This window comes from Cataglyphis hispanica, chromosome 26 (assembly GCF_021464435.1).
Source record: "Cataglyphis hispanica isolate Lineage 1 chromosome 26, ULB_Chis1_1.0, whole genome shotgun sequence".
NCBI lineage: Eukaryota > Metazoa > Arthropoda > Insecta > Hymenoptera > Formicidae > Cataglyphis > Cataglyphis hispanica.
The window spans coordinates 835717-1412432 of NC_065979.1; the positions used below are offsets into that span (position 1 = coordinate 835717).

The 576716-nt window shown below is 37.1% G+C and overlaps 13 protein-coding genes across 31 annotated transcripts in view; 7 read left to right on the plus strand and 6 right to left on the minus strand.

Moving 5' to 3' along the window:
• Positions 1-120937: 120937 nt before the first annotated feature.
• On the plus strand, positions 120938-394567 carry LOC126858563 (tyrosine-protein phosphatase Lar-like). Its single transcript, XM_050608989.1, is given in 21 exon segments — positions 120938-121112; positions 121997-122107; positions 171052-171187; positions 277742-277873; positions 278506-278664; positions 356737-356919; positions 369137-369247; positions 370471-370746; positions 371194-371478; positions 373233-373333; positions 373417-373746; positions 374017-374167; positions 375401-375697; positions 384729-384868; positions 385240-385442; positions 385530-385696; positions 385865-387225; positions 387300-387526; positions 387605-388117; positions 388119-389409; positions 389560-394567. Coding segments are annotated over 19 exon segments (6057 nt in total). The 5' UTR covers positions 120938-121112; positions 121997-122107; positions 171052-171126; the 3' UTR covers positions 389629-394567.
• Positions 394568-394730: 163 nt separating this feature from the next.
• Positions 394731-396699, minus strand: LOC126858608 (uncharacterized Golgi apparatus membrane protein-like protein CG5021). Of its 3 annotated transcripts, none has more exons than XM_050609090.1 (5): positions 396670-396699; positions 396106-396179; positions 395786-396020; positions 394986-395228; positions 394731-394911 (listed from the first exon to the last, which is right to left on the minus strand). In XM_050609090.1, the coding sequence occupies exons 1-5, from the start codon at positions 396682-396684 to the stop codon at positions 394846-394848; spliced, it is 633 nt and encodes a 210-aa protein (XP_050465047.1). In that variant the 5' UTR covers positions 396685-396699; the 3' UTR covers positions 394731-394845. The 3 variants fall into 3 exon arrangements, with proteins under 3 accessions (XP_050465047.1, XP_050465046.1, XP_050465048.1); XM_050609089.1 differs by having other exon boundaries at positions 394986-395240; XM_050609091.1 differs by lacking the exon at positions 396670-396699 and adding an exon at positions 396467-396611 and having other exon boundaries at positions 394986-395240.
• A 448-nt stretch (positions 396700-397147) lies between these two features.
• On the plus strand, positions 397148-436096 carry LOC126858596 (zinc transporter ZIP11). 5 transcript variants are annotated; one of them, XM_050609063.1, is made up of 6 exons: positions 397148-397612; positions 401458-401845; positions 403308-403459; positions 403568-403653; positions 425356-425613; positions 428503-428572. In XM_050609063.1, the coding sequence occupies exons 1-6, from the start codon at positions 397505-397507 to the stop codon at positions 428555-428557; spliced, it is 1047 nt and encodes a 348-aa protein (XP_050465020.1). In that variant the 5' UTR covers positions 397148-397504; the 3' UTR covers positions 428558-428572. The 5 variants fall into 5 exon arrangements, with proteins under 5 accessions (XP_050465020.1, XP_050465022.1, XP_050465021.1 ...); XM_050609065.1 differs by lacking the exon at positions 428503-428572 and adding an exon at positions 433483-436096 and having other exon boundaries at positions 397150-397612; positions 425356-425622; XM_050609064.1 differs by lacking the exon at positions 428503-428572 and adding an exon at positions 433471-436096 and having other exon boundaries at positions 397150-397612.
• Positions 436097-496815: 60719 nt separating this feature from the next.
• On the minus strand, positions 496816-511782 carry LOC126858584 (transcription factor SOX-9-like). 2 transcript variants are annotated; one of them, XM_050609046.1, is made up of 6 exons: positions 510415-511782; positions 506757-506903; positions 500888-501224; positions 500064-500377; positions 499407-499683; positions 496816-497663 (listed from the first exon to the last, which is right to left on the minus strand). In XM_050609046.1, the coding sequence occupies exons 1-5, from the start codon at positions 510648-510650 to the stop codon at positions 499419-499421; spliced, it is 1299 nt and encodes a 432-aa protein (XP_050465003.1). In that variant the 5' UTR covers positions 510651-511782; the 3' UTR covers positions 496816-497663; positions 499407-499418. The 2 variants fall into 2 exon arrangements, with proteins under 2 accessions (XP_050465003.1, XP_050465002.1); XM_050609045.1 differs by having other exon boundaries at positions 496816-499683; positions 510415-511781.
• A 5757-nt stretch (positions 511783-517539) lies between these two features.
• LOC126858599 (transcription factor SOX-9-like) lies at positions 517540-533537 on the plus strand. The gene is made up of 4 exons (XM_050609071.1): positions 517540-518659; positions 530760-530937; positions 531861-531948; positions 532783-533537. Exons 1-4 carry the CDS (start codon positions 518542-518544, stop codon positions 533461-533463), a joined length of 1065 nt encoding a protein of 354 aa, XP_050465028.1. The 5' UTR covers positions 517540-518541; the 3' UTR covers positions 533464-533537.
• A 184-nt stretch (positions 533538-533721) lies between these two features.
• On the minus strand, positions 533722-538332 carry LOC126858572 (85/88 kDa calcium-independent phospholipase A2). 3 transcript variants are annotated; one of them, XM_050609016.1, is made up of 4 exons: positions 537871-538332; positions 536752-536842; positions 534452-536583; positions 533722-533859 (listed from the first exon to the last, which is right to left on the minus strand). In XM_050609016.1, the coding sequence occupies exons 1-3, from the start codon at positions 538095-538097 to the stop codon at positions 534499-534501; spliced, it is 2403 nt and encodes an 800-aa protein (XP_050464973.1). In that variant the 5' UTR covers positions 538098-538332; the 3' UTR covers positions 533722-533859; positions 534452-534498. The 3 variants fall into 3 exon arrangements, with proteins under 3 accessions (XP_050464973.1, XP_050464972.1, XP_050464971.1); XM_050609015.1 differs by lacking the exon at positions 533722-533859 and adding an exon at positions 533882-534070; XM_050609014.1 differs by lacking the exon at positions 533722-533859 and having other exon boundaries at positions 534388-536583.
• Positions 538333-538714: 382 nt separating this feature from the next.
• LOC126858579 (uncharacterized) lies at positions 538715-542635 on the minus strand. 2 transcript variants are annotated; one of them, XR_007688700.1, is made up of 7 exons: positions 542409-542635; positions 541801-541961; positions 541347-541503; positions 540680-541261; positions 540239-540529; positions 539824-540154; positions 538715-539632 (listed from the first exon to the last, which is right to left on the minus strand). XR_007688700.1 is itself a non-coding variant. In XM_050609036.1 (7 exons), the coding sequence occupies exons 1-7, from the start codon at positions 542464-542466 to the stop codon at positions 539594-539596; spliced, it is 1497 nt and encodes a 498-aa protein (XP_050464993.1). In that variant the 5' UTR covers positions 542467-542630; the 3' UTR covers positions 538716-539593. The 2 variants fall into 2 exon arrangements, 1 of the variants encoding a protein (XP_050464993.1); XM_050609036.1 differs by having other exon boundaries at positions 538716-539632; positions 539946-540154; positions 542409-542630.
• Positions 542636-542875: 240 nt separating this feature from the next.
• On the plus strand, positions 542876-546534 carry LOC126858578 (malonyl-CoA decarboxylase, mitochondrial-like). Of its 5 annotated transcripts, none has more exons than XR_007688699.1 (12): positions 542876-542898; positions 543401-543691; positions 543778-543918; positions 544181-544321; positions 544460-544612; positions 544693-544846; positions 544958-545097; positions 545233-545368; positions 545428-545640; positions 545785-545890; positions 545975-546178; positions 546437-546534. XR_007688699.1 is itself a non-coding variant. In XM_050609034.1 (10 exons), exons 1-10 carry the CDS (start codon positions 543464-543466, stop codon positions 546114-546116), a joined length of 1554 nt encoding a protein of 517 aa, XP_050464991.1. In that variant the 5' UTR covers positions 543208-543463; the 3' UTR covers positions 546117-546228. The 5 variants fall into 5 exon arrangements, 1 of the variants encoding a protein (XP_050464991.1); XR_007688698.1 differs by lacking the exon at positions 542876-542898 and adding an exon at positions 542919-542936; XR_007688697.1 differs by lacking the exon at positions 542876-542898 and adding an exon at positions 543106-543250.
• On the minus strand, positions 546239-551245 carry LOC126858582 (CCR4-NOT transcription complex subunit 2). 2 transcript variants are annotated; one of them, XM_050609042.1, is made up of 9 exons: positions 550670-551245; positions 549762-549832; positions 549157-549656; positions 548758-548984; positions 547708-547950; positions 547358-547619; positions 546940-547047; positions 546628-546853; positions 546239-546369 (listed from the first exon to the last, which is right to left on the minus strand). In XM_050609042.1, exons 3-8 carry the CDS (start codon positions 549480-549482, stop codon positions 546634-546636), a joined length of 1386 nt encoding a protein of 461 aa, XP_050464999.1. In that variant the 5' UTR covers positions 549483-549656; positions 549762-549832; positions 550670-551245; the 3' UTR covers positions 546239-546369; positions 546628-546633. The 2 variants fall into 2 exon arrangements, with proteins under 2 accessions (XP_050464999.1, XP_050464998.1); XM_050609041.1 differs by having other exon boundaries at positions 550544-551245.
• A 250-nt stretch (positions 551246-551495) lies between these two features.
• Positions 551496-555716, plus strand: LOC126858603 (protein MEMO1). Its single transcript, XM_050609079.1, has 8 exons — positions 551496-551807; positions 552226-552307; positions 552432-552500; positions 552888-553000; positions 553182-553293; positions 553454-553673; positions 553807-553911; positions 554014-555716. The coding sequence occupies exons 1-8, from the start codon at positions 551756-551758 to the stop codon at positions 554149-554151; spliced, it is 891 nt and encodes a 296-aa protein (XP_050465036.1). The 5' UTR covers positions 551496-551755; the 3' UTR covers positions 554152-555716.
• On the minus strand, positions 555627-564469 carry LOC126858562 (activating signal cointegrator 1 complex subunit 3). Its single transcript, XM_050608988.1, has 8 exons — positions 564326-564469; positions 563139-563279; positions 562662-562753; positions 562267-562415; positions 561941-562183; positions 556552-561858; positions 556084-556432; positions 555627-555996 (listed from the first exon to the last, which is right to left on the minus strand). Exons 2-8 carry the CDS (start codon positions 563267-563269, stop codon positions 555908-555910), a joined length of 6360 nt encoding a protein of 2119 aa, XP_050464945.1. The 5' UTR covers positions 563270-563279; positions 564326-564469; the 3' UTR covers positions 555627-555907.
• Positions 564470-564852: 383 nt separating this feature from the next.
• LOC126858601 (DCN1-like protein 3) lies at positions 564853-567988 on the plus strand. Of its 2 annotated transcripts, XM_050609077.1 has the most exons (5): positions 564853-565367; positions 565808-565974; positions 566285-566302; positions 566414-566580; positions 566774-567988. In XM_050609077.1, exons 2-5 carry the CDS (start codon positions 565890-565892, stop codon positions 567371-567373), a joined length of 870 nt encoding a protein of 289 aa, XP_050465034.1. In that variant the 5' UTR covers positions 564853-565367; positions 565808-565889; the 3' UTR covers positions 567374-567988. The 2 variants fall into 2 exon arrangements, with proteins under 2 accessions (XP_050465034.1, XP_050465033.1); XM_050609076.1 differs by having other exon boundaries at positions 566285-566580; positions 566774-567809.
• A 2818-nt stretch (positions 567989-570806) lies between these two features.
• Positions 570807-576716, plus strand: part of LOC126858565 (E3 ubiquitin-protein ligase RBBP6) — a 16187-nt gene continuing 10277 nt past the window's right edge. Inside the window, exons 1-9 of one of the 3 annotated variants that reach the window (XM_050608991.1) lie at positions 570807-570955; positions 571669-571852; positions 572002-572236; positions 572337-572576; positions 572688-572854; positions 572953-573339; positions 575893-576154; positions 576242-576494; positions 576581-576716. The exon at positions 576581-576716 is cut by the window's right edge and continues 174 nt beyond it. In XM_050608991.1, coding sequence (XP_050464948.1) covers positions 571687-571852; positions 572002-572236; positions 572337-572576; positions 572688-572854; positions 572953-573339; positions 575893-576154; positions 576242-576494; positions 576581-576716 — 1846 coding nt within the window. In that variant the 5' untranslated portion in view covers positions 570807-570955; positions 571669-571686. Of the gene's footprint in view, positions 571205-571668; positions 571853-572001; positions 572237-572336; positions 572577-572687; positions 572855-572952; positions 573340-575892; positions 576155-576241; positions 576495-576580 lie in introns of all 3 variants that reach the window. The other 2 variants (XM_050608990.1, XM_050608992.1) reach the window with 2 other exon arrangements.

The following is a 576716-nucleotide window of genomic DNA, read 5'->3' on the forward strand; positions in this document are numbered from 1 at the left end:
GAAGTTTGAAAGTGCGGGAGTGTCGTTCAAAGTATCGCGCGTACAAGTGCGGAAGTATTTTTTAATAAAAGTCCGGGTGTGCCGTTTAAAGTATCGCGCGTGTGAATCAACCTGTGAGGAGGAGGAGGAGGAGGCCTAGGAGAGGCATCCTGCACCGGCGGAGCAACCCAAGGGTGAGTATTATTATTTTTATATTAATTATTATAAATCCCACACACGCATTAATTTGATTCGATCATTATTTGAATAGTTTAAACAAGAGAGACTAATACTATAAAAGTTTTTATTTAAAATAGTTTTCTTTTTTAGAATTTATAAAATTATTTCATATTTATATATCTTCTTATTATTGTACGCATCGGATATAAAATTCGATGAGCACAATAATAATTTGAAATAATTTTATATTTTTTGAAATATTAATAATTATTTTAAACATTGCTATAATTTGAATTTTATATTTGTGTGTTGCAGACAACGTAGCCTCAAGACCAAATCTCCGCTGTTGCGTACCAGTGCCGGTGAGTGATAAATTTTATTTTATTTTGAGGTGATGGATCCGTAGATATTGTAGATGAAAATGTAGATTGTAGATTGTAAATAAATCCGTTGCCTCAAAATGGATGGGCTAGAATAAACGCAATCAAATAACTTTTAATAGACTTTTTAAATATATATTAAAACACATTAGAAATATAATTTAAAATATAAATTAAAACAAAAAATTGAAAAAAATATATAATTTTTTTTTTTCAATTGAAATTTTATTTAATTTATTTAATGTAGAAGACATTAATAAATTATTTCTTTATTTCTTATATGAAATATTGATAATTATTGTGATGTTGCGCCAATTTTGTTATAATTTTTCATAGCCCATCCATCTTTATTATCATAGGAATAAAAGCTTAGACAGTTTGTCACGCATCGTTTTAATATAACTTTACTTTGGTCTATCTAATGCCAAGTTATCAATCAAATTTAATCATTGTTTGAAGTAATAATTTTATTTAATCTTATAATAATATACAATATTTATAATAATATGTAATTTATATTAAAATAAATTAATAAAACAATTATGTGTCATATAATTTAAATAATTTGACTGAAAGTCAAATTATCAATCAAATTTAATAATTGATTGCGAAGTAATAATAGTTAATCGTAATGAAATAAAATTAAATAAAATTATAAAAATATATAAAATAAAATATATAAAAATATATAAAATAAAATTAAATAAAATTAAAAAATATATTAAATAAAATTAATAAATAATGTAATTTATATTAAAATAAAATGAATAAAACCTTTGTTATGCCACATAGATAATTTGACAATTTAATTGATTGAAGTAACAATGTTTAATTTTAATAAAATAAAATTAAATAAAATTATAAAAATATATAAAATAAAATATATAAAAATATAAAAATAAAATATAAAAAATATAAAAAATATATAAAATATAATTAAATAAAATTATAAAATATATGAAATAAAATTAATAAATAATGTAATTTATATTAAAATAAAATGAATAAAACGTTTGTTGTGCCACATTGATAATTTGACGATTTAATTGATTGAAGTAACAATGTTTAATTTTAATAAAATAAAATTAAATAAAACTATAAAAATATATAAAATAAAATTAATAAATAATGTAATTTATATTAAAATAAAATGAATAAAACGTTTGTCACGTGGATAATTTGACGATTGATTGAAGTAACAATATTTAATTTTAATAAAATAAAATAAAATAAAATTATAAAAATATATAAAATAAAATTAATAAATAATATAATATAATATAATATAATATAATAATATAATAATATTTACATAATAATATAGGATACGCTACGCGTATCTAACTTTTTTAAGAAAGCATTTTTCAATTTATGTTTGTAGGAAACTTTTCATTCAAAATTATTTAAATATATAATTAAATTTCCTATAAAATCTCAAAGTCTGACCGGAACGAAGATTCACCCTGTATATATATATATATATATATATATATATATATATATATATATATATATATATATATTATAATACGTGAAATATTTCGGCAGCAAAGTATCACAATAAACATATTCGGCATAAACATTGGCGCGCTATCATTTACGTATTTCGACTTTAGTTGGCATTTGTGCGACGATATTCGAGCAGGAAAGTAGTCGTGCGAAACGCTCCATCGAATTCTTTTTTTAAGCGCGATCGCGAGCAGTATAAAAATTTATTTGTTATTATAATATATTTAATAATTAATTAATATTTGTAAATAATATGTAAGATATATATATCGCGATGATAAATCTTGAATCGCATTTAATTTATTCATTTAGTCACACACACACACACACACACACACGCACGCACGCACGCACACACACACACACACACACACACAACACACACACACATACACACACAAAAGTAAGAATTAAAGTATAGGAAAGCAAATTTTAAATTATCGTTATTACGTTTTTACCGTAATTATCGTTATTACGATTTTTATGGACAATAATTATTTTTTTAACAAAACAGAATCAAATATACTTTTTTCCGTGATGCTATATCATTTGACTTTTCAACGATTTAGATATAATTTGGATTAAAAACATGCTGTAAAAAGATTAAATCATAAAATCGGATAATTAATATAACGCTAAACTCCGTGATATATTAATCGTTTAATAAATAATTGATCCAAAATTTTAAAGACTAATATAACTTTTATATTTCGGACATATGTATATTTCATAGTACGTAATATATTTCGACAGCAAAATAGAACAATATCTAACATGGTATTTGGCCTTGGCGGTGTAAACATTGACGCGCGTAAATATTGTTTACGTTCACGGCCTTGTTATTGACGAACACATTGAATAGAACTATAGTGAGGTGAGACGCTCAAATTCCTTTCGTGTTATCATTCGTACGACGACACTCGAACAGTAATATTATAGTGCGATACGCTCCGTTAAATTCTTTTGCTATACGCGATCGCGATAATTATCGGAAAATATTTTGATAAGATTAATATTTAGTTATCTTTTACATATCTTAGATAACACGTAATTATATCGCAACGATCAATCTTGAGATGTGTATTTCTCGCGTGATGTATACACATATAATCAAGAATCGAAGTGACAGAAATCAAATTATAAATTATTATTCCATCGCAATCTTTCTCTCTCTTTGTAAGCAATAATTATTTCTTAAAAAATACTTAAAGTTCAATTATATTTCGTTCCATGCTTTTTCGTTTAACTTTTCGACGATTTAAATATGATACAGATTAAAAATGCATAATAAAATTATCAAATCGCAGGTTCGAGTAATTAATATAACGATGAACTCCGTGATATTAATCGCTTATTAAATAATTGATCTATTATTTAATAATAATTTAAAATATTTGTATAATTTATTCCGTTTGTATATATGTCATAATACGTAAAATATTTTCGGCTCCGAAAAATCAATAACATGGTATTCGGCTTTAGCGATGTAAACATTAGCGCGCTGTTGTTAACATGTTTATGCTTTACGGCCTTATCATTCACACGACGACACTCGAACAGTAGAGTAATAAAGCGCGAGACATTCTGTTAAATTTCTTTTTTAAACGCAATTGCGACAAATATTAAAATATAATTCGCTATTATTGTTATAATTATCAATTAATTATTTTTTAAAAATAAGAAATAAAAAATAATAATTCAACAATAGAAATAGTATTGCTGTAACGTGGCGCGTGATTTTATCATCGTGTAAATGTTGAGCAAAATAGTATTTTTCAAGTTTTCTCTTACGATATAATATGTGTCTCGTATGATTGTTCCGTGATGGGGAGTGTCGGTGCAAAGTATCGAGCCGCGATCGTTGCATATTCGACTAATCGTAATTAAAACTGTGTTTTCGCGAGTGAATGTGAAAGTCATGAAAAAACGACAAGAGATGAACAAGAGGAGAAAAGTAAGTCCTAAAAAGTATGCGACGATGGATGAAGCAGAGGTATGTGTGATAAATAATTTATTTCTATTTGCCATCTATATTAATTTTAAAATATATACTTTAAAATATATATTTTAAAATATATTGCTCTTTCTTTTTTTGTGTCTTCAACAATGTAGAAAAATCCAATCTAAATTATCGTATAATATAACATATATCACTTGTTTTATCAAAACATATCTACACCGCATCTCTTTTAATCGAGAGAAAAGAGGGATGCGATATAGATAATTTATGCTCAAGTATAATCTCACGTTATACATATATAATTTTGTAATATGATATATATATATCATATTAAAAAATTATATACGTATAATACCCTCCTAGGGTGTAACCTTGGCGTGGTGGGAGGGCATAGTACCCGGATGGTACCTTAAGGGCCTTAAAGGCCTCCTGAGGTTACTGAGAAGGGGAAACCAAGCACCCAACGCCGTCGTCGCTGTCATCGTGCCGCGGACGGCTCGTCGTATCGTTAATGCTGTCAACGTGCCGCGGACGGCTTATCGCGGCGTCGGTTCCGTCAACGTGTCGCGGACGGTTTTCGCGTCGCGACGCCGATCCCGTGTCCCGTCATCGTGCCGCGGACGGTTTTCGCGTCGTCGCGTGTCCATACTGCATTGCCACGAGTCGTACAATGACTCATATGTGGCACGCACATCTGTGGAGGACTTAGTGCGTTGCCTTGTTGCTTGTCATCGGAGCGTACGAGCAACGAGAGAGTCGCGTAACCGCATAACCGCGTTTTCGCGTCGTCGCGTCTTCGCGTCGTACTTCTATCCCGTTTTCACGATTCGAGGATCGTACTTCGTTGCCGACTAACTGGGATATCTCTCAGCGTTGCTATCGGTAATATATTAATACCCTATTAATATAATTAATTTTATATAATATTAGGTAACGTTAATACAATATTAATGTTATATATATTATATAAATATTTATGTATTAATAAATTTAATATATTAATGGAGACGCAACGTTAAAACGCCTCAGTATCGCGGCTGAGGTGAATGCCGGCCGCGTAGCAACGTATGATCGTGCATAGTATAGATGCGACGATCGCGCGGTTAATCAAGAACTTCGGTTCGAGAATTGGCTGTTGGGGGCACGCTCTGCTTCGACGAACGGTTCGGCCTGAATCGGTTAGAATTCGATCGATTTTTGAATCGTCGTTCTCTCATCTTGTACCGTCTATCAGCTGTACTGTATCGCATTGAGGACAGTTGGCTGTGTTTTATTAGGTTCGATTTTCGCTCGCTAGAGAAGCTGATTTCTCATCTTCTAAGTGATCTAAATTGTGACACTTAGGACTTGGGTATCTTCATTCTCGACCCGTCTCTCAGCCTTATGATAAGCGTAAGTTTCAGTCTGTATGATAGAAACTTGGTGGTTCTCTGTGATCGTTCCTAATAAAGTTCGAGTCGGCCCTCGGTGAGAACAAGCGCGGGCAAGAATTGAGCGTCGATTCCATCAATCGATTTCGTCTTCTTCCTTTGCTCGCTTAACCCTAGCTCGGAGTAATCGTGAATTCCCGACTTGTCGACTCGCAGTATGATTCTCGTGTGAAACGGGGTTCGATCGTACCGAAATTCGAAAGTGCGGAAGTGCCGCTCAAAGTATCGCGCGTGTGAATGTAGTGCGGAAGTATTTTTTAATAAAAGTGCGGGTGTGCCGTTTAAAGTATCGCGCGTGTGAATCTACCTGAGAGGAGGAGGAGGCCTAGGACAGGCATCGGGCATCGGTGGAGCAATTCTGTGGTAAGTAAATTGTTATTTGTATATTAATTACATACAATTTAAATTGACTACCTAATTACATAACTTGATTTTTTTTATATGATTGAAACAAGAGAGAATTAGAAACGGAAAAGATTTTTATATAAAAGCTACAATCTTGTAAAAGTTTCCATTTTTTAATTATAGTCTTTATATGAAATTATTAGTGTCTTTTTTCAAAATTTATAAAATTGTTTTATTAATCTGTTTAATATTATATGCATTAAATATAAAATTCAATACTTACAATAAATTTTTTGACATATTAATTATTTTAATTATTAATTAATAATTTTACTACAATTTGCATCTCCTATTTATATGTTACAGGTCAACGCAGCGATCCTAACATTCTGAGAGGAGGAGGAGGCCTAGGAGAGGCATCCTGCACCGGCGGAGCAACCCAAGGGTGAGTATTATTATTTTTATATTAATTATTATAAATCCCGTACACGCATTAATTCAATTCGATCATTGTTTGAATAGTTTAAACAAGAGAGACTCATGCTATAAAAGTTTTTATTTAAAATAGTTTTCTTTTTTAGAATTTATAAAATTATATTTATATACCTTTTTATTATTATACGTATCAGATATATAAAATTCGATGCGTACAATAATAATTTCTTGAAATATTAATTTTTTTAAGCGTTGCTATAATTTGGATTTTATATTTGTGTGTTGCAGACAACGTAGCCTCAAAACCAAATCTCCGCTGTTGCGCATCAGTGCCGGTGAGTGACAAATTTTTATTTAATTCTAAAGTAACGGATTTCTAGAGAGTGTAGATAAATTAGATTGTAGATAAATTATAGATTGTAGATAAATCTGTTACTTTAAATGTGGATGAGCTAAAATAGTTTTATTTAAATAACTTTTAATAAATATTTTTGATATGCATTGCATCTATTGCAAAAATAAATTAAAGTCTAAGAAAGAAATTTATAAAGAAAACATTTTTTTCAATTTGTAAATTTTATCTGATTTGATTGACTCAAGAATATTACGAATTTTATCAATTATTGTTTGATAGTAACTTTTTCTTATAATATGCACCGATCTTATTCTTATTTCTTATAGCTCATTCATATCGTAGAATTTGTTTGTAGATACTGCTTTTAAATTTTGTTTTTACTAATATAAAACCAAATAATCAATTAATTAAATTATCTGTAATATAATAATAAATGGCATAAATGTTGTGTAAATTAATTTATCTTTATCATTAATTTATATTTATCATGATCAATGTGACATAATTTTTTAATCAAAATTTTGTTTGATAATTTGGTTTATTTTAGTTAAAATAAAATTATGAACGATCTAACGTCTAACGAACGATCGTAAAGTTGCACGAGCGTGAACTGTTTACGCTCATCTGCCGGTGTTAATTACCCAGCAAAAGAAGGAGCTTTTCTCCTTATCAGCGCAAGAAGAATCTTGCATTTATTCGCCGGCGACTAAATAGTCGGCCTTACAAGAAGGAGTATCTCCTTTTTCACCATCTCTGGTTAGAGATCGATCCAGAAAGTGGCCAGGAGCAACGAAAGGTAGGTCCAACTGGCCTGAAGAATGGATAAGCTATATAAGGATACGCAAAATAGGCGGCCAAAATCATATTTTTAGAGTCGTATAGTATACGATAAGAATCGTATAATTTAGAGAAAAGGAGTTTTAGTCATTTTTGAAATTAATGTCGTATAAATACATATGTAAATGTAAATCTCCCGAGAATTATTTCCGGTCTTTTAATTAATATTCTGAGTGGAATTCTGCAAGATAAAAAAAAAATATTCTTAACAGTTTATACGCTAAAAAACAATATTGCACAAGATATCGCGATTTTTTGACATTTTATGACATTTTGCGAAAATTTGATAGTATCACCGGCAATCATATAAACGTGAAAAAATTAATTAAAATTGTCAATAATTAAAATTATTTAAAAAACAATAGAACACGGTTAAAATTATAGGAAAATATAATTAAATATGCTTACATATAAATATAATAAATTTGTTTACAATAGCTTTTAATATGCATCAATGCGCACTAGTGCAGCCAACTAAATTTATAAATAAAACAATTAAATAAATAATATAGTCATAAAAAAAGATTAATGATAAAAAGCTATATAAATTCAAAGCATAATTTAAAATGTTTAATATTTTTGTTTCAAGAATAAGAAAAGTGTAAGTAATTTATTTCAAGAGAATTCGCGTGTTGATATCAAGTTTGTTTTATTAAATGGCACAAGATTGGCTAGAACGCGTGTTACGTAGCTTTTTTTTATTTTATTTGTCATATAAACAGGCATGAGAACGCCGGAAAGAGAGAGATAGTACATGGGGCACATGTTTATCTAGTAAATCTGAAACATCCTCGTTATTAAAGCAGTACACTCGGGTTAATATCATCTTCAGGCCTCAACAATGTACATCCGTAACTTTGCGACGATTTTTTCATCGAAATTGTGAGAGCACAACGAAATTTCTTGTCCGCGTGCCGCTCGCTACCGTGTCAGTTGACACAGTGTTTTTAAAATTAAAATCACCGGCGCGGTTTTATCGCGAACAAAAGAGCGCGGAATTTTTATCGAAAATACGAGGCGACTCGCAGTCGCGACAAAATGCATCGTCGGTGCGATGCGATGCCCGGAGCCGCTGCTTGTTTCAGCAAAACGTGAGTTTCCCTTCTTTGCGAGTCTACACCACTGTCGGGTCATTATTTCGTGCCTTGTTGCTAGAATAAAAAAAAAATGAAAGAAAAGAAAAAAAAAGAGAAAAAAAAAGAAATCGAGTAATTCGCGTAAAAACGAGCTGCTTGCCATTTTGCCGCGCCGAGAAAAAAGAGTTTGCAACGAGTTGCCGGCACCGCTTTCCCGTATCTTTACGACTACGTTGGGGTCGGCAATCGAATTTAAGGGTAGAAAGAGCGAATGCCGATAAACGTGCGAGGGGTTGCGTCCGAAAGCCGTTCGACTCTCTGCGAAGCGAAGAAGTAACGGGTGCTACCATGAAGGGACGATTTTCTCTTAACGGGCGAGGATTTTCTTGACCACCCTGTATAAGCGCACCATGTGATACACACACACACACACACACACACACACACACACACGCACACGCACACACACACACACACACACACACACACACACACACACACACACACACACACACACACACACACACACACACACACACACATACATAGATACGAAGTGACGTGCCGCACGCACACAGGCCAGGCGATAAAATGCGGAGCATGCGCTTGAGCGTCTATGAGCGTACGACGGTCGCTTTTGGATTCAGTTTAACCCCCGACGTCAACAGGGGTAGAACGCGTTTCGCGACCGTCCAGCAACGTGGATTTGTCGTACGGCAATCGTTCTTCCCGACAAAGCTTGCATCGTGTTCGTCGTCTCTCTTCTCCTGCCTGTTTCTCCATCACAAAATCGCGTAAAGTAGAACGAACCAATGACAAACGAGACGCGACGCTCAAGTAGTTATTCGCGTGTCTGGTCGAACAGTCGACGCGATAAGAGCTTAGGCCCAAACTTAGCCCAAACGGAACTATAATCACTACTGTGCTACATCGAATGAACGTCTATGTTGTTCTGTAACGACGCGAATTCGCGAGTGAACGTTTCCTGGCCGGTCGAAGGCGTTCAAGTATCATCACGCGTCTCGGCGAAAACGTCAGCGTGAGACGGAGTGAGATAAAAGGCCGTCATTTCCGCGTTTGCTATTGTAGTGCTGGTGCTGCTTGATAATAATAATAGTAGTAGTGGGTTTTGTCGGTGGTGGTAATAGTGGTGGCACACGTGAACACTCAGCGACGACGTATACAGCGTGGAAAAATGCGGTGAACCATCCCCCTGCTATCTTGCCGTGCGCTACGAGGCATTCCTCAAGCAGCTCGCCCATTCAGGTGAGTGCGAGAGATATTCCTTTTTCCGTGCCCTTCTCAACGTTTCCCGCGAGAGCATTTTTCTTCTCGTACCCGACATAGTAATAATTGCATACCTAAATGACATTGCATTAAATATACGATGATGACGATCGACAAATTGAACGGTCCGTATTTTCACCGCACATCTAGTACGATAAATGTAATTATTTAATTTTCGTTTAAAATGTTTGTATTGAATGTGTATTGGAGAAGCAAAGCTCGCGACTAAACGATCGTTTTTAACGTTAAATATACATTGAAAATATTTTTAAAGTGCGAATTTATTGCAAGTATCACGTGACGATTTTTACAAAAGCAAAATTAAATATTTATATTCGTTAATAAATATAAAATAAAATATTTTATATATTAATATAATTGGTTAATTCGTGCGATATTTGCTCGCAAATAAATACACAGTTTTAAATGAATGCGCACCACGTGTAATATTTTTTCGTCGCGAGCATTTTCGAGGAAAGATAATCGTTATCGACATGGACGAAGATGAAGCACAATGATTTTTCCTTTAGTATTTTTACGAGCTAGATATAAAAACAGATATAAAAACATGTTGAGTACATCAATGGTTAGTGAACGACGTAATGATCGATTCTGTCGAGGCGTGATCATCGATTCAGGTCATTGCACGATTATAGTATTTTTAACCATGGTACGATGAACTCGCTCGAGTACATAATGCACGAGAATTGTGTGATCAAAAACCAGGTTACTTTATATGAACATATAATACTCGAGCATAGTTACTTTTTAACTTGTGAATGAGGTTCGTTCGCACGTGTAACGTGCAATCTGATTATGTTTGAAATCAGACGACGATTGATCGAGAACGATAATGATCTAAGCTTTAAGTTTTGTAAGACTTTTCCCCATAAAAACGTTAAAAGCGATTGTATCAAAAATTTAAGTTCTGACTTTTGTTGAAAGCTTTAACGATTAACAAGAACTTCGGAATCGTGTTTGCGATCGCAGCGTTAATCGAAAATCTATTTAAAGTAATCTTTTTGTAGACACATTACACACACACTCACACACACACACACACACACACACACACACACACGACGAAGAAACATGTGTATAGATCTGTAATAATTTATTGCGGCTGTCTTGAGCAAGTACGGAACATGGCGTTTGATACTCTAACCGAGTCGGTGCTTACGCCACATTGCCGTTATCGCGTAATTTTATCACGTATCGTAACCCCGAAGCATAGAACCTTTTAGCTGTTATCTTTTAGCGGCGGATTTCATTATCTATCCTTATGCATTTTAAACTAAAGAATTTGTTTTTCCTCTAGAAAAACGAGAAAAATAATTAATTTATAATAATTATTCCATAATTTTTCTAAGAAAAACTTGTATTAATATGTTCTCTTTTTTTGCATACAAATGTCAAATGAAAGATAAATATAGACAAGATTCGCGAAAAAACAAGATTATCGAACTAGCACATACTCTTTATCTGCTTTATTTCAGTCCGTCTGCGATAAATCTCTGCAAAGGTTAAGCTATCTTTGTTTAATATTGATGCATTAAGTATTACGAGGTTTCGAGGTTTCAGATTGCAGTTTTGTAACTCTAAATTTGTGAATTCCGTTTATTCGACACATGATCTCTTGAAAATAATATTTTGATATTACTAGGGTTTTGATATTACTATATAAATGAGTTATTTTAATTATAATATGCATTAATACAAGCTTAAAAAGTGGGATCATATAAAAAATTAGTGATTATATGAGACAGTTAAAGAAATGCTGTATATAAATATTATAAATATTTATTTTTAAATAACATGTAGGAAAAAACTTTTTTATAAGATTAACAGAATTTTACGTAATTTGATCGTGATTTATATATAATTTATAATATTTATAAAGTTTACTTTTTTAAATTATATTATTCGTGTGTCATTATTTCATAAATTCTTTATTTTAAGTGTGCTTTTATAATAAAACGAGAGCACTATTTGTTATGGCAGGAAGCATACTTATAAATGCACGCAATAATTGATTGTCGACGAAGTAGTATTTACGTTTCCGCACCTAATTATGCTTGCCATTTGCCTTGAACGGTAGCTTACGAGTATCCGAGGTATTAGCAAAGATTACGGAGATGAGGTATGAGTTTGATCCGCGAAACGCACAGTACACTCGTCTACTGCACACACGGTCAAACAAAGTACCAGATGTACTGAGAATTCTCCAGCAATAAGTTACAGAACTTTACTTCTCTGATCCCTCTAGCGGTTTTCCACAGATACGGACAGCTATTTCAGTGCTTGTCTAACCCCCTTTACATTAAATAAAGGCAATTTATATCCTTTTCTAATACATTCTTTCAAAAACAAAAATTGAAATTTAGCGACGATATGAAAAAATCTGTTAAGATTTTCATATATTTTGATTTGTCTTGATGTAATATATATATTTTTTTTTTAGATTCTTTATAGTCTATTAAAATTATATTGATATACGCTTTAGAATTTTAATTTGTAAGACTATAATGTAAATTAAATCACAAAGAAATATTTCAAACAAAAGTTATTTTAAAGATATTTATTCTGTCTCTCTCTTTTAAAAAATTTTGTTTAAAAAATATGTAAGAAGAAAATAATTGTTATAACAAATTCTGTACACGTTTAAAAATATTAAGTGAAAAATATTAAGATTTTGTTTATCTTGCTTTTATGCATCATCTTATCATAATTATCGGAAACAATGTCCATCATTAAATTCAATGCTTCCAAGCGTGAGATTTTGCTAGGAAAATGCAGTCTGGCACTGTTATTATGTTTCAAATGCGTTTGCACTTGATAGGATTACCAACCGCGTTGATATATCGAATTATATATCAAACTTGCTTTATGCGCAGAACAATTGTGTCGTTTAAAGGTGCAATATCACCATAAAATATTTTATAAATATAGTATCCTAAAATCTAATAAATAACAAAAGGAAGTTCACAGTTAGCCGGATGTTCAATATACATAACATATATTATAAAGTACAAAACATGACACGTGAATTATATTCGCGACTAACGTGAGAGTGTACGATTAATTTCAAGTAGCAATCGTGATAATACATGATAATTATTTGAAAGGAAATGAAGGACAGATGTTATTTGTGTTCGTTCCATTTTAATATTAGGATTCGCATGTGAAGCAATATTTTCTTTCGTGTTAGCGACGTTAATATTAATTGCGAAATCCATTTGCGCATTTAATTTTTTCTTGATTATTGCGAAATACTCGTGCAAATAAATAAAACCATAAAATTCAAAGCTAATTAATTTTTTAATACCAAACTCGATAACATTTTTATCTCGTCATTAGGAACAAAATCTACGCGATAATTTCAACATCGTTCTTCTCTTCTCTGTTCAAGTATGCCTTCATATTACCAATACAAGCTAGTAGAAGCTATCGAAGCAATATTATATTCGCCTATATGGTCTCGAAACTAGGCAGCTTCGGCTCGCTCATCAATTCTCTCGAAACATAACCAGAAATTCCAATAATTTCAATTAGACGGAATTTTCGAAAATTACTGGTATTTCGGATAATTTGAATCTAATAGTAAACACCTTTGAATTGTTTAAAGTTCATTGATTGAAATATGTCACTCTGAATAAAAAAGTATTATAGAAGCTTTAAAAAGTTGGATACAATTTTGTTATCTTTTTTTACAATACTTTTCCGAATATTTCTGTAAAATATTACTTAAAAAATATCTTTTTTAAATTTATATTTTGAATTTAAAGTTCATTGATTGAAATCTGTCACTCTGAATAAAAGTATTAGTATAGAAGTTTTAAAAAGTTGGATAAAATTTTATCTTTTTCTATAATATTTTTTTGAATGTTTGTGTAAAATATCACTTTAAAAATATCTTTTTTTTTAATTTATATTTTTTTATCTCTTCTATCTTTTTTATATATTAATCTATTATTAATATCTATTTTTTCAAAAGAGTTTCAATTTCATAAATGTCGTATGAGTTAGTGACGTGTGTGTACATCTCTCATACGCTTGCTAACTTTGCCGCTACCTCTCCAATAACATTAATATCATCGATGCAGTTATGATTATATCTAATGATTATATGATCAATGAATATATTCGACATGGCGGCTTAAGTGCACGCGGTATCAGTTGGGCGTCATCAAATTCTCGCTTTAAACATTTCATCTCGAGTCAGTTTTATTCGCATGATGTATTGATTAATCCATATTTTTAGCTACTATTATTTATGACTATTTATTTTTATCCGTAATATCGCACGGCTTTCTCCATTCTGCTTGCAATACTGTCATCGCACGCACAGGGGAAAAAAAATACATAACGGGGAATAATGACTCCGCTATGAACTTGGGACTTTGAAGGCGAAAAATATGAATACGAAAGTATAATATAAAAGAAAACCTTTGATATATACATATATCGATTTGCGCTTTCAATGGCATAAAAACTATCAAAAGCTGAATGCATAAAATATCTTCTCGTTGCATATTATTTTTTTTCTTAATAATATCCGTGCCTTCTGCTGTTATTGACATCTGTAATGGCGTTTAAGATAACGAATCGAATCAAACGGTGTTATAATTTATAATGGACAGAGTCAAGCGGCGTTTAGCATGCCAAACTCGCGCGCTACATCCAAGCTCGGGTGTAATCGTTAACGGCGTTTTACGGCGTTTAACAAATGCCGAGGGGCGTCGAACTACGAGGCATGGTGACCGTTGGTGGTGCGGGCGCGACATTAATCTCATCGACAGGGACGTTGAGGGTGATTATGGACGGTGCAGCAGCTCGTCGGCGTCCCATGGTGCGTAGGGTGGTAACGTTATACCGGCCAGTTCGTCGAAGGGAGACGCGACGCGGATGATAACGTTTACGGGAGCGACTTTGGCTCTCTCGTTGAAGGGAGCGAGGAACCGTGCCATGGATATTTCAAAAGAGAGACAGAGAGAGAGATAGTGAGAGAGGAGGTGGGGGGAAGGGGGGGGAGTGCATCAGAAGCGAGCGTACGTGTGCGTTCCGCGCGTTGTGCGACCCTCGCTTTACACGTGCGTTCTCAGCGCACCGCAAACAGTTTCGGGAATTTCTAGCATGTGTTGCGAACGCGGTGATATGATTTAGGAATCGCTTCCTGCATGGGCCATATACAGGACCTGTCTGCGATTTGCCTGCCACGCAGCGGGCGTTGCGTCTCTCCGAAATGGTCCTCTGAAACGGCGCCGCCAACGACGCGTTCCGATGGCGTTACTCCGTGGCGATAGCGCTGGCCAAGATTTACCGAGCTTACGTGACCTTCCGTTCGCGAAATTAGGCCGATTCATCATATCTCGCCTGAATGCCGAGAGAGAAAGAGAGAGAGAGAGAGAGAGAGACACACACACACACACACACACACATAAAGATAGGGAGATAGATAGATAGATATATAGATAGAGAGACAGAGAGAGAGAGAGAGAGAGAGAGAGAGAGAGAACTGCCACTGCTCTATTCAAGGAGAACTTCGATCGGTAGCGGGTTGCGTTGACGTCTCTCACCGTAAGGCGTATTCTGCCCACGGGACATATCGATCATCTAGTGATATATCGCCTCTTCGCCTCGGTACCTTGCCTGTGATCGTCTGGGCGGCTGAAGGAGGGACTGGATGTCAGACGCAATCGAGGCAATTATCATACGCGATAGGTTGGTGGACTGCCTTGACCGTGACGTTCAGCTTTCTTGTTATCGGGGTGAAAATAGAGCTATGTGATATCTCATATTATGCAATGATGTAAAACATGCTCTTTTATTTGTTTTCCACATTATTAAAACGAATGCGGTGACGACGAAAGCTGTCATAGCTTATAGAAATATTTATGCGTCAATTGCAAATAATATGCGACATGCACGTAGATATTTGACATTCCAGATTTTGACATTTCACAAAATACGCGGACGACAAACAAATACCGCGAAATTTTGCATAGAAAAAAAAAACTAATAAAAGATAATTTTTTCCATGCACTATTGATATCTTTCGTCTGTTTAACGTCGCCTTTTTTTAAATTACACCGTGCGGACAATTCTTTTAAGCCAGAGATTAAGTGAATAAGTTTTGCTCACATCGACCGATCAAATAATTAAAATTTAAATAAACCCGGTAAATTGTCAGTTTTTTAATCGATTTAAATCGACTCGAGTAGCTGAATTATTTTCGGAACGATGAGAGAAAGAAAGAGAGAGAGAGAGAGAGAGAGAGAGAGAGAGAGAGAGAGAGAGAGAGAGAGAGAGAGTCATGTTCGTACAGATCTCATATTTTTTTAAGAGATCAATTTTTTCACCGATCATAACTCGAAAGTAGATACATAGGTATGTCGTTTTACTTTCTTATCGATTATTATAAATTATTCGCCATATGATAATTTGCGCATAAAGAGCTGCATACAAATTCTCACGGGTGATATTATTATTCCATTCGCATGATTTTACCAAATAATTGGCGAATCAGCCGAAGCTGTGTATTTCTACGCGCGCGTTAATTCTGTTATCTGCGGTTCATGTTAAACTTTCGCGATGAGGACGCAATTAGTTTGTATCGCATTCTCCATCATTTGAGCCTTGCATTTTATTCCTTTGTTGCGTGTCGAGCGATGGCTGTCGACGAATACCAGCAGAAATTTTCTGCGTGTTAGTCATGCCACAATGTACTATATAAAAAACAGATTTTCGCTTGTCCGAGCATAAATACCGCTGAATATTTGCGATAAAGTTTTCTCCCTTTCTTTCTCTCTGTCACAAAAAAATTCAGTCATTTATGAAGTGAATAAACAACGGTTATTTCGATAATTATTGGAGATATATTCGGTATTTGTTGAATTTTTATGTAATTCACATAATCTATCTTTGCAATCACACGCGATGGTGAGGGTGACCGTTAGGTTTACTCGCAAATGCCATATATGACCCCACGCATATACCCTGTCGATTTAACTCGAACCTAAAAAACAATGCATTGTTACATCGGGGACATTCGTGCAACCTGATTTTGCGCGAAACGGTGAGCAGTCGGAAACAATCGATAGGGGAAAAGTAATATCAAAAATGACACGTTCACGCGGACGAATGAGAGACGGATATTTTTCAAACATCCTTCTTGTTTCATTCGTTTTTTCGCAGATGCTCCAGCACCGTGAAATCCCTTTTTCCCCGTCGCCCATCGTTCGCATTTCGTTTTCGTTCTTCTTTTGTATCGTTCGATGCTACTTCTCCCAGGTTACTCTTTACTCCCTTTAACGGTCGGTGAATTTTTCATCGCGCACCTGTTTCTTCGGATTGCCTGGGGGGGGGGAGGGGAGAGGGGGATGCGCGAAAGGGCTTAAAGATCCCTGCTAGATATCCGTTTTTTTCTATCTCTATGGATATTTGCTCAGATTTTTCGAAATACGATTATATTTATATGATTTAATATTGCAGATGATACATTAAAATATATACAGGTAAAAATATATCAAAAAACGGTTTATTGGCCACTACTTCTTTAACATTATAATGAGTAACATAGATAACATAGACCATATAACTTATAAGAAATAAAAAATTAATAAATAAAAATTAAGAAATAAAAAAAAAATTATTGCATTGATGATCATATCATCAATAGGGCAGTCGAATTCTTTCTCGCAACATAGAAAGGATGTATGGCCAATCGATTATTTCAATCTCCAAACCGCACTGAAAGTGCTGCACAATGTCGAAAATTGTGATAACGCCAAAGTGGCATAATAATGTCTCGTGTGGATCTAGACGATTCGGGACAGGCTTCGTCGACAAAACGAGGCCGAAACAGCCATGACGTACGTTCACGGAGCGTGAAGTTACGATAAACGGGCGCGATGTTGGGACAAGGCGGATAAGAGGCAACAGTCGCAGCGAGGGCGGACGGATGACTCGATTTTTGCGAGAGTGAACGTTGCACGAAATAGTGCACTAGCAACGAGCGCGCGTCTAAAGGTAGGCAGGAACCCAACCGAGAAATAAGGGCGACCGGGAAGAGAGCGAAGCTTATCGCTCGGGGATAAGCTCTCTACAAAGCGAACGAATAAAATAATGCGGAGCGTGTGACGCAGAAACAAGAAACGATTAGAGAAAGAAAATCGAAGAACGTGAAAATAATTCTTTTATTTATAATTTTTTCAATTTTTTTAAATATTTGGTTAATCAATTCAACTCAAAAAGTTTTATCGATTTACAACATTTGTTGAGTTCTGGTAAAAATTTTTATCCGAGCATTGAATGAATAAAAGATTTGTCGATCTCAATTTAGTTCATATAAAAGTTTATTTTTGCATGTGATTATAATTTGCAATTTTTTTTATATTTAATAAATCTCGATATATATTTATTAGATAAAAATATTAGCCTTAATAGATGTTTCATATTAAAGTAGACGTTTCATATTAAAAGAAGCTACTTATGCAGAAAGACATGCTAAAGAAGAGAAAGGTATGAGGAGTATGAAAGTAGGTCATACAGAGTAAAGTCGATGGGAAGGAAGATAAGGTGAAAGAAGGAGCAATAGAGAAAGATTGAAGGTGAAAGGAAGAGAGAAAATGGGGAAGGATAAGCGGCAAGATTAACGAGCTAAAGTCCAGAAGAAGCGATGGATGGATGGTGCAGGCCGGAAACAGGAAAATATAAACGGACGAAGAAGAGATGAGAAGGTACGAAGAGAATGTTAATGACAGAGTACTAGTACACGAGAGTGACGTCGCGAGGAGAGGTCTGACGCTTTTGCTCCTCGTGCGTGCCTATGAAGCTCGCACATCCTGTAACGTTCGTCTGAAAATGATAGGGTAAATGTGTTGTACACGGAGCTTAGATTTGATACGGTTGTAATTTCGACTCTCTCTCTTTCTCTCTCGCGAAACAAAGTGAATGGCCCCTCTCTTTTTCTCTCTCTTGCGAGCTTCGTGATTAGTCGAGAGATCGCCGCGGGCTCGGAAGACAGCAAGAGAATATAGGCCGTTTTCGTACTTTACGCAAAGAGGGTTCGGCAAAAGCGAAATTGGCTTTTGGCCGAGTTGGGACTGACATTTAATCTCGACAATTTCGCCGTCGTCATCGCCGCCGCGTGCGTATCAAATCAAGTTTAATACGTGATGATGAATTTTCACCAAGGCTACAGTTTAGAAATAAATTATTATATTTACTGTGATAAAAAATCATTTGTGTACGTTAAACAGAAATGTGAAGTAAAAGAGGAGCAAATAAAAATGATGGAAAAGAGTGCAATTGTGACGCGAAGAGCAAAGTAAAACGCATGCATTTATCTAAATTAATGGCATACTTTTTACCTAGAAATTTTACGGTAATTCTAAAAATATAATTTGGTAATTCTAAAAATATAATTTTTATCATATATTTAGAAATTATTCTAGAATGATAATAAATGTCATTCTCCTTAAATGTTTAACAACTGGGTATATGGGTTTATTCCAACTACATCTCATCTTTTTAAAAAACTCATCTCATTGTTCGAACAGATATTTATTCCACTAAGCGCTTCAATCAATCATCCAAAAATACTCTCTTTTTTGTCATAGTCTTCGATCGTGAAGAAAAATGAAGCGAACGTGGCTAAAATCGCGCGTTCAAATTTACGATAGTTCTCTGCGGCAACGACATTGTCTATCAAGCGTTAATTGACGTTCGGTACAAGGTAAAACGTACAGGTTATTGGCATATAAACGATAGAGAAGCGTTAACAAACATGGGAAACCTACAAACTAGATCTCCGCCGAAAGCCTCTCCAACTGTCGTTACTGTCTATTTATGAATATGCAATAGTCGCGAGTTACGCTTTGTTGCGCGTACTTGTGTTCGCGAAGGTTTCGAGACCGTCATTTGCTTTCCAGCTCATTAATTATCGTCATCGAACGTCGATAACGAGGAAACGTTATCGAGGTACGTGAAAAAAAAAAAAGTTTCCGTCGTCATAAATCTAAATCAACGCGACGCCCGACTTCGCAACAAAATTGTCGAAAGCATTATAATTTTGAGTCACGATGGTTGTGCATAAACATAAATAATTCTATATGTAGCGAATTATATTTACGTAATGAAAGAAATGCGCGCGAAAAAAATAGTCGTATTCAAATAAACAAGCCTCTTTGCGTTTTTACATATTCTCGTGATGAATATTCCTGAGCAGAATATATTGTAGAGAGACGTCATTTGCTGTACTTTGAAATCATCTCAATAAAATCGCTGTCTTATTCATCAACATTTGACGCTGTACATGTAAAGCGGGATTGAATCGTATTACTTTAGAATACAAACGTACTGACTTGAAATATCTAATTTATACTAATGCATAGAATAATACACGCTGTCAAATGTAATACGTCATGTACACACACACACGTCAATGTAAAACATATGATACAAAGTTACATGAAATAATGAAAAAGCTAATGAATGAAAAAATGAAAAAAAAAAATAAAAGCTTTTCATTATTATACATTTACGAGATATACATCATTTAATATCTCTGCGTAAAACGCGAAGAATCATAACGTCAACTTTGATCAGTAGTCATTACTCGCAAAAGTTAATTAAGCGTGCTATTCAGTATCACGTTTGATTTTGTCGTGAGCATTTTTTTTTCCGCGATAAGATGACTCGCTCACGCTCTCGTGCGCTTGGCAATTTAGGGGCGCGAGTACTATTTTTATTATTAGATGTGGAAGTTCGTGAGGTTCCACGGTCGACCTTTCCATGCCGACGATACTGTGACCTATTGAGGCAGATTAAACTTCAACTTTTCATGTTGCTTAATATAAATAGAATCTTCCTTTAATTCCATTATCCGCGACTAGAACAACCGACTCGCCTTTAATAATTAATTTGTTTGGAACAGATCGAGAGCTCAGATTGAGAGGATTTGTGAAATATCATTAATTTCTTATCTTATTATAAATGTATCCTGTGCCGCGAAATTTCTCTTACTTACCAATACGTAGAAATGTACTTTTTCAGTAATGAGACTTTTCGTATTCTCGGGAACGTGTACAGACTTTTGCCGAGTTCTGTCATATGGATCGCGTGAAAATGCATGCGAAAAAAGCTTTCGGTGAGCTTGCTCGTGCACGATGTCGCGGTATTTACGAGAAAATGGTGCGAGACGAAAGGAAGTGGAAGGGATTGGCGGTATTCTACAAAGAGCCTGGCATTAAAGCACGCGCGTGTGCACGGGATCGAAAGTGCGAGAGGGAGAACGTAGCGACTAGACGCGCGAGACGCTCGTTTCGACATTGCAAAAGAGACGGAAGGAGGACTGCACTTCCCTCCGACATCCCTTCGCAAGCAGGCTCGCGCGCGCGCCTTCGTCCCTTCGTGTACAGTGCCAGTCAAGCCTGCATTGTTTGAGTTATCACAATGGCGGAACAAAACCTCAGAACCGGGGGATCGAACTCCACTCCAAAGCGCTAGCGCTTTCTGTTGCTCTTCCCCTCAGCTGCCGAGGCGCCGCTACCGCCTTTCCCTCCTCTCTCTCTTTCTCCCTTCGTATCATCCCTTCGTGTTCACCAACTCGCCATGCCATCGGTCCCGTCTGGCCTTCCTCTCAGGGTTGGGTCCGCAAACAACAAAACTACTCTCGGGCGTTGTGGTATTGCCGCGGTGACGCGCATTTCATCTTTCCGTTTCTGCGCTCTTTCTCTTACTCTATCTTTTTCTTCCCTGTATCTCCCTTTTCCCGCGCTACCTCTTCCGCCGCTGTTCGCGGTAGAAGCTGCCGCTTTTCAAATTGTAAGTGCTAGCCGCGGAACAAAAGGCAAAGGTTGGCGGTGCAAAATGAGTCCATTGTATCGGCATGAGCGCGCATAGACGTCGATGATTTTCGAATTGCTATACGAACCTAGTGTTTCTTGGCATGTCAGATAAATGTTTACATTATGGTCGATCGCTCAAACCTTGCAAAGATATTTAAGAAAAGATTTTTATTTAATTGAATGAGATATAGGAAAATTTTTCACATTGTAATATTTATTTTATCATTTAATTATTTATACATATAATACAGCGCGATCAGAGACAGATAAAATTAAATTTTATTCCTGTCTTACACTTTAGACAACATACTGTAATAAATGAATTGTATATATTCAGGAGATTGATGTACCATCAAATGACATTTGTTGATGCATATAATTAAATAACATTATTAATATAATTGATAATGAAATTCTGATAATATCTCGAAAAATATAAAATGGGTTAATAACAAATTACGTCTAGATATATGTAACGTAAAACATTAGAATCCCATCAGAACCATTAAACTGTTCTTAATGACAGAATGTTATGATAAATTTATTATTATGCTACTTATTTAGCCATTTAGTTTTTTATTACTTGATGATTTTGTTTCTTTCACTCTCTGATGATATGTTCATTTTTTTTTAACCTCGAATTGCGCGCGATGATTTTATATTTTCGAAATTTTATCGAGGTAAATGTTGTAATTTAATTACTAGAAATTCAATTACTGAACGACATAAATTTTTATTTTTATTATTACTATCGATTATCGTTTTATAAATTTAGTATGTCAATTTTATTCTCTCTTCAAAATATTTGACAGAAACTGATTTCCTTTGTTGCATATAAATATCACATATATATCAACGGTTGCCGTTTAAAATTGTACATCAATCTTTCCCTGAGGTTATACATATATTATATTTATAGTATATTTTATAAAGTAGAAGACACAGGAATAATTTAATAATAAATTGAATAATATCTCTAATCATTATTATAAATCAGAATAATTAAAAGATAAAATGTTGACAAATTTTGTCAATTATATTATAGTTTCATACAATTAAAGTAATTAAGAGTAATATATAGTTTTCTTTATCCGTTTGTTTGAATTAATTATTTTAATTATCTTTGTCCGACAATTAACTAATAAAGGACTGGAAATAATCATATAAATGAGAGACATGCGCAGTTATAAAAATTGTGAAGTGGAGAATTATTGTATCCGATGTGAAATCAAAGTTGAGTGATCAAAAAAAGAACACAATTGAAAAGAACTTGTCAGGCATATTGCAAAAAATCTTCGATCGAAATCGAGCGTATTACAATGCTGTTGGGATACAATATATGTCTATTATATATAAATTCTCGTAAAGTAATACAGTTCCGATTTCTTCATCTAACTATCACAAGAAGCGAAGATTCCTCTCTTCATTTGTTTTCCATCGTTCGTGACTTTATTGCAACAAGTTTCATTGATCTTTGCTATACTTCTAGTCCTGTAGATCTTCCCCTCTTTTCTTTCAATAATCTTCTCCTTCGTCGCAACTCGTCGTGTTTTTTTACGATTTTTATTTTTCTTACGATCGTTTTTTTTGCATTTTTTTATACTGTTGTCCGTGTCCGACATCGGGAGTTTTAGCGAGCATCTTTATATTATTTTCCTTTCTTTATTTTATTTCTTTTCCTTATCTTTGGTTTCTCGGACCACGTCGACGCAACTTCGATCACCCATTTCTCTTAGGAAGAAACTGGATTTTCCTTTTGCCACCTTTTCGTTCGATTCTCTGTTATTCTTTCATGCGCCGCTTTTCCGCCGCATGATATCGTCACTTTGAAATAGACTTTAAGAGATTTCTTGCACCTTATATGCGATAAAATATTCTTGCGAAGGTATCTTAGTTTTACAGGAAAAAATTCTCGATTCATAAATACTAGTATATAAAAGCATTCTCTTATGATATTGTATATTCTCATATATTAAAATAATCAACATTTAATATTTGTACATATTCTCAAATATACCATTCAGGAACAAATCTTGTCCGAAAACAACCGGAAACCACCTCGTGCCTCTTCTACGTGAACTTTGTGCGAGCCAATTGTTTGAAATTAATTCCCATACGCTCTACATATCCGTAGATTAATATGCTTGCGTTCAAAGTTAGCGACCGAGTTTAAGGTACAAATCTCTATTCTGTGATCGCACGTACGCGATTAGGACAAGATTTGTTTCTGAATGGTATATTTGAGAATATGTACAAATATTAAATGTTGATTATTTTAATATATGAGAATATACAATATTATAAGAGAATGTTTTTATATACTAGTATTTATGAATCGAGAATTTTTTCCTGTAAAACTAAGATACCTTCGCAAGAATATTTTATCGCATATAAGGTGCAAGAAATCTCTTAAAGTCTATTTCAAAGTGACGATATCATGCGGCGGAACGCAAGCATATTAATCTACGGATATGTAGAGCGTATGGGAATTAATTTCAAACAATTGGCTCGCACAAAGTTCACGTAGAAGAGGCACGAGGTGGTTCCCGGTTGTTTTCCAAAGAAACTCGATTCAAGTTACCGATCAAGACAATGCATTATCTCAATTATACTATAATACATTAGTTTTATTTTTATCCAGTAGAATCGGAACGAATCTCGCTCGGAAAATACGGTGTTTTTATTTAAATCAATTTTTTCATGCTGCTACAAATATTTTAGTGATCTTACTTTAAAATTAAATTAAGGCTTTCTTCGTCTAATAACGCGAATAATAATGCGTGATATAATTCAGTGAATCGATTTGGGCGTAATCGACTGGGTTCTAAATTAGTGGCCAAATCTTCGGGCGTCACGAATTTGCGGTGCACGTCCGCGACTAAATCTCGGGATCGATCCTACTTGGAGATTACATTGCGGATAGAATTGCGCTCGCTTTTTGGCATGGAGGATCACTTGGATATGACTTCGTGCAATTTTCAAAGTGTAACCGTACAATGAGAATCTGACGGCAAGATATTTTCTCTCTGATAACTAAATTAAGGATAGAAAAATCTTTATAGGAAAAAATTTTTTAATATAATATTTTATATAATATTTTATATAATATTATATAATTTTATACATGACTATTTTTTATTTAACTATTTTTATAATAAAACAATATTTTCAGCTATTTATATAAACTATATTAAATTTTAAACTATATTGAAAATTTAATATTTTGTAAAAATAATTTTTAATTTTTTTTTTTTTTTTATTAATTTAACTTTATTGTATGATACTCTTATTTTTTAACGCATACATATGGTAAATAAAAGCTAAAATTATCGAGAATAGACATCTTCAATTCTGTACTACAAAAATGACAAAAATATTTAATTTAATTTTAATATATTATTCATATTAGTTAATTTTCAATGACATTCGGAATATTCAATATATGTTTTGAGATATTTTCCACGAGCTTGCATTTATTTCATGTTTTAACTTGCGGCATACAATTACGTTTAGGAGAGATAAAATTATGATTTTAATGAGTGCCGATTGTATTATATTATTAAAGTGTAATCGATACCATTCTTTATCGAATAACTTAATTATCGAATAACTTAATTATTCAAGAACATGGAGAGTATGTAACGATTTGGCACTTATCATATATTGACATGATAAAATATTTCAATATAGACTCAGCAAATTAAAAAATAATATATTTGTGAATAGATAACATATGAGTAGATAAAAATTTAATTTTGGAGGATATTAAATTATGCACTCCTTTCATTCTTTGTGTAGCCGTGCAAGGGATATATTTATTTAATGGAAATTCATAATCTGAAACATAATAATGAATTAATTTTTTATTGCTTAATAATTGTGCAATAAATTCAGACTTTTGAGAACAAATAAAAAGTAATAAAAATTATATTTATTATTCATGCATTTTTTTTTATATACATAACAACAATGTTCAAACATCTCTAAAAGCTGCTTTGTAATTGAATTAAATTAGTGAAAACATTGATAAAGACATAATTAATTGTACAAATATAATAATTATTTTACAAAAATCTGTTGTATGAAATTTATGCATCTAATATTATATTGCCGCTACAGCTTGGCCAGATGCACTCATATTTGAGCCACTCGAGCTCTATGATGGCTATTCATTCAGGAATATCGAAAAAACGCGCGCACTAATCAACATGACAATCGCCTGATTGCCCGTTCGACATATCCAATGCTCGACTATACAAGCGATGAACTTCAGACGTTGACATATGTGACATACGCGATCGGCGTAAACACTGAGTAGACATAATACAAGCACAAATTATGCACAGTTAATTGCTATTGCATATATCATCATTTGAGTGTTCTTATGAGTGGTCTTATTTGCAAACTAGAACGCAACAATTATATTTTCAATTTATTGTCGCGAACAAAATTTGCAATGCAAAACAGAAGTTGTCAATAGTCAATTATGTACAACAACAACGTAATTTATTCTTCCACTTTGTAAATACCAATCACCCTCCGATGATCTCTTGATGGTTTACTGCAACATATATGATTACCACGGGTACTCCAATGCATTTCATGGAATTGTCAATGTTGTAATATGATGAGAAAGCACCTGTGACCGCGTAGAGCTCAGCTATATGTAATGCATCTTGTAATTTCAAAAGTCAAGCTCTACATCATCGACGATCGTCACGAACGGAAGCTCGAGATTATTCGAGAATTATCAATATACACGAGTTTTTTCGCATCACGTGCGGATAGTCGATCCGTCACCAATATCGAATTTATCGCCATCATGCGCGTTTACTAACGTAATTTATCTCGCGACGATAACGGCTTTCTCGTAAATCAACGCCGATTGGTTCGTTCGTTCATTCGTGCCATTCATTTCACGTATGTTAAAATTCGCATTTCAACTACTTGAGGAGCAAACAATCTTAAAATGAACAATTTACTTTTAACATTATTATTCATAATTTTTAATAGATTTTTAATAATAAATAAGAACATCTTTTTTAATCCATCAAAAATTATCTCTTACAAATTATTAGCAAGTCAAGATTAAATTGCAAGATTATATTACGATTAACGTTGTAATATTTTGTTATAATTAAAGATAACGCAAAGGGAGGGAGAATTAAACGGACTAATCAATTTTAAAATTACTCGCAATTATTTTCAAGACCACTCTTGATACCATCGCTAAAAAAACTGTCGTGTATTATCGGGTACGACGCTCTCGCACATCTGCATAGGTAATCATGTTCAATGCATTGTTTCATCCCTCATTCTCTTTGTTCCGTACCCTTCCCGATTCTATTTGCCATGCTCTTGTAGCACCGTAGAATGCAAAATGGAATTTTCTGGCGTTAAGTCGGAGTGCTTACGGTGCTTTATTTCTTTGCGCTCCTGTCCCGCCTTTTCTTCGCTTGCGCACTGCACGATGAACGACTTCTCTTCGTTAGCCGCTGATTATTCGGCTCGTTACCATTGGCATTCCTTTCTTTTCCTCTTCGCCTTCTTTTTTGCCGAGATAAGGACGCGCGATTTGTGAAATTAGTAGTCGCCGTTTACAAGTTCTTTGGCGGGGATACCGCACAAATTGAATTTACGCGAGCAGATGGACGTTATCCTTTAGTTTGTATGTCCCGGTGGCAGGGAAAATAATACGAGAAAAGAAAACAGAAAAAAAAAGAGATCAAATGTATCGTTTCATAAAGCGCGACTTGAAACAATATTTTCAATGCAAAACCGCAACATACATATATGATAAAATTGAAGAATACGCAATTAATGAAAATATTATTATATAAAAAAAAAAATCTAACAAAGGATAATAATAGATAGCTAAATTCTTATAAAGAGTTTGGATAAAAATAGAGAAAAAGACGAATGGCGACATAGGATGGGAAGAGCCTTACCCGTTGATCTTCTCGTATACACTCGATATGTGGTCGATAACGAGCGACTCGGTGGACCGTGGATGCACTTATACGCTTATATGGCCAAGACGACGCAGAGAAATTGGCGAAGGCAACGAGGTCGGGGAAGATGGAACGAAGGGAGATGGCGGAAAACGTGTAGGTTCTTCCTGTCTACCTCCCTATGGGGAGGGTAACGGGAGGTAAAGTCTACTGCCGATAGAATAAAGTTGTCAGCCACGGCTTGAGACATCCCGTCCGAACCGCCTCGTAAATCTCTTGAAAGTTTCGCCGACGAGGGACGTTTTTTCGGCACTTTTGCTTCTTATGCGCTCACACGCACGCACATACACACGTTTCGCGCGCGCGAAACAACGCTTATCAAATATTGCGTCAGGCACTACATGCTCGACAACCTTCCTTCGATTTTGATGCACGTTATTGATGCACTTACATGTAGATAGAGCGGCAGACATTTACTGATGGCATTCAATTTTTCTCAGCAGCGGACAGGTTTTCAGCGAAGTAACAAATTTTATATACCGTTAGATATTTTCTGGACGAATGATTATAAACGTATTTTATTTAATCTTTACATCTCATAAATTATATGAATTTCTTCTAAGCAGCCCGATATATATTTTTTTATATACGATGACGCTCGCTATCTTCTTCAATTATCGATTGCTTAAAGCTTATGCCTTACAAGTTCCAATTAACACGTGGCAATCATCAAGATGAGAATATCTAACGATGATTGTGTGTGACAAATACTAATTAAAGTATTAATTAAATAATAATACTAACTAATGTTGCTTCATGAATCATCTATCTTTGATATCGAAAACGATTGTATGCTTTATATGTACGCTTTATATACTTCATTTATCACAATAAATCAAATCATCACAACGAATTTTGTGATGCAATTTATGCTACCAATGTGCAATGTTGGCGTATATTACGATTTCATTTTGTTTTGCATTGTTGCCGGCCTAAATCGGAGGATTTCTGTTGCCGCATAAGAAATCGTCGCTTTGCGAACTAACGACCGCAGCTATTGCGGTCCACGATGTTTTACTTGACTTCCTAAGGAGAGTCCGTAAATCACGGACTAAACGTTGCGTCCTCGACCGTTATATCGAATTTTCGCATAATACACACGAAATCGCGTAGCGCTAAATTTATACCGGTCGTTACAAACACTATGGTTTATGCAGTTTCTGCGTCGCGTGTTAATTGAAACAAAAAAAAAAAAATGTTTTTTCCCGGATGGCGTTATTCACAAGCGAAAGCCGTTGATCGTAGCTAGCTTAAATAAAAACATTTACAATGCTTATTTTGTGAAATTAATCGACATCCTGTACAATGCGCGTTACTAGTTTAATAATTATAATTACAACTGGTATTCTCTTGCTACAGTATAATAAATTCTGTGCATTTAAATCCTGTCATCTAAATTTTGTAATAAAATAAGAGAATTTTTGATATACACATTTTAGATTTAATTTACGTAATTGTGTCAGATAGACGCAGAGAACAGTGATATTATTATTTAAACGTGCAACATTTGAAAATCTGCGTTTATCGCAACATTTTTTTTATCTCAAAAAGTAACAGAAGAAATTGCAACCTCTTCGTGTTGGAAAGATAGCTTGAAACACTGATGCACCGTCAGGTTTCCTGGCTAATGTAAGAGCGACATAACTCCGGGGTTATCTCTTATTTGCTGCTCGCAACGTCAGGAAATACGTTTCTTTGCACGGATCTTACTCAACGGTATTAGGAAGAATTACACCGTTCTTGTCTCCGAAGAACGTAGATTATTCTACTCCGTGCTAAGAGACTCGGAAATGCTCATTTCATTCGAGCGTGAGAAGTTCTCTACTTCACGCTTAAATCTTGATATTAATCTTAAGTTACGCGAAAATCGCGCCCTTTGGCATCATACACGGATAATTCGGCGATCATGTGATGCAAAGTGAAATCGTAATCGCGGGTGTGTATTTGCGTCGACGAAACTCTCGTACGAAGCAGCGGACCTGAACATGTCCGCCAACGCCGGCGTACACCGTTCGAGACACGTACCAAATGTCACCGCGGTAACGCCGCTGTTGAAGGGTCGCAACATTGCACGGGCGGCTCTCTCTTCCCTTCCTGCTCGGTCGAGTGGCGCGCCACGTGCATCGTTAACGGCACTTCCTGAATGCGTCCCTATTTCAACGCACCCTCTTCACCGCGAAACAGTCTATACGAGGATACAGCCCATTTTCGAGCCAACTTGTATGCATTTTGCACGAGCGCGTATACGTATATAATTTAATAATCAACAGAATCAAAAAATTAGCAATTTATAAACGAGTTTGATCGTAAAACTAGAAATAGGACGAAATTGAATATTGATGTTTGGCTACTTTTATACGAGGGATGCATATCTTTGCATACTGTTAATTCACGATAGCAGTATTTCTTCTCGTTAATATTCTCTTTCACGAGCGTATCAAAGTTTTTATAATATCTTCAGTTCAAAAAGTACATTGATGTATTCATTTATGCGGAGATAATTATATATAAAATGGGATTGTTATGTCAATTATGCGACTAAAATATAATTGTGTTCTGTAAAGAAATGCGAGTCAAATACGACTGTTGCCGATGGAGCGAAGAAACCTTAACATTTATTGCCGACGAATACAGTAGTGCGCCGCGAGAAAAAACCGGCGGAATATTATTATACTGCATCATAGTCACTTGCAAGGCGTGGAGAAAAATACTTTTGCATCTGCAGCTGACTAACGTTGGGATATAAGTAATGGTTGCGCGAATTTCCTGCGGGGTGATGTGTTACCAGTGTGTTTTCCACGAACTAGCGATACGCCAGTTTTCTTATTACCTGGGAAACCGCTGGCTTTTATTGCGAGCAAAAAATGCATATCAAAAGGGGAAACCGCGAGAGCGAATAGCACCGCTGGCGGCATAAAGGCCGCGTTCGCATGGGACGTCAAAAACTCTTTGCAATTGTTACCGCGCTGTCGACGAAAGAAACTGTTCGGAAATATTTGTTCGTCTATTTGAAACCGCTGTTACGAGTACTCGGTAGAACGGTTTAACGATGATAATTACAAGAGAGAATTCTCGAGCGCTCGGTAGATATCACGTTCTCGGAAGAGGCATCATATGTGTGAATAAAATGAAATCAAATGGTACTATCTTGAACATTTTCCACACCAAGTTGAGAAAAACGACAGTATTTCCTAAGCTCAAATGGAAGTCTTCTTCGTGAAAGCTCGATATAATCTGGTCGGTGAAATTTTTGATGTCATTAAAACATTCAATATATTTATTATTTTAGCATTATATTATTTTTTTTCATGTCTAGTGAAATAATATTTTAAATAATTCTAAAGCATAATTTGATCATATAAAGAGAAGAATCAATACTTTTTTTTTAGATGACACTAAAAGAATTTTGAATTTAATAATAATAAGGGCGCTACAAAAGAGACATGTTTGTTTATAATTTAATCTTTTACTTAATTAAATATTACATTAATAAATTAGTTGTCTTTTATTTAATACGATTTATTATATTAATGTATAAGTTGTCACATGCACATAAAGTTAATATCTATTAGTCTAATAGTAAGAAGGGATGAAATTTCGCTTTGTCTTGTCAAGAAATCGACATATTTATTATAAAGAATTGTCGATCTTATGTTTCCTTGGTCCAGTTGCGAATTGAGACATACCGATTGCTACAATAGAAAGCTAGCCGTAACGGCAACATCCCGTGGCATTCTGTCGAGAATAAACTCCATTCCATTATCATCCCCTAAATCATAACGGTAACGTTTTTGGAACGGTCGTAACTCGGGACTCTGATGTTTTTGGCCTCATTAGTAGCCGTCTCTTGGCTTGATGCGCTACATGGAGGAGGGTCCCGTTAGACCAAGAGGGAGCTGAAGGACCTCGCCGTCGGGATGATAGTCGGGGGTGGCAAGGGACGAGATGGCGGGAGGGTGAGAATGGGAGGGAATGGAAGGAGCTAACAGTGGCTGCGATTAATATTCCCCGGTTCTACCGAGAGAGAACTCCGCGTCTCGTGTCTTCGTCCCTGTGCCAAGCCTTCTCCCGTGTGTTTGCGCTTTGAGTCACAATCACCGACAACGTCGACGCCTACGTCATCGCTACATATCTTTTGAGCCCCATGTTATGTGTAATATCACGCTGAATCGGAAGCACTTTGCGGCATGACAGCGATTAATTAACGTACACGTAGCTGTCGTTTCTCTCCCTTTCACCCTCGACGATTAGATGAGCTTCAATGCACTATAAAGGCATTTACAGGTCCATATCAAATACGACAAGATCGATTAAGATTGAATCAGGAAATAGCGTATATATTATGAGGTACATAAAATATTTAAGAATTTTAGAAATTTTAGATAGCATAGATATAGATCATTCAAGCTTTCTATAAATATAAACTTTTTCTGGTGTTAATTAATATTTGAAAAAATGTAATATATATCTTCCATGATATCTTAACACACATACACGGATATCCAACTTAGAAAAGGGAGAAATAAGGGATATCCAATTTAGAAAAGGGAGAAATAACGTACAAGAAGAGAGAGTTGAACGTTAATATGATTATCTATTATTTGTTCAGAGAACGAAAAGACTTTCATCTCTTTAGCCGTCAATATTGATCCTAGTTTTCCATACAATATTAATTCGAGATATTTTAAGAAGAATATAAAAATATATTAATTTTTCTCTTTTTTAATCTGAATTTATTTTATACCTTTTATCTATTCACCAAAAATTATCTACTTTCAAACAACGGAAAAATCGAGATATATAAAAATGGTAAAAATGAACAATTTTCTCGCAAATTCTCATTACGATTCAATGAATTCTCGCGGAATGTGGGAAGGGATCTATTTGCAAGATTATTTCATATCCGGCAAAGCCATTATAATGGTCCAGAGGGTTGAGGGAAAATTACAGAGAGTTAAAAGTGTCATTCGCGTACCGCTTTCCGGTTTCCGGCCATGAGATAATTAAGGATCGCAGTTAATTCCGCAAGTCTAGTCGCCAACGCGACCATGCGCAGGTGTACCAATGTGACGTTACATATGTGTGTATACATTTATATACGCACATATACATATTTCCACACACTATTTCCACGAGAAACTGGAAACGTATTACGAAAATGATGCGTTTATGGAGCTTGCAAATGCATGTTTCGTTATCTTAATCTTTTCGTCGTGAAATAAACTTGGGAACAATTTTTAATAATAATTTAATTTAATTATGCCAAATTTTACGTCAAAAATAAACTTAATTTGAAGACAAACTTTTATTTTTTTATAATTAATTTATATTAGTCTATTAGTCTATTAAGAGAGAGAGAGAGAGAGAGAGAGAGAGAGAGAAGGAGAGAAAGAGAGAATAAATATAAAATATTTTATGATATAATCATTGTGTGTCATGACATAATGTATTAGTACATAGGTAGATTTTTGTGAAATGACCACAGCATTACTAAAATTATTATAAAAGGTTTAATGGCAACGGAAACATTCGTTTTTATTATTATAGTTGCACAGCGAAATACTGCGAAATCACTGATTACGAGAAGCATTACGGTTGCTCTCTTGATTCGGAGCAAATACCGGTAACTAAAGTGACGTAACATTTATTACCTGCCGCGGTTGTCGCTTGGCGAAACAGCGTTACGCAAAGCGCGTACGTTCGCCGCGAGATACGTGCAATGAATATGCAGCAAAATCTCCGGGGAGACCGCGTTGAGATCACAAGTTGCATTGTAAGAAAATCAACCGCGTTAGAGCGGAATATAAAGTTCTCTCGTGTCTCTTGATGGCGGCGATGCAAACTGGCGCTGCTTTTAAACTAGCGAGCATACTAATTAACCGCTTTCAACTTTTCGGAAACGTTACAATTCAAGTTAATTAATAACCGCGCGGTTGCTTCGCGATATCCTTCCCCCCCGTGTACGAACACTTTGCGAGCTTCTTCTCCGCGGGCGTTTAAGAAAGCATAATCCGTACACTAGCTAGTTCGCAATTTACTGGAGCGCTTCGCGTTTAACAAGGCAACGCGGCGAAGAAGAAGCCTACGGACCTCTAAATTACCGAGGATACTCGCGAGACGCAAGAATACGAAAGTGAAAGAGAAAACGAAGGAGGGAAAGAGAGAAAGAGAGAGGAGAGATCCCGCTGCAACGAGCGAGTATTATGCAGGGCGCGACGGACTGAAGCGTATGAGAAATTAGTGTCTCGTTGCCGTAAGACCAACGGCGTCGCCGGTACAGTATGGCCGACATGGTAAAGTGGCGGCTTTTATTTACAATCTCTACAAAGTATATATAGGTAGAATCTCGGGATGTAATGGCGGACGCGAGACTGAAAGGATGATTTAGTTGATAAGCAAGAAATAGGAACGAATCGTAATTGAAGAGCGCGAGCCCTGAATAAATGAATCTACTTGTAAAATTCTGACAGTAGTTTCTCTTTTTTTCACTTTTTTGCCACTCGTGTAAATATTCAAATTAAAATCAATTTGTTGTTCACATGTTCGGTTCAATATTGATAAGAAATTGAGTATCGCTCGCATGTTATTATCAACCATCGATTCGCGCGAGTTTTTTTTTTTTTTTTTAATACATAAACGTTATGCAAAATCGCGAAATAATTGTTCAACAATTATTCTGACGGAGAGAATCACGATGAGAAATGAATCAAAGAAGATACGAGGCTTGCGTAAAATGCGACGAAAGGAGCTTGACATCTTCCGGCGTAAAATTCAGAATGCCAAAGAAAATCTCATCGTGAAAAGAGATTGTGCGCGGAGATTCGACTTTAACGGAAATGCATTGAAGCCGGCGCACTTTTCCCTCTCTCAGATCAAAAGAAAAGGAGCTGAGAGGAGATGAATGAGAGCAAATGGTTGATGAGTGATGGTTGAGAGACCGAATATCCGTGGCGAATAACCTGCATAACCACATCAAAGCTGCTCGCGGTTGTTGACGGAGGGGAGAGAAAAAGAGTCTCGATTGGGCAAAGGGAGCATTAACGGCCGAAGAAAGGGTGAGAAACGGAGAAAGGAAATGAAGGAACGCGGTGGCGAAACGCGCAGAAACGCTCGGTGGAGCGTGTTGGAATTGGATAGCGCGCGATTACGATACCGTAACCCACATTCCCAGCTGTCTGGTTGCGCGCCGTACGGTTGTTGCACCCGGTAGAGTCGATAGCCAATTACCGCGAGCGTATACACCGATAAGCGTATATACACATACACATATGTGGTGGTGCGCGCGCGATAACACGACTCGCGATACTCGTCCGAGATGGAATATAAGCAAGAAGATGCGTTCCCGCGCGCGTTCGTTTGCATAGAATTTGTGTACCGACGGCTTTACGAGGTTGTCGACGTCGTGTAAGTGCCATCCCTATTTTCATCTCCCTCTTCGCATTTCCTTCCTCCTCCTCGCGAACGAGGAGGGTGAATGACGTTGCGGAGCCGCGCCTCCCGCTACTGCGAAGCTCGCTCGATGCAACTATGTTGGAACAATCGAGAATGCCGTTCGACGGGTATCAATCGATGTTGGAGATAGGTAAGTTCAAGTCGAAATGTATCTCGCGATGGACGGTTGTTGTAAGGCATAACGCTTGAAACATGAAGATATTTGGAAAGATCACAATTTTAATATACAATTAAATATTTATTTCTCTTCTGGATAATATATATTCAATAAATATCTGCGATATTTGATTACCATATTATTCAATATTACTCTATTGTTTTATTTACTCTATTAAATATTTCAACACGTTATTAACGTGTTATTAAGTTTTTTATACATTTATGTATGTAAATAAAAAAAAATCGAAATATTATGGAGTTTATCGATATTGTACTTGTATAGTACATGCGTCCGTTAACGATTATTCGCGCCGAGAATTCGAACGTAAGAAATAGTAATTTTTATAGTATTATTTTCATTGCCCTTTTGATGTAATTTGCGCACGCTAATGTGAAGTATAGCCAAACAACTTAATGCGCTGCTTTTGCCTCGCCAACCCACTAATCTAATTTTCAAATGGCACCTTAAGACGCGAATTAACGGTTTGGTGTAATAAAGCATGCGACGCAATTTCAAAGTGAATCGCTTTAACCTCAAAAGTAATTACAGTGATTACGAATAATTAAAATCAATGGTGCGATAAAGACACTATTGTACAAGAATTTTGGAACGTTGATATATAGCGATAGACCATATTTGCTATAATAAATGTAAATCTCTGAAAATATACGCTTTTATTTATATAATTTTATAACATCGAAGATTAATCAAGTCTGATAAAGACTATTATTCATCGTTAAGAATTTTCTAATAACATCGTAAAAACTGTAAAAAAAACTTTCTAAAAATGCATCAACTTATAAAAATCTTGAGGCGCATGTTTCGATCCATGTGATGGCCCGATATGTCGCTATATCGCGTCTTGATTTTATCAGTTAGTTTTGACCGACAACTTTATGTAACTCGAGGCATCTACACAATTGTGAACGACACTTAAACCGGTACGCTATCGACACGCTTGGGAATTGGAACTGGTAGGGCAGCTGCTACTAAAGTATGCATGAGCAGAGACTGTTTTGTATCAGTAGTTTCGTTGTGTGCGCACGCGGATGCTCCTTATACACGCTAGGCCATACCGTTGCTGTACTAAAACTGCAATGTGTATACACTATACAGCTATCATAAGCTTAAAGATAGTGTCCGATGTCTTTGCTCTGCGCTGTTTGTTCCTCTTCGAATTCTTGGAAAATTAACGTAACCTGAAAACAAATCATATCATAGCTTTATTTAGAGAAAATTTCATGTAAAAAATACTAAAGAAATTTGAAAACTTTAGCGCAACAAGATAAAAATAAAGCTATGATTAATTGAAATTTATTTTAGAGACATCAAACATATGGTAATAAAATCTATAGAAAAAGATTCATTTTATCTTTTTTTTTGTATTACAAATATATTTTATGAAAAAAAAAAAAAATTATAAAAAAATAATATATATATAATGACATAACGGTAATATAATTGCGAAAGTCTCATTATAAAAAAGACTGATGAACAGTTTATTTTCAATTTTTTTAGCACCATTTGGTTATTCAAATATAAATTTCCTCTAAAGCGGAGAAATGAAATTATGCTTCGCATAAATAAAATACTTAAAATACCATACTGAAAATACTTTAACCTTCCGTTGATAATCGCGGCGTTTTATTCCGCGCGGCATGCCCTCGATGATTTTCTCTCCGGCTTAATCGTCCACGCGATTATTAAATGTAGCCGTAGTCTGCCGCGCAAAGATAGTACACGCGTAAGCTTCAGGCGCAAATCCCGCTATCTTGACTTTTCCAAAGTTTGCTCGCAGTAATGATGAGGACGACGACAACGACGACAACGACGACGACGACAATGACAATTCGACCGTGGAATAAAAGAGCGGACAGCCGGATCGGACAAAATTGTCGTTTTCCTTGAAGTAGGTTGTAACTTAGCGAGGAAATCTATATTGAGAAAGAAGGGCTATTTCGATGAAACTTTAGTCGCGCGACTTATCGTCAGGAAAGAAACGAGGAAAATCGGTTAGCGTCCGATAGGAAGAGAGATCTCTCTCGATGAGGTCTTTTTTCATAGGTTTCAGAAACTTTTTCCAACTAAAATACCGCGGCGCGAATGATTTTCCGCTGCACGATAACGCGAGAGGAACAAAGATCGCTCCTTTCCTCGTTCGGAGGAGAAAAAAGCGACAGCTGTGATAAAATCAGTTCGCGTAAATGAGGAAGGAAGTCGGAAGCATAACGCGGAAATGGTCGTTGAGATTCTTTGGAAGCGATATCAAATTGATGCCGATTAAACAAAGAAAATCTACGATATTGTTATTATTAAGCAGTTTTAAAATATAAAAATTTATTTTTCCAGCGATGTAACGAAAAAGTTATGCATTATTCAACATTAAAATACATAAATTAAGCATTAAATTTCAAGCTCGTGCAACGAGATCGAATACATGTTCGCTTGACATTTTAATACCGTATGTAATTATCATAAAACAAACCTGTCATAAAATCAACTTTGATAATAACGATCGTGCATTAGGTGTGTAATAAAAGTCGCGTTTCAATGAACTGTCAGAGAATGTACATTGCAAACCGTAATGATATTTTGTACATTGCATTTTATGGAAGCGCGCGCTATATTAAATTGAAATTGTCAACCGACGCATTGAAGTCATTCCGCTATTCCTTCGGTATTGTACTTTTCCGGCTATAACTTAAACTCGTATCACCATTTTTAAAGCGGGCAATAATTTATTTATCACCACGTAGCGAATAATTTAATTTTATCAAAGTAAGAATACAATTTTATATTTCGCCGCATTTGTTACATGAGCGCTTTATTAAACGCTGATCTAATAGATTTTATTGTTATATTATTTTAGAATTAGTATTTTTAAACAAAGCTTGTTTTTTTTAATAGAAAAAAAGGAGAAGATAATTGAAATATATTCTTATAATATATATATATATATATATATATATATATATATATATATATATATATATATATAATAATGATTATAATATATAAATAAATTTAATTAAATTTCTTTATTATCGATATTCTATCAAGATTCGCGTAAGCAACGTGTGATTTTCGATGTCACTATCTGATTCCGAAATTATTTCGAAAGTCAGATTGAGTTTGGACAGGAAGCTGAAACTATCGAGGCCCTGTCTCGTTTCAGCTTTCGACTTTGGAGCGCGATCAAATCCCATCGCGACGATCGCGCGACTCTCGTGTATTCCGCGGCTGCTAAAACCCTCTCTCGACTCCATCTCCGACCTTTTCGTCCGCCATCCACCGGCTGCCGTCACCGTAACTCCTTGACAAGAAAGCGGCCTTTAATGTACGAGTCGTGTTCGAACCGAAACCTGTTTGGAGTAGTTACGAGACGTACGTGGAACTTGGATGTCTGATACCTATCGTTCCTGTGGTATTCCGCACGTACTCGACTCGTACAGGACTCAGAGGCACACTGACCTCAGTGGTACGCCTTAGGCGTTACACCACCGAGTCGCCGCATTCCTGTGAGGGATGTACTCTAACTCGGGTGTCGCGACCGACGTTACGAAGATAATTGCGTTTCGCTGCCCTGAAGGCGAAACGACCACATTCGATAAAACTTTTTCGGCCATCTCTGGGGCTCCCTCGACTATTCTCTTCATTCCAAGCCGCCGCTACCACCGTGCGGTTCTCGTTATTCCATTCTCGCCGGTATGTGTCCGCGCGTCCGCTTCTCCGTCTGTTTCTACTGCTTTCCCAACACGTCGCAAACGGGAACGAAAATGGCACCGTGCAACTCCGTGAAAACTCCGAGTGTGGTTTCCTGCTGCCGCCGCCGCCGCTGCGCATTGCAATGCACCGAGCCCTCTGGCTGATGCCGGCTAAATAATGCGCACCTAGTCGCGTTAAGAGCTTCCGCGCCCAATTAACGCGCGTCAACTTTATTGCCCAGACTATTTTGCGCCTTTTCGCGACCCACGGTGAAAATTATTTTACTTTGTATAGTGTCTTCTAATAGAAACGTTACTTTATAAAGCTAACTTACCAGAGAATTTCATATTAAAAATTTAAAAATTCTATTTTACCTAATATAATAATAAATTGCGCGCGATATTTTTATTAAGAAAAACTCCATGCGTTCTTTGAAGAAATCTTTAAAAACTCTTTGTGAAAGAAAAAAATTTTTAACAAATTACAATTTTTATTTGTCTCATCGACAATTATTTTTATATATAAAGTAACAGAATATCAAGAAATCAGAATATCTAATTAATACTATGACTTCATCGTCTCTGCATCACTTGATCACTTCCGTAAGACTATTTCTGAAGGAGCTTTAGTTTCGGCACATTTGACCGGATACTGAATGTAGAGACGATGGAAGTCGAAGAGAAGGACTTGAGAAAGGCCAACGGCAGAGTATTATTAACGGACAAACTTTATCGGTTACTCTCGCACTTTCGGAGTAAATATCGACGCGATGATATTACTCGATGATAAACAGCTGGCAGTTGGAGTTCTCAACTAGATATTGCCGATGTCTTACAACTTTCGAGCTCTTAAGGATCATACCTTTCGGAAGCGAATCGTTGTAGAAAACAAATAACGCGCGTCGATAAGAGATTTAACTTTCCTCGGTAAATAAAATATTTATTCGACTCGCCATTAAAAAGTTAATCATAAATATAATCCACGCTTTTCCTACTCGCTTAGCGATGTGAAGACGTGATAAACGTGTCGGTTTAACGCGCTTCGACCGAACTTGTAATCACGGATGCTCTCGACAGGGTCATACGTCAATGTCTCCTCACCCATACTTAATGATTATTCAGAAGGAAAGGATTTACCCTTCGGTGATTCCTGTCTTCGAGGGGAAGAACGAAAGTAAATCATGGCGGTTATCGCGTGAATAATCTCGGTTAACGACGTTGTTTTCATATTTTTTCAATAATTTTTACTCAAAAATATCGTAAGTTTTTAATGATTATTACGATACAATATTATTTTACTATCGTTGTATGTTTCTCCTGTATTTATTTAAGATGCGGTGCCACGTTTAAAGTCAAAGCTTGCGTACCATGGAGAAATTACTGTTATACAAGTTATTAGCGTTTCTCAAGTTGATACACACAAATTTTCTATCTTTCTCTACTCTCTACTTCTCTCTCTCTCTCTCTCTCTCTCTCTTTCTGCCTATGTCTGTTCTTTTCTCTCTTTTCTTACTAATATACTCTATTACATGATACGCCCTTCGTTTCGAGTAATGGAAGCTCAGACTGCTCGCGCAAAATGAGAAGCTAAGGCATTCCTTATTTACCCGCTGAAATTAAAACGCTGAGCGCGCATACATACATATACGTACATATACATGCATACGGCATACCCTGTAGAGTGTAATTATGTAATATAATACCTATTAGTTGAAATACATTGTCCTCTTACGTTATTTTAAGATGACGCTTTGAGTATCTCGCGTTACTTTACACGCACCCTTATTGTTAATGCATTTTTCTCTTCAATTGTTTTCAAACTGTTTCATTAGAATCCTCGAGTTCATAATATATCGAATGCTCGCTGCGTCTCGAGCAAAATGAAAAATGCGTATAGTACATCTGTCGTTCTTATATGTTTCTCTCGTTTATTTTTGTTATTTTTATACAATATAAATAAAAAATTCAAAAAGACTTTTCAGAAACATCTTAGAATTTCCTTGTTTAAATAATATATCAATCTCGAGCCATTCTTTAAATACAAGATATTTCGAAGAGAGACACTATAACTACACAATCAGTCCTTTAAATGTAAATCGGCACATAGCCAAATGTGACGTTATTTGACATCCCCCATACCGTAGGTTATTGGATGGGAGCATATACGGGCTCTGTCGGGGTGGACGGTATTTATCTGATGCTGAGACACACACACACGCACAGAGAAAAAGAGAGAGAGAGAGAGAGAGAGAGAGGAAAATTCGGTACGTCGAACCGCCGCAGTTGAATTAAACTACGGGCATTCCGGGTTGAAAATGTCTCAGGATCGGCAATGCTTTCCGCGATAGCAACCGATGCGGCCGTCGTCCCACTTGCAGCTTTCGTAAATGTACGCGTATATAAGCAAGGGATTCGCAAAAGTTTGTATCCTGCCATGCGCGTATTCTGGCGCATTTCTGTCAGAAAATGGGTCAGTCGGTCCCAAGCGCGCGCGCGCGCGCGCATTTTCGCTTCGATGAACGCCGACGACAAACATTGAGGATAGAAATTCTATGTATTCTCGATTATCACGCGCCAACGACGACGACGATTCTAGCTCTCGTGGTATCGAAATTGTATTTCGGGAAAGTTGCAGGGTGTGTTCCGCTGAAATTCCGGTGAATGTAGTTTGCATGATATTTTTCGCATGCGTATATACATATATATATATATATATATATATATATATATATATATATATATTGCATTATCGCTAGACGCTAGTTACATGCACGTTTTTTAAAATCAAAACTTGATTCCATCTGCAATAAAATAAATGCGATTTTTATTACATTTATACATACATTTTTCCCGTCTTTATAAGCAATTTTTCAGTATTTTTAAATTATTAGATTTTTCGGGAATTAACTGCGAGTATTGTGGAGTTGCCTCTCTAATGTAGGTAAATCGGAAATGAAACTGAACAAGTACCGCCGAGCTTGGCTAAGTTGATTTAAAAAAATTGCTGTAATGCGCATCGATTGATCATATTATCCGATCATATCACATTCGTCAGCGGAACAATGAGATAGAAAATAACCAGAGTTCTAGTTCGTAACAACGCGATGTAACAGATACGCTACGCTCCAATTTGGTTGAAACTCTTCCGATCTGTCGTTTCCATTTTGTCTATTCAGCGACGCGAGCGATTCGAATCGCATAATTTGCCTTGAATCCTTTCCGCGTAATCGTCTATGTCTTTGTCAAAGAGAAGATTGAGTGGGCTTTTAAAGAGTTTAACTAACGAGAGTTCTGGAAGGTAAGCAAGCTTTTCTTAAGGCATCACCGGAAAATTTACATTGAGATTGATCCCGTCAAAGAAATCATCGTTTTTAATCTAATCCGAAGAAATTTTGACGAGCGAGCATTAAATCGAGATGGAATTTCATCAAATTAAAGGAAACGTTTGAATTAAAATCTCTTCAGCTGTCTATTTTTCTATGTTTGACTATGAAAGAATAGATGTTATGCTCTAAAAAATCGATAAATTTTTGCCGAATATTTATTCGCGCACAAAAGCCCTTTATGCTTTATCTAAATCTTTTCTCGCGCAATTATTCAATACGACAATTATTAGAAAAGAAATTAATAAGAAAAAAACAAGAATATTAAAAATATACACTGTTGCCTTTGTTGCAATAGTAAATTTATTTTTTTGTCCATGTGTGAATTTTAAACTGTGACATTTGCTATATCATTATATAAATTATATTTTAATGTAGAGATATGATTTCACCAAGAATTTTATAGCAACAATTATAAATATCCATTCAAGTGGATATGATATGATATCGTCCTGTGTTTAGTGTGACGCTGGCATTAGTTGCTATAAACCTATACGATACATTATGGATCGATGATCTAATGTGTACGGTATTGTATACATGCTGTCATTTTAACCCTTTATCAACGCGTTACGATAGATAAGCACTTGTCGCGCGGGCACATCATGTTCCACTAATTTCATAAAATTAATAAAGCTATATAAGTTATATAAAAATGTGAATATTTTACTAAAATAATTGTGAGAAAACTATTTTTTCAAGCGAAATATTTAGAGAGAGACTTTGCGTCTTGTCTATTTAAATCGCTTTATATCGGCGCTTCTTTGAACGTAATGCGCGCATATAAAACAAAATGACATTTACTCGACCTTCTTTTGCGAATTATAGGAAAGATATTACAACAAAGTGACTATATGGGTAATATCGGTCCATGACGGTGGTTAGTCCGTGGAATTTCTGTGGATTAAACCGAGCCCGGTAAAGAAGAAAGGAGTACCGCGCACCAGCATTATATCGGGAATATTTCGCCGTGACTTCATCCAACCATCGGTTTCCCTTCTCCCCCTCCCCTCCTATTGTTATACCCCTTCGAGTTTCCCGATACTTGGCGTTATATTAAATTATTATACTTTATACACACTCCCTTGCCGGAGCGGTGGGGTGATAGTAGCGCATTGCGATGACCCTGTTGTAATACTCTCCGACAGGCGCGCAGAGTATTACGCATGGCCTCGCGGAAAGCAGCTTTCGGAAATTGGGTGATAAATTGGGAAATCGATATATGCGCCTGCGAGTTGTTAAGCGTGATGCTTTACGCGTCGCGCGTAATCATGTAATGTCGCTGCCATTAATGAGACTGGTTATACAATCGGACCTGGTTATTAATTATTCACGAGAATATTGTGATGAGGCGTTTACAGGCCCGAATAATCGTTATTGCGATTTTCGCGGTCTCTATTTTTTTTTTCTTTCTTTTGGACACGGACGTGCGTACGATACGCTTTGGTCGCAGACGAAGAAAAATGTTTGTTCGGAAAGTGGTTACGATGTCATAATCACCGAGGACGGGCTGGTTTAACTGTTGACCGAGGCAGTACGTTAATTCGGGTCGATTATCGCTCCCGTGACTGGACAATAATTAAACCGGCCCTCTGTGAAGTGCTGCGGTTTTGCTCGCATGCTAACCTAAATTCATGGGATATATTTACGTCCGCATACTCACGTGCACACGTCCGTGGTGCACTGCCTCCATCCCCGAGAGATTCGTCCGGATCTCAATGCTATCGTCGGTCGTTGTCATTTTTATTGCGCATCGGTTCCACCGTTTCAAAACTGGACCGGTTGCGTTCCTTCACTATTGGTTTATAGTAAAAAGCGCGGACATAAGTTTAAGTAAATTTTCTGTCTTTGCGAAAGTGATTTATCAATCGATATCACTTATAGAATAGAAATTTTCTCGCCTATCAATGCTTACGTTGCAACAAATCTTCTTATTATTAGTCTTATGTCAAGAGACACTTTACGATTTTTACACTACTTATGATAATAAAGATTATTATCGCGCTATTTTCTCTAGTGAAATTATATCTTAGTTTTTTCTCTTTCTAGTATTAAGTTTTTATTCCGTAATTCTAAATGCGAATTTTAAATTGCATTCTGTGAAACATTTACCCGCGCTTACAAATAACTCTATTTTCTCTCTCTTCTTTTTAATGTACGTTTAAAGATATACCATACATATAATTAGGAGAAATAAAGAAAACAATTTCTTAGATCTTAATTGAAGGAAATTCGATTTGTTGCAATCAGTGATTTGCAGCAAAGACAGATCGTGCAAAAAATAACGATCCATTAGGAAGCGAGCGATAAACCAATGGAAAACTTGCTGTGAGATTCCGTTCTATCGACGGATCCATTAGCATCCATTACAGTGCGATGCATTATTGCCTGGCTATATGCTCACAGAAATATCTGCATTCGTAGAACGATTGTAAATAATGGAGTTTCATTGTGTTGAGATGGGGGGACATTCGTCGACTCAGCAATAATAGAGCCGACGATCGGCTATTAACGACGTAGCACATCGTGTCAATTGCCGGCGAATGAATTATCTTCGAAGAAAGAAAAAGTAGAATAGCCATGATATAACGATTCAGAATAAGTGGGCGTTCTCGTTGGCGTCAGTAACAATCTCTAATTTAAAAAATCATATTTAAATATTCGATTCGATTCAACGCACGGATTGTCCTTTCGGCCAACGTGCTTGAACCGTATTAAAAGTCATACTACGCAACTGCGATAACTACTAATTATCGAGACATGTATAAAAATAATCTAATAATGCATTTATAACATGATTGTGTTATTTTGACATTTGTTATTCCATCAGAATTCTCATTACACTGTTTTCATTTTGTTTTATATTTTGTTTGATAGTCAACACGCGTGTCCTAAATGTATACATGCGATAAATATAATAGTAATTGCTAAATTACAACATATACAAGATTGGCCCAAACGTTCCGGCCAGACTTTGAAATTTTATAAGAAATTTAATTTCGAAAGTTTTCTATAAATATGAGATAAAAAATGCTTTCTTAAAAAGTTAGCGTCCAAAATTCTTAAAAACGGTTATTTTATATATTTTTATATATAATAGCTCACCCTGTATACATACGAACAAAAAAATGAAGAAAATAGAATACTCTGTATATAATGGCTTTTAGCGCTTTTAGCAAAATATTTCAAGAAAAAGAAAACAGTGTGCTATATGCGCGATCAACACATACACATAGTGCACAAATCATAATATTTACCAAAAGTAGGTTATCGTTTACAGGTCAATAAGCATTTTCTCACGATGTCTTTTTCGCAATGTGGACTTTATAACGGACAGTGTATCATTGTAATGGCGTTTCGAAGCATACGAAAACAAGACAACGTTTCTATTATCTCGCGGTTTCTTTTGCGTGCACCTCGCTCCGTTAAATCCAGTATATTACATTCACATTAGTGTCTGATTATAACTGTTTAAATAAATTCAATGACACGAACGCTACACGAAATCTCGATTTACGGTACGTACATTTTTATACACGTGTTCGTGTATAAATATATATATAATATACATTATCATTTATATTGTATCAAATTAATTATTTTCAGCTTAATTTATCTTTGCGCTATATAATTAATATAGTAATTTCAAAGTTCAATAATGATGTAAAACATATTGATAAATGTTGCAAAAGTCGATAATAGCAAATAGAAACAAATTTTATTACATTTGTAATAAATATAGCGATTAAAATTATATTTAATAAAAAGCTTGATGAAAATAAATGTCAGTATATATGTAAAATAAATTAATAGAGTATAACGGATGATTTATAATTGCTAAAGTTGCGTATAAAGGACATGTAATATTAAAATTCAGAAATGTGTTGCAATATTATAAATTGCTAATAATGATTTATTGCGCGATACCGTGTATCCTTATTCAAACGTATTTATTATGTAAATATACTTTACCGTCGCGATCAAATTTGCCTTGTAAAATTTTTGTTTACTTCTTCTCGTGAATACTTTATCCCGTTTCGCTCGTTTTCCTCTAACACCGGTCCGTTATTTTTCCTTCGTATTCTTCCTTACACAGAGACGTCGACGGCAGGTATACAGTTCCCGCAATTTTTGCTCATTTCAATAGACGCCACCCTGTACCGACGAGCTTTCCTTCGGAGCTTTTATCCCGATTACAACTTTGAATTTTATTCTCAGTTGAACTGTAAAACAACGGGGAATCGGTTCAAACAACAAATCATTAATGAGAGAAAGACGGATCTTAATAGGTCCAGCGGAATTAATTTATTTCGTCGGTTTTTTGGTTTTATAAATACTACGGAAATTTAATATATCGAAATTCTTTTTTAATCAAATAACTATATATCAACCGAATGTTTAAAAAAATAATGGAATGTTTATCGTCGTAAAAAAGTCGTTCGTGAACACATTGCAATATTTACACATCGATACGCCTATACCCCAACGACCGATGGGAAAAAGTAAACACTTCGTCACCGAGACTGGCAAGTACCATTCTCGAGTACGCTTTAGGGATCTATTACTTTTTACACATTCGAGATGCTCGACAACAAAGTAAAGGACTAACGTGCCATTTTGTACGACCGCAGAAACTACCACATGATCATCTTCTTAATCTTAGATAAGAGATTGTTTGAAAATGATTTTTAATATTTTTCATAGTCATCGATTAGTCACACTCACGTTTTCGTTGCCGTCCAAATTAAGTTTCTAACTCATTTCGTTCAATTTTGTGTGTGAACATTTTATTAATAATTTTATTTAAAATGATAATAAGAATATTTGACGGTATTTCTTTACTGATTTATTCTTGTTGTATATACCTTGAATGTTTTATTTAATTATCTTTTATTTAATATTATCTTTTATTTATATTCTTAAATATTTCTGTGTTATATGCATACATATATACAGGATGGGCCAAAATGTTCCGGCCAGACTTTGAGATTTTATAGAAAATTTAATTTTGAATAGAAAGTAAAAATGTATAAAATAACCGTAATTTCAGAAGTTTTTTGGCCGCTAACTTTTTAAGGAAGCATTTTTCGATTTATAGAAATATTTATAGAAAACTTTTTGTTTAGAATTAAATTTCCTATAAAATCTCAAAGTCTGGCCGGAATGTTTGGGCTCACCCTATATGTTATATAAATCGGGAGGCTTATGCTTTTAATGTTAATAATTCAAATTTCCAACGTAGACAGTAATAGTCATATTTCGAGGATAATACATTGACGGACATTTTAATCTCGTTCACGCAATGATAATTACTAAAACAAATTGTATCAAATTGTATCTCTCTCTGACAATTAACACAAAAACTTTGTAAACAGATAACCTTCGAAATTAATTGATCGAGAATGGTAGTAAGTGATTGTATAAGCATCTTTTGATGTGTGAATTCGGAGTATCATTCGCGGAATTCGCATCATTGTTTTCGTGGTTAACCTTTCTTTAATTAAATTTAAATTAACGTATGCGTAATTGAGCTTAAAAGCAGTAACGCATAATTATACGGAAGAGAAAGGATTGCAGTCAGTAGAAGCGATGCTGTTTTTTCCAAATTGAGTCGAGACTCATTTTTAAAGCGATTAAAATTTTAATTTTGAGATTAATAAAATTATACAAAAATAAATTATCGCTTTAAATAGTTTAAAAATATATAAGACGCGGACGAAAATCCCATTTAATCCTTGAATTTGAACATAGAAGCCAGGTCGATAGTCCGCATAAGCACTTGAGGTGCAAACCGGATCTGCGCGATCCGTCCTCGGTTCATTACGGCGTCGTAGTCGCCGTTAATCTGGCGTTACATCGTCCTCTCTAAACCAGCTCGCCGGAACCTAGGCCGAAACTTAGTGCATAGGTACAATGCCTCGATCCGGCGACCACGTATATCGTTTAAACGCGACATAACGATACTGTGCGAGCGAGGTAAAGGGAGTTACTTTAACCTCCGCGGTTAAGCCAAAACGCCTTAGCGAGCGAAAAGTGAGGGGACGGGGAGAATAGGGGAGGATAGCGACGATAGAACGCGGGCGGTCTAATGTTACCGCATCCAGGAACGCCGCGATTTCTCACCCTTATCTTATCTGCCAACCTCCTCGCGTTCGCCGCCACCACCAACGACCCCTTCGCTTTCTCTGTCGTCCGACGCGTTTCAACCGAGAGTCCCCAAACCTCCTATCCAAAGATAGATCCCTTACTTCCTTACTCTTTGCCTCCCTCCCCTCACCCAAAAGCAATAGAGAGGACGAACGAACTTAAATTCGTTTCTCGGGCTTTTAATTCCACGGATTGACGCGGAATTTCGAGCACAGCCACTCGCACCAACACTACGTTCTCCTTTCACTCGCGAACATCCTCGCTCGTTCGGGTCTCTTTCGGGTCTCCGGTCTGTCCTGCAACCGCGATTCTCGCGAGAGTGATGGCGAGTCGGAGCGAGCTGGAAAATCGGCGGGTATCGATCGACACTGTTCGCGACTCTATTGGAATTACGACCGTCGATCGAGCGAGCGAGCAAACGGAGATGTGGGAGGAACGGCTATCACTGCAACGACTAGCAAACTCCGCGTCTTCGCCTTCCTCCATAAGACCTGTCTTCCGCCATATCTCCCTTTCCGCTTTTTCGCCGTCTCGCTCAACCATCCGCGGAACAAACGGCCCGTCTCATTTCCGGTTTCTGAGGAACGATCCTTCCTTTGGTCGGCAACACGCGCGGCGCGAGGCTTCTGCTCTCTGCTATCACTGGCGAGTATCCATCATTAATCCGGAAAGACTACGGGAAGTGGGTTTCCATGAATCTTTCAGATTTTCCGTGACCTCGAGATACTTCCTGAGTTATGTCGGGATAAGTAAATCTTGGGGAAAATTCGATTAAATATTTATGATGGAAAATATATTACATTATATTATGGGGCTTTATATGCGGTTATGCATGTCAATATTTAATATCGAGCCGACAAAATATGAATGGTATTTATCGTTATAATATGGAATTATTTCATTAAGTCAGTCTAATTTTAAATATAAATATTAAAGATAGAATTAATAAGAAAAGGACATTGCGATATAAATGACGTAATAAAAATAAATAATATATTTTTTGATAATAATTATTTATAATCATTAAATAATGTTTTAATTAATAATTCTATTATTGAAATTATTGTTGCAAAATAATATATACTTTTACGGTTATTTTAAGTTTGAGGAAATATAACTTTGAAACACAATTCTAGTTTGCGATACAATTCGAGTTGCGGTTCAAACGAAGCGTGTTACCGCGATGTCGTAATCTAGAACGATTAATAAAAGTTTGGCGAATATATAGCGCAACACGTAGTAGCACGCCAACCGAGAATGCACTTACAAACACCCGTATGAACTATTAAAAACGAGCAGCACATTAATTCAACGCAAGTTTCGGAATTAACAACTCGTTGCATCGACGCGCAAAAATCTCAACAAAAGTTTACTCCTCGAGTCCCGGCGTCAAAATTAGTTACGCGCGTTTGTAATTGATTTTAAAATTTCCGACGATCGTTCCGGGACTCGCAACGCGCTCAACACGAGTGACCGAATGCATACGAACGCGAAATTTACGAAACGGCGGTTTCCAGGCCACCGAAAAGGACAGGTTTCCGCGGACATTCCTGATCCTCGGATATAGTCGGAAAGAACGACAACGTCCGCTTGCATTATCACCCTCGAAAATCGTTCTGCCGTACTTCCCGCATGTCACCGGAACGCGACGGCCGACCGACAAAAAAAATATGTCGACGCGATCGCACCTCGCCGTCAACCCGTTTTCACGGCCATTAAGCGCGAACGTACGACATACTCTCGTCCGGCTACCGGGGAACAGGTCGGAAAATTTTGCTCTACGTTGCGTACGCTAGTAACTAGAGACGAGCATCGTGGCCAGGATGGATTCCGGGGTGAAGAGAGGATGGGACGGTGAAGGGAGAACGATTTGGTAGCGTGCCGGGCAAATTGGCCCTGGAGCTTTTTGATTCGATCAATTTACCGGACACGCCGCGTATTTCGCTCTCCTCTCTCTCCCTCTCTCGCTCTCGCTCTCCTTTTCTCGCTTCCTCGCACGCACGCACGCACGCTCGCTGCCTCTCTTTCCTGTTCCTTCATTCAGCAGGATGCAGTACCGCTCGAAATGAAATGCCGAGAATTTATCAATCTCTATCTTCCACCAAAAGCATTTTGCACACGGACGTCGATTCCCAATTATATAATCCTGGAACCGATTGACGAGCTGTAGTGTGTGTTTTCGCACATTTAAACGAATATTTTTAACTTTGCTATGTGGATCTGCAATTTATTTATTTACACCATTAATATCCTGCAGAATAGAGATAATATACGGATTATTGAGTCACTTGAATGTCACCTGAAAATAGCAAAATACATGTACATATATATATATATATATATATATATATATATATATATAAATCAATATATAGGATATTAAATAATCTCCAAGCTCGATTATGTTTATAGTTATATATAATTGCAGTAATTACATATTAAATAATTTATAACTTTATATACATTTTCATTAAGAATTGAGTATTATTATATTAATGATTGAAATTTGCTAATGAGCCAAATTTAATGAAGATAAATTTGGATAGTTACATTCGATCAAAATTTTATATTTATACATATGCCAGATTTTCATACATTATTTTGAGGAATTTTATTTTGTCTAAATATTACACACACACACACATATATATTTGTACAATTTATTATATTTTGTGATATTAATATTTATATATTTTTTAATTACATTAATATAAGGTAAACGGGAAAAAAATCCTCGCATGTATTATAATCAAACTTTACCAAATTACATGTGCAATATTGGAGGACTTTTTGCATCAATAATTTACTTTAATCTCGATCTTATCGTGATATTTATAATGCGTTTCTATATTAAAGTCACAGAATTTTTATTTATCGCGCTCTATTGATTGAAGGCGGTGGAAAATTTCTAAGGGACTCGTGATCAAACACGACTCGTACATGAAATGTGTATCGTCTAAGGAAATAACATTTCTTCTTATCGACACGTGGCATCAAAAATGTGTGACGTGTGTACGTGGCCTCTTTACTTTTCGCTGACAAATTCCGCGCGAGTCTCTCGACGGCTATGAAATCGGACGAGAAAAAGACGCGGCGGGTAGGGTAGTACGTACGTCCTGGCGAAGTGGGTTTTGTAGACACACACAATTTGTCAAACTGCCGTGCGGCGCACAATGAACCGTGTATTTTCCCAACAGATTTTCCGCTGCGATGGAATTCAGGCCAACGTTGTCGCACTTCTAATTCCTGTCGCGTGGCACGTCCTTCTCCTCATCATATAACCAACGTCTTCGTGTTTCGTCTTCTTCGGATTTGTTTCCGTGTTTCGTACTCGTACACACACACACACACACTCTCTTTCTCTTTGGTCGTAGTGCTTTAACGCTGTTGTTTGCATAGTTCATTCGCGAGTGAAGTACCATTTGAAAATCAGCATCGGGAAGTGTGCGCTTGTCATACCCGTACGTCTATATACACATGCATGTATACACGATGTCATTTAGAGACAAAATTACTATATTTTTAAAATTTAAATACTTATAAAAACAAATTATTTTTATTTTATTTAAGAAATATTTTCTGTAACAAGTTTAATTATTTTTATTTAATCGTTTGATATATTGGAAAGATACAAAGTAGCTTCAAACTATTCTGAATCGAAGTACACGCGCGCGCAATCACGTGAAAACGGGGCTCTGACTATGTAGATACATCCCATTCCCTCAGTACTCGTTTCTGCCTATTTACGCTTCGCTTCATTTAGTTTCTTCGCGGTTCGTCCATCTGCCTGTCGATCGATTTTCGCATTTCCTCCGTACACGGTGTATATATATATATATATATATATATATATATATATATATATATGCGTGTGTGTGGGGGTAAGATCCAATATCGATAGGATTATGTAGAAACGCAGCATTTTGGTGACGTTGACATTCGTGATCCGTAAAAAATCTCGGCTTAAAGTGCACAAGCACGTAATCTTATAGAAGGTGATATCATTTTTTATCTAATTCGATTTAAACAGCACTAATCTAACATTTGTTGCTTGCAACCATTTTATTATTTGCATACAACCGTATGTGTCAATATGGCTTATTCGTTCTTGCGGAATAAATGCTTTAAACGCCAGTAATTTTAATAAAAGACTCGTATCATTTTCTTCGGATACTTGCGCTACCAGCTTCAATGATAATCTCTTCTATTGTGAACCTCATTGTAATGTAATGCACTCATTTTTATCCGATGCTTTTTACCCATTTTTTTCAACACGACGCATTTTTAATAAATTTCACGTTGAAAAATTGAGCCTAAAATATGAAGAGAATATTTGCTAATTATGACGTTCGCAAAAGCGGCCGTTTATTCTTTCGAGTTTGATTAAAAATTTTCCTCCGCATCTGTAGATCTCAGGAAATCTTGCAGTTCATACATAAATCCTTTAACAAACGTTGCAACAGCGCAGTCAAATTGCGCATTTCTGTGTAATTAACGTTTGCGAAATAAAATCGAAAAGCGCACTCTTCGTTTTTCTAGAGCTGTTTTTCAAGCTTTACGCAGGAGCGTTCAATTATAACAAATTACCCGCACTTAGCGCTAAATGTTTGAAATTTTCCAACGTTATATTTTATAAAATGTGTTTGAAAAACATACGATATTTTGCGATATTCGCGTTTTGTTAATTAATTTTGGTGCAAATGCGTTTATTTAAAAGATGATTTTTTCATGTCTTAAACTCAAGCTGAACGTTTATTGCAAACTTTTACGCCGATTAATTATTTCACTTTTGTCAAATATCTTTTATAATGTATATCGCGTTTTTTAAAAGAGGCATTTGGACAAAAAGATGAGTAACATAATTAATTAGATGTAATGTAAGTGAAACAGAAAGGGAGAAATATAAATTTTCGATAATTTCCTCTTTTACATTATTTTGCGCAAATTGTAATGAAATTGCTTATTTCATTATAATTTCATTCATTTTTTTTTCATTTATTGCTTTTTCTTTTAAAGATAGATTTTCCGCTTGACCAATGTCGTTATCTAATAACCGTCGTTATAGGAGAAAGGTATAGAGGGTATTGCCGGTTCTAATGAAAGGAGAAAATCATTTTTCGTTTCGCACGCCTTTTTTCCCCCTTAGAATCGATCCTCGTCGACGCAGGACGCGATCGCAATCTCCCCCCTTTTTTTTTACGGTGCATGGCGACACGTCCGGGAAACATTGGGAGTGAGACGCGAAAGATATTTTTTCGCGCCATCCAACTCGGCGAAACACTGGCCAATTTCACGGAATAGCTCGTACGTGATCCGCAGATAAAGAACTTTGACGTCTTCTGCTGGAAAGTTTTTTATGTACGTGAAGACGTGGCTTTCGATACCACTACACACAGTTCAAATACTCGAGGTCTGGATACTCGTGCGAGGCGTTCTCCCGTGTTTGTTTAATCGCCTCTTCTCGCCGCCTACTCGATTCAGCTGCAGGACAGGCGTTAACGCGTGCGAATTCATTATTATAACTTGTCCAAGTTCATCGCGTATTTGAAATGTTTTTTGTGAATAACACATATTATCATTATATATACATATATATATTTACCTCTCTTTCGCTGTCAAATCTTTTCGATGAGCGGCTCACATTTAAACATACTCTTTAAGCGTCTACGTTTGCCAATTATTTTATCAATAACTTCTTATAATTGTTGAAAAATATATTTAAAGATTATTAACATATACATATTTTAACTATATTATATATTAAATTATCTTTCTTTTTCTCTTTCTTTTTTTTTTTATAAAAGTCTTTTTGCATAATTTTTGCATAATTTTTAAAAAAATAATTGCTCGAGTGCGGCATTTCATTGCATTTTCGATGAACGACAAGCATTCTCCATATCGAGATCGTAATTTAGAAATGGAATCTTTGCTTGATAAAGCGCTGTAAACGAATGAATCCGTTTTAGAGTTTCGTCAATCTCAGACATTTTCCGCAAGGTGAACCAATTGCGGGAGTGCAAGTGGAAAGCGTCGAGGGAGAAATGGATGAGGAGAGAGGGGGGAGGCGGCAGACTTGGGTATCTTAACCTTCGATTTTTGACCTGTAGAAGAGAAGCTCGCCGCGTTTGTCGGCACCACTTGAGCAGCTCGTTGAAGAGAACTCGACAGCGGTTTCAAGACCGAGAGAGTCTCACACAAACGCGGTTTCGGCTCCCAACTTCTCTATCTCTTCTCCGCGTTGCTCTCCATCGACTTATTCCATCCTCCTCTCTTCATCTTTCTCTCTTCCTGATGTTCCTTGATAAAGCGCGGGCGCGGCGTACGAAGATGCTACGTCGAGCAAAGGAACGCCTTGGGCTAGGAAAAGGAAGACGTCGTTCATCCTACGCGATCCTCCACAAGGACGTCTATCCTTTGTGTGTACAGCATCGATTGTCCGTCGGTATTTGCCCATCCCATGTACGTATATCCTGTCTCCCGCAAGTAACCTCGCGCCCTCCGATGCACGACTCGAGCCTCACGATCGATCGATTTTCCCCTCGTGGCCCCGAGAACGAGATACCATAGAATTCGAAGCGATCGTCGAGCACTCGGTCTGGCGGCATTCCTCCCTTTCTCCTTTGGCCGTTCTACCTCTCTCCTTTCGAGACTTCCCTACTCGAGAACGCTTAGGGGAAAGGCTCGTCTTTCGAATACAGAGAGTTGGAAGCAAAGTTTTACGGTCCAAGTTAGGATCTCGCGCCGCGGTAGGAAGGAAGGAAGGAAGGAAAGGAGTTGGCAGCGAGAGGTGTTCGAGAAGCGACGAAGGGGATATGGGGTAGTGAGGAGTTAAAGAAGCGAGAGAAACCGAGTGGCAGGAGGAGGCTAAATTTCGTGGCGGGCGGCAAGCGCACGCGGACTACAACTTTGCTCGTAAATTCGATATTCAAAACAGGAAGTGAACAATGCCCCTTATACACTTCGCCACCCGTGCGGCGAGTCCACTTCGTGCCAGTGAGTATTAGAGACGCGAGACCTCTGAGAAAATTGCACGATTAATGACTCCGCTGCTAGTAATGGTGTATTAATGATCAACCTAATTATTTGTTGCCGTGAACTTTGCCTATGTATTATTATTTCTCGTCACATTGATATTAATTAAAAGTAAATATAAAAAGCAAGAGATATAATTTCTAAATTTCTTTATATTTATATTTATATTTATTGTTAAATTAAACTCTTTCAAGTCGTGATATTATTTCTTTATTAGAAGGATTATTTCTTTACTTTTCTATAATATTTTTATATTATTTATTAAAATAATAAAATATTGATATATTATTTCTCTATTTTATGTCCTTAATTATGTTTCGCCGAATTTTGTCGAATATTGTAATATTTCGTGCAATATTTGCTATCGGCAAGGAAGAACATGGGCGAAACATCGTGCGCATTGTTAAATACGCTACATTTGCGGGATGAGGAGGAGGATAAGCTGCAATGGAGAAGTCCATAGCCGATTAATAATTCTCCTCCTGGCCGTTCCCTCTGGCGCTCGTACACTCCAACAGTAATATCCTGCGGACGTAACATTCGATTTATCGGCAATGGACGTGCAACAGTACGAAACGTACGCGCGCAGCTCGTAGCTACAGCTACCAAATTTAATTTCGCATTTCGACGAATTAAAATTCAAACGATCGAACGATTGACTGTATTTGCATACCGTTGGTATTTATTAACCGGGCCACGGACCGGTCCAAGCTTCGGTCTCTCCGTTGCTCTTCTATCTCTCTCTTTTTCTCTTCACCTCTCTAACTTTCTCTTTCGTTCTCTCTCCCTCTTTTTTTTTTTGAATATGGGTATGCGTGTAAGTCAGTCCCTTGCTATCTCAGTCTTTCCCCTGTCGCCGCTTCTTTCGCTCTAGCATTTCCCTCGCTCGCTCTCTCATCCCGGCATGCATAAAAATGAAAATGGATCGTACAACGCGCCAAATGGCCAAGTGGATTTATACCGGAAGAGGCAAAAATTTTCATTTTTCCATCGCAAACTGTATGCCTCGTCCGTTCGCCAACGGTGCGCTCGGTTTCTCGAGTTTTCAGATGATATTTCCTAGTATCTAACAGGAGGAGGTGGGAAGGATAAACGTCGCGTTTGCAAGGCGACGTAAACTCAACGAAAGTGTGGACACACAAGAAAGGGTTCGTAAGCGGTTATCCGTCTATCTGTACAGTTTATGTACTTTACATGGTTAACGGTCATTCTTTCAATCTCTCTTTGATCGACGAGATCGGCGCGGATTCGCTCGTGTATGAATTTTTGATAAATACACCGTCGACACGTTGTCGAATGGGAAACGCAACGCAAAAAATATAAGGACCGTCGATTTTTATTCCGGAACCGGCGCGTTTGCTTTACGACTCTCCTGTGAATGGGAAAAGCGCACTCGCAGAATTCCGTTTTCCATTCCACGATGTTGAAACACAGAATATCGCAAAACGAAAAGCGCAACTACACTATCGTTTTTCCTCTGTCTCCTCCAGTTATATTTATTGTTTAGATTTAGACAGTGATGGACAGTCGGCCAATCAGCTGAACGGAACGTTTCTGACATATCGCGGCACTTAGACGTGACTGTAAAATGAAAATTACAACGGAGATATTAGACGTGAAGTTTAAACAATAATATGACATTCTGCGTGAGATTAAAAAAACACGTTTAATGAAAAATTTTGTTATATATTAATATTTATTTTTTTTTATTTTTAGATTGAGTATATATTGATAACATAAATAAATAGCATTAATAACTGAAAATTTAATAAAGTAACTTTTGAAAATGATATTAACAAATAAATAATGAGACAGGCAAATGAGAGCCAATGTGCTGGGTGAGAAGCGCCAAAAATGTTATTTCCTCGTGTATGTAAATTGATGATATTAATATTGTCATCGTTGACAAGTGCGGCTCGCTCGACACGCTCCTGACATTATTCTTATTCTGTCAAATTACTGAAGATGATCCAATATCTAATAAATACAAACATTTTACATATACGAGGAATAATATATTTTTAGTCATCCAGCGCATACGCTCTCATTTTTTATTTATTAATATTATTTTATATTTAGAGCATATTATACAATGTTATTTTTTAAATTAGCAGTTTATATATAATTATTTTCTATTTACAATTTTATCATAATACAGAATCTTACTTTCGAAACCGATTTATAGTTAAATACCAACGATAAGTGAATTATTAGCTGGAATAAGAACGAAAAGGTTGCTTAAATGACTGAGAAGAAAATGACAGCAAACAACGGGTGCGAACGGATAGAAATTGAAAGAAGAAAGAGAAAGAGCGGGATTGCGAAGAGAGACGAGTCGTTCAATTAGAAGACCCGAGGCGGCACGATCGAATGCGAGAATTCAATTTCCTCGGTCTTTCAATCATTTCGAGTGCGCGAGGTCCCTCAAGCTTTTTCGCTCGCTCTCTCCTCCGCCTTCCCTCTCCTGCCTTGCCCAAGTCCCATCTTGGCTCCTGCCTGGCTCTCGCGCTTCGTTATCCTTGCCAACAGTGTACCATTTTTCCAGCAACTCGTCTTTTCTTCCAACCGCATTCTCAAAAATCCTCTTCGGCGCCCTTCGCCACTTCGAAACCCCTTATAACTTATAAAGTCATCAAAATCTAGTTGAAAGATAATTTCTCTAATACGGCTTACATGGATTTTCCGTGAACGAAAAGTGAAACGACCACTTGAACACGTACAAGTGCACGGAATAATGTGAGCGGCTCGACGCCTTTGTTTTCTCACTGCTTTCGAGGTTCAAGTAATTTATCTCTGTAAACAAGCGACGTAAAAAAAAAAAATGATTAATTATTCTGGCCAATTAGATTGAAGCGGTCTGATGTCATTGATAAGCGTCAAGTATTTGAATAAGTTTATAGTGAGAATAATTTTACATTATTGTCCCTTGTACAACGTCAGAGACTATACTTGAAAGTTTATTGTTGATCTTCTGTGTTCTGAGGTGCGATCTGTATCAGTCGAATTTATCGTGCTTCTGGGACTTTCGCGAACGAAGTTCGGAGCTCGTTAGCACGATCCACATTAGTTCATTACATTGGACCGAGTTTAGTACACATAGTCTACGTATAGAATATCTAAGTTATCAATCTCATAGTTATCAATCTCTCTTTCACACACAAATAAATAATTAAAGATTGTTGGTATAAAATCATTGTCCATATTTCATTAGTTTGCTTTGAAATATCGTAATTTATATTTTTTAAAAATAAATATATATATATATATATATAAAATAGTTTAGCAATAGTAATATTAATAAAAATTTTTGTATATTGAATAATAAATATAAATAATATTTATATTATATAATTATATTTTTAATAAAATAATTTATAAAAGATAAAAATATTTTACACATGCAATAAAATATATAATTAATTCTTTAAATATTATAATTTTATATATGGTTTCATATATAAATATATTTTTGTATGTGTATTAATTACACACATACAGTAGTTAATTAATATTTAATAAAAATAATTTGATATAAATAATTTTCTGATTCTTTGTTATAAAATGTAATATCGTATAAATTATGATATATGTCTTGAGATAAAAGAAGGAAATATTAGTTTAACATAAGCTTTGCTTGCCTACGATATTCAATTAAAAAGCTACCGTTGCTCTTTCTGCCACTCGTTTAATAACATTATATACAAGCTTAGCATGCTTGGTTCATATACACCGATACGATGACAGCGGTTGTTTTCTATCCTCTCTCTGTAGGGAACGTAACGATACGTAAAGGGGATCCGCCTTTAGCTCACCTGCTATATGTTGGACTCAGGCGCGTGTAATGAAACACGCGTCCTCAGGGATTGCCATCCCCTGGGAGTCTTGAAATGGCATATTATCGTCACGATACTACGTCCAATGCTGGAGTTCGTAACGCGACACAAGCCTCTCTCGTACTATTTTATTTTTCGCCCGCCGGATACCGTTTATTCATCCCACTGTACTCGGATACTCTTGACTTAACTCTAGCCATCGCGCAGGTTTCTTTGGAAAACGCGTCGAAAGTGGCCTTGTTTTCCAACCGCTTTGATCTCGCCAAACGCAATCTGCACGTTTGCACGATGCGACGCAGTCGGGTAAATGAAAAATAACTAAAACTAAACTAAACTAAAGGGAGAATGGAAATGAGGTGAACCGTGCGGCAAAAGGGCAGAGTTAGATAATGGGTTTTATGCTATTTCCTGCGAATAAAGAATAGAGAAATAAACTCTAATGTAGTAAAAATATTTCATAACACTTTCCTCGCGATAATCATGTCAAAAAGGTGAGGAGAAAAATCGAAATAATAAATATTATGTATGTGCTGCCGTCACAAAAGTTTAATGTCACTGGTAAAATATTAATACTAAATATAAATTTTCGTCTCGGAATTGCGTTATAGAAGCGTCGATCGATCGAAAGGATGAGTTGTCTATCTACATCGCCGCGAAGGAACGGCGGGGATTGTGCATTTGTTGGTTCGCGAACGACGCGAGTACAAACAACTTCTCGAAGGTAGATCTTGCGGATCTTGCGGTATGTTTCGTATATCCGCTGGGAAATCTATCGGCGCGTAAATAAGTTCTGGTTATAAGAGCAGCGACGTCAGATCGATTGTCGACATAATTTCGTTTTCTATCCGATTTAACTCGGCGATCTCTCTCTCTCCCTCTCGCGACGCTTTCCCATCCGCGTGCCGATGACGGCGATTGCTCGGTGGTGTGTTGGTGATGGTGACGGTGCTCGTAGTGGTAGTGGCGAGAGAACGTCTCTGCGCGCAAATTGGAGGATCTATGTCGCGGCGAATTGAACGAGTTTCATTCGCTTCTCCTCGTCCGCGGAATACTTTTGCGAGCGAAACGCGATGCGGTGGCAGTGGCGGCTGCGACCGTGCGCACGGTCGTCTAATTTCGAAAGCAATAGTATGCAAATCCGGTGGCAACTTTGTGACGGCCACAATTAGCGTTATAAAACGAACGTCGTTCTCTCTCTCTCTTTCTCTCTCTCTCTCTCTCTCTCACTCTCTCGACATGGGAATTTCGGGAGATGCAGCGAAAAATTATTTCGTGAAATCAGTAAGTATTAACTGCGAGCGCAATGCATAGCCGATCGTGCCTGCTCTCTTTTTTCCTAGATTTCAATAACCCGCTTCTCTGTTTACATTGTACTGCATAGAAGCTGCATTGCGCTGGAAGTCGAAAAAAAATTTAATAACTTCGCATCGACGGGAGCATCGTTAGAATTTCGCGGTCTTTTGGCTATTTTTTTTTTTTTCTAAAATGTGGCGAGTTCCGTTTTCCGATGCGTATCGAATTTCTGTTTCCTCGGAGTTGCAAATTCCGCGAAGTACGCGCCGATAAACGAAAATTTCTCTTCTCTTCTGCCCTTTGCTCGAGCCGACTCTCTGTCTGTATGTCGATTGGCGGATTAGGCGGTGAGTGGATGCCCGAAGGACGAACTCCTGACAACCGGAAACGACGCGACGAAGAACGGTAATGCTGATCCTTAGGAAAACACTTTCGTGGCTGTTCGGTGTGACAGCGCGGAATGCGTTTTCGTCCTTCGAAGGCTATTCGTTCTGCCATTTCGAAGGCGAGCGAGATGTATGACTTAGGGAGAACTGTTTTGACAAAATCGGAAATATGCTGGCTTAATGGAAAGTGTATATAGGAGGGAATTTTATATATAGCTTTACTCGCGTGACGATGTAATTTTTAATATCACGCGGAGACACGCACGATCCCGATATTTTTTTTCCTCGTGTGCGAAAAATGTCTTCGAGACTTTAGAAAAGACATATGTGGGTGAGGGTGAGAGCATGCCGGAAGAAAAATTCAAGGAGAGCGTCAGCTGCATATTCTAGCGCCTCGCTAAATCATAAGGAATAAGTTTTCATTTAATAGAATCTCTAGGTAATTCAGACGTTTCCTCTGACGTAAATAATAAAACGGAAACTTCGAACGTACTTTTCAACGGTAACAATTAGATATCTCGCAGATTTGTTCAGCAGTGACGGTGATAAAGTTGGCGCGGAACGAGAAGCGGGAAAACGAAATAGCGAAGTGGAAAGATGGTGAGTAAGTGGTGCAGGTGGGGTTCGTCGGGTTTGAAACTGCGAGGAAGTCGTAGTAAGCAGAGGAGAGGACCGCCGGCTCCACACTATTTCCACGTATAGCCGTCTCATCAATCATCAGAGTTTAGAGTCGGACACGTAATTTCCGGGGCGTGGGATTCGTTCGACGCTCGCGTCCGTTCAACCGCGTCTCCGATTGGCTTCTGGAGTCTAACCGGGCTACGCGATTGGCTACAACTCCGCACCGTTATGATTTATGAGGCGCGATGCGTTCGTTAATATGGCCGTTGATCGGTTTAGACGAACGAGCCGGCAACCATCCAGTCCGAAGAGACACAGTTCAACTGCGACGTACTTGTCGAACTGAGTTATGCCCGCGTATTACGTCATTTCCGTGAAATACATGCACCGTTTTTAGCCTAATCTCTCGTCTTCCTCTAAAACAGATTTTCAAATTGTTTTATCCGATATTATAAACATAAAATAATAAAATATTTAATTTATTAAATATTTAATAAATTTATAATTTAATGTTTAATTTAATTTATTATTTAATAAATTTATTTATATTTATAAATAATTAAATATTTAATAAAATATTTAAATAATTGAAATTATAATTAGATAACTAAATTAATTTTCTGGTAATTTTGAAACACGAACAAATCGATTAATTCATAAAAGAACAGATCTTTATAATTTGTCTCACAAACTTGAAGACTAATCACTATATATCGATTTTTAGCGACTGTCAGTTGTATGAGAAAACGTTGGATAGTCTTAATAGAATTCAGATGTTAAACGCAAATGGTAAATGTCAAATATCGAGTTGGGCAATATCACTAGTGCCGCTTTATGTCGATATAATGTACAATAACTGTTATTATTAGAAAGTAGATACAGAGAGATTATTCTTAGTTAAAATTTTAGTTTTAATATTATTGGAATATTGAAAAGAAAATGATTATATTAAATAAATTTCTTAATAATATTTTACGATTATTTCTTATAAAGATAAAGATATTTTTATATCGTATTTTAATGTTTATCAGTTATTAAAGTTTATTTAAGAATCTTTTTACCGTTTTATAAGATTATTGGACATATTACAAGACGTCAAATTCAATGATCCTGAAAGACTATGTAGTTAAAGAATATAGTAACGGTGCTGATGCGGACACAAAGACGGTCATCTTTTCCTTTAACGACATTCGTATTTGTTCAGCCGCTGCGAAGGACGCCATTTCGTTTCACAGACGGCAAACATTTACTCTTGTTCCCGGGGTTCTCTCCTTAGCCGATTTCGCACAGAGGGACGCGATCTCTTCCAAATTTGATCCCGTTTCTCTTCCACGATACACAAGAGGCATGCAATAAATTTGGCCAAAATATTTTATACTACTCGGCTTACAATATAAAGACGTTTAATGTGTCTAATATTAATATGCTCCTGTGGAACTAATATAACCAAAGTAGAAGAATTTTTCAATTGTTTACTTAATTTCTATATATAAATCAAAAATACATTATGCAAATATTAGAGAGTTCTCTCTCCGTGTATATAAAGCACATTACCTTTAAAATATCGCGATAGTAAATATTAGGTAAGCTATTGCAGTGGACAAATTAAATTGAAAGTTTTAATGATGCAAATACGCAAAAGCACGCATTCCGAGGTAGATATATAAGAGCAATTCTATATTTAATGATGTGTAATTTCATAGACTTCTGCTAATGTTATGTTTCTATTTGTCGTGTAATGTGACATATTTGCGAAAAGAATTTTCAGAACATAAATCTGACAGAATTTAATGAGATAGCATCACTGAAATGAAGAAGATAATTCATGATGATGGGAACGAAAGTTTCTTATGTTACAAGAGCACGTATGGAAAATGCGCGAGTATGCGTACATATTCACACTTTACCTTATATATCTAAATTATGAGGTTTATATTACTCGCAACATATCGTTGTAAAATTGTTTTACCTCTCTTTGTTACATATTTAAAAGTTTATTAATTCTTATATTGATTTACAAAATATTTTTCTTATATATTCATATTTTTATATTAGGATTATTACGATTATATACATGATATTATTAAAAAATTGTTTTATTTCTTTTTGCTACATATTTAAAAGTTTAATAATTCTCATTATATTGATTGGCAAAATTTTTTTCTTTTTATATTATTATTCTTTATATTATCCATGATTATTTAATCATTACATGATAATAGCTATAAGTTAGTAAAACTTATATAATCATGCACAGTGTAAAGATTATTTAAATACAAAAGAATTGAAGCAAATTATATTGTTTATCATATTATCAATTATTATTAAATTATATACGTACATTTGTATTATTTAAAAAATTATATTACTACTATTATATTTGTTTCTCATTAAAATCTAGAGCTGTTAAATATTATAATATCGCACTTCAGATCGGCGTGATTATCGCGATAATAATTTGTGTTAAGAAATTCTTCGTAAAAATTAGTCAGCTGACGGCAAATTTATCGCGTGGGATCGGCACCGCGCTCGTAAAATAGACCTCGACGGGGTAGTTAAGTGCGTCATAAGTGTACGCGTCTCGGTGAGAGGAGGGGTGGGTAAAGAACATTCGTGGACGAGAGAGGAAAAGGGGGAGGGTGGGGGAAGAGGTCGAAGGGCTTCCTACAGAATGGAATCACAATCTCTTAACCGGAGGGTGGAAACGTAGCGCGCAGGTAAGGTGCGAAGTAAAGGCGGTTACGACTCGATCTCCCTTGTTACGACGGGAAATGATTATTCACCCTCTTGCGTCCCCGCACCCTCCCCCGCAGCGCCGCCGCTACGTGGCCCATCTGACGTTGAACGAACGTTTCCACTTAAAGACGTTACCGGCTTTATCGCGCGCGCCAACTACGACGCGAATTGCTCGAATAACGGACGCCAGAGGTGGATTATCGGCCGGCACCTCGCAGACGTAATTCCGCCATCGATACGGTTGCGTTTGACAAAGAACGGCTGACGCGTTCCGATGAGAATCGGTCCCCGATAATTACCGTTCCGTTACGAACCTATCTATCGAGCGTTTAACGACACGCAGCAAGATATTAGAGACGGAGACACTATCGAACATTTGACAGAAGATTATCGCTTTTTATTGCAACTTCTTTTTCACGGTATCAGATAATCATCGATTTGTTGAGTGCGATATTGAATTTAATGTCTATTTCAATTCGCAAATGTCAATTTGTATACCTGAATAAAAACTGAACGAGTTGCAATTAAATTATAACAGCCGTGATATTTTTTGCGAAATTCTCTGCTTTGCGACATATCAGTTTTTTGTTTTTTTTTTTTACAACGGAAAATGATGTATATGATAGCACATAATTGCTCATAATTTAAACATTACTGGCCTAACAAAACAACGATATAAAATGATAGTGAGTTCGTGTGTATCTTGCTAAGTATATCCCAAGAAGCTCAAGGAGCATCGCGTTTATTATTTATTGTTCAGTCTTACGAGCGTAGAATCGCCTTCCTGTTCTCGGTTCCTTAGAGCCAATCTCTCATCCATCAGCTTAACTTGCACCACGGGACATCGGGACGTCGTCCTGTTCTACTCCGTGACTGCTTTTCTCTGTTCTGCTTACTATTTCGCTCGTATTATAAACTAGTTTGAACCGTTTGCGAACTAACAACGTTATCTATCGACCGTGTCTCAATGCATTACGGGACCATAGTTTGAAACAGTTTCGACCTGGCCTTTGGGTTACATCGGTGAGCTCTTACTCACTCGCTTTTTCGTTCGCGCGCAAGCTCGTTCGCGCCTGAGGTGTCCATTCTCGTAATTTCATTTCGTCAAAGTACGCGTCTATGAATGCTGATGGACATTCGGGATTTGCTATTTACGTGATTAGTAGAACAGGACAGTTTCTAAATTCTAAACTAATTGTAAGAGCAGTGCATAAAATCTCATGTAATTACTCAACGAAATAACAATGAGAAAATTATTTTTGAGAGTAATAAAGGTAGTAAAATAATTTCAATTTTGTGAATAACAGTATTAAAAAGTTTGATGTTTTTTTAAAAATATTTGATGAAACTTTTTGCCAAATGTGATTTTATATAAACATTTAAAAAATTTTACAATATGAAATTAATATAAAATAAATATAATTATTTCGTTTATAATATTAACTCGATATAATGGTAAAAGTTTATTTTTTTATTAAAATAATATAAAACAATATTTTTACAATTTAAAAAAAAATAGCTTTCGAAGATCCAATATCCCTACGAGCAAGTTAATCGAACGGGATTGAACGAAACGCAGAAGTTTTGCACCTGAATCAGTGAATATATAAACGGCAAACGATACCGCGGCAAAGTTTCTCAAAATAAAATTAGATGACTCTTATGCACACTTTCGAAACTTTGCCTCAAGATTCGCGTGTATACTCGCAATTCGTTATAGATATAACAGAACATAGGAGAGTATTGTCTAACCACTAAGCCGTAGGCACTTCGCCTAAGTTACGTAATGTTTCGTTAAATATATTGGCCAATTAAACCTTACCGCCATTAATTGAGAACCGTAGTTCGTAAAGCACAGTCTATAATTTACGCGCGTATGCGAATTCTCTTCTTCAGGAAGTGCCCTCGTGATTATCAAAAAATATCATGCGAGAAAGTTTTATACGAATGTGTCATCAACCGTTAACGATAGTTAATAATTTCTTAATCAATCGTGTCAACGCGAAGACATGGAGTAAGTTTTGCTGCGTTACGATCTTCCGCGTCAATTTGATTGACACCGTTTATATTAAGCCACCTGTTACTAACGGAAACTACAGCAGACTGCCCAAACTGGCCATCAAATGGTTTGTCGATATGTCGATGACAACAATATTAACTATGAGACAAGTGATTGTTATTATTAGTAAGTTATTCTTCTTTTAATTTTCGTGTCGACGCTTTCATACGTGAATTATGATACGTTAATCATTCCTTGTGCCTGAAATCTTTTATTTCTGTTAACATTGTTGAGAAAATTACGACTTTCAAGCTAGTAGCAATGTATTTTTACCGTGGTTAAATTTATTAGCAAAAGAGAAAAAAAAATAGTGAAATTTATTTGTTTGTTTACGAATACTTTGCAAAACATTGCTGGCATATTGCCTGCGTGAATTTTAACTGTAGCGCGCAATAATTCTGAAATACACTCGGAAAATTTATCTTCTCTGATTATTTTGCCGACATGTACGGTTAAAGTTGAAGCAGAATGACGAGTACATTATTATATATGTCCCATGAGAATCTTTATGAAAGTGGAAGCTGATTCCGCGATATCATTTTACAGAGATATTAACATCCGATTTCGTGCAGCGTATAAATTTCGCAGATAATGATATTAATGTTCATCGATAAAATCGATAAAATTAAATCACGTTATTTATATAATATTATTAAGTTGAAGCAAATGTGTTCAACCTTATGATTGCATGGAAACAAGGAAATTGTATAATCTAAATTTATAATCTGTGATTTAATGAACAAAAATATATTATAAATTCTTTGTAACATTTATTCTATATATATTCTGTTACTATATATATAACTATATAATTATATATTTTTATTTTATATTTTTATAAAAAATTATTTTATAATTTCAAGAAAAAGTTTTTATGCGAAACAATAATTTTTATTGAAAATTAAAGAATAAATATGTTATTGTTATAATACGGTATGAAACTAATAATGATAGAAAGTGTATATTTCAAACTGAATATCATTCCAAATAGCATAGAAAAAGCATACCGCATAATTTCTGCAGGGAATACCGGTATGGATATTTTTCACGCTTGTACACATTTCTTTTGAAAAAGAACATGGCTTTTCTAGGCCGAGAATTTTTACGAGAATTCAAGCTCTGCTCAATCTAGTCGACGATATTTGGCTGACCGCTGTCGTTGACCGTATACGACAGTCTGGTTTGACAGTAATTTCAAATTTAATCGCAATTTTAAATTAATAGGGACGTCTAGTCGCGAAGATCGATCGTTATTTTGGCAACTACCAATGGTGCTCATGCAATCTCGGATAACAAGTCGACCAAGCGTTAAAGTTTTTAATGGCTCGTCGCCTTATCGCCGTGCTATATTCGTTCGCGAAAGAGCACGGGCAAGAACCGGCGAGAAAGTGAGCACGGAAATACGAGGGGGTGGGAGGAGAAATGGGGGCGCGGAACCCCTTTTCTTCTATTTCGGGCTGTCTACTTCTGTCGAGAAAATAGCGTCGCTTAAGAGGATCCGGCTAGGTTTTCATAATGGCCGCGTACCCAATCCCGTGTACCCACCCACTACAATTCCTGCATTTCTCCCCCACTTTCATCCCCATCCCCCCAACCGTTTCCGCTGCGTTCGGGATGTACGGAGAGAGCGTGGTGCTTACCCTTGGAGCGCTGATAAACTTTTAAAGTGTGCCACTTTATCGTTTCGTCTCATTACCGGGACAATGAGAGAGATTGCATTTCACTAACTAAGCGGGGAGCGAGCGAGAGGAAGGATCCACTCTCGCCTGCATGACGAGGATAACTTTGAAAAGTCTTTCGCTTTCGTCTTGCCTCTCATCTCTCCTCTTGTCTCGCCTCCGTCTTATGTCGGCCGATAAGATGTATTGCTCCCGTTGCTGAAGCGAAAACTATATACGCGCTGTAAGTTTTTACGTGTACTTTGAAAATCCATACGTCTTCCTATCGATCTCCGTACTCCACGAACGTCATTCGCGCAACGAGTGATAATTTAAACAATCGCAGTAACTTATTTAACACGGATTATTAAAATGAATCTCACGTCAGACCTTGTCGATACGGTGATTGTTAGACGTTACGGCTGTCTGAAGGATGCTAATTAGAAGGATCGGGAACTAGTGAGACGACGCATCGTATCGCCAGGCCAAAGCCCGTTTAACGGCGAACAGGATAGGACGAGAAGGTAAACCGCGATTGCGAAAGTCAGGACCTCCATATTGATTAGCGGTTGCGAAGGCTCTTGCCTGTTTGTCCTGGCTTACCCTTCGTAACACCGTTAGCTCCAAAGTCTGACTCTTGTCGACGATGAAGACTGTGTCCGGTTTGCCGATTGACTAATGAGATTGTCGAAGTGATTAACTATAACTACGCGTGAGGCACAAAGGAGACAGAAATCGTTTGTTATACAGTCATCGAAGAGAGAGAGGTAGGAAAGAAGAATGATTTCCTTCTTCCGTCAAATAGCACAAATTCGACGGAATCGAAGCAAAGTATTTGCGGACGCAACTTGAAATAAATTGCATCGTTTAATATTTGATTCAATTTAGCCAACTTTGAAAGGCTATTCACAAAATACGAATGCAAGCGGAATTTTCTCCGTCATCTCTCATAAAGTACATGTCCGGAAGAGGATGCGTAAGAACTTTTCGTCTAAATCGCTTCAAATAAATCGCTTGAAATAAAATATTGAACGGCAAAGGAATACGGTTATTTTAAAAAATTGCAAGGGATTGTTATCACCCGACATTGTAGAGCAGTGACAAGAGCTTTGGAAAATACCAACGGACGATGCGCTCGAGACGGGAAATAATTGTTATGTATTCTATTATACGCGTATACAACCCAACCGCCATGATGTATGATGCAAGATATACAGAACGCTTCAGCGACAATGACTGTAAAGGCCGTAATTCTGCCGTATCGCGGTGGTCAATGTACAATTAGGTGCTTTGTTGGAATGTACAATCGCGGTTGGAATTCGGGCCAGTATCGCGTGTTTGTTACGCGTTTTACTCAATCGCGACACGTATTCGCTTTACACGCTATACCACGCTTTCGCCTGCGATGAAAATTTGATCCCATAATTAGCAAATACCCTGTAGGATCGAAATTACAAATTTATTTGCGCGATGCGCGAAATGACTTTAATCGTTAACGCAGTTAACGCATCCGACGTACGTTACCATCGTTACATTGTGCAGTTTCGTAATAATTATAACGATAATGTTAATATTTTCGTTGGTGTGTACATAGGCTGCGACCTCGCCGACCGCGAACAAGCCGTGCGAATTGGCAATTAGCGCGTCATTAATATTGTCACGTAGGGCTTGCTGCGACTCAACTTTCGCGAAGCGAACGCGAGGTGGTTGTTACGTTATCAATTGATGCGCGCAAATGACTGCATTTCAATTTCACAGAGGTACAGATTTTCTTTGCTCTGCAAACCACTCAAACTCTCGTAAATGGGTCACATAATATTTTAATCCTCTCAGATTTGTATCTGTATTTCTTGAAAAAAAAATTGAATATTCTTGATAAATTATTTCTCTTTTTTTTTTATAGAGAATTCAGAAATATTCCGGAAATTTGTAGATGCATTATAATTTCAAGATTTAAAAATTATTGCATGCCAGAAAATATTTAAAACACACAATGTTAATAAACAATAATTGACGTTTAAAATAAATGAACAAAATAACTGAAAGAAATCACAAATATCTAGTTAACGATTTATGATACGGACTTTACAATATTAGCTTATATGTTTGAGATTTATAAGCGCATGTACAACGACGGCGACGTTACGTTGTCTCGCCTAAATCTCGAGGTTCCCGATTGTATACAGAATCACGCGAGCGGGACGAGATCCCTTATTTCATCCAGTTCGTATCTCGTATCTGCAAGGGCGCAGGCGTTCAATCCGCGCTTTGGAAAAGGAGATTTCGAAGAAGTTCCGTCTTTGCAGAGATTGAACACATGGCGTTAGCCGTTACCTAACATCCCCGTTTGCATAAATTCCGGCGCGCTGTACTGCCGACATTTCTCTCTTTTTTTTTTCTTTCTCCAAGAAAGTCACGCGGCGGCATTTTGTAAGCCGTCGTGGAGAACGAACGCAGATGTTACGCTATTGTATGGCGTGCCGCCGATGGTTGGCGTGACTTCCGGTGAAGGCGCTGAGCACCGGAAACCAATCGTAGCCTCTACCAGACCGAATCATCTGCGCTTCTGCGGTCAAGCAATCCACGTGCCGTCGAGCTTCTCTCAGTATTCGTTAACGGAACATCTAGATAGAGACGAACCGGGATATCGACTGCTTTTACCTTGTAACTCACGAGATAGAATTCACCAAACTCTTAAGAATAAAGCCACGTCTAAATGCACGCGAAATACTATAATTTATATTTTGCATCTGTAAAGGAAAACTTGATTTGTATAATTAATTAATCTTTCAATTTAATTTATCAATCTCTTGCGTTTATAATTTCTTTACATAAAAAAATTACAAAGAATTATATAAAATATAAATTTTTTATTTTGCGACTTTTGATGCGCAAGAAAATCCGATAATAATTGAATATCGTAAAATTATATAAAGCAAGATATATGCAGATCGATATAATGAAATAGAATGAACTTGAAATAGAATAGAAAATATAACATACTTTAAATAGAAAAAAAATCAGTAGTTAATATATAAAGATAAAATAAAACTTTTCTTTTTTTCTTTTATTAATATTGAGGTTTTGCTGTTTTTAAGAAAATAACTTTAAAGCTATCTAGAAATTTTATTACATGAATAAATATAAATTTATGAGAACCTCATATATGTACCATTACATGTGAATCGCAAGAGATTGTTGCTTAATCTTTCTGGAATATTGAACATTCGATAATACGAGTTGTCATTTATCCTTATCGTCAGCCACCTGCAATTCTCTTGTCATAGTTCTTCTAAGCATAAATCCGCCGTAGTCTTGTAATATTCTTATATCGTTGCAACGAGGTATCGAACTACACATTGGGATATTGAGATGAAGGGAGAACAAAAATGGGCGACGAATGAGATGAAGTGAGATAGAAAGAAGGAGAAAAGCGATCGGCGGACGAAAGGCATTCGACGTTCGGAGGGTGGATTATCGGTTTTGTTTGCCCGGAGGGCCGTCATCGAGTATCGATATTCGCAATCCCGCGGAGCCTGCCGTCGAGCTGATGCAAAAATCAATGAACCAATAACCGAGGTGGAGTCTCTTCTGCTGCGCTTATGTGTATGGCATGCAAGCGCGCATATATGTGCGCTGCTTGTTAGCCCGGAATCCACGAAGGGCTCTTTCAAGACTGATGAGCGAGGGACAGTAACAAGAAAAAATCGGGAAAAAGTCTCTCTCTTTATTTAAAGTAGCATCGCCTCTGCAATACGAAAGCAACGATGGCAACTTGCAATCTGTAAACTTGCCATGTGAATAAGATTTAACTCGACAATATTTATATTAATAATATAACATGACACGTAATAACATATGTCATTAATTATCAGTAATATTAATTTAATTTATTCGCGAAATTAATATCATTTTACCGATATACCGAATAATTAGATCATTAAGAGAATCTTGCTTTGAGAGAATGTCTCTGTTGAAGATAATATTAAAAACATTTAATTAGGATTTCTAGTAAAGTTAAGATTAATTATGATATTAAGCCAATTTCTTTGCGTTATGTTTTGTTATATTATTTTGTTCAAACAGTTAAAAGATACGAGAAAGATAAATTTATCAAAATCGATTTAAATCGAAGAGATGGTTCGTCATCGACATTAACAAGGACGCGTAATAACGCGAAATCCGGAAAATAAAAGCTCGTGCATTTTCTTCGTTCGTGATGCCACGGTACTGAGCGGATCGGACGAATCGATGGATTAAGTGAACAGGCAGAAGAGTCAGAAGGGGGTTGCACAATCGCGGCGCGCACTAAATCCCAGCAGCAAAAAAATTCACGATCGGCATAAGCCTTTCAAAGTGTTCCGACGATGTTCCGACGTATGATGGGCCAAGTCGAAAAATTGGGACATTACTTGTTATCTCCGCTTGAAACAAATTCATTTGAATTCGTCTGTTCTTCTATCGAAATCCATCACTCACGAGGAAAAATTAAAACTCGATGTTGTGCCTAGGACAGATGCACTCTCGGGGCACATTCACTCTTTTTTTTTTTAACGCGACTGCTATAACAAATCGAAAGAATTGTCAACCTGACGGAATTGAATTTTTTTATAATGGACACTGTAAAAGCCTGGGATTTTGAGTGCCTAGATGTAGCATATCTCTCTCTCCCTCTCTCTCTCTCTCTCTCTCTCTCTCTCTCTCTCTCTCTCTCTCTCTTTCTCTTTTTCCGCGTTCGATCGAAAGCCATTACGAATTAATTTTTCTCTTGTCGTCGCGTAATACGATATAAAAAAGTTCTTTATTGGGTTCATCATGGAAACATTGCGCTAATGTACACGATGTTCGTGTTAGGATAACATTATGTTATATCGCGTGGAGAATATTGCCGCGAAGGTATTCCAACCGCTGATGCAACTAGTGCACGCGGGGGTGCGCGTCAGCAATCTCGTCATAAAACGATCAGCATTTTTCCGTGGAAGCTTGGCCCAGTGAAAGCACGCGGATTAAAATTCAAAAGCTTCCGGCGCGCCAGAGATCGCTTTAAATTTGCGAAGTTTCGCGGTGCCGGCGTCCAACTTTTCGACGATGGATCCGTCCGAAAAGGGCGGATGAGGGATGAGGCGGGGAGGGAACGATTGTGGCGAAAATAGCATCGAGCCGCGGCACAAATATTCACCGTGTGCTAAATATAAAGAGAACTTCAAAATTGCACAAAAATTCCCGGATTCCGCGAGATTGGCTTGAAACTTTGTGCACGACGCTCGGAATTTTTGTAGTGAAAAAATAAACGATTAATCTTCTTGTATTCTTTGCGCGATACGATTAACGTTACGTTTGCAATACGAAATATTTTGCAAGTATAATCACGGGATCAGTAGTTTTTTTTTTTCGCTAGCTTCCTTTTATATAATAGTCCAATTTCTCATCGAAGCGCCAACGAATAAAATGGACCTTATTCCAACAAAGAGCTTGCTTTTTTGATTATGTGGATATCACCTTCGTATTAAGTTTTAAAATATATCGTGCGTTTAAAAATTCGTGTATAATAAACATATATGAATTTCATAAATATAACAAACAGTTGTTTGTTATATTTATAATAATTTTTTTATACAATAATAATATTGAGAATAATATTGAGAAGCTTTTTCGATACACTATTAGAGCTCGAAGATTTCACGATGCTCGCTCGAATTACAGTGGTTAAATGTTTCGGGGCGGATCATCAACCCGTGAAAATCGTGGGAGAATGTAATACGACATAGACGCATACCGAGCATTATCCGTCCTCTTAAGTCCAAACCGACCTGAAAAACGCCACCGCGAAGGAACGATGCGATATCTGAGGACGACCTCTCTTGTCTGCCGACGAAAAATTGCTAGCATTTCGTTTTGTCCGGATTTGCTTCCACGTCCGAGAAACCAATTTTCCACAGGCCTCTCCGCCACTCTTATTCTTCCTTTAAAGCGCTTTGGCGGAACGCGCTCTCTGCCGAAGGAAAAGAGGAAACCGACCTTCGACTTTGAAGTAAGAGATGGAAGAAAAGCAAATCTACTAGAAGAGAGAAGAAAAACACATCGGCTTCAATTCTCACGAATAAATCGACGGGTTATTCTAGCAAGGATTTAGCGACCACGCGAGCGTCGTATTTAATCGGGACCATTATAACTCGGCCAACTTATTACGAGCCGAGGCTATTATAAGAACTTTTGTTAATCCGTAAAAACTGTCGTGTCTCGCCGCGAGCGGCGAACCATTCTCTTCTGTGAAATTTCAGAACAACAAAGCGCAAGCTATTTGAGATTGCTCGCCCGTAATTATGAAGATACCAATCTCTACATTTAGTCGCAGCGTAAAATCGTGGGTGAATTTGCGTTAAAGGGAAATATTGTACTCGGTGAGATGTGAAAACGACCACTTTTAAATAAAGCGAAAAAAAAGGAAACAAGAGATAGCTGCCTTCTCTCTCCGGATTCTCGCTTATCGAGAAAAATGCTCGTAGGCAGCGCTAAGGCGCGGTATTTTATCCGATGCTAACGTATAAAATTCGAATTGTGCTTGTCCAAGTTTCATTCGGAAATCGTAATTTCGTGCCGGTAACGTTATTCGCGAAGGAGCGAGTCCATAAGGAAGTACCGGCAGATGCACGAGGTGGAATTCATTACGTGAGACCAGCCTTAGCTTATAACCGTAAAACTGGAGATCCTCACGTGCTATTTTATCGATCCGTAGCGCGCACGTTTTACAGACGTACATCGGTCAAGATGGTTGCCAGCTTTCTGGAAAGTACAATAATTCCGCACGAAAGAGCTCGTCCGCATTTAATTACATACCCAGTGCCTCCGCTAAGACTGATACGATCATTTATTATACTACTGTAAACTGACCTTACATGTGTATATCAATGAGCGAATATCTTGTAATGTTCGATTTATATAGTTAGTATACAACTCAAAATTCTTAAATTTTATCTTTATATCTTGCGTTTATATTTTAATTCGTTACCACAATTTTTACTCTTATTTTATAAACGGCACATTTTTTCAGAAAAATTATTTTGTTTTCAAAAAAATTTTATAAATATGAAATATTTTTTTTTTAAGTTTCGCCATGCTCATTAGAAGCGTACAATGCTGTCGCGGATGAGAATATTTGATCGCGAGGAAATGTCGCGGATCGAGAATGAACTCGAAAACAAGGCGGTGATTCGTCACGTCGGGGTTGTCGCCCGGATTTAGACCGGCATCAATTATTCCGGAATACCAAGCCGATTTTCAATGGAGCATGATATCGACCCGGTCTGCCGCGTTGCGCGAGTAGATACGTAGTACATCGCGTCGGTGATGTAGGCCGGGGGGTACAGTCACCTAACGAAGAAACAATGGATATTTTGGCGTTAACCCGCAAAAACCGCAGCGACCCCTCCCTTCGTCTCCGCCACCACCGTCGCAGTTATCGACGCGTTTCGGTAGCTTTTGGTGTCACTTTTTTCGTTAGCTCCGCACCGCTGCTGCGCCGTGGCTCCGCGTTTCGTTAAACAAAAAAATAGACGGCAAAAGTATCGCAACGGGGATTCGCGCAGGCTGCCGCGGATGTTTATCAATTTTTGGGAATTGTCTGCCGTGTGTTGTTTCAACGTAGGTATCCTTGATTTCGTTCTGGCATTTCCATTCGCGCGTTCTCATAATATAGTGGGAGCTTCGAAATAGAGAGAGAAGGCGAGAGACAGAGAGAGAAAGAGAGAAATGTGCCGTACCGATATGTCAGACGACGATACTATATCATCCTTTATCTGTTTGGTGCTACGACGCAGCTTATGTATTACGATGGCATATGTACTATCCCAGAATAGTCGAAATTCCATTATGCTTGTCAACTCTGTTTGATGAAAACGCGTTTGAAGAATAATTGACAAGCCTCGGGATATAGTTCGACTGTAATATGTCAGTCGCGGTGTTATATTACATATCAACTTCGGCTAAATTGCCTTTGTCCTTGGTTAATGTCTTGGTAATTAAAAATTAAATTAAAATTAAATTAAATGCATCAATAAATAATTATTTAGAAAATATTGTTAGATAATATAACTTGCTTTTTGCTAAATAAAAATATTATTTTTAATAAAAAAATATTATTTTTATTATACTCTTTCGTGTTTTTCATACCGCGCTGAATTTTATTGCCAGTTATTTTTCGTATTTATTAACATTACTTTTGCTTATTTTTATCCAAAGTTTAAATTTGCGATTGTTAAATAAATAGTAAAAATAAATTATTTAATATATTTATCTAAGAAAATAAGATATAAAATAAATATAATACTATAACATTATTAATAAGCAATTACCAATTACGCTAGATGATCGTTTTAATTTATAACAGCGTAATAACAGTATAATAATGAAAAACCTTGAGGAAAAATGAAAATTGATAATTATTTCCATAAAGGCTTTATAAGGCTTATTTAATTTTCCTAATTACACGTTGCTTTTACATAAACAAGAAAACACATCAAAGCATATTGTATTGCATACGGTTTGTTCTTGCTTTGTTTGTTTTATTTCTACAAATTTATTTATTACGTTTGTTCAGAATCACAAGTGGCAACGTGAAAATTAAGGATATAATATGATTTTGCATATTTGAGTAACACTTTTGCATCATAGTTGTGCGTAACATCTTCGTGAAGTGCACCTAACAATCCGTTAATTTACGAGTAATGTTATGCTTCGCAGGCGTTAAACGTCGGGTGGGTCTCGTTTGTCACGTTATTTAATTAAATCTTCTATTCAGACTACTGTTGCACCACGTTCCAGTTCACGGTTCAACACTTTAATTCGCTTCTCTTTTTACTCGATACAATTTAACGATAAAAGTGATAGTTTAGAAAAGATATATAAACAATAAAAATATATTTATTAATATATATTACATAAATAAATTCTTAGGATTGAGAAGCAAATTATTATATTATTTTTTCACCTGACGAGAGAGAGAGTTATTAGAAATTATTTGTACAAGTGTCTGTAGCGAGGAATATGTCGCATGAATATTTCAAAATAGAGTCAAAACTCATATAGATAGTGATAAAAATATATGTTTCAAATATTAATAATATATGATCCTGCAAAAAAACACGCGAATTTTGCTCATGATGAGAGGGAAAAATAGCCTATTAACGGAAAAAGCAATCCACAAGAGAAACGAGTGGATAAAAGAACTGTGTTAACGAGGTAGTTGGCTCTCTTCTTATCTTACGCGAATGTCGAGCGAGCGCTGATAAATTCGAGCCGAGTAGCGTCGTCTGGCGCAGCAAAAGGACGAAGAAATACTAGAGAAGTTGAAATATTTGGCACGAAAATTCCGTTTGGAATACATAAAGAAATTCTGCCGAATTTACTCGTTTATTCCAAGAGTTTGCACGGATCGGTCATAAGATTGTACTTTATGTGACATTTCACGCATTAAAGATATTTCAACACAGTTTTATCTCGTCCGTGAAAGCAACACTCGACAAGAAATTTTGTTCCATCTCTTCATTACATTCTATTTCACCTTTGCCTCACATTTATTAGACCGCAAGAGAGAAGAGACGCGCGGGATATCCCAATTATCAGCTTTCCTTGGTCGCAAATTAACGGCAAGTTGGCGACTACGAGTTTGACCGCGCGCAAGCATCGAATGGTTGTGCGATAGTTATCCGGGCAACTTTGTCGAATGACTTTGATAACTGCCATCGTTAAGGCGAATGTCTTCTTATTGGCCGTATCCTTTCGGCGGTTGTCATGACGGCACATGTCGGATATTAGTGTAATTGGTATCTTGGAACAAAGACAATTTAGCTATTATTGGTTTATACTCCAACTGGGTATAACGAACACGTGCACGCATTTTGATAAATTCGATAAATAATACTAATTGCGTATTTCTATGATTCTGTGACACGACAAAAGCAAATAAGGTATAATATAATGTCAATATTCATACATACCTTACATATTTTTTGAAAATATAAAGATTTTTTATTTTGGATATAATAATAAAGAATTATTTTATGCTTATTACAATAAATTATTATAGCATTAAAATTTGGAGAAAAAATATATTTAATTCATCTTTTATTGATATTGGGCTGTTGATATAATGGGCTGTCTGAAAATTGTCAAACAGAACAAATTACACTTAGTAATATCTCAATTTTCTTGCACTCTTGTCATAATTGAAGAACATTAATTGCATAAAAGTGCGTGCACACGTCAAACAAACTTGCAAAGTTTGATAGTGATTCAATTGCCTTATAAGCTACCGTTCGATACGTCATTCGTTCACATACTCTCACTATTAATTTCCGAGACATGCCACATAATCATATAGCTACGGTGGCGCGCGCCCTATACTACTGGGGCTAACGTGACCAAGCGAATTAGCTGTTCGTAGTCGTGTCGCGCGATTGGCGCGTCGCGCGAGGTTCACGTGACTGAGTGAATTAGCTGTTTGTCATTATATCGCGCGATTTGCACGTCGCACGCTCGCGCGGCTCACGTGACTGGCCAAATCAGCTGTTTGCTGTCACGTTGCACGACTTGCGCATTGCGCGATTTGCGCGGCGCAATTCGCACGCAGGCATTATTAATTGATCTAATTTTTTGACAATTTGGACAAATGTAATTACAATTGCAGTATTTTTTAAATATTTTGTGCAAAAAATTTTATACAATTATGGAAAAAAAATCACATTATTATAATCACAATACAATTCAAATTATTTTAATACCTATAAATATATACATATATTTTAATTAATTACATATTAATTACTTAACTTTTTACATATTAGCTTCTTACATATTCTAATTTTATAACTTTATGTAAAAATAGATTTATATTTTATATTATTAAAAATTCAATATTCAATTAAACTTATGGAAAGATGATTAATCCTCAAATAACGTTCAATGGAATATGAGAATATAAATTCTGCTTTCGAACGATTAAAAAGATTATACAAATTATGCGTAACATCGGTTCTTTTCAGCACTTTCTATTCGCGAATCTTTATTGCGCCTTACAAAACGTGATACGTCTCATCCCCGTGCATGCAGAGAGAATTCTATTACATGTTGAAAATTTTCCAGGTCCCGTTCTACCCCGGAGGAAGGAGCAGGAACGTGCAAAGCGGAAAAAGAGAGAAAGAGAGCATTGAGAAAAGAAAGAAACGCGAAGTCTTCTCAGCAACGGCAGCAGCAGTAGCAGCTACAGCAGGTATGTACTAACATAAAAATTTAAGACTATCAGGCCAGCTAGTGCCGTTCCCCTAACAATAGCGACATCGGTATTTAGCTCCGGGGTAGAATGTATATTTTTCTTTCGCGAGCGGAATCATTCGGGAAACGATGGCGGGACTTGCCGTCAAGTGAGACGGAGAACCGTGGATAAAGAGAAGAGAGCGCGAGGGGAAAGGGGGGTAGAGCGGGAGAGAAACCGTGATGGGGACGATGGAAACACGCTGTGGAAAAATAAGAATTTCAAATCCAATTTTCCGAGGCATATTTAATAGGCATCCCTCCGCCGTCCGCCATCACCGCCGACCCGATTTGCGAGCACCCTTTCCGTCGCTCCGTCCATCGTCTACGGTGGAGTTTGCCACCTCTAGAGTCCTTCTCCGCCGCCGAGAAAATGAATAATTGAAGAATACATTAAATTAGGTAGGGAGTGGGGGGAGGGAGGTGAGGGACGCGGAGAAGCGAAGAGGGAGGAAGGGAAGGATTTACCGGCGGCAACTTTTCCGCTAGCTCTTACTCCGCTTTAGGCCGCGAATCACCGCTTGCGATTCGGGATGAATGCGCTCGCCGGATTAAGAAAATCTTACAGATCTCGCTTTCGGATATACTCGCTAGCTCCGAAAATCTCGGTGTTCATAATAGACGCAAACTATTTCTCGATCGTTCCGCTATTACGCTCTTTAAAGCTGGGCTTAATAACGCGCTGGTGTATAAACGCGACGGAATCGATCGATAAGCTAAAGAGAACGCTACGTGGCTGACTAAAGTTTGCGGAATTAACTCGATTCCCCGTTGAATACCGGTGACTTCTAATTGCGCTGGGTCTCGCTTTATGGCAGCGCATGCATCGAGATCGACACGATCTATCTAACTGCACTTGTAAGACGTCGAAAGATACCAAGGCGGATTTCCGTTGCAGCAGGAAAAGAACGGCTTAATGCCTCGAGCTTGACCGACGCTTCTGCGAAGGCTCAATGGTGACGTTAATCGGCTTTTCTCGTAAGTGGCGTATTACTCGAAAGAGATAAATCGAGACGAACACGACTATTCGTTTTGCTCTGCAAGGTTTGTTGCTCGTTCCAATTAGCTGCGATTCTTTGGCTGAAGACTTCAATCAATTTCGCGGAAGACTAGGTCACAGATGCTACCAATTACGTTTTGTCGGCGGCGTAACGCCATCTTTTTCTATCGCGTCCAGGAAGAAGTAGGGTAAATGATTTTTCTCTCCTTCGGGACCAATGGCGTGGACCGATCGAACGGACGAAAGCCATTTGACGACTTTACTCCAATAATTGTCGTGAGAGCTCGCGACCGTTACGACCTGGTAGTCAAGCATCTGACCCGTTTCTTCTCTCTCTCTTTCTCTCTTCTACTCTTTTTGCAACAAGCGGCAATAATTTTCTCGACTCGATAAATCCAATACTGTGAAACAACGAATTACGGTAAAGGTGGCCTCTGATCCGTTTAACGCCACTTTTGCGAACTGGCGAACCGTATTTGCTACCTCTCTATGGTGGAAAATGTATATTATTTAGTCGATCATATGCGAGCTTAATTGGTCGTGGTGTGCGTGCAATTAATCCCACGAGACTGCGCACAGAAATGATATCGATACTCCTCGAAACACGCTATCGTCCTTCGACTATACACTTAGTCTCGCATGTAAGGTATTAGCATTGGACGGAACTACCAGGTGGTTTTCCTTATAATTAATTATACGGGAAGCGAGTTCCTCGCTGCGACCTGCAAGGCTTCGTCCTGTCTTAGGTAATGAATGGTAGAAGGCTTTAATCTCCTTTTGGAACCGCAATTTTTCCGAGGATTTTTTTTTTAACTCCATCGGACCCGCGCACTCGTGAGAAAATTCTAGTCCTCGTATTTCAGAGGTAACCAGAAGATCGGTTTATGCCCTGCTATAAATTTGCAATCGACGTCTATGGACTTTGAACGTATGTATTTGAGCACACAAATTAGTTTCGAGATCCTCGAGTTGATCGAGATCCGTTAAAATCATTATTTTGGAGACTAGCCGTCCCATTTTTTGAAAAGAACTTTTTTAGTTTTTAGTTTTATTTTTTTAATCTCTTATAGATTCATCTCTAATGCAAAAATGAAAAAAGGAATGAATTTGTACTTATATACAAATTTTAATTTTAATATTTTAAAATATTATTTAAAAATATTATTTTAATTAACATTTAATTATTAAAATATTAATTAATAAAAAGGCAAACAATTTATAACAAATTAAAAAAACATAAATAAATAATAATTAAAGAATAACAAAAACAAATTTTTATTTATTTAAGAAACAGGCTATATTGTAGAAAATACTGATTTCACCTCAATTCCAAAATTATAATATTGCTTAATTAAATATCGCTTTTTTGTTCACTGATGTTTAAGTTTAGATAAAGAAACTTGACACAAAACGAGTTGGTTCGCAAGATTTAGAAAATGTTTGTCACACATTCCCGACATTTTCTGTTATTGTTTTTCAGTCACTCTTTTCTGAGTCTCGTTGAATAATGCAACTGTATCAGACATAACGCGCGACACCAAGAGCTGACTATTTATAAAACAATGAATAATCATCGACGGTAACGATGTGTCTGGATGCGTAAAGCAATTACGCTGCAGGTTGTACAATTTATTTTAGTGCGCCATGGTTCTGCGGCTGTTTCAGTTGGATCAAGCTCCAACTGTGCTATATAAATTCCAGTCCTTTCAGCTCAGTCTTTTTAACAAATGTAAATGTGACATAACGTATGTATTTTTACCTGTGCGTTTCTCGCGTTTTTATCCTTATCTACTTATTATTAATTTCATCTGGCATTTCGTCGAAAACAAAAAATTAATTATTATTTTTGAAATTATTAATTTTATTATTGTTAAAATCAAATTAATATAATGCTGCAAATATAAATAGAAGATGATACAAAGCAAAGAATAAAGTTAATATTATATAAGTGTATATTTATTACTATAATCATTATTATAGTATATATTATTATTATTACATATAATTATTATTTCCTGAATAAATAAAAGTTTTTCTTTAATTATTATTTAATTATGTTTTTTTGACAGGTGATAAATTTTTTTACCTTTTTATTAAATATAATACTTTATTGTCACGCATTAATTGTTATTGACATATGTCATAATACTTAGTTTAATTTAATAACGTGGTTTGGATCATGAATTTTCTCATAAGAATAGTGTTGCATTTTATAAAATAAAGATCACATTGCAAAATCTTGAGTCGACTCGAAAGAATGGATCTGCGGCACGTTAATGCGGACATTTATATAACTACATCTTTTTTGAGCGTTTTTTGTAAGCAGTTACGATCGTTTAACTGGAAGTTGTCCAAACTGGCCAACGAGAAAGGCAGAATGTGAAGGAGGGAGAATAACTTAGAGAACATTCTTCTTTTTCATTTTTTTTTCTTTTTTTTTTGGTATACATAGTGCGCGATAAATTCTCTTGACGCGACTACGGTCATTAGCCGGCCTACGCCAAGCTACATCATCAGCTAGTGTCGGTCGTATATTACGAAATTAAAACGCTGCCAAATCAGTTGATTACAAATTCGCGTTTCGCCCGTAAATACGCTCATTCTTTTCGGAGGAAATTTTCATTTTGTGTCATTGTGTGCAAGGGAATGCGAGAGCTCAGAGTTTTGCTAAAGTAAAAAGTCCACGAATCTCACTTTGCGCATTTTCACTTCTCCTCGTCGACGGTCTGATGCAACTGCTTTTTTTAAGGTGCAACCAACAGAAATGACTGATTTGCGTGGCACACGCTACGTTGCGCTCTCGTGTTTCTTCACTCGCTACTTTATTTTAAATATACGCGAGGGACGTTAAATGCACCTCTAGAAAATAATGAGTTCATCATGAGATGAGTAAAACGTCGAGCAACTATTAACATTTTAATAAGATTCGCTCTCACATATTACTACTAACAGAACTATCAGCGAATGCAAACAGACATATTATTAGCGATATAGGTACAATTATGATGTAAGAGAATCTTTTACTTAAATTTTAATTTTTTTAAATTCTGACTTCTCGTGCAGTTACCTCGAGAAATTATTTTAGGAGATGTAATGGACCAAGCGTTATTTTTCATGCTTCCCTCCGGGCAAGTTAAATCGTCGCATAAAAATCAAGTGTTCTAGCTTGCGATTTGAACTTGTATTACAATCGGTATGCGTCGCAATAATCGTTGCCGTAGCGTCTAACGACCCACGAAAGCACGAGGCGACCAACGAGAACCGACTTCATTTTACGGCATCACGAAACTTTCAAAGTGGTGACCCAGAAACGCTTGTCGCTTTCACCCCGGACTCTTCAGTTGCAAAAAGGAAAAAAGGGAGACAGAGAAAAAAAGAGTGAGAAAGAGTGAGGCGGGGGAGAGGAGGGGAGAAGAAAAAAAAAGAGGAGTAGTCTGAGCGTTCATCACAAGGCATATAATGCGACGCAAAAACATATGATAAATTTTTCAATAGACGCGAAGAAAAGTTTCTAGTGTACGTGACTGGAACGCGGGAACCCGATATAATAATAAGCATCCTGGTGTGCTGTTCTCTGCCGGGTCACTATACTTTCTGAAGACAAATATAGTGAGCAAAAGAGGGGAAAGGGGAAAAGGTAAAACTAGCAACGGGTAAAAGGAGATGTCAGAAAAAAAGATAATTCTTACATGATGTTCTCTCTTCGCATTAAATTTATATTATCGTCCGCTGAAACCACGAAAAATCTCATGTAACAAAAATTAGATAGTCATAAAACCGTTGAGAAAACTTAGAGCTAAATGGAAATAGAAACAAATTCTTTTTTATGCAGAAATAAGAACACAGGTATATATAATGAACATGCTTAAATTAAAATTGACAAATTAATTAAATGAAATATACGCATTAATAGTTTAATTAAATCTAAACTATTTATAACATTATAATATGAGAAAGAAAGAGAAAGGATAGTAATCTCTCTTCGTACCTCTCTTGTACAAAACGTTTTATATTTATGAAAGATATTCAAAAGATATCGCATACATGTATACATATAATGAGTTTTTTTTTTCTATAAAGAATTGTGAATTGTTTTATAAAGAAGTGTTAAAATATTTAAAAAAAAACATATAATAGTTTTTATTTTATAACTTATATTATATTTTTTATATTTTCCAGATACATAAATTTTTATATGATTTAAATAATCTAAACTTTTTAATTTTTTATATGGAAATATTTGCAGTGCTACAGTAAGATATATATATATATATATATATATATATATATATATATATATATATATAAAATAAAACTACAAAAAATAAAACTGCAAAAATCTCAATGAATTATCTAATACCAATAAATTAATAAAAATAAAAATAAAATTATTTAATACATTCCACAAATATCAAATACAAACTTTTTTTGAAGAGAAAATTAGAAAACCTTACGCAGAGTTTATTCATTTATTCATCGAGCATTGTAATAGTGACAAATACTACTAGATATATGGAAACAAACGGCGAGTTTTCGAGTTGTGCGCGAATTTTACAGTCGCGAATTTAGGAGCTCGTTAACCGCTGAGAGAAAACTTATCATGCGCGCGCGCGCGCGGAAGAAGGGTGGTTGCAAAGTAAGGGAGGTTTAAAGAACGATCGCAAACCAACGCGAGGGCCGAACAAGACGACGTGGAGCAGATAGCAATGGCGACCGTGTAAGAACGATCGTGCACGCTCCCGAATAAAATCGCAGATAGCAAACTCGTGTGCCCCGGGAGGGCGCCGATAACGCATATAAATGTTACCTGGTCATTTCCTTTAACCATCGAGCCTCCACGATCCCACGGTAGGACTACGGTTAGAAATCGGACAATATCGATGCATCTACGCGCGGAAATTGTAAAGGAAAGTTAGATAAAACGATTTGATAAAGCAAAACAGAATATCGAGCTTATTTGATTGGATAGTATTGAGAAGAACTTGGGAATTTTGTTTTCTAGAAAAGAGATTTGCAGTGTTTCAGATCGATACAATCTCGAACCATTGCATCTCAAACAGGAACATGAAATGAGCCCCGTTGTATCTTGATGGAAGTAATGTCTATGAAAAATATTCTTAAATAAATTTTTCGTACGCATTATTTTTATATCATTTATCGAGCGTGAAATTAATTGGCTAAACGTCGCTTAAATTCGCGCATTTTATCATTAGAGAGATGTATTAAAGAAGAGGGCTGTCTGACGTATGTCACCCACGTGTCTGCTTCAGGGTTACCATAGGACTAAAGCAATGCTGCTTGCTCACCATAACATTATTAAAAAAAATCTTATTTTAGCGTAGTATCTTGACATAGAAACACTGTCAAAATGTATGTCGCGAAATTCTGACCTCGTGCACAGCAAAATGTTAGATTAAATCGCGACGCGCAGAACAGTATGTAAATCATGTACCCCGCAATTATGTACCATATACGAAGCGCGCAGGGTAAGCCCTTAATGCGGCGTAGAAATAATAAAGGGACGGGCAAACATGCTAGTAAATGCGCGATGGAAGATGTTGCAGGTGCAACTCGTGAATCTAAACATGACCCGTAAAGTCCGCGCTTCCTTGTTTTTCCATAAATCATTCCTCGCGCGCGGATTCGACGTATCACCGCCGTCGACTACAGGCGGGCACGTTAACCGCACTCACACTCGCACTCGCCCCGAGAATCGATCGACCTACAATAGCGGCGAACACGAACGTCCGGCGCTCAGACATCGGGGGAGGAAATGCGCGCTTTTGTCGTCGCCAGTAAAAAGGGGCGCACGCGCGTTCGTCGAGCGAATACGGTACCGTGGAGAATTTACAAAATTGAACCGCTCGCCGCTAAATTTACCATCGACGTGAATTCTAATCCGTAATATCACAAGCTCACGACCTTCGATTACCGGTAAAGCACGGTGCAAAGAGTTGATTTAAAACGAAAAGGAGTCGGGGTTGGAAAAGTTCGATCGAGCAGATTACATTGAGAAACTACTTCGATCCGGGGGTCCCGCGGGAGATATCTCAAAAGCGCACGAAATTTCAGGATTGCTTCGTGTGCTTTGTATCAATGCCCAAGTCTTACAGTTTCGACAACAAAAAATCTTTTTCGCGACAAGCAATATTGTCGAAGTCAAATCGAACATGCGCTTTTTGTCGGAGTAAATGTTTGTAGTAAGAAACTAGCAAAAGAATGATTCTCTATGGCTAATTTAGAGAAACGTCAAAGAGTTCGAAAAAGTCCATCTCCGCGGAGCATCATTAAGCATTTTTGTTCTCTCGTGCTTACCCTTAGATTACAGTCATAAAAAAGGTTCATCAACGACAACGAAGCATGAAAAATGGTTTTTCGCGTGAGTGCAGGAGAGCCTTATAATTTCACCGAAGCAGACAAGAATGACGCGTAGACCAACACGCTAGAGATCTTCCATATAATTTGCTACCTTTTCATTTTTTTTCCCCAAGATGATTTTTTTTTTTAGATGACGAGCGCATTTAATTTATAATGAGCAGAAATTTTGTCGCGCTGATGGAGTACAATTTTCCACGTAATTACAAAAAGTACAGATCTCCTGCAAATAGTTTCCTTCCCTCTCATCTTCTATCAAATTTAATTGTTCTAATATTTTGCAACTTGCATATTTTTCAATAAACATTGCTTTTTATTTTGAAGTAAATTACTTTGCATCGTTGTCGTAAATAACAGTATCTCTAAACAAACACTAAAAATATGCATGGTAAAAAAATAAAAATAGAATTATTCCTTTTTTTTGCTCATCACGTTAACTTGTCTCGTTGATTAGTCTTTTCTTTATCTTTATTTTCGGCGTTTATTTCTCTCGAGTAATCACCTCTATGTATCGTTTAGTCCGCTCTGCCGTCTAGCAACGATTCTTTTTCTCTCGGGACGTCGAGCATTGCAACGGCGCGCCATTTTCACCCGGAGATCGATAATCGAGACTTCTTGTGGGAACGGGTCTAGAACAAGGAGGTGAGATGAAATTATTCCGAGCCTCGGAGTCGAAAGTCTCCCGGGATACCCGCCGGCGAATTTCATATTTTCGGCGCTTCTTATAGATGCCGGGCGTCGAAGTCTTCCAGAGGACCCTTTCCGTGCCCAATCTTCTCGTAAAGAGAACCCTTCGCCCCATTGCCCTCGTAAAGACCGCATCTAGGGGTGAAAAATAATCAGAGAAGCCCGATAGAGCCGTAACTGCTTCTGATTTATATAAGCGTATACCTTCTTAAAGCGGAACGTGTCTACGTTTACAAATAGGGTGAATCGGATAATTTTCTGACATAGATTATTAGCGTTATCACTAGGGTGAGATAATCGCGCGCGTATTTCTAAAAAAAATGACAGTTTATTTTTTATTAGGAAAACGCAAAATGTATATGTGTGTTTAATGTTTGATGTTGTTGATATTATTCATAGCTGTTTGAGAAAAACAAGTTAAGTTATTTGATTGATAATTATTGGTGTAAAACGATAAAATCGCTAAGAAAAAAACCGATGGAGATACATTTAAAATGGACTAGCTTGGAAGAGGATCTAAAAGTAATTTATTTCTATGCGTAAAAAGAAAAGTGGGACAAAAACAAGAAACGGTAGACAATAAGGCAAACAGTTAAAAGGAAGGAGATGGATGTGTAATAGGAACGAGAAGAATACGTGCAAAGGGGTAAGCAGAGAGAGAGAGAGAGAGAGAGAGAGAGAGAGAGAGAGAGAGAGAGAGAGAGAGAGAGAGATACTTCAGGAAATCGTACTAGAAGCTCGCCAGAGTTTTCATCCCGTTTTGGTACACCACTAGTATTCCGTGAAGAGAGACGACAGCGCAAGAAAAATAAAGGCTTCCTCCTCCTCTCTCGGTACAGAATGCCGCTTCTTGCATCCCACTCCTTGCTATGAGTCGCGTTTCTTCTTACCACGACTTGCTTTCGCCTCTCGTCCATACCGAATTCCCCTTCCCGCTCTCTCTTCCTCGATCTCTCTTCTCGAGAATTATTAAAGGGAAAACATTCACGAAATCCGTTTTCGACCGAGAGGCAGGGAAGAAAGAGAGATGGCGGCGGTAACTCGCGGATTCTCGTTGCTCGTGGTTCTTCACGCCATCGCTCGCGCCGCGAAGTAGATAAAGATAAATGTCGCAAACGAAAAAAAATTACGTACTACTAGCGAGTGGCGGCGGGCGCACGACCTGCTGCTCGTGAAATTTTTAAGCCGCCCATAAATATTCTATTCATACTTTTACTCCACCACCCTGGGATATAACCGCGTGCGCGCCGGCTAAACGCGCGCCGGCAGCTGCCTCCGTTCGCGTGGATTGCGGGATTCGAAAAATACAACGAACGAAAGCGATTCGTGCAACGGATTTCGGAGCATTCGAGCGTGATCAAAGCTGCGTCAAGCCGAACGGAAACTTTCGGACGGAGATATATTCCGCATATATCGCGCAACGGCTGCCTTCAAATTTCGATAGGAAGTTCGAGAGCCGCCAGCCACGATTATTACGTACAAATGGTAGTTGGGTCGAATCGCGGCTGGCCTGATTTGCCATGTTTTACACCGTACCTAACGAACTGGACAACAATCGATTTAACGCACGGTTTGCCTAATTGCGTATCGCGATCAAAGCGCGGAGCGCCGAAGCGCGAGACAACGTCGAAAATATGGAGATCTTTATGCAATATTATTATCGCATGCGATTATCGTTATCTCGTATGAAGGATTAATAATCTTAATCTCACTGACATGTGTAATATCTGTAGTACCTTAATCTAAATGCTCATCTTTATCTTTCGTTAATTAATTATTATTTTAATAGGAAATCAAACATTAATTTAAAAAAAAAAATTAAAGTATATACAGTAAAATATGTAAAATATTACGAAGAAAAAATGTGGAAAATAAAAAACGAGTTTTGCGAGAAATTCGAGATTTTAGTTTTTTGATATATTTTCTTGTTGAAGAATAATGTACTTATAGATGAAAAACTAATTTTTATTTTAATACGTTAGCTTCCATAAATTTATTAATTTTATGCCATGAAGCAGATTCATTTTTAATTCTATAAAATATTATTTCGAAATTATTAGCTATAACTATTCCGAGCTAGTAAATCTTTTAAGTTATATTGAATACGGATGTATGTGATGCTCCGTCGAAGCCTGAAATCTTTATTTTTACTGCTTTAATATGCACATCAGTTTATATTTTACCTTCATAGCTGTATCCAATCAAGTCTTATTCAATATTGATGGGAGTCATAAAATAAGAAATATTTTCCTTAAAAGAGGAAAATATAAATATATTGAATTCCATTATACAAAATTAATTATCGAATTTTCTATTAACAGATAAATAAAGTATTTTTTGTGCAGACTATAATTATTAGTAGCCAAACATTTTTCGATGCTACTTACTTTTGCTATATTTTTACGCGTCTAAAAATTAATTTTAATTTCTTTTTGATCTTAAATTATATTTGATTTTAAATCTTAATTCGATAATCCTTATTGGATTTTATTGAGCTTAAATTAATATGTACGCATTATTTTAGGATAGATCCAAGTGTAATGAAATGTATGATTTTATTATCAATACAATTCAATATATTTATGTCTCGCATATTATTCGTCAGGTTTCTTAATGCTGTTCCACTAATACAATTTAATGCGACGCTGTATGCTGCGCAATGTAGAAAACAGCGAGACGATTATCGTAACGAGAGGCTGTGACTTATCGATTTCCGATTTAAATGTGCATGCGTCACTATACGAAAATCGCCGAAAATATGCACTCGGCCGGCCAATTATCGCAAAACATTACAATTTCTGTACCAATTAATACCACCGCTTGGTTTTTCGGTCTGTTGCGTAACACGTTGCTGCGATAAATTAACGAGGATGAAGAAACTAGAATCCCGTATTGTTAACCGTAACGTATTTTACGAATTATTCGAAAGGTGGTGGGCAAATAATAATTAACAGAAACATTTGTAATATTGTAATTATTAAAAGATTAACACGATAAAAGATTGTACGCTGTCACAAAGTACTGGGATTTCTACGTTTTTTTTTGTTTTTTTGACAATATAACACGCGGCCCGACAGTATTCGCAATGATATACATGATCGGTGACGACGACGACGAAGATCGAGTCGAAAAGAGTGGGCGAGAAAATATATAGAAAAACTGCGTGGATATAACACGAACGGGAAGTATCGACGCGTCAATCGTCCTAAACAATACGTCCCGGCTATATGTTTGCGCTGAATATGAAAAATACATCGCGATAACAGCCACGTCAATACGAATGCATACGAAGCGTTTATGTCATTCTAAAATGAAATATCGAAATTAATCCGTAATGTGAAGTGACGAATTAAATTTATTAAATCAATTTTTTAATGAAACGTTTCTAAAAGAGGATTTAGCAGCTAAAAATTCACACCACCATTAAAAGATCTTTTGCTTAAATTTTTGACATCATTACATTTGTATCTTAAAATGATTAGTTCGTATAAAATTATTTCTTGTCGATTTATAAAAAACGGCTTTTAGTGAACGATTCATCGTATTTTCGTCGATTTTTTTATACGATTCTTTTATTTGTGACGGCATATTGGCAAAAAAATAACAATAAAAATGTTATCAACAATTTAGATTTCGATAGTTCTCCCTCCTTCTCGCAGATAGTAAAATTCCAACTATATTAGTTTCACGTAGCAATTGAAAATTATTTTACTTTTATTTAGCCATTTCGAGAAAGTGCACGCATAACCATTTTCTATTAGAAAGTAAAACAAATTGATCTCCAATCAATGAAAAAATTGATATTTTCCTCGTAATATTTATTTATTAATATTAATTAAAAAATTAAACTTTTTTTTATGTGGCTGATGGAAAATTAGCGAACTACTAGACTAGCTCTACTGTCAACGATATATCGATCCAAGAAAAAGTGAGATACGATAAATGATGAGCGCGAGTAAAAAAGATGTAAGTAAAAAAGTAATAGCCTATGGGAGCACGATAAGAATAGAGTACAAATTGGTTTAGATAAACGCGATAGATACGATCGCGATATAAAATCTTGGTGAGACTCGAGCCATATGACGTCCGTATGTCCATCCGTGCGCATACTATTCTACTTCCGCAGCGATATTTCTCATCGATTTCTTTTCGCCGATGCATCTCGTCGCTGAAACATAAGGCATTATTTTTTTCATGCTCTTTTTTAGCCTCGCGATCAGTTTTTTTTTTTTTCTCGTCGTAACCCTATCTTTTAACCGAATCTGTATTTTTCTTTTCGTTACTCTCGAAAGTTTCTAGACTACTTATTAATGAAATTAATAATAAGACATATTTGCGTTTAATTTAGTTTTATATTTTTTTATATCACAGAGTCTTTAATTATCTATTTTTAATTATTATAATATTCACGCAATAATCATTGTATTTCTTTGCTGTTTAACGCAAGCGTCTTGTAACTTTACCGCGTGAAATAAATTATTTAAATATAACGAATGACTTTTGGTAGTTATAAATCACTGATTATGAGACACGTGAATCAAGAAATTTCAAGGCTTTCCTATATTATATAAAGTTTCAAACAAAAAGTATTAGTTGTAAATTGATAAGTATACTGGAAACTTTTAGTAAAATATTAAGATGGTTCTTGTTCCAAGTACTTAGCGCAAAAACCTTCTACCTATTTATTGCGTGTTACACATATATGTATGTGCAAGAAAGACAGTTTTTTTTTTTTCATTTTATTTCATATTACGATATTGCACAATTATATTTCTCGCGTGCCAAACAAATCTCGATCTGTATCCCGGCGCGAATCAAGTATAATTATATCTCTTTTGTCGGTTTCTTTCCGCGCGTTGTTAAATGCATTTCTCTGAGTCCGGAGAGGAAAATGGAAATGGAAACAGGGAGCGGGAGGAGGAGGGGGGGGGAGGAGAAAGAGAGAGAGACAGATGCGCAATAATGTCGCGTTTGTGCACGGTCGTAATTCCGACTATATCAAGCGTCCCACCATGACGAGATAAGAGTATCTGGATGAACAACGAGCCGGTAAGGAAGGGGATGAAAGGGAGCGTGGCAACACAAGCGGAGAAGGCCCCGGATAGCGGCTAAATCATTTAGCGGTACGTGCCGCGGCCGGAGAGCAGGCTTAGGCGCTCGGAGGCTCGGGATTACAGCTCGCTTTGTGATCAATCGGGTTCATTGGTTTCTAATCGCTCGCTACAGCAGGCCCGTATTCGACGTGGAATATAACTACTCCGGTACGTCGATGATAAGCTTCTCATTTACCTTTGATTGCGAATTTATTATATGGTGCAATTGACGGCGAAAATAAATAAAAGATGACAAAAAATATATATAATGCATAGATAAATAAACAAAGGTAAATAATATAGGTACAAAATTAATAAATTTGTACAAATTTAATATCTTTTCTTAAAATTTAATCGATTGCCACGTTATATTAAAATTTGTAATTTTTTTTTGGCATTAGATATGTTAATAAAACTGCTTGATAAGACGTAAGAAAAATAAATTTAAAAAAAATATATTTATATAGTATTATATATAAAACATAGATAAATATTAAGGAAAATCTAGTCGATTGCCACGTTTTATCAAAATTTTTAATTTTAAATTTTTGACAATAGATAACAGTTTGATAAAAGTCATGAAAAATATAAGACATAGGATTCTCAAAGAATTATAGCGTAGGTAGAAACTGAGATGAGCAACTCGATCATTATGCGAACTTTGTTCCGCTAAATTCGAATAGATGCTGCATTTCCCACGATTTCCTATGGGATCTTTTGCTCTCTTCCATTGCATACATCTCATTTCCTTTTGTAATACGTTAGCTCCCACGGTGCTAGCTTTGTACAAATAAATTGCATTTCTTTCCATAATAATCTCCTTCGCCGTCGTAGCTATTCATAAATTGCCACGCTATTATATGCAAGTAAAAATATAATGCAGAAATATAAAAGTAAAAAAAAAAAGAGGCAATGCAATTCGCGCGTTGTAATGAGAATTTATTTAAGTATTGAAGAGAATTGAAAAATTATTGTATAATGTCTATTATTTCTCGAAATATTCCGCAGTAGCAGAATGCAATTGATTGATAGAAAGTATATGGTTGTAGAGTCGCTCGGAGTCTGATTAAAATTTTCCTCATTACTTCTGAATATTAATCAGCGGCGGAGTGAAATCAATGTTGCCAGCCGGCAAATTGCATCAGTTTAGCAAGAATCCAACGCGATACATCGGAACATTCTTTTCGGAAAGTTGTGCTCCGCGCGCTCCTTTCTAGGCACGTAGCGCTGAATAGAGGATTAATGATCGTGTTTGTAACTTTGATGCGTTGCGACGACTGCAAGGCGCAGTCGCGGCAGTCGGGATTGAATGCAACTGCAGCATTCGGATGGTGCTTGCGTTATGCGGCGACCGTAACTCGGCGAAACGCGAGACGGATGGTCGTTTGAGCGAGTTTGAGGGAGGTCGCCTGGAGGAGAAGGAGGAGGCGGGGGTTAAACGAGGTGTTTTGTTGTGTGTCTCGGACTGTACGAAACTCGAAGCGTACGTATATATATATATATATGTATATATGTCGTATAGCAGTTTACCGGCAGTATTCCCAGGTGTAAACAGGCGAGTTTGTCGGATTTCACATCGACGAGATTATTCGATGCGTTCAAGTCGCCTGATACTCATCGGATCTCGGGGGGGTTGGTCGTTTTCTCTGTGAAATAGCAGCGAGTGACAGATTCGCTTAATCATAAAATGTTTAAACACTACCAAAGTTGTGTGAAAAAATTGCGAATTTTATTGTCATAGAAATTGAAAGCATCGATTTCGAAATTAAATATATATATATATATATATTTTTTTTAAATACTTGTTTATTTTCTGCGATTTTTCAAGTTTGAAATAAATTGTCTGCATTAATTAATTTTATAAAACTATAATACGCTTCAAGTTGTACGACCAAGACAAAATTCGTTCGATTATAAAATATTAAGACTATCGGATTGCGAAAAAGATCATGGTATATATTGTGGTAAAAGTTGAGAGAACATTGGTTTCGCATCCCTCGCGAGATTTCCTCAAGCGTCCTATGTTTACCTCTACGATTCTTAAAGTTAAAAGCAAATTGACACAAGAATACGACATAAAAGCGTATCGGGGAAAGCCGAAAAATACATTCCCCACACTGACGAGGGATGGATTTATCGGCCAAGCCGATAAAGCACATCTAACAATAAAGGATTGCTTGCATTCGAATCGAAAGTGTTAGGTTGACGGGCGGCTTTAATGCCGCCCGTTGACGTTATTTATAAAGGTACTTGGGCTCTTCGATGCTCGAGATCGAATCTGATATTGAAGAACGCGTTTGGAAAATATGATTGTATCTTAGTGCGGGCCAGTTAAGAGCTGAAAGAAACAAGGGTCGCTGTTTCCTTTCGGATAAATAGAGCTTTTTTTCCCGATCGTTTGTTCAAAGGAGAAAAAGAGGAGAGAACAACCGAGAAAGAGAGAGAAAGAGGAATGTCGACGAAACTCGTGCTCGAGTTCGACCAAACGTATTGCGGCTTTCGGTTTCAGGTCAGACGTTCGATCATCTCGACATATAGAAGAGGTAAGATCGAAGAGGAAAACGATTTTGAGCAGAAAAGTACTAAACCGGCTCGCGGAAGGACTTTTCAAGAGATTTAAGATCTCTTCGATCGCGCGCGCACGCGCGGCCGCGCGTCTTTCTTGAGCAATTCTTTCACGATGATAAGTCGATCTGTCGTTACAAGACGAACGAGATTCGACATTTCTTGCAATACTGCGGAATTTAATATTCTCCGTAGGAAAGTTTGGTGAAATCCTTTTAGAGGTCTAGACGAGAGGGCAAGAAACATGTCGGTGCTGCAGCAGCGCCCGTCCTCTCAGATCGAAGGCGAAAAGTTCAGGATTTCTATTTACGTTTTGCTTGTAAAGTGTGAAAGTTGAAGCATATTTTGCCCGTCTTGTTAACTTTTCATAGCTCCCGGTGGAATAATACTAAGGTACACGGGGCGAGCGTCTAGCGCGAACGAACGGAAGTGTCGAACAACGTGATAATACAAGGAACGATTTTCACAGGAAATTCCCGACGCGACAGCTCCTTTCCATCGACCGCTTATCGATCTTATCGTTAATTTAACTCTGCTCATGTTAATATTGTAATTGTAATTAAATTAAAAATATTTAAATATTAAAATTAAATTATTATTAAATAAATTATTAATTAAATTTTGAAATTAAATATATATATATATACATAATTTAAAATTAAATATAAAATTAAAAATTAAATATATACATATACAGTCTGTTGTTTGTATATTTCATAAATTATTATTATTATGATATTGAAGTATAATACAAGCCTTCATTGTATGCAATGAAGAGCTAACATAAGAGTTGACAAAGGTAAATGAAACATATAAGTAAGAACGGGGCATTTTTCTTCGACATTCACGTTGTGCCATACTTGTCAATGTCGTATACGCGCAGAGGAAGAACAGGACAGCGCAACGAGATAAACAACGAAAGACGAGCATTGCGGTTGAAACATTTGCGATGTATAACTCTCTAGATTATGGATGGGAATTTAAACTCGACACCTAATCCATCATGACATGCTTTCGTGCCGCATATCACGTTGCTTTCAAACGCACTGATTGGGTTATGAATTTCGCTCCGATGAGTTTATTGTCTTTCTAAGTTGGTTGATTTCTAAGTCGTTTAAAGTTTAAGAAGGGAAATGAGGTATATTAGAAAATATATTATAGAAGACGACAATCTCTCTCTTATAAACATTGTTTGTCAAGAAATGTTGTGATTGTTAAAAAAAAAAATGTAAATAAACATTGTAGTTTTTCAAGAAAAATAGAAAGAAACATCTGAAAAGTTTGATAGGAATCTTGCCATATCGATTGGCGTTACATTAATTATTCCCATGAAGTTTATTTTTACCATCGCGTGAGATTTATTCGCGCTACGAAAATCGAGCGGAGGGAAAATACGAAGAATGTTCATTCGCTGGATTGGTCGGCGGAATGGGACGAGCGAAAAGTATACAGAATAACAGATGCGGAGGAAAATGCGGGAGGGACGAGATAAATGAATGGCTCGGATCAAACGGATAGAAAGAAGGAAACGCGGGGGTGTGCGAGTGAAAAAGGGGGGGGGAGGGGAGGAAGGGAATTGAGAGATCGACGTATAGGTCGAACGAGCGAATGCGGGGAAGCGGAACTCGAAACTGCACCGCGCTCGAGAAAATTGCGTTTCCCGTTGATAATATCGAGCCGGGGGTTGATAACGCAGGGGCGTGCTAAGGGGTAAACGAACCCCGCGTGTCGGTGTCGGTCCCGTTATACTCTCTCTCTCTCTCTCTCTCTCTCCCCTTTTCATAGGTTTCCCCGGGTGCACGCGCGCACGTGATGTATGCGCCGACGTGCACGCCTGCTTTGCATTTTTACGGTGCACGTAGAATGAAGCGGTATAAAGCAGTCTCCGCGTTTCGCTCTTTCTCTCTCTCTCTCTTACACTCCTTTTTTCTTTTCTCCCTCTTTCTCGATCGCACGATACTATGCGCGGGACGCGCAATTGCGTGTTCTACGGGAATCCAGGGAAATATCGTCACGAGGCCAATGGAATTTCTTCCGCAGTTATATGTATATTTTGTAGCTCGAGGCGCGCGCATATAGACCGCGCTCATTTTCCACGTGACATGTGTCATCGCGTACACACATGCGTTAAGTCCATAGTGGTAGGACCACCAGGCCGGTTCCGCAAATCGATTGTGCGCGATGCCAAAGAGGATTGCGGCAGAGCCCGTCGCAGAGCCAGAGAACACGTTGCGTTTCGATCGTCGAGATATATCTATCATAGAATTTATTCTCGACGATCCGATGATTGGGTCGAAAAATCGATCGTTTTTCCTCGTCTCTCCCGCGACTCTTTCCCTCTCGTCGCTCGGAATTCTTCCGCTGCATTAGCGAAACAATTAAATCGCAACGTAGGGCGACGAAGCAACGTTCACGCGTTAAGTACACCTGCCTGTCTAGTCGAGCTCGTATTCGCTTGTTGAGTGGAGCGGAAAAAGGAACGGAACAAAGAAAGGTAGCTACTACTCTGTTAGAAATACGATTAAATCTTTGCGCGTTAAATGAGATTATTCATGGAGGACATTCGTCTTATTCGACATAAAATGGCTTCGTAGCATGCTTGTATAATTTAAGAATTATTTGTAGATGAAGATTTGGAAATGGAAATGTATGCACGCGTTAAATCTTTTTCCCGACACAACGGTTTCACTTGAGTTCACATTTGTTATAATTTAATGCGAAATTCGAAGATATTTAAAACATTTCTAAATTTTCTTGCATATTTTTTACAGTAATAGAAAAATAACGAGAGATTTTTTTTTTATTATTTCTCAAGCAAGAAAAAAAAATAATTGATATACATAAAATTATATATGAAGTCAGAAAGAGTTAATTACTGTGCTTTGTCAAAGTTAATTTACATTATTTAATATAGGGATTCATATGCATACGCGAATCGTTATCCGGGATACAATAATAATTAATGACGTTACCTTACTTATTAACTAACCGTAAAACCATATGAGAATCGCGTATTCGCATAGTAATCCAGACCTATGTACTAAAGTTAGTGTTTAAAGAGCAGTTGGTATTCTCGAAATAATGAACAGCGTAATTGCGTCGATGTACATGACTATTACAGTGAGCGTATGCTTAGTGGAGTAATATCCAGAGGTAAATCTTACAGACATAACTAAGCGCCAGGAATGTGGCGAAATTTTGCAATTTACAATTATTCCATGCTTAAATAACTAAAAACTAAAACATATACTCGCTTGCGTCGTTGACATTTTTTCGGAGGAATTTTTCGCGCGTATATCTACGTGTGTATGTGTTTGTGCAAGTAATATTTATTGCACTGACACTGCGCTGTTTTAATTATTACACTATTACATCGAATTTCAAATATCTATTCCGCGAGGGAAAAAAAAGAATGTGCATCGGAACGGCAAATAATTCTTCGTCTAAGGAAGAAATTTTCCTTTGAAATGAAAATGTGCGCGCGACAAATAGAATTAATTTGACATTTGCTTTTGACAATATACAATCACCCGCTGAACTTTTAGCGCTGCGATGCTGCAAAGCAGAGAGCGCGTTGCCAGACTATCCTACATTCGGAGCCAAGAGTTTCCGCGGTAAACATCGTTCTCCAAATATTTCCTCGCCGACGTCTCTTTGACCTCACTCCGTTGTAGCACCCTCGAAAGAACAATAGTTACGAAAGGTTTCCCGGCCATTTTGACGAAAGTCGTTTGTCTCTCTATCTTTCCCGGCGTTTCCCTCCATCCCTTACTCCTCCCTCCACTATCCCCCAACACCCTCCCTTCTCGTCTTCGGTGCATATCTCCTCGGCTCCGTCGTCTCGGATCGATCGAACACGGAATATCCTCTTAGACTTCTCACTCGTGACACCGTTCCTGGAGATTTCGCTCTTGCCGTCATTTCCACGGTCGCGAACATTCGCAGTCAGTTCTTGCGCCTTATCTATGTGAGTCAGGTTTCCTCGACGATGCATAATCCTCGGGGTGCATGTTGCGCGCATACATGGTGCCAATGCGTGCGCGAATGTGTGTATTTGCGTGCCGCTTGTCGCTTAAAGCACGTTTTATACGGTCCAATCCTCGTTAATCTTTCAACGTGCATTCGAATGAATTATATGGCTGCAACAGTTAATAGTAGTAACAAGCTGTTTCGATGCGGTTACAATGATGCCTAACATACATTATTAGAAATACCGCAGCGAAATTATTGAAGCAGATTTTTATATAAATGAATTGTTTTCTTCAAAAATTATTACATTTTTTATGCAATGAATAATTTCATATAATTATCTAAACGTATAACAGAGTATATATATATATATATATATATACGAGCATTAGTAGATTAAAATCTTTTTATTTAATTCTTCTTTTTATTTAGTTTATATTGTTTTTATTTAACAATTTTTATTTACAGAAAAAACGGTGCAGCCATGTGATATATAGAGATATGTATAATCGCTACATGTAAAATAATTGCGACAAGTGTTGCGGTGCGATTATTGCAATACCGCATAACATAAAATTAATAGCTGCGCGCTCGCTTTGTGTTCTCTAATAATTCATTAATAATTAAAAAAATTATAAATATTATCTATAAATAATTTAATTATTAAGAAAATACATAAATAATTTAAATATTTACAAATACATAAATATATATAATACATAAATAATTTTAGTAAACGCAAATACAAAAATACATAAATAATTTAATTATTAACAAAAATTTTATATATATATGTGTAATTCAAGAACATCTAGTTAATAGTAACAAGCTGTTTCGCATACATACATACATATATACACATATTTTGAAGCTTATATATTTCTTGTCATATAATTTACAATCATTAGCGTCTTGTAATTTTGTGCTTTTGTATAAGCCAAATTTATAACTACATTTTCGCGCCCAGCATACACATACATATATACATAGAGAGAGAGAGAGAGAGAGAGAGAAAGAGAGAGCATCCCATGGTTTGAATATAATTTGCGAATATACGTTACACGCGTTAATCTTAGGCCGGACCGCGTATATCTAGGATACATGCGAGCAATATATTCTACCTTAAATGCAGTTACGTTCGCACAAACCGCATTCAGAAAAACGTGGACTTTTCCAAATTCGCGGTCACGTTCTATTTTAACTCGTCCTTTTTTTTTTCCCCGTTCGTGCTCGTCCGCCCGCGCTTTTGCCGCTTCCGTCCCGATTCCGCGACGTTATTATTTTTTTTTCTACGCTTCGCAACGGATTCTCTGCCCGCGTTTCCTTCCCCTCGCCCTGGTTCCTTCTGTACCTTGTTTCGTCTGGATGTATCCAACGGTTCCGCCGGCAACCCTCGAACAAAACCCCGCTGTTGCAATGCCAACGAACGCGTACCGCCGCAACAACCCTTGCAAGCCACTGTAGTACCATCCCCGTTTCTCTTGGTCGAAATCCCTCCGTGCTGGAGACGCAACCTTCCCCAGACACAGCATAACCGCCACGACTGTTGAGCTTTTATTTTGAATTAACATTAACAGGTTTCCGCGGCGGAAAATTTATGCGCCAAGGTGCACACAAATAAATCGCGCTCGCCGTGTTCGAATGTAACGGAAATATTCGCCGCAGTGTATATACAATATGTTTGTAAAAATTTGGCGGAAGTCTGAGTGACATGTATAATACAATTTATATCCATCCATTTGGTAGATAACAGTCGATAAATGGACACATGTTATACACAATATTTAATATGTTCAGTCAATCTTAATTTTCTATGTATAATAGTCCTATTTACGAAATACATAGAGCGCGTAACAGATTGCAAATCGATAGAGCGAAATAAAGCGATAAATTTAATAAATTTTTATTTTATTTTTATCGCTAAAATAACTGCAAAAATTTACATAAATATTCTTGTATATATTTAAATAATAATGTCAAAAAAAGTTCTGTTCTTCTCTCTGGAATAAATTCCTGAACATTGATCTGTAATAAATACATAAACGGCATATTCGCGTCCGAATTTACTTTTACAATTTTCCATATGAAATTATTAATTAAATACGTTCATTAAATTTGTTACATCAGTGCTTAAATGACCGCTATGAAAGTTTGTTCCACCGTCACCGCCACGATTCGCCCTAACTAGTAGTTACGTCGCTGATAAATCCGACGGAAATTCAATAGTGATTTCGAGGATTATCGATCCTGGCCCATCAACGGTCGCGCTTGCCGAGAATACGCCAGGAATTTTTAAAAACGAATCGCGAAAATATACGAGGATAAATCCGACGCGCAAGCGGCAAAAAATTCATATTACTACAAATGCGACGCGAATGAATTTACGGCTGACATAAATTCTTGCTTATTCCGAATTATGCTCCATATCTGTCGTTACCTGCCGCGACGCGATGAATTACGGCGCAGATAACACTGATATCTATCCGTTCATAATAAATGAATCTATCTCATTTTAAATGTCCGCTCTCGATTTGCCCGTCGATGAATAACGGCGTTCTTTCCATTGAATTAAAAGCCAAATAAAAAGGAAGAAAGAAGAAGAAGAAAAAAAGAAACATTTAGGATCGCCAAAACTATCGCTAGCGTGCCGTGCACTCCTGAAATAACTGTCGTTCCGAAAGTCTTCCTCTTTTATCTTTTTTCCCCGCACCATGCTATTCGTTTGCCACTCCCTCTCTTTCCCCCTTTTTTTTTTATTCGAGCGTCTCGTACTAGGTATTCGACTACTCTAACCCGAGTGCGGTGGTTTCGAGTAGGTCGACCGACTATTGGACATTCCACTCCATTTGTGAGACTTTTAAAATTGTAATATACTTTCTCTTTTTTTTTAAATTAAATTCTATTTCTCCCATTTGCTCGTTAATGCCTCCTCGACTAGATACGCGAGGCTCGTCGAACGCACCAAAGTTCGATCTCGATAATTTCGCGTTTCTTTTCCCTTTTTTGATTCTCTATCACGATTAGAAGTCAAACATCTTAAATTTATATGCTTTATCACATGTCACATGTCGATATGCATGCAATATTGGACGCATATTTGTCATCGCACAACGATCGATGATATGGGCTCTCGATATTACGGATCAGTACCTATCGACAGAGCGAGCAACATCGTCCCGTTGGCATTTTTTTGTACGCTCTTTTACGGGAATATCTCACGAGATATATCGCGAAATCGGGTCAACTTGAATATAACAAAGTGAACTTGAGAGTGAATCGGTTTGAGCGCCGTCCATAGTAAGTTGAATCGGTTTGAGGCTCGCTCTCTTCTCTCTTTCTCTATTGCAAACACCATACAAAGCGTTCGCTTTTGTAAAACTACGCAAATAAATACATACGTGAAAAAAACTATGCTCTACAACTTGTTTTTGAAATAAGTTAGTATCTTATATATATATATATGTATGTATAAAATGAAACATTTAGTATTATTTTTATTTTGTTACAGTTCATATCATAGTGAAGTACCAGTTTTTTTGTTCTTTTTTTTTAAAAAATGACATATACATAATATATTTTGTGTAGCAAAATTGTTCTTGCAATTTCTCTTCAATTTGCAACACAAAACCAATTGTATAAAAATTTGTTGATGTTTTATATAATAAATATATTCATGTGACGCATAAATTTTAAAGATGTAGGATATTCAAGAATAGCCCACGATTCAATGTTCGAAATATTAAATAATCTTGAATTTGTGAAGCTTTTTAACGAAACACACGAAATTGTCAAAGTAAAACGCGGAGATGCAAATAGTTTGGAATGAAAACGCGTAACAAAACGTATCTCTCGCACAATCCTGAAGCGTTTACTCGGGCCATCCTGCAATTCGAACAGAGACTTTGTCTACGTTAATGGTGGTTCTCTCGTGCGTACGCTATAAATCGGCCGATGGCTAAAACCGTTTACAGTGTCGATTCACGCACCGCCGGGCTTTGATTCGGCATTGCGAAGAGCAATTTCCCCGGTGGCGCTCTTCTATGACAAGCGCACACGCGCGGGCACGGCTTTTACCAAATGTAAACGCGAATCTTGTTTCTCATTCTCGTATAAGCGCACCTTTCTCGAGAGCGTTGCATTGTTTGCTCCATAGCACATACCGGCGTCATGTAGCGAAAGTGCAAATTTTGTAATTCTCCCGCAAAGAAAGATGACCGAGCTCTCCTATAAATCTCTGTCATCATCCGAGATAAAGAAAAATGTATCTGCCGGTAAAACGAAAATTTTGCCAAGCTCGCGACTTTTTGGAAACACTAGTCTAATTATTCGATTTCTCTTCTCTCACACTTTTTATAAACTTTCTTTTTTCTTTAAGATATCTATTTCTATAGTTCATAATATTCTCTATAAACTATATATTAATTTAATACTTTATTTTTACAAAATTAAATACTTTTTTGTTTATTTTCATCAGAAAAAAAAACAGCAATCACATAAATATGATAATATGAATGAAACATTTTTTTTTTAGAGATTAACTTTAATATAATCAATTAATCAGATGTGTTACTAATACTAAAATCTTTCTCTATCATTAATTCATATCAATTAATTATTTATTATTTTTATATTCAAAATATTTATTCTGAAATAAAGTTAATATTTTATTAAGTCACTTTACAATACAAATTGCATTTATAATTTAATCTTGATCGAAAGTTTTTGCACGAGCTTCTAAAGTCGCTATTGAGTAAGGAAAAAGCCTCAAGAAAATTTCTCTCATGGGAAAAATATTTCATTGATTATCAAATATCATTCCGTAAAAGGTAGATTTGTAACGTTGAAGAGATGGGAAGTGCGGATAGGGCGAGTGGTCTTGGGGTCACAAGGGGAAAAAAATTCATCTTAGGCTCCCTAGAGACGAGATGTGATCCTCGCAATGCACGAAGATAAAAGACGGTGATAAGAGTTTCTAAAAGAACAAGAATGAAAGATGTTAGCAGTATTGGATACAGACTTTGTAAAGTGACATTGCAATATTTTTGCGTCTTATCACAAGGGAAGCTCGCAGTTCCAATCATTGATAAAATAATCGATGTTTTATGTAGAAAAATATAAACCAAGAATTTTTATTAAATTAAAATTAAAAAATATTCTTTAAATTTATATACATGTAATTATACTTATGTAAACATATAAAATTTTTTAAAACGCAAATAAAAAATAAAAACGCATTGGTAATTATAAACACCTTTGTTTAATAATTTTTGCGAAGAATCAAAAATTAAAAATTAAACGTTCGAGTTATCGCGCGATTATAAATCATTTTATGTGAAAAGTTTCGGAGATACGCTGTTCGGCGATCCGTAAACTTGTCTGAAACATGTTCGTTCTCCAAGTCCGATAACATACCGTTGTCCCAATAATGTTTCTGACAAACCATCCCCTAGCGAGAAAAGGGCCAGATCCTTATAGTATAGCCACTGGAAACTTTCTAAGCACCGCGAAATGGAGGCCGAGTGCACGTAACGTGGAAGAGAGTTTAAGAGAGAGAACCGTGCGGAACTCGATCGACGACCGAAATGGGATTAGAGAAGCTGGCCTTTAATGCCCTTAAGTCAATCGGAATCATCCTAATTGAATCGATCGCTTTGACGCGCAACTCCGACGGTGGTTTCCCTCGCGGCTTAACGTCCGGCAAAATCGTTCGTCGTTGGACGGTCCCACGAAAGTATCTAATACTTTCGTTAAATCCCGTTAAATCCTATCAGACGTAACGCGGAAGAGAACTTGCTGACCGCGTTCGTCCATTATTGTTTTTTATACACGCGCGACTAAGTAATGAGTGCCTTAAGCGCGTTAAATTAAGAGCATCTATATACTTGGCACACTTTAAGAAAAGACTACGTGAAAAAGTACGAAAAAAAAAAAAGATTCACGAAGTACGATAACATTTACGCAAGAGTTCCTTTCCCCGGCTTTCGAGTTCTTTCCCGTACGGGGACGGAAGGGAAGGAAGGTTTGCGTAGTCTGCATTATAAAACGCGCATACGTCACTGCCGCAACGCCAACTCTACTTTCGCGGTGGAGTTCCATCCACCTGACAAAACTAAGGCTATTCCTCCAGTTTTACTCGTCCGGGCAAGTGCACGAAGAATTGGTAAGTGCGCCGGGTGGTTTCTGAATTTAAGACGACGCGCTGTCTTGCATTCCCGCCGGAAAAAGAGCGAGATTATCATTCATAATTCAAGATTAAGAACTACATGCCGTCTCGAAACTTTCCTAATTTCTCATAAATCGTCAATCATAAAAACTATTCATTTTAAAGAGAATTATCGAAAAATTATTAGATTGTATCACTTTCTTTAAAGCGTCTAAAAAGTTGACTTTAATTGAAAAGAAAAAAAAAAATTAAAAATATCACATTGTGAGAGAGGAGGATCGACACGTGCGGGATCGATAGACGCAAAATGGTACGCGGATGACAGAGGGAGCGATAAAAGAGCGAGCGAGGCGGTCGCAATCGCGGTTTTAGAATGCATGGAATAATTGTGCGCGAGCAAGCGGGCAAATGCGTCGCATTGTAGGCGGCTTAAACGCTGCTGCAATCATAAAATATAATTTCTTCAGAGCGGCTTATTACGCCACTCTGTCCCTTCGCTCACGTATTCGCACCGCCTGATCCTTTTTTTTAAGTCCCACCTCGCCATTAGGTACTTTACGGCACTGACGAAACAGCCGACGTTGCAGTGAAGTAGCCATGAGGATAGTCCGCCAGGCAAGGACTGAGCGGTGGACCGTGTGTAATACATTCGTCCATACGTGTGCACGCGCGTATATATATATATATATATATATATATATATATATATATATATGTATATATATGTCCGCCTCAGATACGCGAAATATCTCATGCGTTCCGTAATAAAGTAGAGATAAACAGGGAAACGAGCTTTTTTCGACGGCTTTTCACCCTGCACTTTTTGCATGGTCCAACGGATTTGCGAGTTTTGAGAAGAGCTGTTTGTATTCTTCTTCATATATTTTTCTCGTACATTATTATATTTTATTCTCACAAACATTCTTGACGATATTATTGTAAATATCACCGGTGGTAAGAATATATATTGCTTCGATATTCTTTTTTCGCAATATTTTTTTTTTTCTGTGTGTTGACACACATTGTTTTCGAATGTAATATCGTATACCGAGAATCACATCGCGTTCTTATTAACGAAATTGGTCGTGTTCGTGCGAGTGTCAGGCAGATAAGAGAGGCGTTGTCACTACGAAAAAACGAGAACGACGGAAATAATAATAATTTGCAGAATTGCGCGAGTCGTCTGCAACAATTCGCCAATTGCTCGAGCAAATTTGTTGGCCCGGCAGAAATGCCGTCTTATACGAGCTATATGGGAGAGAGGAGAGGATAGGTGAGAGATAAACGTCGCTTCCACGCTTGGCAAATTTTATCAATTTTGTTATTTCCTGGCAACGGTCCAGCAACGGTCCTAAACGTCCACGCGAGCGAATAAGCGTTTATCCTCTGCGCTAGCGCGGGATTCGTTCGGGAAATCGCAGAACACGTTTATAACGTCGCGCGGATTTCCCGAATGCTACCTCGCTATTCAGACGGTAGATATGCTCCGCTTCGGATTTATACAATACAACTTGAAACGCGACATTTGGATGATACGTTTCATGCAAACATACGAGAATTCTTTTTCTTCCTAAAACTGTTTCCTCGCGCGTACATTCTTTCCGAACATATTTTTTATACCGTTTCAACAGGGAGAAAATTTTATATTAATTTATAATATAAATTTAAATTATATTCTATATTTCTTATATTATTGATGGACCATCATGACTGTATAGAATAAATTATAGTACAAAGTAGAATTTAAAACACTCGTCTGTTTTATCACTTGTCGTAGTAAAAATGTGTAGATGCAAAGTTATAATCTTTATCTGTGTATCACTGCTAAATGTTATAATGTTAAATCTCAATTTTTATAATTTGAACAATATATATTTTTTCTGAAAATTTTTTTATGATTTTACACAATCATTTTATCATCTCACAAAATCATTTTCAAATTTGACCAAAACAATAAGATTGACAATAAGATAGAAGAGATAAAAAGCGAGAAAATTGTATAGTATTGTATTAAACTATTTTTTTCATATAATTTATCAATTTGATAATTTATCAATTTATTAATTTGAAACAGAGATGCTCCATCTCTGAAACAGAGCGAAACTCTTACCGCCTTTTCTTCAAATTATTAACAAAGAGTTTCCAAATTTGAAATGTTTATATGATTTCGACTTAACTTTTCGCAGCACTGCTTTTTATCACATAGATAAAGTAATTTTTGTGAAAACGCTCAAGCCATATTCTAAAGTGGAAAAGAGTTAATTTTTACATATTAATTTTTATGGTATGCAGTAAAAATTTACTCTATTTATATTTTTTATTTTTCTTTGGAATACAATTTTTTACTCAGCAAGTTTTTACATTGTAATATAAAAATTTTTATTACGAAAAAATGTAAAAATTGCATTGCTTTATTGTTTTTAAAATAATGGCCATAACTTAAACTTATAATTCCTTGATGGTTCCCACAATTCTACTGTACATAATATTATAGTAATTAAATTTAATATAAAATTTTTTCCTTGAAGTTGTACAATCTAAATTTTATCAAAAAAATTATAATATAATTTATATTATTATCAGCGCTTTATGTCTAAAGAGAACAATTAATAATCACGTGAACTGCTGTTTATTTAATTATGCGAATCAGTAAATTTATTTTAAATTTTACTCATATTTAGTTTAAATTTTACTTGAACAAATGACGGAACGAGTTTAATATGTCTTTTTAATGCCGTGGTCATCCGTTTGTAGCTTCGTTCTCTCGTGTCAACAGAACTGAGGCTGGAAGAAAACACAAACAGTCTCTAATCAAGTGACCTTCCGTGATCTCACACAGAGAAAAATAAGACGAGAATATGAAAGGCGGAATTGGTATGTGTTCTTCGATATGATTATGACGTTTAAAAAGAGTGAGAATTTATCGCAAAGGAATAGCATTCGAGTCGACACGATGCGCCATGTAAATAAGACGTTTAAATAAAATCAAGTGGCGACGGTTTTCTCGTTGAAATCCGGGTAACTGGTTTATGCGACTACCGTTTACGACAAAAAAAAAGAGAAAGAAATTGAGAGAAAAAGATCGTATGTTCGTACATTTACCGGCTGCAAAGCATAAAGCAGCGTGGTATACGCAAGGTATTTGCTATCGAAACTCGTTCCTCTCTGATGATTTCTATATGTTGCTATAAACGTCGTATACACGCAGATATACGAAATTGAACGGCACGGAAAGGAAAAGAGTAAAACAAACTTACTGCGATATTTTGTATAAATTTAAATTGTTTATTATACGAGCCAAGAAATCGATCGCTCGCGATATTCTATACGCGGAGGGTTGGCATTTAAACGATAGATAGCTTTCTCGTTGTATATGATACAAAGGGAATGCAAGAACACCGAGCACGATTAGTTTTTTTGCTCGATATAAATTGTTGTATACCCAATATTCGCCGTAAGTGCACGGCGATAGAATTTTTACGATATCATCTATAAACTATCTCTATGCGCGGAAAGCCGAGGTGATGATACGTACTTTCCACCTCTGAATATTCTTTCGCCAACTCGCTTTGCTGACGAAGAGCGTTGTATCGAGCACAGTATATAAGAGCCGAATGTGCTGCTGGCCTTTACGTCAGTATTGCTGGAATTTTATTAGGTAGATTTTTCGCTGGTCTCTTTTTCCCTGCCTATCGTGAGCCTCGTTTATCTCCCTTTCTTTGCTTCTCTCCCTCCTTTCTTTTTTTTTTTTCACTCTTATAAAGGCACTCGGAAATCTCGCTTGGCAAGCTTTGGCAGCCAATATCTCGGAGTGCGATTTAGTCCTGATCCCTTCTTTATGTCTACTGAATTTAAATAATGGAGACTGTGCTAATTTGCTGTCAGTGGCGGTCAATCTTCGAGCATACTCGATGGAATTCAATCGCGCGGTTAAGAATCCTTTGCGAAAGTCCGTTAAGAAGTATTCTGCTCCAAGATCTATTATCTTTCTATAAATTCGATTTTCGACAGACAGAAGAGAGACGGATCGTTGAGACTCAATCATAAAACTTCAATGATTTTGCCATAAAGTTATAAGTATTTTCTGAAAAAGTTACTTGAATTTTCTTTCTGTATTTTTTTCTCAAATACCGCTCTTTCACATAGTTCTTGCTTAATCCAAGTATAAAGGAGTAAGAATATTATTAAAAGATGTTTTAGCGAGACAATTGCCGCAAAATGATAACATTGAAATTTAATAAGCATAAATATGTATGAATAACTTAAATTATTCATTTTATATCGAGCTAAAGATAGTAAAAAAAGATTTAAAAATTAGGAAAATTTTTTTTTTAGATAATAAATAACAAGAGCAGAGAGAAAGAGAAAGATTTTCTATGTCTAATTTTTATATTATTCCAGTTTGCTCTATAATGGAGATTGTTTTTAAAACAATACGAACATAATATTAGAATGTAAATTCTTGATGCAGATGTAAAATGCATCGGTTTTAGCAGGATTTTTTAAACTGAATAAATGCTTTGAAAATAAACGGTCGTCAGATTAATATTCTCAGTTTAGCAAGACCCGCTCGTATGCAGTTTCTTTATAAAAAATGCAATTTTTTTACAAACTAAAACGATAAAGATGTATTCGAGCATTCACAAAAACATTCATTTTTCTATGTCATTACTGTTAAAAGAGCACTGCTTTGCTATCCGTCTAATATTTTAAAACGTTTTCATCTTTTTTTTAGTTATTGGAAAAATTGAAATCGCGATAATCCGTCTATTTTTAACTTTACATATCAGAGATCTCTTTCTGGCACTCTTTTGCTCAATAAATCACTTTATTAAAAAACCCGCAATTAACGAGTCGATTTCTCGTGTTTGGAGATAACAATTTTAGCGCTGTAAAGTTCAAAATATTTTCTATCTTCAATATGTAATCTTTTCTATCGTTTCATTTTTCGTAATCGTACTTTTTCGCGATGGTCTTCGTTCCGTGTCGTTACACTCTTTTGTCGATCCGCCACTGTCCTTTTACGGTTACGTAAACAGCGATTTGAAAAGCGCGCAGCGACCGAAGATAGGAAAAGATAGCTAAACCTAGCTTGTAATGTCGCAGTAAAAATACTTTTACGGCCAGTAAGGTTCTTGTGACCCTAGTCGATATAATAGCATGGTATATTTTTAACAAAATCATTTTTATTCAGTAAAGCTGATTATCAAAGTACGTATCGACCTCTGAAGGCCGTAAGAGACAAATGGAGCTGATGGAATCACTCCGAAATATTCTATTGAAATTTATTATATTTTATTTCCTTATGCTGTTGCCATGTTATTATCTCAAATCGTATTTTGCGCACCAGTAAATATGCCAGTGTCGCCAAATTATTTATTAAAATTAACATAAAGCCACATAATGTCGCGTAAAATCGTTCCGCCGTATTGGAACATGAGAGTTATAAGCATTGGATTAAAGTAAAACATTGTTTCAGATGAAATTTATTCAAGTTAACATTTGCGTTACATTTAACACAATACAAAATGCAGAAAAATAAAGCAATAAAGATACAGTTCATAGAAAAAAAATATTGTAGTAAAATTTAGATGCGCGCATGAATTATAAATATAAATTATTAATACAATATTACAAAAGAAAATATACCAATCAATAGATTAGAGATGACACATATATATATATGTGTCAGTACTTGAAGCAAATTATATCATTAAGATAGTTATCGATATTTAAATAAATAAATTGCTATTTAAATAATATATATTTAAATAATATAATAAATGAGAATTAAATTATTATTTAAATAAATTACTTCTTTTTTTAAGAACGAATGTCTGATAAATATTAATTTGTTCAATACATTGCAAATTTTAATTTTTTGCTTCTTAGGCGCTTTGCTATGATCGCATCAGATAAAATAAAATGGAAAGCCTCACACACCTTACATAAGCATTATTGAGTTATACAGAAGTGAAAGCTTGCCTCAGCGCTTCCGTGTTAGGACCACGGCGGCAAGTGTGCCCTAGCTCGCTGGTTGGTTTTATGAATATCAAGTGTTATCGTTGTACCTCGAATACTGCCATGGCAAGTAATAATATATTGTACGTCGTTGTTTACCGTATCAACGACGCCCTCTTTTCTCCCGGGGCAAACGTTTACTTTTTACTGCCGGGTATTATTACTTACACCATCGACAAATATTTGTCTATCGGAAAATTTGCTGTTGCTATATTTTATTCGTAAGTTATGTCATACTGTCTTAATCGTGTGACACTCTGCTAATCTTTCGCGAATAATAAAGACAATCGTAAGACATTTTCTACAATTAAAGAACAGCTCGTAAAGAACTATTGTAAACATTGAATTTTAAATTGTTGGTTATATTTAAGTGGTGCAATTAACATATAAATGAAAATAAGAAATAAAAAGCGAATTAAACTTAGCGGAATTAAAAATACTAAAATATTTTATCTAATCTGTAACTAACAATTATTTTCTTAAAAGTTATGGATCGCTTTTGAACGATTTCTCGCATCAATAATTATCGACGATAATTTCAATCGTTAAATATAGCTGCTGTGAAAATTTGTGGCACACAAGGTATTTATGAGAATATTTATAGATACGAATATTTTTGCATTTTTTGATACAAACATCGCCGAACACGAATACGCTACGCGAAATAGATGCTGTTCAACGAATCATAGTTAAATGTGAAATTGAAATCTATTTAGCCTTAGATCGCTCGCTCGAATAGAATCACCCATTTCCTATTTTGAGCTAAATCCTCTCTATAGAACCCATTAGTTCGAGTCTAATCTTCTATTCAGCATTTCCGTTATAGTTGTCAACATTACAATGGAAGGCTGATTAAACCAGCCCGTCGTCGCTATTGCTATTGCGCACGCCGCCAGTGTCGTCGGTAACACCGGTGTTGCTGTTGCTAAAATAATTATTCGATCACTTTCCAAATTGATGCAAATCGGTAGCGCCGCGTGCAACGCGAATAAATAGCGCAGCCGGTGTGGGGAAAACACTGCAAAAAAGAAAAAAAAAATAGGACGGGAGGGAAACCTGGCGTGCTTTCCAACGAGAGCTCTGGTATCTCGTATTTTTTCCCATCGTATAGCCGGTCGCTACAATTTCCCAGATCGTTATTATTTATTATCGAAGTACGCGGCGTGTAACGCTGATACGCCGCACGTAATCGACCGTGCAGAGAGTTCGATCCGCTCTTGTAAAACGTGAGAGAGAGAGAGAGAGAGAGAGAGAGGAGCGAAGAGAAAACGTTTGTTTTTCAAGATAATTCCCGAAAAATAATATACAATATAGAGTTATGTATAGAGTTATATTTTCTGTACACTAGTTATATCGCGACGAATTAATAATGTGACGTATATTTATGACATTAATCATGACTAGTGGAGTATCTATTTTTGATATTTTTCATTGATTCGCATACTTACGTAACATACACACATATACATATAGATACACTATTTTTATCGATATATTTTTATTTCGCTTCCACCGAATGCAAATATGGAAATTGAAATTTGCAAAAGGTCGAGTTCATCGATACAATATTTCGGTCCACGGGGAAATAATAATTAGCCGAGTCGGGAAATCTATTCGAGAGATGGAATTATTATGGTATGTATAGCGTTATACGCAGACTATCACGAACATTACAATTTCAGGCGCGTGATTCGCCGTTTCCAACCGGAATTCGAAATTTCGTGGGTAGCGGTTTCGCGGATAAATGGCATGTACCAATATAACTTGTTGCAAGGCTAATTTTAACCGGCGGTTGTAAACGGCGCGAATCGAACCAGCCGCTTCGCGCCGTTCCATCGCGATAATTTTCGAAAAGTCCAGCGCACGCACGTGTCCTGTATTTCCCGTGGGCGAACACACTCGGCATTAATTGCGACTACGTGCGACCCATTGCTTTGTTCCTTTTACTCTTATCTTCTCCGCAAGCCTTTCCTCGTCTCTTGCATCGATACTATAGGCGACGATCGTTAGCGCGAATATACCGCGAATCATTAACGCGATTATGAGGTGCGTAGAGCGGTAATCGGCGTGCAATGTATTTTACAATTCTGGACCACCAAGTGCGAAAGTGATAATGAAATTTTTCCAAGATTAATCCGCGATCACGCATAGACATACACAACTATTCGTAGTAACAGCAAAATACGAAAGAGTACTAGTAGTTTAATTAGGTTTGTTAGAAAAAAATAATATTTGTTTAATAATCATTAAAAAATCAATTATTTTTATTATTGCATCTGCAAAGTATATCAGCTGTTCAAGCTAATCTTCTCTAAAGATAATAAATTATTTGAAGCTTTAAACATATATATTTACTCTCGATATTTTCTATTCGATTTTTTTTTATTTTCATCTTTTTAACATGTGATCCGTTAGCATTACGTGACACTCGGCGATATTTGCTAACCGATAAGCCACACCGATTAAATTTATCCGAAGCGTATATTCGTCGCGCGCGTTAATAACTCTCAGTTATCAGCAGTTCATTGCACCTAACTCGCAGACAAATAGATCTACAATAAACATACGATTTATGCTGTACGTGTACGCGCGTACAGAAGGGGACATCACAATTTGACATATGGATATCGCGCGGCAATACAGGCAATACAGGAGAGTCATTACTTTACATCTCGCTCACGGGTCACCGCCCAATTATTGACAGTCGGTGATGTAATTATCCACCGTTATGAAACGCAGAAATCACGACTAAACGTAATCTGCAACGGCATATCTGATATTCTTTTATGTTGATTCCCGCGCATCGGGATTTCGTGCTGATAATCATTTCTCGTTTTGCATAAAGGCGAAATTGAAACGAGCAATTTTGAAGAGCAGCTAGCCAATAATCCATTTCGCAAAGAGAATACGCTTGCATATATATAGAGCGAATCTGAGAAACGGAATATTTAAATCATCTGTAAGTTTAAAGATACGGAAACGTGTGTAAAACGTGGTATGTGGTTTTTAACATTTTTAATATTTTAACATTTGACTTAAATTATATATATATATATATATATATATATATATATATATATGTATATGTATATATATATACTTTTCTCATATTTTATTGTTTTTTTCTCTAAGCGATTTTCTTTTTTTTTATATTAGTATGTACAAATGTATGAAACAGCGAAATTTCGATTTGTGAAACGTATTATCGTATTAGCTAATAATCTGCTAAAATATTGGTTCAGTAAACAATAAATGAATGCTGTACAGAATATACTATGCTGCGAATGGCGAAATCTCTGTATTTCTGTTTCCTTTATTCCTCTCATGAGCTTACGACAAATTATTTGGACAGATATTTCGTGCATTTTCGAAACAATTTTATTCACGAACGCGCGAATAACTGCATTGTTATTAATATGATAACCGTCATAATAGATTAATGCGCGTTAAAAATAATTTGGTTATATGCGAAAAAATAAACATATTTCATTTTCATAAGATCTCTAAAACTTAGATTTACATATACACAATAAATCTTTTTTTTTCACATATATGGTTCTGAGACAATGGTCTTTTCACATTTTTTAACTTTTTTTTATCACCGAAACTTTAAAAATAATTACTGAATCGTAGAGCAAAATGATTTTATTTCTTTTTATATTTTTTACGATACCAAACGATACATCATCCTTAATTTGCAAATTGTTTGGCAGATTCTTTAAAGAAATATTGAAAGTAATATTGAAGTAAATCTGGAACGTCTGGCATACTTTTTTAATTTTGAAAAAGAAAGTATTCTATATATATAAACATAGTCTTTACAAGGAATATCGGTCAGTACGCTCAAAAGTAAATGCATCTTCGTAGGAGAAAGAGCAAGAAGAAAGGAAGAAAGTCGATACCATAACAAATGTGTAGCAGACTCATTTAACATCGATTTATTCGCACTATACGTGTCGTGTAATGTCACGTCGATTATCGATCTGCCGCTTTCTATTCTCAGACAATGAAAGCATATCACTGATTACCAATCGTTCGTTTTAATGACTCTAACATCAGCTGTTATACAGAGAAATTGTCCGCTATGAGAAATTATGATTTTTGACGTTTAACCCATAAAATGATTATTATTATGCCACATTATCGTATATCTTACAAAATGATCACTATACCGGGCGAGATGTTTAGTGGCTTTTACACAAATGGAGGAACGTATCACGTCAGCCACGCCTTCGGTCACGCATTTTTTCTGATTAGCAACGCACGGAAAAAAATTTGCAGAATACAGCCAGTAGACGCGAAACATGCCATCCGCCCATGAAAAGATATCACTGTTCGGTAGAGTAAACGCGATGAGATAGCGAGCAGCTTACTACGTGTATGTATGTATACGTAGAAGATTTTTGCTATTGCACGAGACTTCATTCCTTCGCTATGCTCGGAAAACCGGATGAAACTGGCGAAACGAGCTTACGTAAACAGTGCGAGAAAAGAGAAAGAGTGCCCTCGAGCGTGATCGCACGTGGAGAGTATCCCCGATGCGTGAAAACAAGGAGAACGCCACCCGATATATCCTGCTTGGACTGTGCGGTACAACCTCGATTAAAGGTGGTTAGCCGGCTGTATTTTCCTGCCCGTTTTATCAACCGCGCATTAAATATCGTCGTTATTTGTGGGCTTGCGCGCCGACTAATATTCCTGGATATCCCAACTAAACGCGACGGTGAGGACAGTGCACCCGAGAATTCGACAATACTCCGAGCCGAGCCCTCACGTATTCAACCCCCGAGGACCAAGGACTCGATCTCACGGCTGACCTTTCGTAAATAGCGCGGAAGCTGACTCGATAATACGCCCAGCCGTGCATCCGGTGTAGAAAATCAAATGCGCGTATAGGCGTCTGCGGCCTCGGAGAAAGGTCATTCGTGTAACGTATTCAAAGTTGCCATTAAATGTCACGCTTAAATATGTTCTGCGGGAAATATCGACTATCTGTCTGGCATAGCGACATTGGTCAAACCGCTGCTTTCTGCGGCGTGGAAATTTTTTTTCTCTCGTGGTTCTGCGCCCAGATTTCACTCTTCAGGGGACAGAAATTGAAGTCGCTTCCGCCTCTCGGGCACGTACACCAGTTATTTCAGCGATATAAGGAATTCTTAGGAATTCGCCGTTGGCGATCGAGTGATCTGGATACTTTACCGGTACGAGACAGTGCCATGAATTCTCAAACAGTTGCGAGCTTCGTAATTCCTCACGTATCCAAGCCCGCGTCGAATCCTAAACGTCTCGCGAGTATAGTACCCGCAAATCTTGACTCAATCGGGTATAGCTTAGATCGTGAAAGATATATTATAATATTCTCTCGAATTTAAATATTTTTAAACGATAAATAATGAAAAATAAAAATACATATAAAGGCGACTTCTTTTTTGCAAATTTAAAGCTTTATATTTTTAAATAAATTTTTAGAAAATATATTTAATTTGTTTTGACGTTTCGATGATTGTTTTACGAAAATTATATAACACAAGTTTGATGATTTAACATTATCGTTATAGATAATAAATGCGTTTCGTTTCACTTTGCGCTACACAAATCTACTCTTCTTCTAGACATATTTCGTAATCTGGCATCGTTCCTTAATTCCTAGGAAAAGATCCAGTCTCCTCCAATTCCAACCAACCCTTCAATGAAACCGATCTCGCTTGGGGTGCAATGTAACATTCGTAAGGGATCACACATGCACATTCTGTCCCCTTTTGGTAATGGGAATTGAAACACGCCACTGCGACGATTTACGATCAATGCCGAGAACTCTAGTCCAAAATTTTGGGCACGTAACGCACATCGTATTGTATGTTCTGTGGGATTCGTAACATTGATGGCATATCGCGATTTATTTGTCTCTGAATATTCGAACTTTATATTTTCAAGCATTAAAGTGTATGTATCTCTGCATCACATGATAAATTACTACAATTTTATATGCACATTATATACGCGCAAAATAATTTTATTATAATTTTATTGCTCTTCTATTATTTTGTTTCTCTCCTATTATTCTTTATTTTTTTATTAATAATAATTTAATAATAATGCCAATAAAACAAGATTTTTACGTAAATTGAGATTATAATACAGAGAAGAGAAAGAACGATTTGTAGAGAAAGAGAAAACCGATTTAGTAAATATTTTAAGATCCATCTATAAGGCAAGTTACAGCAAAAAATTGAAGATTTATCGTGTGAAATTGCAATATAATTCTTTACGATAAATTTACACCGAATTTCCAGAGTAAGACATGGCAGTTTTACTCAGGATTTATCCCGTGGGAAATCAGTTTTGTTCGGTGAAATTCGCAATATTATTACAGAGTAAGGCAAGTTTGAAGCCGAATAATCGACCAAATCATTAAAGTCGATAGTCGATTATAAATAGTTGGAATTGACGCGTTTGTTAAGTTTCGAAATTAATGTTAATATTTGTCCGAAAAATGTGTATATATTTGAATATTTTATAATAATTATTATGTAACATATGTATTATTTATTTGTGTGATTATTAATTATTTTGCATTAATTATAATTCTTATTAGAGCAAAATATTAATATACATATCTGTATTATTATTTTACATAATAGACTTGTGTAGTAGATAAATATTTCATTAACTATATTATAATGTTTTTTTTTTAATATATCAGAAAAGAAGAAAAAATGCGTGGGAAATTGCACGTGATACTTGTGTTCCACGTGTTTCATTCTCATTTCCTATAAAAACATCAATGCTGCCCTTTTTTCTTTCTGATGAAAAATCATCTGTGATCGCTTGTTGTCTAACGCATGTATTGTGCCGTCCAATACTTACAATATATATATATATATATATATATATATATATATATATATATATATAATTTAAACAATACCATGAAAGAGAATGATACGAAAATATATAACGCTTCGATATTTCATTACTCAGTTCTTTAACATTTATGCCAAGTGACATGCTAAATTGATTTTCGTCCAATCTCTTAACTTTTATTCATTTCATGGTGCTTTCCTCGAATGCTATAATCAACTCTGACATAACATATCCTAAGCCGTCGCATAAACATTTCTGCTTTCATTCGGTGCGATGCAAATGTCGGATATTTGCTGCTTCTTGAACGTACAAGTGTCCTCGTGTTCTTTGCGAAGCAACGTTTTGCAAGCAACGAATAGCAAAGGAGATGTTCTTCCCTAGGATGCAATACCTTCGAAAGGTATTTTATTAACGGCGAATGAAACAGACAGCGCGGACAAAAGCTGACGTGCTATATTGTTCGGGCGATACATTGGACGGGACACGCAACATGAGCCGCGCAATTGCACCGACCTGCATTCTGAATGCACGCGAGCGATGCGGTCGCTGACTGCAATTGTGGTCTTCGCATGAACTATATAATGTAGGGAAAAACAGATCGACGAGTTCGACAATATGTGCGCCTTCTCTTAGTAAATTTTATTTGTCATAAGTGAATTATAACAAGTTAAAATTTTATTAAATTTGATTATTCTTTCTCGCATCTCTCTCTCTCTCTCTCTCTCTCTCTCTCTCTTTCTTAACAATAAACGAGAACATTTCTCGTTGATGCGTTATATCTTGCATCCATTTTGCTGGCAGTCGCCATTGCGTATCTCCTGAAAAAAAGCTGGCTTACAGAGATTGCGTAACGCACCAGAAACAAGTGTCTAAAAGCTTCCGTTGCATCGTTCCGACTAGCACAAAGTTTGCGAAGTAATCAGAGACGTGGAAGGAGACCCGCGCCGCGCGCGCTGCACACATTTATGCGAGTTTGAAACTCCACCTTTGCAACCTCAATCTCCTCCTATTATAACGTCTACGACGATGAACGAAAATATATCTCCGGCGTAAAGTTTTCGGGGGCTGAGTTCAGCGCGAGCATAAGTTATTAGACACGCCCGTGCAATAAAATTATATTTCGCCTATATCTGCCTTTTGTGGTGGAAAGTCACGTCAATTACGTGATATCGCGTCTAAATTTTAATTGCTCGCTCGCTCGCTGCACTCGCGCTCCGTTGGCGGTGAGCGTATCCGGATAACCGAAAACGAGCCACCTTGAAACAGTTTTAAATTCAAGTTGGAAAGTAAGCAATTAGTAATTCCTTTCAACCAGTTTCTCTAACGGGCAAGAACTTTGGACCACCCTCTAATTGTGAAGAAACGAACGACGCGGGAAAGAGAGAGAGAGAGAGAGAGAGAGAGAGAGAGGGAGGGAAAGAAAGAGAGGGAGAGAGAGGAAAAAAGGATGACATTTCATCGTTGAAAGCGAAGGCACGTGTTTCAAGTATCTTCCGAGCGAGGAATCCTTGATATTAATTAGATGAGCTCGTAACTCTGAAATCGGAGAAGTAAGAAGCCGAACTTCGTTTGGGAGTTCGTTAAAGGAGTTACTCGCGTTCGTATGGCGGCGGATATCCTAACTCGCGTAACGACTCTTAACGCGATGGTATCCTCGCTCCTTCCAGCCTCCTCCGTCTTGTAACGAACGCAAAGTTCCTAGCGTGGAACACACCCTCGTGGATGCTCACAATTTGTTGCACGCGACAATTTGTTGCACGCGCGTCATACAGCTAGACATCTTTCCGCGCGCGATTTTCTCAACTGTTCTCTCTCTTTCTCTCTCCCTTCATCTCTCTCTGAAATATTTTACGAGCGGCATCAGCTTTAAATGCGTATTTTATTCTTGGTAAGCTCTCTCAGCATAAAATGTAAAAATTGACATTTCCATCATCATCTGTCAAAAGCTCTGTTAATAATGTCCCGACTTTCATAAAAGCATCAAAATTATTATCCAGTTTAAAAAATTGAAAATACATTTTCTCTAGCTTATATTCTTAATTAATTTATTCTTCACGAAGCAATTAACAGAATAATAATGAAACTATTATCAAAAGTGTAACATAAATAGCCATTTGTTTTACAGTACTCTCGTTGCTGTCTACATTATTTCAAATGTACGTTATGTTTAAAACTCTCTAAAAAAAAAGATGACTACTTTTGCAGAAACTTTTGTCACACAAAAATTGCTGTCCTATTTGGCGGGGACTTTTAGCACAAGCATCGCGCGCGTGCATTTGCGTAAAATAAAAATGCACCAAGTGATGGGTTGAAATAGCTATAAGCGGATTAAACCATCATATTTGAGAGTCATATTCGTGGAGCCATCTCTGACTATCTCTGTGAATGCGGAATAACTTTTAAATAACGTCAGTTAAATTTTTATTTGCATTAACAATCTAAGTCAATTAAAGATTTGTTAATTACATGAGAATAATGGCTCGATAAAATTTTTATTTTCCGTTTTTGTTCCGAGAAATTCTCTCCACGAGACGAAGGTGATCTATTTTACCAACATATATTAATGTTGATTGAATTAATTCTTGTTCTATATTCTGAATTTCTTGTTAGAGAATCAAATAATAAACTTGGAACATTAAAATAGTAAAAAAAAATTAAATTGGATCAAATGTGTCAATCAAAGTGTGTGTTAGATTGTATCGGTATAAGAGAGCGAACTGGTTTACCTTTTTCGTCGTTAGTTTCTTAACTGTCCACCAGATAGCGCAAGACACGGCGTAGGACAATATGGCCGCCTAGTATTGGCATCGTTATGACAAGTCTCTTGGCAGCTTCCTAACTATTGCCTTTTTTATACGTTTTACACGAGTTTTTTAATATCAGTGTCTAGAAAATAGGTAGTGTACGTGTATATGTGTATTATGATGTAACGGCAGCGCGGTGAGGTGTCGGAAAAATCGTCGTAAACTCGGTGAGTGTTCCAATCATTCTTTGCGCGAGGTAATTCCGATTTTCAGCGACTTGCTCCGTCTTTCGCGCTACTAGCAGTCGATTTGTTTAACAATCCGCGAACATCGGTCGTGAGAATCGATTCTGTTTGTCAGCGTGTGATTCGAAATAAAGCAAGTGGCGATCGTCCGAGCTCATTGTAGCAACGAAGCGAAGTGCGTCGCATGTGTCCCCTTGTCAGTTGTCAGTGTGTGCATATAACCTCTCTCTGTACTTCGCGAAGTTAGTTTTCCACTCTTTCCGTTTTTCAATATTCATGACTCTTTGCTGGGTCGTAACTGGAGTTGTTGTTCTAGGAAAATTCCGTCGCGCGAAAGTTTCGCCGTCATTGTCGAATGTCGCGTGAGCGCTTTAGGCACGACCGCGCAACGCTGGTAAACAATCGGGATTGTTTACCGATTCCACTACGTCGACGACGTCCGCATGTGCGGTCATTGACGCGCCGGTAGATAAACGAGCGTCGCCATAGTAACCCGCTCGTCTGCGAGCGTTTCGCGTATTTTGACAGTTGGCCAGAATGCCGAATGTGTCGAATGTCGTGGGCGCGAGATCGAACGTCGCTCGAACTCTTAGTTGAAGCGTTATTCTTATTTAATCGTTATCGCGCGTCGAGACGAACGATTCTTCGCGTATGCGTTATCGCCGCTGTCGTCGTTTTCGGAGCAAATCGCGAGCTGTCAACACGACTGTCACGCTGTAATCGGACATAAGCACGATCGCCGGTACTTTTTGAATATGGCAATATGGCTAAATATAATAACGACGCGCGGCGTTCCTCGAAATACGGAGGAACGTATTGATTTTTCCGCTGAAATTAATGTGTGTCTCTGTAATATTTGCTTTCAGGGCGGACCTAACCACATTCCGAGAGTCTGAAAAGCGACATACAGGTGCGTACCGACAGAGGCATCCCACGGAGGGATGTTTGAAGTATCCGAGCAGTAACGACCGATACACGTATGTTTATTATGTTTTTTATTTCTATTTTGCATTATATTTCTTGTTGGCACCAGAATGATCACACATATATGGAATAGAAAATAAATTTTAACATTTCTATCATCTTGTTCTTTTTCAATTATAATTTATTGTGTTCTTGAATTGCACAATATATATATATATATATATATATATATATATATATATACATACATACATACATACATACATACATACATATATATATATACATACATACATACATACATACATATATATATATATATATATATATATATATATATATATATATATATATTATTTATTATATTTGAAACACTGCTGAGAAAGCACCGTTTTGAATTACATTTTTAGGCTTTTATAATTAAATATAATTTTTGAAAACAAATCATGTGTTTATTTAACTAAAGATATTAAAATTCTTATCACAAAGAGAAAGAGAGAGAAAAAGAGTATTAGTTATAGTTATATGTGAGATCATTTTGTAGCTGAATTTTTTCTTTGTTACATTATTAGTTTGCATAAATATATACACATACATTTAGCAATAATATTCTGTTGCTTTTTTTAGTTTCTTTGCTTCTTGAAATGCTTACATAAACATTTATTCAGTTTTATATTTCTAATATGTATCTAACATATATTTCCATCATTGGAAATCTTTCATTATAAACTTTTTTTTTAATTTCCAAATAATATGAAATTTATATACACTTGTAGCTAAAAACATAATAATTATATAAAAATAAAGTTAAATAAAATGAAAATACAATAATATGTTTGCACAGATTCGAATTTTTTTGTATATAATTATGCATATGACAAACTATTTTATTTTTATTTTTAATTATTATTATATTTAACAAAAGAAGAAATTTAGTATTTATTATATACTTTTAAGTATAATAAATTATATTTATTATATTTATTATACTTACAAGGCTTCTTAATACATATATTGCTACACTATTTATAGTGAATATCCTTACATTTTATTATCTATCCACCATAGTAAATTATTCCAATTTTATTTATGTCACAATATATTTTTATAATATAATTTCCGATTCTTGAGCAGTACGACTCGTTTTACGAATATCTGAGAAAAGTTTTTCTTACTCTATTATCTTAGGAATTTTCGTCGAAATTTATGCAATAAAGTTTACGTTATATTCTGATTTCAAATCAGATTTGATCAAGAAAAATATTAATTTGCATGTACAAAAATGTACATTATAATGTACATTTTTAGTATAAGTATATAATTTTTAGTATAGTATAATGAAGAACAATGATTTAATAAACATGTCCCGGTGAACTTACTATTTTCCAATAATACGGTAAATGCAAAACTAAACATAATTAAATCTTTTATAAAATACTTTAAGCTCTTTTATTTTTTATCGATATGCTTTTATATAAAGCTACGGAATTGAAAAAATATACTATGTGTCATGGTACAACTTTTATTCCGGTAGAGAAATATATGTATACAAATGTCTTTTGTTAATAATTATAAAATAGGCAAAATTATATTAATCTTTTTACATTCTATTATACAATTAATTTACTATTTGAATTCCGACTCAGATATTATGATTATAATTAACTATGTCGATATATCTATAGTTGTTTTAGTGGTACAGTCAAACTTTTTAAAGAGACTAAATTTTACTTTATATTTAATATGCACTTTTATACCATTTATTTTTTTGTAATTAGAAATGTTAAAAGATATGTGCTTTAAAGTTTTATTAGAGAATAGTAGGAAACTGTAATATGATTTTACCGACATGTTTCGTAACTATCGTCTTTTCTGGTAACTTACGAACGAAGGTAAGTCTCGTACCGACGACAGCAGTGCTTATATCGGGTGTCGCAAATTTACTTCTGGCTGAAATTTCTGTATGTATCGTACAATCTCTCTATTACCGACTAGTATATAGTCGGTAAGAATCCCTTCCGGTTGTTATCGACATCCGGTTTCCATTTGTTGAAATGTCAGCCAACAGTTTTCTACAATCGAAATATTTATTCACTATTACTATAACAGAAAATCTCTCCACATATCTTATCGACAAAAAATTTATTATTCCATAATAATTCATAAAACAGAATAGTAATCTAAAGATAAAAAGAGTTAAAAGTTTTAAATATTGATAATTTACTTATAGCAGATATTTTTGCAATTAAAAAAAAAATGAGATAAGTTTAATCCATACACACACACACGCACACTTAGGCTTATTCATAAATTAATGCAATTAATTCTATTTTTTATTGTGTATTATTACGCACTAAAGACTCTGTCATTTTGTTAGATACAGCAATAAAAAACTCACATATAGACAAAAATGCGTGAAAAAATAGAAGTCTAGAAAATATAGAAGTCTAGAAAAATTTATTTTCACTTTATTTTACAATTAATTATACGCGTTTCGCGTATACATTTTGCGTAGCTATTTTCGACGGATTAGATTAATATGGTATAATACAGCGATAGATAGAAAGTAAAAGAAAGAAAATAATTACGAGTTCACGTGAAGTGGAGTGGTTTGTGGATGGGTTTATGTTCGTGTGCACGTGAGTGAATTTCCGACCGCGCGCGCGTTGTCGGGTATTATTTTTAATCACTCGATAGTTCGCCCGAATGCCCGAGTGCGAATCTCGAGGCAATGCAATTATCCCATAATTGGATTTACGTTTGACTTCCACCTGTTTTTATGCAGATACGCCACGTTCGTTTCTTTTCACATCGTCGATAGCGCCAAGAGGTGCCAATATCGTTTTTTTTTTTTTCCCTGCTTTTTTAATGCAGCAATTCACGCGTGTTTCAGCAGCTCTTCATATAGCTCACATTATAATTTAACAATGCATTTTCCAACAGAAAGATTATGAATTGTGCGTGTAATATTTTAAAAGATTATGAATTGTAATTTTTTTTTTAATTTTAATATTTTGATCAATTTTTATATTTACAATAATTTCTTTAGTCTTTGAGGAAAAAAAGAACAAGCGAAAACGCGGAATTTACGAAGAATTTTTAAATTAGTTTGAATCGCGGATTTGTACTATAACATCCTTTTATCCTTTTAAATTGACCATGAATCATGAATTCCCGATCGTACGAGGGAGCATCTGGTAGTCCCCGCGTATATTGTGTCAAAAGGGTGAGAGATCTCAGGAGGGTAATAAACCAACAGCCAATAATCGATCATGCGACTCGGTAACCCCATTCACAAGAGTATATGAAAGAAAAGATAAGCATCATAAACATTCATTATCGAAACATATGACACGTATGTATATATATATATATATATATATATATATATATATATATATATATATATACATACATATATTTTTTTTCTATTAAAACATGATTGCCTTTTATACCGCGAATTAAATTAGTTCATTACCTTTGCTTCTGTCCTTCTCGCTTTTTCGATAATTTATCCAATTTATCGGGATAACTGGATATTTTTTCATTAGTTTTGGACGAAATAAAAGTTTTCACTGCATCTTTTTTTGATTAGTGATGTTCTTGTATTATACGCCACACTGCTATTGTTAAGTATCTGAAAAAGAGAAATTCCTGAAAGTACTTTTTTATATTATGTTTAATTTTAAAAATGTCGCCAGTAAATAAATTAATAAACAAGTGTTTATACGACCAAACTGGCAATTTATTGTTTGATTATTATATCACGACGTTTCGACCATATGGTTTTGGTCCTTATCAAGTGAAAGTTATAATTAAAAAGTAGAAAGAGAAAAATCGAAATGTCAAACTGACATTGTGTCAACCACTATGTTTGGAATACTGAGATCAACGTACTTTTTTATATATTATTTGAGTAAAATATTAAACTGTGTATAATGAAGATATTAGGACGCGACAATTTCTTCTAACACGAGTTTCTTTTTAAATTTATTTTGATGATAACTAATGAAAAAATGATTAATTTTAAGTAAGATAAACTTACTCCAACATTAGATTTCAACTGCATTGCTGGATGAACTAAACCGTGAGAGGAAATTGTGGTGGGTGGCAAGTAACTGACCGCAAAAGCGACGACTTTTTTATTTATTCCTGTTTTCTTTTACGCGGAGACCCCATTCGTTCATTAGACCCGACCATCCATGCAACATACTCGCACAGATCGAAGCCAGTGCCGAGTTTTCTCTCGGACCAGCGTATATCTCTCATCCTATCTTCTCGCTGATTCGAAATTCCCTTGTTCCTTCTTTCTTCTAAACTCTCCGTCCATTGGTAATTTGAAATAATTTGAAACTGTAATCGTATCTAGATTTAATATATTTGGCATGTATTATTTCTTTTAAAAGATTTATTTAATGTATTATAAGACTTTTTATGCTTGATTGATTAAAAATGACAAAGTAAACAAACATTTTATACGTAAAAGGTATATTTGAGTAAAATTAAATTTACAGCAATTTTTCTATACATATTATTTTAATTATCAATCTTTTAATTCACCAATAAGAGAATATGTTTTTCCATATTTTCTAAGAATTTACAATCATTTCAATATGCCTCGTTCTTCTTCCCTTTTGTATAATTAATTCTCGCACGCTTTGTCTAAGATATAGAGCGCATTTTCGTGGCAGGTAGATCGCGTTATAAAACATCTCGGTTTTCATAGCCGGTAAGATTGAAAGCAAGCGAAGTGGAAGTAAATTCGAGAACGCGCGTTTGATCTTATATCGTCCAAACTATTTTTGATGTCGGTGCATATACGTCTTCGCGAGAAAGAGAGAGAGAGAGAGAGAGATAGAGAGAGAGAACAGCTCTTTCATCGATTAATACAGCAAAACGCAGCACGTACGTACTTAAGCCTGAGGCTGTATGCATTTAATTATGTAATGTCAGACACACGGTGTAGCTAAATAAACACATGTGCTACACGCATGCGGAGATGCATAGAATAATAGTTTAATGTAGGGGCGATAGTAATGATAGTAATGATAGTAGTTAATATCTACATTATAAGCATTTGCTAATTATTCGTTGTTGGATTTTTTACGTTGGGGACACGCGATATTGTACACATCTCAGTCGAACATCGACAACCAGTCCGATTCGGGATTAACGCCGATCTTTATCCTCTCTCGTCTACTCGCGCGCCTGTTTCTCTCCTCTCATCTTCCTTCTATTCTCTCCATTCTATCCGTTAGTTGTTCCGTGCTTGGCAGCCGCTTGGCAGCTGCCTTTTCCTGCTGCTTCCGTGCTAATTAATTAAACGACAGCGTGGCCATAGTACGGTGTAGCGAAAAAAAAAAAAACAAAAAAAACATTTGTCAAAGTTGCCCCGTTTTTTTTTTTCAAGCGCTGTAATGCCGCTTTGCTCTGTCCGAATTTTTTAATATCGATTGAAGCGTTTCGCGAAAATAATCTCCCATGCATGTTCCACTTGTATTACGTGCATACGTCGCGAATTACAAATACAAATTTCAATTGCAACATCTTGCTTAATAGTCTTTTAAGTCTTACCGGGCTTAGCGGGCTTTCCACCGTATTTTAATGTTATGTAAATAATTTTCATTGTCGTCTTATTAGTTATTCTCATTTAGTATTAGAATTGGAAACTGTTCGTCCGAATGTAAACGAGTATTGTGTGTACACGTACGTGAGAAAGAAAGAAAATGCCATTTCGGCAAAACCGACCGACACGTGGTTTCATTACTGTCACTTAAGACTTAAGCCTAGCTTAAATTCCGCTACAGGCGATCGTAGGATTTGCTGTGTTAAAGCTAAGCTACACAACCAAGAAGCACCGTGACGGTAAAGATACAGCAAAACAGACTGTCATTCGCACGACGTATGTATCCACTTTAGAGTTCTCGCAAAAGTTGTTCGTTTAATATTGTTTACACGTAAATCCAGTCTGACAGAACTAGTGTAGGACAGCGAATGAGAGACAATTTAATTGCTAAAAATGCGGAATCATATTTTCGTAGCTTTGTCTGCATAAATTTTTAGAGCGGATTAATCGACTTTGCATGTTAAAGCGCACGGTCCACGAAATTGGTCTCGGCAGAAGTAATAATTATTTATTAGGCTGTGCTAATGATTAATTTATTATTTATATATGTATATATGTACCTATGTATACATGGCATGAATCGTTTATATAAATGCAACATATATATCATATATAATAATATGAGGGAGGGGCACACACAGAGGATTATATTACGCGTAAATAGAGACCATTCTATCGCCCGCAGGTAATATTGAAATACCCGAATCTCATATTATGTTTTTGGAAAAAATTGGATATCCGCAGGCAGAGAATCCAACTAAAATATATAATTAAAATATATAATTAAATTTAATAAAATTTATTGAACGTAATTAGCTCAATATTTTCTGAATTTTCGGATCACGGAAAAGTGAAGCATTTTCAATTTTTATAGCAAATAAAGTTAGAAAAGAATCTAGATAGGAGAAAAAAAATGGCGACGTTCTTATCTATCTTAGTGGCAATTTAATTTTTTTTTTTTTATTCATTGTTCCTCGCGTACACTACACTCGGTACGAAAAATACTTTTCACCACATTCGGCCGGTGCTTCATTCTTTAAATAGGAGAGCTAACTTCCAACATTAATTTGAAATTTGTGGAGCGCCCAAGTCTCTACTTGAACGTAAAGCTGAATCAGGAGTTTTTCTTTTAGCGTCGATATTTTATTTACCGCTGTCTAGTTAGGAAAAGTTTTTCGAGTAGAGTAAGTCAGCACACAATTTTAATTCGATCTGATTGAATATATGAAATTACGCGGTACAAAATATTATTCTTCATGCGATGTTTCATCGCGAGATAAAGTTTCGTTAAATTATCGTAATTAGTGGTTCACCAGCTGCTGATATTTCAACGGAACCACGAGCGAATTGACTGGTCAAAATTGCAAATATTGACGAAACATTACGGGTGTTCCGCAAATTCGATAGGGCATTTGTATAATGGCTGGGATGGATATGTTTTTACGCAGAAATTTCTCGCGGACGTGCGAGCGAATGCGAGACACGCGTACTCGATCGTATTCCCTCGTGTAAAAGTACAATCTAATTTACGTAGAGTTTCGCTCGCTAACGTTTCGAATATACTCGATGAATGATAAATTATGCACGAGAATCGTAACTATTGTTATATTCTATCGAGTTTTTATTTGCGGTTTGCGTTCTGCTTTTTCTTAAATATTAATTTTAATTTTGACTCTTTATAACGGAATATTTGAACAAACATTGTAGAATATTATAGTGTGATTTGGAAAATTTATGTTGTCATTACTTATCTTTTTTATTCGTATAATATATTGGAAAAGAATATAAAGTATATGATGAACCTAAAATAATCTTAGTTTAAATTTTCGTTTACGCAAACATTAATTACATCTGTCAGCAGAGTGTAGATTGCGGAATATAATTCTCATCCTCGATTTTAATCTGTGTAAAAATGATGCTCATGAAGATAAAAAATGACGTGGAAGCAAACTTTTTTTCCTGCGTATGCTAGCGAGACGCCTCGATTATCGATTTATCATCCTTCTTCGTCCGTTGATTCTCCTGGTCCATATTTCCCGGTCCCATATTATCTAGATAGTCATCTACTATCGTTTTAAAACGTTACCGGTCGAGGAATAAAAGGAAGAATGGAACGAAATAGATAAATGACGATTTTATATAGTATATTCGATCATTCATTGCATACTGGAATATTTTACGTATTATTTTCTACTCAGAAATTTTTAATTATACTAAAGTATTAAACGGACAATTTAATTTTTCCAAAAGAAAATATCCATTAAAAATTATGAGCAAAAAGAGTCTAACGAAATAATCCATCTTTTTCGAAACGAAATCAAAACTTTCTAAAGTATCGCTAAATGATGAAAAGATTGATTTTCTTTAACAAACCGTTGAACGATTATGTTTACGAAATTGTAAATATTAATGATCAGTAGATAAACAATGGATGTCAACAACGAACGACGTATAATATGTACATCAAATTATCGCAGTCGCTTAGGTAACGTGGGAAGGATTAGTTCAAGAATTCGTTCGCATAATAGTATTAATATCGCGTCAGTGGTCACGGCAGGACGATCAGGAACCGTGCAATCATCGGCACGCGAGAGTACGCCTTGTTACTATTGGCGATAAGGACTACAATCGCGACGCCGACAACTCGGTAGTTTCCATTCGCGTCAAAACAACTACGATTGGGATTATTCGAGTGGTCGAGGCACATTTCGCTTTGCCTCACGGGAAATTTCCGAAACCCGGTTACTTGCGTCGACATGGAATTTAGTTTGGCACGGCCTTAATTCACTGCGTAAAATTGCCAGCATTCGGGCGTAATGGAACGTAGAGTGGGATTCTCGGACACGTAAAAGTAGGGCTGATTTCATTTCCACGGAAACCCCGCGATCAATTGATTCGATTGTCCGAAAGTCCAGTTCTCGTAACACTCTTCCAGGAACTGTATTCCCGATTGGCTTCGACCATTATAGAATTAGTATACGAGAAAATGATTGTATCGCGATAAAGATCGCACTTTCTCGTTTTGTCGCATAAAAAGTCTGGAATGTCAAATTTTTCACTAATAACGAGGAAAACGTGTATTGGATAAGTTTTATTAAATTTTATAATACAAAAAAATATTTTTTTTTATACATTTATAAATATATTGTATTGATTTGAAAGAATTAATAATTTCTGATATTGTGCGATGGGGATACATCGACTTTAATTCGAAAATCATTAAATCAGACGGTGTTTGATTATTTGCACGAATCTCTAAGCGCTGATTGTCACTGAAACCCATATGTGCGCTCATGTTTGTACTTATTTATATTTACAGCTACATATGTATTTTAGATGGATATATATATTATATATATATATATATATATATATATATATATATATATATATAAAGCTCTCTCCTAGTCGCAGAATTTCAAGGCACGCTCTGAGACGTATCCAGTACACGTATGAAAGTGCAATAAAGAAAAGTGGCGTTCGTGCCAAGCTGAAATGCGCCAGCCCGCGACGCGCACTCGTTCTTGTGGAATTTATTTTCGATCAAGGTGGCCATTGCTGATTAGCGCGACAATGGCAGCTTTGTTCTACGATTAACGACGTTTTCTCCAATTCCACCCATTCCGTGTACCCTTCCCAGTTCCCGATAATCGTACCCTCGAATCCGGATAAGATTTAAAGAGCCATTCTCTAAAACTTACGAGAGCGCTTAACTATATGTAACGGTTTTCATTAAATTTTAAACCGAGATACCTACGAAACGCGTACAATACTTGTCGTTACAAGATTCAGCTATTTACGATTGCATATAAAACGTAACGATGCATCGTGCCGTCTTAAAACCCAGCGGAGCCGCTTCGTCTCGTTTTTATCGTCGCGAGTAAGAGCGCCGTCCAATTTCATCGACGTACTTTTTTTCGCGAAACGATATATCGCACATTTTGAGATTATCTACCCGTTAAGATCCCTCCAGAGATAGAGAGCTGTGAAAAAAAAAAAGGGAAATTTCAACGGATATAATTGTGGTATAATTTTTCTTTAAAGCAAACCTATCGCGTAGAGAAAAAGAGCTTCTTTCGTTTTTAGTGAGAGATATCTATTGTAGATGAAAATAGTTTTTAAAATAGTTAGATCCCGTGGAGAAATTTAAATATAAGATCATCGATAAGATGCCGGTCGAGCCTCGCTTCTCCGCGCGATAGGAAGGGTGGTTAAAGCGAAGCTTTTGACATGCAATTACATTCGCATCGATTCTCGTGATATTCTCTAAATAATGAAAGTAGTCGAACGAGATCTTTTTTTGGAGGAATGCAACTGCTTTTTTCATTTCTTCGCCGAGAGAAAAGCATTCGAAACGATGAGCGCAGAATTAGATAGTGAAAACCGCCGCGCGCATACCGACGATTCCTTAGATATCTCGAAACGGAGAATGCGATTGTTCACAATGCCATCGACGGATGCCAATATGCTATCGTAGCTCGCTCAATATTTAATCGAGTAATGAAAATATTTTCTTTCAATGCGATTAGCCGTTGCATTTTTTTCCTTCTCAGTATTTCAACTCGACAAATTGCTTTAACTACGCAGCGTGGGGACATGCTGTTGCGCGCATTAATCGAGAACTTTGTTATTTAGATCGTTATTTATTGTTCTTTTTACTCTTTTTAAAAGGGAACGGGGGATGAGAAAATCGTTGCAGCATAAAGTTTTATGGGACATAGACCGGCGCATTTATTTTGCGCGGTGATGATCGATGTGTTCAATATAAACGAGGTAATGACAAAGTATTTATCACGGATAGCGAGAGAGCTACGTTCTCGTGAACACGTACACGTGATAGTTTGTCGGTTGTGCTTTGGTAAACCTGATGATAACCAAGCGAAATTTGCACACATGTATATAATTACGTCGCGGCTGAATATATGCGCGCAAGAAGCTGCTTCTTCCGCCCGTACGCTCGCAATCTAAGCATACGCGTGTCTACACCGATATCGGTTTTACTTTAAACCATATATTTCATAGCGTGGGAAATTTAATCATGAAGATTACCCTCATAATGTAGACGCGATATCACGCGCCATTTCTGTGATTCTCTTTTCTTCATTGAGAAGACTCCGATATCGGATTCTCGTAAAGTCTTGTTCCATCTGTTCTCGTGATTAAATACAAATTTGTACGATTTGTACGATAATTTTAATTGTGTTATACGCGAGCGTGTTTAAAACATTTCTAGTCACAAGATTATTAATGAAACTCTTATTTATATATTGTTTTTGTTATTGGAAAGGTTGAAGCATTATTATAATTTGGAATAAGTTATATTAAATCAAGTCAAGCCACAAATCTAGCGAATCACACTTCACTTTTAGATTTTTTGAACAATCGATTTTTTTTTTTATAAAGAAGTCATTATTTATTGCAAATATTTGGACTCTATTATTAAACATCTTTCAAATTTCAATCTTCAAATTACAGATTTGTCTGAGAAAATTGGCATAAATTAAGAAATGTCACACTATCTATTTTTAAAACTTAATATTCTTTCTAATTTTTTACTTGATTATTTGATTTACTTGATTACTTGATATCTACTTTAAAAAAAATGAAATTGATAAAACAATCCTTAAATAAATCCTTAAAAAAAATCCTTTAAAATAAAAATTGTTATAGTTAATGAATTCTTTATTTACTCTTTTTTGCCTCGTTTATAAAAATTGCGTTAAAATATTAAGTATTTTGTCATTTATTTTTACCAAACTTTTATTATGCATTTTTTTTACATATCTTTATATTTGTTGATATTAAATAACTTTACAATTATGTTGCAAAAAAAAATTTTTGTACGGAAGAAAGCTCGTCTACAAATTCTTTAAAAAACGCACCCTCGAGGTCGATCTGACATTCTATCGTGCGGTTTCTCCCGAGATATTTCTCGCGGTCGATTCAGCGATAAAGCGCCTGTCGGAAGGAGAGCGAAGCCGCATCGAAGGCGGGTGTTGATTGGCCGCCAATCGCAAAGCGCAGCGGAAAACCTCGAAGCTCGCAGTTGGTACGCTGTTGGAGGCTGTTCGTGGATTAAAGGCTTTTCTTTCGAATTTCACGTCAGTCAGCTTTGCGCCTGGGATAATCCGGGTGCTGTATTCGCGGCGCGTATATAAAATAAAGATCCGCCACGTCTGTCGAGCCAGTTGCCCGCTTAATAACGCTTAATAAACGGCGACCGATCTGACGTGATGCGCGTCTTTCTTTCTCTCTCCCCCCTTTCCCTCTCCCTCTCTCTCTCTCTCTCTCTCTCTTTGTCTCTCTCGTCAATTTTCTCCCGCGCCGCTTCTTTCCGGAAGCTTTTATACGGAAAATGGATTATGCTCTTTTACACACGTGTTTGGCACGTGCGACAGGGATGAGATGTGGAAACCAGCAAACTTGCACGAAAAAAAGGGGAGAAAAATCTGTTTTGCTATACAGAATGAAATTGGGAAGGAGCAAAGTTACCTGCGCGATTTGATGAAGACGCGGGAAATGCATGTATAATTAATGTGTTATTACGGGTGTTACGTTTCCATTATAAGCATTGTAGCGCGGATTGTACTATTTGAAAAGTGATTCTAACTCAGGTATGTAGGCAAAGTTCCTAGAGAGAACGAAGTACTTCGCGCAATCGTAGATTGTGGCAGATAATAATTAATTAAGCTAATTGTAATTATATCCAAAAGTTGGATATCTAAAACACAGCGAAATTGATTTGCGCGTAACTACCTTTTGTAAGTTTTAACTTTCAAAGTTTACGAGCGGGAGTTTTGCCTTTCCTGCCTCATCGAGAGCTGCAACGGGAGTTTATTTCGCTAGAATTTACTCGGTAATTAATTAACGTAGCGAAGAAATTGCCAATGCCGAAAAGAAGTTTTATTCACATATATATATATAGGTACGTGTAAAAAATAAATTATGTATTTCGTGCGCTCTCTCTTTTTCTCTCGATTTTCCGCGTTAACTGTTAAAACAAATTTATTTACGATGACGATGTTTGTCAATCTTGATGATCGTGGCGAGTATGCTTAATGAATCGCATTTATAACTTTAACGGCGCATTTATTAAAAATGTATCCAATTATACGGAATTTTATCTTCTTAATATAAATATCATAATTTAATATTCAACGTGAGAAAGAGAAACAGATACATTTAATATTAAATATACGATATTATCCTGAACTATAGATTTTTCTATCGTCACGTTTCATCATATTCAATTTTGTTAATTTTGTGTTAATTTACGAAACGAACACGATGACGAAGCGTACTCTCGATCATGTACCTTCTCCTCATTTCCATCGCGTTCGTGAATTTTTTATTCGCATATTTGTTCGCCCTCCTTGTCAATTCTTTGGTAGAAATGCTACCGAGCGTAATCGTCTATCGATCAACACGAGAACTGTACCCTTCCTCGACAAACTCAGATGCGACTTTTGATAACTTTAATCCCCACCCTTTCGCGTTCTCGTAGGGCGCGAGCGAAATCCTTGGATCTGGAAGCCATCCTCTAACCACTATCACCACCTGGTAGCTTTCCTGGAACATAAAGGTATTCCTCGCCAAACCAAACTATGTGGCGGTCCGTGTTGAACTAACCGCAAGCCGTCGGCCAATTATACGAGACCCTAATAATTTAACCACGTGTCGTTGGCCTGTCTAGATTTGGCCATGATAACGCCCTAGTGCGCGAGGGTCGTTGTATGCAGACTGCAAAGGGTTGACTCGCGTCCGCCGATCCCCAGGGGATATTTTATGGTAACGTTATGGCTTACTAATAACGGGTTACCGTCGCATTTTAGAGCTGTTAATCACACAAGCTGGTACGGTTGCATGAAACCAACAGACGCGTAACATCGGTTGGACATTGAGTTTGAAACGAGCTCACGCACGCAGAAATATAATTGCGAATTTTTTACTCATCGGGACTTGCGCCTCGGGTTTGTTTATTCTCGATTCCATTGCCCTTTTAAGATTTGCACAATTTTCAAAGACATCATATCGCGAAAATATTATAATACTGCCGATGAAAGAAAATATATAAATTATTTTGAGTGTGAATTTTACTCTCACTCGGTATGTAAGTAGTATAGAACAAGTATGTAATATTATTCGCAAAAAATATCATTTGCAATTTAAATGCGAATTAGCCACTTTGAGAAAACTGTTCTAAGTAGAGCGCATCTACATACGATATAATTTAAAAATTGAGATGAAAGGAATTTCTTTTCGCGAAGTTTTTCATAAAAGTCCACTTTTATAGAGTAAAAGTTGATTTATTTAAAAACGTATTTGCGCGAAGTTCTTCTATCAACTTCGTCAAAGATTTACGAGTAAGCGCCTAATATTCGTCTTTAAAGTTAACGTCTCTATACAATACTATTAGCCATCTCATTCGGTCGCCTCGTCTCGGAAGTCGCGATTATTGGATCAGTAAGTTTTATTGCTTCCTAAACAATTCTCGAGATGCTTAACGAACCAATAAACGTTATGGGTCTGCTAACTGTCTCGTACAGTGCCGCGACGGCGTTAGTAGTGCTACGCGCGTTAACGGGTAAAGCAAAGTTTCCTCGTACTTTGTAAAGCGCGTCGGGAGAAACTTTTTCTCCCTTGCGGCTTAGCACCTCACGGATTTGTCGTCGTGCTCGTTGTTATTATGGCGCGAGGCCGATATGTGCCATTATGGAGCGCTTTCCAACTAATGTTCAAGATACAGGCCAACTCTCCTCTACACCGAAACTTTCTAACTGCATTAATTCAACCGTACGTGCGCCACATTTCTTGATAGATCTAGTACTTGTAACCGCCTATTTCGTCTCGGATTGATTACGATTCTAGTAGCGTTAATGACGAACTTTGCAACACAGACCGGAAACGACGCGCTCGTCCTTTGATTTCATTTAACGTGCAAGATATAGCAAGTTATTTGTGTTTCCTTTTATCCCTGTCAATCGTTTGATCAATTTGAAGTCAATTTATTCACGGCGACAAAATTTAATTGGACGATTTCGTTTGCAATTTTTTAACATTTTAACTTGAAAATCTTTGCAACTAATTTTCAAGTTAAAATCCTCTTGAAATAGTAGAATCCATTTGAAGTTAAATTAGAAATTTATCGGAAATATAAATCGTAAAATGTTTTAGAATTTGTGTGCACTTATTGATAAACTATTGTTGCTTAAAAGGTACAAATTGTATTAAAGAGAATCTTATTTTTAAAAAACTCCAAAAATTATTCATATATAAAAGAAATTTAAGGAGCTTGGCATTCTCGATAGATCGATGCCGTGATATTTTTAAAAAATAATGTTAGTGAAGTGCTGCAAAGCGATCTTCCGATAATTTTCCCTTCCAAAGTTACGTGGGTGGCTTAGATATTAAAAAGTACCCGTCTTCATTGTTGAACTCCTGTCTCCTCCGACTCCATCGATCATCGATTATGATGTGAGTATTCGTGATGGAACTCCATCTCGGGCCGTTTCCATCAGGGAAGTTAAGAGGTCGAAGTGGAGAATAGGGTAGTGAACACGCTTCCATTGTATTTGTCCTCTGTCTTCCCCTACCCATCTTTAATCCTCCCATTTCCTCGCTTTTTTTTTAACTTTCCGTTGGCTCTATCAAAGCGCACTTCTGCTTCGCTCTTGTCTTTTATCTTATTTTACTCGTGCGTCGCGTCACGTCGCGGTTTTCCACAGAATTTTCGCCGGAGGCACACAGACAAAAAAAAATATCTAGCAAACGGTTTTACGGTCGACGATGAATTTTCTGACGCTTGAATTTTCTCTTTTTTTTTGTTTTTGCACAATTTGGCCGAGTGTGTCGCGGGACACGCAAGTTGTGATGGAAGCGTTCGATCAATTCGTGTATCGATACTTAATTGACATAGTTTATATACAAATATCGATAGTTTCGGAAACACGTGCGCGTTGTATGGTCGTACGTAAAATGCTACTATTTGACACGATACACTGTTGGCAATGCGAGTAGTAAATACTTACATTCCTTTCGTTCCGTACAGGATATAGGATAACAATACACGGGGGAACTGTTTTACGGCATTGTAAGTAGACTCGCGTGGCATTTTGTAACATTTCCATACTGTACTTACCTGACCGCTCTCCTGCTACCCGACCTCACCCGCAAATACACCTGGCTCCGTTTCGTAGGGCCCTCGTGCGGCTTTATATTTTGCTCTCTTCACGCGTGACGTCATCACCAAAATACGTGAGCGGCGTTAGAAATTGCGGGGCAACACGTATATATAGAGAGCCAAGGAAGTGCGCGGTTTCAACGAGCACGGTGGGAACTACCCTTAACTCCACGAAGGAATCTCATTCCGAGAAGAATCGCTCGCTCTCTTTTTTTTTTTTTTCCTCAAGGCTACAGCTACTCTTATAAATTTCTTGGAAAAAAAACGATGTTTAGTTTTTGCACGCAATTTGATCACGAATATTCGATCGTCAATCGAATGTATCGACTATCGGTGTCACTCTTTGAGAGTACTGTACGTTTCGATGTAGGGACATGGAAAAAAATAGCGCAGAAAGAATCGATCTCGAAACGCTAGCGCGAAAAATCGTCGGGGCTTCATTGAGAGAGAAATCCGTGGAATTTCGAGAACCAGACGGAAAGAAGCGGTATCGAGTTTGGCTCGGTACCTGTTCCATCTAGTAGAATTCGATGCGATTCGATGGGAAAAAAAGGAAGAAGAAGGAGAAAAAAAAGGAAAATCGTAATAGGAGGAAGCGACGGAGGAAGCGAAGCCCGAGGGAAACGGATGGGTTTTAATATCGCGGCCTCGACGGAGAGCCCGACGGCGATAGTTATAACAGCGGCGCACGCGGACTTGCTAAGCCTTACAGATTGTGGGTTCGAGACTCGACCGAGTAAATCATGGCGTCACACGGTGTGCCATCAGTTTGCGCTTTAGGATGTGCCAGAGCCCAGCTGCCAAGCTACCCTAGCGGATCATCCCCGTGGGATTAGCGATACTTCAATAAACTCTCCCGTACCTTCCTGACCCGAACGAGCCGCGCCGTGTGCGCGAGTTCAATCCGCCCTCTCCGTCTCCTTCTCTTTCTCTCCCCATCTCTCTTTCTCTTCCTATATTTGATGCCGACAGAGACGAGAGTGGTACAAGTTTGTGAACGCGAGCGCGCGAACTGCATTTAAGCGCAATAGGATTTGGCGGGGTTAAATGATTATCCAGCTAGTAACCGTTTAAACAGCGGCTCGGCCAAACGACCGGCGGCTATTCTTTGAGCTTGCGTTTCATTTATCCGGTGGCGATGGTGAGGGCCAGTGAGGAGAAAATTCCCGGAGGAGAACGTTTCCGCGATATGTCGGAAGGGTATGGGCGCCATTAGCGTCATTTCCACCGTTAGTTAAAACTCCCCGGGATAAGAGATTTGACCTAGTTACCGATGCGCGCGTAACCCTGGGACTCCCCGAGATCCCGGAGTCATTACTTATGTATGGAAAGGAGCAGTAGACGGGTAGCAAAAGAAAAATGGAGCGCGAGTCGAGCGGTAAAGGTCGTGAGTCTTGCAAATGAAACTAATATTCGCGCTGACAGGGTCGATAAAAGGCGAGAGCGAGCTGAGCGAGGAGAGGCCAAGAGGAAGGCGGTGAAAAGAGAGGCGCTGCTTCTTCGATGTGCTCGCGCTAAAACTCACGCGCGCGTAGGAGTTTAGGTTTTTATACAATAGATTTAACTTGATCCCCCGCGCTTCTCGACCGTTCCGCCGAGGATGTGAGCGAAGAAAGAATATCTATTTCAGAGGTATCCGACTCTCCAGGGTTACCGCTTGCTCGTTCCTCTTTTTACTCTCTCTTACACGCTCTTTCCTTCACCTTACAATTCGGCTCTTTATTATTTTTTTTTCTTCTCTCCTGCTGTCATGTCCGTTGTTCATGCATATATAACAGCGAAGAAAATATTTTTCGATATCGTCGAGTCGACGACGCGACACGCACCTGCATTTATTTCAATTGTCATAAAAATAGTTTGTCTTATTTTTATAATTATGACCACGCCTCTATGGTGTGTGTTTTTTTTCACGCGGAAATAATCTGTGCATGCATGCTGGCCGAATGTCGCGTGACTCGTACTTTGAAATGTCAAAATCACGGTCTCGAATACTTGTCGACTACCTCAGGCGCGCTGCTCCGCGAGGTATATTCGTCTTAATTAAAATTTATATTTTCACAGAGCGAGTTTATTAAACGACTGAGACGTGGTCGCGCCGCTATCTCTCTTTCTTCACATCGTTCCGCATCGTCGCGTCCTTTTCTGTATTCCCTTCAACCTCCCTTCACCTTCCTCTCGCGCGTTCTCCGCCATTTCCGCCTTACATTTTACGCTTTCGCTGTCTTGCAAAGTCTACTGGGATTTAACGTGACTGACGCCCCAGGATCAACCAAATCAACGTGCACGTATGTAGGTATACCGTGGATTAAATCCTCCGTGAAATTAAGCCAATGTACACGGAAGAACGAGCAGCGTTTTGTTTTGCGCCGAGGAATAATAACGAGTATATCCGGGAAACCGTGTTTTTGGTTATAGTTTAATTATTCCATCCTGTGGCTGATAAAGAAACTCCATGTAACACTATCGGATTTTAGCGCAGCGTGTGTGAAACCGCACAGAGAGAGGTTCTCTGAATTTACTGAGCCGCGTGAATAAAATTAGAATCCATGACAATACAGGAGATACTCGGTCAAAGCTAGATGTTTGTCCTGCAGTAACGACCGATGCAGTTTATATGCAACATTAGCCAGGTTACCGTTAACGCATATTCGTATACGCTCGGTTAAATCGCCACGTACTTACGTAAGCTTGCGTGACGACTATCATAAACAGTGGCACGGAAGATAGGATTGTCTTAAGATTTTACGACACTGTGTGTATATTCCTTGCGTGTAAATATTCGCGCGCATATTTTTGCAAAAACGAATGGCTATTATTTACATTTTGGAAAGTGATTTCTGATTTCAATCTCAGGAATGATACAAGAGCATCGAATTAATATATTTTATTTAATATATCTCGGAAATTAATATATCTTCGATTTTTTTAAGGCCTTTCTGTATTTATTCGTTTTATTAGTCTTTTATTTTTTTTTTTTTTTTTAATATCTGTAAACATTACGTACAAATTACGAACAATAACTACAAACTACAAACAATATTAATAAATAATTGAATGAAGAGAACGCATAAATTTTCCTCTCTCGCCATAATTAATAAATTATAATAATATTAATTAGTATGAGTAATTATAATATATTAATTACTAATTATTACTAATAATAATATTAATAAATTATAGTACATTGAAAAGAACAAATTATGTTTTCGCATCTTAATCATTTCGCTCATTGAATGCGGATGGGTTTTCCGAGGAGAAGGAGTTCTCCTTCTCGTTAAGGAATACGTCGGTTCGCGCAAATACGATTGGTATCTGTCGAGTCCGTGCGACCTCATCGCCACCGTCCTCCCTGTACGTATATTCACGGGCACTTGACGTTGCATTGTTAGGTACGGTAGGTAAACATGAGGTAGTTATCAACACTGAGAGCTAAGTCTCGTTAACCATTCCTAACAGGCGAATGCGAAGCATCCTGCCATTGAATTTGATGCTTCGCTTGGGAGGCCACCTTCCCTACGTGCTGTCACGTCTCGAGACATTTGCTAACCCGCACGATGCACCGTCAGATAACACGAACAAGAGGGTTGCACGTAGCAGGCACCCAAGGACAGCGACGAAATGCTCTCGGAACATTCGCTCGATTCGCGTATGTACATGTGTACCAATCTTGTGCGCCTGCGTGTGTGTATATACGTGCACATCCGGTTAGTCTCTCTCATGGGGCGCGGCGTTACCGTGTTATTTACGTATGACGTCCCTCATTATCGGGTTTGCGCACTGCGGCTTTGGAAAATTTCGACGACGTCGCTTATATCGCGCCGGAAGAGAGCGATCGCGTTCCGTATAGGGGAGGGAAATTTTCATAGGGACGAAGGGAGACATTTGTTCGCGATCTCTCGCCCTGGAACTAGGCTTCCACGATATCGGCACGTTCCTACCGTTTATCCTGGAACTCAATGGATTCTCGCGTGGATTGTCGTAAAATATGATTAAATGTAAACACGTGCCACTCCGTCAGTTAGATATAAACACCTAGCACATGTAGCTATTGGAATACCACAATATATTATGACGATATATATAGCACCTTCAATTATGTGTACTCAATTATATGTCTCACCGTGAGTGAATAAGACAATACCATGACGATATAATTAGGCATGCATTTGCGCATATTTTGGAGTTAGGATTGCGAATTTTAATACCGTCTCTTATACGAACAGTACAATCTTCTTTTTCTCATTTTATCCGCGTTACCGCTCTTTCCTATCTGACGCTTCGACGCTTTCTTCTGAATCCGACATCGTGTAATTTATGGACGAATCGTCGGTCGATAATCTGATAGAATCAACGTACCGTTCGCTTTTCCGCGTGAGTGCGCGCATGCCGTGCAATTTTCTCGGACAATGGGATCTCCTGTTTCTCGAACGGTAGGGCTTCGAAAACGAAGTCATTTCGCTATCGGGAAGTTTTGCATTTCGTATCAGAGGCCGTCCTCCCGTTCCGTTCGTCCGCGTTTCAGTTTCCTTCCTCACGATGGATGTTTCACGAAAAATGCCTTTTTCGTCATTTCGCCGCAATTTTATCGAATCGATCCTACAATTTAGGATTGACTAGATTTCTATACATCTTTGGTATCGAGTTACCTCCACCGCGATTCACAATTTATTACGTCTTATAGAACTGCCATGCCGTCTTTCAGATTTTTACGCTCGTTCGTGAAACTCGATCGTACTTATTCGCGATGGTTTATCTTTAAATCGTGACTTTCTTTTCTCTCTTCGAATTGTCATTTGACCTATTTTATTTAAACTATTTGAGAAGAAGGAGGACAGTATGTATGCGATTAATTAACTGTAACCTCGCTATTTCGGGATATCTCGTGAACTTTCGTCCTCGATGTAGCTCGCGCAATTCTTGACCGTTTTCTATTACGAGAAACATGAATCTGCAACTGCGATTGACATTATTGCATACGTTTATTTTCATGTTCATTATTTATTTATGATACATCGATAGAGTACAGATTTATTATTGCATTGCGATAATTTATTAACGATATGTTATTCGTCGATGAGATACATTATTACATCTGTATTCAAAAATTCCGTTATTGCTTTTGACAGCGTACCTTTGGCATTTTACGAATATTATATAATCAAAGATTGATTATTTATTATGTTATTATTACGTCACTCTTTGAGCTTTGTTATCGAGTAATATCGACAGATATTGGAAGCGATAAAATGTACGAGCACGCCCAGAGAAGTCTGGAAGGTTCAACGCAACGTTCGGTCGTTATTTGGACGACACCGCGGGGTTAGATACGTTGTAAGCCGCAACTGTTTATTAGGCACCCCGCTGCCACCTTTATTAGCCTCCTCTATCTCCTTCATAAACGGAGTTACATGTTACGGGCGTATATACGTTCATGGACACACGCGCGACGAGAATGTGACACGCACCCACGCGTGTCTTCACGCGTTTATTCCGTACGGCGAGCGTTCGGGGTCCGTGACGAGAATCGCCATGGGTTCGTTATTAACGTCACGTATGCAGCTCGAGGGACCAGCTTCTGTTTTATACGCCCGAAAGTTATATATCATAATAAATTTCATCAAATCCATACCGAACGGTTAATTAAACGTTTTATTACTCGTACGGCGGATGGGCGCGCGACACACGACGATTATAAGCGGTATTTTCTTGCAAACGCGTAACATCCGTTCTCACGTTCGCGCGTAACACGTTAATAGCGAGATGAACTCGAATATTCCGCGAACGTACACGAAGTCAATTTTTGACTCTGCAAAAACCTCACGTCGCTATATCTCTTTTCGCTAAGGCTGGCTTTTCTCGATAAGCGCTTTCTGTCTCGACGAATCTCTGGCTTTGCTTCCCTTATTCCTTTCGGTTTAACGCAATCAATATGTCAACACTTTTCCTTATTAGATGAAACCATTTTTATATGTGTATACATATACTAATGGAAATTGAAATTTCAATACCATGAAGCAGTCTGGGGTGAATGAAAATTACGCAACATGTTTCTTTACATAAGTTTACTTTTATCCCATTTTTAAGTTTTTTATTTTTTTATTATATATATTATTTATTTATATATATATTTTTATTTTTTCATATACATAAATTAATATATGTAAATATATATGTAAATAAAATAATAAAAATATATATAAGTAATATATATAATAAAAAAATAAAAAAATGTAATAAAAACAAGTATTTATGTAAACAAACATTCTTTGTAAGTTTCATTCATCCAGCATAACTCCTTGGAATTTCCATTAATGTACATAGCATATTCTTGAACACAATTCTATCTTATCAATAAGATTACTACAGTCTGAGATTAGACGCGGGATAACACTTTCATATATCGTGTGACGATCGCGTCCACTTACTGAAACGTCTTTATCTCGCTGACGAGCACTTCTTTGAAGAGTTACAACGCGGTGATACGAATTAGATTTCCTACAGATGGAACAGAGGGAAGGTAAGATTCTCCGCTCTACTCTCTCTCTCAGAAACCGAGCTGTGGGCGCGCGAGGATTGGCAAAAGGTGAGTTCATCACTAAGTCATGATGCTTTTATCCGGCGTTCTTCGTCATCCTAACGTCTCGCGGTCGGTCGTCTCTCTCTCTCTCTCTCTCTCTCTCTCCTTCTCTCGGTCGTTTCCTATGGTTCCATAGGACGACGACTCTCACGATACTCCCAATCTCGCATCTTCTCGCATCCTCTACCTTCATCTGTTCCATCCAAAGACGCTGGGCAACGAAAAAGATTGCGCACTTCTACTATTGCATTGTCGAGTCCTTCGATACCGTTTCTTCCTTCTCGCTTCCTCGACCGTATTTTCGTCGTGGCTAATATATCTTTGTATACGAACTGCATGTATGCTCCGTGTATTTATATTTGTTCTCGCAAGCGCCGGAGGAGAAGCTGCCAAAACGGGATGAAAAGGAGGGCAGGTTAAAGATTGGGAGAAGGATAAAACATTTTACGAAGGAGGTCACTACAGGTCGCCGAGGTGATTGCTTAACGTATTCGTAGTCGATAAGATCGAATATGAAAATAGTCTAAAAATATTCAAGCATATTTTATAACGTGGAAGATTCTAATTGTCACGTTAGGCGGCGCTTTTAATAATTGAGTTCGTCAATTTATCACTACTTTTTAATAATATGTGAATTAAATTAACATTATGTTAGATTTTGTATAATTTCTAATTAATGGCCAATCTTCTGGTAGGACAATACATAATTTATAAGATATTTAATAATTTACATTTAAATGTTTTACAAATTTATGAAATATCTCTTTACAGACTTATAAAGTAAGAAACATTAATACACATTAAATGTAGATTTACATAGTAACATAGAATATTAAATAATTCTTTGTCAATTAACGCTAACCATATCAAATTATTCCATCTTGTCTTTCTATTATATCAAATTAATTATCAACATTCTCTCTGAATATATCTTGACATTTCCCAGTTTAATACAACGATTCTTCTTGCGCCGAATATGGCATGCTCGTCGCACTCAAATTATCAAATTAAATCGTTGTTTATTCTCTCTCCTTGCCTCCTACATTCGACGAAATAATAAACTTTTTACGCGGAGGATTCTCCGGCTCGAAGACCTTTGGGAATACAGACAAGAAAAAAAAAAAAAAGATAGGAGCAACGAGGCGAAAAAAGCTGTATTTAAAAAATTTAAGCAACCAGTCTGCCAGTTCAGATGTATTTCTTCCGCGGGTAGAAATCTCGACATTGCCCAGTTAGTAATTTCACGCAGTAATCTCCACATTGGAGTTTTTCATCTCTCGTTTTCTCGTAGTTCGTCATGCCGAGAAAAGCGGCAGGCAGACATTACAATCCTTCTATATTAACGTTACTGGTGATTTTTGTACCTTGAAGCAATATTGAATAACTTTGTTTTTATCGATATATGATTTTACTGATATACATTTTCGTGTTGATTATAAGCGCGGGAGAATATTTAAATTATTTAAATCAATTACATTATTTAGTAGGAATTAAATTAAATGTGTCAATCAAATTCGTTGTTTAAATTAGTTTTAAGCAATTTTAAATAAACATGTTGTTGGTTAAAGGATGTACTCTGTTTTTTAAATGCGACATGGAATATTTACTGCATCATTCTTTTGGGATACTGGATATTTATCGCATCGATTAATTAATGAATTTTATTTATCTTGCATGAATAAATTTATGTAGATTGACATTACGAGTAAAATATTGATGTCGCGTCTATTTGAGACACTATAACCGCTTGACATAACGGAGCAAGATTTCTTCTGTATCTCGCTGTTCATTTTTACGAGCTACTCGTTATAGCCGCGAGCGCGGCGCATGCAGTTTATTACGCGGTGTATAATTAAGTTGTGCCGTATTTAAAACTGGTTACGTCTCGTATGCTAAGTAAGAACGGAGCACAGGCCGATAACCGTATATTAATTCAATTTTCTGCCACCGAAACAGTATACTGAATTTATATAGTAACATCATTGATCTCTCTCAAATATATCGCGTTCTCGACATTGTCGCGAAAAAGTTATTTTTATTTTTTTAATAGCACAATGACGCGCAAACAATTCGTCTAACTGCGTCTTTATCAATTTTTAAAACTCGAGAAAGTAACTGTTTCATATAAAGCATTGCCGTTATAATCATATATATTTGAAAATCTGTTTCTTTGACATACTTCTTTTGCACGTAAATTAATTAGAGCTTCTTCTTTTGTGTTTCAAGCTTGGACGTTACATCATATCCAACAATATATATAAAAGAATTATGGTTTAACGCACGATTATGCAATTAGTAGCTATACATGTTATCATTTTTTTTTGATACTCAACTTTAATTTTTATCTTCTTGATATTCTTACTTATTTCTTACTTAATTGTATATGTAATGTAATATATAAAAACATGACTGTATAGAAATAATGACACATTTATGTTGGAAAAGAGTAGACTCTTGAGATTCAGATATTATCTGATTTTTATTCAGCCGTGAAAAGAATAATATATTTCTGAAATATGATTTAATTTAATATAAAAGAATAAATGATTTAAGGAACAATATGAAGAAAATTAAAGCAATCAATAAAGAAAGATTAGATATATTAAAAAATATTATAACATGAGTTATAATAGTATTATTAAATATAATATCCACCGCTTTTCAGTATCAAATACAAAATGGAATATATAAAACCGGCAATTTACATAGCTTATTTTTTCGAAATAAAATGGCGCAGCTAGTAACTAGATTTTACATGAATTAGGAAAAAGTTTGGAAAAAAAGAAAACTATGAAGTTAAAACTTGCTATACTTTAGATATAGTAATTAGAAAATTGAATCGGTAAAATAATTTTCAATGTATTTTACAAGGCTAATTAGAAAAAAAAAAATTACACCGAATATGCAGTATAATCGTTTGGAGCGCGGCAAAGTGCATCGCGGAGAAATCACTTGTAAAATGCAATTCGATACTGTATTCGGATTATGTGTTTATAAAGGTAAAGAGCGTACTATAGACGGTGAATAAAATCTCGGCGACAGAGATAATGATTTTACGACGTTTTGCCTTTTCCGCGATGGTGGAAAACTGCGATTAAAGTACGCTTTCCTTTTATTTCCGATGTAGTGTGGTGTGGTGATAGTGCAGCGCCAAAAAATCCTCCTCTAACAATTGTACGAAAAATATCGGTTTATTCTCTCGTATGGCGTTCTCTTTCGCTCTTTGTCGCTATTCCTTTCCATTAAATTTCGAATTTTTATATTTATAAATATTTTATTTATTGTAATATTGTCGGACAAAGAAATGAAAAGTGAAAATACTCAAGATATTTTTCGCGAGAATCAAAATAAAATCGTATTAATGCATATTTCTGCTTTGATATTGTAAATGCATTGTCTATTTTGATTAGCATTATTGAAATATCTATCTTTCAATATAATATTTAACTTTAAATTTAATAGAGACATACACATAATTTTTAAAATATATAAAAGTAGCAATTATGAGAATGTGATCGACTGTATGAAAAATATAGGATTTCAAATTTATAATAATTATTATTCAACAAAGAACACATTTTATAACATTGAAAAAAAAATTAGATCGCAAGTAGATAAAATATTTTAAAATTAATAAATGCACATATTAGATTCATAATAAAAATTTGTAAAATATGCACAATGCACAATGGCTGACGCATACATAAATCGTATATAAAACGAATGGATCACAAACTGGAAACTATGTGATTTATATCACAATGATTGAGCGGAGTGAACAATCGTGTTATTCGCGTTCCGCGCCGATTATTACAAGTTACCTCAGAAGTAACGAACACTCGGCAAAATTTACGGACAACATTGGCTCGGGGGCGCGCGTGTGGTCTTGCCATTTAAATCGAATGACCTCTCACGATCGGCTGTAATGGAACTTTTTAGTTCCCCGTACATCCAGAATCCACGATATTATTGAACGCGAGTTCTGTTTCCCCCTTCCTTCTTCCCATGTCGCTTCTTCTTCCTCATCCTGCCATCCTGCCATAGTTACGCAAGTTCCCAATAGTATTATCTCCGGTCGACCGTTTACCAGTAGCGGCCAGAACATCCCCTTTGTACATCCCGTCGCGGCTCTCCTAATCGATTTAATTAGGATTTTATCGGATCACGCGGCCGATGTGTACTTTTCCGTGCAAACAAAACCCTCGATTACCGCGGCCCTTTCTCTTCGCGTACGTCATCTTGTGGACTCCATGGCTTAATCTGACGATATTTTCGACATCGTCGCTGCTCGTCGTGTCTCTTCAGCAAACAGAAATGCGCCGCAGTCTCTCGAATTAACAGTATCTTTCGGGTAATCGATTAAATGAAGCCCGGGGATGTGTATTTGTTGGAGCATCGACGGAAGAACAGTTAGACAGTCGGTGTAACTTTTCGACCTTAAGGTTTAGGTAACTGCCAAGACTTTACGGCGCCGTAAAGTAGATACAAAGAGGCTATATTATTTCGCGGGTATCAGAGCGCGCGGAAGCCGAGACAGAGACGTGAATCTGCATATGGAACGCGCATTAAGTAGTTTCTTCCGCGTTTAATTTAATAGCCCGGCACAATGAGTGAGACTGCAACGAAACTCCTTGAATACCGCCTTGTTATCCTGCTTTATGCATCTCTCGCCCTTAAAGTTTCCGTATCGTTTATACGCACGTCGTGTATCATTTCGATAAAATGTCTGATAATATCAATTTCTTTTTTTCTTTTTTTTTTGAGAGATATGAGATTTAAATTTTACCGTAATTTTTTTATATCCTCTTTATTTACAGACCGACGTATTTCTGTCGGCGACGATTATTGCTTTATGTCAATAACAAAAATCGTAGCGGTGAATAGATGTATGTCGGATCCCCAGGAGGTTCGATCAAGTCTCTTCTCATTATTTTTCCGCCTCGATTCGCTTATCGCGCACGGTTTCGCGTTTCGCTGTGATCGAAAGAGCTCCATTATTTTTATCTCCGTTCCATTTAAATATCTTCTGTACGTGTAATCGCTACATTCATCTGTCCCTTACGTTTTCTTCGAGTAGCCCCAAGCAGATTGCACCTCTCCCCAGAAATGTCGCGACAACTCCCCTCTATCCTGTTAAAAGGAAAGCCGCCCTTCAAGACATAAAAGTCGAAAAGCAAATTCAAATCGATTTGACGCGAACGGCTACTCCGCATCTTTTCTAGAGGATAATTTTTGCTGCCGACACCGGCTCCTTCCCGCTGACGTCGCGCAAGAAAGGTCGATAATGTCGGGCATTAGCTTTCGTCTGATTTTATTGGATTTCACTGAGATGGATGTCGACGGGGATCACGGGCGTTACGGGATGGAAACGGACGCGTCCTCGGCTGAGGGAAGGTAAACATCCGGTCGGTCGCACGAACGTGACAAAAACGGAAGACCCTCGGACGTATCCGCGATGCAACGGCGAAACGTAGGAAGAAGGAGGAACGAAAGAAGCAGGTGGCAGACAGGGTACAGGGTAGCTTCATTTCTTCATAACTTGGCGCGACAGCCGAGAGAAAAATTGGTTCTACCCTCGCCCGGGCCATGGAGGTGCAAAAGGATTCTCGTGAAGGGGCGGGGGGGGGGACGGGTTTGGGGCGCGCGGAACACTCTCTAATATCTTATGATTTAGTGTTGGATGCAACGACGCAGCTTAAACACCGCTCCGGTGGTATACGGGCACTGTCGGCCGATACTGCCTCGAAATTAAACTTCCGCGGGTTCTTCACCCTGTCTCACTTTGTCTCGCGCTCTCCTCTACTCTCTCGTCCTTCTTTCTTTCTTTCTTTTTTATTCTCGATACGACATTCCCCGAGAGTCACGCTTTTTTAATTACTCCATAAATACGCTTCGCGCGCCATGTTTTCTTTTAGAATTTTAACTAGCCGGTGATATCACGAGATGTGATACGTGTGACACTTCGGCGAGAATATTTTTTATTTGTCAAAAATATGATTTTCAACAGCCAGACTAATTATATAGTTCTGCAGTTTTCTATAGTTGATGAAGATTTATATTCATATAATTTTTTTATTATTACATTATTACATTTTAGAAATTAAAATGTATTAAAATTATGTTTTTTTTTTTTTAATTACATTATGTTTTATTCGGTATTTTCTACTATCATCTATTATACGCACTCAATCTTTTATTCTTCTCTTTACATAACTAAATCTATTTAGAAAGAAAAAAGACAATGTTTTTTTGGTGAAGTGAATCCCATAATGAATTTTGTACATCGTAAATTGTAGACGCGTTACGAAAATGTCGAAGGATATACGATATAAAGATCAGACTTGCTCGAAACCGGCTTAGTTACTCTTTATATTTCATACGTATATCGTAGACGGTAGCATCGTAGCACGGTGCCACGAAAATACCGTAGCACTCTAAATTTACGAGAATAGACATTAAATAAGCGGCATAAGCCAACGTCGTGGACGCTTTTACTCTAGACGGCAGTCCGGAAAAAAGGATCGGCCGGCGGTCGTTTGTCAGTTGGAGCGCGTCCATTAGGAGTGAAAAATCGAGCAACGCGTCGTCCATAAACAAACAAAATTATACAGCCGGCTGGCGGATTCCCGACTGACTTGTGCGGTGCATATACGGCATATTATACGATAATGTGTGTGCGCGCGCGCCGTGTGTGTGTGAGACTCTCGCTTCCTCTTGTTCATCTCTTTGTCGTCTTTCATCCACTTGGATTAGCGTGTGGCGTTCCTGTCGTGCATTCGCAGAATACGCTTTTGAACGTTTTCCGTTTACAGTCTTCCTAATAATAGAAACTAACACCTCAGTCTTTCACGTACATTCTTTGCTTACCATATAATAATCTTCTTGTACATGCTTTTTTTTTTTTATTTGTATGAAACTATAAAAAGTAGATATCGACAATATTTGTCGAAAAATATTATTTTTTACATATGACAATGCGGGACTGTTTCTCGAATACACAGCTCGACGTATTTTGTTTTCGGAATCGAACACAGGAACGTGACTGTCGGTCACGCCGGGATATATGCGATATATATCTACCTACCCACATGCAAACATGCTGGTACATCGTTGCGCTAGTGATGTAGATTGTATTCGGTCGCGAAACTCACTTTTTTTTTTATTCGTGCAACGCGCCGGGAACGAAATAGCAAATGCGTTACCAGGTTGTTTCAATGGACAACATTATTGAGCAAAATGTATATGCGGAAAACTGTAAAATATATCATGCACGGTATACCTGCATTATACGTGACATATATGCACCTATCATGGTGATTTTATTCGCGAATGTAAAATTTGCTCACTCAGTAACAATGTCTAATTTGTGTTCATATACAGATTTGTAAACGAAATTAAAAATTTTAATATATAGCGGACGCGAAAAGTTTTTTTTATTAAAATAAAAATAATTTTTTAAAAAATATTTATAAATATAAATGACATGAAGTAAACACATTGCTTTTTTAATAACGTTAAAATACTTTGAGCTTGCATAACTTTATGGCAAAGCAGTGCGAAAGATAAATCCGAGAACTGCAAATAAAATAAGTAAGTATATCGAACTCTCTTCAATTTTTTTTTATAATTAGCCAAGTTTATGACAGACTATACGCGTAAAACTTTTGGTATTATATTAATTGATTTGCATCTAGTGCGGTTTCATACGAATGAAGTAATTAAAAATTTATTTTGTTTGGCGTGTTCATAAGTTTTTCTACGCAAACTCAAAATATGCACTTCAACTTTGCTCTCTTTGCAAGAGAAAAGAAAATATTTTGCTTTTTCTTAGTTTGTTGATTATCGAGGTTACAGGAACTGTCAATACTTTTAATAAACATCAACTTTTTCTCCATTAGATCAGCTTTTGATGAAAGAAAATGCGATTCTATAATATTAAGGATTTGATTAAGAGATTTAACAAACTTTGAGTTTGCATCTTTCATTCACATAGATAAGAGGCGATGCTCTTATCTCTCGAAAATTAAGCACTAGTTTTATAGAAAATCTATGCGTTACGATATAAAATTCATAAGTTCTTCGCAAGAAGGGATACATATATTATATGGACGCGTTCATCATTTTATTCCGCCTCATTCATTCGTCATCTCGCGCACTGTCAAATTTAAAGCATCTCGATTCAATAAGGATGAAATATGCTGCTATGAAAGGCGTCACCGTGAACCGCGGCGATATCGTTGCGATTTCGTTGCGTGCCGTGTGTATGTGTGGGAGTTTCCAAGATTCTTAGAGAAAAAGAGAGAATCAAAAAAAAAAAAAAAGAAAAGAAAAAAAAACATACGCCTGGATCACGGATAATCTCACCCCGAGCAGCGGAGCCCACTATCTTCGATCCTCTCAGTAAATTTGGTCTGAGGTCACCTTCGACATTTGTGCGGAGAGTTCCTTACGAAACGATCGGTCGGTACCTTTTCTCCTTTCACGTCGAGCGCTGTCCCCAAGGCGGCCATTTATATGTCCTGCGGGAAAGTTTCGACGGCCTGGCGGGCTTTGCGGTTCCCGAAACGGATACTAAGGGCGAGCCGCAGAGAACGAGGATGGACGCTCCTCTTACTCGGGTGCGCTTCCAGTGGCCACGTAGGGATTAGCATGTTTAGATAGCACTCACGGAGTAGTTTCACGAGCTGCCGAATTAATGCCACGACGGCACAACTTTGAACCATACCTTGATCCATCTTGATATTTCGGGGAAAATTGAGGGACGGTTTTCGAACCGAAGGAGAAGCGAAAACAGTCTCCTTTGTAAATTTCGGATCGTCATCAAGCATTGCGTTCCGCATCTTTCTTACTAAAAACATTCTCTCTTTCTCTCTGTGTGTATGTGCGAATAGAGTTAATAACGAGAGCATCTAAATATGCCGCAATATTAAATTTAAAGATTGACTTTGGAAGCTGTTTCTGCTTATCGATACGTGTTCTTTGAAAGCGCGACAAAATGTAATTCTCTATGATTTACATTGATATATGTATGCACGGCGAACACAAAGGAAAGAGAAATAATGAAAGACAAGAGAATTTTACGGAAACTGTTTTATAGGAGAATCGTTGAAATGTTTTCGTCTGCTGTATAAAGAGTAAAAGCGATGCGGTTGATTCGCAATCAAAAGAGGATGATACAACTTTGGTAAACCGACAATCGTTCGTACATTATATCTTCCTTTCTAGACTTAAAGTTATACCTTAAATAGAGAGCTTTCGATGGCAGATATTCCGAGATTGATCGTCGAGTTTGCGATTTAACTTTTTTTTATTTTTTTTTTTTTATATCTTATATGCTTTCTTACTCTTTCCTTTACTTCTTTTATCAGTTATCATTTATATATTATATATCCAAGAGAATATTTATAATAATACAATGTATTCGCGTATCCGTAAATCGTTATAAAAAATTGTAAAAGTATTTATTTAAATATTTTGGGATTATAGTACATCTTTTTCATCTTTATCATTCTTGAGAAATTAAATTACTGAAAAATTTATTTTGAAAGATATTGTAATGCACGTTTTCATACGAGTGAATGATTTATTTTTTATAGATTTATTTTTTGTAAATTTATTTTTCATAGATCCCATTTAAATAACAGGGCCTTAAATTACATTCTGATATTTAAAAAAAAAACTATGCGTTCTATCATGCTTGAAGACGAAAGTAATTTTTTTTATTTACTTTCGTAGTACTTTGCTATTTCTTCATCTTGCGAAATAAGTAATTCTTTATCGATTATTGCCACGTTACAATGGAAGGATTCGATTTATAAGGCAAAAATTCAAGTGAATTTGAAAGACTACATACGAGATATATGATTTTTTATGAATTTTATTAAATTATTTAAAATTTAAAAATGAATTAATTAAAAACAGATACATATACGTGTTTTTAAAAATAACTTTAAAATATTTCTTTAATAGTACTTTTTATCTAATACAAAAATGTTTGTAATTTTTTTAGTATTTTAAATGATAATAATATTCTACGTATTCTAAGTGTATGTCTGTTTGGTGTGTGTGATTTCGAAATTTTGTAGTTTGATAAATGCGGGGAAAATAGCAAGCGGGCAATATTCATTATCTATACATATCAGATCATTATACAATCTCTTGTTAACCTCGTTATCATTTAATTATAATTTAATTGGCATACGTTGCATCGCGCACGATATACCTTATCAGAGTTTCGAATGGACCTTTGAGAGTAGACAATTTGACCGGAGAGTTTCGATTTTCGTTTGGTGAATATATATATATCATTGGAGATGGAAATTTACACGCCAATTCGACAATCATGCAAATGAAACACGTCGCGAAATTGTATTTATATATAATCTATATTTTTGTGAAACGAATGTGAAAAAGCGCAATGTTACTATTTAACGTATAAGTCGTTCTCAAACCGCACGTTTATCATCGAAAAGACGGGCGGCAAAATTTAATGCGGAAAATTTGAAGCTCAGAAGCGCGGTGTGTTTTAGACTCGGCTCTCAGCTATTACCTGTCGTCGACTCGAGCCTAATACGTACGAGTTGGCTACCGAGCAACAGGCTGTCGTGACATACATAAATCCCAACTAGGTAACGGGTGGCACACCTGACTTCGTAGCCGACGTGTCGGCTTTTCCGGAGGAGCGAGCGGCTGGGCCGGTGCAGTTTCGCGGAGAATGAAAGAAGTTTTCTCACGCTTAAATTCGAAATTCTGACAGAGTTAAAATAGCGTAAAGTGTGTAACGTCGCGAACCGACCGTTTCGCGACCAATTAATGTCGATAATGATCAATTTATCAACGAAATATTACTGCCCTCGCAAAATGTTGTCCTTGTTATCTGAGATCGCGTCAGCGGAGGTGGCGGAGGAATAAGGTCTCGATAATTTTTTTTTTTTCGAAAATTTTCTCCGCTACAAAAGTATTGGCGCGATGGCGACGCGTTCGCTTCGTTCGCGAAGCTGTCAAAACTTTTCATCCTCAAGAACGACGATTTATTGTCCAATTTTGTTCGGGAAATGTCGGTAACGCGCACTCTCGCTGACGGACTATACTTTAACGCGCGAGCCACGCCGTGGTGTAACTTATATTTAATTACTGCCGGTAATATATTAGATTTAAAGAGTTTTCTCGTAAAATATCGCAACATTAAGGAAACCTCCGGCGCTCCGCCGCAAGGCGAGCGAGCGGTCGAAGGAAATGATTTACCTTTCATGAATTCTTTACGGCTACCTGGACGACTAGAAAACCCCCGAAGTTGCAGCCACTTGAGCCCTCTTTTTCTCTTCCACTCGTCTCCTTTCGGTACCCCCTTCCCTTCTTTCTTTCGACCCACCTCGCTCTCGATCTCTTTCCATAGTGCGCGAACTTTTCGTGTCGTCGTCCCATCCACTAGTCCGATATTCCCTTAATTTTCCTTTAGTCGCTCGCACTTCTTAACGATTTCCTTTTACTCCTTCCGCAGTTTGGTCGATCAATTAAGAAAGCTCTTAAAACCATTCGTCGCGACTGTAGAATTATATATTGTCATACTGTCTTTCAATTATTACTATCAGAGAAAAGCCGCACAAATTTATTATCAAATTTATTATCAAAAATTTACGCAAATATATATTATATTATTTAAATAGATATTAATATATCAAAGCGTAATATTTTCTGATCATTTTTATTAATATTTTTTTTTTTTTAAATATTTGAGACGAGCTTTTCAATAGATTTTGTGTGTATGTGCGTGGATCGAAAAGGTATTATCTTTTTAATCAACTTTATTCAAGTTTTGGGCTACAATTTTATTTATAGAATGATAAATGTAAATATTAAAGATAGGGAGATTTTAACGAACAAGAGTTTATCTGTATAACATGTTTTTTTTTTTTTTCAAGCAAGCTTATTTGCAAATGTTATAATAACATCATACTCAATACTTAATTAATCTCTCGTCTTTTAAGAGTACTTTTACCGTGCAATTAAATACAAGCGAAAGAGAATATTTGTCAGCGTGATATTACAGCGTGTTTATTCGTGAATAAAAAATTATTCGTCTTGCAAAATGGGTGTATTATCTAAGAGTTGTGTGCGAGCAACAATGATGGTGCCATCAATGGCGTTTTTCTTCTTTGCCGAGCGCAATGTTAATTGGCTTTGAAAGAATTTATTTCGTTGAAATACACGCGAGCGTAGCGATGAAATAAGGAAAATGTGATAAAAGTATATACGTACAATTCAACTAGAGTATTGATGTGCACGATGTGTGCGAAATATCATACCAGTACATTTTCACGTCGCGAGAACGGAGAAAAAGCTTAATAAAGGCATTCGCTTTAATTCATGGTACATCGACCGTACCTAACGCGCTTTTCGTAACCTATCTCACCCACTTTTAAACCTGGTAAAGCCCTTAAGTCGTAAAAAGGTATCCGGTAATACCGTCCGATTTACCAGCCTCCTATAGTGCGAAGTTAATTCACATTTTAAGGCAACTACGAGTCTGAAGTATATGAAATAAAGAATAGCGAAGAGAGTACAATACGCACATGTGTGCGTGTGTGTGTGTGTGTGTGTGTGTGTGTGTGTGTGTGTGTGTGTGTGTGTGTGTGTGTGTGTGTGTGTGTGTGCAACGAATAAAATGAAACGATAAGAAAAGTACAATATTAATAAATTATTAAATATTTTGATAATCTTGTTTTTTATTTTTTGCAATATTTTTCAAGATGACAATATATTTGAAATTTTTCATCGCACATAGTATAACATATTGTCACAATTTTATATCATAACTGCTTTTGGCAATTTTTTCATACAATTTATTTGATAGAATTCAATGAAATTAATGTTGTAGATTTTGCTACCGAAAAAGATCTAAGTTCCGCGTAGCTTTTTTTATTCTTATTAGGGCGCGGCATTCGATTTACGTGTGCATTTGAAAGTAACAGCTCGGAATGCGAATGTATCGTGAAAGCGAGCAGATCAAAAACAATGTACGCGATTCTGTAGCGGACGGAGTTGAGCGAATATTCGAAACGTTACCTGCCGCCAGGCCAAGTCCCGACGAGCTTTTTCTCTGTATCAACTCGCGTGTAACGATTCGTCGAGGAGAGTTTCATGGCAATTCGAATGGTCAATGTTCGATGAAAAATGCAGAACCGGCGCGTGATATCGTCCGACGGAACAATTCCATTAGAGATTTCGCTTGGGATCGACTGACAAGAGATGTTGGTCGAGAGCGCGGAGATGGAATGAGGAAAATAAAAAAAAAAAAAGACGGAGAGAGCAAGGGAGACAGATAGTATGACGGGGAGGAGGAAAATAGGCGACGGGAAGAGAAGGAGCAAAGACATTTTTCGAAAAAGAGCTTGGAAACCCCAAGCGGCCAGTTGAATTCCATACAATGACATTTCGTGTCACTGTTAAGGGAGCCACACGCGGTATTACTGAGAAGAATCTCTATCTTGTCTATACGATCTTTCTTTCTTTCTCTTTTACATGCATCCATCAATTTTGTCAAAATAACGCAATAAATGGTGAAACATTGTCAGTAAGTGGAAATTATATTGTAGTGATTAAAAAAATTAATTAAACTACGATTGATAAATAATCATATTTATTTGAAACATACGTCACGTATTTAATCGCTTTCAGCGGACCTACACATATTTTGATAAAATTTCTCTAATGTTGTACTCACCATAAATTTATATAAACCTATGTAACATTGATGCAATATGAACGTTAGCACTTTTTCTTCGAAAAAAATTTGAGATTAAAATATTTAGCAGTTGGAAAATTCATTTGCATTCGTGTAATACACTTTGTTGACGGTGCAAATTTAACGAATTTCCGTTTTCGTCTTTTTCAAGGAATTTGTAATGGAGAAAATAAATAAATGATAACCCGCGAAAACAGGTAAAACAGCATTTTAATTTTTTTGAAATCGAAATAATGGAAAAACTTGTGGAAATATCTTTATCACGAAGATTTACGATGAAAATGAAATGTTCGCCATGAATTACAAAGTAAATAAAGGTGCGATTTTAATATCATAATTGCATATCATTTTTTGATTTATCTAATCTATGTGCCTTCAATTTTCACATACTTTCTTTTATTGCATTTCTTTTATTGTATTTAAGTGACGAAGAAATTATTTATTTTGCTTTGTTATTTATAATAGCGATTTATTACATCATTGAAGGTTTTATTTGACGAAAAGATTTTTTTGTTATTAATAATTTGTAGCAAAATTCAATTATTTAAATGATAGTTTATTTTTTCTAATGAATAAAGAAGAAATCTATTTGGCAAGAATTGACACTAATAGAAACGAAATTTTTTATATTTTTTTTTTTTTTAATTAATTGGAGGATTTCGAAATTTGTGATGTATTCATTTTTTTGGCAATTAGTACCTATCTTTGGCGTTTTGAATGAATAAATACCACATAGAAAATCCTTTTCACAATATGAAAAAAATTTGAACAAATTTATTACAATAGAAAAAAATAGTTGGAAGAAATTGAAAGAGAGAAAGACAGCTTATGAGGAAAATAAATATAAAAACAAAAAAATAATTGCATATATTTGTATATGTTTTATTTGTAATATTATGAAGAAGGTTATATAAAATATTTACAATAAAAATTAATTGTCAATCTTTTCGCATGTAACATTATATTAATATTTCCCCAAAAAATAAGAAATTGCTTTTTATTTTAGAATTAATCACTCTTCTTTAATTTGAAATTATTTAGAAATATTTTCGAAAAATCTACAATATATAATTGAGATTAAATTAGAAAAATATGAGAGTTGAGAAACAACGGATGGACAACGAATCAATAGATAATCTTGGATGAGAGACAGTCATTTTTCTGTTTGAGATCCAATTTAGTTGAAAGGGATTACATGAATCGGTATGACGCTGTAAAAAAGCTAGCAAAGGGGGATAAGGAAGCAATTCCTCGTGGGCGGAAGTAGGATTAAGATAGAAGTTGAGGAAGTGTCGAACTCATGTCGCAATGTTCGCAGTCGTTGGCTTGTTGTTCTGGACTCAAAAGGTAGATACGAGGGGCTTTCAAAAACTTTTAATTAATACAGACGAGTATACAAAGCCTCAGACATAGCAAAGAATTTTGGAACAAAGGCGAAAGAAGAGCATTGTTGTAGGATCTTGTTACGGGGACGTACCGTGGAGAAAACAAGATGGAGTGACAGCAAGGCGAGCAAGACGGCAAGTGAGAAAGAGGAAAACAGAGAAACAGCAGGAAAAGAAAGGGGTGAAAACGCACTCGGAAAACATATAGAAAAGCCTAGATCGACTTTGTACCTTATGGCATTATTTGTACCTTCTTTGCTCTTTTCTTTTTTATTCTATTGGGCACAGAAATATAAATTAAAAATCTTTCGCGTCAGTTTTATCATAATATTAATTTATTACTATATCAAGTATTAACAATAAAGTTTTATTAAATTTTATTATTTGCCTTCAATATATGTATATGATAGATTTCTTAATATTCTGTATCTTAATTTTTGCGCGTTAGTCAAAGAATTCATACATTTATATATTTTAATACATTTTTTATACAATTTTTTGTATTTATATATATATTTACAATTTTTTGTATTTATATATATATTTACAATTACGCTATTCCTCTCGATTATGCACGGCAAATCGTAACGTACTGTTTGTCGAATATATTTAGTAATTCGAAATTTTGCTAATGGATTAAATACATATTGATAATTACGTGGCTATTACAGATTTGCGCGGTAGTATTGGATTACAATCGAAATGTATTTGCGTTTGGGAAATTTGAATTTCACAATCTTGTTTTAATCGCGATATTTCCTAAACCTAGAAACATTAATCTAATATGAAAATTGAAACAGCAAGACAGAATGCGCGTTATATTTCATCGATTTATGATAATCGTATTTATAAACAAAGAGGCAATATTTGAAACAAAATATGTGGTATAAAAAAATCAGTTAACATGAAATTAACATGCGGTAACATCACATTATCGATTTTCAGAACGAACATATGTGGCTGATATTAGATCTTAATTAGTCTTTTCCGCAATCATATGAAACCGTCACGGAATATTGAAATTTTAATTCCTTTATTTAACTTTCTTCGCCCGTCGGAACTTTAATAGCCGACACAATTATGCTTAATTATGAAAGAAGGAAATTTAATAAAACGATATTATAGTTTATCGTCTTAGACTTTCAAAACTTGTAACGTAAGGCAATTTTACCATGCGGTGTCTTGCTCGTGTTTCGCGTGGCGTTTCAAGTATCTACTTATTTTCCACTTAAGTTTAGCGACAGCTACCACCCGATAATGCGCGAACAGCTCTTTATCAATTAATAAAGAGCTTAATATATTCAATTATCTAAATATACACATATAAAATGATCTAAAACAAAATTGAGACAAATTTAGGTATTCACAGGAATAGTCAAATGTTTTATTAGCGTGAGATGAAAGTGGATAACAAAATTACGGTACTTACGGTATAATGGCTTAATCAAAATTAATAACATTAAGCAGACGAAAATATTGATTAAGATAGATAGAAACTGCAAGTCACATTATACGTGATAACATATCGTGACATAGCGTAATCAATGAATTTTCAGAAATTGTCATTACTTCTATCAAATGATTTGCGAGAAGATATATATGATAATATTTTTTATCTATCTTCATAAGAGCACTACACATTTCTAAATTCTATGACTTTTCATTTTAGATCATCCAAATAAAAGTTAAATTAATTTTGAATGGTTTATTAGTATGTGACATGTGGCTAATTTATAACATTTCATCTCGTTATCGAAATTTTATTTTGAATGACTTTTAATGAAAAAGTTAAAGAAAACACAAATAGACGGTGTGCATAGCAAATGTGGCAAACCATATGTGTACAATTGAATACAGAATCAAGAAAATAAACGTTTAACGAGGATTTATTCAAATATTAAGTTGACGGATATTCTCGTCGACGGATACTCTCGATGAGATTAATGAACGGGACATTTTTGTGAGATAAATACCGACGTTTGTATGGAGTCGAGGCGAAGCAAACGTTGACTGTATTTACTGCCGCATTGGCCGAATGTTTACACACACACAGCTGATTCACAAACAGAAACTCAAATGATGCTATTGAGAATCTGTAGTCGAAGCGAAACGACACCGACCGCGTTCGATTGCGGACGCATTCGTTTACACACGCGTGTCCGTACATTCAACGCCATTGCGCTTAGTCATTCCGGGGTCGGGATGTCTCGGGGGTCATGTGGGGGGAACGGGATTGGAATCGCGTAGGGCGGACTATCTATCCGAACTAGATTAAAAGCATTCGTTAGCGCGTTACGCCGATCGTTCGCGTTTTGCATACTCGCATTTTTATCAAGTTTCTCGCAAGAATATAAAATAATAGTTATAAGATAAATGCTGTAATTCAAATTGTAAAATTTTTTAAAGTTGCTTGTTAAATATGTATATATATAATTTTTATAAATATTATAATTTTTCTTATCAAAACTAAAAACGTTGCCACATTTTATTTATGTACATGCACGAATTATATAAGGCAATAATTGCCTTCTCAAAAATTTGTATATATTACGCTATAATATATAAAAAAAAATTATTAAATATATATATATATATATATAAATGTAATTAAATGTAATTAAATGTAATGTATATTATTATTAATGTATATATAAATGTAATTAAATGTAATGTGTGTGTATATATATATATATATACATCATCACACTCGTAGAAAGATAAACATCTTTCTATGTTGCGTTTATATACTTTTTACGATATTATACTCAAGTATGAAAAGCTCAATAATAATGAGACTCGCTTTCGGGTAAAGTGTGTATGCCGGAATAAAAGCGGGGTGGGGGGATCATCGTAAACATTGTTTATAAACATTGTGTTTATAACTTTGTGCCTTGATGCGAAGCAGATCGCGAACTAAGAGTTAGTCGATAGTGAAATCCGTAGTCGGCGGTAAGTATAATGGCCCTGCTTTTCAATCCTTCTTTCTCGCTACGCCGGAGTTCCGATTCGCACTATTCGGCGGTGTTCGAAAGCTCCGCTTTAGCCAGTACCTCGTCATTCCTTTGGCACCGACAATTGGATTTCTCGCGCCACTCCCGTCGAGTTACAGATTTTTCCTTTCCGCGAGTATTTTCTTGCAGACGCCTTTGAAAAGAGATATCCCGCCGTCGCGCCGCGCCGTCCCGATCGTCCTCGACGTTGCGCAGCATTTCTAAATACCGTCCGTAAAAAAGAAGGATCGTTACGGGCCTTTCCTTTCCCGGATCTGTGCACTCTTTTTTAAATCAGCTTTTCTTTGATTCGCGCCGGGAAAAAAGAGTCGAGCTACCCGATGAGATCGAATACTCGATGACAACTCATACGAAAAGCGTGAGTCATCACATGTTATCGATACCTATCGTTCTGTTAAATTGCTTCGTAAACGCGACATTGCTGTTGTAATAAGACTCGCGATTTGACTTTACGAAATAAATTCTCGTTATATCTTGCGATTTTATTATATATTAAGTCTTGAGATCTCGAAAAAGATTCGATCTTCGAGTAAGATTAAACAAACTTTTCAAGATGTAATGCTGTCATCTCGAAAAATCTTTTTTTTCTACATATTTCCTCGCAGTCGAAGTGGTTCCGTGCCGAAGTGAGTCTTGATTTTTAACTGCTTTCGTGATCGAGACCATTAACAGCTAAGGAGGTAGGGCTAGAAAAGAGAAAGGGGGTGTAAAGGAGAGAGGATTAAGAAAGGAGAGGAAAAGATTGAATCTGCACGTTTCCTAGTAATTTTTCACGTCATCCGAATCGATTATGCTAGGTAAATGCGCTGTAATATAAAGGTCTAAGGCTACAAATTTACAAATTGGTGCGGTTTCCGCGATATCCAGGCTCGTTTAAATAAACGCGAATATGCTATCGTTTATGTCGACCTTTATATGCCGAATAAAAATAGCAAAGCGATTGTACCGTTTAAATAATGTCGATATAGATTCTTGTTCAGGCCTGAATCCGATCGATGTATTATATTTCGTTTTTATTATATTATATTTTATTTGGGATTGTCAATATCGCACGCGTATTATATATAAATACATTACCATACGAGGAATTGAACTTTACGTCATTGTTTATTTATATCTGCCTATATTGTTAATTTGAATATTAAAAATGTATTAACTTCTGTATATAATTTTTATTAATAACCGTGTAACTGGAAATAATTTAGTTTCATAGTTGTTTTAAACAGAGAAATTAAATAATTTTACGTTTGTAACAGTGCCTTTATATCCGGTTTAACTTTAAAAGCAAAAGAGAGTTTGAGAGAGTCTGCCATTTTATATAAATTTGCGCTTAGCGTATTGGTTTTATGCAAAACGATTTTCCGCTCATGGGAAATGGCAATATGCTCTGCCATATTTATCAATGTAATAGCGAACTAATTATGAAACATTGATCATAAACGCGTAAGGATTTAAATCGCGAAAAACAATTTTCATGACTTATTAAGCCATCATTGGCAAACACGTAGCTCTTTTATCCTGCAATTATAATTAAACTTTTTTTTTTTCATTATGTGTAGATATGTATATTTGCACGCACTATTTTTCTGTAAATTATTAAAAACTATTACAACTATTATCAACTTAAAGAGAATTCAAAGTTTTTTCAGTCTTTCATTTACAAAAAAAAATATTTTTTTTTTCATTTTGAAATACTTTTAGTTTTTATCATGGCAAATTTTTTAAATTCTGTTATCAAATATCAAATTTTGTATTATGCTATATATTGCTATAAATTTAAAAAAAAAAAAAAAACTTATTTTACGAAACTTGTAATTTCTAAGAAAATGAAAAAAAATGAGGTAGCTATAATTTTATTATAAAGCTTATCAATTACTTTCTCTTGAGATACGGAAATCTCCCAAGCTCGATTATCCGGTTTTGCAGGAGCAAATCGTACACTAAGAGGGCAGAATCTCTCATGAGAAAATATAAGACGAAAATCGAGGTATTTCCGAGAGTAATTTTCCGCTGGGTACCTTCGAAAAATGTTTATTCATAAGTCAGCGGAATGTGCACGGTGTACGATTGTTCCGCAAGCTTTTCCACCATCCTTCCGGAATCGCGTCGGCATTCTCCTATCTTTTTCCCCGTTTTCTTTTGCAAAAAGCCGAGACGTCCCGACGTTAATATGGTGTTAATGGGGAAAAGATTTGAAAAAGAAGCATCATCGATGTCCGCTTTGCGGACAAACGCAAACAAGCTCAGAAAGAATGCGCATACCCGGAAAAAAACTTTTGAGAATTTCCAGTAATGAGGCAACGTCAGCATCGCGAACAGAGAAAGAAAGAGAAAACAACAAACGGGTTATGCACGAAAAATGTACACATCACTCTCTACGATGAGTTTTGTCATAAATTATTAAAGTTTTATCTTGGGAAGAGCGTTATTATCGTCTATTCTACGTATTACCATTGCCGCTTGAACGAAATTATATATTTTTCATAATCCATCGAGTTTCTCTGCATTTTGAAACGTTAACCCGAATTTTAAACCGATAAACGTTATTAAGCGGATCAGGATGTTGCATCCGTTTTGAAAATAAACGAACAAATTTTATTTTTTAAGTATTAATCTGGTTGCAAATGAAAACCGCTCGAGTTTGCTTGATTATAAATTTCGAATATCGCAAATGCCAATTTATTATTCATTATTAATTTCTTGAAAAGAAGAAAATATCAAGAAATAGGATGCAATATTAAATACGAATCAGCAGATTGCTTTTAATTTATTATTTTGCTGTGTATATAATTCAGTAAAGAACTTATGTATACTTTATCGCGGGAATATTGTTGTTTTATGAAAAGATATATCATTAAATAATTGTGTATGTGCTAAGCATTATAAAAATAATATCTTATGATGCAATTGCATTTGTAATCGAAATTTTTCATATTTAACATATATTGATTTTTGTTAAAATCCCGAACGAATGACTGTATATTTGATTATACATATATTTCTAATTTATTTCATTAAAATAATTAGTATATTGAATTTTAATTCAATTACATTAAATCTGCTTGAATCTGATTGAATCAAGAACTTAATTATGGACTTATACGACAATTGCCGACGATTTTTATCCTGTTAACCCCTTGCCCCGAGTTACTCCCCGTCATTTCCGTGCACGTTCGTAGCCTGTCTCCTTGTCTTGAATTAAGACCTACCGCCGTGCTCGACCGCCGTGCTTTCCGGTTACTTTTATTCCGGTTGTTATCTTTTGTTCGGGGCGAGAGAAGAACGAGGGGGAAGATTTCAGCATGGACGAGAAGATCCGGAACAGGGGGCGGGAAGGATACCGAGAGATTTATCATCGGGCAACGGTGCGCCGGCCACGGTATTAAATTAAGTTATGCCCATCTTAGAATTTTTTATTATCACCGAGAATGGCGAGCGCATTTTCCTGGTTCTCGACTACGCGCGACGTGAGAGAGAAAGAGAGACGCATTTTTATATTTCCTTATTTTCTTTCTTTTCTTAGTCTTCGCATTGGTCGGCGCGTGAGCGAGCTCGCGCTTTCGCGCATATTTCTGCATTAAGCTCTCGGCACTCACTTTACTGTCGTCCGACTTTATTTGCAATTTTAAACGGCGTTCGATTTATGAGTAAAGTTTCCTTATAGACGATGAAGACAGGCGAACCTGCCGCTCTATGCTGCGTAATAAGTATTTTCCACGCTGTATCTATCAAATATTCCATGTCCCCAAACTCGAATTACGCGATTAATGTATAATTGTTTCGCGTTTATGATGGCTTTAACGACACCGGCACTAATGGTCGGACCGATTAAACTATACACATCATTATCTATGTATTGAAGATCGTAGAAGTAGATATAGATAATTGTTTGATTCGATTAATATGTCGATATTTTTTTTACGAGATACTAAAAATTTTAAAATTTTATTTAAGGAAATATAAGGAAAATTAATAAAAGATTATTATTTAAAAATATTTAAGTATGGATGTTACATATATATTGAAAATGTCAATGATCGAAAATTTATGTCATGGATATAAAATGGATATCTGACTAATCTTGTCTGTATCTATTATTATATATTGCTCGATTTATATTACACGTTACATATTTATTATATTAAAATTTATTAATAATTTTTTTTTTTTATTTTTATCTGAGCACTGATATATTTGTCAAGTTAACGCGAAGTTTTAGCAAAATAACTATTTTTATTCACGCCGATATATCATGTTCAAAGAATTCGATATATACTGACATATGCAAAAGAATCGCGTGCTTAACCCAACGCATTTGCAAATGCGCATCCATTGCGGAAGTGAGTCAGTATGCTGGGGTTAGCGATCGAAGGGGAACGGGAACGACACAAGTGATGAGAGAGAGAGAGAGAGAAAGAGAGAGATAGCATTAAAGGTATGGCTGACCGTAAAAGGAGAGCGCGAAATAAAAGCATAAAGGAGCATAAATTACGTCTGCGGCGATGTCGTAAACATTGACCAATTACCGTGAATAATTAATTGCTAGTAGACCGCCATCCTATCTCACTGCTCGGAAATTTTGGTCGATTTTTCAAGCTTACTTTCATCGAGATCTTTAGATAAATGGAACGATACAATAAATTTCCAATAATGATATTGATGACTATGTATGTTTACATCTTTGATTTTATGGTAGTTAAAATGAAGTTTATTGTTGGATTTTTATGATTTTATAATATCTAATTATTATTAATTCTGCTTTCCAAATGTCACATATCGTATGTCATATTATCCTATTTATTTAAAATTATAGATATATCATTTTTTCCAAAGATATTAGATATGAAAATTTGATATCTTTGCGATATTTCTTTTAACATAATCATATTTAGTCATTACTTTTAAGTTATGACAAACTTTGCATAATATTTTAGTACAACCGGGAATTCGATTCGTCGCGTTCAAATGTACACGTGGACGGATACACACTGACATATGTATATGTAAACGCGTCACGGCGCTTACCTGTTGAAAAAAACGATCGGTCCCACCGAGTTCCGTCTTCCATGTAGATTCCCAGGAGTCTCTTGAGTTCCACGATTGGACGATGAAGAATCCAAGTGTTGGCGCAAAAGAAAGAAGGGAAAGATCCCAAAGTATCTCTCGAAGCAAGAAGGCGCAAGCTTGGCAGATCGTGATCACCGTCGATAATTTCCCCTTTCCTCTCCGTTCTTTCTTTCTTTCTCTCCTTCCTCTTTTTTTTTCATCTTTCTCTTCTTTCCTTTTCGCTTTTTTTCTTTTATCTCCTCTATCCTTTGTATAACTTTCTCCACGCGAGAGATGTTCCTCCAGGAGATACATCAGCTGCACCCTCGTGGGTTGCCACGAGCACAGCCGTCCCTGGGAGTACCACGCGGACAAACATCAAGCCAGAAACTGCGATACGTCGGCCGGAGTACGGCAGGCAGCTCACCCCGGACATCCCCTTACGCGGGAGACGCATGCGTCGCTTTTAAACCAACGCCGAAACCAACCCCCTACCTAACTCGCGGCTATCTTCTTCCCTTTCTTCGAGTTGCTCCGAATTGCTCCCGTTTCTCGCTCTCGTCTCGCCCGCGTAACACACAGTGCCGTTAACAATCCGCAGGAGATATGATTTGAAAAGTGCACTCCCCAAGATAGAATTGTTAGCTGCAATAACGTGTGTATTTCTTTCTCTTTCAGCGATAAAAAGATCATCTTTTATATCGTCACTTTAATAAGAATGTTAACGGATAAATGAGGAGATACAGAAGAGATGGAAACACTGTCGCGAAGAATATTGAAAAATTTCCAAGGCCAACAAGTTTTCTTACATTCGGGCATATATCTGGGAATGCATAAACTCGCTCGTAACTCGCGACTTTAGTCCAGTAAGAAAAAAAAAAAAAAGTATAAGAAAGAGAAGAGCCAAGAGACTATCTCTCTCGATAGTCGTAAAATCTGGTCTGGCGCGAATTCGTACGTGTATGTACGGCGATCCTGAGGTCGAGAGGGGGCGATGCGCCTGCGTCAGGAATGTCGGCGGCGGGCAAACGGGGTGGGGGGGTGCTGTCGGGGGGCATGGGGGTGAGTCAGTCAGGCCGCAGCGCGCGTTCAGAAAACTACCCTTAACGCGGGGTCTCATACGCTCGTCGGAGTAATTTATAATTGAGTCGCGCGAGTACGCGATAGGAATCCGAGGCTCGCGTTCGCCGAGTCCTTGCTCCTTCCTTTGTAACCAGAAAACGTGAAACTTCTGCGAAGACAAGCCTGTCTGTCGAAGGGGTCTGATTCGTTTGCACGAGAAAACGTAACACGACATTATTTAGAGTGTTGTATCAAGTAGAGAAAGACATAGAGAAGACATTGTTGACGAAATTTGTTGCTGTTAGTACGCATAATATTCCGAAAAGTAAAAAGAGCAATAGAAATGGGAAGGACGACCGGAAAGGCGAACGTTGGAGAATTTGAGAAATCAGATTAAGCTTTCGTCGACATCAAGCACGGTTTTGGAAGTGCAACGAGAAACGTGTTGGAAGACATACAAATGCAGCGAAAAACACAGTTGAAAATATACTCGCAGGATTTGGATGGTGAGAAGAACGTAACGTTGCGTGCGACGAGAGTGCAGGTAGCACGGAACAAGATTCGAAGGAGTCCGTAGTCGCGAGTGCAATATACCTCTCTCTAATACTGCCGTACAAATATCAACACGCGAGCTACTACTATTAATCGTACCCGTCTCGTTTTTCTTTCTCGCGAAACAATTTCTCTGCCCGACTCTGCTATGGACTCGGCTTGATCGCTAAACAGAAAGGATCGTTCGCATTTCCTAACAAGAGTTAGAGAGAGAGAGAGAGAGAGAGAGAGAGAGAGAGAGATTCCAACATTTTACAACGCTCCGCCATTGTTTCGCGAAAAAGAGCTACGTTACAGCACTCTCTACATTGGCCTTGTCAAAAACCAGCTATTCCACTTTTGGACTTTCTGAGCGTCAGCGGAAGTTATATATATATATATATATATATATATATGTATATATACTTTGCTTAGCAAGAAATCAAAGGAAGAGAGAATATAACGAGAACGCTAGAAGCATCGGGTGGAAAATGAAAAGTCTATCCGTCTGGTGGAAGTTGCGGGAAAGTAAAGAGAAACAATTACAGTCTGTTACCTGGAGGATGTAACGCGAGTCGGAACCGTGGTCAACGCCAAGTCTAGGGTCAACGTCTCGCGCGGCAAAGCTCGGTAAAAGCTTTGTCGTGAGGGCTCTCGGCTTAGAGCGTGCGACACGCGAAAATATGGGATGGTCGTGGAATCACAGGAAGAAAGAGTCGAGATAATCGCAACGAGAGCCCACAGTCAAGAATGTGGGATTTTTAAGAGTCAGAGGAACGGCAGAGGCGAGTCGGTACAAGGCGGCAGATAATCATTCACACATTCCAAGTACGGATATTCTGAACTACCACAAGCTACCGCGTGTAGCTTATTAGCACCTATCGTCGGTATCAAGAGAGAGAGGAAAACGACGCGAGGAAGAAGACGACCAGTGACGAGGTGACTCGGCGAAACGGAACAAGGAGGGAAGAGTCGTGGCGTGAGAGCGGAAAATGTCGGAGGGAGAGTAAAGTGGGAATATCTTCTATCTCCTGGGAAATACATCGTGACGTTCTGCCTTTCGGAGGCCAGTCTAGAAGTGACATCCTTTCCAAAATTGATCCTTCCATTAAACCGGCAAGAGCGAACACGAGCGGACGCGGCGACGGTGGAAGAATGTAAATAGTCTAGCTCGCGTGAACGTGCAGGGATCGTCGTGGGAAAGTGGCACAACGATCGCAGCCATTATTACGATGTCAGCGACCGGCTCGGAGGAAAACGCGCGCTTCTTTTTCCCCTAACGCCGACGATCGCCCATACCGACCGTTTTTCGATACATTCGCAGAATATTTTAGCGCGTGCAAAGAAGACACAGAGAGAGAGAGAGAGAGAGAGAGAAAGAGTGGTAAATGGCGTGTGTCGATACTTTCCCTCGACGGCCGCTGAATAGGCACCTTTGCGTTATTCCGTCGTTTTGTATAGTTATATTGTAAACGCACTAGAAACGACAAGTATTTTTTTACGCGTAACTCATCCTCGTTACGCTTTTCTTGTTCCTGCCTAAACGAGAGGCAAGCGCTAATCTCAGCGAGATCATTCGCGTCTACGTCGTACTGCTCGAGAATTTAACGTGTCCGATTTTTCTCCTCTTCCCCCTGCGAACAATCTTCTCCTCGCGGCGCCTGTGTGTGCGACGAAGGAGAGGAGTTTGTCGATCTTACCGATCGTTGTCCAGTGTCACGTTTGCGGCAAGGTCTTCGTCAGGAAGACGCCATCTCGTCATCGTCTTTTCTTCGTTCTCCCCCTCAGTGATGAAGGTGGTATGTTTATGACGAAGGTGATTTATCTTTTCATAGGTGGCACGCTGCTGTGGTGTTAAGTGTGCAGTGATCACGGGTGACCGAGGGAAGGCGGGAAAGAAGGTGGTCAATATGACTCCTATCTTCCTCGTCGTGTTGCTGGCGATTGACCCGATTATCGCGCAGAATACTGGTGAGTAAAGATCAACGGAAATTGCTCTAGTGTTAAAGTAACTTTCTCGTCCGATCGTGATAAGGACAAGTTTTTCTCCGCTGTGGACGTTTCGTGAGCGAGGACAATGACCGCGAACAACGCGGGTTGTGCTCCTCTTCCTAGGACTCTCGAAATCTACGAGAGCCCGAGCGACGCGCCACTTTTCCACGCGCGTATCTCGCGTTCGATCGCGCGTATAAAAGAGAATCGAGTCGCATGCGTCGTGTCGCGAAACCAGATCGAAAGCTCCGATACGCTCGTCCGCTCGAGCGTTATTTAAACGCGACGAGATAATCCTTTTGCACGAACGAACGTTCTGGATCTACGTAATTTATTACGGTTTACTTATTAGCTATGACGCTGCTGTCGCTCGCGCGCTTTCGATCGATGGCCCATGCAAAAAGTTCGTTCTATATCGAAATGCTTATAAAAAATATAATTCTTTGTCGTTATTCGCGTTACAATATTTGAATAAAATTACGACTCGATTTCTCGATATACGCGTAATTGTTTCGCGAAATTAATCGTGATTATAATAATCTTGTTATAAACGCATACAAGAGACTCTCGCTTTATTCGTGCGCGAATAAATAAAGTAAAGGGAGAAGAACTATTGTGAAAGTATGCGTAACGTTCTCTATTCAAAATATAATACTCACGCTCAAGGACGCTCGCGGAAGCGGAAACAGGAGAACGGACTACTAATGCGTCGCGAGTGTCGAATGCACAGAAAAGGACAAGAGAAAACGTCGTCGACGTGACTGCCGCTCCCTAGGGCCGGGCTCGAAAAAAAAGCCCGGTGTGACTCGTCTCAAAGAGACGAGCGATGACGCGTGTTTCGAGCAGGGAGCGGCTCGGCGGCTAAATGACAAGCGCACGCATCGCGTTGACTTGCGTGTACGTTGTATCGCGAACACGTGTCAGCGTTGCCTCAGCACGACACCTTGTTCGCGATTAAAACTCGACTCGTCGAAAATTCAATTTTGCGTTATCGAGATTTCGCATGTCTTTCGTGAAAAATGCGAATCTCTCGCGCGAATCTTGTGCGGTTTGCTTGGACTTTCATGGAAGTGATCACGAGTCTTCAGCGCCAAGCTCAATCTAGGAGATGGCAACGGAGTTTACTTACGGACTTTAAGACCGCTTACGTTAAACTTGACCGGACGAGGCGATGTCTCGCGAGCCCGCATGCAGATTAGATAAAGCTTTTAGCTATGCACGAAACACCATGGCGCCGTTTCTTGTCGTTGCGATGTTAATAAATGTGAATTTAGGATCGGATGACTGGATGTAATGCTAACTGGGCGATCATTACGCGGTAATCTGTCGCCGCAGTTCGGTAATCCGGGCGAGCTTTACGCTGACTCCGTAATGACGATGATACATCCCCGGCATTTCAGTCAATTAATTATATCGCGACGTAATCCTAATTCGACTATCGGAAAGCTCTCGCCGGATTTGAATGCGAGTTTCAGCGATGGGAAATGATAATGTCTCGTATAGACGCGATGTTATAAAGCATGCGCGTTGTTGCCGGGTCAATGTAACAAAGCGGTAAGTAGATAATGGAAAATCACAGCGAGCCGCATGCTTTTAAAAGCTTCCTGCGAACATCCATGATCGAGTTACCGATCACGGGTATCCGCTCGAAATATTGGTCAATCCTCGGGAAAGCGAGGAACATTGTCCAACTGTGGACGTAGCGGAACTAGCATACTGTTAGTAACGAATGACGAGAGTTAGCCACATTCAGTACGGAACGAATTATTTTCCCCAATGGAGATGCCGATCTGAATTCAATAGCTCCGTTTTCCGCAATTCTCCCCGATAGACACAGGCGTGCATTCAGGTAACACGCAAGGGAAATCCACAAACGCTTTTTGTCCTTTTGCCCTCTTTTAATTCGCCTAACGCGCTCGGCTTATATCCATTGGTCGGTCGGAAAATTGGCACTCTATGTCAGCGTCATCTAAAACAGAGCGACAGGAAAAAGGCAAAGATGTCGCGAGGGAAAAAGGAAGAGAGATAGAGGAGGACGGACCACTTGATAGCAAAGGGGATGGGTGGAATTCATAGTTAATGCAGATCCGTCTCGTCTGTCCTGTCTAACTCGAGGAAAAGGAAACAGTCCGGGGGTCGACTACGAAGATTTCCTCGGAGGTTCGCCCGTCCGTCCGTGTGGCGATGCTTCGTGGGGCGGAAAGGTGTGCCTCCCTCACGGGCTAAGGGAACGTAGCTATCGAGATCGCGTCTTTTTTCATTTATTTTTTCCATTTCTCTCTCTCTCTCTCTCTCTCACTCTCTTTTGCTCCCGCCGAATCGCTTTCGCGTTTTCCTGCGTTTCCGGCGGGTTTCGTGTATGAGTTACGTATACGCAAGCGTGTACTTTACTGCGTATATTGTGAAAAATGCCGCCGGTGGTGTCCCGGTTACAAGCGAGATCTAGTCGGTAATTCGCGATGACGTAGGCGGCGAATATTTCCAAATCACGCGTCATTTTTGTTTCAGCGAAACGCGCTTCATATGGTATATGCACTTTTATGATACACATATACGCATGTATCTAGATACATAGTGCGTAGACTGCTCTTTCGCGTTCTTCTCTTTTAGTCGTTCCTCTTCTTTGTTCTCGTTCTCTTTTTCGCTACCGTTCTCTCGGTCGCGCGGTATGTCAACGTCCTGCTTTTTCGTATCACGCTGCAAAATGGATTCTCTACGGTTCGACCTCAGCACGACAACCGCAAGCGAGCGAAGCGAACGATAGATTTTTCGACGTCATAAAGAGAACATCGAGCCGGTGGCTGGCTCCGGTAACAACCAGAAAATAGCTCCGCGAATTTTCAAATGAAATCATTTGCAGCAATCGTGTTCCGAAGACCCCGCAAAATTCTAGTTTTTAAATCTATTTGAAAAGTATATTTTTATAGATTCGGATATAGATTTTTTTATCGTACTCTTAATTTAAAAAGGATTGCAGTCTCGGTATTATTTCTTTATATCACGGTTTATATCTCGACATTGACATAATATCTATTTCGAACTGATTAAAAGAATCGTAGCTAACGAGAGATATAAGAAATATATAAATATCAATATATAAATATTAAAAACAATTATGACTTAGATTAAAAACTGTCTTATATTTAAAACATTATATAATAAAGAAAAATTTATATTAGGAACGTAATCATGTATCGTGTATATTGTTTGCAGAAATCTTGGTTTTTATACAAACGCGCGTAGGGAAAAATGTACGATGAAATATCTCGTTCTCTCAGCCGGACGCGATAGAAACGGTCGGCTACCGTCCTTGTTTTCCCGAAAAATAACCCCGCCGCGCGCGTTTTATGAGACATTATGCACGCTGAACGCGACGCCGCATACACCCATCCACATCCCACCACGTCTCACGGACGTTGGTTGCCGTGATCATATTTCATCGGCATGTCAAGCGAAGAAAAACTCGTTTCTACCGTAATCATATCTCTCTACGAATCTGGTTAGACCCGCCGCCATAATACACCGCCATTACGATTGAGATAACCGGAGAAATCATGCGTCGGCGAGAGCCACGCGAGATATCGGGGGCGACTTTCAAAAGTATTTCCATGTGAAGGAAGAAATTTCTCAAATGTCACTGCATTCAATCAAATGTCAGAAGTAGGGATAGCATTCAGAGCGCGCGCAGAAAGAAAAAAAATTGTATCACTTTGCACAAACAGGATATATAGGGGCGCGTTTAACGGATCTCTGCAGTTAGACGGATGATACGCAAGGTTGTCCTCTCGCGGAATCATCGGCCCTTTTTTTTTTTTTGTCGTTTTAACCTGGGGCAAAACGACCGCCGCATTTTTGGGCTCGGCGAGGTCGCGCGTTATTTATCGTCCGGCCAGACGTGATAATTTACATTCCCGCCACCCGCGCTTTCCCTGGTTTCGGTTTCTAGACTGTCGTTCGCGCCGCGCAACCTGTCGTCGTTTTTATCAGTAATTGACAGAGTAGACGTCGGTACTTTTCAAAGAGCCCGGTACTGAGGCGAGTAAAAGAACGAACGGCTGAAAAAAAAAAAAACGCGACCAAAAATCGAGCACGAGATGTAATGACGGGTGACAGCCGCTTGCGCGTGCCATCGGTGCATTTTGTTCTGCCGGTCTGCCCGTTTCTGTATTCGTCGTTCAAGCGTTTCGCGCCTTTGTACATATGGAATGAACGCGCTCCTAGGGGAGAACCGACCCTTTCTCCCATCCCCTTCCCCCGACAGCATCCCCCGTCGACTATCGCCGCCCTCATTCGACGCTTTCCGCATCACCGAGCAAGCAACGCCGGACAATTTGGGAAACCGAAACGATTTTCGACGTGCTCTTTTTCGACGACTACATCGTCCGACGCGATTCATAAAATTCTTCGCCAAATAATATTCGCTTTTAAAGAGACGAGCGTACTGGCAAAATATACTTAATTAGCGTCGCGGCGTAAACACGAAAAGAAGTACACGTACTTATACTGACTGAGCTACCTCGAAGAGAACCTCGCTGGATGTCGGCCTGGAAACGGAGAGTCTAGGTTACTTCGATCGTGCCTTTGTACTCGCGTGTTCGCGTGCTGTGCCTTACCTTCGTATGTATGTAATACCGGTTACACACATACCTACCTACCTACCTACCTACCTACCTACCTACCTACCTACCTACCTATCTACGTACCTACGGTCGCGTATGCAAGCATGCCGAAGTAGCTCGCAGAATGGCCGGATGATAAAATAAAAAAGTTACTCCAGTCATTTTATAGGGAAGAGAGTCTCGGGCGATCCTCGAGAGCTCGAGAGCGAGAGGAGCATCCGACTTTCCTTCTTTCGCGCTTTTTTTTCGTACCACGCTCGATATAGCGTATTTTACAGCAATATTCTCTCTCCCCCCTGCTGTTCGCAGCGATCTTTTACGGTATCGAACAAACGTCGACGAGATAAACCTTCCCGGACCGATCTCTCTCGGGCCGCGAGACATCGCGCGAGGAGGATAATGTAGTTTAGCCGCAACATTCTCGGGTTTACACTCTCGGCGTGAACTTACTTGCGGATCCAGGATTAGCCGCGCCGCGGCCGACGCAGTTTGCGGGCTAAACTGATTGCCCGTCGTGTCGCGGTGGCAAACTCGCGTGATCGAGCCAACTTTTACGGTGTTCGACGCAGCCCGGGGGCGGCCGCGGATTTTGCGCGCCAGGTTTTCGTCTCTGAAATGAACTCGAAACGCGAGAGAACACGACAACGCGCAAATAAGACTCGATGAAATTGTTTCTCTTCCGTTAAATCTTCCTAGCGGATTAAATAAAAAATTAAAGGAAAGTTAAATGACGGGTACATAATTAACACGAATATTTAAGTAAAGAGAAAATTAATATTTAAAATATCGCGCAGAGAGAGAGAGAGAGAGAGAGAGAGAGAGAGAGCTTTACCGGCGAAACTCCGACTTCAAAAGAGCCTTGATATTTATTCTCTTTGTACTCTGGCAATGTTCGTATTTATATGTACATTATAGGGTAGGAAATTACCTCTGACATCGGAATAATATAGCGGACAACAACACTTGCCATCGTGCATTCAGCGTTAATTAATCGAGCAAACTTTTCGCTCGTGTTGATGCATCGACTGCAATCGCGTTTTATGCGCATTGAAATGCAGATGATAATTAACCACCTGCGCGTAATGCGAAAAAATCGCTCGTGTTAATTGCTAGACCGAGAGTCGCGCGACTCTGCGGCCACGAGTTTCTCATTTCGTTGCAGAAAGCAGAGACAGACCGCTCTGTGTCGGATTAGGGATGACGTTGGAGAGAGCACTGCCGCAAAAGTTTGTTAATGTAATTAACCATTCTATGTGAATCAACCTGCGAGCCTTTTGCTCCAAGACCTTTCAGTCCCCACGCGGATCTAGCGTCACTTTTTAAATCACCATTTTTGCATTTATTTTAAAGATCCACGATAATTAAAAAAAAAAAAATAAAATAAAATAAAAAATATATTGTATAAATTATAGTAAACTATACTTAAAAGATACTGCGGACGATGCAAGAATTAATACTAATAATTATATCGTGTATGTCACATAAGTGTCGAAGATTACCGCATTAATACATGATATTTTCGCAAGACGTATATTTAATCGATAATCGTTTCTATTAATTTTTAATTTACGAGTAATTTAAAAGTTACAAATCAAAATATACGGGCACTGAAATTTATCGAAAATCGAACAATATTTTTGAAAAAAAAATAGATAAATAGCAGCTGCTTTTGATAAAAACCGATACCTTTTATCCGCTTTTGTATAAGGCACCGTTACAGGCACAGTTAACGTGGATGTTGGCCGAATTTACAGACAGACGTGAATTCGTTGGCAGTTGAACGCGGGTAAACGCCCGCGTCTCCATCCGTGCGTTTCACGTCGGATCACCGAAACGTTACAAAATACGGGCATCACCGCGGTAACGATCGCGAAAACATTTACGGACGCGAGCATCGCACCGCGCGGTTGCTTTGCGAAATACGTTACGTATTTTCTACAAATTGTGCGAGATTGGATTGCAACGAGGCGCCTAATCAAAGGATAATAACATTCGCGGAACGAATTTATAATCTACTTATGTGCGGGACTTGCCCGCGCGCGCGCGCGTTGAACGGAAAACACGTGCAATCTCGCTGCCAAAATTACGGCTAATCTGCGCACGAATCTCCGAACAGTTTCTATCTTGACGTTTTGATTTATTAAATGCTCTATGCGATTATTCATTTCGTTCGTAACGCTTTGCAACGCCACTGCAAAACGTCGTTTTCGTCCTCTACGCAGGAGGCGAGACAAAAGCGATCGAAATATCAAAGATATATTTATATGCCTGCGCAAAATACAAAATATGAGCTGTAATCTCGCCATTTTTATACATGAATACGCAGAGACGCGGCTTATTATTTCCGCGTTTCTTCATCCGCGTTTTTACCATTAACCGTGTATCCGTGAAAGCTATGCGACTTTCGGGCTTCACTAACTGCATTTCCTAGTACATTATCGGACAGATTTATATCGCCGGCGGAAACGAATGGCCCCCAAAGCGCGCGGAACATTCGTGAAATTTCGAATATTAAATTTATGATGGATCGCTGCCTTCCGCGAGGTTCCCCCATTTTTCGAGAATAAGGCCGGGGAAATGTTATCGCCGTGAAAGGAAGCGATGAAAGCGAGGAAATAAAAGGCGAAAAGTCACATCAACGTTGCGCACTTTGCGCCTCGAAAAATGGGAGCGTGTAAAATCATCATTTTAGGATGCCTTTATTGATTCGCGTGATTTCTCCAACGTCTCTTTAAAAATCATACAAAAATTACTTAACGTTTCCATCATTATAATGATAAATTTAACAATAATTATTTGACTCGGAATCATTTCGATACATATAATATGCTTCTCCGCTATTCAGCGGAGAATCTTTTTTTATATTTTTTTTTTTTTTTACGCAATACGTTAAAATCGCTTTGTGCCATTATGCAATGATCGATAATAGGCGCCAACAATTCTCTAAAAAATCGACAGGGAATCATCTTTGACAAGCGCGTCAAACGATTGCTTGATTGGATCGGTGCTTGAAGCGAGAGATGAAAAAGGGTCATTCATAAACAATATCAAACGATGGATATCGCGCGGGCGTGAAACATTTTTAGCGAAAGCTCTTGTGTGAGGCTATTCACGTACCATGCAACTGACCGAGGTTGGAACGAGTGCACGCCCGATATCCCGCTAATGCGAAGCCGATGTAGTCGATGTTTGAAAAACGAAACTGACCTGTGGAAACTGATCGTCGCATCTAGGGTGGCGAAAAAAACCACTGTTAAGGCTCTCCATCAACGCTCTCGAAATCGCGACGCGAATTCGCGGTCGCGATATCACACTGGACGTTTTAAATCTGGCCATTAACTGCACGTATGATTACGGTAGATTACTTATCGATTACCATTATGAAAGGTCTCGTGCAGCAGGCGGCATATGCGCCACCGTATATGTATCGCCCATCGGTGCGCGAAAGAGTGTCAATGTTCCACATAATGGCACCATAATTTGCAATAACTGCCGTAATAACCGTACCTCCTTACCGATCGGAATAGTATCGCGATAATTCTTTCGATAAAAATGCCACCGGTTGCCCCGCCAGCTCTTTTTCGCCATCCTAATACATTTACTCGCGTACTATCTGACTTTCCCTGATATGCATGCGTGCTTCCCCGATTTTTGAATTGTCACGGGAAAAAGAGAGAAGCGAGAGCGACGCGTCATTAGCAAAATAAAAAAAAAAAAAAGGGAAAAAAATCGGTTGTTGGTTGCGCCAAAGCGTAACAGCGACCACTTTTATTTACCGCGACCATGCTCGTTGCCTCTTGAAATTCGGGTAATTAACCGAAAGAGTTGCACGCGGCTCGCTGCGTGTCAATAGTACGAATTCCAATTGCTGCAATGTTGCAATCGGTATCCCTCTTCGAGCATGCGAAATACGATGAGCCAACAGCTATTTGTTTCATAATGATGAAATGGCGAGATCGAGCATAAATAAACTTGCGAATCGGATTGATTACCTTTATCGGAGGTTTGTTTCACGTTACTCCAATCGATATTGATACCGTCATTCATATTTTTCTTCCGCAAAAATACGGAAATAAAGTTTTACAATAGTACAGATAAGTACAGATAAGCAGCGGCGAAATCTGAAGCGCGATCGATATTCCAGAAGAAGGACGCGGGCTTCCGAAGCTTTACGATTTACCTGCATTGATCTACGTACGTGTATATGTATGTGTGTGTGTGTGTGCGTGAATATGCGGGCGATGCAACGCGTGTGCGGAACTCTTTGATGGTCTTTGAGAAACCTATGGCTACAAGTAGCAGAGATCTCGCTCGCGTTTGCATAAAACAAACATTTCGATCATCAACCCGCAATCACCGCTACTATCGACCTATCTTTTTTTTTCGCCGATTCCGGTTTTCTTTTTTTTTTTTTCATTCGCGACACTTTTTTTCATTTCTCGCCAATAACGGCCTGCTGCCGTCGACGCCTCGTCGCGTGTACGCCGCAAATGTGCGCGCTTCGCACTTTCAATTTTACGTCAGCTAGTTTTCACGTCGCTTTCTTGCCTCTCCTCGATCCTCGGCTACGTTTCCGATCTCGAGCGCGCCTACAACGTGCATTACTCCGCGTCATACGTGATACTCGGCAAATACTTTTTTTCCCCGTTGCGATACAGAGTTCTTCTTGCCAACTACTTTTTTCCCCGTCACGAAACGGGGTTCTCCTTGCCAACTTATATGGCAAGCAATATGCGGATAGAATAGAATCGACGACCCGTTGCAATGGCGCATGAAATAGTGTTATGTTATGTCGAAACTTTATCCGCGATATCGTTGCAGCATAACGCAAAATGGCTTTTTATGTTTCATAATGTCAACGATTTTTTAAATTGATTTTTCTTCAATCTTTTACCTATATATTTATTAGAAAAGTAATGTATAAGAGGAAAATGATATATAATTTTATATTATATTTAGGCGTTAATAAGTCTCAGAAAGAGATATTCTGTATTTCTTTTTATAGATATGTTGTATTTATATTAAAATAACGTTGAATGTAAAGTTGAATTTGTCGTAAAATCTCTTTGCATTGTTCTCCATAATTTCGAAAGATTTTTAAGTCTCTTAAAGTTTCATGAGTTTAACTCGTCTTTGATCTTCATCATTTAACTCGTCTTTGATCTTCTGATCATCATCTTGTGTCTCTTTTTATTAAATTTCTGCGTACTAACTGTCAAAAAGTAATTGCGTGTAGTAAGAGTTTTATGCTCTGTGAATACTTCGGAACAGTATAACTTTATTAAAATTATAGTTTACTCTTTATGCGTCTGAAGAATGAGCATTCGTTATTTGAAGGCAACGCGAAAGAAGAATTCCATGAACGTGTTTTGCTTCCGTTCACTTGATCGTATAACACATAGCAAATATCTTAAGCTTTCTATTGTGCATTATTAAAAAAAAAAAGAGAAAAGCACAGGAAACGACTGCCAATTGAAAAGCGAGAAAAATGTGTTGTAAAATGTCGACGTGGAAAGAATGCACTGTGTATGCATGTCTTTAATAAACTCACGTTTCATAAGTACGATGTAGAAGCGGTAGGAATGTCTATATTTGAGAGCACGTTCTTAAATACGAAGCTCTAAGAATATTACATTATTGTTCTTAAAGAACGCACATTTTTTTAATGAATTTTATACATTGTACATGTTAAGTCTCGTATGAACACGTAGAAAATTATACTGTAATGAGCAACATGATACAACGCACTTCATAAGAGAAAAAAATAAAGAATTAACAAGAGAATAAATACATGGATGCAATCTATGTAGAATTTGGATGCGTGTGTATTCGTACGCGTGTGCAAGTATATTTTAATCAATATTTGTTTAAAAATCCGCGATCGATACAATTTGTGATATTCATACAAAAATTACTTTGCATTTGATCTTGTCGCTTCCGAATATGTTTCATATGACATGGGATATTTCGAAGAAATCGAAATTGAATAAATAAAAGTTTTGCTACGAATACTCTGTTCCTCATGGAAAGTGCAGAGATACATAGTCGCCGCTTAAAAGCGCATCCGTTGAGAATGATCATTCAAAGAGAGCTTTGGTTATCCGCGCTTCACGGGCTGCCGCTCGCGCGCCAGATACTATTTTTACGTCAACGCCCTTTAAAGAATCTCGCGATCGCATTTCCTGTGACCTTTTTCTGAGAAAGCACGGTCCGTTGTCGGTCCATCGTTATCTTTGCACGCGCATTTGCATTTGTGGGATGCGCATCCTGCATGCGACGGTGACATTTCTTTTATACTGACCTCCGTTGGATCGCGCCTCGAGAATAGAAACGCTCTCTCCTCTCTTACTGGCCGTTATATTTAATCGAGAATGCGTCGATAAAAGCTCGACCGAGTTATTCTAAGCCGCGGCTTTGTCATATTTTCTTCCAGCGAGTTTCTCTCGCGCGATCGTATTCGGAAAGGGAACTGAAACGGAATATTCCGACGAAATACGAGTTGTACGCAGGGGCTTATTGTATTCTGGGGCTTGGAATTCTTTGACAACTTGTCTGTAGAACTCGGGCTTATCTGCGTATGGAGTTTTCGACCCAGGAGGAATTCACCTCTCGGTGAAAGTTACGTCCTGATTTTCGCCCTGAACTCTGCGTGCGGCTGACCCTTACGATCCGTTTCCACTGCGGTGACTTTCACCTCCGCGTTTCGGCACTTCTTTCTCACGCCGTTGTCCAATGGACCGAACCTCCCTCGTTCTTATCTTAACAGCCGATCTACATTGTCTCAAGTTTTTTTTCGCCCATTCCCTGCCGGAAGAGGTTTATCGCGAGCTTTAACAGCGTGTTATTTCTTTTCTTTTCCTCGGACGAGTCCGAGGTCGAAAGCGAGCTATTTCCACCTTTCTAAGGATAAAAGAAATCGGTTCCGAGATTATCTCTTCGATATCCATCGCCGTCATTAATTAGGTCTACATCCAGTCACTCGATTTCGTTTAATCGCTATCGAAAGTAGATGAAAATCGAAAGGATATTTATGTAATGTTTCTCAATTACTTCGATTTCAATTTTATGGGAAATTAATATACTGGAAACTTAAATTAATATCGATCTAAATAATTATTATTAAGATTGGTCAAGAAAAAAAAATATATGTTTATAATAAAAATATATCTTTATAATAATTATATAAAAATATATAATTATTATAAAGATTGGTCAAGAAAAAAAAATATATACATACATATATATATATATATACTGGGGCAAATTTTATTCGTCTATTTTACATACAGCTTACATATTAAAATGAAACGACAGCTTTTGAAAATCTTCCGTTTCAAGAATCACAAGATTCTTTCATGGCACTTTGTCGTCGCCTACTCCGGCTGGCTCATCTTGTACGTGTCTTTTCCTCTTTCTCGAATTTTCTTCGCTCCCAGTCTCAGCTGCTGGAAGTTTCGCAGGCTCGAAACTCGGCGAATTAAGTGCTAACTTAACTCGCTCGCGCGAAACTTGGGTTCAGCGTTTCCGTGTGCGAGCGAATACTACGGGCGGCGCCGACGACGACGACGAGTCACGTACTGGAACTAATTGCAGTTTTGTAGGGGAGCCGTGAGATTTCGTCGCACCTCGCGGAATAAAGCTGGAAATTAATTCTCTGAGGATCACAGAAGTAAACAGATGCGCGATGCTTTCGTATGCGCAAGATAAACGAGCCTGCGACTCCGCTGATCGTCCTTGCGTAATGCATGCCTCGACAGTTTTCACGTCGGTCCCGATAACGACATGGGAAATGAGACGTTACAACATCGAGCGGGGGAGGAGAAGGAAGACGAGCGCTAAAATCGTCTCAGCGGTCGAAGGTTTAACATAGACTACGGTATGAAGGGATACTCGAACGGGATGCACTCGAGGGTCGATCCTCGTCTTCCAGCACTTGACTTTTCGAGCGTTACCTGAGACCAAATTAAACGGTTAAGAGCCCTCGCTTCGTTTTCATAACTAAATTAAATTGCTGCGAAACCAAATCCCCGTCACTCGTTCTCACGCGTTCAAGCGAGTCGCGTCTATTCTCAGATTTCACGAGGTATCTTATAAGAGCAAATCTATTCTGATGAATGCGCACAAACGCAATGGTGCTCCGAAAATGTAAGCTAAAGGCATCACCGTTTTCGCGCGACACAGCCCTTTTACAGAAAGCACATAATCATAATGCTACTCGGATAATATTGGGTTCCGTTTAAGGCAGTAAATTGCGGTTCCTGTTTCCTTATGTGTTGTCCGTATGTAAACCGGCGTTACCGCAAGCACAAGGACGTGTGTGGAGCGTGCGGTTGACCCGAGTGTAACACGCAAAGGCCCGTTACCGGAGGGTCTTTGAGCTACCGCGAAACTACCAACGAGCGAGAGAAGGAGAAACGAGAGGCAGAGGATAAGGCAGTCCGCGAACTAATACGGACAGTTATAGCGTAAACTGCTTATACCGTCGCCACGTATAGTTGCATATTACTCATACTTCTCATAACGACGTTCGTAAACTAATCTTCTCGGCTGTATTAAGTTGCCGCGCGATCGCGGAATTAAATCTACGACAAGAATAAAATTTGACATGAGACGCGGTTAAAAGTACAGCATAAGAGCTTTTTTTTTCTTAAACGATGCGTTTTACTTTATTTCTCTCTCTTTTCTTTGTTTATTATTTGTTAATTACTTTTTTTTACTCCCGACTGCTGCCAACCGTAGGTTGGCGAAAACGAGGGAGTATGCGTTTCATCGAGCTCGGATGCTTTGTTAGGTTCTCGATAACTACAGCGTAGTTTGTTACCATTTTTTAAACATAAGTTTGTTATTAATCAAGGAAGATAAAGAGCGTATTATTATCGTTATTTATTTTATTAATAAAAAGTGAAAATATAATCTTTGTTACTTTGTTTTAGAAATAGCACAGAGTATAATGCATTTTGTGCGAGAATAAAAACTGTCGTTTTTTTCTTGTATTAAATGAGAAATGTCATACATATGATACATATTATATATAAAAACTAAAGATATCACGCACACAATTATCTCGACATACTTATCAATTGGTTTTCGTTATCCTCTGTAACGCGACAATGCTTTTATTCGACGAAAGAAAAGAGAAATTGCAAACGAACGCTCGAATGGCGACTGTAACGCAATATACATAATATTATATCGATCGAGTTTATTCGGCACAAGCCGGCGTATCCTGTGAGTGCAATTTGTATTCGTTATGTGGCTCGAGCCAAGTCCATTGGTCCAATTAAATCCTATATCGTGTCTTTGCGATTGTATTCTCGCTCTCGTTTTTTTTTTTACCATAAGTTCCGTTTTCGACGATTCATTGTTAAATCTATATAACGATCTTGGGGTCTATTGTCTTTACGGTGAGACTGAAGAGTACGGGACGGTCACCGAGAACTTGTGTCGTTTTGCTAAAGGATGATGTAATCCTATCCCGTTTAATTGGCGAAACGTGACGACGGATAATGACGGTGATTCGATCGATGACAGAGACGAAGCGTATGAGAGTAGCGTTCTACTGTTGCACGGAACATTATCGAGATATCTCTTGGCAATTACATCGAATAGCTCTGCAGCTGTGTTTTTATGGACAATTAATTTTTCTGCTGAAAAATATAAAATAATCCAGCGTACGATGAAATTTTTGACGTTCCCGGCGCGCTCTGTAAAAGCCAGTTATTAAAATTACATCGCGATCGATTTATTTTATAGAGAAAAATGAATTTAGCGCGATAATTTTAGATTATTGCAAGGAAGCGCAATTAGTATCACTTTAAATTAATCATTCTTCTTTAAACACTCGAAGATTCGACCAATTTTTATTCATAGACTCGTCGTGTACATAGTTCATATACACAGTAGGCATGCATTAGTTTTTTTACATTTTGCTTGCCTCCGTGTTGCTTGTACCTTCGTAGTGTGACAAACGACCACTTCCAGCCCTCTCACCCCTTCTCATCCCTTTCTTTTTTCTCGTTTCTCTCCTTTCTCCTCCACCACCCAATCGCGCAGCGGGATTCTTTTGACGTGGGTCGCGAGGACGTTCTAGCGCAGATTAAAATATAGATTTTATTGTTTTCCGAGCGTGTCGCGCGCGCTCGCCTACGATTTATACGGCCGTTACTCACGCCGGGCTCGTTCCCCCTCTTTGAATCGCATATGTATAATAATTCATCCTCGATGTGCGTTTTATGAGATCTTCTATTAGATGCGCCGCGTCCGGAAGCCGGTAACAAATTCGACGGTCGGACCGTCGATTCGTCTATACGATGTCAAACCAGAATGTGAAATCCGAACGATAATGATGACAGGCAGCAGCAGCAGCAGCACCATAAATCCATTCGAAAATAAGCTTTTGCGTAAAATTTTCAAAGAATATTATCCTCGAAGTTATTTTATCATTTTTATTATAATAAATGCATTATTTTATACTATTTTATTATTTTATTATTTTACATTAGTTTATTATGTGTATTTGTTATAATTAAAATTGTCATAAATATTTGAACTATTTAATTTTTGGATGTCATTAATAGATGAAATCATTGCGCGAATTGACTGAATTGTTTTTCAATTTTTTATAATTATTCCCGTGAATTATTTCAATGTTTTAATATGCAAGTTGATTATTTGTCTGTTATTTTTCTTTTATTTATTCTTCTTTTTAGAAAACAAGCTTTTTCTCGATACCATTATCAATCAGTTTGTTTGTTTTTAGCGTCGTCTCGACAAACAAACTTGCACTACAAAAGATTGACAAGATACGGTACCTGTAACCGAATCGGTAGCCAATTCAATTAATCGACTCCATTTAGATTGTAGACACGGTTGCGTCCTGGCGGACGGCGATCGATAGATGCGAGCGCGTTTCAGTATCGTAACGGCGGCATCAAAAGCATTTGACGTTACGTTCTGCATCTATCAGGTAAACGAAGTCTAATTACCAAGTATCGCGAGAAGTGGGTCATCCGGTATCAACTTGAAACTACTCTCGAGCATCCGATTTGGCTCTCTTTGACTTAGCGTATCCGCCAGAATATCTATTAGAGATTCGCTATGATGACTCTATATCTGATAAAGTGAAATTTCTTCCGCCGTGCGATGATCAACAGTCTCGATATGAAGAAGTTGCGTTTTACAATCAACACCTCACCCGGATTCTCAAACGAAACGTCTCAGCTTTACGATTTGATCCGCGTTCGGCGTCTCGGTCGTGCAAACATACAAAGACGCGTGCATCGGCCAGTTAGTGTATAACCAGCAATGTACTAAGCTAACGGCTTGGGGGGGAAGCGGCAAAACTTTCCCCTTGGCGCGCCACTCGACGACGTACGGGGGATCGCGTGCCGAAGGTTACATCGACCGACAACCATCGCAAAACCGGCTCTCTTCACGTTACTATAAACTACCATTCTCTCCCCCTCTTCTTCTTCCTTCCTTTCTTTCTCTGTTTTTCTCGAGGATCAACACGAATTCTCGTCCGTGCTGCTTGTCTCGCTCATGATGCGCGAGCAACCCCCCGCGCACAAGCGGCAATCTAACCGGCGCTTTATGAGAAAACGCTGAAGAGCTTCTTCGTTGGCGGACGTGCTTCCCGACTGTTATTACAACCAGAAACCACGGCTTCTACGGCGCTCAGCACGATTAGAAAGGATGGAAGGCCGGTCGGAACCGGCACGAGAAATTACACCAATTTATGCGCTCGTACAACCCCGTAGTAAATGGAGACGATTCTGTTTTTCTTCTTCCGTTGTACACGATTCGTTTTCTTACTCATTCTTTCTCTATCTATTTCTTGTGAGTTTCTTCCTTCCATAATCTTCCAAAAGCATTTTTTATATATATCACCTGTTTTTTTTAGTTTAACAGTTTTATAGATTAGGCGGTGCGTCAATAAATTAAATTTTATTATACTTTTATGCTTTAAAAAGTCGTAAAAATCGTGAAAACCTGTAAAATCCATGACGCACTTGATAAAATATTAACATCGACGATATTATCGCTTATCACTCGCTTGACGAAAAAATCGCGCAATACATACCGTTACAGTATCTTACCCTCGAGACTCCCGTTTATCAATCGTTTGACGATATAATCAGCCGATCGCTCGCGCGCGATTTCCGAGAACTATTTCTGGAGATCACGACACGACGAGCCTGCTCATTTATTGCGTCTAATATTCGGCGTTAATAGCCTCGTCACGAATACCGAATGAGCCGCGCGTCGTGTAATAGAGACATAATCGACTTAACTTTATACTCGGCTTGCTCGGCTCGATCGCCTCTTAATATCGCCGCGGATTCGAAATAATCGCCGCGGATCTTTGATCCTCGCGCGCGATTATATTTACGATTTTCTTCACGACTGTTTCTGCCGGTAAAATTGCATCGTATATCGAATTTAGATTGTGGCACACGCGCACGTCACGCAGAACAGTCTCGCCGAATGGCAACTTGGGAATGTGGAATAAACAAAGTAATTTCTTAACTTTCGAGAGATGTCCGATATGGACATGGATAGATATTGGACGCGATGACAATAACTTTTGGCAATTTATTTATTTATTTATTAATACTGAACGGGAAGAGAAATTCCTTTGGTATACAGAATATATGAGTACAAAAGCAAAATAAAATAAGAAGAAAGAGAGAAGAAAAAAGAAAAAAATAGAAAAATAGAAAAAACAACAAAATAGAAAAATAGAAAAAAAACAATAAAAAAGAATAAAAACAACAAAAAAGAATAAAAATTAAAACAAAAAGAAAAAGAAAAAATAAATATAACAGAGAAAAAAAGAGAAAAAGAAAATAACAATTAATAAAGATATTGTAACAAAGCATCTAAATGAATTGAGTGCAAGGTGAAAAAAATCAATATGGTCCGAAAATTCGTTGGCAAGTATGCAAAGGGGATTTAATGGTTTATACCATATAAAGTACGATGTTGCTCAAGGTAAAACAAAGAGCTGTAAGTCAATGCTGTGGCAATGACTGTTGCTTCAAACAGTGACGATCCATAGATGCTCCGTGAGTGAATGACATAAAAGCATAATAAAATTAAATAGAATAAAAAAGATTAAAAAATAAGCTTTTTTATTACTTGGGAGATTTTACAAGTATATGGCTGCAGCTTTAAAAAATAAATATCGAAGAAATATATCGTCCTAAAAGCAAACTTGTCCAATATCGGATTTAAAAAATATATATTTTTTTTATGCAACTATTTTATAATGACATCTATACACATATATAATGTGCATTCTTGAATAAAAAAAAATCAGAAGTAAATTTTTCAAGAAAATACATAGGAATTATCGGTGTTACATCAAGTCATTAAATCCACATCAACAAACAAAATATTTATTTTCTCTTCCTCTTTCCGTAGATATACTTTTCTTATACATAATAATTCAAATTTAACATATATATATATATATATATATATATATATATATATATATATATAAGGAAACTAAATTATAAATATATTTTTCTTTAAAAAAGAAATTTTGTACAATTATAAAATTAAATATATATACTCGCGCAATGACGAGAATACGTTGACCTCGCCGATCACACGATTATTTCGAGACCTCGCCGTTACTTTGATACAAAGTGCACATTTTTACTGTATCACATTATGTACTTCATCGTGCTGGTATCCAGCGCGTAGACACGCGATACGCTGTGTGTTGTGTATGCGTGTTTGCCTGGCCAAGTGCACACGCATAATCACGTCGTCGTCGCCTCTCGCTTCGTTGCCATCATACGGGAATGTTATGCGTGGGTGAGTGAAGCATGGAGTTTAGAATTTCCTGTAAAAAAACGTGTCGTCCTCAGTTTATAAGAAGCATTGCCACGTGTTTTTCACTTAAGCTGAATAATTAAATTAATTAAATGAAATATCATAAAAATTTATTGCAAAACAACTTTACTTCTTTTCACAACGTACGCGTTACTTATATGATCCCGCGTTACTTATTTGATCAAATCGTTCAATCATCTTTATACAAATATGGAGATAAAGTGAATTTTTATATAATATTAAAGAATTACATTAAGGCTGCATTCGGGAAGCACGCTTACACAAAATGCTAAAAGCGTTAATATTATATTCGTTTCGTCTTTGTTATTTACTGAAAATTGAACAGAGCACACTCATAGCGTTAAAAGTGCATCCCGAACGCATCCCAAATCGCAAAGAAATACCAATATTAATTCGATATTATAACTGATATTTTATAAGTATTATATATTATATTATATAAGTATTATATAAGTTTATTATAAGTATTATATGTAAGTATTATATAAATTTATTATAAGTATTATATAAGTTTATTATAAGTATTATATAAGTATTATATATTATATTATAAATATTATATAAGTATTATAAGTTTATTATAAATAAGTATTATAAGTTTATTATAAATAAGTATTATAAGTTTATTATAAATATTATCTATGTATAAGTATTATATATAAGTATAAGTATTATATATAAGTATTATATAAGTTTACATATAAGTATTATATAAGTATTATATAAGTATTATATATAAGTATTGTATAAGTTTATTATAAGTATTATATAAGTATTATATAAGTTTATTATAAATATTATATAAGTATTATATATTATATTATAAGTATTATATAAGTATTATATAAGTTTGTTATAAGTATTATCTATGTATAAGTATTATGTATAAGTATTATATATAAGTATTATATAAGTTTATATATAAGTATTATATAAGTATTATATGTAAATATTATATAAGTTTATTATAAATATTATATAAGTATTATATAAGTTTATTATAAATTTTACCGATATTATAAGTATTATAAACCTATTATTTGATGTTTATAATCTGTACAACGATCATTTAAGAAATGAATTGTAAAAACAATTAATTTTTAAATAGTAATTTTTGCTGTATTGTAAATGAGAAAAGAAAATAAATTGGCGTTTATAAAAATTCAATTTTTGAAGTTTTTATTTGAATTACCTCTTTTACCTATTATATTCCCAATATATAAGAATTTAAATTTGTGTAATTTAAAATTCCATAATTAAAATTCTATAAATTCTCAGAATTTTTGGAAATTTTAAATTATGCAACTTCTTTATTATTTATATTCTCCTGATACTTTTGCGGATTTTGAAGTTCCAAATTTTTGTACTTTTTAAAATTTGGGTTGTGCCACCTCCTTGCTGATTATGTTCTCTTGATACGCTACCTCTTTGCGGATCATATTCTCCTGATACTTTTGCGGATTCCGAAATTTCAAATTTTCGCACTTTTTAAAATTTTAGTTTGTGCCACCTCTTTGCTGATCATGTTCTCCTGATACTTTTGCGGATTTCAAAGCTTCAAATTTTCGCGCTTTTCAAAATTTTAGTTTGTGCCACCTCCTTGCTATTATGTTCTCTTGATACGCCACCTCTTTGCTGATCATGTTCTCCTGATACTTTTGCGGATTTTAAAGCTTCAAATTTCTGCGCTTTTCAAAATTTTAGTTTGTGCCACCTCCTTGCTATTATGTTCTCCTGATATGCCACCTCTTTGCTGATCATGTTCTCCTGATACTTTTGCGGATTTCAAAGCTTCAAATTTTCGCGCTTTTCAAAATTTTAGTTTGTGCCACCTCCTTGCTATTATGTTCTCCTGATACGCCACCTCTTTGCTGATCATGTTCTCCTGATACTTTTGCGGATTTCAAAGCTTCAAATTTTTGCGCTTTTCAAAATTTTAGTTTATGCCACCTCCTTTCTATTATGTTCTCTTGATACGCCACCTCTTTGCTGATCATGTTCTTCTGATACTTTTGTGAGTTTCGAAGCTTCAATTTTTCTATTCCTAATGCTATCTTTTTGCTAATTTAATTAAAAAAGAGATATGTGGGAAATGGATGTGTGAGAATTGATGGGTATGTTCAATAAGAAGACATATGCGTTTTGTATTATTAATGCAGTTTATTCAATTTTTTTCAAAATTACAAAATTACAAAATTACAAAATATATTTTACAAAGTATTATCGATTCTGTTATAAATAATATACATAACTCTTTTACATTTTGCGCTTTTTATCATCGATGTTTCATAAAATAATAAAAAGAAAAAAAGAAATTAATTAATGTATTATCTAAGACAGAAAGTACATTAATCTAAGATCTTTTTAGAAAGTACATTAACCTATTCGATAACGCAATATATATAAAATAAAGACATTGTCGTTACGTAATACGCATTAAAAACTAAATAGAAATTATTCTTACGTATTAAAAATAATATGACTATATATATTCGCAAATAAAAATGAATTAATCGTTTTCGGTGTAACTATATTGCACACGCAAACACGTACTCATTTTTATTATACAATAATATACACTGGCATTTTATTATATATATATATCGGGTATCGGATGCAATCGCTTTCGCTGTTAACTACATTATGCACACGCAAACATGCACTCATTTTTATTATTATACAATAATATACACTAGCATTTTATTATATATATATATATATATATATATATATATATATATATATATATATATATCGGGTATCGGACGCAATCGCTTTCGCTGTTAACTACATTATGCACACGCAAACATGCACTCATTTTTATTATTATACAATAATATACATTGGCATTTTATTATATATATATATATATATATCGGATATCGGACGCAATCGCTTTCGCTATTACATTACATTTTTTACACACACACACGCACGTACGCATACAGTCAATTACATTCTTTTGATATAGAAAATTCTATTAAATATTTATTAAACAATGATTTCTCGCATACTATCGATAAAAAATCAAATCATTGCGAAAGAATTCGTGAAGAATGACTAAAAATGAGCGATCAATTGATGGACTAAGCAAATGGACATGTGTACGCTTACGTGTTGAGATATAACAAGGTTATTATCGAACAAATCGATAAATCATCGGCGTGAAAGTCTGCTGTCAGCTCGATCAGCTGACATTGACAACGCACTAGTATGGTGGCGAATCGTCTTCTCGGATTTCGAACCTTCCTTTAGTGCGTGCGATCGCGCCTTCTCTTCCGGACGTATGCGTACATGCGTGCGTACATTGCTCTTTCTTCTTTATATCACCGCTTCTCTCTCTCTCTCTCTCTCTCTCTCTCTCTCTCTCTCTCTCGCTCGCATGCAGCTGCTAAATTTAGAGTATGATCGACCGGTCGACGGCCATCCATGCTATCGGGACAAATAGTAGTCCGATAAAGTCATTCGACAAGCGTTCGAGAACAGGCTGTGAGTCGACGAGAGAGAACGTGAAAGATTGAATTCTCTGGCGATGCTTTTTTTCATTCTTAAATCGCTGAACAGCAGCACAGTTGCTTCCGAATAGAGAGATCTTGTTTCCTCCTTAATTCCTCAGTAATCCGCAATTGTTGGTGTATTGAATTAATCAATTGTCTGACTGCTTGGTCAATGAACTCGTTCGTAATTTCCATCTTGCGCTCCTTCATATGATTATCACGTGTAGGCTGCTCGATCGATACATTCAAGATGGGAGCGAAATGGGAGAACTCGAAACACGCGAGTGATGTCTTCGACAATAAAGTGTATCAGGAGGATGAGATTTGTTACGACACCCGGTGAGCGTTACTTGAAAATAAAAACAAAAATATTTAAGTCTATAAACTTTGATGCTACTATTAATAAGAGAAAAATGGGCAAAACTTCTTGGGCTCAGCCATACCGATTATGCTAAGAATACTACCGTATTTTTTGCATAATCAGTATGGCTGATTATCACGATACCGAGTGTACGAAGAAAAACGTGTAAGCTTTCGTGTCTGTAAAATGGATTACTAGTTTCATGTGGCCGTGTGTTGGAATAGCCGCAGTATGTAAGGCGCCACCGCCACGACATGTGCTTTCCGGCGTGGAATTGGAAACTTTTCGGTTCCGGGTCTGGGACTAACCGCACACGTTCTCGAATCCAATTCGAAAAGCGCCGCGAGTCATTCTTCCTAGCAATTAACCTAAGAGGATTATACGCGGTCGTACGTACACAGCCTGTCGCGATGTGTACTGCATGTAACCCGCCGGAATGAAACTATCACGTGCTCAGTTTCCATGGCCGTTTCAATTTCTGTCACTTTTAAGCGGATTTCGGTGTACGCCTTATTAAGGCGCACTCTCGATTGCTATTTTGGAATTTAACCTTCGACGTTACGGCGGTAACTCAGGAGAAATCGGTTACAATAGATAGTTCTACAGATTCGTTCATATAATATGAGATCATTAAAATGGTCATTAAAATGCATAGACTGCGATGATTACTTTTTCATTCCGGAAAATTATTTTTTGAAATGTCTATTTTTTTGTTTGACTCAATGTTAATTAAGCTCAACCTTTGTTTTCTGAGACTTATTAATCGAAAAGATCTTTTCATTATCGAGAAATTTTCTTTTTTAATTCAAATCGTTATTATAATTTTTAATTATTTGACTCAAATTTTCTTCCGAATTTTCTCTATATTTTTACTATTTCTATATTAACAATAAGCCAACAAATATTTTATTACATCTTAGGAGAATTAAACGTTACATTGTCCATTCTGGATATCATTCGTCGAGAAACTACGCCACGCGCATACTAACTTGAGATAACAATGGCTCGACGTAAAAGCCGAACAATTCTTGTCGCTAGGGAGCACTATTATTAATTATTATCTGCATTGGAGAATTAGGACTAGCCTCGCATTTCCCTTCGGCATCTGATAAACATTAGAACAGACATTTGCAGCTTTACGTTCTCGCTTTCTCTGTCAAGTCATTGCAAGCCGATGCATAACATGGTTCATTTATATAATTTGTAATTTCGAGAATATGCGTTTTGAATCAAAATACCACGTAATCATTCATGAGTCATGCTTAAGACTTTGATTTTCATATTTAATTTAATTGACATTTGAATAAATATAATATATGAAAAGGAATTAAACTTCTCTTTTATCAAATTAGTTTAACACACATTTTCCTTTTTTATATTTGTTCATGTCTAATTTCTTAACTTTTTCATTAGAAAAAAACTCGTTTTTTATCGACAATGAAATTAACATGCTTAAGAAAATTGGCGTAACGACAATTACATTTGATAATATAAAACGGAGAATCTAAAAATACATAAAATTTTCTTAGAGAAAGAGAATTGTATCAGCAATGAATGCGAGTCGGTGATTCTTGGCCATTTAAGGAGAACTCTAATTACTGAGTATTTAAAAACAAGGTATTCTCTTCATTCGTTCGAGCCATTTCCGAGCGTTTTCTTAGCCAATGAGGAGGAGAGCCTGAAGAGAGTTGTCCGCTCGTGAGAACTCGTAGAGGTAAATGGTCACGGCGCTCACTAAGTGCGGGTTGCGTGTGCGCGCGCGATTCTACACCTCACAGCTGCAGATACTCGAAATGAGAATGTAGAAGTATATCGCCATTGTTGCCGGTAGCATTTGTAAACTAGCTTTTGATAGCGCTACGAAATGGCGTGGCGGGACTGCTGCAAGTTTCGTGCTGTCTTTCTCTTTCTTTTTTTTTTTACTTTCTCGCTTTCTCTCCTTTTTCTTTAGCACAACAACGCTCTGTCTGTCTCTCTCTTTCTTTCCTTTCCTCCGATCTCTTTCTCAGTCGCTATTACACTTTCGGCCCGCTACCTTGCCTTCCACTCCTCCCACGAATCCAACGGAATCCGCCCCTGAATCCGACCCCAACGAGGAAATAACTGACGCTCCGTAAGTCTCTTCCGGAATATCCGTTACCGCCGCCGCCGCTGCATTCTCTCCACCCCTCACCGAATAGCTTGTTCCCGCTTCTTTTTAGCTCGAGCTTCTTCAAAGCAATCACCTCGTTCTTTTTCGCTAATGCGCCGCTTCTATTTCGCTCTTTGCCGGTAGTCTGAAAAACTTGCCTCAGTCACGGTTGCTGCTACTACTTTTTTTTTCTCAACCTCGAAGTCGTTGCGCGCTCATTACACGCGCATACAAAGCCAGCCACAATAATTGAATATAACTCCCCCTGCCGGTTATCGTAAATCGCATCTGTGCTCGCGCTCTAAGCATCCTTTTTTTTTGCACCGAGACAATTATCGGGCCGGAATTTCGCTTCTTTTCTTTCGTAGGCTATTTCGATTATTCTCGCGTTTTCTCACGGGGAAAGAGAAACGATACGAGCTGACCCGACTGTAAACGTCGAGGCAGGCACGAGCTCGCCATTTGGTGGCGGGGAATGAAAAACGTTCTAGAATCTGGTAACCCTTTTCCGTATGTAAATCCACGCCGTGAGACGGATATGTATAGCCTATCTCGACTGGATTCGAGGCGCACATACACACATACACACCGACGCTTCTATCTCGATCTCCGTTCATTCGTCGGTTGCGTCCATCCGCATACAAACAGACCCGTTTCTCGACCCGTCGAAGCCGACTCTCCGCACGGTGAATGGCACGGAGGCAAAAGAGTGCCTCACGCTATTCGGCGATCGTTCAATCGAACATTGGCTTAGTAGTTATGAATGCGCTTGAAAGCATTTATCAGTATGAAGTGTGATACGATGCATTAATAGAGATATATTTCTTACTAATATGTGATTTCTTGTATTATATATGCGCCTAACATTATGCATTAGCGATCGATATTCATATATATATATATATATATATATATATATATATATATATATATATATATGAGTGTGACTTGTCAAAATCGTGGAGGGTTAGCCGAAATTGTTTTCGCCATGTGCGTCAGTAGAATGGGCTCTTCTCTCCGGCAAAGATAAATTTAGACGGCGGCCGAGTTTAACCCCAACTCGTCCCGTTTCCTTCTCCCCACACTATCGGAGGGAATCTGTGATTTCGATCGGTTAAATTGATTTATCGACGGACACAGGCAGATCAGGCGAGGCGAATAAGGACGCGATCAAAAATAAAATCTCACCGTGATCGATACGAATGGCGTCATCTGGCGCAACCTCTTTCGAGGATACGTCCGCGTTCCCTTACGAACTCTCGTTTATCACCGGCCTCGTAACACGAATCTCTCGTCGAAGGAGCAGGCGTCTTTTGGTTTCGGGAGCAGAACTCGTTTACCGTATTCCGCGTGACTTGCCGCGCTGTCGAAGTCGCGATGCACTTTGCCGGACTTTGGCCGTAAAATGGGCACTCGCCTCCGCTGTTTGCCGAGGCAAAGTTCACAGTATGGAGGACGTCGGAATTTATCGGAGGTTTCACGGTGAAAGGACGTTGCTACTTGGCAACCACGTTCGACAGTCGGAAATGCCCCTTGGGAATATTATTCGTCCGTTTCATAGAGCAATTTAGTAACTTTGGATGACTTATAAATTTCAGGAAAAGATGATTGTTTTATATATCGGTCGCAATAATCATAATATGTTCTCTTTTCTACTCGATATTGTTTCTGATATTTCTGCTTTTTTTAATAATCTCTTAATAGTCTGTTTTCTAGTAATATAAAAAGTATATTTTTTTGAAATATTTTGCCCTTGTATTTATTTTGTAGCTTCTATATTTTACTCGCGACTTGTAATCTGGGATGAAATAAAAAGTAGAATACTTCACAGTCGAAAATTTAACATTACGAATCGCTTTTAAATAAGTCTCCGCGTTCTGGAAATTGTCACAATAACGAAAAAGCGACATTCTGGAGAGATTGGTCGGCCGACATTATTCTCGATCGTATCTCGACGCTCGGTCTACCCTCGACAATCCAGCCGGGTGTGCTATTAAATTTGATCATGGTCGGGGCGCGTCATAAAATTTATATCCGTTCGAACTGACGTCGCCCGGTGGATGACACCGCGAAATCCTTGCACGATAACGGGACGTAAAATCCTATTCGCCGACAAAATGGGAAGGTCGCATTCGCGGAAGTGAGCAAAAGGAAATACGTTTTGCTATTTGGTATGCTAATATCCGGCGCTTTTAATCCTTGATCAGCGTCGGTTCGTGAACGCAAGATTGAGTCGAAGAAACTCATTCGCCATGTGTGTAATGAGATTCCACGCTCTCGTTCCGAGACACGTATTCCAAACGTACACATGCATTGGGCATACGGCTACGTATCCCGTCGAAGAATGAGAATAGAACGGAGATAGGGAATAAGAGAGAGCGTGATCGAAGGGGAGAGGGTCGGTACGAAGCCGAAATGACTTTCCATCGTTCTTCCTTAACTTCGTCCGCCTCATCGATGCGCTCGATCGAAACGGGGCTATAAACCTCGTCGTAAGTATAAGCATAATGGCGATTCTCCGCCGAGGAAAATGATAGTGGCAACGCGAGAGAGGAATGCATAGAGAGAGAGAGAGAGAGAGAGAGGGAAGGGGGAGGAAACCCGATGAGAAAATTACGTTTTCAAACAACCGCTGTTAGCCCTCCCAATAGTATGATATCGTACCGATTGCGGTTTGCGTGCGCCGCGTGCGTCGATCCAAACAAAGATTAATGTCGACGCACAAGCAATTTTCCATTTTGATTCTGGGCCTGATGGTTCACGCGAATTGCCAGTTTGTCTAGTGTTCCCTCACCCTCTCGAAGCCATCCACCGAATAATTTTGGAACTGCGACTCGTTCTTGCAAACCCGTATAATTACGGAAAAACGGAAACTCGAATTAATCCGGGGACCGACTGGAACGAGTATATCTGCGCGCACCAACGGGTTCCACTATCACATGACCGAGTTCAGCTTGCGAACGGAAGCGGCGTCACATATCCGGCTTCTGCGAACTAAGTTCGTCTCCCATCTACCGCGAACCAGGTTTACCTACCTACCTACCTACTCTCTTCCTCCCACGAGTTCTCCCTCTGTATCTCGACCCTATCCATCCATCTATCTATCCAGCTATCCATTTATCTGTCCGTCCGCTCGTCCGTCCATTTGTCGGTTCGTCCACCCATCCGCGTGTTAGTCGGTGCGGTGAAATCTCACGAATGCAATTATCAACCGCGGAAACAAGCGACTCGCCAGTGATAGAGGATCCCGATTACTTCCGTTAATTAATATCGTTGCGGGAACGTTTTACGTTTATTCTCCAACTGATTCCGCCGCCTTGTGTATTTTCCGCTTATATATACGTTATTTTTTCTCATTTTATGTCGTTTGATGCGATTCTCGCAGTAAACATCTTTTTTCCTTTTTTTTTCAACACTATAGTATCGTTATTAAATTGATCCATCTTCGTTATGCGATTTATATAAAAATCCAAATGCCAAATTTAAATTGAAACTAAACAATGTAAACGTCCGTAATGTGTGAAAATGTTTTTATGGAGTTGAAAATATGTGAAAATTTGAAGAACGTGTCCGGTTCACCAGTTTTAACCGGGGAATTTACGATCAATTTTCATTTTATTTTTTTATTTGTCCAAAGTGCATAAATTCCAATCCAGCGAATGTACATTTTTATTTAGAATGCGCTATATATGACGTTATTGCGGCTAAAATTTCGATAATTGATTGATTCCCGTTATATATGAAGCATTTTTTAAATATTTTCACGTCTTACATATATTTAATATGAATTATATCACGATAAACACGTTTTGCGTATATGTATACATATTTCTATATGATGTAGTACTTTATCTACGTCACTATCATTTAATCTTTTTATTTTTTAAATACATAATTATTATCCGTCTAAATTTATAGATTGAAATATTGCATGCTCTCGCGCAAAGTGGAATTAAACATAAAATTTATCAATTCTGTTATCTCTGCTTTTCTTAGAATTTCACGTTAGCGTGCACACGCGGACATTAATTTGTAAAAAGATTTTTCAAGAAACTTCTTCATACGAAGACTTTCGAACGTATTTGTTTTTAATCCGATAATTAAAATCCGTCCGTTAAAGACAACAGATGTTATCTTTCCGCCGCGCTCGCAGCACGTTTTTATCTCAAATATCTCGTAATATATATATATTTGTATATATATTTCGCCGCATATTTGTATTCATGAAACAATAAATATGTATTTGTGTACGTCAGCACGAGGACAGATATCCACATCTAACGAACTGACACGAGGCTGTTCATGTGGTATCGGTAGGCCATTGCTATGACCTGTTTCTCCGGCATAGAGAGCGACATTGGCTCAAACCATATTGCGTCCTTTACGCAAATCGCGTAACCTAATGTGTCCCGCAACTGTAACGAGCGTGTGCCCGTTAACTCTGACCATGATTTAGCGGTGCGGTTATAATCCCGAAAATATGTATGCGCGGTTACTCAACTATGCGCGTTACGATTTAACGAACAATGTAATCTTCCGATTCTTGAGAATATTCCTTGCAGACATATCAAATATTCATTAAATAAGTGATCCACCTTCCGGAAATGGAAATATTTATCGAATAATTTAATAAGATTCAAGCAATAAATCCGATGCAAAATTAAATTTCTATTAAAACAATACACGCTTTATATTTGATTCTTGTAATAATCTTTCATTTTATTTTCAAATGATATCTATTTTTGTTTCCATTTACGAGAAAAAAAAAATTATAAAATATTTATTTAATTACATACAGAGAGGAAAAATAAATTTCTATGACTTGTTATAGAGTTTCCGCACGCAAATATCTTGAATAAAAAATGTAATTAGAATAACTACTCAAATAATAATTAGAATAATTGATTTCAACGTTTATTGAAAAGTCTCAAGCCGAAATATATTCCGCATGAAACATTTTAAACGCAAATTTATACGCTCGCATAACCAAACAGCGCTGTTAAATGCCAAAGCATACGCGCGCGCGCGCGCGAATGCATCCTAGGGTCCATCGTCGATGGTGAGTAAGCCGGCTGCTTTTGTGGTGCGGAATATTAGTCCATTAATGTCTATTGTGCTCGCCGGCCGAGTCAGCCGACAATACGTCAACGGTTTGACTCTGCCACAATACGGCAATAATCGAGCTTCCTCCTTCTCTTCGTCTTTGCTCTCGAATATCGTAGATGCGTATACACAAGCAGAGAAGAGACTCTATTCGCTCTCTGCGCTCACACAGGCATGTTTAGAACGTACGTAGGATACTCCATGTACTCGAATTAATCATCGAGAATTCATTCGAAAACTATGATACAGAATGCATGGCATTTCTGTTCCTCAATTAGACTCATCTTCTTTCGATGTTCTCGCCTTTCCCATATTTTGCACATGTCTGGGAATATCTTGTCCATTTCCTTGAGCAAGCTTAAAGTCCGATTATGCGCATCGGACAATATCTTCGCCGTCTAGTTTGCATTCGCCAACCAAACGGCCATTCGCGGTTTGCCAAGCACCATTTTGAGACCGGTATGTTCTGCGGAAGGAACAGCAGGCAAACACGTCTCAATGGAGAAATCGTAATAGAGAGAGAGAGAGAGAGAGAGAGAGAGAGAGAGAAAGACTTCACTAAATCTTAGCAGGATGAGTAAAGAATTTATTACTTGAATTCTAGCAACTTTTTCTTTGCATAGATATAATCGCTTCGCACGCGATTGTATAAGCATAACAGAAATTATATAAACATATTATATAAACATAACAGAAACTAATTTACAATAAAAAACATAAAAAAACAAACAAAACGACAAGGTTCAGATTCTTCTTCACTAACGCCCGAAAGCTATTTTCGCCGCAAATGATATCGAATTTGTGTCTCACTTTCTCTTACGCAGTCAGAGACTGAGTTTTGCCTACATCAAATAGATTGCTTCACAAACGATTCGTGAGCAGTAAAACGAGTTAGTAGCCAGCGACGCGTTTTCGCTGTACGATTACACGCGTGCGCACCGCTGTTTTCATTAAGCCATCGAAAATGTTTACTTGGCTCGACGTCAAAGCGCCTTTAGGATCCGCGGCCACATCGCCTGCGTTCTCCCTCGTCGTTTCTGTTCTTTGTTACCTCGTTCGCTCATTTTCGCTATGTACGTACCGCACGCATATGAGAGCTTCATGATATTCTGTCAGCATAATGTAAAAAGCACGCTGTCTTCCCGCATTGTTAAGCTCAACTTAAGAGCGGTTGCAGGAAAAAGAAATTATTCGACAATATTTTTATCTCAAGTATTTGAACGTTCAGTTTTGTATACACTCCATACGTCTCTTTGTAAAACATTAATTTTTTTCTAATAAAAGAAAACTGCCCGATTAAGATTAATACAGAATACTATATTATGTGCAGAGACACATGTGCACATGTCAGATATATCGAGCATACGCTCAACTTTACACCGGCATTACATCCTTTTTCTCCGTGTAAATGCTACTTTACGACGCTGCAAGATTCACCATAAATAAATCTCTTTCGAGTCGTCCCTCCGGCTTGACCGGGATTTATTGCGAAGACCGCGTGTAATTATGTGGCGATATAATGAAGCGTATCCGGTGTGTATAGCCAGAACGATTCACGGCATGGTGATAGGATAAGAAGAGACCTTTCGTGCTGGGACTTAAAACTCATGAGAGCTACCCTCATCCAATTAAGGTATCATCCTGCTTTTAAGTGCGGACGATTTCACGTCGAGAGGGTGGTCGCGAAAGGGGAAAGGGGCAAAAAGACAAGAGAGAAGAGGAACGGTGGAGTCGAGAAAGGCACTGAAAGACGCCCGAGCGCGTATGGATCTACAATAACGATCCCGCGCAAATCTTCACTACGTGTTTAAGTCGCGAAAATTCCTCATTCAATCGCGTAATTCCACTTTATCCACCGGGCGAATAGTTTAAAATAATTCCAACTGTGAGTAAAGCGAGGCAACGTGGGGCAAGTAACTTTTGTTCGATCGCGTGCCCTCGCGAAATAATTTATCCAGGAAGCGTGTATTTGTTGCTAAGACGTTCATGCTCGCGAGTTTTCGAGGCTTCGTGCGAGTTTACGGATAAATGGAATCTCACCTCATAATAATCCTCAAGAGGTTTTAATCCTTCTTTTAGAATTCTGAAGAATTCTTAACACGAGATTATAGCGAAAACATTTAACACGCAACTCTAAGAAAATATATTCTTGGTTATTACCTAAATTAATCGCGTTTCTATTATTAATGAATGATTTTTAGAAAAATGGTATTTTTAGAAAAATAAGTAATCAACATTTGTGCATAATATTAGACGAATATTAGAAGAATTTTATCATCCAATTCCTTGTGCTGATGTTGCACTCGCTTCCCGTGTGCTGCGTGCATATTACTTATCATTAGAGCATCTGCCCGGATTATCCGAGCTACACAAATATCTCCGAGGTATATAATTAGAGAGTTATATGCGTCGCCGAGAACGTGGAGCGCTCGGGACGATTAAATTCTGCAGGAGGTGTGAAAAGCTCGCTCTTAACGAAAGTCTAACTTAATATAAGCCGCTGGGCTTGACGGCCGGCTCTTTCCCTCCTCTTTTTCATACTGTTATCTATTATCGCACGGCTTCCCGGGTCTTATCTTCTTAATATTTCAAAACTCGAATTAATTCTTATTCGCTTATCGTATTTATTTTTCTCCTGAGCTCGATGCGCGATTTTCCACGAGTCGAAATCGTGTGCGAGGAAATTCACCCGAAGAATAGACGATGAAGAGGAGGAGGAGGGAGGGAGGGAGGGCGAGAGGAGGGGAGGGGAGGGGGGGGGGCAACTGCGCCAAGTAGGAGTCGATAGCAAGAAGGTCGATGATAGCGGCGGCGACGATGGAGAGGAGAGAAAGACGACGGGGCCGCGCGAGCAACCAGGAGAACCACCCTCATAAATATCACGATGAAATCTACCCCTCGATAATAACGGGCCCCGAAATATACGCGCGAAGCGCGGTATCTGATAGGGGTAGCTCCACCCGGGCGACCGCGCCTTGCTTAAACCTCCAGGGTGTATTAAGTACCAACATAGCGTTCCGGTTTCACTTAGTTCCCGTCTGCGGTAGCGTCGTGCCCTAAGATGACGTTTCCGATATCGTTGATTCGAGAATACTTTTCACGAATTTGATCTTGACGTACAATATCTTTAATTGACACATGTAGTCGCGCGCTTCCGACGACTTGAGCGGACGAGATTTACGATTTCTACCTGTTCTGCCATCAACAATCCGCGTCTATAAGTCGCGGCCAATATCCACGGTCGTACGCGAGGAGAATTGATAAAAATGTTGGAGGATTATTTGCGGACTAGCGGACACAAGGGCCATTCTTTTACCTGTCTCAGTTCTCCCCAGGCGTGCCCAAAGCTTTTTCTCCGCTTCTTCCTCAGTCTTTTTCTCCCTCTCGTCGTTGTGAATGTACCTCTTTTTCTCCCACTCAGTCTTTACATTTAACATCGACGGACTTTCACCTATATTTCCTTCTCCATTCCGATTTTTGCTCTTTTGCTATTCTCTTTTGTCCATTGACAATGTTACTTCCTTTGGCCAACTATATCGTAGAACGAGATCGTGTATCCAACCAGGAAATCGTCTTGGTTTCGTCAAAGTTCAGTGCACCGGAGAAAATCGAAGTAGCCCTTATAAAAAAGAAGGGGAAAAAACGAAAGAGAGAAGCCCTGGGCGCTTCTAGAGGGCTCGCTTTCCTCCCGTCGTCTTTGTACTTGTCATCCTGATTCGATTTCTACGTTCTTTTCTACGAAACGGACCGCAAATAAAAATCCCCTTTGACGAGATATATCGCAGGAAACGTTGCATCGCGCTACACTGACTGACTTTAAACAAAATCTATGCGGTACGCGAATCTTCGTCGTATTTTATATTTGCATACAGCTATGAGTTTATACGTACTTTTATAAAGCTAATTATATGAATGTTTTTCAATTATAATATCTATATTGCTTGCTGTGTAATGAATTATCTTGTATTAGTAAAATATAATGCTATATAATATAATGAATCACATCTTGTACAATATAACTGGTAAGTTATATTGTCAATTTTGCAAAACTTGCTTATTATAAATTTATATTTTTAAACATTTTTTTTTTACTTTCCGCGTAATTTTTTAAATCTATTTGAAATTTTATGCGAGATCTTGATTCGGTTTTATTCTAACTCGATTTATTTTTGGCTTACATAGTAAATTTATATCCTGTTTGAATAATTGTGTATTTTATTTTTGACATTCTTTTTATATCTTACCTTTACTGCCTCTCGTATATGCGTATTTCGTTTACCGAACGTCTGATAGCATCGCGCGCGAGCTCGCATCTTTCCACCGTCGCGATCACTATGTCCGTCCGGAAATCCGACCTCGTTCCCTCCACTTCTGTCTGGTCACTGCGTCCAAATGAGATTTTCCATCGACCCTACCAGCACACTTCTTCCGTGCTCCTATCTCGAAGAAGAAGAAATATTTCGCTGTGACATAAAGACGCGCCTCTCAGAAAGGCTGTTTGATATCGTAGGAGAATACACAACTTCTGTAACTGGAAACGCTCTCGTTTAGGATTCCATTTCCATTACGTGCGCAATGTTTCTCACCGTGATCTCGCGTTACATCCTCGCCATTATCATCTCTTTTCTCGCGGGTAGGTGAAAACACCGAGTACTTTACACCGCTCTGTTTAGAGATGCTCATCCCTATGTGAATAATTGATGAATATATTTTCAAGAGCATTCTAATCAACTTGCGATAAAATTAATATCAGATAATAAGAATAAACAAGATTATTAAATGTTTTGATTAACGTGAAAAGATAAAAGATGCAAGAAAATGAACAAGTACTTTAATCACGTTATTTATGATTACATAAGACATAATTGTTAGTCTTTTGATGATTCTTTCTAATATTTTAAAAGTTTTTAAAAATTATTTAATTATCAATATATTTATTTAATTTCGCAAATATTTATAACGTTAAAAACGCTCGATATTAGATATCCGCTATTACATGTAAAGGTATAATCGGATTAATCAATAGAGAGTATAATAATATGTCTGTTAATTCTAGTAATTGTTCAATATAATGCTATATAATTGTCAATTAATAGGGAGATTACTGGCGCAATTCATATGGTCAGATTTTAATATTAAATAGGAAAATGATATTTTGAGTATTGCGGAGACCGAATGAGAGCGAATGATAAAATTGATATTCGAACTAATTTGTGAAATTATTCGGCAATTCTTATCACATAATATGATGAAATATCGTGATCTTTTTTATTAATAATATTTTCTACGCCGTATTTATAACGCATAATCTCTTCTTCATTTCAAAATAATGGACGAGGGTGCGCTAATTGGCCTGATTTCGTTTATTATACCGGAAAAAAATATGTTCCATTTGTGGAACATGTAGGCGCAGCACCCTAGTAACTTACTCCGCGAAAGTTTTAAATTTACACAACTTGGCGAACTTCTAAACCTTCCGAAAGTTCGGAGGGGGCAACTTCGCGAACATAAAATGCCGGCCGGAAAGTTACCGGCTAAAAGAATATTTTGCAATATCTTAAGGAATTTCGCGTTCATATATCGCCTGTCGCGCGACGTCTCTTCGGTATCTATCCACGTGGGAAATTTATGTGGAGTATTTTTTATGGACCGTGCCTTACCGCGAGATATCGCTTAACGCTTGGAAGCTGAATGTATTTCGAGAACGCTCGATGCATTCCGTTCCCGGTGTAAACGAGCAGACAGGTAGGAAGGAAAGCCGACTAGAATCCCGGTGTGGAATTCACGTATGGCGATGGCACAAAAAATGACGGCCCATTTCTTGGGACAAAGATCGACAAAACGCGAAACAGACGCCGACGACGACGACGAGAAGGACGCCGCAGGAACTAAAGCCCGGATCCTTCTTGCTGCGCCTTCGTCAGGGTAGTCGCATTACTAGCGGTCGACAAAACCATCGTCTGTCACAGTAAATACTCACCGTATGCATACCATGGCATCTTGCCTCCCCTATTGCGAACTGCTCGCGCGAGTTTCCGGCGAATTACTGTCCATTCCACGAGCTTGGAATTTTCAATCGCTGAATTCAATCTAATCGTCTTGCAGCGCACCGAGAGGTTGGAGGATATTTCATGGTTATTTTGCCTTTCCTCGCGGAACGCGTAGTTTTCCGGAGAAAATTATCCTTGAAATTACGTACCCCTTATATGTCAGCCAATCCAAGGATAAAAAGAGTAAAGTACTTCAGATATTTTATTATTTCTGCCAGAACATTCGAACAATGTCTAAATAAGTTAAATATAAATAAAATTAGATTTATAAATATAATTAATTATAAAATGAAAAGAAACAATGTAAGAAAATTATAAATGAAAAATAATTATACAAAATAATAAACAAGAATCATATACAATATTCGAAATTTTAATTTATAATATCTTGTACTTATCAATCAAGATGAGAAGTAAATTTTACAACGGTACATGTAAAAGTACATTTTATAATTATTATAATAAATTTTGTTCAAGAGTTTTTATCTTTACAAGTATAATTAATTACAAACAGAATATTCAATAAGTTTTCTACATAACGAAATAAGAAATAATGAATTCTCAGCATGTCTAAGTTAATAGAACATTATAAAAGAAGGAGAGAAGAAGAGAAAAGTAGTATTTGGACTTTATCGCGACGGGATTTTCTGTCTACCCGCTACTATCAACGGTTCTTAATTTCGCGGGGCGGAGTAGCGACAAGCACGATCCGGTCTTCACGAAGAATCAGAAAAGTCGCACCACCTCGAATAACTTCCGGTAAAACTTGGCGAAAATAGAGATCGAGCGTGTTCATGGTAGCGGAAAAGGGAACGCCGTGGCGATCTTTTTTCCCGTAGAACTTTTCTTCCATTGATTACGGCGTGCCGATGTCGCAGGCGCTGTAACTTCGCCTCTTTCTTGTTAAAAAGGTCTTCAAATATTTTATTGTGAGAAGCTCCACAGAGAGGAACTCCCACAGGAATGAAAGAAGATTTACTCGTTTCAGAAATTATTAAGAATTCGATTTATCATAATTGATGACATCTCTGTCACTTATTTAAAGTATAGTAATGTACAATAAAAAAAAAAGAAACTAGTAATGTGTCATTTAAAAGCGGCTGCATTTTTGTATAAAAAAATTTTATTTTAATTGCCCTTACGTGCATATTTCATTAGAACATCTGATATGCATAGATTTATCGATATAATACTAGCATTTATATAGGGTTAACGGATATTTATCGAATAAACTTATAGCGTGATGCTATCGATATGGCAAAACATATAAGAAATCGGCTTGCAATTGATATTGTGGTTACGTGAGTTAAATTCGCTATGCATCACAGCGCAGTAAAAAAGACCACGATTCCCCGAGATCCGTAAGCACGATTCGACCGTCACCCCTAACCGAGCTCAACTCCGGTGTCTACCTACGTGCCGGTTTACTACTGGCTCGCACAACCTCGGTTAGCACGCTCTCGATTACCTCTACGTTTGCCCGCGTACACCCTTCCGCAGCCGCAACTCCGGCAATCGGCGGCGAAAGTCCCTGCAGAGTGGCGCATACGAGAGCAAGCAGCGTCCGTAATGTTTCCTTTACAACGGAGATGTTATCGAGAAAGCACTAACCCAGTAACGTTATAGTTATTGGTGTGTGTGATGTGTGTATATATATATAGAAATAGATATTAATTAAAGAATATGAAATTAAATTCTTTTATTTTAATTAACAATATTATGAGAAAGAGAAAAAAGAGCATATTTATATATATATCACAACATATATTAGACAATTCAATTAATCCTATAAATATTGGATATAGGACCGAGAATAAAAATTGAATAAATGATGCTTTAAAAGAATTTTAATTTAATTTTAGTATTCTAATTTTAATAATTATAACATAAAATGAGAATTTTGGAAGAAACTTTTATTCTTAACAAACTTGATTTTTCTTTTTATCGATCTTTGATTCAACACTTCTTAAAAGTATTATCTATAGTATTTTAATCATAATTTTTTAGAATAGATAATTAATAGCAATCTAAATATATCACTTTTTAAATTCTTATTTTAAGTATCTTTATCTCCAACTACAGCTTTAAACGTCAACATCAGCTGATGAGGCAAAGTAAAATTTAGACATATGTATATCGTAACATAATATAGCACAATACCGTTATATATCACGGGAGGATACAGTATAATTTAATAGAGAGATACGGATAATCGAAACGTCCAACAGCTCGAATGTGTGATTTATGGACAAGCAAGTTTTTATGAAACATTACACCTTTATTCTTCCACACAGGATTAATTTCCTTTCTCCCCCGTTGCTATAATATCCGAGATCTTATTCCCTCTTACTCCTCGAGATATTCGCTGGATGGCTTACCCGATTCCAAGTAATATAGTGATGTTGACGCAAGACAACGATCTACACCACAACAACAAAACTTAAACTTTACATACACAACGTTGTATGCATGATGCAAAATAAGAGCTCTAGAGCTGTTGGATAATCTTCTCGCAAAAGTATAAAATTACAAATTCGAGCTTCAGACATTAAAATTACGATATATTGACTACGTTCTCTGCAAATACAAATTTCATTACAATCGACAATGAAGTTATATGCTGATTGCAACAATATTATGCGAGCGTTTATTTCTATTTATCCCGAAGATAGAATCAAGCAGAGAAATCTACCAGTTATATTGTTTCTTGAACCGCTCTTCCTGTTTGTGCGTCAATAAAGCACGGGGAAGCTTAAGCAAATAAACATTAAATGTACTGTTTAAACAGAAAATTGCTGGAGATTGAAGTGCAGTCTTTCGCGCTCCAGTTCTTTTTTCCTCGACTTTTCGAAAAGCTGTTCATTGTTCGTTCAGAAAAAGAGAATTCTACTTTTCCTCTCTTTTTATCGCGTATTCTCTACAATTCGCAGAGTTTCTTGCATCGTAAGATAAAATTGCTCGTCGGGAAACGTTATAAAATCGCGAGAATAGAAGCATCGAAGAATGCGAGAAATCGATGGCATGATGGTTAGCGGATACTATCGCCGTCTTCTCTCGATCGTTAGCGGATATTCGATACCATTGGATTGGTTGCGCAATTTACGGTTAATTAAGATCGTAGATTCGCCCGCGCAGCTAACCGTAACACAGTGGAAACTAATTTCGTCCCATTCCGCGAGTCATAGTTTCCACCGCAGCCGCATTCTTCGAGAATGTCATCCGGAAAGCTGGATGAGCGTGGCCACGACCGTCTTCTGGTGTCGGAAATCGTTTTCGGGTATCCGTTTCGAAGCGGGCTATATCACTGGACTCGAGAAACTATATTACCTCGCAATGCAACAGCAGCAGAAGCAGTGAATAGTCGCGTCGAACGGGATCGGGCTGGCCACGAGAACGCAGGCGAATGCGAGGAGCGATGTTCATTTCATGGGCCGTCACGTCGTATCAGTCCAATGGCGCAAAGTGTGATTTTTCCCAGGGAATTTCGGTCTGTTTAATAGAGATCCCATATCCGATTCGTCCGGCCTGCCGTCACTCGCCTCCTCGCGCAATTCTCACGCTTTTCCCTCTAACCGTCTTCACTTTTTCGATTTGCTCTCTTCCTCCGCCGCTTCATTACGTCTCTTGTTCTGCTCCGCAAGGCTCTGTTTCGCTAGATTTCATCTTCGTTCGTCTCATTATCCTCCTCTCTTTTTCTCTCTCTCTCTCTCCCTCTCCCTCTCTCTCTCTTTCTCCAATTTTCCGCCTCGAACTCTCCTCTTCTTTTCCGTCGACGTTTCGCAAGTGGCACATTGTCTTTCGGCTTCACTGGCTTCAGCGCTAATAGATATTGCGTTCTATCTATCGTGCTTTTTATTGCGCGTTATTTGAACCAACTCGAACACGACTCAACTATAGACACACCGCAGTTTGTGAATGAAGATAAAATCTACTTGCGAATATTCGGCGCCAATTTTCGCGCAGACAATTAATTTATATTTACACATTGAAATTCAGTCTAGCACATTTCTTTATACTGGTTAATACTGATGGAAACTTGTGTACGTTTACAACGTTGTGATTTGCACATTGTGAGTTCACGCATTGCTTAACGCGACGACGGAAACTATTTAAGATACGTTTCTTCCCGGCATTCATTCGTTCTCAGAGTTCGTTTTCGCGTGTTATTCGAGATTGCCAAAAGGAAGACCGTGTACCCGGGAGGCATTAGCGAGTCCCGAGATTTGTTAAATGTAGAAAGCACTCCCGCGAGAAACTCCACTACACACAATTTAGACGTCAAGACGAGAACGAAAGGTTTCTCTCTGTGTTCTCTGCCAAGCCAAAATCACTTTCCGACCACGAAACGCAGCCCATTCTACTGCTATTTTTCTTGCTCTCGTTTCGACTACGGACGTTTCGCTGCGAGTATAGGATCTACTCAAAGATAAATGACTTTATATTTGTCGTATCATCGTTTTGGACCTCAAAGATTTCGGTCCGGGAAACGAATTCAACGGAAACTTTTGACTATATGAATTATATGAAAATATCTCATATTATCAGTTATTATATAATATGATATTAATTAAACGAAAATTGAATCATTAAGAATTTTCCTTCTTTTAGAATGCATTTTCTAGATCCGATAAGCTTAATGACTTCCTTTTAGCACTTGCCGCGCGATTATGTCTCAATTATTTCGTGTCCCGGCGCTTGGCGGATATTCGAGGGCATTGTCGCGTAACGCTTGACAGCAGCACAAAGCTATTGTTTTCATGACGACCACGCGATACCGCTATAATTAACTGGCTCATCGTCAATCGAGTGGCGCAAGCGCGCGTGCACACACATATTTAGCTCCATTTCACGGTGCAATTTCGCCGCTCTCGATGTTACGTCAAACTTTGCGTAATAGCCATAATCTTCTTGCGTGGGCGATTAAACGGCCGATAATTTTCTTGCGGAATTATTATCGGCCATCGTACGTTTACGATCGTCAAATTGTGAGAGTGATGACGGAAAATTTTTTGTCGAAATAATGCCGCGATTTAAAATGCTGCGCAAGAGAAACTGTGCTCGTTCGTGCAAGTGGTCCAACCGAAAAAAAAAAAACAGAATATTTGGACCAGCGTTGAAAAGTCTAAACCGAATGAACAAAAGCGGCGCGAAAAGCTCGAGCTAAACGAACGGCTTTCGGCTGAGCTCGCGAAAACTTTCGCCGTGAAAACAACAATCGTTTAACGCGTAGGAAAAAAAAAGTGCTGAACTCGTAGGAAAGTAAAAAAGGGGAGCCCGTGCGCTGTAACTCCCCATGAGGGATGATGAGCTTTTTAAACGAAGCGGCCCCGATCATCTGCTCCCTCGCCGGAGAGAAAAGAAATGAAATAGTTTGTAAAACTGGTAAACTAGCGATAATGACTCATCCAATAAAAAATCGCGTATATCGTAAAAGACGCTGGTAGCTCGAGCTATTGCGAGGGAACGATCGCTAAAGTGATGTTGCGTATAATTCTATCAATCTTCATTTCGGAAATTGAAGCGACATTCGTCTCTCTATTCGGAAATTTTTGCCGCGCGCGTTTGTCGCCTTTCGTTGCAGCCCGATTCATTAACGAGCATCCTTTGGCGAAAAAGACGATGCGGTTAGAAGGCAACGATGGAGAATTTTGCGGTTCTAGTGCGAGTTTTCAGTGTGCAGGCACCCTTAGTATCTTCGACCCCGGACGCGAAATTCCAAATGCGAAAAGTATGGTTGCGGCGACGCGATGCGGCAGCAGCTCGCTCCATCAAGTATTAAAACTTCTCAAATCGACGCCGTGGTAAAAAGGAAAGAAGAATTGTGCCGACACCTGCGAGATTCTATGCCATTAAACTCGCCTCGTTCTTCTCTTTCGTGCGCGAAATCCCTTCCCGCGAACCTCTTCTTCCTCCGTGCACCCTCTCTTTCGCGAATCATTCTCTTGTACAACCACCTTGCGTCAGATCCTTTCTAGTCGCTCGCTCGTACAAGTGCTTGTATTACACAATCAAATCTAAGAGGCGTCGCTTTCTGCAATCACGTGAATCTTTCGTAGAAACGAAAGGACTTTAACCGCACGCTATTTCTTATAGCCGTGACGGCTATCATTTAACGGCGATATATATATGTGCCTCCTGCACTCCCGCGGAATTACTTCGTCACGCCGGCTAATTTCTTTGTATTTGTGTCAGGTATAGATCCGCCCTTCTTTGTGCGAGAAAATATTTTTCCCATAAAACTTTCCTATTTACGCTGTCGCGTGACCTTTTATCGCGACGTTGGTTTTTGTATCCACCTTACATGTACACCGAAAATCTACATACTTTTGTGAACGGAAAGCTTTATCAGTTAGACAAAATCAAACACTCTTTTACACTTTTAGCGTTAAATGTAGATGCCAACTTTTTACTTTGTGTGAACATGGAATGTCGTTATTATTTGAAGAACATATTGTTCAGTAATTAATACTAATTATTATTGCTTAAAATTTTAAAAATCATGTGAAAAAGCAAAATTGTTTAGCAGAAAAAGGTTTTCATTCGAGATAGTACGATAATTTATAGGAAAGCCTTATCATAACTTGCTGACTGGCCTCCTACAGTGATTCTATAGCGGTATAATAAGGTGAAGCCGAGGTTTCATCGATCTCGCTTTTTAATTTAGTGCGCCGTAGCGCTAGTTAGACTTGAATTCCGATAGCTTACCTCCGGTTGGCTGCCCTTTCACGGCTGGCGCGTCGAAAGAATACGAAAGACGATGAACGGAAATGGAGAAACGCTAAAAGAGGGAGACGGAGAGATAGATAGATAGATAGAAAGAAAGAAGGGAGATCGAGAGAAAAAAAGAAAGAAAAGGAAAAGCTTCCGTAACCACGAGACAGTCATCGGAATGCCGAGAGACGGTGTCGCCCGGTGGAGTCGCATTACAATAATTGAATTGCATAGGACACGCGGGTCTTCCCGCCTTCAAAGAACGCAAGAAAATAGCTAGAAAGCTTCTCTCGCGGGGAACGAGATGGCTTCCGGAGAAAGAGGTGGGTCTCCGCGTCACGAGAGCCCGAAAGGGGTGGTTGCGTCGCCGTTTGCGTCGAGGTTCGAAAGCGGACAGGGGGCGCGAGAGAGGGAGGAGGGGGGGGGAGGGGAAGGGGCCGCCGTTGGAAAATCAATATAGAAACGTTTCGCGTTCGTCGCGTGCAGTTAAGTGACTAAGAAATTAATATCTTGATGAGGTCGGGCCTCGGTTCGTCGGACTGAGAGCTTAAAAAGGTGGAGGTATAATGGGGCAATAATAACGGCGGCGTTCGCTCTCTCTCTCTCTCTCTCTCTATTTCGCGGGAAGGAGAGGCTCTCTCATCGTGTTCGTGAGCTCAAGGCCAATCCTTGTATGCTTCGCGGTCGTATGTTTCTTTCAATTTTGTTTCGCAAAAGTGGGACGCGGGGCGGTAATAAAAAAGACGCTGGTCAGACGCGACTAATGTTTAAAAAAACCAGCAGAGTTGACCATGTAGCGTCCATAAATTATTTTTTAAGATATTATCAAGATTCGTAGTCTTTTTATCACAAAGTTTTAGAGAGTGACCCTATTATTGTCATGATTAACGTCAGTATGTTTGCAAAAAAAAAAAAAATTAATATATTCTCATGCAAATATTATATTCGAGTCAATATGTAAACGTCAAACATTTCTATTTCTTCTCCCTTTAATACGAATCATATTATATTTGACGCGTAAACTCAAATATCCTTCATGTCACGATATTGTCCGATTCCGAAAAAAGATCCGTGATTCCACCTAGTTCTCTATGTCGATTGGCTCTTGGTGAAATACCAAGAACAAATAAAAAAAGACGCCGGGCAGCCTTCCAGTTCTCGGAAGTCGTAGGAATGTCCAGTCGGCAAGACGGTACTAGACTAAGATCGCGGGATTCGATCTACAAGACGAAGCATGGAACTCGAATAGCGATTGAAAAATGGAGGCAGTCGCCGAGGAAAAGAACGGGAGCGACAAGAGGGAGAGTTCAGGGAACGCCGAAACTACCTCGTGGAAATTGTCTCGGGACGAGGTCGTCCGGTCGAGAAGCGGGGAGGAAACTGGATGAAAATAGGAAGGAACGTCTCGCCCTCTCGGGTTTCTTCGGCCATTCAACCTGAACCGACGCGATATCGTGGTGATTGTCTCGGCGATCGTTCCGATGTGCAACGTATCGGACAGATTGGGGGGGGGGAGAGAAGGGGAGCAAAAAACCCCTGGACTTGGTCAGAGTCCGGAAGCCGAGCTGTAACGCGAGACACCTGCAATTTACTGGCAATCAGCGGTGTGAATGTTTTGTGGCCGTTCAGGGAGACGAGCCGGATGCACCGTTTATTCCTCGTTGTCATAGAAGAATTATAAGTCCTCGGGCGCGTGCACATAACCGCGACACCACACACACCAGCTCTTGCTTCGTTCCGTAACGATACAACAGGATCGCTACGTGGCGCGCGTAATAAACACACGCCTCGGATTACGATTTCGAAAAATCGCTCCGCGCGCGCTCGTTTGCGCCGACGATTTATGGCCGATATGGCGAGAGTTTAAAGAACGAATGTGCGGTTCGATGGCGGCTTTGTATGATTAAAAAGAGTTGTTTACCGGCGCGCGAGCCCACCAGTTTACCGAAAAGAGAGAAAGAGAGAGAGAGAGAGAATGAATAGTTGGCGAGGATTTAATCAACGCGCGTTGCTGACTCGCGGTCCGATGTTTCAAAGCGATGCATTTGTCGGCTCGGAATTATGATGTTACCGGTATTCGTTGATATAATAATCATCGCCATAATCGATGAAAGGCGATATGTTGCGATATGTGATATATTTATCGAATAAATGGGACTAGAGCACATGGCAAAATGGTTTCGAATATTACCGAGTAGTAGTTGCGTATTTGAAATATAATAAACGATAAAGAGAGAAAATTGTCTACGCGATTATTTTTAAAATTCCATAAAATATATAAAAACACTATTTGTAGAATCCGTTTGATTTGACACAATTCAATAATCTATTTTCATTCGGTCGTTGCTGCGTTTTTGATACGTTTCGATGTATATCGTTATCGTAAATGCGTTACGGTTCACTATCATACGGAATGTAAATATATCGTAATACACGCGTGAGCATCGTTGCAGCGATATATTGGATTCAAAATTATATCTCTCGGAAAAATTGCTTTCACGTTCCGTGAGATTTCGATTGCTGTAACGGCAAACAACGATGCCTGCCATGCGTAAGTATTTACGCGAACGAGCACAAAAAGACAGGCACGAAACAAGGGAAAGAAGGAAGGATCGCGAAAGTGATTGGCGTATTGTCGCGAAACTTTTAATATCCTTCCACCTTGTTTCCGATACGCTGCGTCCGCTGAGAGTGACTGACTCCTATATTTCGCCGCTCTTTTCTGGTATATCGCCTCTGCCTCTGTTCTTCGTAGGCGTCCCGGTGACGCGTCGCGCTTTTCTCACATTTTCAAGCCCCATATTTTTCCGAATGCAGCTGCGCTACCCCAAGGGACACGGATATCTCGTAGTCGCATTCGCCCATCCTTCCATATACCGCCCGTCGACAAACTCACCATGATGAAAAGTGCATTCCGATATTTATGCATAGGCATTTTTATGTGATGGACATCTTCATTCGAAATGTCCAAATATTCCGTAATGATTAAAGGACTTAATTCGACTATTAGAGAAGCGCTTATCTGATTTAGAGCGGTTACTAATAATAGATCCAATCATATTATCACGAGTATGATTAATTAAAGCGAATCATGTAAACTGTCACATTCTCTACATTCAATAATTGTCGCGCTGTCTGATAATTTGGTCTACGATTAAGTTACAAATAATTATGTTACAGAATCCACTTTAGATTGATATTCGCGCGATACTTGCCACGTAATTTCTTACTATTTCTAGAACGCTTTATTTTTATATCTCCGATTGTTAATCACTTAAATCAGAATGTCTACGCGATAAGTAATATAAATTTTCTTCGATAATTTTAAAAGCTTTCGCGCACTTTCTTTCTTCTCGAAGGATACAGCCGTTATGTATCGGTGTATCAATTTAAAATATATACTTGGAGACAAATAAATATCAATCATATGCATATCAAACGGCTTCGAAACGCTTTCCGCATCGTTACTCTCTATCCTGCCTCGATTTTAGCCTCCCACAACTGATTCAGGATCGCGAATACTTGCCATATAAATGGCAACATTATGCCCCGTCCACAGCACCCTTACTATCGCTATTGATAGTCGTCAAGGAGGATGGTGAGTTGCGCTTCAGCTTTCAATATTTCAAACACTTATCGTTCGCGGCTGTGTGCGGCTCGAGAGGTAGGACGGCGGGTAACGAGTGGTAGATCCTGTCTTCATGGTTGGTTCGCGGAATTCGAGCTCGGCTCGGTTGTGCCACCACTTTCCCACCTTCATCCGGTATAATAGTCGCATTTATATCATCTCTGCCCGACGGTTTTGACTTTATAATTTAATGCGGAAGCCCTCGACCCGCCCTCATGCCCGTCCTCCGCCATCGTCCAGACTGGAAAGGGTTGAGCGCTAGTACCTCCCCAAGTATCTCCCGGAGCTACTAGTGCGGTGAATTATGTGAAACGTATCTGATTTTCCGCCACGGTGCCGGACTCCGCACCGACGGAATGATACACTTCCTTCGACCGATAGTCCGCCGATTTTGCTGTACCATCCTCGGAATATATCATCCGTATCCGTGTGAGAGGTGGATGAGATCGGAATAAGTTTCAACCTCCGTATACGTCGGCCAGAATTGATTCCGAATATGTTGAGATAGTGTTGGGAGCTCTCCCGACGTGATAGAGTTAACCAAGCAAGTATCTCCCGCAACGTAATACTTCGTTATTACTCTCGCGCGTGTTTGGAAAATTGCTAGAGGAAATAGGGAGGCGAATAAACGATAGTTTTAGTTCCGAGACACGAAACTATTAGCCATGAGAGTTATCAGTGAGATACGAGGAGAGCTTTTATCACATGCAACTCGACAATTTTCTCTTTTTTTTACGAACAATGAAACAGTTATGTAGTTAATTGTATAAATACAAAGATACGATTTTTTAATTGGATGCAAATTTTTACATATCTTATGAAACACAACATTAGTATCAATAAATTGTATCTTTTGTAGTAATGTTAGTATATAAATTTTCGTTTCTAAACCACAAAAAAACAATTGTTAAATCAAATTGACAATGAGATTAAATATATATTCATTTTGTATTGAAAAAAAAATTTGATTTTAGTAAAATAAGTTGAATAAATTTTGCTTTTTACTACATTCTCTTTTCTAATACATCATTAACTTTTTTGTAATCATAAGTACGAGTTGTGTGATGAAATGACTCTTCTCGATTCACTTTGCGCCGTCTCGGAAAGAGCGGTACTTCATTATTAATTTATGGATCGTATGTCGAAAATGTGGCTCAAGTGAGAGCTAATATTGTGAACGGGGACTCTGAGCGTTGCGCAACGTGGATCTTCCGGTTACGAGCCGACGATGCAGAGAGATACAGTATATTAAATGGCCAAGAGCAATAGACGAGCATTATAGCGAAACGTCAGAATGGAATATTGCCGCTATGACCTAACGCGCAGTGTACGTAGCCAGGAGTCAGGCGGGGTGCTTCTCCTCGGCCGGCACACAATAGCTTCATGAAGCTTGGATAGAAAGCGGAAAATATATATTCGCATCGATCCATAAGCTGGGGCGCCTCTCGCTCAGAAGCCTTAAATCTTGCCTGCATGCGAGAAAATATATCCGCGATGCGGTGATTGATCCCTGTGAAAAAGTCCATTCGCGGGGCCTTTCGCGCATCTCCTCCGCGCCGCCAACGGAATCGGTCCCGGACCTTTTTATTATGCAGCGCGCAACTCGTGCCATGCATCAAGCTTCCGCCGTAAATGCGTATATATCCCGTAGAATGTGTGTACGTGGCAAACGCGCGCGATATTGTACGTTTGTGAGAATTCTATTCGCGCGATCGCGGTGTTCCGGTGTATCTTTTTTGATTCTCTTTACCTTTTTCCCTGACACCCGGAGGCAAGAAAATATCCTGCGGAATATCACGCGCTCTCGTGTAACAGGAGCCGTCTGGAGTGCTTGTCACGCGAACGCTACTCGCTCGTCTTACGTCACTGCAGGTTTTCAAAAATGTCGATCGGGTATGTTGGGGATGCGACACGAAAGACGTAGAAGAGCTGCAGCGGGAGCCGGGGTTTATGACAACGAATTCCTTGGTGACTCGATCACTCGGCGATGGAACTCGATCGGGATTTGTCGGTGAGCGAGAACGACTTTTTCCCAAACTATTTCTCTCTCGTAATCGATAAACTGTAAATAAAATCCGAAAGAAAGAGAGAGCATCCATTGCGCGAAATATTAATTAAAATTTATATGTATCGAATTTAAAATTTTCGGAAAATGTTTATTTATTTTTTAAGCGAATTCCGAAAGGCGACATAATGGATAATTTAAACATATTTTTGTTAATATAATTTTATAATTTTATAATAAATATTTTTAGAGTAATTAAATTTTCAATATTAATTAATGAATGAGAAAAAAGATTAACTTGCACGCGAATAAAGTAAATGTATATATTACATTTGATATCCATAATGTAAAAAATGGTTATTCCACAGATTCTCCCTAACAAATATTATATGTAATTTAAAATAGAATTTTACGCGATCAAAAGAGTTGGTTATACGTAAAAATATAATCTTAGATTATTGATAGGTGTGCGTTATACCACGTAGACTTAAATCTTGTAACGTCAAGATGGCGTGCGATCCTAATAAATGTCCAGCGGGGGCTAAGTGTCGCCATTATACAGTAGGTCGCCGGGGAACCACAAATGTGTCACATCGCTTGTCTCTCGACATCGGTCGCGATGTCCCGCAACCCTCTCGGTCGCATACGAGTTGAATCCCCTTTGTTTGTGTCCCACCGCTTATCGCGTACTCGACATAACATTTTCTATAAGCGATGGACGAACATTCGCATCGTATTGAACATACAAGTACGGTTTAATAGCTATGCTTCGCGTTTGAATAATTAATAGCTGCTAATATGCGGAATTAACTGGCTCTTCGTGCCAACGTTGCTGCATTTACTATCCCATCAAAGACTTGTTTCAAGAGAAATGTCCCACGCGCAATCCGTTTAAGCGCTTAATTCTTCCGTTTAAAAATAGATTGACTAACCGATCTCTCTTCCTGCCATTTCGCCATGTTTGGAAGCAGTTTAATCGTAAAAGGGCGCATTAAATTTATTAATATTAATAGTCACATTTCGGGGACTGCGTAGTAATTTTGAAATATAATTTATATTAACTGGAAGAGACACTGTACAAAGGAACATAACGATATGCGCACTGTTCAACATTGCGTACGAATTATATATTATTTATGTGACTTATTTTAAATATTTACACGTTTATATAGATTCGCGGACATTCAACTTGTGCACGCGACTTGGCAATAATAATAAAACAACGCCTCGGCGCATAATCTTGCAACCAATTTTTTATATACTTTATACCAACGAGAGGAGAAACGTTTTCCGTAAAATATCTTTACACACACACGCGCGTACGTAAAGTACCTTTATATAAACGTGTGCGTGTACGTGTGCAAGATATTCGGTCGGAATGGGGTTTCGGAGACTGGCATTTGCCATCCCAGAAGACCACATCACAGTGCATTACCGAGCGCGATGCGGATGCAGAGTTTGGTTTGCGTTGGCTGTGTTAACGCGGCGCGTTCTACTGACCGGTGTAGTGCTGCTTTGTACTTCGCGGCGATGGCGAGGTGCAGCCTCGGTCTGGTTGTGCCATCGACAGTCCGTCTATGCCATCATATGTATACGGTTGGCTCTTTGCGAGAGACATCGATTGCGAGTGCAATAAACCAATTCGATCCATTAAAGCTGCGTTAGTACGGCTAATATAGAACGAACAGAAGCTCACAAGGAAAGGGTCGAGGGTGTTAATTTTAAAACGCGAAAAAAAAGCATATCTCTTTTTTTATATTTCTTGTCGCTTCTCACAGGAATAGAAAAAATGGCGTAACGACGATCCCGTAAATGTAAATGAGAATATCACGCGTAACGACCGGGCCCAATTACTTTATGCTTTCTGCTGCGCCGGCATGCCAGTATCGATCGACTTTTCCAAGTGGCTTGTTATTTGTCTATGAATTATACAACGTCTCACTGTTTGATTTTTTTGACGTAGAAAAGAAAGATGCGACTCGATAATTTATAAATGCGAATAAAATCTAGGCTATATTTATCACACTGTCATCATATAATGATATAAATATTGTAAATTAAAAGATCGTAGGAATTCTATAAAACAATTTTAAAATTTTTAATATCTGCGCGCACAATTTATGAATTTTACAAATACAATCAGTCTTGCATTCTTTCTTTTTTGTGAACTTTCTAAATTTCTCGGTCATTTGCTCCAATTTTTTAAAGATCCGTGATATAATTCTTGATCACTAAAGTCGATATACTGGCATTAAATATAGTTTAAGAGGTGGCCCAGAACCCCCGAAAACATTTGTATCACTTAATACTTGAGCTTCTTACAAGCCTTCCAACTATATTTTGGAAAAAACGACTAGTCTATTCATTGTCTCTTTAGAATTTCTCGAAAGAAAAATTTCTACTGCCCACTCGAATCGTTGAAGACGATTTATATTTATATTTATTTTTATTTCTGTAAGATTGGTTGACCGAAGACTGACATAATGGGGATTTGAAATGATAAGCTTTTATTTCAAATGGTTGCAAATAAAATATATTAATGTGACAAGTATGTGACAGTATTGAAAATTATTTTAGATTAACGGAAAATGAGCCAATAAAATGTCAATATTTAAAATGTCTATATTTTACGAAATTACAACAGTCACTTTATCTTTTCGAACATATTTGTATAGAAACATATACTTCTCGATATTTTGAGTGTCGTAAAGTTGTGAAGCAAGTTTCAAACTAATGTTAAAATCAATCGAAACATCGCAAGATTAAAAGATAATTTAGTTTCCGTTAACTTTAACCGCCATCATCGTAATTAAAACGTATTACTAACCATAATGGATAGAACAAAAGAATCGAGAACGATCACGTTAAAAATCTAAATGAACGAGAGGTTTTGCACAATCTCTTTCTTTTCCGTAAAGTACACTTACGGATCTTAACATCAACGAGCGACCAGTCATCCACTTTTCTCTTTCTCTATCTTTTTCTTTGTCACTTTTTCTCTCTTTCTCTTTCTTTTTTTTTCTCATAACTATCTCGAGGGCGAGCTTGGCCCGTGGCCAGCATGGCTGCATCTCTAGGGACTGTTCTAGATCTTCGTAGCCGTAAGGGACAGTGGAGAGAACCGTAACACTGGTCCTGGTATTTACGGTCATTTTTACGGCCAACTCTGTCCCGCCATATAATTGCCGTGGTCTACCAGTGTTTTAAGAGCTCCATACTCTCAGACAGAGCTAGTTGCAAGGATAGGTTACACGAGGTTGCGCGCTACCGGTAGATAGGTGGAAGAACCTGACCGATACCGCGACCCTTCTAACTCTCGCCTCATGACTATATACCAGGAAAACGGGAACTCATATGTACGTGACGGCGATACCCGAATGTTTCCCAGGCCGGTTTCTCGAAGACGCGAAAATTAACCAGGTCGCACATGGCAATTTCGTATGGCGACGGCCGTAAAACGAACGGCTGGTAAATGCCTATGTTTTTTTTTTGCGCCAGGCGGATAACCGTCATAAGGAGAAACGCAACGATAGCTCGAAAAACCGCCGGTCATCTCCATCGCTTCTGCTTTGCCCACATGCAATTGCTGCTCACTTGTTTGCCGCATTACAAAAACTAGTTTCAAAGATAGATTTTACAATTACATTGCGCGCGCGTCGCCGTAAATTTAAATTTCTTATCTGCACCGTATTATCGTTTGTTTATATTTTCGAGAGCTTTTAAATTAGAATTTAATTTTATTTCGATCATATGCTAGTTGAAGATAAGCTCCCCGATTGCTCAAATTACGGACAAGTAATCTGCACCGCAAACGAAGAATACTCTTCCTCTTCTTATGTACAAAGCCGCTTTATACAGACTCATAACCCGCAAAATGAAGCGTTTTCTCGGCAGATGACCCACTAAAAACAGATGTTTAAAGATCTTTCTCTTTGCCCGAGACCGAGCTAAATATCCAGAAAAGCTCGCCGAGAAGAAGAAGAAGAGAAGGAGGAAAATAGAGAATCAAGACAAAAACAGCAACAAAAGTAGGGATTCCGTGCCGGAGTTTGTTGCTCGCTGGACGAGGGTTTACGACATCTTTTGCGGGGACTTCTTCTGTACCTTCTATTTTCTCGGATCGACCAAGGCTTTTGCTTTCCGACAAGGAAATGTATTCACCTAAGTTTGATGCTCTTATGATATTACATTATGCTTGCGTGGTAAATTTGCTTTAATGCACACGCAATTGTACAGTCACAAAATTTCTGTCGCGTCGCCACAAAATATCTCTTTTGAATTTTTCACGCGATATTTCTTTATCTTATTATCTTTGTTATCGTCGCTACGTACGGCAGTTTCACGAAGATAAAAGAAAGTTACGTGATGCAAATAATTTGTCATACCTTTACCATCTCTTACTTTTTCGACTAATTTGCCCCGGGGCAGTCCTGTTTTCTAACCAATTTCATTAAGCACCATCGAGGGGGCATCTCTATTATATAATGTGACTTCATTGGCAAGGGGAGCAATCTTACTAATGGGTACGCCCAGCACGCACGTACACATAGACACGTATCATTCGGTACGTACACAGAGTTGCAAGAATAACCCACCACGAATTGCGCGAGGGGAAACGAACCAACGAACGATGAACATGGGATTGTCACTCGACGTATATCCGACCAACCATGCTCTACTCGCACGGAGTAATCCTTCACAAAGAAAACTGTCAAAATAGTCTATCCGACTGGACGAACAACCGGATTTTGTTGACCTGCACTTTGCAGATTTTGATTCACCTATGCGCTTATCATCGTCGCGCAGAAGTTTCCGATATGCTGCGCTCGCGTTGATTAACAGTATATCAATTTACGTCGCTAAATTACACCGGGCCATCTAGACTTCTCAGTGTCGCATGCGCTTATCGACCGTGGCATCGTTGAATTAAAATGACTAGAAGCTGGAATCAAATTAGATAAACACGTGATTTTGCTGGAAATTTAATTTTCTGCAAATTCGGAGGAAGAAGTGTTGATTTCTCTCTATCGTACAATTTTATCCGTAGATTCCCCTCCAGAAGACCGATAACCTGATTATTTTTCTCACGCGGCACCAATTTTAATGCGATGACGTTCGGTCGTCGGACGCTTCGTTCTACATTCTCATCGGTTTTTTTTTTTTTTTGTTCGACGTAGCAGCATGTTGCAGCGAATAAAGCCTTCGGGGAATAATATTTTCCCGTCCAATTACGACGTTATTACGAAGCGCGGAACGTCGCGCGTGCGCGCGGACATTGGTAACATTAATAACGAATTTAATAGTTTTCGGGATGACGGCTGGAACGCGGAATTGGTATATATGTGTGCGGGGGCAAGAAAGGTAACGGAGGTAAAAGATGGAGGAGGTGCGAGACCGTTCGGTGCCTGCAACCCTTGAAACAATCGTCGTATTGTAAGCGTCGCAATCCGGAGTTTCGCAGGACAATGGCGGGCACCCTAGCACATATCTCGACTTGCTAGACTACTCTCTGCTCTTTCATTCTCTCTCTCTCTCTCACACACACACACACACACACACACACTCACACTCTTCCCCCCTCTCGTCCTTCCTGCTTCTTCCGCATCTCGCACCGGTATATCTTGCTGCCAGCCGAATGAACAATGAGAGGCAAAGAGAACGTCGCGTTTTCCTCTTTAGCTGGATTCTCTGTTGCATAATTCGGAGTTTTCAATACTTGAGTCTTCCTCCGTAAATGGCGCAAATTTTGCCAAGCTTATATAATATGTATAACTTTGAAATGCCTTTATAATGCTTCTTACGTCGTTCATCACACGAGCACAATGCATCTTCGAGCAATACGTCATTAGGGCTTCGAAATATCATAATGAAGTATTAAATTATCTATATATATATATATATATATATATATATATATATATATATATTATTTATATATATATATATATATATATACATAGTTATATATATTGAAAGACGCAACCTCTATTACGTATTTAATTTGTTTATGCAATTCTCTCTTGGAACTTTTGAATTATAAGAATCATAAGCTTATTATGAAAAATGATTGCGACTTGAAATTACGTTAACGACTCGATTCAAATGAAAATATTTTTGTTGATAGATCACGTTAACGATTCATGGAACGTAAATGCAAGTAAAATGCACTTGAAGAATTAAACGAGAACGTTAATGGAGCAACAACGAATATTATATAAAATGGGCACGATGATGTCGAGAGAAACGTAATTAAAATATCGAAAAACACATCGGTGCTTTAATTACGAATAAGAAATCAGATTGCTTTCCGATAACGTTGAATAAAAGATTTCTACGAATCTTGGATTTAACTTGCGAAAGTACTTTTGCAACAAAATTTTCTCAAACGCGATGGCCTACTTTGATACTTTCGTCGTTGCTGTCGTTCATTAATTATTAATAAGATACAGAATGAAACGATCATTGCTGCTAGTTTTTTTTTTTTCATTATGTATACAATACCGATTTTTTTTATTATTCGCATCATCAATTATTCGCATATATTTGACATCAAATCTTCGTAATACTTCGCCAACTACAATCGTCGTAAAACCAATGATGCGTACATACTTTTCACCGAGCATAGAGAAAGATAAAGAGACCAAAAGAATGAAAGTTTTTATGGCTATGGAGTTTTAAACGAAAGTCGCGTACGTGAGATAGAGACGATATGAGATCCGAGTTCGCGTTTGTGTGCGGTGAGTCTGATCGTCGGCGATATCTAATATCGGGCATCGCGAGCACCGGTGCGATTTTTCAAAAACTTTTCGACGGAATGGTGTTTCGGGAGAAGTTCCGAATCGTCGGGCAAAACGAAGGTTGACAGGCGACAGCGGGAAGGCTGATGGCAATACGGGCAGGAGGGTTCGTCGGCGGCCCTGGGATAGGCCGGAAGAAGAAAATACCGGCAATACGATCGGACATAAATCGTCGGTCGGCCGATTCGATTAGACGAACATAATTTACACGCGCGCTACGAAAGTGTGCGGCGGAAGCCGCGTTCCGAGAAAACAATTGCCTATCAGGCATAAATCTGGACCACCTACCTCTCTATGTAGCTTGATATACGTTTATACACATACACACACACACAAATACAATACGGACTCTTAAATTCTCAAACTGCAACGACGCCGAGAGGAAGACTCTTTATTTCTGTACGTCCACTTTCTCGCCGCCACCATTCTACGTGGACTTGAATTTTCTTCTCTCCTCAGTCGTCGCACCACGGTCTCTAATTTCTTTGTTCGCCCCGAGGGTCGCCCGTCGTTCGTGAGACGCGACCATGTCGCTCTTACTCGGGGGTCGTTTAATTGGCCAAGGACGAGACGACTTCCTTGAATTCGGCAACGAGGACATCGCGCGTCTGACCAGCGAGGGAAGAGATTCCTTGAGAAATATTCGAGTGTTCAGGATACTGTCGCGCTGTCGGTACGATAAAAGTTGGACGCCAATTTCGCTCTCGTGAAAATCCAAGCAGAAAGTTTGGCGTGACTCCGACGTCGGCGTCGCCCGACACACAATAGCTTGTTACGGGACAATGGTCGGAGTGGGGTAAATTCGGCCGAATTTAATTATGAGACGCCTTGGGAAGGCGAGCGAGCGAGCGAGCGAGCGAGCGAATCGGAGGATGGTACTCGCTGAAGTCTAGTCGCCCCGCGCTACGAAAGGAGCAAAAACAGGAAGGGTGGAGGGCTTGCTCACACCCTCGGGAGAAATTGAATACGGGGCTAATTTTACCCGCGATACAGCCATTGATTCTCCCTCCCTTCCCTCTCCCGGTTTCATTCTTTTTCGCGCTCCGCTCTTTTGCCGCGCCATTCGTTCCGTACAGACAAACGAACGCCCTTTTTTCCTGTCGTTTCCGCTAATCGCGGAATCGGAAACCTGAGCAACGGTTATTCCGTTCCTCGCGCTTGTCTCTTTTTCTTCCCTCTCTTATCTTCGTTGCCTTTATTTCTGTTTGCCTTTGTCTCTTTTCTCCACGGCGCGTCTTCGTATTCTTTGTCTCTTATTGGCACCGCTTTCATAAATATTCAATGGCCGGCAACGTCCCCCGCGACTACAAAACTTCTGGATTTCGCTTGTGTCGAGTACTTTGCGCCTTTGAACTGGATATGGCTAAAGTCGATGTTTCATTAGCTCGCTCCCTAAGGGAAGCGCGCTAATCCGAGAACAGAAAACATTGCAATTTAATCTTTAGTAGCGCATTGCGCTAGTGATCCTTTAGCGATCCTTTTAACACTTAAAAAGAAAGCATCGACTGTGTTCGTAGAAATCTCGAAGAGAATTGTTTGGATAATTTCTTCAACAAAATGCACCATCAATATTATATATTCGTGCGACACGCGAGGATGCATATAACGTAATTATCTCGACAGATGTAATCTTTGACAGTGACAAAGGCGTGCCCTGTTCGCTCGAACGACAGATTCTCGCGATAAACTTTTTGTCCTCGCTGATAATCTCCGTAGTAAAGCGCGCTGTCTTTTACCCGTCCAGTTGTTGGTAAGAAATTACCAGGCTGTCCAGGTAGAAGGACAACGATAAGAGAAGGATGAACAGCAATGGCGCACGTTTAGCTCTAAGAAGAGCGAGAGAGTGAGCGCTAAGAGGCGCGAGAGCGAGCACAGCAAACTCGACTGCGAGTCGCTCTATTATAGTTGCCAAGTCTGCAGTAATCATGTTAGATATTTTAATAAGAGGGAGTAGCAGAGGGAGAAACCGGATATCTCATCCTGCCGCCGCCACTGTCGTCGCCACCGTTCCTTCTCCTTGCCTACCTATTCTGCCCTATACTCGCCTTCCTCTGAGAAATCGGTAGAAACCCTCTGGCGAACATCGTATTCCCTCCTACGGGCCTTCTCCCTGACGTTTCTCCTTACCATTTACATTTATATCGCGACTTCAGGTGATCCTGTTACCGTGTCTATTCGCGCACTTTCGCGCGATGCCGGGATTCTCCCCGTCCGGCAGGTATAAATGGAAATTCAGATTTCTTCGAAGTCTCGCCTATTCTCGTGAATCGACCGCTCGCAGATTTATCGGAAGAATTTATATATCCCGGTTCCCGTCCTCTCCCTTTCTGTCTCTTTTTTTCTCTCTTTGGCGAATTCTTTCCTCGAGAAAAGACAGAGAGGTGTCGGTAAATGAATCTGTCCAATTTCGACGCTCGGAGCCACGCGCGTTCGAAATTGCGCTGCAGCTGAACTACAGGAATTTCGAGAAAGTCGGAACCCGATTCTCTAAATCCGACCTTCTCTACGATCGGATCGTCTTAATCGAGACAATCCTGGCGAACGATCGGAACACACGTCGCCCGTCTCAAGGATAATCACGTTATTTCGATCTAAGCCGCGATACCGTCCGCCCGCTCGCTATTCCGCGCAATTCCTCTTCGATCCCTCAACTGTTTTCCTTTAGTTCGATCCACGTATTTTCTCTCGGCTGAAACTCACCGCTGCAAGTCCTTTTTTCTATGTCGGAAACAATTTTGCGCTGTCGAGTCGATCGATCGGATTTCCAGACCGTCCCGCTCGCAACCTCTAAAGATTTTCCCAACCAACGTTACGTTCTTATGTCCCGTTGCTTTAACCGAGCATTTTATTCTGCGTATTTCCACGGCTCTAGTCTTTTCATCATTCTTTTATATATTTTTTTTTTTTCGCTGCGCAAGGGGAAGATCCGATGAGTCGGGCAACGATCGCAAAACGATCCTCTAAACCGCGCTGAGCCATTCATCCTGCATCACGCAGGATTAGAGACGCGAGGAGTTTTCCATTTGTAAGAAAATACGTTTTTGGAATTTTCTTCGAGAACCGACCGCGTCGTTCTCAGGTTTCTCCTCATTGTGCGGAAAAACGGGGACGCTCAGAGCTTGAAGCTCTCGTTGGTTGCTAACGCAAATTTATCATCCTGAGTTATGACGTCGATGTTGAGAATTCGGAATGAGTAACGTTAATACCGGACGCTTTGCTGCTGCTCGTAAATTAAAACGAAGAGAGAGAGAGAGAGAGAGAGAGAGAGAGAGGATAGGCAGATTTTAATAATTCCGATATTCGCGGATGGCGCGCGCAAACTCCTTTATTTTTTTGTACATTTCGTAAAAAAATGGACTAGCCGCGGATATTTTCATAGCGTGTTACCTAATCGTTACGAGTTGATATTTCAAATCATACAATCGAATATTGCTCCGATATAATGTGATCGAACATGTCGAAGCCGTCGACTTTGTTTCTGGATTATCCGCGCGTATATTACCAACGTGCGTCCTATATGACATACGCAATTTAAAGTCCAGGCGCAGAGTTACGATGTAGCCCTATGGGCGCAAGTCCGCCTGCACAATCCGTGATACAAACAGGTCGCTGAACAAACACGATAACGAGATATACGATAGCAACGCGCGCCCAGGGTAATCACCGCTCAAAACACGTACGAACACGAAGAGATATTAAATATGAATACTCTGTTCGCCGTATAGAATCACGAGCTAGCTTGGCATTAATAGCGAGCATGCGAACGTGCACGCGAAATACAGAGATTTGCGCGAAAATATATCGGGTTTGTTCACGAATGATTTTTCGAATCCGCTTCTTGTCGCAAACGAAAGTGGCGCCTTTTGCCGATCAACAACGAGATAATAATGGATCCGACAATTTACAAGTTAATTAATGGTCCGTTGTTGGTTACAGATCAGAAGTTTCGCCGATTACCAATCAAGTCCTTGACTAATGACGGAGCGAGATCTTCGCTGCCTCTTCTTTGTAGCGCGTGATTAATGAGAGCTAATGATACCGATGTCAGACGCAGAAACGGCTTTTAAGCTGCGCGTATCTCCTCCTCACCTCCCCTCCTATCTACCGTCATCGTAAAAATGCGATAGATTCGCGCAAAGTTAACTCTCGCTGATTAAAATAAATAATTTACATATAAAATTTCATTATTATTATACATATATTTTTATTATTCTTGTTATTATTAATAAAATTTTATTTTATTTTATTTAAATAATTATATATATGTTTAAAGAGAATGAAATTGAATTTTATCAAAGGGATCGAGAAGATACTATATGGATAGACTTGATGCATAGATACAATCTTGCAATCGTCATTCACGAGAATCGTCTTTGATAGAGACGCAAATGCAAATTGTCGCAGTTGGCTTCGAATTTCGAAGATCCAGCTACGATACGATCCTTCCTCTCAAACGCAAGGACTTCGAAATCAACTAATTAATTCTCTTGACTACGCGTCAAATAGCTTCGATTATCGATATTTCAAAGGAAGATCGAGATAGAGGCGTGCCACGGCAAATTACTAATAATAAACTTTGCCATTTTCGATGAAATAATGTATGAAATAATGTGGGAGCGAGCCGAAGGCTAAGGTAATACTTGAATAGGAAAAACCTTATCGCTAGATGCTGCAACTTACGCTACAGCATGATTAATAGCTTTCCTCCATCACGAAACTGTCAGTAAAGAGATCGGCAAATACAGACGCTGCAGGTTTCCTTCGCTATAGTATTAATCGACATTTTGTTAATCATGATTTAAAAAAAGACGTTCTGTTGATTCGATCGACGTAATCTTAAAATAAAAATTTAAGTAATTGAAAGATTAAATTTGACGCAATTCAATGTACCGTGATGGTCAAATAAACTCGTAACGGTCGCAGTAACACGTAATTGGATTAATATTTTCTGAGAGGTTATCGCGAGTCTCTTAGAATTAAGTAATCAAAAATCCATTCGAGTATATAATATTTAATTTATCATATTCTCGAGCACCAAAACCTTACCTCTCTGGAAGGTGTGTATATTTTGCACGTCGATGTCGTTGGCAACATACTCTTTTTTTTACATTTTTTTTTTTTTTACATCTTGCCAGCACTCTTGCTGATTTTGCCTCCGTGACTCTGGCAACATCTCGCTCGTTTTGGCTTGTTTAATTCGAGCGATTCTCTTAGACGATCGAAAAGCTAAATCGATCCGAATCGATCTGTGATGGGCATTTAAAGATGGGTGGCGGCGGGGATTGGCGAACCGTCCGGAAGACCGGTAGTTGTCGAAGGGAGAAGGAAGACAGCGGAATCGGAAGGGTAACTAATGGACGTTTTACGGCGTCAATTATACACCGTCATAAAATATGAATAATTGCTCGAGATTATGGGCATGCAAGATTTGTGCGAGTCTGCTTCTCCGCTCAGCCAGCGAGCGTTGTAAAATATACTGCGGGGGAGTAAAAATGCGAAATGCCTGGTCAGCTTCTACTTCCGGCATCTGCGCGTGTTGTACACTAGATTAAGTGCAAGCCATTTTTTAACACATAAATTGACAGATGCGTTCTAAAATATCACTTGATATACATTAATTAGTGTTGCACGCAAATATCAAAGTCAAAGTGTCGAATTTATTCCATTAAAGAAAGGGAAAAAAAGAAATAATTTTTTCGTGATTTTTTTATGCATTAAAATTTTCATTAGGGTCTTAATCCACTCCCCCCCCGCCCTCCCCCCTCCTCATTCATATGCAGCTACGAATTTAAATGAGACATTAACGATTTATTATATGATTACAATCACAGAGAATAATTGTATTAGAGATGCTAATATTTAGCAGAATTCTATATGCGAGGATATTCTCGCGCATAACAGCGCAATTATTTATAATGTAAATAATGGTTTATTTATTTCTCTATTAATAAACAATTTTGCTACAAATAATTTATGATTTGTCGGATTGTTATATTATACTCTTAAAATGCTTGAGAGGATTTGAGTGTAATAAATAAATAATACGCGAATAAATGACTAATTAAATATAATGATGATCGATGAAAAATTGTTCTGTAGTGTTTTTATATGTCAAAGTCGATTTCACGAGAGGCGAGATGTCTTTTGGGATGAATTATCCAAAGCTACATGGAATCTCTCGAGCCATTTATGACGACACGTGAAACATTCTGAAAATTTCGGAATACGTGATAGAGAATTTAGACATGTCTTGGATACATTGGAATACCGGATGACACGCCGAGAGAAGGGAAGACACGTGGCAACGTGCGACTAACGCGGTTCGCTTAATCGGTCGTATTCGAGCGGAGTTTCCTTTGTAGGAGAGCTTATCCTTACAACAGTTCCAAGCTCGATCACTTTCGACACCGTGCCCTGTTTGCAAATTAATTCGCTTTACTCGAGTCGCGAAATACCAAATTGTCACGATTTCTGAACTAACGCGATCGTCGTTACAAGCTCGAAACTAGAAAGATACTTTGAGATAAAAGCATAAATATTAATACGAATTATCGAGTATTAGCAATCAATGGAAAGTTATTAATAATTTATTAGATTATTAAACTTTGATAGAAAAGTCTCATTGTAAGAATAAAAGATTTTAAAAAATGCAAGAAATAAATCGATAAGATGAATGAGTTTTGTTCTAATATATATAGAATTAGCTATTTTTATAGAGTATTAAATTAAAGTGAAGTAATTATTAATTTTTAAGAATTACAATATTTTTAATAATAATTAGAATATTTCTAATAATAATTTCTAATAATAATATTTCCAATAATAATAATATTTCTAATAATTATTAATCTCTTTAAAATATGCTTTAAAAAGAGACAAAGAATTTTTGGATAAAATGTGAATAATAAATTTAATTAATTTTGTATTAATGTTATTATCGCTACCACATTATATTTATATCAAGATGAATATATTCTAGGAATAGATTTTTATGGAGTAGAATTTTAACGCACCCCAAAATATTTGAGTGTCTTAAATGGAGAATATCAGCGACACGTCGGTTTGTAGGTTGAATTTTATAATCCATACCCACGAACAATAGGAACAATATGTCGCCCGGCTGTTCTGTATAAGCACGGTTATGGCACTTAAGCACATTCGCCGATTTTAACAGCCGGATGCTCCTGATTTCGCGCAATTCCCATTCACTGGGCGTATCCCAACGTTCCACGGTCCACCGGTCACATGTGAAAGAGGAATACGTATTCTTTTCGATCTTTCCTCTCTTCGTTCTAGCTTTTCGTCGTTCCCGTGCTCCGCCCTTACGCGCTCGAGAATCTCTATTGACTGCAATCGGGCTTTAAAACGTTCCCATGATCCTCCTATGATCAATTGTGCAGAAAAATATATGATATAAATTTGAATTTTTGAAACAATAAAATAATTTGTAATTTGAGGATCTTTGAAAACACCTATATTTTTGTAAGCATTAAATTGCAATATTAATTTTTAAAAAAAAAGTATTATATGATTTCTTTAACAAAATAATAATGTTTGTAATATTATGCGAAAGCAGTACAAGTTGCGAAATATCACACGACATCGCACTTGCAACATTATAGTTTTTTTTTTTTTCTTTTTTGGCATATATCCCGCGAGATGATGAGTGTTTTCTACCTGTCGACCGAAGAGAGACCAAAAAGGATTCGTTTCCGCGAACGAGGTATTAACTCGAGCTGCATAATTTTTCGCGCGACGGAAGGAGAGGAGAATGTTGCAAAGCGGGAGTGGTGAGAGTGGCGTGGTGTAAAATCCGCGTATAAAGCAGGAAATGACATTCTACAAACAGTGATGCGGAATTTCTGTGTATCCAGTCCGCGCGTTCCACGTGGCAAAGTCCACACGCAATGTTTTGCCCGGCGATTTGCCGTGTCTAAGCTTGATTGCATTTTACTTTACGACATCGCACGATCATCCTCCGTCGAGTCGCCGGATGTCCTAACTCACGCGAGCGACTTTATCGTTTGCGCCAGTATATTCCATCATGGATTTTATCTCCGCGTCGTATAAGGACATCCGTTTACGCAATGTTCCGCAATAATATCGTACACGTTACATTGGCTGTCGGTGCAAAAGAGAGAGAGAGAGTGCGCGTACGTCACGAACTTACGGATTCAACGAGAAACAGCAACAGCTCGTTTCACCTACCACCTATCTACGATACGCTCATTAAGTTTAATTGCGAATTTAGTTAATGAGCGGCGACACTAGATAGCACACTTAAGTAACTGGAGAGGCGTTTGACGTCGTAACATACTGCCTTTTCTCCGCATTGACTCCCGCAGCGGCGTGTAATATAATTCCCCCGGTTGTATAGTTACATATTCTATATTTACCGCAATAAAGTATCTTTAGTATTATTAATACTGGTTGCACGCGAGAGCGTTAGCTCTCGGGATAAGCTTCGGCAGTATGTAATAAAGCGCGGGATCACGCGGAACTATAGTCCCTGTATCTTCGTTCTCCCTCCCGGTCGTCTTTTCTCTGTTCGTTAGCGCTCTTTGTCGCGAACTAAAGTCAACCGTTATATAGGGTCGTATAAGCGATCTTACGATCGATCGTTAATCGTGTCGGATCATCCTCTTGAACTTTTTTTCTCTTTTTTTTTTCTATTTATCGAAATGCATCATAATACGGTCATTAACGATATTATAACTGGAATATTTTCATATTTTAGGATTGCATAATAAAGATACGAACAATAATTAAAGAATATTCATCGTTAATATTGATTGGAATAAATATAAATTTAATATTCTCTTTCATTTGTTTGCAGAATTTTTGACACAATTTATTTATACAATAAAATTGCTATAAAATATTTTCGCTTATAATTTTCAAAATATATTTGTCATAATAAAGGTAAAAAGAAATTATATTTGGGACTTGACGAATTTTCGTGTCAAAAATTACAAGAGTGTTGTAGCGTGGGTTGTAAATAAATTCGCGTTAAGTCAGCCGAGCTGACTAATTTCGAAGTTGAGATCGAAGGGTTTTGCGCAGATCGCGCGAGCGTTTGCAAGCGAGGGCGGCAGACGCGCTGCTTAACTTCGTACGTGCTTCTGTCATGCACCGAACTTTCATAGTTTGGCTTCCATGGGAAATATAACTTTGTAGCTTAAATAGGAACAAACCTCGCATATATTAGGCGCGGTTTTGTTATCGTCCGCGAATAAACTCGCGGAATAAACTTCGCCAAACTTGATAATCATACGGCGGGGAGGGGGGCGAATTCGGCTCGGCGGGATTCTAATTACCAGCGAGACGCGGTCGAGCTTGCCGGCGCGATTCTTGAGAAACTTCCCACAGTTATGGCTCATATATATCCGGCGTTCCGCCTTCATCGATGCCGTTTTCCTTTTCCCCAGCGAAGGCTTTCTTTGTTTCGGAGACATTACTCACGAGCAAACGAACAGCGGCGGCTGCCTATTTGCGGCCTGGCCGCAAAACGGAATATTATCGAATACTCGTTAAACGGTTATCAGTTTATATTGTCCTGCGATTCGCTGGTATTTCATTCGCGAAGTAATCGCGCGACTTCCTCGACCGATTCTTTTCTTCTCCAGAATCTTTTGAGACTTACCTTTCCCCGGAGAGAGCGCGCATATTTTTTCGCACACAACAAACAAACGTAAACTCGCGCAATCTTGGGCGAGAAATGCACACACACTCACTCTCTCTCTCTCTCATTGGCGTCCTCCTGTCGTCCCACAGAAGTCTTTTATTTCTCTTCCGGAGTTTCATGTTCTCCTTCCGCCCCCGCGCCAGGCACCATTCCGGCGGCATTGCGAAGCTTTATAACCGTTTAATGGACGTCGGATTTAACAGCGCCGTGCAAAAGCTTCGCGGCAATAAGGCGGCAACCGTAATCGCCGTGAAGAATCTCGGTCGCTGTTTTGCACTCGCGGTTCAGCCCCCTTTCGTGCGCCCATTGTGATAGTACCCCTAAACAACCCACGCCCCGACGAGCCTCGTAACACATTCAGAAACGCGACGAGACTGGTAATCACCGTCTACCTCGATAAATCATGATTTTTTTTCTCTTTCCTTTAACGATTGTCGTTCGTTGACTTTTTACATTTCGTCCGACCCTTGTTTAAATTTAGTCCTTCGATTTTATCGAGCTATTATCCCGCTGATGAAAGGACTGCAGGTCCCCTCCGCGATGCCGGATTTGAAAAATTAGACGAAGCCCAACGTGCGACTCTTCGCGATTTTTGCCTCATCGCTATATCGTATATGCAATGGGTTCATTTCGCTAACTGATTCATAGTTGTTATCGTCGCACCCGATATAGGAAGCTGCGAAGATTAACATCTTTATTAACGGCGCGCAGCTCGTTTCCCGTTCCCGCGTCGAAATCTCATTGGAGTGCGCTCGAGGGGCTCGTTCCGGCCCGCACAATCATGCCGGCCCGACAAATCGCGGTTTTATTTTAACGATCGACCGCAGCCCGCAACAGAGCGATCGGCGGTTTCGTCGTTATATACGCTGCTGCGCCGTCATTGAACTGGGATTACGTCAATCTGCGCTCACAAAGTTCGTCAAGGGGAAGCTCGTTCGCGCGGCGGGATGGAGGTGAAAACGATCGCTCGTGGTAATGGCAGGTCGTTCAAATTGGAAATTAAACTGCGACAACAAGGTGCGAAAGGGGTATTTTTTTGTATTAAATCGTGCGGGCTATCATTCATCAGCGTCGGGTCCGAAAACTGAACGTGCGGGCCAATCTTTATGAAACGAAATTTTTTATTATTTTCTTTATTTAATTTACAAAATGTAATTCTTTTCTGAATTATAGTTTTGCATATATTCGAATAAAGTGTCAAAATTATTTTTTTTTTAATTTGTATACTTTGAATAATTTTATGATAATTTTGATCAATGACGAGAAGATAAATGTCAAGTGTTTAATTCTAATAATAATAAACGACTCTCTTTATCAGCTGAAAATCATCGGATGAATTTATATCGCAATTTTTGTTTTAACCACGTGTTTTCAAATAACACTTTTTGGATAAATTATCGAAATTGCTTTCTACATTATATTACATAAATAAAATGCGTCATCAATCCCGTTAACACATAATCGCTTCGTCCAACATATCGATTATTATTATTCTATGCGGCAATATCATTTATTCAACGCTTCATTCCATCGAAGTCAACTACACGGCATAAGTCTTGTCCAACGATGACGAACTACTTCCTCGTAATGAGCGTAGACGAAATCTTCCCGCCGCGTATTACTGGACGTTAAAGGTAAAACAACCACTCGTTTCGTCAGGCGCAATCTGTCTCTGTCACTATGCAATAACTTCCCTCGCCTACTAGAGAGAGGCGTGACTTCCCTTTCCGCTTCGGTGAGTTTACCTTCACCCGAGACCGCGTAACGTCATTTTCGTCAGATTGAACAATTTCAATAATCTTGGACTTATATTACTTTTATAGTCATTTTATTAGTTTTACCTACTTCGGTAGAAGCGAAGATACCATAATACATTCCGCGAACGTTCTCGTCCCTTACTTTCGACGCCCTGCGAGATTCGATTCGAATCGATCGATCGGTATTCGAGCGTGGTTAATCTATTACCGCGGTGTAAACATCGCAGGGATACACACAGACGTATTTGCAATTAAATTCGATCACGACTACGCTCTCCAGAAGGCGGAGGCGCCGCGCGGTCGATTAATGATCCGGAAAAACGATAGCACGTCTCGAATCCGCGAATCGAGATACGAGCTCTCAACTCTTTCCATCGTCAAATATACGGCACGGTATTAGATGTCGTCTACGCGCGCGCAATCCTCTTCCTATCGGATTTTCGGTGATGGAGGCGTTAGGATTAATTCGTGTCACGGTATATAAGTGGGAATGTGAATTCCGAGCCAGACACGAATATATAACTTAATTTTCCGAACTCTCATCTATTTGCATCGAAGAGAGAATACGATCGCGTTTCTAATTAATGTTTTGTTAATCTTTTGCAGAATCGAGATTTCTCCTTTTCAGCTTCAGATTATCAATGTCTGACTATTGCTACTATTTTCTACTGTCATTGATTCTTCTCTTGTTATGGAACCAAGAAATTAATTTCACACAATTGATAGATTATTACAAATTGATAATTTTTTTTTTTTTTTTTGTAGCATTCGCTTAATAATATATAAATTTTAAATTCGATTAATAATCATATAATATAAAGAAATATAATGCCATAAAGTCTATTTTGTAATCTATCTTTTTTTTTTTTAAATAATCTAATTACAATATATATACGTATTAATTCTCTTTGATTTATTCTGTTTGATTTAGTCGTTTATCAATAGAATTTAAAATTTATCAAACGACATAGAAGCAACAAATTTTCCATTAACGATTGACACACATACACATCTTGTCGGCACACACAAACTCTTTCTTTATCTTACTCGTACAAAGCGTTATCCGATCGATACTCTCTATTCCTTCTTTTTGTCGGTGTTCGATGCTCACGTTCGCGGGACCGCGGAAATATCTACGTGCCGGCAATACATGTGTGCGATAACTCGGCGAACGGTGGACATTACCTGCGACGGGCGGTCTACACGGTGTGCGGGGACACAAAATTACAGCCGGTTGCATTTACGTGACTTCCGTTGCGCTCGCACACATACGCGGCCGCTTTACTCTGCTAAGGCATTTCCTACGACAATTATCGTTCGCCCCGAATTGATCGTAATACAAAGATAACCGTTAATAACTCAATTCCCGGTGCGAGACGTGCTAATGGTACATCTGCCCGCACTGTCTCTCTCGGTATCGTACATGTTAACGAGAACGCCCAAGCTCTTCTCCAGCGTTTATCCTGTGCGCGAATTAATTTTATAAGACCGGGCAACCCGAGCTGCCCTCGATCAATCATCCGATCGATCGACGTTTCGTTTAATATCACTTATTTGATAAAATGATTACGTAATAATGTCTCTTATAATATAATTATGTCAAACTATATTTAAGTAGAAGCATTTTAAGTCTAATGCGGCAATCTTTCTTTTCACCGCAGCATCGCGTCCAATCAAATTTTTCCTAACTTCATCGATCCATTATTCAAATTACGTTCGTATCGAAATTATAATGTTTGCGTGAACACCTATTCAAAGAAATTGGATGCGTTGATTTTGTATTGTTACCGCAGGACATTTCTTTCCCCGCGACCGCGGTGGCTAGAAACCAAACAAAGGGTGGGACAAATTATTTGTCGAAGGGATCGGGGCAAAAGAGGGACCGGCGACGAGAAAATCGCTTGTGCTCGCATACCAGTGTTCAATTTGTCGGAGGCTTTTTGGGACCGGAAAACCGTGGCCGGGAAACATCGTATCTAAATCCGGACGCGGGCGTAAGGGATGCACATTGGGTGGCCCAGGGGCGACGTACATTCGTTGGCGTTGCCGGGAGAGGAGGGGGGAGGGAGGGAGGGAGGGAGGGGAGGGTGATATGGTAGGGCGGTGGGTGGAAGAAGGACGCACGAGCATATGGTTAAACCGTAATGGGTAAGGGTGATATATTTAAACCCCGGCAAAGTTTGGTGCTTGGCTGTAACGCGGGGGCGAGTCGGGCGTGCCTCGCATAAGTTTACATTATCTTACCATCTGATAGCGAACTGTAGCGCGGCCCAGGCTCTCGCGCGAGCCTGGGAGGTCGGCAGAAATTTGGCCCTCGAGAAATGGAACCTTGGAATTATCGATAACGGTGGAACAAAAATATATACGCCGGTGCGCGTCATCGAGTTTGAAGAATAAAATATTGAGCGACGACACGCGAAGAGATTATGGCTCAGTTTATTTATATGCTCGGATTATTTATATGTTACGTTCTCTATTTTATGCGCGTTTATTAATAAAAGCATATATAATCTATGATAATGAAATAATTGTGAAACTACTAAATTGATTTATTATCTATTTTGACTTAAATATTCGTGATATTTAAAGGTGGCAGTCGACAAATCATTTTTATGACGCTGCGATATGATGGTGTTTTTTTTTTTTCCGCAAACGGTAACGTGTGCGTTTCTTGGAATAGGATCGTTAGCCTCGCCGATGTAAAAGATATCGACCGTGTGCTTGTTTCGATTACATATGCACACGTGCGAGTATCACGCCAAGTGTTATACAATCTTTTCAATCTAATTACCTCATGCCGCGTATAATTTGATACAATAAAATACATCTCGTCCAACGATTCGACTTATCTCGGGGAGGATTTACTCTTCGCACTCGCTTTTTTTTCTTCGTCTAGCTGTCAAGATATCTCTGGGCGATGACAAAATTTAAGAATATCCAAATTTCTTGCTCGAAACTAGCTTCACTAAACGAGACGTGATTACTCGAAGAGTAAACTCGAAAGTTTCTTCTGTCAAGAACCATAAAAGTTGATGGCAAGCCAAACACTATAGCAACCCTCGGATTGTTTTCTATCTCTCTTCTTCTCTACAAAAGCCTCTCTTTCTCTATCTTTCTATACAATGCTCCTCTCTTTCTCTTCGGCCTACTCTATCACCCTTATTATAAAACAACCAATTAATCCGAACTCAGTAAGAGGATCAGCAGATAATGAATGCAATAAAAATATACGCGCCAATAACAATAGCGAACTTGAGCGAAATATGCTAAGAGGCTTAAGCGAACCCTCGTTCGCTACGTTTTGTCTACCTTTTGCGTCTCTCTCTCGATATCATTGTCTTTCGACGGCTACCTCGAGATTTACGAGAAAGAGCGACTAAACGGCGCGATTGTTTGTATAATATAATCCGTCGAAGGAGTTGTCTTTACGACTTTGAGTATCGTTGAACTTAAAATTAACAGATTTATCGTTACTGCACCGATACACAAAAGGATAGCGATCAATAGTTCTTACTAATAGTAACTTATAGTCGTAAAGGGCTTATATTGGATGTGTTGTCAAAAATAGAATAAAATTGTAATAATTAAATCGTAAACATTTTGCACTTATTTTTAATTAAATAACGAAATGCAAATGTATCTAAATTGTTATTGCCTCATGTGATACGTGATAGTGTCTCGCATAATTTGCAAATGTCCACGCGTTTACGCTGTAGCGTACTGTCGCGCTCCGTCATTAGTCGGAATCGATTTCATAGTGACGAGCATTAAAATAAAACCGGCTAAATTGCCGCCGGACGACACGGTAGCACGTAATACTCGGCGGCGCGGTCAAATTACCTCGGGGAAGGGTGTACTTTGCGAACACGCCATTGCGTAATTATGTACTTTACCTCGTTAAGAATATTACTTGTAAACCCTTAATCGTGTTCGAATGAACATCACTGTTTACAGACGAGCTTCCGGCGAATTTCGCGACCGATAAACATTGTCGCAGGGAACGATCAAAAATATCCTTGAATCTTAAAATATCGTTCACGCGCTTAAAAACGCCTATATATATATATATATATATATATATATATATATATATATATATATATATCTTACAAGTGAATTTGTTAAGAAAGAGAGGAAGAGCTCGCGAGCTCGCACTTTCTTCATCATAATGCCTTCATTTATTAGTAAAAAATCATTGCTGCTCATATTCGTATTTTTTGCAACGCGAGATGGACCAGCGTAGACATTATGATGTTGGTTCCGAATTTACGAGAATAGTAGCGAATTACAGGGGAACATCGTTACTTCGCGCACGACTTCGCCGCAGGTGCGCCTCTCGCCGTACGATATATTCAACCCCTCTAAATCGTCGTGCACGACCTCTCGAGATATTACCGTGGCGGCGGTGGCGGTAAGGGGGACAAAGGGAGATCGTGTATATATGTGTGTGTGTGTGTGTGTGTATGTGTGTGTGTGTGTTTGTATGTGTGGCAGGCGTGACGGGGAAAGAGGAGAAGGCCGGTATAAATTGCATCGTGCGGTCGACGAAGCGCGGTCGAAATTGGGGAAATTAAGTTCGCCGTGTATAGGGCCAGTCCCGGGCTATACACCGTTGTAGATAGTATACAAAGAGACCGCCGCGTCATGTGGTAACCCCGCGCGTGGTCCATGTAACCTCGATGTCGATGTCGAGGTCGGAGCGCGCGGAAAGAGGGCGAGTGCACGCACACGCGCGCACGAAAACACTCGGGACACCCCGAGCCGGAAAGAAGGGATCTTTCACGGCTTGCGAGGATCTCGTGTGTTTTCACGATTAAATATATATTTACGCGCGGCGGCATGTGGTCCGAAATCGCAAATATTCAGATCCGAAAATAAGACGCCGTCTAGACAAATTTTACTATCAAAGCGCGACGACGATCGTCTCTCCTCGTCATTCGGCGTTGAAAGCGAGAAAAAAATCGACGATGATACATTCGATTTCTTTTCTTGCACATACTCGAGAGATGAAATCTTGGACCTTTTTTCTCCTCGTCAGATTTCGCAAATCTCTTTAATAATTGGCTAATGCGATTTCCAGGTTCCCAGAAAAGCACGTGCATAATTTCATCTGTCGAGATTCGTCTGTCCTCGCAATCATATTTTCAAAATTTTATCAGCGAAAATGCTTTTTTTTTATTCTTTTGATCAATGGAAAAAAGTCTCGCGTGAGAAATCATATCTATTGTTCGGATGCACTTTAAGAGCATTTATTTTAAGTTTATTTCATTACGAAGTATGTAAAGTAAACACTTTTCCCTTTTAAAAAGCAATTATTTATCTAAGTACTTTATCTATTTTTTTATCCGGAATCTGCTAAAAGATTCTTAACCAAATAGAAAATTGTAAAAACTATTTAAGACGAAGAAATAATAATGGCGCACCTTTTTATTTATAGATTCTATCAAACTTCTGCTCATAATGAAAGTTAAATTTGAAATTAATTTTAAACAGAGTTTAGCTTTCTTTTCGCCTAAATTTTCGGAACTTTGGATGGTGCTTGAACTTTCTCGCTTCAGCCTTAAAATATGTAGGTTGATTCTGCGCGTTACTATCTAAAATATTGCCACTATATACTATAATGTTTTACTATGTATCTTCTTCTCCTTTCTTTTTTTCTGTCATTTCTCTATTTTACTCTATTGTTGTTTAATCGTGATTCAATTTAGAAGAAAAGTTACGCTGAGCGGCAGAGCGAATCAACCAATGAATAGCGAGCTAACTACCGGATTGTTAGCGGCACGCGTGCGAGTATGGAAACGCGTTATGAATCGTTTAATTCCATTTCATTCTCAACCCGCGGAATCCCGCGCCTCTATTTTCGTCCCTCGTGCATCTCTCGCATCTGCCTCCTCCTCACTCACCGCTCTCTGTACATCCCCTCCTTTCTGACCACGCGATGCATCGACGGCGACTATACAGTCATTGAAAATTGGCTGCCGCAAACAACCCTGCACTTTGTTAGCTGTATTCGAAAACGTTCGCACTAAATCGCTCATTCCTTCCCTAAAGCTACTGACACGAGAATCCCTTTTTTTTATTTATACTTTTTGATTCGTTTTTCATACCACGCGGTTCAATATAATGTTTAACGTTGTAACGCGGTTTGGCGAGATCAAACCATATAACGTAACAGATGAAGATGACGCGATCAATGTGCAGTTCAAGCATTATATATATTTAACTTATTTATCATCTCTATATTAAAAATATTTTTAAAAAAAATTCGACTTATTTATTAAATTTTGTTTTTCAAAATTATAAAATTGTAGTAACGTTATGTTGACATGAATTGCAGCAATGAAAGATAAAGAATTTAATATTTTATAGCTTGTTCTCGATTATTTTACATTTTTTTTGTCGCGAAATTGATCGTACAACTTAAGCTGAAAATGATTCGAATATATAATAATTCATATCCTAGTTTATTATACAGAATGTTACTCGAGCAAGGACAGACACATGATTTTGGCAACGCCGATGATCTTCACTTTCAATGGGTTTATCGTAGGCTTTATACAGAGCGCTATACGTCGAGCTAAGCAAAACCCCTCGAATGACGGCGGCAACTACCCGACGAAAGCGATGGAGAATCGTAGCGGCGCAAAATGAAGAATGACAATCGCGGAGGCGGGATCGGTCGGAAGAATCAAGCATAATTTCTCGGTGATGGTGCACGGCGTCGGCTTTTCAACCCTTATAATATCTTCAACGTCCCAGTCACGATCCTCCCCAGTCGCGCGTCCTCCTCCGGCCTCTCTATCTCCGCGCTCGCGCGTTTTCTCTCTCTCTCTCTCTCTCTCTCTCTATCTTTCGATTCCGCGCTACCGGTATACCACTCTCGCTCCTGGGAATACATTTCCATGCATTTTCCTGGGCCACTCGCCTCGCGCAGCCCTTTCATCCTCCGCTCTCCCATTTCCCTCTTCAGCCTGCGCTTCCACCGTCTGTTCTCCACCCTACTTTCGTCGTTCCCCCGGCCAACTCTCTTCGTCTAGCTCTCTTTATCTATCTCTCTCTCTTCCGCGCTTTTTCGCCCTTCTTTGTCGCGCTTTAATTACCAACTTTTCCCCGCTTTCCTAGAAATTCGCGCTCAAACGAACAGCTTTCTCGCGCCGACAGTGCTTTCTCTTCCGCCTACTCATATCTGTTTCTTTCCTTTTCCATCTCCTTTTTTTTGACTCGCGATCGACTCGGCAGACTTATTCGTCTTTTTTTTTTTGTCCAAGTTTGCCTGCGCTCGCTCCGACGATACATGCAGCACTCCGTTTTCGGATACATGCAGTTCCGTCTGCGAAGCATCTCCGTGAAACGCAAATATACACAGTCGCACACTGAACGGGGGATCGGGAAATCTTGTAATGCTCCGCTTTCCATCCGTCGTCTCCCGCCGCTCTTCTGCTTGTTTATTCGTCTCTTCAATTCCCCTCCCGCCTCCCGACAGACTACGAAATGTGATTTGCCAACATCTGCGCGATACGATGTATCCGTGCAAACACACAAGCGATGAAAACGCTCGACGCGTGCAGTCCTGCAACGAGTTTCATAGTCAAAATCGAGATTCTTCCGGTCACAAAATTCACCACCGTTAGCAATCCCGTTTCAAGAGAGATAACAGCATGGTTGGCCGAGGAAGTCTCGCGTGCGTCATCTGCATCGTCTTACATCACAAGTGCGGTTTTGTCGAACTCTAGCAAGCTTTCACACATTACTTACTCGTGAATTACTCACGAACATTCGGACATTTTTGAAGAGCGACTATTTTCGAAACGGCGAAACTTTCTATCGAAATATACGCGTGATAATTTTGTTAAGTTTGCCTCCGAAAGAGAGGAAACGAGCTTCGGAGAGCCGTGGAACCTCCTGAGAGAACCGCAATCGTACGTTCGACGGAACATAAATATAGAGAAAAGCAGCTGACTGGATAGGCAGCGGGTAGGATGGTTAAAAGTTTTCTCCGCTTTAACGATTTGCTCGTTTGAACTCGGAAGTTGAGGCCTTCTCCCTGCCGTTCCTCCGCTTCTCTTTCGTCTTTCCTTTTCACTGTTTCCTCTGCGCAGCCCACTCTTTCTCCCGCTCTTTCGGACTCGTTTTCCAACATGCATCCTTATTTGCGGTTGATGGTAATGGGTATATAAGGAATGTTCAGGGAGGCCTTCGCGATCCCCAACTAGACTCGCCGCTTCCGACGGCCTCTTTAACTCTCAACAGGGTTGCTTTCACGAGGGATAGCACTAGCTATCGTTATCGCTCGCTGATGCAACGGCTGATGTTATCGCTTGTGCCTCGATTCGGCGCGCTTCTTCACGCTCGTTACGTTACCGTGATGCTTTAGCGAAATTTGCAAATGCGCCGCAGTAACAACGGTGAAAATGAAATTGATCCGATGGAAGATATCCGAACGATTTGCTCGCGCGGCACAGAAAAGGTTGACAACTCGAGAAATTGTCGACAAAATCTAATTTGATATCTGATATTATCTGATTTATAAATTCAGTTACAGAATATTCCAGAGAGAGATAATCGTATTTTCTTTTATTCGTGGACATTTTATCAATTTATCATGAATTTTTGTTTTTAAACGAAATTATGAAATTAGGAGCTCTTACGTTAGTAAAGTTTTGATCTGTGATTCTTGGATCCATTTAAATAATATAGAAAAGCTTTTATATATATAAAGTTTTATTTTTATTTTTAAATTTTATTTTTATCTTTATATATATATAAAATTTATATATATATATATATATATATATATATATATATAAGCTTATTATATTATTTAAATGCATTCATGAATCACAAATCAAAACTTTATTAATGTAAGAACTCCTAATATTTTATAATTTTGTTATAGAAGAATAGAAAAACTTTATTTATTTTTAATTATAGTTTTAAAATTCTGATTTCTAAAGCACAGCGAATGCAATGCGTCGTTTTAGCTCTTCAATTATCTCGTTTCGCGACGCGCGATATTTCTTTTCCGTCCGCAAAGCGAGCTACAATATTAAGCCGCGCGCGGAAAACTCGCTGGAAACACACGATAGCGTACCACGAGTATTTGGGGGGAGTAATTCCCAAAGAGATTATCGAAGACGCATCACCGCGGGCCCGCGTTCAGATACAAATTGGTCCCATGTAACCGTGACTGGTGGTGTCGGAATGTACGGTGCACACGACCCTCTCTACGTGTCTGTGTACGTAGATTTGTACGCGAGTGTGCAATGTGTGTGTGTGTGTGTGTGTGTGTGTCTAACGTACGTGTGCTGCACACGTGGACTTGAATACAGATCGGTATACAGGTGCGACGTCTGCGCAACGAGGAAATTGCAGGCTCGCCGGTCCCCCAGGTGCTCTTCGTCATCATAAAGCCTACGGCACCGGCGTTGTACCTGTATTAAACCCAGCCTCGAATACAGAGCCCTTCTCGCCCTTCTCTGTTGCACCGACTTGTCTCCTCTACCCTTTCCTCTAGCACCACGCGTACCCTCCCCCTCCCCCATGTACGCGTCGCGATCCGAGGGACATCGGCCTCAACCGACCGTTCCAGAAAACCACTACGAACAACCTCGGTTCGGTGTCACGCGGCTATTTAATAATCAGTATTTATGGCAAAAACTTGCCAGACGTCCGGCTGTTGCTACAGCTCCCTTCCGACTCTGTTGACCGCTTCGAAATCTATGACCTTGGATTTTTGTCTGACAATACAAAGGGTATAATGACGTTGTTTTTAAATATTTAAGAATTATCGCGAACAAACTCGCTCTTCCGTTAAAATTGAAACAAATTCGAAATTAATTTATAAATTGTATAAGCAAGATTTTAGACGTTTATTAAAAAAATGTTTACAGAATTAATCGCGGTATCGTATTGAAACGAGAAAATAAAAGTCCGCCTAAAAAATTTGTTTATGAAAAATAAAAATTTGTATTTATATTTAATAAATATAATTATATCGTTAGAAAGAATCATTAACTAATTACATATACGTTATATGTCAGTGTGATTAAATTTTATTTAACGTCAGTTCATTTTCCTTTCACAGCTCTTTGTTTGAATTTCCTCGATAGATCTCGATTCGCGGTTTGTTCCTTACACACGAAAGCGGTATTGTATGTGTGTGTTGTTACCAGGATGTATTGTGAATGCGCTTGAGTATATTCGTTATCTCGCGCATAAGTCTCGCGTTTGCGTGTCTATCAACTTCTTTTCTTCTCTTTTCTCTCCCGACGTTCTCTGTGATTTCGCTAAAGTTAATCCATTTCGACTGCACGTCAGGCTAACGATAGTCAAAATTTCCATGCCCCGTTAAGTTATGTTCAACTGTCAATAGTATAGTCATTCTAGGATCAATACGCTCAATACAGGCAAGTTATCGGTGTATGACACTGTGCATTAATATACCTAATTGAAATACATACGGAATGTTTCCGATGATTGCGCATTATAAACCGTATTCGAGACAGAAAGCGATATGGCAAATGTTAATGAATGGCCATATCATTACTGATCGTGTTTGAAAAGAAGATCGTTTTGGCACATAGCGCGTAATACATGGGATAATCCTTTATTAGAACGCATCGTTTGGCACGTAAACTGCCGCGATATCGCGCTTCTCTCTCCCTCTCTCTCTCTCTTTAATCGGTATCTACTGCTCGATTTAACTAACTAATAATGGTCATTTACACTCGTTAAACGATCGGTCGAGCCTTGTCGAACGTTTGATATAGTTAATTTTTTGTCTTTATTCAGTGAAAAGTTTCACAACTAAAAGTCATTTAAAATATTTGAGCAAAGTTAAATAAAATTGTACAGAAATCTTTGATGGCAATTAACTATTATGTGCATTCGGTTGAACCGCGTAATTATTTCCACAAGATTACGTGGAGAAGTCGCTAAAATACTTTGTAACGAGATAAACTCCGTTGGGTTCGTGCAAAGAAAATATCAGCTGTGATCCTCAACTGCTGCGGTGGCTTACTTCGTATAAAAACATGCAAGACCGGGATTTTAAAAGTCATTGTCCCATTAGACCGGTGTAATTACAAAGTTCCCAATTGCTCGCAGGATCTTTGCATCGCGACCTAAAAGCAATCACATTATTTAATCTAATACAGGAAATGTGAGCTGAGAGATGCTTAGAATCGATTGTAACACTTGACGTAAAGAACATCAACATCATTCATATTTTTATTTTCTGTTAAAAGTTCTCTTTGCGTATAAAATTTCTCTCTCTCTCTCACTCAATATTATTAAAAATATTAGAAATATTACTTGTACGAGAATTTTTATGGAATGAAAAATAGATGAAACAGACTATTGTTTACGTTTCTCATACAAATAAATACAATATTATGAAAGCGCACAGCTGATTGTTGTCAATCGAACTAACAACTAAAATATCGAAGCGATCACGTTGCGGTGGCGCTCGGATTTTAATACTCCCAGGCCGATGGTATGACGAGAAATCGTGATCCTACGGGAAGCGTTCGAGCTTGCCGGATGATAATCGGACCCGTGCGTCGTGCTTTCGCAGCTAGTCGTTGTCCACATCAGAGACAGCACCTAATAATAGACTCGAAGCCCGTCTCCCGGCCGTCTACCAATATAAACTTCTCGTTGCTGTTCGTTCGTTCAGACTGAATTACCCCGGTCCCGTCCCCGAGGAGTCTACAGCTCTGCCGTCCGACAACAAAGTTTGCACCGGCGAGTAAAGCTTAATTAAAAGCTACGATGACGCTCAAGGGCCTCTCTCGTCAGCCTGGCTGAGTCACCGATTCGTTTTACCACGGTATCAGGAATGAATGGCTGCCCTGACCTAATCGTTCCTTGTTTACTTCAACGGCTTCAGCAACTTCGTGGCTGACACGCGAGCTGCCCACAAGGGTGCATTTTCTATGCCGATCTCAAGAAAAGTAACGAAAACTTTATATTTTTACGAAAATTAATAAAATAAAATAAAAAGAAAAATAAATAAAAAATTGTATATAGCAGAATGTTATTTTATAAAATAACTCACATTCTCTCTCTCTCTCGCAAAATGAGACTAGAATGAATACTAAATTGCTTTGAGTCAAAATTTGTGATAAAATTTAATTGTGCATAATAAAGCACTTAATGCAAATATGAAAGGACTTTGACGAATTAGCCTCGAAATTAGATAAGCAGATGGCGAAATTTTGTTTCTGGTAAATTTTAAACGTGGATCTCATTTCATTTATATTTTAATTGCTAAATTATTTAACTAATAATAAATTTATTATATTTAAATATTTTTTTGTTAAGGGAAAATTAAAACAAAATAATTAAAAAATTTATTTTCTAGAAAAGTGCAATATTATTCGCCGACTATTGCACTTCTAATGCAAGCAACTGTAATTTCAGAAGAGAATGCATAAAGTGTTCTCTCGCTAGAATTTTGCGGAAAAATGTGCATCATAGTTTCTGGAAGCCATCTCGCGATGGTTTCGTGGTGCGTCGGACAAAAGCTTTTTAGCATCGTCTAGCGTCAACCATGCGCTTTCTTTTGCACGCTTGATGGCGGCGCACATGAAATGACGTTATTTTAATACATGGGACGCCATTTCGCCGGCATTGTGTTGCGCATTATACGAACGACTCGCAGTTGCAACCGCAAAGGACATTTTGCATTTATAATTTATGGACTCTTCTGCCGTGTGACAAGCGCTTATCGCGGTCTTGAAACATCCGGAAAAGATGTTCCGCGGATTTGTAAAGACCAAAATTATAAATTATTATCTTTAGTTAAATGCAAGTTTTTTTTCATGATTAATTCACATATCCAATACATTATTTTTTTTTTTTTTTAATTTAATATGGGACGGAATATATCATACCTGTAATTAAGATTTCAGTGAAACAAGTCGTACATTAGTTGACTATACGATCACATGAATTTTAATCATTCCCATTTTATGAAAGAATTATCTTAAATTTAATAAACACACACAAACGCGATGTGATTCTAAGAATGATCTTGTCTTCTGTGCAAAAAAAAAATTGACAAAACTGTGTTGCCAAAATGAATGAAAATTACGTTAAATTGTTCGATGAATCCATTGGAGCAAAGGAATGATAAAAAAGGTGATAGTTCCGGAATACCGTGTACAATTTGACAAGAAACGAAAGAATTGATATAAATTTCAGTTTCCAATTTTCTTTGAGAAATGTCATTTCTAAAACTAACGCGCATCGCTGTTGCGATTTTATCCGATTTTAATTCAAAGCAGCACGTCTTTTTTTTTTGCCGACGCCGAAGGGTTTCCTTTGAAAAATGCGAGCCTCGCGTGGCCTGCGTGTTTTTCTGTCTCGGGTCGCCTGCCTCGCACCCAAACCGTAGAACTGCCATAAGAGAACCGAGAACTTACTGCCGTTCTCTCGACTCTTTCTTTCTCTCTTCCCTCCTCTTTCTTTTAGATTACCTCGACTTGATGCGAATCTACCGTCAGACGACGGTAGAAAACATCGCAGAAGTTCGAGGCCGACTGAGACAGGAGGGAAGGTTGAGGCAAGTCGTAATTGTGGCACGCAAATTGTTAAGCTAATAATGCCGAGCGTACACGGCTTCTTTATCGACGTAGATTTTTTGAGAAATGACACGAAACGGCTCTTATCGGGAGTCTTTTTTCTCTTGCTGTGCAACAATTTTCTCGTCGTGCTCGTCAAGTAAGCTTGGATCCTATTGGCTCTAATTAGTTACACGAAGTAATTAGTATCTAATTAGCGCGTTGCAAATAATTTATAGATTCTTCCGTGGAGACTGATCGAATTAATTAATTGACATTTACAACATATTGATCGATATATGCTGACCTAAGTATTGTTTAAGCATTCAATTGCGCGTTGAATAATTTTTCGTACAAATAACGTATCTCTCATACGCGACAGCGAAAAGATTCGTTTAAAATATAATTGTCGAAACGTGCACTTTGAAGAGAGGCGTATGCTTCGCCACGGGAATTATTAAAAAACAGATAACGCGCTGCGGTTAACCAGAATAACAGTTACAAATACATATATTGTTACGTGCTTATTTGCCAGCATTGATTCCCGCTTACAAAGGTAGTTCATTTTACACGCTTGTCTGCCCACTATTACTCTCTGACGTTTGCAAAATATTTCGCTTTTACATGTACGAGATCGGTCTTAATAGTTTTGTATAAAGTATATTTTGAAATTGTGCCCGCGGAATAGGATTCATTTCGAATCAGGAAGCCGAAGCGGAACAAGCATCGTTGCTCTTTGTTGTCTTGTCGTTTGCGTGCCGTTTACTTTATATTCTCTATCCCTATCTACCAGCCCCCGCTTTCGCCCTTTCCGTCATTTCACTCCCCCTCCCCTCTACCCCTCACTTTTTCGCTTTTACCATCCCATATCCATCCCATCCACCATCGCCACGCACAAAGAATCTTTGTAATCCTGTTCTTGTAGCTCCGGGCTGCAAAAACGTGGCGGCATTTGCTCCAGTCTTCCGTATCGTCTGCAGCTGCATGCATCCGATGTACCCGCGGCACCATCGTCAGCTCGTGAATCAAATGCAGAGATCGCATCGCAAGGTAAATTGTTCGGAAAGCCAGGTCGCGTTTGAATTTCCGCCGGAAGGTTTATGACTATTTCTCCGTTGGGGGTCGTTGCTAGCGAATCGAGCGTATCGCACGTCCTTTCTTGGAGGATAATGTATAAACAGAGTTCTCTCTCTCTCTCTCTCTCTCTTGGCAGGCATTTAATCGAGTATCTAATCGATTTGGGGCATGCCTCCTTTTTCTTCACCTCGACGATTGCTCACTCGCGTGTCGCTTCGAACTTTGGCAACATACAGAGCAATCTGAGAAAAGCTCGAGAAATTTAGTGATGTTTATTCAATTTAACAAAAAAGAATCTTTGCAAACTTTTTTAAATTTTTCTTCCGATAAAATTCTTTTCTCTCTTTTTACTCGGGAAAACGCGCCCGCGCGCGATTCTCGTGTTTCGATGTTGCTTACTTCATCGAATTTTCGGATTCGATCGATTTCTCCATTGCGCTATAAGCACTTACGTCAAATTTCGACAGCGATGGTTGTGGGGCAACATCGTCAAGGGTAGATAACGGATGATGTGCGAGCGCAGATTGGTCGTACGGTGGGGTGAGAGAGAGAGAGAGAGAGGGGGAAGGGGTTGGTTGGTCGTTGGCGGAGTAGCACTTGACAGCGTATACCAATTATTGCATCGGACGCGGCTCGTGGCCAGGGAAACCAATACGCCGGGACAAATTGTCAATTTATGCTTTCTCGTTATTACGCCGGCCTGATCATAGAACGCGCGCGCGCGCGCGCCGGCGTTGGCGCTTCGCGAACTCTCGATGCACACGCATCGTCGCCGAATGCATTGTGCAATGTATGAGAAGGAACGACCGCGGCGTGTACGTTGTGTAACCGCAGATATGGATGCATCCCGCATCCATGGGCGGAATTCGCGCGCGTTTCAATCCCGCGGCTGTTCGTGCCTCGTCAGGCTCCATTACGGTGAAGCGTTCCGATCGCGCATGAATAGCGGATCCTTTTGTAAACTTATCGCGGCCAACGACCACAATGAAACAGTGTTGGGGATGATGGTGATTGTATGTAGAATGCTTAAAGCAAATTATCCGTCGCGTAATCTACATAGATAAACGACGAAGGCTTGAGTAAAATTTTCGATACGCGAAGTACACGAGCTATTGTTTATCTTTTGTGATACTTATTATACAACACGTTATTAAATTGATATATATCTTAAATATATATATATATATATATATATATATATATATATATATATATATGTGTGTGTGTGTGTGTGTGTGTATGTATATAATGTGTGAGTCAATATCGCTTGAGCACGTTGCTATAAAAGTTCGACGAAATAAGATGGAGTCGCAAGGTAAAACCTAAGGAAAGATTTAGAGGGTTAAGAAGAGGAAAAGATATAGAATTTATCCGTTGCATATTGCGACCGCCACCACGAAGATTCCGGAGGGGAGGTGCAGAGGCTGCCACACACGTAGAGCCATAAAAATAAAGCATAAAATCAACTGCTGACTCGATTGCGCCTCCTACTCCTTGGCAACGGCGGCAAAATATTGCGGAGCATGCGATTTAAATCATAAAACTCGAATAAAAATCCTAGACTGTTTTTGCAGCTGCGGATGCAGCATCACCAGCAGCAGGAATATAGCGGGAGGGTTAGAGCGGTTTGGGAATGAAAACAGGAATTTCAGTGTCGCACGTCTTTCGTTCGCGATCTCTTCTTCCTTTTCGATTCAATCCATTTCACGATGCTTGCCCACCGCTTATGTTTCCATTTCGCCATGCTTCGGGAACGATGCCTAACTCGTGGAAAATGGGACGACAGACTCATAAAAAAGAATTATATGTGCAGTTTTGCTATGCTGAAATTGTTCACGCTTAAATGCGAAAATGTGCCATAACACGAATTTATATAATTTATATTTATCGATCTCTCAATCTAAATAAATTGTGTAAAGAATAAATAATTCTCTTCCTTTTTTAAAGATTATATGAATATTATAGTGAATTATTCTTTTCTTTTGTATATTTTATAATTATTAAAAGATTTAAATATTCATATAAATACACAAAGTATACGTTTAGATTATAAAATTGCAATCTTAAATTGGATCTTTACACTTTTGTATGTTTGTAATAATACAGATTTTAATTAAAAAAAATATATTTAATTAAGCTTAGATTTTCCACATTATTGCGAAAAAGAAGTCGCGGAGCTTTTTGGGAAAAGTAGAGGCATAAAGCGGAACGGAGCAGGTCCGGGAATATTTCATTTGCAGGCACGTAATATCATTTTTCAATAGTTTAGCTAAGCGGCGAAAAATATATCGTCCGAACGGTGACTCCCAGTTTTTCCCTATTTCTCATGCCGTCCATATCCTACTTTTTTGTTTCGTCGCTCTGATCTTAACCACGGTGGTGCGCGATCGAACGGTCCCATCCGCGTTAGTATCCGTGCGGCCGAGCGTCGTTTTGCGACGTGGTAGGGTGAATGCGTCGCGCACGGTAAATTCTCGATGCAAATGAGATCCCTGATACGCGCGAAATATAAATCCGAAAAACCCGGAGAATATTTATGTCTATTATCTGAGGACCCACCACCGAAATCGCCCCGATCCGTGCCGCATGCTCGCTCCTACGCGCGCGGAGGTCTCGCCAGAAATACGGTCGAGTCAGATTACGCCACCATTTTCTGGAGATATTACAGGAAAACCACTTACAAAATCGATTAACCTACTGTCAGGAGATATTGGGATTGAAATACCGTTCGCGGAAGTTGCGCCCGAAAATAGTAATAAGATTTCTCGGATGGATATTATTCTCGTAATCATCGAGAAAAATAGCAAGAGTTATTATATAATCGGATTAAATAACTCAGATTAATATTTAATTAATATATATTTCACTGGTATGAGAAAGAGAAAACCGAGTATTATATATTTAAATGTTTGAGCGTTCTCTTTTTTTTTTGTGTTGAATAAGCAGAATTTATAAAACTCTAATTGAAGAATCTCTTTCGAGAAAGAATTGTTATTTTGTATGAAATGTAATTGAATTCAAAAGATCGTTTGTTTATAATTGATTTTGGAAAAACCAGATAATACATATTAGTTTATACATATTATTATATTACATATAACTAATTTTATAATAGTTATATGTTTTTATAATAGGAGCGTGCCTTAATCGCATGCCCTAACCGCGTGCCCTAATAGAATGCCCTAATATAATGCACCGTAGGCTGTTTCCGTTGGGCCAGTTGGACTTACCTTTCATTGATCCTAGCCATATTAATTCTGGCTACGTCTAACCAGAGATGTAGCTTCGACCCCCTATCAGAGGTCAATGAAGGAAAAAAAATTCCTTTCGTTGCCGACTAATTATTGTCGTCAGGGTACACGAGCATAATTTTATGCTCATTTATGACAGTTTGTCATGCATCATTTCAATAAATTGCAAAATTTGATATATGAATAATTTTAATATGAAAAACTGAAAGTCAAATTATCAATCAAATTTAATAATTGATTACGAAGTAATAATATTTAATCGTAATAAAATTAAATTAAATAAAATTATAAAAATATATAAAATAAAATTGATAAATAATATACAATATTTATAATAATATGTAATTTATATTAAAATAAATTAATAAAACATTTATGTGTCATATAATTTGAATAATTTGACTGAAAGTCAAATTATCAATTAAATTTAATAATTGACTGTGAAGTAATAATATTTAATCGTAATAAAATAAAATTAAATAAAATTAATAAATTATATATGATTTATATAGGTAATTTATGTTAAAATGAAATGAATAAAACGTTTTTCACGTGGATAATTTGACGATTTAATTGATTGAAGTAACAATGTTTAATTTTAATAAAATAAAATTAAATAAAATTATAAAAATATATAAAATAAAATTAATAAATAATATAATATAATATAATATAATAATATAATATAATATGATATATTTTTATATATGCAAAATATATATATGAATAATTTGACTGAAAATCAAATTATTCAAATTATACGACACATAAATGTTTTATTATTTATTTAAATTTAAACCACATATTATAAATATTATATATTATTAAGATTAAATATTATTACTTCAAACAATGATTAAATTTGATTGATAACTTGGAATTAGATTGACTAAAGAAAATTATATTCAAACGATGCGTGACAAACTGTCTAAGCTTTTATTCCTATGATAATAAAGATGGATGGGCTATGAAAAATTATAACAAAATTGGCGCAACATCACAATAATTATCAATATTTTATATAAGAAGTAAAGTTATTAGTCTTCTACATTAAATAAATTAAATAAAATTTCTATTGAAAAAAATATTTTATATTTTTTTTCAATTTTTTTGTTTTAATTTATATTTTAAATTATATTTTTAATGTATTTTAATATATGTTTAAAAAGTCTATTAAAAGTTATTTGATTACGTTTATTCTAGCCCATCCATTTTGAGGCAACGGATTTATTTATAATCTACAACCTACATTTGCATCTACAATATCTACGGATCCGTCACCTCAAAATAAAAAATAAAATTTATCACTCACCGGCACTGATGCGCAACAGCGGAGATTTGGTCTTGAGGCTGCGTTGTCTGCAACACACAAATATAAAATCCAAATTATAGCAACGCTTAAAATAATTAATATTTCAAGAAATTATTATTGTACGCATCGAATTTTATATATCTGATACGTATAATAATAAAAAGGTATATAAATATAATTTTATAAATTCTAAAAAAGAAAACTATTTTAAATAAAAACTTTTATAGCATGAGTCTCTCTTGTTTAAACTATTCAAACAATGATCGAATTGAATTAATGCGTGTACGGGATTTATAATAATTAATATAAAAATAATAATACTCACCCTTGAGTTGCTCCGCCGGTGCAGGATGCCTCTCCTAGGCCTCCTCCTCCTCTCAGGATGTTAGGATCGCTGCGTTGATCTGTAACATATAAATAGGAGATGCAAATTGTAGTAAATTTATTAATAATTAATAATTAAAATAATTAATATGTCAAAAAATTTATTGTAAGTATTGAATTTTATATTCAATGCATATAATATTAAACAGATTAATAAAACAATTTTATAAATTTTGAAAAAAGACACTGATAATTTCATATAAAGGCTATAATTTAAAAATGGAAACTTTTACAAGATTGTAGCTTTTATATAAAAATTTTTTTCGTTTCTAATTCTCTCTTGTTTCAATCATATAAAAAAAATCAAATTATGTAATTAGGTAGTCAATTTAAATTGTATGTAATTAATATACAAATAACAATTTACTTACCACAGAATTGCTCCACCGATGCCCGATGCCTGTCCTAGGCCTCCTCCTCCTCTCAGGTAGATTCACACGCGCGATACTTTAAACGGCACACCCGCACTTTTATTAAAAAATACTTCCGCACTTGTACGCGCGATACTTTGAACGACACTCCCGCACTTTCAAACTTCGGCACGATCGAATCCCGTTTCACACGTGAATCGTACTGCGAGTCGACAACTTTATTGCTCGAGCGTTGCTGTAAGACTGATAAGCTATAAATCGTAAGACGTTAACAATAGCGCGCTAATGTTTATATCACCAAGGCCGAATACAATGTTATTGTTTTCGCGGCCGAAAATATGTTGCGTGCTATGACGTATATACGGTGTCGAATATTAAATAATACAAATATTTTAAATTATAGATTAATAAACGAATTATTTAAATTATAGGTTAATTAATAAACGAATTATTTAATAAACGATTAATACATCATGAAGTTTATTATTATGTTAATTATTATTCGAACCTACAATTTGACTATTTTATTACGCGTTCTCAAGCCAAATCATATTTAAATTATCAAAAAATCGAATAACAAGAAAATATGAAATATAATTAAAAATCAAGTATTTTTAAACAAGTAATTTTTGTTTATAAAGAAAGAAAGAGAGAGAAAGATTACGATAAAATAATAATTTACAATTTTGATTCTAATCATTTCGATTCTTGATTAAAACGTCACGCAAAATACGCGCTTCGAAATTTATCCATTATGTTATAATTACGTATTATTCAAAAGTGTGTGAAAGATAATTAATTATTTATGATATAAAATTATTTCCCGATACTTGTCGCGATCGCGTTGAGTAGAGAATGTTTCGCGTTCCTTACTGTTCGAGTGTCGCCGTGAGAATGATAAAGCCATAACACTAGCGCGCTAATGTTTACATCGTCAAGGCCGTATACTATGTTATGTTTTGATTATTCGTTGCCGAAATATTTTCCGTTCTATGACGTATATAGAAACGGAATATTAAATTATACATGTATTTTAAATTATAAATCAATTATTAAATTATCAATTAATATATTACGGAGTTTATTAAATCGATACTGGCAATATTGTTACCTCTTTTTTGCGATGCTAATTGGTTATCTCGACGATGCATTGAACATTACTTTTATATTAATAAAAGCTTGTCATAACTGAGCGACACATTTGATAGTCTAAATATTAAATGGGTGTGTAATTTTTATTTAATTTATTTTGGAAAAGTAAAAAACGAATTAATATGTAAGTAATTATATACAAATAAAATAAATGGCGTGCGCGTAGTGCGCGTTTATAATATTCTAGTATAAATATAAATCAAAGAGATATAAATAGAATATTATATTATGCATGAGGAAATTTTGGCATTTTTGACTATTAAAATGACATAATATAACAAGTCTTAAAACTGGATAATCTATCTCTAATTAATAATAGAACGATTTGGCTGACAGAGTTATTTTAATCGTATATTTATTATCATCTGGAATGCGTTGCTGAAAGGAATATCACGCAAAATCTCGAGGCTTTTTAGAAACATCGACCATACCTCCCATACACTAGCTAAATACTTCATTTGACAAGGTTGTCGGTTAAATAAAATTACAGACTCATGCCAGTAGGTCGCGCACATATTAGCATTATCTGATTGGCAAATCGTGTTTCAGCTTCATAAAAAAAGAAAAGGAAAAAGCGAAATAGGTATTGTATTAAACCGCGAAAATGTGCAACATACTCGCAAGCTGCAGCTTATCGATTACTCTCGAACTCGGTTCGTATACTCCGTTTTTATCTCTCAAAGAAATATATTTTATTTTGAAGAAAAATATTTTGCCTTCCGAACACACGCGTACCACATTGTAGGGAAAAATTGACAAAGATGAGATCCTTTAAATGTAAGATTTCTTTTAGATTTGCAATCGTAGAAAGAAATTATTTGTTACATGTGAATCTCTTAATTTCTCTGTATGTATATAGAGTTGCAAATTTACTAGGAAATCAGTCAAGTTATAAGCGAAAAATGAAAATCGATATTATATGGATTTCTCTTTTTCTCTTTCTATTTTAGAGAATCGCGGTTCTATTAATCGATATTCCGAGGCTAATTTTATCCAACTATTCTGTAGATTAGAAACTTGACACATATGATGACGTAGATGCTGGCGGAAAGGTGCTAACTTCTCGAAACTAATAATCGATGTGACAAGCAGATTTCCCATTTCCAATCGAAACCATTATTAAACCATCTACTGTCCTCGCGGCACTTTGTCCGGATTGGTAGTTTCATCCCCTTCTTCCTTGCGTTTCTCGGGAGCTCAAGTCGGGATTTGGCCGGGCGCCAGCGTATTCATTCCAGAAACTAGCCGCCCGATCTAAGGGGCCAATTATTTAATCAATTCCACCCTCTTAGCGGTCCGGGATAGCAGAGATGGCCCATTCGAGGCGTGGAACTGCCGACAACGACGTCGACATCTACGACGGTCGGCGACGACAATTGAAATCAGTATATCCTTGTCTTGCTCACGAATCCGAATCCGACTGTCTCGCCTACCAACATTCGGACACGATCCAAGGACATCATGTATAGAATCCCGTACGAAATCCATCCTTGTGACGAACATTACGATATCTCGAAATATTAAACGCTAGGTACACTCGGATAGATTAATCACACTATTTCATTATTAACTTTATTCTAGGAGTCCTAAATATTGTGGCGAATTTCCCGATAAGAGAGCGCGATCTAAACGATCGCTTACAGTCACTGCGACTCAAATGATAGCAATACCTTTCGTTTTATGAGTCTATAACTATTTCTCTTTTAAAAATATAAATCTTTATGTATATATATATATATATTAAACATCTTGTGTTACAAAAATATAAAATATTTATTTTGCAATGAAAAAATTTTTAAAGAAATCTTTTTTTTTTCTTTAAGTAAAACATATGTTTTTATAACTCTGCATTGTAGAGTCTCTATTTTGTTTAGAGCTTTTAAAGTTCTCAATCTGTCACAAAATAGATATAAATGCGCGGATTTATAAACTCGAGTGTTATTATGATCGAGTTAACAAACAAGCCATTTCTTGTATGATGCATTTATAATATATCGGTTTATATTCGATCGCATATCACCATATCTGAAGCGCCACGAAGCTGGTTTAACGTCAGTTAATTTGAAACTTTGGCACAGCGATTGCGAGTGAGCGAGAGAAAGAGGAATAGAGAGATGGGATAGATGGGATTTCATGAACTCGCGAAGATCTGAATATTGCCAATGAAATTAAGGGAAGTGAAGGAAGTACGTAGCACGTCGTATATACCGTGTTACCCAATTTCGCTGATAATATTATATCTCAATTGAGTCAATTTTCTTCTTATTAACAATTAACGCGTCGCTAAATTACGATCAATTATCTATTGCAATCTAATGCAAGATGTAAATGAAAAAAAAAAAATCCGAGCCCATTGATGTTTTAATTAATTATATTAGTTTTATATTGATGTTTATTGAGAATCGTATACGTTCTGCTTTTTATCGCAATGCCATTTCTTATCAGATTGGTTCTTCTCAGACAAATTTATCGAATGATACATTGAGATAAAATTAAATATTGATATCTAAAAAGAATATTATAATTAATATAATTTTAAATATTAAATTGGATATTAAATCTCTTTTTTTTCTCCTCATTTTTATAATAGTTTGACAATTTGCGTAATCAAATGCAAAGTGATATTTATACTCTGTGATACTTTAGTCTCCCCTGGGTATCCCGAGACTATCGAATAATTAAACTACCAAAACTGCCGTGTAGTTTAAGAAGTATTGAACGCAATAGGTAAATTCACGCGGCTAGAATCGTGGTTTTGCCGAGCCCGCCACGTTGTACATCACTGGCCCCATGAGAAACTGATCCTATAAACTGCATACGCGAAATCAGAATGCTGGCCATTAAACTCGATGGCGTAGTGGTCAATGGCATCACTGAATTAATTCAGGATACTTATTGCGTTTCTGAGATTCTAGACATTCAAGTCATTTTCTCTCTATATATTTTACATATATATATATATATATATATATATATATATGTTTCATTTTTTTTTAATTTTGAATCATTAAAATTAATCTTAATAAACACGTTATGCGTTTAACTGAATAAAGTTTCGCTGTAAATGGTAAATAACAAAGAATCGTTTTATATGGACGATAAAGTACTTGCACACATCTTGCAATATAATATCAATTTTAGTTGCGATTTAGCGAAGTCTGAGTCAAAGTTTTTCCTTCTTGTCATCTATATTGAGTTTTGCAAGTGACGACGGTTTGCTTCTTAAGATAAATCCTTATTTTTTTGCACATCGAAGCAATAGGAATTTGACCACGTGAACGCATGCCGGGTTCGATAACCCGGAATGCGAATGATGAGAGGAAGAGACCGTGAGGAATGAGTGATAATAAGAATCGCATCTGCACACACATACTCTTGTTAATTTGCAGCAGAACAGATCCCCTTATCGGTTGCCTGAATTTGCGGAATTTTCGGAAAAAATTGATGTGGATTTTAAGAATAAGTTTTCAACCTCGTTCAATTCTATGCACTGGAAATCATCGCGATCTCGAGAGGAAACCTATTTTTCTCTCGCTCCTAACCTGCAGGTGGTAATTCGCTCTTGTGTACGAGGCGCGATCGACTCGCATGTTCCTCCGGACTCGCATGAAAATACAATCGAATGTGCATGTACACGTGATCGCGATATGGATCGCGGTAGCGTGTATATAGGTCAGTTATATATAGAGATCGCAGAGTACGCGATGCCAACATGCATTCACAGTAATGGCAGATATGGTAGATCCATTTAAATATGTATGCAACGCGCCCCCACACACACACACACACACACACACACACACATACATAAAAATTCACGAGCATTTCTTTCGTCGGCTTTCTTCCCCTAAATATCGACTTTTTTCGCGACAACTCGCAAACTTTGCAGCATCGAGCATATTTATAACGCGATTATCGACAATCTTTACTTCCAGTCGGAGACACCTGTTAGAGATAGACTTGTCTCGCCAGTGTTACGAAGTATTATAAACGTATAACCGAAATGCGATTTATCGTTCTCAAAAAATTCATTGTTTATCGAGTTTTTTTCGCACGAGTAAATATCTTTCAGAGAGATCTTACAAAGATATCTTTGTCATCGAGATTCGACGATCCACGATAATTCACGATAACGAGACGCACAGGTTGAGTAATAGATTCACATTACACTAGCCCGCATGGATTTCCTCTGCCAATGGTGTGACATATCGCGCTTGCAAGTTACCGTGTACGGTAACTTCGTCATGACGTCGAGGACTGGTATTAATTTAATGTTAGTCCGCGGTAGGGGAACTAATTATAAAATGCATATTATGCGGCGATCTTCAAGTTCTCACACTGGTACATTCAACTGTTTACTCAGAGTTTATTCGACCCCCGCGATCGTACTCTTTATAAAGAATTTCACAAAATTTTGAACATGCAAAGTTTCTCCCGAATTATCCAATACAGATTTAATTTTCGTCCAATTAATTCAACAACTATAATTATTAAAATATGCGCACAATTTCTCTCTTATATTGTATTTACATACTAAAAATAAGTCACTCGTGAGAGACGATGAAGAGAAAAAATGTATAACTCCTCACTTGTGTGTTGGCTCAATTCGACGCTTCTGATATGCATCATAAAAAAGCAGCTCTTACTATGGCGGTGGCAGTAATTTTCGCATCTCACATCTCGTGTAAGGTCGTGACACGTAGCTTTTTACGATCGGAGAAATAATCTCCTGCATTATAGCTATGGGAGCCCGTCGCCGATACACTGACAATATTCAGGCGCATAATTCTACCTATCGCCTCCACCTTTCCATTCTCCTTGCGCAAACTTATTTACGTTTCGCGAATATAAAAGGAACATAATGATCGCTTATCGAGAACGGGTCGACGCGTTGCCTCGATTTTATTAAGAGCGGCAAGTTTAATGAGCGTCGTTAAAGAGCGACTACGTAAAAATCGAGGAAAATACGCCGGATCAAGCACCTGTCGTGGCGGATGAATAATCACGAGATATAAAGTTCGGGGTCAAGCTGGGGAACGGAAGAAGGATGGCCGAGGATTATTAGGATGGCGAGGATGGCGTTGTATCGCGAACGAATAAAAGACATGATAAAACGTGTCGCCTTAAGTACTTGGATGTCAGTGGGGTGAATGATCGGAGGGGGCGGGGAGGAAGGGGGCTGCTGCGTATGTATATCGCGTGTTGTACAAAACGGGGGGGGAGGGATAAGAAGGTATCTCGGTGGCAGAGCGAGGGTGCGATATAGCAGAAGCAAAGCGATATCACGCCCGCGTTATTATACGCCGAGTTAACGACAAGATTGTTTCTCAAAGTTAATTTACATCTACCGGGTCCCGCCTAAGAGATGAGAGGCAACGTGCCGATACCACCTCCTCTCTCTCTCTCCTCTCTCTCTCTCTCTCTCTCTTTCGCGCGTGCGAGCGCGCGCACAGTCTCGGCAAATTAATATTCCGCTCTATTCGGGGAATCTTCGACGATGAGACCATGCAACATATCGTCACCGAGCTCCGCAAACAAGACGGAATAACAATGGTTAGGTTAACGCGCGCACCAAAATGGCGACGTATCTCAAAATGCATCCGCTTGTTTGCTGTGAGAAGCTTCACGCATGAAGGAACCTATTCGCTTTATCACGGCGGTGATACTGTACATAGATTACATATCTTTATTATTATATTACACGTGTGACAAGTTTAATCGAAGAGAAGCACAGTTTTCTAACACAGCAAATAAATTTTTCACTTGAAAACAGTTATCTCTACAAATAATGAGAATAAGATTATTTATTATTTCGTAGAATGAATTAAAATAATATTAAATTATAAATTATTATTATTATTATTATACTACTTAATATTATCTTAATTAAATTGTTAATATTTTATAATAAAATATTTAGTACAAAATAGAAATCAATATAAAAATAATAAATAATAAATTTTATAAATATATTTTATAAATATATATTTAGTTTGCTAGAGATTTTTTAATAATACAATATGAGTATTGATCTTTTTGATATCTCTATTGCAAAAATAAGATGTTTGGTCTCCAAGAATATTTAGAATAACAAATAATAATGTTGAAAATATCCTGTGGTGGATAAAATCATATAATGACATTAGCTAGAAAATAGAAACGGATCGCGCGATTCTCTTCGTATAATTTTGGCAAGACGTTATAATTCTCCGCAATTTCTCGCGCAGCGCGGATACTTTGAATTTTAAAGCGCGTCATTAGCGATTCATTTATTCTCGCTCGAGCAGAAGGGAACGAGACCATACAAGAATGAATACTAAATATGGAGTATAAAAATATCGTGATCGCCATCGACGTTGTCGACGCTGGCGAACTTGTTATATTCCGCGAACGGGAATACATGCGCACAGCAATATCTCGCGCTTTCACGCTTTTCCGACAGAGAGCTTTCACGACAGCTGTCAAGCAAGTCGCTCACAAACCACCAAATGCCCCTAACCACCCCGCCTACTCCTCCTACCTTTCGTGCACCTAAGGGTTCGTGCTATGCCCCGATGCTTTTACACACGCGAATATTCCAGTCGGTGAAGATCGACTGGATCTCTCTCGAGAGCGCGACTGTATTATCGAGGGATGCGAGTCGCGTGTCGATGGCATGCCTTCGTGGCTCCGAAAACGACGTAGCATGGCGATGAAATTCGAGAGCGATATTGGAAGCTTCGTATATATACTCCCACTCTATTGTGAATTTGCTCGGATATAGATACTTGCGATGATGAATGTGAGAAATATGTAACACGCCACTTTTAATATTATTTACCTTGTTTATATAAAAACTTTAGCATTCTACGCTGAAATTAATTCACACGTTTAATGTAATCGATAAGATTGCATGATCGTATGTCTCATCGCGAACTAAAATGAGAATAATTAGACGAATAAAATTGTTGGTTCGACGCTTTATATATTGTTATGCCCTTGGGAAGGCACGGGTAAATTTGGGATCGTTAGCCGATTGAGAACTAGGAAGTTCAAGGATGGTCAGGATATCCAGCTGGTTTGTTGTAGCCTCCCTTTAATTATTTTATACAAAAGCATATATTTTCACTGTTTACTATACAATAACTATTTAAGATTGAATAAAGGTTAATGTTAGTAATTTCCCGATATAAATTGATTGATAGTGATGACTGCCCGCCGCGTATTTGCGGTAGTCTCTTTTATTACCTCCTTTTCGATTGATTTTTTGGAGGGGATGTCCCTTAGCGACATGACCATATATGGTTGTGTCGCTCATTTCAAATGGTTAGGCCAAAATGCAAGCTAAGATATGGTTCGATTGAAATTTCTTGCATTTGCAGTGGTTCGATCTTCTTCGCGCTCGCATAGCCTCGGCGCGTGGCTCGTTTTGTCAGCATTTCGCGCTCGTAACATTATATGCCTTTCGCGATATCTCGCTATAGTCGGAAAGCGTATTAAAAAATACTTTAAATTAATAATATTTAAGATTAAGGATAATAATAATAGTTATAGCTAATTTTGAGCTACAACAATATCGACAAGAAACGTCATGGTGTTTGTATATCCAAAATTAATTATAAGACGTTTGAACACACGGCACGCGCCGTGTCCGGGCTCGCGAGACATTGCCGGGACGTTTACGTACGACTTGAGTCAACGAGCTTCTTTCAGGAAACATCAGCGACTCGCAATACATCACGTACATGACAAGTAAGTACAAACAATGCATGAGGGTTGTGGTGCGCGAGCGCGGGGGAAGCGGTTATCCGATGTTATCCGCGCGGCTAACATCTAGGGCGCCGCTCGCGCTCGCGCTCGCACACGTAAACTAACAAGTAACGAACGTGGACCCGTGTTGGCAAAAATACACTCTCCGTGCACGATGAGCGAACGAGGTCAGAAAAGAAGTGGACCTCGGGGCGCGCACGTAACATCGATCAGGCTCTCGGGATCGCGTTTCGAGACACGCGTTCGTATATACGGGCTCGTAAATCGGCCTGTTTTCGAGCACGAGCTACTCAATTTCGGTGAGAGCCGCCGGTATCTAAATTTCAAATTCGCTAATGTGTATTTTTGCCACACGATCCCGCGCTCTCTCTCTTTCTCTCTCTCCTTATCGTTTTCTCTACGTCTTTCTATCTGTCTGTCCCTCTCTTTCCCTGTTATCGGCCAGCTTTTCCCGGACGCTTTGAATTTCAAATTCCATGCGACCGCTATGTCGGCCGCCGCCGCCGCCGCGGCAACAACCGACTTTCGAGTGTTTCCACCCGCTTATGCGCTGTCATTTGTTTCCGTCGCCCTCCGACCTGGTATATACGTACAGACACAAACCGCGATCTACACGGCGCGGTATCTCTCGCGTCCCGCACTTTTATTTATGGCGCCACCCGGTATGTATCAGAATTGATTCTGTGATTTATTCCGCAGCCGATAGCGCGGGGGAGGGATCCGTTATATATAATAGGACGCGGGAAGGCGAATTTCGTAGACCTCGTTTCGATCATCATCTTTTCGCTTCGACGTTTGCGTGCGACGAAACGATTACGCTTCATAATTTCTCGCGTCTCTACTTTGGCGAAACTCTAGTCGACTCTATTCGCGCACGTACTCTCTCGTTCAACCCTCGTCGAGTAATAGTCGCCGAGTGAAATAACGGCTCACGCATAACGAGAAGCGAGAGCGCGAGATACCGTCTCCCTTCCGGAGAAAAATAACACACTCGAGCATTAAGCTAATGCGCCGCTTTAACGGCAATGTAACTCCGACGTTATCGTCGACTAATCTTCTGCCGGCAAATGTCTTTTAACGGTTCTTGCCGGTCTTCTTAATGCACGAGACTTTGCACCTAATTGCACGCTACGGCTCGACGATCGCGAAAGTTCCTCCGCGTTCCTCGCGCGAGCAACGACGGCAGCAAGAAAGTCCTCCCGCGACGGGGTGGTAAAGGGATGACGGGGGAGGGAGGGGAGGGCAGGGAGAGGGCACGACCCCCGGCTAATTGATGCGCAATTAACCGCGTTAAAACGCCAAGTGCTGATTAGGGCGCTACGTTTACCATCTACATCGCCCCGTGCTCGTCGCAGAGCGACCTACTAATCTATGCGCATACGTGACGCGGTGGTTTTTGCGTAAATTGAAAGTCGTCCCTGCCCTCTCATCGCTCGACAGGAGTGCACTCGACCGCCGAAATTCATCGAAGCATTACCCTTCATCTTATTCGACCCTCGACGCCGTTTATGAGTTTCTAAACGACAGCAAGTTGAAACGGGAAAGGTTTAGTGACGAAAATAAATTATTTCATGTAAAATCAAGTGTCACAACACAAGTGATTGGCTATTGAGTAAATGTAATATGTATAATAAAATGATAGAAAAATATATGAAGCAATATAAAAAAGAATTAATATTTCTTTTCTTTAATTGAATTATATTTTATTATACTATTTTATTTTATCGTATATATAAAGTGGAAGATTTTACAGAAGCTACATGCTGATATTATTGATATTAAGATCTCATTTACTTTTTATTTGATTATATTTTTATTATTATTGATATTAAGCCTCGCATTTATTTTTTATTTGATTATAAAACAGACATTTTAAGATAAATGATAAAATCGTATATTTAAATCAGATCACTCATAAATATCTCTTATAGGAAATTGATAAAATGATTATCAAGACTCAATTTTCACGTTTCAATATGATTTGAACATATGATATAAAGTGACATAAAAAGAAAGTCCCATTTTTGATAAACAAGCTCATGTGTTATTTCGAGATTGGATAATTCAAGAACGACCGCGACGGGATTTCGTGAATATTCACAAGTCCTCTGAATCGAAGAGACTCTCCCGTTGGAACTTTGATTATTCTTCCTGGGCATCACAAGAAGCATCGTCGTCGTCGTTGTCGTCGTCGTTGTCGTCGTTGTTGTCGTCGTCATCGTGGGGACACTCGGAGAAACGCGAGCGCGGCTAAGAAACGTTAATTGCACCGAAGACGTCGAGACGTTATCACGAGAACAGCCGCGGTGGCGCCGTCGCCAGCATCCGCGATTTTACAATGGACCAAAGGTGTGGTGGCGGTGAGTCGCGTTTGGTTGGTCGGATTTGCTGACGTCGGATCCGGCGCGGCTGCAATGGGGGAGTGTACCTACCTACTTATTTAGAATATTGCCGGCATACATCTGCATAAATTCAGCGCAGGCTCGTCGCCATTCGCATCGCGCAACCACACCAACCCCCGGACTTACATATCTCATAGCGGAGACGCTCTTACGACGAGGGTGAATAGTCGGTCGACACATGGGGGTTGTACTCCTCTCTCTCTCTCTCTCTCTCTTTCTCGTCTTCGTCCGATACCGTAGCCGCCATCAGCGTTTTGCCGCTCGTAAAGAAATCCCTTGTGAGGTTGCTTGAAAGCCTCCTCCTTCCCGAGAACGAGAGGTGCACGAGAGAGGGGAAAAAATAAAAATTCAAGGCGCGTCTCCGCGTCACGCGTTATAGACGTATCTTCGACGCGCGGGCGTGTATTATCGCGCGCGCTAGAGAAAGATTAAAGTATCCCGGCGAACGTGCTCGGTAACCGATGATCCATCCTCGATGGATGCGAACGCGCACATTCCCCCGTCATCCCCCTCCCCCCCGACACGTCATGGAAGGCGCGCACGAGAGAGAGACAGGACGGGAGATGGGTGGCGAGGTGTATAAATGAAAAAGAAACGACGTGAGACGTGGCGCGACGAGAGAGGCGGGAGAGACTCAACGGTAATATCTATATTACGCGAGATGCGCAAGTATATATATATATATATATGCGGGAATTACGCGAGCGCCGATGGGAACGCGGATACACGCGCGGCCCGTTCGCGCCGCAGGCTCCGTATACATATTCAAATTGAATTATACGCGCTACCAGACGCGTTGATTCGAAATCATTCGACGGCTTGGCATCTCCAAAACAAGCTAGTATCGCACCCCCTCCGCGCCCGTCAGCCGCCCGTCAGCCACCCCTCCCCTCCCCTTCACGCCCCGTGTGAGTTTCTACTCTGCAGGGCTGTCGTCCCCTCCATCCCTGACTAATGGAAATTCTCGGCGAGAAGTTGGTTAAACGCATTCGCTTTGCATACGTATCGAAGCGCCTATTTGCCGCATCATCTCGTGCATCACTTGCCCGAGCGATACTTGGATGCAAACGTTGTTTTTGTCGAAATTTGAAAGTCGCGCATTCGGTATACCAATTCGGTCGGTTTTCGTTTGGTCAGCGATAACGAAATGTAATTATGCTATTGGAATCACAGAGGTCGAAATTTGAATCTTTGTTTGATAATTAAAAAATTCTAAAAAAAAAAAAAGAAAAGAGAATACATCGCGTAGGAAAAAAAAATTGAAATAAAATGCAAGTAGTAAACGATTATTCGTTTGTTGTCGGTGATAAAACAAGTGAGCGTAAGAAAGAACGTTTAGTAGGAGCATATGTCAAGGCTCGTCGCGACTGTATTCATTTCTTCCTGCTGAAAGAAGTGAATAAATTAAGAAGGTACCTGGCGCGGGAAGAGTAACGAATCTTCCGTCTTGTCTTTTCGTGTCGCCATGGAAATTATTCTTTGTCTTCCCTCCCCTCCCCTCCCTCCCCTTCCCACCCCCATTACCGTTACTCGGCGCGCCTTTCCGCCATCGTTGTTTATCTCATTAAAGGAACGTGGAAAATGGATAATCCCCGGTTGACAAATCGCGCCTGGCGTCGACGGAGTCGGTTCTATGTTCGCTTCTTTCAGGAGCGTAACTTTATCGCTGGCGGAAAGAACGAACGGGAAGTGTCAGGCGGAAAGGGGTTTTAGAGTGCCCGCGACGCCAGGCGCGATGGATAGGAGAGAGTAACCTCCGAGAGGAAGCTCCGCTGTAATGGACGCTTTAATTCCATAGGAGAATAAATTGCAATTTTTCCGACCGTGCGACGTCCGCCGTGGAACCGCGAGAGCGACCGACCCCTCGTTAGCTGTACAAGCCGTGTCAAAAAAAATACCGTGATTCAATTGAAGGGTTATACACCGTCCTATATTAAAATCTTGAAACGATCAGTCGACGGAACGATATTTGGCGACTGATCAAATATAGGAGGCTACTATCTACTACTGCTTTTAATAAAAAAGAAACGTGTACGTAATTTTTTCGTATCTGGTCTAACGTTAATTTAATTAAAAGCGATGAAAATAAATAATCTCGAATGTGTTTTTTAAATTCGTGAAAATATTTTTAGCGTACATCTTTTTACGCCACGAAAGTTTGTTTTAGTCGATCTAGTTTCGAATTGTATGATAAGAAAAAATGAGATTGCATTATTCTTAAGAGAATTTGATCCAATTTTAGATATTCTATCCAAATTTAGATATTTTTCTACATTGATTTTGTACTTATACATAATTCATGCGCGAATAAATAAAATGTCGTTTGTATTTTTTAAATTAGCATTTATTTTTTATTTATTTGCGATAAATCGGTGTCATCAGGAATTATTTCATTGTGAAACTTTGATTAGCTCTCTATTATATATTCAGTATTTTCGTAACGAAAATTAGATCTCATACAAATTTCGATTGATATAATTAATACGTTTATCCTAAAATGCAAATCGGAAAGTATAAATGTATCGACTGTAAGAAAAACATCGACGTCGTATTTTTACTTCGTTTTATATAAATTTCTATTTAATTACATTTGCTTCGCTTCAATGTTTGTTTAAATAAACGCACATATTTTCTCATATTATATCAACAAAAGCGGCTGAAAATTTTCAATATTTTAACTCGAGCAGATTCCACTCAGCGTTGTTAACACATTATATTCGAGTAACGAGACACAAACTCGACCTTACGCCGCGCTCGACCTACCTATCTCTGCCAGCTTTGAAATGTGTACACGTCAGCACGCAGAAGAGCACCGCGTATGTGGATGGAAACCCATTTAAATTAAATTAATATTTGCCGTGTGGCCAAACGCGAAGGGAGGCAACGCGATCGCACGCATGGTCGAACAGAGAGAGAGAGAGAGAGAGAGAACGAGTCTGGGATTTCGATACCAAAATGCGAATAAGGCTGGCGCAATTATTTATGATAAACCTATACGCATTCGCGTATGTGCATTTGCCTAGCGCATTGTCAATCCGTACCTTTCCCCTCTCTATACGGCCGCCTCGCCTTTATACGTCGCCCTTCATCCCGCGAACATCATCGTTGGCTGATGCGACCTTATCGCGCGCACGTGTACATGTATTTATATATGTGTATATGTACACGCATATATAAATGGCCGCGTTTACAATCAACGCCGAGCGAGAGAGCCAGAGTGAGAGCGAGATAGCATCGGCGCGACGACCCTGCATCGGAAATTGCACACACGACGTATCGACCCGATGGACATGGACGGACGAAATTTCGAGCGACGTGGAATTCCCCGCGTCCTCTTTCGAATTTCGTCCTAGGTACGAAGCGAGCCCGAAATGACTCCCGATCCGTAATTACCGCCCCGCTTCGTTTCCATAAATGAGCCTTGCGTACGTTATGCCGCGTCGCGTTTACGTATTATTTAGGGGCCCGGGCGTATATATCAGAATCCGTTTAAATGCATCCCGTATTCGTTTCGCGATTCACCGCCACCAAAACTCGCCCTCGACAGCCCGCGGGAAACGCGTTAATGTAATTGCCGCGTATTTTCAGTAATATTTCTATAGCGATGCGCGCGAATCTTCGCTCTGAAAATCACGGCTTTAATACGTCGTATTTTGATATTAATTAGCGATAGTACGTATCGATTTCGCTCGGGTGTGCCATTCGGGGATTTACCACGTGACAAAATTCATTGAGGCATTATCAGCCCAACTCATCGGTCGAGCAATCGGTGCTCTATCATCTCTTTGATAATCAAAGATTCCGAATAAATTAATTATCACCATTCTGCTTTCGCAGAATTCTCTTTCTTTTTTATTTTTATTTTTTTTTTTTTTTGCGATGTCGCGAAGCATCGTTCTCAAACGCGCTAGCCTCGAATCGATTTTATAATACATTCGGTAGTCAGTAACGGGTAATGTTATTCAAATCACATGCAGATTGCACCGTTATCGGCTACTTTTTCAATTACAACGTGGCGGGCTATAAAATGTAATGCCGACACCGGGGGCGAAACTTTTTCTCCAAGTTATCTGAGCCCGTGCCGAATAGCTATAAACTTTAAGTATGAGATATTGCCCTTGTGCATTTTTATATACGGATCGCGATCGATTCGGGCCAAGTCGCGATTACGAGACGTGACGCTGTATCCAATAAGATTCGTGTCGGGCGTGCACAACCTACATATTCGGGACAGATAGATTTTCCAAAACATAGTTCTCACAGCTCGATCACATCTATATCCTCGATCACGCTAAATTTTAGTTTACGCGAAATAACTCTATTACACGACGAGGAACATTTATTCGCGTATTTATCGGGCATAGAATTTTATTAGCGCGGGTAACTTTTCGAGGATACGCAAGAATCGCCCTGAAAGAGTCTACATTCTACGCTACTATTTTCATTCCCGCTAAAGCATCTCCCCTCATCCGCGAAAAACGCTCCCTCGCTTCCCTCTCTTTCTCTCTAAAAGTGAGTCCGACATTCATTTCGCGAGATGCAACGGCGGAGTGCCTCGCTTTTCGCAATCTAATTTTCACCAACGTTTAATCTTTATGTACACTCTCCCGCTTGCGTGCAACCCAGCCGCGCGGAGTCTCTCAGGAAAGGATAGAGAGCGGCGCGTGTAAGCTTTTTCAATATTTTTCGAGCCGTGCTATTACTTCCGCCTTGACAACGCGCCTCTACATCTCTCTCTCTCTCCCTCGCATGCTTTTCTTTTATCGTTTCTGTCGAAATCACATTCATCGGTTTCCATTGCGTTTTTTTTTTTCATTGCCTCACTGAAAATGATTTATTCGCGGAAAGTAAATAGAATGGGAAATGAAACAACTTTGAATAGATAAATGTCAGCGGCTAAAGCAAATTAGTCTCCAAATATTCAGCGCATTTTCGCGCTCGCCCTCCAATTGGTTATATCAAAAATATATTGCGGAGTTAATTCGCCATAATTGTTCCGAAATTCATAAAGATTATGTCCCGTTACATTTGCGACATATATTTTCAGCTAACAGTCACATATGATAAATCAATTATTGGAATATAATAGGTTAATAGCCGTGCTAGAGATATAACTGTGGTCAATGAATGTACATGCGTCCACTAACTTCATTTCGATCTATTCAAATTAAACAGAAATTAGGCATTAATAATTACAGTTATTGCATGTGTAGAGACACATTTTATACAACCGTATGTACATAATTTATTTTTACTTGGAGTGTAGAGAGAAAGAGAGGGTATGGAGAGAGGCTGATTCAAATATCATTATCAGATTTCAGAATTATTACTGCGCAAGAGCTAATAATTGTAGTAATTACGATTTCGAAAAACGAAGCAAAATGGATGTAGCTGTAAATTACGCGAACAATTAAATTGAACAAATTGTTTATTGACATTGTTATATCTCCCGCAGGCTTTATTTACATCGCGTTTTGAATTGCTGACTAGAATGGAGAGGATGGCAGTAGAGTTTCTTCGTCAACGAACCCTTTTCCTATTTCTACTCTCTATCTCTCTGTTGTTTCCCCATTCATCGACTTTTAATGGAATCGAACAAACGGTCACTTTTAGCGACGGAAGATCGAAAACTGTTGCAGTTGCAAATGGATTCGCTGCCGCGTCGCAATTTATCTGGCATCGCTCTTCCGTACAAAGCCGAAGTTTTCGAAAACGATATTTCGTATAATACGCATTGTACATTTTTATTGATTTAACTATGCATAATTAAAGTTTTCATAAATACTCCGATACTCCATGGCAAGAATAAACAAAAAATGAAATTAACGCAGCTTTTCATCTTGCTTTATCACGAGTTATAATTCTGTTTATATTTATCGAGGTTTTTTCAATTATGATACAACCATTATCTACATATATATAAATAAATATTTGCGTGGCGCTTGAAAATTATATCGTAGGTTTACGAGATAAAATCGCAGCGAATTATATAAAAAAGCACGAGTGCGTAGCGAAAGCAGTAAGTCGCGGTCTTGTTGCATGCATATGTATAGGTATTTCGTGTGTAAGCAGCGACCACGGTCAACTAATGGACCTGTTACGAGCAATTCCGATAGAACGACAATTGCGTACGGTAGTACAATGCGTTCGTACGAGTAATTCCGAATGAGCAATTCGATCAAAAATTCCCGCGTTTCGCGCTCGTGCGCGTTGGCGGAATAATATTTAGCTTAAATTGCGCTCAACCGAAGCGTGCGTACGTGCGTGAAGCATGGCGGCATCCAAACTGCATTTGCAGGATTAGAGTAGGCGTATCTGTCAACTTGTGGCATCGCCGAGTCGCTTTTTTGCAAATTTAATTTTTTCATCGCGGAAACGACGAAACTATCGCTCACTTCTCAGCTACACCTTGTCTCCGTTTCCTTCGCAAGATAAATTTTATCTGCTTTTATAAAATCAGCTTATATATACTTACTTTAGGAAATTGCTTTGCTGTTGATTTATGATTTTATAATATAATTTATGATCATTTCTTTTACCTTTTTCTATTTTCATTACTTCACATTTATTTTTTTAATTGGACAAATTCTAAGTTTTTTAAGTTATGAAAATTATAGAGAGAAAGAGAAAGAGAATCACAGAAAATATTTTTATAACTTAAAACTTTATATATCCTCTTTATATATCCATGATGCATTTAATTCATTACTTTCTTTGAAAGTAAAAAGTCTTGCATGGATCAAAGGCATTTTAAAATTGTTATATTTTGCTAGATGTCGCATCAACATTTACCGCTGTTTTTCTTCAATACATTCTTCTCCTTTTAATGGCGGATAAAGAGTGCCACTTGATGATATGATATTTTATGACAGAATAGTCACCGTTTCAAAAACGCTGCAATAAAATGTCACGCGAGCCGCGAAATTCCGCAACTCTCCCAGAGTGATTGCGCTTCGGATTAAAAAGTTTTTTATTGCGTGCGATGCGCCCCGACGTCGTAAAAGTATGTCTAATGATCTAGAAAGAGGGAGATGCCGTAGCAAGTAGTAGAAGTCGAGTTTATCGCGTACCGGGACACCCGTAAACGTTCGTCGGACAGACATTTTTCGGTCGTGAAACGATCGTATAAACGCCAGCATTAGCCCGGCAGCGTCGAGATAAACATTCTTTGGGCATCTCTCAGCTGGAAAATCACATTTTATTATTATCCATTAGTCTCGTCGTGGGATAGGCGATAAAATCGGTGCATCGAAACAATCAACAACCGACGTTGGATAATGTTTGGCTATAAAAAGATAAGATTGAAAATTCTTATCGACGCTTGTCCATTTTCTCGCAAAGTATGTGCTTCATTTATTTTTATTCAAACTCTCAACTTGCGAAAAGAATGCTTATAGATGACGCATCGATTTCTCCCCTTATAGTCGGCACGATCGCGAAGTTCCGAGACCAATTTAATACGGCGACCCGGTAGTCCCGCTCTAGATAGCGCAGTACCTTTCCCAGGGTGATTCTCTTTTACGTTTTCTCTCTCTCTCTCTCTCTCTCTCTCTCTCTCTCTGTCTCTCCTTCTCTTTCTCTCCGAGAAGGAGAGACATTCGGAGCGAAGCCGCGGCGTAGGTCTGACAAAGGAGAGCGTCACATCCATCCATCTTGCACCGGCCGTCTCTTTATTCCCGGGGTTAAAAGCGTAGCAGCGAAGGCAGTTTGGACTTGCCGCCGCACTAAATCCACTAATTTCGGTCACCGACTTCTGGCCCAGTGCATTCGTGCAGCCGCCGCCGCCGCCGCCGCCGCGTTCGTCGTGCGATCGATGATGGGAGAGATACGTCGCTTTTGCCCGACGAGTATAAATTCTCGCGAGCGCAATCAGATCAGATTTTTAACGTTAATTTGTAGAAGGCTAGCGAGCGTCCGCTCAGGAACCCAATACAATTATCAGCAACGTTATTCTCGGCGTTTTAATTCTTTTACGAGAGATGCGCGCGCGAATTCCTCGCTCTCAAATCCCGGAATATATTCTGCTTTTCTCGATGCGGTGATCAAGCTCTGACCATTTTTGCATATCAAGATTTTTTTCCCGGCTACCGGCACAAAGCTCAACACTCGACGCACCGCGATACGTCATCCCTTTACATTTTACCTAAAATCTACGAAAGCCGTTTTAAATGATGGAAAGTAGACTAATGACCCGAATTGCGAGAAGACTAATTACCTTAGCGGAACCGACGTAGAAAGAAAATATCTGCGTAACCGAGGTCCGCAATTTTCCTTTGCAAATTAACGTTTTCCATTCCGGCCGAGCAAGCGAGCGTAACTTTGAACTTTTTACTTAAATTTTAATACGAGAAACGCTAAAACGCATAATATTCATGAACGAAAGTTGTATATGATTTTCTGCTACTTTGCGATTTTTTATTGCAAAATTACATGATTTTCGGTGCAAATGAATTATATCATTCTTTTTGTTACATATAAATATAATTTCATATTTTCTGCTTGTTAACTTTTCAAATAAATATTAATATTTTACATGATTTTATCTTACTGTTAATACAGTTCTCTGTATAAATCTCTCTCTCTCTCTCTCTCTCTCTCCCTCTCTCTCATTACTACGCATAATTTAATAACTCTTCATTACATACGCGAAGTGAAATTGAAGATTGATATAAAAAAGCTGCAAAAAAAAGAAAAAAATTGCTAAAAATTATTTTCTATTATCTTTTAAGCTGTACGTAATGTATCTAAAACATTTCATTATGAAAAATTGGAAGTAATTACCATTTATGAAAACTTTACATATATTTAAAAAGAAAATAAATTTTTAATTAATAAATATTAACTAAAAAGAGACACGCAGCCTTTTTTATGTCCAATTCTCCACTGACGGAAAAGAAAAAAAATTATTTTTTTACGAAATACGCAATGAAGTGACGAAGCCTCAAAATAAAACTCATAAAGCAGTCTTGCCGCGTGACCATTATACGATATAGGGATAAGCGATAATTCTATTGTGAGCCGAGTCTAATCAGAGAATCCCGTGTGATCTTTTGTTCGCAGGTCCGCCGACGATCCTGGTGAAGCCGCAGTCGCAGCAGGTGAAGGCAGGTGGAATAGCGAGTTTCTACTGCACTGCGGAAGGAGCACCGCCGCCGCAGATACACTGGCGAAAGAACGGCAAGAGAATTTCACGTAAGTCTCTGTGTTTTCGCGAAATTCTCTCTTTCTTTCTTTCTTACCCTGTCTGCATCGTTCGCGAAAGTACGTGAAAATATTTTCTAGCTCGAGTTACTAAGATAATAATTTTTCAAAAATGTTTTCACGCATAAACGTTTTGGCTAATCCGCGAAATAAATGTATCCGAGCAATCACAGATGGGTTATTCACATTCGCAGACGACTCGCTAATCCAACGAGGAATATTCGATGAGATAATGGCTAGCCATCGCTTGTAACATATCCTGGACGGACAATTGGCGCGAGGTGAGCGCGAACGGTTGGGGGAGGATAGGCGATAACAGGGGCGGGCCACCCGCTCACGAAATTTATACAGACGCGCGATCCAATTCCCATTCAATATATCTCGGGCCGCGGAATTGGATACGAGAGAGGACACACATACCCCCTTTTATTAGATTCCGCAACGGCGCAATTTTCGATCTTATATACCCGTGTGAATCGTCCGCCCGTTGCCGCCATCGCCGATCATTTTTGCGCGTGCTCTCGATCGCGCCGCGGTATTTTCTCTCGCCTTTTATGACGGGAGTATTCCTTTTTACGGGGCGCATACGTCCGTACCCTCAATCTTTCGTCTTATATCGACAGAATCCCAGTCTCGCTACGGGGTGCACCAGTATGAAAATGGTGCTTTACTGCGGATCGAACCTGTCAAGCCAGGACGCGATAATACCGTCTACGAGTGCGTAGCTGAGAACGGAGTCGGTGACGCTGTTTCGGCCGAGGCGACACTCACCGGTTACGAAGGTAAGTGCCATTATATTATCGTTTATCTGCATCTTATTGGGTACCGAAGTCGTCTACAGACGACTTTCCGAGTTTCGAGGTCGTTAATTGGGACTGTACGTCTTCAAAATTTATTTTGAATTTATTATTCTATTTTTTTTTTTTTGCATTTTTTGATTAAATATCGAATATTATTAATGCGATTCAAACGTTTCTTTTCAACGATTTTACTTATAAAATTAATCATAAATTCAATTTTTCAATCATTCTTTTCTTACACGCACAAATCTGTCTCTTGTTTCCTTAAAAATCTGCGAATGTATATTGATCTATTCGAAAGTTATATAAGAAGTTTTGCAATATGCCAAAGTTTGCAAAGTAGATATATTACATCGAAGAATATATTAGAATACGCGTTGTTATTACAATAATTGTGATTACGTCTGTAAACAAAGCAAGCACATAGATAATAGAATCCTCTGCAAGCATGAAAGCATGCAGCAAGGATTTTCCAAAAATAAATAAAATGTAACAATTTTCATGCTACGAAAGCCGCGAAGAGATGCATCACTCAACCTTGTCGTGTAAAATTTTGCTTTTACGATGGCACCGCGTGAAAGAAGGAAGAGAGCATCGTTATTTCGAAACTACATGCCTGAGCATAATTTTCGTCAGCAAGCTCGCGCTCAAAAGGACTACGTTATACGGTATGGCGGAAAGTTCTAGTTTTATCCTTCTGGTAGAGAAGGATAGTAGCGGTGCCGAGGAGGAACATACGGTTTTGTATTTTATAACAAAGTCACTTGCCTTGGGAACAGTTTTCCCGGGCGATACCGCGTAATAACTATTAGCGCTATCGGGGACGTCGCGTTGCGTTGTTTAATATTTAAAGGAAGCTTCCGGGACAGCTGCCACCGTTTGGTAATGTTTGAAGCTTTAAGCTTTCTGCATCCCGCACTGTGTAGTTTGACTGCGTCGTACGGATAACGGCTTCGAAACTGATTAGTGATTTAAACCTCGCTTAAATGTACGTTAAGTCTGCTGACGTGGATGGGTGCATTATTTATTTGTTATTTGTATTCTTGAATCGACAATCTCGCGCGTTGTGACGCTCGACTACATCATTTCTTAATTGCTGTCTCTTAAACTAAAATTTTTAAATTTTTCAGCCACGTTAATATATTAATACTTGAATATTAAAACGTACATTACAATATTTGCCAAACTTTGATCGCCTAATTACATCAATAAATAGCGAGGTGAACCTTTTTGAATTTAAACAGAAACTTTCTTTTCCTGCTTTCTTAATTATGCAGTATTTATACGGGCAGCTTTAATGGTGTCCACTCTTTGGCGACCAGGTGGTAGACGTAATAAGAAAAGGAAAAAAAAACGCGGCACCGCTAAAGAGTGAAAAACCGTTTACTCTTTTCTCGGAGGAGAATCTCTTAAAGTTTCGCGAAACGTTTTAACTGGCTTGTGGCCAGTTTAATAATGCGATTCTAATTTCGTCCCGTGAATATCTTTGCTCATGCTTCCCGCAATGGAAGAGAGAAGAAAAGCATTCGACTCTTCCTGTTGTAGCGTTTTCCAGTTTTCTTTATTCCGACTTGTTTTCGTTTATCGATGGTGCCAAGCCAGGATGATCCAATATGCGCGTCCAACTTTTTTTTTCGACCTCGATTGTCGGACATTTCCTATCAATGCTGTTCGCATCCGGCGACCCGCTTCCTCGTAAATCATGGATATTCACTTGATTCTCCAAAATCTCCGCCATGATTTCAATTTATTTGTTATAAAGTTGATTCTCTGGCCAGATGAGCGTGTTCCCATGGGCGCAATAATAAACGCGCGCGTGCGCGGGCCACCATGAAATCAGTATTCGTCAAATTGATCGTTGGTTGAATCGTCAGTTTTTCGCCGTGCCGTTTTATTCGCGTCTCTATTTTATTTGCGGATCATTAATGCGAGCCGACCGAGAGAGCGAGTTTTCTGATGAATGAAAATAATTTCAGCGCGAGCGTCTCACAAAGCAAAATGCATTCCATGTCGATTGCGCGGCATCATTTGCTCCGTGGTTTCTACTTGCGCTAAGAATAATTCAAGCTCTTACCCTAGTCTAGACGTGAAAAAGATTTTTTTTTTAAAAGGAAAAAACTTTTGACAAAACACATAATTAATTTCGCCTATGTATTCTTGAATTAAAGGCCAAATTGAAGTTGCGCGCTATGAAAAGAGGTGATCGCCGAGCATGTTCGCTAATTGCACGCTAAAACGCAAGAGCTAAGCACGTATTTTTTCGTTGAAAGTTTCAACCGACTAATCGCTCACTTTCGGCAATGTGTGCTTTTATGTCTGTACATTTTTCTAATGTGTCCTCGCCTGTGTCGCAAAATTGCTGAAGCACGGCTTCCTTTTTTTTCGTGTAAACTATTTTTACGTCTCGTATAAAAAAAACTTTTGAAAGCGATTATCCAATATTTTAAGCAAAGTTTTTTAATTACAAAAATTGTTTAAAAAAAAATGAAATAATATTCTTGATAAGCGAAATATTTTCACAAAGTCTATGTGCTCCTCTATTTATCGCCACACGTAAGCTCATGTCAGCCATATCGACCCCTTGCTGTACGTATACCACGCAAACTTCGTTATCCAATCCATTGATACGATAAATACCTGCAAGCTCGCGGTAAAGCCTCATTCGGATAATGCGATTAATTGTTAGCCGAGGCATGTAATGATATAATGACGTAACGATCGCGCGGTTATATGATACGCGAACATACAGAAAACAAAAACGCGCAAATGATTAGTCAGATAAATGGAAATATTGACCGACCTTCTACTGTTTTATTTGTTTTATTTGTCAAACTTCAAAAATACACATTCTTTTACGGCGCTTATTATTCGATAATGCGAATGTATCGAAAATGATATTACGCGCTCTCTATATATATATTAAATATATAATAAATTTTTTTTGTTACAATAAAATTTTATCAAAGTATTTCTCGAAAATATTTTTCGGTAAAGTTGCTGCGTACAATAATAATATATTTTCAATAATTGCATCTCGTATCAAACAAATCGAACGCTTATGAAACCACACTAAGAGCTAGTGCAAATGCGATGTGATGCGCCAGAAACATCGGATATAATATAAGGATCAACAGACATTACGGGAAACACCCGCATTGCTGCAGTAGAATTTTCATGAGAATATTCTTTCTCTTTTCCTCCATCGGCACCACCATTCTTTCTTATGGCAAAAATCTGAAAACCATTTCGAGATACGTGGCCGGGAACATCGTACCAGCTTCTTGTTATCATTGCGGTTTTATTCCGAATGTCTGCTCTCTATCGTAATCCGGGATCGCGAATTATTTGTCAATCTTATCGAAATCATAAAAATACACCTTCAATAGCAAAATAATACCTTGTAAGTATTTGAACAAAAAAAAAATGTTAGATTTCAAGAAGTAGAATTATAATAATATAAGCTTAATATAAATAAAAAATAATAAATTATTTCTTTCCCTTAATTTTTAATGCATATAATATATTTTCTAAATTAATATTTTTATTTTTTTTTAACACAAAGATAAAATATTTAATTTTATTATTTCAAGACATAAAATTATATTGCTACTCAAATCATATTCGAGATCTCATTGTTGATTTTGTCAATGGGCAGCATCTAAATTCGTTGCTTGAGCAAGAACATTGGACAATATCTGAATTTAATACAACGGTAATTGCGCGCCAACAAGTAACAGAATAAAAATTTGCACGATTTACGTGAGAATTTGTCGTGATGGCGACACGGCAATTCCTCGCTTCCAGGATTTCCCGAAACGCGGCTGCACTTCTTGCGCGTGCACGACAAAAACAGATTGTTGAATTATTGGTTGCGTTTCTCTCGACAGGATAATGTCGTTTTCCGGTGATACGTTCTTGGATCGATGTTTCCCTTGTGCGAGCAAAACAACGCACGTCCGAGGGCTCCGTAAGTTTCGACGGACAAATGGAAGATCCGACAATTCTCTCGTTTTCTCGCGTTTTCGCGTTGCACGGAAAGTCATGCAATGTTAAAGACGGAGGATTGTGTGTCGTGTCACGTTTTCATTCCCGGGGCGATTCATCGCGCTCTATCGCTAAATGCGCAAAGTATATTAACCCTCCCTGATGATGCTGCCCCAATTTTGCGTCCCCTACAGGGACTTGGAATTAAATTTGCACGAGAACTAAGTGGCGTCGTTGGTTCTCGGTAGCCGCGTCGAGTGAACTATCCACTTCGTTCTGCATTCTCCGCATCGAAACGTCGAAAGTTCGATGGGAAATGCTCGTGTCCTCCCTTTCGCGTTCTCCTTTTCCAAAACTCTGTCGCGAAATAATTCTTTTTGCAATGTCATCGATCACCGCTGAATCAACGAAAGCGGAACGATACAACGTTTTAATTGCTATTGTACAATCGGCACCCGATGTAAGAACGCGTCGATGGTATTCAGAATGGAAATTGCGTTAAATCCTGCACAGACGCGAATAACGAATGAACAATAGTTCTATGGCGAAATGCGCACCGTTACCTTATTTCTTCCGCTTTGCCGCAGCTCGTAGAGCGGTAATTAAGAGAGCGTTGCGCTGCGGGGATCGATGCGTTGCGATAACAGCGGCATTATTTTAATGAGACGTTGTAATATTCATTTAAATTTTTTTATTTTTCTGCGAAATATTTCTTTTTAACCTAATCTTGCGCAGATTAAAAAGTCTATGCAAATTATTTAAATAAGATAACTTGACACTTTTTACATCTATAGATATTTAATCTAGAATTAATTCTTTTTTTTTAATCAGAATTTCTGACATAATTATCATTTACTACAAATTTTTAATTTTTATGACTGAATATTCTTTTTTTTTAAGTCTATTTTTAATAAATTAATTTTTATTATCTGTATTTGCATTTTTCTCCTTCTTTTTTTCTGAAACTTGATTCTCCAAAAACCTTACTTATTATTTTATTCTTATGAATTGTTATGAAAACTTTATTTAGTTTGGGATACATTCGATGACGTTAATTTATTTATCAAGTCGAATTAATCTCGGTATAATAAATACATTACACAACTCTAACCATAATAGTTGGAAAAGATTGAAATTCATGATTTTTAACTTTTGTTTCGATTCAAGTGAGCAAGTAGTCAAGCGAATGTAAAATAAAGTTTACGCGCGTTGTTTTGCCATTTCTTTAATGTTTCCGAACTCCAACGGCTTGCTACGAAAGGACTCAAATGATCAGAACATTCACTGAATTCGATACTTAGTTAGCAATTTACGTTGAGATTTCTTTTTCTTTTCTCGCCGATTCCCTTGCTATTTCACTTTACGTCCTCTATGCAATTCACCATCACTGACTTTTTTGCTGGTATGCCTTCGGATGCGTAAGAAAAATTGCGAGGAAAACAACGGAGTCTCGTTTGTTTCGTCTTTCAATCTTCCGCTTCGCGAAGAATCTCTTTTTGAGCGAAATAATTTGGATAAAACTTTGTCAGATTGAATGTTTTAATTCGAGAAACGATTGAACATGTTGAAAATGTATTTACAAACTAGCTAAAACCGTCTCGATAGACACCTCGATAAATAAATAACGTGCTTCGTTTATATTCGTTTTCGCTATATACAAATGTCGATTTGAACAAAATAGTTAAGAATATAGAGATTTTATGATCCTGCGGAATATTTAACTACTATTTTCAGAGTATCATCATGAAACAATATTTTAATTGATTAATGTTCAATTAATTACATAATAATTATATAATTTATTATATAATAGAATTATTTTATATAATTTTATATAATTATTTTTAAATATTTAAATTGAATATTGCTGAAAATTTTTCCAAAATGAATGTATAAAAAAATTTTAAATAAATAAACATTTTAATCCTCTCTTAAAAAAGACATGTTAAATCGATACTCGCAAGTACTGTTGCTTCTTTTCTTCCATGTTGATTAATTATCTCAATACTACGTTACTTTATATTAATAACAACTTGTCATAGCTGCGTATTTAACAATTCAAATATTAAGTATATGTGTATAATTTTGATTTAATTTAATTTGTTTTAACTAACCGCGTGTTCTACTCACATTTCCTAACCGCGTGTCTTACTCGCGTATCCTAACCGCGTTCCCTAACCGCGTGCCCTCATCGCATATCCTAAATTTACTTTATATATTTCTCGCTACGCATTTTGGCCAATGTTGGCCGCCTTTTTTGCGTAGCCTATATCCACTCTTCGAGCCAGTTGAACCTACCTTTCGTTGCTTCTATCCGTATTCTGAATTGATCTCTAATCAGAGATTGAAAAAGGAGATACTCCTTTTATCGCTGGCTATTTATTAGCCGGCGAATAACTGTAAAATTATTTTTGCGTTTGTAAGGAGATAAACTCCTTTTGGCGGCTAATTATTGTCACCGGCAAATATTTCACGCTCGTTGATGATCGTACGATTTTACGATCGATTTCGTTGAATATTTATTTTAATATAACTTTATTTTAATTGAGACAAAGCCAAATTATCAATCAAAATTTTGATTAAAAATTATTATATTAAATTATGATAAATATATAAATTGAATTAAAATTTATATATTAATATAAAATTTATATAATAATATATAAAAATAATTTGTATAATAGTATATAATAATAAATAAGATATAATAATAAATTATAATAAAATAAGATTAATTTTCTACAAAACATTATTTATGCCATCATGATATTATAGGTGATTAATTGATTGAATGTTTGGTCTTTCAAATCAATTAAAACAAAGTTTAAGAACAATGTATAAACAAATTTTACGATGAATGAGCTACAAGAAACTAGGATAAAATAGACGCGCGTCATAAGAATAAGTTACCATCATATATGTAATTGATAAAATTACTAGCATTCTTTATTCAATAACTCAGGTAAAATCTGACAAATTGAAAAAAAAATATTTTCTATAATCTTTCATTTTTAATTTCGACTTTAATTTAATTTTGCAATGGATGTAATGTACTTAAATATATGTATATTAATGTATGTATATTAAAGTATGTATATTAATATATATTAAATATTAAACTTCATCAAAAATTATTCAACTTAGTCCATTTTAGCTCATCCATTTAAAAATAACGGATTTATCTACAATCTATAATCTACAATGTATATCTACAATTTCTACAAATCCGTTACTTTAAAATTAAATAAAAATTTGTCACTCACCGGCACTGATACGCAACAGCAGAGATTTGATCTTGAGGCTACGTTGTCTGCAACACACAAATATAAAATCCAAATTATAGCAACGTTTAAAATAATTAATATTTTAAAAAATTATTATTGTACGCATCAAATTTTATATCCGATGCGTGTAATAATAAGAAGGTATATAAATATGAAATAATTTTATAAATTTTAAAAAAGAAAACTATTTTTTTTAAATAAAAACTTTTATGATATGAGTCTCTCTTGTTTAAACTATTCAAACAATGATCGAATCGAATTAATGCATATTCGGAATTTATAATAATTAATATAAAAATAATAATACTCACCCTTGGGTTGCTCTGCCGGTGCAGGATGCCTCTCCTAGGCCTCCTCCTCCTCTCAGGTTGATTCACACGCGTGATATTTTAAACGACACTCCCGCATTTTTATTAAAAGATTCTTCCGCACTTGTACGCGCGATACTTTCGAACGACACTCCCGCACTTTCAAACTTCGGCACGATCGAATCCCGTTTCACACGTGAATCGTACTGCGAGTCGACAACTTTATTGCTCGAGCGTTGCTGTAAGACTGATAAGGCTATAAATCGTAAGACGTTAACAGTAGCGCGCTAATGTTTATATCACCAAGGCCGAATACAATGTTATTGTTTTCGCGGCCGAAAATATGTTGCGTGCTATGACGTATATACGGTGTCGAATATTAAATAATACAAATATTTTAAATTATAGATTAATAAACGAATTATTTAATAAACGATTAATACATCATGAAGTTTATTATTATGTTAATTATTATTCGAACCTACAATTTGACTATTTTATTACGCGTTCTCAAGCCAAATCATATTTAAATTATCAAAAAATCGAATAACAAGAAAATATGAAATATAATTAAAAATCAAGTATCTTTAAACAAGTAATTTTTGTTTATAAAGAAAGAAAGAGAGAGAAAGATTACGATAAAATAATAATTTACAATTTTGATTCTAATCATTTCGATTCTCGATTAAAACGTCACGCAAAATACGCGCTTCGGAATTTATTATCCATTATGTTATAATTACGTATTATTCAAAAGTGTGTGAAAGATAATTAATTATTTATGATATAAAATTATTTCCCGATACTTGTTGCGATTGCGAGTAGAGAAATTTTGTCGAGTGTTTCGCGTTCCTTACTGTTCGAGTGTCGCCGTGAGAATAATAAAGCCGTAAGCCATAACAGCGCGCTAATGTTTACATCGTCAAGGCCGTATACTATGTTATGTTTTGATATTCATTGCCGAAATATTTTCCGTTCTATGACGTATATAGAAACGGAATATTAAATTATACATGTATTTTAAATTATAAATCAATTATTAAATTATCAATTAAGATATCACGGAGTTTATTATATACTGATAATATTGTTACCTCTTTTTGCGATATTGATTGGTTATCTCGATGATGTACTGAACATTACTTTATATCAGTAAAAGTTTGTCATAACTGAGCGACACATTTGATAGTTCAAATATTAAGTGGGTATGTAATTTTTATTTAATTTATTTTAAAAAAGTAGAAAACTAGAATTAATACGTAAGTAATTATATACATATACATAAAGCAAATGGCGCACGCGCGTTTATAGTATTCTAGTATGAATAAAAAAAATCTTTATGGTAAGAATAGATATAATTAAATTGAAATACTTTTATACTTTAGAATAAAACTATAACAAAAATTTTAATTAATACAGAGTTGCTGTAATGGAAATATTATTTTTTTTTTTTTTTTTATAGAAACAAAAGGAATTTTTTTGTTACGCCATGTAATGGGATCTATCTTTAATTGTAAGATATCGGTGTTAAGAAATTTTATTATATTTTTTATAAGTTTTATTTTTTATTCTATTTATATTTTTATTATGGCGCATTTTCTGACACACAGATAAATTTAAATATTAATTTATAAAATGAAATCTATTAAATTAAAAAAAGAAAGAAATGCGAGAGACAATGAAATATTTGCAGTATACAGTATTTTACGAACAAAAGTGCAACGGATAATCATTAAATTGTATCGTTTTCTGGAATTCTGGATTCAAAAGAATCTATATATTGTGTATTGATAAAATTATACATTACAAAACCGTAAGCTATAGGTTTATTGCAATCAGCAATTACTATTGATTAATTCCATCGCGGCGCGGTAATATAAACTGATCTGAATTATTTAATTTGTACTGTGCATCACATCGAAACCATATAAATTGAAACCATATAATACGAAAAAAAGGTTTTGAAACAATATAGTATCGATATATAAACCCAGTGAAAAATGATACAAACCAGAATAATTATACCATGAATCATACATCAATAATATATCATTTCAATTCTTGAAATGCGAAATTTTCGTGATATTTCTACCGTGACTTATGACTTTCGTCGCATCGCAATTTATTTGTAAAAAAGGGCGGATACCACGTTAACTATCACAAAATAATCGATTAAGCATGATGAGCATCGCGCAAGAGAGCTCGGGCGGAAGTATCGATACTGGTGGCATTGGAGCGTGAAAAGCTCTTGAAGAGACTCGACGCACTGTCAAGCCCTGGGTATTATAACAGCTGATGTAAACTCGTACGAAAGGCGGGCTGTGGACAATATTTACTCCTGTTCTGGAGAAAAAGGGCGGCGAGATTTCTGTTCTGAGCATAGGACTCTTTTGTTTTGTACGCGGAGGGGTTGTTTTCTTTCGCCGTACTCCATTTTGCTTGTTTGTCCCTCGCTGTTGTTCCCCAGGTCAACTCATTCCTCCCTTTTCCTCCCGCCTAACTTGTCTTTTACCTTTCTGGCGCCTTTCTCTTGGTGAAATCAACGGCACGGGTAAGTTCGCAGCGACCCTTACAATCGAACCCGGTCTGTTCCGCGAGAGAGTGAAGAGCGAGAGGACGATTCACAGGGAGCGAGGAATTAGAGGAAACGCATAAACATCCCATAGTAGAAGCGTGTCTGCACTTAGCTGTCTCTTCCATTGGAGTAAAATTACAAGCCGTACGCTCCTCTAGACAAGCTCCCAAGTTACTACCGATAGAAAATCAACTTTATCTCCTTCGGAAAACGCCTTGAAATTTCCTGAAATTGTAGACGCTTTCGCGTTTGCGCAAAGATAGACATTGAAATTGTCTATCTTTCCGAAAAGAATGAACAAAATTCATTGGCGGTTTTAATAAGGAAATTATTTAATATTGAAAATGAGTGAAAAATTTTTGCGAAACAAATTTTTGAGTTTTGGTCGCGCGATCTTTAAAGAAATTATAAAAGAATTAAAAATTTAAAGTATTTGTTAACAAATTTAGGGGCTTAGGGCAATGCTTAATCTTTTATATAATTTGGAACTTTTTTAAACAAAATTGTATGTGATTTAATTGTTAAAATGATCGATACGAGATACGAAATAGTACGTATTTTGAAGAATCGTAAAAAGTAGTGGTGCGCTATGAAATCTTCAAAAAGTAATCGAATCAGAAATTTCTGCGAAAGTCTGTGGCTAATCGTGTGGCTAGATCTCTGATATTCAGTATTTATCCACGGGAGCAGAAATTCACCGATTAAAGTATGATCCGCAATGAAAAAGCAGAGGATAGAAGTTTCGAACAGAAGAAGAGCGAAACGTCGCTAGGAGTGAACTTCTTTCAAAAAAGTTTCAAACATGAAGGAGAAATCGAGAAAGGAAGAAGAGAGTGAGAAAGAGAAAGAGAGAAGTTTAAGTTAAGAAGGGAACAGTCATCTCCCTTGGTCGGAAAGAGGGTTGCTTTGTACTCTCTCCCTCTTGTACCTCTATTTAAACTGTCGTGGCGGTTCGCCCGGAGAATTTAATTCGCCCGAAAAAGCCGCACCTTAATTAGCAATTAATTGGCACATAAATTAGCTGCAAATTTTCACCCGCGACGGAACGTACGAATCTCCCTTTTTCTCTTTCTCTTTCTCTCTCTCTCTCTCTCTCTCTCTCTCTCTCTCTCTCCCTCTCTTCCTCTGTGTCTCACCCTCTTCCGTCTGTCTCGCGCCTGCTAACCCCTTTCGTACATCCTCTTCTGTTCGGTTTTTTTCTTTGCTAGTGCCGAGCCACCAACCACGACAGAGATAAGAACGCCAGCAACTATTTCAGCAATCTAACTTTCTCGCGGATTTCCGGAGAATTTCCTGCCCAGAGGCATTCGCTACTCCCTTCTCTCACTTCTCTTCACATCCCTCTTCAGTCGCGAATTGCACTCTTAAGCCTCGCCAGTAAAACCTCTCCAACAACGTCGACCCCGAAAAGGAGTGATGCTCCGTCGCGGTGATAAAGCGCGCGCGACGTGTTAAATCGACGAGCGAAGCCTCATAGAATTAGATTTTCGGCATCTTTTGTCGTACCGCGCGGAACAACCTGTAGCTTCGTACCGGCGACATTTTACAAAATCTGTTTGTGCAATGCATAGTGCAAATCGCACTTTAACATCTTACCAGGTCAATTGTTCATAATAATATTTATTTTTGCGAAAAGCATTTATAGTGAAAGTCTTTATAAAAAGAAATATCTTTATTAAAAAAAAAATAGGCTTGTCAAAATATTTTTATAAAAAAAAAGAAAACGCAAATTTTTCCGATATCTCGATGATGCAAAAAGCATAATTTTCTGGTCGTTCTCTTTGATACTAAATAAAAAAAAAAAAAAAAGAATTCCGGAAAAACGCGGACGGAAATATAATTTTGCGGGGAATATCGCGGAAGATTCCGAAGTGGTCGACAATAGAGAACGAAAAGAAAAAAGAAGTCGACTATCGAATATTCGGAGGCCAAGCAAATTGAACCTTTCCGAGCTTTATCGGAGAGCAATGCGGCATTTAACAATGGATGTTAGGTCCTTTGCGGATAGGCGCGAAGATGGTAAATGACGTCAGAATAGAAAGAGATAGAGAGAAAGAATAGATAGAAAAGATTCTAGAATGAACATGAGGTGGAATGAACGGCAGACGATAGGAAAACGCGACCTCTCCTTCTATTCATCTCCCCTGTCGCGATCCAAGAAATCCGAAACCAGTTTCAAACGGTCCAGCCTTTCAGAACCGTCGCACCACATGCACGTCTTTTATTGAAATCGATGATATTCGGTCCGTGCACCTCACGATTTTCTCCGCTCAATGTACGAACTACTCTTTCCACTTCCTCTCTCTCTCTCTCTTTCTTCGCTCGGAAACGAAAAACCATTATTCGCAACCACGAAGTGGTTTCATGATTTCGTACTCCGTTTCGATCGATTCGTCAATCGTATCAATTTTCTGATTCTGCGTGATCGTTTCTTTATATAGAGAATACCTCGAGCATCAACAATTTTATAAGAAATCTCGAGCAAATAGATCATAATATATCTTGATAATATTAAATTTCTAATTTTTTTAAATATCTATCCAATTATAAATTAAATTCTCTTTAAGATGCCATTATAATTAAAATTAATCGAAACCAAGTTTTATTATTTATTCACAATATTTGTATGCTTTATTAAAAATAGCTTAAAAATTTATTTTTAATAATACTGTAACATTGACTTTTTTACAAGATTCTGCTTTTTTGATCCGGACGTATTCGCGAAGATAGAAATTATCTATAAATTTTCTTTCAAAGAATATATCGATTACTCGTAAGTTCAGTAAACCAGTTACGAAAATAATACGAATCGATATGATGACTAATTTTTAATTGGGATACTACTATAGAAGCAAATCGGATGCAGCATGAATTATGGATTCGTTTTATTTTTATTTGTTCTACTTATCGAAACTCGTTGGATTTTTCATATCGCGGCAACTTTTTCTACGATCCGTGAAATGCGCGATTCAAGGAGTGTCTTAATTGAGGATTCTTCTAATTGCATCTTCCCGTCTTATAATGAATTATTGAGTGAATTGCGCTCCAACGCAAGCAAGTTGTTTGAAGTTGCACTTCTAGTATCTTATTTATTTCTCTTTAGTTAATACACTTGTTACTTTTGCGGACCAACAATGTTTGCTTTTCGCTCGCAAAAAGTTGCTTTCGCTTACTCAATTTTTCGTATTGATCGGTTAGGTAGATAAGAATTTGCATTTCAGTTGATGACGAAGCGGATTTTTTTTTTTTTTACAATCATTATAACAAAATGCTGTTAAAAAATAAATAATTGATTGATATATTTGTTTGCCAATGCGAACATAACTTGGTGAGAAAAAGTGTAACTTAATTACGCGAAGGCAGATAATGCATACGTAAAAATCGCCAGTCTTAAAAATTTTAAACGGTCGTTGTTCCGTTTATTCTTTACTCGGAAAGTCCTTTAACGCAAACTTAAGTCGAAGATTAAAGTGCCTGCGAGTCTATGCAGCCAGCACGAAGCCGTCCCTGGGGCAATTTTAATGACCGACTTTACTTCCTTGCAGAATACTTTTTCTCTCGCGACGCTTTTCCGACTTATTTTCAACCTATGCAAAACGCACACAAAGAAGCCTCAACTCGACGCGAAGTAACCGAGGAAGTAATAATCGTTTGTGACCATGCAAATCACGAAATGTGAAAATAACGAGTACAATATTCTGCAAACAGATATGTATTAAAATAAAAGCATGTGAAAATTTTTGGAAGAAAACGTGGAATTTTTTAAAGATACTATGGAGGTGTCCATTTTCTTGAAATATTATTAACTTTAAATGTCAAAATTTAATTAAAATTTGATTTGACAATTAATTGTACGAACATAAACTTATTTCGACAAAATCAAATTTGAATTCCATAATAAAATGCAGATGAAAGGAAGCATAAACAATTTGCAGTAGGGATATTAGCAATTTTTCCATACTTTATAAAAATGTTACGGACGTTAGAAAACATTATATATTGAATCATGTGGCGAATAATGCTCGATAAGTGTCGTTTCTCACGGACAAGCTGTATCAAGCGAAGCTAGACAGGAAAGATCCAAGCCACGACAGGAAGTTTGTCTCGTAGAACGGCTATTTGTCTCTTTTACTTCCATCAAGAAACGTATCTCTCTCCTTTTGTTGTTCTAATCTCCCTCCTACAGAAGAGACTAACGGAACTCGCTTGTCTTATAGAAAATACCGACAAAAGCGATCACTTTTGCTCTTTTTCTTTCTCCATTCTTCCTATTTTCTCTTATGCGTTAGTTATGTGTATATGCGTTAAACTTTGGAGAAGAAACTGAAATAAATATGAATTCTACGCGATAAAAGCTTTTGAGATAGCAAAACGCAGAGTGAATTGAACCGATTCAAGCGTGGAGAGAGAAAGGGAGAGCACAAGGGCAGGAGAGTCCGCCGTCTTGCATCCTATGTACGCAGAAGGCGCTTCCAATCGACCGGAAAATCCAGTTTTCCCGGGAATTAAATCCGTAAGGATGGACAAGGAAGAGGAATGGATTCTAAACGGAAATTTAGACTTCCGGAAACCGGAACCGCGCAATATGTATCGGCATAAGTCCGTCGGGTTTTTATCGAGGGATTTTATCGGCAAGATTGATCAACAGTTTTTCTTTTTTTTTTGTTTTTATAGTTGTTTATTATTGTTTTAATAGAGGAGAAACTGAGAAAATAAAAAACGCAACAGAAAAATTTGAATAGAAATTTTTTGAGCTTTTATGAAATAATATAAAAATTGTATATCGATATGCACGTATGTGTATATAAAGTTTTATTCTGCAGATTTTTATTTTGTATCAGAAAAAATATATAAAATTTTAAATAAAAACAAAAAATAAATTAATTGACAATGTCAAAAAATTAAAAATATCTAATTTTAAAAATTAAAATAGCATATATTTTTATTTGTTGTTTCAAATTCCACGATTCTTATGATGTTATAATAATCACTAACTTGCAATAATACAATGGAACGATGCTTGTCTGTGATTATACTGGAATAATTCACAAAATTACGTTTCGAATATGCATCAACTAGAAAAAATAAATTCACATATATTTTGATGGACAAAGTTTGATCTTAACTTTTTCGACCATCATTTATATTTGGTTATTATTATAATTGCATTATTATTATTATTATTATCGTTAGTATCATCATTATTCTGCATTAATCTGGTATGCTGCTATTTTATGTAGAGTAAAAGTCATCGACAAAACAGACGGACAATTGCGAATAATGCATTGAATTATTGAATCGGTTATAAAAGTCATATCAAAATTTCATCGTGCATTGTTTCAACGCAAAACAAAATGCACTGACTACATTGTTTCGTGTAATCAATAATTAATATTTTCAACGAGTTATTTACTCAGCAGCTGACATTATTTGCCGCGAAAAGTAAATCAATCATAAGTTATTCGCGTGTTACATATTGATTTTATACAAAATGCTTCACAGAAATTGCACGTATTCTCTGTATCGTGATTAATATTCTAAGTCGAACAATGAGTATAATAGCGTTTTTAAACACGCATATTAAAGCGTTTTAAAGAGACGAACTTCGCATTACGGAAAATATTCGTGACGCGAACAAGGCGACTCCATTAGAAGGTAGAGGCGAATAAAAGGAGTTCGAACAAAAACGAAAGAACGGATGATAAGGCGGAGTGACGAAGGATCGCCCGGAGACGAGGCCAAAAAAAGAAGATGTATACCGAAATTCGAGTAACCGGCATTAATCCAGTGGGCGTTAGTCTCGTGGCGTGAGCGCCAACTCGATTTAGTTTGCAGATTGAATCACGCCGGTCGCGAAAAAAAAAGCGGATTCTAATTTCTTCCGAGAGAAGTCTCGGGGAGATTCGTCACGAGGAGAGACACTTTCTTCGTCGGCGCGATGAAATCTCCGCCCTTGGAACGACTTCCTGTGCTTTGCGTCCCTTTCACGTCGTATCGACCCTACGGAAGTACCTATCAGACAATTTCTTTCTTCCTTGCTTTGCTCGCATTCGCGTCTCACACCCCTCTTCCGACTAAGTCTAAGATCGAAATTGTTTCTTCTGCCGTTCAATTACGAGGGTCAACGCTTAACCTTTTTTTTTTTTTTTCACCGCGATAAAAACTGCTACACGGAAGCGTTTATATAGTCTCGTTAAAGCACTGTCGTCTTTATGAAGAAGTAAAGCCTACTCTATGCACGAACCAATAAGTACTACACATAAAACGTTTGTAGATGAAACCGTTGAAAGATGTTGGATGCATTAAAAAAAAATGACAATCTAATATTAAAAATAATAATATTAGTAGACGAATTAAATATAATCTTCTGAATTATCTTCTGAAGTATAAGCGCGGCCCTTTAGTTTATTGAAGCTATGTTTTCGAATTCGAAACATTCACGCGTGTGATCGTACACAATAAATTCAACTTAGCAGTTTATTTGATAATATTTGTCTCGTTCGCGAGATACATCGCATTAGGCGAACGGGAAGTTCCTACAAATGGAAACCGTCATCACATTGTTCTTATTCTCTTACGACGAGCGAAGGCAGGCGAACCTTTTTTCTCTCCCCTGTGAGACTCATGGAAATGTATGGAATTGTCTGTCTGACCACTCTCCTAGTCACGAAAACTAAGGCAGAAGGGGACCCGAGCCGGAAAACTCGAAAGCGTGTTCGCCGAAGCACCGGACTTTCCATCTTATTCCCGAGTTTCTTTTAGGTTCTGTCTCGAAGATCTTAACGATAGGGTGAGGGGGAAAACCGATTCGCTGACCCTTCGTACAATTGATAGCTAGAATCCTAATTGCGCGCACGTAGACGTGAATTGCCCATGGACCATCGACTGAGAAACGAAGAGCGAATGGGCACACCACCTCGCAGTAAGAAAAGAGTCTTTCGCGAACGAAACGATGCATCGTGGAAAATATTCTTTATTTAAATCAAAGGTAGCACGCACCGGCGAAGTTGACAGGCATTGTCCGATAATAAGAGTTATTAGTCAGTGAAATAAGATATGCCATCATATTTTTATCAGACACAGGGGAGGGAGAGAAAAAGAAAAAGAGAAAGTAGGGAAATAGAAAAGGAGCGAAAAAAATTTTCAATTTTCACGAAATTTTCACCAACGTAAGAGAAGCGATAGTCGCGCGCGAGCGATCAACGGCAGAGGAGAAAAATAGTAAAAAATCCGTTGCGGAAAAAACCTCTTCACCGCATCTGGTCTGGTATTTCGCAACGAAGATATTCAGACTGCCCTTATTTGCGAATTTTGCTAAGTTAGCTCGAGCTGTCGGCGCGAGGCTCGAGTGCCTCGTTACCGATGTTCAGTCCTCGCGGAATATCCTCGGGGAAGAGGAACACCAAGCTTTAATTTCACGCTGTAACGACGTCCAACTTCGCGAAATTCAATAATCGGATGACTTTACCGGGTACTATGAGAACGAAGACAGAAAATCATTCCGAGTTTTTCTTTCGGGACATAATATTTTTCGCGGAATATAGTTTTCTCCGCTGCCGCTGCCACTGAATGTATGATAATTCAACCAGCACACGAGTCTTTGTTCTAAACGTTTTGAATAAAAACATTTCGTAGTCGTAAAATTTTTTATGTCATTCCGTTATTGTCTCTGTTGAATTTTTGCAATATTTACATTTTATTTTTCAATGCATTTGTTCCTATTAAATAATATTTCAAATTATCATTCAGAAAGCCATCTCATTTTAATGGATCTAGTTCCTATATTTATATCGTTATTCTTTTTGCTGTATTCATATCATGGATTTAATATCCTCTAATTTAGAATTTCATTCCTTTAATGTACAGATTATATTCCATATTAAATATATTCAACAAACGCGAAATGATATAAACACGATTTCTAGTACGCACACTATGTTACAGTAAAGAGAATATAATTCCAATATATTTCTATAATATTTTCCGATCAATTACTATCAATCAGCTCATGTTCAATATCAGCTCGCATATCAATATATATATTTAGCTAGGATGCGGATAATTGTTTACGATTGAATTCAGATTTATAATCAAGCGGATCGTATAAGCATTGAATGTATTCAGACGCGACTCTTTTTGTGATACGCAAATGCACTCGTCTTTCATATTAACTCCAATGAATTCAGGATACATCGAAGCTAGCTTTTCTAGTATCTTCTTCTAGCCGCGGGCACAGCACGGCAGAGCTTCATGCTGACCTAAACTGGATCCCACGTACTCTCATAAACATGGAGGACGAAGCGCTCTTCTCGAATTTCCATCCCCGATATATACAGCCTGGCCGGCGCCGCGTGGCGGGGATCGAAGATTTAAGGGTGGGTCCTCGGCACCGAGTGGCCGCACGAATAAGTTGCTGGCTGAAGGATGGCCTCCATCTCTCCATCTCGCCAGTAGAACCGACCCGGGGTCCGGTACCCGGCTACTTAATATGACCGATAGGAGTCTCGGTAACCCATCAAAGTGTACCGCCCGCACCGGAACCATCCTCCGCATTCGGGGGGATGCTGGATCAGCCATATTAGTTATCGTCAGAAACCGACCGTCACCTCCGCACGCCCATTTCCACTATCGGCTCCGTGTCTTCACCGTCCGAATCATGCGACATTGATTGAAAATGTCGGAAAGCACCGGCTTTTATGTCTTCAAATTATCGAGTCAAGTAAAACTCAGAGAATCTTGAAAATTTTGCAAGTTTTAATTTTATATTTATCGCGATATTGCTGTCATGAGACTACGCGTAAATGACGAATTAGAGTAACGCGAGGGTAACAGATAGAAAGAGAGAGAAAGGGATGGAATATTGGTGGAAATCGTGCATGCTAAAGCGTGTTTTATTCGTCGTATATAAATTTCACGAAAAGATGGCAGCGGTTGACCGGTGTACCGAGGGAAAAATCCGTAAAATTCTTAGGGCGCTTATGCACGACCGCTACCGGCGTTCTTCATGTTTATATTCATCGAGATGGGGTGGACCGTTCGCGCCGAGAACGGTAATAAATAGCCCGTTGCTCGGCGACGGTGTTCCCGGCGAAAATCCACGACCGAATAGCCGCTGAATACCTTCCTGAATTTGTACCGCATCCCGCGCGACTGCTACCAGTTTTATTTACACGGCTGTTTACGAGGATCAAGTACGGTGGCAACTACGTACCCGCATGTCGAGCAACTTTGTGCTTTCTCGAGAAACGTTCACCAGATCTCCTCGTCGTTCTCAACGTCGTTTTGAAATATTCATTAATAATTGATCGCATTTGCTTCGCTGTCAAACTATTCTTTTTTTCTTTTCACTTTTAACAATGTTGAAATATCCAATTATTATGGATGTGTGACAACTACTTAGAAAAATAATTTTTAATTTTGCTTCAAAAAAAGCAAAGTAAACAGAGCTCTTTTCTCACACTTCTTTTATTTTTGCTATTGTGATATAATATAATTTAAATTATTTTTGAATATGATAGCTAATATTAACTGCAAAAATATGGATTTAATTTATTTAAGTATTTCGACCATTTCAACGTTAAGTTAGAAATGCCGCTAAATTTTAGCGAGAGCAGAGAGCGCGTTGAAGGGGAGCTTTATACGTTTTTAAAGGCGGTTTTTTGCGCGAGCCGTTTTCCGAAGTAAAACGCATTCGGACGCATTCGTTAGCGACCGTTGCGCATGCAAGCAGACCTACCGTAAAATCGATATAAAGGTATCGCCGCGCCGAAATGCAACTCGTTTCAGGCAAATGTGCCTCCGACATAGAAAAGCTCGCAAGAGCTGAAAGCCGAAGAGCCTGTCATTGGAATCGTAAAAGATAAGGAGAGACCATCACCGCCACAGATAAAGAAAGATGAAGAAATCGGATTCGAATAATAAAAAAAAAATAACTCTGAACATTTTCCCTCTTTGGTTAAAATTCCATGGGCCTTTGCTCGTTCTGTATTTCTCTTTTTATGCTTTTTTTCTCTCTACTGCTCTTTCTACTATTCTAATCCACGAATTTTTCTGAAAGCGTTCGACAAAAGATACGACGCAATTCTCTGCTTATATTATTTAATCTTATGAATACTTGGCGATATTGTATTTATTTTGTCGAAAGAGGCCAAGAACAATAAACCCTCGCAGAAAAGCGCCAGATACTTCGATGCGTGAGCGACTAATATTGCCGGTCTCGACTCGCACTCGAAATTCTACGGAGGACTTCTCGGTATGTAGATTAAATCGGATAACTCGGTCTCGCTCGGATCTCGTTCTCATCCGTCCGTCTGGTATAGGAGAAAATTCCCACGAGCACGATTCGCCGCACGACGAACTCGGAGCCCGAGGGGCTCTCTCGCGAGGGGAGGACCGGGCAGGCCTGATGAAGATGGCAGATAATAATATTCGATTAGAATCATCCCCGTGGCCGGATCCTTTGTCCCAAGCGAGTCTTCGGCCTGAAACGAACGAGCGGGAGGGGTGGCCGTAAGGGGTGGTGGAGTGGAAGGGATCGCAGGTGCCGGAGGATGGGCTCATCGTTTGAGTATCCTTCATCTCGGGCACTTCAATTCCTTTCATCTCCTTCTCTTCTCTTCGCATATCCATATCCGCGCCGTCGCTTTCTCGTTCGTATATATCCATACGCTCTCCATTCTCGAGGGTTTCTCTAACTCGATCCTTAATCTAAATCACGACCCCACTGCCGCTGTGGTGTTCGTTACTCCCACCGCGCCGAGTCGAGCTCTGCAACCGCGTAATCGTGCAGTCACTATAAATTGCCTAATTATAATTCAAAAGAATTTGCGTAGGACGTAGCAAGAGCGCGCGTACCGAAGCGATTGGAACCGGAAAAGCTAGGCGACTACTTCCAGGCATTTGCATCTGGCAACGTTAATTGGCGAAATCTATGATATCTAATTGGCTGCGCGCCAATCTCCTCAGCAACGTTTTTTTACGATAATAGAATGAACATTTTAGTCTTGGCTTAACGATAATTAAGAATAAAATGGAAGGTAGACAATTATTAATGATTCTAATTTTTGTGTTAGAAAATTTCACGGGAATAATTATGTAAAATAATATTTTATCAGTGTCTATTCCCTGAAAAAACGTGGAAAACTTGGAATTCTTAGGAAATTCTTTTTATGTGAAGAAATCAGGGAAATCTCGTAGAATTTTATTGGGACTCGGAAATTGTTTTTTTTTTTTTTTAATTTTTTCTTTGATAATTTTGTACTTATACTGTAAGTAGGCAATCCAATAATGAGCCAGGTTGTGAATTATGTGTTTAAAATGTATATTATAAATATATATCTATCTTTATTTATATATTGAATGTTTTAACAAAATATTGAATATGCAGTATATATCTTTTATTTTAATTTTTAGTGATAAAAAATGAAAATGTTATGCAAATTAAACATTTTTATCTTAATGAAAGCTATTCAGTTTTTTCCAGTACATTTGTATGAATGAAAAGCATTAGAAAACGCGTAGAAAAAATATTTATTTTCAAAAACTACACCAAATAAAATATTTCTTTTTACCTGGAATATTGAATAAAAATATCTGAAAATTCAGGAAATTTTTTTACAAAATTTGAGTAGATACTTTGTTCATTGTCGAATAATTTTTAATGTCATACATAAACACCTTTTTCTTTTACCACTGTTATTTCATTCAAATCTCCTACGAATGGAAATCACGCCGTATAAAAAGTCAAGTTTTTTCATAGTTTAACAAAATCGAAATTCACAAAAACCGAAGAAGGATACGAGATGGATAGATTCCGCGGACGCGCGCGTTCGAGAGAGAAAGAGAGAGAGAGAGAGAGAGAAGGGAGGATAAATATACGCAGAAAAGAGTAAGCACATTTGCTTATAACATATGAGGAGAAATACAGAAGCAAGTTGAATGGGCATTCAAGCGAGTGGCGGTCGACTCTTGCAGCGTGCCGCGCGCTGAATGCTACACCGGCCAGTGGCACAATGGCGGGTGGAAGCCGCGGCTTCCTACAATACGTTGGAAATGGCCGCGCGATAAATTCCTACAACTTTTATCGAATAGGAGGAGGGCTAACGGACCGGGGGAATATTGTGAAAGTTCCGTCCCGTGGTTGCGGCTGACTGGCCTTTGGAATTCATGCTCTCCGCCTCATCCCCAACGCAACCTTACCGTCTGTGAAACTACCCTCCCTCGTTGCTTCTGTGTCCCGTACGCGCTCGCAGTTTCATTCATTCATTCATCCGTTGTATGACACGTAACCTGTGACACCTACTTTTCTTCTAAAATACACACCGCAACGATCACTCAAACTGCGAGTTTGACAGTTCTCGTCACGAGATAATTCTATTCGAATAAATTTTTCGCGATACATTTTTTTTTTTGAAAGAAAAAATTAGACTGAATTATCCGATTCTTGATTTTTTTTATATGTTTTTTATTTTTAAAAGTTTAATATATTTATAATATAAAATATATATATATTTTTTTTTAAATATTCTCAAAAGAGCTTTCTCTTGCCATTTTCCTATTGTTAATGATAGTTTGACTTAATGATCTTTAATGTCGATTTAGTAAAGGTATCGGTATCCTATTAAATTGAAGCGTTCCAATCGATACGAAATATCCAGTTCAGATTGTTTGCGACCCCGATAGACGCGACAAACGATGAGATGACTGGGGAGAGGGAGAGAAAAACCAATACCGGCGAGGCATGAAAATCAATTGCGTGATCAAGTCCACTTATTTCCTCGACGAGGAAACTTACCGCGCGTCCCTTCCCTCCGTCGAGGAAACTCGCAATCAAGAGGTTCCTGTGAATGGTAAAGAGTGTGCAGACGAGGCACGATGTTAAAAAGCCGCCGGAATAAAACAGAACGACAGGAAGTAGACAAAGTGGCAATGGGGGGATCAAGGCTGTGAGAGAAGGAGAGAGGAAGACGTCGGCCGATAAATAGCGGAAGGTCGCTCGAGACGTCTCGACATCCGAATAGACGCCACGAGCTGAAAGTAACGCGGGAAACGGAAGTATCTCCGGAAAACCATTTGTTGCCCATATCCTTGACTCGCTCCCGAAGATACGGGTAGCTCACCGGCAATTATACTAATGGAAATCGGGATGTAAACGACTGGGGGTCTAAAAGGGAAGAGAATATTCTTCGACCTAGGGTTGACCGGAACGGGAATAGAAGCAGGCGAGGAAGAAGTACGTTAACGAAGAAGGCGGAAAAATCGCAGAAACGAGGCTGGCTGTTGTGAGTGTGTGTGTGTGTGTTTTAGGATAAAAAGTGAGCAACATTTGAGGAGGAAACTTGCTGGATACCGAAAAGCAAGCGACGAGGATAAGGAGTGAATGAGAGTGGAAGAACTCGGAAGGGTTGTAGGTTTGCTCGGGTATGCCTGACCGCGCCAGTCGTTTCGCTGCCAAAATAAGAGAGGCATTAATGAATGAGCCCGACTGAAACGCGGTAAGGACGAAGGTCGAAGGGTTCGCATATATGAGAGAAAGGAAAGCACAAGATAAGGGAAACGAGTTTTTAAAGAAACGCTAAGTGGTCTGACGGAAAGCTGTCGAAAAAAAAATAGCCGAAACGCTCTTTCCGTCTCTTTAATTTTTGTCAAATAATAACGAGGCCAGCACGTACGGACAGAACATTGAGCAAAAAAAAATATTGTTTCAAAATTTGACCTATTTACTAGAAACGGATCAATCGTGATGATACACGAACGGCATTATAAAGTTTCTGAATTTGCATACGAATTTTACATTTATTGTTTTGCTGCTTAGTTGTAGATTTTTTTTTTCAATCCCTGTCACTAACCATAGAATAATTGTTATACATTTTTCACTATTTTTTATTTCATTTTATTAATATATCCATATTTTAAATTTAGAAAAATGTAATCTATCTTTTTATCTAATTCAAAACTTTTTTACTTAATGCAATAATGATATTAAAAGTTTAATCACGAAAAATATGCCAAAACTGAATATTAACAAACATTATAAAAAAAAATTTTTGGGAAAAAAAAAAATTGTAGTTTCGCGGATCGAAAGGATAAATACAAAGACTATAGTATTTAATTTTCGAGGCGAAACACAGAGCATTGTTGTCGGGAAAAGAGGTAGCAGCCATTCTGGATCAAAACAGTACACGCGAGAAATAGCTTGAAGTGCAGTGAGAGATGTCCAGTCGATAGAGTGAATCGAGATGTTTAACGACAGGTTAAACCATTAGACGAAGCTACGATAGATCGGATAATACGAGACGTCTGCGAATTTGATCGCATGTATCCGTGCCAAATTTCAGTAATCGGCGCAAATGATTACAATGCGCTTTGTACAATACTCGAGCGCTTCCTCTCTCTCCGCCACGTGTTGTTGCGCCCATAATGTTCCGATACCGGCCGCAATTGGAGTAAATATTTGAGCACTAATTGAACTATTCGAACCGCATGTACCCCCGTAGTTTCCCCGACTAAACAGTTACACTCGATTGCGGTAAATCATAATGGAAATGTCGTTACCGCACCGTATTGCGCTTTCCTGCCACTTGCATCGTTCGGCAAAATATTTATGCGATAAATTATATAAACGGGCCGGCGCCCGTAATGTCGCTCTTTCTCCTTGATTAATTATTATTATATCGGCAGCGCCGCAACATCAGTTCTTGCGCGCGACGAGATAGCTTCGTTAAATATTTATGTACTTCGATTTGGCCGATCTACGGCGGTACAGTAGCTAAACGTTCGACGCTCGCTAATGACACCCGTGAATAAGTCATTAGGAGGACGTATATTTTCTCTTAAGTATCATCTTATCATAATGCGATCGATACTAATGTCGATCAATATTTATATCGATCGATATTTAAATTTGCGCTCTAATATCGTGTTACGGATAAATCCATAAATTCATCATCTGCTATAACGAGCCATCGTGTGTAATTTCGCCAGAGAGACAACTTCGTATGATTATTGCCATTTGAATTTTCCAACATATTCATATATAATCACGTTATTTGATATTTCGAAAATTATATTTCTATAAGAGGATATAAATTATTAGAAATATAAATTTTACTAAATATAATAAATAAGAAATAGACCCGCTTAATAACGTGCATATGTTAAACATATTCGATCGACGAGATATAATGTACGAATAATATTTTCCATTTCTCCAATATCGTGACTAACGTCTCTACCGACGAGGTTGTCTAACGCAAATGGAAACGGAACACGTTTCCGGCACGCTCGGATCACGCTAACTCCTCGATACTAGTGGTCCCATGTAAATCTTTCACGCGCGTATACATACGCGCTAATGAGCCGGAACACCTGACCTGATGCAGCTCGGCCTCCGCGTGTTTGTACGTTAGTTTCGATCCACAGGGATATCCCGCACTAGCAGGACCTCGATCGGGCATGCAAACTGTGTGCGATGCTGACCGAATGGCCCACACTCGTGTGCGGACCTTTAAGCTCGGATACCAAGTAGAATGAACAAGTAGAATCATGAAATATACATATATACACACAATGCCGAATAATTTACGGGAAAAGTTTCGTGAATTTTTAGAGTAAATTTTTCATTATACCAATGAACATTGTAAGTAGTTTCTTCCTTAATCGAAAAGATATATATGTATAAATATATTTATACTTTTTTTTGGTTTTTGGAAATCGTTGAAGATACAGAAAAAAACACGTAATGCACGAAATGTATATTTCATTCTACTTTATTTTGTTATCGTACTGTAAAAAATCAAATTTTCTCCGGATTATTATTATTCTCACGACTATAAAGAAAGAAAACTTGTGAATTTAAAACATAGATTTTTATCTTATAAAATTGCAATTTAGAGCAAGTTTATAAATAACATGTGACAATATGATTAAAAAAATATTGATTAATAATTTTGAAATTTATTCAACTTAAAATTATCTCATTTTTTGCTTTCATAATTGCTTAATTTATTTCAAAAATTTTATTTTGAAATAAATTTTTTATTTGATTATTTATTTTGAAAAGTTCAATATATATATATTAAATATTACGTAAATATTAATCAATTCAGATATTCATCTTTCATCGCCTTCTCTCTATATGCCTATGGTATAAAGAAACAAAAATCTCTTGATTGCGTCTTGTTGGTAGAACAAAAAAGTCCTTACGAAAGGTCTCTCGGGGGGGATCGGATAAGTAATACCCCGCGGTCATAGAAAAGACCCGCATCACGAAGCACCAGGGGCATTAATTATCCGGCAAGAATCATGGAAAAGTTGGCTAAAGGAGCCAATCAAACCGTCCGGCTTCCTTTGCCCTGGTTTTAACGAAGGAGCGCGTGGCGGCGAAAGCGCCCGAGCGGAAGAATCACATTACCGGGCGTCAATTAACGGCGCCGTTTCGCGCGGTATCCGCGATTAATCAGAAGCTTCCGGGTGAACTGGCAGCGGCTACTGGCTGGGGTTGTCGTCGCCTCTATCGAGGGAAGCTGTAAGGGTACGACGGAATAAGAACGACCATGAGCGAAGGGGCAGGAACTCTGAAGACGATGGGGCACCGATAGAGCATCGTTCCGCACTTCCGCACTTCCGTGGAAGTCATGGAACTCGCGCGTCTCTCACTCCTTCTACGGTAGATTAACCGTTAATTGATTAAGCGTCCGGAGAGGACGGGGGGGGGGTAGATGGAAGAGAGAGATATGCCAGTCTCCATCTCGGTAGCGGAGTTTGATTTCCGCCGGAGAATGCACGTTCCTCGTCACCGCCGCGGATATAACCTCACGATTGCCCGGATTCGCCGGGATTGTTAATTAAAAGATCGGATTCGCTTTCTTTGCTCCTTTTCTACCAACATAACCGCCATTGCGTATTCTTTTCCCAACAATAGTTATTTACGCGTGACATATAAAGCAATCAAGTTTTCTTTTACGCTGAAAAAAATTGAAAAAAATATGATGTAGCACTTATCTAAAAGAGAGAGTAGTGGCGAATTTAAAGAGATGTATGAAGTGGTTTGCAAGCAACAAATAAAAATGAAACTTATATAAGTTTATTCCATTAATATTGATGAATATTTTACGTGTTGAATACGATGACTAAGTAATGACGTTCAAATGTGATATTATTCGTATTAGAAAATATTTATAAATAACTTCTTCATGTCAATATTATTTTAATAATTATTTTATGATTTGCCTATTGTAAATTTTTATGCAATAACAAATTATTTTAGAAATCTAGATCCTCTCTTAAAAAATCCGTTCTTAAAAAATTTATATTTTTCTTTAATAGATAAGATTCGATAATTATCGTATATTTTTAAAAACTTATAAAATATATGTCTTTTTTTAAATTTCGTTTAAATTATTCAAATAAACGAATCAAATAATTAAGAATAAATACTCGCATAGGAAAAAATAACGAAAATTATTCACCCTAAGGTTGCCTTGCGTTACTTGAATTATTTGACTCTGCGATTCGTATGTTACTTTGTTCTCTTAACTCGGAAATGATAATAATAACAAATTAGATATCGGTGAAAAACGTTTTAAGCGCAATGCGAGATATATTTGAATCAACCAAGCATCTAAAGAAATAATTGCCGCCCGCAAATATCGCGACACAATAAATTTTAAAAATTCCGTTTTTCTATCAGATGTTTGTTTATACTAGCATCGCGATGTTGCCGCACTATTTGATAAAAGCAAATTAATAAAACATTTTGCAGCACATTTATAAATAAAAGCAAACTAATAAAAGTGCATAAATTCGTAATAGAGATTTTTCAATCTCTATTACCCTCTGTAGAATTACAAAATAGTTTATTCAATAAATCCAGATAGGTTCTGCCTTCAATATTAGCAACACTAACGAATTATCGAGGTATTCGAATTTTTAATGGTTCCATTGGTAAATCTTCGGTTGATGAATGGCGCATTGTACATTTTGCATAATCGTAAAATCTGACAAAACTCGCACGACTTTGAAAATTTATGTACAAACGTCCGATCCCTCGCGACAATTTCGTTGCGTATTTTATCATGATAAAATTTGACGTGTTTTATGCGCGCGCAATTGTGTTAATAAGTAACGAGGCATATCGATATAATCGCAGCCAGCGAAAATCTTCTGGTCGGAAGTATTATCCGGCTGCGCATCAAGCCCGAGCAATCCAAAAGCACAGCTCATTAATAATTCCCTCTGTACTCGGTAAACATAGTACGAAGCTGAAAGTAATTCGCTGCGGCAGCAACTGCCCCAATCTGGCTAATATTAAGCATGGCAACTTCATGGGAATACTGCGAGAATTTCCGAGAGCAATGTTAACTTACATCTCGCCGTTGTAATCAATGGCACTGTTGATGAACAGTGATAGATACTCTTTAAATGTACCTCAACAAATAATTTGCGTGTAAAATCCCGTTTATTATTAATGTCAATAAATAATTAGACTAATTTTCGGTTTTATTTAATTTATTAAAGCATTTGAAAACTCTAATAAATAGTGTACTTTTATGATTCTTTTATAATCTTTTTCATAATGCATAATCTTTATCTTAAAATGTGGATTTAACATGATTTTAAAATAAACTCTTTAATTTTTAAATATCCGCGGCGAGCAATGAATATCCGCGATAAATTATTCTCTATAAATGTATGATAATAAATGTATGATTTAACTTGAAGTGAGATATTTATTGTTTTGAGAAAAAAAAAAATATGCAATTCTTTTAATATCCTATTTTTTTTATTATTCCCAGTCCAAATTCATTTTTTTTTTTTTTTAATAAGGAGGACCAAATCGTTTATTGTATCGAAAAGAAGATAAAAAAGACTCCTATAGGCTGGAAGGTAATCATTGTATATCAAGAGTTTATCGCTGTCCTGATGGAGGGAGGCGCAGCCTCTTTCGAGGTGTAAGTAAGCCAATAAGCCGCCGCTTACAGGTGCCTGAGCCCTCCGCCGGCTGGAAACCGGCGCGGCGCGGCGCGCATCCGCGTATAGACGACGAAGCGAGCTCTTATATTTTATGCAGCAGTTTATAGAGATATATCGGGCGTCTAGCGCAACGGCATAAGTCAAAACCTACTTTACCTAATGGCCTCCTGGCGACCTCCCCGCCCTCCCGTTACCCACGTTCTTCCTTTCCCTTCCCCCTCCCCGCCTGTCCCTTCGCCTTTCCAGCAGTTGCAGTTTCTCTAAAGTAAAGGCCACTCGTAGTAACTCCCGTGGCTATAGCCACGCTCCTTTAGCTTACGAGGACTCTTCCTCGTGTATTCTGCATCAAAATTGCATTTCCAATTGCAGCTTCCTAGACTGCCAGTTGGGACGCATTCCCCCCCTCTCTCTTTCTCTTTCTCTCCGAATTTCCTCTCTTGCTCACTCTTTAAACCCTCCCCATCACCCTCGCACTATCCCTGGTGTCTTTTCGTCTATTTTCGTGCATCTATTTTACATATGCTTCCGAACGTACTCACGCGACTGTGCGGATACGGGTGTCTACCTATTCTCGGCCTGGCGTGTCACGTCCATCGATAATTCTCGTCTCGGGAGTCTTATCGATTTTTCGATACACGAATGCGAAGTGATGGGCGCACTAAATCCAGCTTTGAACCAAAAATCCTGACAGTCCCGAGGATACGATACGCTTTGCCACTTTCGATAAATAGTCGATTGAATATTTCGAGAATTACAATATCTATTGTACTATTCCTTCTAATTTATTACATGCGGAAAAGAATAAACATATTATATATGAAACTGATCATTTTGTATTAAATTAAATTATGATTTATTTAATTAATTAGGATTATAAATTGGGAATTAATTTGCAATTAATCGACAAATTTTTTCAAATTATTTTAATTATGAGGGACAGACTCAACGACAGTAGATATACATGATCCTTTCGGAAGAATCGCGAAATTATGCACGGCGCGACGTAATGGCATTCTGACGTTTCGTGAGAAGCTTGAAAGCAACGCTCGTGAAAACGTTTACGACATTTTCAAGCTCGCGATGCTTTTGTGAATATATCTTTTTATTTAATAACGAATTTTATCCATTTGTTAATATCTCTATGCATTCATAAAAGTTCGCTCGTGTAAAAAATGCATGCGTGGATGTGTCGCAAATTTCTTCCTACACGCAATCTTCAAACTGACAATACGATAACGTAAGATCGAGAAGAGAATACTTCTCACCGGCATATTATTTCGCGTATGTGTCATTACTATGCAAACTGTTGGTTTTCCAAATACGAATAAAAAAATTCAAATTTTCTTTTTAACATTAACAGTGAAATACCCAAAGGCGGACGACTTGTAAAATAAGTTTCCAGCTTTTGTACTTGCGGCTAGGTATATTTTAACAGAATTGATTTTTTTATTGGAAAATTATTTGAAATATGTGTGATGTATGTAGGCTTTTATACCAGCAAGTCATCGTTTGTAGACTGATAATTTCATCATTTTATTATAGAATTACATTTTAAAGGTTCTTCTGGCATTTTCATTCCTTCCAGAAGTATATTATTAGAAGAAACAATGGTAGTTAAACAGATGACGATGTTAATACTTTCAAAAGAAACATTAGAGATATACTCAGTTATACTCGCTGCTGAAGAAGTTGAAGTATGGTATTTCAGTAAATGTATATATGTTGTTTTAAATTTATTGTTGTTCTAAAAGCTTTTCCATTGTTCAATATAAAATTGTGTATATTTAAAACAGTGCACATTTGGAGAATTTAAAAAATAATGAATTATGAATTTATCATTACTTATCCAAGGGTTAATAATATAAAAATGATACATTGAAAAATATATTAATACAAATTCTTCTTTATAGGAATGCACCTCTTATGCAATATTCTTTCTCTTTTGTTTCTGAAGCAAAATAAATTCATCTAAGCTATCTTAAAGGAGCTTAATGACGAGATATTCAATAAAATACAGCGTTTTTATCGCGTAAGTTTTTGCCATCGATGTATACATACCATAGAATTCCATTTATTCCCCGGTGACTGTGCGGACCAACAGAACTCGCCTGCTATCTCGATGTCGCGTTCGCGTCTAGTTTTTTCGACATAACGCGGAAACATAGCTATGTCCTGATGGCGGACATGGAAGGCGAGCATGCGTACGGGAGTACGGGTATGTGCACACATGGATACACACATGTAGAGCGACGCACGTGCAACGTGCGGGAATATACGCCGGACGGAGCGGCGTTTACACATTTACATACGCGAATGCGCGAAAAGAGAAGCACGCGGGAATGCGAAGAGAGAAAACCAAGAGGGGAAAAAGAGGGTGAGGAGGAGGCGAAAGGGTCAGGGCGACATGCCGGCCGACTCCGCTAAACAACATGGCCCGTAAAATCGAACAGAGTCAAGTACACGCGTACGTACGTGTAGGTTCGTGTACGTTATGCGTGTACGTACATACGTTTCTACGTACGCGCGTATCCGCTGCGGCATAATTGCACCGTCGCGATTAATAATTAGACGAGTCGGGCATTGTCAGCCCCCCCCCTTCCCCCTTCCCCCTCCTCTCGCGGTTCAGCCTCCACGCCGCGCATAGAGCGCGATGATTCGATTTATCGACTCCGGTTCGCTGGTGCCGGCCGGATATCGACTTGGTCGTTGATTCCCCAGATTCCCAAGTAAACTAATTATTGTCGAGCAAACTTTTTGACGCGTGGGATCGTGGCGATGCGAGCTGCCTCTCTCTCCCTCCCTCCCCCGATTTTCGACGATTTGCGGTATGGGGGAAAATCGATGCGAATCGATTAACGAATGGTTAAATGAGCTTTTATACGCTTCCCATCGCTCTCCAATGCAAATCCCACTGTAGAGTAAATTAAAAGCGGCAAGAAATGGCAAATTATATTTGCTTTACCGTTCATATTTCCGTTTTGCGCGTACGTGGAATTTTTATAAATTCATTATTGCCTTTCTCGTTGGTCGTGGACGGATTTTTCGCTGGCAGCCGCTTCGTCATTGTTGTGTTATACGCCGCGCAATAATAAAATGCATCGCAAGATTTTGTTTAAAAACTCAGCTCGCCATATAACAGCCGCAGCGCGAGGCAGATCGTTGCCGTTGCGAGATAAGAGATTAGGATGGGAATAAAGATACGCAGACACACCTCTATGCGGCGCGAAATGGTCCATAGCACGGTCGGTCCGTATCGTCAGATTTAACCGCGCTCTGCAAAGCAGAGGTTAAGCAATTTAGCCTCGAATAATTCACTAATCTGGTTAGCCACGCTGGATGAAAATTACAGATAGCTCCGGAGTTGCGCATTAGTCCGTCTGATTAGCGGGCACGTTCGTGTCTGTCTATCTACACGGTGCGCCTTAACTTGATTTAACGATACAGCAGAGTATCCAAACGCGCTGACGAGGGCCCCGCGATTCGAGAGAATAACTTTCCCCGAGCGCGTTTCCGCATCCGGCGAGGCGAGCTTAAACACGAAGAAGCTTACGATTTTTACGGACTGTAGACATGTTAAAATTCGGAAACTATAAAAGTATCCGGAGACTTTTTCCGGAAAAATTTTTACCGACTCAAAAATGTGAGGAGAATAGCAAGATAAAAATTATATTAAATTAATTTTATTAAAAATTAATGAATAGAATACTTATAAACAGCTATGTATATATAATTTAAATCTTTTATATTTTTATATATAAATATAAAAAAATTTTTAATATATTTAGAGAATTTATATTCTAAATTTAGATTATATACCAATCACACGAGCATTAACAATTTTGCTATTTTTCATTTTAGAAAAAAAAATCAATCGACTAAATTAAGACTAGATTCTTTAACTAGAGATGTTCATTAGATATTATGGTGGCTGGTTCCTTCGGTAAGTTAAAGCGCCTAAGGCGTTTGAAAATCTTGAAATGCCACCGCGCGAAAAATTCGTACTGTCGTACACGGTTGCCTGAGATTAACCTTGAGGGCTTGTTTCACACCGAACCGCCTCTCACGGTGTCCCAATTTTCCTGGAGAGCAACGAGACGAATTCGAGTAGGTATGTGTCGTGCTTCGTATCCGACTTGCGACGGATACGAAATTCCCGACAAAGGTGTCGCGTTTCAATTTTGATAAACTTCCCGGTACGCGTCCCTGGAGGGCGTCGAGACGCTTTCGAAATTTCATGAAACGAGAGAACCCCCGTTTCTCTACTCGACTGTCTCCCGCGCGTCATCCTGCGCTGAGTAGCTTTTTGCAAGAGGTCGAGCACCAGAACGAAAAGTCGTTGTCCACCCTTCGGGCGGAGAGAGCTGCCGATACCGAGGAAAATGATATGGATCGTCGAGCTCCTTACGGCGAAAAATCTTCTAAGCAATATCTTTCTTTCGCGTAATCTTTGTTAAAGGCTCGAAAGTGTAGAAAAAGTAATAATTTTAATCCCCAAGTTCTTTTTTCTTAAATTAAATTTTTTAAAAATTTATTTATTTCCTTTATTTCAACTGTAAAAAAAGAGAATAAAATTTGATCTTCTTTTTATTTATCGCGTGAGTTTATTAATAATTTATTTTGAATATGAAACGTCACATCTTGACAATTCAAATGAAGATTCTTTTATTTTTCATTTCTCTTGCGAAGAGGACAACACGCTTTCGCGTGAAAAATTCTTGTCATCCTTAGGACGGAAAAGCAGGCGAGGAAAATGATAAAGGACACTGAGCTTGCCGGGGAAAAATTCCAGCTCCGCTTTCGTTAGGGTCTCTCGGCGCAGCGTGTGCGGGATTTTCTCGGATTTCCCATCGACTTAACTGCGCGCCACCCTCTACGGTTTTTCTTTTTTTTTTCTTTCCTTTTTTGAGGAGTGTCTCGCGAATGGTTGGCAGTTAGTTCCTTCACGGGCACAATACCGCGGAGCGAGTCGGGCGATTTTTTGCAACAGCGGAGTCAAGCTCGAGGACGAGAAATCGTCAATGCCATTGTTACACCGCCGATGCAATGGGGCGAGTCGATTCTGAGCTCTTGCCGTCCCTCGTGCACCCCCTCCGATACGGAACCACGGACCTCTCGACCTTCCGCCCATCGCGTTTCCCGTTTCGCCATTTGTCCACGCCGCCTGTTATTTCTTCCTGCCGCTATCTGAAATACGCTTCAACATCCGGACAATGCCCAGGACACGTTTCTTTTTCGACGACAAGGACGAAGACTGCCGCAGCGTTTTGTATCTGTTGCCGTTGTTATCCCACCCGCCTCGAATTCGATACGGCATCACCTCCTTGCGAGGGAGATGGAAAAAGAAGGGGGAGAGGAGGGAAGGGTACGGAAAAAGCCGCGACCGAGATGGTGTCGCGCGCGAGTTGATCGATGGGGCGTGAAACCGCCGATAAAGCGACCCTTGGTCTCTGCGCGTCGTACGGGCGATATCTCGATTAGCAGCATCGCTCTTAAATTGCTAGTCACATCTCGAGTCTTTCGCGAACAACGTGGGACGGATCAAGAGGGATGAAGTCGCAGAAGAAAAAACTGGCTATTTAAATCTTGTTTTCACTAACATCTTTCAATTTCTTCTTTCGGGAAATAATCGGGAGGAAAAAAACAAGTATGAAACTGTATAAGAAGATGCATTTATCTCTCTGAATTTAAATTCTCTCATAATGAAATGATACTTGCATACAGAGAAGTTTTAAAATTTGAGATAATCCATAATTTGATTTAAATATCTGAATACTCGTTTAATAATTTTTGCTTTCAACCGTAAGTTAAAATTGAAAATGGTTCGCTTTTTATATTGAAAAAAAAAACAACATTTTACCTTATCTGTTATGCTATTCTATTGTTCTTTTGTGATCTCATTTGAAAATGTAATGCGTATAATTTTAATTTAATTACAATTAATTCATGCATATAATTAATTAAATTAGAAATATTATTCTGCCATTTTTCAATCCTCAAGCTTAGATTCGCTCTATTAATCAGTCAGCAGATATAATTCTTTTGAGAGAAGTAGCACACAACATTATTTATATGAAAATATGCATCTTCTAGTGTAAAATATTTTTCATCCCATTTTTTCCTGCTCTGTCACAGCGAAGCAACGTTACCGTGATGAGATTGACATTGCGGGTTTTTTTCCATCTTCCCTACATTTTAAATGCAGGTGAAACACTCTCACGTGACGCAACGTGCATCGCTCTACACTCTCGAAAACATCTCGCCGTTCGTATCTCTAAGTCAGCGTCGTTCGCTAGAAACGGAGATGAAGAAACAACCGCGAAGATAGAAATATACGTGCCACGTAGCCGAGGTGCGAGCACGAGGAAACGAGCTAACAATTCGCGCACACGATTCCGGAAATACACGACGTCGTCGACGTTCTTGCTCGCAGGACGCGCGCGCGCGTTTGCGACGAGAAACTACGTGCCGGAACTTCAGAATTTTATGTATGGCATTTCGTCGCCGAAGTATGCCGACTCGTCGCAGACTCGCCCTGGAAGAATAGCTCCGTCGTCTCCTTACAAACTTTCCGTTCCTCCAAAGAACACTGCGGCTCGCCGCCGCCGCCGCAACCACCGTCGCCTTCTCTCGTCCAGATCTTCGCGCGCTCGCGAACCCACTTTTTCTCTCTAGTAAAGAAATTCTCCGGGAAAACTCCACTGAATATTTTCCTCGCTTAAGCGGTCCGATCATCGCCTTGGCCGCTAATACCGCGGCAGTGGAAAAGTTCCGCGCACAATATCCCCATCTCCCTATATACACGCACTAATACCGTGTCGATAGAAAGGTCTGGCAAGATATAAAACTGCAAATAGTTTTTTGGATATTCTTTGTTCAAGAAGCGGATTTCCAGGCGGTGATGATGGCAGGTTATCGAATTTTTGTCAACGTATACAGGCTTTACAGTATAAAAAAAAAAAGATATTAAAATACGATTTTTATTTTTTTTCTCTCTTTCGATTGTACCATGTGATTGCTGAGATATTGTATTCGGTTTTGCATTGGTCATATTTTATTCATTGTTATTTTATTTAAAAAAAAAAAAAAAAATATTTATAAAATCTGTGTCATCGTGTTGAATAATTTGGTACGCTTTTCTCACGATGCATGATTGAACGTCTGGCAGTTAAATATTAATTAGACTTATTTCTGCAAACCATTGATGAACACGGTGAGGTGTGACGCTTAATAATCACGAATTAAACGCGTCGTGACACCGAAAAAAATATCAGTGACGTGAGTCGGTCTTTCGCGGCCGAGAGGTATAATATTACGGTGCGCCCCGGTGCATGCAAATTTTATTGTTTCCCCGACCGAAATTAGTTGGCGGCTATATGAACTCATATATTCCGAAAACTCGTTTTAAATTTTTGAGATTGTTCGTAAAAAATTCCATCCGCGGCTGCTCATAAAAATGTACGACGTTGCGTACAAACGCGCTTTAATGACACCAATGCTCTGTTTAACTTTTTACCATATTAATATCGCGAGAGAAAAGAAAAACCATCAGCAGGGAGAAACGATCATTCCATCGCCGACGCCGTCTCCTCTCGTTTCGCTGTATCCGATTTCTGCAGCAGATCTCGATGCATAATCTCGACGCCGAGATTCGCCGTCGCGAATCTGGCGGTCGAGACTCGCCGAGACTCTGACGGTCCATGACCGACTATTTTGTATGTACGGAAGCTTCCGCAACCGGAGCCGCCGGGTAGCGTAAAAAGATTAGCCGTGCACGCGAGTTTGTAATGCTCTCACGAAAATCCAATTACCTTCGCGTCCCAGAATTGTACGAGCAGGTGCGGCGTAATTGTCGAACCGGTTGTACATTTACTGCCTTTGCCCGCTAACTCGATTATTTATTCGCGCGGAACTTTATTTTACATCTCCGTGCCCCGCGTTACGCGCTCTTTCCTTCTCTCCTTTTCTCCCTACCACTTTCTCTCTCGAGCCATAAAGTCGATCAGTTGCAAGATCTCGCGACGGGGAAAATATTGTTTCCTCGGCATGCTCTTTAAAAGGAAACTCCGACTTCGTGACTCGATCGAAAAAATGGCAAAGGCACGCCGGAAGGAAACTCCTTTTTCTCCTCTTCTCGGGCAGGCATCGCGATTTCCTTTCCCGTCCTGGTGGGATATCGGTCGACTATAACGGAATCGAGACTATGGGGTTATATAGTATTTGAAGAGAGAACGCAATTCAATTGTTCGTAGCGATTGTGGACGGAGAACGACACGACGATTCGCGACATCCGAAGAGAGGGTCATGAAAAATTTGATTTCCCCATAATCCCCGGATCCTGCTCATCCCCATTTCCTCCCTCCGGTTCCTCTCCTCTCACTTCCCGTCTTTCTTTCTTTCTTCGATTTTCGGCCAACGAGCGCAAAAATAGCGGTATTATTGGCTTATACGTCTCACCGCCGAGACAATATACTCTTACTCGCGCACAGTGACATTCCTTTACGGAAGGAGCCGATACCGTCCACGATATCACTACGTGACTAAATCGCATCTCTGTTCTGGAGAAATCGAGGTTGTATCGTAATTCAGTTTCCCGCTGAGAGAAACTCTCGGTATTATTTTCGATATCTCGGATGGCGCGGAGTGAGGGGGAGGCGGGGAGGAACTTGGATGGCGGCCCGTAAATAGAAACGAAACCGGAACCGATCACCCCGGAATCGATCGAGAGGATGTAGTCGATCTTTCGGTCGGAGCTTTACCAACTTCGTCACATTCTTCCCCGACGTCCACGTGCCGTTTACCATCATCCATCCATGCCACATCTTCCGCTTCGCAGTTTCCGCGAATTTTTTCCTCAATCTCTTCCCCTACCCGTGACTTTTCTCAGGCAACTTTTAACGTTTGCTGGTCAAAATCGAGAGGCAGATAGAGAAAGTTCTTGATCTCTCTCTCTCTCTCTCTTTTCCTTGTCTTCTTAGGGATTCGGTTGGACGACTGGTCGTGGCGCGGTTCACAAGAGTATGAGGTCGACGGGGATGAGAGAAGGAAGGAGGGGGCTATGATTTATCGCCGTTGCCAACTAAGATGTACCGCGAAAGTATAAGCCGAATCGGATAATCACGGCTGGTAGATGGTATATATCGAGGCGCGGCTCTCTGTCAAGAGAAAGAGACTCGAAGACGAAAAACGATCGACGAAGAGAGGTGACGACGGTAAATATCGACGTGCCTTTTTTATGGGCCCGATCTTTCTCGCTTCGCGTGGCGATACGCCATTCAATAACATCGCCAATATTGAATGACGGATGAATTATTAAAATAGGGTGGGTACGTCGCATGCAGAATGCAAAATGAAGTCCGATGAAATTTTCCTCTCGCTCGTCGATTTTCGGCGATTTAAATTATACAAAATACGGTGTAATTCAATTACCCCGCGGGCAGCGGCGCATTATAATGCAATCAAAGGGTGAAGAGTTCTGGGCATACCAATTTCGTCCGCGCCCATATATATCTTTAATCAATTATTCCGCGATATTACAGCTCATTATTAATTTGTATTGTTTCAAACACGCTACTACGTTATTATTTGGAAATTTCATCGATCTCGTTCGGAAAACGTAAATGCGGGACGAGACTCATCGAAATTAATTTCACGATTGAGTGATTCATTCGTAATTCTATGATTCTCGTATATTACGAACCAAAGACGAGCGGTTTTTTTTTTAATTTCTATTTTGAAAAACGAATTAGCATTTATTTTAAAGATTAAAGGTCGATATTGATTCAATAAATCAGAGATCATTAATTATCGTATCGATGAAGGAACTATCAGGAGACATTTCTTAAAGGGACAAGGTTAAGCTGACAGAAAATCCAGAAAAAAATCCCCCCGTGTGAAATATCGAAACCCTAACGAAAGGGTAGGCGGAGAATTCTCCCGTCCTAAGGCTCAGGCGTCCTTTATCATTTTCCTTGTGCCGAGCTAGCTTTTCCTCCGCCGAAGGGCTGCAAGGGGCTTAAATGTCTCGCCATCGTACGAGATCGACGAGTAATGGAGCAAAGGGCGGTCTGGATATACTTCGCGAGGGTTAATGTTTACGTCACGTCGCGACTAAACGGGGTGAAAAAGAGGAAAGGAGAGAGAGAGAGAGAGAGAGAGAGGAGAGTCTCTACGACTACACGTTGACGGGGAATCATAATAGGCGAATGCTTATTCCTTAAAGTATTGATCGCTCGCTGGCTCGATCGAGTCTCGACATCTCCGGCTCGCGACGTCGTCAATATTTGCTGGCGCCGTGTTATAATGTCGAATCCGACGAACGAGGAAAAATGTCGCAAGCCGGGTTCATGACGCCACCACTCGCAAACGTCACTCGGAACGGGAAAGGACGCCTATCAATCTAGCGAACACAACATCGATACGCATTTTCCCATTTAATCCTCTCCGGTAATTTCCTTAAACAAATACTGCATCGCGCGGTGGATCCGCGCGAATTATTTTCGCGAACCCGCTTGCGATTAAAAATTGCATCTCCCGCATCGTCTCTATAATCCTTGGTGGCTCAACCGCGTCGCTGTAATGGAAAAATCATCCCTCCGATACGATATGACGTCCGCAAAATTCGCTCTCTCTCCGTCCCTCTGTCGCCTTCCACCTTTTGTTTGCAAAAACAAATCGACGTGATCGAAAATATTCCACACGCGAAATTAACAAAACATAATTGATTTCCCGTTTACATATCGATATACAATGTTATAACTTTTATAATAATATTCACGTTAACAATAACATTGTTGACGTGAAATTTTGCGCTTGAAAAATTCTCATTGTCATTGGGCTGCTTGCATTTTATCGTTACTAAAGGGAATACAACCGAGATGGATTATATTTTAATTCTACTTGATTATGGGAGTTGTCGATTACTGAAAAGAAATGTCCTAAGTTCGTTTAAGGATCGCACGGGCTTACGATGAGAACGTAACAAGTTCAAGCACACCAAGAAATAATTGTAGCTGCCGTCAGGAGTACTTTCTTATGACACGCTCTTGTCTCTCGAAATCCAATCTCTGTTTCGCTTAGCATCGCCAACTACGGCGATAACCATTATAATCAGGAGTTTTGCGCTCTGGCGACGCCATCATCGTCGACTTTTGCATACGCTCGGAGCGCGTTTCCTAATGTATTACAACGGAGCTCGAAATTACTACGGTTACCGCCTTAGAAAACGGATATTATCTCGCGGCTACAAACATATGAAACAGAAACACCCACAGTTTGCGAAAAAGGGAGGAAATTTATCATCCACTCAAGTTGAGTTATTTTACATTATTATAGAATAATAATGTAAAATAATCTTAGCTAAAAAGATATGTGAGATATCTTTAATCGAGATTATCACGATTCAGATCGAATGACATTCGTGGATTAAAAGAATGAGTGTATATACTAGATTATATTAAAAATACTCCAATTATGGATGATTAACAAAATGTATATATTCCTCTCTCTTGACGGAATTTTGACAGCATTTGAAAATCAGATTGCGGAGAGAGACCACGGCAGCGTATGTTTTGCGCCATGACGGACTGCATTAAAAAGAGACGAGCTGGATCTGAGTCAATCGTCGTTATCTGCTCGTTTTTATCACGGGCACTGTCACGCGCGTCCCAGTATGACATATGGTGCAATGCAGTTGCACGTAGAACGATGGCATGTCTACCTTTTTTCTCCTTTCTCCACGGCTGCCATCGATATCTTTCTTTGGCCACTACACTCTCTACTATCAATCGCGGTGATAATCAAGAGTTTCGTTCTCCAGTACTTTAGTGCATTCTGCACTATTAATTCTACGATGCAGATATTTTACGACTTTCTTACGATATTTTCTTTAAGAAAGCGACATTTCTTCTTCTCGTTGCAATCATTTGTGCGGTAAAAATACTATTCCAAATCTCTTAATTTATATATGGCATGAGAATTTCCGTAAAACTTTAATAAAGTAACGCAAATAGATAGTTCCTTCTTGTTAACCGTCATTATTAAAATAAAGAGAAGTCGAAATAGCTCAATGAGAGCTCAATTTTCTAAGCTTCCCGTCTAACATCTTTCGAATGTTCACAAATATTATCGTACTTTATTATTCTAACAAACTTGAAGGTGATAAGTCAGTTCCCTAAGGCTGACACTTATTATCAATAATTTCAATGTACGTGCTAATCGTGTTTAAAAATTGAGATTTAATATGCAGATAATATATACATAATAATAACAGATACGTGACAAGTATTCTCGGCGCGTGTTTCGGAAAGATCATATCACGCTAACAACGAATCAGGTATTCATCGAACGCGCCCGTCACTAAATCGCGCAATTAATTGAAAACTATCGCGCGGCGCGTGTCCAGTACTTCCAACGAGTTGTCGGTAACGGTATAACGATTGCATTCTAAAATTAACGCGGAAACACGCGTCGTTTACCGCGCACGCGGACATTAATTTGGCGTAAAATTTTTTTTTTTAGAGCACGTTCGCTTTTCCGCCTCCAATTGACTATAATCAGATTTATTTTGACTAGCGATAGAAGCTACAGCACAATTTTATGCAGCATATATATATATATATATATATATATATATATATATATATATATATGTTATGTACTTTAATCCGAGAATCTATGCCGATTATATGTGCGTGTGTTATTTATAATTACACCCTAAACTTTTGTCGAGCTTTTGCTCAAATAAATGATTGCGGTTTTCTTTATTTGAAGTTTACTATTTTCAAGAGAAGTTGAAAATGGATATCTTATTTCCGATGACAATCTCTGATTAAATAGTGTAAATTGAATATTATAAATTGTATATTATAATGAATTCCAATTTACATAAAAAATAAAAAAGGTAAAAAAGGATAAATTGAATATATTGTGATTTAGCTTCATATATCCGTTTCCAATTTTTCGATGTACATTTGAATCGCTAAACGTCAAACTGTCGATAGAGAACTTATAGTCAATCTGAATTTGCACAGGCGAGTCCGATTAAAACTAACACACTAGATAAATGTCAGAAATATAAGGAAATTAAAGAAGGAAAGTGAATTATATGGGTGAAAAAATTAATAATGCGTGATATTAAAAGTGTCTATCGGCATCTATTCAATAGATTAGTTGACTCAATCTCTATTTTCTTTTGGAACAATCGACCGAGAGTTCAAACTACGATAGAATAATTAATTTGAGAAACATATTAATCGAGGAGACGGACGCGAAGTCGTTTTAAAAGATGAGAAGAAATCATTCCAAGTCGAGTGCTCTGGCGTCTATAAAAGTGCTCTCGCGCACTTTCAACTTTCGCGATAAGCGCGTTTCACCGTGGCTTACTGCCACGATAATTATTTGTTTTACGGATTAAATAAAAATTCAAATGGGTTTCATGGGGAAACTTAGCCGCGCTCGTCTCTCGTTCGCATCGGAATAGGTGGAAGCGGCACGCTTCCAGGGAAGGAGCACGCGAATCGCAGAGGGTTTTAAACTGACCGGAGAAGGGTGCAGGAGACGAGAGAGAGACTAAAACTTTGATCTCGCGTTATTACGTACCGTAGATAGTAGAGACGCCTTTCCGTAAGCTAATATTGCGTCGAAGATCGACAACAAAGCCTGCAGCGGAGAATAAAAAAAGCCGGCTCTTTCTCCCTCCTCCTCCTCCTCCTCCCCCCTTCTCCCCGTATTTCAATAAATCGCGCGCGCGCGCGAGATTTTCCGCGGCGAGTCCGCGGAAAATGTTATATACGCGGCGAAAGTTTTAAATCTCGCTCGCGCACGAAAGTTGTGGAAGCGCGTAACTTTAGTTAGGAGCGTTATCTCTCTACGCGTGAGAAATATTCGAAATATCAAATCGCATTTCGAGAAAGGATGGGAAAACGCGAGAGTCGATTCGACTTTGTCGCGGCTGCCTTCGCAAATATTGCATTCTGTCTGTCTCTCTCTCTGTTCGTCGTCGACAGACGGAATGCACGATTCACCGTCGGCGACGAACGTTCCGAACGAAGATGGATGCGTAAAAACTCGACAAATAGATGTAAATCGCGCAAAACTAGTTTCCGTTACCGTGCTCGTTCTTCTTCTTCCGTCGTATTCTTTAAACGCGCATTGCTCTCGCGACTGTCTCGGAATAGATTATATTGCCGCAGCGAACATAATTATTGCGAGTAAAATTTTATTCTACTACCCTAAATCAAATTGTTGCACATTTAATGTCGCTTCTTCACGCTCGAATCTTTTCCTTTTCCAAATAAAATAACTGTGATAAAAAAATTCGTAGGTATAATTAATATGTATACGCATGCGTATCTGTAAAAAGCTTATTAATTATTTTTTTTTTTTTGTTTAAACGAGAAGCAGTTCTGAAATTATTTTTTAACACGAGGAAATGTTTCTGTTACGAGAACAAAATAATGTTATTTAACATTGTTATAAATTAAAGCAGATATGTGTGCCACAGGCACGGAAGCAGCATATATTATTCGTGATATCGCCGACAGTTTTGTAACCAACATAACGGAGCGAAACTCACGCGAAATTTTCCATGTCTGAACATCTGACATCATCTTGACGATGATGGCGTCGGCATCGACCCGATAAAAGTATTAACTTTATACAGCACCGTTCTCATAGATAATAACAGATTCTAAACATCTTTATTATAAGCACTTTTACGTGCGACATTCTTAAATAATTACATTCCATCTTTCGCAATAATTCATAAAATATGAGATAATACAGAAGAACGTTAGTATTAAAATAGTTAATTTCAAAGTTCTTGAATAAAATCTCCATATCTATGAATTTTATTATTAAGAGCCACTTAGCGGAAATTTACTTTTAAAATATCTATTCTTTCTTCGCGATTTTTGCTTCAATTTTTGCATGTTTTGTTTTTAAAAACGGCGTGAAATAGCTCAGTTTTAAAACATGAATTTAAATAAAATGCAGACATGATGTGACGTTTTGCCTTTAATAAGATGTATATTTATCATATTTATATATCTTTAAGATATATGACATATCTGTTAAAATAAGAACATATTGGTTTCATTTTATTAGAAGTGGCATTGTATTATGAATCTGTATGGCAAAATTAATTTTAGATATTTTTATAATTTCTGAGCTTTGATATCTCCGACTTTATATTTATGCTAAATTAACGGAGCTCTCGAGATGCGCGATTATTAATACTGCGCACGAGTCACAGACAGGCGATCATTTAAACGAAACCTGTGATCGCCGAAGCATTCTTTCACATCTCAAAAGCTACTATGAAATAAAAAATCTCGAATATTTTTACAAGATATTTAATATTTCACATGCATTGCACATTTTATACAATGCTGTAAAGAGAGTTATTATCGCGATAAGAGCAATTAATTTTAAAAACAACAAATGATATAAAATTAATAAAATTATAAATTGCTTACTTTATGGCTGCTTCGCTAACCGATACCTGAACCTTCTTCTCCTTCTCCTCCTTTTTTGTTTGTCCTGTGCAGCTTTTTCACTTGACACTTCACACGACACTCGCGCAAACACAATTACGATCACACGCGTAATCATCAGAATACGACGATCACACAGCAACATTTCCCATTAATCACACACGATATGCATTTTATTTTTTATTACGACAGGAAAACAAAAATCATGAATTATACGAAGCTACAATTTGCTCGGCAAATCGCCGGAAAATTGCGCGACCGAATTTCGTCAATATTTTCTCTGTCAAAAATATGTGCATATTATAGGCAATAATTTTACCGCCTCACATTATAATCTTATAATTGTAATAATGATAAAGAATTACAAATTTCTTTATCGCGATCGTATTTTGAGGGATAATTACGATTAAAAAGGTAACGCAAGTCGTTACCTTCCTAATCGAGACTCGCCGCAAGACTGATAACAGAAGGTGACCTGAGTATATACATAGCGCGCTACACGTCGCAAAATTCGATTCTATTATTTTGTTATTGTCTACGTTGTTAAATGTATACGTCATTGTTTATATCTTTCGACTCGTAAAATTGCGTCAAGAAAATTCCAACGCGGTTATTACAATTATAATAAAAGATAAAATCATTATATAAATACGTATACTATTCGTTAAAAGAAAGATAACATTGCATTAAATTTGATTTTCTAATGCAGAGCACGCCGGAGCTTTGTATAATCGTGATTTTTATGTTCTTTCGTGATAATAAAATGTCGTATGAGATTAACATCAGTGCTACGCCGCGTGAATTGAAATTGTAATAATCGTAGAAAATTACGATTGGCATTTCCTTATCGCGATCGTATTTCGAGAGATAATACGACGACATATGGAATGACTTGCGTCGTTACCTTCCTACTCGAGGCTTGTCGTTAGACTGACAATACAAAGTGGCCGAGTATAAACATAGCGCGCGACATGTCGTAAAAAAAAAAATTCGATTCCACATTATATTGTTATTGTTATTATTTCTCGAAATAAAATAGTGTGAAGAAAATACCAACGCGATTATTTCCGACACAATTATTACAATTATAATAAAAGATAAAATTGCCATATAAGTGCGTACATTATTTGTTAAAAGAAATAGCTCTGTGAATTATAATTTTCTAGTGTAAAGTATCGTATAGCTTTGTGATACTTTAGGTAGGGAAAAATAGAGCCAGCGTTGAGAAAAATGCGAATCGCGAGTGAACATAACGTGATGAAATCGCAAAATGCAACATACAGGCATGTATTAGAGATGCAATCTTGCCGTAGTAGCGAGTAAAACGTCTTGGAAAATCCGCGTTAATGGAGCGACACGAGACGATATGTAATCCGGATGTTTACTTAATTAAAAGTAATCCATTACTGAGGCGTATCGCTTGGCACCCTTGCGGAAACAAACCACCGTTCGTACGTGAAGAAAACACATGTCTGCGTGTCTGTGCATTTACTGTATGTTTCATCCTCCGGCAAAATTACGCGGCGTAATAATAACATTCAGGTAAATGCAATTCGGCTGAATATAATTAAATTCTCGACGTTCGCGCGTTCTTCTCGTAAACATTTATAATAATGAGAGATGCATTTTTAATTCTTTCTTCTCCGCTATAATTTATATCTGGCTGTTTACTTGTTTTTCTACACGAAAGATTATTGCAGATATATTGCACTTACCATTATATATCTCTCTGAAATCTCACTTTGAAATATGTATCAGATAACTTTGTATACACATCTATATAACTACAATATTAATATTTTTGATTCCTCATAGAGGAAGCTTTGTTTTATTTTAAAATAACTATGTAGAGTAATAGAGAAAATAACGCATTTTTATAAAATTGATTGACGAATATAATACCGTTTTTTATTGTTCGTATAAAAAACTATTCCACTTTTAAAAAAGCCATGTTAAATCGATACTCGCAAGTATTGTTGCTTCTTTTCCTCAATCTTGATTGGTTATTACGCTGCACTTTACTTCATATTAATAAAAATCTGTCATGGCTACGTATTTGACAATTCAAATATTATATATATATATATATATATATATATATATATATATATATAATTTTGATTTAATTGATTTTGGAAACAAACGGAATATTAAATGATACTTGTATTTAAAATTATAAATCAATTATTAAATTATCAATTAATATATCACGGAGTTTATTATATACTGGCAATATTGTTACCTTTTTTTTCGCGATGCTGATTGGTTATCTCGACGATGCACTGAACATTACTTTATATTAATAAAAGCTTGTCATAACAGACAATGAGCGACACATTTGATAGTCTAAATATTAAGTGGGTGTGTAATTTTTATTTAATTTATTTTGAAAAAGTAAAAAATTAGAATTAATATGTAAGTAATTATATACACATAAAATAAGTGATAGCGCATGTTTATAGTATTCTAGTTATATAAAAAAATAATGCAACCTGAAAGCTTTCTCAAATATAGCATCAAAAGCTTTCAAAAAATTCATATGAAAAATTAAGATGAACGTAGCCCGATATAAAAATTATTTAAAATCAATAAGGCTCTCTCTTTAAATATTACAAATAAATTAACTTAAATAAATTTAATTTATCTATGAAAATCATATACAGTTCTTTTCTTTATTCAAGAATGAAATAAATATTTCGCGCGAAGCATACATATTTTAAAAGATCGTTTCTAACTGTGATAACGATTCTTAGCTTTTTCAATAAAAGATGCAAATCTGACAATGTAGAATCTAGAACGATAGATATAATGAAAAATAATGAAGAGGATAAAATATAACTTGATAATGATTAAGATCTCGAATTTTCGGATAACCTCATTGCTGGCAGATCGGGGAACTGTAACGTATGAATTATTTCGCTGATAACCGTGATTAGACGCCAGGGTACACTTAAGATGACTCCGACGTCGCGCTTATGTATTCCGGAAGCTGCTTGTACAGACTTTAGATATCCGATGGTGTGTCATCGGAGAACATAATGCTTTCTTGAGTAACTCTATCCGTTTGACGCGTAAAACACGGAGAAACGACACGAACGGCATCGCGAAAGCGTTTGATGCAAATGAAACACACGGTACTTCACTACAGGCAACGACTCTATCGTGCAAGAAGTATAGCAGAAAACAAAAGAGAACGAAAACAATAAAAATGTATTCGAAAACGGAACAAAGAGAGATTCTTTAATGAAGTTGCTTGACTAGATAGTAATCTCGTCGAACAATGGAAGTATACAGTTTTTCGCTTCACGACGAAATAGGGCGAGAATGTCCCGAATTCCGAGATGCTTATCCGACGTAATCTGCGCAAGAAGCGATGCTGGTTGATATTTTCCATCGACACAGAAAGAGAGAGAGAGAGAGAGAGAGAACTATCTCAAGAATGGAGAGGTAAGGAAGTGAGGACCTTCTCCGCGCGTACTTACCTTAACGTTGAATGTAGGATGGAGTGTAGAAGAGAGGCAAAACGCTCGGTAACGGTAATTATTTTCCTTTCTCGACCGTAACTGCTCAGCCCACGGGCTAAGGGCGATGGAGAACTGCGCTTTTCACGGATTAATTAAATCGTTCGCGGAACATTCACCGAACAAATACTCGGGTCGAAAACGAGGAAAGGTATAAGGGAGGAAGGTACGGAAGACTTCACGAAACAAGGTAAAGGGAGAATGAAAACGACAAAGAAGAGAGAAGTAGGAGTCAGGTCCTTGAGGCCCACGTCGTCCTTTTCTATCGCCACGCTCGGGGAGTGAAAGATGGTGAATTCGCAATAATAAGGGATATAATATGCCTATAAGACGAATTTTATGCGCGAACAATACGCGTCTAAAATCCACTTTCCCTCCTCTCTCTCTCTCTCTCTCTCTCTCTCCACTCTCGCACCTTCCACGATATATACTTATTATTACTAGCGCGCACGTGGGGGAAATCGTAAATTCACATTTTTCCTTAACTTTTCTCATATCCCACGCATTTGCTGGCCGCCACATCGTTGATATCCTCTTCCTTCTCCTCTCTCCGTACTCTCCGTTCGCATGTTTCGAAGTGCGCGCACCTCAAAGTATTGCTGGAGGTAGGTACATTATCCGGCAAGGTAAAGGTTCGCGAAGTTTATTGCGAAACTTGTACTTAACTATAGATTCCGCGATAAGCCACGACTTTGCCCCTCTATACGATCCTTCTCTTTGATGATATAGCTAACCGTAAAAATTCTCTTTCAGTTTTTTTTATGTACAAATTTTCTTCGTGACAAACAGATTGTAAACTGTACAAGTAGACTTCAAAAATGTCGGAAATACCGTTTTCGACATCCACGAGCAATGACAAGTCGTAAAAATATAATTAAAATAATTTCTTTTATTTGTGACAAGGAAAATAAAGAGAGAAAGAGAGAGATACAGAGAGCATGTAAAGAACAAGAATATTTTTATAATAATATTAATATCAAAAATATAAATTTATATATATATATATATAACATAAAACATAACTCGAAATAAGATAAATGATGGAATCACTTAGATCGTTTATGCATTGCAAGGGAACAAAGCAATGTAACTGATAGCTCGATGCAATTAAACCGCATCCGTCAAGGATACTCTCCGGATGCGCTTGTGTTTCCCTTTCAAACATATTTTTACCTGACGCATTAGCTAATTGGGCGAGAATGATGGAAAGTCAACCGGAAGTGGTAGAGATTCGGGGAGGAGAGGGGTGAAATGTGGGTGAACCGTCTTGGGACCTGTAACGATCCGAATTACGTTAACGACCGCGAAACACCTAACTCTGACCGGCGCTGGCGGGGTAATCGAAGATCCTTCGTGGATAACGATCACAATGAGGTGGCAACCTTTCAACCCGTTAAGGTCGATCGTACGTATGCGCGCGTATAAAGCGAACGAATAAAGCATACGGCCACGTATAGGAAATGACTATGCGCGTTCTGAGAAATCGCTAATGGAGATTGTAGCGCTATCCAGTAAGTCGAGCGAAATTCCCTGGGATGTAACTGCCTTCGAGATTCTCGCCGCTGAAAATGGCACGGATAACACCTGCGGTTCTATAATTGGAATACGCGCGTAAGCAAGATGTTGGAAAAAATCTTGCATCGAATAACGAATATAAAAGAATTTTAAAAAGTTTCTCTTGTAATTATATACCATTACCAATTCAATAGTCTGCGACAGAATGTTTCTTCATCTAACGAGAATCTAAATATTGATATATTCATAAATGTATTTAAAACATAAAACCCGTGGGAATAATTGGACAACTCGCATATAAATGTTACGAAAATATTTATATTTGAACATAGATTTCATATAAAACGTGATTTAATACTCATTGTTCTTTGCGCATCGAATTTATAATATTTTCGTAACATTTATATACGAGCTTTTCAATCATTTTAATATATATTTTCAGAGCTGCAACGTTGTGTATTTCAATATATTTTACCTAAATAATTGTATAAAAAATTAAAAATTAAAAAAAGAAACGTGCTTAAGTGACGTTAGTGTGAGTGTACGAAAAAATACTTCGCCGTGATATGCGTTATTATTTTGAGGGCGACGCGGTATTTAATTGACAAACGCTTAAAGACCTATTCGAGCAGATGAGCGTAACGTCCGCGGTGAGTTTCCGGCTTTCTGCCAACGTTTCGCGGCAAGTATGCGCAAATAAAACGCTCTCGCGCCGCTCTACGACGCTTTAACGCTCGGCGTCGGATGCATCGCGAATGCGCTACCGAAAGCCCGGGAGGTATCCCGTGCATTTACATCCTTTACGCAGCAACATCTTCCAACACGGCAACCCGCAGACACGCCCTCGAGAGCACCCCAGCACCCGCCGAAGGCACCGCGCGCGCGTTGTATCGAGAGGCGAAGACTATGCACACCCTCCTCTCTCCCTCTCACCCCACCCTCCCCTTCCTTTCCACTTGCTCCGCACCATAAACGTCGACGTTGCGTCCTGGCGGGATATACCAAACTCTTCAAGTGGGATCTCTTAGATGGAACCTTGCCTAATGCACTTCCTGCATCATCGCGCTCTACCGCGAGTTACAAGATTCAAAACCCTGAGGAGCTCATACTCTACGAGGGGCAATAAGGTTGAGTATCTTTGACGGGATGTCTGTTCAGACAACATGTTCAGTGTGTACGGAAACTTTAAAATTCGTCGCAATTGACAGCGTCAAACAAGACGCGACTAAAGATTCGTGTCTGTCTTACAATCGTGCTTTTTTTTTTGCTTTTGATAGGCAGGCGTCAATTTCTTTATTTTTTTACTTAAAAAAAGATATCACAAAATTGTCACATTTTAGTGAGCAATGAATACATCGCTAATGAATCTTTATTTTGTGTAGAAAACAATATCGCAATTTGCTGATATCGGTCTTGTTTCGACTATGGTAGAATTTTATTTTTGTAAAATTTTTAAATTTTTATAGGGTATTGTGTTCAATAAATTTTTTTTCTCTCTTAATTTTAAATAATTTCAAATATTGCTGATATATAATTATTGGGGGAAAATAATGTATTTACAAAGCACGAGTAAATATTAGTATATTTACTCTTTTTTGATGCAATAAAATACACACTTACAGCATTTTGTCTTGTCTACAAAATGAAAAAGAGGAGAGAGAGGATAAAAAAGTAGCGATTGATGCTTTGACATTTGGTTCAATTCGGTATAGATCTGTCAAACAAAGATTATATGAATCGAAACAAATATTGCTCCTTTTTTTAAAAATAAAAGAAGACTAAGTAAACTGTTAATTATGCAGACACATTCTAGAAACGATGAAAATGATTTTACAAACGCAAATAAAATTACAAGTGAAATTGAAATTGACGGTCAATATTCGGCGGGAATCAATCTGCATCGGCAAGAATTAAATATATCAACGAGCATATGTTTCTCTTTTTTCGAAGAGAAAAAGCAATATTGGATATACTTTCTATTAACTATGCACATTTTAAGAATGTAAAAGAGGATATTTCATATATAAGCAAAACTCGACACGCGAAAAATCCTTTTTTCGAGAAAGCTTTTGATGTTCTATTCTCATGTCTCAAGAGCGAGACTATTCGCTTTCGGGCGAAGTTTCACGTTATAAGGGTGGACAGAAGATTTTAGGTCGACTTCTCTATCTCTCTCTCTCTCGCCGGAGTTTCGGTTTCCCTAATATCGACTGCATCCCCCTCCCCCTCCTTCCCTCCCTTCGTTCGCTCCATCGGTCGGTCTCGAATACGTATCACCCTCTTCCGCCTCGGCTGCAGTGAAGTTTCCCTTTATATTTGCTCACCGAGAAATCTCCCTCGCATTTCCTCGAAAGAGCGAGCGAGAAAGAGTTCGACCACTCGTATTCTCTTTTTACTCGTCTGCCGTTCTCCTTTTACCTCCCGAGACGAGCCGCTCACGGATCGATCGGCGTCCCTTTTCCGCGTGTACAAAAACATGGGCGAATAATATCGTGAACGGCCAATACTTGAGTCCTGTTTTGCAAGAGAGAGAGAGAGAGAGAGAGAGGCGGGGGAGGCGGGAGAGGGCAACCTTTGAGGCAAATTTGTGAGCGAAATTACTGACGGAAATCCGAAGCCGTTTCGTTGGAGTATATACGAAAATCTACAATTTCTTGTCGATGCTTCTTCACATCCTCTTTCTCATCCCCCGCATCTTTCTACCCCTCCTCCCCCCACCCGTTCTCTCCTCTCTCCCCGACTTTCGAGCGGCTGATGGATGGATAAAACGCGAGGCGCTCCTTTGAATGGAATCTTGATGCGGGACTTTCGCTACGTCAAAAAGATTCGTCCGAAGTAATGGCGCGTGCCTTCAACCTGCGCCTCACGAAGATGTCTTAGAAAAGAGTGTAACGATTTCTCTCACAATAACATGTATATGTTTATTTTTTTATTATTATTATCTCTCTGCGAATCGACATTGAGTTTTTAGCACGCTTTCGATTAATGCTCTTTTTTTTTTTAAACAAATTAATATTATGGATAAACAATATATATATTTTCCTCGTTTTAATATATTTAATTATGAAAAAAAATACAAACGTGTATATTTTAATAACTATATTAATAAAATATATATTATCTCTTTTATGAATTTAGAGGAAATATTATATTTACGCGATTAATTTGTAAATTTCAGATTTACGAGATTTTCCGAGCATGTAACTATATATAACGCGTTTGCAGATTTATTAGATTATTAATACATGTATTACGGAGAGATAAAGCAGCTACCCGATGCAACATCTTCGCGATAAGCCGCACCTCCGGGGCCTCTGCGTTGTTATTGTTATCTGGCCTGTTGGTCGGATCAAGATCCGCGGCAGGATCATCGGCGCTATCTCGGGAATCCGGGATAATATCCCGCGGGTCTCCAGAATATAGTCCTTTCTAGAGAAGAGTCGAGGGTTTCGGGGCAAAAGTTGGCAACATAATAACGGTGATTAATCGATCGGTGTACACAATTCATAGACAGTTAAAGTCCTAAATAAGGTCGCTGACCGATTCTTTAGTCTTATATTGCGATTGTCTTTTAACGTTCACGGATCCGTCAGAACGCGCCATAGACTTCCTCTGCTCTAAACCGATAGCATGCGTTTCCGTGTGTATGTACACGCCTTCTTTTGTACTCACGTACACACACACACACACACACACACACACGTACGAAAGTATCTACGTCGTCGAATATGCACGTTCGTGGCGTGTACGTAGCGTGTACGTGCCGCTACGTCGAACTACGTGTCGGCGAGCGCACCGGCAGCAACGGCAACGGCTGGCTAGGTGGTACGGGGGTCTTGGATCGATCGACCATTCGTATGGTAATGTAAGCGACTACCGGACCGAACTGCTTGCCGGAGCCGAAGACCCCATCGGCCAACCAATGTCGGTGCGATGTCGAAGAGGAAAGGGAGGCATTCCCGGATCTCCCGCGCCAAAAGGAAGCAGCACGCGCGTGAGAGAGAGAGAGAGAGAGAGAGGGAGGGAAAAGCATGATCATGCTTCGACAATATCTACGCCTCGTTCGCTGCCGCTGACAGGGATGCCGACGCGACGTGCAGTCAGGAAACCGCGAATGATATGATCTATAGCGTTAGGCCTGGCGCTAGCGATGATTTAAACGTATAATGGATAAATCGGACGATACGAGTGCATGAATATCTCCGTTCGGGCGTGTTGTGCCCAAAGGCGAAACAGACGGCTATCAGTTAATCAACGTTTCCTGTTCCACGGCTTATGATGGATTTGATGGATCGCCGAGATGAGCGAGAGAGTTCGCGACCTTGAGTTCAACGGGAACGTAGTTAGTACGCAATTCACGGGCAGTTGAGAGGAGATCGCGGAAAATGCGTTGACAAATGAAATGGAATATATTCAATCGACGAATCAGCTGAGAAATTTCAAACTTTCCCGATAAAGAGATATTTATAAGTTGGAGAATGTTTTAATATAACAATCGTTAAATATATTTGATCGATTAATGACATGATCAATGTTATAACGATATTAATGTAATTGTTGAGCATATATTTAACGATTTTAGAAATTATTATTAATATACCACATAATTATAAGTCAGGCTATGCTTATGATTGAAAATAGACGTAAATTGGTAGACGCATTTATATGTAAAAAAAAATAGCTTAATAATTATATATGATATGATGAATCAAGGCTGATAGTAAAAGATCAGAGAAGCAATAAATTTTCGAATTTCAATGTTATCAAATTTTGGCTATATTGACAGTACATCGAACGACGACGTAATGCGAAGTTCGTTTACGGCGACGAGTCAAAGTTGGTGGTACGGCCACGGGTATCCGAAACAGCCGCAACATGTGCGTTATATAGCTTGGCGGGCAAGACACTGCGACTTGCCTGGATGACAGCACACATTGGCTAGTTTTGCCGAGCAATATCTTCGGCGGAGTGGCCACAAAAGGAGGAGAGACCATTGGATGCCGGGCAACCCTGTGGGGAGGTTGCTCGACGAGCACCCGGAACGAAGTTATCGCGGCAAAGTGCACGGTAACTGCGTTACCGTTTCACAAAGCGTCCCGCGCGCTACACTTCATCCTACTGTCTACCGTTCTCGGAGACACAACCCACTTACCCGAGATACCGGTGAAGGGACGATAACCGCGAATGGGATTGTTCTCGCGGCCGCCGCACGGAAAGTGCGGTCGCCGATTGATTGGACGCGTCCCGCAATTGCACGAGCGTTTTCTTTATCGGTCCCGAGTAGCACTGCTCGTGAAAACATTTGCACAAACTCCGGTTACGATTTCGCATCGTACGGCACAAAGAGAAAAAGAGAAAGAGAGAGAGAGAGCCTTGTCCGTTCCCGGGAACGTTTTCTCTGGACGCGTTATCTATCTACCGGTAGAAATGAAACGCAAATAAGGAGGAAAATGTGACGTTTTCTCCTGGCGAGCGCGGCGCAGACAAGAGAGATAAGAATCTCGATTCGCTGCGCACGGTTGGATTTTCAAATGTTTGGAATTCATTAAGACGTTTATGATTCCGAATGTATCCGCGGACAACGCTTTAACGTTAAAGACGCCCGCATGACAAGGAATTACGAATCTACGCGGATGTAATAAATCGCTGTTATTTTTGGCGAGATAAACGTCAGGGACACTCGACGACGAATGGGTCAAGATTACGAAATTTCGTAATTAAACGTGGCGCGAGGATAGGTGGATGAAGTCTCCAGAACGGACGTTATTTCTACGCTTAAGTACCTGAAACTTTGTCACTTAAGAACTTTCGACTGTTATCAAGATCAGCCGCGGTTATCGGTTCGCACATACCTCCGGTGAGAGCTGTCACTTTTAATTACTACTCGTAAAATTTATATCGAGACGATATCTATCTTGCACATAGTATGCTGCAACTACACTGATTGCTAATATCTGTAATAATTTTTTATATCTTTTACCATAATATCCTCAATTAATAACGATCTTTATTACTTTTCAATAGAAACATTTAATTTTTGCTTGTCAATCAATAATATAATAACTAAAAGAGCATTTATGATAACTAATGATGATAATCAAAAGGAATTTATCGATAATTTATTTTTTTTAAACAGTACTTGTATTTTTAAAACATTTTAATTAAGAAAAAATTATGTATATAAAATACAAAAGAGCAAAAGAAAAATTTTCTATTACGTTGATTATTTTTGCTCTAGTAGAAATATTACACTTGTCAATGCTGCAATTTATACCAAATAAAACTTTATTAATTTTTTTTATTCACTCTGTCAAGTTTAGATTGAATTTTATGTTAGGTAATTTTCTTATAATGTTTCACCCCCAACGGCGTAGATCTTAAATAAAAATACCGCCAAGATGAGATAGTCGAGAAACACGGCATGAATAAACGCTGATTTTCGCGGCACACGGGGCCGAAATTCCTATTCCGCTGGATATTATCACCTTCGAGACCATCGCACTCCGGATGTGCTCCCCTCCGTGCCTTTGCGGCGAGTCGTTGAGGCGTGCGCGTCATTCCTCAACGAAGCAGAGAGCCGGTGACGTCGACAGACTTGCACGAGCAATCTCTACCAATCTTGGGTACGAAATCTGATTACGCGCCACTTCGCCCGCTTGTAAACTGGATACGTAAAATTAATTATCAGGAGGAAGAGCGGGAGGTACGGAGGGAAGATGGAGAGGAAAGAGGGGGAATTCGGAGACGACGACAACGACGATGACGACGAGGACGAAGGACGGCGAGAGAGCGGTGAGATGGCGAGGGGATGGGCGCATCCCCTCGCGATGAGGAGCCGTTCCTCGTGGAACGTGGGGTACCACCGCGTACGTACCGAGAAGAAGAGGGGGAGAGTGGAAATTATACCGAATGGGGATGCTGGATGGCTGACTGGTTGTAATGTCTTACTACATCGGCGCGGCAAGTCCCGGATTCCGGCGACGCTTTTAGACTAATGACGCAAACACGCGCAAACACACAGGCAGAACGCGATCCGCAAAATTGCCGATTCGCGGCGCGGAGCAGTCAGCCGCGTCTGTTTCCCGGATGCTCGGCGAATTTACGATGGTCGATTTACCGGTTCGGCGTTTTCCCCGACAATGGAGGCGCATTGCGCTATTACAAACTCAATGCGCTAAACCGGCGTGCTAAGAAATTAATACTTTCGAATATTACGATTTTCGCTCCAATTCGTCTCACTTCGACGAATTTATCGTCGTATTTATACGACGCAATAATGCAAACAACGCAGAATCAATGACACAATGTTTCACAGTATTCGTCAACAGACGTTTCAAGTGTTGTGCTTGTTTTAGCCACACTTGATCTCGACAACGATACTTACTTTCGATTTAACTTGTCGTTTGTCGAAAAAGCGATAAACAATCAACGGCGTTATAACAGTGCAATTGTCGATAATCCGTGTGTAAATCCAATTTCAATCAAACGCAGTTAACTTGATATGAGAATCGTGCTTTTCATTAAAAAAAAATATATATTTACTGGGATTACCATCGCGCGTATGATGTTCCAATGCATTCGGGAAAATACATATGGGAATTGTGACGAGATTATGTTTATCACGCAAATGGATATTTCGAATTAAGTTTGGGATCAAAAAATTTTCATAAGCAAAGTGAAAAGTTTTTCTACTCTCTGTCCTTCCTCCCCGCCCCCCTCTCTCTCCTCTCTCTCTCTCTCTCTCTCATTTTTTTTATGCTTTCCGCATTTATATAATCTCCTTAATCTTTATAGGCAAACAATTTTTTTGAACTAATAATTAATTTAATACCTAAATAAATTGTGTTTGCATTGTAACATCATCAGAAAAAGAATAAAAGAAAATATTAGTCTTTTAGAAAAAGAAATTTTTTTCAGCAATTAATTTCATTAGTACTACCTAATAACGTAAACTATTAAAACTCGCTCGTCCAATCTATATGTTTGATTGAAACAATAATAATAGTACTGATATTAATAACGCAATAATAATAGGGTTATTATTATATTACTCGTTGCTCTCGTTGCTCATCGCGATGTAATAATATCTGTCGCTAATAAAAACATGATTTATTAGATGAATTACTTTTTGATTGTCTCCATACTAATTTGCTATATACACATATAAACGTTCGCTTTTATATAGTCACGCTTAAAAAGTTTAATCTTACAAACACGACGTTATCTATGATATGTCGAGTAGTACACATCGTTAAAGAGCGATCGCTATTGGTGCCAATATAATACCGGACATCGTCCTCCCCGACCTTCTCCCCAGGGCGCGTAATCTAAAATTCGTTCGTGGCACAATTTCAACATCGAACCGCGATCGATATTAAAGTCCATTAAACTGGTAACCCGCGCGCTAACGGCTCCCAACCGCCGCCGCGCGTCTGACCTGTGCGAGGTTGACCTACTGCGTCGTGGGGTATTAAGTAGTAATCTCGAGGCACGATCGGACCGCGCGATGAAAGCGAGTGGAAAAAATGTGCCGCTGAAGAGACCGAGCATGCCGGGCGCTCCGTCAAAACCACAATCTCCGAAAATATGTTGAAGCGTCTGATAAATATATTTTTTTTTTTCTCTTCTTAAATTTTCACATAAACGTAAGGGTTATTTAATCTCGGTAACGAGGAAAAAAATGAAGCAGTTAAAACGATTGACGATGTATGTTCGCCGATGTTTGAGGAAACGTCGCCAGACAGTTAGAGTGATTCGAATACAAGAAAGACGAAGGCGAATTGAAAGAGAAAGAGAGATAGAGAGAGAGAGAGAGAAATGAAAGGACCGTCCCGCGATAATTCCGCCGGCGGCGTGCAGCGATAGATTTTTACGAGGTCGTCGCGGGTTATAACTCACCTCGTTTGCGGGCGGCTCTTTGAATCCATTATACTCCCGGCGGTCGTAATAAATTTGGAAATTCTGTTAAATCCGCTTCGTGCCGCGCTAACGTTTTCCAATCTCGACGTCTGACCGCGAGCGAACAGCAGCAGCGGACTGTTTTACGGAACGGTCGGCAGAGCGGCGGGCATTAAGTGGTAATCTCTAGGTATGAGCGGGACGGCGGGAGGGGACTGCAAAAAAAAAAAGCGAATTAAAAGAGCGACCGCCACACCATCGCCACCGCCGCCGGTTCCGCCAATCACTTTAAAAGGATCGGCCATTTCGCACGCGGTCGCGGCGAAACGATCGTTACGCCTGTTAAAGCAATATCGAGGGGGCGATTTGCTTTTACCTTTCCTCGGACATCGGCTGAGCTCGCTCAGATGATCGCGATGAATAATTGGGAACTTTTCCGTCGGCCTGAGCCGGGCTCTTATTAATCGGCTTTCCGATATAAAGAGAAACGCGGAACTGCGCAATGTTTCCCGAAAAAAAAGGAGAGAGAGAGAGAGAGAGAGAGAGAGAGAAGGAAGAAGGCAAAAAAAAATGAAATCCAATTACAGCGCCAGTATAATTATAAATTCTCAACTCGTACCGCGCAGAATTATTCGTTCGAGGGACACGGCCGGCAATGAGAGCAAGCAAGGAGAGAGAAAAAAAAAAAGGGAAGAAAATGGCAGTTTCGTTGAAAAATTAACCGCTCCTCTCCTTCGTATCGCCCGTTGCCTCATCTTTCTTCACCGGAAGAACAAATAATTCGACCAACTGTGGTAAGTCGTTGAGGACGCGCATCGCTCTTTTCACGGTCCCTCCGGCTCGCCCTGCCGCTTTTTCTCCTCTTTTTTTCCTCCCGTTCTTTGCCTCTCGATGCTCGCTATTGCCGTTTTTGCGTTCCGCACAAAAGCTTCCAAAAAATATGTCAGTTCGAACAAAATCCGGTTTGACGACGCGCGGAAAAGCGGCGAACGAAAAAGAGAGAGAGAGAGAGAGAGAGAGAGAGAAAGAGATGTTTGTAAGCGGGACACTCTTGGCGATTCGAGAGAGCAAAAAATGTAGGCGATAAGAGAGGTGTTAGATCGTGAAATTTTCTTGTAATCGGTAAGGAACGGAAGTCCAAGCGTAGGAAGCGCAAAATAAACAGCCGTTTCCCCTCGTAACCGATTATGAGCACTGTCACAAGCAAAAGATTTCTTGACTAGATACCGCTCGTTTGCTCCCTTTTATTGCGGGCTCTGTGATATCGTCCCTCTACTCACGATCAGTTATCATCGCAAACTAACGATTTATAACATCAACCGTTTCTTTTTTACTTCTTTCATTTTTTCTTTTTTTATCTCTTGCTTCCTCTCCGTTCTCTCCCTTTTACGCTTTCCTCTATTATTTCCTCTGTCCTTTCACAAGTCTCAGCAACTCGCTTTCTGATTTCTTTTATACCGACTCGTTAAGGATACGCGCCAACAAAGTAGTCGAGATTGCTATCGAATCGTGGGACGGCAAAATTGCCAAACCCCGGGAATAGATACTCGAATAACAAACGCAGCAACAATCGCCACGGTTATCTCCCTTCAAACCCTTGTCATATTATAGAGTTGTAACAAACGACTTTATAACTTTATAACCAAACGACTCTAGATATATTAATTTTTATATCTTTTACACTAGACTCACAACGCATGAACATTTGAATGTATATGAAATTTTTTATAACGTGAGCTCTTGGATTTTACATGTTTGACATTTTCTATCGATATATTTTGTATTGAGGGCGATATTTTAACCGTCAGCCGTCCAGAAGATCGATCTCTGCGAGACAAGCGTTTAAGCTATTCTTAGCGAAATATATGCTCGAATGCAGTTGCGAAATGCATAGCCGTGCGAATCATATCATTGATATTTCTTATAACTGAACCTTATAAAATATATTGCAATCACTTTCTATGTTGTCGCAATTGATGCGTGTATGATTTCTTGAAAGCGTCTCTCCGATAAAGCTGGACAAGAAAGCACAGTACTTTCTTCTCTTTACTGGACGCAGTATGAAATGCGGTGAGAAAACAATGGCAACGCGATTTTCATGAATAATAAAAAGAACGAAGTGCTCGAGAAAACAGAATCCCCCTAAGTTGATCCACCTATCGCTTTCCGGAGAGAGAAAGCAATGTTTTTCATCCTTCTGAAAAATATGTTGACCTCGAATCTTCATCTTCCGGCTTGGAAAACATTCCCATTTCTTCCTTGTCGCAAAAGCGGCTTTTTTGGCAACTTCATTTTTTTGTGAAATTGATCACCTAAGGCCACCATAAGAAGGGATGGACGTCACCATCTCTCTCGATGGTGTAATTCTATTAAGTTTAAATTGATGCGATATACATACATTTATTTGCATCACTGTGCGTATTTTCGATACGTAAGTTATGTTTTTTCTATTTATTATTATATATCATATTTATGATTATATATCGAAAATTAGCTTGTCAAAATTATATCGATTTTAATTTTTGAAAGCGTAAATTTGTAAAATATTAGGATCGTGTCTAGCCTTATTCTTTACGAACTCTGCAATCCTAGTACGAAAAATGATTCGCATGCACGAAATCATTGCCATTGAGGAGATTTGTAATAACGCGAACCTCAGCGAAAGTCACCGGAGAGTATTTACTTCCTCCGATTTGAACTCGCTAATAGTTTTCCGATCGATCTGGTCGGTCCGAAAATGAAGGGGTCATTAAAGAGCTTCCGAACTATTTTCCCAAGCTCACAGCTTTTGCACAGCGTCCGTTGCAAATTCCTTCCGAAAGCTCCTAGCCGCGAGATTGCCTTATGACCGATAAGATGAAACTGCCAACAAACTTTCATTAAATCGATGGCTTAATGAATCCCGAATCGCTGAAACTAGCTTCTCTCAGTTCGAAAATATTTATTTCGAAAAAACGAGATGCATGTCTTTTATACCCACACACACACACATTGTGATATTTCACTTGATTATATTTGCATCTTTATCTATCTTTATCGAAAAATATTTATATAAAAATCTCTCTCTTACTCTCGAAATAGTTCTTATTCTCGAAATTCCACTCTTAATCACAATTGTTTTGCGCTGGTTCGTCTTTTATATGTTTTACCAGACCCTCTTCTTTTCGACTTTCTTGTGCTCACCAGACTTCCTTCTCATTCGTTGACGCGTCTCAGACATTAGCCGGCATTCTTTGCCATCGCTCTTTTCCTCACGCCAGCCTTCCATCGCTTCCACCCAAGCTTCGAGCTTTTGTTGAGCTTTTGATGGAGAGATTCCGCGCTTTGCCATGCTTGTCTGAAGCTTCTTCTTTGTCCTCTATTTTTCCCTGTTGCTCAAGGCTCCCGATAGCGATGTCCGGGTCCCAATTTCTCACGATCGAAAGATTCCCACGAGCTACTCAGCACATTCAGTGGAGAAAATATCTAGCAGAAATGGTTTCAATAATAACGCCAAACTGGAGATGAGTGTGAAAACGATTTGAGGATGATATTGACGTTTCCGAGATTTCCTTTTTCGAGTTATTCGGCAATTGGTTTCACTCCCACCTTTATTGACACACGTATCAACTCGACAAATTCGAATTACAGTTACTCGTTTCCGAATATATATTGCGAGCGCGATTAAAATTATATAATGACTTACAAACTGCAAATGTGAATAAATGAATCATAGAATCATACGTTATACGAACGTATTTTTTTATTAATGCGTGAAAAGAGTTATCTTTGCAAATTTCAAGTGCCACCGCACATACGACATGCAGTTATAAAATGATTAAAAGAGAGTATATATCATTTATATGTGGAATTATTTTGAAATAAAATATCTCGCAGAAATCCAATCTCGAAGTTTGAAAACTATAAACGTATATGCATCGTTATATGAAACAGTGCATCTCAACTCTCGTATTTCTATATTTCCATATATCCTCTTATTTAATTCATATTTTTTTATAAAAGAAAAAATCATCACAACGGATTGAATTAGTTGAATGCGTTACGAGACCAAGAGTACCCATTGTGGTGTTATATACAATAGTACTGCCGACTTTGTTTCAATATAATATTAAACGAGAGAAGATATACAAGTTTGAGGCACAATCAAGAGAAATAGTTAATTTTGTCTCGCTTCTTCATGCAAAAAAAAAAAAAAATAATCTTGTCACTTACTTTGGCGCATGGAAGCGAGAATGCCGATTTTTAGACAAGTTCTTGGAACTCTTTCTCTCTCTCTCTCTCTCTCTCTCTCTATTTCTCTCTCTTTTTTTATGTGCGAATTTGTGATTTATTGATTGCACGGCGAATGGCAGGAGATATCCGCATTACTTTGCATTGTAGTATCTATTGACCGAAGAAGTTTCCTTCGCCAACGAAGCTCTTGCCGTAACATAATGACGAACTCGACCTATATTTCGACGCACCTTCAAGTATTGCGCAACAGATTTTGTTCTTGGCCAAAACCAATTCTATCGCAGAGCTCGTTTCGCTTATTCTGCTTTCAACGAGACTTTATTTTTTCAGTGGCTACCAATTTTTTTTTTACTAAGTCCGTACCATTAAAAATGTACAAAAAATATTCTCTCCAATTATTAAAATAAATACAAAAAAACTTGCTTATTTAAGGCAACGTATAACGTGAAATATTGTTAAATTATTTTACGAGAAGAGAGAAAATGATTTAATTTTTTAAAGCAAAACCAAGAATATAATAAACTATAATTTTATATAAGAGTCATTTTTTTATTAAAGTGGCTTGTATATTTATTATTCTCATTAAATGTTAATACTTTACATGGAGACCTAGATGTAGATTAGATTTGGACATTGTGATGAAAAAAAAAACAATTGTTATGGGAGTTCGAGGCCCGACAGCGAGAGAATACGAGGGTGAAAAATAAAAAAGCAGTGTGCTGGGTCATGAATTACTTAAGAATACGAGCTCATCGTTGGATCCGCCAATTTATAACCGCGGCCCTTGCACAAGTGGCCGCGCAGCCTTACTCGTACTCGCATGCCAGTTGAATTGTTTTAATAAAGCTGGTAAACATATTTTATTTCTTGTAACGCTATTTGCGTCTCGTAAAAAGGTTAAGCTCCCTCCTCGTGTGGCTCGGACGCCGGCAAAGAATTGTCTTTAAATCGAGAGGAAAATGCACGCGAAAAATACAATGCGATGCAACATTAAATGCTGTCTCGCGAAAAGTTTATAATTTTATAAACTTTACGCGAGATCTCGTTTAATGTCTTTATTATACCTTAAAATCTTTATTATACCTTTTAATTCTATTGATAAATGTAGGAAAAGGTCTCTCTTTTTTTCTTTTAAAAATGTTCCTTTAAAAATTAAAAATGTGTTAAAAAATCATATATATATATATATATATATATATGATTTTTTATTTTAATTTTATATTATTATTTTATTATTTTCTTAAAAACTCTCTCTGGTGTCTCTTTTTTATTATCGTCACTTTGTCGGATCTTAGGAGAAAGTTTAAAAAGATAAACACCAAAAGAATTAATTAAAGATAACAGTAGAATAATATAATGGACGCGCAGGACAGATACCATGCAACTTTGTATACGACATCATACCGGATGAAATAACTGAACTACACTATCAACGTACCACGTCGAGTCTGACAAAGGCAGCCTGTCGTCCAGTTGCCTCCTGGGACCGGAAAAGCTATGATCTGCAAATTTCATTAACACCTACCATCCGAGATAATGTTGTCTATAATAACTGTGGCTGAATCCACGCTAAATGCACACCCTGTCATGCGTCATGCCTGCATATTGCGCAACATTTGAAACAATCGCAAAAAAAGCCGTCCCTGACGACATTATCGATGATGTTTTTAATTTATATCATAGATATATTTCAGATCTGATAGTCGATATATTCTGTAGATTCCAATCCGTTTAATTCCTTTTACAGCGTAACTTTTTATTAACTCTCTCAGCAGCTTAGCGAACGGATTTTATCCTGTATTTCCGCCCGAAACTCCGGAGAATCGTAGTGATAAATTAATTCCGTGAAATCGCGAGAAAAACGTAATGTTCATAAAAAGCCTGATTGAATGTCGATGATATCGCATAGATGTTACGCATGTTACAATTTGTAGATGAATAATGAAGAAGCAGAAAAAGGAATAAATATAACTTTGCGTCTTATTTTTTTACGCAGTATAATCTAATGTTTTCTAAAATATAGAAGAATAATGAAACGCATTGCATATAGAACGCACATACGTATAATGTCAATCGTCGATCTCGTACCGAGATAGCAACCGATTCTCGATGTTTATGGTTTCGAATCGACCGAACACTCCGAGCACTCAATGACTCTTCATTTTCATGATGCGGCCATAACGCGGTCTGTGAGCGACACACGTCCCCGTTCCCATAGATTTAAGTAATCGGTACATAGCCGGCGAAAATTCGACTCTCCACATTCATGCCACGTCGACCTTTCGGCCTGTTCGAAGTTTAATTCACCGCGAAATACCGGACGTCCATTAGCCGAGTCTGCTTTAACCGTGTCCGCCAAAACTCCACTCACGCGCACCGCGTTCACGCACACACACACACACACACGGCATGCCTACCGTACGGCTGTGTGTGTGTGTATATATGTTTTTTGTATGTATAGGTGCTCATGTACGTTTATCACGCTAACTTACAAATTCGCGGCATTGACTAACGATCCCGAGCGTTTTCTATAACGCGCCGTTACGAATTAATTCGCTAATGGATTAATGTATGTTTGATGTTCAGAAATTTTCATCTAGATCCTTTATTCTCATTGATGGGTGGGCTTATCGAGTCGACGATAATGTGCATACGAAGCACGAATCTATTTAGAACGAGTTTCTAAATTTATCATTAGCTTATCAAAATACTCTGTCGTTTTGAATCATTTTGATTCGTTTAATTTCCGAATTTTATTAGTTGCAAACGATTAAAAATAAAACGATATTTATAAATTATAAGCTTCTTTTTCTCTTATACACAGTCAAATAAATTACATTGTTTTTTTTTTTTTATTATAATCAAATAAATATTATCTTTCTAGAATTTTAATTCAAGATTTAACATCTAGAGATTTAACACACATCGAACGTAATAATACATAATTATAAGCTCGACATTTTCTTTGAGAAAAATTAGCTTTAAAGTAAAAATCTGTCGCAATTCTTGCAATACCATCCTACACCGTTGCTTGTTTTTTAATAAAAAAATTGCATTGTAATATTAATTCTAAATACGGTACACGACTCGCTCATTAAATTACAACTACGTAATAATACGAAAGTGCCATTGTCGACAATGAAAATTGGGTAATAATGCGAGAAGCAAGGTTTGGCGCACCTTCTCGGCTTGATGATCAAACGGCCGACAACAAAGTTTGCCACGTATAAACAACACAAAAGCCTATTGAACTGCGCGAGGCAGGCAGGGAAGGGGGAGTGGGTGGGAGCGGGGGGGAGGCACTAGAGACAGCGGAACGTTTCCTCCTTGCAATTAGCTGGCTAATTGCCTGCCGTTTTGATACGGTAAGCGCATTACAACGGAGCTGCGCATCGGATGACTCTCTGACGTTGTGTCGGCGATGCATCTTCGATCTGCCGGCTGTCGTCTGTTGGCGGTGCATTCAGCGGTCCGCGCATCTCGACCTGAATACACCACCCTCACGTATATACACGGACCAGCCCCATGTTGCGTTCCCTAATTACCGTCGTAGCTCAGTGAAGTCGACCCATGATGAAATTATCGGCCTGTAAGCATGTTCCCTTTCCCCCTTCTCTCTCATTCTATCTCTCTCTCTCTCTCTCTATTGAAATTGTTTGTGCGTTCAAATTTACTTTCATGAAATAAATATTTGTATACTTTTTAGTTATCAGCATAATTTATAAAATGTCGATATTATAGATATTTTTTGGAATATTTTTTTAGGATATTTTATTGCTTTTTATGCGAATTAAAAATTGTTATAATTTATTCTGAGTTGATTCTGAAAAATGCTTATCTATTTTGAAATATTGACAGTATGATTTATGAAACCATCAATTATTGCAGCGTAAATCAGAATAGAGAGAGATTTAAAAGTCATTGCTCTGCATTTAGCAATTTATTATTATTATGAATCGGAAAAGAGAAAGGAAGAGAGAGAGAAAAGGAGAAATTTAAAAGTCATTACTTTGTATTCAACAATTTGTTATCGAAGCAATTGAAAATATAATTGGAGTAAATGCCATTTTATTTACGGGAACAGTCAGTCTTCTTGTTTATCGCTTCTCAAAAGACATCATACTTGCAATTTTTCTCGCGATTATCCCGCTGTGTAGGTTGAATAAGAAAAATCCCGCAGGTATTAAAAAATAAACGCATCCGCCGTTTTCGATACCTATTTAGAAGCCGGCCGTTGGGAAATCATACAAGGAAAGTTTCCGCACCTCACTTTTTCCGTGAAATTATGGAATATATCGGCGTACGAGGTTTTGCACTTTAACTACCAATGCAGCAACGCTGCCGCTCCATTTATTTTACCATCGATAACGTCGATTCGCCACCATTTGCTACTTTTACATCGAAACCGTATTATTGTGACAGGCTTTGCTGCCTTTCCAATAGTTATGACAAACGATTTAATACGCGAATTCGATGCAGCAATTTTAAATAAGCCGTAATAATAGCTGTCCCCAATTAAATGAGAGACTTTCTATTTTTATTTTTTGCGAATTATTTATGTAGTCAGAATGCCAGACTTGCATTTTACAAACTATAATTATATTATAGAATAAAATTATTAAACTATAATAAACTTCCAGACAAGTAAAAAATTGTTTAATACTAACAAGTAAAAATTACTTCTTTAAAATACTTTAATTTATAATTTAATAAAGAAATTATTTATATTTTCTTTTTAAATAAGCTTAAATATTTATATTTTATAACTGAACAAAAAAAAACAGGAATATGCCAAAGTGAAATAAAAATTCACTTAAAAGAATATATTCTACTCTATTATCAAGAACGCATAAAGATATTTTTAAATAAATAGAAAAATTAAATGAACCAAATAATTGCAGATAGAAAATGTTGAAGAATCTTTTTTTTTAGTATTTTTTAGTTCATTCAGTAAAATCGTCGAAAAACTTGAATGCCATTTATTTAAGTAACGAAGACTCTTCTACTCCGTTAATGGTATTAGATACGAATATTAAATGTGGAAGTAAATGTAGCATTTCATGCAATTTATTGTTTAAAATACTGAAGGGTGAAGGGCGTATTCACCCTGGGAGAGTTGAGTGGGATTAAAGTGAAATATTTGGGATATACGTTGGCTGCTCATTAAGCTTACCCTGAAAAAAGAAGGGGAACACTTGTGACGCGGGCTTATCCCTAAGAGTCCATTTCATGTCGCGAAACATAATCGCTGTAATCCAAGATGGCGTAAACAGTAATTATTCCTTTGAAAAGGACTTGCATCCCTCATAATCCTCTCTTGTGACCCTCATTTGGATCTCATAATTCCATCAGAAGATCGTAGCATCTATGATTATAATTCTACAAAATGTTGACGGTAAATCTCTTAATTAATCGACCAACAAACGTTACACGGAAGTATTGTATATTTAATCCTAGAATACCATTCCTTATTTTCCGTCAGATAAATATGAGCATTTGATGTTATCTTTGCACTGAAATGAAAAGCGTGTTATTAGAAAAAAATTTAATATTCTTTGCAATTGCAAAGAAGTTACGATATTTCTTCCTTAAAATCTATTTCTAAATCCGTCTAAAATCTAAGAGTTTGCTCTCGCGGGAAACGACGCAATAATCATAAAAAATTCATATTTTCGGACTGATTTTCGTCTTCCTGTCTGCTCGATGAAGCGATCTCGTTCTGCGTCACGTTCATTTTTCCAGTCATCTCTCTTCGAGTCATCTCTCGATATTCTCAGATTTCGCTTCATCCATCTCGGCAAGTTGCAAAGCCGACGGTATTAATCACGAGATCAAACGACGATTTAGGACGACTTTCTTCGGTGCCTCTTCACATTCCTCTCACTCCGCCGTTCAAGGTGAGTTTGGCTTTAAAGCTTAATCCCTTAAGAGCCGCCGCTGGAAACCAACCTACTCGATGCTAGGTCCTGTTAAGGCAGGCAGGCCGACTCGTTGAGAGGGTGGCACGGATATTACGAACCTACCCCGCCCGTCTTCCCCGTTCACCCTCTGTATCCTTTTACACCACCTGCCGCCAGCATCGGGACATTAGTGCAACTTCAGGAGACAAGCTTTTATATTCCGGTAATGTAGCCGGCGCCGGTTGGGTTATTCGTTTAATGAAGTTAACTAGCGTGATGCTCGACGTACTTGTTGGCGAAACGATTACACTCCGCGCGCGCACGTGAGGCAACTTGCATTTCCTCTAATCGTGCTGGAGAAAAAATAAATCGCGCCGAAAAAGAGATCAGACATCACTCGCGAAATTTCGTTAAATCGCGACGTACGTTTGTATATTTGACACGTCTTACGTAACGTTTCCACTGAAAGGTGTTTCTAGTTCTTAATCCCCGAGTTTACTACGTGCTTCTCCGACTCTCGCTCTTTCTTTACAAAGTCAAACAAAGACGCTTTAAAATGAATAGGAACTATCTCCAGGGAGATAATCCGAGAGTGAATTTCTACAGCGGATAATTGCTGATACTAACGAAATTGAAAATGTATCATTACTTGTAAAATCTCTTCGTGATGTCTTTGTATAAGAATTTTGAGATTATATTAATGAAAAACAATTTTTGCTATAAGAGAAAATTTTCATGCTCCGACATCAAGTAAAAATATATTCGAAAATTTTTGTTATTTTAATCACATCGTCCACTATTTCCAAATTTAATTCGCCGATTTCACGACGCTTTCTTCGCTTCGTTTTGGAGCGATTTGCACCGACGCCCCGAACTCGAGGGGCTCTTTTTCTGCGACTCAGGCCAATTTCGCATAGATCGATTTCTCTTGAAATGACGTGAAGCCGATATATGAGGGCATGTACAAGGCGTCCCGAAAGTTCACCGCAGCAAGTTCCTTTTATTAAATGATTTCTTTCGTTAGTTTAAAATCAATTTTTTCCTAAAAATTTCAGTATATCCCTAAATTGCATTACAAACGATGTAAAGATAAAGAATTTTGACAAATGAGTATATTTTGTTTTTAATAAATTATTTAGAATTTATTTGAAAAAGAATTTAATTTGACACTTGCCAAAATATTTATTATCGAAAATTAGCAAATATTACGAAGAAAATTGCAAGTCGGTCAAACTGCTAAAGAAAACTTAATTTATAAAAAAAACATAAAGTATGATTTCTGGAACACCATATATATAAACCAACCTTCATATACAGATAGTACACCTGCATCGCCGTATATGCTTGAATTATGAAGGCGCGTTTGCATAAGACTTTTACGGCGGATTTTATCCTACGTAGTTTATTGGCACGTCCCTTATTGGTCGGCCCCTCTCACTTGGAACCGACAGCGATTAATTCCTTTTCCCTCCACGTCCGGATATGAATTTTATTTTAAATGCAATCATTACGAATGCATACGTACCGACTGCATTCGTCGCGGTGCGATGGAAAATCCGCTGAGTCATCTGTTATTCGCGCTACGACCTGGCGCCAACATAATTTAGCGTTACGAGACATCGAGAAATGTGGACGCAATTACGAAATCGTGAAAGTTAATAGCATTTGATGACTTGGCGAATTGCACGTGCGTTAAATGTTCAATAATTACAGAAATAAACTGCGTGTTACTCTACGAATATCTATATGCGATCATTTCTATAAAAAACTCATTAATATATTATTTTTCTATTACTTATACTTATGAAAAGATTTGAGAAATATTTAAATCTCTTTCTTTTTTTTTTAGCGAAGGATTTTTTATCTATGAATGTTTTTAAAAATTTGAAGACAGATAGTCAATATTTTCGCAAAAATGTTGAGAAAATTCCGCATCGGTCGCAAGCTTCCGACAACAATATATATCTTTTTAACTCTAACCATTGGATTAAAAATATATTGAAATCTTTCTAAATAAAGAATAGAATAATTTATTACCTATTTGTTTATTATCTATTAATTTATTACCTATTTGTATTATACTCTATTTATAGATTTTTATATCTATTTTTTCGTACGCTCGTTCATAAAATCAATTTCTTTAAATTATGCATAATGTGAAAACTATTAATATAATCGACGATGCATTTTTCGATAAAAGACAATTCCAGGATTGATTACGTAATTTGTAAATTGTATTTCAAAGTTTCAGTTCATCCAATATACATATAATGTCAACCGCACACATTGAACTTATCGTTGCATTACTTATTCAGTGTTGTTTTCAATATTAAAAATATTAATATTTTCACAATACTTATTATTTTGACGTCAAAAAAATGGACAATATGAAAGTAAAATTTTGTAGAAACATTGTTCTCATGTTGTAAGAAAATGTTACACTATTAGAAGAGCCCTTTTTATATTTAACATAAATGCTATAATATTAACTTGCGATTATTTTTGATGCGCGAAAAATATTTCTTATAGACCGCAACGAGATCATTTCCATATCTATACCCTGCAAAAATTGAATCACTCGAGAAAGCCAGCGAATGGCGGATGAAAATTCCACCGACATCTTGCACGCAAATCTTCGTGACAAGTTCCCTTCCTATACCCATACAGCCCCATTGAACCCCATCATTCTGTCACTCTTTCATCCGGCAACTTCTCAAGTGTCTCGAGACATATCGAAGTGCGCCAGGTTACTCTGCCGTATCTCCTCGGGGGGATGGAAACTTTACAACCAGTCAACATACAAAGATCGCGAGGAGAAGAAAGTCGACCGCGGCGAAAGTTGCGAGTGAATTGGCGGAATATTTCGCAGCTGAATACCGAAACTGTCGGAGTCCGATTGCACTCTTGCAGTTTCTTGTCTCGCTTTCAAGAGAGAAATCTTCGCCAAAACGTCATTTCGCAAACATCGAGATAAGAAATCCGTATACAACAAGCAATTCCAAGAACGGGCAAACTTCAAAAAAGTATATGTCTCTCTAGTTACTACATGACAATATATCTAAATATATTACAAGTACAGATAAAATGCGCGTCACCTTCATCTCTTATAAAATGTCTCTTTACAAAAAAATATTAAATACGGAAAGGAAAATTGTCTAGATTATTTTCTTCGCTTTTGCAAATTATTTGAGGTAAATTGCCTCGAGAGCAATCGAGCTCGATCATTCCGAATCTACTGGAACGTTACTCGAAGATCGCGACGTAACGGCCTCCGTCCATCGCAAAGTCTGAGTTGCACGTTCTTGGAGATGACGTCTCCAGATGCTGCACGTGCATCTCTCCGTTCGCGAGATACCTTGCGACGAGTACTTGCGACTCCGATTACGAAAGTCGGAGACTCGATTTGATTCAACCGTCGGCAAGGAGACGGGGGGAACGATTCTCCTATCGATTTTCTCGAGCACGTATTCAAGCTGCTTTTTCCTTCGAAATATGCTGATTATTTGCTGTCAGTCACGTTTTTCTATTACATCGGAATTACGATACGCTATCACGCGTCGGAAAATGATGGAAAACAGAAATTTATTATTTCCTCTGCGTTATTTATGCGTCCAGTGGCTTGATTTCCGGAGGAATTCCGGAGGAAAGTCGCCGAGGCTTACTTCTTCTTGGCATACGCTCGCGCGCTTTCTTACTTTTGTATCGCGCGTTTAGACGCGACAGGAATTTATGCGCGACGTACAATGATTCGGCACGCACCCTCGTTCTCGGGTCGCGATCCCCGGCGTAAGCCGTCGATATTTCAGAGATTCGAGTGCGTGTCACTTTCGCGGACCTCCCCAAGATTCGTGGATTCTCTAGATCCTCCGTGAGAAATCGTCGATTTTAGACTATCGTACATCTGGTTATCCTGTAGCGATTCCGGCAAATTCATTTCTCCAACGTCTCGCTTTCTTTTTTTCCACGAATACAGATCGATTCTCGTTTACTTTAATCTCGGTTATCAATTATGTATGAACTAAATGATAACGTGAAAGGGAACATTTCGAGGCCGCACGAATTGATCACCTGTTGCTCAATCAAATATACGAAACAGCACTGTTAGAATTACGATTTATTCCTATTATATTCGTTTTCGCCGCCGGCTGAGGTAGGGCAAATATTTACCGCCGATGGCAAATGCAATTGCGGCTCGGTAGCGCGTAAATTTTGCGGGATTGTCGGCGCGAGAAAAGTCAACAAAATCCTGAAGAAGCGCTTGTTGCATCATTCACTTCCGCTAAAACGGTGCCGCCGCCGAGGCCTTTCACACCTCGATCCTCTCTCGGAAAAACAATTTCTTTATCGTTTCAGTACGTAAGCGTCTCCTCGTAAAACGAGGGTGCCAAGAGATCGGTCAGAACCTTTCCCACCGCACCGGCCATCCCTATACGGACAAATCCTGGGAAAAGGAAAAGTGTAGCATCTCTCCTTCCTTCTTTGGTATTCTGAAAATCTTACGATGGCGTCGCAGGAGAGACGTAAAGCCGAAAATAACGATAAAAGGATCTTGTTCGAATGGCGCGGTGAATCTAAAGGGACGGGAGTAAAACGGCGTGCCGTTTGAAACCGATCAGTCCCCGTTGACTCTATTGTGTCTCGCACGAATGCCGATTTACTGGATCATAGGAATGTGCGAAAGACGAAGGGTGAGAGCATAAAGTAATTAATGTTAAGGATATTGGGACGACGCGATTAATAATTAATATTTTATATTCTCGGCATGTTTGTAAATATTTTAATTATCGAAGATTATTGTTTGTGTGACAACTTGATGCAATCCTACATCGTGTTAATGAAATTACTTTAAATTATTGTTATCATTATTAGATTTTGTCAAATAATATAATCAAATATAAAAATATGAAAGCAATTAAATAACAAATATATGCACACATAGATATATATCAGGAAAATATAATTTAAAAAATATAATCGTTATATATAAAATAAAATATAATTTAACAAATATAATTATTATAATGTCAGTTAGAAATAATCATCAAGACTCGCTACAAGATATTAATCTCAATTATTTTGCAGTTCAATATATAAGAGAAGCATCTATGATGAATCTGAAACGAACATATATAGAGTGCTCAATATATTTTCGTCGTCTTTCTGTGAAATTTATCAAGTTAAGATAGTAGGGTTTATAATTTTGTATTATGTCTTGTCGAGGTGAAAATCTCTAGAAAGAAAGATTCTTTCTCGCAAGAAATGCCGAGGTCTTACGATCGCATTGCGGTAGATATAAATCCAAATGTAACGATAAAAAAAAAAAAAAAACTCGATGTGCCTCGAGTGAAATACGTTGAATACATTGGCGAAAAGAGGGGAAAAAACGAGAGAGAAAGAAAGAAACAGGAATGCAGAACATCGTAAAAGAAAAAAAATAGTAAAAAGGAAGGCGATCATCTCTGACGGTAACTCCGTCCACATGCACGTGGTCCACATCATATTCGCGCTTTTACGCGCATGCATTTGCATACATAGTCAAGTGGATGGAGAGGCTGAGAAATCGCAAATAAAGGAGAGAAACTTGAAATGAAAGAAATGTCGTAGACGGAACGAGCGTTAGTAGGAAAGGAAGACAAATTCCTATAAAATCACGATGTCTTCTTCCAAGAAGAAAACGGCATCTTCGTCATCTTCGTTGTCCTCGCCATCGTTCTTCGGTCGTACAATAGTCGTCGCGCGACCTCGGACACGAGGAAGGCGCGGTGGCCGGTTCGCCAGGCGGACAATAGCTTTGCCAACGACTTTGTTGTCGTCGCGGCGCTGTCGACGTCGGGCGCTTTGTATTGTTTGTCGTCGCCGGTGGAAAAGCGCGCGGAAAGAGGATATAGCGAGAGAAATGCAGGAGGTGGAAATGGTTGCGGGGGAGAGCGGGGAGAGGGGGAGGGGAGGGCATGCGGAAAGTCTGCAGGCGATTTCTATTGTCGACCGCGAAGCGTTCTCTCGGCCGCCGATATAATTGGCGCAGCCGCGCGCCGGATAACTCGGACGATAACGAGGACAAAGAAGCGACGCCGCGGAAGAAGACAATGAGAGGGAGGGGAAGGAAAATCTCTCGAGAAAGTGCCGGGGGTTGTGTCGTGTATCGGGTCGCCGTTTCTATTCGGCCTTTCTGGCGATAATAGCACGCGAATCCCGTGATAAGTTTGACAGACCCCGTCGCGAAAAAGTGAGAGAGAGAGAGAGAGAGAGAGAGAGACACGATTTATACAAAAGCTTTTAGAATTTCTTAATGTAGAGCTGTGTGAGAGACAGAAACTGTGGTAGCAAATAGCTAATTTTCTCGACCTAATTTGCGATGGTTTTATTTCCGCGCATGTATGTGAGAACTCGGTGATTTCTCGATTAATTCGCGTGTCCTCTATTATTACGAATATTTTTTCAAACGTATTATGATCTATGTCAGAAAAACGACACAGTTAAAAGTCTCAAAGGGGATGGTAAATATATAAGTAAATTTTTTTCTCTGTTTATGAAGATAGATTATAATTTATGAGAGATTGTCACTGACATTAATTTTTTAATATAATTAAAATTGTCGAATTAAATTAGATCATATTGCACTATACTTATTTTTAATATTTCTATATATAGATATTTGGAAACTATATTTCTAAATAAATATAGTTTGCAAATAAATATAGAAATCGGGAAAATTAACTTAATATATTATATCAGTATCATAAATACATTCGAAAATCAAGAATATCATTCACTGTAAAAGAGCGAGAAACCGATCGCGCTGCTTTTATCGAATAATTATCGGACGAAAATCCTTGGTAAAGAGAATTAAAGGAACGAATGGAATGGTGAAGCGGATAAGAGAAATCCAATAATTTTTCCTTTATCTGCGATTCATCCGAATAATATTGGCGATTAAAGAAGATATATCAAAGTTATAGAGAAAAGAGAAGAAAATGCAAATGTGGATATAAATATGTGCCAACCTTTGAATATATCTTTAGTAAGCTTGACTAACCCATCAAGATCCAACAAGTTCATTGGTTTAAAATGTATTTGTGAATGAAGAGGAGTAGAATACGCGAAAGTACTACCGACCACTAACTTCGCCCGCGAGTTCCGATTGCTCTTGTAATTGACGAGACTGTGAAAGATGGACTTTCTAAGAGCCGCCCCGAGGCGTTGGTGGTAATTGCAGTTTGATCGCGCCCTTACTGCAAACTTTCACCTAGTTTGTGGGCCTTGTAATAAGTCTCAAGTTCGCTTTCCGGTAACTTTAACCTCAGACAGCGAAAACTTGTAAAAATTACAAAAGCACCCTCTTCATAAATTGTGATTCGAATGTTATCTCGTTGCAAAATAAAAACGCTCTTCCTACAAAATTTATATATTGAACAATAAATTCAAATTTATTAACGGGAATATATAATTCAAAGTAATATCCGGCATTTTTGAAAAGCTATACATTTTTCAAGCAGAATAATAAAGATGTGTATAAATGATTGAAAAAAATCAAAGCTTTTAAAATTGTAAATAAATTTTGCACGCTAGAATATAACTCCGCAATGCGCTGTATGTCTTCTTCATCGAATATTTAATTTTACACAAAATAAACTCCATGAATCATCGCACACGCGACTATTTGGAATAAAGAACCGGGCGTCGGGAGGTTGCTATTAAATCAACTCGAGAAGATTGTCTTCATCTTTGTCGTATGAGTGCCGTCGAAACGGAAGCAGGACAATCGCGGGAGTTGTTTGGAACTTCGTATGCCGCGTCCCCAACTTAGATTTAACTACGAGTTCACCCCAAGGATTAATGTAGCGCCGTCGTAATTACATGAAGAACGGGAGCGATGTGGGTCGAATCACGTGTACCTCGAAACAGGTCGAATTAATCTTCTTGCTCATCCCAACTTTACGCACGACTCGCGCACCACTTCCTTTGACGCGCTTTCAGCCTCTATCAAATAAATCTTTTAATTGGATATCGATTAGATGCGCTCGTACTTTGATCCACTGTTAAGATGGTCCATGTTATTAAATATATATCACATTTTATATTAAGAATATTATTTGTCAAAATAAAATATTTTTCTTATATATATTTCGGAGATTTTGACAGATTGTTTATTTTAATTAACTCGATATGTTTTGCTATCGTTCTTGAGAGAACGAATTTATCATTGCATATATAATATAATTAGATTAAAATGCTCGAGTTACGGAAATAGAAAATGGAAATGTGCACAAAAATAATGAATTAGTGATATTGAAAATAAAATTAAAAACATTTTCAATTATACAATATTGAAAACCGCAAAAATATGAAGTGAAAATATCGCGCGATTCGTTTGACCCTTTTGGCAAATCCTTTCAAAAGACCTCGGCGGTATATTGAATTTTCAGCGATTTCATTCCGCTGATCACATCAGCGTTCCCGCGCATCTATCCATATCAGCGGGCTACCTTCCGAGACGAAAGATCTGTTTTCCCGGGATGGGAAATGGGGAAACGGGGGCGGTTCGTTCAGCTCCAGCTTTTCCTAACTTTCGATCCCGCGAGATCGGTCACTGAATGCCCAATGTCTACGATCCACCGAGAGCTATCCTGGTACTATCCTACGGCACGTCCGATGTATAATTGACGAGCCACAAAGTTTGTTTCGTATCAATGTAAAAGACGTGTACACGTCAAGTTCAATTTCGACATTTTTTCCAAGCGAAATATTTTCGAGCAAAATGCGACCTTTTAACTAATCGTATATAACTTGTTCTACTATATAAATCATGATATTTGATTATTTCCATGTCTAAGAAGCACATGCGTCTTTTGTAGATAAAAGATAAATGTAGTGGTAAAAAATAATATCTCTTTTGATTGATTACTCGTGCGCAAACGCGAAGGCGCATATATATAAAAATTCAGATAAATCTGTTTTATTGCGAAATATTTCAAACAAATATCATATCTCGTTTTTAATGAAAGAATTAACGCAGTTTTGGGAAACGGCTTATAAAAATAATATGACAGTAATATATCCAATAAAAATGTTCTATATATCGTATGTATTAAGGGGATAAGTAACCAGATCATTTTCTTACTCGGAATACTGAATCTATTATAAGCTGAAAATTATGGTTCGTTGTCTTATTACGACCATTATACATTCGCTTCTCTCCGAGAATTTGCTTAAAAGATACAGCTAAATAATACAGCTCCTTCTCTTTCTACCTATATAATATTATCAGCGCCTCTTCTATGCTGCATAATGCATCGGTTATTCCTCTGTGGACTTTTAAACATCATTAAAACACCTAATAACTAAAGATACCTCCTTTCCTTTGTGATTACAGCGGAGAATCTACCGATGGGTTTTCCAATGATAACTCAAGCGCCGACGACGAAGGTAGTCGAGATTGGCCACAACGCGGTTCTTCTTTGCACGGCAGTCGGATCCCCGACGCCCATCATCTCCTGGGTGCGAGATATGCTACCTATCGACACGTCAAATCCACGATACACGGTCCTGGATTCCGGTAAGTAACGAGCACCTGTCAATCAAAAATACGACCAGAGCATTATACTATCGTTCGTTTCTCTTTTGAGAGATCGTGTGCTCGAAAGCTCCAACTAGTTTATGCAGCTTTAATGTAAAAGATACGATGCGATGAAATAAACGCGACGTTGTTATCGCAGCGAGCGACGAGCGTCACACTTTATTCGCGAGACGGGAAGTAGGTCGATAAGAGAGGAGGAAAGACACGCGCAAGAGGGCGAAGGGAGAGAAATATGGTGGGTACAGTGAGCGATCGAACGATGACAAAGGCTATGAAAGATAGAAAGATTAAGAGTGTTTGGCGGGTACGCAGGTAGGTAACAATGGGGCGCCCCGTCGACGGCGCGCGACCGCTCTCGCGCATGTCATATCTCGTTGAGTGCCCGGGTGCGTAAGTCACTGTCAACTCGCGGCGGCGTTGATCGAGTGGTCACGCGATACGCGAACATCCAGCACATCCATCTCGTTTGCCGAGAGCGCACCTGGCCCCTTCCTCTCCTCCCCCCCCCCCCCCACGCCTCTTTCCCTCGTACTCTCACCGAAGCACACTTTATGCCCGATCATAACCGCCGTTAAGTGTCCTCGCGTTATTTTCGATCCGACTTAAATAGCGATTCGCTCAATGATTCCTTATAAGACTCACCGAAATGCGCTTTTTGCTAAAGATAAATTCGTAACTTGGATGACAATCTCATTTTAAGCATGCAGAATGAAAAAGTTTATTTAAATATTATTGATGTTGCATTTCTTCGTTATTTAGAATTAAAAAAAAAAAAAAACACGGCGGTCAGAAATACATTGCGTGTCTGACCGCATGTTGCTGTCACTACTGCCGCGTTTGACACATGTGCACGCGCTACTCTAAAGATCCTCACATGTACATTAATCTACGATCTCACGAGTTTAAACAAAAAAATGTTAAAGATCTTTTTATAAGCATAACCTGATGACAATCTACTACGAATGTCCATTAGCCTCTTGATAAGAAATCTTGGTTACAAATTCATCTCAATTATTCGTTAATCCAGAAACAGTAGTAACAGTTCGTGTCTGATTACAGATAAATGCGACTATCGATGTTTTTCAAATGTGAACATATTACTTTCGAAATACATAATTTGCATACGTAAATGTAATTTAAAGACGAATATTACATAATTTTCCCCTCCACAATAATTACCTCCTGCCATTAAGTCTAGCTTAACTCTATAAGATATCTCGTGTACGATTACGATAAATTCAACATGTATAAAAAAAAAAAAAATCGCGTAGTTCTGAAAAAAACTTTTCTATAACGCAATCTCTTCCTTCCTTCCGCATGTTTTTCTTAATGTCCAAGTCTAATTAAGAGGAGGGAAAATATTCTCGACGAAACTATAAGGCGCATCGTTGCCGAGCGGAAACTCGCGTTGCGAAATATATTAATAATACTCCCCGAGGAAGTCGATGGCGCGATAAGGGAGGGCGAACGAATAATTTTCAACGAGCGCGTTATACGCGGAGGAGTTTCGTTAAAGCGCGATGCATCCCATTATCATTACCTTCGCCGCTTACACGGGCTGCGCCTTCGCGCCCGTACACACGTACGTACGAATGCATGTATGTATAACGCTCACTTTGTTTTTATCGCACGGCGGCGGTATCATTATCGAGCGGCACGTCACGTAATACCGGCGGCGGTGCACTTCCCCGGACTATCTTTACGGTGCTCGCCGCAGTTTGCCGCGACGTGAAAAGTGTACATTAGATGCAGCGAAAGCCCCGCCGCTGTGTGTATGCAACGCGTACACACATATACATACACACAGGCTCTTGCACGTGCCTTGTCGTGTGCGTGTGCGCGTTATGTATTATGGATACGTTTGCATACTCTATTCGGCGCATCCGTATGCATCGGGGCCGTGTAGGAACGAGGCATCGATACGGACATGTGTGCGCGGTGTGGCAATCTTGTCAGAAATTGCCGTAAAGAAAACGTCACGAAGGGTGGAAAATTCGTTCGATGGGCGAGACGGATATTGGACGAAAAAAAAAAAAAACTCGATCCGCGCGATACGCGTGCTGTTAATCCGCATACATTCGTGAAAACATTTCGTCCATTTGGAAAGTAGAGATAATCAGGTTGATCGGGAATGAGGGTCCTTCTCGAATGAGAGTCCATCCGACTCCCCGACCAATGGTCGTTTTCACGATCGATAGCCGCGATAATGAAGTATGTCGAGCGTTTATGTAAATTCGTTCGGCAACGAGAGGGGCGGGCCGTTACGCGGCTATTATTATTGTAATTAGATGGGAGGAATAATGGCGTGTACTTTTAGTGTTTTTGCTATCCCTCTTCACCCTCCTCCCGAAGGTTTGCCTATTACCGCAGTTACTATTCGAACACATCTACTGTCCGTAATAATGATAATACAGTAGTGATAGTAAATTTATGTACTATCCCAGTTTTCGATATTTATTTGCAATTAATATCTATTTATATTCGAAATAGTTATATTCGCTAGTTATATTCGAAAAAATTATTAAAAACATTTAAAGAGAAAATATAGAGAAAATTGAAAAAAAGAGAATATATAAATTTTTTAATTCAATTAAATATATCAATTGCATATCAATTGTCACATTTTAGTATATAGTATAAATAACAAACAAATTATTTAAAAAGATTACTGCGAATTTTGTCCCGCATGTTAGTTTCCAGGATGGCGATCCCCCCAGCATCCGTAAATGAAATTTATCAATGCGTAGCTGCGCTCTTTGTCATCGTGCATCTTTTTATCGAGTGAAAATAACGATGCCATTGTCGACCATAAGATCGAGTTAAGCGTAATTTAACGGAGAGGGGTTGATAACCTCAGGCTACATGAGGGGGTAACCCCCCGAAGTCACATCAGTCACTCGCTCGCGCCCCGAACATTATTCGCGTGTCTTCGCAACGCCCCTTCGTGCCCCACACGCGTCCCCCTTTCCCCTTCTCCCCTTAGTCGATACTCACAGAGCATGCTTCCCGCCGTTGCCGCCGTTATACGCACGTCCCATAAAATATACGGCTTAATGTATCGCAAAAAGTACATCACGAGTCCATGTACTTTCTGCATATAGCGGCGCACCAAGTTTCGCGCGAGGAAAATGGATGGACGGAGAAATAAGGAGAGGAAGAAAGCACGCCGGAAAGAAAAGACGCGGCGAGAGAGGGTGCCGACTGGGGGCGGCGTAGGAGACCGAAGGGACGGGGGGGGTGAGCCGGCCGGAGCGAAAAACGGAGAGTTTTCATAAATTCCGTCCTGCGCTGACAAGCATTTTTCTCGTAAATCTCGCCTGTCTTCGAACTCGTTAAGCGCGAGAACTCGCTCGAAAATCACGCGCGCACGTGTATGTCCGTCGTATCTATCCGCTCCGATAGCATTAACGCATTGCGGGACGCCCGCGTGCGATAGATTGCCCGGTACATTTTCGGGGAGAGGGGGAGGGGTAAGAGGCGGGGGGAGGGGGGAGGGACTGATGATGCATTCTTGACAGCGTTTTTCATCGTTCTGCGATATTTTATTTCGAAACAAGAAGTGGACGTCACCAAATAACGCAGGATGACGCTAAAAATAACACACGCTATCCATCTACGCACTCGATACATCATGTTTTCCCGAAATAAAATGCAAACTTCTCGATGTATCGGCAATCAATTTTCAAAATTTTATTATTAAAAAAAAATATTACAAAAAATTACTTTTCACACATTGAATATTTTGTACACCTGAACACTTATAAAGCGTATACGTGTATATGAGAATATTTTTATTGAAAAATTTAATTCAATTTAATCTAAATTTTATTTTTATTTCCGAATTGTCAGAGATTTTATATTCTCCATCGTAGAATTTTTGTATATTATTTTAAAGAAAAAAATCTAAATTTTTATTACATCTAGATATTTATTTTGTTCGTCATACCTGTCATTTATATATTTACTAATTAGCATCAAAAATTTAAATCTATAATCACAATAGTCAAATAAGCTAATAGTATCAATAATAAGGTTGCACAGCTTTATATACACAGCGAATTAGAATGTCAGAATTTTTTTTTTTTTATACACATCTCGACATATTCATTAATTTTGAGCAGTTTGTTCTTGCACGAATGTTTGTTAGAAGAAAGACATATGTTCATCAAGAAAGAATTATAGAAGATGACAAGCGTTTTGTAGAGATAAGGGATGGGGAGGGGAGGGGAGATGATAGGCGTTTTTCTCGCTATGTTCATTCGTTTTCTCGCAACAATTAAATATAGAATTATACGAAAATTGCGCGCGTGCATACGTATTATTCAAATCTCGCAGATTAAATTTGCCAAGCGCCCCGCGTTGTCGGCGAGAATTAAGCCAGTGTTAAAATTTTAACTCAACTGCGCGCTCTGGTTGGGTCTTGCTGGTACGCGCGCGCACGCTCCAGATACTCGCCGGCATATACCATTGTTTGCGTTAATTTACGGGAATAGCTACATCCGCGATGTACATTAACGATATCAAAGCGTCCTTGCTTGTTATAGAATAGCGCTTGAGACTACGAAACTATTCTCTCGCATTTTCACCGCGCACGATTAAATTCCGCGAGATGTTCGCACTTCGCGTGTTAACACCTCTACCATTAACAGATGGAACTATATGAATGCAACCCCAGAGCGCAATGATAAATTATATGTAGTGATAAAAATCAATTTTCCTTTTTCTGAATAATTAATCCCTGCTTATGTTAAATTTGGGCCTTTTAGAAAGTCATAAAAACTACAATTGCCAAATAAACTTTACATTTTTTTCTTTTTAAACTTTTTAATTTTATGTGGAAAAACGTAACGTGGTTAAAGAAAAATCAATGTCGACCTGTTACCGGTCTTGATGAAAAATCAAAAATTTCCCAAGAAAATAGAAGATTTATATAGATAATATCGACGCTAAGATATCCGCTAATCTCAAACGTCTCGTGCTGATAAGTTGCTCTCATTCTCTCGAAGAACTCGCGACTGCATAAGGGCAAAATTTAATTAGATACGTATGTATATAAGTTAAAGTAATTTAACGTTTCATTTAAGCCTCACTCAGTGACAGCGTCTCGGTGGCTTCGAAGAAATCTCTCTCTCTCTCTCTCTCTCTCTCCGTCTTTCGCGCAACATTGCGTCGCAGGAGCGCAACGACACGGGCAAAACTTAACACGGCGAATCGTTAAATTATATTTTGCAGTCCTTTGCTCGTAAAGCCGCGAACAAGACGATGGCTGCGCGACGAGGTAAAAGCGGAGACGTCTCTTAGCGCTTCGTCAACACTCGTAAAATTCCTCCCCTTTTAAAGCTTCTCGGGGCGAACGCTGAACTACGGAATGAGCGACGTAATACAGTAGTATGATTAACTAGTATGCTCTAATTAAAGACACTGCGTCGCGACGAATGTGGCTGCTGGATTGTTTTTAAAATAAAAAAAAAATATAAAATATTAAAATAGAAAAAGAAGATTAAATTTTGACCAAAATTTTGGATTCTTTTGTTTTCTTAGGATACTTATAATAATACTTAAAATGATGAGAATAAATAATAATAAGTATTAATAAGTATATATATATTATAATGTAAATTATACTACGAGCTCGGATCATTGCGAGTGTGACGCTCATCTCGAACTACAATCGCTCGCAAACTTCTCCGTGTTGCAGTTCATTACCTTTAATATCGTAACACTGATTAATAGCGTTACAACGCAGTTTGACGTGTCGCGCCAATGATCAGCTTGTTGTCGAATCGGATTTTCCTCGCGCGACTTGTCATTGAGATTCGCATATCACAAATGGCTCGACGTGATTCTCGCAGAAATACGCGAGACATATTTCGCGTTGACATTCGCAAGATTTTACGCAGCTGCGAAGGCTCGAAACAAGCTCCGGGATGGAACGAACAACTCGACTCAACACTGCTGAAATTTCCTCTCCTCGGCCCCGGTCTTTTAACCCCGCCATTCATCCCTTTTCTCCTTCGTGCTCGCCCATAGCGAGACGGGCGCTTCTTCTCCTCCCTCTTTTCCCACCGGCATCTTTTCCACCGCCGTCCTGGCTCCCGGGAAAGCTCCTCCGGGGCCATTAGACCACCCTTTACCCAGGGGGTTGACTTATGACGCCCGCTACGCGAAGGGAGCTTGAGTGAGTTACTCTTCTCTCGTGGTGGGAAGAATGCGATGGTTGGGCGAATAGGATGGAGGGAAAAGAGCGGCGCGTTACCCAATATAGGGAGAACCGGATCCTCTTTGTTGTTTTCCGAAAGACGTACGAAACACAAGAGACAAAGAAAAAAGAGAGAGAGAGGGAGTTCGTTATTTTAAACGATGCTTTGTCAAAAGACCCGGGTACGGATTCTCGTCGTACAGCGACGACCATATTCGACGGGGTTTTGATCGCGGGAATAATAACATTCGAACAAACTTGGCACGGCACCAAGAAATAGCAATTGCATGCGATAGGAGGCTCGCGCGAGCGAGCACCGCCGCCTTTCCACTTTAATTAATCCGAATAGGCAGAACTCGGCGCGAGCTCCTAAATAACTCGCGCAAACTCATTTCATCGCTGTTATTCCGCAAGGCCTCCGATGTATGTACGTATGTATATATATATATATATATATATATATATATATATATATATATATCGCCTCCACCTCTCTTGACAATCGTCCAAAGCGATTCTCGCTACGATCTACTCGTGCCCGCATAATGCCATCGATTGTCCTTATATTAGCACAACGCGTCGCTTTCAACGCTAATTTCCCATCTGTGCCTTTGATATGGGATCGAATACATGCCGCGTTTACAATCTACCTGTGTCGCTGGAAACTATCTCTTCATGCAATCGACGTCCCAGCCAACTAGCATCAATGTCGTACGACAACATAGTTACCATTTAATGAAATTTATTAAACCGAGCTCGAGTAAATAAGAGAATCTTTTTTTTGTTTTTTCTTTTTTCAGAAAGCATATGCAGAGCGTACAATCTTATTTAGGAAAAGCACAAAAGATGTTCTAATTTTTTTTTTTTTTCATTTTTAAATGTTTCTTTTATTTTCATAGTAATTTTATGAATTTATATAATTATTATGAAAATAAAAATTCATTTATAATAATAATTATAAAATTCAATTTATAATAATAATTATAAAAATTCATTTTATAATTATATTTTCTATGCTCATAACTAATACAATTACGATTTCTTTTACTAGAGAGTAAATTTTTCAAAATGTAACTCGCGGTCTTTTTGTGACGAGTTTTCACTCGTACTCGAGCGAAAAGAAAAATCGCAAAAAATACTCGCGCTAAGTTTCTGAATTATCTCTAATGATCGAAAACTACAAGTCGCAATAACGCAAGTGTCCAACTCGCAGCGTAATTGAAGCGAAACTTCACGCTCGATATCACACGTCGGAATTAAAAAAGTGTCGCGACAACGCGTTCGCCGCGCCAACACCAATGTGCGCGATGAACGCATCGAGGGATATACACAGGCCGCACACTTGGGAATGTTTTCAGTGTAAACATATTTCCTATTTGTATTCTATCCTGATGGAATCCTGTATTCGCCGAGCCGTGCGCTCGGCGAATTCATCCCGCGCTTCCAGCCTTCGATTCCATCCCGCGACGCACGATATCCTCCCCGGAAGGATGAGGCGAGAGTGAAACGACGCACCTCGCGTATTTGTATCCGCGCGTGTCGCGTTTGCTCTCTCGCAATATTAAATATAAAGGAAAATATTTCAATATTGGTCGACAAATACATACAAATAACAGAGCACGGCCGTGCGCGTTCTTTCTTCTCCGCATACACTCGCGTGTTATTGTCTATATATATATATATATATATGTATGCAATGTCCCAGATCTTATGGAAAGGCCTGAGAAAAATGCTGCACCTACTAACAGGAGGCACAAACACGATTTTCCAAACCATAGAGGGAGATTCGATGCTTCTCATTCACCCGATCGGTGCATTTGTCGATCGCAAAATTTCATCTGGATCGAATCAAAATTAGAAAACAATTTCTACTCATTGCACACTATTTGTCTTTGCAATTCAATTATAATATATGTGTGCATAGTGTTTTTATATACATATACAATATATTTCTACATGTTGCAGATATCAAAATAATTTCAGTTTCTTGTAATATCGCATAATTTTTTTCTTGAAATATAATTATTCAAAAGCGAATTAAATATAAAATATGTGTTGTAATATATTATAAATTAAAAATATCTCTCTCTCTCTCTCTCAAACGGTTTGAAACACACATGCTTTATACATAGCGTGTCTGATTTCAATTAAAAAGTTAAAAGTTTTAAATGCGTTGTTTTTGTTAAACAATTTAATGCGCAATTTATAGCACATTTGTTTATATCTTCACCTTTTAACCATCAATGGCAGATCCCTCGATGAATTTGTAGCCCATTTTTCCTGGGCAAAAATTCGTTGTTACGTAGTACAAAGTTCGTAAACGTCGTTAATTGTCATGTACTGGTAATATTGATCGATCCGGTGCGAGAGGACCGTGGTATTCACCTATTATTTTTATTCAACGTATATCTCGCGTTGCATATCGTGCTCGTCGAAATAAAAACAAAATGTACGAGCAACAACTATTTAACAAAAACAAGACATTATACCGGACGTCCAAATAAAACATGGAAATAGAAGCAGTTTTCGTAATTTTATATGGAATGTATGATATTAAAAACAGCGCTCGCCATCCGATGGGAATGTCGTCTCTTGTGTCTCTTGTGAATCATAAAGCAAAAGAGCCAAATTTAGATATTTACGCATTGTATCGATCTTCAAAAGAGCAGCGCGAGAAATTTCTGAAAATATACGATACTTCCATTTTATAACGAGATATATGAGCTGTTATTTTTAAAAACGCGATGCAAGGCAAATTTTAAAGATAAAAAAAAAAACGTATTTGGATAAGATATGATTACAAATTGAAGCGATATATTTACCACGGTTTTAAGTCTTAAATTATCCCACTTTCAAAAGCGCAAAAAAGTCTAATATATGCGTAAATATATATTTCCGGAGAGTAATCATTTTTCACGTGAAAAAATTTTATAGAAGGGAAGAGAGAGTTAAAGAGATATCGCACTATTTTTTTACTCATTTAAAATATTCCTGAGTTCGATTTTTCGATCGATACAATAAACTGGGATTATGAAAAGAGTCGAACACAGGATATTATGTCAGCGACTCTTAACGATTATGTCTCTGTTGCATTATGTGTGTCGATCGTGCTTATAGTGTGCTTGCGTGCGTCGATTATTTAAAATTTATAAACTATCCACGACTCGCGATTATCGTCGTCTTGCATCGTGTTTCATGCGTTCAAGATCTAATTATTCATCGCAACCATCCTTTTTTGCAATCCTTATGAATATTTTAAGCGACTATTACGTGGGAATATTATCGTTAAATCAATGATAATTCGCGCATTCTCCTGTTAAATTTTTATTGTTCTTTATCTTGCATCGCGTACATGATAAAGGGAAAAATTATGACCCCGACTAGACAATGGGATCAAAATGATCCTAAAAATAAAATCTATAAGGTGAAGAGAGAAAGAGAAATTAATTTTAATGATTTAATAATGAAATACAGTGTCGGAGAATTTTCTGTTATAATTCTCTCTAGTAATGTCAGTGACATGAATTATCAGAAACAGTAATAATAGCTGAAACAAGAACGGATATTAAATTATTAATGCCTTATCAAATTTTTTTAAAGTTGTCATTTTAAGATAATTCAAGCTTCAACCATAAAATATGCATACCAAAGTCTAATCAGACATTAACAGAATGTAATCATTTTTTATTAAGAACTAAATTTCAACGGGCAAAAACTTTAGAATATTCAACAGAAGACGTCTGTTTTTGTTAAACATTTAATGCAGGTTAAGGAGAAAGTTAATGGAAGAAGATATCTGTATCAATTAATACCGCAACATCGCAAATTTTAATTATATATATATTTTTTTAAATCTTAATTACATATATATTTTTTAATTTAAATGACAGCTAATCAAAATGACAACTCTACCTCGAACACCTTAATACATTTTTACTTATTATTTAATAATGTGACGGACGAACGAGTCTTTAACGAGCACATTACGATCATATTTTTCCAGCTATAATGTTTTCGCGGTGGTATGCTAACAATGCGTACGTGACTCCATCGGGATAATAATACGATCAGGCCCGTTCCTTCCTGGTCGACTTACGGGAAATTGTAGATGAGGCACGATTACGTATTCCAATCGTACGCGATATCAGTTCGCTTCGCTTCTCACTCGTGATGGAGTGTTTTCTACCGTCGACCCTTACTCTCTCTCTTCTGCTTCTTTTCATCTATTTTACCGAACTCGACCCTAAGCGAGTTCCTTTCTTTCCAGGATTAGCTCGAAAAATTTTAAAGTCTAACGCCCAATCTTTTCTTATTACATTTATACATTTAATTTGATGTTATAAGATTTAAATCTAATCTCGTGCAACATACGATTTTAGAGGCTATTCTTTAAATTTTATCAAATATTTCATATAAATTAGAAAAATTAAAAATTTAATTAAAAAACAAAGAGAGAAAAATTGACAAAATTAATCATCGAGCGAGACGAGTCAGTCGTTGAAAAAATAGTTGTATATTAATTAAGTCATTGAATCAATTCTCTACATATAATAAGAGCGAGATTTCAAAAATTCCAATTATCGCCATCTTCATCGTCTTTTTCCTCCATCGGATCGGAGTGTCACGATCGCAATGAGGCCACTGAAAACCGCCACGTATGGCACGTGAATCCTGTTCGAGCGGATAACGAATTCTGAAATCGGGAGCCGGCGAAAATTCGTCGCTTTGCGAAATTAACAGGCCAGGTCACACCGATAATTGTGACCTCCGTTTTACCCCAGGCCATAACATCCAAATGGAGAAACCCTTTATCAGCTGATCGCGCGCGCGCGCGCGCGCGTGTTTCGTTCGTTCGTTCGCTCGCGAGGGAAACAATATATTTGTCTTGCGGGGGAAAAAATATTCGGAGCTTCGAGAAAATCCCCTCATTCGTGTTGTCGAGTTTTCGTATGAATGCGTCCTACGCACAATCTATCTGTCAAAGACGTAATGTACTCCGCAGTGTTTTCATAGATATTTTGTAAAAAACATCACGTTATTCCTTCCGCGTTATTTGCCTTCGACGTCGCTTATCTCGCTCGCCATCATTCCCTAATTATAACCGTCGATAAAACATCAGAAAGGTTGCAAAACGAATGGATCGATCCTAGCACAGCGTTCCCACATCTTACATCAACCACCGCTTCTATTCGCGATTCCACTACTGTTCGCCAGTATTTACTTTACGAATAGGTAGGGCGTGGATGGAGATCCGGAGGTGGAGGGGAAGGTGGGGGGAGGCTTGAATTATACCGAACCGACGAAGATAATCACACGCCTCGCAACGGCCAGTTCATCATCGCGATATCACGCTCTAAGGGAGTTGATGCATCGTAGAAAGTCGCGCACGAACCCCGCAGCCGGAAAACGAAATGTACGAGTGAGGGTGGAAAAAGCAAAAGAGGGTGAGAAAAGGGTGACACGGCGCGGCCGTTCTTTCCCCTATCCCCTGTCCGGGCCCAACGTCTCCGCGAAGAACATAGTAGGAACTCTATTAGCGGTGGAAAAAATGAAGTAAAAGGCGCGACGAGCGGCAGAGAATGCAGACGTCCACTCAAACGCGCGGCTCCGTCACGAGCTCACCGCATGCGTATTTCCATACTTGAATAATTGCAGAAGATGAAGATTGCGCAGTTCGTTAAAGAACTGCCGCAACTTCCCATTACTTTCTCACATTGTTTCTAATGATGTAATAATAACCCTGCCCTGTCGAATTAAATCTGACCGTATCATATTAATTATTATTAAGGATAATATATAGCTTCGAAGATTATGATAAAATTATAATGAAACTTAATATCTGGCAATGAATAAAATATCCAGATATAACAAGAAAAAATATATGCAAGTCTTATGTTATACGAGTATATTAATTACGCGGAACTGCTATTATAATTGATAGTATTGGATGAGAGAATTTTTCGATTTTCAAATATATTTTTTACATTTATGTTTCAGGTGCTTTACAGATCACTGAGTCCGTGGTAAACGATCAAGGCAAATACGAATGTGTCGCTAATAATTCCGTAGGTACAGAGTACTCAAAATCAACCACATTGTACGTTAAAGGTATGTCATTTAAAAATATGCACACGCGAAGATAATAGATTAGTTAATTAAAGTGTATATATATTTTCTAATTTATTAGTACGCTTTCATTGTACTTTTATAAGAAGGATTGTACGTCTATAAAGTCTTTATAAGCCCTTAGACGATCTATAATTTATGACATAATTCTAGAAAGAATTCTATGTATATATAAAATTGAAAAATAGGATTTTATCTTGCAAATTTTATCGCAAATTATAGATTGTCAAGAGCGGCTTTTATAACATATGAAAAAGAGCGGAATATTCTGATGAAAGCCAGAAAAGAATTTGAGACCGCGAAAATAACAACGTTTCTGTCGACCAAATAACGAACACAGCGCAAGCTCGTTGCCAATGTCATAAACGTAGACGTTTTCCTGTTCGTAATTAAAATTAATGTAACGTAATTAGGACGTAATTAAACTAAACGGACAGCACAAAGGGCTCGCGAGATTCACGTCGCGCGTGTTATGCGCCGAGACTTCTCATTTCTTGTGTTTTCGCCGCGAATATCTCGACATTTCGGTTTAATTACCGTGGCTGCGATTTGTAAAATCTGCGTAACGGCTTTCAATAATCAGCATTTTGCTGTGCTTCGCGAATTTTTTGTTGATCGCAGTAATCGCAATTCTATCGTAAAATCGTATGTAATTATTCTCTAATTAGATACACCGTTACATGCGTTTGCATTTCGATTTAATGTCACTCGTAAACAAACACGTCGCATGTTCAGTTCAATTATAACGTAAATCACTGCAAAAAATTGTGTATATAATATACTATACATATAAACACACACGCAACACACATGATATATTACAGAGAAAAGTTTCTCTCGCACTTTTTATATGTAGAAAGTTTGGTTCAATTTAAAGTCGATTTACTTAACAAAGATGAGTAAAAATATCGGATAAATATAAATTTTGAGTTACAAATGATTAAGGATTTAGGGGTCTTTTTAGGAATTAATAAATTTTGAAAAAAGACAGATGATAAAATCTTTTTTTTGGCTCTGCATGTCATATACGTATTTAATGTTAAATTTACATTACTTTAGTATAATTTTAATATCGAGTGAAATGTTAAAAATTAACTGAAACTTTAAAAACTCGAGAAATTGAAGTAATGTTGAAAAAATTGAATCGAATTATATGGCCAAGAAGAAAAAAATATTTGTATTTGTCAAATGCATTTTTCTCCCAGTACGTCGCGTTACACCGAGCTTTTCAATTCGTCCTATGGTGTCGTACGACGTAATGATGGGCGGATCGTTAAATATCACTTGCGTCGCGGTGGGTGCACCAATGCCTCGTGTGAAATGGAGAAAGGATCCCGCGACCGATTTGACGCCGGAAGACAACGTGCCTGTTGGCAAAAACGTCTTACAACTGACCGACATCAAGGAGTCCGCCAATTACACGTGCATAGCCTCCAGTGATCTTGGCGTAATTGACACGACCACGATGGTGAAGGTTCAATGTTCGTGTCGAATTCTGATTATGAGATTGAGTATCTCGTCTTTAATTATGAATATTTTGAAATCCTTCCCCCAATACGTTACCCATTATCGCGGATAATGCGAATTACGAACCGATCAATCGCGCGTTACATCCCACGCTATTGTGCTTTCATCGGATAATTAATCGATCTGCTTATTGTTAAGGAGTTAAACCGGTGTGACCGGCCGGTCATCACCGATTTTTATTTCTTCGGCAATCCACGCTTAAAAATTACCAATTTTTTTCCGTAAATACCGCGATAATTTTACAAGATTATTTATTGTGTTCTTCGGACATTAGAATAAATAATTTAGCACGCGCGCGAGATTAAATACGATATTTATAAAGATCATTATTATTCAGATTTTTATCACTATCCGTATTCAATGCTTTGATCGCGGAGGTAAAACCGTAATAATCCCCACAGCTCTTCCTGGCCCGCCGGAGAATGTTCAAGCGTCGGATATCACTGCGACGTCGGTGAAGTTGAGCTGGTCCTACAAAAGACCGGATGATCTGCAGTACTATGTAATTCAGCATAAACCGAAGCATGTGAACCAGGCATTTGCCGAGATATCCGGTATCACGACAATGTATTACCATGTTAGGAGCCTCAGTCCGTATACGGAGTATGAGCTCTACGTGATAGCCGTGAACAACATCGGGCGTGGTCCCCCAAGTACCCCGGTGATAGTCACCACTGGTGAAACAAGTCAGTATCACAGCATTTACTTTCGCACTAATCTCTAATTATTTTTACATTTCTACCGTGGCTAGAAACGATTATTTTCCTCTTATCAAGATTCATGGATTGTTATTTAAATATCATAGCATATATTGGACCAAAAAATTCAATAATTTATGAGACAAAGCCTTTTATTCCATGTTAACATTTACGAATATATTGTGCTACAATTTTTTTATAATGAATTTTCCACTAATTAAAACTCGCTGTTGCTTTTACACGAAAATAAAAAACAATGGAAAAAATCGTTTCTATAGAAATATCTCTCATTTTATCGGCATTCTACTCTCGTCATCTCAAATTTATCGTACAAACATAAACTTAACGTGTGAAACAATGATGTTTGTCAAATCAATCTTTTTTTTAACGATATTTTTACGTACATGAAAATCGTATCTCTATATCCAACACAACAAAGTAAACCCACTCATGAATCAATGTATGTTTTATTTCTGCGCCTCTTAACGAACATACGTGCGGTGAGTTTACTCGTCGGTTTAAAACGCGAATCCATTTCGGACCTAATAGTTTTTTTTTCTCCGCGTATTCACATTCGTGAGATCGAACGATCGGAGAACGATAATGAGTAAAGGTGTAAACGAAGGAACGGCACGCTACTCCGATGTTAGCGTGACATTTTTTGCACGTAGATAGAATTTTTGTATATTATCGAAAAAAGGAGCGAATTTTTACGCACATTTTTTTGAGGGAAATTCTGTACTTTTTTCCATGCTGTCCGTCGTGGACGCACGATTTGATCCATGTAAGTGACAAGAAAAATTTTTTTCACCTATCACCAAACACCCCCTCTGCTCTTTGTTGCACCAAACATGTTAGTGTTTTTTGCGGGCCGTTCTACAGCATTTCGTCGCGCTTCGACGTCTCGTGTCATTGTATATTTTTTCGCCTCTATATTCCCAGCCTCAACCGCCTCTTTTACTTTCTCTCGCTTTCTCTCTTTCTCTCTCTAACTATCTATATCTTTCTCCGTCTCGAATACGTCTCTTCGTCTCCTTTTTTTTTTTTTTACGAAAGAGGAAGCGAGAAACGCGGGAGAGACAGCACGCGAAATTGCACTTTTCCTACAAAATAGTAGCACACTTCTTACTCCGTGAAAATACGAAGGAAACGTAGACTGTTCTCGCAGTTCGTATTTTCACTTTGAATTTATTATTCACTTATATACCGAGAATGTACAATAATCGTTTGACTTTTTTTCGGATAGCGGAATCGACGAATGGAGGTGCCAGTAAGTTAAAACATATACTAAGAGTGCCGTAGCAATACACCAATATCGATTTCTTTGCTTGCTCGTGTTTCTGTTTAATTCTTCATTTCAATCTCGTTACTTTCCACGCAGATAATTATCGTTTTTACTATAACACATACATATATTTTTACTATTTTTAAAATGCACATACATCGATACGTTCATATGGATTTCTTTGTAGATAATTGCGGTGTGATTTTTTGAAAATGTATCGATTAGTAGTATTACTACACAACGAATTGGAATTTTATTTTATTCTCTTCTCTATTTTTTACATTGCACTAGCTCTTGGTTTTTCCTGAAGGGTTTCTTTTCGGAGGGTGCTTTCTTTGGAGGGCTTCTTATCGCAATTAACTATGGTGTATCACCGTTCCACTGTTGTTTTCGTGTGTATTTTATACTTTGTATAATCTTCCTAATAATGCTAAAAACCGGCCAATCTTTTTTCTAGAACCCGGTACAGCGCCGCGAAAGGTTCAAGTTCGACCATTGAGCTCCAGCACAATGGTCATACAGTGGGACGAGCCGGAAACTCCAAACGGTCAAGTGACGGTCGGTGTCTTTTTCTTCAAAATTATTTTTTTTTTTTTTTATTACAATAAATTTATTAACGAGCACATAATGCATCATAATAGGGATACAAAGTGTATTACACAACGGATTCGAATCAACCGATGGCATCGTGGCAATATCAAATGGTTGATAACAGCCAGCTGACAACCATCTCGGAGCTGACGCCGCATACTATCTATACCATAAGAGTCCAGGCACTCACGAGCGTCGGTCCTGGACCTCTCAGTATGCCAGTGCAAATCAAAACGCAACAAGGGGTACCGAGTCAGCCCGAAATGTTAACGGCAGTCGAGATCGGGGAGACCAAAGTAACGCTCCAATGGAGCAAACCCGCTCATAGCGCTGAGAATATTCTCAGCTATGAGCTGTACTGGAATGACACTTACGCGAAGGTAAGCAAGGCAATAAATTTCTGTAGCGATAATGTAACAGAAAATTGTCCTCCTTTTTCGAATGATAGCTAATTTCATCTCGTGTTTATGCGCCACACATTTTAAAGTTGGTAATGATATTAAGGATAATAATTTATTTCTAATCGGTAATTTGGTAATTAAGAGAAAACTCGAGAAATAAAAAAATTTTTTAATTCGTCGCGATTGATTAATTTACGCACGCGATATTACGTGTCGCGTTAATACATCTAACATTTCTAATCGGATCAGGAGAAGCATCATCGCAGAATACCGGTTACCGAGAACTACACACTGACGGGACTGTATCCGAATACACTGTACTACGTTTGGCTGGCCGCGAGGAGTCAAAGGGGGGAGGGTGCCACGACGATACCGTATCCGGTTCGCACAAAACAGTACGGTAAGCAGAACGCGAACGTAAATGAAATCGAACGAGTTCATGCAGCGAGGAGTGCCAGATGCATGCCGATACGGAATTGTCGCGAGATAATCGACTACTCGAATCTCAGATCGTGATGATCAGATCGGATAGGACGTATACTGAGTCCTCTGGACTCCTCGGGCAATCACGTATCGCGATGGCACAGCAGGTAGGAGGTGCTGTAGCGCTAGACGCTCCTGCAAGTAGCGTAAGCTATTGGACGCACAACACCTTGGAAAAATCCTTTTTTAAAGAAAAAAAAAAAGTAAAAATCTCTTATCTTGGAAAACGCGTTTAATAGATAAAGAAAAAAAAAAGAGAGCGTAAAAAGAAAAGAATATATACATAGAGAGTAACGTCGAAACAAATGAAGTGTGGGAGAGTGAGAATGACTGCATGCGTTGCAAATAAGAAAGCCGTTTTTGGATGCCACTTTATATATATATCTATATATATATACGTACATATCATACATATAAATTGCACTAAGCACTGCATTGATATATGTGTGCATTTTGGGCACCTCTTTTCATTCTCAATAATATATTAATTTATCGTCCGTTCTTCAGTTTTTCGTTGTCTCGTTCCCTTACAATTATTATATTAACGTGTAATTCGTTAACTCTGCATATTTTTGCGTCCGAGTTAACACCAAGCCGCTCCGGAAGAATTGTCTCTAATCACGTCTTTTTTCGACTGTTCAAGGATCGATTCATAACTTTTTAACCTTGAATATTTTATACCACTTTGAACCTTGACCAATCGTCACATACTATTTTGTTAATATCCCTCGACAGTCACCGTCGATTGTGCGTTCTCAGCGTTGAGGATACCGAAGAATACGAGAACTCGTTTCCTCACCACATTGCGTGCTGATCGATCATCTATCATTCGTCTCATGCAAGAATGTCACAATTGTTACATTTGCATTATTTTAAAATAATAAATGTATCTAGAAAATCAACGAGATCTGAACAGAGATGGCCAGGAGTGTAAAATTAATGTTACTTTTTATCAATTGATATTTATCCGACGACGAAATAAATAATCAAGATATACGATAATTACAATGAATAATTCTAACCCGGTAGCTTTTTGTATTCTCGTATTCTTTGAGCCTCAAGCCAGAATCTGGTACGATCGGCTGGTAACTGCCGATTATGCCCACCCCCGATTTTGTTTCTTCCCCTCCTATAACTGAGTGTTATACAGTCCCCGGGGCTCCGCCTCGCAATGTAACCGGCAAAGCGATCAGCCCAACCTCTATATTGGTAACGTGGGAACCACCGATCGCTGAACGTTCCAACGGGAGGATCGCCTACTACAGACTGCAAGTCGTCGAGAGCGGTCGCTCTGACTCCGAGGCGAGGAATATCAAACTGAATGACACGCGTTTCGTGTTGGACGAGCTCAAAAAGTGGACCGAGTATCGGATCTGGGTACTGGCTGGGACCAGAGTAGGTGACGGACCCCCGAGTTATCCTATCTCGGTCAGAACTCACGAGGACGGTATGTATCACAGACACTGACTGAAAATCTCTCTGTTTACCTCAGGCATGCGAGGAGTAACGTGTAAAATCCGTGGTGACGCACGAGAGAGCGCGAGAGAGCGACGACATTATGAATATCTCGTAATAATGTCCTCCTCACAAAATTCTATCGCATTAAAAAATAATTATATTATTTTAATACTTGCGATATTGCATGAAAATTTGATTATAATCGCAACATCAATCTCAATCGGTCGCGGTCGCTACGAATTTCACACGCTAAACTTCGCGAAGAAGAAATACCATATTGGGATGAAGTAATAACGCGCCTCATCTCCGAGAGAGCCAAAAATATAAAAGCCCGCCAAAAGTCAATCCGGTTATTACTTTCGCGCGGTTCCAGTGCGGGTTGCGACGACATGCCGTGTTATTCTGGGTGAATGCATTTTACGTATATAATGTACATTACTATATACATATATATATACTTTCGATTTCAGATTCCGCTAACGTCACTTCGTCACCTGTCTCTTTCCCTAAACTCTCAAACAACCATATACTCTCTTCCTTCATCACGACTTTCTGTTCTGTATTTTCTCTATCGTCTATCTTTTCTCTCCAGTGACTCTACACTCATATATTATATTTATTATACTGTATTTTTACGTTTCTATAATTCTATTAACTTACATTATATATACAATATATTGTAATACTGTATTATATTATATATATATGAGCTTTCCTCTCTTCTCTCACGCCATTCTTGTGTTACAGTAATAGTTTCGAGAAACGAACTATCAAATCGCTCATCGTGACGAGAGAGGAAAAGAGGACGGACACAGCCCTTTTTTCCGGTCGAGTTACCTTTTTTTTGCGCGAACAAAAATTTTGAGCGCGCACGACTTTTTTGAATTTTTCGTGCCTCTCCAATCACGCTTTCCTGTTGTTCTTTTCGCAATCTCCTTTTCACTCTTCCGATTTTTATAAAACGGCACCCACGCGACGCGAAACACGAAACGATGATGGCCCTACCTTTTTGGCTGGCAAGATTTTATATTTTTGGATTTTTTGCGGCAATAAAATTTCCAACGACATATTCTAGCTGTCCCGAAACTTTTCCCGAAAAACTCCACCCTTTCCCGCCCCCCCAAGATTTTAGTATGCCCACGATAATTTTTTCCAGGTGCACGCAGCCACGGATTTTTCAGAAGCTGATAACCAATTTTTGAGCTCAGCTATTAACGATGAAAGAGAAAAAGAAAAAAAAACACGAATTTTCTTACCGTTTTTTTACAGGGCCTAATCGCAACTCTCTCTCTTTGTTCGTTGCCGTTGGTTTTTTTCACCTCCCTAGCCCCAATTTTAAAACTTGGATATCTATTTTGACACACTAATTAATACTTAATTATACTCACTCAAGTGTTTTTGTCTTTCCTTAAAGCATTTGCAGGAGGATGATCCAGGTTTTGAACAGCTAGTTTTTAAGATCTATATTCACATTATCGTAATATATCAACCTAATAATATGTATTCATTACACTCAGTGTTCTTTCTGGTGGTTACCGTGGTTACGTCAGTAAAGATGTTTCGTTTCTCTTCTTTAGTTTATTAACTCACTCTTGCCACGTGTTATGAAGATAGAAGACAGGCTGGCTGCCCTGCGTGCCATTATTTCCGTTTTAAATTCCTCTTTTTTTATATTACTATTAGCTGTACAAGTTATATAAAATAAATAAATAATATTAACGAATGAAATTAAACAAATTAAACTCGTTACATGCGTAACAATCAAAAGATGAAAATAATGGCAAAGCGAGGGACAGCTTGCGAGTGAAGCGCTTACGTATATATATAAAAACTCTAGCGAATGTTATCTCACACACAAGAATATATATGACGCACTTTTTCACTATATATATATATATATATTACACATATATATATTTCTATATATATCTCTGATATATAAGGCTCTTCTGTCTTTAGTTGAGATTTAGTTCTACCTATCGTTTGCACATGTTTAGAGCATGCCTTCGTTTGTTTAAAGATTCCTGGACTCCCTCGATCCCAGAACGCAACCCCTCGAACTCTTCCCGTCACGGAAAAGAAAAGAAGCCCTCGAAGCCTTCCGATGTTTCACCTGTTTCTCTGTCCTCCTTTTCCATCGCCACCGTCAAAATCCGCCGAACTGTGTCGAGTCTGCGAGATCATTTCCTAGTAAATTATATCACACATTCACATTATATAATACCATCTATATCCTATGAATGGCATGCCGATGCATGAAGTTTTGCTTTCTGTTATTTCCCATCCCTATCCTAATCGAGTAGCACCCGAAGGTGCCAATCGATCCCGCATGTCGAACGTTTTTCGCCCCCCGCCCCCCTCTTCCCCTTTCCCCTTTGGGAGCCCGAATAACATCCAGCACGATCCATCCCTCCAATAATAAACAAATTCAGCACCGAGAGAAAAAAAAAATTGTTTGCGCGATATTTATACAGTAGCCGTTGAAAAAATAAATCTCCGCGCGGTTGTTAACCATGGTATTTCTCCGGGAAATCATTTAATCGTAACGATAACTTCTCTCGGTGCGGAAACGAAGTGATACGGTATACGATCGTGGTTGTTAAAAGTTTCACAATGCGAATAAGTAGAAACAACAAATCGCGAGATTGAAAAAAATAATAATAATAATGGAGCGAGAAAACCGGAGTTATAAAAAAAAAAAAAATCTGCCCGATGGATTCGAAAGCGAGGAGAGAAGTAAAACGAAGGAAAAACGGTAGTGATGATAGTGTGTACCGTGCGGTTCTGTTCATCTCTAACGGGCTATAAAGATATTCTCCGCGATTGGACACGCGGAGAAGTATCATTTGTCGCGGAGGTGTTATGTCACACTATGATTGTTGAACGAAAAGTCATACCGATGCACGTCCATAACGACCTCCCTCACGTCTTTCAGTGCTCACCACTATGAGCCTCTCTCCACCTTCCTTTCCCTCCTTCGGATCCTCTTTCGTTTTTCCATCCTCTCACTTGCGCTGCCTTCTCTTCTCCGTTTCTTCGATCCCTCGTTCCCGGCATTATCCTGTCTATGGAGCAACTGACGCCCGTTTCACCCTCCTGAAGCAGACTCGGCAGAGCGAAGCGAAACGATAAAAAGCACTGCTGAAAGCACCCTGCCGTGTAAGCTCGCACATTGTCAAGCACAAAGATTCACCGTCACGTGTATAGCATATATACATATATATATATATATATATATATATCTGTTAACGCATACGTTTACTATTATCATTGACTGTCATCGTTCACTATTTACCGAGATATATCACCGCTACTGTAGCATTATATATATATATATATATATATATATATACATATATATGATGTCTCACCGTATGTGCACGGGCACTTTGCAAAAGTCACGTAAACGCGCGCCGGCACCGTGTGTTACACGTATTTCTCGCACCCACCACGCACGCATACACGCACTTCGTGGAGTCAGAACGCCACGCGGCGTACGTGCACGTACGCACGTGCGTGCGTGCGTCGCGTGGCTCCTGCCGTCGTAGTCTTGCCCCCACCTATGCACCGGATTCTCAAGTGCAAGCACCCCGCTTTTACGATCAATTCGACTAAGAGAAAGCGTGTGCACGTAGCATTCACGTAGGACACGCGTGCGGGCGTGAGCGACTGAATATGCATATATATATATATATATATATATATATATATATATATATATATGTACGTAGAGAGAGAGACGCTCACGTTGTTGCGTGAGAGAGCACCGTGCACACAGCAGCGACTATACACATTCGGATAAATATTGTTATAGACGATGCAATATCGTGCCACTGAGCACCAGCACTGAAAGCACCCTCGAAAAGCACCCTTACTGTCGTGCAACCTGAAGCTCCTTCCTGAGGCGATCTCGAAATAGCGCGATGCAAAAACTCCGATAATAACAAATGTCAACATTAGCGATGGGTATTCCGCGGTCGCATATCCTGTAGATTCACTTTTGGGATTTTTAGCTGCAATAAAAACGATTTGACCTTTGTGAAACGATATTACTACGTCAACTATTAATCTGTGAACGCTTGTGGAAAATCAGCGAGTTTTTTTCGAGAAAAAAAGACGATATGCATAAGTTGATTACGCATACGTGTTAAAATTATTTTTTTTTTTTTTTTTTTTTTTAAAGGGAACAAAAATTATTTTACATACAAAGGATTGCCTCAGATTGTTTTTGACGAAAATTTAATTTTCCGCCTTTATAATGTCGCATGAATTTATTATAACCGATACTATGTACAGTATCATGAAAAAAAACCGCAGTCGACGATTGACAATGATTACGGTGTCCATGGTGTGTTTCTTTTCGAGGTCGTGACAGGAAAGTGTGCGTGTGAATGTGTGAGTGATTGTGTAAAAGGATACCGGATGGAAGAAGGACGACGCGCGTAAGAAAGCGTACACGAAAAATAATCGAAAGCATCAGGCAAGTGATCAATCAAAGGAGGACGGTATACAATAAAACAAAAGTTAAATAAAAAATTATCGCGCGAAATTTTCTCTGCGCCCAAACGTTCTCAACGAGGAAAAAGAGTTGCATAATTTATATTGAGAAAGAGAAGGAAAAAAAATTCGCGAGGCGTTTTCTTGGAAACATTTGAATACCAATATTCATCAGATCTTTTCTGATTATATTTTTATTTTAATGCTCGATATCGGCCACAATTCTATGGATTTCGACGAATGAATCGTATTCAACGTCGGCTCATCAGACTTCACCCCCGCCGGAAACGACCGACGACCTTAATATCCGCAAGCGAAATATTCGTCTCTTTTTAAAGTAGCGTAAAAAAAAAATGGAAATGCACATTCTAAATTGAATTCTCGATTTCTGCTCGTACGCGAAATATCCAGCGTGGGTGAAGCGCACTTTATCTAGAAGACTTATGCTGCGTATGGAGACGAAAAATCCGGACATATGTGGACTGCGGGCATCGGATTCCATTAATTTTCATACGTAATCAAATTCGTTGGAATGTACATAACTGCCCGACGACCGTTTTCTATATTACGTATAATACCTTTATTCTCTGCATGCGAGACTTCGATCCGTTTCCAACTTCTGTCTCCGTAAGTCAAACACAATATATTTTATTATTCTTTCTCAGAGAGAGATATATATATTCCAATATGTACAAAATATTCTATTTAAATACCACATCTGTCTCTTTTTAAATAATAATTAGATATATTTTATCTTTTATCTCGAGAGACACGCGCACACATCTTTTTTACATAAATATTTAGAAAAGGTATGATTAACAGTATACTGTATATGTAAATGTGTGTGTGGTTTGTTTTTTTTTATTTATATTTGAATTATTAAGCAGCAGTTGAAGCAACGTTCTTTCGTAGACATTATGTTAAAATATGAAAAGCTTCGGCTGTCCATTGATGTTCCTGATTGTTTTCTCTAATTTTTTTTTTTACTCGATACATATGAAACTATATTATTGTTATATCCCAACAAAGCGCATGATTTATGAACACAGTTGGTATTCCTTTTAGCTCGATCCAACTAGTTCCGCCAATTTGAATTAGATATTTTAGATGCCATCGACAGTTTCGACCACACTCGATCATCGACAGGTACGCGCACACGATTCGTTAATCAAATAAACGGCACCTCCACCACCGTGTCTCGGCAACGGTTGTCGAAACGTATTTGCGCGCGCGCTTTACGCGGAATTTTGTGATTTTTGCGTGAATGAATGCGCGGGTGGATGTTGATATTATAGAGAGAGAGAGAGAGAGAGAGAGAGAGAGAGAGTGAGAGAGGGGGAGAAAAAAAAAGAGGGATGAAGGAGAGACAAATAGCGGGATATCTTTTTATGGTATCTAAATCGAGAGAGAGAGAGACCTCGCTCTGTTTGTCTTCTTTTCTCCCTCTGTCTTTTTCTCATCTTCTCCCTTTCTCTCTTTAATTTACCCTGTTGCCTCCCCTTTGCTGAAACGACAAAAGTTTTTGATCGAGCTGCTGTTTTTTGCGGGTGACTTTTTGGAGTTGCAAAAAAGAAAAAAAAAAAAAAGAGAAACAATTTTTCCTCAGAAGACATTCCGCCCTGTACCGACATGTATCCCCAATCTTGTACCGTGAGTTTTTTGACGATAATGTCACGAGAGGAATCGCGAGTTTTTCTCACGACCGTCCAAGTTTCTATAGAATACCGTAGCGATGCGACAAAACCCTTCTCTCGTTTGATACATCCTAGAAACCGTCCACCTTATTCTTTCTTATGGTTTCTCCTTCCTATAGCTTTCTTTTCGTAGGCATTTTATCATAGGTCTTTCCCTCTTTAATGTCTCGTGTCGGGGGGAGGAGGGATAAAGGGGATTCGAGATCTCGATACCGTTCTGAGATTATTGCTATCGGCAGCTGCGGATGTACGTCATACGAGCATATATTTCGAGAATACGTGAGATACATATGATAGCTTTCGCTCCCCCGACACGAGGCAAGTGAACATGAGCCTTTAGTTATTTCATATTTGGAGTAGTGATTGCGCATGCCAAAAAAAAAAGATATTCTCACGTCTCCCGCCTCTCTGCGACCAACTGCAACCGAGGGCCAAGCGATCATTTCTTTTTTTTTTTTTTTTGGTCTTACTTAACGATCGATTGGATCATGAATCTTGTTGCCACCGACATTCGTTAGCAGTTGCGAGATTTAATAAGCGGTGCGATTGCCATCGAGCGCATGAGGCCGGAGCGAAAGGACCGAATCGAGCGAATGCGAGCGCGTGCCTGTTTCGAGAAGAGAAGGATAAAGGATATCTCTTGTCTATACTTTTTTTTTTTAATCGTAAAATCGAGACTATAATCATTATATATTATATAGAGAGAGGGCCAATTTTGATGATAATCAGTAGTGTGCTACCCATTGTGATATGCCTTAAAAAGTAATTAAATTACATTATAATATTCTTATTCAATGTACGTGCGAAGTTGACACGAATTTTTACGAGTTTTTTTTTTTTCCCACTTTTTTGGCGACTTTTGGGGCGCAGCAGCAAAAAGTGAGTATCCCTTAGCTCGAGTTGTGCCATGATATTTTTCTATATACCGTCAATTTTTGTTTTACGTTTTCTTTTTGTCTCCGTCTCATTTTCTTTTTTTTTGCATATATATATATATATATATATATATATATATATATATATTACATATACTCTTCTTTCGTTGTCTGTCGAGAAAGTTAAATCTCAGAGTGTTGTCCTACAGTTATTTCTTTTTGTTTGCTGCAGCCAGCGAATATATTATTATGACATAATCTCAAAAGACATGTTATTACATACATTACGCTGCGACTTGCGCGCGCTCGCCGTCCTTGTTTTTTGCGCTACATAGCGAAATTGTAAGTGTGATCTTGATCTTACTTAACTGTGTATACGTATATACGAGAGCTAGAAAAGCAGAGCGAGCACGCGATATAACAATCGCTTCTCATCAAATCCGCGTCCTACGACGAGTTCAGTTTTGCGTCGAAATTTTCTGTACGTATACTTTCGTTGCGGCGCAAGTTTCGTTTTTTGCGAAACCCTCCCATCCGTAGAAAGCTGCTATTATTGTTACATACATATCGTGCGGAAGTAGGTATTAGGCAGTGCTGATTTTTTATCTGGATTTTTGTTTCCCCCTCATCGTTATGTTTCCCATTTCTATCTTTATAACTAGCCGTTTTAGCGACGAATACTGGACCGTCCATGCAACAATCGAGTTATCTCATCTTCCGGACAACTTGTGGAATCGCGACGCGTAGAAGTTGCAAACGTTGACGCGAAAGCACGTCGCGCGAAAGTCTCCAACTTGCCGGATGGCGGAGGGCATGGTTGTAAATAAACGTTGTAAATAGGCGACGTGCATATTTACCGCCACTGCCACACCGCATCCGGTCCAAGAGCGACCCTCTCCCGTTTTGTCGCGGCTAACTTTCACTCCCCCGACGAGTGTACTTGTTACACAGCTTCCTCGGCGAAAACTCGCGTTCAAACATCCACTTTTGGTCTCTCTCAAGTCATGGACTCTCCAATATTGCCGCTGTGTTATCGTGTCCAACGTTACCGCGTACCTGACCATATACTCGGTGACGTATATCTACGCGCGCTTGTATACGCGAACTGAATACGCGGATTAAATAAAAAAGTAAAAAAAATAAAAAAAAAATAAATAAAAAAAAAAGAGAGAAAAAAAAAGCATTATTGGTATTCAAATGGAGGATTTCATGATCGTAATGAGGGGCGTAGAGCATGGGGTACAACGTGCCTCGTAATATTGTTTGTACGTCGTTTTTGTCCGTGTGTGATTGGCGGCATGTAATTACCTTCTCCATTACTTCTTCATTTCTTTCATTTTTCTCGTTTCATCTTTCTTCCACGACAACTTATTTTACTTATGATTTTTCTTTCCGCAAGCGCGCTACAACCTGGTTGGTATCTTCGCGTTTCCTTTTCGATTGTATCTTACAGCTACCTTATTCTCGCTCTATCGTCTATTTTTCTTTTAATTTCCGTTACAGCGACGAATTGGACGGATGGACGCTAGTAGAATGGAAAAGAAAAGTTGTATAAAAAGATTAATTCTACTTCTCGCTTTTTTTTCTTAAATATATTTTCTCTTATGACAAAGGATACTTTAGTTATCGATATATTAACGCTTATTGCTTCTAACATTGTTCTTTTCGCTTCTGAAATGTTAATAATAATAATGTTTTTGCGTAATGATCTTTTAACAGACAAGACAGAATGACTGCCAATGACTTACATATTCTTTCATTTCTTTTTTTCTCTTGATCAGTTTCTTTGAATTTTATACGAGGAAGTTATTTATATTATTTCAGATTTTATAAAACCGGATTTTATTTATTATCTCCTGTCTGCGTACGTCTGTGGGTATACATGGGCGTGTGTCTGTGCGTGTGACGTCGAACAAGCATAAAGTGCGCGAATTAATTATGGATTGCGTTACAGTGCCAGGGGATCCTCAGGACGTCAAAGTCACGCCGATCAACTCGACGGCAATACACGTCGAGTGGAAGCCGCCAAAAGCAAAAGATCAGAACGGCGTTATACGAGGATACCACATACACGTGCAAGAAGTGAGGGAGGAGGTCAGTTTGTGGTTGTTACACGATCAATAGCGTAGCATTGAAAGTTTCAAACTCTTAACATGAAACTTACTAATGAAATCTTATATCTGTTCTCTTTATCGTCTCTCCTCCCCCTGTTCCCATCCCCCTCTCTAATCATATACTATATCATCATCGTCCCTTTATCTTTGTTATTTTTATTCTCTTGTATCAATAGAACTTGTATAAATAGAATATTTAATTTTTTTTTAATAAAATGCAATTATTGCTTTAAATCATAACATTAACAATCACGTATATTACATGATCATGTCTGCTTAAATGAAACAATGGAAGGTACACAGAAGTAGATAGTGAAAGGAGCTCGCGATGAAATTGTGGTAATTTCTCAGGGGAAAGATCTACTGAATGAACCAATACGTCGAGACGTGCACGAGGACGGCGTGCTAGAGGTGAACATTACCGGACTACAACCGGATACGAGATACTCGGTGCAAGTAGCGGCGCTAACAAGAAAAGGAGACGGAGACCGTTCGGTACCGATTCACGTTAGGACACCAGGCGGAGTACCGAATAGGCCGCAAGTTAACGTGAAGTAAGAAACGCCGAGTTGAAAATATTATGCTTTTATAAGAAACTTTATCGCGACTGTTCGATTCTTTTATGCACGTTACTTTTTCAGGGTACTAAACAGAGGCCCGGATGTCTTGGAACTCGAATGGGCCCAACCCACTCAAACCTATGGCACTCTGCTAGGATATCGTATTCGATATGGTATAAAGAATCAAACGCTCAAGGAGGAATTTATCGAGGGCACGCGTCAGCATACATATAAAATCACAGATCTCGGTAAGAAAAATTAATAGTTAATTGATACCAATATATGTTTTGTAGTATGATATAAATCTTGAAGAAAATCTTGAAGAAAAGAGAATGAAAATTGCTATCTATTTTTATAAATTATTCTTACCTCCATTTTCATATATATAATAAACTATTTCTTCAAATAATCTATAGGAGAACAAGGCGTTGATTACGAGTTTAGAGTAGCGGGTAAAAATGACATCGGCTTTGGCCAGGAGACCGTGCGATACTGGTTCAGCCCGGAAGGCGAACCCACGGGGCCACCGACGAACTTATCGTACTTCTTTCAAACTCCCGACACTGTGTGCGTTACTTGGGATAAACCCCTTCGACAGCATAGAAACGGCCAAATTATCGGCTACGATGTACAGTTCAACAAAAAGAACGATCATTCTAGCACTATAGATAGGAACACGACCAAGACGAGAGCGGTATTTACCAATCTGGAGGAGAACACAGAATACGTCTTTCATGTACGAGCGCATACGTCGCAAGGTAGCGGTCCATATTCGGAGAAAATTACGATAATGACGGAAAAGGACATTGGCCGAGCTCCGATGTCCGTAAGAGCAGTGGCCACGTCGGATTCCAGTGTAGAGGTGTGGTGGGAACCAGTCCCCAATAGAGGAAAGATCGTCGGTTATCAGATTTTCTATACGACGACCGCTGTGGAAGATCTGGACGAGTGGAAGCAGAAGAGCGTCGGCTTGACAGAATCGGCGGATCTAATTAATCTGGAAAAATTCACTCAATACGCTATAACGGTAGCTGCGCGCTACAAGACCGGTCTGGGACGGCTCAGTGAGAAGGTCACAGTGAAGGTAAAACCGGAAGATGTTCCGTTAAATCTTAGAGCGCCAGACTCATCGACACACTCGATGACTCTGTCCTGGACTCCGCCCATAAGACTGACCCCGGTGAAGTACAAAGTCTCATTTGACGCTGTTAAAGAGTTCGTAGATTCTCAGGGTATAACACAAACACAGATCGTTCCTCGCAGGCAAATATTATTGGATACTTTAACAACGACCACGACGATAAACGAGTTACAACCGTTTACGACATATAACGTCAACGTGAGCGCTATACCACGCGACGGTCAATATAGACCACCGGCAAAAATTACGGTCACCACACAGATGGCTGCACCTAAACCGATGGTGAAGCCAGACTTCTACGGCGTGGTTAATGGCGAAGAGATTCAAGTTATTCTGCCGCAAGCTTCCGAAGAATACGGCCCGATTTCGCACTATTATTTGATAGTCGTTCCCGAAGACAAGAGTACCGCCGATAAACAACCGGATGAGTTGACCGAGGATATGATTACCGGAAAAGGTGCCAAACAAGAGAGGGAAAACGCGCCTTATATCGCAGCTAAGTTTCCACATAGAGACATTCCCTATACGTTTCATTTAGGCAGCGGAGACATCTACGAGGGATACGAAAATCGGAAACTCGCAAAAAATAAACGCTATAGAATATTTGTACGTGCCGTAGTCGATACTCCACGAAAGGTAAGATACATGAAACGTGTAGTTTGTACGCGCGGGTATGTCGATAATTATTTATGGAAAAATATTATTTCTAGCATCTGTATACCTCGTCACCATTTTCCGAATATTTATCTTTGGACATGAGAGAAGTGCCTCCCGGCGAACCACCACGTCGACCAAATCCCAATACTCCTCCAGATGGAAATCCGGAAGTTTCAGTAAAAACTAGTGGTCAAGAGCCAGGTATGGTATGGGTCGTTGGTCCCATAATCGCAGCATTGATGGTCAGCGTTTGCCTTGTTCTTCTATTTGTTATTAAAAAGTAAGTTGCATTTCTTAGAAAAAAGGTAATTCAAAGTCTATGCAAATAAAAATATTCATCCCTTCATAATTATTTCAGACGAAGACAACCGTGCAAAGCGCCAGATCAAGCAGCCGTTACACGACCGCTCATGGCAGCAGATATAAGTTCTAATCACGCGCCGTCGGATCCGGTAGAAATGCGACGATTGAATTTCCAAACTCCAGGCATGATCTCACACCCGCCGATTCCAATCAGCGAACTGGGCAATCATATCGAGCGCCTGAAAGCGAATGACAATCTTAAGTTCAGTCAAGAGTACGAATCGATAGAGCCTGGTCAACAATTCACGTGGGACCATTCCAATATGGAAGTCAACGCGTCGAAGAATCGTTACGCCAACGTGATCGCATACGACCATTCGCGGGTTATTCTCCAAACTGTCGATGGTATGCCGGGTTCGGATTATATCAATGCCAATTATTGCGATGGATATAGAAAGCAAAATGCATATGTGGCCACGCAAGGACCTCTACAGGAGACATTCGGGGACTTTTGGCGTATGTGTTGGGAATTGCGAACTAGCACGATCGTGATGATGACAAAATTAGAAGAGAACAAGGATTAAATGCGATCAATACTGGCCCACTAGGGGCTCCGAAACTTATGGACAAATGACCGTAACCATCAGCGATATTCAAGAATTGGCAACCTACTGTATCCGCACGTTTCAGGTTTGTCGAGCAGGTTATTCTGAGCGACGCGAGATAAAACAGCTGCAATTCACAGCCTGGCCCGATCACGGCGTGCCGGAACATCCCGCACCGTTTTTGCAATTCTTACGCAGAGTCAGATCACTTAATGTACCCGATAGCGGACCGTTAGTAGTGCATTGCAGCGCCGGCGTAGGAAGAACTGGTTGTTTCATCGTAATAGACTCGATGTTAGAAAGGATTAAGCATGAGAAAATGATCGATATTTATGGCCACGTTACATGTTTACGAGCTCAGAGAAATTACATGGTCCAAACCGAAGATCAATACATTTTCATTCACGATGCTTTGCTCGAAGCAGTGATTTGCGGCAATACGGAGGTACCGGCCAGAAATCTGCATTCTCACATTCAGAAACTCATGCAGCCTGAGATCGACAATATAACTGGAATGGAATTGGAATTCAAGAAACTTTCCAACATCAAGGCCGACTCGACCAGATTTATATCCGCGAATCTACCATGCAACAAGCACAAAAATCGATTGGTCCACATTCTGCCTTACGAGTGTACTAGAGTATGCCTGCAGCCACAACGCAACATCGAGGGATCCGATTATATAAATGCGAGCTTGATTGACGGATATCGCTATCGAGGAGCTTACATAGCCACACAAGGTCCTCTATGCGATACTACCGATGATTTCTGGCGTATGCTATGGGAGCACAATTCTACGATCGTCGTCATGCTGACGAAATTGAAAGAGATGGGCAGAGAAAAATGTCACCAGTACTGGCCGTCCGACCGATCTATTCGTTATCAGTGTTTTGTCGTGGATCCGATCGCGGAATATAATATGCCGCAATATATTTTGCGAGAATTCAAGGTGACGGATGCGCGTGATGGTGCCAGCCGTACGGTCAGGCAATTCCAATTCATCGACTGGCCAGAACAAGGAGTCCCGAAATCTGGTGATGGTTTTATCGACTTTATCGGTCAGGTTCATAAAACGAAGGAACAGTTCGGTCAAGATGGACCGATCACCGTGCACTGCAGCGCCGGTGTTGGAAGGACGGGTGTCTTCATAACGCTTAGCATCGTATTGGAACGTATGCAGTATGAAGGTGTGGTCGATATTTTCCAAACTGTGAGAATATTACGCACGCAACGTCCGGCTATGGTTCAAACCGAGGTTTGTAGATTTATTGCTTTCAATATTCCACAAAAGTATTATATATATATATATATATATATATATATATATATATATATATATATATGTATATATGCATGCACACTCATGTGAAAATAATATCTTTAATGATATTTTGTTCTTTTTCAGGATCAATATCAGTTCTGCTATCGAGCCAGTTTGGAATATTTAGGGTCTTTTGATCATTATGCCAACTGACAAGCCGACTCTCGCGAACAAAGGGATCCGTCGAGGGACAAACGAGATCGGCAGAGAGGCGAGAGAGATGTCGAAAGGGCAAAAGTACGACGTGTCTAGTACAATAAAATCGTGTGACATACTCGTACCTTCCAAGAACAAATACAATAGCAACGCGATTACTAATGTCGTGGGCAGTTAACATAGAGATGAAATGTTTAGTTAATGGTGTTACAGTAAATGCAAATACGCGCAGGAAATTTTCATTCTTGATGATATAACAAATGCCCAAATCATGCTGAAAAGCATTCATCAGTTTAGGTTAATCTGTTTTTTAAAAATTAGATTCGAAAGTTCCCTCGCGCGAATTAAGGTGCGAGTCAAAAAACTGCCGTTTAGAAATATAATACGCATGATTGTATAAATGATCGTGTCATACGTTGTCATATATATATATATATACGTTCTTTCCTTTGTGTGAACAGAGCGGACTTTTTAATTTCCAGATATTCTCTCACATTGAAAGATTAATTAAGATTAATTACGATAATGTAATCAAAATTACAAGCCGTCACTACGTAGGACTCACATTCGTGAATTAGTAAATTGGAACATATCCCATTGTCGAATCGATCATTCGCAAAATCATTTTTTTAAGTCTAGATAATCTAATTCTAAGATAGACTGAAATATTACGACCATATCTCTCTCCCACTCAAAATATAGTGCATTACATGTATGGGTAGCTCTTACAAACTGAGACATCCTTTCTCGTTTATTGAAGATAAGAGTGCTTCCTTCAGTAGCGATTGCATAGAGGAATGAAAAGGTGTTGATGTTAATGCTAATGAGAGAAACAGAGTAATGCACTGCATATATGTGTAAAACGCACACATATATGAAGGAAAAAATCTACAATTTACAATATATGACACATTTCCCATATTCAAGTACTTACTGATGTAGAAAAAATAACAGTTTGAAAAGTCAACTCTAAATAACTTTTTCTTTAGCTTTATAAAAGAGAGAGAAAGAGAGATGAAAATTTCCGCTCACAAGAGACAAGAAAATTGCCATACTGCCAAATTGACAATTATTAATGCTATACTCGTTATGAACAGTAGAGATCTCTTCTCATTTTATCTATTATAATAATGTTAGATAGATCATAAGAAAAAAAAATTGTTTTAAGGCTAGATTAAGTGATGCCATTAGGGAAATGATGATGAAAAAATGATTCGAATGAAAGAAGGATGAAAGGAAATGGTGCCTATATTAAATGAAAAGTGCACAAATAAAAAAATTTGGGTGCACATTTCTATAAAAGAAAAAACTAATTTACATAGAAGCACTGTATGTTGAAATCGTGTATTGTTCTTCCGAGCCCTCGACACCTTTATGTACAAAGTTCCAATGTAGCTTCTACCTCGAGTATTTCTATTCTTTTTTTAAATATGTTTAAATAGACAGTATATATCATAAATTTATTTGTTTTTGTATATCAGCTTGTTTTTTTGGTTCATAGAGTTGTACAGATATTTTCATCACAATTTAATTCATACATTCACATTTGTTAACGGTACATTAAATTTATCGATATTCGTAAACTATCTTTTTCTCTTTTCAATGCCAAGAACATACATTGAATGGAACATTGCTATACAATATATCTGTTATGGTGAAAATATTTAATTGGTAAATTCATAAAATTTTTGATTTTATAGGATCACACTATGTTAGTGAATTTGTAAGAAATTAAAATATTTTTTCTTACAATCACCTATGATTTTATAAAAAATGCATTAACTGCCTTGATTTTATAAAATCATCACAATAAATGTACTTAATTTTACTTTTTATTGTACTATTATATAGTACAATAAAAGTATCGATACATTTATAATAGTCAATAGTTGATTCTATCAATAATGATTTTATAAAAGCGCTAATTATTCACTTTTATCATAACATTTCCACTTTATAGCGATAACTTTAACTACGCATATTGCAATTCAAAATTGCAAGCTCTTAAATCTATGAAGACAATAATTGTGCACACGTTTATGTATTCTGTACTTCTAAATTTATATGATATTAGATATAGCGTCTTCTATCACTTTAGAAATTACTAATTAAAAAAAATGTATGTACACGCAATAACAAATGTGATGTTATCTGTAGTGCTCAGAAATTTTATTGAGCATAGACTCTGTTTTTTGATATTCTTTTGTAACTATCTATGCCTATGATACATACCTGACATATTTGAATCCAATGTATCATATTTTGATGGCAGCTTTATGATTTCCGTGATTTCATACAAGTATTTTTTTTTCCATTTTTTCCATATTTTCCATAATTACTGTGGTTCGAGGGTCAGGAACTGTGACTATCTGTACATAAATGCACCGTCTGTCATTAGCAACATTATATAAATATATACAAAATGATGATATATATATATATATATAAAATGATGAATAATATATATACATAGATATATTATAAATATCATAAAAGAAATACGAGTGTGCATAAAAGACATGGAGATATTTAGAAACATGGGTATTTTCCAGACTATACTTTTAAGTTTTAATTGAAAAAAAAAAAGAATGTGTAACCTTTACTTATTGTCAGTATATGTTGTACCTACTCATAATATTTAATTCTTGATACTTTTTATTTGCGATTTAAAATTTTTTTGATATTTTTTTTACTTTACTTTTTAAAATATTATTTTTTAATGTTTTATTACATTTTGCTTCAATATATTTTTTTTTTATACAATGCCTTTCGTGTAAAATGTTGTTTTATGGATTGGAGAGATGCATATATGATGCTAAAATGATATTGCTTTATAATTAGAATATTTTTTCCTTTTGTTAACAAACTGAGGGCCATCTCATATTTGCATTTAATATTATTTATCTTCGTGCTTGAAAAAGTACTTAATTTATTTCATTACCATTAAAATGTACGTATATAATTATACGTAATTGTATCAAACTTTTCACTGCCTGTTGAACCATTTATGAACCATGACATTTTTCATTAAATTATAGTGTAATGATAATAATTATACTACTACTTGTAACAATAATAATAATAATGATAATACTAGTTATAAAAGTAATTCTACAATTTGCCTTACATCTCAAGTTCACTGCATAATATTAACACTTTAAATTTTTATATTAACGATACATTTTTGAATTATCGAGTTAAATTGACTTTTACATTGTTGGCAACCTTTATTACGGCTCGATAGTATTTGGCCTTCAGAGTGTAACCATAACCTATTTACATCAATATGCAGCTTCGAATTTTATTTTTTATTTTGCTTAAAGAATAATGTACATTTATAAAGTGTTTTTCATATAATTTGTTTGTTTCTTCCCTTAAATACATTTCACATTTATATATTTAGTATTTAAGTAAAGTTAAGTTCAATATTTAATGCATTTACTAAACATTCTTATGCAAATTATGAATATTTTTAAACTGTACAAAAAAAATTTGCAATATCTTTTATTTTCTCAGATATTATGCATAATTTCAAAAACTGCAATTTGTCATCATATTTAAAGACTCGCCCAAACAGATTCGCATTCTTTATGATATACTTCTAACGGAATGTTATACATGGTGTATGACTGAATAATGTTTATTAGCTCTAACAATATATGACTGAAAACTTAGACGCAAAACTCAATACAATATGTAAAAGACAGTTAAGATAAGAATGGATGACATTTTAAAAATTATATATCAGGAGACTCTTTACCTGTAAAATAATATTACCTTATTTCTATTGAAACATTTTTATCTGATTCTTTATATTATACAATTAGTCAAAAAAAAGTTTACAACATAGAATTAAATTACTTTAACTATTTATTTTGGTAAAGTAGTATTTGCTATGGAAGCATTTCTTGATAAAGAAACCAATAGCTCTTAAACTTTAAAAGTCAAACGCCCTGTACACACTGGTTTTTATTATAAAGTCTTATTATTCTGACAAAAAAAGAGAAATTAAAGACTTTCGCTAAAAATAACTTTCAAATATCTCATTATTATAGGTATTCATCTGTAATAAATCATTAAATGTTCATTCTCGTTAAACATTTTTCTAATAATAATGTAAAACATTAAGCTTTAATTTGACAACACTTTTGTGAAAAACTGATCAAGATTTCAATGTAATTATTATCAACGTATGTACTTTTGCCAACTTTCTTAAAGGCTTCACATTTAAAATTTCAAACTAAGATATGTTACAAAAAACAAAATTAAATTATTGTATAAATATATTACTAGTTATAAGTTGGCATCGTTAATCTATAATCGCTAAAATTTACTGCTACAAAAAAGTACACAATACTCATGCATTTATAATAATTATAATACTGCTAAGTTTTTTTATATCATTCCAAAACTTTCGTATATATTGTACTTTTGTAGCATGATTATTGTTAGTCTTTATAATTTTTTGTATGACCTAAAATGTATAGCAATATGTGGTTTGTTGTATTCTTCTTGAAAACGTACACAACTCGCGTGTGTCTTCGGAGCACTTTTGATAATATAATAAAATATGATCGGCTGCTTTACATAGCTCCGTGCAATATATAGCGAGTTTATTACTGTGTATAAGATCGCCTCAATTTCATCTGTAGATGAATCAGTAAAGCGACTGTCGCAGATCCGAAGGATATGAATTTAAAAGCAAAGAATAAGTCAAATACTAAATATCGTTGAAAGAATGGGAAATTATTTTGTGATACTTTCTTGCCAGAAAGAATACAACAGGCTGAGGTAAACTGATGATAAATGCAATGTTACTAATTAACAACTATACAAAATAAATATTGTGTAATAGGAAGAGAGTCTGTTGACAAGGAAAAATACCGTGTACATTATGTATTGCCTCACGGCATTAATAAACTAGTACTAACGTAAATTTAGCTTTTTTGATATAAATATTCATTTCAAATTCCTGCCTTCAGCAACATTCCAGAAAACGCCATCATAAATAAATCCTATCAAAACGTTAGAACATAAAATGAAGGTTGATTTATTTTATAGAATACTTAGAAGAATACTTAAAAGAATACTATCTAACATTATTATATACACAAACATTTGCAAATATTTATTAAATTATCAGGCATATATGAATTTGAGATGACACACACATACACACATACACACATGTAGTGTGCTTACAAATATACAAATTTATATTACATTAGTTGGTTGATTGGAATTATTTGTTGGAGGACTCCTGGTCATTATTGAAGCAACCTGTAGCAAAATGAATTAAATAAGAATTATATAGGTATATATGACAAATTAATGGCTAAGTTTTTCATATATACATTTTGCATCACTTGTTTTCTGATGAAATCACCAGTAGCTGCTGAAATGTTTTGATCATTTCCCATCTTACACTTAATATAGCCATATAGATTTGCACCATTCAAAACAATGGCAATGCAGACAAGTAAAAGCCACTTGAATTTAAAACCAAACAATGCAACAATGAATAGTATTGACCAAAAAAGTGGACACAAGATTAGCGCCAACCAAAAGATTCGCGCCTCTGCTGCATTAATGCGATTCTGTTGTGCACCCTGAAACACAGGGTACACTGAAACATTGTACCTATATATTGAAATTATATTTGACTGACATAATTTATACTAGTTACATTTTAATATCTATAATAATTGTGCAATGAAGCATAAATTCATTATGTAATTGTCTATTTATAATCTGCATAAGAGCAGTAACAGTGATTTCGGAAAATGTCAAGGGTATAAACATATGAGAGCTGATGCACCTTGAACTCTTACTCAACCTGTTTAAATTAGCATTTGTGTATTGGACCATGAAAAATATAACTGATAATTCAAAGAACTATTTTATATATCCATTTAACTGAAACTTGTGTAATATAATATGTAATGTAATATGAAATGATGAGTTTACATCTTTTAAATATAGAATTAAAGAAATTCTGATTATCATTGCTGAAAGAAATAAACTATTTCTTCTATAAATAGCACCTTATTATTGTTAATTATTCAAAGTTTAGTAAAAATAATCTCAAATAATCTCTTGCTATTAAAGGAATATAAATTAAAATACATCTCAAAACATATATAATCAAGCAAACCTTTCTGGATTCAAAAACCCAATGACTTTTGCCATCGTCATCCACATAATTCCACCATCTAAGGCCAACCATTAGTCTTCCGGTAATATTCTTAACGGTCCAAAAATCCATCGATAAAAGTAGTACCACTGTTACAAAACTCGCTATAAAGCTATTTGAAAACCAACCGCAAAGCATATAAACTACTATAGCTGCTATCCTGAAGGCCAAATGAAACAGTGTAACGTATGGATGTCTAGAATTATAGGAAATAATATTTAATCTTACAAAGATACAATTCACATCTGCGTGTTAAAAAATATATCCTTTCTTATGCGTACTTAAGCTTGTTGACATTTTGAGCATCCTCTTCCTCTCCAAAAGCTATTGCATCGTCATCCATCAGTAAAGGTACCTACAAATGAGATTATAAAACATTCTAAATAGACATATCGAACATATATTTAGCCCATTAAATCTCCTCTTTATTGTTTTACTCTACGATTCAAGCATATATTTATATTTTTATGACGTGGATGAAGAAACTTAAAACGTGAGATATTTTTTGAAAACGAAAGAAATGCAAATAAACGAAATCAAAGCCCGGAGACGCAATATCCACGTTCGTTTTTTCACAAGGCAGCTAGGACCGAAATAAAACTATCATACATACGAACCCTTTTTTCTCTAATATATACATACAGAAATGTCAAGCGAATGTCAGAACTTTCCACCAATTATCGCCAATTATTCTCGAGATCTCCTCCGTAATAAAACACGACTCTTATATTTCGCATACGAGACAATCGAATAAACTTCGGGGCTCGCTACGACTAAAAAAAAAAAAACAAAAACATGTAGCGTCAGTATGCGGTCGATTGTGTGAAAGATCGGCATACACCTACCGTTGCGGACGCCATGTTTTGCACGTTGACAATTCATGTGCGTGTCGTCTGCTCTATATACTATATATTATTATAGGTCGACGGTGGCGCCTCGCGGTCGAACGTCGCAGGTCACGTCGCGCGCGCCGACGAAAAAAAAACGCTCCGTTTTCTCAAAAGGCGTTCGCGTTCCGGCGTTTCACATCATCGCGCGAGGATCGATCAAGGGAAATACCTTGACATCGTTAATAACCGGTACGGACAAGGCCTCGAGACGCGACGCCGACACGGGCGAAAGACACGCGGACTCGCCTTCGAAGTACAAATCGCGCGCGACCCGCCCATTGGCCGGCATATCGCTGGAAGTTGGTCGCGACGCAGTGTCCCGCGTGACGTCACGAACGTGACCAACCCTGCTTATCGGCTCGGCGCGAGGGAGAAATCGAAGGTCTCCTCGCGCCCGCGCTCGCGCACGCATGCTCGTCTCTCCGATCCGTCCACGTATGTGCGCAGGAGACGCATCATTTCGTGTGTGCGTAGGTCGCGTGCATGCGGTCGCGCCTACGGATATTCGGGTGTCTCGAGCGACGAGACGAGTATCGCGGCCGAGTCATAGTAGTGTAGTAGTCGGTAGTAGTGTGGTAGTAGTGGCTCGATGTCTGTGCGTGTCGGTGGTGGTGTGCGCGGTGGTTGAGATAAGCAGTGCGGGGGACTGAGTGCACGTAGTAGACTGCGACCTCGCGGATCTCGCTTCGTTCGGCTCTCCCGCGTTCGCCGACGCACAGTTCGCCGCAAGACTCTCGCGCGTCATTCGCATATAGTAGCTCCTGCCCGATGTGACGGAAGCACGCACGCGATGCTCAAGGATCACTCACCGATCGTTCAGGCGCTCCTCGGAACCCTATTCACGTGGGCCCTCACCGCGGCCGGCGCCGCGCTCGTCGTCGTCATCCGAGGCAAACAGGTGAGTAAACATTCGCGCTCCGATGACATTTCATTGATGTTTTAACATCGGTTACTACCACCGGTCTAAGGTGACTCATCTTTATGATACCGTCCATCAAAATTCCGATACGACCGTTGGAGTAAACTTAACCTTATCGGCGCTCGACGCTCGACGCGCGACGCGCTCATTTTTCAAAAGCAAGCACTTGTTTTTTTGATTACACTTATGTTACATTTTTCTGTAATTTAAATGTCAATTTTTTTAATTGCATTTTCCATTTTCTCTGCATGTTCTATATACTTGTCTTATTTTGAATGCAAAAGTTTAAAATTTAAAAAAATTATGACAGAAAATTTAATTTATTCTTTCTCTCCATTTTTTTTTTTTTTTTGTAAGCTTGAATTTCGAATGTATTTAATTGAAAATATAGAAAATGCCAATAAAAAAAGTATTAAATAAAAAAAAACATTTTACTCTAATCTATCGTTTTATATTGCTACATAAAATATAAATAGATGACATGACATGCATGTTAATTACACTTCTTTTCTTTGCTTTCTGTAAATTTAAATTTTTTCGTCTAGGAACATAATTTTTAATGAATGAAAAAATATGTTTGAGAAAATATTTAATACTTATTTGATATTTACAAAACTTATATAAAGATACGAAAGAATGCAGAAAAGAAGGAAATTGACACTCCTGACGCATACAAAATATCAATTTCAATTGTGAATTATTGTCGACTATCGAGCAAAATTTTGAAGCATACACAAAAACGTCGACTATTTGCGTAAGCGAGACTATTTTCACTCGATTCTTCGTCGCATTTATATTTAGAGTTGGTTCAATGAAATCGTTGCAACGACGACTGACGGGCTCGCGTAATCCGCCGCTTCCTCCGTACGATTTAATTCGCGTGCGTATTATGAGAGCGGCTCGTATCAGACGCTTTCACATTGTTAAGGCCCGGTTGCATCGCGATGTTACTTTAGGCGAGATTTAAAACTTTTGACTTTTGGCAATGATCCTTGTTATTTGGCTGTAGGTTTTAGATTATAAGTTAATCAACGATTAAATTATAGTCTAAAGACAAAAAGCAAATAATACTGATTATTGCCAAAAGCCAAAAATTTCAAGTCGTAAAATCAAAATAACATTGAGGCAACCAGGCCTAAGACTTCTTTAGATTCGCATGAAATATTGTTATGAATGAAATGTATACACTGAAAAAATTCATCGATAATATGAAAGAGATAATATCTCTTTCTCTCTCACTCTCTTTCGTTGTATCATGTACCATTCCCCTGTATCATATTAAATTAAATTATCAATACATTATCAATTAAAATTTTTCTATGCACATGCTTTATATATACCTTTTTCGATAAATTCATGAATGAGCAGTTTATCGACGTACAAATCTTACTTGCGTTTATTTAGCTAACTACTGTCTTAGGTGGTTGGTGATTTTCATGACATAATATAAAACGTTACTAAAGAATGATTATAAATAGAAAATCTTTTATAAACGTGGCTTTAAATCGCAACGTTTATCTAAATATCAAAGTTTATGGTTATATATAAATACTATAGTTAATTTTTTGGAAGATATTTCATTACCAAAAATTTGGACTATAAATCAAATATGTAAACAAAAAATAAATCTAATTATATACTTAAATTGTTCAAAATATGATATTCTTCGATAGTAATATTCTCTCTAAAAATAATTATCATAAATCCTTATTTATAGAACATTTTTTTTAATGATTTCAAGAATCTCTTTTCATTTGTATATTATGTCACCTTATATATCATACAATTATTTTATAATACTCTTAAAGACAAAGTTCTTTATTATATCAAGTATTCTACAAATCATCTGTAAGACTCTTTTGTTTTACAGATGATTTGTAGAATACTTGATCACTCGACACGTTATTTACCACATAATAAATGTCACTTTAAATAATTCAGCAGAGAATATATCAATATTGAACTATCTATGATAAAATTGTTAATTTACATAGTTAAATAAAATATTTTCAAATTTCAATTATAACTTTCTAGATTAAGTTATATGTGTGTATGTGTGTCTATAAAATAAATTTTTTTTTAATAAAAATTGATAGAGAAATTCAATTAAATTCGAGATCAAATATAAAATAAATTTATTTGAAGAGTTTAAGTTAAATTTTAATATTGCAAAGAGTAAATCTTTACATTATTGTTAGAACGATGATAGTTACATCGTAGATTTTATTTATTTTTAAAATCATTATTATACGATATCTTTTGCTGATTCATGATCTTTTCCTTGTTTTTTAATCTGGATACGATAGTAAGATAGTAAATATTTTTTTCTCTCTTGGTATCATGGTATGGCTGATATTAAATAATTTTCGCGGAAGTGACAACTAACATTGAACATGCCTTCTCGGCACAGATATCACTCGACACGAGTTATTTACCACGTAATAAATGTCACTTAGAATTTAGCAAAGAATATATCAATACTGAACTATCTATGATAAAATTGTTAATTTACATTGTTAAATGAAATATTTTTAAAACAGAAAAATTATACGTTATACATCGCGAAAGAAAAAAATTCTATAATACGCGCATTGAATATTTACTTCCATTTGCAAAAAAATATATAATTTTTTAATATAAAAAATACTTATAATTTATTATAATTCATAATACATTAGAAACACTATATAAGTTAAGGATGTCTATCCTTAATCCTCTTATTATAAATAAGATGTCTATCCTTAAGGATGTCTATCCTTAATCCCTTATTATAAACATGAAAACTTTGTGAATTATAGCATATAAGGGAAGTGCGATTAATATTCTACAATATCTCCATATATTTATATTAAATTAATGTGATTATGTTCTGTAATATATATATATATATATATATATATATATATATATATATATATATATATATTAGGGAACACATAATCAAATTAATCTCTCCTTTCTATATCATTTTGATTTTAAAGAATTAATATTTTTTAAATATTATTATATATTATATTTATTTTTGATGCTTAAAAAAATCAATTTAAAACTTTTTGAGTTGTGTTTGGAGTGAATTGAAAATCGAGAAAAATTGCTTTATAGACATTTCCTTGTCAATATTTAAGAAAATCTTGGCATTTACTTTATGGATTGTTTAATTAATATCGTGAACTTGATTGATACGAAAGATAGTCGACGCTACTGCTCGCTATTTTCACGCACACTGATACGCGAGATAAAACGCATGCTACTTGCACAATATTGACACAACTTTTAGATATTTTTTTGCAAACTTAGCGCATGTATGTTTTAAGTAAACACATATATACCACTCCTCTGACATTTTAACGAAGGCTAAATCACAATTGCAAATCATGTTGAACTTGGCAAAGCCAAAGAGAAGTAAATATTATATATACATATAATATATATATATATATATATATATATATATATATATATAAAGCCTCTTTAATTGTGACTGTAGTTTTAGACTTTGATTAGTTTTATGTAATTTTATCATCTGATTTTCTCACAGAGTTTTGTATTTCTAATTTTTATTTTTATTTAATAATTTAGTATAAGTATTTAATAATTTAATTTTATATATATATATATATATATATATATATATATATATATATATAGAGCCTCTTTAATTAGGATTGCAATTTTATATACACACATATATATGTATATTAATAGCATGAAAAGACTGCATGAACTATGAACTAAAAGCAAAAATTCATCCATTCTCTCATTTTCTTTATCCAAGATTTCAAGTAAAAAAATCGCTTATATATTTAATGGTTTGTTTCCGTTAGCGTAAGCTGCTCGATGTCAGCCTGGGGTTCGCCGCCGGCGTGATGGTGGCCGCAAGTTACTGGTCATTGCTAGCACCAGCGATCGAAATGGCAACCGAGAGCAAGACATATGGAGCTGAGGGCGAGTACGCGTTCGTACCGGTCGCAGTTGGATTTCTCGTCGGCGCAGCATTCGTATACGGAACGGACGTGTTGATATCTACCCTCGGCATTCAGTCCCCCAATGTGCTTTTAGCTATGCAATCAGTCGGTACGAAAAAAAGACGCAAGATCATTGCGAAACTAAAGAGTGACGAGGACTTAGACAATGATAATAATCCGTTGTTTAACGACGTACAAATTTCCAGTGGAAAGATGTACACTCGCGTCGAGTCGACCACGATCGATGGTATCTCATTTTCTTTTCGTAAAATCGCAGTTTTTTTCTCTCTCTCTTTCTATAGGCTTGGAAAATGGGATCAGTTCGCGACATGTATACTATATATGTGTATACATATATATCTCTGTATATGTATATAAACGTCCGTATACACTCGCCCCTCTTTGCTTTATCGCAGACATAACATGGTTTTTATCGAGGAATAAGCATTCTCTCAAATTTTTTGTATGCTATTTTCATGAGAAGTAATGCATTCTGTATTGACTTGTCTCTTAAGATACATTAATTGTGGAAGTCTTTGCATGTAGCATGATGAAAATTGTTTACGCAAAAAAAAAGTAATAGTAATAGTTCAGTAAAATTGCTTAATTAAAATATTATAATATAGACAAGTTTAGTTTATAATTTTTTTATTTGCTATAATATTCTTCTTTTACAATAGAAATTCAAAGACAAGAGTACATATTATACGCGTTAATACTATTACATTTATCAAAACATGATTATGACATCAATGTAATAGTATTAATGCGTATGTTATATCGAAATTATCGATACACTGAAAAAAAAATCTATCTTATTGCTATTACCTTTATCAAAAAGAAAAACCTTATCTCTTTTTATTACCTTCATCGGAATTAAAACTTATTGATTAAATGATTAATCAAAGTTAAATATAAAATTGGATATATTTAAAAAGTCTATATATATATATATATATATATATAATTAATATTTAAATTAATTTATCAGAGATCATTGCTTATTCCAAATAAATGTCTTACTCATATAAATTGAGATATAGTACATTTTTTGTCATGAAAAGTGATGTTTAATAGAAATATAAATAGTTGATTGATTTATGCATTTAATAAAAATATCCCAAGCTTTGTATTAGTATGTGCATGATGTTATTTGTAGAAAAGTACATGGGACTTAAGCACACAGGTTCAATGTAAACTTATAACTAAAAATATTCGATCCGCCTGTTAAATACATCGTCTAAACTGAAATTTTAAATCCCGAACGAGTGGTGTGATTAAAAGTGTGAAAAACAAAACCCAAATAATAGAAGACCCAAAACAATAAAGACAGAATTAAAAATACTAAATCTAAACTTAACATTAATACAAAAAGTGCACGCCCGCGTAAAATATTATCTCTCTCTAATAATACATATCTAAATATATAAATAAAATAAAGTAAAATAAATAAATATTTTGGATCTGTGTGAAAAGTTCCATGAAGCTTAAAAAAACTGATCTTATTAATCCTGCCTAAATGAATCTAATTGCAATAAATTTTATTAAAAGTACGTCTGTCAGTGTGAAAAAAATTCTTTTTTGCTAACCCTTCATCTTGTACGAATTGCATTTGCATGAAGTGACCCTGTGCCCACCGTTTAGTTTTTCCAAGATTGTGCTGATGCAGAATGTGTGATACATTTTGTTGTGAATGTTTAATTTTTCAGGCTTCTACGAACAGAATAGTAGACGTCGACAAATTACAAATATAAACAGATCATCGGAATCAGCAGAAATTGGAACAGTTTACGAGGATCCTAATAACGAAGCGAAAAACAATCAGTGGCGGAGGATACTATTACTCGTTGTTGCTATTACGGTATATTTCTACGAGATAATGAATTATTATGCAAATTATTTTATAAAAATTGTACGTTACGTTAATTATCAATTAAAAATAATATATAAATTTTGATTTTTATATTAGGTACATAATATTCCTGAGGGTCTTGCAGTCGGTGTAGGCTTTGGAGCAGTAGGCAGTAGCACATCAGCGACTTTTGAAAATGCAAGGTAAGTTGCACAATGTGCTTTCTGATAACTTATATGTAGAGAGCATATAGATAATTATGTATATAGATAACTTGTAGCAAAGAATATAAAATTACATGAAGAAACATTTATGCCGCGAACAGTTTAAAACGAGATACACCATTTTTGCCTTTAAAATATTTACAAATTTTATTTAATATAACGGCCTTATTTGCCAAATTTTTTATGAAATATATATTTGACAAATATTAACATTTTTTTTTATTTGAAAAATAATGGTATTATTTTCTTTTTTCAAGAATGATTATTAAATATCATATGACAAACTTTTTTGTGTAAAAATATTTTATTGTCATATATTGGATTAAGTAATTTTGCAATCAATAGAACATTTTGTTGATAAACATGGATCGTGATATAAAATTTTTTACTTATGTATTTGTGACTCAATATTGTAATGAAATTATTGCCAAATATATTTGCCAAATATAAACAATTGTCACGCACAATGAATTAATTATGATAGTAAAAATATCTGCATAAAAATAAGAATAGTGATTAAAAATTCAATATTATGACAAGAAAAAAAAAGTTTTAATGACGCAACAATGCTAGGAAAGAATGGCTATCTAGTATTAATGGTTTAGATCAATCTTGTCTATTCAATTGGTTGTATCACGAAGGTTAAATGCGCAGTTAGCAAAGCAGCGAATTTTAAATATCATAGACATTTTATGGTCATGTGCAAAATTGGAAAAAAAGAATACATATTTGTTGAACAACAAAAAAATACTATAATATTATATTATTTTCATTCTATTTCATACAAAGAAAACAAAAAAAGAGAAATTTTTTTAATTTTATAAAAATATCTGATAATATCCTATCACTTTTATTTTTATCAGTAATTGAACAATCGTGATATTTGATCATAATAGTTGATATTTGTATCACATTTCACAAATGCAACTCGTTATAAATAATTAATTTTGTATAATAAAATATGCAAATTATTAGAGTAATATTGTAAGATATTTATTCTTCATCTGAAGTACTTTTATTATAATAAAAGACGATTTTCTCAAACTTTTAATTTCTTAAGAAAGAAATGGATTTTTATCAATGAGCAGCTTGAATGCGCATTAATCTAATAGCGAAATAAAAATGATTAGAGAAATTATTGAACATATGATAAATAACAAACTTTATATTTTTGAACTTTTATATTTTTGAAAGACGATTTGAATATATCGGTTTTTTTTCATTCTATAAAAAAATCTTCTATTTCTCTTTTTCTCTCTCTTTTAAATATCGAAATTTATATTATCCGATGTGGATCACTTTTACCATTCCTCGTAAAACTCACATTATGTGCTAGATGGCAGCTGTGTGAAGTATCCGCAATATTGAATAAGAATATAAAGTTCTGCGAAAGGAAGCTAAGATTAGCGGTAAGAATAGACTATATCAGATCATTCCAGTTTGAGTCAGCATAATTCGGCACACCTCATGCCTAATTGATCGGGATTCTCAGGTGACTCTACGTGTCTTTCACGTGACTTCTTCGCTATCTTTCCTGTGTCGCCACTCCTTACTCGAATCCATTATCGCAAGTAAAACAAGTAAGAACAGCATGATATTGCGTTCTCAAATAAAGAGAATTTAATAAAAAAAAAAAAAGAGGAAAGCAAATAAGTGTGAATCAAATGATATCGAATCAAAACGGTTCGATAAGTTTCCTTCTTACTCCCAATATTAACACCCCTCTTGCCCTAATTTGACAGTGTCTGCTATGGCTTATGTATATTCTTACATGTCGATGATTCGCGAGGTCACGAGCGATTGGCGAGCCGGCCGCGGCATGGTAGGAGGTCTCCATGAATGAGCTCTATGGTGGTCGACCGCGACCGCCAGTTGGAGGCAAAGTTTATTGGCTCCGGTGCCTGCGGCGCGCGGGCGCATAGGAGGGAAGGGCACGTGTGGCCCTGGAATCCAACGAGCCCTAGGCGCCGTGCATTCCATTCCAGCATCCCTCTCTCTTTCCTCCTGTCACCTACCTTCCTACCTTCCTACCTTTCTACCAACCTACCTACCTACCTACCTACCTACCTACCTACCTACCTACCAACCTACCTACCTACCTACCTACCTACCTACCTACCTACCTACCTACCTACCTACCTACCTACCTACGTACCAACCTACCTACCAACCTACCTACCAACCTACCTACCTACCTTCCTACCTACCTACCTACCTGCCTCCCTGCCTACCTACCTACCTATTTTCCTACCTACCTACCTACCTACCTACCTATCTATCTACCTTCCTACCTATCACGCGCCTACATGTCCCGCTTCTTCTTTCGCGCTGCCGCCTCACTCCTTTGCGATGTCTTCAAATTCACTTTCTTCGACTCGCGTTTACTTTTCGAGAATTTCGCCATATGTCCCTGATGTCTCGTCGCATGCACTTTTCCATCGGTCTGTCATAATCATCAAATTCTTCTCGAGAAAGATATTTTGAATCGATATACTTTATCGTAGAATATATTAAATTTTCGATTATTTCTATTATACTTTGATTAACAATCCTGATTGGTTTCAAATTGCAATTGAGATCATCGTACGGGCAATTACTACACTGAAGATGAATCATGAATTTGATCACGTATGTTTCGTGTATATTTCGTACATTGAAACTTAGAAATGACATATGCAAAATATAATCGGTTTTTTAGTGAAATAAATAAAAATAAATAGATAAAGAATAAATAAAAATATATGCAAGTAAATAAAAATAGTAAAATAAGACATATGCGCATAAATAGCATATATTTTTATTAATATTCTCATATATCATAGAATTTTTATAGAAATAGCATAATTTTTTCCATCAATACGTGAATTCGTATTCTTTTGAATGAAGCTACAAATACACACACGCAATATTAATCTAGCTAAAGATCTTAATGGAAGTAAGCGTTGCGAGAAAAAAAATCGGGAATGCACTTATCGGCATATTGAGTGAATATGTGCACGTGGTCATACACGTGAAATGAAAAACATTTTCCATTGATTTACTTGACTTGCATCATTGTTATTTGACGTATGAATCGACATGCAATTCGCATAGCACTTCCTGTACACGGAAAAGAGGATGGGCGCTGTTTCTGACGACTTATTTACTATCGTTACGTGATTCGCGAGCTGATACGTGACATCGCGTTTATATATCACTTCTGTACAACGGTCGACGTTGACTAAGCAACCTTTCTCCGTATCGCTAGTTGCGTTAAGAATTAAATGCTGGTTTATAAGCAAGTTGTTTCCTCTTCATGTATAGGATGTTAGAAAAAAGATTTAAAAAATGATAATCAATTTTAAAAATGACAATCATGATAAATATTATCGATAATAACCTACTTGTTTAATTTTCTCTAAATTTTATTTTGCCAAGCTTAAGAGTGTATTTGATCTTTTTCAATTTCTTTAAGAAGCGTGTTATATGCATTGTTTCATATCTAATCATCCATTAATCACACAAGCATTATCTGAAATATAATATTATAAATCATCTTTTCCTCTCTCTCTCTCTCTCTCTCTCTCATTTTTTCACCACACTACAGGCATGATATTATCTCTTAATTGTTTAAAATTGTTATACAGATCGAGAAATTTTTTTGGAATATTATATATTATATATTAATTATTATGTATTTTAATAATGATTTTCGTTCTTTTATCATTTTTCTAACATATGCTATCAATAATTACTATCCTTCCAAGTGAATTTGAATTTGGACACATGACGCGAATCTCGAATCATTTGTTAATCGTTGCTGCAATGTCGTTTGATTTTCCAGCTCTCTATCATACATTTACGTGGAATTTACAGCATTATAATCCGGCTTTCAAATACTCGGAGTCCTTGCATATATGCACGCATGATCCGCGCGTATATATATATATATATATCCGCGCGTATATATATATATATATATACGCGCGGATCATGCGTGCATATATGCAAGGACTCCGAGTATTTGAAAGCCGGATTATAATGCTGTAAATTCCACGTAAATGTATGATAGAGAGCTGGAAAATCAAACGACATTGCAGCAACGATTAACAAATGATTCGAGATTCGCGTCATGTGTCCAAATTCAAATTCACTTCAAAGGATAGTAATTATTGATAGCATATGTTAGAAAAATGGTAAAAGAACGAAAATCATTATTAAAATATATAATAATTAATATATAATATTCCAAAAAAAATTCTCGATCTGTATAACAATTTTAAACAATTAAGAGATAATATCATGCCTGTAGTGTGGTGAAAAAATGAGAGAGAGAGAGAGGAAAAGATAATTTATAATATTATATATATATATATATAGAACTTAACATCAGATGCACCGACACACGATGCAGAGCGGCATTCCAGTGCATTCAAATGACGATGACCACGAGAGCGACCCGGGGCCCCGGGCCCCGGAATCCCGCAGCGTCGGTGGTGAAGGGCCCCATTAAGAATCTGTAGATGAATGGATCGCGTCTTTTGCGCGCTTTTCTTCCCTAACAATTAAAAAAATAACTCGTGCGATATAAGATCATTGATCTTATTATCATATAGAATGCATGATATTCTGCTAAATAATTCCGTTAAATCATTATTTAATAATCGCGATCAGAAATCGCGTGTCTGACGCTTAATTACGTATACGCGATTTAATGTGAAATCGAGTAACACGAACCGCCATTTCCGGCGATAATGAAGATAAGAACGTTCTCGGCAACGGTGAAAAACGTCAATGAGAAACCGAGCAATTAATACTGTAACGAATGGAGGAATTTCCATCACGACTAAAGTCTAACCTGGGAATACTGGTGCCTTTTGCGTCGCTCTCGCGAGATAATTAGCACCGTCACCTTAAAAGCAATCAAATAAGCGGCGGTAATAAGTCGCGCGATAGCCGACATTCATTTCGGAAGTGAAACTTCCCACGGTGTTGTACGCCCGTTTTATTGGTAAGTTCTAATAAGAGAGAAATTCTGACGACGGCATGTAACATCGTGCTTTGTAACGCTTTCGATGCTACCGAGCTAGAGAGCGAGTAGTAGTTGATCCTGTTTTCGAATGCGCTGTATGTGTGCGTGTGTATGTGAGAGAGAGAGAGAGAGACATGGTCTTAATGCTCGTTTGGAAAAATCGTTCAGCCTTGGACGACCCTAGCCCGTGCCCTTTTCTGTCTCGACCAGTTCATAACGAACGACATACCATTCTCACGACGATTGCGATTAACCCCCTTGGTCCTGCATATATTTACAGCTGCATTATAAGCCCGCGCAATAGAATTCGCTTGTATGGACAGAATGTTCCTCGCTTGCTTTTTACTTGTGTATGAATAATTACGAAGAGCACTTGAAAAGACGTGCTGTTGGAGCTACAAGTACTTTCGATTTCATCATTACAGGGAGGGTCAATTTTTTTATTAACAAGTTTGCTAAATTAATTATTTTGCTAATTAATTTATGAACTATAAACTTTAATTTTTTTTGGTTTAAAAAAATATATTGCATACCCACGTTAAAACTGAAGATTATTCTTATTAAAAACTATGATAACTTGTTCAAATCTATTAAAATTATTTGCAATTTCTTGTTTTATATATAGTTAAAAAAAAAATAGTTAAAAAAAAAATGATGGATCAAATTCCAAAGAGAGAAAGTAAAGGTCAAAAACGATAAAAAAGGCAACTGGTTCTTCTGCTCTAAACAAAAAAAGAAATTATCTTGATATACTAATATAGTTATAAGCATTACATAAGCATTGCGATCTTATGACTAGACTCGAGTTTTCCGTCCATAAATTATACTATTGATTTGCAATATCCGCAACGGATAGGAGAAAAAAGGCTCGAGGGAGACCGTTGTTACACACTGTGTACCGGTCAAGGAGAACGTCGTTAAAACGGCGTCGTTATGGAAATGAAATTTTTACGCAACTCGAGCGACAGGTTCGACTGTTGGTCAGCAGCGAGCTGATCTACATGCATATCGCGTCCTTTTCAAGGAAACGTAATTCCTTGCGGTGACGGAGGTGGGAATAAATTCCGGTGCGCTACGGCGCTGAAAGAATCATGAATGAAACGTTTCGCAGTTTCTGTTGCCTCAGCAATGTTGCAGAACGACCGACAATGAGATGCGACAAGAAACTGAGGGAAAAAGAGAGAGAGAGAGAGAGAGAGAGAGGAGGGGGAGAGGGGGACGTTTGTGGATAGATGGAAAGGCAGCCGAGGCAAATTTGCGCTCGTTGTAAACTGCTCAAGGAGATCCGGTACTGACTCATTATTTACGAGGAGTGCTATGCGAGTTTTTCGCAAAAATGATTGTTCGATTCTTTCCTCTTTATCTATATTTTTTCGAAAAATTTTGACATTTCGATCGTTAATCGATAGTAACTTATCTATAGCAACTTGATCATGTTTCGAATTTTTTCGCCACATAAATGAAAAATAAATTTAACTGCGGATAATGTAGTCCTATTATATATGATTTTTTTTAGATTTTAGTTTTGAATAATAAGACTACAAAAATTGCTCGCGGGATGTGCGTTAAAAAAAAATATCGATTTTTATATTCATTCTATGGGATTATTGTTAAAATTAATATCGCCAATATAATATTTGATACTCATTACTTTGCGATAACGTAAAGTAGCATCTTTTATCACAACCGCGAAAAAATATATATATTTTTAAGGATCCATTCTCTCAAAAATTTCTTTACGGCGCGACGTAAATGCGGACATACAACGTTTCGTATCACCGTAGGCGGAGTACGCGATCGCACAAAGGGCGCGAGAGGATCTGATTTGTATACACACTGGCCCTTATTCTTTCTCCTCTTCCCTCTCCTCCTCTGTTAGTCCTACTCGTCCTTTTTTTTACTCGAGCTGCTTCTGAACAAGGAGGAAGTGAGAGAACGACGAGGATGAGAGGGAAGAGAGAGCGTGTATAAAAACGCGGAGGAACCGCGGGCTCCCTCGAGTCGCTGCGCCACGTAGATGAGGTGGTGCTATGTTAAACATGGCGCCGGACAAAGCTGCCGACGAAACCATCTCATTTCGGTGCTATCCTCTCTCAGCTGCCTTATTATATACCGGCTGACCGGCGCTCAGCGCGTTCCTTCTTTCTTTCTTTCTTCCTTCCTTCCTTCCTCCCTTCGGTATATCTTCTCGTCCCTTTATTCCTTTCTTTTTACCTTCTCGCTTGTATTGGACCTTTCTTTTACTTCTCCCCTCCCCCTTCCCTTCCCCGACCCTTCTCCCTCGTTCAACAAAATCTACCTTCCTCCAACGTCGTTCTTCCTCTTTCCTTTATCTTCATTCTGTTCTCGTTTCTTCTCGATATCCCATGCACGTCCAACGTGAGATACGCCATAAAGATCGAGATAGCGAGTTTTTGATTTTTTCAATATCGCTATATTTATCTTCAACGACGCCTTGGATTTTTTAATTTATATCACAGGGTTTGTCTCAGACGCTCTCTCCTTTTTTTTGGAAAAAAAAAACCTCAGATATAAATAGAATGCCTGCTCTCATCGTGTTAAACATCGCGATGATGCATTTTTTTAATCGACTTTTTTTTAACAAGAATATTGAAGCGTCAATTGTGAGTGATAAAAAATTGAAAGAAAGAGTTTAAACTATTGAAAATGTATTTAAGTAATAAAATGTTTGTTTAATCTTTTAAATAAATCTTTTTTCAGATATTCAAGAAATAATATTAGACATTCATTTCTTACATACAATAATATATTTCGTATCGCGCACGTTTGGATGTCTACGAAATTAATTCAATGTAACGGCATCGAATTAACGAATCTCGATTATGATTGTCGTTGAACATTTTCCGGCGTTCTAACCTGCAACGTGGGTACTTTGCAGCTTATCTCACGCGGAAAAGCAATTCTGACGTGCGCTAATAGCGACGGAAGTCTACTACGATATATACTACTTCCCGCTTAGGCTCTCTGCACAGTGGGATGAAACGTGCGCGCGTGTTAGGCACAAATACAGGCATGTCGTGTTAGCCGAGAGACAGCCCCAGCACTAACTCGGAGAGGCTCGTGCGTGTCGAAGTAATTTCTGTTGTCGGCGAGAGACCAACCAGTTCCTCGAATATCGTTCTCGATCTCGTGCCCGTCGGCATGTAAATTACGGGGGGACGTTCTTTTCTTCCTTTACCGATACGCCGCTAAAATGTCACGCATCGCGCTTCCGAATTCTCATCGTCTTTCGCGGATATATATGTCAGATTATCGCGCACAATTTCTTTCGTAATTTTTCTTTCCTCTCACGTGATGCACGTGGCGCGATTGTTATTAAAAATATTATTATTTATCTCGAGATGCAAAATAATGCAAGAGACAAATCACTCCCCTTGATATCTTAACACAATGCGGTCGCGTTAACTCCCTCGGACTTAATGTGCGCGAGGATACAAAATAAGGAAACAAGAGAAAAACAATTGGATATCGACAACGTTAATGAGAATTGTGTAGATGAAGACTCATTAGCACGAAGCGTTCATTCGCTGCGTCTTCACGACATTCGTGAAGATACAAGTTTATGTGCGTTATAATCGCGAACGCGGACCAAGAATGAGGATATTAAATCAGGCACGTCGAAGTTATACACGAGTATTTACATAACATTCGCATTTAATGATATTGCAGCGACATATTGCAGACAGATTGCCACTTCGCGAGCAAGATATAAGCACTAGATAAAAAACGCCTATACATATAAAATCTTTTTGCAATTTTTTTTTTAAATGCTAATTATTCTTTAATATTGCGCTATGACTGTTAATTATAAAAAAAAAATTCGAGAAAATATTTTATTTGACTCGTATATCAGCAATCTCGACCCTTCCGTTATACAGATGTTTTCAATTAGTTTTTAATTAGTTTTTAAATTTCTTTTGAAACGAAAGAATTTTACTAAGACCCCAGAATTTAAAATATCTTAACACATCGCTTTTACAATTTTAAAATGTAGTTTTCTTAAATTCCTAAATTCCTAAGGAATTTTTGAGCAAAAATCGAATGGTCGCAGATCAAGTAGTAGAATCTCGGGATTTCAAATTTTTCAAAATGCTAATTATTTTTTAATTACAATTTAGAAATATAATTTTCTTATCGAAATTCCTAAGGAATTTTTAAGCGAAAATCGAATGATGCAGATCAAGTAGTGGGATCTCTGAGCCTTAAGGGCCCAAATATGACTACTACCGTAGTCTCGCCTTTTTCAAGGATTCCCCCGATTGCCTCATTATTGCATGAAACGCGATTACGCCGATAAGCATCTCTTCCCGTTTTGCCGGTGCACTTTATAATCATTCAGACGCGGCTGTTCACGAGTCGAGCGATTCTGAGAAGTGGAGACTCGCGAGACGTTCTCTCTAAGCTAGTGACATTCCACACTCATACTTTTCTCGTCTCGTATTTCGCGTTCCCGCGTCCTTTCGCCTCCCTTCCCTACACCTTGCTGATAACTTTTTCTTCGTTCATCCTCTTCCAATCGCTGTTGCAGCGGCGCAAAATATTACTAAAATCCGGCTTTAGAATTTATATCGGCCTTGCGGCACCTGCTGCACTTTACCACGTCACAGATTTCTCAATAATTATGTCATGCCTAATGTACGATACACGTGCACAAGAATCGCGATTAACATACCTTAATTTATTAATCGCCGATTCATGAAATACTTCTGTAATTTCTTAGCCTTTCACATTTCTTGATTTTAGGAACCCGTCATAATGTTTTTAATGAAGGCAGTATATTCAATATTTTTTTATAGCTTACATATAATGTAATAATCGTGGAAACATTTAACATAATTATATAAAGGCGATTCTAGATAAATATTTATACTGTATATTATCATTTATATGTTACGTAAAACAGTCACTGTCTGAAATCTAATAGAGGAGGACACGTACAATTATTTTTAAAATGTTAGATTATAGGCGATGAACTTAACAAATAGCATAAATATTTTATATATATATGTATATAAATAACACATTTTATTTTAATAAAATTTGAAGAATTATTCATGAATTTTTTATAAGATATGTAATATTTTCTCAATTTTTTTTCAAACTTTTGTTTTATTTCCTTCTATAAAAATTGTTTAATTTCGTTTTATAGAACTGTCATTGAATTTTTCATTATTATTTAAACAATTGGATATTTTTGCTAAATCTTTTGCATACTGTGATTAAAGCAACTCCAACACGTTAATAGATTTATACATATAATTAATCAAATTTTAACCAATCATTTCTTTTAAATGAAAAAGGAAATTAATCGAATCTCGATTAAATTTTAACGGACAGTCCATAGAGGAATCTGTCATCGGTCAACTACGTTAACGTTCGAGCGATTATCCCATCGAGTTGCATTTCAATAATTTCCTTCTTTTCGGCGAAAAAAAGCCATCGACCGTGCCGAGTCGTCGATCTGTAAGCGCGCCTTCTAGGAGAGCGTCTGACAGCCGCTTTGACGTCGCGCTTCGACGTTGATCGCCTGGACTCGCCACCGCGCGCTCCAGCCTCTTCGCTCTTTCGCGCGCGCGCGCGCGGGCCGATGCACCGTCTTCGCAATGTCTGGAATGCGGTGGCATTACGCATGCGCGCCGCATCCCTTACTCGGAACAGACCAACAGCCGGATCCGTTATGTCCCTCGACGACGACCTCACGATCGTCTGCGGGGACTTAACCGAGACCTGCGGCGGCCCGCCTCTCTCTCTCTCTCTCTTCCTTCTTTGTCTTCCTTATCTCTCTCTCTCTCTCTCTCTCTCTCTCTCTCTCTCTTTTTTCCCGCCACGAAGACACCTAAGTTCCTAATGCGAGATGTGCAGCGACGAGAACGACGACGTCGTCGCTGTTGCAAGGAGACACCTGTTTTACATTACCTGGCCTTCATTGGTACTCGCCGGCGATTAATCTTATTCGCCGCATACCACGATACGCGAGGAATTCGGAGCACCAATCCCTCTCTCGCCGATTAGACACGATCGACTAATGCGAGTTAATTGATTCCGGTTGCGAGTGCGCTTACGGTATATTACTTGATCGAGAATAATAGAGAGCCGCGAGATATAATAAAGGAGCTAAATTACGGAGCGCAGAGATGAGTAATCGAACAATGTCACGATCAATTAGTGTTGTCACGATACTTAGTATTCTTATCTACATATCTTCCAAACGTATCTGTACACTAAATCGTGTGTAAATGTGAAGACAAGATTAAAAATAACTTATCGTATTAAAAAGTTCTTCAAACTTATAACGATTCGGGAAACAACAGGGGGAGGGGGAAGAAATAATGATAAAATTTTTAAGTGTTAAATAAAACACATGATAAATAATTAACACGCTAGCGTAAGAAAGCGGAAGAAACATTTCTACGTTGAGGGTACAAAATCGAATCGCGATATCGACTCGCGCCACAAGACGAACGTTAACAGCGGCGGCGGCGGCGGCGGCGGCGGCAGCATCGGGGTTGATCTTACGGTCTTATGGTTTTATGGCGTTAGACCGTGGCCGGTGGCCCCCTTGCTGCCTCTCCCCCTTCCCCCCCCTCCCTTCCCTTCCCTTCCTCTTCCCCCGGAACTCACGGAGCTGAGAAGAGCCCGAGAGCTCGCCTTGGCGTTGGTGGAATGCGGGACGGGCAAATCGCGGTCGGCCCGCTTGCGCCTCGTTCCCATGCATTCCTTACCTCCCCTCTCACCCTCCCCTCCGCGCTCTCTCTCGTCCCAGGGCCTTCTCTCTTCCACTCCTCTTCGCTCTCTCGATTCGGTCTCTCTTATTCTCTTTCTCTCGCTCCTTCCTTCTCTCGCACGGATACGCCGCGCTCACTCTTCACCTATACGCGCTCGACGCTTCTCATTCCTCTCTCTCTCTCTCTCTCTCTCTCTCTCTCCTCTGTCTTCCTTTAGTATATATACGTATATATACATATGACACATATGCAATACAAACGAAGATTTCGTCTCCTCTTCCTCTTCCTTTCCCGCTCGCCCTTTTTCTTTTTTCATTTTCAGATTCCTCTCTATGTCTCCCGCACACGCGAATTCGCCTTTCCTCTCTTCTTTCTCCCTCACATTTCCCCTTCGTTCCCCAATTCCCCGTCTCCACGTTTACGTATGTGTGTACATGTACATGTGTATATGTAAACTCGCGCACACGATAGACGTCATTCTCTATCTGAGATTCTTCCTATATATATATATATATATATATATATATATATATATATATATATATATCCTATATTCGCGGCCGAATCCTTTTGCGTTAACACATCCTTGCATCTCCCTCGGAACCACCCTACCTCGTCCTTCTTCGACTTCCTTCTGCTTCTCTCGTTGAACACGCTTCTTTAACCGAGCCGAACTCCGTCGCGGCGAAGAAAGCCTTGTCATGGCATCTTAACCGATCGACTCGTGCCCAACGGGCAACATTGTTGCGCGAATCAGGCCGAGGAAATAAATATTGAGAGATGGAGCAATATTGTGCCGTGTTATGCACGTCTTCGTTATATTATTATATTGATTTTTATTTTATTCGAATTCTATATAATTGTCTCTCGATAATGATATATTGTCCAATAATATTTATAGATTCAGCTGATCTGCTGGCATAATCTTGAATATATATAAATTTCTTTTATATATATTTAAAATTTTTATTAAGAGATTTTTATTCCAGAAGATAATGCTTTTAACGACGCTGTTATATATTTGTTTTTCCATTTTTTTAACTTTTATACATGTATATACACACATACATTTGCACATTTTTAATCAGTATTTAATATAAATATATAAATAATATTATATATAATTATATATAAATATATAAAATTCTACATTTTGATATGATTAAAAAAAAATGATGTCATTGTTATAGTTTTAAACGAGAAAATTTTAATAGCAATAAATATAAGCATAAACATATATAAACATATTGTTGCAAAGTGTGCAGTGTACATTGTATAAGTGTATATTTTCGCGCAGTATTAGCTGCTTACATTCTTCGTCCTGTAGCGAGGAGCGAGGATAGGTGTTGCCACGTAAGGACAACCGCGGCTTTATGGAATTCAAGATGGCGCCCATGGTGCGTCCAACGGAGTTATAGCGACCACCATGTTAGTACTAACAACAAACTTTTAAGTCGGCATGCATGGTCTATTAATTTATGTCACAATATCCGGCTTGATTTCTAATTTTTTATTCCATTAGTAAAAAATTAACAATGTCAGTTTAGTATCACGATTGGACTTTGGCTTTGCAATTTAATGTCTTTTTGCAAATTACTCGATACTGACTTTCATTCTACAATATTACCTTTTTGTTTTTTTTTTTTTTTTTACAAGCCTGATTTTTTTCCTTGCCTTTTCTTGTTTCGCGAAGGAAGGAGCGACGAGAGTTCGGATCAAATTCGCGTTTTTCCTCGCGAAAGGATCATCTAAATCGTCGACCTGTGATCGGCCCGGATCTTGAATATGCGTAGATAACGGTACGAAAGCGTGGCACGTGTCCAGTCGTGCGTTCGTGTGCCGAAACTCACACGCACGCAAGTTTTTTTTCGCTTCCGAGATCTGACCGACCCGGTGAGATCTCTTTTTTTCTACTAGGAGAAATCCACGGACTTCGACGCGAGACTGCACGACGCCAGTATCATATACTCCACATGTCAAACATCTCTTTTAATTAATCTCGCTTTATAGCATAAACTAATAAATAATGGGAGGTGAAAGTTATTTTTTTTTTTTTTATCGTTTGATAATTTTGTGAAAGCAATTATGAAAAATTTCGAATTTACATTAAAGCTAAAAATAACAAATTATTTGAACTGTCGTTGAGAAATTTTATGAATGAATGAATAGCCGTGTCTGTTAGCCTCTTTCTCACCATCACGTATCTCGCATAACAAGATCCGGCGGACCACCAACATGATAAACACTTTCTAATCTACGCACAAGCGACATTCGAAGAAAAAGAGATACCGGGCTAATGGCTTTTTTAAACATCCCGTCGAATATATGCGAAAATTTAAAATAACCATTCGTTTGTTGTTAATTTCTTTATCGAGTCCAGATAAAAATACAGATCTTCGCGATTTTATATATGAGCTTCGGGTCGAAAATTTTTCTGAGGTTTTTTATAAATTAACTTTAGGGAATTTATATTTTATAATTTATATTTTACTTGGCAAATTTTTGAATTTTTATATTTTAAGCTATTTATATTTTAATTTTATATTTTAAGCTATTGGAATTCATAAATTTTATCGATCTTTAATTAACGGTTATGTTTTTGTGCGGATGTCGATATTTTACTCGATAAAATATTATTACTATTTTTATTAAAATATTATTACTATTTTTATTAAATATTATTACTAAATAAATATTATTTTTATTAAGCGAAATTTTATAGACAAGAAATAAAAAAAGGATAAAATATTCTAGATTAAAAAATTTGTTTATATTTTTATTTGCGTAAAAAAAATTCAAGTTAAAATTGCTCTTTAAATTAAACAATTTTTTTGTAAATTTATCTCTTTTTTTCTATTCCATTCTATTTCGGTCAAACATCCATCGTCACATCCATTTCTTTATTCACGCTACACGAAACCTTCATTAAGACGGCCATGCGAAAGAGAGCTGGCAGATTTCACTAGAAAAATTCCATCCTGAAAACTCGTCATGGATCTACGCGCATATCGAGACTTACTATTCGCCAATACTTTCTCCCGGATCCTGAGAACTCCCCGCGCGAAGCATTCCTCGGCCCGGCATCCTCTACTCCCTGTGAGAAAGCTTTCAGCCTCCCCGTTCCTAAGGTTATCTCTACCCGACTTCTCTCGTCGTGTACTTTCCTTCGTTCACCGTCCTTTGCTCGGTCCGGCTGTTGCCTTGCGCTCGAATCTTTTGCGGCCTCATGTTAACATGCAGTCGCGTCTGCATCGCTCGCGCCGCCACGAAAGAATGATAACTTTGCTAATAGGTAGGTTTAGCAACGCATAAGTATTACGGCAATATAATCAGCATTAAGGAAAGCTCGATGATAATTGATACGTTGTACATACTTTACTCTCGTCAAATAACACGAAGCTTATCTTGTAAATAAATTAAAAGATCAATTAAAAATAGTAATAAAATAACTATCTAATATAACAATCATAGGACAAGAGATATCTCACTTTTCTAAATAATGTTTACTCATTTCAAAGAATACTTCAGAGATATAATATGATATGATAATTTAGCAATGAAAATAATAAAATGTCAAGTAATTATATCGTCGTACGAACAACTGTCACGCGCGAATTTTCTGTCAATCTCAAAATTATTTGACGTCGATAGACGAATTGAGAGTAGCGGGGCCTTGACCGTGCAAAGAACTCGGAAAGGAAAAGAAGCCCCGAACCAGCGGCGGTGATAGTGCTCGTCGAAGGGCCCGCGATAAGGTAGTGGGATACTCAGGGAAGGAGATAACCGTATTCGCGCCATAACGGCGAGGAGAAGGAGCGACGATGCACGATCAGACACAACATACCCACACACAAACACAACATCGCGAGTATAAGCGATGGCGAGAGGAGACGGGCGGACGCGAGAGGACGATCGTTCTCGGAACTCGGATGACCTCCCCCGATGCAACTGGCGAACAGCCGGACTCGACGGGTTAACTGTACAACCACTTATGTACCTCGACGCCGCAGGAATGCGGCGACGATGATGCCGTCGTCGCATGAAATAACGCGCGACATGTCGCGGCGCGACATACCCTGCGGACCCCCGCGCGAGAGGGCCCGCTCCCATCCCATCGTGTACACCCACGGAGGAAAGAATCACCTTATACTGGATGGATCGCCCTGTGCGCAAGAGCACGGATCACGTCATTCATTCACCTGTGTTGTCTCTACCGCTCCCTCATCGCCGTATATATCGTCTACCGACCTCGCTGTCCTTCCACTCCTGCCATTCGCATTGATCTATTGTTTCTTGTAAATCTCGATCGTTTGCGGATAGACGATTCGCCGAAAGAATCTACTGCATTGCATCTAGATCGCTCGAGTCTAAGTTTTTTTTCTACTTCGCGGACTGATTCGCTTACGTTCAAGCACTGATATTTGCTAATGCGCGTATTGATACTAACGGCAACATTCTTGTAAGATCGTATTATATGTGGGCATTTTTATTAATATGACAAGAATTTTATTTTTATTGACAAGATAATTCTGCTTTCGGAATAATATGTATTAGGCTAAATTCTCGAAATATCTCCTTAATCTTACTATATTTAAAAATGCATTTTTATCAGAATTATATCAGTAAGATTTAATTAATATCGTAAAAAAATATTTTTTCTATTTTTAGAGAGAGAGAGAGAGAGAGAGAAACTGGAGAACAAAACTATCTTATTTCCATTCTTAAAAAACGCATGCTAAATCGAAATTTCTTTTTCTCTATTCTCTCGATTACTATTTCTCTTACTTAATTTTATTCAAAAATATTAATATAACAAATATATATAATAATTATATCTCTCTTAATTTGACTCTTCTTTTTATCAGTCCGGCATAATGATTCTACTGATAATTATTAACATTTTCGAGAAGCAAGTTTGATCGCTTTGAGAGCGATTATAATATAATATAAAGTATATTTCTCGTTTTTCTCGTTTTTTTTTAAAACAAATGGCTTTAAAACATAAGATTCTTTGCTCTATTAATCAGTCAAACATTGTGCGTTATATTACAATTTAAATTAAATCTCATACATTATTGAAGAAACGAAAAGAACGAGTAATGTGTATATTTTGGAAATAATATAGATGGTAAAAAAAGAAAATTACTTACCGCGCATACTGTTGTTCCATTCATCATCGGATCTCCTTTTCTTTTGTTGTTCATCTCTTGCCGTTTCCTCGTGATATTCACACTCACTCGCGAAAATACAGTTCATTATGATTAGTCGAATAACGACGATCACAATATACTTTTCACACTTTTCGGCACTCCCGATCGCGGAACAATCACACAAGACACTCACTTTATTATAAAAGAGTTCGTAAAAGAGAACACGAAAAATAAGTTTACACGACATCATAATTATGCGCCACTCGCGTTACAGCAATGTTATCTTTATACTTAAATTATTTTTTTGTATTTTTTATCTTTAAAAGTTAATTGATCGTTAATTATAATAAGTATAGCAAATTATATTTTAATATTTGTCGCGATTGCGTTTAGGAAAAAAATTTGATGGAGCGTTTCGCAACACTACTTTATTGTTCGAACGTCGTTGTATGAACGATAATGAAGCCGTAAGCTGTAACACGTTAACAATAGCGCACTAATATTTACGCCGCCAAGGTCGGAACTATATTATTGACAATTTCCTGTTGAAATATTTTCCGCACTATGACGTATGTATATACGAGCGAAATATTAAATTATATTAGTATTTTAAATTATTTGTTTAATAAACGATTATTGTATCACGGAGCTTACTATTAATTATTTAGTTCTGTGATTCGAATATTTTATTGCGCGTTTTTAATCCTGTTTGAATCATGTTTGAATTGTCGAAAAATCGAACGATATATCATTGGACGAAATATAATTGAATTTTAAGTAACTTTAATTATTTTTAAAGAAATAGTTATTGCTTATAAAGGAACAGAAAAATGTCGCGACAAGCAATAATTTACAATTTTGATTCTTGTTACTTTGACTCTTGATTAAATCACGCAAAATACGCGCCTTGAGATTTATCGTTGCGAAATAATTACGTATTATTATTGATTAAGGTGTGCAAAAGATAAATTAATTACTTATCGTTTCAATTTATTTCTCGATATTTTTCGCGATCGCGTTTAGAAAATTTAACAGAGTGTCTCGTGCTCTACTACTTTACTGTTCGAGTGTCGCTATGCGAATGATAACAAGGCCAAAGGATATAAACAATAGCGCGCTAATGTTTACGCCGCCAAGGCCGCACACCATGTTTTTGATCATTCGTAGCCGAAAATATTTTGCGTATTATGACGTATATACAAGCGTAATTGTACAAGTATTTTAAATTATAAATCAATTATTACGATAAACGATTAATATATTACAGACCTTATCTTTATGTTAATTACTCGGAACTGTGATTTGATTATTTTATTGCGTTTTTAATCCGACTCATATATAAATTATCGAAGAATTGAACGATAAAATATCGGACGAATATAATTGAATTTTAAGTAAATTTTTAATGAAATAATTATTGCTTATAAAGAGAGGGAGACATAGAGAGAAAGATCGCGACGAAATAATAATTTACAGTTTTGATTTCTGTCGTTATTTCGAAAAAGATTTTGACAGAGTGTCTCGCGCTCTACTATTTTACTGTTCGAGTGTCGCCGTGCGAATAATAAGGCCAAGTCATAACACGTCAACAGTAGCGCTAATGTTTACGTCGCCAAAGTCGAATACCATGTTATTAATAATTCGTTACAGAAATATTTTACGTATCATGACATATTGATATATATACAAAATGTAAAATTTATACAAGAAAATTTTAAATATTCTAAAGCTAAATTTTTGCAGCTTCACTCTTTTATTTAGAGTTCTGATCCCACGAAATATAAAAGAAATTGTTAATATTTTTATGCTCAAACTAATTTACAAGAGATATTTCTTTATCATTTTTGTCTATTATTATTTATAAAAATTAAATTGGGGCATTTTATAATTTTATATAATATGACAGTCCAAATATTAAACATATATATAATTATATAAAAAATATATATATAATTTTTATTTAATTTATGTTGTAAAAACGGAGAACTAAAGTTAATATAAGTAATTATACACACATACACACAAAATAAATGGCGTTTATAATGTTTTAGTAAAGATAGAAAAAAAGCAAATATATATTAAAAAAACAAAAATTATCATATACATTATATTATAATTATCATATACATATATACATTAATTATTAGAATTGCGCGAGAAAATGCTAATCATATATATTTAAGATAATAATTGCAATTATATATATATATATAAAATAATAATTTTCTACAATTATTTCTGCAATTATTAATTTAATTATTTGTAGGATTAATTTCTATTTCTCAGCACGAGGAAAAGGAATTTATATTATTCGTCAAGCCGCAATGTATGATTACTAGCAACATGATTCTTAAGCCCTACGAATTATTCTCGATACGGCGTGCACTTCGCCTGGTGCTCATGAATATCGAATTACGGGAGCTAGATCGCGGAAGATCTTCGTTACCGCGTTCCACGTACCAGAACCGAAGGGTTTTTCTTCGTTTCTCGCTCGCGCGCGATTCTGTCCGATCCGGTCGTGCCATTCATTCGAATAGTTAGTCTCCTGCATGAAACCCGGTACCGTTTTCTCGTTTCTTATGGGCCTTAGAATTGGATCGTCTCCCTAACTCAACGGGTCTCTCGACGGGTTTCCCGTTCTTCGATTCAACTCCGGCCATGGGATTCTTGCGAGGCCTCAGATTCTAGTTTCATAGGAATACCATTACGTCGATTCTAAGAATCTCTCATTGAATCGATAAAGAGAAAGAGAGAAACAGCACTGATGTATTCATCGTGATATAACTCCGGAGCCGGATTATAATTGATTCCGCAATTACCTTCGAAGAAAATCTAACCATCACTTGAGAAGCAAGAAACTGTCTCGGCGACAGTCGTGAAGAAATCGTTTCATGTATTATAATAATTTGCCGACTATAATGATGCAGAAAAATTATGAGGGATAATAATATACTTAAAAAATTATCGTACTTCAAAAAAAGAAAAAAAAAAAAAACTGCAAGACATTTCCTGCTGAAAATATCCTCATGCATAATTCGACAAATAAATAGCTCATTTCTTACAAATGTCGCGATATTCAATCTATCAACGATCGATTCATCCGCGAAGTTTCGAAGTGAAAAAGTTTAATCTGCGTATCTCGACTCACTCGGAATAGTGAATGGGAAGGATTTCGTCGTTCGCGGGATTGGCAAACCGCGAGGTCGAGAGCGCTCGCTCGGTGCTCCGATGATATTCCGAAGATGAGGAGAATTCCACGACGAACGAAGGCGTGCAATATGCAAGATATCCCGCTGGCTTGAGTGGGCCGGCATGAGTGTTAGACTGTACGCGATCTCGTCGTTCATTCACCTGTTACGTCTCTCTCTCTCTCTCTCCCGCTGCTCCTTTCCCTCCCTCTTTCTCGTCCTCGCTCTCGCTCTGCCTTGCCTTTCTCCCTCGGCGTGATTCTACCATGCTATTACTTGGACCATAGATCACGCTTGGCGGTCCGCGAGGTCGCGGAAAAGAGAGACAGAGATGAAGCGAGGTCGAGGAAAAAGGTCCCGCAACCAAGCTAACGCTGTGTCCTCTTCGGTATCGATCGTGTCACTAACGTACTGTTTGATGCTTTTGACGAATAATGTAGTTTTTTTTTATTACGTTTTTTTTTATTCGTGTGAGAAAAGATTTATCTTGATTGTATTTGAAATGAAAATCATACGTATCTTTTAATTATATTTGAGAATTAATTAACAGTTAAATGTATAGCCATATTAATTTATGTCATTTATATGTAAATGGCCTTCTCTGGGTAGACACACCCAATCCCACACGCATACACAATTAATATCACAATAATTAATTATTAATGTTAATGATATGAACACGTTACATTACATCAATTTATTCGCGGCCATTTCTCCCATAATTTTATGTCGCTGCCAGACGTTATAGCCTGCGTAACTGGAAGCGAAACTCGAGACTTTGTCGTTCATTGACATCTTATTTATGAGCGGCGATCCTGGTCGAGTAAGCTTTGCCACTCTCCGGTAAGCATGAAAGAACGAGCGGTACACACCGGCTGGATCTAGGAAGGCTCGCGGCTCTCCGAGCGCTCTGCTCTGCGCTCGCGAAGATGGAAAAATCCGGGGAATGTCGAAGTCGTCGACCAGTTTCAAGAACTCACGGCTGTGCCGGTGCTGAATGTGTGTGTGTGTGTGTGTGTGTGTACCTACCTGTGTGCGCGCAAGTGATTCTCGCGCGGAGCCACCTTGTCTCCTTTGGTTTCGTTCTTATCGTGCAATCGCGCTAAGCGCTTCTCTCTCTCTCTCTCTCTCTCTCTCTCTCTCTCTCTCTTTGTCTTTTTCCCATTCTACGACGGAACGCTGCTATTTTTGCATACCGCCGCTGCAATCCGCAGCTTCTACCTTACAGAATGGATATTTCTTACACTCAAAGTGAAATCGATGAATCTCGCTGCAGGTGTAGCACCGAAATGTCATACCGAAATATTTTTCAAAGCTTTCGGTGAAAAGATCGTGTTAAATTATAAATAAAGAATGTCTAAAATATTTACTTTACTATATTATTATTTTCGCTAATGCTATTAAAAAGATCGATCGTCCCTTCTTTAAGGAAAATTTTACAGACTTTGTTAATATATTTGCGATCGAGTTATTATCATATATCTTTTTATTTTTTATACATTTTAATATATATTTTTGTTTATAATTAACGAAATGTATTTGAAAAGTTTGAGAATCGACATTCGAAAATTCGAAATTTGTTGCAGAAATCTGGCGATCGGGATCGGGATACAAAACTTTCCGGAAGGATTGGCGGTGTCTCTGCCTCTCCAAGCCGCCGGGATTAGTACGTTGAAGAGTTTCTGGTACGGTCAGCTTTCGGGGATGGTGGAACCTATCGCCGGCGTGCTTGGCGCAGCCGGAGTGACGCTCGCCGCACCTGCACTACCTTATGCACTTGCCTTCGCGGCCGGTGCGATGATCTATGTCGTGATCGACGACATCATCCCGGAAGCGCATCAAAGGTATGTACCGTATAATCACCTGTCCGGGAAAACTTGAAATTGCTAAACGATTTTTAACGACTTGCGCGCTCTTTTTTTTTTACAACAAAATTTACAGCTAACGTCACTTAATTCATTCTCAAGATTGCTGCAATATTCGAAATTCTCTCGGCAATGCATAAAAGCGACGCGATCTCGCGATTTAGTGATGACACACTTTAATTTGCATTTAAGTATTCAACGGAATAATTAAGTAAAATCCCAAGTAATAAATCTGTATTCTTGACGATTGCAATTGTACTTTCAAAAGATAATTAATTCAGCGTGATATTATTCGGAAAACGGATGTGTTATTGAAAAAAAAATATATATATATATATATATATATATATATATATATAGAAGATGTTGAATACCGAAGGGTAAAGCTAACTCGCGCAAACGGTCTTGGACGCAACTCGTTCCCTTAACTGGTTCCGGCTTCTCATCCTTTCTTCTCCCCCTCCTTCCTTTTCCTCTCCATCTGTCTTTCTCTCTCCTTTCCTTTTTCTTTTTTTTTTTTTTTTAAATACCGTTTGTACCGGAGGCACTAGTCCGCAGTGCACTTGCACCCGTTTCCGTCTCACGTTTCACCCTCGGCCCATTCAGGACGAATTAGAATCCGGGGCCTAGGCTCAGAGTCAGAAGGGCGGAAGGCGCTTTTCCCACCGACACAATGACCCTTTATTTCGGGATTTATTCTCCCGCCGATGGAGATGCGAACGCGGATGGTCGCTCGATGGCGATCTCTCCACCATACGCGATTCTCCCAATCCAGTCGATCCGCAGACTTCTCGCCTTACGAGTAATCTGATCTTCTCTCTCGTTATCGTTCGGTATCTTCGTATATTGTCGTTCTTCTCTATCAACAATATTATTTGTAATGAAAAAAAAACGATATAATTTTATTTTAAAATTATTTATCTACATTTTTTTGGTATATTTTCTTTTAATCTCTACTCTAAAAATTTGCACGAAATTTATGAAATTAATTAAAAGTTAATTCTCTTTCTCTCTCTTTTTTCTATTCATTTTAAAATAATACATTATGTATTTCTCGTTCAATAATCATTAGCACTACAGTGTGGGATGAAATAATGCTTCCACTTTAACTTGTAATGTTATTGCAAACTCTGTAATACTTGGAAAGATTCCGTACAATCGAAAGCTACTAGAAATCAGCAAAATCGTTTCAACGACCACGCGGAGCAACACAACGCATAAATAATGAGAAGGAAAGATTCGTGTTGCGTATATCCCATGAATTTCTACTTGTGTCAAGTGGACACGCACATACAATATATGTATATACATTCATACACAGATATTAAACGCGCGCACACAAGCGCATTAACGTATCTACGATGTCCGTATTCGAGAGCGATTACGGTACAATGGCGCGTGACGGCAGTGCCGTAGTTAGCGCGCCGTCGGCGAAACGGACGTGGCGAATTTCTTTCCCAGGCCCGGCGGCGGCCTAGCTGAAGAAGGCGCATTGTCATTATAATTGGCTCCTTTTGTATTTCGCGTGCGATCTAAACCGCCCGGATACCCAAGCGCGCGCTCTCTCTCTCTCTCTCTTTTACTTTTCCTCTCTCGTCGTCGCGCGCGCGGATCCTCTGAGATAGTCGCTCTCGGCTCGCTCCCTCGGGAACCCTCCGGGTGGCCGGAAAACACAAAAGTGAAAACAGATCGCTCGCCGTTTGCCTCGTCCTTCCTTTTCTTCTTCATGGAAACCGTTGCTCGACCTTCTCCGCGAAAGGAAACTCTAGTTTGATCTCGAATTGCATTTGCATAGGTTGCACGCAATCCAACTTTGTTCATCGCTTAACGTTAACGCAGTCGACATATCAATATCTCCAAAGTTCTAATAATGATCACATTCGAGGAGCATATTTATGATTATTTTTTTTTTTTTTAGAAATAAAAATTCTCTATTTATATACGCGTATTAAATATGTATTATTAACAAATCTTCATTCCCTAATGAAGGATAAATTTTCAAAGTGTCATAAGTGCTCAAGTCGTAATTTATAATATTTGTATTATTATCGACCTGTCACACTTGTCAAAATCTCTCTTGCTTTATTTAACAATAGGAAAAATATTTAAAATTATTATATATATATTTATTAAATAACCTGCATCGACGTCACTTGTATCATTAGTTGTTGATTGGAAAAAAACTTTCTTCAACTGTCCACATTGTAACATTAAAATTACAAGATGGGGAAAAGTTGCTATGGGAAAATCATTCGCGTTTACTTAATTAAAAGTGGGCCTTGCACGCAGTGTAATGTCAACCCAAGTCGAAAGAGGCCAGAATGATCGAAAGAACGAATAATTTTCGAATCTTCTCGAGACTTCGTTACTTTCGCGGAATAAGAAGTATCGGCAAAAATCAGCTCGACTCGGCACGTTTCGTGGAACGATCGCCCCTCGCATAATTTGCATTTTCCTCTGCTCGGCGAAAAGGAACGCCTGCTTCACCGATGATGTTCGACGCGGCCGATCTCCATGATAAGGATATTTAAATTTATTGCCTTATCGAAACTTTCACTTATCCGGAGATAATCGAATAATTAGTTGACATTTCCTCCTGCAATACATAATGTAGGTTTTGATTGTAATAATCAAGAAGAATTATTAAAAAATTAATAAAATATTGATGCGATTTAATATAGAATAATCAATAATATAATAAAAGTATTCGAACGTGAATAGCATTTAAGATTGTAACTATTTTGAGATGGCGAGAGATTTTAGGAAGCCAAGAAATCAATAATTTCATTATTGTTTGCAAGGAAATTAACATTTCAATTCGAATTGCGCTAAATACATAATAAATTGAATCGATCGATTTTTATTTAGCGGATACGGAAAGGCGACTTTACACGAGAGTGTCCAGTTTTACAGCAAACGATGACGATGACAACGGTAACGACTTCGGAAAGCGATATTGTTATCGCGGCTACTATTGGCGATGCGTGAGACACGATAATGAACCAATAAAAATACAAATTTTCTGAGGCACACCGAAAGGAGGTACTTACCGCGCGGATATGATTGATGTGGTAGAACGCCCACCGAAATACAACACAACGACGCGTTTCGCCGGCCGTTAAAATTGATGGCCGTATATAATTTACGAAATCAACAAGCCGTGACGCGTGCAATACCGGGGTATATACGCGCGGCACGAGTGTGTGCTTTGTATGTGCTTAATCCCTACTTACTTGCCGCGAAAACCCTTTTATTTCTCGCCATCCTGGGCCCTCTCTTTCTCCCAGGTCGTTGCCATGGGGGCCGTAGGCAGCGAGACGACGAGGATAGTGTGGTGGGCGACGGCGCCAGTGCCGCCTTTTTAATTCCCTGTACCCTCGTCCCTCGTCCTCCCTTCGCCCTGCTCCCCCCCCCACCCCCCTCTGCCCCATCGCGTCCTTCGATTTTTCAGTTCGATCTGCGCGCCGCCGGTTACGCTAATTAAAATTCCCCTCCCGCTTCTTGCCAAGCATGAATCTCGTCTATATCGGATGCCGCGATGTTGCACAAGACAGATCAAATGTGATGAAAATCCAAAAGACATCCAAGGAAAGTCTCAAGGATACTTGTATTTTAATTTTGAATTCTTTTAAGGGCGCACAATCTACTTTCTCAGAGCGTAATAATAATATGTCAATATAATAGTGTGTAAAAAAGCTTCTTTAATACTTAAAATTACGTCCGAATAAAATTGTAGAAAATAGAAAATATTTGACGTTTGTAATTGACACTGTCGCAAGTAGTCTTTATTTGGGCAGTTTCGCAAGCCCACAATTTCCTGCAATCTTAATGCGATCGAATGCGTCGCGTTTATTTTTTTTCTTTTTTTTTTTACAGCGGAAACGGCAAACTCGCCAGTTGGGCAGCCATCGTCGGTTTCCTGGTGATGATGTCTCTAGACGTTGGCCTAGGTTAAAGACGTCGTCCACAAAGTAGTCATAGCTTTTGTGAAGGTGTAAAAAAATTATATGGTAGCGGTAACGAGAGGTTTGCAGTCGCGGAGGTATGTCTCTTCGACTCGCGGTATTCATTGGATGGACAATAGTGCGTTTTGTCGAAAGAGTCGCAAATTAAGTGCTACAGCGAATGTTTTATATCCTGATCCATCCTTTTTTCTTTATTCGTCAAAGTACTGTCTTTCATCCTTAAAGATTCGACAGGAGAATCGAGTAGTAGTGAAATAGAAGGTATTTCTAATCAAGTTCAAGACATATTTCCATGATTCCTGATGTATTCACTGAGAAATAGACTTTAATGTAAGAAATTATTGTAACGTTGCTAAACATCCTTTTTATCACGGTAATTATCGGATTTCCATTATCGTTATCACACAAATACATGTGTGAGAGACGAGATAATTTTATTATAACATACATATATTTATGACAAAAACCGAAAATATCATTACTGTATACTAGTTTCAATTTCGGTTAAATATTGATTAAGTCGGAGATATTGGAGATTGCGTTTTAATCTTGATCCATTATGATTCGATGTTCGATTAAGGTGGTAGCAAAAGTTAAGTTGTTTAACTGCTCAAAATAAATATTTTCTTAAAGCGGAATATTTTCTGCTTTCCTAGAACGCACTTCTCGCTTAGAAAACGTCTTCCCGTATCTAGTCTTTAATGATTCCAAAAATCGAAGACACACAACTGGCTTGAATATAAAATCGAACATCGAACAATGTCTTTCAGGATTTACCAAGATAATTGCAAGATCGATGCAATCGCAACTAACTGTCTAGTTATCGAATAGATAAAGCAATGCACAGCGTCGAGAACTGTCGAAAAGAATTAATTTCCCCAAACTATTTATTTATTTATTTTATTTATTTATTTCTTTTTTCAAAAATATTATATCGATAATGGATATCTCGCAAAGATATGAGTGAACATTAATTTCTTATCAGATATTAATAAATTTGTATGTAATGTACAAATATTATGACAATTTTTTATGGAATTTATTTGCATTAATGTATAGATTATTCATTGATTTTTCCTATACAATACAGTTATTATTTGTAATTTTTTTAATATTATATAATTTGAGATGTTATATTATATTATATAATTTTATTTTTTTTCATTATATCTCGTGCTATTAAATGGAACCGCAACATATTTGTTATGCAATATTTTTAAAGATTATTATGTCCGCCGGTGTTACTCATTGCTCGAATAATACAAGCATATATCCAACACGTGTATATTACTCGATCAATTTCCTGAATGCTGTTATTATACAAGATTTTTATTGCAGTTTTTTTAATCAGTATTTTTCTAAATCGCTCTTAAATTGTTCGTTTATATGCTTCCGATTGATTGCCATAATCCATACAGTTTTTTAATGAAAAACTAATAGTGTCGCGTTATGCAAATCTATATTTTTGTAAAACGTAAATCTCTCTGGAAAAAATATGAATTTTATAATGTCATTTGAGCACCCGATCACACGCAATCATTAGCTACATTTCTTACAGACCTGGAAGTATAAACCTGCACGCATATTTATTACAACGTGCATTACAACGTGCCCTTTCTAATCACAGAGTGCGCGTACAGTGCAACTTCATTCTTATAACGATATGACGTTTACCCTATAATACGTAACGAGATTACTGCCATACACATTGGCATAAAAATAGAGCACCTCGAGAAATCCAATACACATCTGTAATATTCCCCCTCCCCCCTTAAAAAAAATTAACCTTTAAAGTTTAACTTTTTTACATTTCAATCTTAATAACGATATAACGTTTGTATTTACTATTGATACAATGTATGCACAGTAATAGCAAAGAACATGGTTGCTGTTTCTTGATTTGAAAGGAAGAGAAAGGAATGTTATAAATATATCAATTATATCGATATAAAGCTTTTAAAGTTTTTATAAAATTTATCCTTTTGTCTTCATTGGCGGAACATTGATTTTTCTCATTCCATAATATTGTACATTTTTTATACATATAATATATAATGGACACGAGTATTTTTTTTGTTTTTTTTTTTTTTTTTCATTAAAATGATTGCCGCAAATCGGTATCCGAAATCGATTTTTTGCGACACGAATATTCTCGCAATAATTGAAAGATATAAATCAATCACTGATGTCTGGTTCTCGACACTGTGCATTTATGTAAGATATAAAGACTATATTTTGATACACTGTCGATAGGCTACTGAAGTATTAGGAATATATGAGTGTGCCGACACACACACTCACGTTTGTATATAAAAAGCCATGACGTAAAAGGCAAGGCAAATCTTTGTCATGGATATGCACTCGGTCGAAGTGATAGCGAAACTTTTTGACGCAATCAGGAATTGATCCCAAACCAAGGCGATATACTTGCCAATATTAATGTCCGTTATTCCGGTAAGACATTTTTCTTTTTCTTAATTACGTACTCTTGGATTAGGGATCAATTTTTAATTGGCATTCTTTTCCATGCTCTCGCTATTATGTGCGCAATGTTACATCCTGTTTCTTTACATTGTGCTTAGAATTATATTTCTCGTACTCTAGTTTCGTTAGATAGACCGTCTGGTTTCATGGATGTCGAGAAGCATCTCTCACATGATAATTTTAATTAATCACAAGATGATGTGATAAGGAATTGCCGTCTTCAATATTTATTAAAATAATACTAAGAATTATTAATATTGTATATGATATTGACATTTATAAGACCTAGATTGTCAATTTCGAAGTCAATTGGGCTTTTTCTGAATTTTTTTTTTTTTTTTTATTATCATTGACGGATCTTCTCGACGATCCTCGATCCGGACAATCAGTACAATCACTACTATTCAAAGAGTATACCACCGACACTCGGTTTATATTAAACCAGTGTGCGAACAAAAATCAGCCAAAGCTTCAATGATAGAAGCGAGAGTCATCTCGATCAACATTGATGGTACAACATTGTGTTGATTACGACATACGCCCGTGCGGTGCTTTAGCGAAATATATCTTTCGTAATAAATCATGTAATTAAGCGAATCATGTGATTATATCATATTGTACTTTAGATATAGTTAGTACCTACAGTCAATTGTAAAATTTTTGCAGACACGTTCGGTTAAATTGCTAAAATTTATGATTGCTTGCTGCTTTATTAATTTGACGATTAATTGATTGCACAAGAAATATATATATATATATATATATATATATATATATATATATATATATATCAATGAAAACGATAACATATTAATTAAAAGACCTTAATCATGAATATTGTACGGATCGCGCGACTAATTCATTTTTACAGCTGGTTATGAATATGTTTTTCGATTAAAATGAATATCTTTTTCGATTAAAAACGTGCCTTCGTAACTTAATTAGTATTATTTGTTTAAATATAATAGAAGTATTAAGTGTCTGGAAAATTGGCGAGGTGACGATTGTTTACTTGTTATCTCGTAAAAATTAAATTGATAATTCTTTATATCTCGCATATTCATCGCGAATTCAATATCGCGGTGTAATGATTTACAAAGATGTGCAATAAAAATAGTTCAATTAAAATATGTGTAACATAGAGTATATACACTCCATTTTCCATTTTCCTTTGTTTTAAATTAACCTTGTAAATTAATCATAATATTACATATTATGTGACGCGACAATCCCCCTTGCTTCATCTAAAACAATAGAGCAGAATTTTTTTTACATCATTATTCTATTATATTATATTTAATTTATAAATATATAATTTTTAAATACAATTTTTAAATATATTTTATTTAATTGTATTAATACTAGCAATGTGCTTTTGTGTTTCTAGAGAGATAAAGAGTATTTTGGAGTAACATCTTTATAAAAAGAGAGAAGAACTGTGATTCGAATATAATAGATGGTATTACGCTAGGAAAGAGAACACTTGTTCGAGCGGATGCATCGGCGGTAAGTTACCCGAGTTCTCCTTGACTCTCAGACACGGTAAAGTGTCGGCGCGACTCGGCTCAGCTCGGCTTGGCTCGCATCTCTCACTTCGCTCGCGTCTCTCGTCGGAGTTGCATAACTCGAGGAGAATCGAGACATGAATGGAGCCGAGCAGCGTGCGACAAGGACGGCTGCATCGGCCAGCTCGATTTCCCGGTGCAACGAGTGCGAGCGCGCGGTAAGTAGGTACGAAGGTAATAAAAGGTAGGTAGGGCGCACTGACCGCCAGAGGTATGCCAATTCGAGAACAGTGGCGGATTTAGGAATAGATTGGCAGAAAAAGGCAGATTACTTCTCAGGAGTTAATCGAGAATAGTCCGTCTTCGATTAATTTTAGCGCATAGTGATTATATATATGCATGAAAGACTTGATAAAACTACAATTGTTTAAGTTGATACTGATTGAAAATTTAATACAATAAATTTCTATATAGAGTGATTTTTTTTTCTTTTTTAAAGCAAAGAACTCGCAAGATGAGTAATTGTTAGATTAGTTGGATATTTTTTTCAACTATATAAATTTTCTTATCTATTTTATCAATATTTTTCCCACATTAAATATAAAAGTAAACACATGAATAGATCCAGAGAGAGAGAGAACGGGGAGTCTCATCAAGGGGAGTCTCGAGGGATGGCCTGGAATTAACGTACTTAAAGCAGCGCGATGTGTGAATCCGCCACTGTTCAGCGCGAGGCTGAGAAGGATAGAGGAAAGAGAGGCGAGGGAGGAAAGGAGAGAGGAAACGAGCGGCACAGGGCGAACAGAAATGACGCAGTGGTCGGTGGAGTCCGGCAGAAGCGGTGGAGAGCGGGAGAAACAAAGAGGAGAGGCATTCCGGTGGAACGACGACGTCCGTTTTCACGAGAGGGATATACATGAGAGAAGTACATTCGCGCGTGCAACAACACAGCGGAGAGAAGAAGCGGGCCTCGCATCTGCCGTCGCGCTCGCTCACGACGGAGCGAGTGGATAAAGATGGAAGGCGGGCCCCGGTCGTCGTCGTAGAGAGGAACACGAACCGCGTTCCTCACCACCACCACCACGTAGAGAGGAAGGGGGACGAAAAATTCCAGCGAGCAAAGTACGGACGCCGGAGATGCGGATGCGTCCGCGCGCGGCGAGCGCTTGGAATGCGAGGGGTGTGCGCGAGAAAGAGAAATAAAATCTCTCTCTCTCTCTCTCTCTCTCTCTTTCTCTCTATTTAGAAAAATTAGCCTTGAAATAATATATAGTGAAACATAATTAGTTAAAAATACGATGAGGAGCTGTAGTATCGATTAATTTATTTCGGGGATAAATAACATGATGAAGAATGCAGATAAAAAGAAATAGAATAAGAAAAGAGGAAGGGGAGGGAAGATGGTGCAGTAATCGGCCTAGCTAAAGAGGGTGGTCACGTAGTTAGGAACGCCGACGATGCGCGTACGATCTAGAAACGGGATGAAGCAGACGAGACGGGAGAGAGAGAGAGAGGGGGGCGATAAATGGTAACGGCAGAAGGGTGGGAGGGGAAGGGTGCAGTGCGTTGCATAGGAAAGCCGGGACACCGGCGCTGCACCCGCCAGCAGTCTCACAATACACTTTGCCCTGCGCACCGCAGCCGATTTATCCGGTGCACGGCGCACGTGCAACGCGACTCGATGACGAATCCTCTCTTTCTCTTTCTCTATCTTTCTTTTCGTCCATCAATCTCTCCATCTCTCCGTCGTCTGTGATGCTTGGTGATGACAGTGTTGTTATTATTGTTATACCTATGTGTTGCACGCGCGCGTGTCTTAAATTATTTATCGATTTTATTGGCGCAATTGACTCTCGTGTTATTATTACAACCATAATATTTTGATGTAATTTTTATCCAACACATTGTTATACTAGTGCTAAATGTGGTCCAATTTTTGACATTTGCTCTGCTGCCGTGATGATGTTACGCTGACGTAGTGAATCTTAACTCGATATAATGTAATTTATATTGTCATTATTGGAATTCATCAAAGTGGAAAAGCAAGTCGCCAGTATTTTCGATTTAATTCACCGGATATTCCCTGACAAATTATTTGAAATCGTACGAGAGATCCACTGCCTATACGTCGATTTAGGAAATAACTAGCAGAATCGTGGTTCGCTGCGCGTCGATACGCAAGGGTGCATTCTAAAACGAAACTCGGTTCTCGCAAGCATTAGGCATCTGCCCTAGGACATTGTCCTTTCCCTTCTCATTCACTCCAACTTGGTTCATTCTTCGTTCAGCCAAGATATAACGCAGACTTGATTATTACGCAATCTCTCGTTACATTACTAATCTATGTTATAACGCTCGTTATTACATTTTTTATCATTTTCAAAAACACGTGTTTATATCATTTTAAAAAGACATTATATTCTTCAAAAATTATTGTAAAAAAAATTTAGATAATTTATAAAAATCTATTTTTTCAATAAAATATAATCTTTTACATTTATATATAAATCTGGTTTTCAAATTATTGTAAATATATTATTACAATAGATGAGAATTAATTTGTTAAAAATTTGCAAACCTTATTAAAAAAATTACAGGATGAAAATAACCTTCCTTCATTAAATTTCACTTAACGTTTCAAAAAAAATAATTTTTCAATAAAATAATCGGTATAAACCTTGTCCAGAAAAAAAAGAAAAAGAGATTCGAGGTGGTTTGGTACAATTAAAAGCCTTAATCGATTAAACGATTAATTTATCGCGATAATGTATATTTTGATCTTTCGATTCCAATTCCCACTTACCATCAAATTTTCACCACAAAAAGTAATCTTCGATCTCTATAGTCAGTTCCGGAGATTGTAGGAAGATATCATTGATATCGGACGTTAAATCGTTGTGTTAATCTAATGCATCAAGAATGATAAAATCAACGATAATACGGGATAAATGATTTTTTTTCACGATGACTTGGAGAAATCAGACAGCACAACGTAAGTACAACATTGCTTCAGTATATAGTTCGTTTCACATTAAAACTAACAATAAGATCATTATTATCGTCTATTCTAGATTATATGCGATCAAAATTACAAATTAATATAATTATGACTAATAATGTAAAGCAATTTCTGCGAACAAATCATTTTAAATACTAAATTTTCCAATAAAATATTTATCTAAAAATTATTTTTGATGCACTTCAGAAAGAATTTTTTAAATGCTTTACAGGGTTAAATGTTAATTTTTTTTATATCCTGATTGAATTAAATTTTAATATGATTACAATTACATGTATGTCTATACTGAAATGTGCTTTGCTTCTTGCTTTCTATATGTTTATTGCGACACGTCTGTTGTGTTAAGTACAAGTTGTTATAAATTCCTTGAAACTTTTTTCTTATGATTTTTTTCACATAAATTTCAAAATGAAATGAGAAAAATTGATCTATGATCGCACTGTTCTTTCTGTTTTAAATGCATTAGCCTGATAATTGAAAACGCATGATGATTATTTCCATTTATGTTTATTATAAGAAATAACTAATAGATGCACATAATAAAATGATAAACTTTTATATAATATATTTTTAAAAATACTTCTAGTGTATTTTTAAAAACACTTGACAGTTATTTATTGATATCAATAACTATCTTTATACTTTCATTAATGAAATAAAATTCTTAAAATTATTATTAGATTATTTAATACATTATTTATAATTTATATTTAGATTATTTTATAAATATTCAAATTACAAACGAGCATAATTTATAATCTCATAAATTTATCAACAAAATATATATATTTATGTATCTTATGAAAATAAATAGTTTATTAGAAAAAAATTAAAATATCAATCTAAACTAAATAATATTATTAAAATTATGATTATTTTATACATATTATTATTATTAATAAGTTATATTTATCAATTATATTATTTTTATTGCTATTATTTCAAAATATATTTGTCACGAGTTTTCTCTGTATTATTATTAATTATATAATATATTAAAAAACAGATAAAAAATATTTGCCCGCAGTTTTGTCTAAAATAATTTTTTTTAGTATGCTTAGAAAAAAATCACACCGCGAATAAACAATTTTAGCACAGACTTTAATATCATGTCAATTAATTATAAAAAATATTTAAAGCATATTATATCCTTATTTTCTAAAACAAAAATATCTCTCGCAGATGATTTCCACGAGCCTGACCGAGATTCTATTACTACGAACTAATATTGTTTTATTAACATCATATTATGCTGTTGTAAAATAAAAATTTAACCAAAATTATTTCCAGATTCTCCGGGAATCAGTCCCGTTATTGTTCTTGGCTTGTCATAGATCTTATAGCATAGCCAAGTAAACTTTGGCGGTTTTACTGCATTCCTTTCGTAACTTCTATAAATATCGCATTTTATTTTACTCGAGAGAATAGCTCTTATTAACGACATAACGTCGAATAATTATATTGAAATGATAGAAAACGAAGAAAGAGATTCCATAATCCTTCAAAATGCAAATACACAACTTATTATCAATATAATATTAATGCTAATAAAATTTTATGAGATAACTATATTCTTACATATATTTTTTATTCTCTTTAATGAAATCGCTTTACGAAAAGATTGAGTAATTCGTACGAAAAATCATTTAGCAAAAGTGCGCGGTCTATAAATTAGCTTCTCGTATAACGAAGTCGTTCCCTCGTTTTGCGATGGTATTCGGCAGCGCCCACATATACAAAGTTTCCATACACGTGTATGCATTTTATAGCAAGAAGCGCGTGTGGGTTTATATATAGAAATAGCAGCAGCGGAACAGCACCGGAAGCGAAGGAGTTCCGCCCAAGCCTGTAGGGTCACCGCACTTTGAGAAGCGTGATTCAAGACCGTGCGTACACTTGACGAAATTTCAGTACGTTTTCAGATATTAAAGATCACAAGAAGTGTCGAATTTTAGATTTCAAGAATAATATTTTAAAAATATTACTTCAATAGTACATAATACCTGTACGCGCGTATTAGACATGATAATAAAAAGAGATGATAGATAAGAAAGCGTTTACAAAATCTTACCAAAAAGTTGTAGTTTTGAAATTTAAAGACTTTCTTGATCTCTTGTAATCTTTTGTTTCATAATCAAATTCTTTTTCAAAGAATCTCATGAAAACTAAATTCAATTTTATTCAGAAACTTACTTCAATTCTAAGTGAAAAACTTAGTTCGAAGTGAGAAAATCTCTTGATATTTAAAATTCGCGCAAAAAATTCTGGAAAATCCATCTAGAAAATATCTATGTACTTTTTATACACCGAGAACAACGATATTCTATTAAAACTCTATTTAATTTTTTTTATTGAAAAAAACAGCTGCGGTCGAAAAAGGCGACTTTTATGGTTTCGTATTAAATAATTGTAAAGAAATAAGATTCTGATGTGGTGAATCGATTGCGGTACTATGACAATAAGAGGATGCGGAATCGCGCAATCCATCCCACGCTTTATAGAGCGCGGTAGAGAGAAAAAGAGAGAGAGAGAAAGAGAGAGGCGCATTAACGGCTCTGCTTTTATTGCTACCGGCGGCGCATCCTCCGACGCAGCACATCCGAGCCAACCGGAAGTCGACGCGGAGCGTTCGTTCGCGTATTAACGTCTTCTCGCGAGGGGTATAACGTATGTAAGAAAAAGCGAGCGAAGCCGTATGTTCCTGGCATTAAGGCGCGCGCGCGCGGGCGTTTCCTCGCGAAACGCGTGACTTTATGAATGAAACCATCACGCACATAGACAGCGTGCGTGCGTGCGTGCGCGCGCGATTTCTACGCGACGAGGAACGATAGTACGCGCACGCATTTACTCGCTCGTTCTACGTAGGAAGGAAGTCGCGGCAGCGTAAGTACTGTCCTCTCCGATACGAGCGACGCGGAACGCCCGCGTCGGACAATACTTGCGCGACAGGATGCCGCATTCAAGGAAGTGTAACTCGGTACGTACGAGCACCGCCGTCCGCACCGGGGGTGGCCTTTATCCCGAGCGATGTATCGTCGTGCATTATTCATCGTTTAATTAGATACCTTCAAATTCTTGGCGATTCCTAATGAGCCCCCATCAATTGGATAATGGCTCAGGAGGGGAAGCGAATCTCTCTTTTTATTATCATTATTTATTTCGGTGAAGACATAAATTGCAAAACGTGCAAGCACGTAATTTTTTGTCTTCGAAATTATCAAGGAAATTTCGAAAAAAAATATATATACGATAATTCTGCAACTTTTTTAGTAGATTGCATTATATATTTTATCAAAATTCACACGATTCATTTTCACACCTTGGAAGTCTTGAAATTATGAAATTAATAAAAAGTGAAATATATTTTCGCCGCGATTAAAATTGACACCTCGTGAATATCGGACCCTCCGACGCGACTATTTTCGTACACGACTTATTCATCGGCGCGGCATTTCTGCTCCCGGCGAAACTCGGTACGTACACGCCCGTCAATTATTTTAAGACTCTACTACGATACTCGGGCGAAAACGCTTTTCAATAGCGTCGAAAGCTTACGTTAGAATCCGTCTCGCATCTTCTGTTTATTATTCATCGCGAGCTGCCCGAGGTGCATCGCAACAGCGAAACATCGGCGCACGTTCCGTCCGAAACAATGTCGTCCGGCGCGGGTTAAGCCACGTCCGATCAAATTCTAGGCCGACGACTGGCGGCTCTATTTCTAAATCTACTTCTATTCTCTATTTCCACACGACGGCGGCGTCGCCGCGACCAGTTTATACGTCTGCGATATTTCGAGGAAACAGTTTCGAGGTGCTCACTACATATACACGATGGCGCCCGCAAATGAGATACTTAAAACTTTAAACTCTTTGGAATTTTTAATTCGCGATTTAATCCCCAAAATGTTTCATGACAAATATATATATATATATATATATATATATATATATATATATATATATGTATGGGAAAAAAAAGAATAAAAATGGTGCAAATGTTTCCTCGGAATATATTTTACAAAAGAAGATTTTGTCTTAATATTCGTGAACAAGTTTTCACTCGAATTCCGACACTCTGTATATGATACTATTTTTTTCTATTGCGCATCCTGAATTTTCTCGCTGCGACGCGATCCCATCGTGCGAGGAAGACTAAATTGCTCGTTTGCGCTAATACACTTGATATCGTTTAATAGGCTGTTATGAGAATCGTCGAGTACGGACGAAATAATAATACTCCACGCTTCTCGACACGGGAATTCTTTGTACAATCGAATTTTCCCTTATATGTATATTTCTCAACTCTCTTAACTTTATTGCACCATCTTGAATCAATTAATTTTATTTTTAGTTCAATTTTTTAAAAATTTTGCGATTTTTTAATCTTGCAACTGCCAATGAGTTGCGTCAATAGTTTTAAACAAATGTATTTAATTAACTATTTTAAATGATAACACTTTAACGTGTGTTATGCGAAATAATTTTTTTTACACCGATAAATTCTTTACGAGAAAAATAGAATAACGCATGACTAAAAATTATTTTATAACCTGGCTTTTTATTAATCACGCACGGTTATTTCATTTTTTCCTTATTTTTATTTTTATTTTATAGCTATCTAAACCAATTATGTTAAGAGCCCAATCGGATTAGCGTTAGCTAGGTAGTTTATTTATCTGGAATCCACAATCTAGAGCATATGATATTAAATCACATATACACTATGAATCTCATATTTTATTAAACATTTCCCGCTTTTGTCTCCTATTTTCTTGCAAAACATTAATTTACGATTGAGAACTGTAGATATACTTTCTTCGATATACATTATTCTACCGGGTCAGCAACAATCGATATACTGCAAACCTTTGTCCAATATATCCTCTCATCTAGTTGATCATGTTTTTATTAGTCATAAAATCGCTGCATTTAAAAACAAAAATTATTACTTAAAATATTAAAAAGTCATTTTTTTTTACATTATGTTTTCTTATAAATTTTACACACACATGAATAGGCGCAGATTGGATTAACGAATGCGGAAAGTATTAGTTGCGAACAATGAGCCTCGGATATATGAGACTTACACGAGCATAGAGTATTTTGGTTTTTCATGGATTTTAATCCGACAACGATATATCGTTAACGTTGCAAACATCCGCGTGAAACATTTCCACGGGAACGTAATCGCATTCCATCAAGCAATTAGCCCCGCAGTCTGGCGTGCCCATTAAACACCGGCGCTTTCCACGTGAACATCACGCGCTTCTGCGAGTCGGTAAGAATACAGTCGTGATACATACATAATCGCGTATTATTGTGTGCGATATACTGCGTGTAAATACGCGATCTGCTCATCGAGTATCAGCTCCGCGGCTTCCCGTCAAATTTAACACGTTTCCGTGAACACACACGATGCGAGGGCGATCTTCGATGTGAAGAAACTGCACGAAACGAATGAATAAGAATCTTTTATATAGATTGAATTTTTATATTTTTCCATAAAAAAAAAAAAAAAATCCCGTAAATTTTGTCTCTCTAACACACATTTTATTTTTTGTATTTTTCTCTCGCATCGATCGTAAATTCTTATACAAATATTATTTATTGTTTGTTGTTTCGGATTAAACGCAGCAATGGCCGCATTTTTTTTTTTTTTTTTTAATTTAGGCTCTTTTCATAATTCATGAGCTCACCATGACTGATGCTCTCACTCAGGCCGAAACTCACCTCGACATTGACGCAAATCGCATTTCATTGACCCAGCATTTCAATTGTTTTGTCATTTGTAATGCGGCGTACTTTTAAAGATACTCCAAGGTAAAATTCGATGGATTTGGACTGTTTTCAAATAAGCACAATACTACGTATTATTTTTTGAAGCTGCAAATTCAGACTACACGCTAATAAATAATAGTATAAGAATTCGATATGAATCGATTACAAAAAGACAATTGTAAGAACATATTATTAATTTATCAAATATACGTCGTGTACTCTCGACGTTATTATTGAACGGGGGAAAAAAAAAATCACATTTAACGTTAAATCTAGGACGCAATTGCGGACTTTCGTCGCTACTTTGCTATTTCTAGCACTCGGGAAAGTTCTCGGAGAAGAAATAAGAGCGACGGCCATTTCGCGAAATCATTTCGAAAGCTTGCCGCACCGCGTGCCAGGAGAAGGCGCCATATGAATTTTACGGCAATAACGATATAATTTAATAACTCGCACATGTGAGTGCTAGTTAATAGATATATAGCTGAAGAAATGCTACGCAATTTTTGCTTTTCTCTCTCACGCAATTAAATTGATATGTCCAAAGACTAGCATCTGCGATATATGCTTAAAAAATTTCTTAAAAGACAGATTGGTATATAATTTTATTTATTATTATAATTTTAAGTTCAATCACATAATAAATATAATTGTTATATACGTAAGTATTTTTATGTCATGTTTATTTTATCTCGTAATTAAAGTTTTAAGTCTGTTAGAAAGTTGCGACGTAATACTTATTTCTGGCTTGCTATTTAAATAATCAAGATAATAATGTATGTAGCTCGGGATTTTTCGCTTTACGAAATTCATAAAGTTGTTAAAAAAGGAATTCATTACGGATCGATATAAAGTCTGTATCATTATATCATTTATTCTGATATTAGTGTCGTAAAATAGACAATTAAATGACACACCGTAGTTGTCAGTATTCTCGTTGAGAATATATGTCGTTTCGAATCGAAATAGCAAATGTTTATAAACATTCATATCATCAGACATGCAATTTTACGTATATCTCAAAATATCGCGCGTTAAGAAGACGATATTTCTTACTGTGTAAAGCTGGAGACAGAAATAAAGAAAACACATAAACAATAACGAACGAATATAAATAAAACGAAGTATGTGTGTGTCATTTGATTGAAATTTATAATATTATATAAATATTTATATATAAATATAATTTTATATATTATTTTAAATATTATTTTATATATAAATATAAAGAATCGATTAAAAATAATTTTTTTAAATTAATAATTAATTTGTTGACATTTGTTTGCTTGATTTAAACCCGATATTAATATAAGAAAACTTATAGTCTAAATATATTTTTACCATTATTCTGCTTTATAGGAGATGTGGGGATATGTTGATATTTACATATATATTATTATAAAAATATTCTCTGCTAAATATTTGTCTCTCTCTCTCTCTGCGTCTAATTGTACGCATAACTTACCGGATATAAGCTACAAAGATTTTCGTGCGAGCAACTTTTGTATATCACAATACATCTCTTCGGTATGTTGTGTGTGTCGTATGTATGTGTGTATGATTTCCGTGTTTTCCGACCTCGTGTGTATCCCCCTTCCACTGTGTTCACGCATGCTTCGCGGCGACGTGTGTCGCAAAGACTTGCCGAAGTCGTAGCGGGGAACGGAACAGCGAAAAAGATAGATAGAGAGAGAGTGAGAGAGAGAGTGAGTGGAGGGGGGAGAGCAGAGCGCGACGTAGAATGATGGTAAGCGCTGGAGGGAAAGGAGGGGGAAGCGCGTAACGTGTGAGCGAGAGAGGGGATCCGCGAGGCGATCGGTCGCTCTACTCAGTCCTCGTCCGTCTGCCAGCCGGTTATCTACGATGAGAGCGGGTGACAGTTGACGCCTTTTGCGACGCTTCTCCGGCTAATTGTAAGATCAACTGCGCGCACGCTTACTTTGGTTCTTCTTCCTTTCTCTCGTCGTCGCGATTCCGAGACGTTATCTCGATAATATACGGACGAATAATTGACGTTGATTCTCGCAAAGTCCACGTAAGCGTTATAAAAAAAAAATGTCCCGTGTCACGCGCCTCGTGACCTTGTCGTCGCGTTTCGCAAGATTCGCCGTAATAGCGCGAGGGCTTGCGCCTGTCGCGTTACCGTCGCGACGACCGCCATCTCTATTTTCCGGAACTATTCGTATTTGGATTTTCAACGACCAAGCCTCACGCTATCCTCTTCTGACGTCGTGACAGTTACGAAGACGGCAAAGCGGCCGAGAAAGAGCGCAGGAAACCGTTCTGAAGGCAGCTGTCACTGACGACGTCACGAGTAAAAAGGTATGTGTCGATAAACGCGTTATTAGCGAGCGGAAAAATGTCCATTGAGGAAAACACTCATGATATGATATGTGCAAGCGATTCGTTGTTCCTCGCTTGTCCGGAATACCGTCACTACCCTTTCCGTTACGTTAATTCGACGTAACGCAGGAAATTGACGAATCGCCGGGCGAACGAAGAGGCGGGCGAGTAATAAGTGCGTATCTTCTCGCGCGACTTATTCCTTTGCTTCGAATCAGGATGGATTTAATTGACGATGTTACGAAAAATAATATATATAAAATAAACAATACACTTTGCCAAATATTGCTCCTGCTATTTATATTATATTCATTATTATTATAACGAATAATAAGCATTTCTTATTTATATGCGCTACATATATTTACGTAACATCAAGAAATTTAAACTTTCCGAAATTATATTTACTTTCAGGTCTAAAAAGTTTATTTAGAGAGAAACGGTTTTTATCAATATATTAAAATATTGTTTCATATATATATATATATACATACAATATCTTGCGAATTTATTTTGCTTATGAATATATTATTTTTATTATAATTATTTTTTTATGAATTTTTTATTTTTATTTTTTACAAGAAAATTGTAAAAATATATTTATATCATACTGGATCATTAAATAGATAATAACGACAGGCGACACGCTAAAAAATTAAATTATATTAAGTATGAATTAATAAATAATTGTATTACATATTTTTTACGAAACCGTGTAGCCGTTTCGTCTAAATAGATTTTTTACATACATACACAGATATAAATCGTAATATTTCATGTTCGTGAAGCTATGCCGTGAATCACTCTCGCGTGATTTTTATATACGTACATAGAGTATTTTTTTATACTTAAGTGAAAAATAAGAAAAATATATCAATATAAAAATATATATTCTTTACTTATCATAAGCTTTATGTATGTGTATTGTTTGAATTTAGAAATTGTTTCTGATGAGGATTGAACTTATTTTATAAAAGTAGATGTAGATCAAAAAGTCTATGTAGGGATAAGATAAGCCTTATCGTGCAACTATACGAAAGTACGTTCCACATGCTCGTAAAAATCGTACGCGTGTAAGTACTAATAAATATATATATATGTAAACACGATGGAAGTAAAACGGAATAGAAAGAATACGGACGGAGTGAACGTGTATAAGACTTGAAAAATATAGTCGGCGACTAAATACGTCAATTATACGATGTTATTGATGTAGTTAGGTATAAACCAGCTCTGCTATGCCCTTAACTAGGTCTTTGCAAGAATTAGCGCTACCCGCGGAGAGGTTACTTTGTGAAAAGCGAGGCACTCTATTATTTCTTATTCATTCAGAAATAGAGACGAGTGGCTAGCTGGTCTTAATGAACTCGGACATGGATATTAATTGAACAAAGAACCGAATAAAGGCATCGACTCAATTATTTTTCCACGGGGGGTTTATCGCGGCACACGTAAAATTTTAAAGAAGTTTATTGAATTTTCGTTGAAGTTACGAGAACAAATTTATCGAGAACGAAACTTTCCGTTTGCATCCCTTTATCCTGTTTTTCCACATATCTCGACTTATCTTAATAAGTGAAAGGGGAGCGTAGCCGAAAACAGGGCAAGTCCAGTAAAAGAGAGAGAGAGAGAGAGAGAGAGCACGAGGGATCCGCGAAGAGCGGCGAAGGTGCCTTTATTTAGACAGCCAGCCGTCGATCGAACAGTAGTTTTCGATGTTCCTCGAGCGAGGAGAATTAACAACTCGACATTCAAGCGTCCGTGAAGAAGGAGCGATGAGATCGAAGAGGTGAACGCACTGGCGCGAAATTTACGTCAGGCGTCGTGTACGCAGCCGTGTGTGCGTGTTGTGTATATGAGCGTGTCGCGGCACGCACGTGCGCTCTCGCGCGCGACAGTGTGCGTGCGTGGGATCGTTTGATCTTTGCGAATGGCGCGAGTAAATCCGCGTATTATTAAATAGATAACGGCCATAAATTTGGCCGGGTTACATAAAGGCGCAAAAGTGCGCGTTAAGGTCCAATCGTTCTATTTCCGTGCCGGCGACCGGAGCGGGTTTTAAGACAGCGACTCTCAACCGCATTCCCCGACTTCCCCCGATGGTGGCGGAAGTCCGATACTGCTGTTCGGCGAATATCGACCGCGAGATTATGTCAAAAGAATAGGTGCATAGGATATCGCGCCACGAAAGTTATAGCAGATTAAAGTTTTAGAAATAATGTTAGCGGGAATATTATTTAATTACTGCATCTCATTTCTACTTAAATTCTCATTTAATAATCGCTAATTTTTTAATTCAATTTACCTAATAAATATTATTATAATTTCGCGATTTGCGAAATAAATATTAAATGAAAGATTTTATTATAATTGTTTACGATTTATATGTTACGAATATAATATTATGAATAATAATACAATATTATGTGAATAATATGAGTTAGTGTTGTATAATATTTAAATAAATATTATGAAATTAATGTTATATGCAATTTTGATTAATAAATCAATCTTTTAGCATGTGCAGAATATTATCAAGAAAATCAGACATATTAACAAGATAATAATTTATATAATGTTTGTACATTATATCTATACATTGTTACGTTACATAATTTTGTCTTTGATATAAATAGATAAAATATAAAATGCTTTATATAAAATGCTCATATTAAATCGGCCAACACACATTCCTTGTCAAATAAATGTATGATTTATAGGGCGTACGTAAAAGTCACATGTCGTTTCCGTGGCTCGATAAGAGAGTACCCGATTAGAGAGCCACTGAATGAGAAGGGTACGGAATAATACGCATGTTTGCGGTTATCATCGCTTGCTTGCTATAGGTCTGTTTGCTTTTTATCAACGTTGCGTGCGATAATTTCTTCTCCAAATTGCGAGAGCCACAGCTGAATGACTACACGTTTTTTTACGCACACGCGCACAGATATGATCGCGCTATTCCTTCTTGCTACCGTGATACAGCGGATTGGTTGCCAATCTAATGTGTGCGCAAAAAAAATTATATTAATATCGAATCTGATTTGAATAATTTGAACGAGGAAAATGATTATATTAGACATTTTAAACACAACTGTTAAACAAAAAATGATAAAATGATAAAAGACAAGCTATCTTCAGAAATAAATAGAGAGAGAGAGAGAGGAGTAAGACACACTATTTCCAAAAGAGACAAATATTCACATTAATAAGAAGAATAATGCATCTACATACGGAGCGCCATCGACGAAAAATAATTCGCACGAAACGAGTCTAAGGTCTGTCTCTCTCCCTCTCGTCATAGAAATTTTTCCGCGGCGCCACATTACTGGCGAAGGTCCAAATGAGACAGCAGCCCCGTGCCTTGTCTATTTTCGTTGATTCCAATCTTTCCGAAAAGCCAGCCCAGCGAACTAGTCGCCGCTCGCCCTCGATGCTCCTTTCCACTAATGGCATTTAATGACCGCCGCCGCCTCGTCGGCATACTCTATGAACGCGACTATAAAGACGATAATAATTATAACAAATCGGTGTCGCGTTTAACGAAAGTCACGGGTGATAAAGAAACGACGTGAGGCTTATTCATCTCGCTGAGACTTATTCATCTGACATTTTTAAGAATATCGCGGTGTTTCGATACATTTCTCCTTTCATTCTCGCGAATAATTTTTTTTTTTTTTTTTTAATAAAATAAATCTTGTACGTGTACTTGTGCGTAAAATGGGAAGAAAAACAAATTGTTTTTATAATTGTATCGTTATTGTAACTATAAATACCTAACTATAAATATTTCTCTAACTATAAATTAATTAAATTGGGTAATTAACTCTGTGCGATGTCGAATCTACAAAGATTTTATTTCGAACAAAAGTAATCTTTATTAACTTCTTTCTCGCTTCTTTGACGCCGTCGTCTCGATCATTCGTTGCATGCACCAACGCTTCTCTCTCGGTGCGGCATGCAACAGGTATTCGCACTGACGTCACACGTTCAGGAGAGAGCGAGAGAGATATGCAACGCCCCGCCGACAAAGATAGGGCGATCAGATCGGAGACGCACCGACGGAAAAAGTATGCCAAAAGTCAGATAGATAGAGAGAGAGTGTGTGTGTGTGAGAGAGAGAGAACGCACTGTGGGGACACTCGGAGAATCACACGCACATGCGAGACTCGGCCTGACTTGAACGTCGACTGAATTCCGCTGTCTCTTTCCTTTCCGCGATTGTCCCTCCTCGTTCCGTCCGCCGCTTTGTTGGCCGACGAGCTCCGAGCTTAACTCGAGCCGAGTTGTGTCACCGCGACGCGCCGTGTTACGAGGCTGTTATCCAACGCGCGCGCGACGAAAATATGCGACGAGCAGCGACGTATCCGTCAACGATGGAACGCTTATTACGCCGACAGAGATTGATTTTGAAGAAATTAAAAATGGTGAAATTTTTTTCTACAAATCGTAGATGAAGGTAGGAACTCGTGACTATTGCCCAAATCTTGCTTTAAAAAATAGCTACAAATTTCTCTTAATTAATATATGCATTTTTTTCTAAAGTTTTCGAACAATGCTTCATGAATTCATTTTTTCAAAGAACCATCTGCAATAACGTGCTAAAGTGCGAGAGTATTAAATTGAAAATTTACTTAAAATCGCCGTAAAGGCGGATATAATTTCCATTTTTTTTTTCTCACCGCCGCAAGACTGCGTGAACTTTTGTCGCGCCTGCACGTTTCTATTTACAAATTCCTTCGGTCTCGTCGGGAGTCCGCCGACGTGTGTCCGTTACTGTAATTCCGCGAACTGCTTTAACAACGTCATGAATCACGGAATGACTCCGTGCCGTCGTAATGTATGCGCGCAGAAACGAGAGATAACAGGCGCTGCCATTATTTTCGTATGCGATTATTATTCCGGACGTGACGCGACTATGCCGTTCATGTGAATCGCTTCCACCCCGATAGTAATACATATCGATAACGATGGAGAGTAATAAGGGCGGGTGAATTGTATTAAGATTGAAAAAAAAAAATTATTACTATTAATATTAATCTTAATTATTAATATTAAATTTGAAATAGTAATATCAACTACTTAATATTATTATTCCAAAAAACGTAATATTTAAATATAAGATAAACTAGAGTCTTTTTAGAGAGAAATAAATAGAATTGGCATAGTCGAAATAATGAGTGTTTTAATTTTATTTTTTTTTAAATTTAAAATTTGAAAAAATTTTATTTTTAAAATATTACAATATTGTAATAGAGATCGTTACTTCTACTATGTACATACGAAATTCATGCTTATCAGGTCATATTTTGTCTACGAATTTCTTGAGTTTAATATGATAAGCAGTGATAAACTGTTGAAAATAATTCGAAAATTTTTCTTGAAAATTTTATTACAAGAGAATATACAGAATACATTATTAAAATTTAGATTTAAATTTAATAAATAATTAAATGAAATTTAAATAATAAAAATTTTAATTTGAAAAATAAAATCTCATCTAAATTTTTCTCAATAAGCATCGAGTTAAAATCGAACAATTCATAAATGTGTTGTATAAATCTTGCGAATTGTTTTGAATTGCAAGTTTGACGTTTGCCTTATTTAATAGGCGAGAACAGAGGAGGGTCGTGAATAGAGCACCTCCTCCTTTTCCGTCCGCGAGCGATATAAAATCTCTCCCGGGAATAGTTTAACAGTAGATGCGGTCGCATCGCAGGGACTATCTCGCATATAAGACGTGCGTTCTCGAAACAAAGTTCGTTTCGCGTGCAAGACATGGCTTCGCACGTATGTGTATGTGTGTGTGTGTGTGTGTACATATAATTGTATGTGTGTAAAATGGGGTACGTATGTACAGTAAGCGCAGTAGACCATCCCGTCTCGTCGCGGCTCAGACCTTAATGACGTCATTATCTCTAATTAGAATTCTCATAGTGGTAACCGCCGGGACGCCCCGTTACCCACCTCTCGCGATACCTGGATAGTATCGGCACTCCTATTCGCGCGATACCGGGTGTATTCTCGCGTGTCTCGACGCTTCACTTCCGGCTAAACTCGACACGCCGATTTCACTTCCGAAATGCCGAGTAACCAGACGATTCTGAAACAGCGTGCATATTTTATCGTAGCGTGTATATATATATATATATATATATATATATATATATATATATATATATATTCATTGTATGCATCGATCTTTATTGATTGCAAATGAAAGAAATATCGGTGCTCGATTATACCGTAAACCCGTAAAGTACGCTGTCAGTTTGACATGTTTATTTTGTCATTTTTATTTCGAACGTTGCTCACCAACAATAAATTTGATCGCGACCGTCAATTTAACCCTCTATGGGCCCGTGTAACTTTCAGGTCACATTTCAATTTATCGATATTTTACCAAATAATTATGCGAACATTATAGGCCGCGTGACTTGAAAGTCGCATAGTGAATATTTAAAACAATTTAAATATTTAAAACAAATTTTTTTTAAATTTAAAACAAAATTTATTTAAATTTAATTAACATCAAGACGGGATTTAAAACAAAAATTCCGCCCATAGAGGGTTAAGATTTATTACTTAGAATTCGTAAGAGTCGATATATCGGCTATATTTAGCGAATTCCCTCTCGTCGGAATCATAGATCGTGTAAAACGAGACGCCGAGCATAGTCCACGCGCGTTGATAGCGCGCCGGTAACGAGAATCGTGTATAGGATAAACTGCGGATGAGCAATCTGGCTGTGTGACCAATCGTCGACATGCGTCGCGCGCTCCAAGTTACGTCATCGAAAATACCGTCCTCTTTCTCTCTCTTTCCGTCTCTCTTCGCCTCTCTCTCTCTCTCTCTCTCTCTCTCTCTCTCTCTTCGCAGGATGTAGAGATAGATGTGTATCATATCGCTGGAAAATATTCCTCTCTTCCTTCAGTCATTCTCTTGCCACGCGCGCAGAAATTTGTTCGCGAATCGTCGTCGCGAAGGTCGTGACAGAAATTAATTTTGGTCGCGTTCCTCCTCGATTCTCTCCCGTACCGCTAATTCGATCCGCCTGATCCGATAACGGGTGTCGCAAAAAACGCAGGCTGCAAGTTAGTACGCATATGTAAGAAAACCTAGGATCGTATGTCGGTATCGCGTAGTCCGCGCGAGTCGAGTATCTCCAGTATCTCCGTGCGCAATGCGTAATTCAATTCCAAACATGAAATACCAAAAAAAAAGATTTGCCGATTTATTGTTAGAATTAAATTGTAGTAAAACTCGCGCACGCAAACGTGCAGAAAAAAAAATTTATACAATTGCCTTGTAATGGAATTTTTATGTTTAGCTAATAATATGGATTATCTTCAACATATACGCGCAATTTAATTGAACATATATACAATGATTTGCATGATCGCGTCGCGACTTAGAGAATTAAGTGAAAAGGATTTAATTTTGTAAAGAAATATAATTGCAAAGACGGTGAGACACAAGACGATCATGATCGATTGTGCGTAGGCTCTTAAACGGCGCGATGTTTACTTGGCTTGAGTTTTTGCAAGGAACCCGTGGATGATGACCGCGGCCGCGCCGCATCTCTCTTTTTATTATTCTCCGTATCGCCGCCGTATTGCCGGGAGTCGTTTGTCGTCGTCGGGCGTCGTTTCTCCGCCAACGTCACGCGACAACTATGTGCGCGACACACCATTCTCGGAGACGTGCGGCCGGCATTGCAAAAGGTCTTACGTTCCTATAGTTTGCTGAACGAATCGACATCGCGATATGATTCTACAATGATAGATAGATAGAATGCGCATAGTTTGGTCATTGCGTCAGAGTCTCTCTTTGAACGATTTACCGAGCCGACACTATCATCGGCAATATCTATAGTAATTTTCATGATAACTCGAATTGGTTTTTTAAATACGATAGCTTTTATCAAATTTATCGTGTACCTTTTAACCTTTTCCATTACTATGAAACAAGATAAATAGGCGATAGCGTTTTTGCGTGGGCTATTTATAGCGGATAATCATTACAAGTCACTTGTTTTTCTACATTTAAAATTATCTTATTTTTGCATACTATTTAAATGTTCTCTATCTCATACTTCATGTCAATAAAAGCTAAATTTCACAAGTTCTAAATTTTTTTTTTTCCTCCACAGCGTCAAGAGGAGCTTCTAGGACGCGCAGAAGTTAAGAACAGAAAAATTTCTTCGAATTTCTCCGTAAAGGTAAATAATATAATTTCTAAGACAATATTTTTTGTAATGTACTATTCTAAGATCCTCGACCTTCGAATGAGGTATACACGCTGAAAGCCAGTCGTCGCGCGAAGGAATGTAATGTAGGTCGCATGAGACGTGTGGCAAGATGTTGCTAAACAGAACCATATACGGTACAAATATCTGGGTAGCTGTGCTCTGTCCGTGATATTTTCCTTAGTCTCCTTTTGTAGATATTTCATCTAGAGATCTTTCGTCACTGTTTCATTATTCCTGCTCTCGCAATCTTATTTGCTTCTACTTGCTTTATTTTTAAAAGTCGCATAATTGATTTTTGCAATATCGAGTCATTGATATTTCTCGGAATACGACCGGCATCAATAAATGACTCATCGATAGGAAATGTAAAGAGGGAATAAAATTTTATTTCACGTGGAATTAATGTAATCTTAATGCGAAGGCACTTAACTGCAAAGATACATAATATCATAAACTAAAAAAAAAAAAAAAATATAGAAGTTTTATTATGGAAAAATTAATTGTGCATATTTTTTCTGTTATAATTAAGTCAATATTAAATTATATATTGAAGATTAAAGTTTAAACAATTAGAACAGAAGGAGCAAAAATTTCCTTGTCCTGATTAGTCAATCTCAATCTTTAATGCATAATCCGATATTGAACTTATATGCACTTTAGATAATTTACAGGGTGTCTACTTGGAAAAACATGGAAAATCTGGAATTTTTAGAGAATTCTTTTATATTTAAAAAAATCAGGGAATTTCCATGGAATTTTGTTGGGACTCGGAGAATTTTTTTTTAAATTCTGTCTTGATAATTATATAAGACAATCCGCGAATAAGTCATGTTGTGAATTAGGTATTTAATATATATATTCAATGTCTCTAACAAAAATATTAAATATACAATACATATTCTTTATTTTAATTTTTAGTGATAAAAAGTAAAAATAATATGCAAATTAAAAAATTTTCTCTTACCGAAAGCTATTTTATTTTCAGTACATTTGTAAATTTAGCACTTGAAATTTAAATGGCTTTGCGTTGTTGCTTTGTATGAATAAAAAGCGTTAGAAAACGCGTGCAATAAAAAAAAAACTTATTTTAGGAAATTAAATCACAAAAAATGTTTAAAGTATTCCTTTTACTTTTGGAATTTTGAATAAAAATATCTGAAAGGGGTTAGGAAATTTTCAGGGAAATTTCTTACAGGATTTGAGTAGACACTCTGATTTATTATCTATTTCGCATTACAAACAGAACGGTGCCGCGGGTTGAGCACCGCTGGCATGCCTAGACGCCGTCGCGGTCGGATCTTTAAACTTTAAAAGCCAACGCGCGAGTCGGACCGCGAAACTATTGACGGCTGGACCAGGGTCGCCGCTGTCGGTCCGCAGACCCCTTTCCCCTTTTTTTACCCGGACAACGAGAGAGGGCCCTTTCGAATTTTCTCCCCTCTACTTTTCACTCCACCCCCACTTATCTCGCTCTCGTGTCGGCCTCTTTCTCTTGTTCGCGGACACAGTATAAGTAAGGCTTCCACCGTACGGCCGCTTCCACCACGATTATGCAAAATAATTATCGTGGAATGCGGTCAGCTGTTCCCAGACACACGCTGACGTCACGCGCGTGCTTTCTCGCCCGGTCACGTGCGCAGGCGTCTTCTTAGAAAATAGCACAATTGCCAAAAATAAATAGCATAAATGCCGAAAACGTACGTTTTATGATCCGACATCAACTTCTTTTCGCATCTTTTCTCGGGGATTTTTAGGACGACGCGCAATCGTGAACATCGATAGCGACCTTACGGTGGTTGGGAATTCATGGGAAGAAATCACTGATTTAATTCAATGTTAAAATATATCTTGGAAAGTACGATTTTACAAAATAAGATTTTGACGTTTAAGTAATACTCAGGTTCTAATAATACCCACAGATAATACGGGAAATATTTCTCAAAATATCACATGTTTAAAAAAAATATCTCTACGTTTTCTTAGAGAAGTAAAGTATTGCATTGCTTTAGGTTCGGCTAATTATATTCATTAGTTATCGACAATCATCGTTATGTCGCAAAGACATAGCGAAGCGGCAAACGTTTAATTATTTCACAACTCGGTATCACATGTTGTTTAAGTTCACAAGAGATAAAAGCGTTTTATGTTCTTTTGCTAGGATCGTCGGTCGTTTCCGTTTTCTCGCGAGATAATTAGACTGTATGTAACAGTGTTATATACGGTACTATATTGCCATTATACTATATTGTACATTTTAATGAGACTCATTCGAACGAGATGAAATTGAATAATAAAACACTCTTATTGTTAGTACGATAGTTATAAAGAGTACAAAAAAAAAAAAAATAAACTGGTTAATATACCAAAGCTTTTTTATATCAAAATTTATGTGTAACAATGATCCGCGTCATATCTCTTTATTTTCGTTATTAAATGGAATATGAAGTAAAAAATAAATTTATAATTTGCGATTCAAGATTTGCAAAACCTTATCAAGATCAATACTTAAAAGATTCTCGATCACTCGAGAGATACGTGATTGATTTGATTAGGATTCGAATATTTTATCAAATTTTTTTTTTTATGCTACATAGCTTTAATATAGCTTTCCTTTAGTATTTTATTGGCTAAAGTAAATTTAATAAATTTTGCGGAAATAGAATTTTTATTATTCGTATTTTTGATTATTCTTCCATTAATAATGATGTAAAAGAAATTTATTTTACTCGCTATAACATTGTAAAACTTTTAATTGCAAGAATTGACTTACAATAGATATAAATAAATTCCATATATCCGCTTTTATTTATTCATGATTTATTAATCTCTTTACGCGATAATCTCGAATATACATACTGCGCAAAATAGGCCAGAAGATAATCCTACCGAAGCCGATTATCGGTCGAAAGTAGCATTACAGTTCATTCGATTGTCATCGGTGATTTAAATTCCGTCCCGCTCGTTGAGATAGCTTCGGTGAAAGATCTCTAATATCTGACGCCGCAGCTCTTTTTTGCCATAAAAATGCTGCGGCGACTCTATAGCCTCTATAGTAGAGTAGATAGAGGGTCTCCCCTATAAAACTCGCCGCGAAAACCCGCCTCTATTACGCAGCAGAAAGCCAGAACCTTCATCGGCTTCAACGGTGGCCTCTTCGATAGTAGAAATACTGGTCGCGGAGGTGGGTCTTTAAAAAATTAGCGAGGTTCGGCCCGCGCGTGGGTTCGTTCAACTCTTTATCCGTCTCTCTCTCTCTCTCTCTCTCTCTCTCTCTCTCTCTCTCTCTCTCGTTCGTTCGTTCACTCGCGTGCACGTACGCACGAATATCTCTCCCCTCCCCCCCCAAGCCCTCCACCCTCTTCCACACGCACAGATTCTTCCCTTCTTCCTTCTCTTTCTCTCTTCTAGTTCGTTCAGCGACGCGCCGGGCATGTCCACGTGAGCACGGAATGCTTCGCCAAAATGACTCATTATTTCTCTAGCTCTCTTTTCTAATTTTTTTTTTTTAGTTTATTAAATAAAATTATTTCCTATCTTTCTTTTTTTATTTTATTTTTTATAATGCTCTACTTTTGTAAAAGATTAGATGATTGGATGATTTTATAGCAGAAGCAGAAAGAATTTCTTTTATGTGAAATTAGAAGTGTTTTTTAAAAGGAAATATTAATAGAAATATTAATAATAATTAATATTAATATTAATATTTAATTCTAATTAGAATTACGAATATGCATTTATCGAAAAGTACGAAATATATTCGCGTGGAAATATATTTTGTAATGCGTTTCTTAGAATTGACATCATCGCTGGAAGTTTTTTATTTGAGATAGTTGAATTCATGAGAAATATCTCGGTCGCTGCAACATGATTTCGGGGAAACTGATGCGTTTGACGTTTAGTAGAAGTGATTAACGCTCGGTATTTCATCATAAATAGATAAAAATTATTTGCGTGTAATAATAATTTTATTTCCTGTTACATCGATAACAGATAGGGAGTAGATGTATTTACGAAGCCATGCTAGGTTGAATCAAAGGGAGAGAAGTACATGCGGGTATGCTTCGTGATTCGCAGAATATATATGTTAGTGAATTGAACAAATGAAAGCCAATAAGCCTCTCTCTTCCTTTCCTTCAAATTAATATAAATTTATTTTATTTTTATTTAATTTACATTATTTTTATTTAATTTACATTATTTTTTTTATTTAATTTATTTTCTTTTTCTTTCATTTACATTATTTTTTATTTAATTAATTTTCTTTTTCTTTTTTTTAATTATCAAATATAAAAGATGTTTTAATAGTAACAATATTTTATTTATAACGATTAAAAAATAAATATGAAGAACAAAGAAGAATAATATTGCAAAAAAGACAAAAATGAGGAAAATAAAATACTTATTTAAAAAATATGTATATTAATATATTCCATGAATATTTAATTTAACTAACTTTCCCCTTTAAGCGTAGCATCTTTTATAATGCTGTTGTTTTGTAGTTTCATTAATGAGGTAATATAAAGATACACTCGATACACAAAAGGCAGAAATAAGAGAAATATATGAGAGACGTAACAAAAATGATAATTTTTATTACTTAATTCAGATTACGATTATCGCGACCGGCGTTGCGTTATTGCGGTGACGAAAAATTTCTTGGACGATTATTATTTTCTGAAAGACGACGATGGTGTTGGAAAAAGGAGGAGGGAGGGAGGAGGGACGATGACAGTCGTAACAATACAGTATATCACTGTTGTTAAGATAACCGAACACGGTTCCCACATACGTGTAGTACATATATTATTGTTTGAAACTCGCCCATGCTTGTACCTGCAGGGGTATAGATCCTCTAACTGCTACGTATTTTCTATATTAAACGGATGTCAGACCTTCGTATTTTCTGACCTTTTACATTATTATTTACAACTACTGGCTATGGAAAGTGTTGACAACCGATCGTTCTAGTACTTGTGTAAATATTTGCAGCATTAGTAAGATCCTAACGAAAATATTCACAGTCACCTTCAATACGTGTGTTGCCAGTATCCAAATTAGCAATATCACGTGAAATCTACGCAATTTTGAGAAGTCTTGGGTAACCGCGAAAGAATAATTTTTATGTCCCAAAAAATTGATCTTTATTTCTGATAATAAAACCACGACAATTATAATACACTTTATTGTATTTATTACATAAAAAAGCGTATGAATTTATATTATATCAATTTTTTTTAAATATTAAAAAGATGTGAATCGACGAATCTTTGGCATAGTTACTATTGCGTCTCTAAAATAGCAACGAGAGAGAGAGAGAGAGAGAGAGAGAGTGGGGAGGAGAAAAAGAGGGAGAGGAATAGAGGCACGCATCAGTAAAAACGGCTATATATGTATATATACGAATAGCGCGTTTATTCTTTCCTTCGCAATCAGTTCTCGGATCATCCAATGAAGCCCAGAGTTCTAGGGCTCGTGGACCAGCACCAACGAATCATCGTATCTAGCTCGCGATTTAGCTCGTGTGTGACGCGAAGCAGCGTGGGAACTCCTTCGAGGCGCAGCACGCAGCGGTGCTCAATCGGGCCACGAATTATCCGGTTGGCCGGAAATTCGCATGACTCCCTCGCTTTAAGCTTCGAATCCCCGGCGATTTGCCGTACGAACGTCGCGCTATCGAAGTTCGCACATTAATTTTGCGATTTTCTCCGCGGATACGCGGGTGCGCAAAGTCGAGCGGAGATTAATTAAGGAGCGCACGTTGACGATAAAAAAAAAAGGCCGCCTCGCGTTCCCGCGATCTCACATGTCAGCTCCTGCCGCGGAAATTGTTAAATTAATTCGATACCGCGTACATTAGCTGAATAAATTATCTTTTCGGAGACTTGGAATCGCGTAATGAAAAATATTTGTACTAATAAATCAAACGAAAAAAAAAAAAGAATGAAAGATTTTTACTTCTCTCGTAAATGATTCGATTGCAAAAATTTTGCCCTTATACGAATATAAAAAAAAGAGATATATTCTAAGAAATAGCAGATGGAAAGGAAAGGATTGAGGCTTATCTTGAATGAAAATAGCATCTGGATCTTTAACGCGAGATTCGACAGAAAATTACGGCGGGGATGATGGGTCAATGTTTCGTGGAATGCGGGGAAATAATGGAGGTCAAACTTCCTTGGGTCTGTGCTTGCCGCCGACGAGATGAGAGAGAGAGAGAGAGAGAGAGAGAGGTGGCGGTGGTTGGGTTTAGTCGGAGAGGCCGGACGTAGAGTAGGTATATCTCTCCTTCGTCTCTCTCTCTCTCTCTCCTCGCTTCTTCACGTACTTTATTTGGCGAGTTTTTGCCGTGTTTTACGAGCGGCTTAGCGGCGCTTTTTATAGCCGGCTCGCTTCACAATGCGCCATCATAGTGGGTTTTTACAGACGTCCTGTAGAGTATCTAAGCGGCAGTGTGTACATGGAATGTGTAGTGTGAGTATTTTACATACGCGCCGTTATATAATGAGCAGCGTGCGCAGACTGTTTCCCGCTGTTTAAGGTTCCCGACACATCAGGTGAATCCGTTCGCGCTTCTTTCCTCGATGACTCGCAAAAAAAGAAAAAGCGCTTAAAGTTATTCTGCATTTTTTAAAAATTATAATTCTCCTAAAAGCTTTTATACAAAACATAAAAATTTTACATAATTTAAGGAAAAAGAAGTTTAATAAAACACCATTCTCTTCCTATAAAGATAAAAATAATGAAAAATGAGTGATTTGACATGGTTGCTTTTAAGAGTTTATTATACCCATTAATTTTATTCAGTTATAGATAAACTAGCGTGTAAAAAAATAAAATTTTTTTTTAGGATCCAGCAATCTGTGCTTGGAAGATTAGAAAATTGTAAGAGATTGAAATGTCTCAATCTCTTTTAGAAAAATAATAATCTCCCTTATTTACTTATTAGAGTATCAAATGCTTTTATGAAATGATACATCTGAGCTCTTTTAAGTGATATTAAGAAAGAAAGATGAGAGAAAGAAAGAAAGAAAGAAAAAAAGATATATATACAAGAGATATTTCAGAATATCTATCTTAATTTGAATGAAGGATTTAATCACGAAAACTGTGGTAGATGTGTGTTAATATATCCGGTGTATAAAATGTATAATAAAATACACACACACACACACAGAGTCACTCCTCTTCATAATAATATATTTAAATATTGCATATGATTTTTAAAATATTATAAATATATTGAAATTATAAATTATATTGTTAACACATTCATTAAATAAGAAATATTATATTAAATAAGAAATATTATATTTAGACAATGATAAGTATATATCTCGCTTCTTTTTGCTATGCTCGAATTCGATTGGCTCTCCCATATTTCGTGGTACATTACTACACATACACGCATGAATATTTATTTATGTTGCTGCTAATACTTGCACATAAGTGTGCATGTGTGTCCGTATTCGTGTACATACAATCATGCATATAGATTTCACTCTCTTTCTCTGTTTTTCTTCTTTCTCTCTCTCTCTCTCTCTTATTCTTTCTTCATTCAGATACTGGCCATGAATGAACCGCAGACTCTTCATTCTTACTGTATTGCGAACGCTCTTTTCCCACACTTTAACGTCCCACAATAACCGTCCTTCGATGAGGCTGTCTCGTCGATCTTTTTATACGGATATTATGTCGATGTTGCATTTACAAAATGAATATTAATACGAAACACTGACATAAGAAATATTTTAGTAACAGTCATTATAGATATTATCATCTATTTAATTGTAAGTCGAGCCTGTCTTTCTTTTCCCAAATAATTTGTTTAAAATATATTTACAACTAAAATAACTATTATACGTAATATTGCGTATCAATTTCTTACAAGATAATGAATGAAAAAAAAAAAACAGATTTTATGTATAAACACGCACATATATGAAATTATTTTATTTCATATGCTTTTTATAATAAATGTTTTTTATATGTGGCCTAGTCGAACATCAAATGTTCTAAAAATTTGAATATTATTTAAATGAAACACATCTCGATAGAAAATAAAATCGATAAAATAAATCGATAAAATTAAAACTATTCAAAGGTAATGATGTATTGTCTCCTTTATATTTCTTTAATAATTTCCTAAATAATCAACGTTGAATATATGTCTCTCGAAACAATTATTATTATCTGACCACAAAGCATGATTGGGTGAAGACACTAAAATCATATTCACCGATACTTACTGCCGATCATGACGATTCTGTCGACACGTGGTCAACCGCGCAGAATTATTCGCCTTCTCACACATCCTTACTCAGATTAATATAAATAAATATCACGCATATATGTGTGTAATAAATAAAAAAAACATAAGCTAATATGCAATTTTATTTATTATGTTTATGAAACTTTGCAATATTAAATTTGTGGTCAAGCACCTGATTACGCATCAGAGGATATAACATAAACCGCAATTTTACATTAAGCAAGATAACATTAAATTTTATTCATTAAAGTCTTTTATCGGATTTTTCTTGGGGGGGAAAAAAAAAGAACAAGGTGAACGAACCCTTTACTCGATTATACGATCGATGCTTTTTTTGTCATGTTATAATTGGGTCACGCACTCACGTCGCTATGAATTTATATTGCACATACACACGCGCGCGCTTTGTTTCCGGTCGTGACATCATTTCTCCTTGCCAACTACGTCTCAGACGGGTGCCATAATATTCATCGCTTTGAAATGAACGTATTAAAAGATATACATTTTTAGACTCGTGCCTGGAAAAGATTAATGATGACGTATATTATTATGTTTAATCTTCAAAAAAAAAAAACGTCGAATTATTATTTTTTATTTCACGTTTACTAAAGCCAGATTAATAAATCTCGTTTAATGCTTCATGGATCTCGCGCCGAAGAGAGGATCCGTTTTCTATTGTAAGCAGATGCATACAAATAGTGTGCATTGTCTGTGGTTTAACGACGACATTCGAGGCACCGAAGGGGGTTGACCGGATGAGATCGAGACGTTTTTAAAGTCTGCGTATGCTCCCTACATCCGAGTCGAGAATTAGTTTCGGCGCGTTGCCCGCGCGTTTGGAAAGAGATATCGACTCCTACCAATCTCGTAACCCTTTCCGGTTCGCCTACGATGCACTGATAAATGAAAGCGAAGTTCGACAGAGACGAACAACTACGAATTATTTTAGCAATGTAGAGACATAGGATAGAGACAACAATTAGAGACATTATTATAGAAAGAGGCTCGCGCTCTAATATCCATATTAATTATTTTAAATTCAAGTGATCTCTTGTTGATGAAGAGATTAAGAATTATAACGCGGGAAGAGGGGAATAATTATATATAACAGGAAAAGTTAGAAGTGTGATAATTTACTGGAACATCCGCATTTCGATCGTCGGTTCTGTTATCTAGCAAGGCACAACCGAATAACCGATAAAACGTTTACGTCATAGCGCCACCTGCGTCGTCAAGCACATGCACGGCCTGTTGCGTAAATACACACTTGTAATGCGTGTGCACACGTCTACATTGAATATAGGAAATTTGTCGTAAATTTGTGTACGTGCGAGTCGTCAAGAGACAATATTACGTAACGCGAGATATTTTGTCGCCCATAAAGACATAATGCGATTAAAGTTTTTAGAATTACGAGTCTGCCTCCTTTACAAGACGTTATCTGTTGTTCAAATTAAAGGAGCATTAAAAGAAATCAGAGAATTATATTGAACGGTAGAAAAGAAAAATGGAATTCAGAATTATCTTAAGTTTTCTTTAATAGTAAGTTTTCTAAGAATCTTTTTTTCATTAACATCATATATACTATTCATTGCATTCGACGCTTGACACGACAAAGTATTTTAATAAGAGAAATGAAGAAATAGCCGATAAATAAAGATATAATGCCAGTAAATATTATTTACATATATATATATATATATATATATATATATATATATTTTTTTTCTTATAAATATTTTTTAAATATAAATATAAATTAGTAATATTATTTTCCCGTCAATATTTTTTTTTTTATAAATTAAATTTTTGTAAAAAATAATGAGGGGAAAATAATATTAAATAATTTATGATATATATAAAAAAAATATAAGAATTAAGAATATTAATTAATAATAGATATATATATAACATATATATGTACATATATACGTACTTCCGTGCTTGTATTATGCAAAGAGCTGAACGTGTGCTAAAATCAACTCGTTGAACTGTGACTCGTACGCGTTTTTCATGCGATCGCGATATCATCTTGGTGCGTACATATAGCGGGAAAAAAAATCGCTTATCGGAGGCGCCAGAGAATACAAGATTTCTCGGGCAGAAGAATCGCGTTCACAGCTCTCGATTTCGTAATCACCCCTTCCCGTATCAGTGTCCGATTTGCCTTACCCGTCACCTACTCCCGTACTCGCCTCCGTTTGCCTCCGAAGGTTTCATTCTTCTCCCGTTTCTCGTCTCTCAATGGAGGCGTCAGAATTCTTATCGGCTGCCGGCGAGCGCTCTGGTATTACGTCATACGCGTGACCACGCGGCAAATGTATTGTCCATTTGCGAGCAGAGCGTTGTTTGAGCTGTAATTATAATTACACTCGATACTGCTAATTATAACTACATCTCGGTACTACCGTACTTGCGTCGCAATAGTGAAATCTTTCATTGACACGCGAAATTGAAATTAAATTCCGGGAGTTATTTCACGGCAACGTGAGTTTAATTTGCCGTTTTAACGTAAATAAGACGCGCAATGAATTCATTAGTCATCGATTTCATTTCCATTTTCTTCTCTCATTACTTCAATACGCAGTTACGATTGATTATTAGTATTTTATTGTACAATCGTTTCTCTTATTTTTCTCGTTTTTTCAGAAATAAAAAAAAGTAGTTGTAATATATTTATTCTAAATATTCTATGTATTTTAAATATTATAAAATTTTGCATTTCTTTGCGCTTTTAAAAGCGAAAAGAACTTTTTATTAAAATTAATTAATTTCTCATGATTTATATACAAAGTATACGAAAAATTACAATCATCATTTCTCTTATTTTTCTCGTTTTTCGAGATATAAAAAAAAGTAGTTGTAATATATATTTATTTTAAATATTGTATCGTGATGTATGTGTGTATAAAGTCTACGAAAAATTATACTACAACACGTCGGTACATGATAATTCGCTTTCAGAGATCGGTGGACGGTGTCGCTTACAACAGGACGGTCAACAATTTTTCAGCGGCGCGTTATCGCGCCTCCGGAGAACGTCGCGGCGCTATCGCTCGCGCACGCACGATTGTGTCGCTTCGTGTTGACGCCGCGCTCCGGGGTCTCTTTAAACGCATGCATCCAGCGCGTGTTCTCCATTCGCGTTCACCAAGCCGAAGCTTCATTCACGTTCACCGTCGACAATCGGGGCCGGATGTCGCTCGACGCGCGGCGATGCGATATCCTCGAAGCGGCTCTTTCGATCGTACGAAGGTCACGACGCGGGTTAATCCCGAACTATGAACTGTGTGTGTGTTATTCGACGCGTGACGCACGTAGAAAAGGGAGGGAGAGCTCTCGGGAGCGTCTCTCGATATCGCTTAATTATCGCGTTGCACGAATGCGCCTGTACTTTGGGACCCTAAATATATATGATAATAGCATGTGCGCAATGAGGCTAAATTAAAAGCGTTTAAAAAAAAAAGATAATGTTTTTTTTATGGTCATATTTAATCTTGCATTTTCGAGGCAAATTTTTTATCTCCCTTTCTCTCCTCCACAAATTTACATATAATCATCGACGAATTTTTTGAAGATATGAATAGAATACTTTTTATGTCACGTGAGAGAAAAATAAATGCACGATATAATGTTTTATCGATTAAATAATAGAACACAAATTTTGACACAAGACAAACGGAAAAATTGCTAAGCAAGGAAACAGTTACAATTACGCATTTTTTTTTTTTAATTTTTTTCTTAAATTTTATTTGACTGAATGTTTATCATTTAAAATGGAGATAATAAACTCATCGGCAGCGAATAATCGCAGTTGGGTTTCTTCGAAGGCACACATACATACACACTCGGCTGAGTTATTGGCGTATTATTCGAGGCATTTCCGTTTCCGGTTACGTTTTCCCGATCGCTTCAATTATCCTTTCAACGTACGTAAGGTGAAATTTCGTTGCGTGTGCGCGAATCGGTGAATATACGGCGCGCGGTGCCTTCTATCGGAATCGTTTGCCATACGGTGTCCGCCCACTAGCTGCCGCCACACACGTTGCCGCCGTCATCGTCGCAAGCTGCGTACACACTGTGTCGCAATCGCTGATAAAGTAACGTATTAAAACACAATCTATATAATAGGCATTCGTAACACGTGACAATCGCAATTGGATGATGATAAACGACGGGCTTATAATCGCGCGTATGCGAGTTCGCGAGCGATGTCTGGCGAATCTAGTTTGCTCGAATTAAATGCTAGAACGCTTTTTCTCATTAAGTCTCCATTGCTTGTTAATTGATATAATTTTATTATAATAAAATTTCCGCGCAAATTACCACGCCGGCTCTTAATTGCCTTCCTTCACCTACATTTGTCTGAGAGCCTTTATTGTTGCAAAATTTTTAATGCTAGAAATTATGGAGCATACCTTCGACTATAAATGATAAGAAAAATTTTTAACACGTGATAATATTTTTTTAAAATATTATCTTTTGCAGTATCGAATAATAAGTTGTTACGTGTAGTATGAACGTGGCTTAACACTGCGTTCATGCAACGACTGCGCAACGCATAAGAGCTAATAATGCTTGTAAGTGAAGGTTGTGATGCTAGAGCGAAGACACGGAATATGTTATTTCATTGCGGACTTGCAGATATATTCCTCACGCATACTCTAGCAAGTGCAGCCATACTGGAAATAGAACTGCGGCTCTTACGAAACGTATCTTTTCAACTCTCTTTTCGTATCCTGTTTGAATCTATTTGTCTATTACATTGTTGCAAATATATTCCGTGTACATTAATATATGTGATGTGTTTCATAAAGTTATGATTATTTCTTCTGCAATTTCACGTCTTTATTAAAGTCCATTATTAATATGCGTTTTTACTGTTAATAATACTACTACTACTACTACTACTACTACTAATATTTTTAATATACATTATATATATATATATATATATATATATATATATATACATGTTCATATATAAAATATAGTGATAGAATATAAAGAGTGTTCCAAGTACCTCTTTTATCTTAAGAATTATAGCAACGCGCTCATGAACAGAAAGATTTTCAAAAGTCTATTTATACTACTTTGAAGAGAGATAAATAGCTGTCACATAATTCTTCAATCGTTTTTCTATCGTCGAAAAAGAGACGATATCAATACACAATGCTTTTATGCTTGTCAATGTCTGTTTTTGCGTATGCAACGCTGCTTATTGCACCGGAGCGGGAAAGAGGAGAGATAGAGCCGGTTCAGAGTAATGAATGGATTAAACACAGCATGACGTCACAGGATGGATTATATAAACGGTGGTGCGCGTGACATCGGACGTAGGAAGGAAGTTCGCTTCCTTTCGTACCTACAAGGTATTCCGTTCGTGCGTGCGCGCATTACTTCGTGCATGGACATGTGTGTGTGTGCGTGCGTGTGTGCGTGCGTGCGTGCGCGTGCGTGCAGTGTAGTGGTGTGTGCGTGCGTGTGTGTATGTGTGTGTGTGTGTATGTGTGTGTGTGTGTGCACGCCGGCCGTTTCGTTGTCGAGGGGTCGTTTATTCGAAAGCGGACGAGCTCGGTTAGAATCCTAATGACGGCAATGCCGCCCCTTTTCAGCTTCTCTTCGATACAGTAGCAGTAGCTCTTGGTAGGCGAGGCGTCGTTACACAGTGCAAAATTATCATATTTATCACTCGTAATAATTCCTATGTTCTAATTGTTGTTTTTTTTTCGTCTGGTTACAGGTTGTGCAACGAGGAGCGCGCGTATGTAAAAGTCCACTGGCGGTTTCAAACGATGCGGTGAGTCTCATTTTGCCTTCATATAATTATCTTCAAATGATTTTTCTAAGCAAAAACATGTTCCACATGCGTGACATACATGAATCACGCTTCGGAAACTTCCGTTATTTTTGACCAATGTGATTGTGATAAAAATTTCACGCTTCTTGCTTGAGATTATCCGAATCAAATTGCTGTGTCTAAGACGTATATAAACTTATAATAGTTAGGCTGACGAAAAATTGATATAATAAGTATGTAATAGTTAGCTATTAGATAACCATTAGTAACATGCATACAAATTAAATAACCATTAGTTACAAATTGTATTGATAATAATAAGCACTGTGAAATTACTGGTAATAGTTTCATAAATTACAATAGTGCTTTCGTGATTATGCTTGCATCGTATGTTACACAGGTTTTATCATAAATAATATTTTCTTAATTCTTATCCGGGATACTCTTGATGACCTCGGTAAGTTTGAATCGTGATATGTTAATATAATTTGTAATTGGTCTTCATAATTAATGTTAGCTTTTATTATATCTGTGCTTTTCTTTCAGTGCAATTCGTATACATATAAAACTAATATATATTTTTTTTTTCTATTTAAAAATCTAAATATATATCAAATATAATTTTTATAAAAAATTATAAAAAGATAAAAGATTTTTCAGTAATTATATAAATGGAAGAATGGGACACGTGATGATTCCATCTCAGTTTAATTATATTTCAGAGATATTACTTTACTAATTAGGAATTAAAATTAATTAACCAAAATTTAATAATCGAATAAAAGAGACACAATAGCTAATTAAATATGTGTATAATATCTAATGTAAATAATATTGTACAAATTTTATTAATACTCAAATTTTACATTCTAAAATTTTCCAGCGATTCGCCCATATTATATCAATTTTTTGAAAATGTGTCGTCTCATCATGATGTAAAAATATCACCGGCAAAAAATATCTTAAATATTTTTATAAATGTAGACATACTTGAATAAATTACATGACGGAGGCGAATTTAATTTTTGCTCTCTCTCTCTCTCTCTCTCTTTCTCTCTTTATTGAGAGATATTGTCCGAAGAACCGAACGGCTCAATTTTTGCAATTTTTGTTCGCACGCGACGCGACACGTTTTGACAACAGACGTGAATCACGAATAAAAATCTCTCGAAAAGCTCTCGCTAACACCTCATCCTGATTATTACCGTGTAGTCTGGGAGTCGTCTGCGGGTCGATGTCCGTCGTCCCGGAATAGAAACGTCGCGCGATGCTCGTTACATTCTGTCATCTACGAAAGTGTCGCGTTTGACTGAATGCTACTGATGAGTTTTGCGATTTTCGAATTGGTGTTACGTAACAGTGACAGATCGAAACGATGACTTATGTCATAATTATTATTTATTTTGTAAAGAAATATTAAAATAATTATGATGACGCATATTTCTAAAGGCAGTTTTAGACGATATAATTCGTGACAAAATTCGAGACAGGAATATATTTATAATTTTATGTACTCCGTATTTTACACATGTGGCATGCATTACGCCGCGTAATGTATGTATCCTGATATGTATTTTATGTGCATTCTACTTCGATTTTCTATTTTATACGACACATAAAATTATCAATAGAATTCGGTCTCTAATTATAGATATGATTTCAGATAGATTTTAGACACAGTCTGAAATACATTTCTCTCTCAATTTTCAATTCAACAAACATGCAAAATTTGCTGCTCTCTCTCTCTTTCTCTTTAATTCGATAAAAATGCAATAAAAAACGTTATATTTTCGTTACCGTTAGCACCAATGATTGTTGAAAATTGACCACAATTTTTGCTTGATGGTTGCATTTCTTTCGGTTGCATCATCTCGGTAGTGAAGTTATCCCACTTTTTTTCTCTCGTCGGTCGGCAATACGTCATGATCATCCCGAGACCGGTTAACAGTCATCCTCTTCGAAGGGCAGGTGCGTAGGTCCGCTTTATAGGGAAAAGGGCAGCTGCTTGTTCCTAGGCACAAGGAGACGAAGGGCAAGCGAGCAGTGTAGAAAAAAATAAGGAGGAGGGGGGGCAGAAGAGAAGAAGAAGGAGGAGGAAGAAGGGCGAGAAAGAGAGGTGGTTTGCTGCTAAGGTAAACGTTATAATGGGGACGTAACAGTGGGTCCTTTTCAGCGGCAGATGTCCTGATCGGGACACGTGCCCGCGACGTGGTCCCCATTTTTCGGACCCTTCTGGCTCTCTCTCTCCCCCCTCCCCCTCCCTTATTTTTTCTTTCACTCTTATCGCGCGTCGAGAAGGAACGAGAGCGAAGAACCGCCGAAAAGGAAGGGTCTCCTCGCGTAGAGAACCTCGCGTTTCTGCGACACGCCGCTTCCTTTCTTCCTTCCTTTTCTCTGTGCCCGTGCCTCTTTCTTTCTCCTCGGCTCGTATAGGGACGCACCAGCTGCTCTCGCCGTACAGCGGATTTCGCACCGGTCGGTGTAACGGCGAGTCCGCTTGCTTGCTTCGCGCTCCATTGTATTTTGTGCAACGAGATCTTGCGCGGGTCTTTACCTATTCGAGGATGCCGTCTTCCGGCGTTTGTTTCGGGAAATTTTAATGTGCAAATTGCGGCGAATTAAAATAAGAATTAACAAAAATATTCTTATCAATATGAACAAGATATATGTATAATGTGGATGACTATTAAGTGACATTATATTTTCAAGTATCTAATTTCAGGCCTAATTTTCTGGTAATAATTATCTAATATAACATAAAAAAAGTCACAAACCAATTACTTTATTCTCGTACATTTAATGGTACGTTTAAATTTCCTCAGTTTGATACAAAGTTCCCCCAATTTACATAAAATGAAAATTCTTTATAAAACTATTTTTTTTTTCTTTTTTTTCTTTTTTTGTAACATACATGCACATGTGGAAAGAATTTAGTTCTAAGAGCAGTTCTAAGCGATTTTCAAGAATTTTAGGTAATCTTTTTTACGAAAATAACCATCCATGTAAAAATTTCTGAGAATGAGGAAGGACAACAATAAAAATGTTCGGATTTTTTTTTTCCAGAATTTTAGAATCGAGAAGTTTACTTATTCATAGATATATAGAAATATATTCAAAAATGAACTTTATTCGTGAAAATAATTCACTTCTTATCAAATTCCTCGTAATAAATTGCTTTTAATAATCTATATTTTTCAAATGTCAATTCTATGAAGAAGCGTTTGCGAGCATATTTTCACAGGAAAATTTTTCTTGTTTTGAGGTTCTAATTCATATTTCAAGTGGTGGTTTAATCCGGAAACATCCTGTGTAACACCGTGTCAAATTTTTTCGAAAGGCAAACGTTAAGCATTGTATTGAATATTTTGCGGAAAACTCGCCATCTTTTCTGACCGCTCTCTGGTCTATCAATAAGTTTGAACGAAAAACGATACTCTTTTAACAAGTTTTTCAACGTGCACACATTGTAGGATGTTTCTCACGAAATTGAAACCCTCATGGGATCGCCGGGATATGACATATTGACACATGACAGAAAACAGCTGATCTTAACTTTTTCGGAAACGCCATATTTGTTCTATTTATTAAAAAATATCTACTTAATTATATCTTTGCACGCAGTAAAACATGAAACTGTCATTAATATTTAATATACGTTTTGACAATCCTATTTAATATACGTTTTGATAATCCAAATTAGAACTCGTGAAAATTACAAAACTTTTTAACCACACCGTGGATCTCCATTCGCCTCGTCTTCATTATACGACTTTGTCGCCGAGATAATATCTCTGCATTTTGTCTTCAATGAGTTTCAATTCAGTTCCCGTGTATGTCTAAAGACGAGCTTTACATCGCGTTGTCTGAGAGCCGCTGCGCGCCGTGCGACTTTTTGAGTCGCTTTGGTCCCACGCCGGGACTATGGACGTTGTATACACATTAATACACACATACCCATACACTTATATGGCTGATGCACTAACGTGCGGTTACGCGTATACATCTACAGTAAAGCCTCGTTTTACACACACGCGTGTACATTACGCGCGATATATCGAGCGCGCATTCCTCTTCGATACCATTACGCGATCGACACCGCGCTCGCCGATAAGCGCGGTGATCCCGCGGCGATACTCGTGCGTGTGCATTCCGAAACACGAAAGCCTTCTAGTCGAGAAATATATACGGTCACGAGACAGAAAATGGCGTCTCTTCTGTCATATTACAGAGTGTCTACTCCCTGGAAAAGCATGGAAACTTTCAGAGAATTTTTTTTATATCTAGAGAAATCAGGGAATATTATTGGGACTCGGAAAATTTTTAATTTTAAAATATACCTGGAAAATCAGGGAATATTCAGAGAATTTTTTTATAAGATTTAAGTAGACACCCTGTATTATTTTTTGATGAATATTTTAACTAGAGTTCGGAGATACCTTTTTTTTAACAGAAACATTGCTCGTTTTATCTCTACTATTAATTTTGCTTAACGTCCCTTTTCGTAATTGATTAGAAGCCTGAAATTAAAATATTAAGCAAAGACCATCTAAAATGAACTGAAGACCATAATTTCACTCATTTATTTCTTCTTTTGCGACTTAGATCTGACACCTCGCACATCAATTAAATTTTAAATTCTAAATATAAAATGAGATGTGCGTGAAATTGATCAAGGAATATGAATTGTCATCTTTTCTCTTTGTCATTGAAAGAAAGGGAGAGAGAGAGAGAGAGACTTGTCAGAAACCTCTATTATTTACAATCATTAATTATTTGCAGACTATGGGTACCTCCATATATATGATAATGATTAAAAAGCTGTTGAACACTCGGTAAAAGTTTCCGGTAAAAATTCATCGTCATGATGCAGCGAATTGTAGTAAAAAAGCTGGCAATCATAAAATAATACCCGCATTGACTTTATCTGTGTGCGATTATACTTTGCATGTTTATATAAGTAATAATGTTCCTGCTTATACATATACATAAATCGCCACTACAAGCATTAGTATTATTTTTTTACGCGCTAATCTTCTCTTAATGAAAAGCTTTTACCGTTATTTGCAGTCTTTGAGAAACCGATTATTTTCACGATTAAATCCTACATTTAAATTTTTATCAAAATAAAAAAATCTCTTTTACCTCAAGTGAATATTAAATATATTAATATTCTTATTAAAATTATTTAAAATAAACTTAATTATCAAAATTAAAATTTAATATCCCGAACGCAAAATTAATAAAGCTTCGGTAGTCTGACTTTTCATCCCGAAAAAAATTCACTTACAATTCGGCATAGAATCTTATCGATTCCTTATGAAATATCCGAATTGTTGATATGCATACAAAATTTACTCGAATGCGGAGAACAATGATGCTCCATCGCTATACGAAATATCATCGGCTTCCCACGAAAGCTTACAGACGAAAGATTTTACAACTTTATTATCGCGCGAGAAAGAGATCAGGTCACTTCTTGACGTTCAGCTTATAAAAAAGCAAAACTCCTCGAGGAAACCATGCCAAGGCCCCACAGCTCGTTTTCTCTTCCAAAGACATTAAAAAACGCCACGTGATCGTTTACAATGTTTGCAAAAATTTTTACACGCACTCGGGCATTAATGGAATGTAACTGATATCAAATATTTTTTGTTAGGAAAAATATCTGTCGAAAAACAAGAATATTAACGATGATTGAATTTCCAAACGTATAAACTTTCAAAAAACCTTGTAAAAATATGAAAATTTTTTACAAACTTTTTATATTTTGTTTATTCTTATTTTTTTTTTTTTTTTTAACAAAACGATGTCAAGCGAATTTGAAGTCCATCGCGACGTTGATTCATAAATCCGTGATCGAGAGTAAAATGATACGGCATTCTGAGAACCTCTGCGGCTACTTCGATTCTACTTCGACTTCCTTCGACCCGAATGCAGTGACCCGTGCTAACGATCGCGAATAGCAACGATCGATCTTCGTGATCCGGGGTGCTGTGCAAGCGAACAAGTCGAAGACCTCTCTTCGTGAAAGTTCTTCAGAATTTCATCATATCCGAGACGAACGATTTCATTTTTTTTTTCCCCAGCTTTTAGCTCTTTCTATTCTATCTCGTTTTCTCGGTTACCGATGTCGATGGCTTTGAAAATATTCGCCTCTCCGAATTCATGAATAATTGCGAATAGAGGAAAAATACGGTTTAGAGGTAATCGATGTTGGAATTATAGTTGCAAAATCTACGGAATGTGTTATGTGATATGTACCGTCCTTTTTTTATGAAAAAAAAAAAAAAAATCATCGGTGATATTATGATTAAATCTTTGAGAATCTATTGTGTCTTATATTAACGTACAGGTAAAGAATAATTCTGCAAAATATTATGTTAAAGCGTACGATATTAAAAGGAATAGAAACACAAGGTGTACGTGAATTGGATCTAATGCATTATGCAGCGATGGTTCGTACCTTTTAAAAGTTGCATAGACTGACAGTGACATAGTATGGGTATTGGTATACGAAGATAAGCGTATCCCATTATTCATGTAGATTATCAATAAATTATAATAACGTCGAATCGATAATTGAATGCTCCGCGTTGTTCAATTCCCAGGTATTATCTACCGATGTCTCTGTCAATTTTCTATACGTCAAGTGTGTTTCGTGGCGATCTATGCTTACAAAGCGATATGAAACAAATGCATCTAGCGGTAACTGTGCATGTATTGTGCCAGAATATGAAACGCTTTAACGTCGACGTTGGAAAACGCGAATAAAAATGAAAGCCACGTATGTATATATATATATTTCTCGCTTTACATTTAATTCAGCGCTTTAATCTTTCAGGCCGAATAAATATCGTGCCTCAATAGTTTGCCTAGTTTTATATATATGATCGTCACATTAAATAGCAATGACGAAATAAAATGTTACTTTGTCTCCGCGTCCCACAAACCTCGATTCAAACGTGTACTTTCCAAAAATATCCGCAGGTAGTATTCTCGGTTGCGTATAGACAAAAATTATTATCTCTAAAAATAATAAATATAACTATCATAACTGCTCCTATTTAAATTGCAATATTTCCTTACGCTTGTCAAGCATAAAAAAAATCCAAGTCTTGCCATACGATGCAATTAATATCGATACGATGCAAGTTGCAAAGTCGTTTCGCGACAACATGCATACACACCGTATGCTTCTTACAAGTGCAAAGCGGCATCCGGGGATAATAACCAGATGGAACTCGACAGAGACGAGTCTTCTTGGCAGTCGGCATCCTGTTGCCAGTTTATCTCGCACGTGCTCGCGCGTAATGTCTCATCCGCGTTTGACGATCCTCTCTCGGTTGCACTTTCGTGACACCTAGGAGGTTCGATTGATGATCCCCCGTGCCGGGTCTACGATCACGAGCGCAATAAAATATGCGAAACGCACGCATACACTTGCTTACGCGCGCGTTGGAATGCGCTAAGAGATATCTCGCCGATTCCTCATCACGGCGGCCTTATCGGCGCGATTCGCGCCGCGCGGTGAGTCCTCGAAGAGACATTTTCAGTACGATTGAAATCGTAAAAGTGCTCTCGCACTTGGCGTGACCCACGTCGACTCTCTTCGCCGCCGAGTACGTACATCGTCTCTGTAAAGGCAAAATTGCCTTAATCCTCTTAACCTTGATGATGCGTGTATGGATCGCCGAGCATCGTTGCCGCGAATGTCATTGAGCGATTTTACAATTTATTTTTCACGATTTATAATTAACAAGTAATAAATTAAATAATGTACTTTTGATGTCTTACGATCAAAAAATTAGATGCAAAGATTATTGATTTCTTTTATAGATAATTAATAAAATAATTATTAAAATATAATTGTTAAAATAATTCTAATAATAAATACTTTTAAAGTTTGCGATTACAGTACGCGATTGCTTTGAGTGGCGCCGATCACGTCAGTCATCGTGAAATTACAAACGATCGCCGCCCCTTCGTACGGAGGACGGAGAGCGCCTCATTTGTTCTCGGCATTTTTGATCAAACATATTTAAATATTCGGAGCGAGGAGCTCCGGCTGGTTGTCAACCTCATTTTTTCTCCGAATTTTCCGTCGAACATATTTAAAAATATTCGGGGCGAATGAACGGCCGGTTATCAACGACGCGATAGCCAGCAAGTGTACTATCCGCGGACTCGCACAGGCTATAAACTAACGAGCCACGATGCGAGACGAGCGGGCAACGACGCGTTGATGCTAGGTACGGGTCTTAGTTGCTTCCACGTCGTCTCTCCCTCGACAGGGCCGCCGCACGTCGACCGGGCCGTATAGCGTGCAAAGCTCGAACGAATTGCGTGATGGAAATAGAAAGAGTTCGAGGCCTCCGGATTCAAACTAATAATCGGACTTTGATTTGAAATGCTCGACATTTTGATTATTTGGAGCGTGGAAAATTGAGCGAGAATTGCAAATCTTTTATTTTAAATCGCAAATAAATTTAATAAAAGTGTCATATATTATCCAAATTAAAATGTGACAGTTGAGCCTTAATCGATTCAGCAAAAAGAAAACGAAGAGAACATCCGCAAAATAGTCATGAAACCGTGTGTGAACAGTGTAGTAATAGTTTAATAAAGCAGTAGCAGCAGTCGAAAGTAGTAGTAATAGTAGTAGTAGCAGCCCGACAGACACGCACAGAGTAATGTAGTAGTAAATGGTTAAGCGAGCAGAAAGGTAGAACACGGTGATGATTCGGTGAGCAACATCGTGGTCGGCAGTGGATGCCAAAGAGGAGAAGCGTAGAAGAAAAAGAAGAAGAAACGTCTGCTGCGGTGGAGACGGGGAAGAAAGAGGAAGGGACGGAAGGGTGGCTGGTCAGAAGGTAAAGAGGAGAGGGAGGGAGGGGGGGAAGCAGAGAACTAGACTCGTACCTGCATTCCATTCCCACTGGCGGCCGTGTAGAGATCTTTGTATAGGTGGTGGTCGTCCTCCCCTTCCTCCTTCCTCTCCTTCCTCTCCACCGCTTTCTTACTCCTACTCTTTTCTTCCCACGGGGAAAGAGAGAGAGAGAGAAAGGTAGGGAGAATCATTCTTGGTAGGTTGCCCTTTCGTCTGCCCTACTCCCCTTCTCTCTTCATCATTTTACTTGGGCGCCCTGTTCAACCGGATCAGGGGGTCGTCCTCGCAATGAAGATATCCCCCGTATATATATTTCGCGAAATTCCCGAGGTTCGTCCCTGTGTTAACAGCCTCATCTCTCCGCGAATCATTTCCATTTTATCGCGGAATTCGTCCTTGGAGGGAGGACGGGGACGTCGTCTTTCTCCATCGTTGGCCGCATTCGCCATCCTCCTTCGACTTCCTATTTCTTCATCCTCCGATTACCTTCCTCGCTCGAGAGAGCGGCACTACTTCACACTCGGCCAAGTGATGGTATATACGGTCCCTTTCGACGGCTTTCCCCGTCTGTCTCTCTCCCTCCCTCCCTCCCTCCCCTCTCCCGGCCTCGTTTCATTAGTCGCCTCCTTCGGAGGACACCCCGCGCGGTCGTTCGCACTTGGTCCGCGATCTCGTCTATTTTTCTCTTCGAACTCCCCGTTGGTAACCAGATCGCCACGTATATACAAAGAAAAGAAAAGCGCGCCGCGCTCTGATGCTCCGCGATTTCTGCCCGAAGTGAGTTCCCGACAGCAAACGATATTGTATGACTCGGAATGCGAAGTAAGATTTACATTAAAATGAATCGCTCTTGGCAAATTTTAATTACTAAAATATTATATTTAAATAGACTATAATGATTTAAAATTTGTATGTGTGAAATAATCTTGAGAATAATTCTCTTGCTAACGAGAAGTCGTATAAAAAATCATATATTCTGCATTGAAAAACTGAAACAGGGTGTCTACTCCTTAGAAAAACATGAAAAACCTGGAATTCTCACGGATTTTTCTTTGTAGAAACCAAGGAATTCTCATGGAATTTTATTGAGACTCGGGGAGATTAAAAAAAAATTCTTTGATAATTTTGTTCCTGCAATTCTACTATAAGCATCAATAGACAATCCGCCAATAAACCAAGTTGTGAATTATGTACTTAAAATATATTATAATTATATATCTATCTCTGTTTATAATGTATATTAAATATCTTAACAAAAATATTGAATATACAGTTCATATTTTTATTTTAATTTTTAGATGAAATTGAAAACGCGCAATAAAAAAAAAGAATATGTCAGCAAATTGCACTAAACATTTTTTCAAATATTCTCTTTACTTGGAATTTTGGACAAAAATATCTGCAAGATCAAGGAATTATCAGGGAATCTTTTTACAAAAATTTGATTAGACACCCTGCTCAAACATTTCGCGTATAACTATTAATAAATACTATATATATCGATTATTTTTCTTCCCTATCAGTGAGTTTCCATTAGAGAGATTAAGGAGGAGGATTCAATGTCGTTCTTGAAATAATATCGGATCGTGGAAAAGTAGCCCTCGCGAAGCGACATGGGAAACGTTTCTCGTCGTGTCGTCGGGCAAATATAAACCCGTCAAGTTATTCCGGAGCTGCAATCCTCTTAATTAGAACAATTAGCTATCCCGAGAATAGAAAGATGACGCATCGTGTCGGTATCAAATATATATGTGTTAGAGCTGCATACGTTCATCACGACGATTTGCATTGTTAGCCGATGAGCATTATTATTATTTCTATTAAACAGGAAAACGAGTCGAAAACAAATTCGGGAAGTTGAAGAAATTATTGAAGCAATCGTAAACATATATATATATATATATATAGGAAAAGCTTTCGAATATATATTTAAATAGAGCGATATAAATTGTTTAATACATTCGGTGTTCATTAATGTTTAATTGTTGTCATTGAAAGTTAAAAAAGGAAGAGGAATGAAAGGCGGTTTTTGGAAAAATCATAGAAACAAATACTAGAGAGAGCGCGTTAGAAAGATACATAAAAGCCCTCTCTCTCTCTCTCTCGTAGTTGTGTGTATGTATAGAGATAACGTGACACTTGAAAGTTTTGCAAACTCTCGCGAAAGTAGCCGCGTCGTTGATGAAACGCGACGACGAAAAAAAAATTCGGCAGCCCCGATGATGGCTGCTCTACGTTGTCGCACGTGCTCTTATTAATGAATAACGAAGGCATCCCGAATGATTCACGCTCATATCGGATCAAATAATTTGGACGGATTGCAAGCGTTCTATTCATTTATTTTATGACGAATCGAAATATCTATAGATTGATGACAAGGGAAAGAAGTAATAAAAGCATTTATATTCCAATAATTTTTCCATAAATACATATTTCCGAAATGGAGAGAAATGATGAAAATATAAAAAATGTACGATTCTCGCAACAGTGTTGTCAAAGTTAAGCTGTAGTCGAAAAGTCAAAGGTTGCTTCACCCCCCACGAATCAAGAAATAAAATAAAATATGCAATACCCAATAATCAATAATTAGAAAAATTTGAAAAGTAAAAGAAAAACGCAGCTCCATCGATTGCTTCTCTTCGCACTCGTTTACGCATCTAGTGAAAGATTAACTTTAATTAAGTTTCCTTTTATCCCATTTCGTGTAGGATAATTTTAGGGCGTAGAAACATAGTACGATATCTCGGCTTTCGTGCAACGAAGTTTCTATTGATCGTGAGTTAGTTTAGAGCAAATTACGTCAATCGGGAAGAAGACTTTTCTCCATGACGCTCCCGCGGGTAGCTATCGACTTGATTGCAACGATATTCTTTCGCAATAATTGAATGAATATTGTGAAAGGGGGAGAAGGGGAGGGAGGGAGGGAGGGGAGACAAAATATTTGATATCGATATCTTATCGTTACGTGCTTCTATCTTTACCAACCGATCGGTGTTCCATCGGAATATAATCCGAAAGTAGTTTGACTAAACGAACGTGTAATGCTTCATTAGATCTGTGTTCCATCATTATAACTTTAATATTTAGTTTAAGATTTTATTACGATTCTCAAATTAGAATTCCATTGAAGTTGAGGGGACCTCCACTTTTGTTTTATTTATTATCAATTCTTGCAAAGTCTTAAAGATTCAGGCAAGAATCAAAAGTCCAACGCCAACATATATTAATTTTTTTTTTTTTTTTTTTTTATTTCCTATTAATGATTAAAAATAATTTAAAAAAGATTTAATATGTATTTCTTAAAAGAAACTTAATTTATATAAGGAAGAAAAATTAAAAAACTTAAATGAATTAACTTAATTTATATAAGGAAGAAAAATTAAAAAACTTAAATGAATTAATTTTAATTCGAGAATCCGTAAATACGAAAGAAACTATTTACAGCTATTCGCTTCTTGTTTACCTAAATAATTTCAATTTTCTACGAAAAATAAATTCGAGAAGAACGGCAGCCTCAAAGTGCTCTCCTCCAAAATGCATCTGCCTCGCGATATACGTACACCACCCCAAGTTCATGCCATCGTTCATCCCCGTCTCACGATCGTATGCCGTACGCGCGCGGGCATTCGTTTAATCGGCATTCACGATCGTGACTCGGCGATGACATCAACGCGCCGCCGCCTTTTTTCAATGCGGTTTTGTAACGCGTTAATGTTTCTTTAATCGCTCGTTACCCGCGCATGCTTGCCGCGCGAGATATTCTCCGAACCATATTGAATGCCCGAGCGCTTCCATTGTATGCAAATCGATCTCGGGACGTGTCACATTTGCGAGACTGTAACGCGCTCAAATATCGACCTTTGCTTCGGCTTGTGTTGGGTCTCGATGAAAAAATTAAGGAGTACTCACACGTTATATATATATATGTATTATTCTTGCTAATGTGTGTGATATCTACCTGTCTTATATGCGAGGAAAAATTATAAAGTATAATTTTTATTATTGAGAAAAAAAATTCATTCATTCCTCGAGGATTAATTTAACGATTAAATCCTCAATCTCTTTTGCATAGCCTGTTATTATCATTCTTTTCCGCGAGTGATGCAGTTTATATCGCTAAAAAAAGAAAAATAGTGGATAGTATAAATAATTTGCATTTTGCTGAAGAAAATTTTTTTATATTACATTTTTTTATAAATTGAAATACAAGCGGCGTAATAATTTTCTTGTAAGGCTAATCTTTGGTGACGGAAATCGTGACGATCCCGGACACGGTTAAAAATAATGCTTTGAATAATAAACATTTTTTATAAAATATTGCATAAAAATTGTTAATGGAAAATGACAATTATAAATAGCATTAATCTTCTAAACGACGTAAGAGTCGAAGAGATCTTTAAAAGATACGTATTTAAAAAATTGAAATATATTTTAATCGAACGTTACCTCTATATATAAGCAGATAGTCAAAATTGCAAATATATGGAGTTACAAAAAGTTAAAAAAAAAACAGAAACAGCGTGAATCTATATCTTCCAGATATCAATACGACGATTCGACAGCTGTGCAAACGTTCGTGTATAGCGATATTCTCTCGTGAAGAGAAGACGCACGATGTATCGAGTGAATAAGGACGGGGCTCTAATGAGACTCGGATAATCTCCCAATATCTTTTTTTTGTCGGATTTTTTTTCGACCACTGTATCGAGCTCCGGAATCGAATCGCGCGGCGCATGTGTCACGCACGCACACACACACACACACACACACACACACACCCAATCCGAGCGAGTGCGTACGTGCGTGCGTGCGTGCGTGCGTGCGCGAGATTCTCCGGAGGGGTCTGTCACGCGTACAAATAGCTGACCTCGCTTCGTCGCCTCTATCAATGGCTCGCCGCTGGACTGAATGACTTTTACGCCTCTTCCGCTTACTACGCCCTTTCGAACGAGGCGTTTAGCGCGAGATTAAAAACCGGTATAAATTTCGGTGAGCTAAGCTCTTGACGATGTGGAGGCGCAAAAAATTCAGATCTTATGTGTATCATTATATCATGAATAAATAATAAGAATTATTCTTATATACGCGTCTAAATTAAAATGCCGACATTTTTCAACTCCAGCATATCGCTTTCAAACTTTTGCACAGAGGCAATAAAGAATAAAATTATTAAAAAAAAAAAAATACTTTGAATGTATAAATATATATTTATAAATTTTCTGAGAGAAATTTAAAGAATGTTTTTTTGAAGAAATTTTCTTTATATAAATTTGATACTGTCAGGTTTTTTTTTTTCAGATTTGTAACATCTTTTGGTTTGCGTTAGGGAGAAAAGAAATTCGTTCGACAAACTTTCGCGTAATAAATTTTTTTTGTCCCATGCAATTTATGTACAGCACATATTCAAGCATCGAGTGGCTCGTGCAGGATATGTGGTCGGTAAAGCAGAGAACTTACATAGAGATATATGATTGATGATGATGTAGGGATTTCACACGTTGCTTGCAATCGGTAACTTGCATTCTGTCGATACGGAGTGCATCCTTAGGTACGTTATTAAATGTACCGGCTGTTTTCCCTGAGATCAATTATCGACGCAATAAATATGGGATATTTCTTTTTTATTTATATAAAAAAGTGTGGATGAATTTATATTTTACAATTGCTGGAAATAAATATATTTTAATTTTTTTTTTTTCTTAATTTATCTTTACTTTGTCGATAAAGAAATAAAATATATTGTTATTATTATTATATATAATAATTATATATGAATTTCCCGCGTTTACTAAATTAATAATTAATTATTAAATATATTCTTTTCTTTTTTATTATTTATTTTGAATTTTCTATTATTTTCTGGATATAACAAACATCTATTCAATCTTTCACACATTCTCTCATCGTATTAATTAATCATTATGCATCTTGAAAGTCAGTATATATATTCAATTTCATTTGTTCGAGTGATAATTAAAATAATTATTTCTAGCAAAAATATGAATGTAAGAAAATATATTTATCCGAATAATCGAATAATTTACGACACTTTGATTCGACGTTCGTTGAAGAATATCTTTCTGCGACTCGATCCTTTATCCGCGAACACGATTATCAGGCAACATTTCGCAACGAGATAACACGCAATCTCGATAACAGCCGGCAACTTCGCGCGCGTACATTACGATATGTTCCGGCGATCCTCGCTCGTTAAGTTTTACGATCGCTCTCAAGACCGTCGCAGCCGATCTAACCGCGTTAATTAGATAAAAGCGACGGCCGGATTCTCGGAAGGATCCAACGCACGGCGTAATCAGTGAGCGAACCGGTCGGCGGTGCACGCTATTACGAGATATCGACGTTACCATACGTCTTACCCCCTCCTCCCCCTTTAATGCACTCCCCCCCACCATATATACCCTCCCCCCGTAGAAATATTGAGAGGAAAACAGTGAACACCGTTCAAGAAAGATTTACGGGATGACAGTTGGAAATCTCGTTGCGAATCATCGTTCCGACTCCCAAACGTCATTGGATAAATCTTTCCAGTCAAATTCTACAAGAAATAATTCGAAATTAATTTTTTCTTCCTCAAAAAAAAAAAGGAAAATAATAAAATCGCGAAAAAATTACCACTTCAAAATATTCTTTATTACATTCAGAGGGAAAGAGAGAGAAGATCTGTTTAAAGTTTTCATTAAATTTATTATTATCAAAAATTTTCATTATTATATAAAGATAACATGTACTGAACTGCTCTTTGTGAAGTACTTCTGGAAGGAAATGAAGACCGAATCCTCGCACGCTTTCCTTCTCTTTTCGCTGATGTGTTTCTCTTGCATGGAATATAGCGAGCGGGTCGCGAGGTCGTATCTTTATCAGGACTCCGTGTAACTGCCGCCGCGCCGTTATCGGCAGACCGATAAAGCACGTATAAAATAATGTATATACCGCGGTGGACCCTTACGAACGTTTACTGTCCAATAGCAAAGCCATGAAGACTCGTAAAATCGCGTTTACTTTCTATCCGTGGGTGCGAAAATTTAAGCTCTTAAAAGATTATTAATCATTTTTTTCAAAGAATTCAAGTCTGATAAATAAATTAATTCACTTAATTCACAAATAATCTGCATTATTCTACACCATTTGTATAAAGAAGAGATAAATTTATCACGCCTCTGTTTTTTGAGAAGGATTACAAATTAAATTATTATTAATATTATAATTGATAATCATCGCGCAGTTCTTCTACGATAAAGCCGATTGTATGAAAATTACGATTACAAAATAATTATAATTGAATTGAGAAACTACGGCGTGTTAAAGAATGCGCAGGTGCCGCATTGCTGCGAACATTTAAGGAATTAACAGACACGCGATAATACGCGTTTATGTAAGAAACGTTTATTCATCGGCGCGCGAGAGCATGTTAAGCATCGCTTTTTAAATCGCTTTATAACATTCCCCGCTGGTTACGATGAAAACCTCCCAAGTAGATCTGTCGATTAAGGATCGATGGGAGTTTAAATATCACTGATCATCGTTCCCCGCATTCCTCGAGGTCATCGTGTTCGGTGCGTGTGATGTTTGACCTGTCCAGCGACACACCGCTTTCCGTACGCCTCACACTCCGAACGCGTCAATTTATTTTCAAAGTGTACAAATATTATCATAATTTTATGAAAAATATCTCGGTAACAAAATGCGGGTCAATAAAAAATATAATTAAAAATGTAATATAAAAAGAATTTATTATAGATGAGAAATAAGTAGTTTTTTTAATTTTTACATTAAAATCGACAAATAATACATTTTTAATTGTTTATATTATATTATATCTTTAATTATTGCTGTAATTAATAGTAATTAATTTTAGTTAATTTTATTTTGATTTCTTTATATTTTATGATTTTTTTTTTTTTTTTTCGAATTCTGCTTTATTATGTTGTGGATTTAACATTTATTTTTATCAGATTGTTGAGATAAACGTTATCGTTAGAGTCCGATCTAACACATTTTCTAATGATCTCTTAAAGATATTCCGATGACGGACAAACACTTACAAGCTTTCCCACAGGCGACAATTTATAAAGTACAGAATAAAATGTTTTCTGATCCACTTGAATCTAATATAGTCCACTAGTTTCGATGCTTTTTACGGATCTCTCAAAACCTTAGCTGACTCGTTATCGGACATGACACGGGACGTGTGTACGCGAAAAAGCTGAGGAATGTATTATTTGGGGAAACGCACGTTAAAAAGTGTATCCCTCCTGCCTCGGTATCGCCATTCTTCTTTCTCCCCTCGAAAGGGATCTTAAGACACAAGGAGGCAGCGAGCAGGGCGGCGAACACGAAGGGTGACCGATTCTCGAAACGACGATTTTCGGCAACGTCTGGCACACGTCTGCCTGTTATTTTAGGACGTTCACAGAAATTCGAGGCCCGGTAAGAACGTCTCTTTCCCGAGGGCATCGCGCCTCACTTTAAAAATCCGCAGAAGTGAAAGCCGCGTGAACGACGCAGAGAGGTCCTCTTTCTACTTTTCTTTTCTCTCTCTCTCTCTCTCTCTCTTCTTTTCTAATTTGTCACAAGACTGATTCGTTTTTTTTTTTCTATTTTCAGGACCGTTGACAGGACGCGAGAAATGGAGGAACAATTATTAGAACGTATTCTCGTAGAAAATATCGCAATAATCTTTGAGCAATTTGAGATTCAAGCTCAACATATTATACAAGCGTATTTTGAATTAATAAATATAATCTTCGAATATATCTTACAGATTGGGGACGATGCTATCGAGCTACGATGAAATTGCAGTCATCGCCGGCAATTAAGACAAAACTGGTTTTCACAATGAACTGACAGATAGATATGATTCTGAGATCATTGTGAAAGCTGATTTTGTTGAAGTATCAACGGGACGAGCCTTGGGGGCGGCATTAAACTCGAAGAACAAAGACGGGAGTAACGGGAGTAGTAAGTTTAGTTAAAACACGTAACAGTATATATATGATTAACATTAGTTTACTATATCTAATATTTGCATATATATCTGTATACGAAAGATTTTTAATAAAAAATACCTATGGGTTTATGTATGTAATGATAATATAATTAATAATATAATAGTATAATAATTAAGCATATATATAATATATTAATAATAATATAAATAATGTATAATATATAATATAATTAATATAATTAATAATAATGTAATGTTAAGCATATAATTATATGTATATAATAAAATATATATAGAATGATTAGGAAAAAATGTCACTTTCTTCTAAAAAAAAGGAAATAAAAAATGAAAACTTTTATGCGAGTTTGTAAAAAAAAGTTTGTAAAGATCACATTATTGTTTTCGATATGAAATGATAAGATAATGACAAATGCTTTATAATCATAAAAACGTATAAGTACGCGATACCGAGAACAACAGGTTTAATTTTAAGATATTTTTACATTTTATTTAAGATATATTTTTATATCGTAGATATATTATAATATATGATAAACTGAGGAATACACAAAGAGGATTCAATATAGGATAAAACAAAAGTAAGATCACGATACTAGAGACAACGTTTTCTCTCGCGAGGAAAAGAATGCTCTAACGGATACTCACCAATTAAACATTTAGAGCGCGAAGGAGAGAGAGAGAGAGAGAGAGAGAGCAATGGTTTTTTTTGTCGGAATTTCCGGTAGTGATTTATCAAACGGGAAAGATCATATCTGACGGACGCGGACGGGGCGGCAAGAAACGACTCTTCGAAGTCGAAGAAGACGTAGAAGAAGAGGAAGAGATGGAGAAAAAGAGAGGAGAAGAAGAAGAAAGAGAATGCTTCGTGGGGCCACGTCGTATACCATACCCGCGTGCCCGCACCACGTGTCCATGTCTGCCTACGTCATCCTATGTATCTCTATATACGCGGGCACGTATGTCGCGTGTGTATACGATATGTATATGTATATGAATACGCATTGCGTAGATATATTCTAATACACGCCCTATTAGGCCCGCCTGGCGCTATCAAGTGTCAAACGGGCCGAATGCAAGAAAAAGTCCTGAAGGCGCGGGCCCGTCGCGCGGGCATCTTCTTTTTGACGAAAAGCAGCCGGACGCGAGAGAGCGGCAGGAAACTTTATACGGTGTCCATGTATAATAACACCGGCATCTCGCGACGCTCGAGCCGCGCCGCGCCGGATACACTATCGGGCACTTTGGAAACCCTTGCCTCGCGTCAGGCGAATGACAGCTCGAGGGAACGACGGAGTATCCTCGAGACTGAAGAACCCGGCCCCGGGTTCTCTACCGCTCGGGTCCTTTACACGCTAAGATCCTCGAGCCGGACAAATTCGGCTTCTCCGAACGTTGGGCGCATCCTTCGCATTCCTTCGAGGACGCGCGCGCTCTTCTCCTCTTCTGCGGATCTCTCTAGTGGATAACTTTTCAGTCGACCCGTTACGATATGATGAACGCGACGCATGTTACGAAGTAACGCAAGCGTCAAGCTTTCTCTTTCTCTCTCTCTCTCTCTCTCTCTCTATTTTACTGGTTACAACGTCAGTTTAAAGTGTATTGGTTATAATTAATGAAACATGACTTACCTGCTGTTTTTTTTATACATTATTTAATATTATTTTTTGAATACACGAAATATATATTAAAATCTCGCATGGCATCATCGGCGGCGGATAGATTCGTCACGTTTTTCCCGGTAAAAGCTGCGCGCGGCGGCGGCTCGTAAAAATCACCTGGCAAATTGGAGAGGCCGAGGTGATATACGATGTGCCGCTCGTGTTTCGCCGTGAACGGTGAACTAGCGATGCCAGGTATCGGCAGGAGAAGTAAACGCTATTGCGCGGGGGGTCGTTGGTGGCCGCGAAATGTCGGTCGCGCGTTAATAACCCGCTCGGGTTCGGGGGTGAAGGGGCGGTGGGGAGGGGGGGGGGCGACCGGATGAAATTTATGGTCGCACCACCACAGCAAGTTTTGACAAGCGCGCGGAGGAAATTTATCGGCGCGGGCCGAAAGAGGATGAGGAGGAGAGGGACGCGGGCAAGGTGGTGGCACTTTTTCGTTGGCCAATCCTGGCGACGATGTTTTGAGCTATTAGACGAAACAAGGCCTCTCGCTGTTTTACGACCGCTCGCGACCCGGAGCGTGCCACCGGGGCACGATCCACCGTCGTTAAACGTGAGGGCTCTCGGGGAATGTTCCCCTGATCTGGCGCAATCGAGGAACCTTAGATTTTGTGGTTCGAGGAAAAAAAAATTTATTTCTAATCGGAATGAGCGAAAACGCTTCCATTGCTCCTTTTAAAGGTAACTATTATATTATTGTTTTTAATTTGTGTATAGCGAGAGGAATCTTTAGAACGATGAAAAATCTACAACGAATCAAAATTCTAATTATTATTTATAATATTACCGCTTTCATTATATTACTGGAAAATTTTATTACGTGAAAAGTTTGAAAGAAAATCGAGAAAATATGTCAACATCTTTTTCTAACAATAAGCTACAATTTTATTCCTGATATTAGATTATAGTATATTTGTGTTAATAAAAAATTAGATAAATGAAGAGAAATTTGAAAAATCGATTTTCCAATAATACTTAAATTTTAATAGCATTTCAGCTGACGAGGTAACAGGAGTAATCTTTTTACGACGAGATTATATCTATTATTGTTAACTGCTTATTGAGTTACGATCGAAGCGAATGAGTTTCCCAGAAAAGGCGTTAAAAAATGTCACAAAGTGCATGTGATATAGTAAAATTGAATAATTAGATGGCGCCGGGGACACTTTTCGAAAACCGCACTCGAATCAAATTTCCGTCCTTATCGGTCCAGAATTTTTATATCATCACGGTAAAAGCGAGACGACTTTTACGAGCGTCGTCGTCGTCGTCTTCATCACCGTTGCGGAGAGCAACGTTTTAAATGACATCGTAAAAATGTCCTTAAGCATAATTTTCTCAAAAACTCATAAATCCTCGGTCGTGCGAGAGCAACCACTTGTGCCTCCTTCGCTCGCATGATTATTTCGGTTGAGAAATGTCACTACTTTGACAGCTCGAACATGCGCGTACAAGTGCGAAGGAATACTATATAAATCGTGTGCCTTTTTCCCAAACCGATCGGCTGGATCTTTCTCCTTTTGTCATTCCCTCTCCCATCGAAAAATCATTCCGCGATATCTTACATCGATAAAAATTAATCAATGAAAATATGAGACGCCGCGGAAATATTTTATCTCCATTTTCTCGTAAGTCACTCGACGTGGAAGAGGACCGCAAAGGGAAGCTAATGAATCGCATCGCGTTCTCCGTCGCGCGTAATCGATAACCGCGCTCATTCTCACACTGGCCGTAGGAGAGAGAGAGAGAGAGAGAGAGAATGCTTTTTGCTGGGTCGCGGCTGGGTCCGCCATCGCTGACCGCGCGATGCACGTGCATAATGCACGGCACACGCACGCGTACGCGCGTCTCTGTCTTTCTCTCCGTCTTTCTCTCTCCTCCTCCCTCTCCCTCTCTGTCCGAGCTCGCGGATGTGCGCACCATCGCACATGCGATTCGCTCAAGTTGGCGGACAGCGAGGTCCAGCCGACTCTCTCTCTTTCTCTCCATCCGCCACATCCTCTTTCTGCCTATCTTTCTTTCCCGGCCGTCATCATCTCGGGGATCCGAGCTTTTATCGAGTCCGAATCGCCGCTAGCCGCTCGGCCACATGTGTGCCGAGCAAAAAGTCCCGCCTCGAGGCTACGCTCTCGCCTTCGTCCTCCCTTTGCGTGCGTGCCCTGCACAAGCTTTGAGGATCTCGCGACCGAGGCGGGTGGCCGAGGCGGGTAATAAATTTGATGACGGCTCGCGGAATTTGCGAGCGAACGCGGAAGAGGCGCGATTATACCGTGCGGTAGAAACTTTGTTTTCTGATATTGACTATTAGTTTTACTTTAAAAGTGCGAGGGCGTGAGGGAATAAAATAAAATAAAACTCGATAAAAGAAGAATTGTTTTATAATCATAGATAATTTCAGTAAGATTGTGAAGACTTGAGATTATTGCGTTTCGGATTACTTTGTGATCTTAAGACTCGATTATTTGAAAAGGATTGCTTATGTTTATCGTGAAATGAGGCAGGATTTACTCGATGGATTCCGTCGTGTAAATATTTAAATAAATAAATGAATCGAGCCCTCCGCTGTATCCAGCTGTCGCGTCCGGCAACGCTGCAGCTTGCTCTTGCAACTTGACCCCGAAAGACCTCTCTATCACGTTCGCAGACAATATGCGACGATGATAATTTCCCTTTTTTCCTCTAAGAGAAAGAGCGAGGAAACCGGGGAAAAAAAACTCGCGGGACAGCTATATAAAAACCTTTGATGAAGCCGCGCATCCGCATTTAACGACTCGAAAATTCACATCGATTCTTATCGCATCGACGATAACGTATCTGACTTTTTAGCCGACGTCTCGATTGAGTAACTGTCACGATCAGATTCTCAAAAATACTTGGGAGTGCATATAATCTTTTCCCACTCCAATTCTTATCAAATCGCTCGCGGTCCTGTTATCGCATTCGAATAATGTGCGAGGCCCACAAAGAGGTCAATCACCGGCGGTTCGTCATTAATGCTGCATTTATTTTGCTCATTACAGTCTGCGTTCTAATTATGAACTTTATTTGTTTAATGTGAAGGTCGTAAGATAAAATTGGATCGGGATGATTGGACGAATCTTTTTATCTTATTTTATGGCAATCCAACAATTATAATCTCATTTAACGCCAATGAAATATATACATATTTAATTACAATTAATTTTCAATATAAAAGTGCGGTAAAAATTGAACAAAAAATTCAACATTTTTCAAAAATTCAACGCAGACGTAATATTTTTTCTCTAATATTGCAAAGATAGAAATCTTATTATATTATTATTATAAAACAGCATGAAATTATTTTTCTATTATGTGTCAAATAATAAAGAATAATACGCGAAACATGTCGTGCGAAAATTTCTAGATTCGATAAATCTGAATCGACAAGTTGAGTTTCTCAACAAATTCGTCATCATTTGTTTCAATTTTTGAAAATAAAAATCACTGGTCGTGTTCACTAAGTAAGACATTATATCTGCGCTCCAATTCACCGTGAAATTCAAGACAATTTAGGGTCGTTTTTATTGACGTCTGTAAACCACAACTCTTTATGATCTAACTTAAAAGTCAACCTAAAAATCATGCTAACAATCTTTCCAATAATTGAGTTCTTACCTACGAAACTAATGGGGCTTTTTACCGTCCTATAAAAATTCAAAACAAAAAATTCAGATCACATAAAACCGAATAGATTTCGTTCGTTGGCTTCGACGATGGAAAGGCATGCGCGCGCGTCACATCGCCGATAACATGATCGCGCAACAACAATACCGAGTTATAAATTATAATAATAGCCGAGGACATTGTAATCGGAGCTGCAATTAGTCTCAGTCGCTACTGAACGACCTGAGTGGGGAACGGGTTTATTGTGTTTCATCGTTATCGCGGCAATTTTTCATCGACTTCCGATAGAAACTCTCTCTTCTTCTTGATCATTTGTGTCCACTCGAAGAAATGTATGCGTTTATCTACGTATGATTTTGAAAAAAAAAAACAGATTTCTTTATCCATTTAATGACGAGTACGACTTGTAGGACACCGAACGTTAAGTCTTGAAAAGAGAATAATTATTTATGGTACTGTTATAGGTTTTGTCTTACTTAATATTGATTATTAAAAAAAGATTTACCGCAGTTGGAGAGAAAAATTTAATTTTTAATATTTTTTTCTTTAGTTATAGAAGAATTATTTAAATTACTTAATATTTAATACATGAAAAAAATTTAGATATCTCTAAACAGCTTTTTAAAAATATTAAAAATGTATTAATGTTATGAATAAATGCTGATACATTCGTAGTGAGTATTTTTTTAATAATATAATATATATTTTTTTATAATATAATATATAGACTTTATTAGAAATTTCGCAATTAAGAATTTATATTTGTATAACTGATTTTAATTCTGCGACAAATGCAATTATAATATAATATAATATATTAATTTTAATATTAATATAATATTAATATAATATAATATACTATAATATATAATATATTATAATATAATAGAATATAATATAATAAGACAAACGAATTTATTAATTGTTATAATTATCTTACATCTATTAAAATTGCGGAAATTAAAACGGAAGTCATAAAACATATTTGTTTTTCTTTTCTTCTTAATATACATATATTATAAATTTTAAACTCTATTGTCATACTGACGGATAGACGTAGGTCTCGATTACAAGGACTCATACACGAAACGAATCAGTAGGTCACGTGTCGGTGTCGCCTCTCGAATTTCAAAAGCTTCTTAAAAGCGGGTCCGAGAAGTGACACGTACCTGCTGCGTATCATGATTATACGGTGCGTCGAAGTCGCCCGTTAAGAGAGCCGAAGGGGAGAGGGTAAAATCCTCCGTATATAAATGTCAACCAGTATTATGACGTCTCCACCCTTCCGAGTTGGAAAACATGACAGGGGCGGCGATTCGTTACAAATTGATCGCATGATCATGTTCCTTCTAGCTACGTAATTTGTACTATTGATTGTCACTGTAGTATATAATATTTTTTCTTCTAGAAATAACAATCGATTCTTGAATAATTAAAATTGATCTAATAGACTTAACACGTATAATAATTATGTGTAAATTAATTTCTTGTATATATTAAAGTTGTTTTTTTTTTCTCGCGATTTTAATTTTTACTAAAACTTTTCTTTTTGTCAAATATCCGCATATCGATTTTCCTCTTTTCTGCTGGAATATTAAAGGCTACGACGGTAAGGAGGAATATTCGTATAGCGTGATTTCGCTAAATTTCGATAATATTCACGGGTACACTTGTACACATGGTGCTTCTAGTACCTCGATACTGGTGGATACTCTCGCTCTTTGTCAGCCATACCAGTCGAGTGTCACTCACGAGGAGAGTGCTTGAGACAGTGCAGAAGGCCTCGGACTCTCCTCTCACTTTTTCCTCTTATATCCTCCACCTTAGGTGTCGTTGCGAATAACTTTCGGATTAGAAGCAACAGAATTCTTTTTTTTCCCTCGAAATTCTAATCTTCGAAAAGACTTAGAAGTAATAACGAGTGACACTTGTTTGTGTGAGCGGATAAGATTGAAAAATATTGCGAAAATATGAAGGATTGCAAAGAAAAGAAAGCGTTTGAAAGCGTATGATGTAAAAAGAGATTCGCGTATAAAGATTTAATTTTTTATACACATACGATGCACATGTGATCTTTTTCTAAATTAACATATTGAAATATACAAGTTAGATAAATAAAACAAATTTTTTATTAAGTGGGAAACACAAGTGTAAATGTTTCGTTTTTCTTTATAAATATACTTATTACTGACGATGATGACATTTTTTTTATGACACAAGTATACAAGTGCTTAATACAATTATTTCGAGTAAAGAATAGTTTTATATTTCTCATAAATTATAACAAAAAGCAAATATAATTGCACATCAATTTCAAGTGAATTCTAAACGTTCTCATGCATGATTATTGAACGGCGTGAATTTTCAAGGCAAGCTCTTGAATTTTCAATCGATTGAAAGAAAGGCTTGCTTTTGGCAGATTCGTCGTCTTATCTCGCATGCGAAAGGCAAGCGCAATTACATTAATGCATCATCGACGTCAGTAAGTGCCGTGGAGAAAACCGTGCGCGCAGAAAAATGGGGGGAAAAAAAAGCGGAGCAGAAGGGATCTGATGGGGAGGAAAGGGATGGGGATGGGCCCTCCCGTCTTTCAGACGGCGTCTTGCCGTATCTAACATCGGCATTGGACGACGCGGCGGCCGCGGTCGGCGACGTCTGCGGTAAATTCAAGACTTATAAAACGTACAAACAGACCAACTTCTTTCCAAGAAGAAGCTACCGCGTCATGCCGCCATCGTCGAGCGTATCGCGGATCACTCGCTGCCAAATGCCAATTATCTTTACTCGCCGCTGGCAATTAAGACGTGCCGCGCTCGTGGAACGACCGGGACCGGAGGGAGAAGAGGCGGGATATATCGGCTGCCGAGGGACGAAGAAGTACACATATTTCAATTTCGTCGAAACGAGAGCGTAAGCTCGTTAAATGTCGATGAGATACCAATTATATAAATCGCAGAAAATACGCGTTATTTTATATATTAATAAATAAATCGAATCATAATAAATATTGTAACAGATAATGAATGTAAAATAATGCTAGGATAAAATATCATTATATTAATATATTTTTGTAATGTATTTTTTTTTCTGCACTTTTGTAAAAAGAAAGTATAGATATGTAATATAGAAGAAAATTAATATATATTATTATTTCTTTAAAATTTATCGAGCTTCAATCAACAGATCACTTCCTTGTTTTAAAAAAAAAACCTAAATATAATTATATAATTATTATAATATTGTTTAAGGTTCCTTCTTCAATCACCACGATTTTTTATTTTACATTGTAAAAATAAAATAATCTCTATATAAGAAAATAAGAGCAACTTGAGATATTTTTTGAACTCAACTATTCTCCGTATTCTGTATTAAATTTGTAATTTTATCGAACAAATTTTGACAGATTGACAGGATATGTGGTTTATCGTAATCGAAATTTATTATGCGTCGAGAGAAGAGAACGAAGATTAAAATTCCTGGACGCGAGGCCCCTTTGCTTCTTACTGATAAACTTGTATCGGCACACTACTATGTACCTAGGTGCGCAGTTTATCGATATCTATCGCGTATAATTACCATGGTAACGCGACGATAAAACGCTACTCGTGTTTGACTTGCTATTGATCACCTATCGCGGTAAAACCCTTCTCTCTCTCTATGGGTATGCCGTCCCGTCTAGTTTCACACGTGGTGGATCTGCTACTCGTGTGTACCGAAAGAGAGTGATCGATTAGATTGCCTTGGCGCGATCCTCGCTTCACCTTTCCGCTCGTGAAAGAACAACGGGAGGGAAGAGATGTCGTGTCTCTCTTCGATCGCCGGAAATCAACGCGAATTTAATATAATTGATAATCTCGGCGCGCTAGTAAATAGACGAAACTTATCTTGGCTATTTAAAGCGATTCTTAAAACGGCCTAATTGCCGCGCTAATTAGAGCTATCGCCGCATGGGCTGATAAGCTCTTCGATCCTTCTTCATATATCTGCCATGCATATATAGATATACCGAGTGATCAAAATGAAAGCTCGTGTGTGTGTGTAAAACTTTCTTATGAAATATTATAATCTCAACTAAAGCTATGATATGCAAAACAACGTCACTTTATTAAATAAAAAATTTTCAAATATTCATGCAGTGTCAAAAAGTAAAGATTCTTGTGCTGTTTTGCATTTTACAGTTTCAATATGGGTTTTCTAAAAATATCAATGAAATTGTCGACTCTTTTTAATCACAATGGCTTACGCGTGCCACGAGCCGAGATTTCGATGAATGGATAGATAGTAGGAAGGATATATGTGTATAACCAGCCGATATAGCATATACCGTAATCTGAACAGCTGTAAGGGGTTTACAATTCTTTATTCTGCAGGACGCTGAATGCCCGAACTGTCGAAAATTTTATCAATACTATCGGGCTGAATGCTCAAATATTTAGTCATCATATACGAAGTGTCAACGCACTCGCGATTGGTTTTATTCTCGCAGCAGGGGAATGTCCTTTATTCGAGCGGAAACGTAAAATATCCTGATTTCAGCGAAGACGCGAATATAAGGTTTGTATTAGTATTTTTTTAAACAAATAATCAAATTTGTTCACATTATCAGCATGAAATTATTATCAACACAAAAGATTAATTTAGTTTAATTTAAATAATTAAATATATTCATATCTTTATTATATCAACAAGAGATTAATTTAATTTAATTTAAGTATTTAAATATATTCATAAATATATTAAATATATTTTTCAATTGTATATTTAGTACTGACAATATTGACAATTTTTATATCATAACTTCCATATTATTGTCATATTTAATAAATAAAAGTCAGAAATTAAAAAAATCATATTTATAAAAAAATCTGCCAAGAAATATACTTGTATAAATTTCATAAAGTTATAAATATATATTTCTATTGACAAAATTTGTTTAACAATTTAAAGGTTTAGCATCGTTTTATCGAGATTCATTATGAAAATATGTGAAGTTGAAAAGAGATATGGATATCGAGATAAACGAGGATTCCGTGATTTCCGGGAACGAGCACCCGGAAGTCATTCCATGTTAAAGAACGACCGCCTTCCAGTAAATCGAATATACGCGACGAAATTAAAATAGATAAAGCGTAGCCGTTCTTTCTGACACCCAATAAGCGTACTTCAATGGACAGTACTGTCACGTTTGCGTCACAATTATTTTTCGGACACACTTCGCTACATCTTTTCGTCCTTTCCACGGATTCCTATCATGCCAAAGGGTCAAGAGGAGAGCTCAGGCTCGATTCTTTCCGTCGTCTATTTCGTACCATTGCTTGTTCTCGTTCGGTACTTTATCGAAATCTCGATGACTGACAACGATGCGAAGAAAAAATTAGACGGCCGTACGATGATACTAAGGGCTGACTCTCGTCAAATTCATCGAGCACTCCTCTTTCTTCGATGACGAAAAAGAAAAAGAAAAAAAGGCCAACCGAGGTGATCTAACCCAAAACCCATCGTAAACGATCGTCGGAAGAGTTATCGGGAGTTATTTTTATTAAAATGATCTGCCCTAGCTCTCAATTAGACACACACATGACTCAGTAAGAAAAGTTAGGAAATATAATATAAATATCAAAAAAGAAATGTAAAGAATTCTCAAACACATGACAAGAAATTTAAACATTTTCTTTGTGACGAAGAAAAAATAATTGTGATGTCTAATAAATTTTGAAAAAATTGTAAAACTTTGAAAAAATGCGATTTAAACTTAAACTAATGATTTATACATCCTTCGAATTTTCGAAATTTAAGAACTTGAGTGCGAGTTTAATGCTGTGAGTGTCAAAGTACACGTGTGAAAAATACACGCACGCACTGCCGTATCGTTTACACGTATGTGTGTGTGTGTGCGCGCGCGTCCGCTCCTTTTAATCTCCTAGACGCGGATAAGTGACATAAAAGTCGCGACATTCCCACGTCCCTCGTGCCGGGTGGATTTCGATAAGCGCCCTGTTTGCTCGACGTCGACCCAGAGTCTATTCGCGGTTTTTGGGCTGTTAAAAAAGGGAAGTAAAGGGCTCGACAAATATTTGAGACGCGTTATTACACGCGTGTGACCTAGTCCGCGTATTATACTTATACTTCCATTTCGTTATATGTGCATATATCGTTGCAAATATCATTTAAGAAAGCCAGATAAAAGACTCCTCCACCGTTGAGATGGCGCCGAATCGTCGTCGCACGGTTCTCCTGCGTTTACGCGAATACAGCTAAAAATCTAAGCCTGTCGGAATAAAATTCTTATTTTTAAGAATCTACATTTTTTTTTTTTTTTGTAAATCAAGAAATTAGTTAAAATAACTTCGATTGAATTCCAGATAAATTTATGAATTTTATATGATTTGTTATAATTTATTTAGATTATACACGGATTATTATACGGAACAAAATATAAAAGTGAGACGATACTAATAAGTATTTCTATAAAATCATATAAACCGCGTATCAAAAAGTATGATAAAAAAGACACGTATCATGTGATGTGGGAAGTTAGGAACAAAAGGGATGAAACATATGCGACAGATTGATTTTAGTCTCTTTTTGTTTTATTTCTACAAATTAGCGTACATCTCACTTATAAATTACGATAAATTTAATGCTCGCCTTCCAACGTGCACAACTACACCGAGACATTAACCTACGCTTTTTTCTATCAATTCTCGTAATATTGTGAATAAATATCTAAGTACAAAAGCACGGCTGTCAGCGTAGTAACTAGTGTTAATAATATATGCAATCTATATATTTTAGCCGTAAGTCCATTTACATTTAGCTGCACGCTCGATATTCAGGCTAATCGGTCCTCGATATGTCGGTCGTCACCGGCAGCGATTTTTTCATAGAATCCAAATTGATTCCGAAGAAATGCATTTGTGATTTTCGAATATAAAGAGGATAAATTTCTTATAATTTAATATTAAATCTTCAATTTTTTTACGTCCTCAATTAATTTCCTCTTTTCAAGAAAGTCAGAATAAAATTGAAATAATCGAGATGATCGGCGAATTTCGACTATTTTTAAATTCTAAAATACTTTGCATCATTAAATAGAAAAGTCCAAGTATACATTTGTTGCCACCCTCGATCGTATTTCAGGCGTTTATTTGAACGAGGCGTGCGCGAGCGTATGGCAAACCGATCGACGATTTATAGCGTCCGCGCGCGTCTCGCGTATATATGTAGTATAGTATATATTATTACATTTGGAACGCGCCGTTCGGCACCGTATATATATATATATATATATATATCGAGCGGCCGCCTGTTTGTTTGGCCTGAAATTCTGCGCTTTGGAATGGCCGGCTGTCATGGAATGATGTCATGGTGAGTATCGTGGCCGCGCCTCGTCCACATAGTAGAGACTCTCAAGCCAAGAGAATGGCTAATCTGCCATTTCGAGCAAAAAGTATGACCGCTTCAATAATTATAAATAATTTTATATAAATGTAATTATACCAATAGAGGGATTATAAAAGGAGAAGAATATTAATATTTCTTATTTTTAAAAACTGTTACATTTTCTTTATTTTGTTTTTTTTTTGAGAAGAGAATCTTCTTTCTTTCCTTAAGACAATAAAATTAAATTCAGCAAAAACACAACGACACTAATTGTAGCAGTATAATTTTCCAGACGCAAAATTATAAATATTATAATAAAGGTATATTCCAATAAAAATATGTTTTCAAAAATATAAATATTAAGAAAAAAAAAAAATAAGGGGAGGAATGTGATTTTTCCTGCCTATCTTAAAGCATTGAAAATAAGAAAAATATAACTCGAGTGATTTCATTCTGCCATTCTCTGACTTGTGAGTATCTCTAGTAAAGATATATCTAATAGATTAGAGAGCGCAACCACTCTGCGATCTACATATATATTTCCCTTTATATTCTTTGTAAGCGTAGGAATAAAAAAGATAAATTTGCAACGAACTTTGTTAAATTTTCTTTTTCAAAATATTCACAATATTATATAAATGCCATATATATTATACTTTTTACATTCTGCGCTTTTCAAAAGATGCGACAAACTCTCTCCCGTTTGGCTTATATTTGTATATTGCTTGTTCTAGTTAGTTTAAGGCAGGTGTATTACGTATGTAAGCGTTTGTAAAATTTGTAGGTGGAATTAGAACGCAATAAGATTCCAATTCCAGTCGTAAGTTTTCGGGAAAAAAAGTCTCAAAATATATAACTTTAATATTTATTATACTTCTCTTTTTCTAGACTCGCTATTATAGATGTTAGAAATAATATTAAGATTTCCTTCCCGAGGAAGGAACGTTCTCCTAAAATCGATCCACGAGTGATAACTGAAATATTTGCGTACGCTAATATTATTGTATAAACTTTATCACACAAAGCTCGCGCATTGGATGCGCATTCTGCGTACAATTCGCGATCAAATTTCGCATATATATATATATATATTTATTAATGTAATTCGTCTTTGTAATTATAATCGTTAATTACGTTGTATTTGGCTATCTTTTCGGGCTCGATGCCGCAGGAATTTAACACCGCGGTGATTAATCCAATTTATTTATACAATCTGCGTCTGTAATTCTGCGTCGATATAATAAAAAATAAAATAATCGACGTAAAAAAATTAAGTGTCTTTAACGCGTCATTTAACGCGTTTCATACAAAAATATATCCGTAGAAGAGTATCTATACACAGATACTATTTTAAAGACAGATTTTTAAACGATTCAAATATCGATATTTTTTAACGAGAAATATTATTTTTTCATAAATAATTTCGCGTAAATAAAAATTGATTCTTCTTCCCGTTTAAAAAATGTTCCTAAATAATTTAAAAAGCAGTTTCAATTGTATGATTTTATGTTGATGTATTAGCGCGTAATAAATTTATTTTATTAAATACAGTCATTAAATATTTAATTAATGTGTGAAAATTCGAATAAAAAATAATATCTGTCAAAATATTGAAAAAAAAATCGGTATATCAAATCCCAAAAATCTATCCTTAAAATACTTTTCGGCGGATCTCTAGGACGATCTATGCAAATTTTTTTGCTGGTTTATTTATGCGTAAATGGAATATTCAATGATATCTCCGGCGCATATTAGCACTCCATAATAATGACAGACCATGATCGCGATTACCTGGTTTTGATCCTACATGTAGTTTGGCCACGTCTCGATGCCAGGTACGTAGCGATGAGCATATTGCGTGTAGGACGTGGACACGTGCGGATGGCCCATCTGCGCGTTCGCGTGCGAGTGGTGCGCGTTATGGGCGGATATGTACTGGACCGGTGGAAGGGGAGGCTGTAACTCGTGATACCTGACCATCTCCTGGGTCCTGTCCTCCCATGAAACCTCCGCGATCGCTTGCTCCGAGCAGTGGCGCTTCGTCGGCCTCTCGATCTCCTCTTCATATCTGGAAGCAACGTGTTTATCTCGACATCTCATAAAATGTAGCAAAAAAATCAGCAAAACTAGATCAGGGGAAAAGAATGCAATAATTGTTAATTGTGTACGAGTAAAGTTTATAATTTAAAAAGTAATGATTATAACTCTTTAAGTAAAATATTTATAATTTCATATGTCAACTCATATGTCAATTCGTAATTTCAAATGTCATTCACATTATCCTCAGGGATTATTTTTTTTTTTTAAATTTGCATGAATATATTTCATAATTATTTCTTTGATTTAAATTCAAGGAAACTTTCAAGAATGCCAGAATTAGATCTGCGTTTTTTTTCACTGCTCTCTTCATCAATTTGTAACCGAAAGTAAGATGCAATTCTGTAATACCTGTTAAGTAGCCATTGCGAAGCGGTGGTGACTTGCACAGGTGGATATTGATGTATCGGCGCGGTCTGGGGTGGTAGATACTGGTCGAGCTCGCTGCTCTCGACCTCGCATTCCTGGAAGTTCACCGGGATATTCAGGCCGAGCCCGCCCAAAGTGCCGAGGCCGTTCAACTGATTTTCCTCGCCGGGTAGGCCGTCTCCGACTTCGATGTATCGAAGATCGACCGCCGGCTGCTGATGCGGAGAATCGCTCGATGGCGTATTGCTAATTAACTCCTGATAGTACACAGTATTGTTCTGCGGAGGCTGATTGGTCTGCACATCAAACATTTTCATTTTGCGTGTCACCGAGCAAAAGATATTAGATAATTATATTTGCAAATAAATATAATAAACGAGAGGAGAAGTTATATGTGTGGGTGAATATTTAAAAAAATTAGCACAGATTTATTACATCCTCTTATATATCTATTTTTCGCAATAATTTCATTAATAATTATATAGCTTAATATTTATAATATTTTATAGAGATAAATTATTATATTATATAATTATTATTAATAATAATATATATACTTATATTATATCTATTATAAAAAATTGTAAAATTATAAAAAATATTTATTTAAATATATTTAATAATAATCTCGAATTATTATATAATAAGTATATAATAATTTATATAATTATTATATAATAATTCGAGATTATTATTAATTATCTAAATAAATACTTTTTATTATTAGATACCATAAAACCTTTTTAACATTAGATACCATAAAATTTAGACTCGGAAAAAAAAGTCATAAAGGAAGAATTAGATACCTGATTGACATAATGCTGTCCTCTGGGTGTCGTAGGGGGTGTCGGCGGTGAAAGACCTTGGCTGGGTGTGGTGGGTGGCGAGGAGCTCACGCCGCTCTGTGGCGAATTAGGTCCTTGCACGCCCCTAGGACTCATGTCTTCCTGTTTCAACGACCTGGAAACACTGAACGTCACGTTGCTCTGGTTCCTCGAGGGTGAACTGTCACGACCGGAAGAAGGCCCGTTCTGCTTTCGACGTCGGGGTTGGTACTTGTAATCGGGATGCTCGCGCTTGTGGATAACGCGCAAACGATCGGCTTCTTCGATGAAGGGTTTCTTATCGTTATCCGACAGCAGCCTACAACCAGTCGTGATAATAAAAAGCTAATAAAGTAAAAATAAAATGCAATAAAAAACACGTGAATTGCATTAGATAACATAATTATTTTTTTATTCTCTGACGGATAGATTGCACTACATAAGGCTATGTGCATTTAAATATATATGTTTCTCTACACATGTACAAAGCACATATATATATATATATATATAAATATTATGGAACAATTCTCGAATCGACCGTATGTGAAATCTGTCGTCGGACCGACGTGATTCATGTCTCTCGCGCTTGCGTTTACATATATATACACGCGAACGACGCGTCTCTCCTCGCGCCGCTCGGCATCAGAAGTGGCTTGAACGAGAGCGTTTCCATCGGCGTCTGATATACTCTCGAAGAGTCGAAATGGGGGATCTGGTTAGTGTTTCTGGGTGCGTTAAGGCGATGGTAGACGCTCACAACTGACACGTCGACTTGGTCCGCCTTCGCGGCGGTCGACGCGCGGCGGACTTTCTCGGTGCCCGGTTATGGTCCTTAATATGCGCGTTGTGTTTACATTCTCAGGTTTTGTAAACTCCGATAAGGTTTTCCGGTATAATAGAGAACGTCGAAGAGAGATTTCGAGAATTTTCAGCACTTGATATCCTTAATTTAAATTTTCTTTTATTTATTATCCCTTATTTAAGGCATTAATTTTTGTTTAATAATTTGATATTTTTATTTTCAAATATATTTATTTAATCGTTAAAATTTAATTTTTCAATTATGTATTGTAAATAATATATTTCGCATCACTATGCGAAATAAAAAAGAAATTATTGGCCTAAAGATCATTTCAGAAAACTTCTAATGTGTTAACTAGAGTATTTGCAAGCTCGTGGGATTTAAATTCCACGACAGAAGCTAAGCTCTCAAACGGGTTGACAAACGTTGAAGGCGCGTATCTTAAGCATAACCGACGCTGTTTTGTCACTGACGGAAGAGAAGAGGGAACGAGATAGAGATAGATGGAGTGGAAGACGGGATAAAGAGTGAGAGAGGAACGAAGAGAAAGCCCATCTGGTCAATGGGACTTGCCATGAGCTTTTTTTCACCAGTGGATGCCGGCGATAGCGAGTCGTCGCGGCTTCCTTTTTCCTCGCCAGATGCAACGCAGGGTCAACCAATTTAGCCTGTCGCTAGAGAGAGAGAGTATCTCTTACTTGTACATATCAGTAAATATGTTATCTCGCATAAGGAAGGAGGAAAGTTATTCACACGACCAAAGGACGCGCAATTCAATCTCGATGAATCTTCATCATGGGATTCTAATTGAATTATCACGCTTGTCATCGCGAATAATCGTCGACAAATCGTGAAATTGCCCGACTTTCTCAAAACATTTCTTAATTAAAGTGTCAAAGCAGCAGTGATCGTTTGTGACAAGATATATGTATGATATTATAAATATTAAAAATTAAATATTTAATAAATTAAATATTAAATATTAATATTAAATATTAATATTAAATATTAATATTATTTAATATTATTTAAAAATTAAATATTAAATATTAAAAACTATAACTAAATAATAAATATTAAATATTAAAAACTATAACTAAATAATAAATATTAAATATTAAAAACTAATAACTTTATATAATAATAATTCCATATAAAGGCAGAAAAATACTTTGTATAATTTCTACAAATACACGATAGACTTAAATGACAATAAAATTATAAAGTTTCTGATCATTGTTGAAAGGGTGATTTACGCTTTTAGTTAGCGCTGATAATGCTACCGCAGGGTCCTAGGAAAGAACGTTCGAAGGAAGTCCGATGTGTGGAAGAATCTTTCCTTCCGGGAGATAAGACAGATTTACCTGTTCTCGTCACGCGCTATTTGCTGGCGGATCCGGGGAGCAGGAGGGCAGGTTCGGAAAAATTCACCTGACGGGCACAAGGCGCCTATTGTGGTTCCCTGGGGGCCCCCTTTATCTCCGGGGCAGGAACCGGCCGGCAGCTGCGAGCACGCGCCAAGGATGAACCAGAGGGGATATATCTGTTTTCCTTTTGTCGACAAACACGTCGCGTTTGGTGTATCCGAATGGCGATACGTTTTGAGACGGCGCAAAGAGACGGAGCGAGAAAGAGAAAGAGAGAGAGAGAGAGAGAGTGTGTGTGCGAGAAAAAGATTTATTTTCTAGCACCTGGCCCTGTTATCGAGATCGACATGAGACAAGTCGACGTCAAAGTCCGCAAGGATTCGACGGGTTAACTGACACGATCGCGATTGAATGTTCCTGTGCCAAAATCCGACAAAATTCATTTTCCGCTTCAATTATCGTTTCGATTGTTTATAGAGATCATTTATACTTTTATTTATAATTTTATTTTATTTTTTGAATTTTACATTTTTACATTTAAAAATTTCTCTAATTTTCGTATTTTTTTATATTTAATTTATATTCCATTTCTTTGTATGTGTCACATATTTTCATTCAACTGTAACGATATTTCTTTTATTTAATTATTATCTCATCTCCTTTATTCACCTCTTATAAGCAAGACCTCGTCTATAAACCGCCGTGTATCATTTCGATCTGTATATATACGTCAATCTTTGCTCAACTTTGTATTTTATCGGTCTCATCGATTTGTAAGCAATCTCATTCATGTAAAACAATCATTCTAGTACTGTTCATTATCGAAGATGACCGTATCATTTGTTTCTGCGCGTAAGGTAGATCAAAAGCGTCAGAGCGATGCATGGCAATGTCATCTCTCAATCGCGTAAATTTAATTCTTTGCGCACGACGAAAGAATCTTAGAGACGATTTGGCTAGTTGATTTGCGCCTATTACAAGCAGCTCTGGCGCAATCATGAAAATATCTCTCTCGTGTTCGGACGAAAGTGTTAATTGGTACTAGGTCCATACCGAAAAGGTGTTAAATAATGACTTTTTAAGAGCCGAAACGTAAGATGAATGTACCCTATCTCAAGGACGACTGTTGCTTCTTTCAAATTACCAACAATCATAAAATTATTTCGGCTTTTAATTTTGAATTTCCGTCTTCAACAATTTTTTTTTTCCTTTCTATCCTTCCTGTATGTACGAGAAAAAAGATAAAGATTCAAATATACGAATAATAAACGTTACGCACATTTTCATCGAATGTTGATTTCATCGACACGCGTTACAGGCCGAGAGATTGCTAATGACCCTCGATATGGTGTTAGGAAAAAATCGATTGATCTTTAATGTTGGATAGCGTTTTATCTTTTGGCAAAAGCTCCGCCGTGACAATCGTCGGGATATCAATCGATCTTTGGCGAGCAATCGCGATCGCGACCAGTGTTATTAAATGATTCGCAACGGGGGTCCTTGTCGGCGCGTCCTCTGATCGTTATATGGCCCACTGGGGCACCTCGTTAGTCCCAACCAGGAAACGGAATCATCCACAAGTCATCCTGAAGCCTGCGTATACAGGGTGTGTCAAAATCACGTATTTTTTTCCCCTCAGTCTTTTTTTTTTTTAATTCTAAGAAACATAATTTTCAAACGCTAGTTAAAAGCTTTTAAAGGCACTATGACATTTAAATAGAAAGATTTTTTTCAATAAATGTTGTTACAGCATTACTATTAGTATTCTAATAATATTAAAAACTTTAATACAAAATTTTATTTTCTATTAATATTTATTTTGTATTAATTAATTATTTATTTTACAAATATCTTTCATTATTAGGTAAATTTTTAATCATTAGCACATATTTCACAATTTAATGACTTAAAGTACATTGCGTGTTTTATTTATTTAAAATGTTTTATTCTATTTTCTTGATTGCCAATTTTTCGTTTTAAATACAATATTATAATAAGATAGAAAAAAATTTAAATTTAAATCTAAAGGGTGGAAAATTTTAAGTACATAAAAAATTAAAAATTATTCGAATATTAAGGAGAATCGTTTCTGATTGTAAAAGGGGACCGCCGACGGCATGCGAAGTGTGTTCCTCGCTGTTCCTTACATATGTGCGACCCGAGTTCACGGGTCTCGAGAAGCAGGAACACTTGTACCACGTGCAGCCTTAGGCGCCACGTGTGGTACGAGTGTGTTTAATATACGTGCCGCTGAAGTAAAAAAGGAGCATTCGCGAATTCGTTGGTTAAAAATAGAACGGGTTACGTACAAGTGAACAAGTGGTCGCGGGAATTGGAACGCAGTGACTCCAAACTTTCACGTAACCTTTATTGGACGACGTTGCGACTTTTTTCCGGCCCAGCGATTTTGATCGAAATCGCATGCGTTGTCTTACATAAGCGAGATCGTACGATTTCGAAATCGTTTTGAAACAAAAAAAAAAAACGCTATCTTTATTTTATAACTGCTGAATTTCATCTAAATTTAATTATAAAATTAAGATTATTTTTAGGGAACATAATTCACGCAGCATAGAATCACTACTAAGTTTATCAGAAATGATTGAGAAAGAAATATATATTTTAAACATTTAAATTTAAATTAATAATTGCAATTAGCGTTAAGATTATTGATTTGCTACTATATATTAAAATTGTATATATCATATTAATATTAATACAGTCAGATTGTAATTTCGCCAGTCTTGTTGGCCAAGATTATACTTGCTTCCTCGAGTGAATCCAAGAGCTTTGAAACCGTTAAATCGACGATAAACGCACAGGTGGCTTCGAATCAACGACAGCTGAAACGATCAACACAGATTTCCGTGCGGCTCGCAATCCGATTTTTTCCCCGAACGAGGCGAGCGCGAATGAAGATCAACGAGCGCGATTCTCTCGCGTGGCTGATCGCCGCTTGGCGAGCTCGTATTTGTGAGAGAATCTAGCTTATCAGATCGGGAGAACGGAGAGGCATCCGATTGAAGACACGTGGTACCGATTAATTTTATCGGAACAGTGTCTTTCTGCCAGGCGCGGAGACCGCTCAACATTATTCGGCTGAGTACTCGAGTGTGTATATTCACTTTAATCTTCAAGTACACGATTTTTATGCAATCGAAACAATACGATTAAATTAAATAAAAAAAAAAATTAAAATATTTGTACGTTTTTTTCGCTGCAATTTTATTAGATTTTAATATGATTTTAATTAGATTTTAATTTTATTTATTTTAATTTAATTTTTTTTTAATTTTATGTATTTTAATTTAATTTTTTTTTAATTTTATGTATTTTAATATTTAGATCTGAATACGTATAATCTACTATGGAAATCTCGAAAGAAAGAATAAAAGAAGAACTATAGGCATCTCTATCTCTCATACCTATATCTCATTGTCAAACACATATAATCAATTTTTTGTCATATGATTTTAGAAAAAAATATGTAATAAAAGGCGAGGAGAATATTTTTTTAATTATCAATGGTAGATTAAATAATGTAACGCGTAAAATCTAAAATTATACACCAACTAAAATAATTAAACATCGTAAAAATATAGAGTGTATCACATTACTAATTTATACTGTTGCAAACGATTGTAAAATATTTGATGCAAGGCTAAAAAACATCACTCACCGCCATAACTTTCCTAGTGTTTTTGACAGCTCGGCGTTGTGAAGCTGAGGATACTGATCGGCCAGTTTTCGCCTCGCAGCCTGGGCCCACACCATAAACGCGTTCATGGGCCTCTTAACGTGGGCCGCCCTTTTGTCGCCGGAGCCCCTGCAATTCGAAGACATTATCTTCATTGGAAACGATACCTCTTTACAAATTTACGTGAAGCACGCAAGGGTGTTAATCAATTTTTTTACATATATATTTATATGCTCGCGAGAAAAAAGGATTCCATTTATCTAATTATTATGATCACTATTAATAAGGTTTGCCTCAATAATTAAGATGGTCTGACATGCAATTCGTTTAATATAAATTATTCTGCAATATAATTTTGATATCTTTACGGTTTTTCTTCTACTAAATTAATTCTTCTTCAAATTGCATACATTTTTTCTTTTCAACAATTTAAAAAACTGCTTATGATAATAGGTTCTCTAAGAACACTGATAAAAATAAAGAACGAAATTTTACGGCGATAAAAACTTTCTCGCTCTCTCTCTATCTATTTACCTATCTATCTATCGCTATCTCGTCGACTATTCTGGCAGATAATCTGGTGACTTGCAGAAGAAAATAACCAGAGGCGAGACGGCACGTATGTATGTATATATACATCTACACACGTACACATATCCGTATCGGGTTTTGCCGCGGCGGGCTACCCCCGGGTCATCCGTGGCGAGCGTTTAAAACCGGCCTTAAAATAACACCCGTGACTGCCGACGTGTGACGGGTATATATAGGAATGGACGTATCCCTTTCTTTCCGAGAAGATGACTTCATAAAAACTTTTGCCTTGTCCAGCCCGGGGATCGACGTGACTGACGTGATTGCCGCGCCGGTGAGAGATATCCTGACCCCTCCTGTTTTTCTTTTTGCCCTTAATCGAGGATTCTTTAAGGACTCGCGCGGGTCCCGAGTGAATGATCATCATCGCGCAAAAGAAACGAGCGGCATACGGTATATGAGATTAATCTTTATCAGAAATCCTTGGATATAGATAAAAAAAAAAAAGAAAAATAAACGGTGCTTCTTACACTCGGAAAAATAAAATCCTTTGAAGCAATAAAATATACGTACAATATAAACAACAGTACAGGGTAATAGTTTTATTATAGTTTTTATATACACCTGTTTATACCTGTATATGTGGTGCAAATATCGCGATTAAGGTCCCCTGCCTGAGGGAAACAGAGTCCAAGGACGTGCAGTCATATAGCAGCTTACGTAATCGGACCTATATAAGCGTTCGATTCCGCGCGTGGATTACATGGGGATAAGCGTGGCGAATGCGCGGCGTAACACGCGGATGAAAAGGACTCCGGCGTGCGTCTCAAGGATTCGAAAGCGCGATCTCCCCTTCCCCCCCCTCTCCCTCCGCCGTATATATTTCGGCCTCTTTGAAATGAGAGGGGCGTTAAATCCGTGTGTAAACCTGTGGAGCCGTTGGTAATTAGCGTGGGCTCACTAACGAGGGTTTTCACGGCGCTCCTCGACGTGAACGCGCGCGGCAATACGCGGCGATGTATACGCGTCACGACGCGCGCGAGGTTTTTACCTGGATATGTACGCGCGCAAAAAAAAAAAGGAAAAAAAAAAGAAAAACACTTACGTGCGCGACTTGACGTTCGCGACGTAGGCGTGGTGCTGCGTAAAATGGCACAAACGTGAAGCTTTACAACAGAAGCATCGAAAGCCTAGGGTCTCGTACAAACAGAGTGTCAAAATAAATTAACGTAAACAAAGAAAAAAAAAAAAAAATTATAAATCTCTTTTCGTAATATATATATATGTATAGTTGAATTAAAAATTATGCGTCTTAAATTTAATTTTTATCCCGAATTATTATTTGAAAATTTTTGCGTAAATTTCTTTCGATTACGTTAACGCAAATTAATATTATACGTTCCAGAACGAGAGATAATCTCGCAGCTTCTGCGTAATGCGCGATGTACTCCCGCGGAATCCAATGGGTATATTAAAAACTGGTGTATTTTATCGGACTCTATCGTCAGGAATAAACACCGCACCCTGCGGCTACCCTGAGATAACCCCGTAATTGAGGGTTAGCGATAAGCGCGATACACACACTCCGTGATTTCCGTTGTAGCGTGCTTTCTTCTACCATCAAATCGTATACCTAGCATAATTCTTCTCTTATTTTGTCAAATTGTCTCCGCGTTTTATCTTCGATCGCGACGCGATCAGCCGGGCTTCTCCGAAAGATCTCTGTACGCGTTTAATGACTGAGATTGAGATAATAAAATTTCTTGCCATAAACATAGGAATTCTTTTTTTTTTATACATTCTCTCTCGTAGATCACTTTTGTGAAATTATCAGTTCATTTTTATAAAAAACGGAAAGCAAGCCCCACTGTGTCGCAGCAATCAAGAATATAAAATCACAGCATCGGCAGGCATTACGCGGTCGCGGTCGCGTTGCACAATTTTCTGCATATCGAGGTCGGGCGCGCGATTTTATCGAGCTCGTCGCGATCTAATAATTTTTCTCCGCGAGCATGATGCACCGAGGACACATCGCGCGATGACTCTTCTCTCGCAATCGCGGAAAGAAGTCGCTTTTTATTTCTCGTTTTTTTTCTTTTTTTTTTTCCTTTCCGACCGTTATCAGTTATCTCGTCAAAGACCGGCTGCCTTCCCACGATCGGCGAGCAGGCGTGCGGGGGACGCGGCGATCGGGCATTAATTAGCCAATTTGCGTTAATTGGCGGCCGAGGACATTTTCCCGCGAGGCGCACGTTTCCCAGGCCGGGGAAACGAGTGCGTCATAATTGAGTTAGCGTTACGTATTTTTAAGACCGCGCCACGCTCCTCCTCGCCCTCTTCTCCTCTCCCCGTCAACTTCGTCGCATCCGTTTTTCTTCGTTCCTCTCCTTTTTTTTTTCCTTTTCTTTTCTCTCTTTTCAACGCGCAGTTAAAGCCCGCGGGGCTTAACGGCAGCCACGTGTGTGTACCTGCGTATATGTATGTTAACGCGTCGCTAATACTCGCGGTGATTAAAATGCTTCACGAAATATGAAGAAATACAAAGAAGCTAGAAATTGAAAGAGGTATGTTTAAAGAACGCACTTTTGTTTAAGTAATTAATTAACTTTTCTCTGCTAAGAACAGAATTAAATATATAAATAATTTAGAATATTTCAACGTGAAATATAAAATTAGAATTATCGCGTATCATTATAAAATATTTTATTCGTCAAATAATAGTGTAATTTTTCGCAAACACTAACTGTATCAATGTTTTTTTCAGAATTCGTCCGTTTATTAAATTTTTTCGTCTTTCCTTCCATCATTCTCTTCAATTAACGAAATGAATTTTCCAATGACAATTTAAAAAAGAGATCGATACTTAAATATATTGATTTTTTAATATATCAACGTGAGATATAAAATAGAAATACAATATTGAATTATCATATATCATTATAAAATATTTTATTCGTCAAATAATAGTGTATCATAAAATATTTTATTCATCAAATAATAATTTTCCCTAAACACACTAATTATATCAATGTTTTTCAGAATTTCTGATAATAAAAAAAAAAAACAAAGAGAAAGAGAAAAATATCAATTCGCTGCGTGATACACTTACTTGGTAGCAACGGGTACCAGAGTCCAGTCGTATCCCTGAAGAACCTTAGCGACGGCGGCGCTGATCCCTTCGCCGCCATTGGCAGCTACCGTCGCCGCGGCGGCGGCTGCCGCTTTACCATTGCCGTTAATGTTATTATTATTATTATTATTGTTGTTGTTATTAATATTATTGTTTCCGCCTGGCGACGAAATGGACGTGCTGGAGCTTTCCGGCTTGACGTCGTTCATCTTCATCCCCTTCGTCGCGTCTCGTCGCGCGAACAATGAAAGCCGCGAGGATCGAGTCGAGAAGTCGCACAATCTTCAGTCTTGCCGATTTATCACGCGCAACACGCGGAAAACACGCTCATCTCGTCGTGAAGAATAGCCGTCAATCAATTAATTGTCGCTGCGATATCGCTGCCGCTTCGTTATCGTTTTATCATCGCGACGAGCGTGTCACTTTCCTCTCGCGATTCTTCACTCGGTTAGTTGCCGATCTTTTTTCCTTCTCTTTTGGATGGTCACGTTTCGACTGTTGATCGTTGTCGCGTTAAATTAATTTTGCTCGCGATTAACTCGCAATATCTCGCGCGTGATTCGATTTGACGCGTATCTTCTATTTATTGTGCTCGCCTCTTGGCTCGTCCCGATTCGCCAATTCCGTCACTTCTTATCTGCGCCGTTTCTCTCTTTGTCTGTGTATCTCGGCGCTGGAAAGTCTCGCGCTTCGTCTCTCTTTCCTGAGAGGACAAATTCGAACGATGAAGCTGGCTCGCGCGCCAATTGCATCCTTCGATGGTCCGTGTTTATTTATATTTTTCGGTGGATCATTGCACCTTGCTTCAGCAATGACGCGAGTTAGCGGCTCTGTCCTCGATTGGATAGCACGTGTTTCTGTGCCACTGACGTTTGAACGGAATCTTGAATCGGCCTATTATTCGACGTGTACTCTTTGCAAGAGACAATGATTACATCCAAGTATTGTTACGTGATAAAAATCATCCGTAATGTCACTGGACAACAAAATTGTTCTTCAGCATATGACAGAGAGTTTTAATAGATTCAAACTCGTCCAATCGTGCTGTGTGAAAAATAATTTAACTCGCACCAGTTCTGGCCCAGTCTTGCTCGACTCCTGCACCTCTTGTTCTTAATTATTGAGTTTCTCTCGTGGACGTTGAGATATTTCACATATCGATACCGTGACTCCGAAATTTTCGCTGGAAATTTCCTTCGCCGAGCCGGTTTCGCGTTCGCGTGAAACTCGCGCCGAGTTCAAAGCCGGGGTTCGTGGATGCTTGTCGCGCGATCGGCGCTCGAGTGAGGTGGTTGCATCGCCTCGGGGCAGTTTCCACCACGAGGCTGACAACGTTTCTCAGCTGGTTCGTTTTGGGGGCGGGGCGAAGGCAGCGTGCTGGCTAACACTTGTTGCTCCGTAAGTCTCGGCAACGTCCGTCGACGTACACCGGGAAGGGAGAGACCGAGACTCTGCTACGGTGGGGCAACGGTGGTAGCGAGATGAGGAGAGACGCGCGAGGCATTCGTTCCGCGTATCTTGCGGTCTCTGCATGCGACCAGGACCACGGCCAAATAAGGCAGTACCTCCACGAGAGAAAGATCGGCAACACTTTTTCATATTATACGCTGCTGGCGTATAAAATTAAAATTTTTATTTATTTTTATTAATTATAATTAATATCAATAATAATTGAAAAACGCGAGCATGATGTAATTAATTAATAATAGAAAATCTTATGTTAAAATAGGTTGTAAAAGAAAATATATATGATCTAAAATTATGTATATTCGTCTGTTATATATTATATATTTTAAATTGCAATATATACAAATTAAAACATTTTTCGTATGAAGAGAGAGAAAGAGAGAAAGAGAGTCTCAAATATTAAAAAAATATTACCCTTGTAATAAGCCAAGCATTCAATCGCCTTTTGATGTCGATTCAATTAATTTCATTAATATATATATATTAATTAATGTTACATTAAATATTATGCTATCTCTTTAAAATTCTTTTGACATTTAATAATAAATCGATGAAATGTCAAAGACAGAGACAAAATCTCGTCTATTTTATTGGCTAATAAATCTCTTGTTGCAACAATATTGCATCATATGACTACAACATTGTCATATTTTGGCAACTTTTTAACACGGAAAATTATCAGCTGATCGACAATGGGACCATAATAATATCGCGATCCCCCTTTCGTTCTTGGACAGGTCATCTTTCCTCCTTCCTCCCTCATTTCCTCCCTCTTCGTATTGCCGGATCGCCGGTCATTCCATTTATATTTCGGTACTCTTGCCACTCTGACAAGAGAGTTTCCATGACTACGATATCCTCCGGGAGGAGAACCAATCGGGTTCTGCTTGCTCCACCTATGTCTCGTTTCATCTCACTCTTCTTTCTTCCCCTTCTATCTCTCTCTCTCTCTTTCTCTTTGTCCCTTCTCGCAGCTCACCGTCGTTTCTGTTCGCGATCTCTTTCTTCCATCCGGTCCTCTCGATTGGTCCGCTAGTCGGATGCAATTATGACGTCAGAAGAGAACGAGAAGAGAACGCGCCGCTGCAAGCCGATTGCACTCATGGTTGCATTTTGCACTCATCGATCGATTTTCGCGATGATCGGGACATTTACGCATTTTACATTCGACGTTTTATCGAATCAAAATTTTTTTTCGCTTTATGAACTAATGCGATTTAGGAAAAATTTCTTCCTTCAGATTTGTCAACATTTTTGTCCATTACAAAATTGCATTTACTATCTCCAGCACATAAATCTTCATATATATATATATTAGTACGCTCAGGCAACTATACATATATGTCTTCGGAACGCGGCTCGAATCATCAATCATGTCGATTGTAATTATCGATTTCGTAAGCCTCACTCCGAGCGAATTAATCAGAAAGTTAGGAATTCAGTTTCGCAACGCAAATTAAGCGATGAGGAGGAAGATTCGCAGATAAGGAGAATAACACTGCGTTCCTAAATACAGTTAATTTTCGTAAATAAAATGTACATTTTGTATTTTAGGATAGATAATCTTATCTTTAGGATAGATAGTCTTATCTTGATAAGTTTTAAAAATAATGCAAGAAAATCTGATAAAAAAAAAAGTCAGCAATTAATTTGTATTAATTTATTCATTGAAAGATCATTTGTGCATTTATTCCGCTTTTTCATTATTTTTAAAATTCGATTTTCTTTTTATTATATTTTATTATATCTTACATTGTTAAATGTTAAATTTGCTTCTATAAAGATCTGAAAAGAATGATTTGACTTGTATATCGATGGTTATTTAAATATGTTGCATATCTGAGCTACTAATATTTGAGAAAATATTTGAAGCTAACATAATATTTTAATTATTAAATATATTAATATTTTAATTATTAAATATATATCGCATTCTATGCATACTGAAATAAATCTACATAACGTATTCTGAATAAAAATACTTAATTCTCTTATAGCGAAATTTGCGCTAATATTTCTCGAAATGAATAGATTTATGTGCATACAAATTTTCATTGAAATAAATAATTGATTTTATAATTTATTATTTAATTATGCCAATTTACCATTTTAATGACACTGGCCTAGATTTAATGCATATAATCCACTGTAATAATCATCTTTCAAGAAGCCGGGAATATTAATCAAATTTTAAATTCCTCAAGCTTTAAGATTTGTTCCTCCAAATTTAAAAAAAAAACTTAGAATCTACATTGGAGTTCTTTCAATTGTTAGCTGCAGCAAAATCAATTATTTTAAGAAACGATCACCTGATTTTTATTGTTTTTTTTTTTGCGAGACAAATCTTGATACTCCCAACATTCTTGCAAAGATGGTTTAATCGCGAGTGGACGCGCGTACGCACTCGTACACGTGTAGTTATCGGCCTCGTGTACTACGCAATGACGTTGCCGGGATGCGATGATGACGGCGCAGAATGTGTCGAAGCTCGTGTCTCCGTTGGGGGTCGCGGTGCTTGCCACCCCGGGGGGGCTACATGTGTCGGGTACCCGGCTCGATCGGCTCCCCTTCCCTTGCCCTTAGGATCCTTTCAAGTGCCTGACGGCACGCCGCCGACCCCCAGGAATTGCTGGAATTATTATTTTATATCGGCGAACCGCGCGCGAGAATCGCCCGTTTCGATATAATACATCCTCCGATTCGCTCTATGCATCGCCGGGGAAAAATTTTCCTCATTTTTCCAATTACATATATATTATACACATGATTAATAATGTTAGATAATTAATATTTATCGCGAAATAAATTATATATAAAAGCGAAATATTCTCGAACTTTTTCGAGTTGAGAGTTTTAAATGTCATCTTACTATCCACCATTTCAAGATAAAATTATAACAAAATTAATCTCTAGTATTTTCAAATCTTGAAATAAAAATGCAGACAATTCATTCAAACTTGAAAAATGCAGTTTTAATTCTTTTACATTTTTTATCTGCAATGTGATTTTCTTTTTAAGTATTATCATTCCTCAAAATTTTATATCTTCTGATTATCCATCAACGTGGTTTCGTGAATATTTATTTAAAGGGATGCACTAATCGTGTCGAAATGAAGAAACGCAAACGCCAAGCGTTTCCTCTCGAGGAAACGTTGCGGTTGTGTCTCAAGAACGGCCCTGAAAAACGAATTCTCGTTTTACGTACACCGAGAAACGAGAGACGCATATTGACGCCACGTGCGCGCGCGCCGGGATGTTTATCCCGGCAAGAGCAAAATTCCGGCTTCGTGAAATCAATATTATTGTTCCCGTCGGGCTAAATTTGCATTTGCCGGCGCATCGCGGCCGCCGCATAATGCGAGCGTACGCCCGCACAGACATTTGGAGAATCTGCAAACGAACGAATATCTTCGAACACAGAACAATGATGAGAAGTATTTATCGCGGTCGCTCGATTTATTTCATTCCTATCATTTGCAAGTATCGTCAGATTAATTTTAATTTTATCAAGCCTGCATTACAATTTTTTATAGAATTATTATTATTTTTTATTAATTATTATTTAATATTTTTTATTAATTATTATTTTTTATAGATATTGTCTATAAATTATTGAAAATTATTCATCTATCTTAGCTTATATTTATTTGTTAATACAATGAGACAGATTATTTATTTTTTTGAGATGATCTAATCTCATTATACATATAATAAATTATCATATCACCTGAGCTAAACTGACAGATCGAACAAAAAAATTTATATTCTTTATATTTTCCATGTATAATAAATTTGTTCAATTATTTTTTCTCTGTCAAATTAGAAATTTTAATTATTAATTTTTAATTGCATTTTAATTTTTATCCAGAAATAAAATACGCAATATGCGTTAACAAGATTGCAGCTCTGATTCAATAGCGGGGGAAAAGAAAAATCTTCCGAGTCTGGCACATAAATTATAAAATATAATTTTCAATAAAAAATAATAATTCTAAACTGATAAATTCGTAAAATTTCCAATAGTTTCGACCTAGATCATTCACATTTGTATACAACAAAAGATAGAAAGAGTTAGGAATGCGTCTCTCGTTAGAAACGTATTCTATGCTTTCTCTTGGCATAAAGATTCGGATAAAAATGTAATCTTTAATCCGCGAGTATCCCTGAGAATCTCCACGCACTCGTGTGCGTTTACGCACCGGCAACGCGAGTTAATCCCGCAAAGTGCGAGCAAGATGCTCTCTTTGATCTTTCCACAAAAGCCGCTACACGGCATTGACCGTGGTTTATATATGCCCGTGGTTTGTATGAGCCACTGTATTTGCTAGCTCACTCATTCATTAAATTCGTTGTATAATTAGGCTCACTGGAACGAAGGAGGGAACAGCTCCGGAGCTCGTGGTGGTGCTTTTCCCCCCATGCGTAAAAAACACGCTGCTCTATTTTGTCGCGCGTTTTTTTCTTTTTCTTTTTTTTTCTTTCGCATTCCGATCGCGCGACAGCGTGCGTCTCGATGCGAATATTATTTTCGAATTTAGGTTCTAGGTGCGCTGAAAAATCTTACGGGAATAAATACTTCATCGAAATTCGAAATCGCACTTTGTCACAGCAATATTCGTTAAGAGTGTACATACATATGTATTAAAAATCTAAATAGAGGTGTAACTTAAAGATTATATCAGCCGCACTATCTAATACTTTTAGTCACGTTCAATGCGTGTATCTTTCGCTGATCTTTGTCATTAATCATTTATTCGCAGACGCGATCAATAAACTCAGGACTAGGTCCACTTGCCAGCGACCTTTCACGTACAAGGCACATGTGCGCGACAACAAACGGAGGATAATTAGTCGATGCTTCGTCGCGAATAACTCGCGAAATGGGTATCATAAAAGCCGGATGCATGTTATCTGCGTGGATCTGTAGATCCTACACTACTATATTAATTAATATGCAAATTCAAGAAATATTTTTATAAACAGCGTTTTATTTCTTTCGATTAATTTTATGATTTTAAGCTTCAAATTAAAATTCCGTAAGCAAATAAATTGTATCTAAAGTTATTTAAAGAAAATGTAGTATCATTAATATTTACTTGGCTCATTGAAATTTATTTCGTCAAACGCTCCTCTCTTTTTTATCTCCTTAATCTCTCTCATTTTCTCTTCATAATTTTAAAGTTATTAATATCTTTAATATTACCCAATAAAAAAAAAGATCAATATTAAATTAATTAAAGAATCTATCATTTAAGAAAAAAAAAAAAAATTTTTTTTGTTATCAAAATGGGAATAAAAAAATGGGAAACCATTTTCGACTTCTTATTAAAATCTCAGATTGCGCAGCAATTTCGTAACGAAATTCCACGAAGAAACATTAAAGATTCAATGGCTCTAAATAAAGTGTAAGGATGCAAGAGACAGAATCGCGTGCGGATTTACAGGACGTACAGGGATCGACTTTGACACGAGCGCGAGGAAACGATGACGGCAAAGAGAAAGAGAAGACTAAAGAGAATGAAGAAGAGAAAGGAGGAAGATTCTACGTGCTCTCCCCACCAGAGGTAGAGGTGGTCCACGGAACCGCCTCCGCGGACGGTCTGCCATCCGCCTGATGGTTTTGGTGCGTGTGCCAGACGTGCGTTTCGTCTCATCTCGCCTCGTCCTCTTCCACCCGTGCGGACCAACCTGTGCGGTTGTACCGTGCGGACGGTTTCTTCGCCTCCCTGAGAGTCCATCGGGTCCATCGTCGCGTCTCTCCTCTCGGTCCATCAGTCGGCCATCGGAGTTTACCTGATTCGCCAGCACCGTGCCGTTACGTCTCTCGATCTCCGTATTTATCGATGACGCGATTAATATCGTATGAGGAACGCGACAGCGTCACAGAGTTTATTAACGTCTTCGATAATCGAGAAAGAAAGAGAGAGGAGAAAAACGATAACTAGGATATTCCTCCGGCAGATGAGACATCGTGGATTTAACTATGATATGACTCGATGATCTCGAGGTCGAATTAGGACGAATCTTTTCTTCGTTTCATTTGGCATCCCGAAGAAATAAAATCGGTATACTCGAGAACGCATCATTCGATGAGAGATAAATCGAGGGTCTAGAGTTTTAAAGAGTGAACCTCTCCTCTTAACACATCATCATCATCATCATCGATTTCTGTCTAATATTTCCCGGAGCCGATAACGAAGTGAATCTCTGGGTGATCTACGAGTTCGTAGGAATCGGAATATTTAATATCGAGATAAAAAAAGATCCGATGCGTATAAGGTCGACGCAGGGTCGGCTAAGTAGCCATAAAGAAGATTCGGCGACCTATCCGACCCGATAAATCGCGCCCTGATAACCCTCGATTAATTATCGAATCTCTCTTCCTGCGACGGAAATCTTTTACCGAGAATCTCGCTCATCTGCGACAAAAAAATCCACGAGATGCGCTTTATCTCCCGACGAGATTTGCTACTCGATTTATCATCGATTATGTGACATTATTTGAGTGACATTTATATTTATGTCAAAAGCATCTTTTTGAGTTCGCGAATCTTTGACATTTATAGTTTTTAGTGATTGTGTGAATATCGATCGTCAGTGAAAAAAGTGTTTTGCATCGTGGATTTAACAAGAATAAAAATGGATATCCATCACAATAATAACGATTTATCTTCGATGGAAAGTAAAGCCAGCTCGTCCAGCAACGAACACAGCGGCAATAATTCTTTGGACGATGCTGTGGGTAAATTATTGCAAGGTAAGCATATATAATTTTTGCATTTTGCAATATAATTAAAACGTATAATAATAGAGTGTAATATATCCACTCTTAAAAAAGACATGTTAAATCGATACTCGCAAGTATTGTTGCTTCTTTTCCTCAATGTTGATTGATTATTTCAATATTACGCTGTACATTATTTCATATTAATAAAAATCTGTCATGGCTACGTATTTGACAATTCAAATATTATATATATATAATTTTGATTTAATTGATTTTGAAAAAAACAGATAATACATATTAGTTATACATATTATTATATTACATATAATTAATTTTATAATAGTTATATGTATTTTATAATAAGTGCGTGCCCTAACCACGTGCCCTACTCGCGTGCCCTACTCGCGTGCCCTAATAGAATGCCCTAAAATAATGCACTATAGGCTACTTTCGTTGGACTAGTTGGACTTATTTATCGTTGATCCTGGCCATATTAATTCTGGCTACGTCTAGCCAAAGATGTAGCTTCGACCCCCTATCAGAGATCAATAAAGAAAAATTCTTTTCTCAATCAAATTTACAAGAGAAGTAATAATATTTAATCGTAATATAATAAAATTAAATAAAATTAATTAATAATATAGGATTTATGTAGGTAATTTATATTTATTTTTATTTATTAATATTTATTTTTATTTATTTATATTTATTAAAATGAAATGAATAAAACGTTTGTTGTGCCGCGTGAATAATTTGATGATTTAATTGATTGAAGTAACAATGTTTAATTTTAATAAAATAAAATTAAATAAAATTATAAAAATATATAAAATAAAATTAATAAATAATATAGGATAATATAATATAATTTGTGTCGCATGGCACGAAATATAAAAGAAACTTTCACTTAATTTTTACGCTCCAACAATATTGCAAGAGATATCTCGATTTTTCGTATAATTTACGAAAGTCCAAAACTAGAGGAAAATTATAGTAGAATATATTTCTGCTTTTCAGAAATTATTTTTTCATATGTCGTGTCATGTATCAAGATATTTCTAAGTCCCGAGGAGGATATGATAAATTTTGAAGTTTCATTTTCCAAAATGTTCCTATAACTCTAACAATCTTACTTGCTGGTTGAACCAGCGGAGATTTGGAAAACATATCCCTGACCGCGTATCCTAACCGCGTGTCCTAACCATGTGCTCTACTCGCGGATCCTAATTGTATCTTGTGTACCTTTTGCTACGATTTTAGCCGCCTATTTTGCGTATCCTTATTTAGCTTATTCATTCTTCAGGCCAGTTGGACCTACCTTTCGTTGCTCCTGGCCACTTTCTGGATCGATCTCTAACCAGAGATGGTGAAAAAGGAGATACTCCTTCTTGTAAGGCCGACTATTTAGTCGCCGGCGAATAAATGCAAGATTCTTCTTGCGCTGATAAGGAGAAAAGCTCCTTCTTTTGCCGGATAATTAACACCGGCAGATGAGCGTAAACAGTTCACGCTCGTGCAACTTTACGATCGTTCGTTAGACGTTAGATCGTTCATAATTTTATTTTAACTAAAATAAACCAAATTATCAAACAAAATTTTGATTAAAAAATTATGGCACATTATGATAAATATAAATTAATGATAAAGATAAATTAATTTACACAACATTTATGCCATTTATTATTATATTACAGATAATTTAATTAATTGATTATTTGGTTTTATATTAGTAAAAACAAAATTTAAAAGCAGTATCTACAAACAAATTCTACGATATGAATGAGCTATAAGAAATAAGAATAAGATCGGTGCATGTTATAAGAAAAAGTTACTATCAAACAATAATTGATAAAATTAGTAATATTCTTGATTCAATCAAATCAGATAAAATTTACAAATTGAAAAAAATGTTTTCTTTATAATTTTCTTTCTTAGACTTTAATTTATTTTTGCAATAGATGCAATGCATATCAAAAATACTTATTAAAAGTTATTTAAATAAAACTATTTTAGCTCATCCACATTTAAAGTAACAGATTTATCTACAATCTATAATTTATCTACAATTTCTAGAAATCCGTTACTTTAGAATTAAATAAAAATTTGTCACTCACCGGCACTGATGCGCAACAGCGGAGATTTGGTCTTGAGGCTACGTTGTCTGCAACACACAAATATAAAATCCAAATTATAGCAACGCTTAAAATAATTAATATTTCAAGAAATTATTATTGTACGCATCGAATTTTATATATCTGATACGTATAATAATAAAAAGGTATATAAATATAATTTTATAAATTCTAAAAAGAAAATTATTTTAAATAAAAACTTTTATAGCATGAGTCTCTCTTGTTTAAACTATTCAAACAATGATCGAATTGAATTAATGCGTGTACGGGATTTATAATAATTAATATAAAAATAATAATACTCACCCTTGGGTTGCTCCGCCGGTGCAGGATGCCTCTCCTAGGCCTCCTCCTCCTCTCAGGATGTTAGGATCGCTGCGTTGATCTGTAACATATAAATAGGAGATGCAAATTGTAGTAAAATTATTAATTAATAATTAAAATAATTAATATGTCAAAAATTTATTGTAAGTATTGAATTTTATATTCAATGCATATAATATTAAACAGATTAATAAAACAATTTTATAAATTTTGAAAAAGACACTAATAATTTCATATAAAGACTATAATTTAAAAATGGAAACTTTTACAAGATTGTAGCTTTTATATAAAAATTTTTTCCGTTTCTAATTCTCTCTTGTTTCAATCATATAAAAAAAATCAAATTATGTAATTAGGTAGTCAATTTAAATTGTATGTAATTAATATACAAATAACAATTTACTTACCACAGAATTGCTCCACCGATGCCCGATGCCTGTCCTAGGCCTCCTCCTCCTCTCAGGTAGATTCACACGCGCGATACTTTAAACGGCACACCCGCACTTTTATTAAAAATACTTCCGCACTACATTCACACGCGCGATACTTTGAGCGGCACTTCCGCACTTTCGAATTTCGGTACGATCGAACCCCGTTTCACACGAGAATCATACTGCGAGTCGACAAGTCGGGAATTCACGATTACTCCGAGCAAGGGTTAAGCGAGCAAAGGAAGAAGACGAAATCGATTGATGGAATCGACGCTCAATTCTTGCCCGCGCTTGTTCTCACCGAGGGCCGACTCGAACTTCATTAGGAACGATCACAGAGAACCACCAAGTTTCTATCATACAGACTGAAACTTACGCTTATCATAAGGCTGAGAGACGGGTCGAGAATGAAGATACCCAAGTCCTAAGTGTTCACAATTTAGATCACTTAGAAGATGAGAAATCAGCTTCTCTAGCGAGCGAAAATCGAACCTAATAAAGCACAGCCAACTGTCCTCAATGCGATACAGTACAGCTGATAGACGGTACAAGATGAGGGAACGACGATTCAAAAATCGATCGAATTCTAACCGATTCAGGCCGAACCGTTCGTCGAAGCAGAGCGTGCCCCCAACAGCCAATTCTCGAACCGAAGTTCAAGATTAACCGCGCGATCGTCGCATCTATATTATGCACGATCATACGTTGCTACGCGGCCGGCATTCACCTCAGCCGCGATACTGAGGCGTTTTAACGTTGCGTCTCCATTAATATATTAAATTTATTAATACATAAATATTTATATAATATATATAACATTAATATTGTATTAACGTTACCTAATATCATATAAAATTAATTATATTAATAGGGTATTAATATATTACCGATAGCAACGCTGAGAGATATCCCAGTTAGTCGGCAACGAAGTACGATCCTCGCATCGCGAAAACGGGATAGAAGACGAAGGCGCGAAGACGCGACGACGCGAAAACGCGGTTATGCGGTTACGCGACTCTCTCGTTGCTCGTACGCTCCGATGACGAGCAACAAGGCAACGCACTAAGTCCTCCACAGATGTGCGTGCCACATATGAGTCATTGTACGACTCGTGGCAATGCAGTATGGACACGCGACGCGACGCGAAAACCGTCCGCGACACGTTGACGGAACCGACGCCGCGATAAGCCGTCCGCGGCACGTTGACAGCACTAACGATACGACGAGCCGTCCGCGGCACGATGACAGCGACGACGGCGTTGGGTGCTTGGTTTCCCTTCTCAATACCTCAGTAGGCCTTAAGGCCCTTAAGGTACCATCCAGGTACTATGCCCTCCCACCACGCCAAGGTTACACCCTAGGAGGGTATTATACGTATATAATTTTGTAATATGATATATATATCATATTACAAAATTATATATGTATAACGTGATATTATATTTGAGCATAAATTATCTATATCGCATCCCTCTTTTCTCTTGATTAAAAGAGATGCGGTGTAGATATGTTTTGATAAAACAAGTGATATATGTTATATTATATGATAATTTAGATTGGATTTCTCTACATTATTGAAGAAACAAAAAAGAAAGAGCAATGTATATATTTTAAAAATTAATATAGATGGCAAATAGAAATAAATTATTTATCACACATACCTCTGCTTCATCCATCGTCGGATACTTTTTAGGACTTACTTTTCTTCTCTTGTTCATCTCTTTGTCGTTTTCTCATGACTTTCACATTCACTCGCGAAAACACAGTTTTAATTACGATTAGTCGAATATGCACGATCGCAGCTCGATACTTTGCACTGACACTCCCGATCACGGAACAATCATACGAGACACATATTATATCGTAAGAGAAAACTTGAAAAATACTATTTTGCTCAACATTTACACGATGATAAAATCACGCGTCACGTTACAGCAATACTATTTCTATTGTTGAATTATTATTTTTATTTCTTATTTTTAAAAATAATTAATTGATAATTATAACAATAATAGCGAATTATATTTTAATATTTGTCGCAATTGCGTTTAAAAAGAAATTTAACAGAATGTCTCTTACTGTTCGAGTATCGTCGTGTGAATGATAAGGCCGTAAAGCATAAACATGTTAACAACAGCGCGCTAATGTTTACATCGCTAAAGCCGAATACCATGTCATTGATTTTTCGGAGCCGAAAATAATTTTACGTATTATGACATATATACAAACGGAATAAATTATACAAATATTTTAAATTATTATTAAATAATAGATCAATTATCTAATAAGCGATTAATATCACGGAGTTCATCGTTATATTAATTACTTGAACCTGCGATTTGATAATTTTATTATGCATTTTTAATCTGTATCATATTTAAATCGTCGAAAAGTTAAACGAAAAAGCATCGAACGAAATATAATTGAACTTTAAGTATTTTTTAAGAAATAATTATTGCTTACAAAGAGAGAGAAAGATTGCGATGGAATAATAATTTATAATTTTGATTTCTGTCACTTCGATTCTTGATTAAATATGTATACATCGCGTATATGCGCGAAATACACATCTCAAGATTGATCGTTGCGATATAATTACGTGTTATCTAAGATATGTAAAAGATAACTAAATATTAATCTTATCAAAATATTTTCCGATAATTATCGCGATCGCGTATAGCAAAAGAATTTAACGGAGCGTATCGCACTATTATATTACTGTTCGAGTGTCATCGTACGAATGATAACACGAAAGGAATTTGAGCGTCTCACCCCACTATTGTTCTATTCAATGTGTTCGTCAATAACAAGGCCGTGAACGTAAACAATATTTACGCGCGTCAATGTTTACACCGCCAAGACCAAATACCATGTTAGATATTAATCATATTATTTTGCTGTCGAAATATATTACGTACTATGAAATATACATATGTGCGAAATATAAAAGTTATATTAGTCTTTAAAATTTTGGATCAATTATTTATTAAACGATTAATATATCACGGAGTTTAGCGTTATATTAATTATTCGATTTTATGATTTAATCTTTTTACAGCACGTTCTTAATCCAAATTATATCTAAATCGTTGAAAAGTCAAATGATATAGCATCACGGAAAAAAGTATATTTGATTCTGTTTTGTTAAAAAAATAATTATTGTCCATAAAAATCGTAATAACGATAATTACGGTAAAAACGTAATAACGATAATTTAAAATTTGCTTTTCTATACTTTTAATTCTTACTTTTGTGTGTGTGTGTGTGTGTGTTGTGTGTGACTAAATGAATAAATTAAATGCGATTCAAGATTTATCATCGCGATATATATATATATCTTACATATTATTTACAAATATTAATTAATTATTAAATATATTATAATAACAAATAAATTTTTCGATACTGCTCGCGATCGCGCTTAAAGAAAGAATTCGACGGAGCGTTTCGCACGACCACTTTCCTGCTCGAATATCGTCGCACAAATGCCAATCAAAGTCGAAATACGTAAATGATAGCGCGCCAATGTTTATGCCGCCAAGGCCGAATATGTTTATTGTGATACTTTGCTGCCAAAATATTTCACGTATTATAATATATATACAGGGTGAATCTTCGTTCCGGTCAGACTTTGAGATTTTATAGGAAATTTAATTATATATTTAAATAATTTTGAATGAAAAGTTTCCTACAAACATAAGTTGAAAAATGCTTTCTTAAAAGTTAGATACGCGTAGCGTATTCTATATTATTATGTAAATATTATTATATTATTATATTATATATATATTATATTATATTATATTATATTATTTATTAATTTTATTTTATATATTTTTATAATTTTATTTAATTTTATTTTATTAAAATTAAACATTGTTACTTCAATCAATTAAATCGTCAAATTATCCATGCGGCACAACAAATGTTTTATTCATTTCATTTTAATATAAATTACATTATTTATTAATTTAATTTTATTTAATTTAATTTTATATATTTTATTTTTATATTTTTATATATTTTATTAATTTTTATATATTTTATTTTAGATATTTTTATAATTTTATTTAATTTTATTTCATTACGATTAAATGTTATTACTTCGCAATCAATTATTAAATTTGATTGATAATTTGACTTTCAAATTATTCAAATTATATGACACATAAATGTTTTATTAATTTATTTTAATATAAATTACATATTATTATAAATATTATATATTATTATAAGATTAAATATTATTACTTCAAACAATGATTAAATTTTTTTTTGATTGATAACCATTAGATTGACTAAAGTAAAATTATATTAAAATGATGCGTGACAAACTGTCTAAGATTTTATTGCTATGATAATCGATACTGACAATATTGTTACCTCTTTTTCGCGATGATAATTGGTTATCTCGACGATGCTCTGAACATTACTTTAAACCAATAAAAGCTTGTCATAACTGAAAGACACATTTGATAGGTTAAATATTAAGTGGGTGTATAATTTTTATTTAATTTATTTTGAAAAAGTGGAAAATTAGAATTAATATGTAAGTAATTATATACATATACACATACAAAAGATTGGCGCGCGCGTTTATAGTATTCTAGTCTCTTTAAAAAAAAGGTGAACAAAAATTAAAATACTGTAGTGCAAAATAAGCATCGTGTTTAAAAAATAAGAGAAACAAATTTATATCATAATTATATTCTTTCTTATTTCGGAAAACAATTTGAATCAAAAGAAAATATAAAAGAGAAAGTTGTAGTAAAATATAAAAATAAACATTATGAGGAGAACGCTAGAAAATTAATTCATATCTTTAAGATTTGTTTTAATATAATTAAGTTCAGCTTTGATTATGATTTTATTATTAGCATTATTATTAGTTTTTACAAAAGACTATTTTATCTCATCTCGAGGAGAGAAAAGAAAAGAGAGAGAGAGAGAGAGAGAGAGAAACGTTAAAAAAATTATTAAAACAAATTATTTACAAAATAATTTATATCTTGAACGATTTATCGTGTCAACGAGACATTTAAATCGAAATTGGCCGGCGAAATACATCAATAAATTTAATATAATTATCAGCTTTTTCATTATTATGATTTTATTATTAGCTTTTACAAAAAATTAGTTTATCTCATTTCGAAGAGAGGAAAAAAGAGAGAGAAAGAGAGAGAGAGAGAGAAATGTTAAAAAATGATTAATACAAATTATTTACAAAAGAATTTTCATTTTGAACGCGGTTTATCGCGTCAACGAGACATTTAAATCGAAATTGGCCGGCGAAAAATATCAATTTCCCGAAATAGCACGAAACGCGAGAGACGCGCGCGTCCATTCGCCGCTCGTTCTTTTTCGCCCGTTGTGCCGTCTTTATCGAGTCGTTTAAGAGGGCGAAGATGGGGGAAGGGAAAGGCATATACTGGTAATTGGCGCTGAAAGCCCGCGTCGTCGGCTACATCTCGTCGCTCTTTTCTCCATTTGGCCGCCTCGCAGATTTATCCGCACGATATTCGCACGAGTAAGTAGAAAAGGGGGTAAAACTCGAAAGGGAGAGAAAGACGGGGGGGAGGGGGAGGGAAGGGGGACGGAGTCGGACGAGCCGGAGAAATATAGCCGAGGAGATCGCCTCGCGAAGAGAGAGAGAGAGAGAGAGAGAGAGAGAGAGAGAGAGACGATGATATTCCTCCGAGGAAAATTCGAGAGCACGGCAGGTGCTGCGAACAGAGCGAGACGAGGCGAACGCGCCTGCCACCGCCACTAATTATGCTAGTACCGAATTAAATCTGAAAGATCGCCGCGTACCGAGCGGAAGAAAAGGAGAAGAGGGAGGATAGGGGGAGGAGGGGAGGGGGGAAGGGAGCGATACGTGCGGACCGCGAGACATGATTTATGAAGCGCGTCCGAGACTCAGTCTTCGCGGCGACGAAGTTTCGCCAGAGACACGTACGTCGTCGTCGTCGTCGTCGGGATAGGACCAGCGGATAGACAGGTGGAAATCGTCGGAGGGATGATATCTCGGCCGAACTAATTTTATCCCCGCGTTTAAATATCGGACAATTGCGACGCGAATAATTACAAGGATTAATGAGGTCTAGTCCGATGCAGCGGATTACAAGGGAGAATCGCGGATATTATCACTCTCTTCGCGACTAGCTGAATATTCTAGCGAGATTTAGAGATGCATCTAGACTATTATCTTCCTCGTTAAATATTCTTTTTTAATGATTTTTCGTAAATTTATTTTCATATGTTCTCTTTGCGCATATAATTTTAATAAATAAGTTTGTTATTTTGACATATACATCTTACATGTTCTGGCGACAATCGATCCACACTCAAAATATCGCATCATTACGAGTCGCAGGACTTGTTTCTATTTCAAAATCAAACTCGAAAAAAGATTTTTTTTTTATCTACATGATGCAATACTATGCCAGGAGCGACGGCAGAGTGATGGACACTTGAATTCATTGATGATCAAGGTTGAAAAACCAATGGCACGCGCGAGATGGTTCGTAGGCCGACCGCAAGAATGTATAATCCAAATGGTTTATCGCTCAAGAAGAGAGACAAGCCTGCGCCTACGCCGAGTAAATATTTGCCCCAACGGCGCTAAGCGATACGCATTTCATTACAAAATATCGACGCGATGAAAATACAGGTGGCCCTTGATATAACATATATATCCGATCTTAAATGGACACATCATATACGAATAAACATAAATATATCACTTTTTTATTTTCTACAATTTTTATAAAATTTATTTTTAAAGTCTAATTTATCTTATATATTTAATTATTACATTTAATAATTCTAAATTATAAAATTATTTCGTCTTTTATTTAATTCCGCGAACGCATTTATTTCACCAATCTTTATTAAATATCATATGTATTACCCGAAGAAAGATAAATTCTCGCCGTGTACCTTCCCCGAGAAACTGGACGGTGCGAGTCGGAGGATCGTCGAGCACGTGGCGACGGGCTACGTAATGTCAAACATCGACGGGACAAGGTGTCGAAGCGTTAAAGAGGGCCTCGTTAAAGGCCGGGGGATTTGTAACAGGCGGATTTGTAAAGGAGTTAATGTAGCAAGAGTCTCGACAGGTCGCCCTTGATGGCCGGTATGCCCGAGCACACCGGTTCATTCACCAGGCCACACAACCCGCCTATTGTAGCCCGGCACGGATGCGCTAACTACGGCCCTGATCTCCACTCAAAAGCCATTCACAATCCTGGAAAAACGCGCGAGTTCTCGGTCACTCGCGTGCGCCGCCAATTCACCAATGCGTCGGGTCGTTATGCTCGTAATTAATCAAATCAAAACAGATAAAAGAGCGGAGAAACTAAGATTAAGCGCGATTTGGCGAACTGCAGTTTAACTGTCAATAAATTCATTATTTAATTGCCGGATTACAGTTATGTTCGATATCAAAATTGAATTATCCGATAACAGATACATCAATGTTGTTCAGAGATAAATCTTCATTATGCTATTAATCTCCAGTTCATTTTACGCATAACTATATTATAACAATATTATCTCTACTTCTCTCTCTTTCTCTGTTCTATTTAAAATTTTTTTCCTTTATATGAATAATTATTTAAAAAAAAAAATATGCACAGAAAATACTTTTTTTAGCCGTTCTATGGCTTTTGTAATTAAGTCGTCTACATTGTCGGTGTACCATTGAGCTCCAAAGAGCGGCTGCCTGATTGGTACAGGCTGCTGCTTAGGAGAGGGTCCGATGCTCTTTGCATGCCTAATCGACTACGGAGGGTCGTGTTTCGCCCGATTCGCGCGAAATTTCCTCTATTCCTGTCGCGTTCTCCGCAAAGCCCTTCCGCGTTTCCGTGTAAAATTATATTTCGACGTCGCGGCTATCGGCGCAGGCGTCGACGAAAGGACCTCCCCCGGACGCTTAAAGACGCCGACACAAGTGCCGCGCCAGTGGACCATGGACCCACGGTAATTAGCTCCCACCAGCTTTCCGAACTCCGGCTTGGCGCTTCGTCACGTGCACCGGGTCCCTCCCGAGGTCTCGCCCATACCCCTCTCCTCCCCTTTCCCTTCTCTATTCTCCCCTGCCCTCTGACGATCAATGGCAATTAGTAATACGAAGATATCTTTTTAAGCGTCTTAACTTGACTAGTCAAATACATTTTTTCATATTGATGTAACTTTCTATGAGAATGAATGTTATATTCGCATTCATTCCTTGGTTTCTATGACAGATGCTTTTTTTTTGCGATTACAAAGATTTTGAGTAATTTATATAAAATAACAAATAAATTTTAAATGCGAATACACAAGACGTTTCTCTTCCTGGCTATTCTGACTATGTCAGCTGGTCTTCTGTCATAAAGATAAAACACGTGTTACTGTAAGAGAATAGGATACTAATTTAAATCGAGAGATGAATTTATATCGCCGTTGATAAGTATCATAATCTTGCACTATTAATTTTCCAAGTCTCCCTAGTTACGCATCTGTATTTCTATCTCTTCCTCATTCCTCCAAATCTTCCTCCAGAACCGCTCTCCGGCCAAGGAATAAAGATTTAGGAGATCGCGGTGAGAGTGCGCAAGGACAGATTTACATAAGTCGGTATACATTTGTTCAAAGGGAGACAAGGTTTTACGACCGCGGCTTGCTCATAGGGCTCTTTTCCCACGAAGTGAAATGTAGGAAAACATCCGGAGCCGAATCCTTATTAAGCGGCGCGGAATTTTCGGTAATTCGAAGCACTTACGTCACTTAATATTTCGGCTCTATACCGTCATAAAAAACGTAATTACTTTGTAATAAATTTCAATACTATCATGTCCACATATGACTGACACATATGCCATGCCTAATACATTCTAAGATTTCATTAGATTTTTTTAATGTAAAATGTGACACAAAAATTATAATTGTACCGCAATGGAAATTATTCAATATTTTGAAAGTTAAAAATGACTTTTTCTTGAAAAATCAACATATAATTTCTTTCTCAATTTTCTTCGAATATTCACAGATTAATGATTGATATTATAATTTGCTCGAAAAAAGATATCAGTTTTTTTCACGAAGAAAATTGAAAGCTTGAGATATAAATGAATTTTTCAATTTATCAGACTAAAGTAAAATTTACTAAAGTAAAATTTCTCTTTTTCTTTGATATGCTCATATACACGCCTTCGAACTTTTTAGTATAAATATCATGAATCCTATCATTTATATTTGCAGGATACGATTGGACGCTGCTTCCGGTGACTTCGCGCGCCGGCGGACGAAGAAGCGCTCACGTGAAGCGTCCCATGAACGCTTTTATGGTGTGGGCGCAGGCGGCAAGGCGAAGACTCGCCGACCAGTATCCGCAATTGCACAACGCTGAGTTGTCGAAGACGCTGGGAAAATTGTGGAGGTAATCTAGTTTTCGATTAAATTAATATACAAGGGTCCATGTCGGGTCAATGAAACTTCAAGGTATATAATTTATAGTTATAAAAAATTAAATAAACATAGGTTTGGAAACACTTTGTTAAAAAGTTGTAGCTAATAAACTCTCTAAGTAATTAGTTATGATCAAAATTTAATACGAACATTTTTATGTTTGCATTTGCAATGTTTGTATATTACGAATGTAGTGTTTATATAAAAACCATCGAAAGATAGTTTTTTTTTTAAGTTTCTGCTTTTTTCGTTATTTTGAGCTTGTTTTCTTTTGAACGCCTTAGCAGAATTAAATGAAATTGATGTAATTTAATTAGTTATTTAATTACTCATCAGATTTATTTCGTTATTTTTTTCAAATAAATGTTTTAAAGTTATCTTTCGAAGGTTATTAGCTATAATTTTTTAATGAAGAGTGTTTTTGAACCTATATTCATTCGAACTTTTTTGTTCTAAATTCAATTTCCTATAAGACGCTAAAGTTTCATTGATCCGACCTGAAACACCCTGTATAGATGTATAAATAAATGTTGAATATTTTTTTGATAGATTAAATATTGATTTGTACAAGCAAGTCATTTAATTTTCAAAATTTGCAATTGTCAATTTTTTTTTCATTTCGAGAAAATTAGTTGTGTTTTGCACATAGCAATTATATCAGATAATATTAAGTTAATATTACAATAATGATGCTAAAAAAATATTCAGTATAAAAAAAAATTATCGCTATTCTAAACGTTAACAAAAGATCATAAAAACCATATTAATAACCGATCTTCATATAAAATCGCTTCGTTAATGTCGCATTCAATATCGTTTAAATACTTTTAAATGTTTTTTAAATATTTTTCCATCAGCAGCGCGATATCGAAAATTACGATTTGTTTCCCGCAGGATTTTGAGCGACGGCGAGAAGCAACCGTTTGTCGAGGAAGCCGAGAGACTGCGAAACGCGCATAAGAAGCAACATCCGCATTACAAGGTAGCTAGTTCATTGATTAATTAATTAATTAGCATTAAGATAATGGAGAGTTAGCACGTGTTCATATGAAAACGAGAACGGCGAAGTAACGGCGCAGCATTAAAAATATGAGAAATATTAACGTACGTTTCACACTCGTTAAGAAATTACGCAAGATCGATCTTGATTCGCGTTGGATAGCGAAACGAATTAGCGCGTGCAATACGCATTCGTTTCAAAGCGCTCGAGTGGTTAATCGAGGCTCGATGGCCGGAGCGCGATTTAAATCCCGCCGCGTCGCCCTGGTGATGATTTACGAGAAGAGGAAATGGATTCTCAGATGAAGCCATCCGTGTCGCCGCTCTACGCGAGTGAGAAAGTTGAGCGGTGGCGATGAAACGCGTTAGATGAAATGCAAATCATAGAAAAAAAAGTGGAGCTTTCATCGGTTTTGTTAAACAACAATTGTGTGCTTATTTAAGTTATCCGCTCTTATTACAATTCTATTTACAATTCTATTTATTTCATTCTATTTACGATATCATCACGATACAATATAATGTTTAATTATCGATGTATTTAATTTTCATAATTAAATCTTACAAGTATTTTCCCCTAAGCATCTTTTCCGAATTTTATCTAATCTATTTCCTACTTTTACATTCGTTCATTTATCTCTCCCAGATGATTTTTCGCTGTAGTCATATCGAATTTTTTATAACTCAGGAGAGAAAAATTTCTAAGGAAAGAAATTTATTTGATTTTCTACTCTTTAATCCAATACGACTGTAGTGAAGAATTCGAAATTTAGATGACATAAGATTTAAATAAAAAAAAATGTATTATCATTCGTAGTATCAGCCGCGTCGAAGGAAGCCAAAATCGGACGATCAGATGGGTATCATCATGCACCGAGGTGGGCTTGCGTCGCCCGGTACCTCCCTCGATTCCTCAGCCGGTTCTTCGGACTGCACTTACACCCGTCTATATCCGGATGCTGCTGTGAAGTCATACGAGCGACCGGCGACTTATCACGACCCGGCCAAGTCCAGTGCTTACGATCTGGCCAGACCAGTCTGGGTCAACGAGACGGTCGCAAAGTATCCTGCTGCAGATCATCTCGGCAAGTCAACGTACGAGACGACGTCGAGGAGCTACGCCGAGGTAAAGTGTCACGAGGTCGCCAAGTATCATCACGAGATGACCGGCACCAAGTACCACCACCATCACGAGCCAGCGGTTACCACCAAGTACCCGGATCTGCAAACCAAATCTTACGAACTACCCAAATATCCGGAGACCAAAGGATATCCAGACGGTCTAAAGTATCCCGCGGAGATGAGCGGCGCCGCCGCCGCCGTTAAAGCGCCTTATGCCTGTGTACACGGACAATATTATCCCACCACGGAGGGATACACCGTCCACAGCGAGGAAAATGATTATCAGCCGCAGAGCGTATCGTCACATCCCTCTTTTTATCCCTACATATCGGCGGCATCCATGACGCAACCACCGTATTACATGGGACCACGATAGATCTCGCGAGTCTATTAAAGGTGATGTGATGCAAGACTATTCTTACAGTCGAAAAATTATACTTTCTCTTCGCACGCGACGTATATTAATATTAAATAATTATCAGCACCAAACAGAAAGTTACTAATATAATTTACGGATGTACACATAGACATCAATTGGAGCAATGTTTCTACGAAAGCAATGCAACCAATGCAAGGGTCGCTGGTCTTCCATCCCTCTCCATCTTCATTCCTCGGTCTATAAATTATGACGAGACGAATTATGTATCACTTGAGTATTGATAACGCAAGTGAATATTGTCCTATCACTTGATAAATTTTGAACGTAGACGATTGTTCATTACCGATCTTCAGAAATTTAAATCGATCAAATATTGTGTGCGCAGCAAAAATTCTGTAAAATATTTAAATAGCGAGTGTGTTGTACTTAATGAGACAAAATTGATAAACTTATTCTATGAAATAAGATATATATCCGATTGCTTTGTAATTTCTTTTTTTATTTATTCTTCTTTGTAAACTCTGTGACAATGCAAATAAATCAGATCTATTATCTTCTTGTTTTGCGACTCAATATGTAACACATTTATATTCTTCGAGACTATCTGCAATATATAAAATAAAAAAAAAGAAAAAGAAAAGATTTAAACACAGAATTTACAAGCAGATTCTTAAATTATATATATATATATACAAAATGGTATATATATATTAAATTGTGTATATCGTTTTATGATATTCTAAGTTGCTAAAAAAAAATTTAATTTTAATTGATCTAGAAACATTGGAAAAAACGCAAATAAAAAATTAATATTACACTTATCAAGAAATCGGCGGTAAGTAGTGAGGTAATGTCTCTAATACACATGCTACGTGATGAGACAGTTGCTAGGCTAATTATCTAATTATTAACCGAACCAGCGGCAAATCATCAATATATTAATATCATATGTAATAAATAATATGATAAATAATATGCAACATACTTCTGCAACCAGGTACTGTTCCATTGCGAGGCGCGATAATGCATTTTTTAATCATTGTCCAAATTGCTATCGCGATCGATGATAGCTGCCAGTTCCTTTACTTGATCTCGATTCGCATACATAAACGCCTTTGCGGTCCAAATCATGTGCGCCAGAATCTCGTCGCTCTTCTCGTCCATGGCGACATCCGCCGTCAATTGCGGATTGAATCTGTAATATGGTACGCCGATCATAGAACACCAAGTACGAGCGCGATCGACTACCCGGCCATCACTGGCCGTCGCTTGATCGACCAATAACGTTCCCAGCGCTGAGATACCAAACGCAAGCTTGGCGGTATCCCAGAGACTCTCAGGTCGAAAAACATCGATTTCGTTCAGCGCAGCGGCAGTCGGCATAAGGCCTGTGCCAATGGAGACCACCAACGACAGTGGTTTCGCCTCTTTCCCGCGATCGATGGCCTTCAGTGCCAGATTGTATTCATGAATCTCCGTCATGGCGTCCAAAGTGGGATTATTAGCGATCAAACCGCCGTCCAGAAATCGACCGAACGCACGAAAATATGACGGCGCCGCGCCGGTCGCTCTCGCCGCCTTCCAAAGAAGTTGTTCCCGCGGAGGCAACGTCGATTTAAACATCATATTCTCTGGCACTTTCAACAAGGCACTGGGCGACTCGTAGTTACGGAATAAATGAAGATCCACAGGTTTCCGATCGGCTAGCACGCCCGTGATCATTATCTTTGGTTTCTTAATGTCTGCCATAACTGTATATGTACCAAGGCACTCTTTCAGCACCCTCTCAAGGCCTTCGCTATTGTAGGGTCGCGAGCCTACGAAGGCATCTTCCTTGATACGGAAGTAGAGTGCTTGGCATTCCCGTAAGGATTTGCCCGCGGCGAGGCCGAGCGCTAGAATACCACCAGTGGAAGTGCCAGCGATCCAGTCGAAGCAATGTATTACCGGTTTGTGAAGCACTGATTCGATCTCCAGCAGCGTCTGTATGAGAACCAGTCCACGAATACCACCGCCGTCGAGACAGAGCAGCCTGCCGCCTTTGATTCGCTTATCGCGTCCATGCTCGGCCATCTTTTCCATGCTCGATACATGAAGCATCTGATCCAGAATTGTGCGCGGTACATAGTGCGGCGGTTCCGATGGTGCGACGCCAGTATAATTTTCGTCGTGTTTGCAACCGAGATGGCAGCCTGTCATCTCCTGCGGGCATCTTTCTGCGCCCACCGCGTGCAGTAGATAGATTATTTTATTGCCCTCAGTAGTATCGACGTTTGCTTTGTGCCTGGGTGTTTCCGACTTCCAATTCCGCGCGTCGATATCAGCGCCAAAACCAATGAGCGTCTGTACAATAGCCGGAGTTTCCGCCTCGACGGCAAGATGTAACGGTGTGTTACCATCGTTGTCGACAATGTTAACGGACGCCATATGGCTCAACAAGGCGACCACGCAAGGCAATCGTTTGCGCATCACCATCACGTGTAACGCAGTGCGCCCTTCAAAGTTGAGTGCATCGATGTCGCAGTTGGTCTCGATCAACGCCGTGATTACTTCCCGGCTGCGCGACCAATGTAATGGCGTGCCACCAAACTTCATGTCCTCTGCGTGGAGCACATTCGGCTTGTTGTGCAAAAAATCACCGACGTAACCGGGACTGGAAGGCTGACCTTCAGTAGCAGGTATATTCACGTCGGCGCCGATTAATAAAAGTGCTTTGACACATTCAGGCTTATCATTCTGACACGCGACATGGATGGGAGTATGACCGTTGCTGTTACGACTATTTAGACTATTTGGAAGACCCGAACCCAGAGCGAGAATGATCTCTTTAGTGGACGTAGCAGCGTAATGGTAGACCGTATTCGCATTGTGATCTAGATGCTCTAGCGAGCTTTTCGCCGCTATTAGCATCTCGACGGTGCGCAAGTTGTTGGTTTGCACGGCGACTTGTAAGGGCGAAATTCCAGTCTCCAAATCACCGCTGTTGAGTTGACTATTGACAATGGCATGCATAAAAGCATCGTGAAGCGCGAAGTAGGCCGCTAGATGCGCCAGAGTCCAAGTCGGATGTTCCACCAAAGTGTCACAAAGCTTTTGAATTTTTCCAACATTGCACATCTTAAAGAGGAGATGGTAAATCAATATAATAATAACTACCAAATATAATCTAATTTATGTGTGTAAAAGAAACAATAGAGGTATATTGAAAACAAAAGTTGTTTCTGTTTAAAGTATACTTACAGATTTATCTTTACAAACGTGTTTAAAATAAAAAAGAAACATTACCTCGCGTACTATTTGTACAAGTACAGGAACTTTGTCTTTGTATATTAAGAATCGTGCTTCTGCTCCTTCCAAAGTTTCCGAACGGAACAAACTGAAAACACACAAAACCATATAAAGCAATATTAAAGATACTCAAGGCTCAGATAATTAATAAAATCAATGAGATTAAAATAATGTAACAGAAAGCTAATCATACATGTTGAAAAATGCAGAGTCTACTCATCAGTAGACAGATTCATACACAGATATTATATGTTAAATCATATATTAAAGTATAATTATATATATATATAAAATAATATAATTTTTGCTTTTTTTATAATTTAATTATACAAGATGCCATCTATCTTACTGTATAAATATTTATTTTTCGATAACTATGTTGATTTGAAAAACATTCTTTTGGAGAATTGATAAATCTGAGAGGGATTTTAGAATATATGTGAAAAGAAGTTTGCTAAAGTGGAAACATCAAGGAAATTTAAAAGTCAACGCACTTTTTAAAATGGAATGACTGCTTTTTTATATCTACTATTTCTCTTCAGATATCTATCTCATTAGCTCTTATCAATAACAATGATAAAGGTAAGAGATTGACCAACAATGTGATTTATTTAACATATTTTAATAAAGTATTAACATGATTATACTAAATTATGAAATAATATTCATGCAATAAAATTTCAGTAAAATTTTTTTTTGTATGTTTTCTCTTTTTGTATCATTTTGTTAGCAAAGCTTATTACAAAACAAGTAATATAACATGAATTAAAAATTGTAGTTCAAAAACTATTAGTTTCAGGATATAAGTATCTTAATATCTTTTTTAGTATTCAATTCTCTATCAAATTTTATCATTAAAAAGTAGTTATTAAAAAAAAAAAAAACGCATTTGACTTCCAAATTCCCTTCTTAATTTTATTTAATAAACTTTTTCTCTCCTATATATTCCAGCATCCCCCACAAAATCTGTCAACTTTCTAAAGATAAAAGATTTTCAATTCAATATATAGTTTCCAAAATATGATTATTTATCTACTAAAATTAGTCATTCTATATATATTTTACACTAATGATGTTTTACGCTACGAAATAACGATGATGAAAACGATGATGCACCTGTACGCCTGGTGTAAGGTCTCCGTGCAGGGTCTGTGTAACACAATCTCATATTTGTCTTGATTTTTAATTTCGCCAGGCCCGTAGAGAACGATGCCATCCTCGCGAGAATGTATACGTCGATTAGTGTATTGTTCCGGTCGAACTTCCTGAACGACATTCGGCGGCACATCCGAGAAGACGATATTTCGCAACACATTGTTCGCGATTGTACCGAGCCATGCCATGGTGCTGATTGATATTGCGAGAGTAACGATGTTTCGCGACGATAGAACGAGACACGACTCTCTATCGTGAAAAAGTATTGCGCAACTGCACGTTACTCATCGTGCCGAAAAAAAGCGGCATGACAAAGAGTTTGTACTATGTACCTTGCTCTTTTATTTACCCGGCTCGCATCGACAAGCTTGACATTATCCGACTCTAGATTGACCACGAACACCTCGTACGATGAAAACGCGAAGTTTCGCAATCAGGGTTGCCAATATTGAGGAATAAACTTTCCGTCTGTACTTTTTATGCTCTTTCTCACAATAGTTAGCTTTCGTAAGAAAAATGTAAAAAAAGAAATATATAATGTTGTACGAAAATTTTCATCTGTCACTCATAAATCCATATTAAAAAAACATTACCAGTTATACTTTTACAACATAATTATGTCAGTTGCAATGATAGATTAAAATTCTGGTTATATATATCTTTTATATTTAAAACTTTTTAATAAAAAAATATTATATTAATATTAATTATAATTTTATATTAATTTTACAATAATTGTTTAATAAAATTACACATTGTGATATTATATTGATAGAATAATAATTGACTGAATGATTAATATGGGAAGTAACAATCATAAATTCTTGCATCAATATTTCTTTTTTTTATTAAAGATATAGATAAATATTTTTATGCCACACAATATCATGTAATAATTATATTTTTGGAATTAAATAGTTCATCTAACTTAATAGACTCTCACATAGACGCGCTATTTCGTCCTTTAAATTTCATCTTAAAAATTCACTTCACTTCTTGAAATTAATAATATACAATGGCTCTATTTAAACCAGTCTTAAAAAAACTTGATGACAAATTATATTAAATACAAAGCGTTATACACAAAAAGATTTCTTAATACGAATGTGACCTAATTCTGCCTTTGGATAAAGCCTCTTCATATATTAGCAATTTCTATACACGTGTATATATATAAAAATTAACAAAGTATAGAATTATTTATAATGCGAAACATGTATATCACTAGTAATCAATCTAAAGTGTATTATAAATCATAAAAAGGATTATAAATTGATCATATACTCTTGTTGCAACTTTAAAAAAAATATCAAATTCTCCATATTAAGAGCAGTTCTATTTTTAAATAATTGTTGTATACTAAATTCACAGCCTATATATACATTTCTTCCTTGTCTCTATATACAATTTTCGATTTAATCATTTGCAAATTGTTTAAAAAACTTGAACAATTGCAAATGTGTTTTCTTTTTATAATCAGTATCGATTTTTAAGTGAAATCATTTAAAAATGTATCGCAACAACAAAATTCGACGAACCTTTTCACCATCAATATTGTTGAATTTATTGATGAATATTTTTCGTTTGATGAAGCCTTCGTTCAATTCCCGCTCACTCTTCGCAGAAACATTTGTTACAGATTAACATCGCTTTTTGGAAAGTTGCTTCTTTGTTCATGAATACATCATTGAAGTGTTTGTGGATTGTTAAGCGGTTCATATCCCTGCAATAAGCAGTTTTTATATGTTAGTAACGGCGACCAGTATAAATTTTTCTCGATAGAAGTGAAAAAAATCTGTATCAAAAGAACTTTTCATGGCCGTTCTAATCACTTTTTCGATTTAGTCAAGTTAAATCTTGAATAAGCAAAGACTAATTGAGAGAAAAAAAATAAAGCAGAAAGAAAGATCATACTGAATTTGAAAATAACAGAAAGATTAGACGGCAATAGACAAGTCACATAAGTTCACACAGCCTTTTCACTGATTCATGCTGCCATAATAGCATGTATTTGGCTGTTTGCTTCCAGGTCTTACAGTGTTATTAAATGAGTCACGCAAACGTTCTGTAAACGTTTTGTATTCCATTTCTGGGTTACTTTGCCCAAAATCGAAGTCCGCAACTTCTACCGTAAATCTTGCTCTGCTCTGAATATAATACGCTACACCAAATACTATCAACACCACGGCAACGAGCGAACAAGAGACTGGTACTACAATAACTGACAATTGCGGTTTTGTTGTAACTGCAAAAATGTATTATATTATTGTGTGATGTTGTCAACAAATTAAGACATGAGAATAATAGATATTTTTTTATAGAAATTTACCTTTGTAAATGTTTATCGTTAGCGGATAAATTTGTGTACTAACTTCGTTGTTTAATACGATCAATATTGTATAGACACTGGGCTGAAGAAAATAATGAAAAATGGAGAAATTGCAAGAATTTAAGTGTTCCACATTGTTGCATGTCTCGTTTCCCGTTACGTTGTATTTTCCACGGTAGAATTGAAGACATTTTGAAAAAGGCCCTGATCCCTTGCAAGTTACATTCAAAGACAGCATATCCCATGGTTGGATCCAGTTTGTGCCTTCCACTGAGATGTTTGATATAGGAGCTAAAAATTCATTGAAAAAGAAAAAAATTACATCATTTTTTTGTATAGATAAATTTGCAAGCTACAAATAAAAATAATATATATTTGCAGTCACAAATAAAATAATTTCTCTGTAGAATATTAATTATATGTAATTGTAATTTTACTAACCACGAACGTAGATTTTCTTGTGAAAGTATCCATATATTTTGTTAGGATCCGGCGGAATGAGAGAAGTATTCGAACAAATGTAAGGTGGTGCAGATATATTGGCAATATCTATTGTGCTTACAGTGATCGGAGATGCAACCGTTGGAAATTTCACCGTCGGATTTGCACTCACGACAGTTGTTGGTAACATAGTTGTGGTTACAACTGTGGCATGAGTTCCATTTGAATTTGTTGTAGTAGTATTTGGTGAGATTGTCGTTACATTAGTGGGCGCAGTCGTAGTTGTAGATGGCAAAACGGTTGTAGTCGTTGGTGAATTGTACGAAACAATCACTAAAGCCCCTATTTCGTGTGTCATCCCAGGAGTTGTAAAATTGTAAGCAAAGGCGAAATCATTTGTTTGGCCATAATACTGACAATCGATAAACCAATATGTTGATATCGTCGTTGCGTTCTGCATTATAAAGTCGTGATCTCCTTTACGTATATCTATCATTACTTTTGTTTCGTTCAATGAAGAGATATAATCTCCTACTATGGTTTTATCATTTTGTTTTATAGTTATATTACCATTAAGATATTCTGAAATTGAAATAGTTAATAAATATAAATAATGATATATGTTTAAGAATAAAAAATAGTGAAAGAAAATTTTAATAAAGTATACCAGTAATCTCAAACTGGATACGAGCGCTTGTGTCAAAAGGCCAGAAGAATGGCCAAGAAAAAGAATTGACTTCTACTGCTACTATATAGGTTCCAGGAGTGTTAATTTCTCGTGGATAACTTATATTCCAAAATGTTGTTGTATTTGTCGTTTCAACCTATAAGGTTTCAATCAATAATATATAAAATTGACAACTCTGTGATAAAAACAACAAAAAAATGTTGATATAATACCAAATATAGATAAAACACAAGTAAATAAATAAATAATTAGAAGAAATACCCACAAATTTAAATTTGATCAGATATTAATACTGTCCCTAATTTTAACAATTTTCTATTCCAAAAATTAGACAAAACAACTCAGTAACGTTAAGTTTTAAGCAACAGCTTAGTTACAAAGATATGACAAATGATACATTATATTATATTTTTATATTATATAATTTTTCAACCTCATGTTCATGTTTCATCAATGAATTATCCATCCATTTGTATTTGTATCTCCCATGTGGTCGTACGTTATCTTTCTTATACAAATCCGCTCTAAAAGTGATTGTAGCACCCAAAATAGTTGGTCCATCGTGTGATAGTTTAACATAGTCCGCGGCAGTAACTACAAAATAATTAAAAACTATGGAACAATATGTTTACCACAATCAATTCTAAAAGGTCACATATAAGTCATTTTGAACCTATCAATATTTTAATGATAGAATATTCCAAAGACCTTAAATTAATAAAAAAATGTTTATATTTTTTAACATGTTATTTTGTTGTATATAATTATTTTCTACAGATGTCAAGGAATATATATACATTTTCATAAATTTTTTTCAAGCACTTTGATGCTGCTAAAATGACAAGACAATATGACTCATGCGACTAGAAACAGAGCAAAAATTATGTGTGACCCTTACAAGAGTTAACATTTATGGGCGTGTAAATGGCGCAAAAATGTAAAGAATGAAAAAAAATATTAATATAATGGTGACAATGCAACGTGATACAACAGAAAGCAATATGCTTTAATTATAAGTTATGTTTAATTTCTCATTATTACCTTGTAAGAAACACCAAATACTCCAAATAAAATGGCAATAAAAACGAGCTGTTTGCATTCTGTACGTTATTGAAACGTGTCACATTCGCTATTGTTTTTAAATTATTTGAGCATACATGAAGCACTGACAATAATCCTTGACGGTTCTTCGCTGACTGAATCCTGAATCGCCATTTTGCTTGATTTATTCAGGTGCGTCGGTGCGCTCCACTTGGCGCTATTTTCGCATCGAAGCGAAATGGATCATTCTGCGAAGAATTTTACACTGCGCAGCGAAAATAGTGTCAAACGGAGTGCACCCCATGTTTACCAACATTTACGATCAGCAAATCAGACAGAGAGAAGCCTGAGAGAGGCCATTCCGCCATTTTTTGAAAGACGCTTTTTCTAGCTCGTACAGTAACGTCAACTAAATCCATTTTCGAGCCAGCCGAATCATATGATCAGATTCATTTTTCAGTGTCACGATGAAACAGGCTGATCGATGCATGTCCGTGCTAAATACATATATAATAATGGATAAAAAGTGTAGAGAAATATTATGGTTTTATTAGCTGCGCGTGATGTCTTATCATTTTAGTATATGATATATATATATATATATATATATATATATATATATTAGCTAGTAAAAGCGTCTTATGAAAAACGGAGGTGTAATCCTTCTCAGGCTTTTTTCTAATTGAAACAAAATTGATGATTTCATAATATTTTCCTAGAGAATGATCTTATCTAAAGTAGATAATAGATGATTATGCTTTTATCTATACAGCGTAAAAGTTCGGTAACAGCTGATTACTCAAGCAGCTGATATGTGACACGTGACACCTGTTGAAAATGAAGTACCAAGCTTTAAAGTTTAATTCATTTCTCATTAGAATATCTAATTTAAAATTATAATTACCCTCCATTTTATTACGATACAAGAATAATATAATAAGAAGACTAATTTAGTTAAAACTTAGAAGATTTCTTGTTTATATTTTCTATAGAAGATTAGTTGACGCTGTTTCAAAAAGCATATCGAGCAAATCAACTCCATAGAAAAAAAGATTATGATGTTGAGAAAGGTTTTCTCCGAGTTTCTGCCGATTATCCGACATTACGAGTTCACGACAAAAGTAAATTTTGCTAATACATTAAAGCGAAATATTAAATATCAATGTAGAAGATTATCTACTTCATTACATGTCAAAACGAACAATAACACATTGGCTGTGGACGAAGAACTGCAAGAAATTTTTAAACTTAAAAACATTAAGATCAGCAATTGGATTATAGAGGTTGTTATATAATTATTATGTCTTATTCTATGGTATAAAATGTAACTTATTCTATTAGAAGTTTTTACATTGAAAAATATTTGCAGAACAAGGTACATGCACTATGTGTCAGATATACTGAAAGCAACAAAAATAATCGCCAACAAATTTTACGTACATTGGCTTTACAATATGCTGTGCAACATAATGATATATGCCAAGTGGCAAAGAAGTTACTTTGTACAGAGGTATATTATTATATAAGATGTATGTGATAGCTTGATCAAATTACATTCAAGATACATTAAATCTTATTTCAAGTTATATATATATGACATGATATATTGATATTGAATATATATTTGATATATATTAAATATATTTCTTTTATATACTAGTATTTTATGAAAAGTTTTATAGATTTATTATACATACATATAAACATATCTTTTAGTAAATATAATTGTAATTACAAAGTAACAAGATACTAATATTTTAATTTTATTTCAGCCTGAAAATGAAAGGCAAATGATTGTCCATGAAAGAACTCTGAAGAATGTTCTTATACCTGCATATCATTGGTTATTTTTTATCATAGGAAGATTGCAAAATGGTGTAAAATTTTTAGTTGATTTAAGAACTGATGTTTTGGTAAATAAATATAAAACAAATTTATATTATATTATAAATAATTTGTTTGTGAGTCAGTGTTACAATTCAGTTCTTATAAAATAAAAATCTTTGTAACACCAAGCTAAATTTTTATTTCTATCGAGATACTTTTATTAGGAACTAATATCAGAGGCAAAAGATACAGATGAAAGTATAATAATACAGCAGTTAAATCATACCTTGCGAGATTTGCTTTTGCTCTGGTTTTCAATAGGTTTTTTGCACATGGAGAGAATAACTTGGGAAAGTTCATGTGACATATTACAAAAGGTATAATAGCTTTCTTATTTATTTTATTAATGTTCATTTTCAATTTTCACATCTCTGATTCTTTATTTGCAAATTTAAAGGTCTCAGAGTATGAAGCCATACATCCTATAAGAAACTGGTTGGACTTGAAACGCAGAGTTGGACCATATAGAAGATGTTACATATTTACGCATCCATCTATGCCAAAAGAACCTATTGTTGTATTGCATACAGCATTATGTGACATTATACCAGGTTAAACATAAAGAAATTTGTTTTCCAATTTTTAATATAAATTGTTTTATAGAGAAAAATAGCAGAGCTAGAAAGAGAATAATCTATTTATATATTTTTGATGTTTTATAGATACTGTGAAGGGTATCGAGGAAGCTGAATCTAGAATCCTAGGAAATGCAAGAAAACATTTAACATTTTTAGAGGAAGATAAATCGAAAATAAAAGCAGCAATATTTTATTCTATAGCATCTACACAAAAAGGGTTGCAGGTAGTTGACCTGTAATAAAAGTTTTAATTGGTTTAGAATATTACAAATTAATAGAAATTATATACATATGTAAATTATAACTTTGTACTATACAGGTAAAAAAAATTATATGTGTAAAGGAATGTTTTTGTGTAGGGCATTGAGCTCGGTAATTATCTAATAAAAAAAGTAGCTAGTGAGATTACAACTGAATTTCCAGCTGTGCAGCAATTATCAAGCTTATCACCAATACCAAACTTTAAATCTTGGTTGTTTGACAAATTAAAACAAGGTAAATAACTTTACTTAAAACAAAAATAAAAATAATTTATAAAGATATTTGTTTTATAGATGTAGCGTTTATATTTACCATGAAAGAATATGAAATTATAAAAAATATTTTAAAAACAAAAGATGTAGTATTGATCTTGAAAAAGATCTTAAGCACTTCATTGTGGACGAATGATAAAGAATTGTCAGAATCTTTAAAAGAACCACTACTTCGAGCATGCACATGGTACTTATATAAAGAAAAACGACGTGGCTATGCTTTAAATAATGTTGGTATGTTGCTCTTTTTTTCTTTCATAATCAATTATAAATGCACAGTTATGCATATTTTTAAAATAAAAAATATAGTAAATGATCAATATTGCATGCAAAAAAATATAATCTTTTTAATAATTTATATATGTTTTTGTCTTGCAGCTAATTTTCATTTACGTAATGGAGCTGTGATGTGGCGAATAAACTGGATGGCTGATCCTTCGCCACGTGGAATAGCAAATAGTTGTGGTATAATGGTTAACTATAGGTAGACATTTAAAAAGTAGTAAACTTAATTTATAAAAAAGATTTAAAGTAATATATAATCTCATTATTACTTCTCCCTCTCTAGATATTTCTTAGAAGAGTGTGAAAAAAACAGTCGGAATTACATTGAACATTTTGTCATAAATGCTTCGGAAAATATAATTAATATCGCTACACAAGCGGAAAAATTAAGAATTACTTACGATATAAACTATGATATAATATGAAAGAATCATGAACAAATATAATAAATTTCTACAACTATGTCTAAGAGCGAACGAATTGTATGGTAAGATGATGATACTGATGATAATGAATTATAACTGATAGCGAGATGGAGGTGATGAAGTTATTGATAAAAAAATTCTCTTTATTACTCTTCAAATTTTATGTTTTTATTAAAGATTATTAAATTTGTTCATTTATACAATAGCTGATTCGTTTCCAGCTTAAAGACAGCACAATGGTCTGCAGACAAGTCTAAAACAGATAATATATAATATTTCGATTATAATTCGAAAAATTGTTTATTGCTTTTTTTTTACAGAGTAACTATAGAAGAGTTTGGAAAGACAATTGAAAAGTGCCATGGTGTCGATACCATTATTGAAAGCATTAAATTTACACATAATTTCTTTTCTATATTTTTATTAATAATTATATATATTTTATTGTATAAATATTGTATAATATATATATATATATATATATATATATAAAATAAAATCAAATATTCACCTGTAGTCAAGGCTGAGTTTGGTGAAAGTTCGCGGGAAGATGAGGTCTACTTTCTAGTTTTGTGTAATCCAAATGGAATTCCTTAGCTACCTTTCTCCAGTTTTGCGCATCAAAATAATAATAAGTACCACGTTCATATGTCGACGTCTTTTCTACAATTCCCAAACCTGGTGCCTGCGTTATCCAAACCTTTTCTTCCATATGATATCGCCATTCTCTGCTGTACCTTTAAATCATACATATGGAATTGTATGAATATGGAATTGTATATTTATGCGAATATTTCCGAGTATGAAAATTAATTATACTTACAATTCTGCCGCCGCGGCTAATTGCAATACATCCCCAACATTTGTATAAAACATATAAAACAGTAGATCATCTTTATATCGATTTAGTTTAACTGGTGCTAGCTTATCCCTGAAAGAACATGTAAACTTTAATTTTATTGATGAAATAATTATTTATTTCGATGCAAACTCAATATTATATCCATTTTACTTTTGTTTCAAATTTTTTTGTGTTGATATTTCAAGTATCAATAACAATTTCTATTTTTTGGATTAATATATTTAGATCTAAAAGAACATCTGTCAATTATTTCTATGATATATGCAGTTAATAGATATTTAATATTTATATACTGTTTTTATAATCATGTAGACAGCACGATAATATATAGAATAATGGATCGAAATGCGTATCGATGTATATAATAACAAATCGATACCTGATCGAGGAATTTATAAGATATTCCGGTGGTACATGAAAATCTATATCTTGTGGCCTACAAGGTGTTTCCGCCCAGGGACCACCAAAGTTCTGATAAAGATTTTCCGGCGAATTCAAATTCAATCCTAACGCGGTAAGATCTTGACCTAACGCCAATGACACTAGGTTTGGATCCGTCTCCGCCGCTCTAATAAATGTCAAAAGCCCAACCATGCCAAATTGATCCTTCACCATACTTGCGGGTATGTTTGTCACCTTGCCTGCACGCGACAATTATAAGATTAAATATTAATGCAAAGCCTAGCTAAGTAATTTTTTGTTCAAGATGCTAGTTCAACAAATCTTTACCATCAGGCGATGTTTGAATGCCTCTTTTAGAAGACTGAGATTTTTCAGATCCTGGAGCTCTGTTGGCTTGCAGCACGTCTTGTCCGATCTCCGGACCCAATCCTACAGGTATATTTTTATCACCAGATACACTGCCACCAGGTGACGGGCCCTCTCGATTTTGCGTTCCTGGTAATGCAGGAAAATCTTCCGAGCTCATAGTAAATTCGCTCGATTCGGATGTTGGCTGCTTGACCATTCCAACTGTAACATATAATTATATTGAATGACAATTACATTAGCAATATAAACTGCTTATATTTATGCTAAGTATATGTAAATTCCGCATACACATGAATCATATTTTACTGTTCTGAAATATCAATACCAAATTTCAATACCAAGTGTGGTTATATCATTTCACATATGATAAAATTAAAAGTATAATAAGCTTTTATGAAGTCACATAAAAATCTTTCTGCTTAAAAAAAAGAAAAGAAGATTAATACTCAAACCAGTATGTGCGTTATACTCGAGTCGTTTACATTAAAACCGAATTTTCATTTTTAGATAGGTAAAGAAAAAAAATATGACTAAAAAAGAATATTTATTTTTCAGCATAATCTCCATTTACATTGCAGCATTTTTGCTATCAATAATGCTATAATACCGGTAGAATAAAAGGCGTTGTACTGAGCCACTGTAATATACACATATATATTTTAAGTTCTCTTCTGACCGAAAGACCCACTGCCCAAATGTTCCTTCAAACTAAACAGATGGAAGCCTAAATGTTTGCAGTATTTCCCTAATTTTCTTGAAGGAATATGTTACAGTTCGGACGTCAGGCAGCTGCTTCTATTCTGCCGGTATTATCGCAATGATATGTCGGCAAAAATGCTGTGACGTAAATGGAGATTATGTTAAAAAATAAATGTTCCTTACTAATCATAATTTTGTTTCTTTACCTGTCTAAAAATTTTAGTTTTCAACGACTCAAGTAATATAAATGATTGTTTTCCATTGAAAATATATTCGCTCTTGCATTTTTGCGTTCTTTTTGGCACTAACCATAAGGCTGTTTCCCTGGCATGGGACTAGGTTGCGGCATAGAATCACCTTGACCTCTATTCGTTAGGGAGGGAAACTCCGAGAGATCTAACAGAGGGGGAGTATTTGTATCTCCACCGCCTCCACTCCCAAAAACAGAGTGGAAATTGTTAACCGCACCTTGAGATCCGTAATTACGACTTGGAGGAATTCCAAAACTGCCCATACTACCCATTGGATTTGAAGCTCTGCAATATAGATGGAAATGATTGCAGAGAAAAAGAGAAAAAAATAAAAGAAAAAAAGCTATGGGCTTTACATTATTACGCTCGATTATGGTTTAATTTACAAACAATGGCGTAATATAAAAAAAAACAGATGCAGATGTCAAAGATTATATTGATAAAAAAGAAAACTAACCCAAGAGCAGGCATCGTACGTCTATCGGTAAAAGCTCTCTGCCCAAACAGTCCTCTACTGCCCATAGGAGAGAGTTGCTGCTGTTGCTGGTGGCTATTCTGTGCGCCGCCAGAGCCCGATGCTCCGGGATAAATATTAGTGGCGACTACCGCTGAATTGGCTGTACTCGAGCTGCTTGCAGACGAACCTGAGAACATGCCCGAGGTAGGCGTGACATGACCCGCGAGGGTCGATGCGTTTAAACCCCCCCCGCCGCCGGCTGCGCGTGAAGTGAGACTTGCGTTCGCAATACTGCGTGGTGGTTGTTCAAAGTTCAGATTGGCCATAGCCCAATGGCACTACAGTTAATAATAATGTTTTTGCCCGAGAACAGGCACACCACCAAGCACTCTTGTTTCGTAAAACTTGGTTAGCACATCCACTTTTCTTTTTCTAATACAACACTCAAAGACACTTTGATTTCATGGGATCGCCGATGATCCATGACAAAAATTTGTAACCTGAAACAAAAGAAATCGCAATTAATTTTTCATTAATAGTTGAGCCGCTATCAAAATGTATTATTATTTTATATATTATTATTTTCAAATACATTATTATTTTACCTCCACTTCTTATTACAGCCTCTCAGTGATAGTTACATTAAAATGCAGCACAAAGATGAGAATGCACGAATCTATAATAACAAATAATATTATTACAGCATTTAATGAAAACAGCATTAAATATTTATCTACAATAAGAATTCCAAATGTCGGATATAAATAATTAATAAAAAATTCAAAGATATATCAATTTATCAATTAAGTATATATCAGATCTGCTGTTAACAGATTTTTGTAAATTCACTATAACCGCAATAAGTACATCAAATGCCTTTTACATATATTACATTATCAAGTGGAAATTTTTTTTAACAAGAGCCACACAAAAGCCTCTAAAACTCTTAATCTAATTCTAAATTCTAAAGTTTTTATCTAAAATCTTGACACACATTCAACAATGCCAAATCTAATTATGCCCCATGTTTTTTATGGCACATGGTAAAAAAGGATCACAGGATTCAGAGATATATATGTGAATTTCGTTCCTCATTAATGCCAATTCTATCTTGTAAAGAGAGCTTATACGATAATAGTGTATTTGGTGTACTCATTTTCCGCGCATTTCTCTCAAAACTGTAACAGAGAGAGACACCTAAGATACGTCGGCGAATAAAAGCGCGAATCGTCGCGCGTAGCAGTAAATAAACACGGACCGATCAACGATATTGTTGACACTATCGGAACGGATAGACAAGCGCAAAAGGGACAAAAGGTTATAAAGTGGCGTTGTAAGACGTCAAAAAATAAGTGTAAGGAAAAAGTGCGGTGAGCTGCGACACTACCTGGGACGAGATAGCCACCAGCTGCGTATCACGACGCGACGAGTCCCATCGTGCTCGCAACGAACGGATTAGAGTAGACGAATGTTGAGGAAAAAAAAAAGAAAAAAAAAGGAAAAAAATACACACACGCGAAAAGGAAATCGTCGTCGATGTTGACTCTCTCAGGTCGCGAGGTTCTTGCGGTTGGTTGGCGATGGTGGAGGTGATGGTGGTGGTGATGGTGGTGGTGTACTCTCGGTGGACTCTCGGCGATGGGGGTCTTCGCGCGATTCCCGAGAACACAAACGAACGGCCGAAACTGTCACTTTGTTGGCGCGCGCGTTAAACTGCGAGCATGCACGTGGACGTCGGGGCACGCGGCGATCAAGACTTCACACACATCACAGTGCCCTTCAGTTAACAGGACCTACTGTTTTGTCACTCGTAAGTTTCACGAACTTAAACAACACTAGAGGCACGAACGTCTGCCATATTAACAATTTTCTACGTCGCTACTCGAACCAACTACCCGCGATGCGCGTCGAATCGTTCAATTGAGTTTCGTGCGCGGCTGACATTGCGCGTAATAAATCTCCAAGTGATATTTTCGCCTCGATCGTTTATCTCGCATCGTAGAAATTATCGTCGAGTACGTCGTCGCCTCGGCGAAAACGCAACAGTCTCGAACTTGACTAATGATGCGCGACTCCTCGTCGCGTGAATCTAGGGTATTCTCTCGACTATTGTTATATATTTTTCTCGAACTGTAAACGCGTTCCGTTTGACGCTACCAAAGTTTCGTATTGTTTGATCGACCAATCAAAACGAAAGGGGCAAAAATTTCTTTGCTCTGATTGGTCAATCGGAAAGTTTGTAATGTCAAACGGAACGCGAATTGAACTCGATCGTGAATTAAAGGCACGTCCGCATCGCGGATCGCGATCCGAGGAGAGATTACGAATCTGCCATGTCGCACTTCTTTGTTCTCAAGTCGACGCATATCTTGTGGATCAACGTGAATATTCACTGAATAATCTATGGAAAGACAATAGCCAACAAGGTTTTGTGATAGCGTTTTATAAACATTTTACACTCTCTCGGCTAACATATAAATCACTTTTATCACGTCTGATCTCGCCGAGGTTTCATTCACATTAGATGAAGTGCCGTTAAGCGTTAAGTTCCAAGAGAAAGACACGCTCCAGGAAAAAGACAAGCGCGTTCGATCCAAAAATGGCATTAATTAGACGAGCCTCTCACGCTGGTAGCTGGTACTCGGACAATGGTAAGAAACTTATGAAAGATGCATTTCACTTTTCGCTTATCGCTCGTACACGTCGATAAATTTGTTTATTTGATAAAGTATTGATGGATGGATTTGAAAAAATGTTGCAGACTGTAATTTTAAATATTTTATTAATTTATCGTGCAAAATAAAAATAGATTACTAATAATAGAATATACTTGTCATCCAAAGAAGCTAAAATTGGATCTGATGAAAATCTGTGGAAATGCGATATATCACATATATCGCAAAAGAAAAAAAAAGATATATATATATATTTTTTTTTTTTTATTATATGCAACACATAAAAATATATACATCTTTGTTTAAAGATTTCTTTACATTGGTATGTGTTCACAACAAAAATTTCTGTTACACTTATGTAATATTAAAATTGTAACTTTTATAACTCTTATAGGTCCAGAGTTGAGTAAACAATTAGAAGGTTGGTTGGGTGCGGCTGACTTATCTCATGGACCTGCGAGAGCAATCATCGCCCCGTTAGTATATAATTCACAAAATATATTTTTAAATTTCTCCAGATATATATATATATATATATATATATATATATATATATATATTTATATAATAATATAATCATTTAATTATTATTTTTTGCAGGCATGCAGGGTATAGTTATTGTGGGGCATGTGCTGGTTTTGCTTACCGGCAAATTAGTCCTGTAGTTGTGTAAGTATATTATGTTAATTAAATTATTCTAGTAATTTACAAATAATTTATTACTGTTTTATTATTGTTTATATACTGTTTATAAATATATATAAGATAAAGATAAAACATTTAAGCCTTGTAGTCTTATAATATTGTCTATATTATTTATATAGTATTTTTGTAGCAATGTCTCTCTTATGCAAAATATCAAAGATTAATTATATAGGCTAATAAAGAAATCGATTATGCTGCATTTTAATGTAAATTTTCATAATATATGGCCATAATATAGCCCTTAATAATATATAGTTTGTAATTTGTATAGTTGTATAGTTTTATATTTGTATAGTTTGTAATTTTTCAAATTTCTCAGTCAAATGAAACGTGCAACGTGCTGTTATGCAGCCGTAGGATATTTATTCTAGGGCCTTCTCATCATGTGAGATTACCAGGCTGTGCCCTATCTTCGACTTCCATTTACCGAACACCGTTATATGATCTACATATTGACCAACAAGGTGCATAAGCAGATTTTATTTTTATTTCTGCATTAATGTTGCTTATTAAAACAAAATATATGCTTGGCTCTCATGTGACATAAAAATATAAAAGATATAAAAATATTAATCACCATTATGTGTAAGCACTTCTTACATAAGTAAACTGCTTAAAAAAGTTTAATATGCATACATTTAATAGTGAGAAGAGAACTTGAAGAAACTGGTCATTTCGAATGCATGGATCTGAACACAGATGAAGAAGAGCATAGCATTGAGATGCAGTTGCCGTTCATCGCCAAAATTATGGAAGGGTACGTTTAGAAATAAATTAATTCCCGATTATATAATCGGAATATGGAAAATTATATTGATGAGAAATAATGCAGAGTAAGTGAGAGTTATACAATATTTTTATTTTATTATGAATAAAAATAAGTATATTACTCATGGACATTTTATATGTGTGTACAGATTTAAGGATTCATTTACCATAATCCCAATTTTGGTGGGATCCTTAAGTCCTGATAGAGAAGCGCTTTATGGGAGACTATTAGCACCCTACATGGCCGATCCGCAAACATTATTTGTCATCTCCTCTGATTTCTGCCATTGGGGACAACGTTTTCGCTATACTTACTATGATAGATCATGTGGGCCTATACACAGATCTATTCAAAACCTTGATAAAATGGTAATATTTTAAAATATATTTTTGCAGAGGAGACACAATTCCTTTTTTTTTATAATAATTCAAGAATATTGGAGGTTTTTTAATTCCAATTTTTTTAATGTGTCTTTATTAAATTGTATGCATTGTTTGTCAGGGTATGGACATTATAGAAACTTTGAATCCTGCAATGTTTACTGAATATCTTAAAAAATATGGTAATACTATTTGCGGCCGTCATCCGATTGGTGTTTTATTGCAGGTACAAACATTATACATGCAGACATCTATATAAAAATTCTAATGTATTTAATTTTCCTAAACAATATTATATATATATATATATATATATTTTTTTTTGCAGGCCATTCATAGTCTCAAGGCAAATACAAATGGTCAAAGAATGAATTTGAAATTTTTGAAATACGCTCAAAGTAGTCAATGTAACAATATGAATGACAGCTCTGTCAGTTATGCTAGTGCTTCCCTAGTTCTCGAGTGATAAAAATATACAATTTGATCATATGATTATTGATCAGCCTGAATATAAACATTTTCTTAAAGTGGATTGACATGACATAATAAAGTTCTTTAAATTATTCAACAAGATTAGAGGCACACAAAACGTTGAGAAATTTTGTAATGCAGAAAGAAGATAAGGGAACACTGAAGTTAACATTCTGCTGTAATTTATAACATTATTTATATTATGTGGCTATTACACAACCGGTGTCGGGGCAAGTGTTAATTCTCGCGTTATATGTAACAGATGGAAAGTGTACCATTATCGAAACCATTTGTATAACTGCATTTCGGTTTATTACTTACAAGAAATATTCAGTACTTCCAGATTTCAATATATAGGAAGGAGCTTAAATATTTCTTTGCTTTGGTTATTGACAGCTACATATATGGTAGATGTATAGTAATAAAATGTGTTTCTCATGTGCATGTATTTAAAAGAGAAAATTTCAAACTATCGGCACAAAAGAAGATAATATTATTTATAAACAAAATTATAATTAGTGATAAATCAAAATTGTTAATTTCTTATATAAATTTATAATTTAAATAATCCATATACTATAAAATAATACGATTTATGGTGCTTAAGCTTTTTATGTCTAGATACACACTATATGATACAAATTAATATAATTTTAAAAATTAATAATATTTTTTTTAGGTTGATGTAGATTAATTTAAATTATGATTGTGCAAAGATATATTAGTATAGGATTTTTATACATATATTGAAAAGTAATGTAAAATTATTAATGTAATATTACTTTTTAAAGTCATAATTTAGTTTTCTTAATCAAACCAAGTTATGTGATATATCAAATGAGCTTGCATATTTTATTTCACTGTCCTAAATAGTGTTAAATTGCTAATAAATTCGTGAATATTTTGTAAAGTCTCTTTTGTGCCTTTAGCATGAACAACTTATATCAATTTGTATTGTAATATCGGTATATCAATACAAAAGTTACAACTTAAAATATATATTTATCTTCTCTTTTTTTCTTTTTATACAAAGCAATGGAATGATCTCATATCCTTCCTATTCTATAATCTATTGTTACCTAAGCATAGGAGATTAAATTGAATAATGTATTGTATTATTGTAATATGATGTGAGTCTGAAAATTGGGGTCAGTACATATAACTGAAATGTATATGCATGAGTTTTCAAACTCATAACATGTGTTTATTTTTATTTCTATATTACTTGCAAACATGCATCAAATAATATATTACTTTTCAAAATGGTCCATGATACAGAATTCTATGTCGAATATGAATTAAAACATATGGTATACATATATAATTGATTTACATTTCGCAATAAAGTAGCTTGTTCGTAATACAAAAAAAAAAGAAGATGGAATTATACAACTGATCCTGCACATGTTGGTTTTTCTATCTTTATATACTGAGGTAATAAGGTTTATATTTGTATGAAAAAAAGTAGAGTATAATCTATACCTATATTGTTTCATAGACGTGTAATAAAAATATGCAAGGAAAAATATACAAGTGTTTCTACATACACAACTACGATAATATATGTCCTAATTACATTTGCACATACCTACAACCCTTTTTGACACCATTTCAATGTACATGTTAAAAGTTTTAATTTTTTTTCTTCATGCTCTGTCTCTTATATTATTAATATAAAAAGATTTGCGATAATTGAACACAATATCACCCGTGTTTTGTTCAGTCTTAGGTGTTCGATTATTGTTTAATTTTTAGCATGTTATGTTTAAATAAATATCATATTGCTGATCCAATCCCATGTAGCTATCAGAAATCAAGTAGAATATTAGTTTAGTTTTTCCTGAAAAAAATTATCAATTTTTTATTTTAAAAAATTCGAGAAAAGGAAAATATGGGATTATAAATATATATAAATTGGCAAGTTTACCCAAGCTATTAGGTGCAGTAAACTGCAATTGATGATATCTTTGCTGACTGTTTATACCAGATACTCTCTTTAGAGCCCACAATTCTTTGTTCTGAACATCGCCTAATACCAAAAACCAACTTTCGTCTTTTCCCTTTAAAAACATTGGACAGTGTGCTTTCAAATTTTTGGAAGCATTTAATCTTTTTAATCCAATGATTAACGTGTATTCTTCATTCCGACGAACAATCATAGAATCGACGTTATTGGGCTTTAATGTTATCTTCTTTTTTTCAGCATCGATACCCCCTGAACTCTCCAGCATTAAATCAACAGATATCATTGGCATATCTCTAATTACTTCATGTATCTATAAAACAAAACCGCATATTAGATATTGACACTTTGTAATATAAATATAATAACAATATTCTTTTTATAATATAGACAGGAAGGAAATTGATATCTTTTTATAACGAATTTTATTACCTCGCGTATTTGTTCCTCTGAATAGTCTCTGCACAAAATCTTTGTGAGTTTCTTATAATTATTGCGCGTGTTAAAACACAACACCGGGAGAGCCATTGATAATGATGAAAACAAATGCAAGTCTTCCTTTTTTACATGCGGTAAAGTTGTAATTGCGGATTCGTCTATCCATCGTGCCTGAACGATCATTTGAAACAATTGCATTATCCTCAGCGTACTCGTTAACCAGCCACGTTCTGCAACCGTATCAATCATTGCCTGTATTATCCTGATTGCTTGATCGAGCACTGATTTCAAATCAGTATTATAATCGGTGCACGGTAATGGCAGCCTTGAGAAATGCGCTTGCAACAAAAGAAACGCTTTTGTGTGCGGAGAATCGTAGGTATACTGATTCACGGAATAACGGCACAGTTTCGCCAATTCTTCATTTAATAATTCCTCGTTATGTCTCACAGGCAATTCGTTATATTCGTACGAGTTGCAAAGTATATGTAGATATTGATCCACTGTCAAATTTTCTTCAAACGATTGCGTAAACATTGATATTGTATTGTGCGATAAATAATAAAATGACGCTATCTTTCCCATAGGCAGTGAAATTAAAGCCTGCTCGTCTTCATCGTAATCAATACAATGTGAATCGATTAATGACTTTACGGTCGTCTCCACCAATGTTGAAAGATACTCATTGATATAATTAGGTTCCAAGAAGTCCAGGTCGTAATATTTCGGATTCTTCATCAACCTTCGGAAATAATATGTCCATGTTAAATAATCAAGAAATTCTTGTTTCGTCTTGATAGTGCCGGCAACGATTTCAGCATTAATATGATCGGGCAATACTCCCATTAGACTAGATTCTACGGGAAATGGTTCGTATAAGAATTTTTTGTAGAAGCTCTTTTTTAAATCGTGCACGAGAACAACCGCCACGCCGGAGTTATCGAATTGCGGTCTTCCAGCACGTCCCATCATTTGCAGAACATCTGTTATTGGCATATCCACGTAACGTTTCAGCTTACCATCATAATATTCCGTGCCCTTTATTACTACCAGATGAGCAGGGAAATTCACGCCCCAAGCCAAAGTTGCTGTAGTAATTAGTACCTGTATTTTATTATTGACAAATAACTCCTCCACAGTTCTTCTGTCCCTGTCTTGGAGACCGGCATGATGAAGACCGATTCCAAAGGCGAGCATCAACTTCAGATTTGAGTCTTTTATATTCTCCAGAATGTCGCTCATCTGATCTTCAGGCATATGTAACCATTGTTTGGGATTATCCTCCGCTGCGAGATAAGCGATTAAATCCAGAGCGGTCAAACGTGTCTGTCTACGAGAAGATACGAATACGAGAGAGGGACTGTTAGGCGCGTGTTGTCTGATCGCCTGAAAAGTCGGTCTGTTCATGGTCGCCATCCGTGGACAATAATGTTTGCCGGGAAATCCGCTAATGTGAACTTCCAGCGGCACGGGTCTCACGGACGGCCGGAAATTGTAGAGACCCATTTCATCGATGCCGAGCCAATTGGCCAAATCTATCGCGTTGGCCAATGCAGTTGACAGCCCGACGATTCGGACCTTTTTCTGCGTGTGCGACGATATAAAGTTGGTCCGAGAAATAATCACTTCAAGCACTGGTCCGCGATCTTCACCCAGTAAGTGTATCTCGTCAATCACTATGAGCGCCACTTTCTTCACGTAGCTTCGTGTCTGCCAGCTTCGACTGATACCATCCCACTTCTCGGGCGTCGTGACAATTACATTCGCACTGGCTATAATTTTAATATCGGGGGACACGTCTCCGGTTAACTCCACTACTCTTTTTCCTAGACGTTCTTCCAATCGTATCTTCCAATCGTTTATGCGTTCTCTAACCAGAGCTTTTAAGGGCGCTATGTAAACGACTTTCTGATCGGGATATTGTTTGAAGACACGAAACATGGCAATCTCCGCCGCAATTGTTTTTCCCGAACCTGTTGGCGCACCAAGTAAAACATTGTTATCGGTATGATACAAGCAATGAAAGATCTGTGTCTGTATGGGATTGAAGTGAGAAAAGTTGTACAAACTCTCGAAAACCGGACTCTTCAAAGCAGTTATCGATAACGGTTGCAATTCTAATAGATCTGTATGCGGCGGATGAGTCTCTGGTAAGATAAGATTATGAAAGGATAAAGGAATTATATTTTCACAACCAAGCCAATGATCACTGATGGCTTTTACAAAATATTGGGTCGGCAATGGCTCGGACAACGGTATTGTGATTACAAGTTCTTGTTCGAGATACTGGCAAACCATCTTCTTCGTCAATATAAAATACTCGTGATGATAAATAAAGTTACTATCCGGATCCTCGATCCAAATCCAGAAGGCCTGCGAGCTTCTTCCATGAATCTTATCGTTCCAACGAAACTGTGGAATCAGCTTGAGCCGTATTCTCAAAACGGTGCGCGTAATAGGCTGCAAACTGTATTCCATATCCAATGCGGGGAGTTCGTCACAGCACTTTTTCACTAGTATCGCCGCCCGTTGATCTCGCAAAAGACTGCCAATTTCTTTCACGTCCATTTCTTGCAATTGATATATCTCGATATCTCGCTGCTCGATTTTGTTGATGATCTCCATAGACAGGCAATCAAACTGCCGCAACGGCGTCATGAAACTCCATTGTTGCGCCTCGAACATTTTCGCCAACTTCAACAGTCGTCCCGCCATTATCGGGTTATTGTGTCTGAGCATAATCTCGAATAATGCCCTCGTTATCCTCACGGTATTTTGCGTGACGTATGCCTGATCGGATATCAATGACGTTGTGTTCACGCGAATCCTGGACAGATACGTCTGTAGCAATATATTGACTTTGCCGTGGACATTCTCCACACCGCCTTGTGGTATAAGCTCACACTGTCTCATTAGTTCATCCAGTTCGTTCATTTCGTCTTCCCGCACCTTGAGTTGGTTGAATTCCTGGGCGCGTGTGATCATTGACAGAATCTCTGTTTCAGTCATGATAGGTTTCTGAAGTTCGTTAAAGATCTCGATCGTATCGTACTTGAGGTAATAGTGGCTCGCGATACGTCCCAAATCGGTCGCGCTGAGACTGCCAGTGCGCATATCATATCTAATCATTTGTGCTTTGTCTAGCGCCTTTGCGGCGTTATCCACGAGCTCTTTTCGTTTGTTTTCGAGATTGGGATCATCCTGGAGAGTTTTGTAAACCATGCCGTATGATTGAAAGTTTAATCTCATTCGTACGAACAAATACGTGTAGCTCAACCATTCGACCGCTTCTGGCACATTCGATATTGTGCCTAACGCTATCTCAGCGTTTAAATTATCGGCCAAATACGTAATAAAACTACTCTCGATTGGTATTTGATTCGTCAACAGTGACAGATAATGAGACAATTTATTGTGCGACGTGATAATGACTGCATGACCCGATGTGTCAAATTGTGGTCTACCGGCGCGGCCGAAAATTTGTAAGACATCCAATATACCCAGATCCACAAACGAACCATGTTTCGAATCATAGATTTCAGTTCCTCGTATAATAACTGCGTGAGCGGGCAAATTCACACCCCACGCCAGCGTGGCGGTACACACCAGTACTTTAATCAGACCGTCAGCGAAATATTTCTCGACCAAGTTCCTATCTGAACGCAGCAAACCGGCGTGATGTATCGATAATCCGCTGTTGAACAATTCACCGAGAGATTTGTTAGGCGATTTGACAAAGGCCTTATTCATGTGTTTCGCTTGTAAGTCAGATTTAAAATATTTAAGCGTATCATGCTTTAACGCCAATTCTTTTAGAACATTCGCCATCCTTATGGTGGCGTTTCGCGCGTGCACGAACACCATGACCTGATGGCCCTGACGTACCATCTCTACAACGTTATTATAACACACGAGATCCATATCGCTCATTTGTTGTAGCGGTTTGATGGCCTTCACACCAATAAAAGTCTGACTGAGCGGCACCGGACGAAAGCGATGATCGAAATAGAATAGTCCCTTGTAAGGATTGACTCGGAGAAATCGCGCAACATCCACATAATTCGGCAATGTAGCGGACAGACCGACTATTCTAATCATACTCTGCGATGACTCTACCTGACGCAAAGTTCTCGCGACTAGTGCTTCCACCACGGGTCCTCGATCACCGTGTAGCAAATGCACCTCGTCGATAATTAACAATTTCACGATACTAGTAAGCGAGATATCGCCCGTACCTTTTCTCGTGACAACGTCCCATTTTTCTGGCGTAGTTACTATCATTTGAGTTTGTTGGATCTCCTGTTTCGTCAGCTGCATATCGCCGGTCAACTCGCGAACGCACACGCCCATAGGACCGAGTCTTTTATTAAAATTGACCGTCATTTCCGCCGCTAAGGCTTTCATGGGCGCAATATATATTATTTTAAATTGACTTTTTTGTAATTGTCCGTCTTGAATATTCTGTTTCAATTGATGCACCACAGTCAACATTGCCACGTTTGTCTTTCCAGCTCCAGTCGGCGCGCAAATCAATAAATTTTCGTTGGTGTTGTATGCAGCATTAAAGACTATACTTTGAATTTTGTTTAATGATGTTACACCCTCAAATGCCATTTGACCGATTTCATCCAAAGAAGATATCAATACTGAATCTATGTCAACGTTAATATTTTCTTTTTTTGGTGCCGGTATATGCACTTCCTCACAGATATCATTATTCTTTTTTTTAACATCTTCCGCTAGAATTAACTTTTGTCCCGACACAAAACTCATTTGATTAGCGCTAGCTTTAGAATCAAATACAAATGGATAATGTTCCTGGGTACCTTTTTTCAATGTATTTTTTTTAGGAAACAGCGGTGCATGCATAGCTATCAATGCTTCTTGTCTCTTAATTCGGAGTTCGCTCGGAATAAATTCAGTTTCCTCAATCTCTGACTTGACATCTCGTTTGTTCGCTAGTTTAGTTAATTTTTTCTCTTCCTTACATACTTGTTTACATAATTGCTTTTCCATTTCAGATTGTACAGTTACTTGACCACTAATTATAGGTCCCTGCGCTGTTTGTAGTCTCTTTGGTACCTTTGAACACGAATATGCTGATACAATAGCCTTCTGATGTTCGATAATGTATTCAATAAATTCTAGATGTTCATAGCCTAACATATCGAATAATTCGGTTTGTATATTCTCAGTTTGTATATTCAGCTTATTCACTATTGTCATTACAAAATCCTGATATGGCATTGCAACAACTTTGCAACAATTTTTTAATCCTTTTGTAAATGTTTCTTTATCAAACTGCAATCAATAAAATAAGGAAAGTAATTGAAAAATATTAATCAAAGATTAATTTATTTATCCACATCCATATCTTACTCACTACAGATTTTTTCTGTATTGAAGATGTTGTGTCATGTATCATCATTGTAAATTTATCAGTATTTGAATTTATTCCTTGTGTAGACATATTATGAAGTCCATTGGTATTAGGCCATACAACTCTTGCTTGATTATAGGGAATATTTACACCAAAACGTGAATTGGAGGCATTCACATTTTCTTTAGATTCTGATAACAATGTTATAGCTTCCTCATAACATTGTTTTTGAATTTTTATGATTATCTGAATAAATAGAGATAATCAAATGATATAAAATGATTAAAGTCACTGATATAATATATAAAATAAATTATAGAATTACATACTTGCATCATATTTTCTGCAGATTGAAATGTCAGATGACCTACTTTTTTCACAAGCATATTATATTTCTTCCGTGTTAAGATTTTGTCTTCAATTAACAAACATAATACATAAACTGTGAATTCGTTTACGGCATCTGGAGGAACATCAACTAAAAAAAAATAAAAATTATAAAACATTTACAATAAAAATTTAATAAAAAAAATTTATTTAAATATTAAATACAATGTATTACCCACATTCATATCCCATAATTGCATATTAAATGTACAATTAAGAACATTAATATATTAGAAAAAAATAGACTATTTCATTAATTTCCTAAACTTAATTTGGCAAATTATATCTGTTAAAGATAAAAGATAAGTATGTTTTATCTTTACTATTTAATACTCACGTAAAACTTGTTGCACAATATCTTTTAATGCTGATAAATGTATCATAAAATCTTTAGATGCATTTCTGCAAATGTCATGCCAATTAAGAGTGCTATAACATATGAATATATATGAATATATAAGATTATGAAGGTGTTGCAAGAACTATGCAAGCACTGTATTTTATCTTTATATTTCCATTAAATGTGACATAATTAAAACATGTATTATCTTTTAAAAGTATTGTAATATTTTTATGATGATTATAACAAAAAGAAAATGGAAAGTTTTAAAATCTTATTTTACTAATTGTTTTAGTTTTTCTAATCAAAACATTATATTAATTAAAATAAAAAAGAGGAAGGAGAAGTATATTGTATAATGCAATGTAGAACATGCATGGTTATAAAACATGATAAAAAGATTAAACATTCTCTATGAACTCTACTTTTCACACTCTCTAAATTATAGAATTTACTTCTTAATTTTCAATTTACCTTTTAAATTCTTTTTCTCGTTCTTGCTTTTCTTGTTTTTTTCTTATTAAATCATTTGGTTCAAAATCTTCTCTGCGCTCAAGAGAAGTAAACATGCGCAAGGATCTAGTAATACGTGGTAATTTCGCCATTGTGTATTACCTATTAGTCAAATTTAATTTAATATTAATGTAAAATATAACATATATATATATATATATATATATATATATATATATATACATATATATGATTTATGAAATATTATTTATAATGATATGAAAATACATGTCTGTATTATATATGTATAATAGACAATTATTGAATAGAATGTTTATTAAGTTAATATTATAATAGAATACATAAAACAAATTTATATTATTTATTTCAAAGTTGATCCAAATAGATGAATTTCGGCAATAAGTAATATACCAATTGTTTTTCTTTCTTTTATGATTCTCTTTTTTGTCTTTAATTAACAGAGGTTTCCTTATAATTATTAAAATAAATTAATAAAACAATAACTCTTTATAGGTAGGTTATGAAGATGATCAAATATCAAATTATACAGGTTAGACGACAAATTATAGATTTAAATTTAAAATTGCGTCAAAACAAGAAAATATATAGAACAGGACTTTTTTAATATTTCAATTATTTATAATTCTTATTATAATATTTTGAATTCTATGATGATATCAGATTCTAATCTAGAATTGCAATATGTTAGCGGGCTGAGATCAAATTGAGCTAATATATGTAATTAAATAATATATAAATAATCATTATAAATAAATAATGTTAAAAATATATTTTATATTTTTGCAAAGAAAAATCATAAAATTCTTCAATATCTGTATGATATATATATATAATTATATGAAATCTTTTCAAATCTTTACATAATAAAAGTGTATTACATGATATAATGCAATATGCACTCCTGAACAACATATAATTTCTCAAAGTAAAGATATATTTTTTTACACGCGCAAAATTTTAATGAAATACATATATTTAAAATAAAAACACACATATATATCTAAAACGACGAGTTAAATTCACGAAGAGCTGTTGTTTCTCGACACTTAAAAAATATGTGTCTTATAAACATTAAAATAGTGACAACTACCATATTCATTGATTTATTGCGGACATTGAAATGCATTCGTTATAAATAATAATCCCATTTCGATTAATTCACATACCGGGAAAGAATTTCAGTAACAAGAACGGTGATTGTCAATTATCGAAACAATGCAAAAAAAAAATTAGCTTTTCTAAATGCAATTTCCATAGCACCGGGATAACATCAGACAATACTCTCGTCGATCACACTGGCGACTCGCGACTGTCATCTGTCACGCGATATCACCGATTCGAATCGCCATATTAATTTTCTCATTGCAAGTGTCAACATAGAACAAATTAAATACTAGATTCGTGTAAAAAAATCTTCCTAGACTGTTTTGATTACATTCAAAAATCTAGTTGTCGGAGTAGCGGTATTTGATTGACCAATTGGAACAAAGAAAACTTATTCTTTTTATCTAATTATGCATTAAAAATTGATAGATTTTCGAACGCAATGCGCCAATTGGCTAATGGCTCGATGTACATACATTAACATATGTGCAACGTAAGCGAGACAAATGATTCTAGCCATGAAAAGCTGGAAGTTCGCGCGACCAAGGGATTTTTTTTCCCTCATCGATGACACATGACACACTGGGACACGAGGAATGTCGAATGTCTTCGTCAGTTCGTCGCGGTGTTTTCACAGAACGATCGCTTGGTAGTGAATAGTGAACGTGTTGTGTCGACCGGGATCGCGGATGAACGCTGCGCGCTTGGAATGAGATCGTCGTCATCGTTATCGTCGCCGGCGTCGGCGTCACGCGGTCACACGGGGTCACAGCATCGTTGCAAATGACGCAGATTCGACTGCTAGGCCGAATTCTACCGCCGGGCGTTCGTCTTCGCGAAAGGAAAAATGTCCGGGGATATCGGGAGTAGCGCGGCGTCCTCCCGTTGATTTTGATTTTTTTTTCGCCGAAAACAAACGCACGCAAGCACATACACGCACGCACGACACGTCCGGGAAGCATCCCTCTGCTTTTCCTTGCTGCTGCGAGGATTGATGAATGCGGTCGAGGCGAAGTGTATCGTTTCGCGGCAGGTCTTGGTTGAGACAAACAATCATCGCGACGTCCGGATCGGCTCGAAAAACCGTCTTATAACAATAATAAGGTATCGCCGACTTTAGCTTCTTTCTGCTTTTAGTTTGTTTCTGCTTCCCCTCTCCCTCTCTCAGCGATTTCGCGCGAGTGACTCATTCTCTTCCCGCGAGACGCTCGCACGATCCTCCCCTACCTCTTTCCTGTAATCTTGTTTTGACAAGTACATACTTGATGCGTCGAAATCGTCGACGAGATTTTCTTAGATTTACAAACGTCAGACGAACGATTTCTACGCGAAACTCGCGATTTTCGAGTTTAATTCTGGTCACGTTTTCAACGTTGTAATATGATTTTTCGCGTTATTGTTGACATATTAACTAAAAGTTATGTTGTACGTTTGTTTGTTGAAAATGAATTTGTCAATAGCATAATAAAACGAAAGTATTGAACTTAATGTAGACTGTGAGCGATAAAAATAACGATAATGTGTGATGTATATTTGTCATTCAGCTTTCCATCAAGACTGCCAATGTAAGACTGAATCACTGATGCATGGGATAATCATCTTTGATGTCAAGTACGGTCAGCATCAATGGGAAACTGTTTCTCGTGCTTCAAGGTGCCACTTCCACCATCAACCAATACCGATCAATCAATTACATTGGAGCATAAAGACGGTACGTTCAATACTATATTATTGTAAATATAATCAATTAATTGTATTAATATGCCTATATCATTATATTGTAATCATGGACTTTATATCGCATAAAAATGTAAAATGTAAAATTGCATCAAAGCTACTTATTATGTTGAGAGACAATATTGTAAAAATTTTGATTTTTTTTTATGTAATTACATTTTACGTTTATTGGAAACTACAGAAGTAATATAATAGATTATTTAATTGTTTATGTATTTAATTATTAAAATACAACTGTTTTTTTATATAGTTCTATAGATCCAACATTTCATTATATTTTATAGAAACAATGGAACTCAGAGGTTTGTTCCCAAATTCTTGCCAACAATCTGGTCCTTTTGTGCCTGAAACACATGTAAATGGGAATAGAAAGTCTATAAGTACACTATCTACATTTAATAATGTTGGTTCAGATAATTGTGGATCTGTGCCTAGTGTGCGCTCATCAAGAGGATTTTACGCGCGATTACAGCCATTAGGACGATCTGGTACATCATCCGGTCTTAATGTAGCTACTGAACCGAAGCAACAAAAGGAACCATCAGAGAGCAAATTAAACGCACTTTTTGACCAATATAAGGTACAAAATACAGAAGTTAATTTCTATTTAAAAATATATAGGAAATATATAATAAAAAAAAGAAATTTTTTTTTAAAGCATAATAAATTGCTTTAATGTAATAATCTCAAATTATATAATAACCTATAAGATTATAAGAAAGAGAGAATTGTAATATAAATATGATTATAATATTTACATATTTATTTTTAAGGATCCTCATGAAGATGCGATATTAGCTGATGGCATAGAAAGACTTTGTGATGACTTACAGTTATCACCTGATGAATTTAAAGTTCTTGTGCTTGCATGGAAGCTAAATGCAGAGCAAATGTGCCAATTTACACGCCAAGAATTTGTCACAGGATTAAAGGCTATGAAGGTTGACAGTATACGTGGTATACAGGCACGATTGCCTGAAATTGTTCAGGAATTGACAGTCAATAGTGATTTATTCAAAGATCTCTATCGATTCACATTCCGATTTGGCCTTGACGTTACGTCTGGTCAAAGAATTTTACCGGCTGACATGGCAATCGTCCTTTGGAGACTTGTCTTTACGATACGTGAACCTCCACTCTTGACGAAATGGCTTAACTTCCTTAAATGCCATCACGTCCGGGGGATACCTAGAGATACTTGGAATATGTTTCTAAACTTTGTCGAAAGCATTGGCGACGATCTTGGTGCTTACGATGACGCAGAAGCATGGCCAAGTTTATTCGATGATTTTGTGGAGTATGAAAACGACCAAATGAACCAAAATATCACTAAAGATGATATTATGAAAAATACTTCTATCGACAAAGATTAATGTTTATATTTGAAGGAAAATAACAGTGAAGCAGAGAAATATTATTGTCTTAAATCCGACCTTTGAACAGGATCATCTAAATGGCATTATTCTAAGAATGATCAACCTTTTATTTTTATTAGTATAATCGAGGAAATTATAGATTATATATTCCTGATTATTACTTTTTTAAAAGATCTTATATTTGTTGATATTTGCGTCATTTAGTTTATATTCGACGCATTCTCTTTCCTAATGTAAATATATATAGAATTTATTTAATGTAATATTATTTAATTATGTCTTGTCATATATATATACATATTTATATAAAAGATACGCGAAAAATTTCCGTATTGTTAATTTTAACATACTGGCAGCAAATTATATATTATTATGTATCTTTTTTGTAAGAACAAAGTATATAAATTTATTACAAAGTTGTATTTTTACACTTTGTTTAACCATGATAATATAATTTAATTATTACACATAACTGCATAAAATTATTGCTTTCTTTCATAAGTTATGATATGTAGAAATAGTGCATTTTTGAGTTATAAATATCAATCACTTTTTACATAATCATTATCTTACATAAAAGAGAGATAATCTAGAAAAGATATAAAAAATTATAAAAAAATTTGATACGGTAATGAATAAAATTGCTTTTAAAAAGACAAATATTGCTAATAGATAATAATGAGATAAATATTGGATATATAAAAAACAATAAATATTGATCTAATAATAAGTAGCATCAATTTTTTTTTAATTTATCGATATAATATATATATATATATATATATATATATATATATATATATGTGTATGTTTGTATAGTTTCTTTCTTAATTTGAAATATTAAGCAGCTACAGAAAGAACTTTTATCAAATTGTCAATTTTATGTATATAATATATAAAATTATTTTACGTAGACCATGATAAGTCGTAGATTAAAAAGATTATCTGTGCATTATTCTAATAATTTTGTTGAAATTCACATAAAAAGAAAATATTTACTACAAATATAACATAATTTCGCTATAAATTCTGTGTTTAAACTAAAATTTAAACTAAAATTTGTGAAAAACTGTAATGAACATCTTGAGAAGATTCTGTTCAAAGGAATTTGTGCAGGGAAACATGAAAAATGTAATTTTGGATAAGGACAAAAGTTTAGAAAGAATTCTCACAATCCAAATTTGTGATACAATGTGTATAAGTATATACAGTTTTCAATGCATTAATATTTCTTATATTTTTTGGAAGTACTATTAAAAGTAAACAAATGTAAAAAAGAATGAATTATCTTATTATACAAAGATTCAAAAATTTTCTTTTGACTATATATATATATAATTAGAAGTGGTGTGTACATGGCATTAATTTGTCCCAACTTACATAAACATATTTAATGTAACATGATATACTTGCTATAAATTTCGGTGCAGCTTTAGCATTTACAACAATATTACAAACAATGAAAAATGTACCAATTTAATTTTAATTATTCTGTTCGTTTTTAACTTTATTTAAGAGAAAAAAAAGCCTTGATAACATGCTGAGAAAAGGAGAAATTAGCTGAGTATTAGTACAGTGAACAATGGTACACAGTGACTTGTAGATTATTAAGAGGAAATGTGGAAGCCCTTTTTACATTTTGCGAGCATACAAGATTGTCTATATACATGTATATAGTGCCATGTCTTTCTGAAACAACAGAGACATCTCTATCGAATTAGTATTAAAAGAAATTAATGGAAAATCAAGATATTGATGGCTTCTACAAGAAGATATATATTTGTACTGCGATCTTATCTCTATAATTTTCTATCCCGATGTGAGCCTGAATGAAAAAGAATCGACATTCTGCAAGATATTTTCAGAAGTATTGTGCTTGAAAATGTTCACCGTCCTTTTGTCCGCAGTACCTGATACAACAGGTACAATATATAGATACCAAGGCTTGAAAGTACGATTTAGATTTTAAAATGCTTATGCAGAGGATTTGATGTGAAGTATACATCGCGTAATATACGCGCGATACACATATTTCTAAATTAAAATTATTATTTATATATTACATATAAAGTGGAGTGATAATATATTGCACTATTATTCAATATTTATTTATGTATTATATTTTACGCGATTATTCTTCCAGTTATTCTCTTGTAAACAATTTTAAAAATTTTATCCTTTAAATATGTTATATCAATATACTTATTCTCTCAATCTTATTAAAAAAAAAATTTAATGACAACACTGGTAAATTTATAAAATTATTCTAAAATTAAAAATTTCCTCTGTGTCAGCATTACCTATCAATTAAAATTTTTACATTTCAAATATACAAATATACATTACTCAGCAGATGCACATGTATTACTAATATGTACTTGCTTTCTATGAATTGAACAAATGCTTAAAATTAAACTTAAGCAAATGTTTACCTATAAGAAATTTTAGATATTTATCTGTATGTGTATTATCTCGCTACAGTGGCTCATAATTTTTTAACGCTTCCATTTAATTATTAAAGTATAGTCTAGTGTTAAGAGAATCGCATAGGGCGACTTTCATTGTGATAATTCCTGATCAGGTGAAGCCTGACAAAAATGAAGATAAAAAATATCATTGTCAAAAATGAATAAAGAAGCTAAAATAAAACAGTGATACCAGTAATTAAGAATAAAGTGATATATATATAAAAACTCTGCATACTGGTATAATAGATATTTATAATTAAAATTGTACATTTCTCATAAAAATAAATTGATTTTGATTTTACACAGGGCTATATATCTAAAATACATTATTAGATAATAATATAATTTAACAATGATATCTTTTTAATGCGATTAAATACAATCAATTCTAAAGTTAAAATCAAGTTTCTTTTTTTCTATTTTAATTTTGTTTCTGTCTCTTCTATTCGTAAACATACATATTTCTGATATATGCGTTGAATAGAAATGCTTTGTCTTGTACATTCATTTTTTTTTTATTCTAATCACGTGACAAATGTAAATACGAAAGAGCATTCTGGTCTTCATTCTGGCATCACTATGTTACTTCGACTTGATATTACAAGTGTTAGAAGCGTTTCATTAATCAATCGGAACAAGGAAATTGTTGCGCCGATTGATCAATAAAAAAAAAAAATTAATGCAAATTTATAAAAAATTACAAATTAATTATTACAAATTAATTACAATTACAGTCTTTTAACGCGAGGATTTTATATCTAGAATCAAGTGATCATCATCTTATCTCGTCGTCGTTGATAAACCCAGCTGTATAGGTTATACGACTATCGATGGAGCTCGCCATGAAATTTAAGATGCGTTCGAAAATGCTACACGATAGAGCAGCGTTCGATTGACCAATCGAAACAAAGAAACCTTTGCACTCTATGTCCCGATTGGTTCGTCAAGCTCCACTTTTACGAGTAGATTTTCGAACGCAACCTTGAATCCTCGACGACACCGTATTTGCGCTTATTTGTGCCCGCAACGTCGTCAAAGCAGCTGCCGTTGCCGCTCGTCCTTTGACGCCACAGGACTATCGCCTTGGCCACGCTGGGCACGTCTTCACGCAGTGAGTACTCACTTGTACCCACTTGAATAAGGTTTGCACAACGGTGATTGTTGACGTTACGTCGCTGAGCTGCTGAGAGGCCGCATTGCCGTAATCGAGCGTCACCGCCGTTTCAATTTAACCTAATCGCTGTGTTTCTCCGCGGAGCTTTTCTCTCGACTTGAGAATCTTTCGTCCTCGTGAATCGCAATTCACTTCATCCATATGCATTGTCTACTTGCGATCATAGTCGGCTGTTCTCGCGAGGAGGTATGTTGCATCGTTCGTACATATGTGTTGTATAATTATAGTTTAGAGAGAGAGAGAGAGAGAGAGAGAAAAAGAGAGAGATGAGTCTTGTTGAAATGTTGTGATATGGGTGGTATAGCGTTATAATATAGGATTATAGTATTGGATTAAAATATGCCACGGTTTTATATGTTTTTAAAATATGCTATATGTTTTCATGACTGGAACTTTTATCTTTTTTTTAATTTATATATATATATATATATATAACACACTATATCCATCAGTGTTTTCTTTTTATGTTTCTTTTTGGTTGCTCTTTTCCACATACTTCTGTTATAAGATTCTACAATAAGTTCATTCTTTCATGTTAAATATTATATTATACTTATCTTTGACAAGAATAAAATAAAATTTTTATATAATATATTTTGTCCTGCTAATATTATATTGCTTGATAATTATAATCTCATATATATTTTCAGGCTGTTTAAGTAGTAATAATGTCTGTACATTATAAATTTAAATCTACTTTGGACTATGACACTGTGTCGTTTGATGGACTACATATTTCAGTGGCAGATTTAAAAAAAGCTATATTTCATCAGAAACGTATCGGCAAAAATACAGATTTTGATTTGCAAATTACAAATGCCCAAACAAAGGAAGGCAAATATCTTATTTCATTAAATGCTTTTTTTTACTTCTACCTCGTAAAATTCTACAAATATATTTGATAATTATATCTATTAAGATTATAATCTGTATAATAGAATATTGATAATACATTTAGTTAATAATTGTACTGTTTTCTATAGATTACACGGATGATAATGCATTAATTGCTAAAAATACTAGTCTTATTGTTGCAAGAGTTCCATTAACAATACAACAAAAACGTTCTTGGGATCGAAATGAAACTCCTCCATTTAGTAATTTGAAAGATGAAACTAATTTGAACAGAGCTGTAGATCTCACAAGATTAGATGGTTCAGAGGAGGATAAAATTCGTGCAATGATGACACAATCAACACAAGACTATGATCCCTCAAAGTATACAATTTTATATATTTTATTGTTTTAATGGGCATAATTTGTTACGCAATTTATTGCAATATAAATATGTATATATATATCTATAATATTTAAACAGTTATATGAAAATTCGTGGTGCTAATCAGACTGGTGATGTACCTGCAAATTATCGTTGTTATAAATGCCATCAACCTGGACATTGGATAAAAAACTGTCCATTGGGTACAAATCAGGAACCGATTGAAATCAAGAAAAGTACAGGTATTCCTAGAAGTTTCATGGTGCCTGTTGAGGGACCTTTGGTACCTGGTGCTATGATGACACCTACAGGGCACTATGCTGTTCCTGCTATTGATCAGTAAGTTTCAATTATATAAATATATATTGTAATATCTCTAGAAAATATTACAATATACATACACATAAAGCAAAATATATATACATTCATTATTGCTCTTTCTGTCTTTAGTCAAGCTTACAAGGAAGGCAAGAAGGAACGACCACCATTTTCACAAGATCCAGAACCTGTGATAGAGAAACCAGAGATACCAGAGGATTTATTATGCAATATCTGCAAAGACCTTCTGACAGATGCAGTGATGATTCCATGTTGTGGAAATTCCTTTTGTGATGAATGTAAATCTTTTATCATATATTATAAATAATTAATGAGCATTTTTTTTTACACTGTGTAGGATTATCTTGTTTATAACTATATTTTTTTCTTTTAACAGGTATTCGCACATTTCTGCTGGAATCTGAAGAACATGAATGCCCAGATTGTAAAGAGAAAGATGTATCACCAGAGACTCTTATTCCAAATAGATTCTTACGTAATGCAGTAATGAATTTTAAAAATGAAACTGGTTATGCCAAAAGACAGACTTATCGGCCTCCTATTGTCCAAAGTGGTGGACAAACTGCAGCACCAACGGATCAACCTAAAGTTGAAGCGCAGCAAACTACGAGTCAAGTATCTTCTCAAGCTCAAACTATACAATCATCAATTGCTCCTAATGTACCATTGCAAGAATCTGTGGAATCGCAGCCTACTAATCTCGAATCTGCCTCGCAACATTTCCCAACTGCCACCTCTGGTTTGCAGCCACAGACATCAACCAGTAAGTGCTTTTTGGTAACTGATGTTAGTGTTCTGATGTATATATAATTAAAAAAAAAAAAAAAGATTAAAGTATATAATATAATAATAGATATTTCTATAATATCAATGACAATGGAATCAAAATGACTTATCTTGTACAAAGATTTATGTTCAATAATTATAAATTTGCTATACATGTAAAGTCCTAGTGTGAAATTAATGTGTGACAGCATGTGTCACTTTTTTTTAACAATGATATATACTTAATCATGTTAGGGCTTTAGTAATAGATCTAATATAATGTTAAATACATTAGTTAATGTTTAAATATTTTATTATATTATATTAATATTAATGCAGAGAAAATTATTTATATTGACTTTATAAAAAAAGTCCATTCAATTACATAACTTTAGTATACAAACATTTGTTTGTAACATTTTGTGTAATGTATTAATTTATGAGTCAGAGAAATAGGAAGTATATTACAGTATAAAAATATGAAAATTACACACACACAATATTTTATGTGTATATATATATATATATATATATATATATATCAACATATATAATATGTAGCAAGAGTTTATTGATTTTAAAGTTTTTCTAATAATATTTTTACATTATTTTATGTTTAAAATATTGCAGCAGTATATTTATATATATTACTAATAAGATTAAACTATAAACACAAAAGGTTTGTATATTTGAAATCCGCACCTACAAATAACAGAGAATTAATGCATTATTATTAATTTAATCAGATAACATTATATAAAATATAAATTTCTTTAATAAAAATATATAATGGCAACATAGGAGCTGGCGCCGTGAGTCAAGCGCAAATAAATTAATGCACAATTAATTGGTCAAAACCATGCGATGATATGCATTTAAATTTATTAGTTTGAAATTTATCAGAGGGAAAAAATTCAAAATAAATACGATATAATCAGTATTAGTTAAGTATAATAATAAGTCGCTATCAAATATTTAAGTGTAATTCTCCGCCGGATAAGTTTTTTCACGATTGACAAAGGTACGTGGCGGATAACTTCCTAAAGATGAATCTTAGCGCTCTGGATGTTTGTATACACTGCTCTTTATGCTTCAAGTTTGTTTTAATATTCTAAGCTCTTTCGAAATTACTCACTATACGTTAAAACGTTATGAACACCATTAGTCTCCTGCGTTATAGTTCTTTATAATTATCTCATTTGTGTGGATTTAACTTATTTTTCTATTATAATTATTTTTTATTCGATTTCCTCATTGAGTTTTGAGTGAATGCACACATAAAAAATGTTATATGTGTAAGTCTTTGCATTTTTTTTTTTATACTGTTTTGGTCGGAATTTTGCTTCTTCATGTTTTTGACTTTTCAGATTTTGATATATATAACAATATTTTATTGATGCTTATGGGGAGATTATGGATGGTCTTATCCGCCTCACATTTCTGCTGATGAAGGGACATATCCATAGCAGAGAATTACATTTAGATATTTAACCATGATTATTATTGTATATTTGACCGATATGATTGACTACATTGCATTTATTTTGAATTTTTTCCATATTGCACTGATGAAGATCCAAAAAAGGGATCGAAACATCTGCTTACGTTTTTAATTAATTTTTTTAATTAATTTTAAACTAATAAATTTAAATGCATTCTATCATATGGTTTTGACCAATTAATTGTGCATTAATTTATTTGAGCCTGATTTATAGCACTGGCTCCTATTGCCATTTTATATTTTTATTATTAATTACTTGGAGCCTTTTCTAAATTAATTTTATGAATTTCTGTTTTTTTTTATTATAAATTATAAAATATGAAATAATTCATAAATACAAATATATATTATTAATTGATTTATTATTATTTACAAATTTTCATTTGTAAATTATAATTAAATAATTTTACTCAAATTCAGATAGTGCAAACAAATTGATGTATATTCTAGACTTCTTAATCTACAATAATCTACATCATAAAATAAAATGAGAAAAAAAATGTTTCCTGATCCAAAAGCTAATATAAATGTAAATACAGATAGGAAGACAATATATTGATTTCTCATTTCATCATTCGTGAAACTATTAAATATATGATATTTAATGTCATATATATATTTTATATATAATTTATATATTTTCCTTCAATGTTCAACTTTCTGCCTTTACGTACGATATTTCTCGTACATAAACAGAGAAGAGAGAGAGAGAGAAAGAAAGAGACAGGCGCCATTATATTGGAGTATGTGACTAATTTAGTTTTGGAGTTTTTTTATATAAGTGGCGTATAATATTTAGAAACATGGCTTCATCGTGATGAAATGCGTTCAATCGCTACTTAATTTCGCGCTATAATATACATATATTGTTGACGATATAAGTATTTCGAGTTTGGCCAGCTGACAATTTTAAGCACATAACCTCAAACAGTATGTGATACGTCTTAACGTGCCGTAACTCAAAGTGGCATTTGCATCGCAATCCGCTGTTTAGCGGGCTTAATCGCCAATTTGACTCGCCTAATCGTATGTGATGTGTGCTTCTGACAGCTCTGCCTGAACCCACTTCAGAATCGCATTTGCAAAGTGATTCGGTAACAAAACTAACAACTGACGAGGAAACTGAGGTGCCTCCTCCTCCAGGGACAGAGCCTTTACTACCGATTCCTGCTATCGTAAGTTCGCCGGAGAGAGAACGCGAGCGAAGTGATCCTCCTAGTCGTGATAAGAAGGAACGGGACAATGAGTACATCGGGGAGCGTCAATCGAGGGAGCGTCGACGAAGTTTTAGTAGGGATGGACATCGTGAGAGGTAAGCGGTTTCGCGAGTCAAGTACACTGTCGAATTTATATCAGAATGTGACATAGAATAGCTAAATTATCCACACTTATAATTTAGAAGTGGAGAACGTGGTCGAAGGATTGAGAATTTACGTCCGCTGAATCGCAGCCGAAATCGATCCCTGTCGCCTAGACATTCCCAGCACGGCGAATATCCATCATCATCGAGCGCAGTACTGCCTCATTTAATGAACCCACCCCCTTCCAAGGGTTATCAAGGTCATCTAGCTGACGATGGACATTATCCGCCTGCTATGCATTATGATAGCGGAATACGTAGATCTAACGAGGATCGTGCGGGTACTCCGACGGTGAGCGAGCGTTTCCTACGTTTGAATGGATAATAATCATAACTTTTGCATTATTTTCATTATTGTTACGCTTCTGTGATCTTTAGGTCGATGAACCGCATTTGCATATCCCCCCGTCCGGCAATCAACCACCATTATTGCCGTTTCCACCCGGCGAGGAGCGTATTCCTCCACCAAATTACAATCAACCACCGCCGAATGTACCCCCGCATAATCCCCCAC

Coding starts and splice junctions, on each gene's coding strand:
- LOC126858608 (XM_050609089.1), bottom strand. Junction 396,021..396,105: donor CAAAATGTCAACAAGCTTAA/GTACGCATAAGA, acceptor CTATAATTCTAG/ACATCCATACGTTACACTGT. Junction 394,912..394,985: donor GAAAACAAGTGATGCAAAAT/GTATATATGAAA, acceptor ATTTTGCTACAG/GTTGCTTCAATAATGACCAG.
- LOC126858596 (XM_050609062.1), top strand. CDS start 397,505: ATGCTCAAGGATCACTCACCGATCGTTCAGGCGCTCCTCGGAACCCTA. Junction 403,460..403,567: donor TACTCGTTGTTGCTATTACG/GTATATTTCTAC, acceptor TTTTTATATTAG/GTACATAATATTCCTGAGGG. Junction 425,614..429,510: donor ATCCCGGAAGCGCATCAAAG/GTATGTACCGTA, acceptor TTTTTTTTACAG/CGGAAACGGCAAACTCGCCA.
- LOC126858584 (XM_050609046.1), bottom strand. CDS start 510,650: ATGAAGATGAACGACGTCAAGCCGGAAAGCTCCAGCACGTCCATTTCG. Junction 506,904..510,414: donor CTGGTACCCGTTGCTACCAA/GTAAGTGTATCA, acceptor TTCGAATTGCAG/GGGCTCCGGCGACAAAAGGG. Junction 500,378..500,887: donor GACAGCATTATGTCAATCAG/GTATCTAATTCT, acceptor TTTGATGTGCAG/ACCAATCAGCCTCCGCAGAA.
- LOC126858599 (XM_050609071.1), top strand. CDS start 518,542: ATGGATATCCATCACAATAATAACGATTTATCTTCGATGGAAAGTAAA. Junction 518,660..530,759: donor TGTGGGTAAATTATTGCAAG/GTAAGCATATAT, acceptor TTATATTTGCAG/GATACGATTGGACGCTGCTT. Junction 530,938..531,860: donor ACGCTGGGAAAATTGTGGAG/GTAATCTAGTTT, acceptor TGTTTCCCGCAG/GATTTTGAGCGACGGCGAGA.
- LOC126858572 (XM_050609016.1), bottom strand. CDS start 538,097: ATGGCATGGCTCGGTACAATCGCGAACAATGTGTTGCGAAATATCGTC. Junction 536,843..537,870: donor ACCTTACACCAGGCGTACAG/GTGCATCATCGT, acceptor GTGTGTTTTCAG/TTTGTTCCGTTCGGAAACTT. Junction 536,584..536,751: donor TTGTACAAATAGTACGCGAG/GTAATGTTTCTT, acceptor CTCCTCTTTAAG/ATGTGCAATGTTGGAAAAAT.
- LOC126858579 (XM_050609036.1), bottom strand. CDS start 542,466: ATGCAAACAGCTCGTTTTTATTGCCATTTTATTTGGAGTATTTGGTGT. Junction 541,962..542,408: donor TATTTGGTGTTTCTTACAAG/GTAATAATGAGA, acceptor ATTATTTTGTAG/TTACTGCCGCGGACTATGTT. Junction 539,633..539,945: donor GTGACTCATTTAATAACACT/GTAAGACCTGGA, acceptor TGCTTATTGCAG/GGATATGAACCGCTTAACAA.
- LOC126858578 (XM_050609034.1), top strand. CDS start 543,464: ATGATGTTGAGAAAGGTTTTCTCCGAGTTTCTGCCGATTATCCGACAT. Junction 543,919..544,180: donor AGAAGTTACTTTGTACAGAG/GTATATTATTAT, acceptor ATTTTATTTCAG/CCTGAAAATGAAAGGCAAAT. Junction 544,847..544,957: donor ATTATGTGACATTATACCAG/GTTAAACATAAA, acceptor GATGTTTTATAG/ATACTGTGAAGGGTATCGAG.
- LOC126858582 (XM_050609042.1), bottom strand. CDS start 549,482: ATGGCCAATCTGAACTTTGAACAACCACCACGCAGTATTGCGAACGCA. Junction 547,951..548,757: donor GCCAGGGAAACAGCCTTATG/GTTAGTGCCAAA, acceptor TATATGTTACAG/TTGGAATGGTCAAGCAGCCA. Junction 546,854..546,939: donor TTAGCCGCGGCGGCAGAATT/GTAAGTATAATT, acceptor TATGATTTAAAG/GTACAGCAGAGAATGGCGAT.
- LOC126858603 (XM_050609079.1), top strand. CDS start 551,756: ATGGCATTAATTAGACGAGCCTCTCACGCTGGTAGCTGGTACTCGGAC. Junction 552,308..552,431: donor GCGAGAGCAATCATCGCCCC/GTTAGTATATAA, acceptor TATTTTTTGCAG/GCATGCAGGGTATAGTTATT. Junction 553,001..553,181: donor TCTACATATTGACCAACAAG/GTGCATAAGCAG, acceptor TACATTTAATAG/TGAGAAGAGAACTTGAAGAA.
- LOC126858562 (XM_050608988.1), bottom strand. CDS start 563,269: ATGGCGAAATTACCACGTATTACTAGATCCTTGCGCATGTTTACTTCT. Junction 561,859..561,940: donor CAATACAGAAAAAATCTGTA/GTGAGTAAGATA, acceptor TATTGATTGCAG/TTTGATAAAGAAACATTTAC. Junction 556,433..556,551: donor CAGAGGAACAAATACGCGAG/GTAATAAAATTC, acceptor TTTGTTTTATAG/ATACATGAAGTAATTAGAGA.
- LOC126858601 (XM_050609076.1), top strand. CDS start 565,890: ATGGGAAACTGTTTCTCGTGCTTCAAGGTGCCACTTCCACCATCAACC. Junction 565,975..566,284: donor TACATTGGAGCATAAAGACG/GTACGTTCAATA, acceptor TATATTTTATAG/AAACAATGGAACTCAGAGGT. Junction 566,581..566,773: donor CACTTTTTGACCAATATAAG/GTACAAAATACA, acceptor TTTATTTTTAAG/GATCCTCATGAAGATGCGAT.